The 486,378-nt window shown below is 36.8% G+C and overlaps 7 protein-coding genes, 1 long non-coding RNA gene and 3 pseudogenes across 42 annotated transcripts; 7 read left to right on the top strand and 4 right to left on the bottom strand.

Moving 5' to 3' along the window:
- The first annotated feature begins 10,115 nt into the window (after nucleotides 1–10,115).
- On the top strand, nucleotides 10,116–10,855 carry LOC106559718 (annotated as a pseudogene).
- Nucleotides 10,856–18,704: 7,849 nt separating this feature from the next.
- GATAD1 (GATA zinc finger domain containing 1) lies at nucleotides 18,705–29,195 on the bottom strand. 3 transcript variants are annotated; one of them, XM_038556798.1, is made up of 7 exons: nucleotides 28,831–29,195; nucleotides 27,955–28,080; nucleotides 27,783–27,841; nucleotides 27,193–27,271; nucleotides 25,723–25,782; nucleotides 22,015–22,198; nucleotides 18,705–20,301 (listed from the first exon to the last, which is right to left on the bottom strand). In XM_038556798.1, the coding sequence occupies exons 1-7, from the start codon at nucleotides 29,101–29,103 to the stop codon at nucleotides 20,111–20,113; spliced, it is 972 nt and encodes a 323-aa protein (XP_038412726.1). In that variant the 5' UTR covers nucleotides 29,104–29,195; the 3' UTR covers nucleotides 18,705–20,110. The 3 variants fall into 3 exon arrangements, with proteins under 3 accessions (XP_038412726.1, XP_038412727.1, XP_038412728.1); XM_038556799.1 differs by lacking the exons at nucleotides 27,193–27,271; nucleotides 27,783–27,841 and having other exon boundaries at nucleotides 28,831–29,192; XM_038556800.1 differs by lacking the exons at nucleotides 25,723–25,782; nucleotides 27,193–27,271; nucleotides 27,783–27,841 and having other exon boundaries at nucleotides 28,831–29,194.
- A 3,936-nt stretch (nucleotides 29,196–33,131) lies between these two features.
- LOC609865 (protein lifeguard 2) lies at nucleotides 33,132–67,876 on the top strand. Of its 8 annotated transcripts, none has more exons than XM_038556802.1 (12): nucleotides 33,823–33,983; nucleotides 34,122–34,254; nucleotides 38,319–38,587; nucleotides 43,149–43,227; nucleotides 43,942–43,995; nucleotides 44,624–44,714; nucleotides 48,319–48,357; nucleotides 48,437–48,524; nucleotides 49,906–49,995; nucleotides 52,288–52,335; nucleotides 60,532–60,592; nucleotides 67,669–67,862. In XM_038556802.1, the coding sequence occupies exons 5-12, from the start codon at nucleotides 43,971–43,973 to the stop codon at nucleotides 67,845–67,847; spliced, it is 621 nt and encodes a 206-aa protein (XP_038412730.1). In that variant the 5' UTR covers nucleotides 33,823–33,983; nucleotides 34,122–34,254; nucleotides 38,319–38,587; nucleotides 43,149–43,227; nucleotides 43,942–43,970; the 3' UTR covers nucleotides 67,848–67,862. The 8 variants fall into 8 exon arrangements, with proteins under 8 accessions (XP_038412733.1, XP_038412730.1, XP_038412732.1 ...); XM_038556801.1 differs by having other exon boundaries at nucleotides 33,824–33,983; nucleotides 34,119–34,254; XM_038556805.1 differs by lacking the exons at nucleotides 33,823–33,983; nucleotides 60,532–60,592; nucleotides 67,669–67,862 and adding exons at nucleotides 33,132–33,246; nucleotides 56,570–57,038.
- On the bottom strand, nucleotides 66,716–305,928 carry ANKIB1 (ankyrin repeat and IBR domain containing 1). 9 transcript variants are annotated; one of them, XM_038556785.1, is made up of 22 exons: nucleotides 305,741–305,928; nucleotides 305,415–305,649; nucleotides 236,216–236,321; nucleotides 155,751–156,029; nucleotides 144,788–145,088; nucleotides 134,680–134,862; nucleotides 122,970–123,087; nucleotides 116,368–116,576; nucleotides 113,890–113,978; nucleotides 108,656–108,800; nucleotides 106,839–107,005; nucleotides 94,142–94,230; nucleotides 86,604–86,734; nucleotides 82,787–82,921; nucleotides 81,717–81,803; nucleotides 81,564–81,630; nucleotides 79,098–79,243; nucleotides 77,916–78,094; nucleotides 77,040–77,091; nucleotides 72,543–72,639; nucleotides 70,897–71,051; nucleotides 66,716–70,538 (listed from the first exon to the last, which is right to left on the bottom strand). In XM_038556785.1, the coding sequence occupies exons 4-22, from the start codon at nucleotides 155,936–155,938 to the stop codon at nucleotides 69,795–69,797; spliced, it is 3,282 nt and encodes a 1,093-aa protein (XP_038412713.1). In that variant the 5' UTR covers nucleotides 155,939–156,029; nucleotides 236,216–236,321; nucleotides 305,415–305,649; nucleotides 305,741–305,928; the 3' UTR covers nucleotides 66,716–69,794. The 9 variants fall into 9 exon arrangements, with proteins under 9 accessions (XP_038412713.1, XP_038412709.1, XP_038412707.1 ...); XM_038556781.1 differs by lacking the exons at nucleotides 305,415–305,649; nucleotides 305,741–305,928 and adding exons at nucleotides 237,278–237,421; nucleotides 237,645–237,797 and having other exon boundaries at nucleotides 72,543–72,657; XM_038556779.1 differs by lacking the exons at nucleotides 305,415–305,649; nucleotides 305,741–305,928 and adding an exon at nucleotides 237,278–237,793 and having other exon boundaries at nucleotides 72,543–72,657.
- LOC119876971 lies at nucleotides 71,909–79,392 on the top strand. Its single transcript, XR_005369369.1, has 3 exons — nucleotides 71,909–72,163; nucleotides 75,861–75,923; nucleotides 77,805–79,392. It is a non-coding gene; the product is annotated as an uncharacterized LOC119876971 (long non-coding RNA).
- Nucleotides 201,101–236,931, top strand: KRIT1 (KRIT1 ankyrin repeat containing). Of its 6 annotated transcripts, none has more exons than XM_038556797.1 (17): nucleotides 201,101–201,279; nucleotides 204,675–204,804; nucleotides 205,752–205,911; nucleotides 210,196–210,288; nucleotides 211,610–211,739; nucleotides 212,597–212,840; nucleotides 213,035–213,150; nucleotides 213,378–213,521; nucleotides 218,917–219,073; nucleotides 219,728–219,835; nucleotides 222,124–222,280; nucleotides 223,035–223,186; nucleotides 228,637–228,803; nucleotides 229,750–229,837; nucleotides 230,380–230,586; nucleotides 235,807–235,923; nucleotides 236,440–236,931. In XM_038556797.1, exons 2-17 carry the CDS (start codon nucleotides 204,703–204,705, stop codon nucleotides 236,506–236,508), a joined length of 2,211 nt encoding a protein of 736 aa, XP_038412725.1. In that variant the 5' UTR covers nucleotides 201,101–201,279; nucleotides 204,675–204,702; the 3' UTR covers nucleotides 236,509–236,931. The 6 variants fall into 6 exon arrangements, with proteins under 6 accessions (XP_038412725.1, XP_038412723.1, XP_038412724.1 ...); XM_038556795.1 differs by having other exon boundaries at nucleotides 201,101–201,486; XM_038556796.1 differs by having other exon boundaries at nucleotides 201,101–201,596; nucleotides 204,701–204,804.
- On the top strand, nucleotides 239,564–241,763 carry LOC482298 (annotated as a pseudogene).
- LRRD1 (leucine rich repeats and death domain containing 1) lies at nucleotides 250,508–291,167 on the top strand. 4 transcript variants are annotated; one of them, XM_038556790.1, is made up of 8 exons: nucleotides 250,508–250,569; nucleotides 261,801–261,892; nucleotides 263,301–263,563; nucleotides 265,214–265,341; nucleotides 269,707–269,905; nucleotides 287,849–288,010; nucleotides 289,892–290,009; nucleotides 290,839–291,165. In XM_038556790.1, the coding sequence occupies exons 3-8, from the start codon at nucleotides 263,380–263,382 to the stop codon at nucleotides 291,023–291,025; spliced, it is 978 nt and encodes a 325-aa protein (XP_038412718.1). In that variant the 5' UTR covers nucleotides 250,508–250,569; nucleotides 261,801–261,892; nucleotides 263,301–263,379; the 3' UTR covers nucleotides 291,026–291,165. The 4 variants fall into 4 exon arrangements, with proteins under 4 accessions (XP_038412718.1, XP_038412716.1, XP_038412719.1 ...); XM_038556788.1 differs by having other exon boundaries at nucleotides 263,301–265,341; nucleotides 290,839–291,167; XM_038556791.1 differs by lacking the exon at nucleotides 265,214–265,341 and having other exon boundaries at nucleotides 263,301–263,453.
- LOC100684190 lies at nucleotides 260,216–262,800 on the bottom strand (annotated as a pseudogene).
- A 174-nt stretch (nucleotides 305,929–306,102) lies between the features above and the next one.
- Nucleotides 306,103–327,290, top strand: CYP51A1 (cytochrome P450 family 51 subfamily A member 1). Of its 3 annotated transcripts, none has more exons than XM_038556777.1 (10): nucleotides 306,103–306,217; nucleotides 308,250–308,348; nucleotides 311,935–312,111; nucleotides 313,333–313,459; nucleotides 315,266–315,440; nucleotides 317,526–317,645; nucleotides 318,060–318,255; nucleotides 319,455–319,550; nucleotides 320,307–320,475; nucleotides 326,211–327,290. In XM_038556777.1, exons 3-10 carry the CDS (start codon nucleotides 311,959–311,961, stop codon nucleotides 326,387–326,389), a joined length of 1,215 nt encoding a protein of 404 aa, XP_038412705.1. In that variant the 5' UTR covers nucleotides 306,103–306,217; nucleotides 308,250–308,348; nucleotides 311,935–311,958; the 3' UTR covers nucleotides 326,390–327,290. The 3 variants fall into 3 exon arrangements, with proteins under 3 accessions (XP_038412705.1, XP_038412706.1, XP_038412704.1); XM_038556778.1 differs by having other exon boundaries at nucleotides 306,163–306,183; XM_038556776.1 differs by lacking the exon at nucleotides 306,103–306,217 and adding an exon at nucleotides 306,314–306,649.
- A 2,196-nt stretch (nucleotides 327,291–329,486) lies between these two features.
- On the bottom strand, nucleotides 329,487–482,796 carry AKAP9 (A-kinase anchoring protein 9). Of its 8 annotated transcripts, XM_038556769.1 has the most exons (52): nucleotides 482,605–482,796; nucleotides 481,940–482,004; nucleotides 459,569–459,799; nucleotides 456,242–456,286; nucleotides 445,836–445,889; nucleotides 445,303–445,473; nucleotides 444,414–444,569; nucleotides 443,363–443,560; nucleotides 436,372–438,756; nucleotides 432,720–432,933; nucleotides 430,409–430,488; nucleotides 427,616–427,754; nucleotides 426,663–426,748; nucleotides 420,515–420,632; nucleotides 419,854–420,052; nucleotides 414,716–414,812; nucleotides 413,438–413,530; nucleotides 407,409–407,747; nucleotides 405,945–406,169; nucleotides 404,745–404,885; nucleotides 404,155–404,261; nucleotides 401,503–401,708; nucleotides 394,545–394,774; nucleotides 377,604–377,766; nucleotides 376,572–376,784; nucleotides 375,305–375,343; nucleotides 373,491–373,723; nucleotides 372,239–372,358; nucleotides 369,218–369,394; nucleotides 368,314–368,418; nucleotides 362,922–363,074; nucleotides 362,383–362,562; nucleotides 360,686–361,759; nucleotides 359,401–359,541; nucleotides 358,398–358,886; nucleotides 357,746–357,809; nucleotides 357,536–357,657; nucleotides 356,765–356,956; nucleotides 356,311–356,499; nucleotides 350,265–350,409; nucleotides 347,539–347,758; nucleotides 346,662–346,812; nucleotides 344,867–345,535; nucleotides 344,445–344,653; nucleotides 344,018–344,123; nucleotides 342,132–342,314; nucleotides 340,945–341,145; nucleotides 339,821–340,053; nucleotides 337,271–337,356; nucleotides 335,961–336,090; nucleotides 334,640–334,779; nucleotides 329,487–330,030 (listed from the first exon to the last, which is right to left on the bottom strand). In XM_038556769.1, the coding sequence occupies exons 2-52, from the start codon at nucleotides 481,985–481,987 to the stop codon at nucleotides 329,996–329,998; spliced, it is 11,724 nt and encodes a 3,907-aa protein (XP_038412697.1). In that variant the 5' UTR covers nucleotides 481,988–482,004; nucleotides 482,605–482,796; the 3' UTR covers nucleotides 329,487–329,995. The 8 variants fall into 8 exon arrangements, with proteins under 8 accessions (XP_038412697.1, XP_038412696.1, XP_038412703.1 ...); XM_038556768.1 differs by lacking the exon at nucleotides 482,605–482,796 and having other exon boundaries at nucleotides 481,940–482,221; XM_038556775.1 differs by lacking the exon at nucleotides 482,605–482,796 and having other exon boundaries at nucleotides 358,773–358,886; nucleotides 481,940–482,221.
- Nucleotides 482,797–486,378: the final 3,582 nt, after the last annotated feature.

The following is a 486,378-nucleotide window of genomic DNA, read 5'->3' as shown; positions in this document are numbered from 1 at the left end:
ATAACAGCCCTGACTGCCTTCCAAACCACAGTCACCACTGTGTTCCTCTTGCATTTCTCCTTTGTTTGCCTCTCAGTCAGCAAATCACGGGGGATAGAGGCAGAGATTTGGGGTAACTTCGGTATTAGCTTTGAAATGCTATCCCCCCTTACCCTTTAGTTCCCAGATCCTTCCTTCACTGTGGCCATGGGCCCTGATTTACTACATGTACTGTATCTATTCCAACCTCACAAAGAGCAGTCTCCCTAGAAAGCCAGCTGCCTCAGGGTGATGAGTGTTTATATTAAGCCCATCAGCTTCTCTTCAATGTGAATTTTGTGATTGGAAAGCAAGGGTCATATGAGATAGCACAGTGACATCAAAGCATGTTAGTAAGTCCTTGAAATATGGTATCAGCAGAAATTTGGAAGAAAAGCAAATCCAAATCCAGAATGTATCCCTTCTAGGGAGGGCAAATTGCTGTCTCCTTTCTGATAGAAGAGGGACACATGTAATCAACCTGTCACAAGGCCTGAGCTAGAACCTCTAGGATGTACCCCCACATGGTTGGTCACTACCGCTAACAAGTGGGCTGTCAGGGTGAAAGCTATGTCAGACTTGATGAGGGGAAATCCACATTGTACAGATGACACAGACACCCCCCCCCCATCCCTGTCACTGTGGCCACAGTTTATGAATCTATTAAGCATCGGCGGGGCTGGAGATGAAAGCTGGTAGACATCTGTAGAGAGATACCTAGAACTCCTGATTATTAAAAGCACTGAGGACTTTGAACATTCACTTAGATCATGCACATTCTTATTCTCTGAGCACATTCCAAGAACTCTGGCCATAGTTTTTCCCTGGGCTTCTTCATGGCCATTTCTCTATTCATGCTCTTTAAATCTCTGATCACCTGGTTGTTAGCCACTGACTGGATCAGCATGGATTTTTATATCAGACATCTCTGCCTCCTGACAAAACAGAAGAGACATGCTGTTTAAAATCTGCTCTTTGGAGGATTTTCTGTCTCCACTGGTTGTCAGGGCTGTCCCCTGAGTATAGCAGCAATGCCTTCACTTCGACGGATAGGTCACAGTGGAGCTCTGGATCACCAGGAGTTAACATCAGTGCAGAACCAGTATCTCTCAGAATGCCCAGAATGTCTGGTTACTTCTCGGGACATCTGGAGAATGGTCTAGTCAGTGGCTTTGGGTCCTTTGGGGAAGACTTAGAAGCAGCAAGGTCCATAGCAAGTACTTTGGATGTTATTTCAGGGCTCTTTTCACTGGACACCTGGCTGCTTCGTTCTGTGTCAGACCTATACCTGAGAACTGGGGGAGGGGCCATGACAATATTGTGACTGCTCACATCACAAGTAAGTCCTTGAAATATGGTATCGGCAGAAATTTGGAAGAAATTTGTTTATTGACAGGAAAAATTTTAAACTATAAAAATCAATTTATCTATTTTGTTCTTAAGGACGCCACAATTAGTTGGGCAACACCAAAGAACCTTGCAGGTCAGACCCTTGTAACAAATGCACTGTCTGCTAGTTATGGTAGCCACAACCACCTGGCCTCTGTTATGCCAGGATCCATTCATCCCCACCAAAACCAGAGAGCCCATTTCTATTGTAACGTCTCCCTATCCATTGCATCTCTACAAACAGACTCATTCAACAACCATTCCAACACACTCTCCCTTGCCTTCCTATGCTCCTTGGAAAGTGAATTACTGAGTCACATGATCTCCATTAAAGCCATGATGGCTGTGTGACATAGTTCTAGAGAGAGAGCAGAGGTAAGTAAAAATCCTTGGGGTGGGCTTTCTTCCTGAAGTGAGGGCATAGTGTCTGGAGATGCAGCAACCATCTTGCAAATGTGAGAGTGAAAACCATAGGTGACTGATGACAGAGCATGAAAACAGCCTGTTTCCCGAATGACATCACTGAGGTGATACACCAGCCCTGGATAGCCTATGCCTAGATTTTTTTTTATGCTGGAGTTATGTCTTGTTTACTTCTCTGAGAAGGGTTCCTATTATAGCCAGGATCAATCCTAACAAATACACACTGTATTTAAGACCTTATTGAGGGCAGCCCTGGTGGCGCAGCAGTTTAGCGCCGCCTGCAGCCCGAGGTGTGATCCTAGAGACCCCGGATCGAGTCCCACGTCGGGCTCCCTGCGTGGAGCCTGCTTCTCCCTCTGCCTGTGTCTCTGCATCTCTCTGTGTCTCTATGAATAAGTAAATAAAATCTTTAAAAAAAAAAAAAAAGACCTTATTGAAGTACTTTCTGACACCTCCACTATTTTGGGGGACATGGGTAGTAGTAAATTGGTGAGTTAGACATTCATTCACTCATATGTGGGGGAGATGGAGAGGGGAGAGGGAGAGAGAATCTCAAGCAGACCCCACTGAGTGCAGAGCCTGACGCGGGGCTCCATCTCACAACCCTGAGATCATGACCCGAGCAGAAACCAAGAGTTGGATGCTTAACCAACTACACACCCAGGTTCTCCTTAAGTGCCTTTTAAAAACTTCTACTTTGCCAGATTCCCTATTCTGGACTATCAAGTCCAACTTTGCCCACTTACAGTTAATTTCAGGATAATTATCCAGCAGACTTCATCTAAAACCTTAGCAATGCAAACCGCTATTGCCCTCACTTTATACTTGGAAGAAAGAAGAAGGTAGGAAAATGAAAGCGTGCAAAATCTGGGTCTCGTGCTACTAAGGGAAACCCCAGCGTCATTTAACAATCCCCACATGCAATCTGGTCCTACATGGGTGCAGCTGTGAGCGTCCCCAAGGACTCTCCCCTAGGGTGCCTCCTAGAGGATCGAGCAAAGTTTAAATTGGGCAATTTAAAGAGAAATTAATATCGTACTGCAATGAAACTTGGCTTCAGTATCTACTACTAGACCAAGAAGTCTGGCATAAGAATGGGCCCTTAAGGGCAGCCCGGGTGGCTCAGCAGTTTGGCCCCACCTTCAGCCCAGGGCGTGATCCTGGAGTCCCGGAATCAAGTCCCACATCAGGCTCCCTGCATGGAGCCTGCTTCTCCCTCTGCCTGTGTCTCTGTCTCTCTCTCTCTCTCTCTCTCTCTCGTCTCTCATGAAGAAATTAATAAAATCCTTTAAAAAAAAAAGGAGGGGGGCCCTTAAATTATACTGTCTTACAGCTTGACTTATTGGGTAAATGGGAGGAAATATATGCAATGGCCTTTAAGAAATTAATAAAATCCTTTAAAAAAAAAAGGAGGGGGGCCCTTAAATTATACTGTCTTACAGCTTGACTTATTGGGTAAATGGGAGGAAACATATGCAATGGCCTTTATGCAACTCTATCAAGACCCTAAAATTTTCTTTAAGATTTTGAGAGGGAATGGGGAGAGCATGAGCCAGGAGGAATGGCAGAGGGAGAGGCAAACTCCCCACTGAGCAGGGAGCCGGATGTGGGGCTCGATCCCAGGACTCCAGGATCATGACCTGAGCTGAAGGCAGATGCTTAACTGACTGAGCCACTTAGCACCCTCGAAGACCCAAAATTAAAAATTTTGGAATTGCCCAAAATTTTAAGAATTGTAAGAATTAAAAATTGTAGAATGTGCCCAGCTCATCTTCACTAAAAAAATCTGATAGACTGGATGAGCCCCTCCATGTAGGGGCCCCTCCATGTAGGGCCCCCTCCCCCCAACAAGGGGGACCCTGCATCGGCTGAGACTTCAGATGCAAAGACCAGTCCTGCTGAGCCCGTTCTGATCCAATGACTCCTCCTTCATATTCAGAAGTGCTCCACCTTTATCCATCTTTGCTCCAGGAACCAAGATTGAGTTTTTATTTGACGCAGGAGCCACTCACTATCTGGCTCCAACACTGCGGGCATCTGCCTCCACAATCCTGTATTACAACGGGAGCACGTGGACAGCCACAAGTAGGGTGGCTCCCTTCCCTTGGACGTGCAGATTGGGCTCTTTGGCCTTCACAGGATTTCCTCCTGGTGCCTGAATGCCCTGTGTGTCCCCATGGTGGAAAGAGTTTGCTTTTTAAACTTCAAGCTAGGGATCCCTGGGTGGCGCAGCGGTTTGGCGCCTGCCTTTGGCCCAGGGCGCGATCCTGGAGACCCGGGATCGAGTCCCACGTCGGGCTCCCGGTGCATGGAGCCTGCTTCTCCCTCTGCCTGTGTCTCTGCCTCTCTCTCTCTCTCTCTCTCTCTCTGTGTGTGTGTGTGTGACTATCATAAATAAATAAAAATTTACAAAAAAAAAATTTAAAAAAAATAAATAAATAAACTTCAAGCTACACTTTGGGAACTTTAGAGTTGAAAGAAGATGAAAAACACACAGTGTGAGCCACTTTGACTTGGGAGGAGAAAACACTATAACTGATAAAATCCCTCCCCACATCCTCACTAACGTAAAGCCCGCCACAGGAAACAGAAACTCCTGGTATGGCTAAAGAGTTCTCTCCCGGAGTTATCGCCTGCAAATGTTCAATGGCCTTGGGAAAGACAGTATCCTATAAGGCTGGAGGCTAGAGGCTCAAAAAGGCATCGGCCTCTGATTAAGATGTTCTTAAAATATGGGAGGGTTATTAATCCTTTGTCAGTCACCCTGCAGTAGGCCCATGGAGGTAAAACTTAAAGGTATCTCTGGTTGGGTTCACTGTCTAGAAAACATTAATAGTAATTACAGCAGGAATTTTTCCCTTGCTGTGGATGCTACTGTTGCTGCATGGCCTCCAAACCTAGATATCCTATTCTTAGGATGAGGCCTCATTTGCTGCTCCAAGTGAGACAACCTACAACCAGAAGCCCTTCATTTAGTCAGATAGCTCTGGATTTTTATGCTTCCCAATAGGCACGGTCTGCCATTGCTTTCAACTTGAAGAGGCTACAGAAGAGGAGACCTTGGCTCTTCAACATCCCCTTAAGAATGAAGAAGATTAAAAAAAAAAAAAAAAAAAAAGAATGAGGAAGATAAAAATCCCACAGCAGGGAGATGAGGTAGGAAAGCTGAAGGGACTCCATTTTATTTATTTTTATTTTTTTATTTTTTGGGACTCTATTTTAGAAAGGCTCTGTCTCTGCTCTTTTTCTGCTAGGCCCCATTTATTCATGTTCCATATTTTGCCTCTGAATAAGCCCAAGAAGCCATGTTTCCACTTCAAGAAGGAAGCAAGAAAACCCTTCTCTGAGTTTTGTCCAAGGCTCCAAATACCTGATGACATCTAAGAAGATCTGGATGCCAAGTATGTCCCAAGACATTAGCTTCAAACAAACTTCTGCTGATGCAGGCATCAACACCCTACCTTTAGTAATTTATGGAATAACACCGATTGTTCACCTGACACTTGCCTTTGGGGGGGCCCTACCCTGGATTCCCAGAGGAACATGCACCTTAGACTCCTCTCCAATATGAACTCCCAACACCAAGTGACAGTCTCATTCTCCTTTCCTTTCCTCCCAGATACTCCATCTGCTATGCTCTTCCTGTCACATATACTATTCCGTAAACTTCATTTTCACTTTCTCTGGCTCACATTTGATCTCTATCCTGTGTGAAGCCAAGGACCATCATGACTAGTCCTGCAGGACCTCCCTCTGGGGCCTTGGACTCAGCCTGCCTGCATCATCAACTTTATTCAGTGTGAGTCATTGAATCTGGGTTCCAGCTACCCAACCATGGAATCATTAGAATATTCTCAGATGCTGAAGCAGCACACTGAATTAAAAAAAAAAAATCAAGTGCATTAATCACAACAAAGTTAAGTGAATACATTCACCCTAACCAATATTTATGTTCTTCCCTACTGAGCCTACCTACCCTCATAATCTATCTCCACAAGTATTTTTCAGGGATCACATGAAAAAGCCAAATATTGTAGTTCTTCTGTTGCCTGAGGCTCCTCCTTCAAGTTTGACCTACTCACTTCCCAGGGCATGTTGGGATCTGACAAAGGATGAGAGGGTTGGAATGCATGAATGAGCTTCCTTTTACAAGACTAATCCCCCCAGATGTGGGCATTTCAGGGTCTTCACTCTTCTGCCACCAATGCCTTAACTTTTCCATAAGAGATTCGATATGCCTCCGAATTCAGTAGGTAATGTAATCCTCTAAGTTGTGAGATCAAACCCTGCATTTGATTTTCAGCTCTGAGCCTCATGGCCCCAAGAGACAAGTGGTTCTTTAGGCAGTCATACGGAGCCTTCATTTATAGCCAATGCTTTGAGCTGTAAATATAAACACCTGAGCTCATCTTTCTTTAAGTTCTCTAGTGCTACAGTCAGCTCATGCCTCTGAAATCCTCACGTGTTTCCTACCATTCTAGAGCAGCAATCCCTTCAATTCCTAGGGAGAATTTGTGATATTTTAGTTACCAGTATTGCCACTGTATGCTGTGGATTGCCAAATACATGCCCCTTAATAGGAATTGGATTTTCCTTGTCCTCAGCCTTTACTAGGGTAGAAAAATGTCCCCAAATTCCCCTTCTGCTCTTGAAAGTCTGTTAGCTGTAACCACTTGTGCTACTACTTTCTGCACCCACCAGTGTTTTTACTTGCATACAGCAGAAACCAACCCCGGCCTTCTTAAGCAGAAAGGGAATTTGTTGAAAACTTATTGAATGACAGCATCCCATTCATACCTCTCAAAGTTTCCCCATTCCTAAAATTCTGGTTTCCCCAAAACCCCATGTAAGATCAGCAATCTAAGGAGACACGGCTCTCCAAGAGATGTGGGGTGAGAGTCTGGCTGGCTGGATCGACATTCAACTATTTTGAACTAGGAAGAGATAATAGGATTAAAGGATCAGTCTGCACAGTTGGAGCAAGAGATTGTGGCAGATGCAAGGCTTAACCTGACAAACAAAGCACACCTACTGAAAGGTGCCAACACTCCCCACTATGAGCAAGGAGGAACTCTGAAGAGGAAGGACCAGTGGGAAAGAGCAGCCAAAACACAACAGCAGAGTGTACACAGCATACTCCAGAAACACTTCCTGAAGTCTTCATTGTTGTTGCTATTATTGCTGTTTTTGCTGGATTTTTTCCTTTCCTCTTTTCTTTTCTGGACACAATGACTAGAAGGAGAAATTCACTGCAAAAGAAAGAACAGGAGGTAGTACTCTCTGCCATGGATTTAAATCAATATAGACTTAAGTAAGATGTCAGAACTAGAATTCAAAATAATGATTATAAAGATACTAGCAGGGCTTGAAAAAAGCATAGAAGACACTAGAGAATCCATTACTGTAGAAATACAAGAACTAAATTCTAATTGGGTCAAAATTAAAAATGCTATTGCTGAGATGCAGTTAAAAGATCGAAGCTCTAACAGGATAAACGAGGCAGAAGAAAGAGTCAATGATATAGAAGACAAAATGATACAATGCAAGAAAGCTGAGAAAAAGGAAAACATCTCCTGGATCAGGAAGAGAGATCTTGAGAAATCAGTGATATCATAAAGTTAAATAATATTCAAATATAGGGGTTCTAGAAGATGAGATGGACATGTGGGTGGAGAGGGTTTATTTTCACAAATTATATCTGAGAACTTCCCTAATCTGGGAAAGGAAGCAGGCGTTCAAGTCCAGGAGGCACAAAGAACCCCCCCTCAAAAATCAATAAAAATAGGTCAACACCTTGACCTATAATAGAGAAGCTTGCAAATTTCAGAAATAAAGAGAAAATCCTGAAAGCAGCTCAGGACAAGAGTCCTCAACCTACAAGGGTAGAAATATAAGGCTGGTAGCAGACCTGTCCACAGACACCTGGCAGGCCAGAAAGGACTGGCATGATATATTCAACATGCAAAGTGGGAAAAATATACAGCCAAGAATAGTTTATCCAGCAAGGCTGTCATTCAAAATAAAAGGAGAGAGAAAGAGTTTGCAGGATAAACAAAAACTAAGGAATTCATGACCAATATTTCTTCCATGGCCCTGGAAGAAATATTAAAGAGGATCCTTTGAGTGGAGAGAGAGCCCAAAAGAAAGACCAGAAAGGAACAGAGACAGTCTACAGAAACAGCAACTTTACAGGTGGTACAATGGCACTAAGTTCATATCATTCAATAATTACTCTGAATATAAATGGACTAAATGCTCCAATCAAAAGACACAGGGTATCAGATTGGATTTTTAAAAAGACCCATGGATATGCTGTCTATAAGAGACTCATTTAGACCCAAAGACACCCCCAGATTGAAGGTGAGGGGGTAGAGAACCATTTATTATGCTAATGGACACCAAAAGAAAGCTGGGGTAGTAATCCTTATATCAGACAAACTAGATTTTAAATCAAGGACTATAATAAGAGATGAAAAAAGACACTATATCATAATAAAAGGGTCCATCCAACAAGATCTAATAATTGTAAATATTTATGCCCCTAACTTGGGAGCAGCCAATTATATAAACCAAATAATAACAAAATTAAAGAAACACACTAATAATACAATAATAGTAGGATTTTAACACCCACCCACAGCAACGGACAGATCATCTGAGCAGATCAAAAGAAAACAGGGCTTTGACTGACACACTGAGCCAGATGGAATTCACAGATCTATTCAGAGCATTCCATCCTAAAGTAACAGAATACACTATCTTCTTGCGTGCACATGGAACATTCTCTAGAATAGATCACATACTGGGTCACAAATCAGGTCTCAAACAGTACCAAAAGATTGAGATTATTCCCTGCATATTTTCAGACTAGAATGCTTTAAAACAAACTTAATCACAAGAGAAAATTTGGAAGGAACACAAATACATGGAGGTTTAAAAGTATCCTGCTGAAGAATGAATGGGTCAACTAGGAAATTTAAAAATACATGGAAGCAAATGAAAATGAAAATTTGACAGTTCAGAACCTTTGGGATGCAGGAAACTCAGTCTTAAGAGGGAAACATATAGCAATATAAGCCTTTCTCAAAAAGCAAGAAGATACTCAAATACACAACCTAACCTTACACCTAAAGGAGCTGGAAAAAGAACAGCAAATAAAGACTAAACCCAGCAGCAGGAGAGAAATAATAAAGATTAGAACAGAAATCAATGGGGAAAAAACCAAAAGAATAATTGAACAGGTCAATGAAACTAGGAGCTTGTTCTTTAAAAGAATGAAGATAGATAAACCCCTAGCCAGATTTATCAAAGAGAAAAGAGAAAGGACCAAAGTAAGTAAAATCATGAAAGAGGAGAGATCATAACCAACACTGAAGAAATGCCAATAATTATAAGAGAATATTATGAGCAATTATATGCCAACAAATTAGGTAATCTGGAAGAAATGGATGCATTCCTAGAAACATACAAACTACCGCAACTGAAACAGAAAGAAATAGAAAACCTGAACAGACCCATAAACACCAGAAATGTTTAAGAAATATTTTATTGATTTATTCATGAGAGACACAGAGAGAGAGAGAGAGAGGCAAAGACATAGGCAGAGGGAGAAGCAGGCTCCCCATAAGCAGCTCAATATAGCACTCGATCCTGCACCCTGGGATCATGCCCTGAGCTGAAGGCAGACCCTCAACCATTGAGCCACCAGGCATCCCTCTACCAAACATTTAAAGAAACTAATGCCTTTGAAGCTCTTTCAAAAAATAGAAATGGATTACTTCCAAACTCATTCTATGATGCCAACATTACCTTGATCCCAAAATCAGACAAAGACACCCAAAAGAGAGAATTACAGATCAATATCACTGATGAACATGGATGCAAAAATTCCCACCAAGATACTAGCTAATAGGACCCACAGGACGTTAAAAAGATTATTGACCATGACCAAGTGGGATATATTTCTGGGCTGCAAGGGTGGTTCAACATTTGCAAAAAAAATGTGATACACCACATTATTAAAAGAAAGGACAAGACCCACACGATCCTCTCAATAGATGAAGAAAAATGCATGTGATAAAATACAACATCCTTTCTTGATGAAATCTCTCTGCAGTGTAGGGATGGAGGGAATGTACCTCAATATCATAAAAGCGGATAGAGCGGTTTGGTCGTTCGTTGGCGGGTCTTCTTTCTTTGCTGGGCGCCTGCGGCTCTCCATTGGGCAGCGGCGGCGGCGCAGCAGTCGGAGGAGCCTCTAAAGCTTCAGCGTTGGGTAAAAGAAAATGGCCCGAACCAAGCAGACTGTCCGTAAGTCCACGGGTGGGAAAGCGCCCCGCACACAGCTGGCCACTAAGGCCGCCCGGAGAAGCGCCCCTTCCACCGGCGGGTGAAGACACCTCATCGCTGCAGGCCTGGGACCGTAGCCCTTCGGGAGACCCGCCGTGACCAGAGGTCCGCCGAGCTTCTGATCCGGAAGCTCCTTTCCAGAGGTTGGTGAGGGACATCGCCCAGGATTTCGAGACCGATCTGAGGGTTCAGAGCGCCGCCACGGGCGCGCTTCAGGAGGCCAGTGAAGCGTGCCTGGTGGGTTTATTTGAAGATACTCATCCGTGTGCATCCACGCTAAGAGAGTCACCATCATGCCCAAAGACATCCAGTTGGCTCGCCGGATACGGGGAGAGAGAGCTTAAGTGAAGGCAGTTTTTATGGTGTTTTGTAGTAAATTCTGTAAAATACTTTGGTTTGATTTGTGACTCTTTTTGTAAGAAATTGTTTATGATATGTTGCATTTGTACTTAAGTCATTCCATCTTTCACTCAGGATGAATGCGAAAAGTGACTGTTCACAGACCTCAGTGATGTGAGCGCTGTTGCTCAGGAGTGACAAGTTGCTAATATGCAGAAGGGATGGGTGATATTTCTTGCTTCTCATGATGCATGTTTCTGTATGTTAATGACTTGTTGGGTAGCTATTAAGGTACTAGAATTGATAAATGTGTACAGGGTCCTTTTGCAATAAAACTGGTTATGAAAAAAAAAAAAAACTGGTTATGACTTGATCCAAGTGTTTAACAATTGGGGCTGTTAAGTCTGACCATACATCACTGTGATAGAATGTGGGCTTTTACAAGGGTGAAGATACAAGTCTTAACCACAGTGTAACTTACAGTTTCCTTAAAAAAAAAAAAAAAAAAAAGTAAACCTGGCAGCTATAGAATACACTATGTGCATTTATAATAGCTATTTTATATATTGTAGTGTCAACATTTTTAAATTAAATGTTTTACATTCACATGTGGTGGGGAGTCTTGTCATTAAGGTGTGTGTAATTTAAAGTCCAGTTGGTTTTCTCCTAACTAGACTGCACTTGTTTTCATAATAGTAAAATGCTTTGCAAATTATACCTTGCATAAGTCCTCATTCTACCACATGTTAACTAATCCTCTAGCTGATTAATGCAAACACTAATGGGGGGATTTTATTTATAAGGGCTCTAGAATATAATACAAGTTATTCACACCAGCATCATCTGTTACTAATTCTAAACTAGTTAGTGCAGCTTTTCTTTGTGTTGTGGTTGGTCTCATAACTAGGTTGAGTTTTTCTCTACCAAGAGGGAAACAATGCCGAAGTTCTTTTCCTTGTGGAGTTTGTATTATAATAACCCTTAGAGTAAACTTGCTGTGGGGGAGGGGCACACAACTCCAGCTTTTTTTGAACTTCTGCGGGTTAACATGGTGTCGGGTTAGGTTACATCTGATACATGGTCCTGGGAAAAATCACTTTATAGAGATGGCCTTTCCAAGTGGTTTTAAAAATTATCCTTCTATTGAAGTCTTCTAGGTCAATTATGTATGTTGACTAAATTTACAAATAAACTTGTTTATTCAACTAAAAAAAATATATCATAAAAGCCACATATATGAAAAACCCACAATACATACCGTCTTCAATGGGGAAAAACTGAGAGCTTTTCCCCTAAGGTTAGTGACATGACAAGGATGTCCACTCTCACCATTGTTGTTCAACATAGTACTGCAAGTTCTAGTCAGCAATCAGACAACAAAAAGAAATAAAAGGCATCCAAATTGGCAAAGAAATCAAACTCTCATTCTTCGCAGATGACATAATATTCTATGTAGAAAACCCAAAGACTCTGGTGAAAAGTTGCTAGAACTGATACAGGAATTCAGCAAAGTCACAGATATAAAATCAATGCACAGAAGTCAGTTGCATTTTTGTACACTAATAATGAGGCAGAGGAAAGAGAAATCAAGGAATCTATCCCATTTACAATTGCACCAAAAACCAGAAGATACCTAGGAATAAACCTAACTAAAAAGATAAAAGATCTGTACTCTGAAAACTACAGAACACTTAGGAAAGAAACTGAAAACACGAAGAAATGGAAAAACATTCCATGCCCATGGATTGGAAGAACAAATATTGGTAAAATGTCTTATGCTACCCAAAGAAATTGACACATTTAGTGCAATCCCTATCAAAACATCACCACCATTTTCCACAGAGCTGGAACAAACAATCCTAACATTTGTATGGAACCAGAAAAGGTGCTGAATAGCCAAAGGAATGTTGAAAAAGAAAACCAAAGTTTTCACAACCACTGTTGTGATGCCACCACTTCAAGCTGTATTACAAAGCTGTAATCATCAAAACAGTGTAATACTGGCACAAAAAAAGACCCACAGATCAATGGAACAGAATAAACAACCCAGAAATGGACTCTCAACTCTATGGTCAACAAATCTTTGATGAAGGAAAGAATATCCAATGGAAAAAAGACGATCTCTTTGGAAGATTGGACAGCCACATGCAGAAGAATGAAACTGGATCACTTTCTTACACCATACACAAAAATAAACTCAAAATGGATGAAAGACCTAAGTGTGAGACAGGAATCCATCAAAATCCTAGAGGAGAACACAGCAGCCTCTTTGACCTCAGCCACAGCAACTTCTTGCTAGACATGTCTGCAAAGGCAAGTGAAACAAAAGCAAAAATCAACCATTGGTACTTCATCAAGATACAAACTTTTTCACAGAAAAAGAAACAGTCAACAAAACTAAAAGACAACTTACAGAATAAGAGAAGATATTTGCAAATGTCTTATCAGATAAAGGGCTAGTACCCAAAATCTATAAAGAATTTATCAAACTCAACATCCAGAAAACAAAAAATCCAGTCAAGAAATGGGTATAAGAAGACATGAACAGCCATTTCTCCAAAGTGAAATGGCTAACAGGCACTTGAAAAAATGCTACCCATCAACTCATCATCAGGGAAATACAAACCAAAACCACAATGAGATACCATCTCACAAGGGGAACAATAGATGTTGGTGAGGATGAAGAGAAAGGGGAACTGTTGGTGGGAATGTGAGCGGATGCAGCCACTCTGGTAAACAGTATGGAGGTTCCTCAAAAAGTTAAAAATAGGGCAGCCCGGTGGCTCTGCGGTTTAGTGCCGCCTTCCGCCCAGGGTGTGATCCTGGAGACCTGAGATCGAGTCCCACACCAGGCTCCCTGCATGGAGCCTGCTTCTCCCTCTGCCTGTATCTCTGCCTCTCTCTGTGTGTGAGTCTCTCATTAATAAATAAAATCCTTTAAAAAAATGTTAAAAATAGACCTACCCTATGATCCAGCAATTGCATTACTAGGTATTTATCCATAGGATACAAACATAGTGATTCAGTGTGGAGCATGCACCCCAATGTTTATAGCAGCAATTTCACAATAGCCAAACTAAGGAAAGAGCCCCCCACCCCCAAAAAAGAGCGCAGATGTCCACCGACAGATGAGTGGATAAAAAGAAGTGGTCTATATATATAAAGGAAAATTGCTCAGCCATCAAAAAGAATGAAATCTTGCCATTTGCAATAACATGGATTGAACTAGAGGGTATTATACCAGGTGAAATAAGTCAGAGAAAGACAAATGCCATATGATCTCACTCATACATGGAAGGTAAGAAACAAAACAGTGGAACATAGGGGAAGGGAGGGAAAAATAAAAGAACATGAAAACAGAGAGGGACACAAATTCTAAGAGACTCTTAACTCTAGGAAACAAACTGAGGGTTGCTGGAGGGGAGGGAGGTAGGGGGTGGGGTAACTGGGTGATGGACATTAAGGAGAGCACTTGATGGAATGAGCACTGGGTGTTATACTGATGAATCACTAAATTCTACCTCTGAAACTAATAATACACTGTATTAGTTAATTGATTTTAAATTTAAAAAAATTCATTAATTAAAATAAAAAGATCAGCAGTCTGCTCTACTAAGGGAGCCTGCGCATGAACAGCAGAGTGCAGGGATACTACAGTAAGCAAAAAATTCAGCTTTGTATTTTTTATTTCAGATATTAAGCAGTGGTTTCATTATCCTTTGGTATTTCCCTAAGCAGTATAATAATCCATAACCTAAAATCTAGTCCTCTGTTAAGAATCTGACTGGGAGAACCATGAGTGTAAGTACTGACTATTAATTTTAAACCTGGGATCCCTGGGTGGCGCAGCGGTTTGGCGCCTGCCTTTGGCCCAGGGCGCGATCCTGGAGACCCGGGATCGAATCCCACGTCGGGCTCCCGGTGCATGGAGCCTGCTTCTCCCTCTGTCTGTGTCTCTGCCTCTCTCTCTCTCTCTATGTGACTATCATAAATAAATAAAATTAAAAAACAAAAAAAAAAAACAAAAAAAAAATTTTAAACCACACCTAGTTGTCACTACACTATCTTGGAAATCCCATAAAGGGTTGGGGTTTTGTGCACATTGTTCACTGCTGTAAACCTAGAACTGTGCCTTGTGCTGGTGATCAATCAATAATAATAAACATTTGTGAATGACTTGTTCTTATTTCTCAACTGAAATTGGGATAATCTTCCTTTGAATAAACGAAGGAAAAGGAAAACAAAGTCTAGTATTTTAGTTCTTAACTTTTTTTTTTTTTAGATTAGAATAGATACGATTGGTTAGGAATCAGTTTTGATTATAAAAGTAATGGAAAAATTAACATCTACAACAGTTTCAGGAGATATTAGCAGCACTGATTTTTAAAATAGGCATTTTTACATTCCCATAGTAAAATGCTCAATATTGGTTAAGTGTAAAGGAAAAATAAAGACGGAAAAATAAAAACATAAAACGTAAAACACTGGGCAAAGATGTCATGCCATGGAGTTTCCTTATTTCCTAGACAACATGACATCTTTTTGTAAAGCTGACTTAGGACTCAACCTCCCAGGAAGTTTGCAAGAGTCAAACAAATCAACTAAAAGCCAAGGAATATTCCAGGGTAACAATTACCATCAACCACATATTGACAGAGACATTTTGCCTAGGGGTTTTGAGTAAGCTCTATGCCCAACATGGGGCTTGAACTCATGATCTGGAGATCAAAGGTCTCATGCTGTACTGACTGAGACAGCCAGTCACCCCTTGCTGAATGCTTCAGACAGAAAATTGAAATGGTGCATTTTGGCTCTAGACATTTGATCTGGCCTGTTATTCAGATATTTTGTAGGAATTCGTGTCAGATAGGGAATGCTACAGCATCTTCACAAAAGTAAAAATGCTGAGATCTAAACACCGATGTGCAAAATACTTAACCACAACCTAAGGTAATACATTTTAATCAAGATCCAGTCCATATAACTTACTGCTGAAACAATTTACAAAACAATACCTACTCTTAGTACATGTGATGATACTCTCTATTCCCTTTTTATTCTATTCTATTTCATACAAACAATGCTAGTTTTGATCCATACACGGGTTGAGACTTGCAAATTGAAAAATACTGACCTGAAAAGGAATAAAGTACTGGAATATAGAACTGCTTTATATCTTATGATTTTATTTCTTTATATATGTATGGCACACAAAAAACAACTTTAAAGCTACTGCTTTTTTGGCAAAGTACAACTCATCTAAGTAGGAGCATATCTTAGTATCCCAGAGATATTAAATTTATAATTGGTAGAATCTTTTTTTTTTTTTAATTAAGTAAACTCTACCCCCACTATGAGGCTCAAACTCATAATCCTGAGATCTTGGGCAGCCTGGGTGGCTCAGAGGTTTGGCGCCTGCCTTCAGCCCAGGGTGTGATCCTGGAGACTTGGGATCGAGTCCCACTTCAGGCTCCCTGCATGGAACCTGCTTCTCCCTCTGCCAATGTCTCTGCCCCTCTCTCTCTGAATAAATAAAATCTTTTTAAAAAAATCCTGAGATCTAGAGTCACATGCTCTACTGATTAAGCCAGCCAGGCACTCCCAAATCTTTTTTGTCTTTGGTGCAAATTTATCCAGTAGCACTTGGAAAACTTTCATATTCTCCAGTGTATACAGATAAAGTGGGTTCATCGTTAAGAAGTCCAACATAAAATTATTTGGATTATCTAATTCACCTTTCCCAATTTTGAAGGGATTACAGATTTTTAAAATCATCCCACATGTGGGGCACCTGGGTGGCTCATCCAACTCTTGATATCAGCCCAGGTCATGACTTCAGGGTCCTGAGATCAAGCCAGATTGGCTCCATGCTCAGCGGGAAGTTTGCTTGAGATTCTCCCTCTCCTTCTGCCCCTCCTCCCTCCCATGCACATGCTCATGCTCTCTCTCTCTCTCAAAGAAATAAACAAATAAATCTTAAAAAAATCATCCCACATGTAAATCAAGCAAACAGTCCTTAACTTTTTGAGTTGATGTGTTTTCCCTTCCAAAAAAACTGTGACAAGCCATACAAGTACAGATTCAGTGCAGTCCTTATCAAAATATCAATGGCATTTCAGGGATCCCCGGGTGGCTCAGCGGTTTAGCGCCTGCCTTTGGCCCAGGGCATGATCCTGGAGTCCCTGGATGGAGTCCCACATCGGGCTCCCTGCATGGAGCCTGCTTCTCCCTCTGCCTGTGTCTCTGCCTCTCTCTCCCTCTCTCTGTGTATCTCATGAATAAATAAATAAAATCTTTAAAAAAAAATGGCATTTCAGAGAAATAGAGCAAAGAAGCCTAAAATTTGTATGGAACCCTGAATAGCCAAAAGTAATCTTCAGAAAGAAAGACAAGGCTGATTTCAAATTATATTACAAAGCTATATTAATCAATCAGTAATTTTATTGGCATAAAAATAGATGCATAGATCAATGAAACAGAACAAGAAGCCCAGAAAGAAACTCATGAATATATAACCAGTTTATGACAAATGAGCCAGGAATATACAATGGGAAAAGGACAGACAATCCCTTCAATAAATGGAGTTGGGAAAACTGGACAGTCATGTGAAAAGAATGACACTCAAATGCTAGCTTATACCAAATACAAAAATTAATTCAGAATAAAGACTTGGACATAAGACCCGAAACTATAAAACTCCTAGAAGAAAACATATGCCATGTGAAAATTAATGAAAGGAAACCTCATTTAAAATGAGTTGGGAGGGGATTGATTCCTGGGTGGCTCAGTGGTTTAGCTCCTGCCTTTGGCCCAGGGCGTCATCCTGGAGTCCCGGGATCGAGTCCCACGTCGGGCTCCCTGCATGGAGCCTGCTTCTCCCTCTGCCTGTCTCTGCCTCTCTATGTCTCTCATGAATAAATAAATAAAATCTTTAAAAAAAACTATTAATCTAATAACAATCTGAAATTTTACTTGACTGTAGGGATTTGAAATTTAAGCCAGAGTTAATATGAACTAGTATTAATTTAAAAATCAATACCTTTTTATAGGACTATTTATATGTAGATATAGCCAATTATCCACTTTCTTTTTAAAATTCTATTCATTTATTTGACAGAGAGAGTACACCAGCACACACAAGCAGGGGGAAGGGGCAGGCAGGGGGAAAGGGAGAAACAGACTCTCCACTGAGCAGGGAGTCCAACATGAGGCTCAATTCCAGGACCTTGGCATGACCTGAGTTGAAGGCAGACGTTTAACTGAGCCACCCAGATGCCCCTCCACAGGCATTTCAAATTAGTGAACATCTAATTTGGACTCTACACCAAGCACCTCCCGTACGTGAGGACCCGAAGTTAGGTGCTGTGTGAGTCATAAAAATTAAACACACCATCTCAGGCAGCCCCGGTGGCTCAGCGGTTTAGCGCCAGCTTCAGTCTGGGGCCTGATCCTGGAGATCCGGGATCGAGTCCCACGTCAGGCTCCCTGCATGGAGCCTGCCTCTCCCTCTGCCTGTGTCTCTGCCTCTCTCTCCCTGTGTCTCTCATGAATAAATAAAATCTTAAAAAAAAAAAAAAAAAAGGCAGAAACTTCAGTGTAACAATAGAATAGGATATTGATTATTTCAAGGATCCATGGGAATCTGGCAAGGACTCATGGAGAGACAGAATTCAAGGGTCTTAAGAAAGGCCTTTCCGGTGGAGTTGAAGGGAACACTATGAACAAAGGTTCAGTCAGGAAAATAAGGAGAGTGTTGGAGGAAACCTTTCAGTGTCAGGGAGAAGGGAGAGATAAGGCTGGGAATATGGCCTGGGACCACATCAGGGCAGGCCTTCAATATAGAAGAAAAGGAATTAATTTACCCTGTAAGTAGTGGGAGCCATTGGTATGTGTTGAGGAGGAAAGTGAAAATGCAATCTTTATTTTAAAAGATATTACACAAGTATGTACCAACTTAGAAACAAATGGTAAGTATATATACTGTTTTTTTCAATATTTCCTCATTTTAAGAAGTATCATACATTGTTTCTTCTATATTGGCCATTCTTTGAAATTTTCCTAAAATCAGTTATATGTTGATCAGTTTATTGCTCCAAATTATGAGAACACTGGTATTTTCTATTTATACCATGTTTAGGTAGAAAGCTCCACATTTAATTATTTAAACAAAATAAATCCAAAGTAAATATAATGTAAAAAATACACTTTAATCCAAAAGTTTGAATACTGGCACTTAGTTATTTACAATGGTATTTACAATCAATTTTACAGTAAACTTTGTGGGGAGAACTATGAACATCAAGCTATCTACAGTTGCTTCCTTCTAACAAACAAACCATAACTGTGCAGAAAAACGTTAACAGTTAACACTGCTACAATTCTGAATCATTATGATTAAATTAGATTCTGACAAATTTTCCTGGGTTTGAGAAACATTGGTTCAGTCAGGATAGTATCAGAGGCGAATGTATGCAATCCCTTCATATTGTTGTTCCCTTACTTAGCTAACCTGCACTTGAGCTAAAATCTGTATCTGAATTCTGGACAATTTCATAAAAAGCAGGGCACCTAAATCTTAAGACTTTATTTTAGGCCTGTTACTATGAGTCTCCAGCAGATGATTTAACTTTAGGTAGGCATTTTTAGATATTAATGATTATGACCTTTTGATTAATGATTATGTCATTTTTTTGATTGCACAATGGTTGCTTCAAAGATCATCAAGAAACTACCAAGTATGGGGACGCCTGGGTGGCTCAGCGGTTGAGCGTCTGCCTTCGACCCAGGGCCTGATCCTGGAGTCCTGGGATCGTGTCCCATATCGGGCTCCCTGCAGGGAGCCTGCTTCTCTCTCTCCCTGTGTCTCTGCCTCTCTCCGTCTCTCATGAATAAATAAAATCTTTTAATAAAATTTTTTTAAAAAAAGAAAATACCAAGTGGGATGCCTGGACATGACATGTTTCCTGTGCACGTTTCATGAAGCTAACTGTCTGGACTCTACAATTTTATGGTTTGGTTGGGAGCCTCACTTAGAGAAGGAAGGTGCAATGAAGATCAACAGAATAATTCTGAATCTATCTGCCACAGAATAAAGTTTTAAAAAGACTCAAAATAGTAAAATCATCCACCAATTACTTTCCTTAAGGTTAAACAGTCTATCTAGGATTTTCTAGATGAAAAAATAAAGCCTGTGTAACTCTGTGATAGACACAGTTGGCCATAGCTACATAGTCCTTGGTCAGAAATCCAACCTTAATTAACATTTTGTTCCAATAGGAAAGTACAGTCCATTGATTGTAATGAGTTTCTAGAAATAAATCGTGGAGAAAAATAGATATTACCTGTTCCTAATGATCTCCTTGGAAATTGTGGCCTTTGCCTGGGAAGACACACATATAGAATATATTCAACTTTAAAATATTTAATTCCTTTTAAATTTCCAAGTAACTAGTAATTAACAAGCTAATGATTACTGGGCAGTTAGGGAAAAATGTTTAGTCTTTCCATCTAAGAATTTCATGAAAAGAAATATGTGGCATGTCTTATAGGAGAATGAACACAAGATGACTGGAAAGAAATTTCACTTTCTAAACTACAAATGGTTGGCGACGGTTTCCTTAATAGTGATTGCAGGAGTAGGTCCAACATGAGTCCATATGTAGCCCTTCTCTGGTCTGGTCGGAACTGTGGGAAACGGTGATGAACGGGACTTGAAATATTCAGAAGGTGCATGACACACAAATTCCAAGTATTCCATTTTCCTTGGAAGATCTTCCTCTGGTCCTAAAATGCAGTCAATGGAAAGATTAAACACATTTTTGAACATATGTATCCTTTTCATAAAAGATTAAGATTCCAAGATGCTACTAGGTGAAACCACTCTGGTGGTGACATTAGTCCTTGATACATGTGTTATTCTAAAGTCACTCTCCATCATTTTCTTTTACTTTAGCTGCTTAACTCCCCTAAACAATGACTCAATACAGAAAGGATTCTAAAAAGAATATTAGCACTGTACAATGTTTATTACATGCCCACCCCATTCTAAGTATGGTACATTTACAGATACTTTGAGTCCTGACAACTCTGATCTGAGGAAGGCACCACTATTATTCCTGTTTTATGTATGAGGATTATGAGACAAGAGAGATTAAGGAACTTGCCCAGGGCCCTGTCACAGCTAGTCAGTGCTGGGCTAGGAACCCAGATCATCTGGCTCCACAGTGTGTGCTCTGAACCTCTATGCTCTGCTCCCCACTCTTGGGTCTGAGGATTAGGAGAAGGAGATGAGAGGGGAGCCCCAGAGGTGATTCTTCACATCACTGCCTCTGCTGAGAGTCCTGTCCTATACGTCATGTAGATGAAAATCCACTCTTCTACGTACCTACAAGCAGAAGACTAAAACTGGTCAGGTATCAAACTTCACACAGAGATGAGAAGAACAGTAGTACATTATTTGTCCCTGATTTCCCTCTGGGAAAAAAAAAACCAACCCCAAAACCTTTGTATGCAAAAGTAATGCATGCTTGTTACAGAAAGGTTGAAAATATGGGGTAACTTAAAAACTCTGAACACTTTTAAAATTGTATAAATCAGCAACTCATTCCTGTGAGTCTACATCAAGAAACATTTATACCACTTCTGTCAGCCTTGAAATTAGTAAGAGAACAGTGGCTGCCATTTCAACTATACATAATGATACGATCTAATCAGTCTACGATGATGTATGTGACACGTAGAGGGACACCTAATGAAAACTTGTAAGATTCTAGAAATCATGGGGATAGTTCCTCTTGAAATTATTTTTAACTAGATTTTTATAAGTAAATATGCCTAAATAAGCCCAATTCCTGAGCAATAAATTCTTTAATAGCGTTTAACCTTGGGTCGTTCAGAAAAATCTTATCCACATCACTTTTTAGTAGGTATCTCCTGCCCTAACTCAAAATAACTGATAGCACTCAAACCCCAGCTATATAAGATATCTTTCATATTTTCTATAAAGCTCTTTACTTTTTAATATATAATGATGCTTATGTTCTTTTCGTTATGGACTGAATTATATTCCCTTCATTCCATATGTTGAGGCTGTAAACCCCAAAGTGATGGTATTTAGAGATGAGGCATGGAGTCTTTTGGAAGGTAATTAGGATTAAATGAGGCCTGAGGGTGGAGCCCTAACTTGATAGGACTGATGTCCTAAGGAGAGGAAGAGACTGAAGAATGTGCACACACAAAAGAAAGGCCACGTGAGGACTTAGAACGAAGGTGGTCAGTCACCTACAAGCTAGGAAGAGAGCTCTTGTCAGAAAGTGACCCTGACAATACCTTGATCTTCAACTTCTAGTCTGCAGTACTGTGAGAAAATAGGTTTTGTGTTTATGCCTCTCAGCCCGTGTTACCTTGTTGTGGCAACTCACTCACACTAATATCTTCTTTTACACAATAATGGAGAATTACCTGAGTTCAAGAAGCTGTACCACCTATCAAACTCACCGATGATGTAGGATGCAGGATCAAATTGGTCCCTGGGGCTTGAGAGGGTGGGAATGAGCCATGTCAGAGCGGCACTTTTCTCACAGTACTGGTCCTGGATGAAACCCCTAATCTGAGCATAGTAGGGCTTTCCATCTTGTTCATCAATCACAGAAACAACATCTCCAATTTGGTAATATACTCCCTGGAGGAAATAGAAGATCATCCCATATTTGAAATAAAAATAGAGAAAAGCAGCACAGCTATGAACTGAAACCTCCTTAACACAAAATAAATAGTTTGCAAAGCAGTGAGTAAAACGTCTTTGAGATGATCTGATGCATCAGTGTTTATACGGTTGATGCTCATTCTTTTTTCTTTAGAGAGTGTGTGCAAATGGGAGTGGAGGGCCAGAGAGGAAATCTTTTTTTTTTTTAAGATTTATTTATTTGAGAGAGAGAGAGAAAGAGTGTGCGCTCTTGGAGTGTGTGTGGGGGAGGGACACAAGGAGAGGGAGAGACTCTTAAGCAGACTCCATGCTGAGCGCAGAGCTGAGGTGGGGCTCAATCTCATGACCCTGAGATCAGAACTTGAGCCAAAATCAAGAGTCAGATGCTTAACTAACTGCATCACCCAGATGCCCCTTTTGATTTTGTTTTGTTTCTTTGGGAGAGAAAGAATCTTAAGCACACTCCATGCTAAGTAGGGCTTAATCCCACGACCTCGAAATCATGACCTGAGCTGAGATCAAGACTGGGACACCTAACCAACGGAGCCACCCAGGTACCCTGATGCCAATCCCAAAGTTGTTCACTCTTGAATGAAAATTATATACACTCACCAAAACTTGCATCTGTAGAAAACATTTGTTTTTAAGTCCTCTGATTTCATATCAGAATAGTACCATCCCTGTTTTTTGGCCACAGCCATTGAGCTGTTTAAAAGGGGAGTGACTTTGCTGAAGACTACTTTACTGAAGGCTACTGAAGGCAGAGAATGCAGCTAAGGCTTCTTCACCAGTTCAGTGGTCCATCTCTGGCCTTACTGAAAAGCAGTAATAGGAATAAAAATCTTTATGATACTCAGCACTTCCTTACATGGGTGTGGTTCTCAGCTGGTGAAGGTATCCTTGATTTGTAGGAACTAAGTGTGATTTATCACTGCTTCACTCAAAACAGGGCCTTGGTAGCAGATAAAGCTGCTGGGGCATGCACCTCAGCCATAATAATAATTCTGAAGAAATACTTTCAGTGAGTGAGCTGTGACAGGCATTCTTCCTGGTGGACCTTTCATCCATGTGTCTAAGGGTGACAGTTGCATATGGACCACTATGGATAGGTAGGGTCAGTGCAGGCCACAATCTGCTACTTGCTAGTTCATATCTATCATCAGCTGGTCTTTGTAGCCACTATTCAAGGTTCTAAGTTATTTGTCATATAAATACTTTGCATTTATGGCTTGCTTTGTCTACACATAGAATCATTATTCTCAAAATTTGTTTTTTTTTTTTGCACACACAAAGAATGGGACCTTGTTTATCATGGGCACTTCAAATATATGCTAAATGAATATTGACTCAAAATATATAATAGTGTAAAAATAAAACTGCTAGGCAAAGACAATGTCTTATTGAAAGATTCCAAGGGTGCCTGGGTGGCTAAGTTAGTTGAGCATCCGATTCTTGTTTTTGGTGCAGGTCATGATCTCAGGGTCATGGGATCAAGCCCCCCATTCAGTGTGGAGTCTGCTTCTCTGCCTATCTAGCCTAGCAGTGCAGTGGCAGCCTCTGATCGACATCAGTACCTGAATACTTTGTTGTACTTTGTCCTTATTACCTAACAAACACGGTGGTAGACAGCCATAAGAAATACGATACTTGTGGGGCACCAGGGTGATTCTGTTGGTTAAGCAGTTAAGCGTCTGACTTTGGCTCAGGTAGTGATCTCAGGATCTTGCATCAGGCTCCCCACTCAGTATGCACATGTACACACATCTCAAAAAAATAAACAAAATTTTTAAAAAAAGAAACAGAAATACCATACTTGTAATAACAGGTCCCACATATCTTTTGCCTTTTGGTTGAGACATGCCTCAAAATCATTAGTACACTAAATCCTTAGCCAAACCAGTTGCTGCTTCTGCTTTTTTAAAAAAATTTTATTTAAGTAATCTCTACATTCAACATGGGGCTTGAACTCACAAACCCAGTACCAAGAGCTGCATGCTCTACTGACTGAGCCAGCCAGGTATCTCCCAACTAGTTGCTTCCAGACTTAATTTGCAAACTGTAAATTCAGCTGTGAGAGTGATACGCAAATTTGAAACCATGATGATGTCTATTTCTACTATTCATTAAGTGCTTATTCTGCTTAACATACATGATCTCACTTGACACACTGAGGTAGCTGCTACTTATAATCCCAATTTTATAGATGAAGAGACACCAGAGAGACGGGCTTGGCCCAGTTACACAGCCACTGGCCAGTGGGGCTGAGAGCTGAGCCCGGCCATCAGACTACTTCACTCCATGACTTGGTGGCTATAGAATCTTTGACAAGTTCATGAAGTTCTCTGTGCTGAATTGTTCTCATCCATAAAATGGGGATAACAGTAGCGCCTCATAGAGTGGACTGAACAAAGTCAAGCCTGTGAATTGCTCACCTTTGTGCCTGATGCATAGCAAACACATACTAAACTTTAGCTATTTTATCTATTACTAACAATGCATGAATTGCTGGAAATTTAGGAGAGACATTTGCCTGTATATTGGTTGTTTTAGACTACACAGATTCTGGGCTAACAAAAACAGGTACTGAGTAGAATACTTGAGTTTCTCAGTGTTTGGTCTCCTTCGGTCAGTTATGAAGCACTAATTTGTGCCACTGCCTCCCAAAAGATAGTTCAGACCCCCAAAACACCAACAGTATGTAAGGGCTGCTGCCTATACCACGCCCATCAGGCTTTGAGGTCTTTTTTTTTTTTTTTTTTTTTTTTTTTTAAGATTTTATGAGAGGACAGAGAGGTAGAGACATAGGCAGAGGGAGAAGCAGGCTCCTTGCAGGGAGCCAGATGCAGGACTCCATCCCAGAACTCCGGGATCATGCCCTGGGCTGAAGGCGGATGCTCAACCGCTGAACCACCCAGGCGTCCAGTCTTTCCTATGTTCCAACTGCTTTCCTAAGGCTTCTGGCTCAAAATCAACAATATGTCATGTCTCCCGCCAAAGTAGATGTCTGTAGGCCTTGTCCCTAGGAAATCTGACTTTACTCTTTCATCAGAACATTTTAGACTCTCTCTCACCATCTACTTCTAGTTTAATCCCTGCCCCTGACCTTATTCCTCTTGCTTCTGCTTAAAGGCATTTTAGAATCTCTGTGCCTACTCCAGATATTAGGTCTACAAACCCTCTATCAGCCCAAGTCGTCACTTTGTGCTTCTCGCACAATGACTGTCACAGTGACTAGGAAGGCTCACACTTTCATGACTCCACACTATACATTAGCATTTTAAGATACTTAAAAATACCATGTTTCAATAAGCAACTACCCCTCCTACCTCAGCTCTGGATGAGATGTTTTTATACCAGCCACCTATGGGAAAAAAGGCTTAGAAAAGAACAACAAAAAAATTACACATTATACAAAGGAGCAGAGACCTCTGGATTAACCCAACATTTGGCAGCATATCCTAAAACAGGCCCAAATCTTCCCTTAGTAACCCTACTGTTACCTTGTAGAAGATTGATTCTGCAGTGATTATAGTGGAAACAGACTCAGGAGCTTTGATGGGCTAGGGGGAAAAAAAAGTTAAAAATATTAGCACACTCATAGTGTGCACGTGTGTATAGCATATACAGGCATTTTTCCGGTCATTGAGTTCTGTAACTTAAGAAATACTAAATCTGTTGCCTGTTGACAAGAAGTGCAATAGAGCAATAAACAGTTTTCTGAATGTTGCAAAGCACAGTCTGAATATTTCTGTGGCTGTTTCTGCTACCATCGGCTTAAAAATTGCTAAGAACCAAAGTACAAGCTTCTGACTATGCCACTGAGATCTACAAGGGCTCTCAAAGCTTTATTACATATTAACATTCTAGTTATAAACAATATGCCAGCTCTGATGGCTTGGCCATGATCGGAATGGAAGTCATAAAAGAATGTGTAAATTAACATAAGGTGGAAAAAGTGTCTTTTTAAAAATTTTTATTTATTTATTCATGAGAGACAGAGAGAGAGAGAGGCAGAGACACAGGCAGAGGGAGAAGCAGGCTCCACACAGGAAGCCCGATGTGGGACTCGATCCCGGGTCTCCAGGATCAGGCCCTGAGGCAAAGGCTGACCCACTCAGGCATCCTGTGGAAAAGTATCTCTTTGAAGACATTTTCCATCTCAACTACGGTACTAGTTGGGACCCTTGTCATCAGAGGAAATGTTCCAGGGAAGCTGAACTAAGACTATATGCAACTTCCTTGGCAGTTCTTAGTTATTTACCACCACCCACCCATTACAGCAATCCCTTCTTAAGCTGCAGTACATGCTTATATGTCACAACACAAAAACCAGGCCTCCCGAAATGTGTCTTGGTATCATCCTTGAAGACAGGGGTTGCTAGAGAAATAGCTACTGAAATAACTGCAGAGCATATTCTACCACAGAGGGAAACATGTGGTGATGCAACTATCATCAATCGCACGTTGACTTAACATGCTTTGTTAGCAGGTGTCTCATTTTAAGAAAACTAAATTAGAAAAGTCTTAAATAAATTAGGGGCAACTGGAGGATCCCTGGGAGGCTCAGCGTTCTGGAGCCTGCCTTCGGCCAGGGCGTGATCCTGGAGTCCAAAGTTGAGCTCCCTGCATGGAGCCTGCTTCTCCCTCTGCCTGTGTCTCTGCCTCTCTCTCTCTCTCTCTCTCTCTCTCTCTCTCTCTCGGTCTCTCTGTGTCTCTCATGAATAAATAAAATCTTAAAAAAAAAATTAGGGGCAACTATTTTCAGTAAGAAAAGAATCTGCAATCTGCACAAGAATTTACTACAGGGGGAATGCCTGGGTGGCTCAGCGGTTTAGTGTCTGCCTTCGGCCCAGGGCATGATCCTGGAGTCCCACATTGGGCTCCTGCATGGAGCCTGCTTCTCCCTCTGCCACTCTCTCTGTCTCATGAATAAATGAACAAAATCTTAAAAAATAATAATAATAATTTACCACAGGGCCCCTCTGTGTTTTACAAGGGAATATGCCCAACTTCAGAACTTCCTTTAGTGGTAAGGGAAGCATTCCTGTTCTGAAAGAAAAGAACACCGTACTGAGGTTTAAAAAAAGTCGTCTATAATGCACTGCCCACTGTGTATGGCCATTTTCCTCTTGTGTTTACAAAAATACTGAGAACTCCATGCAACAAAAGGCACTTTCAACTACTCCCCCGCCCCACACACACATCTTCCAACCATCTATTTTTTTATAGCAGCAGAAGGTTTAGCAAAATTTTTGATTCACATTCATCAAATTGATTATCGTAAACTTTCTGGGGCTGTAATAAACAAATGTGGAAATGAATGAGTTCCAGTATTATTTACTTAGATCTTTAAAGAATCAAAAAAAAAATTTCTTCCCTAATATATCTGGCCTTATCAAGAACCATAATCCCACCTCTTCCTTTGCATGGAGGACCCTATAAAATGCATTCAAGATTTATGTTTCTTTTTTTCAGACTCAAACCTTTTATTTCCCAGCAGGAAAAAAAAAAAAAAAAGCTAAAAAAATAGGATATTATTAACTATAAATAGTATGTATACCTCCTGCAACAGAGCTCACTTCCTTCCAGCAAGTGTGGACCACTCACTCCCCCAGGACACTGCGGAAAGGCCCCGGAAGAGCAAAAGTTCAGATGGGAGATGAAGGCAGTGACAGGACACACTACACACACAAGGCCATTACTGTAAAAGACACTGTCCACAATCATCTTACATTTTTTAATTTAAAAATATGTCTTCTCCCTTTTCCTTTGGTGGAAACTTTCTTTTCAGCAGCTGGAGCAGATTTGTATTTAGTGTTTCTCAGCCGAGCAGACCTTCTGTGAATTTCCTGCTTACTCTGTTACAGAAACAATTAAAGAACAAAAAAGATCAAAGTCGTAGAAAGATTGCTGTCCCCATTCAACCATCTTCCGGGGACTCCAGAGTAAGCCCCTTACGCTGACTGACCTTTCAAAACCACCCAAGAATGTGCCTTTTCTTTTGCCGCTGGGAAAAAGTACCTCCGGGACTGGGCTGATTACAACAGGGAGCGCCCTAGACAAGCATCTGCAGAGCCTCCAAAAAGGTGTCAACTCCTTACAACAGGGCCTGGGGGAGGCGTCGGAGGGAAGTCCAGGGCAAGGGGAGGACTACTTATTTGTTGTTTATAGTCCAGGAGAACTCTCCGACCCCAGGGAGCACGTTGGGTATGGCCCTTCCTGCAGTGGGATACTTACCGTGCTGTCATTTAAAACAAGGACACGATAATCTTACTTAGTAACATAATAAATTAACAGGGAAGTCAGTCCAGCAGCACGGCCCTATTTACGTGTGTACACGTGTGAGATGTCTGGTTACCACCGCGGATGTCACTACACTGAGGGGGGGGGTGGGGGTGGGGGGACTTCTGAAGGGTCTTAAATTTTCTTGCTCCTTTACACTTTCAATTTCTCACAATAATAGAAGGTGCTCCGCCCGGGCCAAATCTACACAGTCGCAATCCCCGCCAGGCGGGAGCGGGCGGGCCTCCCCAGCAGGGTCACCGCGCCCCGCAGGGACCGCGCCCCCCGGCCGGCCGGCCTCCGCGGGGGGGCCCGGAGGAGCTCACCTGCTTGCCGCCCCCGCCCCCGTTGCTCTGCGGAGGGGCGGCCGAGGTGCTGGCGAAGGTCGCCGCGCCGAAGCCGCCGCCGCCGCCACCGCCGCCGCCGCCGCCGCCGCCCCCCGTCCCGCCGGCCGCCCCCGAGCCGCCGCCGCCCGCGCCGCCCGCGCCGCCCCGGCCCGTGCAGTGGTGGCAGAGGATCTCCCCCTGCGGGCCCTTCTTCCACATGGAGGACGACGTGGTCTTGCAGACGCTGCAGGTGGGCTTCAGGCCCAGTGGCATCGTGGCGGGCTCGGGCGGCCCCCGCGGGCGCAGCGACACGGGAATGGCGACCGCCGGCTCGGGCCGCCCGCCGGCCGGCCCGCCACTCCCAGCGACAGGAAGAGCGGCGCGGGCGCCGAGCGGTCCACGCAGGGACCTGAGGGCGGCCGCTGCCCCCTGGAGGCAGGAAGGCGGCGACACCCGCTCCGCGACAGGCGGCGGCCGCGGCGGCCCCAGCGGCGGGAGGCGGGGCCGGGGGCGGGGCCTGGCCCGCGCGGCTTCCGGCGGTGGGTGGGGCCTGCGCGCCGCGGCCCCGGCCCTCTGACCGGAAGTGCCCCCTCGGGCTCCCCGGAAGCGGACCGTGGCGGGGACCCCCGTCTCCCTCTGCGGGAGGGGCGGGCGGGCTTTTTTTTGGCTTTAGGTCTGGGATCGGCCGGGGAGATGCAGAACGCCGAATTCAACTTGAATTTCAGAGAAACCACGAGTGCCATTTTGATATGAGTGTATCCCATGCACTATTCTTGGTTTCTCTGAAATTCAGATTTAACTGCGGGTGCTGTGTTTTTATTTGCGAAGTCTGGCACTCCTGAGGACGCCTGTACGCTGTTGAAGATTACAGTGTAGACCCCCCAGATACTTGTGCTGAATGTGTCGTGTCTATTGACGTTCATGCATTAGTTGAGACACATTTTAAAACATTTAGGATGGGGCAGCCCGGGGCGGGGGGACGGGGGGCTCCGCGGTTTAGCACCGCCTTCCTGATCCTGAGACCCGGCATGGCATCGAGTCCCACGTCGGGCTCCCTGCATGGAGCCTGCTTCTCTCTCTGTGTGCGTCTCTCATGAATAAATAAAATCTTTTTTTTTTAATTTTTATTTATTTATGATAGTCACAGAGAGAGAGGCGCAGAGACACAGGCAGAGGGAGAAGCAGGCTCCATGCACCGGGAGCCCGATGTGGGATTCGATCCCGGGTCTCCAGGATCACGCCCTGGGCCAAAGGCAGGCGCCAAACCGCTGCGCCACCCAGGGATCCCAAATAAAATCTTTAAAAAGTAAGAAAGCCTACGATGATGTCAAGCAGATGTTCCTTAGCTATTGGGTGGTGATGTTATCCCAGGTCCTGCAGCCTCTAAGCCGTAGGCCGCTGAGAGCATGAGGGTGGAAAGCCAAATAACTGATTTGGCCTAGGATGAGAGCATTATGACAAGCCAGCCCCCCTCTTATCCAAGTCGCTGGTCTGAACAGGCCTCCCCAGAGAAACGGGTCTCTGCTTTTCAGCCTCACTTCATAGTGTCCTACCTGTTTTCAGGATGCTGGATTTTCTAGACTTGGCATACTAGGAGGCATCTCAGTGAATATGCTGGTGGCATGCCTCAGCGAGAGAAAGAAAAATAAACTGTATTGAATGCCTATGATGTCACAAAATCACATTTAGTACATATGACCACCTTGAAAAGAGTTATTATCCTTATTTTGTTGACTGATGACTAACGGAGGAACCATAATTTGGACCGGCTGCAGATACAACTTCTGCTCTGACACCACATTCAGAAGGCCTTCAAAACAGCCCTGGGGTCTGGGCTGTGACTTGGGCATTCTTTTTATCTTTTCAAATGGGTTTTTTTTTTTAAAGATTTATTTATGCATGAGAGACACACAGAGAGAAGCAGAGACATAGGCAGAGGGAGAAGCAGGCTCCCTGCCGGGAGCCTGATGAGGGACTTGATCCCAGGACCTTGGGATCACTACCTGAGCCAAAGGCAGACGCTCAACCACTGAGCCACCCAGGCATCCCAGTTTCCTTCTATTTCTATTTTCATCACAAACGTGTATACTTTTATCAAATGTTTTTTTCTGTGAGAGGTTCATAATACTTTTCCTAGAGTGAATCCAACTGGGTGGTGATATACTATCCTTTTCACATATTGCTGGATTCGCTTTACTAATATTTTTCAGATTTTTGCATCTATGGTCATGAGTAAGATGGGCTTATAATTTTCCTTTCTTGTAATATCTTTGTCAGGTTTTCGTATCAAGATTATGTTGGCCAAGGTAAAGATTTTGGATTTCTTTCTGAGTGACACAGGAAACTATCTGAGGCTCTTCTATGTACCAATATGAAAAGATAAAGCAGGGCAGCCCCGGTGGCCCAGTGGTTTGGCGCCACCTTCGGCCTGGGGGGTGACCCTGGAGACCCAGGATCCATCTCACGTCGGGCTCCCTGCATGGAGCCTACTTCTCTCCCTCTCCCTCTGCCTGTGTCTCTGCCTCTCTCTGTCATGAATAAATAAAATCTTTAAAAAAAGAAAGAAAAGATAAAGCAATTTACAGAACAAGGTGTAAAATATGATCACTTTGTGTAAATTTAAAAGCCATATGTGTGTGATGATTACTTGTTTTAGTCCTTTAGACAGAAAACCATTGTCAATTGATGGTAATAGAAATGGTGAGGGAGGCTTTCACTTTTCATCTTGTATTGTTCGAATTTTTTCCATCACATCATGTGTTCCTTTTATTAAAAAAAGAAAGAAAATATCAAATGGGGAAAAAGGAAGCGCTGGCAGTTTTTTAGCCCTAAAAATCCTCTGCCCCCTGGAGTTAGCAGGTGTACTGTGGCTTGGGTCTAGTTCAGGGACTGGCAGGCAGATCTCCTCATGCAGCTGGGGTTCTTGTCTATAAAGCGAGGATGGTATTGCCCAGCTCAGGGCTGTGTGAAGATTGGATAATCTTGTACTTAGCTTGTAGTTCTAAGTCAATAAGTGAGGCTTCTCCAAGCAGCAAAGCCATAAGTCATGTGCAGACCATACTAGAGTGTAATAGTGTGATGTGCCATGGGAGAAAATGAGGATGCAAGGCAGGGAAGGTGATGGCCCAGAGGTGGAGAGGCAAATCGGGAGGTGAGGGGATAGGATGGGAGAAAAGAACTCAGGAAGGCAACTCAGTGAAGTCTATGACATCATTTCCTGCTCTTTCATTGGAGCCTCAGGGAGAGCATGATCCACAGTTGTCTAGGCTGGGCTCCCTGGGGCGCCTGGGGAGAGAGCTCAGATTGAAACAGAGAGAGAGATCTAGCTTGGACCCAGAGGAAGGGTTCACCTCCTGCATATAGAGACAGTCCGTGCCTATGGGGGTACTTGAGAAACTTCTGCTTACAGTGTATGTGTGTGTGTGTGAAGTGTGTAGAGAGCATGAGTGTGTGGGCTGTGAAGACAAGAATAAATTTGAGGTCTTAAACATCAATGGAAAGGAATAAAGCTGAATTCCCCAGGGGATTACCAGTGTTGCCATGCAGGCTAATTTGCATGATTTAGGTGTTGCAGGGCTCATTAATCAAAACTCTTAAAATTAAAAAAAAGAGCAGATGCATGAAATATATCACGGCCTGGTTTCAAAGAGAATACTATTCGTCACATTTTGTGTCCTGGTGAACATGGGCACTGTGGGACTCCTTAACCACCCCAGCCCTTGTCCTGTGCAGCTCAAGGACAGAGCACATGAGTTGCCCTTACTTACCTGTCAGAGAAGGATAACAAGACACACACCTCACGGGCCCCTGTGAGGAGTCCGTGAGTGAGTTGGCACAGGGGAGGTTGTAAACAATTTCTACGTCCAGTAAGTGCCTGATTAATGTTGATTCTGAGGCCAGTAAGAAAGGAGGAGGCGAAGCATTTCTGTTGACCAGACTGGTCACGTCATTAGTTACGCCCCCCCTGCCATGCACCCCTGGGGCAAGGTAACTAACTCAAATTGTCTACTGAGGACAAACTAGGGATAGTGATTGGGGACCAGGACAGAGAGGGACGAGGCCTAGGAAACTGCCGGCAGGTGCGGGAGAGGAGAGCCCTGGCAGAGAGGCTTTGCTGACCTTTGCCTTTTTCATCCTCAGGACGGGCATCACGATGTCCATCTCCCACTGCAGACGTGCCTTCTGCGTTAGAACCTAGTACTTCGTTGTGGGCCTGGGTCCCATGCCCTGTACTCAGGGTGTTCCTCTGGCCTGGAATGTGCTCCCTTCCCAACACTTCCGCACCCCGCCCTGTCCTCTCCAGAATCAGCTCAGGACACATCGCCATCCTCCCACCTCCCTGACAGCTTCCCTGCTCTGTCTCCTCCTTCCTCTACCTGCGGGGGTACCTGCGCCGCCCCCGTGTCTCCTCCCCAGGTCTGTGAGCATGCTGAGGACAGGATTTCCCCTCTCTGTGTTTCTTTTATGCCTTGTGCATAGCAGGTATGCACTAATGAGCAGTTTAATGAGCGGGTTAATAGTTCAGTCAGCCTGTTCCCAGCAACGGTCTCCACTCAGGACAAGTGTCTGCTCCTATTCCTCTCCTTGCTGCCCTCTTTCCTGGTCATCTGCCTTCTGTCCCTGAGCACCCTGAATCAGGCCTCCCCCGCCCCTCACTGGCCTGCAGCTGGGAGTAGGCATCTCCCTATACTACCCAGGAGGGTGGGTGCGTTATCATCCACCAGAAAAACCAATGCTTGCTTTGTCATAAACAAGTCTTACATATTTGAAATAATTGTTCAGGAACCCTGTGGAGCTTCTTAAGTCTCTTCCTCCTGCTCGGGAGAAGGTGATGACAACTGGGTCTTCTGGAAGCCTTGAGCTAAGGCTTTAGGACTTTCCCTGACATACAATGGGCTTTGGAGGTTCAGGGGTTGGCCTCCCTGAGACTCAGCGCACAGCGCACTGGCCATGACTCCTTGACCAGCAGGAGTCTCAGCAGGTAGACTTGACTCGGAGTCCCTCTTCCAGGCAGGAGCACCCCTAGCCCACCCCGTGCTCCAACTGCCACTCCCCTAACTGTCACTCAGAACTTCCTTTCTCAGCCCCAGAGCCTGCCTGTCCTTTGGAGGATCGCTGGCTCAAGAGACAAGAAAGCTTCTTTTGAGGACCAGGTGAACACCTCATTTTACAATTAAGGCTCCAGGACTGTAGTTTCCTGAGGAAAGCTCAGCTGCCTCTGATTTTTGTTTGTTTTTGTTTTTGACTGCTTTGAAACTCTCACTGCCTCTCCCCTCCTTCTGATTTAGCAGGACTGCTGGGGAGGAAACCAGCCTGGGTGCTCAAGAACCTCTCAGGGCTTCTCGGCTGTGTGGGAGGACGGTTTTCCTCAGAGGAGCTCCAGATTTTAACACGAAGAGAAATATTGCTTTGCATCTTCAAAATGTAAATATCTTTTAAAAATATAAATAATAAATGCTCATTATAAAAATTCATAACCGTGCAGAGTGCATTCCCCAACTCTGCTGTGTTAGAGATAACTGTATTAACAGTTTTCCTATATTTTTTCAGCATCTGCAAATGTGTCTGTTGTATAAGCCATTTATGGGATCCTACCACCTATTCTCTACTCTGGCTTTTTTTTTTTTTTTTAAAGATTTTATTTATTCATGAGAAACAGAGAGAGAGAGAGAGAGAGAGAGAGAGACAGGCAGAGGAAGAAGCAGGCTCCATGCAGGGAGCCTGACATGGGACTCGATCCCAGGTCTCCAGGATCACACCCTGGGCTGCAGGCGGCGCTAAACCGCTGCGCCACCGGGGCTGCCCTACTCTGGCTTTTTTTTATTCTAAAGTGTGTCAGAGTAAACTTAGGACATCAATCTATATCTATCTATATCTATATATCTATATCCATATCTATATCTCTCTCTATATATATCTATAGATATAGATATATATACCTTTTCTTCGTCAAAATCAATCAAACCATTCCTTAATGGTTGATAGTCTGGTTTAAACTTTTTTCAGTTATAGTGAATAATGTAATGAGCTTCCTTATATATGTATTGTTGCCTATTCGTGTGGGTATTTTTATGGGGTAAGTTCCTGAAAATGTAATTGTTGTGGGCAAAGTAATGCACATTTTCAATCTGATGCTGCCACATTACTGACCACAAAAAGGTTTACACAGTTGCCAACTCCTTGAAGTTATCTCAGGACTGACTCAGCCCCCGGGCACAGTAGGCATATTGCCTAGGGCTCAATGTACTTTTGGGGGTCCTGAAAATATTTTCTTTTAAAATCAGGAGAAAAAAAGTGAATATAATAATAATAATGAATAAATAGTATACAATGAATCCAGCCTGAATTGAATTTTTATACCAGTGCAGCCATAAGATATACATTTAAATATTTTTTTTTTAATGGAGAGGGGACCCTCGAAGGCAAATGTGAATAGAACACCCGGAAGTTGTAATGCGGCCCTGGGTTATCCATTTCTCCACACCCTTGCTACTCTGAGAATTATCTTTTTAGTTTTTGCCAGGCTTTTTTTTTTTTTTTTCCAAAAAAAAATTCACAATTGTTTTTATTTGCATTTCTTTGGATGTTTGCAAGGTATTATCTTCTTAAGTTTATTGACCGCTTAAAATTCCTTTATAAATTGCCTATTCATATTCTTTCCTGATCTTTCTAATGAGTTGTTCATCCTTTTCTTGTTAAAACTTATTTTTATAGTACAGTAAATATTGCAAGTTTTATTTTCACAATTTTGCATTTCAGAGTTATTGGTATCTTTTTGTAATGATATTAAAAGTCTTTTTGTACACCAAATCTGACAAGCATTTCTTTTATGATATCATTCTTACAAAGGCTTATGAAAATATTTGTTCATATTTTCTTGTAGAATATCTATGGCTATTATTATTGATGATAATATCTTTAATGAATCTGGAATGCATTTTTATGAAAGATTTGAAATAGTTATTGAACTTTGTTTTCTAAGCATAGCTAATTGTTCCAGCACCATGGGACAATAATCTGAAATTCCACCTTTATGAAACTTTAAAAAAAATTTTATTTATTTATTTGAGAGAGAGAATGAGTAGGAGTGAGGGTAGGGGGAAGGCAGAGGGAGAGGGAGAGAAGAATCTCAAGCAGACTCCCCTCGGAGTGCAGAGCCTGATGTGGGGCTCGATTTCATGACCCTGAGATCATGACCGGAGCCAAAATCAAGAGTCCGAACACCCACACGACTGTGGGTCACCCAGGGACCCCTCCTTTATCAAATTTTAAATTTCCAGGTATACATGGGTCTATTTGTTGCATCTCTTCCATCCCATTGATCCATTTATCTATTCATGTGCTACAACCATACTTTAAATCATAGTTTCATGATATTTTGGTTTCTGATAAGGTAAATCAGTACTCTTCAATTCCTCATAATCCTTCTCTTTCAATTTTCTTCTTGATTACTCTCATATATTTACTCTTTCTGATGGACTTTAGAGTTATACTTTCAAGTACTGAAAAGAAAATACCAATGAGCTTTGTAAAATTTAGAGATTAATTTGAGGGGAAGAACATCTTTATAAAATGGAATCTGCCTCTCCAAGAGCATGGTGTTTTGTTCAGACCGTTTTTTTGTGGCATTCCCGATTGGTCTATGGTTTGCCCAAACACTGGCCCTCTCAGCAATCTCCTCAGACTCCTCCTTGTGGGGCAGGAGGCCAGCAATAGGGGCTTGTCTGAGCCTTTATGCCCCTCTGAAGGTTAACAGGGGGCTTTTCTTTGCCGGTTTTGGTTCATTAAGTACTGGTTTTCTAAGAATTGTGTTCTGCTCCAAAGCACTGTGACAGAGCCACTGTAACCTCTTATCTGGATTTCTGGTCTCTTTGCTCCCACTTTTGCTTATTCGCCCTTTCTCCACACTCTGCCTAGTGCAATCTTACCGGTCAGATCCTTATGGTCCCCTGCTGGAGAACCTTTGGTAACTCCCCATTGTATTAGTTACTTATGGCTGTAACAAATTACTACACAAATAATGCCTTAAAACAATACAAATTTATTATCTTACAGTTCTGCAAGTCAGGAGTCCAAAATCAGTCTCAATGGGCTAAAATTAAAGTGCCCGCATCCCCTTCTGGAAGTGCTAGGGGACAATACATTTCCTTCCTTCCAACTTCCAGAGGCCTCCTGCATTCCTGGACTCCTGGCCTCTATCTCCAACACCAAAGTCAGCAACTCCATCAGTCTGACCTCTGCTCCTCTTGTCACATTTCCTTCTGTGACTCTGATCTTCCTGCCTCCCTCTTATAAGTGTGATCATAACGATGTTTGTGATTCAACTGGGCCCGCCCAGGTAATCGAGGATCATTTCCTCACCTCAGAGTCTTAATCACGTCTGCAATGTTCTCTTTGTCACGTGAGGTAGCATTCACAAGTCCCATAGATTAGGGTGTGTACCTCTGTGGGGGGCCATTCGTTCTGCCTACCATGGTCATAACTTTCAGGATGAATTTGGCTTGACAGCCTCTTATTGACTTGCCCTAACTAGCACCTCATTCTGTGCTGGAAACTGCCCTCTACGCTTCCTCCAGTTCTGATCTAGGCTGATTCCCTTCCTTAGAGAAATTTTTCCCCATATCTTATTCTAACTCATTTTCACTTTTTCTAGTAGAAGTTTTTGATAACCTATTCTACTTTCTGCATGTTCCTCCAAACTTCATTAGGGCCCCTCATATCATCCTCCATTATTCCAGACCCTGCTTATTTTGGCTTTTATATTATTGCTTGTTTGATTATCTTCTCTTCCAAAATATAAGCACTTTCGGGGCAGAGGCAACAAGGGCAGCTCCACATTTGGCACATAAGAGGGAGCTTATTGGGGATCCCTGGGTGGCGCAGTGGTTTAGCACCTGCCTTTGGCCCAGGGCGTGATCCTGGAGACCCAGGATCGAATCCCACGTTGGGCTCCCGGTGCATGGAGCCTGCTTCTCCCTCTGCCTATGTCTCTGCCTCTCTCTCTCTCTCTCTCTCTGTGTGACTATCATAAATAAATAAAAATTAAAAAAAGAGGGAGCTTATTAACTCCTTGCTGAATGAATTTATAAGCATATTAATTTCATAATGAAATGCAAGTTATTTTACTCTACAGGCCTCATTTTAAAAGTTTTTGTCCATCACTCATTCAATAAAATATTTAAGTATTGGCTTAGTGAGTACTGAGCTAAGGAAAAAAAAAGTACTGAACTAAGGGAGTTAAATTAAAAAAAAATCGTTTGAGGGGTGCCTGGCCAGCTCAGTGGGTAGAGCATGTGGCTCTTGATCTAGGCATGAGAGTATAAGCCCCATATTGGGCATAGAGCCTACTAAGAAGGGAAATATATATATATATATATATATATATATATATATATATGAAAAAAGAAAAAATCATTTGATTGTTATGAGAATGCTAAGATTGCAGTGGTATGAACACAAGGACTTGAATAATAATTCTCCCTCTCCAGGGAAATGGACTTGGAAGTCAGAGAGCCAATAGATTTCAGTTCTGGAGATCATCAGCATCTAGTTCGGAAAGCAGCAGATAGTAACATCCACACCAAGGCTGGGCAGCCTTATGCAACTTCACCTTCTGAAGCACCAAAAACTCATGGGAATCCACGTCCTAAGACTAGAGAGCAAATGGATATCTACGTGGTACAAATTTCAGATGAGACTACCCCAGATGACAGCAATAATCTAGCCAATCCATTCTCAGATTCATGGATCCGCAGAGGTGAGAATGAAATTAACCTTTTGCAAGAGAAAAGCAAGAGTTCTCTTAAAATGTTTCCACAGAGTGGATGGTTAGAAGATTTAACTCTGTCTTTCATTTTCCCAGTTATGCTTTACCATGAAACATGATGTAGGGCTGCTCCAATAGATGGCCCCCATATTGTCCAGGGTGTTCAGGAATTCATAATGTGTGGTTCCCTTAGCAAATATGAATTTCTCACTGCTTGTACAATGTTCTTACCTACAGACAAGGTGATGCCATGATACTGGCATAGTTTTAAAGCATATTAATTCAATGCCATAGGTATTAATTTTGTATAGGAAGTACATTCAGCTATGAGCAACAGAAACCTACAAGACTGTGGCTTACATAAGAGAGTGTCTCTTTTCTCTCATGAAATATGCAGTTTGAAGGTAGGCATCTCAAGGCAAATGCTGGTGGCCCCAGAGACAACTCTGTCACCCTTTTTAGGGCCTAGGACAACTTCATGGTGCACTGTGAGCTTTGAACCCCATTGCTGTCTCACCGTGGCCCGCATCCACCCGCTGAAAAGATGCCTCTTGGAGCCCTGGCCTTCTAGGTGGGGAAAGGCAAAGGCAAAGAAAGGCTGAGCCTGGGATGTTGCCTAGACACCTCCAGGAGGTGCCATTCATGGATAGATGCCCTAGAGTCTGCCAAATCTGACTTCCTTTCAGAGGCTTTCCTGGAAACCACCACCCAAGCATATCCACTGGCATGTCAATGACCCTAGCAGGATCATACGACCACTTTCTTTCTTTTTTTTTTTTTTTAAGATTTTATTTATTTATTCATAGAGACACACAGAGAGAGAGAGAGAGAGAGAGAGGCAGAAACACAGGCAGAGGGAGAAGCAGGCTCCATGAAGGGAGCCCGACGTGGGACTCGATCCCAGGTCTCCAGGATCACACCCCAGGCTGCAGGCGGCGCTAAACCACTGCACCACGGGGGCTGCCCACATGACCACTTTCATCTGTAGTTTTTTGGTTGGGCCCATTGTCATCTTTAACCAGATTTGGGTTGGGTGGTGAGGGGGCCAGGGAGAATGGATGTCACTACGCAACAAGACACCTCTGCCACAGGTGTCAGTCCTTCAACACTGGGCACTTTGCAAAAGGAAGAGTTTTGCGTTTAATCCTTATAACAACCCAATAAATGAAGGGGTTGTAGTGTCATTTAACACATGAAGAAATCAGGTTAAAGGCCTCCACACCACTGTTAGACTTAGTTATTTGTGTCTGTCTCTTCTGGTGGGTGGAGGCTGGGCCCTCTCTTATTTATTTATTTATTTATTTATTTATTTATTTATTTATTTATTTATTTATGAGAGACACGGAGAGGGGGAGAGGGAGAGAGAGAGAGAGTGTGAGCAGCAGAGACACAGGCAGAGGAAGAAGAAGGCTCCATGCAGGGAGCCCAACGTGGGACTCCATCCCAGATCTCCAGGATCAGGCCCTGGGCCGAAGGTGGCACTAAACCGCTGAGCCACCTGGGATGCCCAGCCTTTCCCATTTAAAAAACCTATATGGTATACGAAAAGATGAAAATCCTATGGAAACAAAGGAAAAGTACAGCAGGGTAATGGATTCAATTTTACAGGCCTGGGGACAACTTTATACAATTTATATATCATAAAATTCACTTAAAAAGTGTACAGTTTAATGATTTCTAGTATATTTACAGAGTTGGACAACCATTTCCATGAAAAGGAACCCACAGCCACTGGCCATCACTATGTATCCCACCCTTCCTGCTGGCCTCTGACAACCACTAACCTACTTTCTGTCTCTATGAATTTGTATATTCTAGATATTTCATATGAATGGAATCATACCATATGTGATCTGATGTGATCACCTTCTTTCACTTAACGTAATGTTTTCAAGGTTTACCCATGTTTTGATAGGAGTCAGAACTTCATCCCTTCTTTATGATCATATAGTATTCTATTGCCTTGATAGAATACATTTTGTTTTATTCTTCAGTTGACAGACATTTGGGCTATTTCCACTTTTTGGTTATTATGAATAATGTTGTGATCAATACTCATATTTGCATTTTTTTGTGTTGATACACATCTTCATTTCTTTTAGGTAATAGATGTCTAGGAACTGCTGGGCAATATGGTAACTCCTATGTTTAACATTCTGAGGAAATACCAAACTTTTCCAAAGTGGCTGCACCATTTTACATTCCAACCACCAATGTATGAGGGTTTGTGTTTCTCCAAGTCCTTGTCAATGCTTGTTATTGTCTTTCTTTCTTATTATAGCCATTCTAGATATGTGACATGATATCTCATTGTAATTTTAATTTACATTTCTCTAATGACTAATGATGTTGTGCATCTTTTCACAAGCTTATTGGTCATTTGAATATTTTCTTTGAAGAAATATATATACAAATCCTTTGCACACTTTTAAAAAAATAGCAACCATTTTATAATTTTTCATGATTCTGTGGGTTGACTAGGTTCACTTGGGCAGTTCTTGTGTTGGTCTTGACTGGGGGTTCTAATGCAGTTATAATCAGATGGCAGCTGAGGCTGCAGTGGCCATTATGTCTCTTTGACACAACTGGAAGTTGATGTTGGCTGTTGGCTTTGTTTTTATGGCTTGAGTTTCTCATCACTTGGGAGTTGGGTTCCAAGAAAAAGTATACCAGGCAGACAAGCCCCATTGTGCAAGCGGTTTGTCAAGCCTTTCCTTGCTTCATACATGCTAGTGTCTCATTGGCCAACACAAGTTATGTGGCCAAGCTCAGTGTCGGGGGGAGCGGGGGGCACTACACAAGCTCGGCCTTTTTTAATTGTTATTTGTCTTCTTGTTATTGAATTGTAAGAGTTCTTTGTGTATTCTAGATACAACCCCCGTATCAGATACATGATTTGCAAATATTTTCTTCCAGTTTGTGGGTTTTCTTTCACTTTCTTGACAGGGTCATTTGAAGCACAAAGCTTTTACTTTTGATTAAATCTAATTTGCCTGTTTTTTTTTTTTTTTCTTTCTTTGCTTGTGTTTTCAGGTGTCATACCTAAAACAATCATTGCCTAATTTCTGCTCACAAAGATTTACATCTATGCTTTCTTCCAAGAATTTTCTTTCTTTTCTTTTTAAGATTTATCTATTTATTTGAGAAAGAGAACGAGTGTACAAGAAGGGGAAAGGAAGAGAAGGGGGAAGGGCAGAGGGAGAGAGGAGGCTGACTCTCTGTTGAGCACGGAGCCTGATGTAGGGCTCTCCATCTCACCACCCTGAGATCATGACCTGAGCCGAGGCCAAGAGTGGGACGCTTAATGGACTGAGCCACCCAGGCGCCCCAAAAGTCTTGTTTTATATGCTTACATTTATGATCCATTTTAAATTAATACTTCATTTTTGTGTATGTACGACATGAAGAAAGGGTCCAGATTCATCCTTGTTTTGTCATCCTTTTGTATATATATGTCCAGTTGTCCCAGCACCTTTTGTTGAAAAGACTATTCTTTCTCCCTTGAATTGTTGTAGCATACTTGTTAAAAATCAGTTGACTACAAATGTAAGGGATTATTTCTGGAATGTCAATTCTATTCTAGTGATCTTATGTCTATCTAGTCTTATAAAGCTGGGCCACATTTAATATTTATTACCTTACAGTCTTTGACAGATAGTAGATGTGAAATAAATGTTGACTACATGAATATTTTATTTGGCACGTATGTTCTGGTATTTTGATTAAGATAGCTCAATCCCATTTCCTTGTTGTCACTCTTCCAATGCATAGATACCACCCAGCAAAAGGACACAGTTGACAATCCCGTAAGTCATCTCTAAACAGCGTTCTTTTTATCTTCCCTTTTAAAACTGAGACAAAACTCCTAAGCTGTTCATTGTCATATTCAGCACCATATTCAGAGGGCTCCAGGAAAAGTTGTGCAGTAGGAAGCAGCAAAAAGAGACACTGACATACTCTGCGCTCTGCTTTGGCATGCTGCTGGAACTCCTTGGTCTTATCATTTCTCATGTTATCTAGCTTCTGCTGAAGTAGAAGGGAATTGCTAAAGGCAGGCAGGCTGGCGAGTAAAGTGATGAGAAAGTTCTGCACACGCCCTGCAGCCCACATCCATCTCTGAGGGCTAAATGCCCTCCGTACCAGCCCTCTTCTGCGCTTTCCCTGCGCTCCAGTTGGCACACAGGTGGAGCCAGAGCCCTAATGATGGCCTGTGACTTTCAGAGACTTTGAGGTCACTTTTGGTCCTAAGGAGGATGGGGTGGGCATAATAAGGAATTAAATTCCCGTTTGTCTTTTTGATTTGGGGGCTTCCATGGATAAACCCTCAGATCTCCAATAAAACACCAGTAACAATCCGAACAGAATGTTTCCCACAAGTTCTGCAGAGCTATATGTTTGTGGTTGTTCCATTTGCTGACTCTAAACTCCTATTCTTTTTCCTACCCTCAAAAAAATCAGAGGAAATGTTCTTTTGTTAGGTAGCAAAGGTAATTACATTTCTAGTTTTACTTTTGAATATTGTGTCATAAAAATAATATTTCTGTCTCCTCAGCCTTCATTATAAAAGTATTCCTGATCCTGTCAGCTCAGCTGGTGGTCACTGGGGCAATTGTCAGCGTATTTCTTTTCTGGTAAGTCTTTGTTACTGAGGTACATTAAACACTAAGTTGTTCACATTTCTTCTTATTGAGTCAACTTAATTCTGATCATTAAAAATTATCTACTTTTTATTTATCATTCATAGGGTATGATATCTCTATAGCTTTGTTGTTTCTGAGGCAACTCTTAGACCAAGTTTTGTTAGATTTCTACAGTTTTGTTTCAATATATTAAGCCAAGACCTTCTTGTTTTACTCTTACTTGGGGCATTATTTAATTTTTTAATTTTCCATAAGCTATTTCCACAGATAAAAGTGGATAAAGGAAAAAAGTGGATTATGGAGGGCTTGGAGACTTGCAATGCTGTTAAATGCAAAATTATTTTGGGGACTATGATCCATCACTGTTTAAATATAGCCTATGAAAATTTCTATTTACTAGACAATTATATGAGAAATTGATTTTTTTGCTTTGTACACATAGCAATCTCAGTATTTTTAAAAAATAAAAATGTCACCAGGAAATTTACATTTATACAAATTTGACTTACATGACTGTCTTTTTTATGAGTCTATTTTAAGAAGCAAGGTGTAGTTATATGTTTTATTATTTCACTTTTCATTTGTCATTGTCAATCATTTTGGGTTTACCCCTTTCTCATGAGACTGTTCTACTTCCACTTAAATATTACATTAGTTAGAAAAAGAAACTGTTGTATAAAACTATATTAATTTTTTTTTAATCAGGAAGGGTTTAAAAGCTTGGGTGCTTGTGAATGCCTGGTTCACCTATGCAATCTTGTAAGTATTCTTGGATTTAATAAAAAGTGATTTTTCTACTGGCTATTGATGGAGGTTCTTTATTAAAAATTAAGTAAAGGTATAACATTCTTGACAAAATTATAGAGATGGAAAACAAGCAAATTAGTGGTTACTAGGAGCTAGGGTATGTGAGTGTTTGTTATCATAAAGGGATGGCACGAAGGAGATCTTTGTTGATTTTTTTTTTTTTTGATGTTTTAATGATGGGATAGTTTCAAATCTTGATTATGGTGCTGGTGACACATATCTACATAGATTTGTGTCATAGTTCTATGACATAGCATTATACACATATCAATGTCAAATTACTTGTGTGTGGGTATTATACTATATATCTGTATGATGTAACCAGTGGGGGAAACTAAGTGAAGAATACATAGTACTCCTCTGTCTTTTCACAACTTCCTGTGAATCTGTAATTATTTCAAAATAAAAATTTTTTAAATTCTGTGGATGACAATGAGCAAAGGTAATAATCTGCATATATTTTTGTTTGTTTTATACTTACTATCAGATAATAATGTATAACAATATATCTTTATATCTACCTATATCATATGATATAATCACTGGAAGCAAATAACACATGGCTTTAAATTATCCTCAGGCCAGCATTTTTTGTCGTACTCATCGTCCTTGCTTGCTGTGGGAAACTCCGCCGTCAGGTGCCTGCGAATTACATTCTCCTGGGATTATTTGTAAGTAAACTTTGTTAGCACTTGCAGCTCGCCTCTGTAACATATTTCTGTCACATTAGTAATTCTACTCCTTTTATCGTGAAAATCTTCATGTGGAATACTACAGACAGTATTTGTGAGATGTTCTCTTGGCTGGATTCTGGTTGTAACAAACTCATAAACTTCCTTGACTTCCATGAGACTTCCTGCACACTCCTCTCCCCCTTTTTAAAAACATTAATTTTTTATTCATGAGAAACAGAGGCAGAGACATAGGCAGAGGCTCCTGGTGGGGAGCCCCATGCAGGACTCAGGACTCGATCCCAGAACCCCAGGATCATGACCTGAGCCAAAGGCTCAACTGCTGAGCCACCCAGGCACCCAGCCTGCATACCCTTTTACTCAGTTAGTGGGTTTGGGGCCCCGGGGGCTACTCCTTTGCCGGCAAACATGCCTCTGAGGGGCCACCCAGAGTCTGGGCTACATTTCAGGAACAGCGAAAGTGACTATTACTGGCCCTGTGCCGGGAACAACAAACCCATTTTTATGGAAAGTGGGTAAGAAGTATAATTTTCCTTATTTTTGTAAGATTTTTTTTTTTTTTTTAATTTCAAGTTTCACTGGGAGAGGAAACCAGCTTGGTGCAGGTTCTCCCTATTTCCCACCTTGTGTCTCAGTTCAGGAGGGCTTTTCAGGGGCAGAGAGTTGGGGGGGGACTGCTAGTGGAGGGGGGCTGGCTTCTGGTTCCTGGTTCTCCTCACTTAGTCATGGTCTGGTTCTTGGTTCACCAGTACCTCCTGTGGGGCTTCTACTCATGAGGCCTCACCACACTGGTCCTTCCTCTCGGATCCATGCTGCTCTGGGCCACAGAAAACGTTTGGCTTCATTTCTTGCAGCCAGTTCTTTTCCCTACTGCTCACGAGGATTCCAGGATCTTAGTAACCTCCCATTGTGAAGATTTGCTTACCAATTGATTTATTCTTTATCTGGTTCCTTATCAGATTTGAGGTAGCTTATAAAAATACCCCCACTATAAGAAAATAAACCAGTGGAGAAATCTTATGGAAGGAAAAATAAGGGTAGGAAAATAAAGCCAGTGGTTAGATTAGTGTACAAAATGCATAGTAGGGGGCTGCTGGGTGGCTTGGTCAGTTAAGCATCTGACTTAGGCTCAGGTCATGTTGCCAGAATCCTAAGATTGAGCCTTGCATCGGGCTCCCTGCTCTGTGAGGAGCCTGCTTCTCCCTTTCCCTGTGCCTGCCGCTCCTCCTGGCTGTGCGCTCTCTCTACGTCAAATAAATAAAATCTTTAAAAAAAAAGATTTTATTTATTTATGAAAGACAGAGAGAGAGAGAGAGAGAGAGAGAGAGGCAGAGACATAGGCAGAGGGAGAATCAGGCTCCTCTCAGGGAGCCAGACATGGGACTTGATCCTTGAACTCCAGGATCACGTCCTGAGCTGAAAGCAAAGCATAACCGCTGAGCCATCCAGGAGTCCCAATAAAATCTTAGAGGAATAAAAGAAAAAAGCATAGTTCTATGCATGCTGAATAGTCAAAGCAATCCTGAGAAAGAGGAATAAGACAGGAGGTATCACAATCCCAGATATCAAGACCTACTACAAAGCCAGAGTAATCAAAATAGTATGGTATTGGCAAAAAAATAGACACAATGGATCAATGGAATGGAATAGAGACCCCAGAAATAAGCCCACAACTATATGGTCATTTAATCTTCAATAAAGAAGACAGAATATACCATGGGAAAAGACAGTCTCTTCAACAAAAGGTACTGGGAAAACTGGACAGCCAAATGCAGTAGAATGAAACTGGACCTCTTTCTCACACCCTATGCAAAAATAAACTCAAAATGGATTAAATACCCAAATGTATGACCTGAAACCATAAAACTCCTAGAAGGACACATGGGCAGTTGACTCTTGAACACTGGCTTTAGCAACACTTTTTTCATCTGTCTTCTCAGGCAAGGGAAACAAAACCAAAAACAGTTGGGACTATATCAAATTAAAAAGCTCTTGCACAAGGAAGGAAACCATCAATAAAACAAAATGGCACCCTACTGAATGGGAGAAGGGTTTTGCAAATGGCACATCTGATAAGGGGTTAATATCCCGTCTATCTACCTAGATACGCACATAAATGAACACTAAAAAAATCTAATAATAAACGCACAGAGGACCTGAATAGACATTTTTCCAAAGAAAACAGATGGCCAAAGGATGCAAAAAAAAAAAAAAAAGAAAAGAAAAGCTCAACATTACAGTCTATATGGAAATGTGGTATATCACTTCACACAAGTCAGAAATGGCTACTATCATAGGGCCAAGAAATAACAAGTGTTGGCGAGGGTGTGGAGCAAGCAGCAGCAGCAGAAACTCAAGAGGAAGGTTGGAAGCAAGCACATTATTACAATATCAGGTGTACGTGGAGCAGATATACCCTTTTAAACCTATCCTGGAAATAAGGACAGCTTTGGCAAAGTCAACAACGCGGAGGCTCAGGCAGCTACTCGCTGGGTTGGGGAAGCGCGGAGATGCAACCCAGGCAGGACTCCAGGACCCCGGGCGCCCTCCCGGCCCGTCGCGCCCAAGGTGGGCGGCTGGAGAAGTTCAGAGCCGCTCGGCGGTTGCGAGGCGTCCGCAGTTTCCCCTCCCCGAGACTCGAGGATTCTTTCCCGGCTCCTGGGCGCACTGGAGGGTCAGCCAAGGCTCCGGGTTTGCCTCTGGTGGAGCGCCCCACCAGCTGGGGAAGGTCGGCGGGCCCTTTCGGCGGCCCCTGTTCACGGTCGTCTCACTCCACTCGGCTGTGCCCGGACCGCGAGCCCCGCCCCCGCCCCGGACAGGCCCCGCCCCCGGCCCCGGCCCGGACAGGCCCCGCCCCGCCCCAGACAGGCCCCGCCCCCGCCCCGGACAGGCCCCGCCCCCGGCCCCGGCCCCGCCCCCGCCCCGGACAGGCCCCGCCCCCGCCCCTGCCCCGGACAGGCCCCGCCCCCGCCCCCGGCCCGGACAGGCCCCGCCCCCCCGGCCCGGACAGGCCCCGCCCCCATGGGCGCCGACAGGTGCAGCTCTGAGCTCGGCGGAGAACTGCCCGCCAGCCCCATCCCCGCTACCGAAAAGGCCTCCATCCTCCTCCCTCATCTGAGGTTTGAAGTTCTCCCCCGAGCACTGTAGGAGAGGTGACTGCTGAGGCTGTTGGTGAAGCATTAGTAGAAATAGCATACTCCGCTTTGATAAACTGTTAAGATTCTGTGTGGGTGGCCCCATTTGGTGAATGACGAAATATGGTCTGCAGAAAAACCTTTTATCATGGTTTCGATAGTCCTGATGCATACCTATTTAATTCACTAAATACGTTCAAAGTTACTCCTGTGTTCTAAGAATTTTTACTAAGAAGATAATCTTGTCAGTCTTAGGGGAAATGTTAGGAAAATGTTTAGTTCTACTATTGGTTTCCCATAATTAACTTTCCTGTAGCTTCATGCGCTAGGGTTATGCATGTTCCCACTTGCTCCCTGGACCCTGCCAAAACACACGCACCTTAAATCATCTCCTCTGGCTTCTGGGTCTCTGGATCCCAGTTCTGATTCGCTATGCATTTTGTTTCTAGACAAGTTCTTCAAGGTCTGCTGCTCGGAGCCGTATCAGTGTAAGTCTTTGATGCACATTTCCTTTCCCATGTGTGCTGTTCTTTGTATGTGAACAATAATCACAATCTCTGGTTTTAGTTTCTATAATGCCGAGGAAGTGCTGTGGGCAACAGCAGCAACTGCTCTGGTGACCTTGTCGCTCACTTTATTTGCTCTTCAGACAAAAGTATGTATCACAGAAACTGATTTCTGTCATAAGGGGGTGTGTAGATGTGTTCCTTTGCCCCTGCTGACCCACTCTTATCCCTCCTCCCTCCTGCTCACGGCTGTCCTGTGGGCTCCTCCGTGGCCTCCCCACCTTCTGGCTTCCGACTTTCCTAGTAACCACGTTCAAAAATCAAAAAACAAAAACAAAACAGAAAAAAAAAAACCCACCCCAAAACCCAGGTGAAATTAATTTTAATCATATATTTTATTTAACCAAATACATGCAAGGCTCTAACATTTCAGTAGTCAATATAACAAAATTATTGAACTATCTTACATCCTTTTTTGAACTAAAATTCAAATCCAGTGTCTATTTTCTACTTACAGCACACTTCACTTCAGACCAGCCACACTTCAAATGCTCACTAGCCACAAGTATTGAATGCACAGCTGTAGACAAACACTTTTTAAACAGCCATCAGAATCGTCTGGAGGGCTTGTGAAAACACAGGTTCCCTGGGCTCTGCCCTGGAGTTGCTGCCTCAAAAAGTCTGGGGCATGGGCCCTGGAATTTGCATTTCACAGGTGATGCTGATGGTGCCTACTACGTCAGATTACTCTCCTGCTGTGCAAAGGGTAGGGAGTGACGGAGTGGGGGTGGGGAACAGAAGATTTAGGAACATTGCTTTGACAAGAAAATATCATAGAGTCAGGGGTCTTCCTTCACTGCATAATTTTATTCAGGTCAGAAGATGAATAGACCCCTTTCTTTAAAAGAATCCTCATCTTTCCCAGCCTGATTTGGTCCCTGATTTATTAAAAAGGCAAAACCAATAAGCATATTAATAAATTTTGAAATTACCGAAGAATGATTAGTAATAATTTTGAAAGCTTTAGTATATTTTTATTAAAATATATGCCTACAAACATGAAAAGATGTCCAGTTAGCATTGGCCTATTTCATTCCATTACTGTATTCTATGCACAACACTTTTTAAAATATGAATAATTATGATCATGCTATACATACAAATTTACATCCTGTTTATTCAAGGTAAATTTTTTATTACGTAAATTTCATATAAATACAAAAATAGAATAGTATAATGAACCTTCATGTATCTATGGCTCCTGTAATTTTCTCCATACTCCTACCCACTTCTCCCTCCTGAAGCAAGTTCCAGTCAACAGCACACGTTTTTTTTTTTTTTAACAGCACACTTTTTAATGTAGCATTTTTCCGTGATGGGAGCAAATGAATTTGAATGGTTCTCAGAAATGTCCTGGGTGTTATTAATAGATGGGTCAGTGTCTGTCTATGGGATATAAATTGCAACTCTAAACATCCTGAAATTCCTTATAAGTGATGATTGAGTTGTTTTTGTGTTATGTTTCCTCAGTGGGATTTCACCATGCTGAATGGAATGCTGTTTGTTTTACTCTTCGTACTTATTATCTATGGAATTCTCTTACTCTTCATACGATCATATGTAAGTGGGATCTCTTTTGAGGAACCTCAGAGAATCATTAGAAATTTCGGGTGAAGTGCTGATTGTGTTGGCCTGGATCCTCTGAGAAACAGACAAGCGGGGTGAACCACATGAGGTGTGGGCATAAAGACTGAGCCCCTTTTCTAGACTATAACTGTCTTTCCTGTATTCTATGCACAACACTTTTAAAAATATGAATAATTATGGGGCCCCTTACAGGGTCGTGGGGGTGAACAGGGCAGGTCAGATTCCTTCTGTACATGGGTGCTGCCTGTTTGAAGTGCTAGCAGTAGAGACATGGGCTTTTTCAGACTTTCCCAACAGCAGCCTAGAGGAGGCTCCTTATTTTCGAATTCAGCTTAGCTTGCCTGCCTTCCTTCGTTCCTTCCTTCCCTCCTGCCCTCCCTCATTCCTTCCGTATCTTCATTGACTTCTTACGAGATATCAGACAGCCTGTGGTTTTTCACATAGGCATTATATTTAATTCTCATGACCTTCCTGAAAAGTACATATGCCATCTATTGTATAGATAAGAAACCAGGCTCTGAAAAATTAAATAATTCATCCAGGTTCACACAGGGAGTAAGTGGTAGGAGCAGGATCAAAGCCGCATCTGTGTGGAGAGTGCCATCCATGCTCTCTGTAGCACAGCGCACCATCTGGGGATGGAGGCTGGAGGGGGTGTGAGAGGTAGAGGCATAGCATCTGGCCCTGCGGCCTGCCTGTCATCGGCACCTTGTGTGGAGACCCCATGGGCAGCCAGCTCCACTGAGGACTGGCTTGGGGCCTGTGACCTTTTGATTCCAGCCCTAGGGCAAGCTTGGCCCAGTTGCTGAATCCAAGAATTTCTTTGGTAACAAGTAGACTGGTTAAGTGATCTTCAGACATAAGCACCCGTTCCACCTGAATTGGTTTAGCTTTATGAATGACCATATAGATTTATAGTGAGGGAGATAGCATCTATACTTAATTTAATGTATTTAATTCATTTATTTTTAGCATCTGTATTTTAGAGATAAACTCAGATATCACAAAGACGTGCCTTAGAAGGCCACACAGCTCTTCACTTACAATTATGGATGGTAGCTCGGATATTGGTAGTAATAATCCAAACATTCATTAGGTTGGTTCCATAGGCCTTTGCAATACCATTGATGTGCAGTTAGGAAACTGTGTTTCCTACAAGATAGATGAACCCTAGTTCCCACTGTAAATTTCCTTCCCCAAATATCTACAATATATATAGTCTTACACAGGCATTTAAAAGGAAGACTTTGACAGAACCTTGTTGTAAGTATACATGCTTGTTTGACTTTGGCAATTTTGAATTCTTCAGATCCAGTAATCAGGCATTTTCTTACTATTAGCTCAGTCCAGAAACACTGCCCCTCCCACACTGTGTCACTGACTCCTGATTTGTATCCTTCACCAGGAATCTTCCCTGGTTAGCAGAATGCTCTGTCCATTCATCTAGGATGGGCTTTCTTGTCCTGAAGAGTGAATGGCATTATTTTTCTTACATGTTATGCACCCCTGCCTTATCTTTTTCCCACATAGAGCCAACCCCTTTGGCATTCAGATCAGTCTCATATTCTGATAAGGGCTGTTTTGGTTGCAAGGAGGAGATACTGCACAGACTAGCCAGAAGCAAAGACCCAGGGATGTTCATGGAGTTCCTAGGTGGGAAGAAGCGACCGGACTCACAGAAATGGAAATCCCACCTTCCTCTCCTGGGCTGAGTTGATGGGCCACCTCTGTATGGTAATAGCTCCAGCACTAGTTCATGATACAGTGGCCCCTGGGAACTGGTTTCTGACTGGCCAGTGCATCATCTGCTTGGTCCCAGTCACATACAAGGTTTCTCATCAGTCAAGAGAGTCACTGCTGTTGGAGCGGATGTCTTCCACCTCTTGTCAATCAGCTCTAGCTAGGGTGCACGAGGGTCCCTATTTTCCCAGAGTTACCTGTTCCAAGAACTGAATGTAGGGGCAGATGCCATAGGAGGGCTATGTGATGGCGCAAAAAGTGAAACATATCTAGTTTGGTCTACCTGCCCTGCCACGCATGAGATGTTTAACACTTGATAAAACTGTTTTGGCAAGGGTAGTTTTCATTTGTTTCCTGAATGGAATTGAGTGGGTGCTATTTGACCACTATGTTCAAAAAGATGAATTTCCCCACAGATTTGCCTTTCCTTAATATTGGATCCTTATCTAACAGCAGTGACCCAAGTGAGCCCTTTCATTATTCCAAATCTTGTTCTTAATATGCAATTGTTTCTTCTCTTTGCAGTGGTTGCATCTGTTGTATGCTGGACTTGGAACTATAGTCTTCTCACTTGTAAGTCCATCTCTCCCTCACCCTGACAAAGCATATGGTATGTGCCTTGACAGGGCCGCTAAGCCCATGCTAGGTCCAGAGTCAAGTAGCTTGACTATTCCCCTCCTGTGCCTCCTTTCCTCTTTCATTCCTTCTCCTTTTTCTTTATAAAGACAATTTTTAGAGCTTTTTTAAGTTCACAGTGACACGGAGAGGAAGGTATCCCCTCGGCCCCATACCTGCGTGGCCTCCCCCATGACCAATACCACCCACCAGAGCCATACGTTTGTTACACTGACAAACCCACACTGACACAGTATAATCACCTGAAGTTTACATTAGCCTTCACTCCTGGTGTGGGATGGTCTATGGGTTTAGGTAAACATACACTGACTCCTTCCATCATTACGATGTCATAGAGTATTTTTCACTGTTCTAAAAATCCTTTGTGTTCCATCTCTTGATCCCTCCCCTATGTCCACCCCCTGGCAACCCCTGATCTTTTTCCTGTTTCCAAATTTTGCCTTTTCCAGAACGTCCTATAGTGGGAATCATAGAGTCTCTAGCAGCCTTTTCAGAATGGCTTATTTTACTTAGTGAGGTGAACTTCAGGTTCCTGTATGTTTTCTTGGCTTGATAGTTCATTTCTTTTTAGTGCCGAATAACATTCCATTGCCTAGATGTGCCACCATTCATGTATCCATCTACCTACTGAGGGGTGACTCATTTGCTCCCACGTCTTAGCAATTTTGAAAAGCTGCTCTAAATATCCATGTCAGGGTTTTGTGTTTTCAAAATCTTTGGGCCCATTTTAAAATCAGACGGTTTGTTTGCTTAACTGAGTTTTAAGAGGTTTTTTTTCTTGTATATTTTGGTAATACTCCTTTATCAGATGTGTGTTTTGCAAATACTTTCTCCTCTCTATGGCTTGTTCTCTCATTCACTTAACATTATCTTTCACAAAGCAGAAGTTTTGAATTTTAATGAATCCCAGATTATGCATTATTTCCTTTCATAGGTTGTACCTTTGGGGTCATATTTAAAAAGTCATCACCACACCCAAGTCATCTGGGTTTTCTCCTATGTCATCTTCTAGGAGTTTTATAGTTTTGTGTTCTACCTTTAAGTCAGTGATCCATTTTGAGTTAGTTTTTGTGAAGGGTGAAAGGTCTTTTCTAAATTTGTTTTTTTGCATATAGATGTTCAGTTGTTCCAACACCACTGGTTGAAGAGACCGTCACTGCTCCATTGTCTTGCCTTTCCTCCTTTGTGAAATATCAGTTGATTATATTTATGTGGATCTATTTCTGAGCTCTCCAGTCATTCCACTGATCTCTTTGTCTCTTCTCTCACATAACTCTAACAAAAAGGGACACTATGAAGCAAAATGTGGATATTTTTAAGCTGGGTGATAATGTGTGGAATTTATTATTCCATTCTCTCTACTTCTGGGTGTGTTTAGAAATGCCAAAAATAAACAATTAAAAAGAAACCCTAAAACCTAAAATATGTGACCTGATAAAAGCATAAAATGGAATACCATGCAGCCTTTAAAAAAGGATGAACTCGGGGATCCCTGGGTGGCGCAGTGGTTTAGCGCCTGCCTTTGGCCCAGGGCGCGATCCTGGAGACCCGGGATCGAATCCCACGTCGGGCTCCCGGTGCATGGAGCCTGCTTCTCCCTCTGCCTATGTCTCTGCCTCTCTCTCTCTCTCTGTGTGACTATCATAAATATAAATAAATAAATAAATAAAAATAAAAATAAATAAATAAAAAAGGATGAACTCAATCCATCTCTGCTAAGATATGGAGACCATTATTTTTAAATGAAAAAGCAAAGACAGAACATCTTTTTTTTAGGGCCAGTCAAATTTAACAGTGGGTGAGGCAGATGGTATACCAACTTTATGACCCTAGTGTTAATAAGTTCTGAAGGCTCACTACCATCAGATTAGCCAAGACAGAGCATTCTATATATACGACCACATTAAAAAAAAAGATAAGTGTGTGTGTGAATGACCAACATGACACCGAAGGAGAAGAACAAAGTTGGAGGATTGATGCTACCCGACTTCAAGACTTCTTATGGAGCTACAGTAAGCAAAACAGTGTGGGATGGGAAGGGGGTGATAACCACAAGAGCTGTAGAGGTGAGGCAGGGTGTTACACCAAATGCTCCTGGGGTCTGAATCTCACCCAAGGCTTCCCCATGGGCTGGCTGTGTCTTAGTTGTGTCCTGAGCCTCATTCTCCTTGGGAGGGGAGGGGACAACTGGATCCCAGCTCATCTTACTCTCTCACTTCTCTGTCTACCTTTAAAAACATAATTTAACCTGGGAGGTGCAGTCCTAACCACCAAGACGTGTCTGTAAAATAATTAGAAGTTATTATCCCTCTTATAAGAAGAAATAAGATAAAGTCAGGAGTTCTCAGAGCAGAGGAAGAGAGAAAAGCACTTCTCCATAGAAGTCAGGATGCCAGGGTGATAAATGAAGGCTGGAAGCTCAGCTGCTGGGCAGCCTGTCTTCTAGGGTGATCAACTGTCCTGGTTTGCCTAGCACTGAGGGGTTTCCAAAGACACACAAAGTCCTGGACAAACTGGAATGATTGGTTACCCTAGCTTATTCCACATCCCCCCAAAGTTGCTAGAATCAGTCATAGGGAGGGGGGAGAAGAGGGAAGAAGGGACTCAGTGATCCAGGTGAGGCACCTGCTTTGGCATCCTGCCCAGCCTTGGGTTCGACTTCCTTCTCCACCATTTGCCACAGTGTGATCTTGCCTTTTGGGAGGCTCAGTTAATCTCCCCTCCCTCTACTGGGTTGATCACATATTACATGAGGGATATCTGTAATGAGCTGGCATGAAGGTACCCAGGAGAGGTGCCCACTTCCTTTCCTCCCTCTCTTCTCTCCTTTCCTCCTTATTCTTCCAAGTTTGAGTGGCAACCAGGGTCCACGGAGAGTTGGTACCTGAATTACTTGAGATGGGTCTTACTGAAGTGGATATTGTTCTAAATGAATTATTTTATTTATTTGTTTTAAATTATTTTAAAGTTTAATTAAATTCAATTAATTAACATATAACGTATTATTAGTTTCAGAGGTAGAGGTCAGTGATTCAGCCGTCTTATATAACACCCAGGGCTCATCGCATCACGTGATCTCCTTAATGTCCATCATCCAGTTGCCTCGTCCCCCTGCCCCATTTTTTCCCCTGCTCCATTTTTTTAAAAAAAGATTTTATTTATTCATGAGACACAGAGAGAGAGAGAGAGAGAGAGAGGCAGAGACATAGGCAGAGGGAGAAGCAGGCTCCATGCAGGGAGCCTGATGTAGGACTGGATCCCAGATCTCCAGGATCACACCTTGGGCTGAAGGCAGGCCCTAAACTGCTGAGCCACCCGGGCTGCCCCCTGCCCCATTTTTCAAGCATCCTTTAAACCCCAAGAATTCTCTATAGTGCCAGAGTTGATCTGTCTGGTGGGGCTCTGTGGCTCTACCTCACAGCACTAGATTCTTAGTCTAGAGTTGACATAAAGAAGTTAGGGGCCACTTATTTTCTTTTCCTCCTCTAATGTACTCATGTTGCCTGGGGCTGCTTACCTGGCAACAAACACAAGGGCAAGAGGGCTCTCTGACTTTTTTCTCCATGTGTTAGGAGCTCATAATCTTACCTACTGTAGCTGAGCTAAAACATTTAATTTGGGAACTATTTAACCATATACAAATCCTATCTTCTCCTCCTTCTATTTTGAAAATACCAGCATCATCTTAAGCCATCCCATTGTCAAGGTTTGAAAAATGCTATCATCCGAAGCTCTAAGAGCTCTAAGAACTCAGAATTATTGCTGTGTGTGAATCTAAATGTCAGGGGCTATCTTTATTTTCATTCTTTTTTCAGCAAGAACATGTGGGAAATTCACCAAGACAGAGAACTTTGTAGTTTATCTCTGTCCAATCTTCCCACCTGTCCACCTTATTGACTAAAGGCACAAAGGTTTCTGGATTTGGAAAGCAAAAGAAACCTTACAGATTTGATCCCACTGGCATCAGGAGGATGAAGCACTTGCTATAATAGATAGAAGACACACTTGGGGACATAGTGAATGGTTGAGGCTGTAAAAAGAACGTATATAATCACAAACTGACTTTCTGCCATATATTTACTAATGCTAAAATATTTTCCAGATAATTTAGGATACCTATTTGATAGACATGTACAATTTAGGTAGCTAATTCTTCTTTCTTTTCTTTAAGTACTTGGTGATGGATGTGCAGCTCATGGTGGGAGGGCGCCACCATCACTCTGACCTGGACCCTGAAGAGTATGTTTTTGCTGCTCTGAACATCTACTTGGACATAATCAACCTTTTCCTTTTTATTTTGCAACTGGTTGGACTGGGACGGTAGTCATATGACCAAGACTAGTTCATGTCGAAAAGAGGGAAGGAGGGATGCCTGCGGAATGTTGCCAGGCTCCGACATGTGGAGGTTACCACTTCATAAGCCTTTTATTAAAAAAATTTTTTAAATACTTATTTTTTGGTCAAATGAAGCCAAGCATTCAGTAGATGGTAGCTGTAGCTATGATATATTTAGTTCCATTGTCACATTGCAAAACTTTCTGGGGGACATTTCTGATTTTTATAAATTCAAAAGATGACTATCATAATTACATACTAACAAACATTTGTAAGTTGTCCATAACATTGTTGAAGTTTTCCAGGCATTCTTTAAAGCTGTAAACATCTCTGTACATGAATAAATTTGATTACAGAAATCTATATTTACCCATTCTCTTCTCTTGGACATTCTGGAATATTTTGGCATCTGACTTTTTTTTTTAAGATTTTATTTATTTATTCATGAGAGACACACACAGAGAGAGAGGCAGAGACACAAGCAGAGGGAGAAGCAGGCTCCATGCAGGGAGCCCGACGTAGGACCCGATCCCGGGTCTCCAGGATCACACCCTGAGCTGAAGGCGGCGCTAAACTGCTGAGCCATCCAGGCCTGCCCTGATCTTTTTTTTTTTTTTTTTTTTTAAGAGTAAGAAAACGAAAGAATCCTGCCTTTTCCCTGTATTTTAGGGTCAGACTGAAGAGAATAACAGCATCTACCTAGTAGGGGTTAGAGAGAATTAACAGAGTTAATGTACATATGGCTCAGGGTAGAGTGTTAGCTATATTGTCACTGTCCCACCTATATTTCTGGGCTTAACTCACTGACCACCTCCCCTGATTGTCTGGGACAACTAAAACAATTATTTTAGTTGTGATGAAACACACATAACAAAATTTACCATCTGAACTATTTTTAAGTGTACAGTTCAGTAGTGTCAAGTAACTACATTCGCAATATTGTGCAACCAATCTCCAAAATGTTTTCATTTTGCAAAACTGAAATTCCATACCCATCGATCAATAAGAAGTCATTTTCCATGACTTATTTATATACAGATCTTATATAACTGGTTCGATTAGGTTCCTGAAGGTCATAGATTAGACAGATCTTTATACCCTTCCTGGAGTCTCATACCTTGTGGGTGTGAGATGCTTGATGAGAAAATTTGCACTGAGATATAAAAGTTCATACTTTCAAATCCATCCAAAGGAATCTATGGCTACACCTGTTTCTAATTCCAAGTGTTGGTCCAGCCAGTCTCTGGTGCTTGTCCTAGCAGGAAGCACGCAAATCACATCTGCAGGATGAGCAAAGGCATGAAGCAGGCCCACTGCCGGAGTTCTTCAGGTAGTTCAGGGAGGGAGCTGGAGAGAGAGTTTTATGTAGAGGGGTGGTTATACGAGATGATGGAGGACCTCAGCTTTCAGGCTCAGGATTTCAGGCCTTCATCTTGCTTACAGTATCATGGTGAAGGCACCATTTTATGAGAATTGGTCTGGTCATTGTGGGTGGGTTAGGATAGGGAAGGGAGGTGTAAGAGAGGAAGGCTGTATGAGAGCTAATGCAGTCATACACACTGAAGGCACAAAAGGACAGACCTGGGATGATGAATGGGGTAGAATGAGTCAATCACATGTGATTGTGATAATGGACATAAAAAACTGATGGAAGTTGATGTCTGATTGGATGACTCTTCAGGACAGGGGAGAAATAGGGATGTCTCACATTTTACTGTGGTTTATTGTCACTTACTAAAAGTAATCTTAAGAAAGTGGGAAATGGCTTGGGGAGTTGTAATGTGAAAAAGTAGGTTTAGATATTTTGAATATGTGGAAACAGAGGAAATATTAATCTGGCAGTTTTAAGAGTGGAAGCTTGGGGCTAGCGGTAACTGGGGGGCCATGGTAGGTGAGAAGTGAGGCAGGGAGAACAGAACAGTCAGGGATGACATAAATAGGGAAGTCCAAAGACCAAATTCCAGAAATGCCCACAATGAGAAGATGGTAGGAAGAGAAAGAATGTGGGTCACAAAAACAACAGGGGGAGCATAACACTCTGGAGGCCAGTAGAGCCCTTCAGGAAGGTGTTGCTGAGGTGTGGGTGTAATTCACTTAGGGTTTCGGTGTCCCAGATCCTTGAGCATACACAACGCTGTTTCATTAAACCTACACCAAAAGGTCAAGGCACAATAAAACCAAGAGTAAGCCCAATGGATTTAACAAAGATTGGATCACTGATCTGGAAGGGCAGCAGGGAGGACAGAGTCCAGACTTCATGGAGGCAGGAATGGTTTTTGTAGAGGGGGAGGCCAGATGCTGGACAGAAGTCTGGTTGCTTCACCTCTGGAAGGAGAGGAACAGCAGGCGCAGGTAAACATGGTGCATTTTTTACTTTCTGGCTTATCACTTTCCAGGACAGGGGACATTTTGGGCATGTTTGAAGGCAGAAGGAAATGAAGGTGCTAGAAATGGAGAAAAATCTTAGTGAGTAGGGCTAGGAGAGGGATGGCCTTAGACGGGCCCAGGGCCCTTTATTCCAAAACTGGAGAGAAGAACTGGAACATTTCCCTTTGGTAGTCTCTTTAGAGATGGAGGAAAGATGTGAAGCAGAGGAAGTAGGGTCTGCAGAACCCATGCTGAAGGGATCAGGACTCAAACAACAGTAGAGGAGGTTTGATCTGGTTGCCAGGGGTAGTGCATGCAGAGTCAGCCTGGGAGGACTGGGAAAACTTCCTCATTTATCGAAAGTATTAGAGAAAAGAAGGCTGTGAATGAGTAAAATGTGCTTCTCCAAGTTGACACAAGCAAGAGCAAAGAGTTCTAGTTTGGGAAACTTTCAAACGACAGTGGATTATAATTCTGTGATGACTGTGGATCATGATAGCATAATTCTTTCATCATCAATCTGAAATGGATCAATTGGCCAGAGGTTTAGATTGAGGTGAACACTGTCTGTACAGTCTTTTTAATGCTATGACATTGCAAATTAGACAAATAGAAGAAAGTAAAAAAAAATCAAATTGAAAAATCAAGGCTGTGGGAATAAAAAGCTTATTGGGGCAGGAAGTTTGATTCCTTTCATCAAGGAGGTTAGGTTTGGTTCTCCGGGGGTCCAAAGTTCATCATAAAGTAGGCTAATGTGGAATTGAAGTGAACTTGCCTGGGCAAAATAATTTGCAATTCCCACCCGTTTTTTTTTTTTTTTTTTAATTTTTATTTTTCTATTGGACTTCAATTTGCCAACATATAGCATAACACCCAGTGCTCATCATGCCAACTGCCCCCCTTTGGTGCCTTTCACCCAGTCACCCCAACTCCCTGCCCACCTCCCTTTACACTACCCCTTGTTCGTTTCCCAGGGTTAGGGGTCTCTCAAGTTTGGTCACCCTCAGTGATATTTTCACTCATTTTCTCTCCTTTCCCTTTATTTCCTTTCATTAATTTTTATATTCCCCAAATGAATGAGACCATATAATGTTTGTCCTTCTCCGATTGACTTATTTCACTCAGCATAATACCCTCCAGGTCCATCCGCGTCAAAGAAAATGTCCCACCCATTTTCTGCTAGGACCAGACATTTGTCTCGAAGTTTTCCAGGGATTCCTTTCTATCCTAACCATTGCTTTAGAATCTATCTGCCAGTTCCCTGTCTCCTAAAGGAAACTGGGTGCCAGTAGGGGCAAATTTTGAGTGAGCTGAACCTTCAAAGTGCAATTATGAAATTCTTGGTGCGGGTGTATGTCTGTCAAATTGCTGCAAGCCGAGTCCCAGACACCTAGAAGACCCTCGCCCATCCTCCCCCATCTTTTTCCACAGCAATTGGAGAGATGGAGAGATGCAGGACTGAGAGGAGCGGGAGATGACACTGAATTTTATGGTCAGTTAAAATATCCTGAGGTTTGCTGAACCAAATTCCTCCATCTTCTTTCCAGTGATTCTAGGACTCAGAAAGCTACCACTCATACAGAGGGAGGTTCCTGATGTTCATGAGGTTAACCTGTTACTGCCACAGAAGTTGAGATGCCCAATGTGGGGAAAGCTTTGCTGGAGAAAGAAAACAGACTGAGCCTAAATCAGAAACTATGCAATAAATAAACAACAAACATAGAATAACTTTGAATGGATCTTGAGCAAAATGATGATTAAAGGCCATACCATTTAAAGGAATCTTATGGAGACGTGGGCGGAGGGGGTGGAAGCAAGCCTGCTGTAGAGACAGTGCTTATGGGGAAAATATTATTAAGATGTTAAATGCCCGGGTGCCTTCTCCTAATACAAACATTATACATATGGATAGTTCATTTATACCAGAGTTCAGAAAACTAAGGCCCTTGAGCAAATAAAGTTTTATTAGAACACAGCCACAGCCATTCATTTACTCACGGTCTAGGAATGCTTTTGTGCTACAACAGCAGAATGGAATAGTAGCCTCCGAGACCATTTGGCCGGCAAAGTCTAAAATATTTACCACCTTGATTTTTACAGAAAAAGTCTGCCAACTCATTTACACAATTAAAATGTTAATGTCCTAATAGATGAATTGACAAGTGCAGTGTGTTTGAAGTAATATTATTGAAGTATAAAAGCTATTATAAATTGCTTTGGGAGGTATGTTTTTGGGAACTACCAGATAATTGAATTTTTGAGAATTCTGCTATACATAGATGGAGGGAGTGCTTCTATTTTCTCTCACAAATACAGCACCTGGCACGTCCAGGAAATTTTTGGTTTCAAGTTCTATAGAACTGACTCTACAGAAATCATTATAATTCATAATAATAATATAGTAATTATATAGAGTAAATTCTATGTCAAGCAATCTATTTGTTCCCAGGGATTTGTGTCTGACCCCCTTCAAGTATCTGCCATGAGAACAAGAAGGGGTTCTTTCTAGCAAGGATGATTGTACAGGGTAGGATGGGGGAAATTAGATGGCCTCTCTAGAATGATTTACCATAGAGCTTTGTTTCTAGATTTAACCGAATTTACAGATCTTGAGAAAGACCTTTGAATTTTAAATGGTCACCATTGTTTCAGATTAGCCCTACCTCCACTGCTTTAGTAGAGCTTCTTAATGTGTTTGTAATCTGATTACTAACTGGCAAAGTCCTGAAGATGGGTATAACCCCTGAAATATGAGCAAGGGACTTTAAAGGGACTTTAAAGCCACTTAGCAAAAGAATCTGGGAGGACCCTCTAAAGCTCCTGGGTCTGGATACATTAGCAAACATTACCATGTGTACCCCTGCCAAAGGCTTTGATACCAAAGTCATGGTGAATTAATTCCATGAAAGAAGGACATTCAGCTGAGAAGCTTGAGGTTTTGCATACTCTTGGCATCAAGAAAACCTTCCTGCATATAATAGGGACAGGCTGGCTGATTTCTTAAGTTTCTCCTGTCCCAGCACCACATCAGGCATTTCCATTCGGCATCTACTGTATGTGTCATTACATAGTGGTGACTTGATTGTCACGTCCATGACAATCTTTTTAGTTCTGCATTTAGTAAGGACCCTAAGCCACATCTCTTGGCATCAGTCTGCCTGATGAGATTAATTTATTCACAATATTAGTGATTTGTCTTTTGTGAAGAGTTCCCAGTTCGAAAATCTGTCAGGAGTGGTCTCAAATCCAATGATGTGTAGCAGCTTTGTATATCAACTTAAAATGTCCACAACAGGGTAGGGGTAGCTTACAGGACAAGAAAGAAGAGAATCCATAGAAGAATTCAGGTTGTACTTTCTAGAATGTCCACAAATGCGGGGCTATCTATAATTTACTTTTAACTTCTGTTCTTGTTTTATCCCAAATGGGTATTGCCTCCTCTAGCTCTAGGCGTGGTTCGATGAGCACATGCATCTCTCTACATACAAACGGGTCTTGGTGAAACTACTCATGTCAAAGGCTCTTGTACAGTTAGCCTTGTTTTGTTTTGTTCTGTTTTTAAAATCAGTATGCCACTTGGTACTCAAGAGGCTCAAAATAATGTCAAAAGCCAAAATATGGTGGCATCCACTTGACACTGCTGTCAAGAACAAATGGTGGTAGTTTCAGTATATTTGCGTAATGAAAGTCCTTGAAACAAATCCACTGCTGAAGATCTCATCTTGTTGATGGTTCCCAAGTTGCAGCACTACTGACAGCTCCTAATGCACTAAGATAAACTTTTCTTTATCTGATTGTTGCTATAAAGATGCAGTCAGCAAACTACAGCTCGCATGCCAAATTTGGACAGCTGTCTTTTTTTTTTTAACTTTCTTTTTTGAAATAATTACTGATTCATAGGAAGTTACAAAGAAAATGTAGAGAGGCCCCGTGTACTCTTTACCCAGTTTCCCCCAATGGTATTTACATAATGCCCAATATCAGAACCAGGAAACTGTCATTAGTACAAGATGTACATAGAGTTCTATGTGACTATCTACGCACATGTAGATTCATGTAGACAGCATAATCAAGATAGACTATTCCATCACCACAAATGTGTCCCTTGTGCAAGCCTTTAGAGCCACACAGCCGCTTCCTGCTCCCCTATCCCTAGCCCCCTGATAACCACTAATTTGTTTGCATCTCTATTTTGTCATTTCAAAAAAATGTTGCATAAATGGAATCATACAGTAGGTGACATTTTGAGATTGGCTTTTTTTCCCACTCAACATAATGCCTTTGAGATCCATCCCAGTTGTTGCAAGTCATATCAGTTGCTCATTCACTTTCATTGCTGAGTCAGATTTCATTGCATGGAGGGACCACAGTTAGCCATTCCTCTACTAGTGGACAATTTGGTGGATTCCAGTTTTTGGTTTCTACAAACGAAGCTGCTATGAATAATTATGTACAAGTTTTTATGTGGACATGTTTTTTGTTTTCCCTCCAGGAGTGCAAGTGCTGAGTCATATGATAAGTGGATGTTTGGCTTTTAAAGAAACTACCCAACTATTTTCCAGGGTGGTTGTGCCATCTTACAATCCCACTAGCAGTGCTCAAGTGATCCAGTTTCTCTACATGTTTGTCAGCATTTGGTATTGATGCTGTTTATTTTAGCCAGTTTTATAGGCATGTTGTGTGTCTTATTGTGATTCTAATTTGCATTTCCTGGTGGATAGTGATGTTGAACTTTTCACATACTCATTTGTTAGCCATGATCTTCTTGAGCAAAATGTCTCTTCATGTCTTTTGTCCATCTTATGTTGGATTGTCTTTTATGGTTGAGTTTTGAGGTTTCTTTATATATTTTAGATAATTGGTTTGCAAATCTCCTCTCGGTCTGTAGTTTTTCACCTTCACAAGGGTCTTTTGCACAGTGCTAAATTTTGTTGAAGTCCAGTTTATCAGTTTTTCTTTCTTTTCTTTTCTTTTTTTTTTTTAAGGTTCATGCTTTTGGTATCAAGTGGAAGAATTCTTTGCTTAATCTGGATCATGAAGATTTTCTACTTATGGTTTTCTTTTCCTGAAAGTTTTATATTTGCATTTAAACTTATGATACATTTTAAATTTTATGTACAATGTGAGGTTTAAGTAGAGGTTCCTATTTTTGCCTGTTTTGAAACCAATTGTTCCAGTACCATTTGTTGAAAAAATTATCCTTCCTCTATTGTTTTGTACCTTTGTCAAAATCAGTTGATAATATTTGTGTGGGGCTGGTTTTTATTCTCCATCTTCTGTGGGTCTACATGTCTGTCCTTCCACCAGTATCATAGACTTGACTACTGTAGTCTTGAAATTGAGAATGATTCCTCCCACTCTATTTTTTTCTAAATAGTTTTTAGCTATTTTAGTTCCTTTACCTTTCCATATACATTTTAAAATTGCGTTATCTATAGCTTACAAGAAAAATTTGCTGGGACTTGGTAGAAATTGCTGCCAAGCAACTGAACCAAGTGCAGGCATTCTGTGAACTGAGACCTCCACTAAGCCAGTGGCTGCTTCAGATAGTGAAGTTGGACTCAAAATATCTCCTGAAGGGATAATTACTAATTTTTTAAAAAAGATTTTATTTATTCACCACACACACACACACACACACACACACACACACACAGAGGCAGAGACACAGGCAGAGTGGGACTCAATCCCAGGTCTCCAGGATCACGCCCTGGGCTGAAGGTGGCGCTAAACCGCTGAGCCACCCAGGCTGCCCTAATTTTTTTTTCATGTAAAATTGAGATACTGCCATAGTCAGGCTAACTGCACTCTCAAATATACCTCTTCTAACATCATTTCTGTTTGACTTGCAAGGCCAGCTGGGCCCATGTTAATTTTCTAAGTACAGCTGACTCACTCCAAATTGGAGATGTCATACCAATGAGTCATAAGGCCTCCATGGGTCAGGCTTTCAGTTTCAACAAGAGTCTAGGAGCCTGTCAAGAGTGGAATTCCTCCAAAATGAGTGTACTTGGTGGCTGCATCAGGTAGGTGGCAATGTTGTGCTGGGAAATGGCCTGAGTTCCTTAACCAAGACAGCTTTCTCTTTCTCCTTATGGGCCACCTGCTCTGTGTACACTTCTGCATTTGAACAGTGTCACGACTGCTTGCAGTCCAACCAAATCAACTTCCAAAGTTTTTGGTCCACCCAAAGCTCTCGATCAAAAAGCAAGGTTCTTGTCGTGGATACCATTTATGTTTGGGGACTCCTTGATTCAGCAGCTCTATCTGCCTTTCAGGTAGTCACAGGAATTGCGGATTCCCTGTCGTGAAAATATTCCTCTGCCTGCCTGCAGGAGTCACTAACCATCAAGGCACCATTTGGGCAGCTTGTTTGAATCCTAGCTTTTGTGGCTAAGCCTGTAAACTTCTGTTCAGTAATATGTAGGATGGGGGGAACCCTTCCTCTCCCCCTCACCCCTCATCTATCACTTGAGGGAGAGCATGCACGAACCAGAGATTCCACGGAGTCTTAGATTCCCAAATCTGGCCCATGGTTCCTCTTCCAAAAAATCATGTCTCTGGCTGCATTCCATCCCCATCGCCAAAACTGTCAGGTCTGGGATTTGATTTTACCCTATCATTAAGAACCAGTGAGTTGGCCTGTCAGTGTACCAAGGATGCTGACAGAAGACACGTGACTAAGACTCTTGGGTTAGAGGCCAAGGATTTCATTTAGCATTCATGACACAGCCTGCAGAATGAACATCAGCATGTTTGTGGGGGTTCCCCTTGTCTCTAATTCCACAGGGGTAATGCAATGGGCCCGGACAGATGTTAAACATGCAGCTGAGAAACACTGTGGGGGGACCAATCCGCTGTTTTTACAGCATACCTACTCCCTATCCTCAAGGGCACTAACTACATAGATCCTGAGGAATACCCAGGCAAACTGTCAATCAAGACCCAGCAAAGTGTGTAGGCGCAGAAGAGGTGCAAGAGAACTGGGCTGTCCTGTCTGACAATTAGCCTTTCCTGTAATGTGTTTTGTTTATTCTTTCATCTATCTCTCATGCTCTCTGTAAACTATTGCCTTGTCCAGGTGAGGCCCTTGTGCAAGATCTGGCTACAGAATGATATACAGCCTAATCTAGAGTATCTTCAAACCATAGTTTCAAAGACCGAAGAAGGATAAGCCCTCTTAAAGTTTGCCGGTCACTTAGTTTGTCAGCCACCTGTCAGTCCTAGGTGGAAGAGAGGGCTAAAGGAAACTTTTCTGGTCCATCTTTCTTTAAGAACTACGACTACTGCCAGTTCCTAAGATAAGGACAGTCACTTAATAGTCTAGAAAGAGCCACTTCTATTTTTCTAGAACAAAATCTCCTATTGCGGTGAAAGGGTGATGACAGACAAGGCAGTAACATACTTACTAAGGAGAAGGCCCAGTGATTATGTTGATGGTCCAAGGCTGAGATGATACAACTCAGTTCCAGTGCAGAGCACATGATAATTTTTTTCCTCTGGAGTTTTTATTTCAGCCTTAAAAAAACTCCCCAAATTGGTTATTTAGATTCCAAGATTTTACTCTTCAGAGATACACTAATTATAGCTGTTTTAAAATTACAAGCAAACTTCATGAAGTCTCAGGTTTTAATTCATGACAGGTAAACAACAATATTTGAGGACTAAAAGAACAAAAATGAGATCAACAGCTGCAATAAATAACATTTGAATAATTCAGCAGATGGACATTAGTGGTTAAGCTTCAGATCCACACAATGAAAAAGCATAAATACAATGACATGACTAAGTGGTTATCATTGGCAGACCCCACGAAACCTGAAGCTCAGATGCAAAGGGCTGTTTTGGTGACTCAGAAGGGACAGTATAATAAAATGGTGGTGTTTCTATTCATATGGCATCAAAACTTTTTCCTATCTTAAGTGACTTCACAAGATACCTTGAAATTCTATCTTTTTCTGTGTGTTTCTACTGGGAATTTCAAGAAAAAAATCATAACACTTTTCTCCTGAAAGCTAGACTGAGGAAAATAAAAGGAGCACTGAAGTCACAGTGTTTTAGAGCATTGTCATGCAGTGTTTTGGAGTTTATCTTTGGGGGATAAAATAGGAAGTGGGCTAGTGTAAAAAATATTAGGCACTAATCAATTACATATAAGAACCAAATTAATCCCATTATATCAGAGGGAATTTAATCTGAAGAAAATCAGCTTCCTGACTTGGTTAAAACAAAGTCTATAATGTAATGAGACAAAAGTGAAGTAGTTTAAGTAATAAATGTTTAATCAAAGAATTTTACATATTATTAACAGCATTCATTTGGCCAAACATCTACACGTTTGTAGAATCCTACTGTATATAAAGTGGGAATGTATCAAGTATAGACTATGAAAGTGCAAATAACAAGTCAAGGTTAGAGTAATTTTTTTTTTTACATTATAAAATTAACTTGTTTACAAAATAGGCTTTGCCAAACTTTATTTCTGAATTGTAAAGTCAATGACTGTGTTGTTTTTAAAATATGTACCAAGGAAATACAAATTGAATAATGATCATTTTTCATGCTCAGGAGATAACGGCACAGAAAGAAAGGGTACTGCACAAGGTGCAAGGAGCCAGGACCCATCCCATACACTGTCTTCACACAAAGCACGCTTTCTCACCTTATTGCAGCTTTGCAAGACGCCTCAATGGGATACAAAGACTCTCTCTATTGAAAAATTACAACTTGGTCTAAAAACTGATTGATGTCAATATTTTTTAATCCAAAATAAACTTGTAAAAAAAATCCTTTAATGGACTGTTTCAGTTTAATTATACAGTAATACACTGTAGACAAAGTTAGGATTTTCCCCAACTAATTTAATGGGGATTAATAGGGATGTTTCTGATAAATTGGGGAAATAAAAGCTAATGTGGACCTTTGATATCCACGACATAGGAGCAAATTCACAAACAGTTTATTCTAAGGGAACCTGGGGGGAATGTTAAGTACTCTAACAGAATGTCCTAGCCATATGAATTCAAAGGATGAGAATTTCAAAAGCAGGTTTTGGAGAAAAAAAATCAAAAACCGTAATCACAACTCACGTGGATATCAATATTAATATGACCTTTTGCCTAGCCCAGGACTTGCCTGTACACACTCAGTACTGAAATTTTGGTATCTGTAGATTTCTGATAAGAATCTGGCAAAACATTAAATGGAGTGTTGCATATCTATTTTATCTTATGCTAGTTTCAATAATATGTAAGTAAAACAGCCATTCCAACAGTTTACTCTAGTTTTAATTACACACTGTACCATTGTATCTTAATTACAACTAAGACCAGTATTTTCTTCACAGTAAGACACTGATAACTAGGAAGTTGATTTTTTTCAACACTAAACAGTAATCACACAGCAAATGAGTATTGTGCAATAGAACAAACACATGTCAGCATTTGCTATTTAGGCAAACAAACTGATTGAACATTTAGTTGTTATATTTACTGTAAAGGCAAGGCCATGGGTGGTTTTATGGAGGTCTTTGCAATTTATAGCATAGTTACTTCAGAAGAGACACTGAAATTTGAATTACTCACTTATTTAACTGGCAACTATCCATTTAGTTAGGCAAAGGCACGGTAACATGTTGCGCAGGATGTTTTATTGAATTTTTTAATAATTGTGGGATTTACTATAACTCATGAAAACTCCACTTTTTTTTTCTATTTTATAAAACACTTACCATTAAAAGTAATTGCACCCATTAGTAATTAGAATGCACTGTAAAAGTGTGAAAACAAAGAACTATGATTGCACTTCCAATAAAGTGTCTCTTAAAATACAGCACCGCTGTTGCTAATCAACTGTATTTTAATATTAAAATAAACTGTTTTTAACAGCAGCATTAGGTTTAGTTAACTTAAGCTACAGGCTACATTTTATTTAAATGCAGTCTCCATGGCAACAAAACCCCATTAAATTCTGGAATATCACTGCTACCAAGTGGCACCTTTAACTCCAGAGAAGGCTGAGACTCCTCTGGAGCCCTCTAGGACACTGCACGCCTACACGCCTTGTTAGTCAGCGCATGAGTCAGTTTGGCACAAGTGGACTGTAATAGACATGACAAGGAATCTTTGATTCATGTAAATATGAAAACTCCACTGTGGTAGATGTAGCACTGAGGAGAAGCCGTGGATACCTCAATTCATACCGCTCAGACAGAAAGGAAGGAAGAAAGTGATGGAAGAGCACAGACAGAGGGATGAAATGGTATTAGCTCTGTCCAAAATAACTTCTTAAATGAAGAAAATGCTTTTCTTTAAAAGAGGAAAAACCACCCAAGGATTAGGGAGTAAGCCTTTAATTTAAACTTCGTTCAATTTAAGTATTGCCAACTTTAGACTAAACAGAGGACTGCATTTTCTCAGAGTGTGGAATCTGGCCTACTTATTCCGTTTGTGTTTCTCTTACTCTTCTTTTTTTGTCAGCAAAAAGGGGAAAAGCTATCCCATTAAATATAAAAGAAATTCCCTGAAAGGTTAAAATCAGAAATGAAGCTACCATTCAAGGGAACTCCTTTGTATTTAATCCTAATGTCAGTGGTTTATAATTGAGTTGGAATTGAGTGGATCAAGTCTATAAAGCATACTCCACTAGAACACCATCTGTACCTGTGATTCATTTAGAGCCCAGAGGGGTGCAGTTCACACTAAATGTACTTGTTCAAGCCAGTCACTTGAGGTTTGAGGTGTCTGACTTGAAACATCTGAACCATCTCCCTTGTTGGCTGCCTCATTACCACTACTGCTAGCTGGAGATGCTGCCTCCCCAGCCAGGGTATTTTCTTCCAAAGGATTTTCTTCTTCTATTTGGGTTCCTCTACCTTCATTGACCACGGCATCTTCAAACACTGAATCTTCTTCCGGTGGCACCAGCTCCACATCCCTCGTCCCTTCTAACTCATCTTTGACACAGGGGAGCTGGGAATCTGCACTGGTTTCTGTAGTTGCTGGAGGAATCAGGGCAATACTCTGAGGGTTCATGTCATGAAACCAAGCCATGATATTGCCAAGAAGATTGTCATTGATGTTGGCGTCCTGGCCAGCTGAGTCAGGGTCACTGGATGAGGGATAGAATTCACTTCTTCCCTCACTGAGAGGGTGTGAATTCAGAGTGTCAGTTGAAAATGGGTCACTTTCTGCTCCTAATCTCATGAGGCTGTCACCAAGTTCCAACAGCTCAGAGCTGCTCAATGCGGCCCGAGGACTATCTGTGTTCCTGGGGACCGAGTCTAGCCTGGAAGGTAAAGAGGTGCCTATTGCTCCTAAGGATGCCTCATTACTGAGGAAGTCTCTATTCTCCTCATCAATGGCCAGCCCGGATTCTTGCAGTGATAACTGTATTGCAAGAAGTATATTGGGATCATCTTCATCCAAGGAACTCAGAGCCTGAGGTGACAGAAAGTAAAAGAGCTTTAAAATTTTAAAAGGAAAAATGATTTAACTCAATGAGGTTTACCAACTATGCTTTTGCCAAAGATCATAAATATTATCTCTATTTATGCAGAATTATTATTTTATCCACTCAAATCTTACTTTATTTTCTCCTTGCTTATGATAAAAAGAAAAAAAAATTCCTCAAGAGAACTCTGAAATTTAGGAATCTTTGCTGGTACTACATCTTTGAAACAAAGATTTTAGAATGAAAAGGTTAAAAAGGAAAGCAATAAAAGTAAAAAAAAAAGGAAGCCAGGGAAAACAAGGAAGGAACATCAACAAGGGCAATGAGGCTGCCCAGGAAGCCGACCTGAAGAGAGTCCTGGTTTTCAGAGCGACTGGCAGGGGTGTAGTCACGCAGGGACGAGCTGTGCAGTACGCTCATAGATGCGGAGCTCACTACTGAGGCACCAGGCCTGCGGCCACTGCCACCATCTGGGATGTCTGTTTTAAAGCAAGTGGAACCTGAGACAATTCAGTCATACAACATTTCACCCATCTTTTTATTTTGGTTAACAATTTCTCTTTCAGTGCTATTGAAAACCTGTGTTTACTTAATCTTTCAGAGATTTCTCCTCCATATTTGTCTCATCAAAATATATTTAATACTGCGGTGCCTGGGTGGTCGAGTCAGTTAGGCGTCTGATTCTTGATCTCAGCTCAGGTCTTGATCTCAGGGTCATGAGTTCTGGAGCCTTACTGGGCTCCAAAAGGGGGCTCTAACTAGCTTGCCTTAATAAAAAAAAAAAAAAAAAAAAAGATATCTAATACCACTACTTCAAACACACGATTGTTCTTTTTTAATTTTTTTTAAGGTTTATTTATTTGTTCATGATAGACATAGAGAGAGAGAGAGAGAGAGAGAGAGAGAGAGGCAGAGACATAGGCAGAGGGAGAAGCAAGCTCCATGCCGGGAGCCCGATGCGGAACTCGATCCCGGGACTCCAGGATTGTGCCCTGAGCCAAAGGCAGGTGCTAAACCACTGAGCCACTCAGGGATCCCCCACGATTGTTCTTTATGTTCTTGCTTGCACTAAATATGGTTCTATTCATAAATGCAAGTGCTACCACCCATTCCTTCTTTTTTCCTTAAGCAGTAACAAATAAAGGTATATTCATTTTCAGAGTTTTCAAAACTAAAGAATTTTGGAATCACAATAGCCTGAGGAACAAATATTTAGGCTCTTTGATCCCAATTTATTAAAGATGATCTGCTGACATAGTTTAAAGATTTTCCATTAACAGTTTAACATTTAAAAGTTGATAAAATAATTTATCTCTAATACCAGGAATTTTCTCTTTTAAAGAATGTCTAGAGAAGAATGGAGGCTAGGAGAAAAATATTCTATGAACATAGTAACAGTGATCAAGAGCTACACTTTGTTGAGTGCTCACTATGTGCTACTAGTGCTTAAGGGTTTTATACTCATTCTTTCACTTAATGTTCACAGAGAGCCCACAAAGTGGCTCTGTTACAAATGCTTCTTTGGAATGAGGAGACTGAAGCTTGAAGAGGTTATGTGAACTTGACTAAAGTTTCACACCGATCCACAGCAAAGATGGCGACACGAATCCAGGTATGGCTGACTCCACAGCCTATGTTCTTCATCTCTCTGGTTTCCTGTGTTCTGTAACATGTGAGGCATCTACATATTGATAGTATCTACACTACAAACTATTTCACCAACATTTTTTTTAAAGATTTTATTTATTTATTAATGAGACACAGAGAGATAGAGAGGCAGAGACACAGGAAGAGGGAGAAGCAGGCTCCATGCAGAGAGCCTGGTGTGGGACCTGATCTCGGAACCCCAGGATCACGTCCTGAGCCGAAGGCAGACGCCCAACTGCTAAGCCACCCAGGCATCCCTATTTCACCAACATTTAGATTAGCCAGTTTTAAGAATAAGTTCAAGAGAAAGAAGAGACTAAAACGTAACCAACTCCACAGCTTACCTAAAGTGCTTTCGCTCGGCTCATCAGGGTCTGGAGGATTACCAAGCAGACTGTGCACATCTCCTCGACGGCGCTGCTGTCTGTGCCTCCTCCGATACTGAAATTCAGCATATTCCTGCATAAACCAAAGGTTATAAAATACAGGAGAGCATGCAATTGTTTTTATGCAAATAAAACAAACAATACACTTTTTTTTTCCCCAGGAAAAAAATGTGTGATTTTATATACATATTATAAAATCACTTGGCTTTAACAAAAGAAATTTCAGGTTTTGCCATGCCAAGGAAACAGATAAGGTAAAATGGAAAAAGAAAAATTTTAAACAGTCATTTCAGTTGCCTGGATAAAGAGCAAATACTTGCAAGCTCCAATGCTAGGTCATAACTGAGCCTTATTTCATGTGCCTGGGTCTTGTTATACACTGTTATAACTAATACCATAATGATTTTACTAATAGAAGTTATGGTCTTTAGTAACATAAGTAAGGTTCTTGGAGGTTTTGTTTTTAAAAGTGACTGTGATATGTACAGTGGAAAGAAAAAAAAATGAAGAACATACACTGTCAGACTATTAGATTTTATATTCCTTGGGATAACTACATACCATACTCACAAGTTAAATGATTAAATTAAAAGAAAAATGTGATGTCAGCTTTAAAATACAATGTTACTTGGCTTCCTTCTTATATTAGCTAATATGTGGGGTTATCTATAACATGGGCAGGGGGATGTGTTTTCTATTTACTATATGGGAAGATCACAGATTAGGGCAGAGGCAGAACCTTTGGCTCTCTGCTATTATTTTGGTACAAACATACTTTTCGGGGTTTTAGTGCAGAAGAGACCAGAAAAGAGGCCAGTTAGTGTGCATGACATCAGCATAAATAGGTTATTTTTGAGAGCCATTATAAAACCTTTGAGTAGTAAATGCTAAGATACTCAGGTTTATGATCATCCTGGTTTTCCTAGGATATTCAATATGCTTATATTGTGAAAGTACCACTCAATGAAGAGAGGTTTTACCTCACGAATAAAATTTTCACATCATACCATTCAAGTTAAATTTATTTAAACTCCATTTATGTGAACAAGCAGTGGTCTCTACTAAGAAGTGGGAGACACCCTACTAGGTTAGAAAACAAGAAAGATACTACAGGTTCTTGGAGATATTATTTAGGTTCTTTAAACTTTCCTGCTGAGCTGGGGTATGATTTCCTCTTTTTCTGGAGGCCCATGATCCCTAACTGGATGACTATTATGTATCATCATGGCTCACTGGACCACTAAGGACCGCCACATTTCTTAGACAAAGATGGAATGAAAAACTTTATTTCAGTTTAGTGTTTATTTACTTAAAGGTTTTAGTGTTTTAGAGAGAGAGAGAGAGAGGATGTGAGCAGGGGAGGGGCAGAGGAGAGGGAGAGAGAATCTCAAGCTGACTGTGCTGAGCATAGAGCCTGATGTGGGGCTTGATCTCATGACCCCAAGATCATGACCTGCGTGGAAACCAAGAGTCAGAGGCTTAACCAACTGAGTCACCCAGGTACCCCTCAAGGTTTATATTTAAGGAGAATTTGTTTACTTTGTAAACTTAATGATGGCACAAAAAAGTTATTCTGAATTAAATGAACTATTATTACTAACCATACAGTATACACATTCCCAACTTAAGAAAATTAAAATTTGGCTTAAAAACAACAATAAAAGAAACTTGATTTATTTATAATTATTCTGACAGAAAACTGAATGGCATTCTCTCACAATGCAATAGGCTTAAAAAATTGATCCCATAAAATTAAACTTAGCTGAAAATTTCTAAGAATTCCTAGATTTTAAAAAAAGATTTATTTGAGAGAGAGAGAGAGAGAGAGAGAGAGAGAGAGAGAAAGCACGTACAAGCATGGTGGGGAACGGCAATGGAAGAAGGAGAGAAAATCCTAAGCAGACTCCATGCTGAGTACAGAGCCACATGCGGGGTTTGATCCCATAACCCTGAGATGATGACTGAGCTGACACCAAGAGTGGGACAACCACCTGACTATGCTACCCAGGTGCCCCAGAATTCCTATATTCTAAACAAAGCATATAAAAAGGCTTGGGACACTCCAAATGATTTAAGAGTGTTAAGGTTACAGAGAAGATTGAGAAATTTTGAGATTTATTGGCGAAAAAGCTGCCAGATGCATTTTGTTGAGCACCAAATTCATCAATAGCTTAAAGGGAAGCTTTAATTCTTCCAAATTTCCACGAAGTAGATAGTGCCACCCACATTTTAAAGAGAAATTTAAGGAAGAACATAGTCTAAAATCTAATAGTTATCAAGCTAGACCTTGAATTCAGGATCCCTCAGACTCTAGCACTATGTTCTTTCCTCTGGGCTCCACTCCCTTTAAAGTGGTACAAAATACTTATGATTGTCACTGAGCCATTCAATTTAATTTAAAAAAGAATAAGATGGAATTAACTTTACTGAAAAAATATAAATTTAACCTAAAAGTCTATCGGAGTTTGGTAACATTTTTTTTTCAGAGTATATATGAAGGCACAGAGCTAATTTTTCAAGATATTATTTTGGCAGTTACTTGTTAGTCACAGGCATGCAGAATTTTAGTTTTACACTATATGGTAAGTCTTTATTTTTTTTTTTTAAGATTTTATTTATTTATTCATGAGAGACACACACACACACAGAGACAGAGGCAGAAACACAGTCAGAGGGAGAAGCAGGCTCCATGCAGGGAGCCTGATGTGGCACTTGATCTCCAGGATCACACCCTGAGCCGAAGGCAGGTGCTAAACCACCAAGCCACCTGGGCTGCCCCTATATGGTAAATCTTTAGACTTGCAATAAGGTTTACATAAAAGCTTGGTGTTTCAATGTACCAAAGACTTTAAAGAAAAGTAAAAATAATTAAATAATTCTTACAAAACTTATTAACACATGAAAATAAATTTCAGAAGGAAAAATTACTTATACTTTCACAATTCTCAACTCTGGAGAAAAAGAACTTGATAATTTATAAATATTCACATGTAAGGTGGCAAGCTTTCCTTTTTTTTTTTTTTTTTTACACAATGAATCTGTGTCAGTCACATTAGCAGGCCTTCGATGTTCAAGGACAAATATTTAGGATTCCTAAAGTTACTGTCAGAGCTAGAAGCTGCAGGATGATACACACATGACTATGACTACACTGATAAAGGTTTTATTTTGGTTCAAATAAAGCTAAACTGTGTTTCTACCTTGAAGTACTGAAATCTTTAGTACTCTTTTTTTTTTTTTTTTTGATAATTGAAGCTTGTTTATTCATTTTTTTAGGTGGATATTTTCCATACTATCCTCAAAGCTGTAATTATAACAGAATAATAAGCATAGGATCAGGTAAAGAGAAGGTTCATAATTTGTTTTACAATAGAAATTTCATTAATACATTAAATTATTTTTGCAATTTAAGTGAATTTAAAATTTTCCTTATCAGAGCTCAAAGCATGGATTGTTTTCTCAAGTCAATATTTTCTGGGATATATATCTACCAATACAAAGGCCATAAGGTGATTGCAAGTATCCTCAGCAGTTGAAAACAGAAAGTATCTGATTTAAATAAGCCACAGTCATTTCTGGATAACTGATTTCATTCTCTTTTAGTTGTAGGTAAACCATTAGGCTAAACAATAAACAAAGGTTTCACTATTTGTCCTGCTCTCTTCTAAGTTAAAAGGTTATTATAATATAATATAAACATCATATATATACTGTTTTAAAGAATAAGGAAGGAGAGACAGAAGTAGAATGAACTGCTAAAACCATTTAAAATCAGACTCAACAGTGACAGTGGCAATTTAAATCTCAGAAAATAGCAATGTGATTAAGATTTTCACTCTATCTTATTTTTATTCGTAGTAATTGCTATTTGCAATGTTAGTATTTTAGACTCTTTGTATTTTAAAATCTACCAGTAACAACAACCAAAAAATTCAGAAGAGGGTGAAAATCTTAAAGAGAAACATAGCAACTAAGCAAAGCATTTCTTTCTGCATAAATATTATCAATGTCAAGTTTCCACCTTAGAAACTGATTACAAATCAATTCAATCAGGTTGTTGATAACTTTAAAAAAACAGATTGTGCAGGTTTTTCATAGATTCAGACTGAACAATATTACCACAAAAAATACATTTCTGATACATAAAATTTGTATCTCTTAACCAATTTGAAAATATGTTCTAAAATATATCCTATAAGTTGCCTTAATTCTGACTGCTCAGTAATTAAAAATAAAAAGGGGGATGCATTTAATAATGTGATGATAGTTCAATACCACAAGTAGCTAAAGGTAGGCTCTGCTGAGGCATTTTTATTATATAATAAGAAAGAGAAAACACTGCTGACAATCTCAGTAGGATTTAGAATAGAAAAAGGGTAGAAATGCAAGCAGGATTTCTTGATGGAAAAATATAATTAAAAAGAAAACACCCCCCGCCCCCAGCAAAACAATTACCTCAGGTGATGCGAATCCTAAGTATTCCCAATCCCATGTTCCACCAGCAAAGCTACAAAGAAATTAGACATACCATTTGATTTATTATCAGCATTATAAAGTACAATCAGACCCTCACCCATTGAACATTACTTTTAATTCCTTTGCTTAGAACTTGCTTAACCGAAGTAGATTAACTACTGAATACAATGAAAATGATACTTCAATCCTTTCAACTTCTAAATTGCTTTATGTTCATGTAAAATAGTGGAAAAATATAAATCATCACTATAACAGTTATTTGATGATTCCTATTTTTATAAGTGTTTATGTAATAAAAAAATAGGGTCAAAGAAATTCTAATGGCTATAATTATTATGAATAAGAAAATACGCTTCAATTTATAATGGTAGTAACAGTATAAGTATCTGAAATAAACAACCAAAACTCAACTGTTCTTTAATGGATGAATATGAATCACTTAAATAACTTTATTAATATCAGATTTCTAATTTCTTCATAACCTCTTACATAAAAATGTAAATAAGACCCTAACAAGTTGGCAAGGCTTCCAAATTCAACATTCTAAGATGTTTAGGACTATCATATCACTACATATTTGAAGTGATGCATTAGAATACTCTGAATTATGAGTTCACTGAAGTGTGAACTTTACCTGGCTTAATTTAGTCCAAGAAACTACACAATGACAAACAAAAAATAAGAGAAATAGAAATAGTACCGGGGGAAAAAATCACCAAAAAGAAATTAACATGATTTTATCAGCTCTCTTTTAGGTATAAATAACTTCCAGGAATATGAGCACCAGTTAGAAAATAAACCTGGTGGCATTTGTGGCTGGAGCTGGATGATTTCCACAGCATACATCCTTTTTACCTGCGCCTTGGAGCTTCTGGTGAGTCTGCAGGGGCAACTCCCCGAGCCACAGAAGCCAGGAATTCTTGTCTCTTCTGCTGTACAAGGCATGCTGCCTTGATGATCTTGTGGCGGGGTGTGCGAAGGTAAGGCCTATTGACTTTTTGGGCAAGGTCTTCAGTGACCATTTCTAGGTCTGTCTATGGTAATAAGAGAGAGAGAAAAAAAGGATTATAGGCTGAATAAGTTAGTCAATAGCAAATTCATTATCTATTTGGTTTCTCAGTTAAATCTAACTCTTTTGAATTCCGAAATTAATCCAAATTATAAAATAACTTATTTAACATATACTTCTATTTTGTGCATTTCAGGAAAATAGTACTCATCTGAAAGTCATTTATAACAATGTAGTCGGTACAAAGACATAGTGAGTATGCTAGAACTCTATAGGGAATTTAAAATTTGTCTATGTGAAAAAAAAATGAGTAGATTTCAAGGCACTGTACATGCAAATACATGACTACGTAGTGAAAACTACATGGAAACGGTGAAGGAATCTGAGGCAAGGCAAGATCTCTGTGATCTAGGCTTAGGTCTGAAAGGTTTCATGGAAAAAATTAATATTGAGCACCTTTTAAAGAAATGTGGGATATAGATTACTAGAGGGCAGTTCAAAGGAGTGGCATGAAAATTGTGGCAAGAGAAGAAAGTTTGGTGTATTAAAAAAAAAAAGAATGTATAATGAAGTTGGTTAGCTATAGTGATCAGTTGGCTTTGGTGTTGTTTTTTTAAATATTCTAACTTTTTCACTTGTACTTTTAAAATAAACTGGCACACAGTAACTTTCCCATCTAGTATGTAATGTGTTTTGTTTCATCTTTGAAGATAAAGTTTCTAGTTACATAATCAGAAATAGGCTAGATTTCAACATCAACCAGTTTAGGATAAATAAATAAATGTGGTAGGAAATGTTTGCATAGCTCAGAACTCACTCAGATTTACTGTGGTGAATTTAATTATAAAAAAATTTCAGTTTATTACTAGTAACTTTTCCTTCTTTAAAAATCACTGTAAACATGAAAATAAAATTTTCTACTAGTCACACCCAAATAAGATAAAATGTAGTTAAGTGGTTGAAAAAGGACAAAATCTGTTTTTTTTATAGTAATTGCATTTAAATTTAATTTTAAAAAGATATCTTACTTGCATGAGTTCAAAAATTTCTTTCTTTGTGCTTTTAGGTTCTAAGAAAAATCCATATGGATAAGAACACTTGAGAATGCGTCGAGTTTTTAAGAGCACATGAACTGCATCTTCAATGAAAGTAGTATCTGGACAGCCTCCTTCAGCTATAAAGTAAATCAGGCAGAGTGAAAAAAAAAAACTTCTGCAAATATGCTGTCATAAATTAATTAAACAATGAGTTTTCTCAAACAAACAAAAAAGGCTCTCTATTTAGAAACTGCTTGAAGTAACTGTATGGTAATACTTATTTGAACTAGACCAAAAACCTACACAAAACACTCATGTGTGGCTTGTAGGCATCTATAAATAAAGTATACACTGCAGCTGCCCAAGAGCACTGATGGCAATCATGAAGGAATGCATACACTGATTCTGCATTCTGTTCTCAACCTGTTCGTTAAACAAATCTAGCTTTAGATCATCTCTTCTTTATTATGTTTTTCAGGTATCTCTAGTGAAACTTTGCCGACTAAAAATTAAAACAAATGGGGGTGCCTGACTGGCTCAGTCAGAAGAGTATATGACTCTTGATCTTAAGGTCATAACTTTGAGCCCCATGCTGGGTATAAAGATTACAAAAAATAATAAACTTAAAAAAAAAGAATTAAAATAAACACCCTCCTTAGCTGTTTGCTAAAAAACAAAACAAAACAAAACAAAAACACCTAATTATGATTATGGTTCTGTAAAAACAACATTTTAGAAAAAAGATACAACATTCTGGGGAACTGGATAACTAATGCTAGTAAATATAACAGGGAGAGAAAGAAAGGAAGGGAAGAAGACTGAGAAAAGGGGAGAAGAAACTACCTTAATATCTGAGACTTCCTTCTCCAAGTATCATTATAACATTCTAACTTTCTTCTTAACTACAAAAAAGGGAAACTAAGTAGTAGAATCTAGATTCATAAGTACTTTTGAAAATAAGATTATTCTGCAGGCTTGTGGAAAGAAATTACATGTGTATGTACACACACAAATGTATAGACCACCCCAAAATATCTACCCTAGCAGAGGGATCTGAGCTAAGTAGAGTAAAAAAAGAAAAAGAAAACAAAACAAACAGCACCCCCCAGTATACATGTATGAGAAGTATGTGAAATTTTGTTTCTTCCTTTCTAATCCTTACAACATTTAATTCTTTTTCATCTCATTATGCTGTCTTGAACCTCCAAGAAAAGAAGCAGTAATTCACATTTACAGATATTTATTGAATGTTTATTATGTGTCAGGTACAGTTCTAAGCATTAGGGACAGCTCAGTGATGTAAGACAAAAATCCCGGTTGAAGAACTGTAGAACTTGTGAGGGTTTTTTTCCTTTTAATTTTTACTATGGACAGTATGTTAAGAGTTTGATAATGGTGATATAATTATATCATTCCTAAAGTCTAAACACTGAAAATGAACAAGGAGACAAAGCTGCTACTGATACTTTTTCTCCTAATTTATTTAATTCATGCTTATCTTTTTTTTTAAAGATTTTATTTATTTATTCATGAGAGACACATAGAGAGGGGCAGAAACATAGGCAGAGGGAGAAGCAGGCTCTCTGTGGGGAGTCAGATGCAGGACTTGATCCCAGGACTCCAGGATCATGATCTGAGCCAAAGACAGATGCTCAACCACTGAGCCACTCAGGCATCCCTCATGCTTACTATCTTAATTAGGGAATTACCCTCATAAAAAGGGTCTTACTTTTACAAACTGGAGGAAATACAATTGCATATTTTGCCTGAAAACCTTTCATATATAAGCTATGATTATTTTAAAAATGTGACTTTTTAAAAACAAACATCATAGAACCCATACTCTGTGTGGTCACTATAAGATACTGTATTTTAATGATGCAACCAATACTCAATCCATTTTAGGAATGTTCTTTCTGAATTTCCACTTTAGGATACATAAGTTAGCCCTATCTCATGTCTTTGCTTTTGGACTCTGATGTCTATTATTTACCAGTAAGATGATTTCTCCCAAGACTGTATTTGACTTTCATTCCACTAGGCACTCTGCTAAATTTTCTCAAGAATCTTTGGGAATTTAGTCACACTACCATTGGGTGGCATGTGAATCTTGCTCTTTTGACGGGATCAAGGATGCCTTTTAGAGTCCATCCACTGTTTCTGACAATGTAGAGCATCAGCAATGGCACACAGTAAGCAAAACCATGATAGGTGTTTATCTGCTAAAAGTACAGGCTGCATTAAGAGGAGCATATGAAGTAAGCTGGGTAGAAAATCTAATTACAGAGGCCTCAAATGCTAAGCTGCACTTTGGGCTTCAGAGAACTCCAAGCAGTACCAGAATGAGCTGGTGGAGATAATGTGCTCCTCGAAGGGTTTTAACCTCCTACCAATGAAGTGACTTAAGCATGTAAGGCTATTTTATGTTAATTATCACACATACCACTTATAACTTACTTTCTTTGAGAGCTCTACTCAATTGCTCCATCTTTTCTTTGGCTGTTTTAAGAAGGCGTTGTTCTAACTAAAGGAATAGAAATAAATAATTTATATAATTTTATTTATTCAAAACAGTATACTTCAGAGCATTTGAAATGATTCGGGACATACCTGATAGCTATGCTCATGGTTTTTAAATCTTGTGTAATAGTGCATAAATCTGTCAAGTTCCTGAAATCGTTTGTGTTTTTTCTCAGCCTAGGAAACAAAAGTCCATAAATGACTTTTATAAATAAAATACTAGCTATTACAATTAGGGACATTTTGTCATTTAAAATTTTTATTAATAATAGGAAGCTGTGTATACAATTTGGCTATTTTGAGAAAAAAAAAAAAACAGTACATTTTTAAGGCTACCACAACAAAGTCTTGGATTTGTATTCTTTGTGATAATCCACTGAATCTATGATCCCAGAGCGTAAGGCAAAGATGCCTCTCAAGACCTACATTTATCAGATCTTTGATATTTTATTATATTGCTTATTACTATGGACTGAATTATATCTCCCCAAAATTCATGTTGAAGCCTTAACCCCCAATGTGAATGACTGGCTTTGAAAACAGAGCCTGTGAGGCGAGAAAGGTTAAATAAAGTCATTAGGGTGGGGCCCTAATCCGGTAGAATTATTGCTCTTATAAAAAAAGGAAGAGACACCAGAGCTCTCTCTCTTCTATGTGAGGATGGAGCAAAAAAGACAGCCAGCTCTCTGTAAGTCAGGAAGAGTCATCACCAGAAACTGAATTGGCAGTAATCTTGGTCTTGGACTTCCTAGGCTCCAGAACTGTGAGACATACCTTTCTGTTGTTTAAGCTACTCAGTATTTTGTTATGGCAGCCAAACAGACTAAGAGACTTATTAAATGCTATAACCTAATACCATATTGTTATTATGTTAAAATTGTTTTAAAGTCATTACAGAGACAGGGATATGTAAGACTTTTCTTATCTTTAACAAAATAAAAAAGAGAAAATTAAAAAAAAAAGCTCTCAAGTTGATAGGCCTATTTTATTTAAATTAAAGGCTGCTCTAAAGTGTATTCAATCTGGGGAGAAGGAAAAAAATAAAGTGTATTCAATTTAATGCCTCATTACAACAAAGATAGGGAAAGAAGAAATGCAAAATACTCCAAAGGGTATTAAGTGGCTTAGCCAGAGGCCTTGATTTCAACAGTTCTCTTTACCTCCACAGTCATTTCCTTCGACTGCTCCTCCACATGCTGAATGACTTCATAGCGAGTACATCTGTAATAACCTCCTGTGGAAGAACTATGCTTTTTCCATTCTTCTAGGCAAATCCAGCAAAAGTCATACTTGCACTTCAAAAGAAAACATGTGCAAACATCGCCTTGTATCAACATGCACATTACTTTCTGATTTATAGTCAACTACTTTGTAGAGATCAAGCAATTCTGCCTGTGTGACCAGGAACAAATCTTAAAAACATGCTGCCTTTTTAAATGTTTCCTCTGGAGAAGACCTTATCTGAGCTATGGAAAGATGTGGGGGTAGTTTACAATGACTGCTTATAAGGATAAATTAAAATGTAAGTCATAATATTATGAATATAAAGGAATCTTTAAAAACATCAATAAGATATTTTTCCCCAATAATTAAGGCAGATACTGACAATGTTTCATTTTTCAAGTGCATGGTAATTTTAACTGTGGTGTATAAGGCTTTATTAGTCTTCAGCAGTTTTTCTAACGACTTTGACAAACTGGTTTTGAAACTAGGAATAATTTAAAAGGTTTCTAAGTAGAAAGACTGACATAAAACCTGTTTCTTATTTTTAAGGAAACTGCACTTTGCTCCAAGCAGATAATGCCAAAAATATGAGCATTATGGTATGAAAATACATCCTTTTTTTAATGCTTATGGATTTTGGGTCAGAGGGATCTTCCCATTTGAAGTCTGTTTTCTTGTACTTTTATGTTTGTTTTTTTAAATATTTAAATGCTTGAGCTGTTCAGAATTTATCTGGATATATAATACACAGTATGAATTCAACTTTATTTTTTTCCACACAGCTGCCCAGTTGTCTCAATCCTATTTATTGAACAGTCCATGTTTCTCCATTCCTGGAGACCCTCCATTATCATACACTACATTCCCAATTATTTCAGCCAATATTTTGGGCTTTCTATTATGTTTCATTATCTTTAAATTCATGTGCTAGCACCATGGTGTTTTAATTACTGAGCCTTTACAACAGATTTACTATTTGACAAGGCTAGTTATTTTTCAGAGTTTTCCTAGCTATTGCTTTGTTTTTCCATGTGAACTTATGAATTGACTTATCTAGACGCAGAAACAAAACTTGCTGGTATTTTTGTTGGAACCTTTCTATCCAAAGACTTTATATTTCTTTTTTTTTTTTTTTTTTTTTTTTTCTTTTTTTTTTTCAAAGACTTTATATTTCTTTGTCATCTTTTGTATTCTACAGATAGGAGTCTTAAAATTTTCTTCATATAAGTTTTGTACATTTCTTTAGTTTCTTTCCAGATAAATGAGATCTTCTCTTTCAGTACATATTCTGTCTGTATGTTTTTGGTACAAATGAAGGGTATTGCTTTCTGCATATTAACTTTGTACTCTGCTAATTAACTGAATTTTGTTGTTAGTTTTTAAATCCATTTAAAATACCAGTTTTCTAGGTATATAATCATGCTATCTGCAAAAAAAAAAATTAAAAAATAAAAAAAATTAGCACTTCATTTCTAATTTTTACATCTTTAATTTCTTCCTATTTTCTAAATATGTTGACTGGTATCTCCAGTCCATTGTTAATAATACTTGTGATGGAGCATATCCTTATCTTGTTCTTTTTTTTTTTAGATTTTTATTTATTTATTTGAAAGAGAGTGCATGAGCAGGGGGAGAAGAAGTGGAAGAGGGAGAAGCAAATTCCCCCACTGAGCAGGGAGCCTGATATGGGGCTTGATCCTAGGACCCTGGGATTATGACTGGAGCCAAGGCAGACACTTAACCGACTGAGCCACCCAGGCACCCCTTTATCTTGTTCATGATTTTAGTGAGAGCACCTCTAGTTTTCTCACTAAATATACTAACTTTTGAACTGAACTAGATTTATTTTTATCATTCTAAGGAAGAGTCCATCTATTACTATTTCTTTGAGTGTCTTAATAAAGAATAGTTGTTAATTTTTTGTCAACTGCCTTTTTAGCAACTATAGAACATACATATGATTCTTCTCTTTGGATCTACTAATAAGATGAGGTACAGCAATAGCTTTTTAAAAACTGAACCGTTCTTGTATTCCTGAAATAAACACATGCCAATTACTTGAAATTAAAATTTTTTTAAAAAATTGAGATATAATTGACAATCAGTCTTTTAATGTGTTCTGCTGGATTATATTTGCTAAGATCTCTGGGTTTTTTTCTCCCCCTTATATCTTATTTAGGACTTATGCATTGCTGTTCATAAGTAAGATTGATCGATAATTTTCTCTTAATTTTTATAATCTTGTGAAGGGAACATGCACCCTGAGCCAAAGGCAGACGCTCACCTAAATGTTTCTTTTAAATGCAACAGACGCTTCAGCAAAATCTGTTTAACACAATTATCTTAAATCATCAGCCTGATGAATTCATGAAAATATTTACTCACTCAATACATATTTATCAACTGCTTACTAATGGCAGGTGCTTTGAAGGAAATAAAGGTAATTGGATAATTGGACCTTGCTTCTTTATTATTAGCCCAACAGCTGATTTTTATGGTCAACTTGTATTTCTTTACACATCTATCTGGTCTATATTAGAGTTTCCAAGAAAAACCTAATAATGAATGTTGGGGATAAGACCACAAATGAAGTATTTTTGGCATGATCAGCTGAACTAATAAGTACCTTTGATATTTTGCTCAGAACACTGTACTACATTTTTTTTCTTACCTCTTAGGAAATCATTATTACTGCTTCACTAAGCTAATCCATCATGTTAACTTTATAATAATAGGCTTATAAAAATGATCTGGTAAGTGCTTTCTTTTATGTAATAATGATAATGATCATTAGTTTTAACATTACAAATCAAGTAAATACTTAGAAGATATTGATATGTTATTGGAATTGTAACTATTTGGTTTTCTTTCACATTGCAAATTAAAAGTTGCATTGTTCTCTCAATTTTAAGTAATTATTTTTTATGTACATGGAACTTCCAGTGAAAAAGAAAAAAACTGGAATATCATTACAATTTTAAAACAAAAATGTTCATGAATGTAGGCATGGATTAATAAGATACTTATTAACCTAATTCCAGAATATTTGTTTTAAAGATGGCAGTTTCCTTCTATGCAACTAAGTCAGGAGGATAGCCTTCCAAAAGTAATTATTTATATTAATTATGTTTTGGTGAAGATCTTTGTTGGCATTTTCAATACAGTAATGAATGAATTACTTATTTAACTGATGATTTTATTAGGAGACCTAAAGTCTGTCCACTGCTTTGGGCACTTTTATTATATAGCCACATATACATAGACAACAAGATTTAGATGTGGATTTAGGGGAATTGCCTGGGGCCTGACTTGGGTCTTGAATCTAAGCTGTGTGCTTGAAAGCCAGCCTTGTAAGCTATCTCATTTAAATAGCACTTTACCATTTCATATTATTATTTATATATAGACAAAACTCTCTTAGGATCCTCGCTGGGCAGGGGTGGGGAGGGAGGTGTTTCTTAGCAGGTAAGATTTTAGGATCTTCACTAGGAGAGATTAGCAGGGAATGTTTCAGGCATTTCTCACCTTCAGGCAAAATACCACTGAATCCTGAATCTATTTTTAACATTCATTATGAGTGTAAAATGTAGTAGTATGAAATAATACTTACATTATTCAACAAAGAATATAGAATGTAATCTCCTGGAATCCATCTGAAACCCAGTAACAGTTTTATGGTTGTTTCTTCTTTCGACTAACAGTCCTAATAAGATTCTAACTGCAAAGCATGCAAAATTCTCTTTAACTTCTTACCTTAGCACACTGCATGTGATTGCATCCCTCATTCTTCTGTATCGGAGACTTACAGTTAGCACAAGGCTTAGAGTTAGTTAACAACCAGAGACAATTGGCAGCATCCTCATAAGCTTCACTAACTCCTACAACTTTGGGATATTAAGCACAAACACAAAACACATGATTTAGTGTATAACTTCAGAGGGAAACCCCCCTCCCAAGTTTTCTTTGTAGATTGTCTCTCAATTTTAAACCATATATTTACTTCACTATTTTTAAACTGCTTCATTCTGAATAGCATGATTATAGGATAAGGGGGTGTATTCCAAAAGTTCTATTTAGGAAATTTGATTTAAAAGAGATTTTTCTCTAAAGTTGTATCCAAATAAACTGGGGAAGAAAATAACTAACGTTTACAAAAAACAATATATTATTGTCTGTTTGACATAACTATTGGATCAAAGAAAATTATAGAAAGAATCGTAATTTCAGACAATACTTTCTTAAATGGGTCAATTGCAAACATAATGACCAGATACTCTCCATCATAGTAAAAAAACACAAAAATTCTATTGAAATATCAGTATCATTTTTACCCATGATTATTGCAAACATAATGTCCAGATACTCTCCATCATAGTAAAAAACACAAAAATCATATTGAAATATCAGTATTGTTTTTACCCATGATTATTTCAGATAAACTAAAAATGAATCCAATGTGATACATCTAAAACTAAACTTACCATTTTCTCTAAACCTGCCCCTTTATTCCCTGTCCTAGTAAATTATATATATGATTATCTACTCAGAATCAACCTAGGAAAAGCACGATCTTGGATAGCCTCCTTTTTCCCTCACCTGCTGCATTCCACGGTTTCTACCTCTTTCTCTCTCTTATCTGTGTCCCTTCCATTTCCACTTCTTATTACTTTAGCTAGGGTCCTCTACACCTCCTGCCTAAACAATTAAAAAGCCAACCTATCTCCCTAGTTCCTTCTGCCCTCAACTTCCACTATACTGCCTACACAGTGATTTTTAAAAAAAATACATATCTCCTTAAAATCTTTTAGATGCTCCCCACTGACTGCAAGATAAAATTGAATTCTTTAAGCAAAAAATACCAAGTCCTTCATGATTTGGCCACTCCCTACCTGGCAAGATTTTCCCACCCTCTTTCCCCATGCCAATCTTATACTCTTCATCTTTTTTTTTTTATACTCTTCATCTTAAACTCAATTTATACTACTCTGATTCGAGATCTGCAGTCTTAAGGAATGCCATGGTTTCAAAAGATTCTAAATCTTACATTTTATATTCTATAACCAACACCCTTCTCAGCACCCCAAGTGGAAAGAGTCAGGGACTAGAGATAGCTCCAGAGGCACAGTTAAAGAACTTTTCCCCTCCTTGTCAGTAATCAAATTTGTTTTGTTTTCTAGCTCTAAGTGCACAGGGAAAGCTCTATCTTTTCTTTCCTGAAAGAGGTGTCCAAAAATTACTTTGAAATCATTGAAAGTGGCCCATCCAATCAAGGCTCTGATTACATGGGAGTAAGGAGTTAGTGCTATAATTAAAAGCAGGTGAGAAACAGACTCTTTGAGTTTTGAAGTTTAAAAGGAAAAGTGACCCAACCCTGGAGAGGTAAGTGAGACAAAGGTTTGAGCTGACTGAACCCTGGGAAGTAGCTCAGTATATGAACTGGAAGAGTTAGCTGAGGGTTAGGAGCAGCCCTTTGATGGAGCCTACCAGTGCTGGTGTGGGTGTCTTGTCACAAAGAACTCCAAGGTGCCTACCTACTTAAGTTTGGTCAACAACAGAACAGCAGCTACTGATGGACTGTGAAGCACTGTTTTCAATTCCACATAGCAAAAAGAAACAACAGCAACAATGAAGTGATTAGACCCACTTCAGTTCTAAACCCACTTGGTAGAAGATGGTTTGATTACAGAGAATTCTCAGTTTATTTGGTGGAGAAAAAGAGTTTTAGGAGGAACTTACTATACTATGGCTAATCAGGTCAAGCTGTGGCAGTAATGCTATTTACAGAGAGTATCACTTTAAAAGCTAATCACTAAGTACAATGTCTAATTTTTTTTTTTAAAGTAGTAGCCTTTCTCCTCCATTCAGTATCAACATTATTTTTAGCTCAGAGGCTCTAACATATTCTTATGACCTTTATTGTCCATTGTTGTAATAAATAAAGCACAAAGCCATTAAAACAAAGCAGCTTGTGTGACTCGCAACTTAACAGTTTTTTTTCTCCCACCCTCGGAGAGAATGCTAGTTCGTAACTGCATTCTAGAGGGCTGTATAAAATTAAATCGTGTTCAGGAAAAAACTGAGTATTATTATTTTTGACTATTATTAAAACGAAAACTTGTACTGGGAAAATGCCTTTACTTCTAGTTCTCTGAATATGCTCATTTCACACATCTGCCCTTTGTATATACTTTGCTTCATACCTCCGACACCTTACCTCCCCCTTCAGTCTACCTGAGTTTTCTTTACCCCTTCTGAGTTTCAGACTCTTCCCTTGACTTCAGTTACATGTGTCTTTTGTATCTTTATCTTTCTTTAATAACCTAGTGTGCTTAAGTCTCTTCGTAAGAAATATTAGCTTCATTTAATCAAGTATTAGTATGGAACAATCTAAGATCTACTAATAGAATCAACACGTATGCAAGTGAAAACAAAGTTGATTTTAAAGACTGACTTCTTAAAAAGACTATTTGAATTCCATTAAATAACCATTTATTACATATTATGGAAAAACTGGTCTGAAAATTTTTATAAATTAGCCATCATTTCACAGAAAATATCATTCCCTCTTCTTGCTCTTATTAGACATAACAGAAGCAGTTTCAGTGCTGAAAAATAGTATTTGAATTATTTTTTTTGTAATTTTTTTAAAAGATTATTTATTTATTTATTCATAGAGACACACACACACAGAGAGAGAGGCAGAGACACAGGCAGAGGGAGAAGCAGGCACCATGCAGAGAGCCTGACATGGGACTCGATCCAGGGTCTCCAGGATCATGCCCTAGGCTGCAGGCGGTGCTAAACTGCTGCACCACCGGGGCTGCCTATTTGAATTCTTATATGGAACTCTTTGAACCAATCTTAGTGTATTTTCTAATACTTTTATTCATTAATTAGATTTTATCACTTCTTTTGAGTCTCATAATTCAAAGACTTTGGAAAACTAGACATAAGGGAGAAAATGATCTCATGAATTGACAAGTTCAGTTGAATACTTATGCCAAAGATATGTGACCATAAGCCAAATTAAAATGTAAGCAATACAGCATTAAATAATACTTTTCTTTCTTGGAATATTATTTTTGTGTATTTAATGATGATATTTTGCTTAAGTATTACAGTTGGCCAGTATTATTTGCCTTAAGCCTCACCCTAAATTTCATAAACTTAAGTGGCAATTAACAGTAGTCAACTGGGGACCCCTGGGTGGCTCAATTGGTTAAGCATCTGCCTTCGGCTTAGGTCATGATCCTAGGGTCCTGAGATAGGGCTCACATCGGGTTCCCTGCTCAGCAGGGAGCCTACTACTCCCTCTTTCTCTGCCTGCTGATACCCTTGCTTGTGCTCTCTCATTCTCTGTGAAATAAAATCTTTTAAAAAAAGTACCCCTTAATTAAAAAAAAAGAAAGTAGTCAGCTGGTCATCACATTTCAGTCTATAGGACAATGAGAAAACTCCTAGGTTTTTCTCAGCAACTAGGAACTTTCTCTGCAGTCTTGGTTTTGGTCCTCTTGTAGACAACTTTTCAAGTATCCTCAGTCTCTTGTTGTCTACCCAATTTTCTCAAGTTCCTCTGTCTTTTTGAATTAAAACCCCATTTGGGACTCTGAGGGAACTTTCAGTTTTTCATTTGAGGTCTCCCGGTTTCTGGAAAGCAGAAGTAACTCTGTATTATACCAGATATACCATTTGCTAGTTTTTCTATTTCTCTTCTCTCATTATCAGGATCATGATCATATATAAGGATATTCTATCACAGTTCTGCTGATAATCTGTACTTACTAGCCAGGCCAGGCCATTCTTTCTCTCTTTCCCTAGTAAAAACTTATTCATGGGTATGGAATGATTGACCAATTTTACAATGGTAAGAGATAACTAAAAACAATCACCCATTTCAAAAGTTTGCTTCATATCTTAAATTGGACACTTATGGCCATTTTCTGCTCCAGAATAAATAATACCCCGTGCTGATTATTTCTGGTGGTGTGTTAATACTTTCAGGCAACTGGTAAGTACACTAAATTTACAACTTAATAAAATTGCACCTTCTTAACTCTCCGGTATACACCTCTCCTCTCCTGTCTTCATTGCCCCTGCCCCTCATTATCCTCTCCCCTAGACATTCTGAAATTTTCTGAGAAACAGCATTCTTGTCTCTCAATAGACCCTATTCACCATCCACACTTTCACCTAAGTGATTTTTCTAAGTAAACACCTTCAATTCTCACTCTCCTATTCAGAACTGCTTTTCACTGTGTCAGCATGAAGTCTGAGCTCCCGGCACCCATATACCACCTGGCCAGCCCTGACACCTGATTGGGACACTTCTGCCTGTGCGGTCTCCTCTGTCACTGGGCTTCCTTTGCACTGGTTGTACTGCAGGATCTGCAGTCTCTGAACATGCCATGTTCTCCTTCACCTGAAGCCCAAATACCCTTCCTGTTCTGGTCTACATGAAGAACATCTATCAGCTTGCAAGACACAGCTTGCACACCAATTCTTTTGTAATAGTTTTCCTTACCCTCTTGTAGAGGTACTGATCTTCTTGGTCTCTCCTCTCCCTCACAATGTACCACAGGTATGCTGTTCTTTCACAGCATTAACAATACTTCTTTTTCTTAGTTTTATATATCACTGCCTTCATCTCTAAAATATAAATTTCAAAAATGTAGAGGGCACCTTATTTTCATATTCTAATGTAAATCAGCACTCAGTATTTGTTATGTAGCACGCAACAAGTTTTTCCTAAGTTTCCTCAGCATCTCTTCTGAGCTGCAGATAAGTACTTTTAAAATCCCACTGCATATCTCCACGTATTTCCTGCAAGTACCCCAAAGTTCACAATGTCCACAACAAAACTTATTCTTTTCCCCTGAAAGTTAGTCTCATATCTGAATTTCCTAAGTTGACCAATGGTTCATCCTCTGACTGAAACTAAAAATTCACCACGCCATTTTGATCTCTCCTTTAGTCTCACCTACCCAGGCACCAGTTATCTTCATAAAAATATCTTAGATAATGTCACTTTCTTTTTTTTTTTTTAAAGATTTTATTTATTTATTCATAGAGACACACACAGAGAGAGAGAGAGAGGCAGAGACATAGGCAGAGGGAGAAGCAGGCTCCACGCAGAGAGCCTGATGCGGGACTCGATCCAGGGTCTCCAGGATCACACCCTGGGCTGCAGGCGGCGCTAAACCGCTGTGCCACCGGGGCTGCCCAGATAATCTCACTTTCTTATTTTAAAAATGCATCATATGGTTTATTCTGTTAATAAGATAACTTCAGATAATTTGGCAAAAATTCTCACAATCTGGCAACACACCTATTTTTCCAGCCTCATCTCTTGCAAATTCTCCCATGGACCTTAAGCAAAATCCAATAGTCTGGCCATGTTTAAAGGTGCTGCAAGATAACAGTATTAATCTTTTATGGAACTCACACATATACACAGACCCATACATATCAGGAGAATAGGGAAAATTGAGGGGGTCTCAAGGGAGCAATGGCAAGCTATCTCTGGCATTCTTTGTGTGTGTGTGTGTGTGTGTGTGTGTGTTTTAGATTTAATTTATTTATTCATGAGAGACACACACACACAGAGGCAGAAACACAGGCAAAGGGAGGAGAAGCAGGCTCCATGCAGGAGCCCAATGCATGACTTGATCCCAGAACTCCCGGATCACATCCAGACCCGAAGGCAGTCGCTCAACTGCTGAGCCCCCCATGCATCCCTATACCTCACATTCAAGAGACACAACGAACCTGGGGAACAAGAACAATCCATATGGGTGTTTTTTATTTGGGAAGTTCCTAGCACACAGCAGGCACTCAAAAAAATATTTGTTGACTGAATGATGAATGTACAGGGTAGAATATTTAATCAGATCTCCCTATAAAATATCCTAAGATTATCCATTTCCTTTTGCTCTTGGATAAGGGACATAAGCCTTTTCATCAGATGAAAAGATCCCCCTCATTATCAATTATTACCTGATATTCTAGTTAACATAGTAGTCTCTTCTCATGGATTTGAATAACCATGAGTCAGTGCACAAAACAAATCTCATGAACCTAAAATGCTAAGGACCAGTTCTTGGGCAATGGCATATCGCCCAACATAATACAAACCTGTCGGGTCTCAGGTGTGCCAGCCAGGCTCTCCCAGTATCACTTCAGCTCCTATCACGAACCTACCACATTTCTTCCTCTGCAGATAGGCTAAAAGCCAATTCCTATCTCAGGGCCTTCAGGATTCTATGACATCCCCCTGCCCAACCTGGTTTAGTTTGTTTTGATATATTTATTTTTACCCAACTATATTAGTTATCATATGATGTCATATCAAGATAGTTACCCAACTATATTAGATATCATCTTTATCCAACTATATAGTTACCATATTGTAATGATCTGACTGCTTCCCTTCTAGTCTATGTACTTTTTAAAGGCTGGCATCATCATGATGTACTTTGTTCATAAAAAGTGCAGATTCACTGAGTGAATTTTATTTTATTTTATTTTATTTTATTTTTTATTTATTTATGATAGTCACAGAGAGAGAGAGAGAGAGAGAGAGAGAGAGAGAGAGACAGGCAGAGAGAGAAGCAGGCTCCATGCACCGGGAGCCCGATGTGGGATTCGATCCCGGTCTCCAGGATTGCGCCCTGGGCCAAAGGCAGGCGCCAAACCGCTGCGCCACCCAGGGATCCCCACTGAGTGAATTTTAATCCTAATTTGCAATACCTTAAACTAACTCCGTTATATAAAAAGTTAAAAAAACAAAATTAACTTTTATACTAATTTGAAAGAAAACAGTTGCCATAAAACACTTCAGGGGATGAAAAATAATTGCAAAGGAGATATATTTACTTATTAAATGCAGGAATTGCTAATAGGAAGGTTAATTCAAACCCACTGTTTCCAGGCACATGCCCTGTGCCTGATGTCATTCAATCCAATCTAAGTGTTAATTACTTCATCTGCAAAATGGGATTACTAACATCACTTCATAGCATTTCTGTAGGATTAATATGTATTTATAGAAATCTCAGTAAAAATAGTTATAGACATTTAGATTTACTTATATAAGCATGGACCTTGTCTATGATTCCCCATTGCAAAAACTTTGTGCTGTCCTAAAGGGTGTTAGTTAGAGGTGTAATGCTACATAGGAGAGCTATAGCATTAACAAACTTGAAAACTTAATGGAGACTTTAAGTAATAGGACCACATTGTCTTTTGAATGCTATTAGAACATATACAGTATAGCTATCTAAGATTTCCCTTACGTTCTTCTGGTTTCATTTCAGTTATTTTTTGTAGCCAATTTTTCCATGTTTGGCAGTCACAAGGCTCATGTGCTTCACCAAGGCACTCCCTAAGGAGGAAAACATAGAAAAGGCAATTAAAAAAAATTCTTCATCAACGTCAAAGTAAAAGAATAGATGGAAAGTACTCTTTCAATTTTAAAGTTGAGAAAACGGAGGCACAGGGACTAGTGAGAGAAGAACTATTTCAATAGAGGAATTCAAAATGTGATTCCAGAGCTTGATACCAACAGGTCCATTTTTTATTTTTTTAATTTATTTTTTATTTTTTTTCATTTTTATAAAATCAGTACATTCATTCACACATTTTGAAACATTCGAAATAGATTACCTAATATTCATAATTTATTTTTCCATGTCTGTAAGATATTTTAGCAGTTAGGTTCCATCTTCACTAATATTTTAAATTCTTATACTCAAAAGTTTGTTCTCTGGGCAAGCAGTCTTGCCACCACTCAGGAGCTTGTTAAACATGCAGAAGAGCAGGCTCATGAGACCTATTAGAATCTACATTATATCAAAATTACCACATGACCCTTCTGCATCTGAAAGTTGGAAAAGTACTGTTTTACATCACATTCTTTTAAAAAAATTTTTTTAAAATTTATATTTAATTTAATTAACAAATAGTGTATCATTAGTTTCAGGGGTAGAATTTATTGATTCATCAGCTGCATATAACATCCAGTGCTCAATACTTCAAGCGCCCTCCTCAATGCCCATCATTCAATTACCCCATCCCCTATTCCCCTCCCCTCCAGCAAACCTCAGTTTGTTTCCTATAGTTAAGAGTCTCTTATGGTTTGCTTCCTTGTTTTTATCTCATTATATTTTTCCTTCCTTCACCCTATGTGCATCTTTTTGTTTCTTAAATTCCACACGAGTGAAATCATATGGTATTTGTGTTTCTCTGACTTATTTCCCTTAGCATAATACCCTCTAGTCCCATCCACATCATTGGAAATGGCAAGATTTCATTCTTTTTGAAGGCTGAGAAATATTCCATTGTATAAGTATACCAACTCTTCTTTACCTATTCATCTGTCAATGGACATCTGGGTTCTTTCCATTGTTTGGCTATTGTGGACCTTGCTGCCGTAAACACTGGAGTGCAGGTGCCCCTTCGGATCACTGTTTGTATCCTTTGGATAAATACCTAGTAGTGCAACTGCTGAGTTGTCGGGTAGTTCTCTTTTTAGCTTTTTGAGGAGCCTCTATACTGTTTTCCAGAGTGGCTGTACCAGTTTGCATTCCCACCAACAGTGTAAGAGGGTTCCCCTTTTTCTGCATCCTCACCAATATCTTGTTTCCTGAGTTGTTAATCTTAGCTATTTTTTTTAAATTTTATTTTTAATTTAATTTAATTTTTATTTATTTATGATAGTCATACAGAGAGAGAGAGAGAGAGAGAGAGAGGGGCAGAGACACAGGCAGAGGGAGAAGCAGACTCCATGCACTGGGAGCCCGACGTGGGATTCGATCCTGGGTCTCCAGGATCGCGCCCTGGGCCAAAGGCAGGCGCCAAACCGCTGCGCCACCCAGGGATCCCAATCTTAGCTATTCTTATTGGTGTAAGGTGGTATCTCGTTGTGGTTATGATTTGTATTTCCCAGATGCCAAGTGATATGGAGTATTTTTTTCATGTGTCTATCTGTACGCCTTCTTTGGAGAAATGTCTGTTCATGTCTCCTGTCCCTTTCTTAACTGAATTTTGTTTTTCTACATGTTGAGTTTGATAAATTTTTATAGATTTTGGATACTAGCCCTACCTTCTGTAGGTTGCTTTTTAGATTTATTTCCTTTGCTGTGCAAAAGCTTTTCATCCTGATGAAGTCCCTATAGATTATTTTTTGCTTTTGTTACTTCTTGCTTCAGATATATCTAGCAAGAAGTTGCTGTGGCTGAGGTCAAAGAGGTTGCTGCCTGTGTTCTCCTCTAGGATTTTGATGGATTCCTGTCTCACATTTAGGTCCATTTTGAATTTATTTTTGTACACGCTGTAAGAAAGTGGTCCAATTTCATTCTTCTGCATGTGGCTATCCAATCTTCCCAACATTATTTGTTGGAGAGACTAAATTTTTCCATTGGATATTCTTTCCTGCGTTGTCAAAGATTAGTTGACTATAGAGTTGAGGGTCTATTTCTGGGTTCTCTACTTTGTTCCATTGATCTAAGTGTCTGTTTTTGTGCCAGTAACATACTGTCTTGATGATTACAGCTTTATAATATAGTTTGAAGTACAGAATCGTGGTACATCCTGCTTTGGTTTTCTTTTTCAACATTCCTTTGGCTATTCAGCATCTTTTCTAGTTCCATACAAATGTTAGGATTGTTTGTTTCAGCTCTGTGGAAAATGCTGGTGGTATTTTGACAGGGATTGCACTAAATATGTCGATCTCTTTGGCATAAGACATTTTACCAATATTTGTTCTTCCAATCCATGAGCATGGAAATGTTTTTCCATCACTCTGTGTCTTCCTCACTTTCTTTCTTAAGTGTCCTACAGTTTTCAGAGTATAGACCTTTTACTTCTTTGGTTAAGTTTATTCCTAGGTAGCTTATGGTTTTGGTGCAATTGTAAATGGGATTGATTCCTTGATTCCTTTTTTCTGTGGCTTCTATAGGAATGCAACAGGCTTCTGTGTGTTGATTTTATATCCTGCGACTGCTGAATTCCTGTATCAGTTTTAGCAATTTTTCACTGGAATCTTTTGAGTTTTCTATATAGAGCATCATGTCGTTTACGAAGAGTGAGTTCGAGTTCTTTGCCAATTTGGATGCCGTTTATTTCTTTTTGTTGTCTGAATGCTGAGGCTAGGACTTCCAGTACTATGCTGAACAACAGTGGTGAAAGATGACAGCCCTGCTGTGTTCCTGATCTTCGGCGGAAAAGCTGTTTCTCCTCTTTGAGAATATTTGTTGTGGATATTTCTTATATGGCTTTTATAATATTGAGGTACGTTCCCTCTTTCTCTGTATGGTAGGTTTTTTTTGTTTTTGTTTTTTGTTTTTTTTTAACAAGAAAGGATGCTATGGGGATGCCTGGGTGGCTCAGCAGTTGAGCATCTCCCTTCAGCTCAGGGTGTGATCCCGGAGTTCCGGGTTCGAGTCCCACATTGGGCTTCCTGCAGGGAGCCTGCTTCTCCCTCTGTCTGTGTCTCTGCCTTTCTATCTCTCATGAATAAATAAAATCTTAAAGATGTTTTGTCAAATGCTTTTTCTGCATCTATTGAGAGGATCATATGGTTCTTATAATTTATTAATGTAGTATATCACACTGATTGATCTGTGGATGTTGAACCACCCCCTGTAGCGCAGGAATAAATCCCACTTGGTTGTGGTGAATGATCCTTTTAATGTACTGTTGGATCCTATTAGCTAGTATTTTGGTGAGAATTTCTGCATCTATATACATCAGGCATATTGGTCTCTAATTCTCCATTTTGTGAGGTCTTTGTCTGGCTTTGGGATCTAGGGAATTCTGGCTTCATAGAATGAGTTTGGAAGTATTCCTTCTATTTCTATTTCTTGGGACAGCTTCAGAAGAATAGGTTTGAATTCTTCTTTAAATGTTTGGTAGAATTCTGCTGGGAGGCCATCTGGCCCTGGACTCTTGTTTGTTGGGAGATATTTCTTTTTATTATTTTATTCATTTATCTGACAGAGAGCGAACCAAGGAGCACAAGCAGGGGAAAGCAGAGGGAAAGGGAGAAGTAGGCTCCCTGCTCGGCAGGGAGACTGATATGGGGCTTAATCCTAGGACCCTGGGATCAGGACCTGAGCCCAAGGCAGATGCCTAACCTACTGAGCCACCCAGGTACCCCAGTTAGTAAATTTTTGATTACTGATCCAATTTCTTTGGTAGTTATGGGTCTGTTCAGGTTTTCCTTATCTTACTGTTTCAGTTATGGTCATTTATAGGTTTCTAGGAATCCATCCATTTCTTCCAATTTACCTAATTTGTTGGCATGTAACTGCTCATAATATTCTCTATAATTGTTGGTATTTCTGCAGTGTTGGTCGTGATTTTTCCTCTTTCATCCATGGTTTTATTTATTTGGGTCCTTTTTCTCTTTTCTTTTTATAAGTCTGGCTAGGGGTTTATCCATCTTAATTCTTTCAAAGAACCAGCCCCTAGTTTCATTGATCTGTTCTACTGTTTTTTGATTGCTATATAATTGATTTCTTCTCTAATCTTTATTATTTCTCTTCTCCTGCTGGTTTAGGCTTTATTTGCTGTTCTTTTTCCAGCTCCTTTAGGTGTAAGGTTAGGTTGTGTATTTAAGATTTTTCTTGCTTCTTGAGGAAGGTCTATATTGCTATATACTTCCCTCTTAGTATATAGTATTTGAACTGTAGTATTTTCACTTTCATTTGCTTCCATGTATCAAAATTTGTTAATTTTCTGGTTGACTCATTCATTTTTTAGCAGAATGTTCTTTAACTTCCACATATTTGTGGTCCTCCAAGTTTTTCCTTGTGGTTGACTTCAAGTTGCATAACATTGTGGTCTGAAAATATGCATGGTATGATCTCAATCTTTTTTTTTTTTTTTTTATCTCAATCTTTTTGTAGTGGTTGAGACCTGAACTGTGACCCTGTATGTGATCTCTTTTGGAGAATGTTCCATGTGTACTTGAAAAGAATGTGCATTCTGCTGCTTTAGGGTGAAATGCTCTGGATATATTTAAGTTCATCTGGTTCAGTATGCCATCTAAAGCCCTTGTTTCCAAAGGGAGAAGAAATGTGTGGGAAATATCAGAAAGGGAGACAGAACGTAAAGACTGCTAACTCTGGGAAATGAACTAGGGGTGGTAGAAGGGGAGGACGGCGGGGGGTGGGAGTGAATGGGTGACGGGCACTGGGGGTTATTCTGTATGTTAGTAAATTGAACACCAATAAAAAATAAATTAAAAAAAAAAAAAAAGCCCTTGTTTCCTTGTTGGCCTTCTGCTTAGATGATCAGCCCATTGCTGTGAGTGGGTGTTAAAGTCCCCTATTATTATTGTACTATTATCAATGAGTTTCTTCGTTATTACATAACTTACATATTTGGCTGCTCCCAAGTTAGGGGCATTAATATTTACAACTGTTAGATCTTTTTGTTGGATAGACTCCTTCTTCATCTCTTATTACAGTTACAATCTTTGGTTTAAAATCTAGTTTGTGTGATGGAAGGATGGCTACTCTAGATTTCTTTTGATTTTATCACATTTTGTTACTTACAACTTGAAATCTCCAAGCAACAGGGTTATCTAATTTGCTTTTGAATTTGCTGAATCCCAATTTTCTGTTTCACTGGAATTTGGCAAATTTTGATTTAGATAATTGAAAACATCCATTTATCATTTATAGCTTGATTTTACAGTATTTCTACAGCTATGTAAAAATCAGATATTAGAAAGGGCTTAAGGCCTTTACAAATTACTTATTTTAATTCAATATGATGGTATATTCTATAGTACAAAGGAAATTTTACAGTAAATAACAAAATATCATTTTGGGGGGAGAAAAACCAAATCTGTAGGTGCCATCATCATCATCATGTGTTATTTATTTATTTTTAAAGATTTTATTTACTTATTCATGAGAGACACACAGAGAGGCAGAGACATAGGCAGAGGGAGAAGCAGGCTCTCTGTAGGGAGCCTGATGTGAGACTCGAATCTGGAACTCTCCTGGGACTCCAGGATCATGGCCTAAGCTGAAGGTCATGATCAACCACTGAGCCACCCAGGTGTCCTGTCATGTGTTATTTTAAGCAAACATCTTATTTACAAAGATTAAGTCTGTTAAGACACACCTGCTGATGCAGGTAGTCTTACAAACTAAGAAGTAACATTTTACTGTATTAAGAATGTAACAGGGATCCCTGGGTGGCGCAGCGGTTTGGCGCCTGCCCTTGGCCCAGGGTGCGATCCTGGAGAACCGGGATCAAATCCCACGTTGGGCTCCCGGTGCATGGAGCCTGCTTCTCCCTCTGCCTGTGTCTCTGCCTCTCTCTCTCTCTGTGACTACCATAAAAAAAAAAAAAAAAAAAAAAAAAAAGAATGTAACAGGGTACCTGGGTTGCTCAGTTGGTTAAGCATCTGCCTTTGGCTCAGATCATGACCTTGGGGTCCTGGGATCAAGCCCCGTGTTGGGCTCCCTGCTCAGTGGGGCGTCTGCTTCCCCCCTCCCTCTTGTCCATCCCTGCATTTGTGCTCTCTCTCAAATAAATAAATAAAATCTTAAAAAAAAGGATCTAACAATTCTACTTCAAGCACATTAAAATAACTACTATTAAAAAATGGAAGATAACAAGTGTTGGAAAGGATGTGGAGAAACTGGAATCTTTACACAGTGCTCTGAGGAAACTAAAATGATGCAGTTGCTATGGAAAAGTTTGGTAGTTCTTCAGAATATAAGCCAGAATTATTACCTGATCTATCAATTCCACTCCTAGGTATATACCTAAAAGAATTGAAAGAAATGACTAAAACTTTTTCACCAGTGTTCACAACAGCATTATTCACAATAGCCAGAATATGGTTAACAACCCACGTGTCCATCAACAGAGAACAAATAAACAAAATGTGGTATATATACACATAGTAGAATATCAGTAGGCCATAAAAGGAATAAAATTCTGATATACACTACAACATGGATGAATTTTGAGACATTATGCTAAGCGTAGTAAGTCAGACACAAAAGGAAAAATATCATATGATTCCACTTACATTAAATATCCAGAACAGGGAATTCAGAGACAGAAAATAGAATGGTGGTTACCAGTGGCTATGCGGCAAGGGAGGATGGGGAATGGTTAGCGTTTCTGTTTAGTTAGTATGGGTAAAAGTCCCGTAAATGGATAAGAAAAGGTTGTACAACATTAGGAATGTACTTAATAACCACTGATGTACACACACACATATATATAAATATATACATATATATCTTATATGTATATAAAATATATGCTTTAAAGAAAAAAAAAGCACGAATTATCTTGAAAGAGTAATTTGCTTTGCTTTAATTCCTGACATTGTTGAATCTGGCATTTAGAAAATCTTTTCCATATCTGTGGTTTTATAAAGTTTCTTAGTAACTTAGGGATAGCTTAATAGTCATTCAAAAAATACTGAGTTGATTAAAAATGTAACTAAAAAAAATGAAGCAGATATATTACACTCACTTTTTAGTACATATTAAAATAAACTCTGCTTCCCAGAAATGTAAGGGATGTCTGTGATAATTGTTACTTTTAATTTGACATCTATACTAGCATACACTAGAGTAAAAAATACACCACAGATCTAGGAATAGTGTTTCTATATGGTGCTTGAGAATACAGAACCTACATTTCTCATGACTTAATTTAAAAAAAAAAAAAAAAGCTTAGATGTAAAATAGATTTCTGTATCTGAAGTATCTAAAACAAATGAAGTCAATGAATTAATTATTTCCATTAACTTTAAGAGTTTCCCCTCTGAAGATTATAAACAGCACATTGAATATTTTTTCCCTATTAGAATCAATACCAGTATGACTGGCTCTGGTGTCAGGACATTTTCTGACAGAACTGAGAAAATATTCATGGTGGGGCGGGGCAGGAGAGGAAAGCCTAATGTTTTCAAATGGAGTCTGAAAAAATAAAAGCTATTTCTTCAAAAGGTCATAATTGCTGATTGGTATGCTTGGTTGTCTGAGGCTGTGTTGCATTACAGAGCAACAAAAGATGTTCTTTTCCAGAACCTCATAGGAGGACATAGACCTGCTGCTTCCTCAGGTGCTAGATAGCTCAATCAGCAGGATCACTTCTGAATGTTCTAACTGGATGGCAGTTTCCAATGGAATGCTAAGAGGGTATAAAAAGGAGAGGCTTGTAAATTTAAAAAAAAAGAATAAGTACTATAAATTAAAAAAGAAGCTAGAGGTTGCCTTTTAAAACTAAGGTATTTGGGATAATAAGCCCAAATTACTTTAAAGAATGGTAATAACAATGCTACCAGATATTACGTGATTGATAATCTGAATTATGCCATGTGTAGGGAGAGAGGTTATTCTGAGACAAGTAATAAAGAGACTAGAATGTTCTATAGATTCTGGAAAGCTAAACTCCTGAGAAAAGTTTTAACTAAGACTAGCTGACTGGTGACAAGTATTCTGACAGACCTAGTACCTGTTGTTGAGTTTATACCTCAAAATGTCATTAAAAACAAGGGAATTGGAAAAGGAATTTTGCCACAGTCAACTGAAATTCATACACACCAATAGAGTAAGTTCACTAGGGGGAAAAGTGCTTCATTATAAAGAAAAAAAGGTTGTCTAATATAAAATCCTTAACCCTGTCCAAATACCATAGTTACTAATATCAAGAAATCAAGGAATGTCTCTTTCCTTGAAAATTTTCAATACGCACAACACTGACAGGAATATACACAAAGCATTCTGGAAAAGGAAAAAATCTACTAGTTTCATAACCTGATGAAAGAAATTCCTATCAAGAAGTTGACAATTTCAATTCACTGCCATCTTAGAACTTTATTAAGGACCCTGAGTGGGTCTTGAGTAAATAAGTAGAAATCCTCATTTTATGATTCTCTTCCTTTAGAAAACTTTCTCCCCTAATTAACTAAAAATTATAACTTTAAAAAAACTAATATTTTTGGGGTGCATGGATGGCTCTGTCAGTTAGGTGTCCAACTCTTGATTTGGCTCAGGTCACCTCAGCGTTGGGAGATCGAGCCCTATAATAGGCTCCGTGTTGGGTATGGAGCCTACTTAAGATTCTCTCCCTCTGCCTCTCCCCCCACCTCTCTCTCTCTCTCTCTCTCTAAACAAACAAGAACTAATATTTTAACTACCAGGCAATGTTGTAATACCTTACATGTACTGACTAATTCACATAACTATTCTTTGAAACTGGTACTATTATTCCTATTTTACATGCATGGAAAGGCTCAGCACTTTGACAAAGGTCACATAGACAACAAGCAGATGAGCTAAGATTTGAAGCCAAATAGTTCAGCTTTGGAACTAGTATATTTTATGTTGATTGCATCAGTTACAAAGGCTTCAACTGTATTACTGTGTTACAAGAGAGGATGCTTGTTTACCATCAAGTCACAGCTAGTTAGTGGCAGTTAAGTCTCAAATGTAGGCCCTGTGTCTCCTGATTCTCAACCATGTATTTATTTAGATGGGTGTGATACTTTGTATAGAGTAGACATGATACTTAAAACAGGGTCTTATGATTAATTTCTATCAAATACATATCATGTTTCATTTCTGGGCCTAGGACAAGCTGGGGAATAGGTTCTGTTTGTTGGCAGGACTCTGATACTTAAGTAGCTAAATACTGCCAGTCTGGAAAAATCTTTTCCCAGAACCAGAGCTATTAAGCTAAGGGACTGAGACTCTAATTTTGCAAGAGAAGATGAGACTCAACTATTAAGGCCCACAAACAAGAACAACATTTATTTTGCCCAGAGGACTCTTAAAGAGTCTGTTGCCTGTGAAATCTGTGGAGGAGATGAAGTATTGCTTTAACTCAATCAAGATCCATGATTCTAACAGCAAAGTAGGTTTTATAAAAATTCATACTGTGGGTATTGGAGGAAAATAGAATGAGTTGATGACAATATTAATGCACTAATGCACATTCCCTTGTGAAATTTCCTGAAATACCTGACAAGTCTGCATGTTGTACTCTGATGCACTGGAAACTTCAGTGGACTAGAGACCTGATGCTGTGATTTCTTATTAGTTGTATCACTATAACCCAAATCTTATTTGGTGCAATTTGTTTCATGGTGATGGTGACATTATTTTAAAGGTTTCTTTGCATAGTTCAGTAAATAAATGCTCCAGAGCTCCGAGTTTAAAATATCCAGCCAATTTTATTGCATAACTCTAAAATATATTTGACTTCTATGGATTTAGAAGAGATAAATTCAATTAAGTTTCTTCATTTTTAGTGATTAAAGGGACTGGAGACACTCTGAGGTGAGACAGGAGAGAAATGACCACTATACATAAGGGTAAATTGGAGTTCTTCTCATAGATTAGCATTTGGGTGGTATTAGAAGTATTTTTTGACAACAAATCTTTATTACTTTTAAAAGATTTTATTTGTTTTAGAGATAGAGAGCACAAGTGGGGGAAGGAGCAGAGGGAGAGGGACAAGCAGATTCCACACTGAGCCCAGGGTCTGATGTACAGCTTGACCCTGAGATGATAACTTGAGCTAAAGGCAGATGCTTAATTGACTGAGACACCCAGGTGCCCCCTAGAAAATCTTTAAAGAGTTGCCTCAGAAACAAAAGACTGTGAGTTAGTTCAGAGGGCACAGAAGTTACATAGCAGCATATTCCACTTACTAAAAACAGAGGTGAGATGGTCATTGGCTCAAGTTGTGAATAATGTACAGGGACAATATATCAAATCAGACAAAATATAATTAATACAGTCTAGGGGAGAAAGCATTCTAGGTTCAGTTAACAAGGGCAAAGAACTGTTGGGTGAACAGGTTACAATAGATGGGTTATCCTGTGGTGGGAAGGGAAATGTCTACCCCTACCTTTCCTTCTATCAATAAATATGTTCCGTTATATCCAGGCACACACTCCTTGAGGATGGCTCTCAACTCATCCTGTTGCATGCAGCTCTTAAAAAGAAGGAACTATTATTGCCTTTTCTTGTGGTTTTTGTTATCATCTTTAGAGAATATTTCTGAGCTTTCTGGAGAAAGAAGCAAAACCCTGAATCACAAGCCTTTATTTTATAAAAATATCTCTTATAAAGCTTCCTTTTGCATATAGCAGATTTTGCCTCTCTTTGAAATAGTAAATAAGGGCAGTAGAATTCTATTTAGAATTTTTTAAATTTATACAAATTTCTGATTATAAGTAAAGCTCTTATACTACATGAGTAAGAATAGGAAGATAAGAATGTAAAAACAGAGACTGCAAATTAATGCCTACAGAGGTGAAGCAGGCAATGTAAAAATCCCAGAATACTAGAATTAAATTGGAATAGAGAATAGCTATATCCAGAAAATGATGATTCTATTTGCTAAGCTCTCTGCTACTCTTCTGAACAGGAGAAAGAATAAATAATTACCAAAAGTGACCTTGAATCCATCTGGCCATTCACAGATCCCCTGAACTGGGATAAAATTCAAAAGAGGGCCTGTGGTCTTGGCATATCATCTCTAATTAATCTTGAATATAACCAGCCTGATATTTTGGAGTGTGACAAAGAATAAGCTAATACATTTCTCCAAACATTGGTCTAGAAATGTACAGTTTACAGCAACATATATGTTTATAGACTCATTCATACAGTTTAACCTATATTGGTAGGTTTTTCCACTTAGCTTTGTCATGTTTAGTCAAATCAAACTTACTACTTGCAGCATACAAAGGTGGGGAAGAACACCAAAAAGTGAAAGCTAATCAGAAGTAAAATTTAGTAAAAACTAGACCACAGAAACCAGAGAGGATTCTAATGCTAATTGCAGGTTCTCTCTCTCTCCCTGGCCCTCTCTAGCTCTCTCTCAAGTAAATAAATATTTTTTAAAAGCCTAAAAATAAATGAAATGAAATGATACTAATCATGTATTATCCTTGTGAAAATTGAGAAAAGTTATTACATAAATCGATTTCTGAGTTCTCTGGTTCATGTAGCATCCTAGTTGAAAAAAAGGCTAATTTAGAGGATTGGTGGGGAAGCTATAAAAAAGGAAAATATAAATTAGTAAAGCATTTAGAAGATAAAAAGAGAAGATGGGCTAAGATCAGAGAAAAATAAAGTTGACTTTGGTTTCTGATAAGTAAGTAGAGTCTTATATCCATCTAAAGTATATCCTTGCATATGCAATAAATCTGGAAATGAGAAAAAAGGAGAACAAATTCTGTTTCTTTTTCTGATTATTTAATTACTAAAAAACCAAACAGTTAATTGTCATTACATCTATTCTGAATAAAGCAGAATGGTGATGTCAGACATAATTAACTATACAATTATAAAGGCTATCCATTGCTATTTATCATCAGTTCATACTTATTGAGTAGACATACAAAGTGATTTTTAACTACGACTGTGCATTAGAACTACCTATGAGCTTCTTTTTTGGGGTGCTACTCCAAAACCTACTAAGGCAAAATCTTACTTGTTGGGGCCTAGGATGAAAATTTGGGAAAACTGTTTTAGTTAATTCTGGGCATCCATGAAGACTCCATGCTGGAGTCTTCAATTTTAAGAAAAAAAGTTAAGCTCTAAACATGCTCTAATCTATTTTCAGCAATTTATTACTAGAGTTTAAGGGCATGGGCTCTGAAATCAGAGCTGGGCTCTAATCCTATTTTTGCCATTTCTCAGCTACATGACCCTGGGCAACTTCTCTATGCTTGAGTTTATCTATAAAATGGGTGTAATAATAACACTCAACTCATAGCATTGTTGGGAGAATTTAATATATGAAAATATCTGGCATAATGCTTGGTACACATCAAGCACAAAACAAATTAAGCTATGACTATTCATTATACATGTTTTAATTTAAAAAGAATGATATAAAATATACACTTTAAAGGCCTAATTCAAGGTGCAAAGTCTCTTTAAAATCTATTAGAAAGGTGATTAGGCTGATTCCAACTTGTCTTATACTGACCAGCAGAAGAGGTGTCCTTTTCCACAGTCCACAGCAGGAGCTCTGAGCAAGGGAAAGCTGAGTGTATCAGACCCAGATGTATTTGACCCTTGTTTTGTAAGTCTGACTGCTCTTTCACAGCCTGGAGTAGGACACCATTTAATGGCAGGATTATTTTCAACAAAGGCCTGTTGAAACAGCAATAATAAAACACAATAGAAATATATTACCTCTTAATTTTCAGAGTGTATCGCAGGTCAGTTTACTTTAGAGAGAAAAAAAAAGAGTGAAATAAAAAACAAGGAGTAATCAAGCTCAAGAAATACTTAATTTAGTACCAGAAAGTATGGAAATTAGTAAGAAGGAAAAAAGAGGTAATTACCTTAGTAATAATGTGACTTTTTAAATTTATGTTTTTTTTTTTTAAATCTAAAAACCAGGTAGATGATAAAAATGCAATTATTTACACAGAAAATGTGTATTTTAAAAATGTTCTCTCATACAATGCATTGCTTTTCTGATGGAAAACAATTATAAGACTATTAGTTGCATTTGAACTGTAAATTTCTAAACGGCACCCTAATAATACCTAAAAATCAGTATTATGATGGTTTGTTATGAAACAGGGCATCTTTTTGAAAAGTTCATATGTCATAGGGTTTAAACTACAAAAAATCTGCACAAAGCAGTCAAAAAATTTTTAAGAAACAGTGCGAGAGCAGATGCCTGTGAGTGGGGGGAGGAGTAGAAGGAGAGGGAGAGAAAAAAGTCTTAAGCAGACTCCCCGCAGGGCCCAAGTCAGGCTTAATTAATCTCATGACCTGGAGATCATGACTTGAGCTGAAATCAAGAGTCGGATGCTTAACTGACTGAGCCACCCAGACACCCCCCCAAAGTGCAATTTTTAAATCACACAAGAAAGCAACTTGCATACTTTTAGACAGACAACTCTTTAAAAAAAAAAAAAGATTTTATTTATTTATTTATTCACGAGAGACACAGAGAGAAAGAGAGGCAGAGACACAGGCAGAGGGAGAAGCAGGTTCCTCACAAGGAGCCTGATTTGGGACTCCATCTTGGGTCTCCAGGGTCATGCCCTGGGCTGGCGCTCAACTGCTGAGCCACCCAGGCTGCCCTGGACAGACAATTCTTAAATGGAAATAAAGACAGAAAAAAAATAAAAATGAAACTATTCTTTGAAAAAACCAATTCCAAGTTGATAATCTTTATTTCTGAATATTTCTATTTAGAAGTTTAAAATATGTGTCTTTTGGAAAACTGCAAATAGGTACTATCTACTTTGAACACTGTCTTGATCAATCCGTTTTAAAAGTGCAATAGGCAAATTAGTAAATAGTTTTGAACAAATTCTATTTTTGTGATTTACTACTTCAGCTTTTTACTTTTATATCTATCATGACTATAACAAAATGCTTTAGGGCACCTGATGGCTCAGTTTGTTAAGTGTCCAACTCTTGGTTTTGGCTCAGATCATGATCTCAGGGTTGTAAGATCAAGCCCTGTGCTGAGCGTGGAAATGATTGAGATTCTCTCCCTCCCTCTTCCTCTGCCCCTCCTCCCACTTACATGCATATGCATGCTCTCTTTCTCTCTCTTAAATAAACAAACAAACAAATAAATAAAATATTTTAAAAAAACCTACTAATACTTTAGCTTAAAACTTTCACTAATGTCACCATTCCTTCATGAAGTTTTTCTGGGAGATAAAAGTCAGAGTCCAAAGTTTTATGTGTTTTCAAAAATAAAACAAAAATCAAAATGTGTTATATAGGTTTAATAAAATTAAAATGATGGAAATCAGTTGACTGGCAGGATACCTTAATATCAAACTGTAGGTATCGTTTGTCCATTTCCTTAGAAACTACACTTTCTATGATATCCACAGGCACAAGTTGGAAGCAATCATATGCAGGGCAGAAAATGTTGTGAGCTTCACCTTCTTGAATTTTCAGATTCAAAAACCTATTAAAATTATCAATTGATAGAAAAAAAGGAAGATCATAATTTATTTGCACATTCTAAGAAGTTTTTCTTTATGCTGACTTTTTGGTTAGAGTATAATTAAAATAGCACCAATGAACAAAATATGGATTATCGATTGTAATACACTGGTTCATATAACTCACAAACATTATTGAACACTTACTACCTGCCCGACCATTCATTCATTTATACACATACACATATTATGTGAATATATATACTCATATTTATGTTATATATATAGTTTTTACATGTTCCTCTTTTGCTTTATCCTCCAAAAACTGAAACAATATATTTAACATTAAAATTTTAGAAATGAATGGTTTAAAAAGGTCATGCTCAATTTTCAATATTCTATACATTTAAAGAAAAGGGAGCACTTATAGAAAATTAAGTCATGGATAATCCATGATATTTGGGAGTGGCACTGGAAGATAGCATACTTTTTGAAGAAAAGACTTTTTGCTTATATTTCATTTAGACGAATATTAAGTTGCATGTCCTATTCTAGGTATACTAGTTAAGATAGCAGGGAAAAGGTCTCCTGGAGAGTGGCAGGAATCTAGCCCAAGGTGAATTAAGTGATTAAGGAGGAGGATTTTGAGTTAGAGAATTCCAGGTCTGTCACTAACAAGTTGCATAATCTTCAGCAATTTATTTACCTGTTTTGCCCCTCAGGTTCACTATCTGTAAAATGGAGATAATAGTAAGTGCTTCTTGGGGTTGTTATACAGATTATATGATATAATGTGTATGACTATCTGGATGGTGCCTGGCATAGAATAAGAATTCATAAATTTTAGCAAGGGTATTATTATTATTATTATTATTATTATTATTATTACCACCTATGGAAAAACAAGAAAACAAATGAGTTTTTGAAGTGTGATTTAACACTTAAACCTAGAGAAAATAAATGGAAAAACAAGTAATTAAGTCACCATTCTCTAGGGATCACCATCAACAGTTTGACTATTCTGCCTGCAGTATTTTCCTTTGGTTCTCAGTGTCTTAATTCAACTGCACTTAAAAATAAAAAAATCAAGCTAACTGAGACCTCATCAGATCTGTTCCTTCTGCCCCATTTCCACCTTCTTCAGCAATTTCATCTGGCACTTCAAAGAAAACAGAGCCCTCTCTTAATATCCTCCCTGCTACACCCCACAGCTAGCCATATCTTTAGCTATCTTTGCCTTCTTCTCACTCATTTCAGTGAAAGAGGGCTTCCTCCTTTATCCCCAAGCTAATCCGTAAAAACTCTGGCCAGCTCCAGAATTTGCACAATCCAGAAACCTATCCTCTCTCTCTCTGTCCTTCCCTCACGGGTCTTTTCTTTGACACAGTCAATATGCTCAAGTTTTTCCTACCCTGAAACATTCTCAATTAAATGATTCTTTTTAGCTCCATTTTCCTTTCATGTCAGTTTCTTGACAAAATAGCTTGATGATTTGTCATTTCTTCCTCAAGTCCATCCCACTGACTTCTCAACCTGCGATACTCTGGCTTTTTTTTTTTTTTTTTTTTTTTTAATCTGGCTTTTATAACCTCTTCACCGAATGGCCAGCTCTTAACAAGGCCATTAAGACTACCCATTAGCCCAAGGATTCAAGACCTCTGTTTTTATCTGCCTTGACTTCTCTGGAGCATCACACACTGCTAAACAGTTCCTTCTTTCAGATTCTCTCTTTTCCCTGGCTTCTAGGACTTATTTTTTTTCCCTCTGGCATTCTTCTTACCTTTGGTTGATCCTTATTTGTCTTTTTCACTAGTGCTTTTTACTCTCCTGATCATTTATGTTTTATTGTTCTCTAGGGTTTTCACACCAGGACTCTCCCCTCCTTCTGATTTCATTCAATCTTCCTGGGTGATCTAAATATTCTCAACTTAAAACTATCACCTACATGCTGATGACTCTGAAATTTAAAGCCTGGATCTCCCTTCTTAGCTACAGATCTTGACTACACACAATGTTTTTCCTTAAATGTCTCATATGCATTTAAAATTCAACATGTTTAAAATCTTACTCCGTTTTTCAATATGATTTAAAAACCACACAAGCATCATAAAACTCTGACATATCCCAACAGAAGGGCATTCTGTGTCTTAGTTGTCAGGTAAAAATTACCTGTAATACTGTGTGTCAGGAAAAACAATTTGGCAGAAATAAAGATGGATGAAATATTAGGGGAAATACTACAGAGCAGCAGTTCTCAAGGTGTGATTTGTGGACCTGAGACTTTTCAGGGGATTTATGAGGTCAAAACTATTTTCATAATGGTATGTATTAAAGCTGTTTTATTTTTTAGTTAAAACTGCTAGTGCCTTAGCATGAATCATGGCAGTGGTACTAAAACTACACTGGTAGATTTTATATTTTTCACTGCTTTCCACTTGCAGTTAAAGAAAAAAAAAAGCCAGTTTCATTTAAGAATATCCTTGACGGAGTAATAAAAATTATGAATTACTCGTTAATTATTAATAAAATTTATTGATTATTTAGTTTATTATATTAAATGTTAACTCACAAGTATACATCTTTTGGGTATTCTGTGCAAAAGGAATGGGGAATTTAAGCATAATGAACTTCCGGGGCATACCAAACAAAGCAAGGTGGCTGTCTCAAGGAAAAGCACTTAGGAAACTGTTTAAGTTACAAGTAGACCTACCTGCTTTTATCATGAAACATTATTTTTATTTGAAAGAGCAACAATAAATGATGATTGCTTGGACTTGGTTTTATAGTAGACTTTTCTGGAAGATGAATTAAGTGAGCTTGTCATGTCAAGGAAAAAAGTTGACAGAGAAATCTGGGGCAAACTTTACCCATGTTTTTATCTTGTAGGCCAATCATCCTTATGAAGAGGATAATAACTATCATTTATTGAGTGGTAACTATGTGCTAGGCCCTATTTGTTTTAAGCATTTTACATTTATTAAGCTATCTAACAGTCTGACAGTAATCCTATGATGTACTTACTATTAGCACCATTTTATAGATAAGGAAACTGAGGTACAGGGAGGTTACCACTTACCTAAATCAACAATAAGTAGCAGGAAGGATAATCTAGGCTGGGTAGAAAATAATTATTTCCCTTTCATTTAAGTCCTTGAAGTAGATACTTCAAAGCATCTATTAGATTGATAATATTATGGAGTAGGAAGAGTAAAATTAATTCAGTTTTTGAACTACCTAACGATTTTTAAAATTCCTTTCTTGTTTCTTCAACAAAGAAGTTTCTTTTCTACATGCCTATGAAAGGACAACAATTATTTTAAAAATGATTTTATCAATGCACAAACCACCCAACCTGGAACTTGTTTTCCTGCTGCTTGATTTGACAAGAACTACTGGCAGGATGAAAGGAGGGGAATCCTAGGCAGGTTGATAAAGTAACACAGAAAATAATCATTAGATTTTTCAAATTTGAATCTTACCATAAACTTCCCATGGCTAGTCTGTGATGAGTATGGGAGATGGTTCCTGTGATACAAGTATGGTGAGGGAGGTAAAGGAAGTTCAAAAAATTCAAGTAAATCCCTTGGGGAGGCTCAGTTTTCACACAGAAACCACGGTCAACAATAGCAAACTTGGTAGAATCCAGAAAATACTAATACAACAGAATTAACAATTTTAAGCTAAATAAAGTACTGTACCTGTGGCAGATTTTCTGCATTCATAATTAGGTCAAAGTTAGCTTTGGATTGTAAACTTGACCCTTGCTGATCAGTTTATGTATCAGTTGTATTGGTTTGATCTTATCGAATTAGACTCAGGGTAGAATCTAGTCTATGTTTTAAGAACAATGACCAGTTACTCTAATTTATTCTGACTTTTTAGGAAACCATAATATTTCCCCCCTCCAAATGAAATTTTCCTCCATATCCTGACTTAGAGGAAAAGAAAATGTATTCAAAATGAAATCAGAGTGACCGAATGATAAGTGTTGTCTAAAAAATTGGGAGGGAGGAGGTGGTGAGAGGATGAGGGAGGCAGATAGAGAAGGGTGGGAGGGATTTCAAGGAGAAATGAAGAAACTTTGGGGGTAATGGGTATATTCATTATTTTGATTGTGGTAATGATTTCATGGGTGTGTATATATGTCAAGGCTTATCAAATTATTTTAAATATGTAGTTTATTATATATCAATATAACTATTTAAGGAAACAAATAGAAAATTTGCTCAGGTTCTTGTTCTCTCGCCCAGCGTGGTACTCCCCCAGCTCCCTCCACTTGCTATCTGGTACTCCAAAAAAAAGAAGAGTTTGAAAACTTCTGAGTTTTAAGATTTCCTTAATTACTTATGACATGCTTTGCTTGATCATTTATGTGCTGCAAAGATAATATAATATTGTATTCTCATTAATTATATATATATATATTTATTTTTTATTTATTCATTCATGAAAGACACAGAGAGGCAGAGACACAGAAAGAGGGAGAAGCAGGCTCCATGCAGGGAGCCCGACGTGGGACTTGATCCCAGGTCTCCAGGATCAGGCCCTGGGCCAAAGGCAGCGCTAAACTGCTGAGCCACCCAGGGATTCCCTCTCATTAATTATATTGATCTTCTCCTTTGTTTTGTTGGTAAACCTCTCTTGAAAAGTGCAACATTAGAGCAAAATTAAGGGATGGTATAGAGTCTAAATATTGACAAGATAATGGGCAGGAGAATAGAGACAAATATAAGAAACAAAATAAATATCCCATTTGTACCCCACCATGTCTAGAAGAGACACCAAACTTTGAATTGATTAAAAAGGAATTTTAAACATTCATATTCTTACAGATTTTAAAGGCTATTTATTTGTCACAAAAAATGTAAAGAAAACATAAAACAAATGCTTATAAGTTATTAGAATATAAAAAATGCTTATTCTTGACATTTAGGTGTAGGCTTGAAATTTACATTAGATATAATATTCTTCCTTAGCAGTAAAGTATATTTCAGTGCAACTCTGAAACCAGTATGAATAATCCATATCATTGAATATCAAAAGCAGGCAATTTTATTACCAAATCAGTGTGTTCTCATGCAGTAAGAAATACTAAGCTGCACATATACTCACGACTCCCAGCATCCTCTACAAAAGTCATGTCCACAGGGCATATCCACTGGGTCTTCAAATACAGAAATACTGCACATACAAATGTCACACTGGAGATGAAGAAGAGCAACGATTTAAACGAAGTCATAGACAACGATATATGTATTTGTTCACTAGCTTAAGGCAAAAATATTGCTATAGTAATTATAAAGTTAAGTGTTTCAAAGTTATAAAGGAGGTTATTAAAGTCAGTGTGCCTATTTCTGACTGAATAACAAATGTCATGCCTACTTGATTATAAACTATTAAGGGATTAATTTTTAATTTATTTTTAAAGATTTTATTTATTTATTCATGAGAGATACAGAGAGAGAGGCAGAGACATAAGTAGAGGGAGAAGCAGGCTCCCCTCTGGGAGCCAGATGTGGGACTCGATCCCTGAATTCCCTGGTCACGCCCTGAGCGAAAGCAGAGCTTAATCGCTGAGGCTCCAGGCATCCCTATTAAGGGATTTAAATGTTTTTCATGCACAAGTCAAACTCTTAAATTCCAAATTTATTTATTTATCAGTAACTATGCACTTGGGAAAGAAAGTGTAAGAAACAACCATTAAAAAATCTATTCAGGCCAAAATCAAATTGTCCATTGCAAAATAACCACTTCAATTATCATGTCCTTTAGTCTATACTCATTCCAGAAAGTCTACAAAAACAGAGCAACTTTGTGTTTTCAACATAAAAACTCAGGCTATTCTGAGTAGCAATTTAATGATTTCCACCCAAGGGAACCCCACTACAAAACTATGTATCTTCTAAACAATGACTTGTTAGAAGCAAACATTCCAACATTACAGATGCAAATTATAGAAGTAGGATTCTATTTTCTTTTTTAAGAGTTTATTTATTTATTCATGAGAGACACAGGCAGAGGGAGAAGCAGGCTCCATGCAGGGAGCCCAATGCGGGACTCGATCCCGGGACTTCAGGATCACGCCCTGAGCCAAAGGCAGACACACAACCGCTGAGCCACCCAGGTATCCCAGGATTCTATTTTCTGAGAAGGCCTAGATAAAACCCAGGATGCTTTCATTTTTATCACATATTTTGACTGATTGAACTATTAAAAAAATGTCAGAATCTCCTGTAACAGCATACCAATGGTATGCCAATTAAAAATGTAGACAGTGGCAGTACTGTTTTTCAATAAAAAGCAATCATTTATTATGGAAATGTATCAAGATGATACACTCCAAAGCTTTATTGAAATTTTATATTTACATAATTATCAATACATCATGAGCATTTTCAAGACAATATAAAATTTTTTCATATTTTTACTTAAAGTACCTATCACAAACTCAACTTTTATTTATTTTTTAAAAAAGATTTTATTTATTTATTTGACAGAGAGAAAGAGCATGAACAGGGGGAGCAGCAGGCAGAGGGAACGGGAGAAGCAGATTCCTCAATAAGCAGGGCGCCCGATGTGGACTCGATCCCAAGACCCTGGGATCATGGCTGAAGCCAAAGGCAGACGCTTTTTTTTGTATATTTTTTTATTGGAGTTTGATTTGCCCGCATATAGTATAACACCCAGTGCTCATCCCGTCAAGTGCAAAGGCAGACACTTAACTGACTGAGACACCCAGGCTTCCAACAAGCTCAACTTCTGATATTTAACTTTAAGCACCTAGAAATTTTAAGTATAAATATAAATTTTATTAAAAAAATTTTATAAAAAAATTTTAAGTATAAAATTTTAAGTAGATGGCTTTCTCAAACTTTTATGTTTTCTGTTTTGAAATGAGAAAAGAAAATCTTTTGTTTCTCAATCTATAATTCAGAGATAGCAAAAATATTCTGTGATAATGAATATTTACCAAAGGGTGAAATAACTGAACTCTTTAAGAAGGGTATATAGGATTCAATTACTAGAATACATTAGAGGTTCCATGAAACAAAACAAAATACACACACACACATACACATATATATTATATTTTTTCTTTTTCTGTTTTTTTTGAGAGAGTGAGAGCACAGAGGGGTGGGGGGGACAGGTGGGAGGAGAGGGAAAAGGAGAGAGACAGAGGGAGACAGAATTTTTTTTTTAAGATTTTATTTATTTATTCATGAGAGACACACAGAGAGAGAAAGAGGCAGAGACACAGGCAGAGGGAGAAGCAGGCTCCATACAAGGAACCTGACGCGGGACTCGATCCCGGTCTCCAGGATCACACCCTGGACTGAAGGTGGCGCTAAACCGCTGAGCCACTGGGCTGCCCAGGGAGACAGAATTTTAAGCAGCCTCCACATTCAGTATGAGCCTGATACAGGGCTCGACCTCACAACCCTGAGATCATGACCTGAGCCAAAACCAAGAGTTGGCCACTTAACCAACTGAGTCACTCAGGTGCCCCTTCCATGAAACAATATTAAATAATTTAAAAGTTAAAAGACTAAACACAAAACTATAGGAAGCACAGTGAATACTGAACCATACCAAACTGGTGTCCAAATCCCCAGGAGATAAACTTATTTCATCTGGAGAGGTGACAGAAGAACGTGTAGTCCTTGGAGTTCTTGGAGAAGGGAGTGTGTCCCAGGCATTATACCCACTTGGTGGTGGAGTTGGCATCTGAACACCTGATCGTTGGCAGCAATTCTCTGGGTTGGACATCCAAGCTTCAAGTAATTTCTCCCGGTCCCAGTCTTTAAGAGAAATGGAGTATCTCTCAAAAAACAGGAAATATGGTAATGTTTTAAGAGTTTCATAATAACAAAATAAAGATAAAGAGATATAGGCCATCTAAAGGAAGAAAAATTATTTATATCAAATTAATAATTGCAAATGAATATTTAGGTATGTTATGTCCACTAATAAATAAGTATTTTTTAAAGGATTTTATTTATTTATTCATAGACACAGAGAGAGAGGCAGAGACACAGGCAGAGGGAGAAGCAGGCTCCATACAGGGAACCCGATGTGGGACTTGATCCCAGGTCTCCAGGATCACACCCCAGGCTGCAGGCGGCGCCAAACCGCGGCGCCACCAGGGCTGCCCTAAGGAAAATATTTTATTTTTATTTGCTTATTTATTAAAGTAGGCTCTATGCCCAGTGTGGCACCTAATGCATGACTCTGGAGGATTCAGACCTGAGCTGAGATGAAGAGTCAGCCACTTAACTGAGCCACCCAGGCACCCCAATTCACTAATATTTTTAAACAGAATTTAAACTTTTATAATCTACTGTGGTTTGTAACTATGTCAATATCTAATAATATTATCAAAATTTCCAGTCATTTCTACTAATAATCAAAAGAGGTGCCTCACACATCACTTCTGGAAGTCACAAAAATTTTCATGGCATAGATTTGACTTAGGCATTTTACTCTTTTCAAGAAAAATATGTAAAATTTGCAATTGGTTTCACTGGTGTCAAGTTGTAAAATGGTTACATAGCTTATTATAAACATATCAAAATGCCAATGAGTCCAAAAATCATTTGATAAACAGCTTGAAAGGAGAAGAAATTTCTGAAGGGATTATTATGGTTATGAAAAGTTTTAGTGCATTAGGTATTGAGTTCATTAGTGCATTCTGTATTGAGTTCACATCTGACCTAACTAAAAAAGATGATCTTCCTACTGAACACTTTTAAAATTACCAAATGAAGCATGTTGTTACAAAGTTCAGAGCCATAAAAACCTTACCCATTAAAAATAATAAGTAAATACTTCTAGTATACTTCTAGTTATTTTGCTAGCTGTTTTATACATATTATTTCACTTGTTCCTTCCAACAAACTTTTCAATCATTATTTAGATGAAGAAATGAGGACTCAGGGAAGTTATATAACTTGCTCAGACTCACATAGATAGTGAGAGATTTGAAACCAATTTCTGTGATTACAAAGCCTGTTTTCTTTCTACTGTAGCACAATGTAGTACAGGGTCAAGAGCCGTATAGAACCAATTATCCAAAACAGACACATTCTATACAATTTTACCACTCTAATACAAATAGCTGTGGAAATTTTCAATGAAAGACTTTTTTCAACCATATTAAATCAGTGTATTTGGTGGCTTAACAGGATAACTATGACTCAAGAGATGCAATATGGATACAGCAAGTGTATTTCCAGCTGTGTAAACCATATGACCAGGGCACAGAAGTATAATGAAGATACATCAGCAGTTCTGTAAAGTCACAGCATACCATGCTGTCATTTGAGAAGATGGAAAAAGAGATTGGGAAAGGGTCAGATTACAAAGAGGAAAAAAAATCCAACAAGTGAAAAAAAACTGCATGGGTGCATTCCAGGAAATGTTGCCACATGGATGTTAGTACTTGGATAGTTCATTACTTACTTAAAAAGTTAAAATTACTTTTCTTAGACTAGTAAGATTATTTTTCCGAAGTATCCATTATGTTACTTTTTAATAAAGGGGGGAAAAAAGAACTACTATAATTTCTTTAGACAGATACTGAATATTCTAGATTTTAGACTTAGCTACTATGAATATTTTTCAGCACAACTCCTGCTTGGATTGTGTCACATCATTCACCTGGCAAATATTAACTGAATGTCTTACGTGCCATGCACTGTCAGGCAGCAGGGATACAATGGGAGGAATAATCAGGCAGGACTCTTGCCTTCATGAAACTTACAGTCTAGCAAGGAGAAAGACACTATGTAAAAAAATTATCACTGTCAGAGTGTTATGACAGGTAGAGAACAGCAGTCAGAGAAGGTGACTCTGGGGAAACAGCTTGAAGTAGACAACTGAAAGAGGAATGGGAGTTAACTAGTAAAAGAGAGTGGGAAATACATTCTAGACAGGTGTGCACAGCATGTTCAAAGACCCTGTGGTAGGAGGGAAGACGACATCCTTGTGAAATTCAAAGGTCAATATAGCTATAAGCATGGAGATCAGAGGGAAAGCATTGTGTGAGATGAGGCTGAATAAAATAGGGAGGGGCTACATAATGCAGGACTCTTATTTTTTATTTTTTTTAAAGATTTTATTTATTTATTCATGAGAGAGAGAGAGAGAGAAAGAGAGAGAGAGAGAGGGAGAGAGGGAGAGAGACAGAGGGAGAAGCAGACTCCATGCAGGGAGCCCGACGTGGGACTCGATCCCAGGACTCCAAGATCATGCCCTGGGCTGAAGGCAGGTGCTAAACGGCTGAGCCACCGGGAATCCCCCACGAAGGACTTTTTAATAACACTGTGTCGTCAGCTCAGGAATAGTAGGAAATCACTGAGAACTTGAGCTTGGGGTTAGGAAGCACAGGTTGTCACGATCAGATTTGAAAAGATCATTCTGACTACAACAAAGAAACTGGATAGGGCAGGAGTAGAGGGAACACAAATAGGGTTGATGGGCAGTGTAAGTGAGAGATGATGGAAGCTAGGGCCAGGTGGTTGGTTGCAGTGGAGATAAAGAGAAAGAGAAGAGTTTAAGACATGGAAGGTAAAAGTGACAATTCAGTGACAACAGGACATAAGAGTCTAAAGGACATGATATGTCTAAGTTGGTGTTCCAGGTTCACCCTGCTGGTTGGTTGGTGCCATCAATGTAAACAGGGAATACCAGAGAATCAGTATAGAAGTGGAAGAGCATGATTTTAGTTTTAGACATAATAGGTTTAAGGTGCTTTTGAGATATCCTAGAGATGCTTTAAAATAGGTAGTTATATATTAAGGGTGTGAGGCTAAGAAAAGAAGTCTGGTCCAGAGGTAGAAATCTATACCTATAGAAACCTTGGGAAAAGCTATCATTTCCTAGGAAGAGGGAAGAGTGAGAAGATGTAGACCACTGACATTTAATTGCCTAGAGAAGATGATGAGTCTTCCAAAGAGTTTTAAAAAAATACTTCAATATAAATTAACTCTAAGCATAAGCAAATTATCCTTTGTCTCATGTTTTGTAAACTTTACTTATTTTCATATTAGGTAGCATTCAATTAAATGTTACTTGTATTAATACTCAGAAAACCACTGTATTCCAACAGAGTCCTCCTTAAAATTCAATTACTGCTCAGTAAATATTGCCAAACATTTTAGTCTTCTGCTTAATCTAGATCAACTTCCTTACCTTAAGATTAAATTTGATAACAGATAATATAATACTCAAATCTATTTTCCTGTGTAAAGCTGAGTGAATGTTACCAAGGATGTAATCTATAAATCTTCCAAACAGTTCAGTTTAATAGCTCTGAAACAGAGCCTATCCTGGTTTTGAGAACAATCAGTATAAACTGTAGTTCTGTGCACTATTTTATTCACTAACATCAGTTATCTCTGTAATTTTATTGGATTATCAAATGTCACTGTCACTGATATTACTCAAACAATATAGAAGAGATGTCCATTTGAAAACCTGCTAGCCTCTATTTTATGCCTTAATAGGGAAATGAAATATAGAACTTTTAAATAAGTTATCAAAAAAGTTATCCCAGGATATTACGAAATAAGAAAATTCAACTAGATATCACCTTATTAGAACTGATCCCTATTGTGCAGAAGAATTAACTTCAGAAATATCAATAGAGTAAAAATGGAGTTGATCATTTATTTAGAGGGGGAGGGCCAAAGGAGGTGGGGTGGAGAGGGAGAGAGAGAGAGAGAGAGAGAGAGAGGGAGAGAGAGAATCCTAAACAGGTTCCATGTCCAGCACAGAACCTGATGTGGGGCTCAAACTTACAACCATGAGATCATACTTGAGCTAAAATCAAGAGTCAGATGCTTAACAAAGTGAGCCACCCAGGTGTCCCTGGAGTCGATCATTTAACAATACTTGATGACACAATATAAATGTATAGAGATGAAAATGTTCCTTTAAAAAATTTTGGTAAGGTTAGCCTTAGATTCTTTATATATCGTAACTTAGAGTTATGATACAATATCTAGGTGAATGTAGATACCTGTGGCAGAAATGGTTAAGAGTACACAAAAAATGCTCCAGTATAGAACTGTTGCTTGCAGTTAAGTGTGGCCAAGTGACTAGATTTTGGGCAATGCAATATATGCAGGAGTAATGTATATATAAATAACATTTCAGGTATATTATTTATTATATATCATTTATTTTATAACCATTTTCTGAGAGCTTGATGTATGTTAGGTACTGTGGAAACAACAACAACAACAACAACAACAACAACAACAAAACAATAAAAGCTACCCTCTAAGAGCTCCCAGGTTAATCTAGAGGAAAAGCAAATAAAGAGATTACTATAAAACTGTATTCTAACTGATGACACAAGATGTAGCAGGAATAGACAGGAAGGGCCTCAGGGAAGACTTGGGAACACAGAAGCAGAAAAGGTTTCCTGGAAGATGTGGTTACTAAAGACAAGCAAGAGTGGGTAAGTAAAGAAATGGGGAGATTGAGAGGCCAGGTAAAGAAATCTGGATCATGAAGGTTTACTTAAGAGTATGGATGGTTTTAACTCTGTGGAAAGCTGGTGAAGGGTTTTTCAGCAAGGGAACGACACACTCAGGTGTGCATTTTAAAAGAATAGTCTAATGGCGATATGAAAAATTAATAGAACAATGACAACACTGGAGACCAGGACTCAGGAGACTACGATTTAGATGGAAACTAATGACAGCCTGAATTTAAGTCAGTGGCAATGGGAATGGCAAGAGCTAGAGGAGGGAGGGGGGTGGGGGGAATGGGAGGATGAGAGACACTTAAGAGAAATGATGAGACTGTGGCCAAATGTGACAGACATGGAGGAGTAAAGTATGCCTTTCAAGTTTCTGGCAGGGTAAGTTGATGACTGTGACACTCATGTATCAATCAGTACAGTGGGAGAAAAGAGGAGTTCAGGTGTGGACATCCTTAGATTGAGGAGAAAACATTAAACAGACATTTAGAAACTCAACGGCAAATATTATTAAAGTCAGACTGTAGATGTACTTTTTATTGTTTGGGTGATTTTTGAAACCTTCAGTTTCATTAGATAAACATATATAGCCATGTTTCTCTGAGATTGGTCCACTTGGTAGGTGTCTTTACAACATGTATTTTTAAGCACCCCCCTCCCCCTCACCTAGTGACTTAGACTTTCTGGAAATAATATAGGAGTCTCTGGTTAGTTTCCCAAGTAATCCTTATTTATACTAAAATTTATGAACCACTGGCATATAAAGTAGGAAAGAGTCTCAAGTACAGAACCCTGGGAAATATCAATATTGAAGGTAGGGATTCTAGAAAGTTAATACCAAATTATTCACAGTGATGACCATGGGATGGTGAAATATGAAATTTCAAGTTTTCTTCTGATCAAAAGATTATATAAAAAATTTTGGAAGTTGACATTCTATTTTAGTATAGATGATACAGATTTATAGTTCAAATAGACAAGTAAGCCAGACAGGATAGCCACTTATTTTTAAATCAGAAAAAAATTATCTTTGAAACCAGCCAAAATATCAAATATGAACTGTGCAATGACAGGTTCCAATTCAGCCATGTGACAACTCCCAGAATGGCTACCTTAAGTTTTACAGAGAACTGAAAACAAGCATAGTACTTTTCCTAAATTGGTAGGTAATCTCCTTAAAGAAAACGAAAAAACAACCCTCTTCCCCCACACCAAAACAAAAAAACTTAACAGGGACATTATATTCTTGTGTTGACTCTGTAAGTTTGCTTTGTGCATTTCATGCTGAGAAACATGTTATATAAAATAAATATAACTGACAGTATTAACAGTTATTATTCTTAGGTATTTAATTGATTTAAGTAAAAATTAATGTTAAAACTAGGACTAGGACTATAGATTCCAACTTTCAACTCCGTTCACCCAGGCATAGTTTTAAAATTAGACAATCCATAAGCTGGTTTAATAGCTTGATTTTTAAAAAACAAATTTCTCATTTCTCTTCAATGATTTATAGCCAGTTTGTACTTCAAAATACAGAATGATCTGAGGGTTTTGGGTCCTGCAGTAACCACTATGCAAAAAACAACTTAGGCTTGTTTGACAAACTATTTGGTTTTACATTGAATTCATAAAATAGCCATATTTTCACTGAAAAGTTTCAAAAGGCAGTCATGTTATCAGAAACGTAAGACATTTTCATTACCGTGAGCTCGAAGTAAAGCTTCAGCAGTAAACAGTGGAGCCTGAAGCATGTCTGCAGTCTCCACAATAAGCATATCTTTCAATTTACGAAGATCCTGAGGCCTTAATCCTTCATATGGCTTTGAAAGGAAGAAAATCAAGTTAAATTGACTGTTATATTCTTAGGAAATTCTAAATGCCTATAAACAAATATATACGATAATCATTTATTCAGTCTTCCTGTTTCAGTTTGATTACTGAAGTTAAAAATGCTCTGTGTGCCCCCCTATCATGGACCTCAAACTACTGTTTCACAAGTCTTATATAAGCTAGAAAGTGGATGCCAAGGCTCATGCAAACTTATTATTCTAAAACAAAGGCTTTGTACTATAATGACAAAAGCAACTTACTTTACAATTTTGAAAATCTGGATAATACACAAAATTATTAGAAATAAAAACCTATAATACCACTACTGGGCAATAATCATAAAGTTCTCAAGTATTTTTACCCAGTCTTTGCTTTTTACAGATCAATTATATGTAAATATACGCGTTCATGGAGTTTAACCACTGAACCACCAAACACTTGCACTTAAGATTCTATTTGGATTGTTAGTGAGATTATATGCTACTTCTTAATTCACTTTAGATGTGACTATGCCATCATATTCAGAGTTCTTTTTTTTTTTTTTTTAAGATTTTATTTATTTATTCATGAGAGACAGAGAGAGAGGCAGAGACATAGACAGAGGGAGAAGCAGGCTCCAAGCAGGAAGCCCAATGCGGGACTTGATCCCAGGACTCCGGGATCACATCCTAAGGCGAAGGCAGACACTCAACCGCTGAGTCATCCAGGCATCCCTTATTCAGAGTTCTTAGTCATAAACATATTATCTGTTTTTTAAGTGTTCATTAATGCTCTTTATATAGGTACTACATAGTTTTCTTTATATAGGTACTATATCATCTCAAGTTTTTTATTCTTAAGTTATCCTTTATCTTTGCTTTTAACAGAAAACATATAAAGAATAAAAATTACAAGTGTTTCATTATTCAGAAACAAATGTTAACATTTCTGCCACACTTGTTTCAAGTCCTTTTAAAAACAAAATGAAACAAAAGAAGCCAAATTTTACACAGTAGTCTCCACTCCACCCCCATCGGTGGGGGAATATGTGTTTCAAGATCCCCTACCATGGATCCCTGAAACCATGGATAGTACTGAGCCCTATATATACTGTTTTTCCCTATACACACATACTTATGATAGAGTTTACTTTATAAATTAGGCACAGTAAAAAATTAACAATAAAAAAGAACAACTATAATACACTAATTATCCTGTGAATGTGGTTTCTCTCTCCCAAAATATCTCATTGGACTGTGCTCACCCTTCTTGTGACGTGATATGATAAAATACCTGTGTGATGAAATCAAGTGAGGTGAATAACATAGACATTATGATATAGTGTTAGGCTACTACTGACCTTCTAAGATACATCAGAAGGAAGATCATTTGCTTCTGGATTGTGGTTGACTGCAGGTAACAGATCAAGGGGACAAGGGGGGGCTTATGTAAAGCTAAAATAATCTGTGACATGTTTTCCCTACTACATTTCCCTAATTCTTCCCACCCTTCCCTATGGAAATCACTATCATGAATTTGACGCATGGTCGTCATAACATTATGGCATAACATTGTTATCTATTTAGGCAATTTCCTTTTATTTTTATTCAATACTGTCATTATTATTAATATCGATATACATGATCTATTTCAATTCCTTTTTTTAAAGACTTTGACAGAGAGAGAGCACAAACAGGGGGAGTGACAGGCAGAAGGAGAGGGAGAATCAGGCCCCCACGGAAGCTGGAAGTGGGCCTCATCCCAGGACCATGACCTGAGCCCAAGGTAGATGTTTAACCAACTGAGCCACCCTGGTGCCCCTATTTCAAGTCTTTTAAACAATTGTAACCAGCTTACTATAGTAAGCATAGATTAAAGGCCATATACAAAAGCTTAAAAAACAGTAGAGATTCCCAAGAATTGAGGATGTTCTCTGGCAGCACGTATCACAGTCTCTAGAGAACTCCGGGCAATTAGCAAACCTCATCTATTTTAGTTGATTTACAGATATTTTATTTCTATTTTTTTTTAAAGATTTTATTTATTTATTCATGGCAGACACAGAGAGAGAAAGAGTCAGAGACACAGGCAGAGGGAGAAGCAGGCTCCATGCAGGGAGCCTAACGTGGGACTCGATCCCGGGTCTCCAGGATCACACCCCGGGTGGAAGGTGGCGCTAAACCGCTGGGCCACTGGGGCTGCTCAATTTACAGATATTTTAGAATAAGATACTATCTTTATTTCTTGTGTTATTTTTTGGGGTATCATGGAAACCATTTCACCATTCTTTTTTTTTTTTTTTAAGATTTATTTGAGAGAGACTGAGAGAGACAGAGAGATGGACAGAGAGACTGCACATGTGGGGGAAGGGGCAGAGGGAAAGAGGCAGACAGACTCCTTAGGGAATAGGGAGCCCAACAGGGGGACTCAATCCCATGACCCTGAGATTATGACCTGAGCTGAAACCAAGAGATGGAGACTTAACCGACCAAGACATCCATGTGCCCTCAATTTACCAGTTCTTAGTTAACCGCATATGACTAGGATTCTATTCAGTAGGGATAATTTTTCTGTTGACATGATAAACTTCCTGACATTCATTCATTCATTCATTCATTCATTCATTCATTCATTCATTTTCTTCCTGACCTTTATAATCCCCAAATTATCATGTACAGTTTGCTTTTCAGCTATTTTATGAACCATACTTACCCCTGCAAAAATCTAAGAAATCCTTTTATTGTTAAATTTATAGTACTCACTCTAGTATAGAACTTACACACTGTGTATAACATTATTTCTAAAATAATGCATTCCAAGTTCAGACTTGGGATTTCAGGTACCTCTCCTATCTCAGCAATAGTGGTGTCAACTGGGTATTTCCTGGTATGATATTTCTTAAATATTCTTTTAAATTTATTTTTTAAGTTTTTATTTAAATTCCAATTAGGGGATCCCTGGGTGGCGCAGCGGTTTGGCGCCTGCCTTTGGCCCAGGGCACGATCCTGGAGATCCGGGATCGAATCCCACATCAGGCTCCCGGTGCATGGAGCCTGCTTCTCCCTCTGCCTGTGTCTCTGCCCCTCTCTCTCTCACTGTGTGCCTATCATGAATAAATTAAAAAAAAAATTTAAAAAAATTAAATTCTAATTAGTTAACATAGAGTGTAATATTAGTTTCAGGTGTACAATATAGTGATTCAACACTTGCATAGAACACCCAATCCAAATGTTCTTTTTTAGATTAGCGATCATTCTACTGTATTTATGTGAGCCAAATGAGATTTGATTTTAGATATGTTAAAAAGGAGATAATACAAGGCAATCCACATAGATTAAGTTTTATTTTTTATTTTTATTTTTTTAAATTTTTATTTATTTATGATAGTCACACAGAGAGAGAGAGAGAGGCAGAGACACAGGCAGAGGGAGAAGCAGGCTCCATGCAACGGGAGCCTGACGTGGGATTCGATCCCGGGTCTCCAGGATCGCGCCCTGGGCCAAAGGCAGGCGCTAAACTGCTGTGCCACCCAGGGATCCCCACATAGATTAAGTTTTAAAAATTCAGTTTTACACTTAGAAAGGTTACACTGGAAGAAAAATAGTTGTTGGAGGAGAAAGACACATTGCCTTCATGAACACGTTAACATATTCACTCCGAATCTCTGCAACAGAACAATAATTAGGTCATGTGAAGCATTTCAATACATTACTCAGTCCCAAGTGGGCACTAGCCCTCTCTTCAGCAGGAAGGATTAAAATGAAGGTGCCTTTCTCTTTCTTGTTGCAAAGATAAACTGCTTCTATTTTCAGATTAAACACAATCTAGCAATAACCTTCAAAACAGTCTGATCTGGCACAAAGAAAAAGGAAACAAATTTAAAAGGTAACAAGGAATAAAAGTGCCTCTTTTGCATCAGTGCATACTTCTGCTACCAAAATACCACTGAAAAAATGTGAAACAGCCTAATATACAAACCGTATCCCTTTAAATATCATGTATAAAGTGATAGCATCTTTGAAAACTGTTACAGAAAAGACTATGACAAAGTATTATGAAAGACAAATTTGTTTTTCCTTCTTTGCACAATACACACCGCTTTCCCCAATTATATAGGTAAAACATGTTTATTGTTAAAAAATGAAAAACGGATACTTATTTATCCAAATGTATTAGTAACTTAAAAATTTAGAAGATGTAAAAGACACTCAGGGAACAGAGTATTTCCAATTACCCTTAATATCAATTTCTCATTAGTTGATCCAAAGCTTAGCCTGAGAGAGAGGGGAAAGAATAGCTAGAGGAAGCCTTTAGGATTCTCAGACCCTTACCTTTGTTTCTTTCTTCTCTTCTTACTCAGCTGGTCTCCCCTGGAATTAAGACCTAGTCTACCCTGATCTGTACTTTGATCTAAGAGGAAGGGAGCTGCTCTTGAACAGCTAACTTGCTAACCAGGGAAGTCAGCTAAGGCAATGTCCATCAAATGGGTTCCCTACCAGAAAAAGAATCTAAGCCTTCCTGAGTTATAGACTGGGAAGGAATTGGGAGGGGGGATTCTTTAGATGGTTTTCAAAGCAACATATTACTTAGTTTCCCCTTCATTTAGCCATAGATAGTCAGACAATCTATTCCTACAGAGCCTGACCCCTACTAGGCCCAATACTCACTAGCTTCTCTGTTCTGTCTTTACAGGTTTATGTACATTAAATGCACTCTTCCCAGCCATCACTCCAACATATCACCTTATTTTTATTTCCTTATAGCAATTACCACTCTCACAAATTGTGTTCATTTACTTTTTAATCTTATTTGTGTGCCCTGATGCTGGAACATAAACACCTAGAGGGCAGGAGCTTAATCTTTGTTCCTTACTATATCTCCAAGCTCTTATAACAGTGTCTGGCAGAGTAGTCACTCAAGAGTTTTGTTGAATGATGGGATGAAGAAATAGATTTTACCTATTTATAAACTAATCTGAAGGAAAGAACTTAATTAAAATGCATAGAGAAGAAATTATAGAGATATCATATACATTGTCCAGATTATTAACTGAATTAAGAAACTTAGCTAAAATAAATACCTTGGGAATATGAATCTCTACACCTAATTATGTAGTTTAATACAATTAATTACATAGCAGGCCATGTAAAACTATTAGCATACGCAGAATAATACAAAAGTTGATCAGGGTCAAAGTAGAAGGTACAAAATGAATTTTAAAGAAAGTGTTGTTTTTTGGTTTTATTTTTTAAATTGTTTTGAAACATATATTACTTAAAAATAACAATTTTAGGGGTGACTGGGTGGCTTCCTCGCAAGGGGTAGCCTGCTTCTCCCTCTCCCTCTGGCTTCCAACCCCCAGCTTGTGCTTTTCCTCTCTCTCTCTCTCTCTCAAATAAATAAAATCTTTTTTAAAAAGCAAACAAAACAAAAAAAATTTTAAATGTATAATTCAGTGGCCTTAAATATTCAACAATGTTGTACAACCACAACAGCATCTAATTCCTAAATATTCTCATCATCCCCAAATAAAACCTCACACTCATGAAGTAGTTACTCCCTAGTCCTTCCTCCTCCCTGACCCACAAACACTAGTGTGCTTTCTTTCTTTATGCATTTACCTCTTCTGGATATTTCAGAGAAATGGCATTATTTAACATGTGACCTTTTGTGTCTGCCTTCTTTCATACATCACAGTGTTTCTGAGATGGACCCATACTGTACATTGTGTTAGTACTTCTTTCCTTTTTATGATTGAGTAATATACCATTGTCTATGTATACCACACATTTTATCCATTCATTTGTTGATACAGATTTGGGTTGTCTTCAGCTTTTAGTTATTGTGAATAGTGCTGCTATAAACATTTGTGTATAAGTACTTATTTATGAAAGTACTGTTTTTTACATTATGAAATAATAGACAAAAATAATCTAATATGGATTTAAAAACAAAACTAGAAAACAAGAAAAAATATAGGGATGTAAGATTATAATATTAACATGAAAACAAAATCAAAAGCCATAGAAGAAGAAAAATTTACATCTCTGAATATTCTATGTGAAAAACTTGTGATATAGAAAAATACACAGTTTCTCGGGAAGCATTAAGAAAACACAAACAATCCATAGGAAAAACAGCAAATAAATAATCAATTCACAGAATAATCAAATAAATTCAAACAGGTACCATTTGTCTAATCTAGCAAAAAATAAAAATGCTGAGGGGTGCCCAAGTGGCTCAGTTAGTTAAGTGTCTGCTTTCAGCTCAGATAATGACCCTGGGGTCCTGGGCAAGCCCCATATCAGACTCCCTGCTCAGTGGGGAGTCTGTATCTCCCTCTGCCCTGCACCTCGCTTATGCTATCTCTTGCTCTCTTTCTCTCTCAAATCAGTAAATAAAATATTTTAAAAAATAAAATAAAAACACTGATAATATCTAATGCTAGCAGAAATGTGAAGTAATTCTTTAATAGTCTTAATCTTTAATATACTCTAAAATACTATTAGAAGAAAATGAATTAATATTATCTTTTAGGACAGTTTAACAGCATCTATTAAACCATAAAATATGTATGTATTTCATGATCCATCAAACTAATTTTTATAAATTTATAGGGAATATACTTTTGAAATGTGTATATACATACAGTAACAAGGATATGATGATCATGATGACAATAGCATACATTTAGATAACACAAATAATGACTCAGGTACTAAGTATTTATATATATTAACTCATTTAAGGATCACTACAACTCTACAAGGTAGGGCCCATTATGATCTTCATTTTAAGGAAGAAGGAATCGAAGCAGAGAGATTGAGTAAACTACTCAAGGTCATATAGTCATGGGGCTAAGATATGAATCCAGTCAGTGTGGCTTTAGATCCATGTTTTAAACCACAATAATGACATAACTGGGTACAGATATATATGTTACAAGTAGATATTCACTTTAGCCTTGTTTTTCATAGCAAAAACATCTAAGTTATTTAAATATACATTAATAGGTAGGTGGTTAAAATATGTAGATCATATGTTCTGACTTAGAAAAGATGTTCATGATATATTGTTAAGTTGAAAAAATATTTTAGAGTTGGTGAGGATGTGGACAAAAAGGAACCCTCATGCACTGTTTGTGGGAATGCAAATTGGTGCAGCTACTGTGGAAAACAGTATGGAATTCCTCAAAAAATTAAAAATGGAAATACCTCATGACCCAGTATTTCCACAACTGGGTATTTATCAAAAGAACTCAAAAACACTAATTAGAAAAGATACCCCTATGTTTATCACAGCATTATTTACAATAGCCAAAATATGAAAGCACTCTAAGTGTCCACTCATAGATGGATGAATGGGTAAAGATGCGGTATATACACACACATACCTGATGGAGTATTACTCAGTCGTAAAAAAAGGATGAGATCTTGCAATTTACAACAACTTGGATGGACCTAGAGGGTATTATGCTAAGTGAAAGAAGTCAGACAAAGAAAGACAAATACATATGATTTACTTATATGTGGAATCTAAAAAAAACAAATGAATAAGCAAACAAAAAGCAGAAACAGATCCATAAATACAGAGAACTAATGGTTGCCAGAGGGAGGGATGGGAAGGAAGTGGGCAAAATGGGTGAAAGGGAGTGGGAGAAACAGGGTTCCAGTTATGGAATGAATAAGTCACAGGAATAAAAGGTACAGCATAGGTAATATAGTCAATGGTATTGTAATAGCATTGCGTGGTGACATATGGTAGTTATATTGTGGTGAGCACACCATAACATATAAACTGTTGAATCACTATTTCGTACAACCAAAATTAACACTGTGTATCAACTATACTTCAATTAAAAACAATATTTTGGCAGAACTCAGTATACTATCTTACTTTTACATTAAAAGTTCTATATCATGTATGTTTGCTTATGACTGGTAGCACAAAAAAATTGTTGCCACTGTGGGGTAGAGTCAGAAAGGAGAAAATTTTTTACATTTTTTTAAGCAATAAATACTCACTATAAATTTTAAGAAATGCATGCAAATAGAAAAGATAATAATGGTAAAAAAACATTATCCATAACCATAATTATCATTCTGGTATACTTCAATCTTCTCAATATGCACTTACCTGTTCTATATAATTAGTATCAAACTGTTCCTTAACTTTTTCAAAAGAGATTTTATTTATTTATTCATGAGACCCACACAGACAGAGGCAGACATAGGCAGAGGAAGAAGCAGGGTCCCCATGGGCAGTCTGATATGGGGCTTGAGCCCAGGACACCGGGATCACAACCTGAGCCAAAGGCAGATGCTCAAACACTGGACCACCCAGGTGCCCCCGTAACTTTCTTTTAAACTTAATAGTTTATTATGGTTACACTAAGTTAATTTAGATCTTAAGTCTATTCATGAGTATATTACTTTCTGATTAATTTATAGTATCTTTGATAAAAAAGCCTAAATATAGTCATAGTCATGTCTTTTAATCATATCATGTTATTTTTAGAATATTATTGTTCATGTTATCTTCTGACTAAATTATTGTATTATTACAGTAATAGTTTTTTTATTTTTATAAATTTATTTTTTATTGGTGTTCAATTTGCCAACATGTAGAATAACACCCAGTGCTCATCCCATCAAGTGCTCCCCTCAGTGCCCATCATCCAGTCACCATCCCCCCTCCCCTTCCACCACCCCTAGTTCGTTTCCCAGAGTTAGGAGTCTCTCATGTTCTGTCTCCCTTTCTGATATTTCCCACTCATTTTCTCTCCTTTCCCCTTTATTCCCTTTCACTATTATTTATATTCCCCAAATGAATGAGAACATACACTGTTTGTGCTTCTCCGATTGACTTACTTCACTCAGCATAATACCCTCCAGTTCCATCCACATTGAAGCAAATGGTGGGTATTTGTTGTTTCTAATGGCTGAGTAATATTCCATTGTATACATAAACCACATCTTCTTTATCCATTCATCTTTCGATGGATACCGAGGCTCCTTCCACAGTTTGGCTATTGTGGACATTGCTGCTATAAACATCGGGGTGCAGGTGTCCCTGCATCTGTATCTTTGGGGTAAATCCCCAGCAGTGCAATTGCTGGGTGATAGGGCAGATCTATTTTTAACTCTTTGAGGAACCTCCACACAGTTTTCCAGAGTGTCTGCACCACAGTAATAGTTTCTATGTCTGACTCAAGATGATGGATTATGAAAAGGTATGCAGCACAGCAAATAGAGAAGTCAGAAGAATTAGGTTTGGCTTACTTTGATCCTGGCACATTATTCAACTATTTTCTGATTTACTGTCCTCATTTTAAAAAAAGAAGAGGGCATGGGGCGCCTGGGTGGTTCAGCTGGTCAAGCATCTGCCTTTGGCTCAGGTCATGATCCGGGAGCCCAGGAATAGAGCCCTGAAGCTGGCTTCCTGCTCAGTGGGGAGTCTGCTTCTCCCTCTCCCTCTGCTCCTCTTTCCACTCATGTATGCTCTCTTGCTCTCGCTCACTCTCTCAAATAAATAAAATCTTAAAATTAAAAAAAAAAAAAGAAGGGAACGTAATTGTTATTCACAGTTACTATGTAGATTCAACAACCATGTGAGAGTGCTTAGGACATCAGCTTCCCTTTCTATGTGTACTTAATCTGAATAAGCCCTCCCATAAAATAACCTAACCTAAGAAACACAAAGAGTAAAAAAATATAAATTTCTAAATTCCAAGAAACTCAGTTCCTTTAGCAATCTGGTGAGTATAGAAGCTCAAAAACTGTTGGCAATTCATGGGGAAAAACCCAAAACAGTGCAGTTATTTTTTGAACACATACAAACAATAGTTAGGATAAGTCTTTTTATAATTAAGTTGGCATTGAACATGGAAGAACCAGAATAATTTTGGGAGGAAAAAATTTATTGTGTCTTATAATTTACTTAATACTTCTATGGATGTCCACTGTCAGACATTGAAAATACTCTGTTGAATAAGGCAGTTATGATTCTGGCCCTCATGGAGTTGACAATCTAATAGGAAAGAAAGGTAATAACAAGTAAATACATAAACAAAGTCTATAGCATGTAATGAGTGTTGTAAAAAAAGAGACTGGGTATTATGGTAAAGAATAGAAGGAAAGGGGACTATTAGTGAAAGACTGCCTCTCTGAAGAACTACTGAGCCAACCAAGAGAAAAACTGGGAGAAGATTTCTGATACAAGAAACAGCAAATGCAAAAACTTTAGTGTAGTTGAGGTATTATAAATGGAGTAAAATGTGCTGGGGAGAAAGATCTGAGAAGTTGTTGGAGAGGGAGGTAGTAGTGAGACCATATAAAGTCTTGTATCTGAGCAAATAGTTTGGAATTTATTCTAAGTACAATGAAAAGTTACTAAGTAATTTAAGTGATTTATATGATCTAATTTAAGTTTAAAAATGTCTCTCTGGCTTTTGTGTACAAAATGGATTCTAAGGGAACAAAAATAGAAGGAAGGAGGCCAGTTAGGAAACTCTTAAGTGGCTCAGATGGAGAGGATCTTGGGAGGCAGGAGTAGAGACCAGGAAGAGTATATGGGTCTATATTACACTTTTGGAGGTAAAATTGACGAGATTCTCAGATTGTTTGGATGTAAGAAGTGAGGAATCAAGAATGCTTGCCCATTTATGCGTGACCAACTCAGTGGATAGAGGTAATATTTTTGAAACAAGAAAGACTTAAAGGAAACCAAAGAACAATGTCCCTGAAGCTAAGAGAACAATGGTTCACTAAGAAGGGAGTGGTCAATTGTGTCCAGTGCTGCAGAAGACTTCAAGTAAGATGGAGAGAAAAGTACCTACTGGCTTTGGCAACATGGTGACTCTTGATGTCCATGACAAATGCACTTCCATCACAACAGAAGGGAGGAAAGTCACACTGCAATGGGCCGAAGAGTGAATGGAATGTGAGGAAGTAGGTTATGTATAGACAGCTCTTAAATTTTGTTTTTCTCAGAAGATAGAGATATGGGGCTACAACTGAGTGGTCAATGGAGAGGTTGTTTTGTTGTTCTTGTTTTTTAAGGTTAAAGTTTTCAGAGCATGTTTGTTGATAAAAGCAATCCAGAAAACAGGGAAAGACTGAGGAATAGGAGGACTGCAATTTTAGAACAGTAGGAATGGTTGGGGCTTTACACATCAGACTCTCTATTTAAATGTAAGTAAACATGAGGGCCTGGGTGGGGTTTAAGCGACCAACTCTTGGTTTTGGCTCAGGTCTGATCTCAGGGTCCTGACACTGAGTCCTGCGTGGGGTACTGTGTTCAGCTTGGGAGCCTACTTGAGTTTCTCTCTCCTTCCACCCCTCCCCCACACCTGCATACACACGCACTAGCTCTCTAAAATAAATAAATCAATCATAAAAAATAAGCAAATATTTTTACATATGTCAGAGATAGTTACTACCTCCAGATTTTCTACATGTATTTTCATAATTAAAGCTTTGTCGATGACAGGGTATTAGGCAGATGGAAAGAATACCATATGAACTGGATTTTAAAGTAGAAAAATACAACTTAATATAAAATCCATTTAATTTTTTTCTTTAAAAAAATCCATAAAACCTTACCTCTCGTTTGTCTAATGCAGCATATTCAGCTTCTATTTCTTCAGCTTCAGGATCTCGTGAGAATACCATTTGTGATTCCAGGTTGAGAGCCAAATCTTTGTGGTGTTGTTTTTCAGCACAATCACAAGGAGTATCTTTATTCTCATTCTCAGCAAACAAGTCTCCTCCATGTTTTACTAAAAGCTAAAAAAGACTTTTTTCAAAAACTTGCAACCACAGATTTAAACAAGTTATTTCATGCTACATATTCAAAAAAAAAAAAAAACAAGGAAGCACAACAAAAACATAACAGCATATACTTGAAATGATAATAAAAATTACTTAGATACCAGTGACTTCTAATTTAAGATGGCAATTCTTGTTTATTAGTATTAGGATGATTTCCTGTGGTTAAAAACAAACAGCAGAAACCAACTTATTAAACTTTAAAAAGAAATACTTAAGCATTCTGTCCAATCAAAAAAAAAAAAGTCTTACTTAAAAATAAAAACATTTTATAGTTATTCAATGCTTTAGATTATGTAAATTTCTATGAATTTTCTTAAACCAGAAGAACACTGCTGATCCTGTTACTTTAACCACTAATGCCTGAATGTCCTGACATGGCAGACAAAAGTTTTCACTTGTATCTTCACTATCCAGTCCAACACTGAACTCAAATTAGGATGAGCAAATCAATGAAGCAAAATTGTTTTCAATATTTCTCAAAATAAGTGGTGAGAATAACCACTGATAATCAAGTCGGGAAGATACGATATCAAACAATTTTTCAATCTTTAAAGGTGTGATTTTCCCGAAAGAAATAACTTTTGCAAAAAAACCACAACAAAACACACACACACACACACACACACACACAGACACGGAAGAGTAAAAACAAACAACAACATGGAAGAGTGACTTGGTTTACTACTGAGGTTATTTACTACTGAGGTTTCTGGTAGTTTTACATAAGTTAAATATGTTGTTACTAAAGGATGTACGTTCAAATTTCCCCATTATGTCTGCAGATACATTAGGAAGGACAAAAATGCCAAGAGGACCATAATCTAGTATATGATATACCCGAAAGAACAGCCTGCAATTAGTCATGGAGATGATTCTTCTACAGAATTCAGTCATGACCATAATAACATAGTAATAGCCACCATTTATTGTCTTCTAAGTTCTAAGCACTATGTTAAGCATTTCAAGTGCACATTCTTTTTTTTTTTTTTTTTTAGACTATTTATTTTAGAGAGAGAGAGACTGCACACAAGCAGGGGGAGCAGCAGAGGCAGAGGGAGAAGCAGGCTCCCTTCAGAGCAGGAGTCCAATGTGGAGCTTGATCCCAGGACCCTGAGATCATCACCCAAGCCAAAGGGAAATGCTTAACCAACAGAGCCACCTAGGCACCCCTCAAGTACACAGTCTTATTTACAAACAACCCCAGGGACATTATGATATCTCAGAAAAGTTAAATAACTTGATCAAAGTTATCCACCTATTAAGCAGAACTGGGATCTACACAAAAGTTTGACCAAATTCTTATAATCATAACTGGATTTTGTACTGCCACAAAGAATAGGTTGATCACATAAATTAAGAGAAGTCAAATGATTCCTGGGGTCCATGGTAAAGTTCTATTCAGATCTTTTTTTTTTTTTTTTTAAGATTTTATTTATTCACGAGAGACACACAGAGAGAGGCAGAGGAAGAAGCAGGCTCAATGCAGGAGCCCGACGTGGGAGTCGATCCCAGGACCACGGGATCATACCCTGAGCCAAAGGCAGATGCTCAACCGCTGAGCCACCCAGGCATCCCTCTACTCAGATCTTACTTATGATCTAAAAATGAATCATTTTAGTTTTCATTTTTTATGGCATTAAATAAAAAAGGTAGCTTCCTTCCATTTTCTTCCATATAATTTTATCACCCCTCCCTCCAACAAACATACAGATCTTCCTATAAAGTTCCTTTATTGCTTTTGGAACTGGAATCCTTATGACTCCTCTATAGTCATCCCAAGAGGCCAGACGAAATAAGGAACTTATACCAGTGCCGGGCCTGAAAGCCATGGGCTAATTTGACAAGCCCAATGGATATGACTTCAGTTTCTTGCTCAAGGCTGAGGGTATACCTCAGAGCTAAAATGGTTAAACAATTTTTTTTAATTGTAAAAGCAAGCATAGAAACAAATCAAGAAGAATATGGCTTATGAACACAAAACTCAAAATATTTACTCTTTACATCTTTGCCACTTACAAAAAAAAATTGCTAGGCTTAACTCTAAGCAGTCACTGTCGTAGACACATTTTAGAGCCTGAGGGCAAGGTCATATTAGCTGCTACTTACCACCTAGAAACCTCTCTAGTCAAAGTGTGGTCTGGGGATCAGTAGTTATCACCTGAGAGTTTGTTAGAAATGCTGAATGAATCTCAGCATAACCACGGAAACCCCTCCCACTCCAGGCCTCTGAATCCTAATCTGATTCTAAAGTCCAAGAGATTCTTATGTACATAAAAATTTGAGGAGTGCCTGGGTGGCTCAGTTAGTTAAGCGTCTGCCTTCAGCTCAGGTTGTGATCTCCAGGTCCAGGGATGAAGCCCGGGGGTTGAGCCCCCTGTTCAGCAGGGGGAGGCGGGGACATTTTGCTTCTCCCTCTCCCTCTGCCCCTCCCCCTTGCTCATGTGCTCACCTGTGCGCGCTGTCTCTCTCTCAAATGAAGGAATAAAATCCTTAAAAAATTTGATAGTAACCCTACACTACTACCCACGTTGCTGTTTAAATGGATATATTTATATGGCCTAACATACTCGGTACTGGGGACTTGTAGTACGTCCACAGAGTCTATTACTGTTTTTAGCTTTTCTGCTCCACAGCTTATCCAATCCTATCAGAGAATTCACTATTTGCTTCTACTATGGAATTAGGAGAGCTGACTTTATTCTCTGAATCTTTATTTGGCTTAGTAGAAAATGATTTCTAAACTGCACACTGGGAAAGCTTTCAAAGCTGTGATTAGATTTACTTTCACAATAGATATTATCATAGAAGAGATTCTAAATATTAGCAAACAAGATAAATCTTCTTTAACTTAATGCCCAGTCTTTAATAAAAGCAAAGACAACAAAATTTAAGAGGTTGTGCCATTCTGGAATATCAGTAAGAGGGGGGACCTTCTTTTTTTTTTTTTTTTTTTTTTTTTTTTTAAGAGATTCATTTCAATCAGCAGACTCAGGTTTTTCAAGACCCAGGCCATGGCAGGCAGTCCCCACCCCCCTCCGTCCCCCATCCCCTCACTCCCACCCCTTAGCCACAGGAAGGGGAATGAAAAATGGCAAGCCAAGAGGGCCTCTGCTAGGGGCAGACTGCCTGGCTGTACGGTGAGTGCTGCCCAGCTGTGACTGGGGTGGCAGCCACCATAGGCTCTCCCAATAAATTAAGTCCCTGCAGCCACAGCTAGGGGCAAGGCATCCTTGTGGAGGGAAGTCCAGAAGGCAGCGTTTGGATCCCTGGCCAAGCAATGGATTGAGGGCGGAGCTCAGGGGAAAAAGCCAAAGGGAAAGAGAAGTATAGGGATGGGGAGTGGCAAGGCAAGGGGGGAGACCTTCTTAAAAGGATATGCCGGAGTGTAGACTGCATTCTTTGGCACTTAAAAAAAGGGTGTGTAAAGAGGGGATGCATGAGAAGTCATTGTTGAGAGTCATTGCTGAACATATCTGGAACTTAGGTGAGATTTATGCCTTGATTGGTAATCTGTCTTCAAAAGGGATCCTCAAATTACTGGCATGGAGGTGAGGGACTACAAAAACCTAGATCTCATTGATGCAATTGGCACCTGGAGGGAAACTTGTAACAGGTGATGAAATGCAGGGTCCATGTTTGTAGCATTTGTTTTGGCAAGGAAAATCAACATGTATATACTCTGGCACAGAAGCTAGCTAACAGTAGTACTGTTTGACACTGGAACAGCACTTAAAGTGTTTCTGCTTGCTGACATTTGGGGCATCAGGTTGGGAACACCAATAAGTGAAAGATGTGTTAGGTAGGGTTATCGGTGAAATTGATGCGGCAAAAAGTCAGGTGTTTTGCTTTTATCTACTAAGGGAATTACAATTGGTTCTGAAGAGGTAATTTCAACCAAAGCATTGTAACTACCATTTTCCTCACTCTTAAAGCCAGGAGAACTGAGTACTTCATTCAAATGTGATTTTTAGCCTTTCTTGCATACTTGTCGTACATAAAGTGTTCTACCTTAAAAGAAACATCTAATTATCACTATCTCAGCACATTTGTTCATTTATTTTGCCTTCCTTTCCATTTATAATCCTAGAGGACGAGGGGTAGGGCAGCTCCTTGCATATGCAAGACAAATCCCTCCCCAGCCCTTTGATCCATAATCTAAATGGCTGGTAATTCTGGACAAATCAATTAACTTCTTTAAGTCTCAATTTACACAGATTCATCTGTGAAATAAGGCTTATATAATCTTGAGGAAAGATGTTACAAAACAAGATGACCGTTGAAGTCTGTTCTAGTTGAAAATGACCATTTCGTCATCTCTATTTCCTGTATGACCTTGAGCACACCATTACCCCTCTAGCTTCACTCTCTTGCTACTGGCTCCTGGCACAGGTGTTACCGTAATTGTTATCCTCCCAGTTACTTTCCTAATATTTTCCTTTCTTTCTCAGCCACATTGCTCAAATTAGTGACTGTCTCTCCACTTCCTCAGCAAAAGACTCAATTATTCCCAGCAGTCTGACTTCTATCCTGACCATTTCACTGTTTCTGAAAATCATTAATACTCTCTAATTCAACAGCCTTTCTCGCTCTTTTAATTGCTTTACCTCTTTGCAGCAGTATCTCACATGACTGATTACCTCTTTCCTTGAAATCTTCTCTTGGCACCCCTGACAGTATTCTCAGTTTTCTTCTTTTTCTATTTGTTTCTTGTTTTCACCCCCTTTAAACATAGGCATTTTCCAAATGGGTGCTGTGACTTTAACTCTGTAATTTTGTCTATAATCTAAAATCTTTTCCTTAGATTTCTCATCTCTACCTTATCTTGTTTTAGTTATCAACTCTATGCAGATGACACTGAAATTCTCAATCTGTATTCTTTACTTCCAAACAACTAGTACTAATTTTTTTTAAAGATTTTTATTTTTATTTATTAATGAGAGAGAGAGAGAGAAAGAGAGAGAGAGCGGCAGAGAGAGAAGCAGGCCCCATGCAGGGAGCCTGACATGGGACTGGATCCTGGTTCTCCAGGATCAGGCCCTGGGCCGAAGGTGGCGCTAAACCACTGAGCCATCTGGGCTGCCCTAGTACTAATTTTCAATAGCTTGAATACGATTTCAATCTCCACTCTTCTGAATGAAAACTCAATACAATCTTCCTTCCTTTCAACCAATTTCTTTACCTCATCTCTCTTTTTAAATGTCTGGTTAATTGTCAGCAGGCTTCAAAGTGACCCAGGTTCAAAACCATGCTCATTCTACTTAAAAGTAATTTATTTTATTTTAATTACAAATAACGATAGCAGATTGTTATATAAAATGTAGAAAACAAATGAAAGAAAAATTATATCACCTAAAGATAGCTTAACCATTATCACCTAAAGATAGCTTAACATCAATATTAACGTTTTAAAGCCTCCATCGTTTTTTTTTTTATCCATACATTTTACTTTTTTAAGTCAGCTCTAGACCCAACGTGGGGCTTGAACTCATGAGAGTCCCATGCTCTGTGCTTATCCTGCACTTTACTGACTGAGCCAGCCAGGTACCCCTAAAGCCTCCATCATTTTCAACCCTTAGTCTCCCCTGCTTCCTTGTATCAAATGACCAAGTTACCAAATGCTACCAAGTCTTCAGAATGTCCCTTGCATCTGCCTCATTCTTTCCATTTCTAATACACCCCAAAACCCAGGCTCTTTATCAGTTCCTACCAGAATTGGTGCAATAATCTAATGCTTATTACTCCCACTAGCAAGTACATTGGTTTTCAATGTACCTTGGCTACCCACTGGAATCATCTGGAGAAGTTTCAAGTACTAATGTATGGGCTGCAACCTCAGAAATTCCAATTTTATTGATCTGAGATAGGTCTCCACTATGGGATTTTTTTTTTTTTTATGCAGCCATGTTTATAACTATTATTCCTGCACAAAGGTTTTCTTTTCTTTTTTTTTTTTTTTTTTTTTAAGATTTTATTTATTCGGGCAGCCCGGGTGGCTCAGCGGTTTAGTGCCGCCTTCAACCCAGGGCCTGATCCTGGAGACCAGGGATCGAGTCCCATGTCAGGCTCCCTGCATGGTTCCTGCTTCTCTTTTCCCTCTGCCTATGCCTCTGCCCCTCTCTCTCTCTCTCTCTCTCTCTCTCTCTCTCTGTCTCTCGTGAATAAATAAATAAAATCTTAAAAAAAAGATTTTATTTATTCACGAGAGAGAGAGAAAGAAAGAGAGAGAGAGAGAGAGGCAGAGACATAGGCAGAGGGAAAGGAGAAGCAGCTCCATGCAGGGAGCCTGACGTGGGACTCGATCCCAGGTCTCCGGGATCACACTCTGGGCTGAAGGCGACGCTAAACCGCTGAGCCACCCTGGGCTGCCCACAGCACAAAGGTTTTCAAGTTGTATAAGAATCATCTGGATAGCCTGATAGTCATATTGGGGGGAACCTGGGTGGGGATTAGACATATGTACTTTTTACAAAAAGTGTATGATTCCACTGTAGGTGTCTCACTGACTATGCTCTAAGCCAGGGCTTCTCAAACCTTAATGGGAATATGAATCACCTTGGGGTTTTGTTAAACTATAGATTCAGATTCATTTGGTCTGGAATGAGGCCTAAACATTTCCAAAGTTTCTAAATAGCTGATGTCCATGCCAGTCTGAGGACCATTCTCTGCATAGTAAGGCTTCAAGAAACACTTTTTTACAAGTATCCTAATTCAAATCTATTCTATATAACAACCATTACACTAATCTTACTGTATTTACTTTCATAACAGTACTTCTCCAATCAAAAATTTTCAACAGCTCAAATTTCTATAAATTCCAAATTCTTGACCTTAACATTTAGTATTTTCTACTTGGTATAGCCTCTATCTTTTAAGTCATCTGTCTTATTCTTCTGCAAAATACCTTAACCTGCCTATGTCTGAGACCTAGAACAGTGCCTTTTTTTTTTTTTTTTCAGATTTTATTTATTTACTCATGAGAGACACAGAGAGAAAGGCAGAGACAAAGGCAGAGGGAGAAGCAGACTCCTTGTAGGGAGCCCAATGTGGGACTCAATCTCCAGACCCTGGGGATCACGCCCTGAGCCAAACGCAGCCATTCAACCACTGAGCCACCAGAACAGTGCTTCTTAAACTCTGACATGTAAACAAATAACCAGTAGAACTTTCTTAAAACATCTTGGGAGTCTACCCCAGAGATTCTGATTTGGAATCTGGAGGCCTACTGGGCCCAAGATTTCATATTTATAACAAGCTCCCAAGAGTAAATGATGCTGCAGGTCTGAGGGGCACATTTTAAGTATCCTCCTCCAAATATAAATCTTACCCAGTCAAATCATACTAGTACTCATGAAATCATCCAGGATAAGTAAAATTAAAATGGTCTTCCTTTCCCTTCAATGCCTGTAACATTGACTGCCCAAATTAATGAATAATATAGCCCTTAACATCATTGCTATTTTGAAGGTAATAATGAGGTCATAAGTTTGTTCATTAAATATCAGAAAACCGAGACTCAGGCAAAGTTATTTAGTTGTTGAGCTGGGACTACAATATCTGTATTCTTTTCAGTTTTAAAACTCCAAAAAAAAAAACAAAAACAAAAACAAAAACTCCAGGTGCCAACAACACAATATAATTAAGTAACTTACCACCTTTAGTTTTCTAGTGGCCTCTATTTGATCTGACAATAAGCAGCCACACTTAAAGCTTTGAATAAACAACTAAGACAGGGGTGCATAGGAAATATCTAAGATAATGTTCATTTAAAAAAATGCTTTTCACAAAGAATGAAACACCATCAAAAGCAAAAACCTCCACACATCAACCATTTATTGAATCACTATGACAGGAAAAACACGAATATAAATAAAATGAGGCTTAATGACTAGGCTGGCTCTGGTCTGCCAAGGAAAGAAAAATCACTGGGCTTTTAATTGGGCCATGCTAATAGACCTAACCCATCATTCTCCAAAGTCCATCTCTATTCTAAAGAAATAGAAAAAAAAAACAAAACAAAACCCTCAACAACTAAGAAAAGTGTTATTTATTGTACTGAATGCTTGTAAAATTTATGTTTAACAGAGTTCTATTTTTGTGCATTGAGCATCTATTACATAGTATTTTTAAAATTCTTTGTATAATTAAAGCATATAGGCCTTGCTTCACAAATGTTGTTTTATATATTTAAAATAAGCTTCTGAAGTGTGGAGTCATCTCTGCTTTCCTCTTCTAATTCTTTGCATAATATAGGGGGTCCACTGCAAACTGTGGGCCAAATCCAGCCTGTTGCCTGTTCCTGTATAGTCCACGAACTAGAACTGTTTTCACATTTTTAAATGATTGAAAGAAAAATCAAAAGAGTATTTCATGACATGTGGAGATCATAAGAAAGTCAAGTGGGAGTGTCCATAAACAAAGTTTTATCACAACACTGCCATGCTCATTTGTTTATATACTGTCATGGCTATTTTCAGGCTACAATGGCAGTTGAGCAGTTGTCTAAAATACTATTTGACTTTCACAGAAAAAAATTTGTTAACCTTTGGAATGATTCTCTGAAATATGAAAAAAGTAGAATTAGAGGGGCTTAATTTATAGTTTGTCCTTAATAAATGTTTAACATAGAAGCATTTTCAACTTTCAAACAACTGCAACCCATTCTTCTTTGTGTCACTTTGATCTTTTAAATAACTCTGAATCATTAATATTTGTGAAACACCAGATTTTCCTACTTAAGAAGTTCTGATAAATACACCAAAGTGAGAATTCAACACAATCACCTGGTGTTAGAGAGTGGTCAACAGAGATAAATAAGAGGGCTGGCCAAAAAAAAAAAAAAAAAAAAAAAGGAAGGCTGGGCAAGTGTACAGTCAAGTATATGTAAGAGATAAAGATAACTTCACATAGACTAAATGATATGCTGGAATTTGTCAAGGAAAACTAGAATAAATGCAACCAAGGTATTTATAGGGCTTTATTTGGGATATTCTACATTAAGTCAAGAGCTCTTCTGAATACAGAAAAATGAAAAGTCACCAAAGATGAGTTTATGAATGCAATATGCTGACAGATCAAAAGTTAAATCATACACATTCACACAAAGCAAATCATCAGGCTTGTCAATTCAGAATAAACCGAGCACCGATTTCTTTCACTGAGCAAAAATTAGTATCATCATTATGATTGTAATTTTATTTTATTTTTAAAGATTTTATTTATTTATTCATGAGAGACAGAGAGAGAGAGAGAGAGAGAGGCAGAGACACAGGCAGAGGCAGAGGGGAAGCAGGCTCCATGCAGGGAGCCCAACATGGGACTTGATCCTGGTACTCCAGGATCATGCCCTGGGCCAAAGGCAGGCGCTAAACTGCTGAGCCACCCAGGGATCCCCATGATTGTAATTTTAAATTAAAATGTTTTTTAAAAGACCAAAATAAATATATTCATTAATACTTATCCCCTGTGGAGGAAACTGATCAATTCTAGGTAATACAGCTACCAGTCCCACTTGCTAAGATTTGCCATATCCAATATGTATAAACTGGCTTCTAAAAAAATCAGCCAAAAAGTAGAATTTATCTCTACTAGAACCATTACTTTAGGCAACAAGTGTTTAATTGATGACTGTTATCTTCAGGAATGTTAGCCAATTTTTAATTGCTCTTGATTCCATTTTATTCCCAACTATGTTTAACTATGGATTTGTTTTTAATTTTTCCCTAAACAGGGGAATTTAAAAGGGATCCAGATTCTTTTAGAAACACAAAGAGGACAAAAAGGACTAAAGTAAATGTTAAGATAAGCAAAGCAAACTCTGATTATTACATATTACCAAGACACAAATTTTACAGAATGCAGGATATTAAAAAACAAGTTTTACCTCAACACAGGTTTTCATCCCTGAGGCAGCAGCATAGTGTAGGGGTGTGTTTTTTTTGTTATCAACGGCATCAATAGCTGCTCTCTCATATTCTCCTTGGTCAAGTTTTGCTCCTTTCCATCTTAAGATCATCTGCAGACAATCTGCTCTTCTAAAATCATCTTCTGCAGGCCGTGCTAAGCGAGGATGAAGGGCTCCTTCAGATATCATAATTTGAGGTCCCATACATAACAAATGCATAGATGTTTCATTGTGCACATTCCTTTTATTTGGATTTCCATCTCTACCAAAAAGAAACGTCCTAAAATGGTAAAGAAAAAATGAAAACCAGTGTCTTCTTGTCTTGAACTGAGAACACACAAAAGATAAATTTATTTTTTATTTTTTTTTTTTTTTTTTACAAAAGATAAATTTAAAAAATAAACTCTATTTCTAAGCTGTTAATGTCTATTGATGTCCTGTTTCACAATAAGCTGAATGACTAATTCTTACAGTTAAAAAAATTCCATTCCAGAACAAAATACTAAGAAAAAGAAAGCTGAGTATCTTTACAGTATTTGTTAATAAAAGAGGGATAAAAGAGAAAAGAAAATGAAGAAAAAATAAAGGAAAAGTGAAGAAAAAAGGAAGGGATACAGGAAGGAAAGGAATAGGAAGGGCCACATGAGATTCATATGTCAATTACATGAATGCCTAAGGGTGCATTACTAAATAAATATTCTACACCAACTTTTTTCTTTACTGTTTTGCCCAATTTCTAGTTACATCTTTACTTCATAAGGATGGTGACAATTAGTATAAGCATAGCAAGTAGTGCATAAGTCTAGGACAAATTTTTATTTTTTTATTTTTTTATTTTTTTATTTATTTATTTTTTTTAGGACAAATTTTTAAATCTAGAAAACATTTTTCTACTTTAAGGTCATTGGCTGGCACTATTTACACAGTGTAATATTTTATGAAGTGATTAAGTTGTGGTTAGTTCTAAAAGACCAAGATCTAATTCCAAAGTGGTAGCCTTTACCAATGGTAAATCTGGGTGAGCTCCCTTAACTAATGACAAACCTAGATCTGTTATGCCTAGCTCCCTAATACATCCTTGAGTTAGGATTATAGGATTAACAGGTGAGCCAATTCAGTGGCTTCAATAGGTTATTGGAAAATGAGTTGGAAAAAACCTGCTATAATACAGTTAACCTATACTAGAAAACACACAAATACATTATGAAATGGGAGTCTAAGTCCCATATCTGGAGATGAGTGCCTACATTTACTGTGGAGGGCTGAAATCATTTGCATTTCTATGCTGAAGTACAGAACAGAAATGGGAAGACAGCAGAGCCAAACTAACCCCTAGGTACATCTGGATTGTTTTTAGGTTAGTTTCGACTTAGACATATGGGTCTGACAGAAAAAAATGACCATAAGGGAGTTAGGATGGACTCATCAATTGGAATGAGTCAGTCAAGCTGGAAGGCTTTTATGAGAAAAAGGTTGTGTAAGAGGTTTTAAGGCAGTAGAAGGTCCCAGACAACTCTGGATATTTCCTGTTCTTATCATTCAGGAGTCTAGAGAGCTCAGCTGTAGAGCCCTTCAAAACCAGTCCATTAGGTTTTTAGCACTACATTGATTTGAACTGTCCTGAAAGTAGATGTTGGAGTCTCTGGAACAAAAACAAATAAATTATCATTACTTATAATAACTATGTCAGTTTCTCATACCCTAACTCTTCCTACTGGGAAACTACAATTAGAGCCAAATCAGACATTCTTCTATCTTTCTATACTATAGGTGAGTATGGTAGGCAGAATAATGCTTCCACCCCAAAGATTCTGTCACTCTTTATGTGATCTCAGGCAAATTACATAATAATAGCTCATTAGGGATCCCTGGGTGGCGCAGCGGTTTGGCGCCTGCCTTTGGCCCAGGGCGCGATCCTGGAGACCCGGGATCGAGTCCCGCGTCGGGCTCCCGGTGCATGGAGCCTGCTTCTCCCTCTGCCTGTGTCTCTGCCTCTCTCTCTCTCTCTCTGTGACTATCATAAATAAATAAATAAATAAATAAATAAATAAATAAATAAATAAAAACAAGGGCATAATTAAAAAAAAAAAATAGCTCATTAACAACTATTTCATATCCTTTGACCAGGTAAATCTATACTTCTGAGAATTTATACTAAAGGAAATAACTTAAAAGAAATAAAAATCCTGTGGTCTCTGGGTGGCTCAGTCAATTAAGTGTCCGACTTAACTTCAGCTCAGGTCATGATCTCAGGGTTGTGGGATTGAGCCCCATGTTGGGCTCCTCCCTCAGCAGGAAGTCTGCTGGAGATTCTCTCTCTTTCCCCTGTGCTACTCGCCGCTTTGGACACAGGCACATGCACAGATTGTCTCTCTCTAAGGTAAATAAATAAATCTTTAAAAACAAGGAAATAAAAATCTATAGGAACAATGACATTCAACACTGTTACTCTAAATAGAAAAATTTGGAATTACTTAAATGTCTGGTTTATAGGAGAAATGGGAAACATAAATAAGAATATCTATAAAGTAAAAATTTATAGTCATTACAAAGTCTATAGATGTTTAGCTCAAACTAGAAGGGAACACAGAATAATTCTAACAGTTGTTTAAAGGAGGAAGGAACATGGATAGTTTTGTTTGTTGAAATGACCATAATGTTGCCTAATAGTTTAAAAAAAAAAAAAAAAAGGAAAACATACAATATTTTCCTGTTAACAATTGATGATAATATGTATTTATAATGGTTGAATTATAATGGGATTGTAGCGGATAACCAAAATTAAAACAATACTCTAAAATGTGTTCAAAATTAAAGCTTTTTCTAGGAAATCATTAACAAAAATGTTTCATTTTCTTAAAACTTTAAATTAGGAAGAAATTATTAAAATTAATTCAGATTCTGTAAGATTCTATATAAGCCACTTTTATCTAGCCCTTCCTATTCCCATTTCCAATGTATTATGACCCGAGCCAAAGGCAGACCTTAACTGACTGAGCCACTCAGATACTCCTGACTATTCATTTATATCCTGACTGTTCTATAACCTTGGTTTCCATAAGTACACACCTTCTCAAATATCTCTTAATTTTTTTTTTAGCACAACTTCTCTTTACCCATGATGATAGCTCCACTTCCTAACCCCTTACTGGAAGCAAATTCAGTTCTTGAATCCATTTTCTTCTTCATATTTCTTTTAGAGAACAAATCTATTCTCAAAGCCATTTATCTTTCAGTGGCTTCTATGAATATACTTTGTAAACTATAAATTTTTATCAGAACCAAATGACAGACAATGGTGGTGAAATCATAGTTCTATTAAAGAACTTCTACTACTACTTTTGTGGTAATACTACTTTTGTGGTAATCATTAATGCTCTATCATCCTGTCTGACTTCTCATCTGACCTCTAGACCATATTCTAAATCCTTCTAGGATCCTTTCTCTTGCATTTCTCTATCAGCTCACATTCAACTGAGTTCCCTCCAAAATAACAGTCTGCTCTGCCAGAGGCTCAATTTCTTGCCACCAACACTCCTATTCTCCCAGTCACTAACACATACATGTAACTTCAGTTCCTTTTAACTCTTCTCTTTCATGCAACAAGTACTGAACAGTTGTTATTTGGCAGGTAATATTTTAAAACTTAGGCATACTGTGAAGAAAACAAATTAAGTTTCTGTCTGTATGAAGTTTGTAGGCAAGGAGGGATAGGAGAGGAGAATTTTAATTCATTTAAATCCGTTTAACCCATTAGAAGAACTTAGTAACTCCTAAAACATAAGAGCTAAAAAACAGAAATCAAGAATTAGAAACTCTTTTAATTCTCAAAGCTTGATATTAATTAAGAAGGTTTTATGTTTTATTTACACTATAAGACAGGCCCTTTTTATTTCTAAAGAAGCAAAGAAGCTACTCTGTAAAATTTACAGAATAAGTATTATAATTCTCATTTTATTTCTTTTTTTGTTTTTTTAAAGATTTTATTTATTTATTCATGAGAGACACAGAGAGAGAGAGAGAGAGAATGAGAGAGGCAGAGACATTGGCAGAGGGAGAAGCAGGCTCCATGCAGGGAGCCTGATGTGGGACTCAGCCCCGGGACTCCAGGATCACACCCTGGGCCGAAGGCAGGCACCAAACCGCTGAGCCACCCAGGGATCCCCTATAATTCTCATTTTATACATGACTTCTCGTAACTAGGACACACTGATTGCAAAGTCTAATAGTGTTTTTACTACATTAAGTAGTAACTATTTATGAATATGGACTTAGTTTCTCATGAAGGAGGCACTGTGATGTGGTATAATGTAAATAAACAGCATTTGGGTTCAGAGAGATATGAATGCAAACTAGCTGCTAAACTGTAAACTACTTTTACCATATTATTTTGCCTAAAAAGAGGAAAGTTATGCCTGCTATTGCACGTACCATAAAGGTAAAGGAAATGGTGATAAAAGCAAGGTCTTATTCCACATGGAGGCTTTCTATGGCTACCAGGTCCTTGACTAAGTATATATACCTTTGTCTATCCATGTATTTCAAGCATTAGGAAGCTAGCCAAGCTGAGTCAGGGATTATACTGAAGCCATAGACAGGTACCTCAGATTAAATGAGGCATCATGAGAAAAAATGGTCATTAGTTTGTTAGGAAGTCTACCAAGGGTAAATACAATGAAATATTTGAAGCTATCTAAAACACAAATAATTAAAACAGATTTGCTATTTTATTTAATGCTGATGAGTAAATGCTATTTAACCTTATTCTACATGACAGTGTTAAGAAGAGTAATTTCGTGGGATGCCTTGGTGGCTCGGTTGGTTAAATGTCCAACTCTTGGTTTTGGCTCAGGGTGGTAAGATCAAGTCCCGCATTGGGCTCCACGCTCAGCGCAGTTTGTCCCTCTCCCTCTGTCCCTCTGCAGCTCACATGTGCTCTCTCTCTTGAATAAACAAATAACATCTTTTAAAAACGGAGTAATTTCTTAATTCCAAAAGCAACTAAACATTTAATATAATTTGTTATTTTCTTATCTAAATCAATTTTTGAAAAACAAAATATATAGATTTAGGAAATCAGAGTTGTGTATTCTTAGGAAAAGAGAACAATAATTTGTTCTGATTCTAGTATATGATGTTAAAAAGCTTTAATAAAGAAATTATAAGCCACTGATCTCTCCAAACAATTAAGGAAACAAAGAAGAAAATACTCCAAAACTTTAGGCTGAAATTGAAAGTATAAAGTAAACATATAAGTACAAAGTTAAGTATAAAACATATGGCCAAATCATAAAAGTAGTCCAAACTGGTAATTAAAGAGAATATATGTCATATTTCCTATAGGACTTTAAATACTCATTCAATAGAATGATAACCACATGACAGAAAAAGACAGATATATTCCTGCTTAGAAGAGTCAAGAATATTGAACAGATCAGCAATTCTTAAACTTTTTGGTCACAGGTCTCTTTTACAACTTTATTGTTTATTTATTTTTATTTTTAATTGTTTAAAAAGATTTTATTTATTTATTCATGAGAGACACAGGGAGAGAGGCAGAGACATAGGCAGAGGGAGAAGCAGGCTCCTCGCAGGGAGCCTGATGCAGGGACTCAATCCCAGATCACGACCTGAGTCAAAGGCAGATGCTCAATTACTGAGCCACCCCAGTGTCCCTCTTTTACAACTTCAAAAATTAGGGAAGTTTCCTAAGAATTTTTGTTTATGTGGGGCTATGTATATTGACAGTTATCATATTAAAAATTAAAACAGGGATCCCTGGGTGGCGCAGCGGTTTGGCACCTGCCTTTGGCCCAGGGCGCGATCCTGGAGACCCGGGATCGAATCCCACGTCGGGCTCCCGGTGCATGGAGCCTGCTTCTCCCTCTGCCTGTGTCTCTGCCTCTCTCTCTCTCTCTCTCTGTGACTATCATAAAAAAAAAAAAAAGATAAAAATTAAAACAGACATTTAAAAAATAATTATTCACTGGGCAGCCCCGGTGGCGCAGCAGTTTAGCGCTGCCTGCAGCCTAGGGCGTGATCCTGGAGACCCTGGATCGAGTCTCACGTCAGGCTCCCTGCATGGAGCCTGCTTCTCCCTCTGCCTGTGTCTCTGCCTCTCTCTCTCTGTCTCTATGAATAAATAAATAAAATCCTAAAAAAAATAAAAATAAAAATAAAAAAATAAAAAAAATTATTCACTAAAAAACCCATTACACATTAAATATTCTTAACAACTTAAAATGAAAAAAACTAAATTTCTTTTAATGTCTAGCTAACAGAAGATGAATTCTCATGGTATTCTATCTGTTGTGATAAGTTCTTTTGGTTCAAAGCATATGAAGAAAATCCAGCCTCTATAATGTTAGAAAAAGGAGTAGTATTTTAAAATGCTTTTTCAGAGAACTATAAATATTCATATTTGATAGTATACCAAAAATTCAACAAGTGGCCATTTCTTAGATTACTTGCAATGTAAAATCTGAAACACATCAGTGAACTTTTTGTACTCCGTTACATTAAAGTCTACCGGTCTACTTTTCATTTGAATATATTTTTTTACCCATGTGTAATTTTTAAAAATCACATACTATCTTCCAAAAATACCGATTAACTGAGTTATGCAGATTTTTTAGACATTGTCACTTTTCACTATATAATATTTTAGAAAATCACGTTAGTTTATAACAATGCCAATCTTATCGTAAGTCTGTAAGTATCTGGGAGCTGCCAAGATAGAGGTAGTGATACAAGTTTTTCAAAATTTGAATATTCATTTGAAAGCTCAAGTTTTATCATTAGCAACAGCTTTTCTTTGAATTGATAGGCTCACATAATTCATTTTCAAGAAAATGTCAGCCACGTATCCTAGTCCAAATAACCAGTTTTTGTTGTTGTTTTTAGCTTAAAATGGTGTTTCATGAAAAAGCTGTGGTTCAACTTAGACTCAAATAGCAAAGTGCTCTTATTCAAAGCTATCATATACTTCAGTATTCAGAAGTGCTTTAGGTATTCTTCCCATCAGTCATATGGACTATTAAGAAGATGTGTACTCAAAGATGGAGATTAATTAAAAAAAAAAAAACTTTTACTAAAAAAATAACTTTTACTGCTTCATCAAGGATACTTGATAAGTGAAGCTGGCTTTTTTTTTTTTTTGACTGAAAGTGGCAGGCAGTGATGAATACAATGATTACTTGTAAGACTGACTACCACTGTCTTAATTCATCTACAAGCATCAACAGTTTTATCCTCCAGTTTTTGTACTTACATTGCAAATGTCAACACAGTGAAAAAGGCAAATAACACCCAAGTATTAGTACAAAAACAGATTTGACCTTGTGTACCTCCTGAAAGTCTCAGGATCTCTAAGTCCTTAGACATGCTTGTTTGATAACTTTCTTAACAGTGTTTTCCAATTTTAGGAAGTATATTTGTAAACTGTACTATAAATGGTTAAAAAACATTTTGCTACTTGGTTTCTTTTGTGTTAAAAATACATATTATCTTAGTAATAACAATACTTAAATATATTTTACTTTAGTATTCCAAGCAAGTTTTAGACTTGCTTTAAATATCATCATAGTGTTCAATGTTAGCAAGCTAAAAGTTCTGTAATCTCACTGAAAATACTTAAATTAAAAAAAAAGCTTTAATAGATTAAGCATTCAATATTTAATTTATTGAAAACATTATTAAGTGTCTAGCATTGTATTTACAATCTTTACAGTTGAGTGGAGAAGAGAAGTTTAATAATAATAAGATGGTTTAAAATCTAAGTTGTAGGATTTCAGAAAACAAAAAATACTGCAGGTCAGAGTAGTTAGAGGTAAATTCATGAACAAAGCAGAAACCAAGTTAGGACTTAAAGGAGAGGCAATTAGAAGAGAAAGAAGACATTTGAGAATCAAGGAGCAACACAAATAAAGCTCTAAGGCGGTGGCATTTCTAAAGATGGGGAGAGCACGGAAGAAGTCAACCAGCCTCACTATAGGAGCTTGTTTGAGAGTAATGAGAAATCGGGCTGACTGGGTAGAATGAGGGCAAGGTCAAGGGAGCTTTGGAAGCCAAAGAGAATAAAGCAGACAATAGGGTATTGTTACAGTTTTGTCACAATGGAAAAAACATTAAAAAGGATATAATTGAGCAAGATTAATCTGGACAAGAGAATATGAGAGGAAAAGGCTTGCAAAAAGAACACTTAGGAATCAGATATTTTTAATGTTGAAAATCAAGCACAGGTTGAGAGGAGTGAGCTAAGTTTGGGGCAATGGGAATGGAAAGAAATGAATTCCAGAGATAAAACTTAGAGAACTTTGTATTAGTAGCAGGTTAGGTAAAGGGGAAGAGTAAGTCAAGGATGATTTGAAGATATTTAGGATTACAGAAATGAGAAGTAATAACATTTTTGAGAACATACTGTGTCCTAGGCAGCATGATAGATATATAACACATTAATTAATTGTCCCACAAGCTGTATGTAACAGATATCTATATTATAGATAAGGGAACTTAAGCCCAGAGTGATGAAATAACTTGCCTTGCTAGTAAGTGGTTTACACAGCCCTAACACATAGGTTTATCTGACTATAGAGATAAGAGGCTATCACAGTGGTTAAAAAGCCTAAAGCTTACATTCATCTATTTGGGCAATTAGCTTTGTCACTTATAAGCTGCTAGAGATCTGACAAGTTGCTTAATCTTTCTGTGCTTCAGTTTTCTCACCTCTAAAATGCAGAGTAAACTACCTCCAGAGTTGTAATGAGGATTATATGAGAGAATGCATGTAGACACTGTTAATAGTGCCTAGAAAACAGTAAGCACTCAAAACATTTGCCATTATCTTAGCACAGCATGTTAGTATCGTTAATGTAGGGAAAACTCAATTGGGGGGAAAATACAAAATTTCCAACAAGATGAGTTGGAGGTGGCTTCTAAGTAGGTATCTTTAGAGAAATGAAAACAAAAAATAAATGCAAACAGGAGAGGTTATGGAAACACTAAGCCAATAAATATCTATTTTATTTTTAATAAAAAGAAAAGTTACAGAGATGCCTACTTGATAAAGTCATGGGTCTGATGACTTAATTCATTCATGGAATTTTTTTGTTCACAAATCCTGATCCTAAAATATTTTCTTGTGCAATGATTTATAAAACTGTTATTAACTTTGTGTTCGATATTATGCTAGATGCTAGAAGTACAAAAGAGGTACATTAAAAGAAGTATTAACTGAGGTGGAGAGAAATATACAAAATTTTAAAGTACAATGATATGTAGTATATACCAAATAAGTAATACATACATAAAATCCCACAGAAGTTAAAAAAAAAGATTGACATTCCTTTGGGTTGGGACAGGCTAATAAGATAGATAAATCCTGCTTTGAAGGAAGGTTAAGACTTAGATAAGAAAGAGAAAGCTGAGAGGAGTTGGGGAGGGGACTCCTAGCAGAGAAAACAGCATGCACAGGACAAAGCACACATGACGTTTCAAAGAAACCAAAAAGAACAGCTTAATTTGAACAACAATTTGTATTAAAAGAAATATAAAATAGGTTGAAACTTTTTTTATCAAGTTCTAAAGAGCTTTGAATACTGCTTTATGAATTTTATTTCACTATGTAAATAAAGTCCTCCTCTTCCGGCATCAGACTTTCATAGCTGCATAATCTACTTCTAAAAACACTAAATTTGTTTTCGAACTACCCTCTGCTTCTCTCACTTTATAAACTAGCAAATATAAAATTTATTTCTCATGTAATGTGGTAGGAATCTTCACATAAATGTGTTTGCTGTCACTGATGCTTTCTTGTTGGAGATTTTAAGTTTCTTAGTATTTTTGGTTTTAAGGAAATGTGTTGCTTTTATTTATTTATTTATTTTTAAGATTTTATTTATTTATTCATAGAGATACAGAGAGAGAATGAGAGGCAGAGACACAGGCAGAGGGAGAAGCAGGCTCCATGCAGAGAGCCCGACGTGGGACTCGATCCAGGGTCTCCAGGATCACGCCCTGGGCTGCAGGCGGCACTAAACCGCTGCGCCACTGGGGCTGCCCTGTTTTGCTTTTAGAAGAAGTCTTTTCAAGTAAATGAACCCCATTAAAAGGAAGGAAACTCGGGATCCCTGGGTGGCGCAGCAGTTTGGCGCCTGCCTTTGGCCCAGGGCGCGATCCTGGAGATCCGGGATCGAATCCCACGTCGGGCTCCCGGTGCGTGGAGCCTGCTTCTCCCTCTGCCTGTGTCTCTGCCTCTCTCTCTCTCTCTCTCTCTCTCTCTGTGTGTGACTATCATAAATAAATAAAGAAAAAATATTTAAAAAAAAAAAAAAGGAAGGAAACTCAAATCTGATTATGACTAGATAAGGCAAATGCATGTTTTTTCAATTCAAACTAGCTAATTAGAGCTGAAAACTTTGATGTAGGCACCATTCCCTGCAATTTTTTCATAGCTGGTAAGTACTTTTCTGGAATTGAAATGCTGTAAATTAAACACTAAACTATTACCAAGATATCATACTATGAAACATACCGAGGATCAAAATATATTTATAGCCACAAGAATATGTGAACCAACCTATTAAAACTTTGTCTAATTTAGGCATAATTTTAAAAATTTTACTTAATAACTTAGCATAATCAGTTTTAGAAAGTTTAATTCACTAGGGTGCCTGGGTGGCACAGTCAGTTAAGCATCCAACTCTTGGTTTCAGCTGAGGTCTTGATCTCAGGGTTGTGAGCTAGGGCCCCATGTTGGGAGAGCCCCATGTTGGGACAGGCTCTACTCTACCCTTGCTTGCTTGCTTGTGTTCGTGCTCTCTAAAATAAATAAATCTTTTTAAAAAAGTTTAATCCACTATAATACCATATAACATGCATATTTTCAAAGATCAAGGTCTTTTTTTTCCTTTCACGAATTTAATTGGTTTACAGTAATACTTACCCCAGTATTCTATTCATTCCATGTCTAGCAGCATAGTGTAATGGAGTATTGTGCTGGTAGGGCTCCCCATAAGATGTATTTGGATCAAGAGATTCTTTCAATTGAGGGTTGTTTTCATAAATTTGGCAGGCCAGGTTTTCGTCACCATTGATGAGTGCTTTACGGAATTTGGTGGTTGTATTTCCCATGTTTTCTTCTGTTTTTTTCTGATAGGCAGTGGCACTTTTTTCCTTCCCCCTTCAGCCACTTCTTGAATGTTTCTGCAACATGTTTCACATTCTAATGGAAGAAAAACATTATATTGTAAAACATCAACTATAAAGCAGTATCCTAAATAAACACAGGAATACTAATAAGACCTAGGAAGCATACATAAGGGAACAAACTAAATTACATTTTACTAAGTTTATCTTAATAGACCAAAAAAACTCAAAATTTTAACACTGCCCAAATTAACTTCTTGTTAAACTGTAACATTTACCCACACAGAGACTCTTAAGGTTTCACAGGCTGTACTTTGTACTATGAAAGTTACCTACATATATGAGCCTTTCAATTTTCCTTTTCACACGGGCAGGAAATAACTTGACTGAATTCATGGTTGAATACACTTAAATCTCTGTCTAAATTATGCATAAAATAGATTCAACCAATTTGTGAGAGAGTGAAAAACCTAGGAAATTTTGCTCATATGTGAACTTCAGAATAGGTGTTAAGTTACAGTAAAAAAACTCCAACAGTCCTTGGCCAGTATGTTCAATGTATGCTAATTTTGCTCCATTCCAATAAATGTTTCTGAATCTACTCTTGAATTATGATAAAAATTAGTGATAAAGGAAATAACATATGTGAAGGCAGGTATGAAATGAAAGGACTATTCAAGGAATGGTAAGTACAGATGGAGTTCAGGATCTCTAATGTTGAACTAACAGAAGATAGAACTGAAAATAAATAGGGGCCAACTAAGAAACTCATACTTTAATGTGTAAAGAATCGATAATTAAAGGCTTTTATGCATGGCAGTGAATAATTATTTTATGCTTTAGAAAATTAATGACTGGGACAGCATAGAAAACAGAATGGAGAGAGAAAAAGAGACAGAATAAGAATCAATCCATCATGTTACCCAATGTTACCTAGTGGCAGTGGCAGGCTGGGCATTAAAACAGAACTTTAAGAATACAGTTGAAAAAAAAAAAAGAATACAGTTGAAAATAATATATACCTGTTCAACACAAGTTTTGTACAGGGTAGTAATAGTTTGAACAGAATACAAATTAACAGACTGAAAAACAAATGAGTTTTGTTTGTTTTTTTAAGTTTCCTATCAAACAGAGGTTCTCATCCTTCCTTGGCTTGATTAACCTGGAGAACTTCAAGAGTCCCATTAGCCAAGCTATACTCCAGAGTAATTAAATCAGTTTCTAAGGGGTGGCACAAGGGCACTGGTACTTCAACTACTTGAGCGATTTCAATGTGCACACACCACTGTATAATAAACTCGTAACTCCCTCTAGCCAAGTGATTATATCTGAGTATGGAGATGAAGATGAACAGGCAGGGTAAGACATCTGCTAAACCTATTTTAGTGATAGGTGTTAACTACTGACTTTCTAAAGCAGTGTATTTTCTGGCCCACATCTATATTTAATGAGGTCACCATTTGAGTGTTTTAAGGCCTCTTTGTTATTGACATTTTTACCTTAAATATGCAAATACCTATGTATAATAGAATGAGTAAAGACAGACAAAAGATAACTGAAAGAACTACAGTTGGCATTTTGTCAAATAACCACCCTATTTATAATGTATGTAAGTATGTGTTTTATGCATAATATACACAGTATAAATATGTATATACATACATTGGATCACTACATAATTTAAATTTTTAAAAATTTTTCAGAGGGTTGCTAAAATCTGTAGACTAAAGTACTATTCCTTTATCATTTCATCTAGAATGAGAGAAGATCCCTCATTCTGACAGTCTTACACTTATCATAATATACTGAAGACTTAAGCAAGTGCTCTATAAGAAAAGTAAATTCTATCTAAGATGTGAAAAAAGAAATATCTAATAAAGCAATGATATCTTGGGGTATTTATTTAAAATAACAAGATACTTAAAAAAAACCAATAATACTCTAAATGTGCTGTCACTCATGGTGAAAAGCATAATGGCATCTAGAAACCTTTTTGTGGTTCTCAGTTATTTTCAAGTCTGTTTCATTTTTAAAATTTGAGTTCAATAAGCCTGAAAATCAGCAGGAAATGCATCATTTAAAAATCATAGCTCCATTCTCTCAGATGATCCTTACAAGTCTCACCTAGAAATTTGCCAGATGTGTCCTTTAACTTTTTCATAACCACAGCTAGTATAACCTGAGGTGACTGTTCCCTCTTTGTTTGAATCAAACTGGTAAGTAATATTTCCCCAACTCTAAGATAAATTAATATACAGAGCTTCATGAGGCAGGTGAAGGACAAGCAAAGGGGTGAAAACAATTCCTTATTTGGGGCTTTTAAGTTTTACAGGAAAAGTGGGAAACTATAGTACTTGATAAGTTATTTAATGAAAAAAGTAAGAAAAATGTAGCCTGTCAATGGACTCTAGAAAGCATTCCTTAATTTCTGATTAACTTTTAATTATGAAGAGTTCTATAACTCTTGCTTTAAATCTTTGTCTTTTAACTTCCCTTTTCACAGGTTAATAATCTGAAAAAAATTTCAAGTGCACCCAAATTAATAAACTACTCCCAGAAATCTTTTATAGAATATGAAGTTCTTCAGAAATAACATGCTCTTAACTTCTCTGTTTTAGAAGTTCTCTGTACTTCAGAATTTACAGAAGTAAATTATTTTTAAAGTCATAATCATAGATTGAAGTTATTGACCTAAATGATATCATTGGTTCCCATTCGTCATCTATCTAGAAGAAAACTTGTTTTTTTTTTTTAAAGAAAACTTGTTATACACATCAACCATCTACTTCTAATTCATCCTTCTGCAACTGTCTGCACTACTGATAAGAATAGCAATTATAAATCTACAACTAAACATCTCTTAGCCAGAAGAAACAAGTAGTAAGTTCATTCAAACAGTAAGTCCCAACCCCATTCCACTGTAGGTTGAAATCCAAGAACTGTGTTCATTCTCTAATTCAACAAGCACTATTAATCTTTAGTTATTTTCATTCATCACTATGCATCAGAATAACCTGGAGAGGTGATTTCATCTGGTCTAAGGACCAGAAAGGGAATCTTAAAAAGCCTCCCACTTGATTACAACATGCAGGTTAGAGTTGAGGACCACAAATTAGTTTTGAAATTGCAATTCCAAAGGTACTGGCACACAGTGTGATCGCAAGGAAAAGTGTTGGAGTTGGAAAGACTTGTGCTCAAATTCTGTTTTTATGTTAGCAAGTAACTTTTGTTTTCTTGTCTGTAAACCAGCAGTATCAATATCTTTCTTCAGTTGACAAATTATGTATGAACAAAAAAAATCATTGAACCTATGGGGTTTATATTCTAGTGGGAGTAGAAAGATAAACAGTGTAAGGATGTGATTTTATTCTACATGCAACAATGAGCCATTACATGTTTTAAGCTACATCTTTCAGGCTTTAGCATTTTTAGAAAAATGCATTCATAGTTTATTGATATTGATATATGAATCAATAGTTTGATCATTTTTATTGCTGACTAGTATTCCATTGCATGGGTGTACCACTGTTTACCTACTCACATATTAAAAGACAGGTTGGTTATTTCCAGGTTTTGACAACTGTTAATAAAGCTATCATAACATTCACATACAAGTTTTATGTGGATGTATGCTTTAATTTCTCTTGGGCAAATGTCCAGGAATGGAATTGCTGGGATATGTAAGTCATTTGTTTAACTTCATTAAGAAGCTACTAAACTGCTTTCCAGAGCAGATGTACCAATTCATTCCTATCTGCCATGTATGAGAGTTACAGTTGCTCTGTATCTCAGTCAACATCTGGAATTATCAGTTTGTTGGGAGTTTTCTTCCCTTTTTATCCCTTATGGTAGCCATCCTAATGGATGTACTGTGGTACCACATAATGGTTTTAATATTAATATTAAAGATATTTCTTAGATATTTCCTAACGATTAATGATATGGATCACGCTTTGATATACTTACTTGCCACGAGTGTATCTTGATTGTATATCTAAAATGTCTCAACAGTCTTTTTTTAAGATTTATTTATTTATTTATTAATGAGAGAAAGAGACAGAGAGAGAGAGAGAGGCAGAGACACAGGCAGAGGGAGAGGCCGGCTCCATGCAGGGAGCCTGCCATGGGACTCAATCCCGGGTCTCCAGGATCACGCCCTGGGCTGAAGGCGGCGCTAAACTGCTGAGCCACCCGGGGCCGCCCTAAAATGTCTCAACAGTTTTTAAGATGGATTACTGTTGAATTTGAGTTCCTTATATATTCTGTAAAAAAAAAAGTCTTGTGATAAATGTGATTTGCAAATATTTCTTCTAGTCTGTAGCTTCTCTTAACTCGATCCCAGGGCTGAAGGCAGCACTAAACCACTGAGCCACCGGGGCTTCCCTATCCACAGAAATTAAATCAAAATGAATTAAAGAGGGCATCCACCACCCCCTTTGTGGCTCAGCAGTTTAGCACCACCTTCAGTCCAGGGTGTGATCCTGGAGACCTGGGATCGAGTCCCACATCCGGCTCCCTGCATGGAGCCTGATTCTCCCTCTGCCTGTGTCTCTGCCTCTCTCTCTCTGTGTCTCTCATGAATAAATAAATAAAATCTTTAAAAAAAATGGGTTAAAGATGTGAATGTAAAACCTGAAAACCATAAAGCTCCTAGAAAAAAACAGGTGGCAAGCTCCTCGATATCACTCTTAACGATGATTTTTGGCATAGACACCAAAAGCAAGGCAACAAAAGCAAAAATAAACAAGTGGGATATCAAACTAAACAGCTTCTACACAACAAAGGAAACCATCAACAAAATGAAAAGGCAACCTACAAAATGGAAAGAAAATATTTGCAAATCATTTATCTGATAAGGGGCTAACATCCAAAATATATAAAGAATTCAATCAACTCAGTAACAAAAAGCAATCCATTCAAAGATGAACAGAGGATCTGGACATTTTCCCGAAGACATACAGATATATGGTCAACAGGTACATGAAAAGATGGGTCAGCATCACTAATCATCATGAAAATACAAATAAAAAACATAAGGCGTCATCACCTTAGATGTTAGAATGGCTATTATAAAAAAGACAAGAAATAAAAAGTGTTGGTGAGGATGTGAAGAAAGGAAGCCCCTGGATAGTGTGTTGGTGGGAATGCAAATTGATGTAGCCACTAGGGAAACCACTAAGGTGGCTCCTCAAAAATTAAAAATAGAACTACTGTATGATCCAGCAATTCTGGGTATTTATCCAAAAGAAAACAAATACACTAACTTGAAAAGATTCATGCATTCATGCAGCACTACTTACAATAACCAAAATATGAAAACAACCAAGTATCCACTAATGGATGAATACATAAGGAAAATGACATATATGACATATATATATAAATATATACGTAAGTATATATATATGTGTGTGTGTGTGTGTGTGTGTGTGTATATATACTGGAATATTATTCAGTCATATAAAAAAATGAAGTCTTGCCATTTGTGACAAATGGTTGGACCTTAAGGGCATTATGCTAAGTTTAATAAGTCAGAGAAAGATACTGTATGATCTCACTTATATGTGAAATCTTAAAAATCAACGAACCAAACAAAAACACAGCTCATAGGTATAGACAACAGACTGGTGATTGTCAAGGGCAGGGTATAGGGGATAGGCAAAATGAGTGAAGGGAATCAAAAGGTACAAACTTCCAGTTATAAAATAAGTAAGTCATGGGGATGTAATGTACATCACTAAGTTAGCAATACTGTATTGTGTATTTGAAAATTGGTATGAGAGCAAATCTTAAAAAGTTCTCATCGTAAGAAGAGAAACTTTGTATGTATGGTGATGGATGTAATTAATTAGACTTACTGTGGTGATCAAATACTGATTCATTATGCTGTACACCTAAAACTAATATAATATTGTATATCAGTAATACTTCAGTTAAAAAAATAGTTGACTATATTTGTGTGCATCCAATTCTGGACTCTATATTCTGTTTCATTTTTCTGTGTGTCTATTCTTTCAGCAATACTGTATTATCTTGATTACCAGAAGAACTGACATCTTAACAATATTGAGTGTCCTGATCCATGCACATGATATTTCTGTCAATTTATTTATGTCTGGGACACCTGGGTGGCTCAATGGTTTCAGCGTCTGTCTTTGGCTCAGGGCGTGACCCCAGAGTAGAGGGATTGAGTCCCACATCAGGCTCCCTGCATGGAGCCTGCTTCTCCCTCTGCCTCTCTGTCTCTCATGAATAAATAAATAAAATCTTAAAAAAAATTTATTTATGTCTACTCTGTCTTTTCAGTGTTTTGTAAATTGGTTGCATCATACAAATGGCATACGTATTTTGTTAAATATATACATATTTATTTTGGGGGAGTGCTATTATGAATGGTACTATAAAATTTTTTAAGTTCCTATTGTTCATTTCTAGTATATAGAAATACAACTGAATTCATATATTAGACCTTGTAAACTATAAATTTGCTAAATTAATCTATTCTAGGAGTTTTTTGGTAGATATTTTGTCTAAAGTAGGCTCAATGTCTTCTATGAAGAGGGGAAGTTTTATATCTTCCTTTAACACCTACTTGCCTTTTCTTTTTCTTGTTTTATCATACCGGGTAGATTGATTTTTTTAGTGAAAGTTAGGAAAAACAGAATTATTTGTATAGAGTATATAAATATCTCAGGGAAGATATTTAATAATCACAAAGTGAAAAGTGGCAATTTTACAATGAAGAAACATGGGAAATACCACCTTAACCAAGGGATTAAGATTAATACCACCAATAACATATTGACATCATTTCCCCTGACTTAGTACACTAAAAAAAGCACATTACTACTGTAGTATTCTTGTGAAAAAGTGCATAACGTCGACCTAAATATACGAAAGTATCAGATAAACTCAAATTGAGTGACATTCTACAAAGTAACCGGCCAGCACTCTTCAAAAGTGTCAAGGCCACAAAACATGAGAAGTGACTGTACAAATATTCACAGATTAGGGGAGATTTAAGGAAATGTGAGAACTAAATGCCACATGACATCAGAGATTGAATTCTAGAACAGAAAACAAAGTCATAAATGGAAAACTGGTAAAAACCAAATAAAGTATATAATAGGTTAATATTTATTTCACCAATGTTAATTTCTTAGTTTTGATAATTATACTATGATTATACAAGATGTTTACATTACATCAAGCTGGGTGAAGTGTAGGCAGGAAGTCCCTGTCCTACTTTTTTTTTTTTTTTTTGAAGATTTATTTGAGAGAGAGAGAGCGAGCAGAGGGAGAGGGAGACAAGTAGACTCCTCCCTGCCGAGTGAGGGTTCCAATGTGGGGCTTGATCCCAGGATCCTGAGATCATGACCTGAGCCTAAATCTAGTCATATGCTTAATCAACTGAGCCACCCAGGTGCCCCCTCTGTCTTATTTTTGCAACATTTCTGTAAGTCTAAGATTGGTTTAAAATAAAAAAGTGAAAAAAAAATTCTCCTAGCTACTGTGTTGAGAACACAGGAAGGCACAGATAGAAATAGGGAGACTAATCTGGAGGATACTAGAGTAATCTAGTTAACGAATTACAGTTTCATATGCGAGGATGGTACAAATTGAGGTGATGAAAAGTATTTGCATTATAGATATATTTTGAATAGTATTTCCTGAAAGAAACCTTTAAAGAGTGTAAACAGGGCAGTGTGGGTTATTAATTATCCAATAAAATAACAAAAGGAATAAAATAGGAACAATGTCCTGAATTCCCAAATCCTTGAAAACCCATTCCCCACTAGGAAATGAGTAGAAAGGACACTCTAAGAAAATCAATGCTATTTATTACTAATTTTGGTACCAAACTTCTAATCCTTATGCAGTCTCTTAACCCAGAGTATTTAGCTATGCTATATGTAAAACACAAGGTCCACTGGCTGCTCTAGCCTAGATTTCTCTGATGGTGAGAAGAGACAGAGAAAGAAAGGAAAAAAAGGTTAAGACTAGCTGCCTAAATTCATTACATTCCTGCCACTTTGTACCAAAATGTACAAACCCTAGGGGCCCAACTATATCTCTAAAGATTCTATGCTGTCAAAACATTTCTTTTAGAGGGGAATAAGGAAAAAAGCATGTCTTGCTCTCTTCTAGAGCTTAAGGTATAGAGTTAGTTAGCTTCGGTGATATAGGGTTAAGGATGTGATCAGAGAAGTATGTAGGCAAAGGGGCAGTGGTAGTCAAGTCTTTTGGATTTACCTTCTATAAAATCTTCAATGGTTTCCTACAAATAACAGATTATACTCAAATTCTTAGGAAGAGCATAACTAAGGCTGTACCATAAAAGTGCTTTTAAAAACAATGAGTTGGGGATTTGCATAAGGAAAAAAGCTGAGGTAAGGCTTAATAGCTAGGTAGGACCAGACCCTTAGATTCATGTCCTAAATCTGGCTTCAGCTTTCAACTTAATTTTAGATCATCACAGTTCTTAATGGTATTTCCCACTTCTGAAATGATAGAAGGATTTTATGTGATACCAGTATGATAATTATTTTGACTTTAAACTTGGCCAGTGTAATTCAGTGTTATGTATATATCCCGTTTGTTCTGACAGACTGATTAAATGCAATGGGGTGTAGTGAATTGAAAAAGCTTTTAAGCTAGACAGACCTAGGATCTTGACAAGTCTGTTAATGACAACATCCATTTTGTTAAGAAAATGATATTTATTTCTGAGGGCCATTGTAAAGATTAAATGTAATAATGTACATAAAGTTCCATAACTCATAAGGAATAATTGATACAACATATCCTTTATTCCACTATAAAGCACACCATAAAGAATACCTTATATTTTTCTATATGAAGAATGTTTGTAGTACTGAATTTTTACTAATTAAACTAATAAAATCACAGAAATAGAAAGGACTACATTTAAATCCTATCAGAGTACACTCCCTAGATTTAACCATAAGAGCTTTAATGGCTTGTAAGTAAATGCTTTCCACATTAGATAACCTAAAAAGCCTATCCTGACATTGACCATAAGATGATCATTGAAATCCTATATGAAATGTATTTGTATCTTTCATACTTCATATGTTAGATTATCATGGGCATTTAATGAGATACAGGTTGTCCCAAAAGATGATGCCAATAAAACACGATTATTAAAAATTAACATGACTTAAGGTTCTCCTTTTATTCTTTTAAGAACTGGGATGGCAAAGATTGGAGAACTGCCATTAAAAAAAAAAGTCCATGCAGATTTTAGCAACTAGCAGTAAGAATAGAACGTACTGCAGTAAAAGGAAACTGCCATAGTTCCTTAGGACATTGACTTGAGATAAAAAGGCTGAATTTGATCGACCAAATGACACAATAAAGAAGGCCTTCAGAAATATGTCAAGCTAGTGAAAAGCTACTATGGAATCCTACATCTTCCTGTAAGGTTACTACTCACAGCAGCAGCTGGTCTCTAAGCACCCTTCACTCCTCAACATATATTCCTTGATCTTAATCCTATTACTACCACGATCGTACCAATCTCGGCCTTGCTACTAACTTATTATGTGGCCTTATCTATAAATGACGTCAGTTCTCATTTTCTCCCTGTTCAAATGGACTGTTAAGGCCCTGTGTTATTCTGGCCTCAGCTGTTCTCTCTCTTCCCTAGCTCCTGCTTCTTTTCCCCTTAGGGTGTTGCTCTATTTGCACACTGTCTGCCTTCTAGTTTTTCCTACAAGCATGCTCTGGCCTTGGGCCCTGTTCACTTGCTCTTCTCTTAGCTGGAAATGATCTTCCTCAAAGAGCCCTTTCTTGGCCACTTTTTAATACTTTATCCCCGCTCATCTTTCCTTCATAAAATGTATGTAATGATAAAATAATGATTTATTTCTTTTCTCTCTCCTCCACTAAAACAATTTCCGTGAAGGCAGCCTTTGTTTGTTTCACTATCATATCCAGCCCCAGGAGTAGTATCAGGCATTTGTTGAATGGATAACTGAGTATATATATGTGTGTATGTAGGGTTCCTAAGCTCCCTTTTCAATTCTGGTATGTTATGATTAACTTAAGGGCTTGTGGAATTAGTGAACATCTCAGATGTTCAGGTCTGAGCCTGAGGTCTAAACAGTCCTTTCGGTTCCAATTTTTTTTAAAGTAATCTCTATGCCCAACATGGGGCTTTAGCTCATGACCTGGAGATCAAGTCACATGCTCTGCCAACTAAACCACCCACGTGCCCCTTTTGGTTCCAATTTTTGATGACTGGCTTGCTTTAATGGATCTTTTAAAATTTCCAAATGTAACACACACATCCTAACACACAGCTACACATATGCACAAATTGACAAATATCACTTAATTCAAGGATCAATGTATACTATGCGTGAAACACAATACACAGACAATATTTCCTAGCCTGGAATATTAGTCCCTATACAGTTTAATCCCAACTTACTTTGATAACTTCAACTTAACCATATTCCTTTCCAGAAATCCTATATACTCTGGCTATAGACTGTTTATTCTTCTCTGAGATACATGTAAGCTTCTGTGCCTTTGTCCTCACTGGTCTGTTAACTTGGAAGGTATGGATTCTCCCTTCATACTTGCCAAATACCTCATCCTTCACAGCTGCCAAATGTCTTATCTTTGAAGTCCAACTCAAGTATCACCTCTTCTCTGGAGTCTTTCTTGATCTCTCAGGGAATTCTTGTTCACTCCACCATAGTGATCATCACTGTAGTCTACTTACTTTACCTGTTTGTCCTCTAAATTTAATCAACTATAGGCTTCAAAGGCCTTAATCATGTGTTTGCTTTCTCCTTATTGCTAAGGACCTATTCCTGTGCCTGGCACAAATGTTTATCCAATTGGATGTTAACAAGGCACCACAACTAAGAAGGCTTTCTAACCTTTACTGGCAGACTTGATTGGGTAGTTCCTCCTTCCGACTGTTCACAAGTTGGTTTCCTTATATTTCTACCTATACCAAACTTTTTCTTTAAAGGACCAGACACTAGATATTTTAGGCTTTGTGATTCATGTGATCTTTGTTGCAACTACTCAATTCTGCTGTTGTAGCTTGAAAGCCACAGGCAATACATAATAGAACAGGTATGGTTGTGTTCTAATAAAAGTTCATTTAAAAAAACAGACAGGAAGGTTTGGTCTATGGGTTGTAGGTTTGTCAACTGCTGATTTGATGGAAGGAATACAGCATAGAACAATTGGGTTGGAATTCCGTATTTACTATTCCCTAGTTTCTAGCACAAATCCCTTAATTTCTATATATCTTAATTTCCTCATCTATAAAATAGGCATAAGGTCACCTATCCTGCAGGATTGTCATGATTATCTATATATAATACAGTGCCTGTTGCATGGTAGGTACTCAATAAATTTTTTTTTTTTAAAAGAGCTATTTTAGAGAGAGAGAGGGTGAAGGAGGGAGAAGAGAGAGAGACTTCTCAAGAAGACTTCCTGCTGAGAGCAGAGCCCAAAGTGGGGGCTCAATCCCACGATCCTGGGTACTCAATAAATTTTATCTCCCTTCCTCTATCAGGATCTGTAAGCCATTTGTAAAGATTCAGCTGCTGCCTTTACTCAATACTCATTCTTTTTAACAGTGAAAACTCAAGAAAAACGTCACCAACTCTATGTTCTATACCAGGAATGATATATAACTGGTAGTCTAGACTTTATCATTTATCAGGTGTCTGTTGGCAAGTTTAAAAACTGTGTTTTTTCAACTACCTTTTGAACCAAGGTTAATTCTATTTTTATTACATTCATAGGTCAGTGCCAATATTAATAAAGGTCTCTCCTATGTAACTGCACTTACAAGTACTAAGTGAAAGGGATTTAGAATTGAGTACAAAGCTAGAAAACAGAATCTCACACTGGAAATCATTGCAAATGTGCATACACACATATATACCCCTATCTTTGGCAGGACACAAGAGGTCTTAAGTCTTGAAATGTTGCTTAAAATGAAGTATGGTTTAAGAGCTTGAATTGCATATTATGTCAAAGTCAAACGTGGCTTTACCCTTGGTAGCTTCCCAGAAGTTCATGAATACCTCTAGTTTACGTGAAAACTTAGGAGTGTTAGACAGTAGTAGTATGAAAATGTTCTGAGTGGAGAAGAATCTTTCAACAAAGAAGGCAACTTCTCTGTAATAGGCATTCCTGAATTAAAAATTCATTTTGATTTATTACAGTATCTTAATACGGCAGCATTCAAAACACAAAAACCACAAAGGTATTATCACCATAGTACTGAAAAATCTCTATGTGGCAATTTGGCTGCCTGAGGTTTCTCAGTTAACCAAGGAAAAGGAGATAATCCAATACACTCTGGCTGCTCTTGGATATCGTTTATGTCCATATAGCTTTCAGTGTGGAAAAGGATGCTGCAGTCAGAAAAGGAAGACATGAACACTGCTGCCAAGGGCAGCACCTGACTGCCTCTTTTTGCCAAACTAGCCGGTGAACACTGAAAACAGTGTGAGATCCACAAGTGGAAAATTGTCCAAACCTGAGACGTAACTACTCTATAAGACATTACTCCTCCTTTTCTATTTCCTATTAAAACATAATTATCTGTAATGATCACAGAACTCAGAAGTCTCCACATGAGTAAATTTTTCAGAGAGCTGAAATTTTTCTTAGGTAATATTCCATTTTCGTATACTTGACTTTCCAACTATTTAAAATGTTAATGTGATATTCTCTAACTTCCCCTTCACAACTACTTTTTGTACTTTGAATTCAGAATTTTACATAGTGCTGAAAAATAAACATAATTTCACACAGTGCTGAAAAATAAACATTTCAGTCTCTGATGCTATAATACTGTCAGCAGATAGCTTAATTTCAGCAACTTTGGCATCTCTGATTATTCAGCAGTGTGAGGGATGAAGGTTGCCTAAGAAATCTGAAAATGAAAAAAAAAAAAGAAATCTGAAAATGACAAACCCATCCCCATTAAAGTTGGCTCAACTGATCCTCTGGTTGCTTCTGTCTCTATTGGCTAAATAGGGGTGGGTGTGAGGTGTGTGGGCATGGAAAGGGAGGAAGAGGAGTATTTCCTAGGTGACACCTTTTTAAAAAAAATTAAAAAATTTAATTAAGGTATAGTTAACATACAATGTTATTATTAGTTTCAGGTATACAACACAGTGAATGACAAATTCTATAAATTAAGCTTGCTCATCATAAGTGTAGTTACCATCTGTCACCATACAAGTTATTACCATATAAATGACTGTTATTTCCTATGCTGTGCTTTTCACTCCTATGACTTATATATTTTTAACTAGAAGTTTGTACCTCTTAATATACCACCTATTTTGCCTATCCTTCCCACCCTCTCTCCTCTGGCAACCACCACTTTGTTCTCTGCATTTATGACTTGTCTCTGCTTTTGTTTTATAAATTCCATAATACAAGTGAAATCATATGGTATTTGTCTTTCTCTGATTTATTTCACTTAGCATCATACCCTCTAGGTCCATCCATGTTGCAAACAGCAAGGTTTCATTCTTTTTTATGGCTGAATAATATTTCTGTGTGTGTGAGAGAGAAAAAAAGAGAGAGAGGGAGGGAGATATTACATACTCTTTACTCATTTGTCTATCAATGGACACGTATTGTTTCCATATCTACTGTCTATTATAAATAATGCTGCAATAAACATAGGGGTGCATATTATCTTTTTGAATTAGTTTTTGTTTTCTTTGGGTAAATACCCAGTAGTGAAATTACTGGATCATATGGTATCTCTATTTTTAATTTTTTGAGGAACCTCCATACTGCTTCGCACAGTGGTTGCATTTATTTACATTCCCACCAGTGTACGAGGGTTCCTTTTTATCCACATCCTTGACACTTGTTATTTCTTGTTTTTTTTTTTTTTGAGACATGTCTCTTTTTCTTTCTTGCAGGATGGAGGCTAAAGGGCCTAAATATATTCCCAAAGGTAAGCTTTGTATAGCCTAAAAATGTCAAAAATTTGTACTGTTCTCTTCTACAAATGAGAGGAAAAATGGTTACATCAGCTCTCAGGACTGGAGCAAAGCTTTAGATAAACCTAAAGGAGGAAAATGGCAGAGAAGGGCGGGGCTTTCCAACAGTTTCTTTAACCTAGCTGCTGCAGCAGCAACTGAATCCTCTGGCACTTCCGGATATGCCCCTAGCTCAACACACACACACACACACACACACACACACACACACCCCTATAATGTTAACTATGTAAATGATAAATTTACTTCTAGTAATGTTTAAATAAATTAATGAGACAAGAGGTAAATTTTCACAAAGTATCTTTGTATTTTGTAGCTATTATATCTGGATGTAGGATAATATTGATGTATATATCATATGCTTGTAATTTCACATATGCCAGAGAGATCATCTCAATTGGGGAAAGCTGCAAAGAAAAAATGGTAATGGAACAAAATTTCCTTGCTTTTCTGCTGCTGCTGAGCAAATCAAAATTTAAACTCTTTGAATATTAGGAACAGACTAAATCTCCATAACTAATGATTTTGCCTATTGGAAACTCTGCAGAAAAGACAACATAAAAAGAAAAGCAATCTTTAGATGTAGGTAAAATTTTGGAGTTTTAAAAAGCAATTTTTACTTGCTAATGAGCTCTTGAAATGAAATTTCTGGGCAGCCTGGGTGGCTCAGTAGCTTAGCGACGCCTTTGGCCCGGGGCGTGGTCCTGGGGACCTGGGATCAAATCCTGCATCAGGCTCCCTACATGGAGCCTGCTTCTCCCTCTGTCTGTGTCTCTGCCTCTCTGTCTCTCTCTGTGTCTGTGATGACTAAATAAAATCTTAAAAAAATAAAAGAAATGAAATTTCTGATCCGTAGATGCTGATGATTTTTTAGACTGATGTACATATTTTTGAATGGGTCAATTTGGACTCTAAGATTGATAGGATTAAAAGGCTAATAAAAAAGCCTTGCTTCTTGCTTGGATTTGGAACACAGCTATTGGGCCTTGTAGAGTCTTACCTTTGTAAAAGACTAGCTACTAGCATTTTTGGAATTCTGAATTCACAGGCCCTAATTGCTTGAGCCTGACCCTAGCTAAAACCTGAAGCTGTCAGATATGGGTTGCTTTAGCCTCAGCATAAGCTCCACTGAACTAAAAGCAAGCAGAGGCTCAATGAACAGAATTCAGATTTTAGGAGTGCTGCAGATTTAGGACACCATTCTGTGGGGCCCTAAACTATGAAAACATCAATGGATGCCAGCTGGATTGTCTGGGTCATATCCACATGCCCACAATAAACGTTATTCTCTGATGGGACCATCTAAAATTAGGCTACTAATCGGCTCTATATTTCTGATGCAGAAGCTAATTGCATTCCTGACTTGCAATTCCTGCCAAAAGCTGCAAGATGGAGGAGGAGACATCACAAGGTGATGTGATCATCACTACTCAGTACTGACAGACTGGATTCAAGACTTTCTCTGGGGGATGGCCCACTGCTGTTGACTTGTGTTCAGGCTTTCAGTTAGTTATAATTTACAACAGTGGACTAATAGCCTGATTCTAATTCCATCACCTTTCTCCTAGTAGACATCCCTCAGTGAGGCACTCTGATTATTAGATACACAGCTGTCCAGAAAAGGGGATTGGTCTTTTCTAGGTTGCTCACTAGAAATTTAGCCAGGCCAAAAGAGAGGAAAAGCTGTATCATCCCATTTTGAAAAATTCTGAATAGTAAGGATTTATTCCTGACCAATTCCTGAGCATGTCTTTCTGGTCATATTATAAAAAAAATATTTTTCTATGAAAATGCTTTTGTCTTTCTTGTAGCCAATCTTTGTGCATAAAAGACTGGGTGAGAACAGGGAATAATTTAATAAACATAAAGTTAAGATTGTTAAGTGAGACACTGATTTTATAACAAAAGAGAGAAAACAAAAATATGGCATCTGGGGAAGCATGGGAAAGAGTATCAATGATCTTTGTCTCTAGGAACTATTCTCGGAGGTGTTCCCTTCCTGAAAGAGGTTGCCTTTCCAAAAGGCTGTGAGCATTTTGAATTCAAAATGACTGCTGAGCTATGATCACACCTGACAGTCCTGACTACAAGCCAGTGAACTTATAGCCCTATTTCCCATACTTTCCATGTAGAATATTTCTAGATGTGGCCCATACTTATCAGGCAGATAAACTGATGTCATGATCAAACAAATCTGTTTGGAACTGTCTGCTTTCAGGCAGTCCTGAGACCAAATAATGGACTGGATGGGGAACCCGAGGGTGGGAGCCCAGAGTAGGCAGTCACATTAGTGGCTCTGTTAACCTGTATTGCCTGAAAATGTCCTGGCTCTTAAAAACAGTGAATTCTTTGTTTCCAGGGGTATTACATATGGCCTCTAGAAATGTATTTCTTTGTGTGTATGCTGGCTATTGAGGACATTGCTTCAGTCCTAGAAGGCATCTAGGTCACCTTCAACTTATCAGTCAGATTTGTGTGTCTTAAATGATGCCTTGGGCTAGATAAAAAAGAAACTTAAATACAAAAACTTAAGGAGAACCCATTTGGCTTTCTAAGATAGACTTTTCTGGTTAATTACATTTACCAATTAGAGGTTCAGCCTAATTTCTGAACAACTTAAAGGCATAGGTATCAAGATGCCATCACTAAAGTGATGGACTGTGTAGAAATAGTTAACGTAGCAGGCTTGAGACTCCTGTCCTTAGAAAAAGCCTGCTTACAAGGAATAGCCCTTTGCAGGTGTCTGGAAACTTAGAATTAATGAGCATTCACACCACTGTCTAACTGATAGGAGTGGTTCAATGTGCCTAAATTGTTTCTATAAACACTGAAGTATATGCTAAATACCTTTTCTTCTGGGAGTCTGGAATTTTGGTATATGCTAGGCAAAAGGTACCAATGTGACCAGTCTTCAGTAACACCTTGGGCACTGAGTCTCTAGTGAGCTTTCTTAACAGACAACATTTCACACATGTCACAATTTGATCCTGGAGGAATAGGTGCCTTCTGTTTCACTCCATAAAGAGAGGACTCTTGAAAGCTTGCCCCATGCATCTTTCCCTTCGCTGATTTTCTTCAAATTTTTTTGCTATAACCAAACTTTTTTTCTTAAGATTTTATTTACTTATTCATGAGAGATGGAGAGAGAGGCAGAGACACAGGCAGAGGGAGAAGCAGGCTCCATGCAGGGAGCTCGACATGGGACTCGATCCGGGGTCTCCAGGATCAGGCCCTGGACTGAAGGTGGCGCTAAACTGCTGAGCCACCCAGGCTGCTCAGAACAGGTACTTTTCAATATCATACTGGAGGTTCTAGCTAATGCAAATAAGACAAGATAAGGAAATAAACAGTATATAGATTGTGAAGAAAGAAATAAAATCATCTTTCTTCATAGATGGCATGATCATTTATGCAGAAAATCCAAAAAATGGACCAAAAAACTACTGGAACTAATAAGCAATTATAGCAAGGTTGCAATACAAGGTTAATATACAAAAGTCAATTGCTGGGGCACGTTGGCGGCTGAGTCAATTGAGCATCCTACTCTTGATTTCAGCTTAGGTTATGACCCATTTCAGCTTAGGTCATGATCTCAGGGTCATGAGATTCCTGCATCAGGCTCTGCATGGAGCTGAGCTTAAGATTCTCTCTCTCCCTCTTCCATGTGTGTGCCCACAATCTCTCTCTCTCTCTCTCACTCTCAGAAAAAATTCAATTGCTTTCCTATATGCCAGCAACGAATGAGTGAAATTTGAAATAAAAAATACTACTTGGGGATCCCTGGGTGGCTCTGTGGTTTAGCATCTGCCTTTGGCCCAGGGTGCGGTCCTGGAGTCCCGGGAGCAAGTCTGGCGTCGGGCTCCCAGCATGGAGCCTGTTTCTCCCTCTGCCTGTGTCTCTGCCTCTTTCTCTCTCTCTCTCTGTCATGAACAAATAAATAAATAAATCTTTAAAAAAATTAATGAAAAAAAATACTACTTATATAATCATCCAAATATATGAAATACTTAGAGATAAATCTAAAAATATATACAAGGTTTGGGCAGCCCGGGTGGCTCAGCAGTTTAGCGCCGTCTTCAGCCCAGGCGTGATCCTGGAGACCCAGGACGAAGTCCCAAAGTCGGGCTCCCTGTACGGAGCCTGCTTCTCCCTCTGCCTGTGTCTCTGCCTCTCTCTCTCTCTCTCTGTCTCTCAAGAATAAATAAAATATTAAAAAATATATATATATAGGGGATCCCTGGGTGGCACAGCGGTTTGGCGCCTGCCTTTGGCCCAGGGTGCGATCCTGGATACCCGGGATCGAATCCCACATCGGGCTCCCGGTGCATGGAGCCTGCTTCTCCCTCTGCCTGTGTCTCTGCCTCTCTCTCTCTCTCTCTCTATGACTATCATAAATAAATAAAAATTAAAAAAATATATTAAAAAAAAATATATATATATACAAGATTTACATGAGGAAAACTACAAAACTGATTAATGAAATCAAAGAAAAAACTTAAAATGATGAAATATTTCATATTAATGGATAGGAAGACTCAGTATTGTCAAGATGTCAGTTCTTTCCTATAAGATTCGATCCAGTCCCAATAAAAATTCCAGCAACTTATTCCTGGAATTCGACAAAATGATTCTAAAGTTTATATGGAGAGGAAAAAGACCGGAGTCTGAAGGAGAAGAACAAAGTTGGAGGACTGATACTACCCAACTTCAAGATTTACTAGGGAGCTACAGTAATCAAGACAGTGTAACAAGAGACAAATCAACAGAACAAAACAACTCCAAAGAGACCCACATAAGTATAGTCAAATGATCTTTGAAAAAGACAATACAGTGGAGCAAAGATAGTCTTTTCAACAAATCATGCTGGAACTACTGGACATCTATATGCAAAAAAATGAATCTAGACAAAGACCTTATACCCTTCACAAAAATCAACTGAAAATGGATCACTGACTTAAATGTAAAACTCAAAATTATAAAACTCCTAGAAGTTAGCATAGGAGAAAACCTAGATGAACTCAGGTATAGTGGTGATTTTTTATTTTTAAAAATTTTTTAAAGATTTTACTTATTTATATGAGAGAGAGAAAGAGAGCAGGGGGAGGGGCAGAAGAAGAGGGAAAGGGACAGGGAGAAGCAGACACCCTGCTGAGCAGACAGCTGGATGCTGGGCTAGATCCCAGGATGTTGAGATAATGACCTGAGCCAAAGTCATTATCTCAAGTCATCGACTTACCCAGGTGCCCCATAGTGATGATTTCTTAGATATGATCCCAAAGGTACAATCTATGAAAGAAATAATGAATAAGCTGGACTTCATTAAAATTAAAACCTTCTCTGTGAAAGACAAAGTCAAGAAAATGAGAAGACAAGCCACAGACTAGGAGAAAATAGTTGCAAAAGATATATCTGATAAAGGACTACTATCCAAAGCATGTAAATAACTCTTAAATATCTGCAAAAAAAATTCTGCTTTAAAGAAATGGGCTAATGATCTTAAGAGCCACCTCACCAAAAAAGATATATAGATGGTAAATAAGCACATTAGAAGATAATGTACATGATATGTCATGAAAAAATGCAAATTAAAGTAACCCTGATATACCACTATGTACCTATTAGAATGGCCAAAATCTGGAATACTGACAGTATCTAATGCTGGCAAGTATATGGAACAACATAAATATCATTCATTGCTGGGAAGAATGCAAAATAGTACATTCTGCAAGACAGTTCGGTGGTTTCTTACAAAACTACACAAATGCTTACCACGTGATCTAGTAATCACAATCCTTAGTACCCACACAAAAACCTGTACACAGATGTTTATAGCAGCTTTACTCATAATTACCAAAACCTAGGAGCAAACAAGATGCCCTTCAACAGATGAATGGATAAACTGTAGTACTCCAGACAATGGAATATTATTCAGCACTAAAAAGAAATGAGCATTAAGCCATAAAAACACACAGAGGAACCTTAAGTGCACATTACTAAGTGAAAGAACCAATCTGAAAAGGCTACAAACTGTACAATTTCAATTATATATTACTCTGGAAAATGCAAAACCTAAAGAGATAAAGATAAATGGTTGCCAAGGGTTGAGGCAAGACAGGGATGAATAGGTGGACCATAGAGAATTTTTAAGGCACTGAAAATACTCTGTATATTATAATGATGGATATATATATCATTATACATTTGTCCAAATCCATAAAATGCACAACACCAAGAGTTAAACCCTAAGGTAACTATGGACATTATTACATTTTAATGTAGATTCATCAAATGTAACAAATATACCACTTTGGTAAGTAACGTTGATAATGGGGAAAGTCTTGTAAGTTGGTAAGGGAGCTATATGGGAAATCTCTGTACCTTCCTTTCAATTTTGCTGTGAACCTAAAAAACTCTAAGAAATTAAATTAAATCTTAAAAAAAAAAACCCAAAAACGCAACTTGAATCCTAATTTTTGTGTTAATCTCTCCGCATTTGTTTCCCGGACCATATGATGGGCATGAGTTATTGTATAAGTACTTAGCACAATGTCTAAAATAGAAGGCATTTAAGAAAAAGAAATATATGCTCCTTGTGCCTGCTTTTTTTTTTTTTTTACCAGAAAATTTTTCTGCCTTTTGGTTAATAACTTTAGGACAGTTGAAAGAGCTCAAAATCTGACCACTAGACAAATGATGAATGACTGTTCCAACCCAAGTTGTGCAATTCGTGTCTGATCATTACGTCCTTCTAATTCACTTTAAGCAGTCTTAGAAACTAGTTACTTAAACTAAACTGAATACATATGTGCATTAAAATAAGGCAAACAAAATTATCCAAAAAAAATATGCCAGGGATACATCAAAATTTAAAACAGGACAAATTTGTGTTAGACCTTTTACATCCACTAAGTTAAGGAATCTGAGTAACATTACATGAGATTTCTGTAATATATAGGGAACTCCTAGAACTATCAGTCCAAACCCATGTTTGCTGTTAGCATGTTTGTGTGATATGGTTTATACTCAAGAGGTATTTTACTTCACTTGAAAATGTTTGAATAAAATTAATTTTAAAGAAAAATGGACATACTTATGCAGAAAGAACAACCAACATGCTTTATATTCAATATTGTTAAAAAGGTTGGTCCTCATTTGTCAAGATACTCTAATTTAAATTCAGTGTGTTCTGCCTACTAGAACTTCCAGACTAAGGAGAAGTAAATTGTTTTATGCAAACTAATATTCTCTCATATTTTCCTATTAAAAGATTAAATTCACGAAGGTCATGATAATTCTTACAATTAACACTGTCACTAATTTAAGAAAGTTCTAAGAAAACCTAAAAAGATCTGAAATAATAACACTGAAAAATACTCGAGTATGGTACCTAAAATCTATGACTTTAAACAGTATATACTAAATATACATCACTACTAAGGAAATTATACTATCAACTAAAGGAGTTTTCTAACTTCTCTTTTTAAAAAGGTATTTATTTATTTATTTATTTATTTATTTATTTATTTATTTAAGAAAGAAAGCACATGCATAAGTGAGTGTGGCAGAAAGGGACACAAGGAGAGAGAGAGAGAGAGAGAGAGAGAGAGAGAGGAGTCTTAAGCACACTTTGTGCTGAGCTCAGAGTCGGATATGGGACTGGATCTCACCATCCTGAGATTTCAACTTGAGCTGAAACCAAGAGTTGGATGCTTTACTTTTGAAACTGAGTGTATGCGAATGTTAAAAATTTAATCAAATTTCCATTTTAGGAGTTTTAAATTATGATAATTTTTTAAAGTAGATTCCATGCCCATGGAGCCCAACACAGAGCTTAATTAAACACATGACCCTGAGATCAAGACCTGAGCTGAAATCAAGAGTTGGATACTTAACTGACAGCCACCCAAGTGCCTCAAATTATGGTAAAATTTCAGATAAACATCCAATTTCTGTATACTGGAAGGTTATTATCATTATACCTACTAAACAGGACAATACTAAGAGAAGTAGAAGGAACAAAAGAAGGGACAGAGCCAATTTCCTGCTAATGTATAGTCTTTTTATTCACAATAAGGTATTTGAAGATCATCCTCAGGGAGAAGGAATGAGTGACTGATTAACCTCTAATGTCACAATACTACTTTAATAGTCTAGTGAGAAAGAAACACAGGGAGTAGAAATGCTTGGTTCTTTACTTGATAACTGAGGTAAATAAAAACATCCATTGTTTTTCTATTCCCAAAACATCGCTCAATAACAAAAAGCTAAACAATCCAATTAAAAAACACGGCAGAGGAACTAAATAGACATTACTCTAAAGAGGACATCAAAATGGTCAATAAACACATTAAGGATGTTCAAACATCACTAATCATCAGGGACATACAAATTAAAACCACAATGAGATATCACCCCAAACCTGTTAGAATGGCTATCAAGAAGACAAAAGACAACAGATGCTGATGAGGATGTGGTGAAAGGCAACCCTTATACATAGCCAGTGGGAATAGTAAATAGTAAATAGTAAATTAAATAGTAAATAATCACAGCATTATTCACAAAAGCCAAGATACGGAAGCAAACCAAATGCCTATCAATGGATAAATGGATAAAAAAGATGTGTTACATATACATAATGGAATATTACTCAGCCACGAGAAAAGATATCCTCCCATACGCAACAACATGGATGGATCTTGAGTACATTATGCTAAGAGAGATAAGTCAGACAGAAAAAAAACAAGTACTGTAGGATACCATTTATATGTGGAATCAAAAAATCTTTTAAAAAGGGTGTATAATAGTAGTTACAGGACTAAGGGATAAGAATTATGGTGCTTAAGGGTACAAACCTATAATAAGGAACCGATAAGCCACAGAGATCTATGACATGATATAATGAATATAAACAATGATACTATAATTATGTAATATAATAAATATCACTATATTGGTAATCATATTACAATATATAAATGTATCAAAGTAACATGTTGCTGGGGTGCCTGGGTGACTCAGTTGATTAAGTGTCTGACTCTTGATTTCAGCTCGGGTCACAATCTCAGAATTGTAGGAATGACCCCGCTTCAGGCTCCATGCTCAATGTGGAGTCCGCTTGTCCCTCTCCCTCTGCTCCTTCCTCTCCTCTCCTCTCTTTCAAATAAATGAATAAAATCTTAAAAAAGAAAAAAAAAAGATGCTGTACACTTTAAACAGTGTTAACATGTCAAATTAATTCATAATTAAATAAATAAATGCCATGAGAAGAGGGAGAAAAAGAAATGTACCAAATTGAGGTGATTATTTGTTAAATATGATAGTCACATTTTTTTTCCTTGACATAATCTTAGTAATATACTTCATACAAAATAAAAATTACAAATACTAAACTTCAAAAGATAAAACAAAAACAAATTATTAGCAGCAAGCAATTGGAAAAAAAGAATTTTAAATTCTGTTTACATTTAGGGATGCCTGGGTGGTTCAGTTGTTGAGCATCTGCCTTTGGCTCAGGTCGTGATCCTGGGTTCTGGGGATCAAGCCCCGCATCGGGCCCCCTGCAAGGAGCCTGCTTCTCCCTCTACGTCTCTGCCTCTCTCTCTCTGTGTCTCTCATGAATAAATAAATAAAATCTTTTTAAAAAAATTCTATTTACATTTAATGTCAAAAATATACTTAAGAATAAATGTAATACAGGATCCCTGGGTGGCTCAGCGGTTTAGCGGCTGCCTTTGGCCCAGGGCGTGACCCTGGAGTCCCGGGATCGAGTCCCACGTCTGGCTCCCGGCATGGAGCCTGCTTCTCCCTCCTCCTGTGTCTCTGCCTCTCTCTCTCTCTCTCATAAATAAATCTTAAAAAAAAAGAATAAATGTAATACAGGATGTGAAAGACTTCTGTGCTGAAATAAGTATTGTTGGGATTAAAGACCTAAAAATATGGAGAGAGAAACCATGTTCATAGACTGGAAGACTAAATATAGAAGTGTGAAATCCCAGAATATCATAAGCAATCTTGAAAAAGGAAACAAATTAGAAAATTTTATCACCTGACTTCAAGACCTACTTAAGATGGTGTGGTACTGGCATAAGGTTCAACAAATAGATCAATGTAAAAGAATAAAGTGCTCTGAAATAGATTTACACTTAAAAAGCACTATGATTTTCAACAAGGGTGCCAAGACAATGCGATGTGAAAATGTTAAGTCCTTTCATTGAATGATGCTGGAATAATGGACAACCATATGGAAAAAACTGAACCTTGACCTTTACTTCAGAACATATACAAAAATTGGGGCACCTGGGTGGTTCAGTGGTTGAGCATCTGCCTTTGGCTCAGGTCATGATCCCAGGGTCCTGGGATCAAGTCCTGCATCAGGTTCCCCACAGAGAGCCTGCTTCTCCCCCTGTCTATGTCTCTGCCTTTCTCTCCATGTCCCTCATAAATAAATACATAAAATCTTAAAAAAAAAAAAAAAAAAAAAAAAAAAAACAACATACAGAAAACCTAAATCAAGACTGGATTCTAGTCTTCTAAGTGTAAAAGCTAAACTCACAAGTTTACTATCTGGAATGTATAAAGAACTTTTACATACTGGTAAGAACAAAATGCAAAAGGATATACTGATAATTGTATTATTGTCCTTAATTATTCATTGCCCTCTCTCTGTAAAGATTATACTTCCCTGCCCATTTACAACACCTTTGGCTATTTATCTTGCTTTGAAATGTATGTAGAAATGAAGCATGACATTTCCGAACCAAAGTTTTAAGAGCCATTTTGTGGTTCGACCATTGCTCTTTTACTCATTGTCACAAGACCCAGGCAGGAAACTTCTTCAGCTTGGGTCCCAGAATATCTGAAGCAGATATGCAGCTGACAGGTTTAAGTGAATGAAAAAAGAAATGTTTCTTGTTATAACTCCCTTAAACTTTGTAGTCATTTGTTGCTATGGAATAATTAAGCTAATTATTATAGGAACTAACAGGCAATTGACAGAGGAGTGAACCCCAAAAACCTAAAATGTGGCTTTAAACAGATAAGGGCTTATTTTTATCAATGTAATTATAAATCCAGAAGGAGATAACTCAGAATTCTTATATAAGTTACACAATGTCTTCAATGTCCTGAGTGCTTCCTCCTATTTTTAGACTCTGTCATTCTTAGCATGCTGTTTTCACCCATGTGGTCATAAAATGGCTGCCACAGCCCTAGACTGCAAGCTTGGTGTCTTATATTAGCCACAATTGGATCACATAGCTACTTCTAATTGCATGGAGAGCTAGGAATAGAGTATTGACCTTTTAATTTTTCCACAGTTGACAGAAGAAGAAAAAAAAGATTAAAAAATAAAGGTTGGTCAGCATACATACAATGCCTGTTACAGATGCCATTTCTGGTTATTAGATTAGTAGAAGAGTCTGGAAACACAAGTTGGAATGCTTAAACATTGCTGGTGGGAAGTGTAATTTGGAAAATGATTTTATAATTTTATAATATTTATTCATGTTGAAGAGAAGTATATTGTAGGCCAAGGAATTCTATATATATATATATATATATATATATATATATATAGTCATCTGTATATGACTATAATTTTCTATATTTAAATGAGGTACAAGCGGGCCAACTTATTTAATATAAAGCTAAAATATCAGAACATATGTATTATGAGTAGTTTTGTGAAACTTTTATTTCAAATAAATACATAAATACACATACAAATTTGTGTTGCCTGCATGCCTGTGTTTGTGTATACTTAAATCATAATACATAAAATTATTTACTGTGGGTTGTGTTACAAAAAATGAACATATTGTCCTGGGATAACCCCTGAAAAGTACATAAAGAGACTTGTACATTGATGCTTATTTTGGCATTATTTATAATACCAAGGCTTGGCAACAAGCAGGGTGCACTGTAGCATGAAACTGGCTGGGCTATTTCACTGTGGACCCCAAATGCAGAATGTTTAGGTCTATTCTTTCAGGCTAAATGGAAGAAGGAAGCTGGGGCAAGTCTTACCATTTAGTACGTATAATTCTACCTAATGCCATTTCCAGAATGGTGCATCTCCCTGGGCTGTCTGTCCCTGTGCTTCTGGCAAACCCTGTGTAGTTGATGTATCTCCTGTCTTCTTCCAGGACAAAAATGGAGCAATAGCTCAGCTGCACAGAATGGACAAAGGATCTGGCTGGTTTGTACTCCTCATAAGATTTTTAAATCTTTGTTGTTTTCAGCCATATTCCTTCTTCATTCAGAGCTACCTGTGCCTCCAACTCCTGTGCTTTTCTGGTGTGCTATAACATAAATCAGCTTGCTCCTTTTTTCTTTCACAATTGTAGAATTACATTTGACCTTTGCTTCATCAGTTTAGTTTTGCTAAATCAGTTATCTTTTGTGTGACTGCTCCTCAGCTTTCAAACATTTTTGAAGTCTTTCATCTGCTACTGTCTCCTCTATTATTCTTTTTTACTTTAATATAAAATTTACTGTTTTAACTATTTGTAAATGTACTGTTCAGTGGCATTAAGTACATTCACATTGCTGTTTAACCAACATCAACATCCATCTCCAGAATTTTTCCATTTTCTCAAGATGAAAGTCTGCACCCATTAAACTCTCCTCAGTTCCCGTCATCCTATTTTCTGTTTTTATAAAGTTGTGCAATTTTTTTAATTCATTTTTCCAAAATGGAGATCTATGTGCTTAATTCAGTTTTAGGCCATATTCTTTGATCATCTCTGTCTCTTAATTTCTATTCTCCCTTTCTGGAACTCCTATTATTTGGATAATGAATTTTTTTTTAAAGATTTTATTTATTCATGAGAGACAGAGAAAGAGAGAGAGGCAGAAACACAGGCAGAGAGAGAAACAGGCTCCATGCAGGAAGCCCGATGTGGGACTCGATTCCAGAGCTCCAGGATCATGCCCTAAGCTAAAAGCAGATGCTCAACCGCTGAGTCACCCAGGAGTCCCAGATAAGGGATTTCTTAGCTATATCCTCTAAATTTCTAATCTTTCTCTCCTTCTTTACCTCTGCCTTTCTGTTCTACTTTCAGGGAGATTTCCCTAACTTTATCTTCCAGCGATTCTATGGAATTAAAGTTATCATGTTTCAATTCCATAGTTCTTTCTTGTCACTTGGTTTTTCCTTTTCCTATAGCAATCTATTAGTATTCTATTTTTGGATCATGGATGTAACATTTCATCTCTATGAAGACTATTAGTCTTTTAAAAAACTTTTATAGACTCGACAGAATTAGAGATGTCAATTCTCCACAAACTGACCTACAGAGTTAATGCAATTACAATAAAAATCCTAGCAGGAATTTTTATGGATTTAAACAAGCTAATCCTAAAATTTATTTATGGAAAAGCAAGGGAACTAGAATAATTAAAAACAGTTCTTAAAAGAATAAAGCTGTTGGAAAAAATACTAATTTAAGACTTACTCTAACACTATAATAATTAAGACAGTGTGCAATTGGCAAAGAAATAAAAACAAAGATTCACAGAACAGAAAACAAGAGTCCAGAGATACACTCATACAATTATGGTCAGTTCATTTTTGACAAGGGTGCAGAAGGAATTCAACAAAGGAAAGAGAGGTTTTAAGTAGTGGGGTTCAACTAGATATCCACATGCAAAAAAAAAAAAAAGGCAAAAAAAGCAAGCAAGAAAACGAACCATAATTTAAGATGCAAGGACAACTTACACAAAATCAACTAAAAATGGTTCATAGATCTAAAAACTATAAAGCTTTGAGGAGAAAACCTTCATGAGCTGAAATTAAGTAGACTTCTTAATAGGATACCAAAATCATAACCTGTAAATGAAAAAAAGTAATAATTTAAGCAAAAGACAGTTCCTTTTTTTTTTTCTTTTTTCTTTTTGCAAAAGACAGTTCTTAAGAGACTGAATGAAAAGACAATCTACTGAGTGGGAGAAAGTATTCACAAATCACCTATTCAACAAATGAAATGCCACAAAGTGGATGAAACCTAAAGGCATTATACTGAGTTCAAGGAGCCAGGCTCAAAGGGTTACATAGTAAGAGTATCCATATCTTCTAAATCCAAAATTAAGACACTCAAGTAGAAAAATATAGAGCCTAAATGTAATACTTGAAACCATACTTGTCCTGGATTTTCTGGAAGGTGTTTAATGTACCCATAAGCAACAGTACAACTCTGAACATCAGAGTAAGCAAACTATCTATCCATTCATCCATCCATCTTGCTGACTATAAAAGTTACCAGTTAGACTCAATTCACCATGTTTAGGTATTTCAGCAGCCTTTTAGACTAATTTCTAAACAAAGTATGAGACTTGAGAAAGGTTTTCAGAGTATGCTTTTCCCCCTTTCTAATGATTTCCTCCATTTGCAAGGAGCCCAATTGGTAAAATATTCCTGACCCTCATCTACCTCAGGGACTTTAGAAAATCTGATCTGGAGAGAAAAAAAAAAAAAAACTGGATATGCTTACTGTTTTGACCTCTCAACTGGTTCAGAACTCTGGCAAGGAACAGAAATCCTTCCAAACTCAACAAGGTACCAAGCTGCTGCTGTTTTGTTTTGTTTGTTTGTTTTTAAATAGACTCCACGCCTAGTGTAGAGCTAATGTGTGACTCAAACTTAGAACTCTGAGATCAAAACCTGAGCTGAGCTGAGAAGTCAGATACTTAACCAACTGAGCCACCCAGCACCCCACCCCAAGTTTCTTAAAACATCTTTTAAGGAAGGTGAAAATCATTGATTCTCATGAAAATCAAACTTGCAAAAATGACTGCAAAACTGCACTATATATACATTAAAACTATAAAAACAAAATGCTAATCAATGGATTAATTTTGCTCTTCTTTGAAGAAATGCAATTTACAGGTGTACTGTTATAGAGTTAAATTTCAGATAATGCTGTTAATGGACATATTTAATAACAGCTTGAATAATACATGTGCAGAAGTAGACTGAAAATAAAAGCCAGAAGTAACTATAAGAAGATCTCCTGGAAGAAAACTTGTCCCATGGTTTATGTACCTTGTATCATTTAAGCTGTACAACAATTCCACCTACGTTTTACAATAAAGAAACACAAGCTTTGAGAGTTAAATTATTTTGGAAAGGCCTTCTGGTATATTTAGAAAATTCTGCAAACTTCAGTTTGAACCCTGGCAGTAACATTTGCTAGCTTATAAGCTACTCAAAAGTTTTGAGACTTTTTCCTAATATGTAAAAGTAGATAAATAAGCCTCTATTGCTGGACTTTTATAAAATAGGACAAAAATACATAAAATATATTCAATATTTGCTTAATAGTAGGTACTCAATGTAATGCCATCATCGTTATTACTAATTCGCCTAGAATCACACAGCTGTATAACTAGTTCTCAGAACTTTTTTCCTTCTTTTAAAAATATTTAATAAGCTTATACAGAGAATATAAAACTGGAAAGAAAAGTACAGAAAATAGAAAAGTATAAAGAATAAGATAGGGCAGCCCGGGTGGCTCAGTGGTTTAGCGCCTGCCTTCGGCCCAGAGCGTGATCCTGGAGTCCCAGGATGGGAGTCCCACGTCAGGCTCCCTGCATAGAGCCTGTTTCTCCTGCTTGTGTGTGTGTCTCTCTCTCTCTGTGTGTCTATCATGAATAAATAAATAAAATCTTAAAAAAAAAAAAAAAAAAGAATAAGACAAAAGGATCACTATAGGGACGCCTGGGTGGCTCAGTGGTTGAGTGTCTGCCTTCGGCCCAGGGCGTGATCCTGGAGACCTGGGATCGAGTCCCACGTCGGGCTCCCTGCGTGGAGCCTGCTTCTCCCTTTCCCTCTCCTGCCTGTGCCTCTGCCTCTCTCTCTCTGTGTCTGTCATGAATAAATGTTTTTTTTAATAAATAAAATCTTAAAAAAAAAAAAGATCACTATAATCCTCCAACCATGTAATAATCACTATTAACAAACTGGCAAGTTTTTTTATATATATATATAGAGAGAGAGAGAGCCTTCTTTTAAGCGAAGAACTGTTCCATAGCGTATAATAAAGTTGGATTTTTTTGTGTATTTAGGTTTTATCATGAGCATTTTTCATTTGATTAAATCTCTTGAACACATAATTTGAATAATATCAAAATCTGATGGAATAATTTATTCTGTTCTCTATTGCTTTACATTAAAATGGTTCTAATGTATCCACTAAACTTATGTGTATCTTCAAACCTATGTTTCCCCCTCCTCCTCCCCCCTCAAAGCTCGTCTTAAGCTATGTAGCAGTATCGGTGTTCTCAGCAAAGCCCCTACAACTACATCTTGATATTCAAGTATTGGTTTGCAGCTGAAAGAAAGAATTCATTTATACTTTATATATTTTTAGTTACTGGTAGTGAATCTTAGCATTAAGATCCTACTACATTCTATTGCCATAGCAATGAAATATAATTAAAGTTAAGGACTTCCTCATGTTATTCCCTGTTTTCCAAGTCATAACCACCCCCAGTCTGAGACTGGAAATTCTCCAATATCAGAAAACAAGAAACCGAGTCCTATGTATTTGACTTAATGCTTTTAAACTGACTTTATATTCCACATATCTTAACGAAATAATGAAGGAGCGGGGCACTTGAGTAGCTCGGTGGTCGAGTGTCTGCCTTTGGCTCAGGTTGTGATCCCAGGGTCCTGGGATTGAGTCTCACATCAGGCTCCCTGCAGGAAGCCTGCTTCTCCCTCTGTCTCTGTTTCACCTCTCTCTGTGTGTCTCTAATGAATAAATGAATAAGATCTTAAAAAATAAAAAAAAAAAAAGAATGAAGGACAGACTATAACAATCTTTGGCACCTAAAGGAATTTAACACCTAAAAAAGATATGAGGAGTTGAGATTTGAGCCATTTAAGCTTTCCTGCATCCTGAAGAAATGGCAATTGGATGAACATAAGTGCTGTAGTGACTCTTTCAGACTGAAAAGTTGATACATGATTCAAAACATGACCTGACAATAAGGCACAATACCTGAAATGAAAAATCAAAGTGTATGACTTCCATAAAGCAAGTACCTAAAATTCAAGTTTTGTTGAGCCAAGAAAAAATGTGTAAGAGAGCAAGATGTGTCTGTGGGACCTACCTGATCCCATAAAAGGAGTTATTAAGCACTGGCAACACAAAAAAACACTAAAACCTACAAAACTCTCAGAAATCAAAAACAGGACCAAGTACTTCCAATCCAGGTTAACAAGAGGAAACAGGTATTGACTTTTCTTAAAGAATATGTAAGAGGCTATGGCATAAAGTTATCAATCGTGATACAGAGTCCTGTAAAAGCAACATACATACCAAAATAGCACTATGACTGTTAGGAAATACCACATGCAAAGACAATGAATAATGCATATACTTTACAAAGGATTAAAGAATGTTTAATTATTTCCCAGGATAATACATGAACTAGGAACTACAATTTATGCAAATTGTATGTTGCAATAAAATCAGTCAAACAGTAATTTCAAATTGAATGAGAGGCATAGAATGTATCATTTTGAGAAAAGGGACCAGCAGAATAATAAGTGTTGGAAGTCAATGATTAGTAGCCTATGCTAGAAGTACGTGATTACTGGGTGCATTTTTCAAAGGAAAGGCATATTCCTCTAGGCAGATAAAATCATAAATTCATGTCACAGATATTTGCTGAGCATGTACCATTTGCCAGGCATGTAGGGAAATACAGCAAAAACAAAATAAACTAAAATCTCTATTCCCATGGAGTTTACAATATATTCAGGTAAGGTGTTATAATAACAAAACCAAGAAGTGGATGGAGTTTTGGGATGATCAGGGAATATGACATTTGAGTAAAACATGGCAAATAGTGAGCTGTGGGATATTTAGGGAAAAGAATATTCCAGGCAGGATAAATAGCCAATGAAAGAAGCATGCCCTATGCATTCAAGGAACAAAAAGGAGGCCAGTGTTACTATAGTATATAGTGAAGAAGAAAAGAGTAGGTATGAAATCAAGATTAAGTAATTGGGGCAGATGCACTGTTCAGGGTCTTAATATGTCATCATAAATCACTAGGCTTTTATTCTGGTAAAGAAAATAAAAAAGCCACTAGAGGGTTTTTGGGAGAGAAATGAAAGACCTGACTTATATTTAACAGGATCACCCTGGCTGGCTGGCTGGCTGGCTGGCTAAGAAGAAAAATATGAGTGGCAGCAGGGAGACATTTAGGAAGTGGCTGCTGTTGTCCAAGTAAAAGTTGATGGAAGCTTGGATCTGGGCAGAGGCAGTGGTGGTAGTGAAGACCTGATCAGATTTTGGATGTACTCTGAAGATAAGGATGGAGTTTGCTGACAGAATGAAAGTGGGAGTGAGGGAGAAGAAAAAAGAATGACTCCACAGTTCTTGGCCTGTGCACCTGAAGGATGGAATTACCATTACTGAGAGGGGATGACTGCAGGAGGTAAAAGTACAAGTGGGAAGGTGGGGGATCTGTAATATGTAAAACTGAACATGTTACATTTGACAGGCCAAGGAGATGTCAGGTAGGCAGAAGGATACATAGGTATGAAGCTGGGAAGAAAGGTATGGGCTACAGATACAGTTTGGAAGTTAACACTGTATAGACTGTATGCAATATTAAGATATAAACCCATTGATGTTTTCTATACATATTTTCCCAATTTTAAAACATTGAGATTTTTCTTCAGCCAATTTAATGGAGGCCACTGATTGATTTATTATTTAGTATATACAATGTTTAAAAGGATACAAAAAACATAGAAGCTAGAAATCCAATTAGAGAGAAAGAAGTATACTTAAATGACTTCAAGGAGTAAAGGGTGTGAATAAAGAAGGTGGTGAAAGGAATCAGAGACTTTTAAGCTATATGAGTTTTATTTCTTTTAAAGATTTTATTTACTTATTTGAGAGAAAGAAAGCATGTGCATGAGCAGGTGGAGGGGGAGAAGGGGAGAGACAAGCCGACTTCCCGCTGAACCCCAAGCCTGATGGGGGACTATATCCTAGGACCCTGAGATTATGACCTGAGCTGAAGTCAGACACTTGATGGACTGAACCACCCAGACGCTCCTTGGTTATATGACTTTTAAGTTACATTTGGCACACTGGCATCATGGTACATACTCTATTTAAAACTGGTCCCTGACACGTAGTTGATGTTACCTAGGTTTAAGGGCACAAAATTCCAAATGAAGAGAGGTCTTTTATAAGAGAAATTCTTTGGTAAGTAGATCTAAAGTCTGTTTTTTCCAACTCCAATCTATTATAATACACCTATTAATCTTGTGTCCATGCAACTGTGTTTTTACCTTTTAAAAAAAGGTTTGGAATGATAGTTAATTTCCTTCATTTTATTTCCCCCATCAGAGTTCCTCATCTAAAGAATTCTGGACACAGAAAACTTATTTGAGGAAGAATTTTTAAAATTTTCTCAGTGCTCTATACAATTAATACTGTTTTAGAAGCCTAAGGGAGATATAAATTAATTTCACACAAAAAATACAGGCAACATCAGCAGCACTTGGAAAATTATTAGAAATAAAAACTCTGGGCAGCCCAGATGGTTCAGTGGTTTAGCGCCGCCTTCAGCCCAGAGCCTGATCCTGGAGATCCGGGATGGAGTCCCACGTCGGACTCTCCCTGCATGGGGCCTGCTTCTCCCTCTGCCTGTGTCTGTCTCTCTCTCTGTGCGTCTCTCATGAAGAAATGAATAATAATAAAAAAAAAAGGACGAGAAATAAAAACTCTCAGGTTCCACCCCAAATTTACTGAATCAGAAACTTGAGGTGTGGGCCAGCAATCAGCACATTAACAAGCCCTCCTAGTGATTCTGATACATGCTAAACTTTGAGAACCTCTAGCTTAGAACATTAAGGTTTCATTTTCTCAAGGAATATCCGTTGAAAAGGCTACTAAACTATAATCCTTGAGTATAAGAACCCTATTATTTTGCACTTTTGACCACCTTATGTATCATTATGTGGCATTTAATCCACATTCAAAGGTTGTGTATTCACAACCCTTAAAAAAGTCAGAAGTAACACCTCCTTCAAAGTTTCTGAAGAATGTTTTTCTTCATTCCATGACACCAAGTTCTCAGTGCGACCTCTCTTTCTTTTCTTATTCTCCCTATGCTATAGAAAAGGTTTTTTTTTTTTTTTTTCCCAATCAGAATATCGTATCCTTTTACAGTAATTCTGTAGATGTCATGTCAAGTCACATTTCAGAGCAAGAAAAAACCCTCAGATTACAAATGATCCTTCAACAACATGGGGGTTGGGGTGCTGGACCCTACACAGTCAAAAACCCACTTATAACTTTTGACTCCCTAAAAACATAACTAATAGCCTACTGTTGAGTGGAAGCCTTACTGAGAACATAAACAGTTGATTAACACATATTTTACGTTTTATGTACTATACACTATATTCTTACAATAAAGTAAGCTAGAGAAAAGAGAATGTTATTAAGAAAATCCTAAGGAAATCCATTTACAGCACGATACTGTATTTATTTTTTAAAAATCTGCATATAAATGGATCTGCACAGTTCAGATCCACGTTGTTCAAGGGTCAGCTATATTTATCCAAGTGTATCAATTTCCAAGCAAGAAAATTGAGGCCTATAGACATCACATGACAAGCATATCCTAACAGAGGTAGACAGACACCAAAGGATAACATTATCTCCAGCCATCTCTACCTGGCTTGAGTCAAAATATTCATTCAACAGATTAAAATAAAGTAAGGCATTAGAGCGATTGAAAGAGATAGGGATCCCTGGGTGGCGCAGCGGTTGAGCGCCTGCCTTTGGCCCAGGGCACGATCCTGGAGACCCGGGATCGAATCCCACGTCGGGCTCCCAGTGCACGGAGCCTGCTTCTCCCTCTACCTGTGTCTCTGCCTCTCTCTCTCTCTCTCTGTGTGTGACTATCATAAATAAATAAAAATTAAAAACAAACAAAACAAAAAACCAAAGAAAAAAAGAAAGAGATATAGGATAATCTTTACTTTTCCAACTGCTCTCTGGAAATAAAAATAAATACATCATCAAAAACCATCATTGCTTTATGTATTTACTGGCAATAGTGATGCTCTTTTCTCATTCCATGCTGTATATACTAACTGGAAAAAAGGACCCTTAACATTAGTAAGAACGCTGTCCAGCTATCTAGTGACATGGCATGCCATGCCAGCCTTGTCCTCCACTGCCCTATTAGTTCAATACTAAATTTCCCAGAAACAAATCTCCAGACTGTTTTAGTAACTATATAGTTTAGATAATGTGGCAATTTTTCTGACCAACATTTATCTTCTTGGTTATACTCCATTCAACAGAGACTGCCTGGATAAAAAGCCAGTGTAGTTCCTTTGATACTTTGTGTCTTAAGCTGAAAATCATTTTAATTGTACTATAATCTTATTTCACAAGGGTTTTGAGGTAACTTACAGGCAACATACAATTAAATAAGTTAAGGGGAAATCAGTGCTGTGGAGGGTAGCAGAGCCTGCCACATGGAAAAATAAGAGCTTTGAAACCATGAAGATCTGCTGGGTTCAAGTTTTAATTCTAGTCCTTACTTGCCCTCATTTTATAGGACAGAAACCATAATATTAGGGGGATCCCTGGGTGGCTCAGCGGTTTGGCGCCTGCCTCTGGCCCAGGGCGCGATCCTGGAGTCCTGGGATCGAGTCCCTCATCGGGCTCCCGGCGTGGAGCCTGTTTCTCTCTCCTCCTGTGTCTCTGCCTCTCTCTCTCTCTCTCTCTCTCATGAATAAATAAATAAATAAATCTTTAAAAAAAAAAGAAACCATAATATTAGTATACTGCCTCATATTGTTGATATATTTTAAGTTTTTAATTATCTTAAAATATAAACTCCTTGAAAGTAGGAATTATGTTTTCTCTATATCTGTATTAATCATACTCACATAGGTGTTTAATAAATATTTACTTAACTAATATGGAATAGATTTTATTATTTTTTTAAGGTAAGTTCTATGCCCAACATGGGATTCAAACTCAGCACTCAAGATCAAGAGTTACATGCTCCACCCACTGAGCCAGCTAGGCGGTCCTAATATGGAATAGATTTTAATGTATCAGATAAACTTCCTACCTAATAGGTACCCTTGCTTCCAGGCTCAACTACAACTACCTTACCTTTATCAAAAGACAAATTTGATCTTGTTCAATTCCATTTAAAAACCTTCCCAAGGCTTCCAGCCCTAAGGAATTAAAGAAAAGTCCCTGCCCAAACCAGAAATTATTTCATCCCAGCCTATTTCTTATAACTCAGACCTACTTCTGAATTACTAAAGCTCATGGAATACTCTTCCCATACCCCTAATAAGCTCCTCCTTAATAGGCTAACTCCTGCAAGTCATTCAACTCTCAGCTCAAGAGCCATTTTCTCCATCAAGTTCCCTGATCATAGCTCCTCAACCCTCAACTAACATAGTTAGATGTCCTGCTTCCTGAGTTAATACACTCAATTTACCATGTAATATCATAATGAAATGTTTAATCTGCTCCTCCAATTATCTGGTAAACTTTCTGTAAACAAGGTTCACATCATATAGAGTTTTATATCCACTGTTTACCATAGTTATTAGCACATAAAACACCCTTAACATTACTTATTGAACATAAGGATAAAGTCCGGTTTTTAAAATCATTAGTTTCCAATTTGAGAATATAATCATGTTTATTTTCCTGTGTACCTACCTGCAAATAACTCCAAAAAAACCCTCAAAGCAGTCCTAATAGGTTAAAAGAAAGATTCTGGGGCCTTATTCTACACATACATTTATTATAACACAGAAAGCAAAATCAGTATTATTATTTTCAAAGAACAGAGAAAATATTTCAAGGGAACTTGCTATTTTGGGGGATCTGCTTTGTCTTGGTCTCATCATCTCCCAGAGGTTACAGTCATCAAACTGGATTTGATCCTCAATTAACACAAGCAGAGCAATGAATGATGAAAGAAGAAACAGAAGGAAGTTGCTTCTCAGCCTGAATGCCATCTGGGACCAAAAGTTGACAAGCACCTGCTACAGATCACTGAAAGAAAGACAAATGAGCCTGAATTCTAGATAGCATTGTGGAAGCATCATAACAGCTCTTAATGGCCTATCTCTAATTTCTCATTACTTAAGGAAAATGATACTAATTTGTTTATGCTATTTTTTTTTTTTTTAATTTCTGGGGACAACTAAACATGATTCCTGATTGACAGCAAAGACAATACAAAGAAGAAAACTTAGGAAAATGTTTATATTACTTGAGACAGGAGAGAGATATTCTCAAGACAGGAACAAGTAGAAGCCACAGAGAAAAAGAGACACAAATGACTATATGATATACCCCCCACCAAAAAAAAAGATGACAAATGATGCCATAAACTAAGACAAAAAAAAAGACTGACAAAACACATTTGCAAACATAAAAGATTACATTGATAACATATCAAAGAAAACTAAAACATTGATAAGGTAAAAAATCCAAAGGAAAAAATGAGTAAAGATATGAATGAGCAATTCACAGAACTGAAAAACCAAAAGGACCAACTAATATATCAAAAGATGTCCAGCTTCACAAAGTTAATGAAATGTAGAATTAAGCACCACAAGAAACTTTTTACTTATTTTATTGCCCAAAAAAAATCAGTGATAGTTTGTGGGGGAAATACCCTCAAACACTAATGATGGCAGGAAAAATTTTATCAGCATTTCTGAAAATATAATCTGGCATTATTTATTAAAATTAAAATGGCAAGTACTATATCCAAGATATTCATTGCAATACTGTTCATAATAGACTAGAGACAACCTAGCTGTCCAAAAGGAACACAAACATGGTTTCAGCTGTCTATTGCTACACCCCAAACTTAATGCCTCAAAACAATTACATTATTTCTCACAATTATGTCGGCTGGCTGGGCAGGGTTTTTGTTTTTGTTTTTGTTTTTTTCCTAGTTTCACCTCTGGTTCTTCTGTGGGTACACTCAGCTAAAGAGTGAGCTGGACCAGCAGATCCAAGAGTGTCTATTTTCATGTCTGTTGGGAGATGCTGTCCACTGGGGAGTCCTGGTTCATTTCCAAGAGCCCTGCCATCCTACTATAGACTAGACCAGCTTCCTTACATGACAATTGCAGGAAATCATCCCTTGAAGGTCCTTTAAGGACAAAGCTCCAGATCTCATATATCACTTCCACCATATTCATCAGTCAAAACAAATCACAGCGGTCAACCAAGACTCAAAAGATGGAGACATATATTCTGCCTCTAGAGAAGCAACAAAGCCACATTGCAAAGGGGAATGAATACCAGGATGGAAGGGATTTATGACTGTTAATCATTCACAGGCAGGTAGGGGTATGTGTGTGTGTGTGTGTCTGGATGTACACATACACAACGAAATACTATATAGTCATTAAAAAACAAAGTGTAGAACATTTAATATAGGATGCTATCATTTTTATGTGGGGAAATTATGTATACATTTCATCATATATTTGTGTGCTTATAAATCCTGGAAATATGCTTAAAAATTAACTAATGAAATACTGGGCTATGCGAAGTAGTCTGCATGCTGGCTGAGGATAAAGGGCACTGAGAGCATGTTAGGAAGTCCAGAAGAGCTGTGAGCCAACTAGCCGGAGGCAAGGATAATGGGTGTTGTGTGGAGATGCACTGGTGCAGACAGTTGTCGGCCCACTCAGGGGTTATAGATCCACAAAAAGGCACAGGTCAGTAGGCCCAGCAGTCAATCGCTAGGATGGTAGAAGATGGTCTACATGGCAGGGAGAATGGTAACACACTGAGTAATTAAGTCAAACAACTGGGCAAATGATAATTACACTGAGGCTAATGTGAAGCCAAGTTTTCTACTGCCAGAGAAGGCATTTATAAGTGTGGAAAGGAAGAAGGCTAGAAAGAACCCTGGAGTATTACACTGAAATTGAATGTAGAGGGACAAACTTTTGCTTTAATAATATACACACCCAGGTACAGAAATAATTATGAACATACATGTGTTTATTATATATGTGTGTGTATACAAACCATACTCATAGTCATACATTTCCTAGTTCCTATAAGTAATGACACCCCAGTAGCAATGAGCACACTAAACCCCTAAATCTTTGTTTTTAAATACCATCTTTTACAAAAACAAACAACAATAACAAAGACCAAGCAGGATTCCTTGGAGAAATGGCTGATTCCAGGGCTAGACCAGGCAAAGTACAGAATGAACAAGGAACAGCATGTTCTGCCAGAAACGCACAATGAATGAGATGGGAGCATGATAAATAGGCATAGGAGCCAGCTTGAAGGGGCTCCCACAGGCTAAATCAGGAACAATTTAAACAGCAAAATGAGTAATAATAGTAACAAATGACAACAAATTAAATAAAATAGAAATCTATGAGTTCTTACTGATTTAATAAACAAATAATTAAATGAGGGAGAAAGGAAAGTTCCACTTTATGATAAAATCCCAACTAACACAAGGAGAAGGAATGAGAAAGTAATATCATTTGGCAATTATCAAAGAAGTGGTTAAGGGGAGCGTCTTCACTGATACCCACATTAAGGCTAGTGACTAGAAACGTTTGACAAGAAACAAGATCCTGGCCTAATTTTGGAATATCTCTCCACAAATACTCATCAAATACAAAAGGATTACCAATATGATCAAGGTTTTAATCCCCAGCAGTGGCAAGGCTGACATCATATGCCTCTGGATGCAAAGTACTAAGAAGGGCACAGATCTATTTCTGTGGTATTCCTGCCAGGAATGCATGAACTGATTGGAGTCATGAGGAAATATTACACGAAGCTAGGTTCAGGGTCATCCTACAGAATGAAGGGCCTTGTACTTTCTAAAACTGTCAAGGACATGAAAGATAGGGAAAAATGATGCTGAAGAAGTCTGAAGAAACATGATGACTAAATACAAAATGTATTCCTGCATAGAATCTTGGGTCATAAAAGAAAGAAAGGCTGCTCTGATTGTCGATGAAATATGAACAGGTTCTTTGGACTAGACAGTAGTGTTGTATGAATGCTTATTTTCTGATTTAGAGGGTTATATGTCAGTTATATTAGAGAGTGCCTTGCTTTTGAAAAACAGACACTAGTGTTTACAGGTAATGATACACTGTGTCTGCTGCTTGCTCCAAAAGGTTCAGAAAAAGACTGTAATAATGGGTATGTATGCATGTATTTTTATGCACATATACACACATATATGTAATGTATGTTTGGAAACAGAGAGAAAGCAGGCAATACACGAAATGCAGTAAAATATTAACAATGGTGAAATCTGAGGGAAGTGGGTTAAGAGTTCTTTGCCCTGTTCTGGCATCTTTCCGTAAGTCAGAGAAAGTCATATTTTCTGTAAATCATCTTTTCTGCCTGAGGCCAGGAAATAGAATAAAAACCCTGGCTTAATATGTTTATTTATATCCTTTCCTTTACAATACTCTGAGGGGATAGATTAAGAAGGAGGACAATGTTTTTATGCTTATTTGGAGAAATAGTTTTAAATGAATTTCATTTTTAACTTCATGGATTTTCAATAGGCATATTACAGTTCAATGAGGAAAGGAATCTTGACTTACTCATTTTTATGGTCCTAGCACCTAACACATTTGTAATTTAGTCATTGTTATGTACCTTACCAGGAATTCCCAATATTGTTCCAATCAAAAACAGTGACCTGAGTTTAAGAATTCTGCTACATGGGAAGGAAAAGACTGTCTATGTCAAGTTATAATATGTCTGACTAAGGGCAGGAAAACATCAAGGATTACCTTTCTTAGGAACTTGAAGGAGGAATAATTATCTGTTCCAAAAACAGAAGAGTGTATAACCAGTAGCAGATGCCTTGACCTAAAGAATGGCAAACTGTTGAGGGTTTATGGTAAAAACAAAACAAACAACAAAAGTAGAAAAAAATGTTTAGAATACAAATGAAGTTCTTGGAGAAAAGACAAGACAGAAGATCATTTTTTTTAAAATGTGAGGCTCTGAAAAATGATTAGATTGAACTATATTAAATTGCTGATAAAGTACATATCCTAATAGATAAAAACAAGATCATTTTAAAATCTGAAGGAATACATTTTCACTGCAGAAACCAAAACTCTCCAAGATATTAGACAGTTATCAAAATTAAACTCAAAAGATTACATATAGCTCCAACATCATATCTTTCCTGGAGAATACACACATTTTTAAGTACATTTTATAAGCTGCTGGTCCTACTGTTGAACTAGAAGAAAAAAAAGTTCTAGGTGCCTGGAGATCTATATTACAATTAATCATAAGGAACTTCAGAATTGTCTTTTCTAAAGTATCAGTAACTACTGAATATTACATTGATAGTATATAATTTGTCTGCTTTAGAAAATAAACAATATTAATACCTTATGAAATGAGAATTTATTCAAAGCATTAGTAGAGGATTAAAAATTGTTATAACATATTACAACTTCTTTTTCTTACAGAGGAATCTTAAGGTTGAATCTTTTCTCATATATTATGAGTAAAACAACATTCAATATTACTATAGATAATAATCTGTATGGTTTTTAAGTGGAGATAAAATACTTTTTTAGAACCAGTGTAAGAACTGAATGAAATTATATATATAAAGCATTTAGCATGGTAGTATAAGTTAAGCACTCAATAAATGGCATTTAGTGTATTTATTCTTATAGAAGGATATGAAACAACCCCAAAGTACAGCAAAGTGACTTCAAAACCTATTAGAGATGTCTGTAAAAGCAGATGGATAGAATCACAGTCAAATATCTAGACTGGCAAATTCAATGAGGAAAGGAATCCTAATGTATTTATACTTGTAGTCCCAGAATCAAACATAGTGCCTGGCACCTACAGCAGGCATTCAATAAAGATTTACTGAAATGAAGTGAGTATGAAAGTAAGTTACCTGCAAAAGAAAAAAAAGATAGTCTGAGATTGTCTGAAAAATAAACTTAAGAGTCCAAAAATTGTTATTCCCTAAGCAAATCACTTTGAGAAAGGAAATAAGATATATAAGTATTTTTTAAAACAATTCATAGGGACCCCTGGGTGTCTCAGCGGTTGAGTGTTTGTCTAGGGCCCAGGGCATGATCCTCGAGTCCCAGGATTGAGTCCCGCATCGGGCTCCCTGCAATGAAGCCTGCTTCTCTCTCTGCCTGTGTTTCTGTCTCCGTGTCTCTCATGAATAATTAAATTAATAGTTTAAAAAAATAAAATAAAATAAAAAATAAAACAATTCATAGAAACTCCTCTCAGACTGGTTTTTAAAATAATGATTGAGCCACTTTCAAATCTATATTGGCAAATGTGTCACATATAAAGTCTAATATCACAGAAAAGTATTTTTAAATTTCATCTAAATAAATGTTGTGTCCATCCTCAATGAAGGAAAAAGTACCCAGAGCATTGAGGAATCTTTTCTAACTTCCATTCTAGGAGACTAAGATAAGCTTAATTCAAGTTCTTCCAACTATTTATATATGAAAGCTTGAACTTTTACTTACAAGTACATTGTAAAGACACAGGTTTCACTTTCACAAGTTCAACTGCACACTCCAGAAAAGGAAGGAGAAAGAAAGAAAATCAACTCTCAAAAGTGGGCAGTGCAATAGGAGTACAAAAGAGTAACCAAAAAAACTTTTGTCTCAGCAGCCACCTGTTAGAACTCACCGTTATGGCATAATCTGCATGGTTTAGGGGACATTTTCATATTGCAAACTCAAAATTCCCAGTGCAGTCAGCAAAGGAAAAAGTGTAACGTGCAATACAGTGCTATCTTCCTCACCCTACTTCCAAAGATAACAGGGATCAATAGACTTAAAAAAAAAAAAAAAAAAAAAAAGACTTTTCTAAGTTACACCCCATCACCTCACCCATATTTGGAAACTCATCAATTTTACGAAAAGCAACACCTTTAATAACATACTCAACTCTGAACAGTGCTTGGCTTCGGAAACAAACCAGTAAAGTATACTTCCAGACAGACAGTTGGAGCTACATCTCCTGAACCTACTTAAACTAAAATCTGTGAACAATATAAAGTTACAAAGCAAATAGCCCCAAAACAAGTGTTAAAAGAAGGGTTTGAAAACAACCACAAGAATCATTAAACACATCTACCTTTCTTAACACAATGACTACGTTTCAGGAAAAAAAACAAAACAAAACAAAACAATACAAAAAAACCAATGCTACCAGTTTATATTACAGAACAGTTTACAAATGGTTAACAAAGAACCTGCAATACACAGAGTAAAATTATTCTTAAATTATTATTCGCTTCCTATAGAGCCCTGGAAAGTGTCATAAGTAAGAAGATGTGTAACAGCTATTGTTCAGTCACAGAAAGCATTACAATTATTTTTAAATCTAACTTCTGGAAAGTTCTGCAGTGGTAGTTCAAAAAGCAAACTACATTCAAAGAGGAAAAAATGCCGCGCCCGAAATCTGAAAATACACACTGGATATTCAGTTAATTTCTTTTTTAAACTAAGAAGCAGTAAAGTCATAGGCACAAAAGTGTGTAACATCTGCTGGTAGCTGATCCAAATCTGTAAAAAAAAAAAAGATCTCTCTGAAATTAACGACTAAAAATATTATCTTACCAAAAACAATCTGATATGATCTTTAAAAATCACTTTAGTGTTTTTAACCCCTGACAATGCAAAACTTTCCAATATAAATTCTTCCACATCACACACATGCACACACTCTGTAAATTTACATTTACTAAATGTAAATCCAAAACACTAAAAATTTAAAGGCATAAAAACGTACTGGAAACATGAGGCTTTTGTTTTACATTCATTTCCTTAGATCTACTAGCATAATAGATAGCTTTTCTGGAAAGGGTCTTCATTCCAAAAGAAAATTGTTTACTATGTCAATTCCGTGTGAATAGACTTTGTGAGACTAATTCCTAAAACCTCCTCAGGAGATGCTTAATTAAGGCTCTAGTTCCAATTTCCTGCGACTCAAACAGCAACGTACAGAAAAGAGCTTATACACAATCAAGAAGGGAGAGGAATGCAGGTCCAGGGAGCGACCCACTCTCTTTTGTTTTGGTGGCAGACGCTGCAAAAATAAAGGTCCATCGGAGCTGTCTGCACCTATCCCCACCCATCACACCCCTGCAGAGCACTTTCACCCATCCGCTCAAGACCCTCTAGTCCACGAGATTCGCCGAACCCGTGGCTTTCCACGTCCCAAAGGACGGGCGGGGGAGGTTGCCAGGTCTGGGATACAGAGAGAAAAAGAGGGAGGACACAGGATCTTTGAGGACAGAGGGACAAGGAGATGCATCTGGCTGAGGGGGATGAGACGCGCCACTGAGACCCGCAAATTCGCTGGGAGAACAGCCCCACGGGACCGACAGAGGATGCTGCCTGTTCCGAGACGGGGACAGACAGACAGGGGTACAGTCTTCTATAAGAAGAAGGCGACACATTAGTGGCAGACCCGGCAGGGCGTGAACTAGGCAGCGCTGGATTCGGAGCCCCAAGAGGGCTGAGATAGCCTCACTCACACTCGGACGGTAAAGCGGGGACTTACGGTTACTTCCCGGGCTGAGGGTTAGGGCCGGGTGGACCCCGCAGCTCCGCAGTTCTGCCGCCGCCGTGGCCGCCTCTGCCTCTCGCGCCGAGCAGGTGACCTCAGGTGCCCTCCCCGCCCCACCCACCCAGGCGGGCGCCCCCTCCGCGCCGGCCCAGGTGCACCCGCCGGGCAGAGGCTGCTGGGGCTGAGAGTGCGCACTAGAGGCCCGCGAGGAACGCTGCGTGAGACCGAGGCGCCCGCGACGAGACTCAGACTGGGCGGGCGCCCCCCATCCCTCTCTGGCCGCCTCGCCGCCTCGCTCAAGGGAGGGGGAGAGGGGGCGGTGGCTTTTGCCTCCGCCTCGCGGTCAAGTCCGCCTCATGCTCCAGCCTAGCGCGCGCGCACGCAGCCCCGGCCGCCCTCCTCCCCTCCCCCGCCGCCGGCTCAGCCGCTGGCGTGCCGGCCGCTGCCACCCGTGTCCTCGAGCCGCCGCCACCAGCCCCAGACAGCCCGCAGCCCCAGCGGGAAGCAGCAGGAACGGCAGCAGCTCGTCCGTCGACCCGGAAGCTCTTCCGCGGCCAACCGCGACGCTGCAAAGGGGGCAACCCCGGAAGTGGTTTCCTCGCCCCGGTAGCGGCGGGATGGAAAGCAAGGGCCTCTGAAGACCCGGCAACGCCTAATTTCGGGAGTGAGGATCATGGTGAGGAGCGAGGAGAGGGAAGGACAGTAAAGAACTAGTCGGCCAAAGTTTCTCCGAGCCCAGGGACTCTGGCGCGTTTTGGGCAGCGCGGCTGAACACGCCAGGCGGCGTCTGGTGGCCACCAAGGGTTTTCCTGCCACAGGAAGTTAGGCCTGGCGGCTGGGAAACGGAGGAATGAGAAAGCGGTGACGGCACCCCGCCCCGCAGGTGACTGTCCCACCCAGGGAGCTGAATGTAGCGGCCCGGGAGGCGCTCGGCCGCCCTCACGGGTGAGACGAGGAGGAGCGAGAGCCACACTCCAGCGAGAGGAAACAGAGGTGGGAGGCTGAACTATCTCCACATCTGGTTTCTCCAGGCAAGGCATTCATTTCTTACGTGTAGTAACAAAGAAGCCCAAGCCACTTTGGGGGTGGCGGCTCTTTGAGCCAAGAGGCGTGCACGGCCTTTCCAGGTAGTGGATGTTGGTGGGTGGTGGCAGAGGAAAAACCCGGGCAGAGAGGTGTTGTGGTTTTTGTTTTGTTTTGTTTTGTTTTGTCTTGTCATTTCAGGGAAAGCGATTCACAACTAGTTATTCCAGCTCGCCTATCTACACTTCTTTCCATCTTTTGAGGCATTTGGCTCTTTGCTTTTTATTCATGTTTTGTTTTTTTTTTAATCTTCAAAAGAAATCTTTGATGCAGCTGGGCTGACTGAGGATCTCACTCCCCATTCCCTTCTCACTCTTTTGGAGAGCTTGTGTGCCTTCACAGTTTCTGTTTGCAAATGCTTCGTTCTCTCTGCATCTGCAGTCCCTTAACTGCTTTGAAGGCCTTATCTTATGGGGGGAAATGCCAAAAATTGAAGTACGTTTTCGTAACAGTATAAAAACAATTCATTCTATGATCTTTTTGCCCTTAGCCCCAAGCTACTGTATTATTAGTTGGTTCCCTTAGAATTGGGTTGCAGAACTACAGCAGCAGCTGATATATAGCATATTTAGATATATTCAGTTTGAAATCATGCTCTCCCAAATAACCTTAAATAACTTTGGTGTTCGCCGTAGGATTTCATTTGGTTCCCAATGCCAGTATTACTTAGTTTCTTCTCTCTTAGCCAAATTCAGTGTAATTGTCTTCAAAAGCAATTTGCAGATTATTAAATATCTAAAATTACAGAACAGAACGTCACTTAACAGAAAGAAAGCCTTTGAAAATTATCGGTGACACTTGTTGACCCTGATAAGTGATGATTAGTAGAACTGGTTGAGGGACAGGGAGAAAAGCACGCTGACTTAGAAGTAGCACTGATGGCTATTTTCTATTGTACTTTATTAATACTTCCTCTCTTGGTAGCAAAAGGATGAGATTTTTATGGCCAACAAATAAATTCCTCTAGAGGAATTCTTCCTGACATTTAGTCACCATCTCTTCTCTTTAATGTTATAATGCTTTGAAATAGTGACTTGTTCCTGGAGAATGCAGAAGGATCAAGTAACTTAGCTACTCCACCTCAGCTTTTTTTTTTTTCTGTAAAACGGATATAATAATATTATCTGCCTCCATCAGATTTAGGGGGAAAATGAATTAATATATGTAAAGTACTTAATATAGTGTCTAGTATGTAATAAGCATTGTAGGTGTTAGCTATTCCGATTATTTTACAAACATTAAATTCTATATACAGAAAACAAAAGCAATAAAAATTTAAGGACTACTTGATAAAATCACTTTGGTTGGCAGGAATAAAAAATATTTGATAAAAAAATATGATTTTCAACTATGTGGACAGAAAGGTTTTGTGGGTTTGGCTTGGTTTCATTATTTAAAGCTGGCATGGATTTAAATGATTAAGAAACATTGCTTAAGGATGGAAGAAGGTGGATCATTTTCTGTCTCAGGAACGTTTTACAGGGATCTAAGATAATGTCCCATTTTTTGGTTTTTATTTATGAACATACACTTCTGATCATTGCTGATAATTAGCATATACTTTGCAAACTGGTAAATCCTCTTATCAACTTTGACTTCTGCTTATTTACATTTACAATGCCCATATTCATTTACCAAATCTTCTCTTTTTCTCTGGTGGAAAAGGTTTTAGTTTGTTCTTAAGTACTCAATATAGCAAATGATTTTATTAAAGATATTATTTACGTTTTGTTAAACAGGATTGTCTGCTATAGCAAAGAAATGCTAACAAACCTGCCCCATGGGGACAAAATGGCATTTGTATCCCTCCCCCCTTCCCCAGTCATAGTGACAACCAGAAATGCCCCTACATATTTTCAATGATCCCAGGTAGGAAACCAACTCCAGTTGTGAAGCATTTCTGCATATTTGTAAGGCCTCATTGCTTGGAACAGTATCATTTATGCCTAAGCATTTTTCAGAATAAAATGAGCCATAACAAAACGCCACCTATTTCCTATTGTTACACTTGAACCTTTATCTAAAACGCAGTCTAAACATATTGCTAACTCTAGTCATACCTTTCTCCATAATTCTTTTTTTAACCTAAGTTGACCAGCATATGAATTGATTGCTTTAAATTGTGTTTAGAAGACTAAAGATTACTTGATTTCTCTTTTAGGTGTTTAATAGAAAAAAAGGTTTGTGTAATTGTGCTATATATGTCATACAGTATATTCACAATACAATGCCTTTTAAAAAAAAAAAACACAAGGGAGATAGTGCTTGAAATACAAATGCTTGTTGGAAATCCCTCTATGGTTACTTAAAATTAGTCTGAGGAAAAAATGTGTGGGGGGTGTGTGTGTGTTTGTTTGTAAAACATATATTGTGAAAAAAATGTTGGAGTTATCTAGGGAATTGATAATGGAAGTGAAAAATATTCATAAGTCATCATCAGAGAGATTTTATCCATTGATCAAATGTTTTTGACTCTGTAATAGGCATCTTCAAAGAAAATTATAAGGTATACTTTAGCTTATCCAAATGTCAAATATCAAAGTTCTTTCTAAAGATTTTGGAAAGAATGTAATGGCAGCTACCTATTTCCAGGTTCCAAACTATTAACAATATGACATTTACTTGTGTCATTTATGGAAAGTAAGTGTGTAGTATTCTGAATTATTATTGCAGGTAATTACTTGCTTAGTATTTACAAGATATGTTATAACCACATCACCTTTTTTTAGGTCCAAAAGTTAGATTCTTATGCAGGCTAGACATATAAAAAGTATGTATCTCCATTAAAATATTTTTACTTTTCACAGAAAAGGAAAAAAGGACCATAAGGAAATCTTAAAATTATAAGCTAAGGTTTTGAATAGATACAGTCATCTCTGGCTTGCCTTTTTGGTAGTATATATATTCTAAGATAGAAAAATAAACATGTTATTTTTAAAATTGTTTTTCAAAGTGATTATGTTGATTATATGTCTTTTAATATTCCAGAGGATTTCTGTGTTTGTTTTGTAAAGCAATGGGAAATCCAGAAAACATCGAAGATGCTTATGTTGCTGTTATTCGTCCAAAGAATACTGCCAGTCTCAATTCTCGGGAATACCGAGCTAAGTCATATGAAGTAAGAACAATTTACTAACATTTGATTTGCTACCATTGGATGTCATTTTTCGTTATCATTTTCATTTACGTAAAGTCTTATCATGTCTTCTAAATTCTTGTTGACAACCTAGATCTTGAAAAGGTAGAATTGATGCTCCTAGGTCTCTGCCCATCATTGTCTTTTTGTGTGTTGCATGCCTTTTGGCCATTTTTCTGTTGATTGATAGGATATAAATTATTAGATATTAAAAGGTAGTCATTTGAGTTTTCCTTATAATGTACAGATTTAGTTTTTAGTACACTTTATTAAATGGCTCTCAAAAATTTTTTTTAAAAATTGCAAAAATCGGTTTATTCCAAATTCCAATGGAAATATTATTCTTGGTTATTTCCCCAAAGAAATCTTTTTGTACAGTTCATTTTAAAATATCTCTCTACCTTTAATTAAAGTTTTAGGCAATTAAGTTACTTCTCTCTAGTCCTGAATTGTTTTACATATATTAGGAAACGTGATTGAAGCAAAAAAAAACCCTGGAAAACCCTAAAACAGAATTATCTTTGCTATGCAACAGATTCCAAGCATCATAGAATACTTCTGATGTAACCTATGTCCAACTAATTTCTCTAGCATGTTGCTTAAAATTGCTTTTGTAAGATTAGTTATCTGAAACCTATTAAAGGATATTGCAGAGGTTGTCAGGAGGCTGCTGTTTCAGCAGTGCTCTGGTTTACTAGTTCTCAATCCTGGCTACACTGTGCATCATCTGGGGAACTTTAAAACTTCTAATACCAGGACCCTGTTCCCTAGACGTTAATAGCTCTGAGATGAAGCTAGGCACTGCTATTGTTTTAAAAGCTTCCCAGGATATTCTGAGGCTGGGGTTAAGGAAGATTGCTGGCTTATTATATTCTAGGTCAAGTAAATTTTATTTTAAACTTTCTCTCTTTAAATTTTTCTCATCTAAGATTTTGTTACATGAAGTTCCCATTGAAGGACAGAAAAAAAAGAGAAAGAAAGTTTTGTTGGAAACTAAACTTCAAGGCAACAGTGAAATAACACAAGGCATATTGGATTATGTAGTAGAAACCACCAAACCAATTTCTCCTGCAAACCAGGGTATTAGAGGTAGGAAACTTTTTCTTCTTCTTTTTTTAAATACAGTTTGCTTTAAATGCTTGTGGAGAAAGATATTTTTAAAAATATATTATGATCAGTTTCTTTTGGGTTGCCTGGCTGGCTCAGTCTTCAGAGTGTGTAACTTTTAATCTTGGAGTCATAAGGTCAAGTCCCATTTTGGGTGTAAAGGTTACTTTATTTTTAAACCTTAAAAAAAAAAAAAAAAGATCAATTCCTTTTTATGTCCCTTTCCATTTAAAAAAACGTCAGGGGCGCCTGGGTGGCTCAGTTGGTTAAGCGTCCACCTCTTGGTTTTCAGCTCACGTCATGATCTTGGGGTTGTGCAGTAGAACCACCTCCGGCTCTGCACTTAGCGAGAAGTCTACTTGAGATTCTCTGCCTTTCCTCTCACCAACCAATGGATATTCGTGCTCTCTCTCTCAAATAAATAAAAAAATAAAATATTTTTTTAAAAACTTGAAAAAGACTTAAAAAACTTTTTTTAAGGTGTAGGAAAGCCCTTCAAGAAATAACTTGACTATGGAGCATCTGGGTGGCTCAGTCAGTGTGTGTCTTCCACTTAGGTCGTGATCCAAGGTCCTGGGATCAAGCCCCACCTTGGGCTCCCTCTGCTCAGCTGGGAGCCTTCTTCTTTCTCTCCCTCTGTCCCTCCACCCTACCCTGCTCATGTTCTCTCTCTCAAATAAATAAAATCTTAAAAAAAAAAAAAGGACTATAATTTTTTTTTACATTGAAAAATATTTAAATAAGCTGCAGTGTTAATGATTTGTTCTGTAGAGATAGGAAACCAAGGAGTGGCTTGAAAACTAAGAGAAAATGCAAATAATTTTTGCTAGAAGTATAGTTCTCTAGTTAAGTATCTTTGAACTACTATTTTTACTTCTTCAGGACAGAAGAAACTAAAAACCTTGTTCCTTAACTAAGTGAAAATTAAAAGATTCATGGATTAGAGTCCTATAAATTGCCAGGTAGCAGAGGGTTCTTCCTATTTGGGCACAGGAAGAAAACCCTTTTTGAATTGAATTATTGAAATATTAACCTTTGAAAGGTTGAGGTCCCAATTTAAAATATTAGATAGTATATAGCCTAGGAAACTTTAAAAATTAATGATAGTTTTCTCAGGCTGTAGCCTCGGAAGAAATAGATAGCAGTTAAAAGTTAGAGAAATTATAAATTATGTTCAAGATTCAGGCATTATTATTAAGAAGCTAAAGCTATTTTCAGTCAAAAAGCTGTTGAAAACAGTTGATGAAATAAAGCAAACCTCTCTCTGCCTACTTTTTGGTTTTTTAATGCTTATTCAGTGTTTTTTCTGTTAATTTTTCTAGAGATTGTCTAATTCATCTGTTTCAGTAAAGAAACTATTTTTGTTGCAGAGACAGGGCTGAGTCCAGTGATTCGAGTTATTATTTTGTGTATTTGTTCCATAGAATAGCTGACCTGTAAGTCTCTGATTCATAATTTTGGAGGTCATTTACCGTATGTTACCCTTCCAATAGGTAACCTCCCCAATGGGGCTCTAAGCATTATAACTCAAGATTATAATAAGTTACTGCATAAATTTACAGGCCTTTGATACACATTCTGAGTTCCACAAAGAATCTCCATTCCCTCATTATCAGATTGACTTTTTAATAAAAAGATCTAGAAATTGATCTTAGCTAAAAAGGGGACTATCTTTGGGGGTGATCCAAGAATGTAAAAGGCTCTTTTTGGATGTCACAAATTTGTCAATCATTTCTACCTCAGTCTTAGACTTCTCTGATAAATTTTCATCTAGACTTGTTTTACTATTGCTAAATTGTTACAATCAGAATATATCCTGAGATTAAATTCCTTTTTTTTTTAAAGATTTATTTTTATTTATTTATTCATGATAGACATACAGAGAGAGAGAGAGAGAGAGAGGCAGAGGGAGAAGCAGGCCCCATGCTGGGAACCCGACGCGGGGACTCGATCCCGGGACTCTAGGATCACGCCCTGGGCCAAAGGCAGGCGCTAAACCGCTGAGCCACCCATGATCCCCCTTGAGATTAAATTCCTGAGACATGTACCCAAATAACATATTTGAGCTAAGACAGAGGAATCATAATTTTTTGTGAATTAGCCAAATTCTACCATTTGATCCATTTCACCCTGAAGGGGGATTAAAATGGTATCAGTGTTAAAAAAGATATCCTCAAGCCCAGAGAAAGGGGTAGTACTCTTAGAAGATTTTCCTGAAGCCTTTAATAAGAGAAACTAAAATGGATAAGTTTAACTAGTTCTATTAATGAGGCATACCACATCCTGACTATCCTATTTATTGAGTTTTCCTAATGTATGAAATATTTTTATAGATTAATAGGATTCTTTATATAAGCATTGTGTGAAAAGCACAAATGAACAAATGACTTTATAACACAAATAAATTTATGCCTTACCTTTTTGTGCAGTGCTGTCCAGTTTATAAAGCAATACCACACTTATTTTTCTTAAAGCACTACCACATATACTTATTAATGAAATTCTTAAATTCGTCCTGTGAGTTGGCATATGATCATTTTCACAACTGTGAATGGAAATGCACATATATGTTGTTACCTGCTAAAATCATATACCTGTTAGTGGAAGAGTTAGCACTAGAACCCTCATTTCCCAGCTTGTAGTCAGTGCTTTTATTTTTTCCCCACAACATATCTCATTACATTTATAATTTGCAAAGTAGGCAATTAAATAATGGATCAGAACTGAGTTTAGGGATGCAGCAAGGCAGGAAAGATTAAGTGGGACAAGACCTCAGTCTAGACAAAAGAAATTGCCTCTGAAATGAGATGTTATTCTGTATCTAACACTCATATTTGTACAAATGTCCATTTTGTAAAGTAATTGGGGGCTATAACAATAATGGGCCATAATAATCACAAATATTGACTCCATTATTTCGTGGATAAATGAAGCTGCTTGAACTCATACTATCTACGTGTCCGTAGAAGACATCCAGCCAGGGTTTCCTACTTGGGTCAGGAACAAGGTTCTAGATTTTGAGTAGGAAGATAAGAAGGGTTGACAAAAATCATGACAAAGGTGTCTAGATGAGAGGTTTTAAAGTTCAGGACTTGTAGGTTTTTATTTGTAGCCCCCTTGCGGCCAAATCAGGAAAAACAGACTAAGAATGGAGGTTACAATTCACAACAGTAGTTATAGCCCAGATTTTAATAAAAACTGAAATAGAGGATGGAGGTTGAATGTTAAATGAAGAGCTACTAAACTTTAAGACTTTGCAACTTATAGGGCATCTCGGTGGCTCAGTCGGTTGAGCAACCAGCTCTTATGATCTCAGGATTGTGGGATTGAGCCTTGAGTCAGGCTCCATGCTCAGAACAAAGTCTGCTTGTCCCTCTCCCTCTGCTCCTCCCCCTATTCTCTCTCTCTCAAAAATAAATGAAATAATGGGCTGCCTGTGTGGCTCAGTTGGTTAAGTGCCTGCCTTCAGCTCAGGTCATGATCCCAGGGTCCTGCTCAGTGGGAGTCTGCCTCTCCCTCTCCCTCTGCCCCTTCCCCCCACCCCCTGCTTGTGTGCTCTCTCTCAAAAAAAAAATTTACAAATAAAATAAATCTTTTTTTAAAAAAAGATTTTACAACTTGCATATACCACCCTCCTTAGCCACCGGAGACTATAGTAATATTCTTACCATCTACGTCCCAGCTAAGTGAGGAAATATATGTCCCTTGACTGCAGGATGTCTTGCTGTTCAGCTGCTCTATTAATAATCTTTAGCTGGACAGTTTTCCTTGCTTTGCAAAGAAAGCTGCTCTTCTAGTGAGTCAAGACCCAGACCATAAATCTACTGGTTCATTGTCCACAGAGTGATTTGCATTATTATCAGAATGAACAGTTTTTACTAGGGTGTATAATAAAATTGGTATTTATATATTTTAACTCCTCTTAATGCTGCCTTTAAAATTTTTTTTTAGTTCTCAAAAACAAAAATGAAAAAAGGACAAACTAAAAAACAGTCTCTTAACTACGAGAACAAACCAGTGGTTACCAGAGGGAAGGTGGGTGGGGGCATGAATGAAATAGGTGTAGGGGATTAAGAGGATACTTATCTTGCTGAGCACTGAGTAATATATGGAATTGTTGAATTGCTATATTGTGTACCTGAAACTAATACAACGCTATATGTTAATTGCACTGGAATTAAAATAAATTTTTTTCTAATTCTTGAGATAATTTTTAAAATTTAAAAGTCCATTTTTTTATCTTTACTGATTTTTAAAAATGGTTAGGAAAACGAGTGGTACTAATGAAGAAATTTCCTCTGGATGGGGAGAAGATGGGCAGAGAAGCAGCATTATTTATTGTTCCATCAGTTGTCAAAGGTAAAAGTCTAAGTTTTATCCTATGAATCTTTATATACTTTAGATGCTAAGTTAAAGTCTACTAAGGAATTTAGTAATTAGCATTTATAGTTACTACTATAATACTGTTTTAAAATACCTATTTTTTAGTAGTTACAATGAGGAAATCTATTACTTAAAAAAAGATATTTTGATTGTAAAGTAATATTCAGCCTTTTGGACTAAACAGTAATGTTTTTGTTTCTGGGTTGGAGAGTAAATAAAGAAGTGAGGAGGAAAGCCATAATTGAAATTAAAAATTTTCAGATTATAAAAGGGATTTTTCAAAGGATATGATTAGAAATAGATATTTCAGTATTTTGGAACATTAACAGACTATGATCAGGACCTATTTAGTATTTGGCACTAGGAGGTGTTAATAGTTTTAAAATACTCTGCCTAACAGCATTGGTAGTATACAAAGAATTTATATCTAAGGTAAAAATTGAATTTGAGCCTTTGACATCCTGGAATAATTGAAAAATACTAAATTTCAGTGTAGACCTTGCAGCCTACTAATTTTGTACCTTTGGGCAAATCACCTCTTTAAGCTCCAGCTCTATTTGTATCTGCTCCTACTAAGTTCATTCATTGTGCTGGAAGAATTCAGTGAGGTATTGGATGTGAAAAACACTTTGGGGCAGCCCCGGTGGCTCAGCGGTTTAGTGCTGCCTTCAGCCTAGGGCATGATCCTGGAGACCTGGGATCAAGTCCCATGTCAGGCTCCCTGCATGGTGCCTGTTTCTCCCTCTGCCTGTGTCTCTGCCTCTCTCTCTCTCTCTCTTTCTGTCTCTCATGAATGAATAAATAAATAAAATTTATTAAAAAAAAAAACCACTTTGGAAACTTTAGTGTACTAGCCTCCTTTAGGGCAGTAATAATACTAATGATAAATTAATGACCCAGTGTGGATATGCCATTAGCTTGCTGCTCACACAGTACTTCTGTGTATTTCATTAGCCAGCTCTAGTATTCTACATATGTTTTTTTTCCAGCCATACTTACACTAAAAAGTACAGTATTTTAAATGTTGTTGGAAACCTGATTAATCAGAGTTTTACAACATTGTTGAGAAAGGGAAAGGGGAAACAATTTCTGCCTTCCTTCAAGAATATAGGTCTTCTAATTCCAAATGGATAAGGGCACAGAACTGGTCATCAATTTAATCAAGGTCTTCTACATCCAAATCTAAAACAATTCATGTTACACTTAACTACTTTGTAAAATATACTATATAATTTTAAGTGAAAAACATGCAATTGTAAACCTTTTATATAATGGCATTATTCATTTTCTTTTTCAGATAATACTAAATATACATATACTCCAGGATGCCCAATTTTTTACTGCTTACAAGATATTATGCGAGTCTGTAGTGAATCCAGCACTCACTTTGCTACACTTACAGCAAGGATGTTAATAGCCTTGGATAAGTAAGAAATGCCACTAAAAATATTTTTTTAATAAATTAAATACAGGTTCATAGTAGAAATTAGCTCCGACAGAACAGAAGAAAATAATAAAATTAATAATATGTATATGCTACGCAGTGTTAAGTTTTTGAAGTACAATATGAAAATGAAAAGTCGCAAAGACAAGATTGCCCTGGTTTGCTTGCAAAGCTCTTTTTTTTTTTTTTTTTTTTTTTTTTTCAAAAATGACAAAGACTGCCCTGGATTAAAAATTAAGATTCCTTGTTATAAAACTACATTTAGTATTTTGTTTTTGTTTTGTTTTGTTTTCAAGTTGCATTACAACTGCCTTTATTTCCCCTACTACTTTTGTACTAGTTCCCTTATTTCCATACTTTATTTACTGCGGTAATTCAGTAGAACTAATTATGTCTTTAAAAATAGTTAAATAAGTGAGTGATTAAGTTCTCTTTCTGTTTTCCCCAATGCTGGGTCAAATGGCTTAAGTTGTTCTGATAGATATAGTATTGAGTTACTCTTAGCAGTGAACAAATTGTTTAATCTATCATACCTTTGTCCTTCTGTAACTACAGAGCTAATGTCACCTCCATCTCAGTGGTTCAAATTTTAAAAGTACTTCATGGTACTTTTGAAGGGGGGTTATTGTTATTATGGTATATACATTTTTGAAAATAATTTGCTGTCTATTAACAAAACTTCTATTAATAGTAAATGAAGTACTTAACGAACACTAGTTAAAAATTTAAAAATCTGAATGTAATATTAGAATGTATCACATATCAGAGTTGGATACTCTACTTTTTTCATCTTCATTTTTGAACAAATACTTCTGTGACCTCTTCTTTCTACTTTGCCAGGTGGTTAGATGAACGTCATGCACAATCTCACTTTATTCCAGCTTTATTCCGACCTTCTCCTCTTGAGCGGATAAAAACTAATGTCATAAACCCTGCATATGCTACTGAATCAGGTCAGACAGAGAACTCACTACATATGGGCTACAGTGCGCTAGAAATAAAGAGTAAAATGTTAGCCCTAGAGAAAGCAGATACTTGTATTTACAACCCTTTGTTTGGATCAGATCTTCAATATACAAACCGGGTAAGAGTTGAATGAATTTTGGCTCTGATTTCAAAAGACATCTTATCTCCAATATAATTTTTTTCTAAAATAAACGTACCCATTACTAATTATAAACATTAAGATGACATCTACAGTAGTTGTATTTATATCTATTAACGTCAAGAGTCTAGCGCTCTTAAGGGGTTCTTGTTTTTTCTATTTTTCCTTTTTAGGTAGATAAAGTGGTAATAAATCCATACTTTGGTCTCGGAGCTCCAGACTACTCAAAAATCCAAATTCCCAAACAGGAGAAATGGCAGAGAAGCATGAGCAGTGTTACAGAAGACAAGTACTGTTTTGGTTTTACTTCATATTGCTTTTTTAAAACTTACATTATAATGTTAAAATATTGTTTAAAATGATAATATGCAACTAGTATGCAATGTAATCATTGCATAAAAGATTTAGTTTGCAGCTGCTAAGTGATATATGGCTTTCATAGACATGTTTGTTTTGAAACAATTTGTATTTCAACAGTACTTTTTTTAAAAAAATTTATCTGTTTTTAATGATTAGGGAACGACAGTGGGTAGATGACTTTCCTCTCCATCGAAGTGCCTGTGAAGGAGATTCAGAATTACTAAACCGTCTTCTCAATGAAAGATTTTCAGTCAACCAATTAGATAGTGACCACTGGGCGCCTATTCATTATGCATGCTGGTAAATGGATTACTTTTTTTTCTTAGAAGGAATGAATTCTTAGTTACAAATGTTAGTGCCTCTTTTCAGAGCTATCGCCATTCCAGCCACTTTTTCTCTACCACATTTTGCCTTATGAACTTTCTATTTAAATCTTTGATTAGTGTATATATGTACTACTGTTCAGAATATATGCCCCATGGGAAAGGTATCATTGGTGTTTTAGACATTACTAGGTCATCCTGTGTCATTATACAGCACTAGGTCCCTTATTTACCCTTGTAATTTCTGTTGTTCTGTATTAGAGTCATGTTAAGTTTGTTTAACCCTTACTATAAAATTTACATGAGGTAACTACTTATGATGGACATTAATCATGTTAGAAAAGTATCCATTTAGTTCTTTGGGAAGCTGTGGCATCAAAAAAACTCCCAGAATCCTTCATCAAATCAATGCCATTTCTTTGTTATTACTGTTTTTTTAAGATGAGAGGGATTGGCTCATAAATAAGATTGGGGTTAGCTGTTGCCCTAGTAGCTTTTGCTCTCCTACTCTTCCCACATGATAGCAACTCTTCCCCTCAGCTAAGTTCTTACACTTTTGTTCAAAGCAGTTATTATTAGCTATGGTTTATCCTTTGGAAAGGATGTAGTGAAGTTATTTACCATTATTTCTTATGGGAAAATTGCTTTTGACTTATTGTTTAAAGTGAATTTCCTTGGCTAGTTTAAGAAGTGCCAATATTATTCCCTGCTTGTTAAATGTCCACTACTTCTTAGTTGAGCAACATTTAGCAAGATACTTCACTTTTATGTATCTCAGTTTATTTATTCATATGTAAAGGCATTACTTAGATCATTGCTAGAGTTTTTCCAACTCAAAATTCTTTTGATTTCACTGATTCCAAAATTTGTGATCCTGTAGCTAAATATAGTTGCTTTTAATACACGTCTCTTCTCCCTTAAAAATATGCTGTTTCCTTAAAAATAGGCTCCTTCATTCTGTAAATGTGTTCTTGTTTTCCCATTACATGAAATTTTCTACTCATATTTGGAGTTACCCTAAATCTTTTTAAACTGAATTTATAGTTGTTTCTTCAGATTACTAGTAAATATTGGTAGCAACAGGAGTACTGAAAGAAATCACATACCTTACCTGGAGCTAAACAAAAAGTACACAGTGAATTGGGAAAGACAGAGGCAAAGAATTTTAGTTTAGGAATCCCAAATTTGTATTTGGTTAATATTGTCCTTTTTTTTTTTTTGTGCCATGGGTTTTCTTTTCTAATAAAATAATGGTAATATTTATTTTTTTAAGAATGGTAGTATTTTTAAGCACATAGTACATAAAAACAGAAGTATAGATAATATTTAATGTTCTTTTAAATGTACTCAGGTTTCAGTCCTAATAACTTCTATTTCCTAAAAGTATGACCTTTGGCAAGTTACCTAATATCCCTAAGAACCTGTGTTTTATCTACAAGATGGACTTTTAATAGTAGTACATTTCTTAAAATTAAAGGAGAAAATGCAAATAAATGCTTTGAGGGTACCTAGCACATAATAAGCACTCAATAAATGTTGGCTGTTATTGTTAAAATACTGTAAAAATTTAGAGATTTTGATGTCTAAATCTGAACTTAATTAATCCATAGTATTTTTTTAAATTTTATTTATTTGAGAGAGAGATATATAGCAAGAAAGAACAGCAGGACAGAGAGGCAGAGAGAAAAGCAGGCTTCCAACTTAGTAGGGAGCCTGACTTGGGGCTTGATCCCAGAACCCCAAGATCATGACCTGAGCCAAAGGCAGATGGATGCTTAACCAACTGAACCACCCAGGTACCCCAATCCATAGTATTTTTAATTGGAAAATCTTATTACTACAGTATACCAAGGAAAAGAGTTTTTTTGACAATATTAATTTTGTCAGTTGGAAATAACTAAGTTTAATGTACCAGAGTAATACGGGTCACCTTGCAAATACTTTTAATCAGATGGATCATTTGATTAATGTGAATTTGAATGAAGACTGATTTAACCATTTAATAAGTTACTTTTTCTTGGAAATGTATTTTTACTCACTAATTGGTATAAGGATCAAGGATGGGAATATTAGGCCATCTTATTAAGAGATTTGGAAACTATAAACTTAAACAAGATGTTTCACCCCTCTTGGTCTGTTTTCTTATCTTTAAAGTGAGAGTTTTTATTAGGTTGGTGGTTCTCAGACTTTTTTGTATCAGGACTGCCTTTTCACTCTTAAAAGTTACAGGATCCCAAAGAATTTTATGCAAATTATACCTAATATCATTTAGCATATTAGAAGTTATACCCCCAAAATATTTTAAGTATTAATTCACTTTAAAAAATAAACATATTAATATAAATAACAATCTTATGAAAAATACCATATTTTTCAAAATAAAAATTAATGAGAATAACATTATTTTACATTATTGCAGATCTCTTTATTTTCTAGATTAATAGAAAATAGCTGAGAAAATAGAAAAACTCTCATATCTGATTCTGTCTTTAATTTGTTGCAATATTATATATCACATGGCTTCTAGAAAACCCCACACTGTACACTTACAGTCAAAAAAATTAAAGGATAAGTAACATCTCAATATTATTATGAAAATATGTTTGATCTAGAGTAAACCCTGAAAAGATTTCAGGGATTCTCAAGGCTTCCCAGATCACTCTTTGAGGACTACCCCTAAGATTTCTCCAAGATTTAAAGATTCTACAAGATTTAAATCTTCTCCAAGATTTAAAATTCTCATATTGGTGGCCACATACCTGAAAACTCTTCTTAACTAAAATCACCATTTTCCAAAACTATTTAAGTTGGCTTTCTCCCCATATGGGTAACTTATCAGCCACTCAGTAAATGTTTCACTGATATCACATATTCTCTGACCTTTCTCAAATCAGTGTCTTCTCTCTCTGATCCTACTTTTAGGCTTCACATTATTGCTAGAGAATGTTTTAGCTGTGATGATTTGACTCCCTTTAGATCGTACCATCTTCACTGTAGCTTAGCTGTCTATCCTCTTTGTCTCATTCATCCTGTCAGCCTTTTTTAGTTCTCCCCTATGAGCTGTTCAGAACCTTTCTATTCTTAAGCACTTAAACTCCCACTACTTCCTTTCTCTACTCTCATCAGATAAGTTTTATCCCCTATTTTCAAAGAAAATTGAAGCTATTGGAAATGTCCTTCTTCTCTGTCATTTTTATTCTCATCTCCTGTATCATGGGGTATACAAGTAAAAACCCTTATTTACCATAAATTCACTCTCTGTACTTTCTTTTCTCTTCCTCTTGAAAAGAACATTAATTTGACTCTGCTGCCTTTTCTGGCCACTATCCTGTTTCTTTCCTTCCTTTCACAGCCCGACTTTAAAGGTGAGTGGGCCACACTCACTGTTGTCTCTTTTTCACTCTTCATGAACCTTCTTAAACTTTTCTGAGTTTTTAATCTCTTTCCCCGCTCTACAGCATTAATACTGTTGACCACCCCTTCATTCTAAGAACAAATTGGAGTTAAAGGGGCATAATGGAGCTGTAATGAAGGTCAGTATGAATGCAAGATGTTATTGTTACCTTATCATTATTATTGAAATACTGGCTTCCATTCTGTGACCTAAGCATGTGTTATAGTATGGAAACTGCTATATTAAGATTCAGAAACCTGGATTCTAACACTGGTTAGTAACTATGGGATCTTCAGCAACTTACCTTGTTCAAGCTTCATTTTTCTTAACTGTGTAATAAAAATACTTCTGCATGCCTTACAGGTTGTTATTATATGAAATAATTATATAAGAAATTACATTGAAGCATACAGAATGTACATTTGTATTATTTTTTTTATTACTTTCTTGAATTGCTTGGAAGTATCTTTTCCTATCCTGAAAGATTGTTCAAGATGCATTTCATTGTTCTAAGATACTCATTTTTCTCTAAATTCTCTTAGCTTTAACAGTAATTCTTTTCAGGTAGATGAATTTGCTTATTCTTAGATATCCCAAGCCTTTGCCTTCCTCCTGATTACTAAGCCTGCATTTTCAAATGCCTGCTGAACAGTTTTGTTACTCTCTTTTTGTCTATAAGGCAGATTAGCAAATGCAGAGACAGTATACCTACCCTCAAGGAGTTTCCAGGGCATTAGAGAAGAGATATATATAAGTAAGGGTGAAAGTAGATAAAATAAGTCCCATAAAAGAAGCAAAAATAAAATGCTACCTGTAGTGGAACTATAGAAGAGGTAGATTTTAAACTGTTTCAGAGAAATAATAGAATTTAACCTAAACAAAATGAGGTGTGGGGAAAAGGACATCTCAGAAATAGCAAAGAACGTGAGCAAGAAGTCATGTGAATAAAAAAGGGTAGCCTACTAGTGGCAGGTTCAGGGTATCAGAAGGGTGTGTAGAGGGGAAGAAAGGAAAGTTGAGGGCAAATTAGATCTCTTCTAAAGATGTGTTATTTTGCCCTCAAATATACCATATCTGAAAGCAAATTTCCTTTCCCCTCTCCCACCCGTTTGTTTACAAACAATGAATTCTTTTTCCACCATAAGATTGCAGTTTGCGGACTCTTATGTCACTGGTTCTGACCAAACAGTGCACTCAACTCTGTCCGACACGTGCTTTGTACTCTTTTGGCTCCTTTGGTACTCCTTTTCCCTCTACCTAAAATATTTTTACCTCTTTTCAACATCTCTCTGGTTCCTTCCTACTTAAAATCTAGTTCAAATTGTTCTATCAAAACATTTCAGGGAGTCTTAAAGTCCTGTCTTTTTTGACATTTTTTTAAAAGCATTAGTAATTTGACAAATATATAGTGCCTATGATGTTGATTGTTATCCTAAACTGTTACTTAAATTTTACAGCATAATGTAACTTATCCTGTGTTTTACCTTTCTTACTACATTGTAAGCCTTTATTATAGCAGAGACCATGTATCTTCTACATCTTTGTGTCTCCCAACACTGACTTACATAGCAGCTACATATTGAATTCTATCTTTGGGCCTGTTTTGCAGATCACATCATGCCAAAGTGAAAAGCATTATGAAGTTTCTGATTCTGAACCTATTTTTGACTAAAAATTTTATCTTCCTAATTTATAATTTTTGTACTTTGCGTGGGATTGTTCTTTGTCATTTGCTCTGTCTTGTATTTGAGATTATATTTCCTCTCAGTTGATCAAAAACAGAAACAGTTAAATGGAACCAGAAGAATTCATAAGAAATTCCTAGGCACTGAAAATATTTGTGTCAATGCCTTACTTAAAAAAAAAAAAAAAAAAAAGTCTTAGATTTCTTTGGGATGTCATCAGAAATTTGAATTTTTATAACATTTCAGATGATTTTTTTGGGTAAGTTTCATCTTTTTTTTTTTTTTTTTAATAGGTATGGAAAAGTTGAGGCCACTCGCATTTTGTTAGAGAAAGGAAAGTGCAATCCAAACCTTTTAAATGGACAGCTTAGTTCTCCTCTGCATTTTGCTGCTGGAGGAGGACATGCTGAAATAGTACAGATTCTCCTAAACCATCCAGAAATTGACAGAGTAAGTTATTTTCCAGGGTTGTTTTCTTTTTTTTAATGTTCAAGCAATAAATAACAAGTAATGACACTAAAATGTTCAATTGTCAAACTAAAAAATAAGTTTTACCTTCTACATAGTTAAGTAATATTTATGTATAAACTTTGCTTTTGTGCTTGTTTTTATTATGATAAAATATACCTCACATAAAATTTGCCATTTTAACTATTTTTAGATTGTACAGTTCAATGACATTAATTGCATTCACATTGTTGTGTAATCATCACCATCATCCATCTCTTGCATATACATAAAATTTAACCTTTTTGTGTTGTATTTCCCCAAAAAATATCTTTACAAAGGAAAAAGATTTTCTACCCATTTTTTCCAGAATTCGTATTAATAAGTATTTGTAAAGGGCAAAATAATTGCTTTAATCAAAACCTTTATTGGATTTTATGGTCAGAACTTTAAAAAAAAACAGTAATCACATTGATTCGTGCTTTGAGTCTTTCATCCTTACCAATTTATGTTTAAGTATAGTATATGCTAAAAGTGGTTAATATTTAATACTTGACAAAAATCCATTTTTTATGAAACTTTGACATTTTTACTTATAATACCATATATTTGTAATGACTTTTTTCTTTGTATTTTTCTTTTTTCCAACATTTCTAGCACATAACAGACCAACAGGGAAGATCCCCTCTAAATATTTGTGAAGAAAACAAACAAAATAACTGGGAAGAAGCTGCAAAGCTGTTGAAGGAAGCCATTAACAAACCAGTAAGAATTACCTTCAGAAACCAAGCCAAGCCAACTACTTAAATTGATAAGTAATTTGAGTATCTGTGGCAAAGGAATGGATGGATGATTTCTTTACTGCTTTTAGAAAACCTCATGTTTATTCTAACATTCAGACCTTTATTCTTGCAAAACAAATATTGCATAATCAATCTTTAAAACACTTCAAGTTAACCTAATTTCTAGTATATAATCTAGTATAATCTCAGTACTTAATACAGTCTGAAATAATCAGCAGTAACATTAAGATAGAGAAGAATTAACAATTAGAAAGACCTCAGTTTGCCTAAAAGTTATAGTGAGAATAAAACTGTCATCAATTTAAAAACTGTGTGAAAACTTACAAACCAGATAAAAGGATTTATAACCAGTCAGATAAACTATTAAAGCTTGATATCAACAGATAAAATCTCTGAGCCTTTCCAGACATTTCCATCAGGTAGGTAATAAGTATTTATGGAGTATCTCTGTGAATTTAACACCTTGAGTGAAAGTGACAAGTGATAAAGAATAATATATGAACTCTGCCTTTAAGGAATATGAACACATTCACCATCACTCAACAGATTTTGTCAAATACTATTCCATGAGCACAAGACAGTCAAAGGAATAGATAAACAGTACAGGCACCCTTATATTATACTTCATTACAATTTATTTTCTAATTGTAAAGAACACATTATTATTCCTAGTATAATTTTTATATTCTAAATGAATAAGATAAGAGGAATTAGTTACTTTTATCCAAAATGAACTGACCTGGTAGTTGCCTGGGGGCTTCTCATAGAAAAAATGTATTGAGAATATATTGAGTTCCTTCCAATAACAATAAAAATGTATTGAGAATATTGAGAAACCATAATGAGATGTGGTTTCTCAATATATTGAGAATACATTTTTATTGTTAATACAATATATTGAGATACATACTTCTCAATATATTTAGAATACATTCACACCAGACAGAATGGCTGGTTTCAAAAAGATAAGAAATAACAAGTCCTGGAGAAAATGGAACCCTTGTATACGATTGGTGGGAATGTAAATTGGTGCAACCACTATGGAGGTTTCCCCCAAAATTAAAAGTAGAGATACCATACAATCCAGTAATTTTAGTACTGGTTATTTCCAAAGAAAATGAAAACAGTAATTTGAAAAGATACATGTAATTGCTTCTCAGCCTTTTGGCTAAGATCAAGTGTGAAAAAGATACATGTATTTCTATGTTTATGGCAACATTATTTATAGTAGCCAAGATACGGAGACAACCTAAGTGTACATCAGCAGATCAATGGATAAAGAAGTGGTGTTCATATATACAATGGAATATTACTCAACCATAAAAAAGAATGAAATCTTGTCATTTGCAACAACAGGATGAAATAAGTCAGACAGAAAGACAAATGCCATATGATTTCACTTATATGTGGAAACTAAAAACCAAACAAAAAAACAGACTCCTGAATACAGAGAACAAAGTAGTGTTTGCTAGAGGGGATGTGGTGAGGGCTGGACAAAATAGGTGACAGGGATTTTTTTTTCAATGTATTGAGAATATTAGTACTCTGACATTTTCTGAACAGGAGGAAAGCAACTGGCTCAAGGTCCATTGTTCCATAACCTTCTTCCATCACAGCTTCCTCTTAGGAATTATTGCTAGTATGCATTTGTAGAGTATAATTTGTGGCCCACTAGACTTGCAAGATACTTGACTAACATCAGATTCAATAACCAAGACTCTGTCTCCCATATGATACCTACTAGGTACATCAATAGCTTTAAAACATCTCCCAGAAGAATCTGAAGTTGGTTATATATATATATTTTTTTAAATTTTATTTATGATAGTCACAGAGAGAGAGAGAGAGAGAGGCAGAGACACAGGCAGAGGGAGAAGCAGGCTCCATGCACTGGGAACCGGACGTGGGATTCGATCCCGGGTCTCCAGGATCGCGCCCTGGGCCAAAGGCAGGTGCCAAACTGCTGCGCCACCCAGGGATCCCTGAAGTTGGATATATTTTAAGAGCCATTTGCCTTAGCTTCTCAAACTTATTTGACTATGAAACATTCAGAGGAAAACATATTGGAAAATATAAATAGTGGAAATAAAAATTTTTTAAGCTGTGCCCACAGATACTTGAAGCAGTTTTCTGTTATTTTTCATATTTGAAATCTATTATAAAACATATGAAATTGAAGCATTTTGTGAGGCTGGTATATACAACTTTATCTAACTAGGTTGCGTAATTTATTATCATTCTTTGTCCTAGTATGAAAAAGTTCGAATATACAGAATGGATGGATCATATCGTTCTGTTGAACTGAAGCATGGAAATAATACCACAGTGCAGCAGATAATGGAAGGAATGCGTCTCTCTCAAGAAACACAGCAATATTTCACTATTTGGATCTGTTCAGAAAACCTCAGTAAGAAAGTTGTTACTCTGTTGTGTAAACATCTATTCCTTTTTGAGAGTGGATTGGTAAATTTAAGTATAGCATCAGTTTCTTACTGACTTTCAAATTTTGAAATGATACAATGATCCTCTTTTTTATATAAATTACTGGTGTTTCAACTGCTGAAACAGGTAAGCTTCTGGGACTCCTTATCCCCCACTTCATTCAAAGCATTTTAAAACTTTTCTTCCCTGGCAATGGAAATTGATATTGAATGCCATTAAATGTAGTGCTCATCCAACTTGCCTTTATTGTCAGTGCTCATTTCACCTGAAATAATGCAAATGTTTTTTCTTTATATTAGTTTTCCATCAAATCTTTTTATTTAAAATCAACCTGATGCCACTATAGATTTATCTTTCAACCAAAGTATTGCAAATACATAAAGGAATTAATTGAGGTTACACAATTGGTTATTTAATGTTTAATTATATTTTAAAACACTAGATTCTATTGATTATAAAATAAAGTCTATAATGGAATTAAAGATCTTATATACATTTGATATGTTTTCCTTGTTTTAGGAATTCTTAAAATTCTTATATTCTCTTAACCTAAAATTGGGTAGTGATATAATTAGTTATAAAGTCAGGGTTGATTTAAATTTAGACATTTAGTTTGTGTGTATATTAGCACTAAAGTAGAGACCGTTTAATATAAATTTCTGTGTGTTGATATAATTTATTTTTACATTATTATTTATAAAAGGAAAGATGTTTTGCAGGCCTTCAGCTCAAGCCTTATCATAAACCCCTGCAACATATTCGTGACTGGCCAGAAATACTTGCTGAATTGACTAATTTGGATCCCCAAAGGGAAACACCACAGCTTTTCCTACGAAGAGATGTGAGACTTCCTTTGGAAGTTGAAAAAAAGGTTTGTTTGGAGATCTTATTTATAGTCATGTAAATGCACAGAATCTTTTGAGTTCCTGTGGTAGGCATTAGAAACAAATTTTGCTCTTCCTGTATGAGGAAGTTTTACTTCTGTTTCTCTATTTAATCCTCACATCCCTGGGGTAGTGGTAGTTTGAATTAGTCTACTTACAAAGCCCCTAGTTGGTTTTTTATTTCCACCTCCATTGTCTTAGAAACAAAAGAAATAGAGAATCTATCCTAAAGAGAATTAGCAACCATATGGGAGACAGATTATACAAAAAAAAAAAAAAAAAATTTTTTTTCAGAACAGTTTGAAAGTACACTATCAAAGATAAATTTAATAAAGGGCTAACCAGTGTGTAAATATCAAAGGAGCAAAGAGCTAGGTTGGTGTGGGAGGAGAACAGAAAATACATTCTGAGTAGAGAAGTTTATATTTGCAAAGAGAACATAAAAAGCTATTCTTGGGGCACCTGAGTGGTTCAGTCTGTTAAGTTTCTGCCTTTGGCTCAGGTCATGATCCCAGGGTTCTGGGATCGAGCTCCACATCAGTTCCCTGCTCAAAAGGTGTCTACTTCTCCCTCTGCCTCTCTTCCTCCCTGCCCCCTCTCAAGTAAATAAAATGTTGTTAAAAAAAAGCTATCTTCAATAGTTTGTTAGTAGCTATTTCCAAATCAAGTGGAGAATTACAGAGAGTAACAAATGAGAATACAGTTTACATCTGATAAAAAGATTTGTTCCAGACAAGTACATTTGGATTTGAATTACTGTAAATTTTATAGGAGAGGTGGGATAATGCTGTGTGAAGGATGAATGGATAAACAAAGAAATTTAAGGTAGATATTACAAATTAAACTAGGGTGAGAATCTATAAATATAGTAATAGCTTTAAATTTGAGAAAAAAAAAGTTCCAAGGTCTTATAACTTTGATGAAGAAAAAATATACAATGCATTTCCTGATTCATATCCAAGGGAATATTAAATAGACAAGGTTAAGCAAATTTTAGTATACAAAAATTTCGTTGACTGTGTACAAACTTGGTAAATGTTTTATACATGATCACTCATATCATCCCTTTTATATTATCAAACCAAAGATAGATTTGATCCTTTCAGTGACATACCAGGAGTTACATAAAAATCTCTATGAAATTTACCAAAAACGGGACACCTGTGTGGCTCAGCGGTTGAGCGTCTGTTTTTATTTCAGGAGGTGATTCTGGGGTGCAGGATTGAGTCCCACCGATATTAGGCTCCTAGCAGGGAGGCTGCTTCTCCTTCTGCCTCTCTGTGTGTCTCTTATGAATAAATAAGTAAAATCTTAAAAAAAAAAATTTACCAAAAACAAAGATCTAGAGTATTCATTTAAAAATGTTAGAATTTCATAAATAGAGGAAGGGGCACCTGGGTGGTTCAATCAGAATCAGTGAAGTGGCTGGCTGCCTTCAGCTCAGATCATGATCTTGAGGTCCTGGGATCAAGCCCCATGTCAAGCTCCCTGCTCAGTGGAGAGTCTGCTTCTCCCTCTGTCCTTCCCCCCAACTTATGCTCACTCTTTCTCTCTCAAAAAAATAAATAAAATCTTAAAAAAAAAAAAAAAAAAGCAGAGGAAAAAAACACAATTGATCATCTCAGTTGACACAAAAAAGACATTTGACAATATCCAATACCCCTTCATGATAAAACTCTTACAATTAGGAATAGATGGAAACTTCCTCAGTATTAGTGGCAGTTATGAAAAACTCACAGCTAACATCATACTCAATGAAATGCTGAGAGCTTTCTTCCTGAGATCAGGAACAAGATAAGCCAGCTTTCAGCACTGCTATTTAACATAATACTAGAAGTTCTAACCAGAGCGATTGGATTTAAAAAAAAAAAAAAAGGAAAGGAAAAGTGGGGCACCTGGGTGGCTCAGTCAAGTGTCTGCCTCTGCTCAGGTCATGATCCCAGAAGCCTGGGATCAAGCCCTGCATCTGCTCCCTGCTCAGCAGAGTCTACTTCTCTCTTTTTCCCTCTGCTTCTCCCCCTGCTTGTGCTCTCTCTTTCTTTCTCAAATCAATAAATAAAATATTTAAAAAGAAATAAAAATAAAATCAAAAAGAAAGAAAGAAAAGGCATCCATATTAAAGAGGGAAAAGTAAAACTATTTGCAAATGACATGATCCTACATATAGGAAATCTCAATCCACAAGAAAGCTATTGGAGCTAATAAGTAGATTCAGCAATGTTGCAAGGTACAGACTTAACATACAAAAACCAGTTGTTTGTTGTCTACACACATCAGTGAACAACCCAAAACACAAAATAAGAAGGTCATCAAGATAGTATCTTAAAGAATAAAATACTCAGGAGTAAATTTAATAAGAGACGTGCAAGACTTGTACACTCAACTATGAAACATTACTGAAAGAAATTAAAGGAGATCTAAGTAACTGGAGAGACATTGTATTTAGGATAAAAGATGTAATATCATTAAGATGTCCATACTATATATAAAATGGAATATTATTCAGCCATAAAAAGGAATTAAGTTGTTACATGCCATAATATGGATAAGCTTTGAAAACATTATGCTAAGTGAAATAAGCCAAGGCAGATACAGGAGGATGAGTATTGTATGATTCTACTTATATTAAATATCTAAAATAGGGAAATTCACAAAGAGAAAGTAGATTAGTAGTTGTCAACACAGATGTTGGGGATAGAGAATGAGTTATTGCTAAGGTTAACAGTTTCTCTTTGGGAGATGAAAAAGTTATGTAGTGGTGATGCTTGCACAACACTGTAAATGTAATTAATGCCACAGAATTATATGCTTAAAACTGTTTAAAATATTAAATTTTTATGTATTGTCGCACAGTTTAAAAAAATGTATCCATAAAATTTGTAGGTAATTTAAGTATACTTAGTCTATCTTCTTTCTCCACCTCAGTACCATTTTAAAAGTTGATTGGTAGAGAAAAAGAGCAATAATGATAAAACTTGGATGATTAATTACATAATTATATTACAAAGAATATATAAAGAATATAAACTCAAGTAAAAAACAAGCAAGGCTTAGTAAGTACCTCAAGGTAAATCAGAATATCATGATCATCTGATATAATAGTTGTGTTCTTTCATTATGTTATTAAGAAATTCCATTTTGTACCATCTGAAAAATGTAAGAATTACATTTATTGGTTGAATCATTCCTATAGGATGAAAATGGCCTGATTTCATTAGAAAAGAATAGTTGTTGACTATGCTCATTTATAACAATTACCTACTCAAACTTCAAATTCACTGTTGATTTTGAGAAATTAAAAACCCTAGAAAGTTGAAAAAGTAATAAAATTAATTAAATTCGCTAATTGCTAGTATTTTGCCCTATTACCATCATCTTCTCTATTTTTTCTTTATGAACCATTTAAAAGTGAGTTGCAGACATTTTGGCACTGAACCCTACATATTTTAACATAAGAAAAAGGACATACCAACATACTTATACCATTTCAATCTAATAAAATTAATATTTTTATAATAATATGTGGTTATAATAATATGTGATTCATATTCAGATTTTCCAATTGTTTTTTTTTTTTAATTTTTATTTATTTATGATAGTCACACACAGAGAGAGAGAGAGAGAGGCAGACAGAAGCAGGCTCCATGCACCAGGAGCCCGACGTGGGATTCGATCCCAGGTCTCCAGGATCACGCCCTGGGCCAAAGGCAGGCGCCAAACTGCTGCGCCACCCAGGGATCCCCCCCCAATTGTTTAAAAGTCTTATATAGTGGGATGCCTGGGTGGCTCAGAGGTTAAGCACCTGTCCTGGGCCCAGGGCGTGATCCCAGGGTCCTGGGATCAAGTCCACATCGGGCTTCCTGCATGGAGCCTGCTTCTCCCTCTGCCTGTGTCTCTGCCTCTTTTTCTGTGTTTCTCATGAATAAATAAATAAAGTCTTTAAAAAATAAAAATTAAAAAAAATAAAGGTCTTATATAGCTCCCATATGTAGGACCTAGTCAAGGTTCTTACTTTTATTTGATTGTTATCTATTTAGTCTGTTAATTTAGAACAGTCCTCTCATCTTTTTTTCCCATGAAATTCTCTTTTATTTTTCTTTACATTATATAGAGTATTATGAGATTATTTTAGTAAGACAAAAATAACTTTTATCATAAGGAATTGAGATCACTTTGAATTATATTTGGAAATACTTTTCTTAAAAAAAGATTTTAGAGGATCACTGGGTGGCGCAGCAGTTTAGCGCCTGCCTTTGGCCCAGGGAGCGATCCTGGAGACCCGGGATCGAGTCCCATGTCAGGCTCCCTGCATGGAGCCTGCTTCTCCCTCTGCCTGTATCTCTGCGCCTCTGTCTCTCTCTCTCTCTTTCTGTCTCTCATTAATAAATAAATAAAATCTTAAAAAAAAAAAAGATTTTACTTATTTGAGAGAGTGATAGAGCACAAGTTGAGTGGAGGGGTAGGGAGAAAGAGAAGTAGACTTCCTGCTGAGCAGGGAGCCCAATGTGGGTCTTGATCTCAGGACTCCGGGATCATGACTTGAGCTGTAGACAGACGCTTAACCAGTTAAGCCACCCAGACGCCCTGGAAATACTTTAAGTATTCATTCAGAAACTCTGTTTCCAGTTGGAGCAGAAGTATATTCTGTAGGCTAGCTTTTTTCAATCTTTGTTAATCTTATTGGATAAAATGAAACTTTATAAAGATTTTGAAACTTAGAAAAAAGTCTTCTGTTCTCCTTTAGTGTTATTTCAAAGTACCAAGTATTTTTAGTCAAATAAAATAAAATTTTTTTAAATAAGGTTTTTAAAAACTACATGTACTCTTCTAGGAATTAACACACTTCCTTTTTATCTGCCTTGAGGTTCACTATTATATCATGTGAAACATGTAGAATAATGTTTGAGGAATAGAAATAATTTAGGTAAGATTGTGCCAGAAATTATCCATATCTATAATGATAATTTTTTATTAGACTGTAAATCATAGGCAAACAAACTGTAGCCTATTGCTGTATTTGACCTGCTGTTTTTTGTATACCCTGCAAGCTGTAAATGGTCGGAAAAAAATCAAAAGGATAAAAAAGAATCAAAAGGATAATATGTCATGTGAAAGTTTTATGAAATTCAAATTTGAGTATCCATATATAAAGTGTTATTAGAACACCACTACACTTGTTTGTTATTGGGTTATCTGTGGCTGCTTTTATGCTACAGTAGTTGAGTTGAGTAATTATAAGACAGACTTTGTGACTCATAGAGCTTAAATATTATTATCTGGCCCTAAACATGAAAAAATTGTCAATCTCTGTTCTAAATCAACAACAGCTCATTTATATACGAATACATAGCTTTTGGTTTTCCATATTAGTGACGAGTTGTATATTTGTAACAGGAAATTATAACCCAATAACCAAATTATACCTTCTTCTTTTAAGATTGAAGACCCACTAGCTATTCTTATTCTCTTTGATGAAGCCAGATATAATTTATTGAAGGGCTTTTATACAGCTCCTGATGCTAAACTGATAACATTGGCAAGTCTACTGTTACAAATAGTTTATGGAAATTATGAAAGTAAGAAACACAAGCAAGGTTTCCTAAAGTAAGTATTTAATACAACATGTAGTCTTGTGCTGTGCTTAAGATTCTGTTTAACCAAGAAAGTTTAAGAATGTTATTAAGAAATATACTTTGGTTTGGAACTAAAGGATACAGACATGGAATAAGGAAAAATCAGAACAGTGGTAAAGCATTCTTAAAGTTAAACTCTCTCCAGAGTTACTTTTCTTAGATTTGACTATGGGTTGATGTACACCTTATTTTTTTTTTAAGATTTTATTTTTTAAGTAATCTACATTCAATGTGGGGCTCCAAACCATAATCCTGAAATCAAGAGTTGCATGCTCTATTGACTGAACAAGCCAAGCACCCCTTGATATGCCTTATTTTTTTCATCTTTAATTTGTCTTTCTTTATTACATGTTTAAATAAGTTCATTAAACCCTATCTTGGGGACGCCTGGGTGGCTCAGCATTGAGTGTCTGCCTTTGGCTCAGGGTGTGATCCTGGAGTCCCGGGATCGAGTCCCACATCGGGCTCCTTGCATGGAGCCTGCTTCTTCCTCTGCCTGTGTCACTGTCTCTCTCTCTCACTCTCTCTCATGAATAAATAAATAAACTCTTAAAAAAAAAAACAAACCTGTCTGGGTAAATAGTAGAAAATATAAGGCAGATGCATTTAAGAATCCCACCACAAAATCTAGGGACGTGTTCAGTCTTTGAGAGAAAACACTGAGATTTTAAACACTGAAGGTTTATTGTGGTTTTCAATTTTCAATTATTTTGTGGTTATTGAAAGAAGAAACATTTAAATGAGAGTATTAGGATTGTGACCTTTTGCTTCAAATATTTAGAGTTCTCCAATATTTTATAATAAAGATTTTTCAGCTAAAAAATCATGTTAATTAATGCAATTTGTTTCTAAATGATTTGTGTACTTTTGCTACTAAAGATGATTTATTTAAAACATGTTGACATATTTGCTTACAGTGAAGAAAATCTAAAATCCATTGTACCTATTACCAAATTGAAAAGTAAGGCACCCCACTGGACAAACCGAATACTTCATGAATACAAGGTAAGCTGTTTAATAGAAATAAAAAGACACTTTATACTCTACTTGAAATTCTGTAAATTAAATTGTTTGAAATTGTTTAATATGATTTAAACACAGGTACATTAAATTTATAGTCCCGAAATTAAAAATGGATTTTCTAGTTCATGTAAAACTGAAAGTAACATGATACTTTTATTTTTAATAATGTGGAATCTTTTACTGAATACTTTCTGTATGTTGGATACTGTATGTTCTGTATGTTGGTAAAGACTAGAGATTAAATACACACACTCATGAAATGATATACTATCCCTGGCCAAGAGGCACTTAAAACCTAATAGAATAGACAAACAGTATTTTTAGATTCTGATTTTTCTTTCCTTATTTAAATATTAACATCTTGAAAGAAAAATTGCTCTTGGGATAGTGTCACAAAATTTTATTCTTCTTTGGGGGCAGACATGATTTTAGAAATTGCTTAGCTGACCCATTTGGATTATGAAAGTTATGTTCTCACCTCACATCTCTTTTATTTTACCTTTTTTTTTTTTTTTTTTTTTCAGAATCTTAGTACAAGTGAGGGTGTCAGTAAAGAAATGCATCACCTTCAGCGCATGTTCTTACAAAACTGTTGGGAAATTCCTACATACGGAGCAGCTTTTTTCACAGGACAGATATTTACAAAGGCAAGCCCCAGCAATCATAAAGTCATCCCTGTGTATGTAGGAGTGAATATAAAAGGACTTCATCTCCTCAACATGGAAACTAAGGTAGATTTTCAGCTTTTCAGCTGTCTTTGGCCAGTTACATTTTATAATGTCTAAAAAAAAGGTCTAGCCTATATGAAAAATCTAGAAATGATATATAAGATTATTCATTGCAGTTTCATTTATAATAGCAAAGGAGGGATGAAAAGTAAATGTCAAGGGCAGGCCAGGTGGCTCAGCCCCAGGGCCTGATCCTGAAGACCCGAGATCGAGTCCCACGTCAGGCTCCCTGCATGGAGCCTGCTTCTCCCTCTGCCTGTGTCTCTGCCCCCCCCCCCCCCCATGAATAAATAAATAAAATCTTTAAAAAAAAAAAAGTAAATGTTGGTAAGGGGTTAATTGTATTATTAACTTCTTTAACTATAATATTAATTATTAACTATATTAATTATAGTATATTTCTATGTTGAAGTACTGTGCAGCCATATAAAAGAATGAAGAATATGTAGAATGATTTCTAAGGTATATTTAAAAGCACAACAGTGAACCATGTGTAATAGGCTACTATATGGGTACAAATGGGGGGAAGTGAAGACTATATTAACATAAATACATATTGCTTGTATGTGAATAAAACGTCTCATAAAGCCTTTAGAGAAGGCAGCCAGGTAACTAGGAACAAGAGTAGGAGGGATGTTTTTTACTATGTACCATTTTGCAACTTAAGAAATTTTTTTAACTGTGATTATATTACCTATTCAAAAAAATCAATTAAGTTTAAATGAAAAAATACAGATTAAAAAAGAAAAATATATCTGACACAAGGGATTCACTTTGAAAAGCAAAATTAGTTACAAGAGCTTTTTGGGGAATAGGCAAGATGAAGTGTGGAAGGGACTATGAATATTAGATCACTTCAGAGCTTTGCCATCAGAGGTGTATTGCTATATCATACTCCTTTTTCTAATCTAAGTCATTATAAAATGTGGGATTATTAATTATTTTTAGCATATTTGACACATTTATCAGGATGAACACCTTTCTAGTATAATAGGAAGCTAAAAAATTAATTTTGTTCATTCAGATCTGTCTACAAATAGATCATTTTTTAAATCAGTTGAAGTAATAACTAAGCTTATATGTTAGAAAACGTATTTTGTTTATTTTTATTTTTATTTTTTTAAATTTATTTATTCATGAGAGACACAGTGACAGAGAGAGAGGCAGAGACACAGGCAGAAGGAGAAGCAGGCCCCATGCAGGGAGCCCGACGTGGGACTCGATCTCAGGCCTCCAGGATCATGGCCCCAGCTGAAGGCGGCACTAAACCACTGAGCCACCAGGGCTGCCCCAAAACCCATTTAGATTAGGAAATTTTATCATAAACCTAATTTTTATTTTCATCATTTTCATAAGCTTTTATTATATAATCACATGACTTCTGAAAGTAGTTATTTTGTGATAACTTTAGATCATCCTTATGGGCAACAGCCATTTTACCATGCTGTTAGATACACCTGCAAATGGATACAGGGAATATGTAGGGACATAGGGCTGAATAGGGACTGAATTCAGAATTTATCTGGAACTTGAGTGTTTTGAAGTCTCTGATGTCAGCTTGCTTTTTGGTCATTTGCTTATTATTTTCTGTTTAAGCCACTTTACTCACAAAAAATAGGCTGCTTATTAGTTTTTAACCATTTTTTAATTTCCTTTGTACTAAGCTTGTTAAAGGAAATTGAAGGAGAAATTCCCAGAACCATTTCAAGAAAGTTTTCCTCTGCTATTTCAGAGCATTTGATACATTTACAAATCCTTTATTGAACTAAGTGGTGATGCCATGGGTGTTGATACCACGTCTCTTCTCTCTAAGCTACAGTGTATGTTTGGCTTTTGGTAGCATTCCATGTTTAGGCAACAATAAAATGTTTTATTTAGTTCCCAAATGATGGGTCAGCATCATAACATTTCACATCATGAATAATATTCTGGTCCAGGAGTTAGTGAGATAACAGTAAGCGGCAGAGGATGATAACACTGTTATTAGTTAACAGTTTGGTTTTTTAGGATAAGATGTTTGATTTCCAGAAATATAATTTAAAATACTGTCCTTGGGTGTAAGAAGGTGATTAAGCAAAAAAGTAACAATGTTTCCTGTCCTTTAACCACTACCTTGTGCTCTGTAAACCACTATAAATTTACAGCTCCTATGAAAGCTCTAAGTTGGTTATATATTCTAATGATCAAAGGTCGGAATAGTCAGCTTGTCCTCAGCTGTCTTACAGTCATCAAGGTATGCTGGGGTGAAGTTAACAAGCTTACTTTAAGAGGATAAACATCTTCATTTGCAAAAATACTTTCATTTACCTTTATTTTTTTTCTTCTTTTTTTTTTTTTTTTTAATTTACCTTTAAAACTTATTTGGGATATAAGAGCTTCAGAGATTAATTCTTGTGAAAAGCCAGAGATAGAATATAGCCACATTTTTTTATATCAATTACTTCTACCTTCTCTATCTTGTTTCTCTTTGAAATAATGAGAGTTTCCCATTAGAAAGTATAGCTCAGTCAATTTCATATGCTCATCAGAGATTTTTCCTTCCTACTTACATAAAATGTAGATGCTATTGAATATATAATATACTATGTTGTGGATCAGTGTTTTACTATAGTGACTGCATTGCTGTTTCATCACTATACTCGTTGACATATTTTTAACCATAATAGCTCTCCTGCCACACCCAGGCAGTAGATTACTCTTTGCTAGCATCAATTTTGGCCATCATGCCCTTCTGAAATAAAACTGGTTATTTAAATATCCACATAATGTCATTCTTCATGATCACTTGTCAATATCATGATTTCTCCTGTCTGCTGACTGACTGTGTGTTACTTTTTACTTCTGTGGTTCACTCCCCCACCAACCCTTTTTTTCTGTTGAGGGATAGATTTTATTTTTAAGTGATCTCTGTACCTAACGTGGGTCTTGAACTCACAACCTAGAGATCAAGAGTCGCAGCTCCACTGACTGAGCAGCCAGGCACCCCTCTTGTTTTCCCTTTACTGCTCTCAACTATTCCTGCTATTTCTCTTGTGCTTTTTTATTTCCCTCACTAAACAACCTGACCCTTTGTAGATTTTGCCTTCCAAAGAAAATGACTTGGGGTACCTGGGTGGCTCAATTGGTTAAGTGTCTGCCTTTAGCTCAAGGCCATGATCCCAGAGTTCTGGGATCAAGCCCCCTGGCAGACTCTGCTCAGTGGGGAGCCTGCTTTTCTCTCTCTCCCTCTGCCTGCCATTCTGCCTCCTTGTGCATTCTCTCTGTCAAATAAATAAATTAAAAATCTTAACCGATAGAGAGAGAGACAAACAAACAGACTTTTTCTTTCTGGAGTAGATTAATCTCTCAAAACTACCATATGGACTCCTTGACTTCAGGTTCATTGAGCTGTTTTCATTATTATGAGTTTCTCAAAAATTCCTTCCTTCAAAAAAAAAAAAAAATTCCTTCCTTCATGCATACTGTTCTTTAAAAACAAAACTTTATATTAAATTTATGACTGTAGTATTCCTGTCGGTAATTTGGCCTTCATATAATTGAGGACTTGTTGTTCCATGGGTGTATTTTTTTTCTGTATATTAAACTGTTTTGAGGCTATATTAATGGAATATTTTCTGCCTCTTGATTAACAGATTTCAGCTGATCCAAAAGATAGTTTAAGGTATTATATCTTGACTCAGTGTTTTATTGGGTACTTTGGTAAATAGCTATTTTAATATTTCCTATCTATAAAGTTATATTTTATAATATAAATATAGATGGCTAGTTTTAAAGAAGATGTTATTAGTAGTTTCCCATTATACATAATATACACTCATGTAAATTAAATGTACTGTTTCATTTAAGAACCTCACTTTAAAAATGCCCTAAATCATAACTTTTTCAAATAACTTCAATTAAAACCAGTGTGTTAAGAACAGCTAGTCATAGAAAGCAAAGGTTTTTAAATATGTATTTTAAAGGACACACAAATACTTTTGTACATGAATATATAAGGAATGTATTTTTAGGACAAGAAAATGCTAATTACTGCTAGGAGAGACTTATTTTAAAATAAAAAGATATGAATGCCTATTTAAATACAGCTTTTCATTGGGAAAGAGAAGGAATAGATTAGGAATAGATTATTCTAATATTTGTTTTAAATAATTTGTTGAATATATGAAAGGTATGTTAATTTTTTAAATTATGCTTATTTTTACAATAGATATATCACTGTACTTATTTTCATTGAGAGGGAATTGCCTAAGTCAACATGTTACCTCACTACATAAATTTCAGATCTGAAAGTATTATGTGAATATTCAAAGCGTACTGAATAAAGTAAAAGGGAATGTTTTTAACTTGCAAAACGTAAAAACCTGTACATTTAATTTTCTTGAAAGTCCCTGCATCTTTTTTTCTCACCCTTATTGAAACATAATTGACATATAACATTGTATATATGTAAGGTATACAATAGGTTGATTTGATATCCTAATATATTGAAAAATGATTACTACTGTAGCATTAGCTAACACCTCCATCATTTTACATAATTACCATTTCTTTTTGTGATGAGAACATTTAAGATATACTCTCTCAGTAACTTGAAGTATATATTATAGTATTTGTTAACTGTAGTCACCATGCTATACATTACATCCCCAGAACTTACTCATCTTACACCTGCAAATTTGTACTCTATGGCCAGCATCTCCTCATTTCACCCATCTCCCAACCCTTGGTAGCCACCATTCTGTTTGTTTCTGTGAGTTCAGCTTCTTTAGACTCCACATGTAAGTGATATCTTGTAACATTAGTCTTTTCTGACTTACTTAGCATAATGCTCTTGTGGTCTATCCATGTTTCAGAATGGCAGTATTTCTTTCTCATGGCTGAATAATATTCCAGAGAGAGAGAAGGAGGGAGACAGTGTGTGTGTGTGTGTGTGTGTGTGTGTGTATGTGTGTGTGTGTGTACATACCGCAGAACAGGCATCATTAAAATGTTTTCTCAGCCTGATACAAACAATTTATCATTGCTCAAGGCAGTCTTCTGAGAGTCTACCATCTATTTGGCTCTCTACTTAGGCTGTATGAGGTTAGTGTGGCACTTTAAATAGATTTTATCCTAACATTAGAAACCAATATGTTTAAACATGACTTGGTCATTGTGGATAGTAAGAGCAGATAGCTGTTTTTTATGTATATTTCAATAAAACAATTTCTAATTATGTTGCAGGCTTTACTCATCAGTCTTAAGTATGGCTGTTTTATGTGGCAATTGGGGGATGCTGATACATGTTTTCAGATCCATAGTATGGAAAATAAAATGAGCTTTATAGTACACACAAAACAGGTAAGTACTTATCAATTACTTTGGACTTCTAATGAACTATGGTGTTAGTAAAGATTTCTTTTTTTAAAAAGTGACAGTCTATTTTGCTTCAAGGAAAACCTTTGATATCATATAAAATTAAGATATATAAGACCAAGGGGAAAAAGGCAGGCCTTTCCTAAGCAAATAAGGCAGAAACTTAATCTGAATAATTTATTTTAGTTTATAACAATGAAACTCTTTTTTCTGCTATTTCCTTTGATTCTGGTCAATATTCCCTATCTCTTTTATCAAGGTATTAGGTAGTCCTTACCTCTTCTTGACCAGTATCGTATCTGAGCCACTAGCTGTATCTGGTAGGTTGCTTCTTAAATCCCTTCAAAGGCTATGTACTCCCTCTGTTCTTGACATGCTGCCTCCTGTTAAGAAATAAGAAAGTTCCTTTTCAGATAGATAGGGAACTGCCACTGCCATGTATGTAATTTACACATTCTTACATGACTCATATTTACTGTTGGCATATATTTTACTTTGTAGGCTGGCCTTGTGGTAAAACTATTAATGAAGCTAAATGGACAGTTAATGCCCACCGAAAGAAATTCATGAGAGGAAAGCAGCTGATATTTAAGCCACCACATTTTGTAATGCAGATTTTTTCCATGAAAGATTTCTTAAACTATTACTTTTAAGAAGGCATTTAGTCTCTTGTAATATATATGTATACTGCTACATTGTACAGAATCTGTACTTCTGTTTGGTGTGTAATATACCAGTTAGTTTTATATAATATCCTCATAAGCTATTCTAATTTTTGAGAGAAACACGCAAAAAAGTGTAGTTTGATCATCTGTATATTAATGGACAAAACAGTAAGCTTTATAAAAAGTTATTTTTGGTAAATGGTAAAGAATTTGGAGTGGAATGTAATGAAATTAAAATATAGCTTTGGTATAACTTTGTGTGTCATTTCAAAATATACTGGAAGTCAACATATTTGAATAAAAAAAATATATTTTCTACTTAAACCCATGACACTATTTCAGACATTTTTCTGTTGTCCTAAAGATTGCAGATAATTTTTATATATAATTTATACTTCACACTAATTTATGCTTATTTCTAATGATGCTTAAGTAAACTGAATGAGAAAGCCTGCTGTATCTCTAATTCTGTGCTAAGCACTTTTGATTCTGCATAGACAATGCCCTGTTCAGTTTCATACATTCCAATGGCCTCAACTGAATTACCTTGTTGACTCCCAGATCTAAAATTTCAGCCTCAAACTCTCTTCTGAATTGTAGATCTTAATTTCCAATTTCCTGCTATTCTAGCTCTACCTGAATGGCATACCAAAGGAACTTCTATTTCATCATACCTGGAAATAGAATGTTTCCTCTGCTTGCTCAATTATGTCCTTCCACTTGTATTCTCTGTTTGGTTAGTGGCATCCTCAAATTGTATCCAGTTGCTTAGCCTGGAAATCTTGGAGTGGTTTTCAACTTCTCTCTCCTTTATCATCCTAGACATTTCATATATTTGGTCTTGTCAAATGTCTTGTGGGTCCTTTCCCATTCCCTTCCTCCCTAGTTGCACTGCATCCACCCTAGTTTAAGTCCTAACCACTTGTTCCAGTTTGTTTAACTTCCTCCCTGGCTTCCTGTGGCTGAGGCTTTACACTCTGCCCGCACATCTGCCACACTAGTGCCAAGTTCACCTTTTTTATAGACTAATCATTTCATTACCTTTGGAAAACCTTTCATGGTTCTTTACTACATGTAAAATTCCAGTTCTTTAGTACTGAATACAGGGCCCCTAATTACATGGTCACTAACTTTCCTATCTAGATTAATGTGTAACCACTTTTCCCACACTCATCCTGTGCTGCAATCCAGTGTTTCCCAACCCTGGCTCTGCAGTCATATGGGAAGTCTCACTACATTATGACTCAGTAAATGGAGGGTGGGGCTCAAGGATTTGTTTTTAAAGTATCCCATGTGATTTTGATGTACAGCTAGGGTTTAGAACTGCTCTGATAACCAACCTTAGCAGTTAGCTAAATGCTTTTCCCTTCATAGAGGGAGGTGAGGATGCACTGATACTACATCAGACAACTCCCAGCTCCTCAGAATACAGTGTACCCTCTTGGAGTTACACAGTATGGCAGTCCTGTAAAGAAGGGAAGTCTGTTAGAGTAGGTTGGCCATTAAAGGCTTACAGATATATAGCATTAGAAAGTCAATTTTCAAATACAGTATTGAAGGGGAAAAATTATCATTTTCTGTAAAACCATAACAAACCAGAAATAAACACTAATGGAGAAATACAGACAGGTTTTAATGAGTGCCAAGGATTGGTCAGGCATTGAGTGTATGTACACTGGGGATAAAAGATGCCATTTCCCTTTGCATCATTAAATAAATTTGAGTGCCATTTATGTGCCAGTGATCCAGTGGTTAAGAAAAACAAACCTTTGCTTTTAGGAAGCAAGGTTTAATAAGAGGAATAAATACTCATGGAAATACATATTTATAAAGTCCAATGAATGTGTTGAAAGAAAAGTATACTATATAAGCATATAAAGTAGGAAACTGGATCAGCTTTAGAGATGAGGAGAGGCATGCCTGAGCAAGTGATGCTTGAGCTGGCAACCTAGGGGTGAGAAAGAATGACAGAAAAACATTTGAGGGAGAAGAACAATGGGGTGAGATGCTTTGAGCCCAAGAATGGCGCTAGACAATTGAGAAAACTTTCTCCTTTTTAGCTAAAAAAGCAAATTCAAGCAATTGTTTATCCAAATCATAACAAAGAATTTCCATTGTAGAAATAAAACCAGAGCAGCTAATACTGCACATGATAAGTGTATTAGAAAAAAGAACCACATCTTGTAAGATTAAAAGTTGCCAAAATTAGCCACCCTATCGTTAGACTTGATGGGAATATTTAACAGTAAGACTGGCCACGGTTCTTTTTTAAGATTATTTATTTATTTATTAGAGACAGAGAGACAGGCAGAGGGAGAAGCAGGCTCCATGCAGGGAGCCCGACGTGGGACTCGATCCCAGGTCTCCAGGATCACACCCTGGGCTGAAGGCAGTGCTAAACCGCTAAGCCACCCGGGGCTGCCCTAGCCACAGTTCTTGACCAAATGTAATAGATCAATTGCATCAATAACATTTAGAATTTCACTTGATCTTGAGGAACTCAATAGCAAAAACTAACTGGAAGAATTAAATATGGGGTGCCTGGGTGACTCAGTTGGTTAAGCATCTGCCTTCAGCTCAGATCATGTTCCTGTGGTCCTGGGATGGGGCCCCACATTGCATCCCTGCTTAGTGGGGAGTCCCTCTCCCTCTTATCCCTCCCTCACTTCCTGCTTATGTTCTCTCTCTCAAAATCTTTTTAAAAAAAGGATTAAATATATACAAAAAACTGATTGATGAATCATTTTCTTGCTTTATAATTTATACAGAAAAATATTCCCAATGAAAATAATTTCAGTATGGGACGCCTGGGTGGCTCAACAGTTGAGCATCTGCCTTTGGCTCAGGGCGTGATACTGGAGTCCTGGGATCAAGTTCCACATCGGGCTCCCTGCATGGAGCCTGCTTCTCCCTCTGCCTGTGTCTCTGCCTCTCTCTCTCTCTCTCTCTGTCTCTCATGAATAAATAAATAAAAATCTTCAGAAAATTTCAGTAAAGTGAAATGGGAAAAAATAGAACGAGAGGGAAGGAGAGAAAATGGCGTCCACGGATTACAGTACCTACAGCCAAGCTGCAGCCCAGCAGGGCTACAGTGCATACACCGCCCAACCAACTCAAGGATATGCACAGAACACCCAGGCATATGGGCAGCAGAGTTATGGAACCTATGGGCAGCCCACTGATGTCAGCTATACCCAGGCTCAGACCACTGCAACCTATGGGCAGACTGCCTATGCAACTTATGGACAGCCTCCCGCTGGTTATACTACTCCAACTGCCCCCCAGGCATACAGTCAGCCTGTCCAGGGGTATAGCACTGGTGCTTATGATACCACCACTGCTACAGTCACTACCACCCAGGCCTCCTATGCAGCTCAGTCTGCATATGGCACTCAGCCTGCTTACCCAGCCTATGGGCAGCAGCCAGCAGCCACCGCACCTGCAAGACCACAGGATGGTAACAAACCCGCTGAGACTAGTCAACCTCAATCTAGCACAGGGGGTTACAACCAGCCCAGCCTAGGATATGGACAGAGTAACTACAGTTATCCCCAGGTACCTGGGAGCTGCCCCATGCAGCCAGTCACGGCACCACCATCGTATCCTCCTACCAGCTACTCCTCTACGCAGCCAACTAGTTATGATCAGAGCAGTTACTCTCAGCGGAACACCTATGGGCAGCCGAGCAGCTATGGACAGCAGAGTAGCTATGGTCAACAAAGCAGCTATGGGCAGCAGCCGCCCACTAGTTATCCCCCCCAAACTGGATCCTACAGCCAGGCTCCAAGTCAATATAGCCAACAGAGCAGCAGCTACGGGCAGCAGAGTTCATTCTGACAGGACCACCCCAGTAGCATGGGTGTTTATGGGCAGGAGTCTGGAGGATTTTCCGGACCAGGAGAGAACCGGAGCATGAGTGGCCCTGATAACTGGGGCAGGGGAAGAGGGGGATTAGATCGTGGAGGCATGAGCAGAGGTGGGCAGGGAGGAGGCCGCGGTGGAATGGGCAGCGCTGGAGAGCGAGGTGGCTTCAATAAGCCTGGTGGACCCATGGATGAAGGACCAGATCTTGATCTAGGCCCACCTGTAGATCCAGATGAAGACTGACAACAGTGCAATTTATGTGCAAGGCTTAAATGACAATGTGACTCTAGATGATCTGGCTGACTTCTTTAAGCAGTGGGAGTTGTTAAGATGAACAAGAGAACCGGACAACCCATGATCCATACCTACTTGGACAAGGAAACAGGAAAGCCCAAAGGTGATGCTACAGTATCCTATGAAGACCCACCAACTGCCAAGGCTGCTGTGGAGTGGTTTGATGGGAAAGATTTTCAAGGAAGCAAACTTAAGGTTTCTCTTGCTCGGAAGAAACCTCCGATGAACAGCATGTGGGGTGGTATGCCTCCCCGTGAGGGCAGAGGGATGCCACCGCCACTCCGTGGAGGTCCAGGGGGCCAGGAATGGGTCGCATGAGAGGCCGTGGAGGAGACAGAGGTGGCTTTCACCCAAGAGGACCCCGGGGTTCCCAAGGGAACCCATCTGGAGGAGGAAACGTCCAGCAACGAGCTGGGGACTGGTAGTGCCCCAGTCCGGGGTGTGGAAACCAGAACTTCTCCTGGAGAACAGAATGCAACCAGGGTAAGGCCCCGAAGCCTAAAGGCTTCCTTCCACCTCCCTTCCCGCCCCCAGGCGGTGACCGTGGCAGAGGCGGCCCTGGTGGCCTGCGGGGAGGAAGGGGTGGCCTCATGGACCGCGGTGGTCCCGGTGGGATGTTCAGAGGTGGCCGCGGTGGAGACAGAGGGGGCTTCCGTGGTGGCTGGGGCATGGCCCCAGGTGGCTTTGGCGGAGGAAGACGAGGCGGTCTTGGTGGGCCCCCTGGACCTTTGATGGAACAGATGGGAGGAAGAAGAGGCGGGCGTGGAGGACCTAGAAAAATGGATAAAGGCGAGCACCGTCAGGAGCGCAGAGACCGGCCCTACTAGATGCGGAGACCCCACAGAGCTGCCTTGACTACCAGATTTATTTTTTAAACCAGAAAATGTTTTAAATTTATAATTCCATATTTATAATGTTGGCCACAACATTATGATTATTCCTTGTCTGTACTTTAGTATTTTTCACCATTTGTGAAGAAACATTAAAACAAGTTAAATGGTAGTGTGCCGAGATTTTTTTCCTTCTTTTAAAGATGGTTGTTTAACTAAACAATGGGAACCCCTTGTGAGCATGCTCAGTATCATTGTGGAGAACCAAGAGGGCCTCTAACTGTAACAATGTTCATGGTTGTGATTTTTTTTTTAAATAAAATTCCAAATGTTTATAAACAAAAAAAAAAGAAAAAAAAATATAAATTGTTTTTTTGTGCTGTGTAGAAAACTGATGAAGGAATTGAGGTGGCTTGAATTCACGCAAAAATACTTTCTCAACAAAAATCCATGTATGATTCTCATTTAAAGTTTGTATTTACAAGGTTAGACTGCCTCTAGAGTTATTTGGAGAGGCAGAGGACGTCTGAAAAGGCCCTAAGGCAAAAGAAGAGGAAGCCTTGGGTGTTCTTAGAGGCAGGGGTGCTTGAGGCAAAGGAAATACCTTTTAGACATCTTAGAATGTAAGTGAGAAAGGTAATTTCAATATTGTACTAATTTCTATGATAGAAGGAAGTACTGGGGACATCTGGATGGCATAGTCAGTTATGTTACAGACTTGCTTTCATTTAGGTCATGATCTCAGGGTTGTGAGATCGGGCCCTTTGTTGGGTTCCATGCTCAGTGGGTAGTCGGCTTGAGATTCCTCTCCCCTTCCAAATTCCCCCCTACTTCCAGCTCACTCTCTCTAAAATAAAATAAATAAATCCTAAAAAAAAAAAAAAAAAAAAAAAGAAGAAGAAGAAGAAAAAAGAATGAAGCACTGGTTGTTTGGGATTTATTGGAAGGGCACCAACAACAGATGGGAAATTAGGACTGATTTACCCATTAGTTAATAACAATAGCTAATACTTAAAATGGTGCTTACTATGGACCTTGGCACTGTTTTAGGTATATTAATTCATTTAGCCCTTACAATAATCACTATGAAGCAGATACTATTATTCCCATTTTACAGATGAAGAAACAGAAAGTTAAGTAGCTTGCCAAAGAGAAATAACTATTAAGTAGTGGAGCTGAGATTCATATCAAGGCAGTCTGGTTCCAGAGTATTAATGAATCAGGAACATGATGTGTGACTGTAATAAAAACATAAGATATTTGTATTCTTCTAAAAAGGTTAGAAATCAAACTTTCTAACACAGTGTTGTAAATATTTTCATTTTCATACATTGTATAACCTTGAATACAATTGTATATGGAAAGGTTATGTTGTTTGTCTAAGGTCAAAAACCAAGTGGTAGAGTTACAACTTAAAATCTGGAAGCCTGGCTTTTTTTTTTTTTTTTTTTAATTTTATTTATTTACATGAGAGACAGAGAGGGAGAGAGCGCGAGCACAAGCAGAGGAAGGGGCAGAAGGAGAGGGAGAAGCAGGCTCCCTGTTGAGCAGGAAGCCAGACATAGGGCTAGATCCCAGGACCCTGGGATTATGACCTGAGCCAAAGGCAGACGCCTAAGCAGCTGAGCCACCCAGGCACCCCTGGCAGCCTGGCTTCTATATTCAAGCATTTGTCAGGTAAAGGAGAAGCTGGAAAGACTTAAAAAAAAAAAAAAAAAATCTTGAAGGATATTGTGTTCCCTGCTAATGAGGAGCCATGGGAGCCTTTGGGACTTGACTAGCTCAGATTTGTATGTTGACAGATCACCCTGGACCAGTGTACTGAGGGGCTCAAAAGAGGTCTGAGCAAGACAGTATAAGACAATGAGGAGAAGTGGGTTAATTTTTTGACAAAACCCAGTGACATTTTGGACATGGGAAACTAAGGAACAGATAGGAATCTTAAATCCCCTCTTTCTGTCCTGGGCAACTGGGAAAATGGTATCATATACTGTCTAAGATAAGGAATGGAGGACTATTCGGAGAAATGTGTTGAGTTCCATTGAGAAATGGGCAATGGTAGAGCAGCCCCAAAGCATCTTATTAGGCAAATAGATATCAGTATGCAAAAGAAATAGCTTGGTACCATCCTGCATACTATATATTCAATAAATTTCATATGGCCAAAAATTAAATATTAAAAATTTTTAATATCAGTAGAGAAAAAAGATCAGTAAAGTTTAGTGGCAGCACATTTATGGATATCATGAGATATAAGAAGCTTTTTTTTTTAAGATTTTATTTATTCATGAGAGACACAGAGAGAGAGAAAGAGAGGTAGAGGGAGAACCAGGCTCCCCATGGGGAGCCTGATGTGGGACTCCATCCCAGGACTCCCAAGATCACACCCCGAGCTAAAGGCAGACACTCAACCACCAAGCCAGCCAGGCGTCCTAAGATGTAAGAGGTTTAAAATGACTTTTAAATGTACACAATATAAAGGAAAGCAAAAGAATCAAGGAATTTAGAGCAACTGGATCTCATTCTTGGCTAACAAAGATGCAAAATGGCATTCATTTTGGAAGAGTTTGGTAGTTTCTAATTTTTTTTTTTTAAATTAGAGATGAGGGGCAGAGGGAAAGGAGGAGAGGGAGCATGCTCCATGCCCAGCATTGAGCCCAACCCCACAATCCTGAGATCATGACCTGAACCAAAATCAAGAGTCAGACAATCATCCAACCAAGTCATCCAGATGTTCTCTGGAAGAGTTTAGATAGACACCTACTCTGGAACCCAGTCACTCTACTCCTGAGTATTTGTCAAAGGAAAAAAAAAAAACACTTTTATTCACACAAAAATCTGTATTCAGGCTTTTATAGGATACACTTTTCACTTTTTTGCAACTCATATGAAAAACAATTATTGATGACTGCCATAAACTGGCATAAACCCACATCCTTTGATGGGTAAGTGAAACAAACTCAGATACATCCATGTGAAATACCACACAGCAACAAAAAAGTATAAAGTATTGATGAACACTATGGATGAATTTCAGATACATTATGCTAACTAAAAGAAGCCAGGCTCAAAAAGTTATAAATTGTAACATTCTATTTGGATGACATTCTGGGGAAGGCAAAACTATAGGATCAAAAAGCAAATTGTGGTTAGTAGAGGGTAAGGATGGGAATGAGGTTATGTGGGAATATAAAGGGGAAGCATGAAGGGATTTGGGGAAGTGAAAGAATTGTATCTTGACTGTGATTGACAAATAGTGTCTTTGTCAAATATCATGAAATCATACATCAATAAAAAGAAATTTTACTCTATGTAAATTTCGAATGCATATTTAAGAAAAGATCATAATTTGCTATACAAGTATTGAAAATTTACCAAAAATATATAAAAATTTAGTAGAAATATAAGTCAGTATCCAAATTCCAATCGGGAGTGGTCAAACGTTAACACAGAGGCTATGCACAGAAATGCGGACAACTTTAAAATATAGGGAAATATACAAAGATACAAATGTAGTGATCTGGGCATCCCGGGTCAGGTTGCTCAGTGGTTTCACACCGCCTTCGGCCTAGGGCCTGATCCTGGAGACTCCGGGATCAAGTCCCCTGTCAGGCTCCCTGCATGGAGCTTGCTTCTCCCTCTGCCTGTGTCTCTGCCGCTCTCTCTCTCTCTCTCTGTCTCTCATTAATAAATAAATAAAATCTTTAAAAAAAACAAATGTAGTGATCTGAAGGGGCCCCTGCACCCCAATGTGTATAGCAGCAATGTCCACGATAGCCAAACTATGGAAAGAACCCAGATGTCCATCAAAAGATAAATGGATAATGAAAATGGATAAAGACAATTGTCATATGATTTCACTCATGTGGAATTTAAGAAGCAAAACAGAGGTGCACAGGAGAAGGGTGGGAAAAATAAAATAGGATGAAATCAGAGAAGGAAACAAACCATAAGAGACTCTTAACCATAGGAAACAAACTGAAGGTTGTTGAAGAGGGGGATGGGGGGATGGGGGGATGGGGTAACTGGATGACAGGTATTAAGGAGGGCACCTGATATAATGAGCACTGGCTGTTATATGCAACTGACGAATCACTGACCTCTACCGCTGAAACGAATAATAAACTATATGTTACTTAATTGAATTTAAATAAAATAAAAATTTAAAAATAGAATAAAATATGGGGAAATATAAAACTTTGCTAACAAAAATACAAACCCTTATTAAATTAGTTTGAATTACATGAACTAAAACTCAACTAATTACATTAATAAAAATTAATGCTGGCACCGGACTGAGACAGCATATGAGAATATTTTCTGTTGCAACTGAAAATTGGTTTAATCTCTTGGTAAAACAGTCTAGAAAATATATACCTTCTTTGAACTGACGATCCCACATTGAGGACACTCAAAGGATGAGCCCGCTACCCCCACTTTCTCATTTGCTGTGCTTTACTTGTGTAATTTCCCCTATTTGCCTAGGGGTAAGACTGTATGTATTCCAATTCAAGAGGGGAAAAATAATTATTTCCTAACTACTGTAAAAATGGAAGAAAATTGAATACACATCCAAAGCAATTTTTTAAAAAGAAGTCTCCCCCAGAGCATACTAAATGCTTTAGTTGTTATAGAATCATGTAATTATGTCTTCAACTCAATTATATGAGCAAATAACACAAGTATAATCCCACACCAGTAATTAGTAAATCGTTTGTTTTCTTTTGGAATGTGCTATGTGATGTTTTAATAACACACCTTCCCAGTTATATTTTACAGATGCTGATAATACTTTTTGTTTGTATTTATTGAATATATACCAGTAGGGCATGAAGGAAAAGAACCTAAAATAAGTCATGTGCAGACAGAAAAATGGATAAATGATTTTCACTCTGAGTTGAATGTGTGCTATTTTTCCTCTCTGGAGTGTATGCTTCCAATTAATATTGGAATAGTTTTGTACACTTATCCCTAGGAGCAAGAAAAGCCAGTCTGGGTTTTTAATTTATTTCAGCCATTTCAGTCACAAGTAACAAACTGTATATAGTTAAAAGTTGGATGTTAGGGGCACCTGGGTGGCTCAGTGGGTTAAGCATCTGACTTAGGATCAAGTCATGATCCCAAGCATCCTGGGACTGAGTCCCACATCAGGCTTCCTGCTTGGCGGGGACTCTGCTTCTCCCTTCCCCTGCTCTTGTGCCCTCACTCATGCTCTCTCTCTCTCCCAAATAATAATATCTTAAAAAAAAAAAAAAAAAAAAAGAGTTCTCTTTAAAAAAAAAAAAACGGTTTTAATTTTTATCTAAACTTTGGCTTACTTGATATTTACTACTTTAATATAGATGGATGTGGGCAGCCCGGGTGGCTCAGCAGTTTAGCGCCGCCATCAGCCCAGGTCGTGATCCTGGAGACCAAGGATTGAGTCCCACGTCGTCAGGCTCCCTGCATGGAGCCTGTTTCTCCCTCTGCCTGTGTCTCTGCCTCTCTCTCTCTCTCTCATGAATAAATAAGTCCAAGATTAAACACTATGATGAGAGCATGATAAAATGATAAAATGTTTTTGAAACTTATTTTCTAGTTATGAATAAACTTTGAGATAGTTCTTAAGTAAAGATAATAATCCAATTTGCTTTTTAATGTGGAATTTAAATCATAAGTCAGAAACTTTGTAAACACTATGTAAGAAAAGGAAAGAAAAAAAAAAGGATAAGAAAACTACCTGCATTCCAAAGACCAAAGGTAATATAAATTGCCATATTAAAATTAAAAGGTTTTTTTCATTTCTACCTTATGCTGAGTAAAGAAAAGCAAGTTTACAAAGCAGCAGCTTTTAATGCCTTGATTAAGAGAACGAGGGAAAACATAGACTTCTGGAACATCAGCAGATTATATGTATTTCCAACAGTATAGTGCTGGTATAAAAACAGACATATAGGTCAGTAGAATAGACTTGAGAGCCCAGAAACAAACCCACACCTATTTGGCCTATTAGTTTACAGTAGAGGAGTCAATCATATACAACAGGAAAAGGATAGTCTATTGTTTTTAAAGCTTTATTTATTTGAGAGAGAGAGAGCGCACAAGCAGAGGAAGGGGCAGAGGGAGAGGGAAAAGCAGACTCCCAACTGAGCAGGGAGCCCAATGCCGGGCTCAATCCCAAGACTGGGGGATCACTACCTGAGTTGATGATAAACACTTAACCGACTGAGCCACCCAGATGCCCCAAGGATAGTCTCTTCAATAAATGGTGCTGGGGAAACTGGACCACTGTCTTATGCTGCACAAGAATTTAACACAGGGGGGCCTAGCTGGCTCAGTTAAGTGTCCTACTCTTGATCTTCTTAGCTCAGGTCTTGATTTCAGGGTTGTGAGTTCAAGCCCTAAGTTGGACTCTACACTGGGTATGGAGCCTGCTTAAAAAAATATTAACAAAATGGATTAAAAACTTGAACATAAGACCTGAGACCATAAAACTGTAAATAGAAAACAAGGGGGGCAGCCCAGGTGGCTCAGCAGTTTAGCGCTGCCTTCAGCCCAGGGCGTGATCCTGGAGACCCGGGATCGAGTCCCATATTGGGCTTCCAGCATGGAGCCTGCTTCTCCTTCTGTCTGTGTCTCTGCCTGCCTCTCTCTCTGTCTCTCTCTCTCTGTCTCTGTCTCTAATGAATAAATAAATAAAATCCTTAAAAAAAATGGGCAGAATATTTAAATAGACATTTTCCCAAATACATACAGATTGCTAACAGGCACATGAAAAGATGTTCCACATCATCCAGCAATATGCTGTGGGTATTTATCTGAAAGAAATGAAAACATTAACTCAAAAAAAAAAAAAAAAAAAAAAAAACATGTGCCCCCATATTCACTGCTGCGTTATTTACAATAGCCAAGACACAGCAACAACCTAAGGGTTCATCAGTGGATGAATGGATAAAAAGAAAAGTGCTATATCTATATATTAATACAATGGAATATTACTTAGCCATAAAAGAGAAGTCTTGCCATTTGCTACAACATGGATGGACCCTGAGGGCGTTATGGTAAGTGAAGTCAGTCAGACAGAGAAACAAAAATACCATATGATCTCACTTACATGTGGAATCCAAAAACAACAACAAAAACAAGCTCATTGATGAGGAGAACAGATTGGTGGCTGCCAGAGGCAGGAGGCGAGGGGTGGGTGAAATGGGTGAAGGCAGTCCAAAAGGTACAGACTTCCAGTTATAAATAAGTCATGGGAATATAATGTACAGCATGGTGACCATAGTTAATAATACTATTGTATATTTGTAATTTGTTAAAAGTGTAGATCTTAAATGTTCTCTTCCCAGGAAAAAGATTCTTGTAACTATATGGTGATGCATGTTAACTAGACTTAGTGTGGAAATACAAATATAGTGTGATATACAAATATCATTATTTTGTACACCAGAAACTAATATGTCAATTATATCTGTTAAAAAAAAAAAAAAAAGACAAAACATAGACTTCTGGAACACCAGCAAATTACATGTATTTTCAATTAGTCACAAAGTTCTTAACTGTAGGCAGATGACAATTTGCAAATCCAGTCCACAGAGGGGGATATGAAGTCTACGCATGTAGAAAAGGGAACCACACTGCTTTTCATAAAGTCTGAGAAGCTGATTGCATTCATCATTCAACTTTAAATTTCAAACTGGAATTTGGTGGTGATGGGCTTTGGAAGGTCTATATTCTGAAAGAATTTGATAACAGTTGTAGGCTATGGAAAAGGACTGGGGAAAAAAGTGGGCCAACCACCCTGATAATCCGAGGGCTGTGACTCTTCACCAAGGTCAAGTCCCTGCTTTGCAGACAAGGGCCTCTCTGCAAATGAGACGAGAGCCTCTGGTGTGAGTCTATGGATAAGATGCTTTGAAGGTTTTCTGTTAATTTGGTACTCTAAGAACATTGTAAGCAATCACCTTGAAAGAGGATGTGATAGTGTTGTTCATCAAAAGACACGAGCGCAGGGCAGTCCGGGTGGCTCAGCGGTTTAGCGCCGCCGGCAGCCCAGGTTGTGATCCTGGAGCCTCGGGATCGAGTCCTGCATCGGGCTCCCTGCATGGAGCCTGCTTCTCCCTCTGCCTGTGTCTCTGCCTCTCTCTCTGTGTGTCTCTCATGAATAAACAAAATATTAAAAAAAAAAAAAGATACGAATGCATTCAAGAAAACTTTATTCAACCATGGTGAAATTCAATGATTTTTTTTTCAATGTTCTTATAGTTCAGGTATTTGTATTAGGAAATCAAGCAGGTTCCTTTTTAAGTTTTCTGTTTCTTTTTTCCAAAAGCCATCTGGTTTTTCAATTGCATCCTCATATGCAACAAAGACTTCCCGTCTTTTTCCTGATAGATGCTGTGTGTGGGGTTATATTAGGCTATGACTACAGCAGTCTCGGAACTTCAACTCGTCCTGTTTAGACGATGGGGGCGGGAGGGGGCGGGGGGAGGCAGGGCACAGTCCCCTCGGGAGCTGTCTCATTTCCCACCACTCGTCCTGGTAACGGCAAAGCAGACGCGCCTGCAGACCTCCGAATCCGCGGGACCTCGGCGGTCCCTTTAAACAGTGGAGCATCATCCTGGAGACCCGGGATCGAGTCCCGCGTCGGGCTCCCTGCGGGGAGCCTGCTTCTCCCTCTGCCTGTGTCTCTGCCTCTCTCTCTCTCTCTCTTGAATAAATAAATAAAACCTTTAAAAATAAATAAATAAACAGTGGAGCCCCCCCGCGAGGAGCGCGCTGGCGGAGCGGCCGCCCTGCCTCCCGGGAGCTGACGCAGGCCCCGCCGGCCCGCAGGTCCCTGTGTGACCCGGGTCAGCGCACAGAGGCGGGCGCTCAGCCCTGCCACCGCGGAGGCCCCGCCCGCCCGCCCGCCCCGCCCGCCGCCCGCCGCCCGCCGCCCGCCGCCGCCCCAGGCCCCAGCCTGCCTACCGCGGCCACCGCACGAGCCAACCCAGGTTTCCTGCCCCGTCGCCCGCCACATGCACAGCTCTGCCGTCCTCCCGCCCCGGGCCCCGGGCCCCAGGCCCCAGGCCCCAGGCCCCAGGCACGCCCACCTCTGGCGGCCCGCACCGGCCCGCGGCCCTTAGCCTCTGCTCAGCGGCCCTAATTCCACATCCCGGAAACAATGTCTTGATACTGCAGGACGGAAAACGTCTTGTGCTTAATACTCATGTCCCCCAGAGACCTAACAAACTACATAGGGGTGTTGTTGGACTTATTTATTTATTTATAAAGGTTTTATTCATTTATTCATGAGAGGCAGAGAGAGAGAGAGAGAGAGAGAGAGAAAGAGAGAGAGAGGCGCAGAGACACAGGCAGAGGGAGAAGCAGGCTCCACGCAGGGAGCCCCATGCGGGTCTCGATCCTGGCACCCCGGGGTCACGCCCTGAGCGGAAGGCAGGTCCCAAACCGCTGAGCCACTCAGGCGTCCCTGGACTTTAATATTTATGAACACAAAGTTGGGATCTGTTTTTTGGGGTTTTTTTTTTGTTTGTTTGTTTGTTTTTGCTTATCAGATTGGCAATATTTACTTTTAAATAAGTCTCTCAATGCTTGTGAGGATACGGGGAAACTTTCTCCCACACATATTTACTTTTTTTTAAATTTTTATTTATTTATGATAGTCACAGAGAGAGAGAGAGAGAGGCACAGAGACATAGGCAGAGAGAGAAGCAGGCTCCATGCACCGGGAGCCCGACGTGGGATTCGATCCCGGGTCTCCAGGATCGCGCCCTGGGCCAAAGGCAGGCGCCAAACCGCTGCGCCACCCAGGGATCCCACATATTTACTTTTTTAATGTTATTTTTTGTTTTTATTTTTATCCTATACATATTGAGAATGTTATTCATCAGCCATTAAGATGTTCACAGGCTAATAGTCATACAAATGATAATGCAGACTTCAATGGAATATTTTGCAGGCATGAAAGATAAGCTTTCCAAATATTTTATTTTAGATCACAGTAGGTTAATTATGACATATATTCTGTGATGTTGGAAATGTTCAATATCTGCACTCAATAAGGTAGTTAGTAGGCACACTTACACATTTGGCTATTAAGCATTTGAAGGATGGTTAGTGTGACTGAGAAGGTAAATTGTAGTTTTATTTAATCTGAATTGCAATAGCCACATGTAGCTACTACTACTACCATATTAGACAATGATACTACATAGTAAGGTCCGAATTTTGTAAAAACAAACAAACAAACAAACAAACAAAAAGTAATATGTATGATATTTACCACTGGTTATCTCTAAGAAATGGCTATAGGGGACATCATAGTCGCTTCTCCAGCATTTGTTCTTCCTTTGGGTTTCGGTTGCTCTGATATATACGTGTATATGTACACATACATATAAAAACATACATGCATATATACATATATATTTCTCCTGCAATATTTAGGGTAGGCGAAAGCTACCCCTGGCTGTAGGGGTAAGCCATGTAGTACTATCTAAAATTTTATTAGTCTGACTCTTGGCCACAGTCATTGGTTCAAGGTTGGGCACTTGATCTAATTTGGGACAATAGAATAGGAGATCTCATCTCTGACTCTGTTTCTCCTCTATTTCCAGTCCAAACTGGATGCAGCATTCATAGTCAATCTGTAGATACCCAGACACAGAGACCAGAGCAGCCCTCGTTTAATAAGTTTTTCATCCTACAGCTTGTTACACAACAGTGTGAAATGTACCAAATGCAACTAATCATACACTTGAAAATAATTAAAATACATTTTATATGTATTTTACCACAATAAAAAAAAAAACCCTTTGCATAAAAACAACCAAACACCTGGGGACAAAAGTACCATAAGCTGTGGTAACCCATCAAGATCACAGTCCCATGTATGCCATGCTTACTGAAGAAAGCCCAAGGGCTAAGGCCACCTGAAAAAGCCATCCCCACAAAAGCCAAATGCACAATCTGGGCTGCTACAAAATGTCAAGGTCAAAACTCGACAGCTATAAACCGGGAATCCTTACTGCCCTAGAGACTTAATTTCTCCAGCTGTATTTATTTTTCAAAGTGTTCGGCCAAGGCACCAGATGTTGCCACACAAGGAGCAGTCAAAGGATAACACCCCTTCTTCTCCTCCCAAGTTCTTTATAATTGAATATAATCAAGTAGATGGGAATTACTAAATTATCACATGTATTACTGATAAAACAGTTTAGAGAAAGTGGCCTTGGTCTGTATCTAAGTGGACTTCTAATAGCTCTCCGCTGAATTGGACGTACTTTGTCATCGCACAGATGACAAACTTTGCTCTCCCAACAGGTAGTCCAACCCACCCTCTTATTCAATGGAAAACAGCTCAGATTTGTGAATCTGGCAGACAGAAAGACCTGGAAGGAACCCAGAAGGAGATAAGCTCATCAATTATTCAAATCTTTCTGTAGAGGAGATAGAGGAGGTGAGGCTCAAGGCCAAGGGCATTACACAGATAGTTTCCTCTATATAGAAACATGAAGCCAGGAGAAAGTAGCTACTTCACCACATGTCTTGAAAAGAAAAAGAAAACTTGGACAAATCAGTAACCATCAAATCTAATGAGTTAAGAGATCAAAAGGAAATTTTTACAGAATCTTTAGGGAACAGATTATCCCTGTGACATATAAAATACTTCAACAAACAGATAATTAGGGTAAATTGCCCAGCTCCCTTTATGAGGTTAACCTTGACAGCAAAACTGGATTAAGAAGATTACAGAAAAGGAAACTGTTGGGCAGACCATGGTGGCTCAGCGGTTCAGCGCCACCGTCAGCCCAGGGCCTGATCCTGGAGACCCAGGATCGAGTCCCTCGTCAGGCTCCCTGCATGGAGCCTGCTTCTCCCTCTGCCTGTGTCTCTGCCTCTCTCTCTCTCTCCGTCTCTCATGAATAAAAGAAAGAAAGAAAGAAAGAAAGAAAGAAAGAAAGAAAGAAAGAAAGAAAGAAAGAGAGAAAGAAAGAAAGAAAGAAAAGGAATCTGTCAACAAATGTACTAATAACACAGGCATAAAAGTTCTGAGTAAATGTTACATTTAATTCAAAGGGAATTAAAAAGCAATATTTAATGACCACGTTTGATTTACCCTCGAAATGCCAGATGTTCAGTAAAGAAAATCTGTTAATGTAATACACCACATTAGCAGATTAAAAAAAAAGACTAAAATAAGCTATCATTCCTCCTGTTCCACATTGTACTTACTAAAGTGCTTAACAAATGCAATAAGACAATAAATGAGTCAGAGAATTAGATAAGAAAAAATAAATACTGCCAATATTTGTAATATTATATTTACAGAAAATCTAGTAGAATGTATAAAGTTATTAGAACTCATATGAGAGCCCAGTCATATTGCTGGAGATAATATCGACATACAAAAATTAGTAATGTTTCCTATATACTAATATTTTAAAAAATAAAAAGACATAGAAGTCAGGTATCATTCCCCATAGCAACAGAGATATGCCATGTGATCGAATAGTAAGTATCAATATCATAAATGTATCACTTCTTTCCCAAATTAATTCATCAATTTAATTCAATTCTGATTGAAATACAAATAAGATACTTTGTGGAACTTGATGCACAGATCCTGAAATTGATCTGGCTATGTGAAGGATCAAGAATAACCACCATAATTTTGAAGCAAAAGGAAAAGGGAAGAGGACTTCTCTACCAGATACCAAGGTTTATCATAAGGTTGTAATCATTAAAACGTGTGATATTGATACAAACTTAGACAAACAGATAAAGGGAATAGGACTGAAATTACAGAAACAGCTCTACACTTATATATGGTTGAGGCAGCATTAGAAGTCAGTGAAAGAGGAATTTACTATTGAATATATTGCAGAGACAACTACTGACTAGATATATGAGAAAAATTAAATTAGATCCCTACTTCATAGCATATACTAAATAATTTCCATATGGATTAAAGAACTAACTGTGAAAGGCAAAGCATATAAATTTTTTAAACATCTGTGCTGGATAGATGCCATTCACCACTTGCATCATTTGGTCTTTGCTGCATAGCGAACAATTTATTAAGCTCCCAATTCTGTGTGTAAGCCCTCTGGGGTTGGCTCAGCTAGGCAGTTCTGATAGTGGTGGCTGGGCTCTCCCCTGCATTTGTGGTCAGCCGCCAGGCAGCAGTCAGGTCACTCTGCTTCCACGTGTCAGCTGGCTGAAGACTGGAGTAATTAGCCAACTGTCTCATCAGCCAGTAAGCTAACCAGACTTCTCTCACACAGCGTAGGCGGTAGGGGTCTCAAAAACTGCGAGAGGACAGTCCTCCAGTGTCCAAGTACTTTGCAAACTTCTGCGTGGGTCATGTTTGCTAATGCCCCATTTGCCAAAATTTGAGTCACGTGGCCAAAGTGAGATTCAAGAGGTGAGGAAATAGACTCTACTTCTTGGTACACATACACACACCGGAAAGACTTCTGGCCATTTTTGTAATCGCCACCCTCTGATTCCGCTTTGTGCAAAGGGCCAAACTGTATGGACTGCATCAAGCGTCCCTCATAAGGGCTCAGCCAAAAGGCAGCTGCAGGAGAAGATAAGGAGAATGGAGGAGAGTGAGAGTGGGATGGCTCTCTCTGGTGTAGCATTGCTGCTGACTGTTCATTCATCCTGAGTCCAAGCTCCAGTCAGCTGTCTTTGTTCACAGTGCACTGTCTGGGTTCTCTGTCTCTCCCCTTCCAGGCTCAGGAGTAACAGTGGAGCTCACTGTACCAGCCCCGGGACACAAACACTATCCTCTGTGATTCCCCTACACTCTACCAAATTACTCAATTCGAATGGATTATGTTCTCCTGTGAGATCCTGATAGAGAAGTAAATATAGAATTTCTTAAGGCACAAAAGGCAAAAACCATAAAATTAAAATACAACAAAACATATTGTGGATATAGAAAATTATAGACCCAAATACTCTCAGCCATAGTTAAAATGAAAGCCATAAGCCATACATTTTGAGAAACTCTGAGTGGAGATGGATTTGGATACAGATAATTTTAATAATCTTTAACATTAAGTTAAAGCAAAAGCCAAAAATAGATTGATTAAACCCCAGCCTGGCCTGGTGAAGTTAAGGTTCTGCTGAAGTAAGTTCTATGCATGGATAGAATATAATATATTAATGTCTCCTATTATGTTATTTTCAGCCTATTATTATTACAATGTTTTTTTGTGTTTGTGTCCACTTAAGAATTCATTCTCTAATGAATGTCTTCTCACTGTTTTACTTTCCACATTTCAATCTACAGTCCACTTAAAATTGGTTTTTGTAAATGGCACGAGAGGAGTCAAATATCTTTTTCTTTTTGTGTGGATTCCTAGTTGACCCAAAATCAAAAGCCATGCTTTCTACAGTGATCTTCGTGCCACCTTTGGGATAAATCAAGGTCCCTATATAACATGGGTCCTCCTCTTAATTTCAACCTTTCTGTAACCTTATGCTTTAGAGTCATCTTTCATAAATAGCACTTAGGCTTTTGTTTTTGTTTTTTAAAATCTGACCTTTAATTGGTTATTTAATCCATTCACATTTATTTTGATTATAATATATTTGGACTTATTTATGCTTTCCTTTAAATTGTTTTCTGCCCAATTTCTTTTCCTCTCATTTTTTTGCTTTAAAAAAAAAATCTCCCTGAAGATCTACATATGGCCATCAGGCACATGAAAAAGTGTTCCACATCATTTACCATCAGGGAAATACAAATCAAAACCACAGTAAGATACCACCTCACACCAGTGAGAATGGCTAAAATTAACAAGTCAGGAAACAACAAATGTTGGCGGAGATGTGGAGAAAGGGGAACTCTCTTGTACTGTTGGTGGGAATGCAAAGTACAGCTACTCTGAAAAACAGCATGGAAATTTCTTAAGAAGTTAAAAACGAACCTACCCTATAACCCAGCAATTGCACTACTGGGTATTTACCCCAAAGACACAGACGTAGTGAAACAATGGGCCACCTGCACCCCAATGTTCATAGCAGCAATGTCCACAATAGCCGAACTGTGGAAGGAGCCAAAGTGTCCTTCGACAGATGAATGGATAAAGAAGATGTGGTTTATGTATACAATGGAATATTACTCAGCTATTAGAAATGACAAATACCCACCATTTGCTTTGACGTGATTGGAACTGGAGGGTATTATGCTGAGTGAAATAAGTCAGAGAAAGATAATTATCATACAGTTTCATGCATATGTGGACTATAAGAAATAGTGAAAGGGACCATAAGGGGAGGGGGGGAAACTGAGTGGGGAAAAATTAGAGAGGAAGACAAATCATGAGAGACTCCAAACTCTGGGAAACAAACTGAGGGTTGCAGAAGGAGAGGTGGGTGGAGGAATGGGGTAAGTGGGTGACAGGCATTAAGAAGGGCATGTGTTAAGGGGAGGAGGGCGGGGGGTGGGAGTGAATGGGTGACGGGCACTGGGGGTTATTCTGTATGTTAGTAAATTGAACACCAATAAAAAATAAATTAAAAAAAAAAAGAAGGGCATGTGTTGTGATGAGCACTGGGTGTTACACTATATGTTGGCAAACTGAATTTATATTAAAAAAAAAAACCTCCTTGGGCAGCCTGGGTGGCTCAGCGGTTTAGCATCGCCTTCAGCCCAGGGCGTGATCCTAGAGACCAGGGGTCGAGTCCCATGTCATGCTCCCTGCAAGGAGCCTGCTTCTCTCTCTGCCTGTGTCTCTGCCTCTCTGTCTCTCATGAATAACTGGATAAAATCCTTTTTAAAAATTAAAAGCAGCTATTTGAAAAAAAAAAAAACACAACTCCCTGAATATTGTTATTGTTCTCTTCTTTTGTGTATTTCCCCTTAAAGTTTTTCTCTTTATAATTCTGCTACCTATTCCACTTTTATTGTTAATAATAACTCTTAAAATTTATCAAATTTTATCAAGCACTCTTAAAGCTGAACAATTTCTCATTTACCTCGGATAAAAAAGACTTTAGGGGGCAGCCCTGGTGGTGCAGCGGTTTGGCGCCGCCTGCAGCCCAGGGTGTGATCCTGGAGACCTTGGATCGAGTCCCATGTCCGGCTCCCTGTGTGGAGCCTGCTTCTCCCTCTGCTTGTGTCTCTGCCTCTCTCTCTGTGTCTCTATGAATAAGTAGATAAAATCTTAAAAAAAAAAAAAAAGACTTTAGAACATTTTAGCCCAGGTCTTGTTTTTATTTTATCTTGAAATAATTTTAGATATACAGAGAAGTTGCAATATTTACATTGGCATAATACTACTAACTAAACTACAGACTTTATTTGAAATTTACATTTTTACATTTTCTAACCTGGGATCCCATATTAAATTTAGTTGTCACATTTCCTTAGTCTCCTACAATCTGTGATAGTTTCTGAGTCTTGGTGTTTTATATCCTTGACATTTTAAAGAGAACTGATCAGTTATTTTGCAGAATGGAATCCAAATCAATATGGATTTGTCTGATGTTTTTTCCTAATTGGATTCAGCATTTGCATATTTGGCAAGAAAACTGCAAAGTGATTAGCCCTTCCCAGTCCTCCCCATCTTAAAGTACATAATGTAGTGGTGATGTTGATTTTAATCACTTGGCAAAGATGGTATCCACTGGGCCTCTACACTGGAGTTACCATTATCCTCTGGTATATTCAAAGAGATTCTTGATTCATATATTATTTATGATATTCCGGTTCTTTTTATCCCCCCTCATTCCAGTTCTTTTTATTTTTTTATTTTTTTAAAGATTTTATTTATTTATTCATGAGAGACACACAGAGAGACAGAAGCAGAGACACAGGCAGAGGGAGAAGCAGGCTCCCTGAGGGGAGCCCGATGTGGGACTGGATCCCAGGACTCCAGAATCACACTCTGGGCGGAAGGCAGGCACTAAACCACTAAGCCACCCAGGGATCCCCCCAGTTCTTTTTAAATACCATACATGAAACACTATTATTGTTTTATATAGACCACTATTTCTTTGAATAGACATGTGACTACCGTTTTACTTGTTCACTAACTATTCTATCATGAATTTCAGAAGTTCCTTTTAAAATATATCTTCCTTTTTTTTCCTCTAAAATATATCTTTCAGAAGTTCCTTTTGAGCAAGTCTCTTTGTAGTAGAAGTTCCCAGTTTTATTTACCTGTAAATATTTTTTCTTTTCCTTTTATTTTTGAATGATAACTTGGCTGGATGCCCAATTCAAGATTGATAGGGACTTTCTGTCAACATTTTGAATGAGTTATTTATTCTGCTTCCCTCCGGCTTTCACTGAAGCTGCTAGGATGTCTGTTCTCATCTTGTCATCCTGCTGTAGGTGTTCCTTCCCTTCTCTCTGACTGCTCTCAGCTTATTTTTTGTTAAAGATTTTATTTATTCATTTGAGAGAGAGAGATAATATATAGAGAGCATTAGCAAGGAGAGAGGAAGAGGGAGGAGAAGCAGACTCCCTACTGAGCCGGGAGCCAGATGTGGGATGTGGGACTCAATCCCAGGACCCGGAGATCATGACCTGAGTCGAAGACAGATGCTTAACCATTTGAGCCACGCAGGCACTGCTATTCTGTAGTTCTACAATGATATTTCTTGGGGCACCTGGGTGGCTCAGTTGGTTATGCATCTGCCTTCAGTTCAGGTTCATGATCCCAAAGTCCTGGGATGAAGCCCCATATCAGGGTCCCTGCTCAGTGGGGAGTCTGCTTCTCCCTCTGCTTCTGTTGCTTCCCCTGCTTGTGCTCTCTCTCTCTAATAAATAAAATCTTCTAAAAAATAGCATAATGACACTTTTTTAAATTTATTCTGCTTGGATATGTTGTATATCATAGATCTCTTGATTCATATTTTTCATTAGTTCTGGAACATCTATAGCCAGTATTTCTTCTAAATATTCCCTTTGCTCTATTATCTCCACTTTCTCCTTCTGGAACTCTAATTAAATATATGTTACTCCATCTCATTATATTTTTCATGTACTACTTTATATTTTCCATCTCTTCTCTCTTCACTATATTTTAGATATATCTTATTTATTTTTTAATTCCCCCCCCACCACCTTTTTTTCTTTTTTGCTCTGGAACAGTTTTAATATCTGCTCTGGGTTTTAGCAGTGGCTTTACTCTCGTCTTATTAAAAGTGTCCTGTCTTGTCCTCTGTTAAGGCTCTTGGTCCTGGCATGGCTGGGGGATGGGATGGGGGGAGGAGGGAGAGAAAGAAAAGGGTAGGAAGGGTAGCCAGGGTTCCTCTATTCGTTGGCAAACTCCTGATTCCAGTAGGGGCACAAAGGCCAGAGGAGAGAAGCCCCAGGGCTCTGGTGGTGGCTCTCACATCTTCGGCCATCACGCAGGAGTCAGTGCTGGAGGCTGGCTCAAGGTAAACAAAAGGAATTCTGGGAATCCAAACAAAAGCCTGAAGCCAAGGCCTTTTTTTCTAGGAAAAGTCCTCTTTGCTGTCCACAGAGAGCCATCCTGCAGAGAGTTTTATTCCTTACAGAAAAGCAGTCTGTCCCCTCTTGCCCTCCCTGATGTTTGGCCAGCAGGAAGGTGGTCCCAGACATCTGGGCCCCAAGTGCTTGTCGGCCCTTGTCTTCCCCTTTGGTTCTTCTTCCTACTCAGATGTACTCTTGGGCAAGTCATCTCCCATTTGCTTGGAACCTTCTGGATTGCATATCCCACATGTATTTGACAGCAACCTTGGATCCAGCCGTCTCATAACTGAAAAGCGTCAGCATGTAGAACTGCTCTGGAGTCAGTGTGTCACCCTCCTTGGACATCTCATAGTTAGGCAGCAGGCTCACCACACCTCTCTTGAGGCTCCATGGAGTGGGGGAACTGCTTTAGGGGTCACAGTGAAAGTTACTTTGTTTCCAGCTTGAGCATGTATTTTGTAAACCACTCATTCACTTCCTCCTTGGTTGGTGAAAAGGAGACCGACCCTCACCCTTCAACTTCTTGCTGATTGATGCAGGCTTTGTACTCATTAGATGGGCTTTTGGACCCAAGGCCACCATTGTCACCTTGTTTTTGCCAAAAAACATCTGGCTGTGCTTCCAAGTGTTGCAGATGTCTTTCAGCTTGCTGTTGTTCATGTTGGCCATGGAGAAGATGAAAAAGTACTTGTATGCATCCACGCGCTTCCAAAACTCTTCTATCAGGCTCTATTTCAGTTCAAGCCTTTCTTGGCAGTTTTGGTTAAGGAAACTCTCTTGTTGAGCTTGGATTTGCGTATATATTCCAGACATATTTTACAGTGTGACAGCTATACAGTTGTTCTAGCATCATTATTGAAAAGACTACCTTTTCTCAATGCTCCAAAGTCCCATATTTTTCAAAAGCCAAGTATCTATATGTCATAATCAAATGTCTGTTTCTGGGCTTTCTATATATTCTATTGATCTATTTGTTCTCATGCCAGTGCCATATTATCTTAGTTATTATAGCCTGATAAGAAGTCTTCATACTCAACAAACAAATCCTCCACCTGATTTTCCTTTTTTAAGGAAAATCTTGGCCCTTTGTCCAAAGACTTTTAAGAATCAGCTTGTCAAGTTCCACAAAAATAAGGTTAGGATTGAATTTATAATAAGACCGAATTTATATATCAATTTGAAAAGAATACCACTCCATTTATTTAGGTCTTCTCCAATATCTCTCATTACATTTTGTACTTGCATGAAGTATTTTTCTGTAGAAGTCTTATACAGTTTTGTTAGATTTATTTCTAAGGACTTGATTTTCTTTATTGTAAATTATACCTCTTTAAACTTTCATTTTTCTAACTCCTTTTTGTTAACAAAAGGAAGGAAACTTACTTTTGTATATTAATTTTATATTCAAGAGCATTATTTAATGTTCCTATTTATTCTAATAATGTATCTGTAGATGATCTTGGATTTCCTACATACATAATTATATTATCTGAGTAATGACATGTTTATTTCTTTTTTTTTTTTTTTTTTAAATATTTTATTTATTTATTCATGAGAGACACAGGGAAAGAGAGAGGCAAAGACACAGGCAGAGGGAGAAGCAGGCTCCATGCAGGGAGCCCAATGTGGGACTCGATCCCGGGTCTCCAGGATCAGGCCCGGGGCTGAAGGCTGCACTAAACCACTGAGCCACCCGGGCCGCCCGACATGTTTATTTCTTAAATAATTTTTTTACCTTTTTTTTTCTTGCCTTATGCCACTAAGATATCCAGTACAATACTGAATAGAAGTGATGATACAAGGCAACATTTCTTGCTTCCAATATCAAAGGAAAGCTTTCACTGTTTCACCACTAGGTATGATATTTATAGAAGATTTTTTAATGGCACTCTTTAGTAGTAAATTAAGGAAATTACCATCTATTCCTAGTTTGCTGAAAGTTCTCTCTAAAATTGTGAAAAATGTTGCGGTTTATCAAATGCTTCTGCATCTATTGAAATATGATTTTTCTCCTTTTGTCTCAATGTGGCAAATCACATTAACTTTTTTTTTTTTAAGATTTTACTTATTTATTTGACAGAGAGGGAATGAGAGAGCACAAGCAAGGGAAGGGCAGAGAAAGAGGGAGAAGCAGAACCCTGCTGAGCAGGAAGCCCAATGTGGGACTCAATCCCAGGACCCTGGGATCATGACCTGAGCAGAGGCAGTTGCTTAACCAACTAAGTTCTTCAGGCTCCCCTCACATTAATTTTTTTTCCACATTAATTTTTTAATGTTAAAATCCAACCTTGAATTTCTGGGACAAATGCACCTTAGTCACAAAATATTCTCTTTATATATTGCTGGTTTCTATAGTATTTAGAAAACAGTTTTGTACTGTTTAGAATTTTTGCCTTGAATAAAGTTGGTCTGTAATTTTTCATACTGTCCTTATTATGTGTTGATATCAAGGTTAGTGCTAGTGTCATGAAACAAGCTGGAAAATGTTCCCTCTTTTTCAACTGTCTTTGGGAGTCTGTAAAATATGAAATCAAAAAAAAAAATGAAATCATATCAGCTTAATAGAAAGGATTTAATATAGGAAGTTGTGAAGAAAAGTATTAGAGAACCAAAAAGGCAAAGGGGGACCTTCAGTAACAAAGAGATAGTAAATACCACCCCACGCCTAGGATGAAGAGATGAAGGAAAGAGGTTAGGTTACAAGCTGGGATCCAGACTTCTGAGGAGGCGTGCTGCATAGCTGTGCAGATACTTCAGGAGTCATACAAAAGACATATAGTCAGGCTTTAGTTCTTGAAAAAAGATATTTTACTTCTAGTTAGTTTTATAGAAAGCTCTCTTAAGATATTTTACCTCTACCTATTAGAAAATTATGATAATGTACTGAATTTGTTGAGACACTTCAGTACCATATATAAACTACAACATCCGCTTGCAAATGGCATTCTTTGCATATCAGGGAGCCTCTGGCTTTTTGTTTTCCAAAAATTTGCTGAGTTTTTTCATTCCTGTGTCTCCTTTCTCATTTTCTTTGACCTTTTTTATTCCTTTCTATAATTCTAATATGATTCCAAGAGTATCATGTGATAAATGCATGCAATCAATAAACTAGCAATCGTATATAAAGCTAGCTTATTAGTAATAAATGTCTTATTTTTATATCTATTAAATTATTCACTATAGAATAAAATTATTATAAAACTTATTTGTAATTTCAAGATCTTTATTATATGTCTTCTTTTAATACCAATATTTGTTTTGTAGGTTCAAAGGAGAAAATTAAACATGAAAATTAAAACTGAGTTACAATCTCATATTGGTGTAAAACATTCCAGCAAATAAGATGTCTGAAAAGGAGAATACTTCAGAAGAGCTGGAAGATACCACTGGTCTATTTAGCACAGAATCTAGATCATGGTCAGTGGAGCCTGAATTTATTAAAGAAACATCAAATTTGTTAGAGGAAGTTTGTGTTGGGAAATCTTCCAACCAAATTTGTGGAACATATCCTAGAAATGATAAATTCGGTATGTATGATGATACATCAACACTGTCCCCTGGAAATAAGTCTAAGAAAGATGAAGAACAAAGGTCTAAGAAACATGATGAACAAACTCTTCAATTTTTTGAAACAATCACTATATATGACAGCTTGCAGTCAAAGAGTGATATTTCACAAAGTTCACCATTGTCAATAACTGAGATGGCTGCTGAATACCAGCCTTTCATTGGCTTCTTATCTCATGAAACATTAGAAACAACTAGTTCACAACTCTCTGAAGAAAATCAGAAAGGACTTGGCTTGGAATCAGATAACTTTACAGTTAACCTCAAGGCCAAGGGTTTACAAGAATTCCCCAAGGACATTTTAAAAAGCAAATCTGTAAAATATCTATATTTGGATGGGAATCAAATCAAAAATTTTAAAGGGGCAGACTCAGGAGATCTGCTGGGACTTGAAATTCTATCCTTGCAAGAAAATGGGTTATTATCACTTCCACCTGAAATTCAGTTATTTCATAATTTAAGGATATTAAATGTCAGTCACAATCAAATATCACATATACCTAAAGAAATATCGCAGCTTGGGAATATCAGGCAACTCTTTTTAAATAACAATTGCATTGAGAATTTTCCTTCTGGCTTAAAAAGTCTTGGAAATTTGGAAATTTTAAGTTTGGCTAAAAATAAGTTAAGACATATACCAGATACTTTGTCTGGTTTAAAAAACTTGAAGGTTCTCAATCTGGAATATAATCAATTAACAATATTTCCTAAAGTTCTGTGCTTCCTTCCCAAGTTAATTTCACTAATCCTTACTGGAAACCTGATAAGCAGTTTGCCAAAAGAAATTAGGGAGCTTAAAAATTTAGAAAAACTTCTGCTGGATCATAATAAACTTACCTTTTTGGCGGTGGAAATTTTTCAGTTGCTCAAAATGAAAGAACTCCAACTAACTGGCAATAAACTGGAAGTTATTTCACACAAAATTGAGAATTTTAAGGAACTCAGAATTTTAATACTTGATAAAAATCTACTGAAAGAAGTTCCAGAGAAAATTTCCCACTGTGTAATGTTGGAATATCTTAGTCTTAGTTGTAATAAATTAATGGAACTTCCTAAGAACATCTACAAGCTCAAAAATTTAAGAAAACTCCGTGTAAACACAAATAATATAGTGAGGATACCTGAAGATATCTCACATCTTAATAATATAATCAGCCTAGAATTTTCAGGAAACATAATCACAGATATTCCCATTGAAGTAAAAAATTGTAAAAAAATAACTAAAGTGGAACTCAGTTATAATAAAATAATGTATTTTCCAGTAGGTTTGTGCGCTTTAGATTCTCTTTATTATCTGAATTTTAATGGAAATTATATTTCAGAAATACCTGTGGATATATCTTTCAGTAAACAACTGCTTAATTTGGAGTTAAATAAAAATAAACTCCTCATATTTTCTGAACACTTATGTTCTCTTACTAATCTTGAGTACCTAGATCTTGGTAAAAACCAAATAAGGAAAATCCCACCATCTATCTCCAATATGGTATCACTCCAGGTTCTTATTTTATGCTGTAATAAATTTGAAGTTTTCCCTATAGAAGTGTGTACTTTAGAAAATTTGCAAGTACTTGATCTTTCAATAAACCAAATACAGAATGTCCCTTCAGATATCTGTAACCTAAAAAGAATCCAGAAATTAAACATCTCAAGCAATCAATTTATGTATTTTCCTATTGAACTGTGCCGACTTCAATCATTGGAAGAGCTGAATATAAGTCAGATAAATGGAAGAAAGGTAAGAGATTGATATTTTGGGCTTTGGAGGGAAGTTGTCACTGGAGGGAATTAGAATTTAAACTGTAGTATATGTGTGCTTTAAACTTAGCAGGAATTTTTTATTTTTTAAAGAAGAAGGTTTTTTATTTTTAACTCCAAACATGGCTTTAGGAATATATTTCTCAACATAGAGAAAGCTTCATAGAAAAATATTTCATTAAAATAAAATTCCAAGTATCTAAAGTTGACAATTTTATAGATTTCTTTTTATTTCAGTTTAATTGGAAAAAAGGAGTTTTAAAGTTACGGATAATATAAACACAGTATTGAAAATTTAGGAAATTGATAAATCAAAGTAAAAAAATAATCATTTCAGAAGCATACCATTGTAATATAACTATTGGTCACTTGTCATATGTTGATACAACTCACTTTTACTCTTTTTTATGTGTATGGTTTTATAAGCAATTATAAAAAGATTCTACACTCAATTTTAATTTTAATTTCTTCTATTTTCACTTAACATAAGCATTTCCCCATAATATAACGTAATCTGCCCAATAATTGCTATAGCCTATACAATGATACATGTACTAATCATATGTTGTTAAGCATTTAGGGATGTTGTAATTTTTCAACATCATATATAATGCCGTGATGAACTTCTTCATAAATACAGCCTTTTTCACATTTTACTGTTTTCTTAGAAAATTTTCCCTAAAGACTTGCTAGATCAACAGGAATAAATGTTCTTATAGTTTAGCTTTTCATTCTACTTGAAGCATAAGAATTAATATTATGGAAATAGTTTTAAAAAATCAAACATTGCTGATTTATATTAAGATCTTAGTAAAATAATGAAAAGGATCCTAGGGCTATTATCTGGCTATGTTTAATTTGACAATTACAGTCAATTAAAGTCTTTTTATAGAGACTGGACTATTTTATAGAGGCTGGACTATTACCTACAGGGAGATTTCCCAAAGTCTGTCCTTAAAAACCTAGTCCCAGGAACTGCTTCTTAAAAAAAAGGCAGAGGGGGTCGTTCTTGTGATCAAATAGCTTTGAGAAGCACTGCTTTCTTCTCTTAGAGAATCACAATGAATGTTAGTATTAAAAGCTCTGAATATTCCTGCACTAAAGAAATTGGTTTGTCTCTATTTAACCCACATTTCCCAAACATATCCTTTTAAACTTAACATCTGCTATACAATACATTTCCAGAAAGGCTACTCCGGGGAACACTTACTTAAGTAGCTGGAATTGAAAATGATACATGTGTTTTTAAAGTTGTTATTGCACTAAAAGACACTTTTTGGTTCTGCATTATAATCAACTAATTCTTTGTCTGATTTATAATCCTCTCACTTTCTCCTCCTGTATCTTACTGTGCAAGTCTACAGGGTTGTGCCCTTAACCTCCTCTTTTCTATTAACTTCGCACCATACTATTCCTATGACCCTCAAATTTGCATAACTGGAGCTGATCTCTCATCACTGCTTTAGTCCCATAGTTCCCAGTTTCTCTGGAAATTCTGTTCTTCTACTGTCTCAAACTTAACATGACTTGAAAAATCAAACGCATCTTTCCAACATTAACTCCCTTCGTAACTTTTCCATTTGTTTGTGATGCCACTTTCTTCAGACCTACCAATCTAGGATTCATGAAATCATCTTTCTTCCTTTTCCATCACTAGTTACACTGAAACTTACACCAAAATTGTCTCATTTTTCCTTTGAAAAAGCTCTTAGATCAACTCCTTCATTTTCCAGTGTCACTATCTCCAACCTGGTCCATGGTCATCACTCACTTCATGCCTCTACTGCTCCAGGAGCCTTTTGACTATTCTCTTTGATTTAGTCTCCTTTCATTTATCAGGACTTGTCAAAGCCATCAGAGTTCATTACAGAAGACTGTTTTTTAGGAATCCAGTGGTTGCCAAAGGCACCAATCCACATCATCACAACCTCACTTCAAAGGTCACCAGGTTGGGGTGCCTGACTTGCTCAGTGGTAGAGCATGTGATTCTTGATCTTGGGTTGTGAGTTCAAGTCCTCTATGTTGGGTGTAACACTTACTTAAAAAGAAGGTGGGGGGGGGGGAATGCCTGCGTGGCTCAGCGGTTAAGCGCCTGCCTTCAGCCCAGGGCGTGATCCTGGAGTTCTGGGATCGAGTCCCACATTGGGCTCCCCGCATGGAGTCTGCTTCTCTCTTTGCCTGTGTCTCTGCCTCTCTCTGTGTCTGTCTCTCGTGAGTAAACAAATAAAGTCTTTTTTTTTTTTAAAAAAAAGGAGGCAACTATGTAAAATAAAACTGGATATCCAAGGACACCTGAGTGGCTCAGTGGTTGAGTGTCTGACTTCGGCTCAGGGTGTGATCCTGGAGTCCTGCATCGGGTTCCCTGCATGGAGCTTGCTTCTCCTCCCTCTGCCCATGTCTCTGCCTCTCTCTGTGTCTCTTGTGAATAAATAAGCAAAATCTTTGAAAAAAACCTGGATATCCTTAGAAAAAAAAAACCACCAGATGGAAAAATGATTTACAAAAACTCTTCTTAAAAAATATATGATTGGAAAGATCACTTTGATAGCCCACTTGGGGTGGAGGATTAATTTATAACAGCAGATGGTCACTAAACAGTCATCTGAAGAAGATGAGTTCAGGTTAACCATGGCTTTTATTTTACTAAGTGAAGGGTGCCCAACAGGAGTTTTCCTTCCGTAATAGCTCTATTATCACATGGTTCTTAGGTATGTCCTCTAATAAATGCTGAGTAAATACTTAAAGAATATTGATTTTATTATGTTTTAAATTAAATTTAAATTAAATTTAATTTTAATAATTTTAATAATTTAAGATTATTATTATTTTAAATTTAATAATTTAAGATTATTATTATTTTAAATTTAATAATTTAAAATTATTATTATTTTAAATTTAGACCTACCCCGTCTTGACCTGACTCCTACATGCTAGGGCCACAAGGGCTGCCATGGCCCAGTTCCGTATTCTTTCTCCAGATATATCTCCCTCTGCTTTCTATTACCTTTTTAGTGTTCAGCTTCAAACTGGCCCATTGTTGTGCATGATATTTGTCTTGCTTTAAGTCCTGTAACTTCCATTCCATCTTACTCATTCTTAAAAGGCCATTCTAAATTTTTTTTTTTAATTTTTTTTTTTTTTTTTTTTTATTTATTTATGATAGTCACAGAGAGAGAGAGAGAGAGAGGCAGAGACACAGGCAGAGGGAGAAGCAGGCTCCATGCACTGGGAGCCTGATGTGGGATTCGATCCCGGGTCTCCAGGATCACGCCCTGGGCCAAAGGCAGGCGCCAAACCGCTGCGCCACCCAGGGATCCCTTAAAAGGCCATTCTAGTCCCATCTGCCATATAACACTTTCCTTTAGCTCTCTGATTTGTACTGATACACATTCTCTAAACTTCCATATGTTATTGTATTCTTTATTTTGGCACTGGATTACCTATTGTTTAATACTATTGCCTGATGGTTTCCTATGTGAATATTCTGTTCCCTGAACTGAATTTTAATCTCCTTGAAGTTAGGGGGTGTTTTTTAATCCTTTTTTAATATACGGAAGAACATTGAGCACAATATTCAGGATTTACCTTGTTTTTTGGTTATTTCTGAGGGGCTCATTTATTCAGAATTCTTTGCTCAGTCATAGAGATTTCTTTATTTCAAAAGCCACCTGTGATGGTCATATTTTCTCTGAATATGTGCATTTGTTCTTCACCACAGCAGGGTATCTTAATTCCTATTATTTTGCAATACATTCTGTACTAGTTTTTTTGAGGCTACATTGCCAAGCTGCCTGAGTCTATTCTAAAGGGGTTTATTGAGCACATGCTCAAAATGCATCTTGATTGGGAACACGTACACAAAAACAGTATAATACATATATCATGTCATTTAAAAATCCAAGGAAAATACACACAAGAGACTAATAAAAAGCACTGTTGATGAGAATAGGAATAAAAATATTATATGTAGGACAGAATAGTTGGGAAAGACTTCAGGGAGGAGAAGAAACCAAAGCAGGGTCAGATTCAGGGAGGGAAGAAAGGGGTAGATAGTAAGGAGCACTACGTGCTGGGAGAGTGAGGAAAATGGGCTAATAAGCCCACTTGGTTAAATTGGTAGCACTGGTCAGACTAGGGACGTCCCTGGATGCCACACAATATACTGTGGATTTTAGCAAGGAAGGAAGTCACAAAGAATTTGTGACATAGTGAAAATATCCCTTTTTAAGACCAAAAAACCAAACTTCCATTGGATTTTTTTTTTTTGGACTTCCATTGGATTTTAGACAAAATTTTAGTCACAGAAATATTTATGAAAAATATAATTATTTAATCTTTGTTACAGTTAACAAGACTTCCAGAAGAACTGTCTAATTTGACTCAACTTAAAAGACTTGATATCTCAGATAATGCAATCAGAGAGATTCCAAGAAATATAGGAGAACTGAGAAGTTTGGTTAGTTTAAATGCATACAACAATCAAATAAGTTATCTGCCACCATCTTTTCTATGTTTAAATGATCTCCAGCAACTAAACTTGAGTGGTAAGTGTCAAGTGTAATCAATAATAAGCATAATCAACAACTAGAGTATTCATGTCTAGGTTGCAAATTTTATTGATAAAACAGAAAGGTAGCCAACATAACATATTAAGTGCTCAGTGGAAGGAAATGACTATCCTAGGTACAGAAAATGAGAGCAAAGCATAAGGTCCAGTTGCTTTCCTAAAAGAGGGTATAACCCACCTGGGGATCCTGAACATATTCTCTTTTCTTTTCTGTCCTCTCTTCCTCTATCCAGTCATTAAGTATTTCTTTCCTTCCTAAACCTGACTTCATCCATCTCTCTACACAAACTTACCTACAGAAACTTAGAGCCACATTTTCTGTATTTTCCTTTCTGACTCCCCTAATCCTACTCTTATATGCTATAATACTTGAATATCTTACAGTCTTTTGCAAAGTAAACCTCTACAATAACAAAAAAGTATATCACTCACTCTAAAGGCCCCAGAAAAGATTTTCCAAAGGAAATTAATACCAGACTAGTATTTTTCTTAATTTTTATTATGAAATACTTCAAATTTATAGAAAATAATAAATACCTAGGTACCCACTCCCAGATATAAAGTATATTAACATTTTGTGATATTTACTTGAGATAATTTTTAATTGTTAGGAAATAATAGAGTTGAAACTTTTTTTTTGTACCTCTACTCAAACTAGAAGTAACCACTATACGGAAATTGGTATGTATCTTTTTTCCTTCCATGTTTTTATACATATATAAATATATCCATAACAAGTAGTATTATTTTGAGTTTTTAAATATTATTAAGTCTTATCATACTACATGATATGTAATTTACTATTCTGTAACCTAATTTTTCATCTGTCATATTTCTCAAATTAATCCATATTACTATATACATACTTATTTCATTTACTTTAAATGTTATATATTCAATTAAATGGTTATATAACAATTAATCCATTACCCTGTTGATAGATAGCTAGGTTGTTTCCATTTTGTTTGGTACTGTAAATACCCTGTATATGTTCCTTTGCTTCAGTTTCTTTAGTGCATATAGCCATAAGTAGAATTGCTAGATCAGAAGGTATGCAAATCTTCAACTTTACCAGATTTGGACAAATTGATCTCCACAATGGTTGTACCAGCTAACCACATGACTAATTGAATTTATGAAATTATATCTTTCATTTGGAAGTAGCATTTATAACCAGAGCTCTGCACTTTCTTAGATTTAGAGGATTTTCAGAATTAAAAAAAGGTAATCATTTTTGGTCAATACTCTCAGTAGTATAGTAAAACCTATAGCAATGCATCAATACTTAGATATAATGCAACGCTGTGAGGATTAAACAGTTAATTACTAAGCACAGAAAGCGATGTAGGTTTTAAATAGATGTTAGAGCCTCTCTCCAACAAGCCAGAATAACAAATGAAAGGAAGGTAGATTGACCTGCAAACTGTTCTTGGTTGTCCTCAGGGAGAAGGACTGTTCTCTGGCCTCATAGTTCTCTATACAGGCAATAATAATGCTATCAGGTAGGCTTTTCTCTTCTCCTACCTGTAAAACAGCTAGTTACATTAGTTCTGTTGTATCTGTTGTTTACAGATAATGTCCTCCATTCTCACAAGTCAGTGCTTGTGCCAAACAGTTGTTAAATATTTTGAATAGCACCACTGCTTACATATACTAATAAAACAGCCTCTGAAAGGCCTCCTACGTATAGCCCCTCTCTCTCTCTGCCCTTTGTTGTTGCCAGTTTTTAAAAACATTTTTATTGAAGTATAATATACATACTGAAAAAAGTACACATTGTCTCAAAAAACTAAAATTAAAAGTAGAATTACCATAATCCAAGCAATTCTATTTCTGGGTATTTATCCAAAGGAAAAGAAAACAGGAACTCAAAAAGACATAAGCAGCATTATTTACCTAAGTGCCCATCATTGGATGATTACTTGAAGAAAATGTGGTATGTGTACACACACACACACACACACACACACACACACACGGAGTATTATTCAGCCATAAAAAAGAAGGAAATTTTGCCATTTGTAACAACATGGATGGAGCTTGAGGGCATTTTGTGAAGTGAAATAAGCCAAAGACAAATACTACACAATTTCACTTATATGTGGAATCTAAACAAAAGTAAATTCTTAGAGAAAACAGATTTGTGGTTGCCATAGGTAGAGGGTGGAGCTGGGTGAAATGGATGATAAAGGGGATCAAAAGGTACAAACTTCCAGTTATAAAATAAATAAGTCCTGAGGATGTAACGTACAGTATGGTGACTATAGTTGATACTTTTTGTAGGGGCCCCTGAGTGGTTCAATTGGTTAAATGTCTACCTTTGGCTCAGGTCATGGTCCTAGAGTCCTGGGATGGAACCTTGCATTGGGCTCGCTGCTCAGTGGAGAGTCTCCTTCTCCCTCTGCCCCTCACCCTGCTCATGCTCACTCTCTCTCTCTCTCTCAAATAAAATCTTTTTTTTTTCAAATAAAATCTTTGAAAAAATAATAATACTTTTTGTATATTTGAAAGTTTCTAAAAGAATAGACACTAGAAATTCTCATTGCAGAAAAATTCTAACTGTGCTGTGATGGAAGTTGACTTATATTGATCATTTTGCAATATATACAAATATTGAATCATATGTCAATTATCTCTCAATTTTTAAAAAAGTACATACTTTATGTATAGCTCAATGAACTTTTACACATTAAACAAACCTATATTTCAGGACCTAGATCAAGAGACGGACATTCCCAGAAACCTCTTCTTGCTCCTTTATAGTCACTTTTTCCCTTTTTCTTAACCAAAGGTAAACACTACCGTGATTTCCAATACTGTCCCTTAAATGAAATCATAAAATACATACTCTTATATCTGTCTTCTTTCATTCAACATTATGTTTGTGAAAGTCACTCATATTACTCTATGTAGTTGTGGCTCATGCACTTTCGAAGCTGAATATACTGTATTTTAGTTATTCTGCTGTTGATGAGCATTTGGTAGAAAAGCAATTATTTTTTTGTGGTCAGATAACAAACTGATTTCAATCCTTTTAAATTTATTGGGATTAGCTCTAAGGCTCAGCATATAAGCTACCTTGATAAACACACCATCTACTTTTTAAAACGTGTATTCTGAATGTGTTAGTTACGGTGTTTTATGAATATCATAAGTGATAGTTTTGTTGGAATCTTTTGTTTTTACTGGTATGTTGTCTTGTTATACTAATTGCTTAGAGAACAGTGTTAAAATCCAAAATTATGGTTATGGAATTGTATTTTTTTTGCTTTTATTGTCAACTATTTTTGTGTATATTGAGGAACTGTTACTAGAAAAATGCATATATATGATTATTATAACTTTCAATTCTAATGAACTTTAAAAAATTTTTTATTTTATTTTTTATTTTTTTCTAATGAAATTGTTTTGCATTTGAAATCCCCAATTGTCAGGCTCCCAGCAGGGAGCCTGCTTCTCCCTCTGCCTATGTTTCCTTTCTCTGTGTCTCTCATGAATAAATAAATAAAATCTTTTTAAAAAATCCCCAAATGTCCCTCTTGATTTCCAGTAATAATCTAAGATAACCAATCCAGTCTTCTTATACTTATTGTTCACACGGTATATCCTTTTTTTTTAAAGATTTTATTTATTTCAGAGAGCGATACAGAGAGAGGGCACAAATGGTGGGGAGAAGAGGGAGAAGGAAAGGGAGAGACAGACTCCCCACTGAGTAGGGAGCCTGATGAAGGGCCTGATCCCAGGACCCTGAAATTATGACCTGAGCTAAAGGCAGATGCTTAACTGACTGAGCCACCCAGGTGCCCCTCACATGGTATATCTTTACTATCAATTTACTTTCAACATATGTGTCTTTATATTTAAAATACATCCCATGTAGACAGCACCTGATCTTTATATTCAAAATCGCATTTCTTATAGGTAGCATATATAATTGGGCCTTGATTTTTCATCTTTTATGGCAATTGCTGCCTTTTAATTGGAGTATTTAGTCAATCAACACTTAATGTAATTACTGATGTAGTTGGATTTATTTATTTATTTTTAAAGAAAGGGAGCCTGACACATCCTTGGATCCTGAGGATCATGACCTGAGCCAAAGGCAGACTCTTAAACCATCTGAGCCACTGCAGGCACCTCAGTATAGCTGGATTTAGATCAGCCATTTTACCACTTGTTTTCTGTTTCTCCCCTCTGTTAACTCTTTTTCTGTCTCCTTGTTGAATTGTTTTTCTTTAGTTGCTTTCAAGATTTTCTCATCTTTGGTTTTCGGTCGGCAGTTTGACTATGCTATGCCTAAGTGTGTTTTTTACGATAATTAAGGTGAAATTTACACAACCTAAAATTAATAGTTTTAAAATGAACAATTTGGTGGCATTTAGCACCTTAACAAGGTAGCACAATGTACTGCTACCTCTAATTCCAAACATTCATCAACCCCAAAGGAAACCCTTACTCATTAAGCAGTTGCTCCCTCTTCTCCCTTCCTCTCTCCCTCCGGTAATCACCAATGTGCATTACATCTCTATGGACATATTTAACATCCTGGATATATCATACAAATGGAATTGTACAATACATGATTTTTTTGGATTGGCTTCTTTCACTTAGCATAATGCTTTCAAGCTTCATCTATGTTGTAGCTTGTAGCCATAGTTCATTCCTTTTATAGCTGAATAATATTACACTGTTTGAATCTACTATACTTTGATGATCTGTTCATCCTCTGATGGACATTTGGGCTGCTTTCACCTTTCTGGCTATTGTGAATAGTGTTGCTATGAACATGTGCACACGTGTTTATTCCAGTACATTTTCAATTATTTGGGTATATTCCTAGAGATAGAATTACTGTGTAATATAGTTTTATTTTAAATTTTTTGAAAAACTGTCAAATTATTTTCCACCGAGGTAGAACCATTTTGCATTCGCACCATCAATGTACAATGATTCGAATTTCTCCATATCCTTTTCAATACTGTTGGTTTACATTTTTTTGGATTACAGTCATGCTAGTGAATGTGAAGTGGTATCTCCTTGTGGGTTTGATCTGAATTTCCCTAGTGACTATGATTTGAGCATTTTTTTAGGTGCTTGTTGATTTATATCTTTTCTGGAGAACTATTGAATTCCTTTTCCCATTTTTATTTGTACTTATTTTTTAACGATTTTATTTATTTATAGAAGGGGACAGAGAGAGGGGAACAAGCAGACTCTGTGCTGAGCTCTGAGCCTGACACAGGGCCCCATCTCAGGACCCTAAGACCATGACTTAAGCCAAAACCAAGAGTTGGACACTTAACCAACTGAGCCACCCAGGTGCCCGTCCTTTGCCCATTTTTAAATTGGGTTTTAATTGGGTTGTTCTGTTGTTGAGTCCTTTATATATTCTGAATACTAGACCCCATCAGATATAGGTTTTACAATTATTTACTCCCACTTTATAGGTTGTCTTTTCTTCCTGATAGCGTCCCTTGCCACATAAAAGTTTTAAATTTTGATGAAGTCCAATTATCTACTACTTTTTTATTGCTTGTGTTTTTGGTGTCATAACTACTAATCCATTATCAAAATCCAAGGACATTAAGACTTCCCCCTATGTTTTAAGAGTTTTTATAATTTTATCTCTTATATTTAAGTTGGTCCATTTTGAAGTAATCTTTGTGTATAGTGTGAGGTAGGGATCCACATTCATTCTTTTGCATGAAGATCTCTTGTTATTCTAGCGTCATTTTTGAAAGATTATTTTTCCCCTTTGCATGGTCTGAGCACCTTTGTCAAAAATTAATTGGCCATATTTCTGGACTCTCAATTCTATTCCATTGGTCTATATGTTAAACCTATGTCAATCTCATATTTTTTTTAAAGTTTTTATTTCAGTTACCGTTAGTTAACATACAGTGTAATATTAGTTTCAGGTATACAATACAGTGATTCAACACTTTCATACATCACCCAGTGCTTACCACAAGTGCACTCCTTAATCCCCATCATCTATGTAACTCATCCCCCCTACCCACCTCTCTTCTATTAATTGTCAAGTTTTTTCTCTATAGTTAAGAGTTTGTTTCTTGGCTTGCCTCTCTTTTAATACCCCTTCATTTGTTTGTTCTGTTTCTTAAATTCCACATACGAGTCATATGGTATTTGTCTTTTTCTGACAAATTAATTTTACTTAGCACAATACTCTAATTCTATCCAGGTCATTGCAAATGGCAAGATTTCATACTTTTTATGGCTGAGTAATATTCCATTATATATATATGTACCACATCTCCTTTATCTATTCATTAACCAATGGACATTTGAGCTGTTTCTATAATTTATCTATTGTAGATAATGCTGCTATAAACAGGGTGCATGTTTCCCTTTGAATTAGTATTTTCGTATTCTTTGGGTAAATACCTAGTAGTGTAATTGCTGTATAGTAGAGTAGTTCTATTTTTAACTCCATGCTGTTTTTCATAATGGCTGCACCTGTTTGCATTCCCACCAACAGTGCACAAGGATTCCCTTTTCTCCACACCCTCACCAACACTTGTTGTTTCCTGTGTTTATTTTAGCCATTCTGACAGGTGAACTGTTGGCCATCTGGAGGTCTTCTTTGGAGAAATGTCTGTTTGCATCTTCTGTCCATTTTTAAATTGGATTATTCATTATTTGGGTGTTGAGTTTTACAAGTTCTTTATATATTTTGGATTCTAACTCTTTACTAGATATGTCTTTGCAAATATCTTCTCTCATTCTATAGGTTGCCTTTTAGCTCCCTTGATTATTTCCTTTGCTGTGCAGAAGCTTTTTATTTTGATGTAGTCCCAATAGTTTATTTTTGCTTTTGTTTCCCTTGCTTTAGAAGACATATCTAGAAAGAATTTCCTACAGCTGATATCAAATAAGTTACTGCCCATGTTCTCTTCCAGAATTTTTATGGTTTTAGGGTTCACGGTTAGGTATGTAATCCATTTTGAATTTATTTTTGTGTATGGTCTAAGAAAGTGGCCCAGTTTCATTCTTTTGCATGTGGCTGTGCAGTTTTCCCAGCACCATTTGTTGAAGGGACTATCCTTTTCCTATTGGATAGTCTTTTCTGCTTGTTATCTGAGCAAGCAATTTAGGGTGTAAGGGCAATCTTTATTATAATACTATTTTTTTTTTTCAGAAATAGAAAACCAGATTCTTAAATTCTAGAGAATTGCAGGGGGCAATTTCAAAACAATTTGGGATTTCCTATATATAGTTTTATGTCATCTGTGAATAGAGATAATTTTACATTTTCCTTTCTACTCTGGATATATTTTATTTCTTTTTCTTGCCTAACTGGGCTGGCTAGAACTACCAGCCCAATTTTGAATATCAGTAATGAAAGTAGGCATCTTTATCTTATGGCTATATTAGGGACAATTGTAAGGAGAAAGCTTTTAGTGTTTCACCTTTGAGTATGATATTACCTGTGGGTTACTCATAAATAACCTTTTCTGAGGCACTTGAATGACAGAGGAGCATGCAACTCTTCATCTTGGGGTTGTGAATTTGAGCCCACATTGGGTATAGACATTACTGAGAAAAATAAACTTTAAAAATACATACATACACTGTTGGAATGTGAACTGGTGCAGCCACTCTGGAAAACTGTGTGGAGGTTCCTCAAAGAGTTAAAAATAGACCTGCCCTACGACCCAGCAATTGCACTGCTGGGGATTTACCCCAAAGATACAGATGCAGTGAAACGCTGGGACACCTGTGCCCAGATGTTTATAGCAGCAATGTCCACAATAGCCAAACTGTGGAAGGAGCCTCCGTGTCCATCGAAAGATGAACGGATAAAGAAGATGTGGTTTATGTATACAATGGAATATTACTCAGCCATTAGAAACGACAAATACCCACCATTTGCTTCAACGTGGATGGAACTAGAGGGTATTATGCTGAGTGAAGTAAGTCAATCAGAGAAGGACAAACATTATATGGTCTCATTCATTTGGGGAATATAAAAAATAGTGAAAGGGAATAGAGGGGAAAGGAGAAAAAATGAGTGGGAAATATTAGAAAGGGAGACAGAACATGAGAGACTCCTAATTCTGGGAAACGAACTAGGGGTGGTAGAAAGGGAGGTGGGCGGGGGGTGGGGGTGACTGGGTGACGGGCACTGAGGGGGGCACTTGACGGGATGAGCACTGGGTGTTATTCTATATGTTGGCAAATTGAACACAAATAAAAAATAAATTTGTAAAAAAAAAGAAAAAAAAAGATGAAATGTGTTCTGAAGATGGGTTATAGGGAGGTTGTACAAAGCTACTAATGCATTTAATACACTTCAAATATACTCCATGAACTTAAAGTAGTTAATGACATATATATATGGTTGACTTGTGAATGGTTTGTTTTTGATCATGTGTATTGTACATCAATAAAGTATATTTTATTTAAAAGCTGCAAATATGGAGAAAAAATAAATTTTAATATTAAAAATTAACAAAAAATACATACATACATACCCTTTCTCATACTGAGGGAGTTCCCTCCTCTTCCTAGTTTGGTTATTTTCTTTTATTTTATTTTGTTAAATGGATTTTCTGCACCAACTGAGATTATCATGTGTTTTTTTCTCTCAATGTCATATATTACATTCACTGATTTTCTTATAATGAACCACCCTTGCATTTCAAAATAAATCCACCTGGTCATGAGATATATCCTTTTAATATTTTGTTGGATTTGGTTTGCTAGTATTTTGTTGAGGATTAGTTCATAAAGGATATTGTTCTGTAGTTTTCTTGTATTGTATTTTTCTGGCTTTGGTAACAGGGTAATATTGGCCTCGTAGAATGAGCTAGGAGGAGTTCCATCCTCTTCAGTTTTCAGGAAAAGTTTGAGAAGTGAGATTTGTTCTTCTTTAAATGTTTGGTAAAATTTATCAATGACGCCACCAGGCCCAGGGCTTTTCTTTTTGAGATATTTGTTTCTGATTAAATCTCCTCACTAGTTATAGGTTTTTCTGATTTTCTGTTTTTCCATGATTTAGTCTTGGTAGGTTCTGTGTTTCTAGGAATTTACCCATTTAATCGAGGTTATCTAATTTGTTAGCATAATAATGTTCATAGTACTCTATGTAATCTTTTTATTTCTGTAGAATCAGTAATGTTCCCATATTCACATCTGATTCTCAGTAATTTGAGTCTTGTCTCTTTTTTCTTAGTTCACCTAGGTAAAAGTTTATCAACTTAGCTGATCTTTTTAAAGAACCAACTTTGGTTTCATTGATTCTATTGGTTTTTTATTCTGTTTCATTTATATCTACTTTAATTTTTATTACTCCTAAGCAAAGCTTTGGCTTTGCTTATCCTTTTCTAGTTGGTTTAAGTGTAAAGTTATTAATTTGAGGTATTTCTTCTTTTTTACTGTTGGTATTTCCAGCTTAATTTTTTTTAAGCACCCGTAAGTTTTGTTATATTGTGTTTTCATTTTCTTTAATCTCTTCACATTTTCTAATCTTCCTTTGGTTCCATTTGTGACAAACTTGGTATTTTACAAATATGTTATTTAAAGTTGTAAAATTTCCAGTTTTCCTTCTGTTATTTTTGCTTGTTACATTCTATAGTGGCCAGAAAAGATATACTGCATGATTTCAATCACTTTTAATTTATTGAGACTTGTTTTGTGGCCTAAGATATGGTCAATCCTTGAAAAATGATCTATCTGTACTTGAGAAGATTGTGTATTCTACTGTTGTTGGTTTGAGTATTCTACGTATGTCTGTTAGATCCAGTTGCTCTATATTGTTGTTCAAGTCCTCTGCTTCCTATTAGACATTTTGTCTAAATGTTGTATCAATTGTTGAAAGTGAAGTATTAAAGTCTTCAACTATTACTGTAGAACTTCCTTATTGCTACCTTCAATTCTGTCAATACTTGCCTTCTGTTTTGGGGGCTCTGTTGTTTGGTGTGTATATATTTATAATTGTTATATCTTCTTTATATACTGATCCTTTATAAATATATATATACTTCTTTGTCTTTTATAACAGTTTTTGACTTAAAGTTTATGTTATCTGATATTAGTAAAGCCACTGTAGGTCTCTCTTGGTTAGTATTTGCACAGATATCTTTTCTCATCTTTCAGTATCTAGAACAAAAAAAAAAAAAAAAAAGAAGAAGAAGAAGAAAGAAAATACTACACTCCCAATCCTTGCAGCTTAGCTCTAAGTTGGGGTACTTCAGTGCTAAGCAAGACTACCTGCAACTCCTAGTCTTCCTCTGTTGATTGTGTAGAGCCCAGAGATCCACCTCATGTGCAAGTGTAGAATTTTCTCAGGTTTCTTCTGAGATGTCTCCAGTCCTGGGTGTGCCCGTTGTACTCCATTTTCTGCAGGATACACTCTGGCACCTCTGAACCTTTATTCCCTCAAGAAACTTCTTCCTGTCCCTCTTCCTTCCTGGGCTTTTGGGTCTGCTGCTTGCCCTACCTGCTGTCCCTTGCTCCAGTTTGCTTTAAATGTTACAGCAACTGCCACTGGTAAAGCAACTCCAACGTGAGTGGGAAGAGCAAAACAAAAGTCAGCTTTTGTGCCAGTCCCTTGGGAAAGTACCAGATAGGTCAAAATGCAAAACCACAATATTTTAAGGACAAGGTTGTTATTAGCTCTCTTGACACCCATAAGCTGCATCAGGAATGTCAGTATGTGCCATCCCAGTGGCAGCCACAGCCATGCTGGGAAATGGAGGATGGTAGGGAAATGAGTGAAAAAGCTTCAGGGTTCTCTTAATTCTGCTTTTATCCTCATTGAACACTCTCCTGATTACTGTATGGTTTGGATTAAATTCCAGAATTCTTAAAAAGCTGTTTCTATCAGTCTTTTCCAGCTTATGATGGATTCAGTGGAGGGGCTGATTCTTTGAGAGCCCTACTCTGAATTTTCTGTGACAGCCATCCTAAATGTGGTTTGTTTGTTTTGTATTTATACTGCTTGGATTTCACTGAGCCTCCTGTTGGTATAGTTAAGTATTTTACCAAATTTGAGAAATTTTTCAACCATTATATTTTCAAATATTTTTTCTGGCTCATTTTCTTTCTTCTCCTTGTGAGATTCTAATTACCTTTTCATATTGTTTTATAAAACCCTTTTGTTTTTTTTTTAAGACTTTATTTATTCATAGAGAGAGAGAGAGAGAGGGAGGGAGGCAGAGACAGGCAGAGAGAGAAGCAGGCACCATGCAGAGAGCCTGACGTGGGACTTGATCCAGGGTCTCCAGGATCACACCCTGGCCTGCAGGCGGCGCTAAACCGCTGCGCCACCGGGGCTGCCCTGTTTTGTAAAACTCTAACGTGTGTGTGTGTGTGTGTGTGTGTGTTATGCATGTACACAAAGCTTTAGGGATCAGATCTTCAACTTCATTGCCTTGTCTACCAACGCTGTTTTGCTGTTAAATCCACCCAGTTAATTTTTTATTATGGATATCGGATATCCATAATAGAATTTGCTTTTTGTATATTTAGTTCTAGAATTTCCATTTATTTCTTTTTTATAGTTCATACACCTCCCCTAAGATTTCCTATTTTATTCATTGATTATAAGGTATATCTTTCTTTATATTCTTCAGCAGAGCTATATTAGCTGCTTTAAAATTTTTTTTCTTAAGATTTTAAATTTATTTATTCATGAGAGACACAAAGAGGCAGAGACACAGGCAGAGGGAGAAGCAGGCTCCATGCAGGGAGTCTGACTTGGAACTCAATCCCGGAACTCAGGGATCACGCCCTGGGCCGAAGGTGTTGCTAAACTGCTGAGCCACCAGGGCTAGGGCTGCCCAGCTGCTTTAAAATTCTTAAATGTCATTTTTTCTCTTGGGAGTGAGCCACATTTTCTTTTTTCTCTATTTTTGACCCCAGGACTCTATAATCTGTTTGGTTTCTCTCCAAAGAATGTTGGTTTTTGTTGTTGCTGCTATTGCTTCATCAGGCACTTAGATTGGCTGGACTAAAAATATAAACTCCCTCCCTGCAGTTAGCAGCTCTTTATATCTGAATTCTTACTTTTATTTTTCTAAAAGATTTTGTTAGAGAGAGAGAGAGAGAGCACTCACAAGAGGGGGAGTGATGGGCAGAGGGAGTAGGAGAAGCAGACTCCTCATGGAGCAGGGAGCCTGACATGGGGCTTAGTCCCAGGACCCCAGGATCATGACCTGAGTCGAAGGCAGGTGCTTAACCAACTCAGCCGTCCAGGCGCCCCTGAGTTCTTACTTTCAGCCACTAGCTGTAATATTAGTTACCTATTGTATCACAAATTTCTACAAAGTTTAGCTCCTTAAATTAACAAACATTTATTTCACACGGTTTCTTTCTTTTTTTTTTTTAAGATTTTATTTATTCATGAAAGACAGAGAGAGAGAGAGAGAGAGGGGCAGACACACAGGCAGAGGGAGAAGCAGGCTCCATGCAGGGAGCCCAACGTGGGACTCGATCCAGGGTCTCCAGGATCATGGCCCTGGGCTGCAGGCAGCGCTAAACCGCTGCGCCACCGGGGCTGCCCCAAAGCTTCTTTATGTGGCTATTGGCAGAAGGCTCTAGTTCTTCATTTTAGTTCCATATAAGCCTGTCCATGACATGGCAACTGGTTTCCCCCAGAGCCAGTGATACAAGAGAGTGGGAGAGAGACTATGCCCAAGACAGAGTCAGTAGTCTTTAAAAACCTAATCTTGTGATAAGCGTCCTGTCCCTGCCATAAGTGATCAAGCCCTGAGGCCTGCAAGGGGTCTCTGCAGAGGTTTCCATCAGCCCACAGGCAATAGCATGGCAGCCATCCCCTCCAGCGTCATACTTATGGTCACGTTCTTATGGCCACCCACTGTTACTGGCACTGCCTGGGTTCCACTTTTTGTAACAGCTCCTGTGGAAGTGCAGAGTATCCTCGGGAAGCCATCCCTCACCACCTGGGTCTCCCGATGGTGGACCCAGGTCACTGTTGGGCAAGCTTCTTTTCCAGGAAGTCTACTTTCCCATTCATGGCTACAGTGTTGGGAGTCCCCAGAATGCTGGAAATCTTCCCAGGCCTTCAGCAGCACAATCACCTGTGACTTGGCCCTGGAAGCCAAGAGGAAGCAGGTTGGTAGTCATCCTGGCAAAGTCAACACTGAGCCCTCATCCTGAGTGGCCACCACCAGGCTTCAGGAAGTACCAGGCTCATCAGAGCCCTTAGACTAGGCAGGCTGCAAGAAGCAGAAGCAGTTGGGTTCTTTTATACCAAAACAGCAAAACTATTTTGCTATAAAGCTATGCATGTCTGGGGGGCAGCGAGTATATGGGGAATTTCTGAACACTCAATTTTGCTATGAACCTAAAATGTTTCTTTAAAAAAATCCAAAGCTGGGGTGCCTGGATGGCACAGTTGGTTAAGCATGCAACTCTTGGTTTTGGGCTCAGATCATGATCTCAGCGTTATGAGGCAGAGCCTGTTGTCAGGCTCCATGCTTAGCGTGGAATCTGCTTGTCCCTCTCCCTCTGTTCTTCCCGCTGCTCACTAGCTCTTTCTCTCAAATAAATAAAATCTTTTCTAAAAAATCCAAAGCTAAAAACAACAACAAAAAAATCCAAAACTACTAAAACAAATCTTGGAAGTGACATACCATCACTTCTACTCTATTCTTTTGATCATACAGACCAAACTTGGTATAATATGGGAAGGGACTAAACATGGTGATAAATAACAAGAGGCATCATTGGGGACTGATAGATAGCCCAAATTTGTTAAAGTGGGCCTAGATGATTTCATTGGTGAATTCTATCAAGTATTTAAAGAAGGAATAATGCCAACTTCTAAAATCCTCTTTCATAAAAGTGATGATAAAACACTTCCCCACTCATTCTATGAGGTCAGCATCATCTTGGTAGTATGATAAAGCATAGATATCGATAGAGAGGAAATGTGCAGATCAATATCCTATGTGGGATTTATCCCAGAAGTGCAAGGTTGAGTTAACATTCAAGAACTAACCAGTGTAATTCACCACAGCAATAGAGTAAGGAAAAGCCATATGAAGATCTTACTAGATATACAAAAAGCAAAAAGCCTATGACAAAATACAATATCCATTTATGATTTTACAAAGCAAACAACAGCAAAATCTCTCATCAAAGAAGGAATAGACAGTAACTTTCTCAACTTGAGAAAAGGCATCTGCAAAAAGCTACAGCTAATACCACACTCAACGGTAAAGAATTTAACTATTTTCCATTGTGATCAGGAGTAAAACAAGGCTGCCCTTTCTTACCACTTTTCTTAAACATTATACTGTAAGTCCTAAGTATTGCAACAACAACAACAACAAAAAGAAATTAAAAGTATACATATTGGAAAGGAAGAAGGAAAAAAACTGTCTCTGGTTATAAAGACAGATTGTCTAAGTAGAAAATCACAAAGAATCTACAAAAAAAGCTTCTTGAACTAATAAGTGAGGTTAGCAAGATTGCCATATAAAAGGTTAATATAAAAAGTCATTTGTATTTCTAGTAACTGTATACTAGTAATGAATGATTGGAAATTGAATACTTTTAAAAGTACCATTTAAAATAACACCAAAGAACCCATATAATAGGTATAAATCTGACAAAGCATATGTAAGGTCTATCTGCTGAAAACTACAAAGATGGACAAAATGATTCAAACAAGGCCCAAATAGAGAAAAACATAGCATTCATAAACTGGAAGACTCAATATTGTTATTATATGTCTCTTCTCTCTAATGTATTTTTTTAAGTTTTTTTAAAAGGTTTTTATTTATTCATAGAGACAGAGAGGCAGAGACACAGGCAGATCTCTAATGTATTTTTAAATTCAACTCAATTCCTATATACATCCCAGCAAGGTTTTTTTTTTTTTTTTTTAAGATTTTATTTATTTATTCATGAGAGACACACAGAGAGAGAGGTAGAGACATAGGCAGAGGGAGAAGCAGGCTTCCTGTGGGGAGCCCAATGTGGGACTCGATCCTGGGGCTCCAGGATCATGCCCTGAGCCAAAGGCAGATGCTCAACCACTGAGACACCCAGGCATCCCAAGGTTTTTTATTTTAGAAAACAATGAGCTAATTCCAAAATTTTATATAAAAGGCAAAAGAAATAGAATAGCTAAAATTATTTTTAAAAAAGAACACAGTTGAAGGACTCATACAACCTGATTTTAGGCCTTATGAAAAGCTATGTATGTCATTGGCTAGACAGTGTAGTACTGGCAAAATGACAGAGATCAATGGAAAAAAATAGAGAGTGTAGAAATAGACCCATGCATATATGGTCAATTGGTTTTTTATTTTTTAATTTTTATTTATTTATGATAGTCACACAGAGAGAGAGAGGCAGAGACACAGGCAGAGGGAGAAGCAGGCTCCATGCACCGGGAGCCCGACGTGGGATTCGATCCCAGGGTCTCCAGGATCGCGCCCTGGGCCAAAGGCAGGCGCCAAACCACTGCGCCACCCAGGGATCCCGGTCAATTGGTTTTTGACAAATATGCAAGTATCAAGAAATAATGCTAGAGCAACTAGATGGCCACAAGCCAAAAACTAAAACAAACTGCAACAATCAAAAAAAAAAAAAAAAAAGGGACACCCCCCCCAAAAAAAACCTTTAATCTATACCATATACCATATAAGACATCAAATGAAAATGAATCACAGACCTAACTGTAAAAGCTAAAACTGTAAAACTTCTATATAAAAGCATAGAAGAAAACATTTGTAACTTTGGCAAAGTTCTCTTAGGTATAACAACAAAATCACAATCCACAAAAAAATGAATTGGACTTCATCAAAATTAGAAACCTTTGTCCTTCAAAAGGTGTTTCATTCTTTTAACTAAAGCATTCAGTTAAAGGAATGAAAAGCTACAGACTAAAAGAAAATATTTATTTAATTATCAGAAGTCAATATTAAATAGTTGACTCAAAAATTGGCACAGATTTTGAACAGATACATTACAAAGAATGTATATTAATGGCAAATAAGCAGAAGGAAATATACGCAAATCATTAGTCATGAGAGAAATGCAAATTAAATCTACAATGAGATTTTTTTGGGGGGAGTGCAGAAAGGTGCTTTTATTAGAGCAGAGGACAGGACCTGAGGGCAGAAAGAGCTGCTACAGTGAGAACTGCTATCAGAATAACTAAAATTAAAATCTGACAATACCAAAAGCTGTAACTACAACTCTGATACACTGATGGTAGGAATGCAAAATGATACACACTCTGGAAAACAGTTTCATAATTTTTTATAAAGTTATATGTATATTTGCCATACAACCTACCAATCATACTCCAACCACACTTTGATTTCAAGTGAAATGAAAAATTATGTTCAATAAAAAACTGAGTGCAAATATATAGAGTGGTTTTATTCACAATCACCAAAAAATGGAATCATTCAAAATGTCCATTAGTTAGTGAATGGATAAAGTATGTACATCCATATAATTGAATATTTCTCATTAATAAAAAGGAACAAACTTGATACATCATTAAACACCAATAAATCTCATGCATTATGCTAAATGAAAAAAGCCAGATCCCTAAATACCATATGCTGTGATTCACATATATTACACAGATGCATAACGTATATGTTTATAATTATGAGCTTAGAATGTACATTATAAAGTCCCACCTATATGTGTAGGTATGTTTATGTACGTGTGTGTATGTATGTGTATATATATATATACACATATATATATATACACACACATACATATATATATACACATTCCCAGAAGCAATGAGCAAAACTAGTATCTTGATCTTGGTTTCTGAATGCTATTCTTCACTGAAAGGAAGCAGGTTCTTTTATGACTATAAACAATGTAACTATATATGTATAAATAATAAAAAGGCAATCTTATAGGCCAGTTCCCCTCTAAATGATTCAAAGTCTTATCTTGTTACCACAGTTTTACTTTTTTGTGTTCAGTTTATGTTGGATTAAGGTGTCTTGAAAACATTACACTTTAGGGAAGTAGAGTTTAATCCCCACTCGTTGAGGGTGGACTAGACTTAGTAACTCAGTTCCAAAAAAATAGAGTATGGACAAGGAAAAAAATCAAAACATTTTATCAGAGAAACCCGGCAAGACACTGTTTTAGCCAAGAGATCAAGCTTAATATTGCTAGTGATGTTATATGGGTATGAGGTATCCCTGCTGTGATGTGATGAGAGCTTTTCACCTCTGTAGTATTCTTTCCAGAAACCCATAACCCCAGTCTAATCATGAGGAAATATATTAGGTAAACTCAAATTAAGGAATATTCTACAAAAATATCTAATCAGTACCACTCAGCTGTCAAGATAATGATAAACAAGGAAAGACCAACCGTCTCAGACCAGAGGAGACAAAGAAGACATAACTGTCTGCAATGTGTTATCGGGTAATGGATTCTGGAACAGAAAAAGACATTGAGAGAAAAACTAATGAAATCCAAAATTGTCTGGTTTATTTAATAATAATATGCCAATGTTTCCTAGTTTTGACAAATATAATACAATAATGTGAGATGATAACACTAGGGGAAACTAAAACTGGATGGGGAATATACAAGAATTCTCTACAATTTCTGCAACTTGCTGCAAATCTGAAATTATTCAAAATAAAAAGTTTATTTAAAAAATTACTATCACACCTACTTTGTAAAGTCCTTTCCTATACTTTAAGAGAACAGCTTCCTATGTCATTTTGCCATCTTCTGAGAGAAAAGTTCTATTTCTATACTTCTTCCTTTTCATTCCTAGCAAGGAGACAATGATAAGAATTTATACCTGGTATATCTGGTACATTGCTAGTAAGATACAGTAAATACCCTATAAGTAGTTGTTATTATCTTCGTATTTTTTCCTTATACAGAAAGGTATATAATTTAATTATAACTTCTTTTCTACTAGGAAATAATCTAACAGCTCTGCCTATTGGTATCCATAATCTTTTTTCACTGAAGGAGATAAATTTTGATGATAACCCTTTGCTGAGACCTCCAATGGAAATCTGTAAAGGAAAACAACTGTATACTATTGTACACTATCTACAGAGGGCAGATCAAAGAGACGGTAGGTGATCAGTGAGTGACCTACTAGCTTATAAGTAATTTTCTAGTATCATCTATAAATTAAAAAGATAGTATACTTTAAAAAGAGTATGCTTTCAATGTGGTAGAGGCATTAAAATATTTATCATCTTCCCTTTTCTGAAGGTTAGGAGTTTATTTTGATAATTCAGATGATTTAATCTGGGTCTATATAAACTAAACCATTGAAAACAGGCAAACCCAAGTGGATGGATTGGCTGCTCAATGCCCTTCAAACAGGTTGTTCATCATGGTTGTGCCCAGACTTAGGCCACATAAAAATCTCTTTACTGGTTCTGATCTGTATCACCACATGTAGTAGTTCCAAAATTCTTATCTAGCCTTGAAGAAAGTACTTAAATCTTTTGTATTGAAGCCAATCAGCTTTTGGCCCACTATGATCACCTGTGTACAGTGGTGGGTACTCTCCATTCTTTGTCCTTAAGTATTCCATTGATTGTCCCTGATTATTTCAGAGAGTGTGTCCATTTTCTTTCAATGTCCTTTAGCTGGGCCAGATGGAGATCAGTTTCTGCAAGCCTTTCACACGGAAATTTCACCAACTAATTCTTTCCTTAGGGGTAAATTCCCAACAACTAAGCTTTTTTCCTGAGACTCTGACTTTGCTTGTCACAATCAGTGACAGCTGTCATCCAGATTTTGGTTCTCCAATTCAATGAGTATTTAAGAAGTATTAAATCAATTTAATTAGTATGGATCCAGATTTGGGGAAATACACAAAACTGTCCCCACCCCCAAATCATTCTATAATGTCCTTGTCTGTGTAATCAGGAGCTTATATCAGCAATAATCTCACAGTCTAGCTAGATGGTCACTAAAAATGTACAGTCCTCTTTAAGGCACAACATACATCCATACGCATGGCTACCAGTTAGAAGTTTCTCTAAGACTTAGGCCTCATTGATAGAAAGAAACTAAGAGATAAAATTAAAAGTCACAGTAGCTGTTTTTCCTAACTTGTTATGCAAGTTGGTCCTGCTAATTATTATCATTAAAAAGGAATATTTTATGATAATTATTTCTATAAAGTATTTAGGAGTTTCCAAGAATCCATAAAGTATTCTTATTAAGTAACAGAATTTTATAGAGGTGGCAACAGACCAAAGTCAGCAAAAATGAGAGAACCCTAGCCATTTATATCTTACCCAAGGTGCCCTCACACTGCAGGCACCCTGAGAGAGAGGAGAGGAAGTCATCATGGGAGATATACTTATTCTCCAATTAACAAAGAACATGGGATTCCTTCCTTAAAATTTTGCCTAGGATATTGGACTTTCATTTATATCATTAGCATACAATCTAGCCTGAGGGACTGAGATGATTACAGAGGGGTGGGAGATTGCTAGTTCTTAAAAATTTCCAAAGTACTTTAACAACAACAAAAATAGATCTAGTCTAAGATCTAAGGCAGCATTCATTAAATAAATGATTTGAATATAAAATATACATATATACATTATATTTATAGTAGATGTGAACTTGGCTTTTTATGATGCTACATAAAGAAGACAATTAAAAAGCTAGAATCAAAGGATGGAATTAAATTCATTTCAAATCCTTAGAGAATTAAAGAAAGTTTTGAAAATCACTTTAAAGTTGCTTATAATATACTTTTAAATGGTCATTACATGTTTTTGATTATTAAGATTTTGGACAAAATTGAACAAATGGTTCGAATTTCAGTTTGTATGTTAGGTCTGCATCTTACTTTTCAATTTTACTTGACACAGACATTTGATAGGAGCACAGAAGTAAGGAACCCAGATATAATAATAATAAGCTCAAAATAGAGTACGTTTTTCAAAGGAAATGGCTTAAATTTTCTTTTTATGTTCAAATGTAGAGAAAATCCTAGAGAAGATCTTCATCATAGTTGCCAATAATATCACTATAACAAATTTTAAATATTTGTGTCAAAAATTAAACCTGGCAATCTCAGAAACAGATATGTCTACAAAAAGGTATGTATGAAGAACAACATGTGGTATAAGCTATTCTCATATTCTGATTTATATCATTTTGATATTACAAGGTTTTGAAATGTTATATTAACATGAATTTTAATTTGCTGTAAAAGACTCTGATTTTAGTTTATAATATATTTGAGAACCATGTGGGTATAGTGGTTAAAAGTAAAGGCTCTCATGGAAGACTGTTTGGCTTTAAATTACAACTAGTTTTGTGACCTTGGATAAGTCCCTTAACTTCTTAGTACTTTAGTTTTTCCACTGATAAAATGGATATATTTACCTAAGAGAGTTTTCATGAGATCAAGTTATTATTTTTTTAATAAAATTTTATTTATTTTTGAGAGACACAGAAAGAGAGGCAGAGACACAGGCAGAGGGAGGAAAAGCAGACTCCATGCAGGGAGTCCGATGTGGGACTTGATCCTGATCCTAGGAATCCAGAATCACGCCCTGAGCCAAAGGCAGATGCCCAACCGCTAAGCCACCCAGGTGTCCCATAGATCAAGTTATAAAGCATGTAGTACTGTAGCAGTAATACACTGCCTTAGAATAAAAAACCCATAATTACTGTTTTGAGATCTTGAGTAAATCTTAGAACTAAATGTTAATTGATTTCCTACAAAGAAACAAGGGTTGGCATGGGGCTGACTTTCAGTATTTTGCCAAGCTTGGTGCTAATATTATATGAACTATCTTCACCAATAACTTAATCCTCACTTCAATCTGGTAAATTGGTTTGAAAACCTAGGTATACAGTATTTAAGTAATTTAAATCTTCTTAACTGGTAAGATAAAATAATATTATCTTTAAAATTTTCAGCCCTGTTTCATTAAGTGAGAGAGTCCTCCAAGCACTTCATAAGTGGAAAACAGAAAGTATCAACTTATCACTAACTACTGCTGCTTTAAGAGACCAACTAACTCGGGCACTAACTATGATAGGAGCATATGAAATTATGGACAAAATAACAGCTTTAAAACTTTTTACATGTGCAATTAAATTCTGAACAGTGTACCCATAATAAAAGCTGAAAACTTATGATGTACTTATATAATTGAAACTGGGTATAAGAGAACTGCATGTTATGTCTCTTTTCATGCATTCCTAACAGATAATGACAATTTATGGCTACCACTTTAATGTTATCATAATAAAATATGAGAGACACTATTTTGTGTACTTGTTCTGTTACCTTGGAATTATGATTAATAATTTTTAAAAAGAAATGATTCCATTAAAAATTCTTTGTTATACAATGCTTTTATATAACCCAAGATTTATAGGTAATAAGGTCATTAGTAACTTGCATTGGAGTTACAAAGCAGAGAAATTTCATTTTAGACGCTGGCTTAAAAACAGAAATGAATGTCCTACCATTTCTCCATTAGGAATGGGATAGGTCTGTTAAACATAAATCAGAGCCAAGGTCAGTAATCCTCTACAAATCTCTCTCAACTTTTAATATGGTTACATCCCAATAAACACACTGTAAGTTGAAAGTAATACAAGTCAAAAAAGTAGTTTATACCATAGCACCTTTACCCATTCATATATTGGTGAACACTTGGGCTGCGTCTATAATTTGGCTATTGTAAATAATATTGCCATAAATATATGGGTGCATGTATCCCTCTGAATTAATGTTTTTGTATTTTGGGGGTAAATACTCAAGAGTGTGATTACTGGATCATAGGGTAGTTCTATTTTTAACTTGAGGAACATCCATACTGTTTTCCCCAGTGGCTACACCAATTTACATTCCTACTAACAGTGCATGAGTATTCCTAGAGACCAAGAAAATACTGTTTCGTCAAAACTCTTTCCATTGCAGTTAAGCTTAAAACAAACAAAAATCAGCTTACACAACTGAAGCCAAAGAAGCTCCAGATGAAACCAGCTTTAAGTTAACGGTGAGGAAGAAAACACTGCATTGTGTTTGGATTCTGAGGGCAAAAACTGTTTATTAGCATTGTACTGTAGTAGGAAGAGAATAGTTAAAACTGTAGTTTCTAGAGTCTGTGAATACAATGCATCTTTCAAAAAAAGAGCTTAGGAGGCTTACTCTTGAATAATTTACATAAACAAATACAATTCAAAACTATATATAATTTTCACAATTATTATTTTGACTCTTCTGATTTAGCTAAATAATTTTTCACAAACATTTGAAGCAATGAAATCAATTAAAGGTTTCATTTGTGTAACAGAAAAGTAAACTAGCAACTTATCTGCACTAAGAAAATTTTTATCTTGTAAAAAGTATGTTGTCAAAACAAAAATGCATTTCTTTTGGCTATCTAGCTAACAAATTTTACTGATAAGAAGCTAATTTCCATTCTTAAAGAAGTTAGTATTTTTAAAAATATTTTTTCCCAAAGAATGAGGGCTTTGTAAAGTTTTTGTTTCAACTACATAGAGAAACTGAGCAGTATCAGGATGCTTTGCTTTTCTCCTGTTTAAGATTCTATGTTTTGGCCTCATTTTCTCAGGCTCTTTTCTGTGACATAAGATGCCTGTTGGTAGCTCATAAAAGAAGAGTTGATTTATTTCTTTGTATCTAGTATTATAGAAAATGAGTCCAATTAGATTGCTTTTTTACTGATACATCTTAGCAGATTATAACCGGAACAGGTGAGTAGTTTCTTTTATCCCTAACCTTATTTTCACAATGCTGATGATGAATAAGACAAATTTAAATACCAGCAAAAGGAAACTTCATCTGAAAGCATAGAACATAGCCAAATCCATCCACTCATCCCAGACCAGGTTAGGGCATATGTGGTAACTGCTACCGTTACCTCTACAACAGACCCCATTTTCTGTTCCTTCTTGGCATCCTACTAGATAACGTCTCCAAGCTTCCCTTGTGGTTAGGTGTTGCTCCTGTGATTGACTTCTCCAAATGAAACATAGGCAGAAATGATGTAAGTTGCTTTCAGACCTAGCTCCTAATACCATTCCCTGGCTGGTTGGAGGTCCCGGGCATGGCAGATCCATAAAACTAGGGAGTCTTGCTCCCTGAGTCTCAAATCAGAAGACAGCTCCTCAACTAGGCATGGCTATTTTGCACTGCTGAATAAGTTATAAATTCTGAGGTCTGAGGTCAAGACCACACCCCAAGGGATGTTTTGTTATCTTACCCTAACCAAAGGAGTGGCATCTCCCAAGCAAGAGCAGATCCACGACTGTCCTAGTACCAAAGTTGCAGAAAAGAAAGAGAAATCTGTGAGGGTTCTATGATTCAGTAAATACCCTTACCTTACCTTCATTTATATTACCATTCCTCCTTATTGGTAGAATTAAAGGAAGAATTAGAAAAATTGAGAGCAGGCTGAACTTTCTATAGAAGTCACCAAAAGAAAAGTGTTTAGTATATGGAGAATAATCAATAGCAGACATTAATAGAGTTCCATTTAACATTTAATAGCAGCCATTCATAGAATTCTACTTAACATTTAAACATTTTAAGCCCTGTTAATCTTTATGACTATTATGCCCCTTGAGGTAATCATAGCTGAATTTTCCACAGTTTATCTTGGCTTATTATCATGTGTACCATACCTCTATTTTATTATATTTTAGTATATTTGCTGCTGAAGCAAGCACATATTTTATTATATTTTAATTTGAAAACATGGCAAAACAGCAGTTAAATAAGTTTTTAAACAGGAAACAACATAATGGTAGTTAAATCTGGGGGGAATGAGATGACACCTAACTTGTATTTATTTAGTTTTTTTGCTCATTTATATTTTCTATTTTTTCCCCCAATGAGTTTATGTTACAAAAAAGAGTAAAAATGAAGTCACATAATCCTATTCTCTTAATACATTACAGCCAATTTAATGCTTTGCAAGTTATCTTTTACCTTGGTGTTTATAACCATATGCATATAGTTTGTTTTATATAATAGCAGTGCAATACATACATTTGGAACCAAACAATTTTGCATTCCTGCTTTGCCCCTAATGGTCTTGTGAAAGTCATTTAATCTGTGCGCTGATTTTTCCCTTCTGATAAAAAAAATTTCTAAAGTGTTGTGCTTTACATGAGTTCTCATGTACATGAATGAATACATGAGAACTTAGTGCATAATGTATTAAATGCAAAAAAATCAAAATAGTGTTCTAACATGTTTTATAATTAGCAACTATTAATATATATTAATATATATTAAACTTTTATCATATTTCCCCCAAAGAGCATCCACGAGTGGGGGGCTAAGGGGGAGAGGGAGAGGGAGAAGCAGACTCCTCACTGAGCATAGAGCCCAATGCAGAACCTGATCCCAGGACCCTGAGATCATGACCTGAGCTGAAGGCAGACGCTGAATTAACTGAGACACCCAGGGACCCTGAAACTCTATACTCCTTAAATGATAACTTTCCATTCCCCATTTCCCTTAACTTCCTGACATCCACCATTCTTTTTGTCTCTACGATTCTGATTACTCTAAGTACTTCATATAAGTGGAATCACAGTGTTCACATTTTTGTGACTGGCTTATTAATTTACAGTTAAAATAATCACTGATGGGAGATTTAACTTCTACCATTTTGCTATTTGTTTTCTATATGCTATATAGCATTTTGACCCTCATTTCCAGCCTTATAATCTTCTTTTGAGTTTAGCTAAAAATTGTTTTGCTGTGCAATGCTTAAATTCCCTTCGTATTTACTTTTGTGTTCCATAGGTATTTTTTCTTTATGGTTACTATGGGGATTACATTTAACATGCTAAAGTTGTAATATTCCAATGTGCATTTATACCAGCTTAACTTCAATAACATACAAAAACTCTGCTCCTTTAGAGCTCTGTTCCTATTCCTTTTGGTTATATGTCACAAAATTACATATTAACACAATGTATGCCCCAAAACATAAACTAGTAATTCTTTTAAAGCATTAATCTCCTAAATATGTAGACAACAGAAATGTAGAATTACAAGCCAAAGTCACAATAATACTAACTTTTAGACTAATTTTTTTAATGTATCAATCTCTTAAATCATTTAGAAAGAAAAAAAAAGAGTTACAAACCAAATTTATAATAATACTAGCTTATGTAATGAGGTCAGTATTATCCTGATACCAAAACCAGATAAAGACACTACAAAAAACCCCAGAACTATAGGCTGTATGTTCATCTCTGATGAACATAGATGTAAAAATCCTTAGCAAACCAAATCTGATAAAACATTAAACAGTCATTTATCACAATCAAGTGGTACTTATTCCCAGAATGTGAGGGTGACTCAATATTTGTAAATCAATGTGATGCTATATATCAACGAGAAAGAATAAAAATCATATAATCATTTCAATAGATGCAGAAAAAGCATCTGACAAAGTGCAACATCCATTCATGATAACAACCCCCCTCTTTTTAAAATTCATGATAACAACCCCCCTCTTTTTTAAAAAAAGATTTATCTATTTATTCATGAGAGACAGAGAGAGAGAAAGAGAGGCAGAGGCATAAGCAGAGGGAGAAGCGGCTCCTCGTAGGGAGCCCAATGTGAGACTCGATCCTGGATCCTGGGATCATGCCCTGAGCTCTAGGCAGATGATCAACTGTTGAGCCACACAGGTGTTCCCATGGTAACAACCCTTAACAAAGTAGATTTAGAGAAAACATACCTCCCATACAAAAAGGGCCATATATGAAAAACCCATATCTAACATCACACTCAATGGTGAAAAACAGAGTTTTCCCTAAGGTCAGAAATAAGACAAGGATGTCCACTCTCACCACTTTTATTCAACATAGTACTAGGAAGTCCTAGCCACACCAATCAGATGAAAAAAGAAATAAAAGTCACCTAAACTGGTAAGGAAGAAACAAAACTTTTGCAGATGACATGATACTTTATAGAGAAAACCCTAAAGACTCCACAAAAAAACTACTACAAGCAATAAATGAATCAAGTTGCAGGACACAAAATCAATACACAGAAATCTTTTGCAATACTAATAATGAAGCAATAGAAAGAGAAGTTAAGAAAACAATCTCCTCCCAAAAAGAAAACAATCCTATTTATAGTTGTACCAAAAATAATACCTAGAGATAAAATTAACCAAGGAAGTGAAAAGACCAACTATAAAACACTGAGGAAGAAACTGAAGACCACACAAATGAAAAGATATTACATGATCATGGATTAGAAGAACAAATATTATTAAAATGTCCATACTACCCAAAGCAGTCTACAGATTTAATGCAATTCCTACCAAAATACCAATAGCATTTTTCACACAACTAGAACAAACAGTCCTTGGATTTGTATAGAACCACAAAAGACCCTGAATAGCCAAAACAATCTTAAAAAAAAAAAAAAAACTGGAGGAGTCACAATCCCAGATTTCAAGATACACTACAAAGCTGTAGTAATCAAAATAGTATGGTAGTGGCACAAAAACGACACACAGATTATCAGAATAAGAGTCCAGAAATAAACCCATAATTTTATGGTCAATAAACCTTGAGAAAGGAGGCAATATCTAATGGAAAAAAGTCTCTTCAACAAATGGTGTTGAGAAATTAGACATCTAGATGCAAAAGAATGAAAGTGGATCACTTTCTTACACCACACACAAAAAACTTAAAGACCTAAATGTGAGATCTGAATTCATAAAAGTCCTAATAGCATAGGCAGTAACTTCTCTGACATTGGCCATAGCAATATTTTTTAAGATATGTCTCCAGAGGCCAGGGAAACAAAAGGAAAAATAAACTAATTGGACTACATCAAAAGAAAAAGTTTCTGCACAGTGAAGGAGATAATCAACAAAACTAAGAGACAACTTACTGAGTGGGAGAAGATACTTACAAATGACAGAGTGGGAGAAGATACTTACAAATGACATACTCAATAAAAAGTTTAGTATTCCAAATCTGTAAAGAACTTATACAACTCAGGGCAGTCTGGGTGGCTCATCGGTTTAGCGCCGCCTTCAGCCCGGGACGACCCAGGGTCGGGGTCAAGTCCCGCGTGGGCTCCCTGCATGGAGCCGGCTTCTCCCTCTGCTTGTGTCTCTGCCTCTCTCTCCGCATCTCTCTGTGTCTCTCATGGATAAATAAATAAAATCTTAAAAAAAAAAGAACTTATACAATTCAACACCAAAACAAAGAAGTAATCCAATTAAAAAAGGGCAGAAGACATGAACACACATTTCTCCAAAGAAGACACACAGATAGCCAACAAATACATGAAACAGTGCTCAATATCACTGATCATCAGGGAAATGCTAATCAAAACCACACGTTACACCTGTCAGAATGGCTAAAATCAAAAACACAAGAAACAGCAAGTGTTGGCAAGGATATGCAGAAAAAGGAATCCTGATGCACTATTGGTGGGAATGTAAACTGGTAGAATCACTGTACAAAAAGGGATTCCCCCAAAAATTAAAAATAGAATTACCAAATGATCCATTAATTCAATCCAGTAATTGCACTACCGGGTATTTACCCAAAAAATACAAAAACACTAATTTGAATGATATACGCATCCCTATGTTTATGGCAGCATTAATTACAAGCATATTTACAACAGCCAAATTATGGAAGCAGCCCAAGTATCCATCAATAGATGATTAGATAAAGAAGTAGTAGTATATATAAAAAAAGCAGTAGTATACATATGTGTATCGGCTCCCTGCATGGAGCCTGCTTCTCCCTCTGCCTGTGTCTCTGTCTCTCTCTCTCTGTGACTATCATAAATAAATAAAAATTTAAAAAAATATTTAAAAAAATTAAAAAATTAAAAAAAATTAAAAAAAAGAAAATTTTGATGAACTATTATTAAAAACCCACTAGAATCAGTAAATGAATTTAGTAAGCTAGGAGGATACAAGATCAATTTACAAAAATTAACTATTTTTATTTTATTTATTTTTAAATTAACTATTTTTATACAGTTACAGTGAACAATCTGAAAATGCAATTAAGAAAATTATCCCATGTATAATACCATGTATAACATCAAAAAAATACTTACAAATTTAACACAAGAAGTGGAAGGCTTGCAAACACAACACTTTACATCACTCAAAGAAATTAAAGAAGACTTAAATAAATAGAAAGGCATCTATGTTCATGGATTGTAAGACTTAATGTTGTTAAGATGACAATATTCCCCAAACTGATCCACACATTCAATGTAATCTCTACTAAAGCACAGTTGGCTTTTGTAGAGATTGATAAACTGATCCTAAAATCCATATAGAAATGAGAGACCCAGATGAGCAATCCTGAAAATTGATAACCAAGTTGGAAAACTCGTGCTTCTCAATTTCAAACTTACTACAAAGGTACAGGATTCAAGAAAAAATTTACTTGTTGAAGCCCTTAACCCCACTGTGACTATATTTGGATAGAGGGCGGGTAAGAAGCTAATAAATGTTAAGTGAGGTCATAAGGGAGGGGCTTTAATCCAAAAGGACTGGTGCCCTTAAAAGAAAAGGAAGAGACCTATGAGTTTCTCCACCATGTGAAGACACAGTGAGAAGGCAACCATCTGTAAGCCAGAGACAGAGCTCTTGCCAGGAACTCCATCAGCTAACATCCTGATTTGGGAATTCTAGCCACAAATGTGAGAATATTAAATTGTGTTATTTAAGCCAAAAAAAAAAAAGCCCTCATGTTTTGAATTATGTGGTTTAGAAAATAACCACCCTTCTGTTATATTTGTGTGTTTCTTAAAACGATATCAGTTCTGATGTGATACATTCTGGTAATATAGTCCTGGGGAGGTGAGTTGAAATCTGGTATGATATTCCTATGGGTAAGGAAGGGGCTTTTCTTGAAATGAAGAATAAACTGAAAAATTTATTGTCAAATCACATAGAGAAGAAATTACAAGTCCATGATCTGTATCTGAAATCCTCAGAATAGGTTATTTTTGCCATAAGAATTTTTTCACATCTTAAAAATACAAGAATGCAGATTCTGTATGTTTTTAATACCCTCAGCACAACCTAGGGTACCACCCCATTATCAAACAATATTTCCATGGTAAAACATAGGAGTACCCACATTACGTGGGATAAATAAAGATTATAAATCAATCAATTTAGGTCATGTTTTGATGCTATATGACTTTGTACCAAACTTCCAAATAAAAACCTGTCTCAAGAGCTTTTCAATATTCTTCTCTGTGTTAAATGATCATGACTCTGTGGGACTGAAAGGGCTGGTTTGGAATGGAAGATATCAACTCTTGTCTCTTATTGGACATTTTCCCTCTTGGTTCTAAACTTGCAAAGAAGACAGATTACTAGTTTATTTTCTGGCTGAGAGGTAGAGCACAGAGGAAGGTGGAGTCTGAATATCAAATCAGGCCTTGTTTCATGTTGTTACCTCTCACATTTCATTTCCTTTTGTTAATCTCCAGGTCTATAGTGATTTCATAGTATCATCTCCTAAGAAAGATTTTCCTGTTTAGGCACACTGTGATAAAACATTAAAGCCCACTAATTCTAACATCTTATTATATATTAATAATTAATAAGAAGGTGAATCTTAGGGTAAGATTTAAGATAAGAAGATGAACTGTATCTTCCTTCCTGATGGTTCTTCTTCCATTTCCACCCTGGAGAATTTTGGTTTAACTACATTAAACTGGGCAATGGTCCTTTCACATTACCATCTCTTACCTTCACAATAAACTTTAAACCCATGAGCACCAATTGCAAAATCAATGGTCAAATGTAGTGAGAATACAGTTTTGGTACTTGTTACTGAACAAGTACATCTGGCAGCAGATGGAATCCTGTTAATCTAAAACCATACACAAAATTAATTGTTAGAGTCGTATTTTACCTAACAGAGTTGAAAGAGCATTAAAAGTTATTTTATTAAAAAAAAGTTATTTTATTAAGTCCCCAAGCTTTGTACAAATAGGTACATACATACATACACACATTTTTGAATTTATGACGTTAATTAGAAGTCACTCATTAAAAGAAATTACTGTATGTTTATATAAATATACACTTATTTGTGAATGTGTGTGTGTATTACTGAGAAGAAAAATACTGGTACTGGAATAAGGATAGACATATAGATCAATGGAATGGAACTGAGAGTCCAGAACTAAACCCTAACAGTTAATTGATTTTTGACAAGGGTGTTGAATAATTCAATGGGGAAAGGACAGTATTTTCAATAACTGGTGCTGGGGAAAATGATTATCCACATGTAAAAGAATGAATTTAAAGCCCTATCTCATATCAATATACAAAAATTAACTCAAAATTGACCAAACTCCTAAATATGAGGTAAAACTATAAAAATCATAGAAGAGAACATAGACATAAATCTTCATGACCTTGGGTTAGGCAATGGTTTCTACATGACACCAAAGTATAAGCAACAAAGAAAAAATAGTGATAATTTTCTCTGACCTATGATTGTAAAGATGTAATTTCAAAGTTACTGCCAGATCTTTTGTGTCACTGAAAAGTATCCATCAGCAATAGATTAATTTTATTATTTCAAATGCTCTAGTTGGAAAGTCTGAAACCCTGAGGATGCACAATGGGAAAACCACTTCTCTCTGCATAATCACATGCAGAACCACCTCTATTAAGAGCAATGGAATCCTGTGTGGATTTAGCTATATTTAGGAAAATGTTCCTTTTCCTTTATTTGTGCTTGCACTGTGTCAGAGCTGAGAAATATTTGTCCTTGGGGTGTGTGTGTGTGTTTGGTCCAATACGTTACCAGAAAACTAGAGGAGAAATGAAGATGTACATTTCATTTCCCACAGGTATAGAAACTTTGGGCCAACTTGATGTGATGTGTCAAACAAGATAGTTTTGCTTAATTGCCTCTCACTGAAAAATTCAGACTCAGGGAAATGTTTGTAATTGTGTCCTGTGAACTGCCTTTTTGGGGATGGATGGGTTGGGATTTGGCGGTGGGTGGGCTGTAGATCCTAGGGTGAAATAAATTTCTTTGAGGTTAGAATTCCCCGAAATGGAGTTTTTTTTTTTACATTAGGGATTAAAGAAAACCCCTTCAGGGTCGCCTGGGTGGCTGTCAGTTAAGCGACCAACTCTTGATTTTTGGCTCAGGTTATGATCTCAGGTCCTGAGATCAAGCCCCATGTCAGGCTTTGGGCTGGGTGTAGAACCTGCTTGAGACTCTTTCTCCCTCTCCCTCTGCTCCTCCCCCTGTGCTCTCTCTCTCTCTCTCTTTAAAATACACAAATGAATATTTTTAATAAATAAAGAAAACTTTCATTGAGAAGTAGCATAGAAGTAAGCTTTCAATAGGAAAACCAGATACTGTTCTGTGTCTATGAAGGGTACTAACTCCCAGTCCCCATATGTTTAATGTTTTGTTCTTTGTCTAGGACTTTAGAAAGTCATATGTAGCATATGGTTTTAGTTCTCTTGGGTTCTAAAATTTTACTTTGTCATTTACAATCCTTTAGTAAAGGTGTAAAGGTAAGGTCATATGTCCAAAGTATGGTTTGGGGATTTTAAGGGAATCACTCTTCCTGTCAGAGAGCAACATTTAATGAGGAATTATAGGAATGTGAGCAGAGGCTCAAGGCCAAGCTGAGAGGGAGAAGAGCTCTCTGGAAAAATTGCTGCAATTTATACTGATTCAGGCTGCAATCTGTATTGTACTTAATATAATCCTCCTTCCCCTCCCAAATATATCTGAGGAAGATTACAGAAAGAAAACCAGGTTTGTTTTTTTTTTTTTTAAAGATTTTATTATTTATTCATGAGAGACAGAGAGAGAGAGAGAGAGAGAGAGGCAGAGACACAGGCAGAGGGAGAAGCAGGCTCCATGCAGGGAGCCCAATGTGGGACTCGATCCCAGGACTCTAGGATCACACCCTGGGATGAAGACAGACACTTAATCACTGAGTCACCCATGCGTCCTGAAAAACATGTTTTTTAAGAAAAACATTTTCTTTTTTTTTTTTAATTTTTTTAATTTATGATAGTCACACAGAGAGAGAGAGAGAGAGAGAGAGAGAGAGAGAGGCAGAGACACAGGTAGAGGGAGAAGCAGGCTCCATGTACCAGGGAGCCCAACGTGGGATTCGATCCACGTATCTCCCGGATTGCGCCCTGGGCCAAAGGCAGGTGCCAAACCGCTGCGCCACCCAGGGATCCCAGGAAAACATTTTCTAACAAAACTATCCAGCTAATTTTCAATCAAGCATCTTTTATTTAAGGCTTATAAAATATTTAGAAAAATGTTGGCTTTGGTCACACATCCTTTATTATCACTCAGCATTTCAGTTCGCAATAAGGAATTAAACTTAATTTCAATAATGATAAGAGTGGTCTGATGAAAAGTAGGGCAGTATAGGAAAATGGTGAATTACCATACTCAACTAATAAGATAATAGTAGGGTTGAATCCATGGTGAATCAATAATCTCCCTGATCATCGTATGATGTGCTTCTGGAACGTCACTTTGGAAAACATTAAAATAGCAAAAGGTATGGTTATATAATAACGAGAACTACCTTTGAGTTTTAATGAGTCAAGGTTTTGTTTTAAAACCATTTCACAGGAAGGTCATACAGATGATATGGGATGTGGTTCCATAGAGAACAAAAATTGAAAACCCCACAACTCATATTCTAGGTCAGCAGTTTTCAAACTTTTTGGTCACAGGACTCTTTCAGAATTGCATAAATTATTAAGAGTCCCTAAAGAACTTTAAAAAAATGTGGGTTATATCTAAACATATTTATAGTAATACAAATTAAGGTGGAGAAACAAAAAAATTTATTAATAACAAGCCCATGTTAACATAAACAATGCATTTTATTTTATTATTTTTGTAAGATTTTATTTACTCATGAGAGACAGAGAGAGGGGCAGAGACACAGGCAGAGGGAGAAGCAGGCTCCCCACAAGGAGCCCAATGTGGAACTTGATCCCAGACTCTGGGAATTACGCCCTGAGTTGAAGGCAGACGCTCAACTGCTGAGCCCTCCAGGCATCCCAACAATGCATTTTAATAAACATAGTTATGTTTTCAAATACAAAGAAAACAGCAAGTGGGGTGCCTGCGTGGCTCAGCTGGTTACCTTCCGACTCTTCATTTTGGCTCAGGTCATGATCCTCAGGGTGGTGAGATCAAGTCCCCTGTGGGGTTCTGTGCTGGGTGTGGAGCCTGCTTAGGATTCTCTCTCCCTCTCCTTCTGCCCCTCCCCCATCCTACTCGTTCTCACTCTCTCTTAAAAAAATAGATATTTGGTATTATTTCAGATTTTTGCAAATCCCTTTAATGCTTAGCTTAATGGAAAACTGCTGAATTCTCATACATGCTTCTGTAGTCAATCATGTACGCTGTTTCAGTTGAAGTATATAAAGAAAACCTGGCTTCAGAGATGTATACCTAGAAAAGCAAGAATATATATATATATATATATATATATATATATATATATATACACACACACACACATACATACATATCCGTATATATATATATATATATATTTTTAAAGATTTGTTTATTCATGAGAGACACAGAGAGAGAGGTAGACACATAAGTGGAGGGAGAAGCAAGTGCCTCGCAGGGAGCCTGATGTGGGACTCCATCCCAGATCCTGGGATCATCCCCTGAGCCAAAGGCAGATGCTCAACTGCTGAGCCACCCAGGTGTCCCAGACCCAGGTGTCTAAGTTTTTCAGATAATTATAGGTATTTTTCTTTATAAGTGGTAGTATCTTAAAAGTTAGTTGCAATGTAGAATCTGGAGGTATATCAATGAACTTTTTGTAGTCTATGAAAATCTTTTGGCCCGAGACAACTGGGTAGTTCAGTTGGTTCAGCCTCTGCCGTCAGCTCAGGTCATGATCTCAGGGTCCTGGGATCAAGCCCCACATGTTCCTGCTTGTTCTCTCTGTCTTTCCCCCTAACTTGTGTTAGGGAGGGAGCCTGGCATGAGCTCCCTCTTTCTCCCAAATAAAATCTAGAAAAAAAAAAAAGAAAGAAAGAAAATCTTTTGGTTTAACTTGTATTTGATTAAATATTTAACTCATGCATGATGTTGCAACATCATCCACTGGTCATTTGAAAATACTGGTTCAATGAATTACATAAAGATTTTATCATTGACACACTTTATTATACAAAGCCCTTTTGTTATTAAACTTTCCTCTGCAGAAAAGTCTCAAGAATTAGTAAGCTGTCAAGTTTACAGTGGTAGATATGTTTTCTAAAATTCTTAATTTTTATTTAAAAGCTTCTTTTTTTTTTTTTTTTTGAGAGAGAGAGAGAGAGAGAGAAACTGTGGGGACAGTGTCAGAAGGAGAGGGAGAGAGAGACTCTTAAGCAGGCACGAAGCCTGACTTGGGGCTCAGTCTAATGACTGTGAGATCATGACCTGAGCTGAAATCAAATCCATTGAGTAAGCGACCCAAGCGCCTCTAAAACCTTTAGTTTTATCATTGGCAACATATTGCTAATGGTTTTCCTTAAAAGGACAGACTGATTTCATTTTCAAGAAAATGTCTGTCAAATACCCAAGTCTGAATGACTAGAGTTTGGCAGTCATTCCTTCAAGCAAAATATGAACAGCTAGTTAAAAAATACATGTACTCAATGGTTAAACTCTAATAAAATTAACATTCACAATTCTTAAGGGAAATAATTTTTTTTTTTCTACTGCAAGTGCATGGCAGTGAGGAATAATGACTGCTAAAGCCCAAGAAGTTTTCATTTACTATTAAATTTTACACTATCTGGGCAAATTCCAGCAGTAAAAAAGCAAACAGCAGTATTACTATAAAGAGCTTTGACTTTGCAGATACTCTGAAAGGTTCTTGGAGATACCCAGAGGACTATGGACCACAATTTGAGAACTGCTATGGTAGGAATTAGGATAAACGCAGAATAGAAAAACAATTAAGACATGATCCCTATTTTCTAGTTCATCCTCTAACAGAGGAAACCTACAGAGATTACAACAGAGCTTTAGGGATACAAGAAATGGCAACAGTGGGGAGGACAGATTAAGCACAAGCATGGACAGGTACTGGACAGGTAGGGTACTTTTGCAATGCAGACATGCAAGGATGAGGCCAGACCTGAGGTAGTGGTGGATGGACAAAAGTTCAAAGTGGTGGGATTATTGGATGTGGTGATTGATTAAAAATATGAGGAATGAAGGGGAAAGGGCAACGGGGTGGAGAGTGGTGCCCTTCCTCCATAGGCATTCCTCCAAGTTACCGGAGGAGGTAACTTCAGTTCGGGACTTACTGACCATGAAAAGACTGTTAGGCCTCTGGGTACACGTGCCCGGTAGGCAGTTAGACTCCCCTGCTCCCTCCCGGAGCGCCCGGTAGTTTTCTCACGCAGCGCACTACCTGCCCGCCTCCCCACCCCCCGGCCCGCGCCCCCAGAGCCTACCTAGCACAACACCTAGCTCTTCACGGGGATTCATTAAATACAGGAACACGGGAGGGAGCTCGCGAGAGGCGTAGAACTAGATTAGGTAGCCTTTATGTATGCGTGCTGATTCGCGACCACAGGAGCGAGTGGCTAAGTGACGGGACCTGCAGGGCTGAACTTCCGCTTTACAACCTTTCTAGACAGAGTTCGGTGCCGTTCCTGGGACACGTGGCCTCCCAAGAGTCGCGACGGCCTGTAACAGACAAATGTACTGCGGAAAACCTGTTTCGGTAGAATCCAGACAACAACCACGATTTGTTACCTTTATGCCGTGTACTTAATACCTGCCAGACTGGTTTTAATCGGGGTGGCACGGGACTGACCTCCTCGTCCCACCCTTCAGTGTGCAGACGGCGTCTTTCACAACCTCCCTCCTGCCGACTACGCGGCCGGCTCTCCAAGGCCGGGGACCCGGACGCGCGGGCCCTGAGAGGCTGAGGCGCCGCGGCTCGGGAGCCCGGGCGGGGGGCGGCGCTGGGGCCGCCGGGCCGCCTGACGCCACATAAGCTGAGATCACCTCACGCGCGGGCGGTGCAATCACAGAGCGCGCCGCCGCCGCCGCCGCCCCTCGCAGACCTCGCTCTGAGATCCCTCCGCCCGCCGCGTCCCGGCGCCGCGGCGGTGCCCCGCACCCAGGGCACGCAGGCTCCGGCGGCCCGCGGTCCTCAGGCGGTGGTCGCCTCTTCAACTCTCGTTCTCTTCGGTCTCTGAGCCACCCGCACCACAGGTGCCACCTGCTTCTTCAGGGCCTCTGTCCCGGCGTAAGGAGACCTCGGCAGTACGGCGTCCGGCGGGGGGCGTGGCCAGCACCAGGCCCCGCCCCTTCGGTGACGCGCCGGGTGGCGCGCGTGGGAGCCGAGAGTGGGGGGTGGGACCGGGTTTAGTAGGAGACCCGGGGGCCGGGGCCGCTTGCGGACGCCCGTCAGCCGGCTTCACTCGCTGCGTCTATTCGGAGGGGCGGCGGCGACCTCGGCCTCCAGCGTCTCTGGCGAGCTGTGGCGGCTGCTCCGGCGGTCAGGATGCTGCTGCTGGGTTTGCTGCAGGCGGGCGGGTCGGTGCTGGGGCAGGCGATGGAGCGGGTGACCGGCGGCAACCTCCTCTCCATGCTGCTAATCGCCTGCGCCTTCACGCTAGGCCTAGTCTACCTGATTCGCCTCGCAGTCGGCCACCTGGCCCCCCTGCCTGCCGGGGCGGTACGTGCACCCCAGGGAGTTCGGGCAGCGACCGCCGAGGCCTAAGGGCTAGGGGACGACGACAAAGGCGGCCAAAGGGCTAGGGGGAGTGGGGACCTCCGCAGTGCTCAGCTGGGCGGCGGCGGGGGGCACACTGGGGACTGGGCGGCGGCTGCAGCTCTGCTGCTTGTGGTGGTCGCGGCTGCCTTGGCCTTGCTGGCCTGGGTGCTGGGGACCCTGTAATCTGTCGCGGTCCCGGCGGTGGCCGCGTGTGGTCGTGGGGGTCGTGCTTGCCGCGTTCGTGGTCCTAGGGACGGTTGTGCTGGCCAAGGTGCTGGGGCCCCCGATGGCCGTGGCCAGATTGGTGGCTGTGGCTTGAGCGCCCTGGTGGCTGTACTGGCCACCCCAGTGGTGGTACAACCATCGGCAGCTGCGGCCCTGGTGGCCGTCATCTTGGTCCAGTGTCCTGTGGGCTGTAGTATTGCCCCTAATGGCGACTTATATCAATACGAAGGGGGGGGGGGGTGTTTGGTAGTGTGGGAGTGAAGGGACTGTCCCTTCTTATGATGCTAACGAAGTATCAGTTTCTTTAATTTAGTGTCTTTATTGACCATTAGCTTCATACTTACCTAATATAGTTGATGAATGTTTTTTTTTTTTTTTTTTAATTTCTTTATTCATGATAGACACAGGGCGGGGGTGGGGGTGGGCAGAGACACAGGCAGAGGGAGAAGCAGGCTCCACACAGGGAGCCTGATGCGGGACTTGGGGACTCCAGGATCACGCCCTGGGCCAAAGGCAGGCGCTAACCCGCTGAGGCACCCAGGGATCCCCTGATGAATGTATTCTTAACCAGCCAACACCAAGTAGCTTTTAAAACTGCCCTTTCACTGACAATGGAATGTAGAAACTATTGACCAAGTAGTTTGTAAAACCTGGGACATCTAAAGTACCTTTTCTTCTAGAGCTGATTTACTCTCTAAAACCAGTAGATGAGGGGTGCTGGGTGGTGGTTCAGCATCCCACCCTCCATCTCAGCTCAGGTCTTGATCTTAGGGTGGTGAGTTCAAGCCCCTTCCTGGGTGTGGAGCCTACTTAAAAAATAAAAAATAAAATCTGTGGATGAGATGTGTCCTGTTTCCTGATAAATGTAGCTTCTTGAAAGTTTCATGTCTTTCTATACCTCAAATCACTGTCTTTTTCTGTACCTTCTTTATACCTTTTTAAGGCAAGATTCTGGAACTAAAATTGTCAACGGTAGTGGTCAAGACAATGTAGTTTGATTTTCCTGGTTTTTCATCCTGCTAATGGTTAAGAAAGTTGCCTAGAGCCACCAGTAAATAATATTGGACATATTCTGGACAGTGTTCAGCATGTGTAATTTCAATACTTTGTGTTTGTGTAGTCATTTATCTTAAATGATGTTTTGAGTTTCTACTCTTTTTACTATTGTCCTCTCCTATGATATATGCAGTTTGGCTGTTCCTAAGTTACTGTTGATGCTTTATTTTTTGGTAACTTTTTAGTATTAGTGGTAAATTTCATTTGTTTATTCATGAAATTAAGTTGGGTTTCTCTCAAAATGAAATGTGAACCCCAAATTTTTTGTTTTTTCTTGCAGAAAAGTCCACCATACATTTTCTCTCCAATTCCATTCCTTGGACATGCTATAGCATTTGGGAAAAGTCCAATTGAATTCCTAGAAAATGCATATGAAAAGGTAAGTCTTCCAAATAATACAGGGAAAAAAATTAGTGCTTTTCAAACTTTTTTTGGATGGCAGAACACTAAAAAAGTGCGATCTTATGCTTATCCCCCAGTATAGGAAACTGATTAAATTGGAGCTGCTCCTGTAAGAGCTGGAAGGGTCTTGGAGACTCTCTTAACCAATCCCATGTCCTGGGTGATCTCACTGTACTTACTAATCATAGTTAAAATTGAAAACTGACTGACCCTTCTTTTTCTTAACCAATCACCTGTGGGATTTTCTAACCTACTCTACATATATCTCTGACTTCAGTTTCACTTGGATGACCCATGTGATACTGTGGCAATTCAGATCTTTCCCCTCTTTTTTTTTTCCCCCTCTTTTTTCTAATGAACTTTCTGATACTAATTCAGCCATTTATTCCACAGTCCCACTGTGAGTTGTCATCACTCTTAACTATTTCAGCGCCCAATATAAATTTAGACACTTTATTGTTAGATCACCTCTTCTTTTCCAGGCTTGCCTCTTGTCCTTCCATTAGAACCATGCTTTGACCTCATTAGACCTTCTAGTCCATTGTCTCATTTACTTTCTCTTGATCTATCAGCCTCTGTTCTTTACTTTCCTTTTTTTTCCAGTTTGGGACTGTCATCCATTATTTCAGTTATACTTTGGCCGATACCATATATTTCCTTGCCCCTGGATCTTTTCATTTTGCTTACCTGGTAAAGCTCCAGCCTTGGAGGGGTTTTTCTTCTTGTTTTCTTCTTCCTTGCACCAAATTAGTTCCTTCCTAATTTCATGATTTCCTAACCTGAACGAACTTTGAACACCACTCAGCAATCGTATTATGCTAAAGTATGGTTGGTATACTTTCCACTCCCCATAAAGACAATTTAAACCTACACTTTTTAAAACTCCTGAGTCTTCTTTCTTTCTATCAAAGGAGACAACTTTTTCTCCTCTTTAGAGATACAAAACCATCCAAAGAGAACTCTCTTGTGCTCCCACTTTCAAACATGCATTCTCTTTTCTTCTTGTTACACTAATTATAAAACACTTTGTGCTGGTACTTAGTGCTTTACATTGATTATCTTACTGAAGCTCCACAAAAATCCTTTCAGGTATATCCATTTTATAGATGATAAAACTGAGAAACAGGTTATATAATTTATTCTTGGGCTCACTACTGGCTAGTGGCCGACCCAGGATTTACACAGTCTGATTTCTGAGTCTGTGTTTTTAATGAAAATAACAACACAACAACAACAATAATAATAAAACACATGTAATGTTTACTATGGCCAACACACTTTAATATATTTATAATATCTATATACACAGCCATAGTCCTCATGGATATGATATATATTTAATCTTGATAATGGTAGGTACTATTACTATTTCTATTTTATGGATGAGGGAAACTGAAGTACAGAGAAGTTAAGTTCTTTTACTGTAGGACCAAGGTCACAACAGCTAACAGGTGGAGGAGCTGGGATGTGAATCTCAGAATCTTGTGCTCTGAGCTCACTAGGTGCTATCATGTTGGTTTTATTACACTATCTTGCTGCCTTTTGGAGGTTAAAGTCTCAATCCATCTTTGGTCTCAGGAACCTTAGGCTATAATTTCTTCTTTCTGTAGTGACTTCTCTCAACTGGATCTTTCCTATTTTCTCTGAAAAAAATTTAAAAGTCACTCATTTAAAAAGACCAGACTACTCAGTCTTCTTTCAGGTCCCTCCCCCTTCAGCAAGTTTTCTGTACTTACAGTCTCTATTTCCACATCTCCTGTTCACCCGAGTCTGTCAGCCCCTTCACTAATGAGCTCCATGTCCTAGTTCAATGAGCTTGACTCCTCAGCTGTATTTGTCACTGGTGATCTCTCCCTCCTCCTTAAATGTGGCTTCTCTCATTTCCCCTCCTATTTTTTGATTGCTTTTTCTCTAACTATTAATGGGCTCATGCCTGGCCATTTATTATTGGGGTTAATGGAGCTTTGGTCCTTGGCCTTTCCCAGGTGATCTCATCTCTAACCTGCAGCTACAGTTACCAGACACCCCAATTAATGTCTCTGGCTCAGGTCTGTTCTCTGATCCCCAGATCTGGATTGTCCCAACTTCCACATGATTCTGAATTGTCTAAGGTACCTGTTAGTCAACATTTCTGAAGTCTAACCCTTGTTTTTTTTTCTCTCTAATCCTGGTTGCCCTGTTTTCTCTTTTTACCACTTTTCTGTTTTGCAGAAGCCTAGGATTCATTCTTGATACTTTGCTCTCTTAATCCATTGCCATCTGCAGATTCTCTCTCCAAAATAATTCAGTATCCATCTGCTTCTGCCCCATCATTACCACGTGGCAAGTTTTCATTATCAGATTGCTGCAAGAGGCTCTAACTGGTCCTCTGACATTCCTTTTGCTCCTGTTCCTCCTTCCTCCATATGGCAGCCAGAGGGATTTTTCTTTTAAATATGCATATGTCAGTGTGTCTCTCCCATGCAGTTTAAAATCTTCTATGGCTTTCCATTGCTTGTAAGGAAAATACTTCTTGAATATGGCTTATGAGACTTTGTGTGATCTAGGCCCTACACACTCAGCTCTCATCTCATCCTCCATCCACCCCGCCCCCCATGCCTGGCTGCCATGCTGACCCCTGCTCATCAGCTCAGGTGGCCTTCCTCTCTTTGGTCTCCTTTTTTATCAGTTCTCTTATCACAGAGTTGCTTTCCTTCCCATAATACTTGTCCCATTTGCAATTTTACATTTGTTGATATGATTATTAGATTAAGTTGTGTCTTTTTCAATAGACTAAGCTACATGAGTCAAGGATGGTATTTTTGTTCACAATTATACCCCCAGAGCCTAGTCTTTAATAATAATCAAAAACTGCAAGGTAAAGCATTTACCACCCAACCAGATTAACAAAAAATTAAAAATTAAATTATTCAGTATTGATGAGATAGTAGTAAACTGGTAACTAAATTTCTGATGTTTTTACATAGCAAGTACAATAGGAAAGAAAGGTCATAACCTTTGGTGACTTCTATAAATTGATCTATAACCAAGGGAGGAAAATCTATATTCTCAGAGATACTCATTGCATAATTATACCTAATTAGTAAAGAACTGACATATCACCCATATGTCCAATAATGAAAGAATAACTATTAAAATGATGATGTCTGGGGCACCTGTATGGCTCAGTCGGTTGGGCATCTGCCTTTGGCTCAGGTCATGGTCCCAGGGTCCTGGAATCAACCCCTGTGTCAGAGAGCCTGCTTTTCCCTCTCCCACTCCTCCTGCTTGTGTTCACGCTCTCTCTCTGTCAAATAAGTAAATCTTAAAAAAAAAAAATTATGAGGTTGGTGTAAAGGATAGAAAATATTTTCAGTATAAACTGAAAAAAGAATAAAAAATTTATATTTTATTTGCAACTGGATGAAAATAATTATGAATTTGGACAAAGACTAGGTGAATAATTGCATTAGGTTTATGCATGTTTTAATTTTCAGAAATTTTTTGTGAATTAAGAAATTAGTGTTTCTTTTAGTGGTACATATTTTTCAGTATCATCACTATGGCTACTTTTCTTTCTTTAGTATGGACCTGTATTTAGTTTTACCATGGTGGGCAAGACATTTACTTACCTTCTGGGGAGTGATGCTGCTGCACTGCTTTTTAATAGTAAAAATGAAGACCTGAATGCAGAAGATGTCTACAGTCGTCTGACAACACCTGTGTTTGGGAAGGGAGTTGCATATGATGTGCCTAATCCAGTAGGTGACACTGTTAATGTTCAAGAAAGACAAACCTATAACATAATAGTTAAAGCTAGTAGTATAATATTGTACATTTAGAATGTAGAAAATATTGATTCCTTGATTCTAAAATCTGAAGGATGAGACATTTAAAAGAAGAAAAGCTCTGGGGAACTGACAAAGAATGAATATTCTGTTTTATAGCTGCAGGCATGGGCTAAGCAATTTTAAAGATTTCCTATACAAAGAAATAGAATCAATGATAACTTAGCGTTTGGAATTTGAGTCGAGTGGGTAACAAGAAAATCCCCTTATATTTTGGAAGGGCCTCCTACGGCTACAGTCCTGCCTGAAATTCTAGCATAAGAGCTCTTTTGAGCTAGAGTTTATTGGCTTTAGAAGTTTGTGTGATTTTTCTCCTCCTAAAGTCAAATATTAAAGTGCTGCAAATTGATGTAAAACAAATGAAATCTTTGGTTCAATTGCTTGGTGTGGGTTCTGGCTGAGATCATACCACATATTACCTGGTATCCTACTGTAGCAGTTAAGGGTTGACATCATGTGTTATTTCTGGAGATGAGGGAGGTGTAGGGGAATGAATGGCTCCTCAAGGCTAAAAGCAAGAGCCCTGAAAAATCCCTATGGTCAGATATATCTGTTCATTTTCTCACACTGCTTATCAGATTCTTAAAATAGAAATGTCCCAAGGGGTTATGACCATTAGGTGTCTTAGTGTGAATTTTTTTCAGTCAAACTATATTGATCTCATTAAACTTCAGGAAGATAGGGAGAGGAATGATACTTGCTTGGTAATGGAATAGGAGAATATGTGAAATAGGATAAAAATAATATGGAAGCATAATGAACCTTTGAGGGATTGTGTTGGTATCTGGGTTGGGTTGAGATGCTAGAAGATAACAGGATAGGAAAGGGAAGCCCTGGGGTCAGGAGTGGGAAAAAGCATGTGTAGGAAGGAAAGGCAGTGGGATTCCTAATATCATTAGTTAAGGGCCTGAATACCAGGTATCTCTCTACATGTTACTTCAGATCCATGTAAATGCTCTGTTTCCCATGTGTGGTATAGTTTTAAAAAATCCTTCTACTATTTTTATTTTCAATATCTTTTTTTCAGAATATTGTTTTCTTTGAGTGTTACAGAGTTCTAATAATCCATGTGAATCTTGTGATAAAACAAAATTGTGTCTTAATGGTTGGTATTATACTGTTAATATTTTCAAGGTTTTTTTGGAGCAGAAGAAAATGCTAAAAAGTGGCCTTAACATAGCCCACTTTAGACAGCACGTTTCTATAATCGAGAAAGAAACAAAGGAATACTTTCAAAGTTGGGGAGAAAGTGGAGAAAAAAGTAAGCAAACTGTTTTGTTTTTGCATTTGTTCTAATATTTCTGTTTTTTTTTTTATGACTACAAATATAAGAATACATGTATATGTGTAATGAAAAACCAACTGCAGCATATGTAAAACCACCATAGCCTTAATGGAAAGAATGTTTTGATAACCACACAGTTGAAAAGACCTCTAAGAGGGGACCCCTGGGTGGCTCAGTGGTTTAGCGCCTGCCTTTGGCCCAGGGTGTGATCCTGGAGTCCCAGGATTGAGTCCCTCATCGGGCTCCCTGTGTGGAGCCTGCTTCTCCCTCTGCCTGTGTCTCTGCCTCTCTTTCTCTCTATGTCTCTCATGATGAATAAATAAATAAAATCTTTTTTTTTTTTTAAATAAATAAAATCTAAAAGGAAGAGGAAGTGATTATTGCTGTTCACTTAGCAAAACTTTAAAATGGGCTAATTAACGTGCACGTTATTCAGCTCATTTGTACAAATAATATAAAAATGATTCATAATTAAATTTTGAAATAAACTGAATGTTAAGACTTTTTTGCATGGTCATTTTAAGACAGTAAATAACGTTTTTAACCTCCGTGGGCAAGTAAAAGTCTAAATGATTTAATTTTGTATGTAATACCCTATTTATTTGATACTTATTTCATGAAAAAGGTAAATTTAAATACATAGGTTTTACTCTGTCACCAAATATATGCTTTCTTGCATTATGTAGAGAGTATAATGAGTATAACTTGATTGTCCTTGGATATTTATGTGAATCCATCTTTTATATTGGACAATAAGTGTTCCTTTCAGGGAAAATTGCCAGCTCAAAGCAGGAAGCAACATTTGCCTACAGGGCATCAAGACCTCTGTATAGGTCCCCATGTTCTGGGTGTGGTCTTCAGTTTCTGTAAAAGATCCAGAAACTTGATTTTATTTTTTATTTACCTGAAGCTGATGTGACATATTTCTAGCTATATAAGAACCTGATGTAAAACTAAAATGCCTCTAAATAAGTGCAAATGAGACAAAGTTACAGCACTGAGATCACCAGAATTTGCTAAACTTCATTGGTAAATCTAATTAGAAAGCCAGGTGATAATTGGAAGTTCATTTGGCAAACACGGAATTAAATAATATATTAACAGGGTAATTTTTATGACTTTTAAATGTCATCCAAATGTGCTTCCCTGATGCATTTGTCTCCTGTTTGGGATATACCAGTTAGTAATTAGCTACAGTTTTCTTTTATATATAGTCAAGCAAGGCTTCAGATTTTATTCCTGGTCTTCCTGCTTTTGACCTGGGAAATAATCCGTTCTCCAGTTTTTCGACTGCTATACCTTGGGAAGCACCTGGTATACATTAAATAACCAATTTACTGCTTTTGTTACACTGTGAGTTGGGACTCCTGTATCTTCATTTTTTACAAATTTTATTTTTAAGTAATTTCTATACCCAATACAGGGCTCGAACTCATGACCCCGGGATCAAGAGTCATGTGCTCTACTGAGCCAGCCAGGCGCCCCTCACTATATTCATTTTTATTTTCAATTTATCTTTTCAAGTTGAAGAGTCATGAGTGAGGTTTAGAGATCCTTTGTGGCCTCTATTTTGGCTGTCCAGGGATGCTTTCCATTAGGAGTTTTTTGTTCCTCTTTGTTGTGTCCATGTCTGTCTGTAGGCTTTTTTTGAGGATACAAACAGCATCTTGTTGATTCTTGAGTTTTTATTGTTTTCCTTTGTAATACTTCTATGTCTGAGAAAGCAGAAAATTTCCAGAGAATATTTGGCAATAGTAATGGGAATGATCTTTTTTCTTCTAGATTTGTTTGAAGCTCTTTCGGAGCTCATAATTTTAACAGCTAGCCATTGTTTACATGGCAAGGAAATCAGAAGTCAACTCAATGAGAAAGTGGCACAACTGTATGCAGATTTGGATGGAGGGTTTAGCCATGCAGCCTGGCTGCTGCCAGGCTGGCTTCCCTTGCCTAGTTTCAGGTATGGATAAAGAAACTATACTTGCTTATTTAACTGTAGAATTGCTGTAGTGTTGGTATGCTTTGCGTGAACAGAGATAAAAGATAAACATAAAAGAGACAAATTAGGGGAGATTATGACCCCCCATGCTTCTATAAGAATTCAAGACGGGTTTTCTTTATATAGTGAGTTCACTTAAGCTAAATTTCAGTTTATTAAAGAGGTAATTTGTTGTCTAGCTGTTCTAATTTAAAACCTACTAATCTCACATATTCCTTCTACTCAGGAAAGTCTCTGGACTCTACCTAGAAGTGATACCCCTCTATGTACTTATTTGAAAATATTTTACTGTTTTATAGCATACTGTGAATTTGTTTTGAAGTATTAGTGCCTTTAATTTTCTCTTTGTTTTCTTATAACTATACTGTGATTTCTGTAAGGGCAGGGACCATCTGATACAAAGAAATATTGCTTACAAGACTCAACATATAATTTAGTATCTTGCATAGTTAGTGGGCTTTCTGTATCTTTTGATTCATTTATGTTCAGGTGAGAGATGGGGAAGAATTAAATTGGTACTCCCTTTTCTTTCTACTTCTGCTATTTCTATATAGTTACAGGATAAAGAAGGGGAGAAAAAGGGAAAGCCAGGAGAGATTCTCTGGAATTCTTTGGATTCATAATTCTTTGTAAGGAGCTTTCCAGTTTTCAAAATGCTTTCATCCATAGCCTGTAGTAGGTTCTCCAGAAATGTGCAACAAGCCTGTTTTTACCTTGTCTATCTCCTGGATGAAGTCAGAAATTCCTGAGCTTGATATGATAGACCTTTCCCAGTTCAGCCCAGTCTTTCTCTGTCTTCGCTGAATCAAATGATTTAACCAAATTATTCCATTCCCTTTCTTAAACAGGCCTTATGTTTTCCTGGCACTGCTGTGTTCTTATTGATAAACGTCTTCTGCCCACATTGTCTCAGTTGATCCTCAGTAACAGTCTTACAAACACAGCAGGGCAGCAATTTGTATTGGAAGGCTTAGTTAGGAAGTTAGTTAGTTAGGAAGGGGCTAGGTAGTCAGATTGCCTGGTTTTAAATGTTAGCTCCACTGCTTTCTGGCTGTGTGATACTATGCAGCTGCCTGTGGATTGATCATAAGAGCATCGACCTCGCAGGAGGTCAAAGTGGGTAATTCATTTTGTAAAATACTTATAGTACTGTTAGTATAGTTTGTTACCTAGTGAGCATCGTACTTTAAAGGTAAGGTTTGGGCACCTGAAGTTTGTTTTCCGACTCTACTAGTATTTTTGCCTCCAACAAAACCATGGTGTTTCAGAAAATGAAAAATAGAATCAAATCCTGTATACTGTAGTCATGTTCTAAATCCTAGATGTTTATCATCCTAAATAAATCCTAGGTTTATTCAAATCCTGAATCATCTTCTTCTTCTTCTTCTTCTTTTTTAAAAAAATCCTGAATCTTCTAAGAAAACCAGAATGACTCTCCAACTTCTACAAGAATTAATTTGGTTAAAATGGGAATTTCATTAATTTAAAGGAGTATTCTGCTTTCTGTTAAATGGAAAGTAATTCTAAAGGAATAATCACAAGTCTTGTTCTAGACCTTTCCTTAGAACAAAGAGAGTAGGGGGAATCCCTGGGTGGCTCAGCAGTTTGGCACCTGCCTTTGGCTCAGGGCGCTATCCTGGAGTCCCGGGATCGAGTCCCGCGTCGGGCTCCTGGCATGGAGCCTGCTTCTCCCTCTGCCTGTGTCTCTGCCTCTCTCTCTCTCTCTCTGTGTCTATCATAAATAAATAAATAAATGAGTAAGTAAGTAAATAAATAAATCTTTAAAAAAAAAAAGAACAAAGAGTATGTTAAGAATACATCTGTTAGGACACATTTCTTGCCTTTAAGGACCCTAGAAATTTCTAACTAAGATTTTTATGGCTTTTTTTTTTTTCTTTTGGTTCTGAGGTTTCTGTCCATTGTTTCAGAGTCATTGAAGTTAGTTAAATAAGGTTGCGTTAAGCTAGGTCCTGGTTATTTTCAAAATGGGTCTAATGCCAGAAAGTATGACATTGTTTTTTAATCATTTTCATCTTTGAATCACAGACGCAGGGACAGAGCTCACCGAGAGATCAAGAATATTTTCTACAAAGCAATCCAGAAGCGCAGACAGTCAGAAGAAAAAATAGATGATATTCTCCAAACTTTACTAGATTCTACTTACAAGTAAGAGCTGCTCAGATCATATGTTAAGCTGAAACAGGAAATTACACATTAAAATGTGCTTAAATAATATATCCAGTCAAAAAACAGTGATACTGACAAAATTAGTAGCTATGAGCTGTGGGCTTATTAAATGGATGAGACTCGAATTACTGGGGTCCCATGCCTGCCTGGAGCCCCAAGACCGCGCATGGGGAAAGCTCTGCTGACAAACTGGAACAATGTCCTTTGTAATGAAAATCCTACTTTTCTTTGGTCCACCTCTGTTCCCTAAGGGAAAAAAATTCTCACTTGTGATGGGCAAATGCAAGAGACTGTTAAACTTGAAAAATTTATTCACGAAGACCGTTTATTTAAATGTGAAGGCATGAAATGGGTCTGCCAAAATGTTAAATTTGTGTGCGATTGATTCCATAGGGATGGGCGTCCTTTGACAGATGACGAAGTGGCAGGCATGCTTATTGGACTGCTCTTGGCAGGGCAGCATACATCCTCAACTACTAGCGCCTGGATGGGCTTCTTCTTGGCCAGAGACAAAACACTTCAAGACAAATGTTATTTAGAACAGAAAACAGTCTGTGGAGAAGATCTGCCTCCTTTAACTTATGACCAGGTTTGTTGCATTTTTATTTTCATTGCTGCTTTATGACTTTGAGTATTTAATGAGTGGCTAGTTTTTAAAGGGGATAACTTGAGATATTCTGTTTACTATCGATTAAATTGCTTAGCTTCTTTATTTCTAGAAAATTCCCCATAGCCCTCCCTAAAATGTCTTAATGTTGGATTCAGTTTGCTAGGATTTTTGCATCCATGTTGATAAGGGATATTAATGTGTAGTTTTATCATGAGGTCTTTGACAGGTTTTGGTACACAGTAATGCTGGTCTCATAGAATGAGTGTACAAGTGTTCCCTCCTCTTTATTGTTTTGGAAGAGTTTATGAAGGGTTGATATTGTTTCTTATATTTCTGGTTAGAGATCACCAGTGAAACTATATGAGTCTGTGCTTTTCTTTGTGGGAAGTTGATACTTGTTATACATCTATTCATATGTTCTGTTTCTTCTGGAGTCTTTAGTTTGTATCCTTTAGAAATTTGTCCATTTTCATCTAGGTTACCTAACTCATTGGCTTATAATTGTTATCGTATTCTCTTATAATCCTTACTGTTTCTGTAAGGTCAGCAGTGATGTCTCTTTCATTTCTGATTTTATAACTTTTAAAATAATAGCTTAATTGATATATAATTTACATACTATAGACCAGTCCATTTAGAGTGTATAATTTACTCTTTTTTGATATATTCAGAATTGTGAGAACCATCACAATTTTAGAACATTTAAATCACTTCCAAAAGAAAGCTGGTACCCCGTATTAGTCACACTCCATTTCCCCTGTCCCCGGCAATCACTGATCTACCTTTTGTCTGCATGGATTTGCCTTATTTTGGACATTTCATATAAACGGGATCATAACAATATGTGGTCTTTTATGACCGGCTTCTTTTGCTTACCATGTTTTCATATTCATCCATGTAGTAGCATAATTTTTGCTAACGTTTTTCCTTTTTTAGACAAATGAATTTTTGCAGGCCCTTACTATGCTATTCTTCAGGGTGATTATCTCTCTTACTTGCCCTCTTTCCCTTGTTGACCATGTAGTAATAGAACAAGATAATCTCAGATGCTGAACCAGTGACCTCTGTACTCCTACCAGAATATAATCTATCTTATAACCCAGAAGTTTAAGTAATATTGCATATTGTTGAAGTAAGTTAAATATTTGTAAAACTCAGGAAATATTTTCCCTTTTTAGCTGAAGGATCTAAATTTACTAGATCGCTGTATAAAAGAAACATTAAGACTTCGGCCTCCTATAATGACCATGATGAGAATGGCCAAAACTCCTCAGGTGAGTCTCTTGGTTAGAGCTCCCCTTCCATGCCCTCAGTTTTTATTTATCAAAAAGAAGAAATATAACAGCAAGGAGGATTTTTAAAATTAAGCAAGTAGAATAATTGTTTCTACATAATTATAGTTTTATATATTCTAACTCTGATATATAATTACATATTCTATTTATATAGCTATTTTTTATATAATTAGAGAGTATATGTGCTAATCTGTTCCCTGCATTTTTACTTAACAATTAGGGTTTTAAAAATGATAGTGTATTTTTTTCCTGGCTTAAAAAAAAAGCATGTTTTGTTAAAAATTCTGATAGTATGGAAATACATAAATTAGATTGTGAAAGGCTCCTTGATATCCCTCTGCTACCTCTGAGGCATTTATATCTTTTTAAAATTTCCAGCCCAATGTTGGCTCACTTGAAAATCATCTTGAGTTAAAATAATTTTTAGCTGGCCTATCATCTAGCTAATTTTTAAATATACATATATCACATGTGTGTTAATGGTCTGGTTATTGGGTAGAATATTTTTGTATTACCTAATGAAATGTGTTGGGACTCCTGGGTGGCTCAATGGTTGAGCGTCTGCCTTTGGCTCGGGTCATGATCCTGGAATCGTGGAACCGAGTCCTGCATCAGGCTCCCCTTGGGAAGCCTGCTTCTCCCTCTGCCTGTGTCTCTGCCTCTCTCTCTGTGTCTCTCATAAATAAATAAGTAAAATCTTTAAAAAAGAATGAAATGTGTTGCTTTGATTTCTAGACCATTGCAGGGTATACCATTCCTCCAGGACATCAGGTGTGTGTTTCTCCCACTGTCAACCAAAGACTTAAAGACTCATGGGTAGAACGTCTGGACTTTAATCCTGATCGGTACTTGCAGGACAATCCAGCATCAGGAGAGAAGTTTGCTTACGTGCCATTTGGAGCTGGTAAGATACCATTTTACATTTGAAATGTTTGCTCTGATAATATATTTATGTCTGTCAAAATAATCTATATGAATTTTATTTACAAATACCTTTCCTCATAGGGACATTCCTGTAAACATTTGTAGGAGTATAAACTTTGCCAAGTTGGAAAAACTATTTGTACTAAAGGAAATAGTTTTGTGAATCCTTATATAATGCTCTATTACCTTCTTACCAATTTAGTTTTATCAGGGTTAATTTTTTATAGCCCACCCTATTTTCCCTTATAGTAGTATTTAAAGCTCTGTGAATTGTTTTAAAGAACCAGTGGAATTAGCACACCATTTAGTCAATTATTTAAGGCTAAATAAGATAATAGATTATCAGTGTTTCAGAAAAGAGCAAAAGCAGTCTTGTTAAAATTGAAGCTTTTATGGATTGTTAGTCAACTTTTTCGTTCTCTGTATCCTTAAGATAAAATGGTCTTTAAATTTGGGCAGGTCTTGCATAGGTTTGCAAACTTCTGCATTTCAATTAAGATCCTTAAATTACGCAGGGAGACCCTTGTTCCTGCAATAATTTCTCTGTTCATTGGTACTCTACAGATTAAACTATATTTTATGACTTTAGTCTTTCCAAAGAGATTTTAAGTGGCACAACTTTTTTGTTATTGATCACACTTTTTCTACATGTAAAGGAAAGTATAAAATCCTTTAGGGACTTTAGATCATAGTAACTTTGATAAATAAATTTAATAATATAGTATATAACATTACATTTAAAGGAGTTGTAGAATGTTCAAACATTTGGAAGGGGCATTAGTTCTGTGGTCCAAAATCTGCCCCAAAGAAGAATCATTTCTAATCTGGTAATTACCTGGATTCCACTTGAACTTTTTTAGGTAATAGATTGCTCAGTTACCTTCTATGGCAGCTCATTTCATTTTTTGGACAGCTCCCATTTTAAAAAACTTACATTAAAGCCATCATCTGGGGGTGCCTGGCTGGCTCAGTCAGTACAGCACATGACTCTTGGTCTCAGGGTCATGAGTTCAAGCCCCATGTTGGGTGTGAAGTCTACTTAAAAAAACAAAAAGCTGTAATCTGTTTCCTTTTAACATCCCATTGTGTTTAACATCCCCTAATTATATTCTCTGAAGTTTATACTGTGTATCTCTGAGCTATCTGAATAGAAGATATAACATTCCCTCAAATCTGTCATCATTGTGCTAGTTTCCTAGGGCTACTGTAACTCCCACAAATTAGATGACTTAAAACAAAAGACATTTATTCTCCTACATTTCTGGCCGGAAGTCTGAAATCAAGGTGTTGGAAGGACCTTGTTCTCCCTCATGGCTCTAGGGGAGAGTCTTTGCTTGTTCCTAGCTTTCAGTGGCTCTTGACAATCTTTGGCATTCCTTGGCTTGTAGCTACATCACTCTGACCACTATCTTCACTGGCCGTCTGTCCTATGGGTGCCTGAGTCCTCGCATGTCTTTCTTTGAAGGGCACCAGCATTGGACTTAGGGCTTACCCTAACCTGGGTATGACTTCATCTTAACTAATTATATCTGCAAAGTCTGATTTTTGAGTGGACATGAATTTTGGGAGGGGGATACTCTTCTACCCCATTTGATCATCAGGTTCAGTGTGTCCAATTTCTTCAATCATTACTTTCTGTAATTTTTTCTGTTTTTGTGCACATAGCATGTAGCTTACTCATTTTCATAATATTACCTTATATGAATCATCAGAATTTATCCATTTTCCTATTAATTTGTCCTTAGGATTCTTCTAATTTCCTGCTATTAACATAATTCTCTAACTAATCTCCTTGTAAGCCAAGCCTCTCCTTAGTTGTTATATTTGAACATGGAATGGCTTGTAAACACCCTTCTTAAACAGAGCTCCTAGAAGTAAGAGCATTTATAGGCCACACAAGCACTGTGCTAATAATAAGCATTTTTTTGGTTAATTATTTCCCTATTAATCTTCACAACCACACTATCAGGAAGGGACTGTCTTATTCACTTTTCAGAAACGGAAACCAAGGCTTAGCAAGGCCTTTTTCAATTCCAATAATTTGGCTTGATCTTTTGGTATTCCCTGAAAAGCCATCCTTTGTTACTGAGCTTACTACCTTATGAGGTTTTAGTAGGCCAGAAAGATTGGAAGGTATTAGTTCTTTTCTGGCTTACACATTTCTGATACCATCTTTTATCAAATTTGTTCTCTGGCTTTTATATATAATCTTTTATTAAAAATACATGAGTTATATTTTGTCTTATTAAAATTTCCCCATTTTAATAAAAAAAACTTCCAAGTCAGAAGAATTTTATAGTGAACATTGATATACCTATTATCTAGATTCTGCCACTAACATTTTATCCTTGTTTTATCACATATCCATCCATCAATCCATTTACTGTGCATTTCAAAGTAGACTGTCTACATCAGTGTATGTCTCCCTGAATTTTTCTCCAAGTATATAATAACTGCAGTTCAGTATTTTAGTTTTGGTGTAATGTTTTACAATGAAATACTCAAATCTTAAGTGAATATTGTTTTGACAAATAACCTCATTCAAATCTAATTTATTGATTTTTTTAAACTGTTGGTTCCTGGTCCTATCTAAATCCTTTGCCTGGCCCCAAGTTGTGAAGACATGGTTTTAACATTTATGTTTAGGTCTATGATCATCTGGAATTAGTGTTTGAGTTTGGTGTGAGACAGGAATTAAGGCTTTTTTTTGTTTTTAAAATTATTTTAATAGACTGTATTTACTAGAAAGAGAGATAGCAAGAGAAAGAGCACACAAGGTGAGGGAGGGGCAGAGGGAGAAGCAGGCTCCCCTCTGAGCAGGGAGCCTAATGCTGGGCTCCATTCCAGGACCTGGGGATCACGACCTGAGCAAAGGCAGATGCTTAACCGATGGAGCCACCCAGATACTCCCCACTCCCGCCTTTTTTTTTTTTTTTTATGTTAGATAAATGGTTATTCCAGCACTATGTGTTGAAAAGATTTTTTTTTCCATTGGTTTGCTTTATTTAGTGCCTTTGTTGATAATCAAATAACCATAAAAGTATGTCTTGGCTGTTTGCTGTAGTCTGTCGCTCTACTTCTTTTTTTTTGTTTTTCTTTTTTGTCGCTCTATTTCTTGAGCCCTGTGCACGACTGCATTGTCTTGGTTGCTGTGAAAGAAAAAAACCCACTCTCACTTAGAACACTTTTGACAACATTTCTGATCACCAAATATTTGGGTGTTTTTCCCACACCAATTCTCTGTGGACACCCACAATTTCAACTTGGTTCTGATACTACCCAACTGTGGTTAGCACAGACCCCATAGGTTAAGGCCTTAGTCCCACAGGATTCCCTCTTGCCCTCCCATGACTTGAGATACCTATTGCAAATCCAGATTGTCTCCTGTTTTTCTGACCAGTGAGCTATAAACCAGAGGTTTTCTTGATCTCCTTGGGGTTCCACAGTTTCTTAAAATGGCTTACAGAACTCAGAAAGCAGTTTATTTACTGGATTAATAGTTTATTACAAAGGAGGGGATACAATTCAGGAAGACCTGATTGGAGATGCATAGGGCAAGGTATGGGGGGAAGGGGCACAGAGCTTCCATGTCCTTTGGGTATGCCCCACTCCCAGTACCTCCATATGTTCACCAAGCAGGAAAGCTCTCCGAATGCTACCTCTCAATCCTTCCATACTATAGGATTTTTAGTGGAGGCTTCCTATTGTAGACACAATTGATTAAATCATTGATGATTAATTCAATCTCTAGCCCCTTCTCCTTCTTTCCAAGAAGGTCAGGGGTTGGGGCTAAAAGTTCTAACGCTTTAATCACATGGTTTGTTCCCCTGGCAGCCAGGCCTTACTCTAAGGGGATTTCCCAAAGTCCTCTCATTAACAAACTCCAGTGTGGTTGAAGGGGGCTTTTATGAATAACAAAAACTTCTTGCTTCTTTATTGCTCCTTTCATGTAAGAAATTCCAAGCTGTTTGAGGAGCTCTGTGCCAAGGATGGGAGAAAGAGCAAATATATATTTATTACAAACCACAGTATCAGAGTTGCTGCACTGTTAGTTAGCATTGAAGTCAGATTTGAAATCAATTTAAGTCTTCCAACTTTTTTTTTTCTTAAGACTGCTCCGGATATCCTAGGTCCTCCTTTGCATTTTCATATGCAGTTTAAATAAACTTTTTGATATCCAGTTAGTGAACATACAGTGTAATAATAGTTTCAGGGATCCCTGGGTGGCGCAGTGGTTTGGCGCCTGCCTTTGGCCCAGGGCGCGATCCTGGAGACCCGGGATCGAGTCCCACATCGGGCTTCCGGTGCATGGAGCCTGATTCTCCCTCTGCCTGTGTCTCTGCCTCTCTCTCTCTCTCTGTGACTATCATAAATAAATAAAAATTAAAAAAAAATAGTTTCAGGTTCATGATATAGTGATTCAACACTTCTGTACAACACTCAGTGCTTATCACAAAGTGCACTCCTTCATCCCCATCACCTCTGTCTCCCATTGGCCACCCACCTCCATTCTGATAATCATGTTTGTTCTTTATAATTGAGTCTGTTTCTTGGTTTCCCTCTTTTTTCCTCCTTTGCTTGTTTCTTAAATTCCACATATGAGTCAAATCATATGGTATTTGTCTTTCTCTGATTTTGCTTATTAGCTCTCTCTAGCTCCATCCAGGTCATTGCAAATATCAGGACCTCATTTTTTTTTTTAAGGCTGAGTAATAGTCCATTTTGGTGTGTCTTCTTTATCCATTCATCAGTTGATGGATACTTGGGCTATTTCCATAATTTGGCTATTGTAGATAATGGTGCTATAAACATTAGGGTGCATGTATCCTTTTGAATTAGTATTTTTTTATCCATATGCATTTTAGAAACAACTTGTCAGTTTTTACACATATATAACCTTTTAAATTTTGATCTTGACATGTGTTGCTATTTTGATTTATTAAATCCCTTTTTCTTCCATTATTTTGAAATGGCATTTAAAGTTTTTTTAATTAATTTTTTAAAAAGATTTTATTTATTCATGAGAGACAGAGAGAGAGGCAGAGACACAGGCAGAGGGAGAAGCGGGCTCCATGTAGGGATCCTGATGTGGGACTGGATCCTGGGACTCCAGGATCATGCCCTGGGCCGAAGGCAGGCGCTAAACCACTGAGCCACCCAGGGATCCCCTTTGTTTTTTTTTTTTAAAGATGGTATTTTTAAGTAATTCTACACCCAGCAGGGGGCTTGAACTCAATCCCGAGATCAAGAGTTGCATGCTCCTCTGACTGAGCCAGCCAGGTGCCCCTGGCATTTAAAGTTTTGATTGAAGGGTTAATACTGACTTTTAACTAGGGCTCTCTTAGGACAGAAGCTAAAGAATATTCTAGTACATTCACAAAGTATATTGTCATCATAGATTTCAGTTTACATATATTTAAACTTAGGTAGATAGGACATTTACAGAAAAGTAATTAGAAGAGTCATTATTATAATTACCCAAGTGCTGTTTCCCTTATAAAAAACTTTGAAAATCTCCTGAGATTTTTATTAACTATTTTATTTTACATTTTTTTTTTACAATCTTCTTTTATGTGAAAAGAATAGGTCATCTTTTCCCTATACTATCTCTATATCTGGTGTCCATCCAAACGGTAAACAAATTTATCACTCCAGGTAAAAAGAAGGGAGAAAGAATTTCAATTAATTCTTATTAAAACTTTCTTTTTTCAATAGGGCGTCATCGTTGTATTGGGGAGAATTTTGCCTACGTTCAGATCAAGACAATTTGGTCCACTATGCTTCGTTTATATGAATTTGATCTCATTGATGGATATTTCCCCACTGTGAATTATACAACCATGATTCATACCCCTGAAAACCCTGTTATCCGATACAAGCGAAGATCAAAATGAAAAAGGCTGCAAGGAACTAATATGTGAAACATCACTGTAAACTGCAAAAGCATTTGAAGAGAATGAAGTTTATGAAACTCTTGGTGTACTCTTTTTTTTTTTTTAGTATAAGTTTAAAAGATAGCTAGTTTAACTTATGGTTTTTATATTTTCTTAACCGAATGGTTCCAACAAATCTAATGGCATTTCAGATATTTCCTAATAGTTTTATGGTGGTTATTTACTATATATGCTTTATTTAAGGAAATCAAGCTTACTAGTATGAAATTATTTAGGGCGATCTTGGAATTGACAGATTCTAAACACAGTTTCCAGGTATTAATCTTAACATCAAACATAGCTCTTTGAAAAGTACATCCAGGGTATTCACATCTTGAACTAGATCTGCAAGTATAAATGCCCAGGGAGATACCTGGAAACCTTAGGTTATTTATTTACTGGGTAATGTTTGTGTGTGTGAGTGAGGATGGGTGGGGTAGGGAATAAACTCACATTTAAAGTCTTGGATAAAAAGGAATCCCATCAATTGTTTCAGTATGGTGATACCCAGCAATGATGGAGCTATATGCTGTAGTCCTTTGAAATTTTAATTAGAAGCATTGTCTCCAGGAAACCGAGAGAGATCTGACAATGACTTAGTAATTATATTTCCTAAAGAACAATTATTAATACTAAATACTGTATATGTATCTTGATCTAATTACTAAATATTACCTATTTATCGACCTGATAAATTTGTATATGGTTCTACATGGTGACATATATGTGAGAAGTCCAAAATGAAGTCCTTAAGGAATAACTTTTTTTCTCTTTGGCTCTAGGTGGTCTCCTGGTCCTCTCTAAAATCTAATTAGGGATGTTTCTATTATTAGTTCTGTTTATTAAAACACATTTAGGTTAATGACTTTTTTTTTTTTAAATACAAAAATCAGGGGATTCCTGGGTGGCTCAGCGGTATAGCGCCTGCCTTCGGCCCAGGGCGTGATCCTGGAGTCCCGGGATTGAGTCCTGTGTCAGGCTCCCTGCATGGAGCCTGCTTCTCCCTCTGCCTGTGTCTCTGCCTCTCTCTCTCTCTCTCTCTCATGAATAAATAAAAATCTTAAAAAAGATAAATACAAAAATCAGCAGGAACTTTAGCTTAATATAAAGGTAATATGAAGTGTAGACTCTTTGGGAGTAGTGTCACTGGTCACATTGTGTGAAGCCTCTGTTTAAAAATCAACTCAAATTATAACTGGGGCCCTGACTATATACCTGTAATTTAACCACATAATCTGTTTTTACTGGATGAGGCCAAAACGTTTTCCCTATGTATAAGGAAAGACATTAGAGGACTCACGTTAAACTATTTGTGAAGGCAAAAATCTCTGCTGTTAAGAGTTTTTCATATTAAAATTATCTCTGAGAAAAAAATATAGTTTGTATTATTCATTAATTGTAAAGAGGTGTGCTTCAGTGAGTAGAATTCAGGAATCTAGGAACTTGGATGGGAAAAAAAAATCCATCTTTAAACTAATTTAAAACTGTAATTTAGCATTTCCTTTATTTATGAAGCAACAGACTATACTAGTATCAGCAGTACCCATGATTTTGTAAACAAAAATCACAGATTTCTCTTATATTAAGATGTTGCAGATCTCCTGAAATGTCTTTTACTTCCATCACTACTTTGAAATTATGGTAGTTATTAGATCTACTGCTAGATCTTATTTCTAAAAATGTACTATTTCTAAGTAATTGGTTTCCTTTGCAACCCTATACACATTATGTCTTAAAAGCAATATTCTGAGAAGGGACCTGTAGTTTTTAATGACTGCTAGAGAGGTCATAGCACAAGAAAATTTCAAAACCCGAGTAAGGCTAGTCTGTTTAGTGAATAATAGTTTGTTTTAGACTTGAATATAATTTTTAACCACTGACTCATTACTGAGAGGCATCAAATCAGACTGCAGAGTCCTGATGTCATAAGGGGGGGCTGATGGTCACACAGTGGGACACTTGTCCATCCGCTTTCTCCATTTTCACAGCAGAAAGGCTTTGAATGGCAAGTTATGCTAACTAAAAACAACCCTCCCCCCTTCAAATAACTGCTTTAGAATATATTTGTTATTTCTGGAACTCCTCTTATTTGGAACCTAGCTGCTAATATGAAAAAATTAGGTAATCTCTAAGAATGTAGCCCTGTTTGTTGGTATAAAAATCACAGAATGTCCAGTGGTAAGACAAAATTCTTAGCATATAAACATTAAATACTATTCCTCTTGCTGTTTTAGTGTTTCAGGGAGGATTCTGGTTAAGAAATACTGAGATTTATATTATCTCTGTGAGTTTCCCAATCTGGAATTTGGTGTGGACAGCAAAAATATTGCTTAATTCTGCTGCATTTAGCACTGGTTAATAAAATTTAAGATTCTTTCAGTTAAATGATTTTTGCATCATCCTAGTGGGCATGGCTTTGTGAAGGCACTTTTGGACACAAGTAAGACTAATGAAAATATCAATATAGTTTTTAAAAAATACTATATGTAGGTGTAAAGTTAATAGCAAGTCACATAGAAAATGCTTTCTCGAGGGAGGGAAAGAAAAATCCCAATAGTATTTTAAGATTAAGACAACTTTCTAAATCTCGAAGTATACATATTTCAGATAATGAGATAATCTGCACTGTGACGGACTCGATGTTTGTGTCCCCCTCACCTCAAATTCTTCTTTGAAACCCATTCTTCAATTTGTTAGTATTCAGAAGTGGGGGCTTTGGGAGGTGATAAGGTCATGGGGGGAGAAGTCTCATGAATAGGGTTAGTGTCCTTATTAAAGAAGCCTCAGAGATATCCCTTGTCCCTTCTGCCATGTAATGACAGAGCAAGAAGACGGTAGTCTGTGAACCAGGAAGCAGGCTCTTACCAGACACCAAATCTGTTGGCACCTTGATTTTTGACTTCTCAGCCTCTGGAACTGTAAGAAGTAAATTTCTGTTTTTTGATAAACCATATAGTCTCTGGTATTTTGTTACAGCAGCCTGAATGGACTATGCTCACTTAAAAATGAGAAGTTTAAAAAAAAAAAATAAATGAATAAAAAGAAGTTTCAAATACAGTGTGGTTAAAATGGTGAAGTCATTTTTATTTCAGTACTTGACAAAATACCCCATAAAATTCAAAACTTCTACCATTATACAAAAATAGGTCTCTACAAGTGATAGTATCTGTCTTCATCACCAGTAGCAAATATATTAGGGCAGAAACATGTAATTCAGTAGCCTTATAAGAAAAGTGCTGGACACCTCAAGCTACACATTCAGCAGTATCATAATGCGCAAAAGTTTAATCTTTTCACCCATTCGATAAATACACAAGTCTTATAATTTAATCATTTAAATTAGCATTCCACAAATATACATGTAATTTAATGATTATTGTGCATGAATACATACACAATGCTAGTATGTACAAATTCCAGTTTGTTTTCATGTGCTGGCAAGAGATTTGTATACAATCATAAGCTGTGTTCATATTGGTCCCGCTGAATATCCACAATACAAAAGCACAAAAGAACGAACTTACAAAAGGGATTTTGTTTAAAATCACTGATTCATGTTTCAAAGGATTATCTTCTCATGCCAGCATGAAACTGGGTTGAACCTATGAGAGAAAAACAAGACGTAAAATATTTTAAAATAAATTGCTGCCCTTTGCCAGACTAATTAGAACAGGCATACCATGGTGATACTGCAAGTTTGTTTTCAGACTATTGCAATCAAGTGAATATTCAATACAGAGTCCAATAAATTTTTGTTTTCCCATGCAAATAAAAATTATGTTTACACTATGCTAAAGTCTATTAATTGTTTATGTAATAGCATTATGTCTAAAATTACAATGTACATACCTTTAACACTTTATTATTAAAAAGTGCTAATCATCATCTAAGCTTATGATCTTTTTGCTGGTAGAGGGTCTTGATGTTGAAGGCCGCTGACCATGTTGGTGGCTGCTGAAGACTAGGGTGGCTGTGGCAATTATTTCATATAAAATAAAAATGATATTTGCTGCGCCAATTGGCTCTTCCTTTCATGAACAATTTCTCTGTAGCATGTGATGCTGTTTGATACCATTTTACTCAGTTTAGAACTTTCAAAACTGGAATCAATCCTCTCAAACTCTGCTATTTTATCAACTAAATTTATGTAATATTATAAATCCTTTGTTATCGTTTCAACAATCTTCACAGCATCTTCACTAAGAACAGATTCTATCTCAAGAGATTACTTTTTTTTTTCTTGCTCTTCCATAAACAACCCCTCAACCATTAAAAAGTTTCATCATAAGATTGCAGCAATTTAGTTCCATCTTCAGGCTCTACTTTTAGTTGTCCTACTATTTCCACCACAACTGCAGTTACTTCTGCCAGTCAATACTTCAAAGTCAGGCACCAGGTTTGAAATCAACTTCCAAACTCCTATTCATGTTGATATTTTGACCTCTTCTCATGAATCACAAATGTTTTTACTGGCATCTAGAATGGTGAATCCTTTCCAGAAGGTTTTTGGTTTACTTTGCTCAGATCTGTCAGGGAAATCTCTATCTATGGTTGTTAGAACCTTACAAAATATACTTTATAAAGTATAAGACTTGAAAATCAAAATTACTCCTCGATCCATGGGCTGCAGAATGGATGTTGTGTTAGCAGGCACGTAAACATTAATCCTGTTGTAAATCAGAGCTCTTGGGTGAGCAGGTGTATTATCAATGAACAGTAATATTCTGAAATCTTTTTTACTGAACAGATCTCAACAATGGGCTTAAAATACTCAGTACACCATGTTGTAAAAAGATGTGGTGTTCTATCCAGATGTAACACAGGCAGAGCAGATTTACCAGAACTCTTATGGACTCTAGGATTTTTGAAATGGTAAATGAGCACCGGCTTCAACTTAAGTTACCAGCTGAAGAAGAGAGAAGGCCCCGAGAAGAGAGTCAGCCCATCCTCTGAGACTAGACACTGACTCTTCATCTCCAGCTATGACAGCCCTAGATGGCATCTTCTTCCAAAAGAAGGCTATACTGTCTACATTCAGCATCTATTATTAAGTGTAGCCACCTTCATGAATTATCTTAGCTACATGTTCTGGGTAACTCAGGGCTTCTACACCAGCACTTGCTGCTTCACCTTGCACTTTACGCTATGAAGACTTCTTTCCTTAAAACACATCAACCAACTTCTGCTTGCTTCAAACTTTCTTCTACAGCTTCCTTAATTCTTTCAGCCTTTATAGAATTGAGGAGAGTTAGGGCCTTGCTCTGGATTAGACTTTGGAATAAGACAATGTTGTGGTTGGTTTGATATTCTATCCAGACCACTAAAACTTTCTCCCTATCAGCAATAAGGCTGTTTGGCTTTCGTATCATTTGTATGTTCACTGGTGTAGCACTTTTACTTTCCTTCAAGAACTTATCTTTTGCATTTATAGCTTGGCTCTTTGGTGCAATCTTGGCTTTTGACTTGCCTTGCTCACTGATTTTTTTTTTTTTAAGATTTTATTTATTTATTCATGAGAGACACAGAGATAGAGGCACATAGGCAGAGGGAGAAGCAGGCTCCTCACAGGGAGCCCAATGTGGGACTCGATCCCCAAACTGGGACCAGATCAGTCCTGAGCCAAAGGCAGACGTCCCACCGCTGAGCCACTCAGGCATCCCATTCCTCACTAAGCTTAATCATTTCTAGCTCTTGATTTTAATAAAGTGAGATGTGTGACTCTTTCATGTGAATACCTAGAGGCCATCGTAGGGTTATTAAACTGGTTTGATTTCAACATTGCTGTGTTTCAGGGAATAGGGAGACTCGAGGAGAGGAAAAGAGAGGCATGGCCGGCTGGTTGGTGGAACAGTCAGAACACATATATTTATTAAGTACGCTGTCTAATATGGGCACTGTTTGTGGTGCCTCCAATACAATTACAATACCAATATCAAAAATCACTGAGCACAGGTCTAATGAAAAAGTCTAAAACATTTGTGAGAGTTACCAAAATGTGACATGAAAGTGAGCAAATGTTGGAAAAATGGCACCAAGAGAGGTGCTCAGACACAGGGTTGCGATAAACCTTCAATTTGTAAAAAATGCTTATCTGCAGAGTGCAATAAAGTGAAGGACAATAAAAAACAAGGTATGTCTGTAGTGATTTCAGATTAGTTTTCTACCTACACCAGATTAACTAGTTCATGAAGGGCAGAAGATTACTATTACCCTTCATTAAAAAAATGCTTTTTGCGGCCCCTGAGTGGCTCAGTTGGTTAGTAGCTTGGGTCTCCATCTTGATCTCAGGGTTGTGAGTTAAAGCCCTGCATGGGGTTCTGTGCTGGGCTGAAGAGCCTATTTTTAAAAAAATAACCAATAAAAAAATGCTTTTTATTTTTCTAAAAACGTCTTATTCATACTTGAACTGACTTTTATTTTTTTAGATTTTAGATTTATTTGAAAGAGAGAGCACGTGCACGTGAGCGGAGGCAGTAGAGGGAGTGAATCTTCACGGCAGACTCCCTGTTGAGCCCAAAGCCCAATGAGGGGCTTGATCTCATGACCCATGAGATCATGACCTGAGATGAAACCAAGAGTTAGATGCTCAAATGACCAAGCCACCTAGGCACCCCTGAGCTGATTTTTAGAAGAGATTTTGAGTATATATTTAAAAGTCACTGTAGCTCTATAGCAAGGTAAAACTAATGTTAAGATTCTCTTTGAAGTACCCAGCAGGTTGAATGTTCTAGCCTATACCTCTTGCCTCTTGAAAAATCTTTTGGTCTTTAAAATCTGAGTCTTGTGAAATCTCAAATGCTCAAAACAAAATATAAACCAAACCAAACCATACCAGACAAAGTCCAGCTATAATAATAACAGTTTCATATGACTACAAGTTGCTTGGGTTAGATGATTTCTTGTATGAGGAGACAAACTCCTAAAAATAACCTGCTGGGGATCCCTGGGTGGCTCAGTGGTTTGGCGCTTGCTTTCAGCTCACGGTGTGATCCTGGAGACCCAGGATCTAGTCCCACGTTGGGCTCCCTGCATGGAGCCTGCTTCTCCCTCTGCCTGTGTCTCTGCCTCTCTTTCCCTCTCTCTGTGTATCTCATGAATAAATAAATTTTAAAAATCTTAAAAAAAAAAACAAACAACCCAGCTGTTAGTGCTATCTAGTTTGTGAGAATAGTAGGAAAAAAACGGTCTTTCACAAAAGTAAAAACAAAATATAAAAGTAGATTTTAAATTAAAGCACATTAAATTAAGAAGCACATAAATTAATTTGTGTGCACATAAAGCACATAATTTAAGCACATAAATTAATCTAATGCACTTTAAATTAAGAAGATTCAAACCACTGAATCGAGTGAATTTGAAGGGAGATAGGGAAAAGAGATTGTCCCACAATGAATAAGGAATCCACACATCTATTAAGTACAAATTTTTTTGTGTTTTTGAACAGAGGGGAAAAAAGGTCATACTTATAAAGTCTTTTGAATGGAATATAAAAAGCACCGGGTCCTAGTAGGGATAATGGCTGCATTAAATGCTTAAGATACTTGCTTCCTTCTCTCATCTCCCCACCCCTAATTTGCATGCTAACATATTACGGTTATTGACCAATGAACAATGTGGGGGTGAAGGGTGCTGACCTCTTACACAGTCAAAAATCCATGTACAACTTTTGACTTCCCCAAAACTTAATAGCCTACAGCTAAGAAAGCCTTATAGGTAACAGAGTCCATTAATACATATTTTTATATTATATCTTGTATTCTTACAATAAAGCTAGAGAAAAGAAAACAGTAAGAAAATCGTAACACAAAATACATTTACAATACTGTAGTGTATTTAGTGAGAAAAGTCTGTATATAAGTGGCCCTGTGCAGTTCAAACCTGTGTTGTTCAGGAGCATATACTTAGGAACACGTTCTCCAGCAGACTCGTAAGCCTCAGGACTTTGTACACTGGTGCCTGTTGTGCATTTCATCTAATCGATCCGAGTAGGGAATCTATTTTTTGTGGGAGTGAAATCTGAGGTGATAAATCATCTCTTGAGTTAAATTCCTAAGTCTAACCTGGTAACTCATGAACTAAACTCTAAGATTTGATTATCTAATGAGGAAGGTCAAAAAGTTTCAGAAAGAGAATGGAGAGCTCTGGGTTGGTCCAGCACTATGGGGCTGCTAATAATAATAATAATAATACATATGGTAAAGCTGAGAGTACCTGACTGTACAGTTCCAAGTCGTCTCTGTAGGGCTTCTAGCCGTGTGATATAATCTGTCAGGGCTCTGTCGGGGTCATAATTCTGAAGCTGAGAACATGCTAATGAACTCGGATTTAAATCAGCCGGAGGGCCTGGGTACCTATGAAATTAAAAATATGAACATGAAGCCAAATTATCCACAAAGCAAGTAATGTAACAACCTGCTTCCACCCTGCCCTCTCAAAAGATAAATCTGTAACTTGAGTTATGAACATAAACTGGCAAGAAGAGTCAGAATTCACATTTGAACATTTCTGTACTGTGTGTCTTCGGTTGGTCCATAGGTAGCAAAGTATTTGGCTTTGCAGATATATAGTTCTTGGTTTGACTATGAACTTCAGTTTTCTAATGTGCAAGGCTGAATGTGGATTAGAGATTTTGAATGTATATAACCCAGGATCAGAGAAGGCTCCAATAATCATTAATTATTGTTATAATTATATTATTATGTAATATATCTAATATAAATATTAATGTCATCCCTATATTTTCCAGTGATCTTACTAAGAATCAGATACTTAATATTTTTACATTATTAGGGTTAAAAACTGAAACTAGAGAGAATAAATTGTAACTCTGCAATATTAGCATGTATGTGGCCATGCTAAAAATAGATGTATATAATTTGTTAGTTCTTGTCTAGTGATAACACCTGATATGTTCTTCTAGATTCATAAGCATGTTCATAATCATTCTTTTCTTCACTTAGTTGGCCGACATGTCCTGTCAGCTCAGCATTTTGCCCCAGTAGTCTTTCAGTCAATGAGCCTCAATAAGTACTTGGGGACCTAAGCCTAGAAAAGCTAGGCTTAATCTGTACCCTCAAATGTCTGAGCTTGTGATGCATAAGGCAAAAAAATTTCTAATAAACTCAAAGCAGCTATTAAATCGACATAAAAGTGGCCAATACAATGCTTGTTGCAAAAGTCCTCAAGAAACACTGTGTATGTACAAATGCATCTTATCATGTAGACTTTAGAGGTTTTTTTTTTTCATAATCCCCTGAGACTGTTAATTGTAGTTAATACTTTTCCCAATATCTAACCACAGCATCTACCAAAAGAGATACCTGGTCAGTTCAGTTTCCTATATCCTTGGAAAGCAGGTATAAATCCAAAAAGTACTTTTGATTCTGAGCCTTAGATTATATACAACATATGCAACTAAAGATACATCTAGTTATCTCGATGCAAAGGAGTCAAAGCCCTAACACTGTACTCCATTCTCTGTTAAAAAAATTAGTACATGTAACTACTCCAGGCATGCTTATCAAATTCTTACCTATTTTGAAAAGGTAAAGGAGACCTAGGATAGTCCAGCTCTGATCTTGATCGATATGTAGTGTGTCTTGGTTCTCCATAGAGCTCCAGCCCACCAGAAGAATGATAAAATGGGTCAGTCTTTTCAGCACCTAAAGTAGTCCAAAATGGACCACATTGTAAAGGAAAAAAAATATTAAGCCCTTGAAAAATTTCTACAAAACAGATAAAGGCTCAAAGGACTATAATACTGTATTATACAACACTACCTACTATTTATACTCAATTTCAGTTATTCTTTCTAAAGAAGAGAAAAAACAATAGAACTGTTAGTTTTCCCTTGAATATAAGTATTTCTGACAATCTGGAACTATACCTCAAAGAAAATAAACTATTTAATCGGAATATTTTCTTTTTAAAAGATCTCTTCCTAGTTATAATTAGAGGTGAAGTGAGGGGTATTTGAGTGTGTATAGTTTGGGGAAAAAGATGATGTGGATAAAAAAATATTACATCACACCATTCTACTTTTATTAGAAAAAAACGTGAAATCAAGATTTGCTAACTTATAGCACAGAACTCCTTATGGTATAGATTTCAGCTGTTTCTGTGTAAGGATGCATATTTCAAGGCACTTTGTTTAGGATACCAAATATATTTCCTCTTTCTCTGCTTGGTTACTGGTAGAATATGTAAAGGTGGTTTAATACCAATACATAGCTGCATTAATACAGCTATGCTGTGTGCCTGAAACTCTGTATACTCCCCAGCTTCTGAGTTCATCCACATGCCTAAAATGTTGAAATTCGAATGTTTGTTTCCACTTTTAGGTGTAGACAGAAGGAATCTTAACTGTTACCATTATATACAACCTATATGTAAACTCAGAAACATAAATACTGCTAAATTGTGAAAACTTCAAACCATAAATTCCATAAAACTGAGTAACAGCAATCCTATCTGGAATCAAACTCTTACATGCAGTTCTTAAGTGGCTGGCTCTGCCTCTTCCTACTGGGTAATCTGGGGGCAAACAAATGCTTCCCATGCCTTAGTTTTTCTTCTATAAAGTGAGAATAACAGTAGCCGTGCTTATATCAAAGGATTGGGAGAATAAATGAGAAAACGTGGAAAAAGGAGGGCTTAGTACAGACTCAGTGGTCCATAAAAATCATCTCTCTTTACTCTTTAAACAGCAAACTCCCCAGCTCTGTTGGTATAGGGCTCTGGTCTTTGGACAACACAGGTCCCAGAACACATTATTTGGAACATATTACACAAACAGTAATTTTGAGAGAATCATAAACACAAGAAATCCTATTTTGACTTCACCTGGATTCAGTCCAAAGCCATCCCTGTTAATATTGATGGAACCAGAACTTGTGACTCGTTGCCACCGTCGAACCAAAAATTTCATTCTAAAAAAGATGCCAAGAAAAATTTCACAGCACATCTATAATGGAAAGAGTATAAATACACATATCCCACAAAATGAAGTCATACATTTGAATATGAACACAGAACAACTTTCAACACAGTCACATGACTGCCTAATCTAAAATCATGCAAATGTTCTCTGGTTTGTGGCAAAATAAACTGGAAGAGAATAGACTGGCTTCCCAAGATGCAGCAGAGGTCTCTTCTATTGCCAGCACAGGGTTCTGACTTTAGAGGTTTAGGACACAAAGAAATGAAGGGCAAAAACAGAAAAGAGAAAAGCGGATGGGCAAAGAAAGGATGAGAAATAATCAAAGAGAAAAGAATGGGGTGCCTGGGAGATCCCTGGGTGGCTCAGCGGTGTAGTGCCTGCCTTCGGCCCGGGGCGTGATCCTGGAGACCCAGGATCGAGTCCCATGTCGGGCTTCCTGCATGGAGCCTGCTTCTCCCTCTGCCTGTGTCTCTGCCTGTCTCTCTCTTTGTGTCCCTCATGTATAAATAAATAAAATCTTAAAAAAAAAAAGCTTAAAAAAAAAAAAAAAGAATGGGGTGCCTGGGTGGCTCAGTTGGTTAAGCATTTGCCTTCAGCTCAGGTCATGATCCCGGAGTCCTGGGGTTGGGCCCTGTTGGGTTCCCTGCTCAGCGGGGAGTCAGCTTCTCCCTCTTCCTGCCCCCTGTTCGTGTTCTCTCTCTCTCTTTCTAACAAATAACATCTTTAAAAAAAAAAAAAAAAAGAAAAAAGAAAAAAGAATGGAGATTATCATACAAATGAGATGGAACGAGAATAAACAGACCTTCACCCTGGCAGTGAGACTAAGCTGGGAAAGCTGGAAAATAAGTGTGGCCATGGGATCAGGGCCAAAAAACAATAAGGCTTTAAAAGGAATGGGGGTAGGAGTGTTGCAGATCAGCTATAGCGAGGTGCTGCCTCCCCTACCCTGGCTCAAGGAACTTTCTGGAACACTAACTTTGATTTCTTAATTCCAATCAGTTGCAAAGCTCAGTTTTAGGAGGGTGAAAATACAATAAACATATAGGAGGACAAAAAAGAGGGAGTTAGAATGCAGTCCTTTAATAGCAACTGGCTTTCATGGAACCCTCTCAAATTCTTCCAATAAAATTAATAACTAACTCCTGTGACCTGTCACTTAGTGTCTAAGTTATGAGCATACTGGTTTTTCCCACTAGGAAGTGAGCTGTCTTTAGGGATTTTGGTAAGGTTTGTATTTTTTCTTCATCAGTAAGTGCATCTTCTAGCACTTAACCCTATACAGTGTACAAGGTAATGAAAGGAATGGAAGATAAGGAGAAACTGGAACCACCTGACAACAATGTGAAGGAGCAGAGGCAAGGAGGGTCTCAGACCATTAATAAAATAAAATGTGAGCTTCCTTTACAGAGCCCACATGGATGAGACTTGGGAGCCCTGGGTGATTGTCCTAGCTCTACCACTACTGGCTTTGCAATCCTTCTGTGTGCCTCAGTTTCCTCATCTGTGAGATGGTATTCTAAACCAGGTGATCTCAGACAGCTTCTAGTTAAAAAATTCTGTCATATTTTTCAAGGAAAAGACAGGTCAAGGATAAAGGACAAAACCCTCTGAAGACCTAAAATCATCAAATGTGATCTGATAGGAAGAACTTTAAAAACTAAAAATTCTTCTGAGACTGTCTGGTTCCTATATAAATAAAAGGGAGGGGAAATATGAAGAAGCCTAGGGGCCTGAGTATATATCACCCAGGTGAGAGTTTGGACTCTCCAAACTCTGTGAGAGTTTGGTATTTATCACCTAGGTGAAGTCAGGACTCAGACTCCCTTCAGTGGGGAGTCCTGAGTGGCTCCATTTCAACCACAAATGAGTACCAGAGTTCCTAGCTTAGAACTACTAGAGGAAGAGTTACAAAAGCTTAGAACTTAGTAGTTCCTAGCTTAGAACTACTAGAGGAAGAGTTACAAAAGCACTAGCATAGTCCAATGCCCTAAAGGCTAACCTTCGGTTTGAATGCAGATGTTAGGCCAGGGCTTTGTGTAGCTGAACCCCATGAGTGGGTTATTTTAGCAATGAAGAAAATGAATGTGTAGCCTAAGTAATTTTTCAAAAACATTTTTTTCCCTTTTGTGATTCCTTTTATTTATAGGTCTGAGCTAGTTCATGGCCTTATTCAGAGTTAAAAAATAAAACAAAACCAAAACACAATCCAGATGGGATGTGCCAGCTCTGAGTTACTAGCTACCTGCACCTGGGAAGCCCTTTTTATAGGATCTTCATGGTGCAATATAAGGTATCCCTGGCTACAAGAATGAAAGAAAGAAGTCGGCATGTTTTATTGATGATAAATGTCTCATATACATGAATACGGAGCATACTAGGCAGAGAAAGGAGAGGATTAAAAATCTAAATCCTTTCAGATTCTATTAAAATGCATTTTATTTCCAACACTTTACCTAGAAATTGCCATGGACACTCTGACGGCTGACCGAAACCTGGTGAAGCCCCTTGGACGATTGGTGATCACCTCTAGGTCTGTGAAGGCTGGCTGTCCCCCCATCCGGGCCAGCAGAGCCAGGGTGGCATCTTCACATTCCTGAAACCCACCCAGTAATAGCAGCAGGTATTTCTTCTGATAAATGAGCGCTTTCCGAAAACTTTCTGCCCTCAGGTATTTACCATAAATTCTCTATGTTAAAAAAAAAGGGGGGAAGAACATAAAGACATTATTGAAAAGCCATTCAAATTGTTCTCTAGGGGAAGATAACATAGATTTTATTTTACAAAAGTACTAGTAGTGGAATGGCAGATATCCTACTACTGTTTTCCATTTGATCAGCAAAGTTGAAGATAAAGATAATCAACCTTAGATTTTACATTTCTGCCTCTTTTTAGTCCATGGAATGTGACTACAAACCTTATACTTAGGTTTGGGGTTTCATTTTGGAGTTTAGGCTCTATTCATCATATTCATTGCAAATATTTTTGTCATTCCATTATTATCTCAGTTTTTTTCTCCTCTAACTGCGTAGAGCTACTTTTATTATTACGGTCGCTAATCTTTTTTTTCTTTAAAGTTTTCAATGTTAATGTTCTCTGTCTCTTCAAGAAGCATAAATTTATGTTCACTCCATAGTTAAAAGAAATATTCCAAACATGTTTCTTTCTGTTTTGGATTTTATGTTAACAGATTAAAAGCAGTTTTAACTACAGTATTCATTTTAGTCAGGAGAAAGGCAGTTCAGAGGGTTTACCATCTTACAGAACATGATGCTCTGGTATTGAATGTAGTAGAGCTTTTGTTGGCAGTAGAAATGAAACTTTCTGTTGGTCTTCAGGGATGAAATGGTGGGAAGCAGGACCGTGAGCTCGCGGTGCTGCCAGTACGGCATGCCTTGCCACCAAGTTTTTGTGACCAGCTGGAGGCCTGTACTCATGATGCACATCGAATAGTGAGAGACCTAGAGGCAGCCTGAGCGCCACCTAAATTTCTTTACTCTGTTCAGTTAAGGTTAGTGAGAGATGAAACAAGGCAAGAGGACCAGCCTTGGTACATGTTTAGATGGAAGATGTCTCCTACCTTTATAGCAGCATGCTCTGAATCAGGGCTCAGGTTGTGAAGTAAAGTTTCATTTCTTAGTTCAGCTTTCAGTTTATACACTTCAGCTTCTGCTCTTTTCAAGGATTTTTGGAGAGTCAACTTTTCTCTGTTCCAGATTTCTTTTTCAGAAGCAATGATGGCTTCAATGCTGGCACCACCACTGAATGAAAACCTGGAAGACTGCAGAAACGAGAGCCCACTTACATGAGTTTTAGGAATAAGTCTCTGAAGAAAAATCTAAATTAAACACATTAAAGGTATCCCCTATGGGATCTCAGCTTTCCAATCTCAGAGAGGGAGAGTTCAACAGCGATCTCAATTGATAGTAAAGAATATACATTAAGTATATGGTCCTTTGCTTAGTAGATTAATTTTAAAACAAAATCTTTATGGAAGCCTCACCCAAAAGACAGTGCTTAGATTTTTGCAGAGCTTTGAAATATAAAGTCTAGAGACTTAATAAATAGACCGACCATCTGGGTTCAAATGTAGAGCCTAACCCTGAAACAGCGCCTTGGGGGAGTGCGGAAAAAAATCCCCGGCTATACACAGGGAAGTGGATCCATGCAGAAGCTCTGTGGATGTGTTATCCTGTATTTGTCTCAGGAGTCCTTTCTATCTTTATATTATATTCCTATCTTTATATTACAGAAGCTAGCAATTTATTTTGTAGTTTTTAACTGGAAAAAATTTTAAATAAACTGCTAGAGTGGTTTATTAGACTGAAATAAATAATTTAATGGCATCTTTCACTTGAGTCACAAACATAATAACTGATAATTAACTGATGAGGAACAGTCAGAATTCACATTTGAACATTTCTTAACATGGACCCACTGGTGGTTCCTAGGTAGCAAAGTATCTGGCTTTGGAGATAAGCAGTTCTTGATTGGACTACAGACTTCAGTTTTCTCATGTGCAAGACTGAATGTGGATTAAAGATTCTGAATGTACAGAACCCAGGATCTGGCCCAGAGAAGGCCCCCAATAAATGATATCTATTATTATTATTATCATTATTATTGTCATCTCTCTACCATTTTTCAATGATCTTACTAAGAATCAGATATCTAATATTTTTATATTAGAGTTAAAAATTGAAACTAGAGAGTAGAAATTGTAACTCAGCAATATTTCTAACATGGTCACACTAAAATCAGACGTACATAATCTCTGCCAGCTCCTATCTGTCGATACCGCCTGATTTGTTCTTCTAGCTTCATAACTGTATTTCTCAAATCATTCTTTTCTTCTGTCAGTTGGCTGATATGTCCTGTCAGCTCAGCATTTTGTCTTAGCAGTCTTTCAGTCAACGAGCCACAAGAAGTACCAGGGGACACTAAACCAGGCTAGAAAGAGAAAATGGTACTAAGGTCGTGTAAGCACAAATGTTTATGAACAATGCACATCAACATGTGAGCAGACGCTGAGAACACCAGATTTCATGATGAAGTGGTGCTTGAACTGAGTCTTAAATAACTAGGAAGCATTTCATAGGTAGGAAAGAAGATAGGGAAGAGCATATTAAGCAGAAGGAATAGCATGTGTAAAGGCACAAGGGTTTTGTTGGAGAGTGTGTTGCTTTTCAGGAGCTACAGGTTGCTTGGTTACGTTAGAGTAAAGGCTGCCTTCACTTTATAGATAATAGACCTAAATGGAGGCAGCAGAGAGCCCTAAAGGCTTTCAGAGTGTGCTACAAACAAAATTTATGTCTTAAAATATTCCTTTGGGGGCACATGAGTGGCCCAGTCAGTTAAGCATCTGCCTTTGGGTTGGGTCATGATTCCAGAGTCCTGGGATCGAGCCTGTGTCAGGCTCCCTGCTCAGTAGAGAGTCTGCTTCTCCCTCTCCCTCTCCCTCTGCCCACCTCCTGCTCATGCTCTCTCAAATAAATAAATAAATAAAATCTTAAAAAAAATTCCTTTGCTAGCAGCATGCGAAGTACAGTAAATTAGGGAAGATAGATCCTGGTGTCAGGTGGACACATCAGGAAGTCATTACAATAGTTTAGGTGAGAAATACTGGAAGCCTGAATAAAGGCAATGACTAAGGGCACGTGGGATATTTAGGAAGTAAAAGCACAGGACTTCATTACTACTAGGATACACAAGTGAGAGTGAAGGAAGGTAGTCTAGGGTGACTTCCAAATTCCCAAAGTGGGCTCTATCAGGACCAGAAACATGGGTTGGGGACAGAAGGAGGAAAAAAAGAAGATGCTCAGTTTAGAATGTGCCTGTGAGGTTCCTAAGGGGTCACTATGAGGCGCATTTCCCCAGAGAAAGAGTTCCTGTAACTAATGGAAAATATAAATCTGGATCACAGGATAGAGGTATAGACTAGAACCACAGACCACTAGAAGATAGAGATCTAAGTGGTCAGATCGTTATCACATTTATTCATTGTAGCCCAAAACCCAGGGTAGTAACTGGCACATAACACATGCCTTATGTAAGTATTTGTTCAATAAATACGTCTACTGAGAACTCAGGCTGTGGGAATAAATGAGCTTTCACAGAGGAAAAAAAATGGATCAGGATAGGAGGAAGAGGAATTCATGAAGGTGACTGATGAAAGAAATGGAAGAAATATACTGAGAATATACGGTCACAAAATATACTGAGAATATACTGTCACAAAAGGTAAAAAAAGGAGGTTTTTAAGATGAGAGAGGTCAAAAGTATCAAATGCTACAAAAAAATTAAAAAGACAGGGAATGAAAAGATTCATCAGATTAGTTAACTATGAAGACAATGGTGGCATTCTGTGGGTGGTTTTGAGAGTGGTGAGATAAGCCAGACTTGATTATCATAATCTTGAAACTTAATTATCATAATACAATAAAATGCCACTATAGTTATTCAACAATGATAATGAAAATTAATTTCCCCTCAAATTTTCATTATTGTCTGTTAGGGAAGAACAAATATTAATATTTAAATTAAAAGACAAAATTAAAACTCTTTAGAAAATACAGTGCCAGTTTCAAATGATTCACATAGCTCCATTAAATCTTTGTTATTGATATCTTATAAAGAGTTTTTAAAAGTTTTACCTCTTCCCCTGGCTGGCCGGTTAATTTTTGCAGTTGTAAAATAATTTCATCAATATTTTCCTGAACCCAAATGAAGTCTTCATCATCTGCTGTTTCAAACTGTAGTCTTCAAGGAAAAAGACAAAAAGTCAAAACAGATCTTTCTCAATTAGTGGTGTTGACTAGCACAAACTTGACAGATCAGGTGACACTCTACTTGTTTTCTCCCTCACACTGAGTATTCTCTTTCCAGGACTTAAGGTGCTGAGATATTTGTTTATAGGTAGAGTTTTGTTAAAGAATACCATCTCCTAATGTGAACATGCAGTAACTTTACAATTTCAATGAACATTGCCCCGCTGGCTAGCTATTACTGAGGGGCAGGTTTTACCCAGCTTGTGTAGAAGAATGCCATCTCTAAGGGTCAAGAGAAAAAAAAAAATCTAACCTATTGGAGGCTTTCTGGGCCAGATGCTGTAGTTTTGAAGCCACACATTGAAGCTTTTGTCTGATCACTTCTAATTCATGATTACAGCCAGTTCCTCCTTCATTCATTTCAATCAGTTTAAGATAGCTTGATTCCTTTGTCTCTCCTTCTATTTTCTGTTGAAGAACCCAATTTCTAGTTCGATCACTAGTTAAACTCCATGTAGTTGGCTAGCAATTTTCAACAGAAAAAGAGAAAGCAGTAAGTATCAATGAACAGCGAATCAACACAATTATGGTTTATACTCCAAATAAGCTTCTATGAATCTCCTTTTTAAATCATTTGTTCATAATTATTTAAGTAATTCAATCCAATAGCAGAAGTGTATGTTCAAAGGGCTGTAGTGCTATCTCAAAAAACATTTTAATACAGTGTTAATTTACCTCATTAAGATTCTGATAGAGAATTCTTCTACTTTCTCGTTTTTCTTCTCGTTCTAGTTCTTGCTTCTGGAATTCCTGCATAATTCCCTGTAGTCGCTTTCCTTCAAGGTCTAACTTATAAACTTGTTGCCTTTTCTCTTCCAGCTGGCGCTGAAGATCTTCTACTTTGGACTGGAGCTCATGCATTTTTTTCTGTCCTTCAGTGTTGGCCTCTTGTTCTGTCTGCAATGTCTTCCTGTGAACCTGCCTATCCTTTTCCATCTGCTGTCTTGTTTGCAAAGAATCCAGTTTATATTTCTCAGTCTCATTTAACAATTCTACTATGCGACTGTGCTTCTCCTCTAGCTGTTTCTGTAGCTCTTTAAGGAGGTCCTCAGAGGGTAGGGAAGGCCGAGGCTGCCCACTATCATCACTGCTCTGCAGCTGAGCATGCAATTCCCGCTCCCTATCCAGGGTACTACTCATTTCCTGTATTCGAACTTTCTCAGATTCAAGAAGTACTTGAAGCTCTAAGTTTCGACCTCGTTCTTCTGATAACTGGGCATCATGTAGCACTCTTTGTGATTCTATTTTCTCCTGTGATTCATTTAGTAGTTGTTTCTGTTGCTCCAACAGTAGATTTAGCTGGATATTCCTTTGTTTCTGACCCTCAAGTGAAAATTTCAAATCCTTATAGGAGAAAGTTGAATTTAAGAATTTGTTAATATCATTAAAAGTCCTTTGTCAGTATAATTATACTTTATTAATATTAAGATGGTAGTATTTGGTAATAGAACTGATTATCCAGTTTATTAACTTAAATTTTCAGTGGTTAGAGCATAATTATTTGGACAGCCAGATGATTTTCATCAAAGAATATAAACAAAAGACAGGTAAGCTAAATAATACTTTCTCTCCAAATATTAATCATATTTAGTCAAGGAATATGAAGCAGTGTATATTCTTTCTAAAAACAATACCCTTTAAAAATACAAATATTTCCAATATATTGTGATATGAATTCCTGAAAAGCCTCATGTTGTCCAATGTCACACACTGAAAATAATATGGCTTATGGGGAAAGCAGGTTTAGGGACAAACTACTCAAAACTTACACAAATTTGTAATGATAAAAAACAGTAATCAGTACCCAAGGGGATATCACGTTCTTTAGGTAAAGAGCTTACTATGCTAGGAGGCTACCAAGATGGACATTCAAAAAACCCCAGCAAAACAAAAGTAATAGGGCAGAAATGTCAGCTACGTAGTTTTTTAGCATACAGCTAGTGAGTACCATGTATGGACGGAAGTGGGCACTGTATGTGCAGTACAACCTGCCCTGAGCTGTGAGCTGTGCAAAGCTAGGGTGGGCCTCTTTCGAAGACAGTTCAGAGTGACAGGACTCATTTTAAATTTTTAAAAATATGGTAGTAAGGGCTCCTGCTGCCAGAGAGGTGTCACTATTCCCTATCCCTAGGGGAAAACAGGAACTAAAACTACTCTGCATTAAACTGAAATGGATGCCCCCCCCCACCATCAAATTGTATATGCACAGAACTCAAATTCCCAAAACACACATTGTAGCAGAATAGTCTGTACATACTCCTAGATGTAGCACAGCAAAAATGCACCCCACTCTTAGCACTTCCTGTAGACAACAGAACAGTCTTTCAGAGTGGTGAACAACTTACTGACCTCATAAGGAATCTAACATGTCTAAAATCTGATGTTTTAGAAAGAGGAAAGGTCTCCAGACTCTCTCTTCCTCTGTTGTTCCGGATTTTCCACAGGCATTTAAAGAAAAAGGTAACAATACCTCAAGTTCTTCTTTATCCCGCTCTTCATTGCGTCCCAGTTTGGCTTTTTCTTTCTCCAAAGCCCACTGGAGCTCTCTGGATTTTTTCTGTTCACTTGCTAATGTGTCATTAAGCAAATGTACTTCATCAGTTTTATCTTTAACTTCCAACCTAAATCAGAGACAATGGACTTTAATAAAATTACTTTGACCAAGTTTATATTGAGAGAAAGAGACAGCTTCCACTAAACAGTGGAAGCATATTATAAACTAGCTAACAGGAAAATATAAGCCATGTACAGATTAAAGATTTTTGACTATGGTTTACTTCAAATTAACTGTTTCTAGTAATGCAACTATTAACTATTATTTATCACTGTAAATAATTTATTTTTACAAATAACATTAATAAATTTTCCTTTGTCTTTTACTGAAAATGTCTTTTACTGTATCACCATCATTCAAAATAAAGAATGACTGTCCTTGTAATGTGTTCTTGGCAAGCACAGTATCTCATTATTTACACCAACAATTTACAAGCATTTTAAAACATTTTGTACGTAGTAGGTAAATGAACCACAAATTCTATCGAGATCATAAATATCAAATTGCTTGATGGTAAAACAGAAGTCAAAATTATGTATCTTATACAATAGTAAGTCTTCAACAGAACTGAACTCACAGCAGGGAATATGCCAATGCCTAGTCATGAATTTATTATTTGGAAAAATTTAGAATTTTTCCTCACCACTGTGGTTTTTCCTATAAATAACAAAGTTTCAGGTTATTTACACATTATGTATAATGTTATGCTTTTATAAGACCTGCACAACGTCTATGACAAAATTAATCCAACTCCTTCACTGATCCAGGCTTATAATAAGGAAGCTTGACACACCTGAACGCCTCTAATTCCTTCAGGTGCTTATGTTGTGCCTTGAGTGTTGTTTCTAGTTCCAGTTTAGTTTGTGCAAGTTCACTCTTCAGTTCAGCAACCACCATTTTCTCAGAACTCAGCTGTTCCTGCAGTTCTGCTGCTCTGTCCTTAACGCTACTGAGCTCCACCTGCATCTCCAGCATCTGAGACTGCTTCTGCTGCATCGTATACTCCAAGAGTTCTAAATGGAAAAGTATGAATACTTGAATTATGACCTGGCAACTCATATTTGGTTTATAAATATTTTATTGAGAACTGATTTTTAATTTAGGAGATTACTGCAAAGCAAATGTGAAAAGATTACAGTCCCAAAGTTGGCAATATTAATACGTATCATGAATACTTTTCTCATAGTACTAATGGTCAAGATTTCAGAACTATAAATACATAAGGATGATAACAGTTTAACAGAATATATCAATACAAGATGTGAAATAAAAGAATATTCAGGTGTTTATAAGTTGTATACATAAAAGTGTGTATTTACTCATGTAGAATTTAATAGTTTATACTAAAAAATGCCAATGTTGATAGCCACACAAAGCACTTGCAAGAGTTTAGCATGTAACCACCACTAGAGTGATCAGCACGGCTTGCTGGTTTTGTTTAGTTCCCTACACACACAGTCCCTAGGAACTTTACTGTCATAGAAGTTTAGATTAGTTTATTCTTTAAGCGCCAACCAAAGCCCTGCTACAGGTCTGTTACAATGAAAACAAATGAAAATATTTAAACTTCTAAGTACAATAAATGAAAAAAAACGTTACGAAATATGCATTAGGATCTCATTTTTGCAAAAAACATAAATTGTATATTACAGTATTAACAAAGGTCTGCAGATAGATGTATTTACCTGGGTGAGGGTGATTTTTCCTCTATTTTTTTGTTTTTCCATTCTACCTTAATGTATTTCCAACCGAAAAATTTTTTATCAAAGTTCATTGCTTTATATTACAATTCATATTACTGATGTTAAGAGGCAGGAATAACATTGGTTTTAGAAAATAGTCAATCTAGTTTTAAGCTTTTGATTTTTTTTAGATTTATTTATTTATTTTAGAGAGAGAGAGAGAGCACAAACATAAAGGGCAGAGGGAGAAGGAGAGAGAATCCCAAGCAGATTGCCCTGAGTGCAGAATCTGACATGGTGCTCGATCTCAGGACCTTGAAATCACAACCTGAGTTGAAACCAAGAGATGGATGCATAGCTGACTTTGCCACTCAGGTGCCCCTATTAGTTTAAGCTTTTAAAACTATTTCTTAGAAGAAGCTAAGGATCTACAAATATAAATATGTACTTACATATTAAGTTTTCCATGGGGTTCTATTTAACTTAAATAATAATAAAGTAAAATAATACTAATCAATTCTCTAAAAATAATCTTATATTTATAGATTTGTGATCTGATGAAAATGAGACTGTACTTTAATTCCTACTGATTTCCATTTGCAACTTAATTTACTATAACAGACATCCCTAAAAAAAGTGGGGAAAGTACATGAACAAGCATACCACAAAAGCAAAAATCCAGCTAGTTTATAATTAGTTTGGCATTACAAAATAAAAGTGAAATATTCTATGACTCAGCAATTCCACCCCTGGGGTATATATACCCAGAAAACTCATGTATGTATGCAGCACGTGCAGAATAGCATAGGTTGTAAGAGCTAAAAAAAAAAATAATAATAATAAATAAAAAAAAAAAGAAACAATCTAAATATTCAATCACAGAATGGATATATAAATTGTGGAAATTCTACACAGTAACAAAAACAAACTGAAGATAAATGCAGTAACTTAGAAAAATATTATAGAGACATAAAAGAAGTAAGATACAAACATATATAGAATAATAAAGTTCAAAAGCAGGAAAACTGTAAAAGCTTATATGGTTTAGCAATATACAAATAGGTAGTAAAACTAAAGAAAAATCAGGATAATAGTTACCTCTATGTTACCACAGAGGAGTGTGTTTGGGAAGGAGCCTCTGAGGTACTTGACATGGGTGAAGTTTCCATAGATATTCATTTAAAGATTTGTTATTCTATATATTTTTGTATCTTGCACTTTTCTTTATGTATATTATAGTTTACAAATAATCCATAAGAAAAGGATTGAAAAAGAAATAGTTACTCTCATTGTGGATTTCTTTTTCTTTTAGATAGTTAACTTCACAAAGAACTTCAAAACAAAAAAGGGTAATGAAAAAAAAAAAAGGTAATGAACTTAATGGGCTTGTTTTAAACACCCTGATCAAAGCAATGGCTGTTCTTTTTAAATTAAACATATTTGGGGGATCCCTGGGTGGCGCAGCGGTTTGGCGCCTGCCTTTGGCCTAGGGCGCGATCCTGGAGACCTGGGATCGAATCCCACGTCGGGCTCCCGGTGCATGGAGCCTGCTTCTCCCTCTGCCTGTGTCTCTGCCTCTCTCTCTCTCTGTATGACTATCATAAATAAATAAAAAATATATATTTAAAAAAAAATTAAACATATTTGTTTAAAAGCCAATTGGACAATCTCTTAATTCCCAGAGTAATTAATGTAGATTATTTCCATGATATCAGAATAAGAAGAAAATGTGACTATAAGGAAATGTGTTTTTAAATGAGTAACAATACGAAGAAGGGAAACAGTGAAATATTTCAACCTATTTGCTGCTACCATGTGAACTTGACATATAGCATACCTTGGTTTGGTTGATCATTCTCTTGTTCTCTTTTCAGAGTCATTTTCCTACCATTCATCTGAGCATGCAGTGCTTGAATTTCAGATAACAAACTCCTTCTATCTGCTTTCTGGAGGCATTCCATAGCTGCTTGATATTCAATACTCTACAATAATGCAAAGTAAAAAAATCAAGTGAAGAAGAGTGTATTATTGTAAAGACAATAATATTAACAACCAGGAAGTCTGGGGAAAAAAATGGAACACATGCTAAAATTTTGGAAATACACTAATTTTCACTTCCTGTTCATTAGGAACAGGAACTTTTAAATTATTCATTAAACAGTTCATTAAAATGAACTCAAACAGTTCATTAGGAACTTTTTAATTATTAATCTTCACATATACTTTGAAAAACTCCAAACATAAAATAAGAATAATAACAAACACTCATGTACATAGCTTACAAAATAGCACCTGTACAGCTAAAGCCCTCTCTATACAACTCCCTGAGCACTTCCTCTGCAGCACCTGCTTCAGAAATACTCAAATTCTAAGTCTGGTGTTATTTTCATGCACTCTATATATTATGTACACAAATGTATCCTCAGCAATATACAGTATAGTTTTGCATGTTTTAAAACTTTATATAAATGGCATCATATGGTATATTCACCTTTGCATGATTTGCCTTTTTCACTTATGGAATTTAAGTGAATTTCATCATGTTGCTGAACCATCTGGGTTGACACACATAGCTCTATTTCATAATCATTTTCAATGTTATATAGGATTTGATAGTATGAAGTATACAGTACAGCTTGAATATCTTTTCATATATTTATTGGATATATTTTTGGGCACATATTTGTATAATTTGTCCATTTTTCCAGAGGTTGTTTTATTCTCATTGGATATCTGGTCAGTGGTTTCCTTTTCTTACGATGTCCTTGTATGGTTTAAGAATCAGAGCAATAATGGGGTGCCTGGGTGGCTCAGTCAGTTAAGTAGCCGACTCTTGATTTTGGTTGAGATCATGATCTCAGGGTCTCGAGACTGAGCTGCTTGTCAGGCTCCACGTTCAGCGGGGAGTCTGCTTGAGATTCTCTCTCCCTGCCCTTCCCCCTGCTCTTATGTGATTTTTTTTCTCCTCTTTCTTAAATAAATAAATCTTAAAAAAAAAAAAAAAGAAAAATCAGAGCAACACTGGCCTCATAGAATGGGCTGGGCAGTGTTCCCTTCTCTCCTTAATTTTAAAAGAGTTTGTAAAGGACTGGTATCAATTCCTTAATCATTTGGTAGAATTCATCAGTGAAGCCATCTGATGCTTTTCTTGTGTGAGATATTTTAAAATTACTAATTTAACTCTTTGTAATGAGTCTATCTATTCAGAGTTTCTATTTTTCTACAAGTTTTGATAGTTTGTATATTTTTAAGAAATGTGTTCATTTAATGCTATGAAAGTAATTATTTTTAAAAATTACATTTTGTTAAGAAATTAGATTTTTACATTTTGATCTTATATCCAGCAGCATTACCAAACTTACTTATTAATTCTAAAATTCTGTGTATACATTCTTTTTAGTTTTCTATGTAAGTGGATGGGTTTTCTCACCCCTCACCCTATCTATCTTATTTTTCTTGCTTTGCTTTGTTAGCTAGATCTTTAGGACAAGGTTGAAGAAGCTAGTCAAGTTAAGAATATTTTTAATATTTAACTATCAGATATAATGGTTATTTTAGGTTTCTTTTTTTTAAGATTTTATTTATTTATTCATGAGAGAGAGAGAGAGAGAGAGAGAGAGAGGCAGAGACACAGGTAGAGGGAGAAGCAGGCTCCATGCAGGGAGCCTGACATGGGACTTGATCCTGGGTCTCCAGGATCACGCCCAGGCTGAAGGCAGCGCTAAACCGCTGGGCCACAGGGGCTGCCCTGGTTATTGTAGGTTTCTGTTAAATAGACCCTTATGTAGTTCAAGAAATTTTTTTATTTTTAGCTTGTTCTTTGTTTTAAGGTATTTTAAAGTATAAAATTCTTCATTTAATTTGCTGTGTCTCTTGAAATGATCACTGGTTTTATTTTCTCTTTTTTAAAGTAATAAGTCACATGAGTTATTTTTAATGGTATGCTACCTTTGCATTCCTGGATAAGTTTAAGGTGATTGTGTCTCTAAAAAATATACATTGGTGGATTTGATTTAATATTTTGTTTAGGATTTCTGCATCTACGTTCATAAATAAAATAGGCCCGGGATGCCTGAGTAGCTCAGCGGTTGAGTGTCTGCCTTCAACACAGGGTATGATCCTGGAGTCCTAGGATTAAGTCCCACATCGAGCTCCCTGCATGGAGCCTGTCTCTCCTTCTGCCTCTGCCTGTGTATTTGCCTCTCTCCCTGTGTTTTTCATGAATAAATAAGTAAAATCTTAAAAAACAATAATAATAAAATAAAATAGGCCCACAGGTTTTTTTCCTTGTATTATCTTTGTCTGATTTTGGTAACAGGGTTATATTATAATAGCCTCTTAACAAAAACACAAGGCATTCCCCCAGTCATCCAACAATGGGAAGTGTATGTTTAAGATTAAAATTAGTTATTCCTTGAATGTATGCTAGACTTCACCTGTAAAACCATTTGAGCTTGGTGTAATTCCTGTGGGTAGCAGGAACAATTTTTTTAATTGTTTTTTATTTCGATTTTGACATAATTTCAGACCTACAGAAAAGCTCCAAAAATTGTGCAAGGAATCCCCATATATTCTTCATCCAAATTCTCTAAATGTTAACTACATTTGCTTTGCCACTCTCTCTGCATACACCTGTGTATGTATCTACACACATATGTACATTATTTTTCTTTTCCAAAATGTGTGAAGATAAGTTGCAGACAGATGCTCCTTTACTCCCCAAAACTACAGTATTTCCTAAAAACAAGAACATTCTCTTACAAACCACAGTACAATTATCAAAAGCAGAAATTAACTTAGTATCATACTATTATTTATTTTTTTCATACTATTATTTAATGTACAAAACTTATTTATATTTTGTCAAATTTTCCTAATAGCAAATGGGGGAAAAGTAGTACTTGTATGTCTTTGTTTTTTTGTGACCTTGAATTTTTGAGGACTATAGGCTATTTTGTAGTCTGATTCTCCATTTTAAAAAACTTTTTATTTTGAAATAATTTGGGACCCCTGGGTGGCGCAGCGGTTTGGCGCCTGCCTTTGGCCCAGGGCGCGATCCTGGAGACCCGGGATCAAATCCCGGGTCTCCAGGTGCATGGAGCCTGCTTCTCCCTCTGCCTATGTCTCTGCCTCTCTCTCTCTCTCTCTCTGTGTGACTATCATAAATTAAAAAAAAAAAAAAAAAAAAGAAATAATTTAAGACAAAGTTCCCATGTATCCTTCAGCCAATATTCTCTGATGATCACATCTTACATAACTTAGTACATTATCAAACCTAGATTTAGACATTGGTATAATTCTATTTAAGTTACAGGTCCTACTGAGATTTCATTAGTTTTTATATGCACTCATTCATTTCCTGGTATATAGTACTATGAAATTTTATCACATGTATAGGTCTGAATCACTACCACCACAATCAGGATACAGAATTGTTTCATCACCACAAAGAAACTCCTTTGTTGTTACATCCTTTCCCAATCATAACCCCTGCTAATCAATGATCTGTTCACTATCACTATAATTTTGTCATTTCAAATATTACATAAGATGTCTACAGTATCAATAGTCTGTTCTTTTTAAATTGCTAAGTAGCATTGCATTATATGGATGTACTTCAATTTGCTCATCCATTCACCTGTCAAAGGACATTGGGTTGTTTCTAGTTTGGAGTATTACAAATAAAACTGATATGAATATTCTTGTACAAATTTTTATGGAGACATAGTTTTCATTTCTCATAGATACCTGTAAGTGTGACTTCTAGGTCATATAGTAAGTATATATTTAACTTCGTAAGAAACTGCCAGATCATTTTCCAGAGTGACTCATTTTACATTCCTATGAGCAATGTATTACAGATGCAATTTCTCTGCATTCTCACCAGGACTTGGTATTTTCCCTCATTTTTATTTAGGCCATTCTGATAGATGTACAGTGGCATCAATTTGTTTTGGCCTAATATATGCTTGTGAGCAGATTTTAGTTATGCACAAAAGTGAGGTAGTGTATTTCATATGAGGAGGTACATGGTGTCTGGTTTGTTCTATTACTGGTGATATTAATTCTGATCACTTGGTTAAAGGTGGTATCTGTCAGGTTTTCCATAGTACAGTCATTGCTTTTCCTCTATAATTAAAAAAAGATATCCTGAGGATTTGAGACCATGTAAACATACTTTTCTGAAATATTTTTCTACTAGTTTTAGGACTCATGGCTGATTATTGCTTGAGTTATTACTATAATGTTTAATAAAGGGTGATCTATATAATTTCTTCTATACACTATCTGAAATTCTATTGTAAGAAAGAATTTTTATCCATTTGTTTATATTTAGTATGAATTCATGAGTTATTTTACTCTTTAGTTTACAATCTGTCTCTATCATTATTTAGTTTGATGTTCCAATTGTTCTTAACGTGGACATTGGGAACTCCTTCAAGCAGGCTTCTGTGATCTTTTGACATCTCTGCTTCATTCTTTGAGCAATCCCTTATCAGCAAATCAAGATATTCCAGGTTCATCTTGCATGTCCCTCTGCTCCAACTCTGGAATCAGCCATTACTTCCTAGCTCCTTTTAATGCAAAATGTAGTTGAAAATGAAGATCTGGGCACTAAGTGTTGTTAGTAGTTTTTTAACTATTTGTTTTGTTTTGTTTTTTACTAGCTGTAGGTTTTTTCAGGTTTTCCATTTCTTCCAGAATGAGTTTTGAGAAGAGATTATTTTTGTGGAAAATCTGTCCATTTCACTCAATTTTTTGAATTGATATAAAATTATTCACTATATTCTAATATTTTATATCTCAGTTAACCTTTCATTATGATCCTATTTTCATTTTTAACTTTTATAAAAATGTGCTTTACCTTTCTCCTTAACCAATTCTCCAGAAAAGTTTCTTATTAACCTTTCAAAGAAGAAACTTTTAAGGTTTTTATCCTCTCTATTGTACCAATGTATACATTTCACTAGCTTCATTTTTATTACAGTAGAACTCATTATTTGTGGATTACGTATCTACAAATCTGCCTATTCACTAAAATTTATCTGCAACCCAAAATCAGTACTTGTGGTGCTTTTATAGTCATTTGTAAACATGCAAAGAGGGGCAAAATATTAAAACTGTCAGCTGTGCATGTATGTAGCTGAAGCTGAACTAGGTGACATAATGCCATTTTCTTTCATCTCTTATACTGCAAACAAGTGTCCATCTATTTTTGCCATCTATTTAGTGCTGTAGGTTGTTGTTGTTGGTTGTTTTTGTTTTTTGTCTTTTTATGCTTTTTATTGGTGACTTTGCTATTTAGAATGGTTCCCTAGCACAATGATGAACTACCTAGATCACAAGAAGGCTGTATTCTATGCAGAGAATACACGTGATGAGCTTTGTTTAGGCATGAATTATGTAGTGCTTTTGGCCATGGGTTCAATATTAATGAATCAGCAATACCTGGTAAATAAAGTGTCTTTAAACAGAAACACACAAAATTATGTATTGATTGACAAATATCATGATCAGGGGGGCTCATAGGATCCTACCCATTATATTTTCTCTAGAAGCAATGGCTCAGTATTCACAGCAACTTTACATAATCTAACCACTGCAGAGAATGAGAACTGACCATGGTTTACTACTTCTACTTTACTTGAGCTTATTCTGTTGTTCTTTTCTAACTTCCTAAGTTGGATAAATAGCTCATTAATTTCCAGTCTTGTTTATTTTCTAACATAAGATAAAACATTTAAGGTAATAACTTTTCTTCTAATACTCTTAGTGGCTCCTATTAAAATTTTAACCTTCAGACCTTCCCCAAAAGTAATCAGTAACTCATTTGCTTATTACTATTAAAAAGCATTCTTTGTTTCAAAGTTTTATTTTGATACCTGTTCTTGTATTTTCTGCTCCAAACAGTTTAATAATCCAACTGCATCTTTAGTACCTAGAGCTGTCAGCTCAGTCTGAAATGCAGCTAGTAAAACACTACGCTCCTTTAAGAAAACTTGCTGAAGAGCAAGCAGAAGTTCACCTCGCCAGTCTGGGAAGGTCTCATGAGACTGGGAACCTTCATAAACCTAGCAGAGTATAAAAAACAAAAGTTAGTTTTCAGATTAGCATGTTTAAAAAATTCTAAAAATGGTATTTATCTACTAATCAAAATAAAGAGTATAAGCCAAAAGTAAAGTATGGATTTATTTTCAAGTGTGTGGCTTGTGGCATTTAAACGATATACAGTAATGCACATGTAATTACATCATAAAAGATAATAGTTTAATCTGTAGAGTACCTTATTATTAATAAAACCCATACAAAACTAGTAAGATGCACAATATTGAGTACCTCGGCATCTCTTTGCACTTGCATTTTGGTAATTAAATCCTTAAGAGATGAAATTGTACTGAGGTAAGCTCTTCTTTCTTCTAGCCAAGATTCTGAAACTTGCTGAACAGAATGGTCTTCTCCATCACTATAGGGAGACTCAGTGAGGGAGAGCACCTGCATGCCTTCATTATGGACAGCTCTTAGTAATCCCTAGAAATGAGAACCCAAAGGCCAGAATTCTGACATCTTCTTCAAAGATAGACATACAAAGAAAAGTAAATCTTAAGCAAGGTAGTTTTATCTAGTTAGACTGACTTAGAAGAGACATGGCAGGAAGGATACACCAGGCTACCATTATTGACAACCTTCTTTTTATGGAGGGGTAAGCCAATCCCAGAAGACAGTCTATGACTTTGTGTAGCTCTCACCTATAAGTTGCTTTTATTAATCTGATGTGCTCTTCTTGGATTTAAAGACTGGCCACTAATTTCGCCAAAAGAAATACGTAAGAGATAAATTCTAGTCCTTGAGATGGTTTTAATAGTTTTGGCACTCAAAAACACCAGGAACAAAAACTATTTCTAAAAATCTTTAGACAGATAATTATTAAATATATTGTACTTTATTATCTGCAAAATACAGCAATAACACTAAACAGATTCCCAAGATTGATTCTTGCTATGTGATTCTTCAGAAAGAATCTTACTATGTAAGTTCTAATAAACTGATATGTTCGATATGGAAACCACATTGGCTAAGTGTCACTAAAAGACATCTGTCTTTCAGTACCTTTATTTTCTTTGGAAATGAATCTGTTGAACTTTCACCTTCATCTCCTCGTTCTTCTGATGCTGTGTCAAATCCTTGACTTTGTGTGAGATAAATTCCCTGACCCCAGTCTGATCCAGAATCTAAAATAAAGAAAACCACCACTATTAAAAAGAAACAAATATTTTTTAAATAAGTACTACAAAAATGTCAGAAATTTATATAACTTACCACTGGAACATATTTCTCTAGTTTGGTAAGCATCAGAATGTGTTAATTCAGGAACTGAGGATCCCTAATTAGAGAAAACAAAAGTATAAGTAACATTTTTTTCATTAATAAAAATAGGGCTCAATAAATAGTTTTGGTCTTTTGTAACACTGTTAAAAAACAAATGAAAAACTCAATTCAATCTGTCACACATTTTACAATAAATGTCTTTAATTTTTTTCTTAAGAGATACTACCCTAAGAAGACATTCATCAATTAAGGCATAATAATATCATGTTCCAAATTTCCAGAGGAATTCTGTGGAAAGTTATCATCTGACTATACAATGGGAAGATTTAAAACTGCAATTTTATCATAAGGAAGAGACTATCATAAATTTCTTTTTCTCTTAAAAACAAAGAATTTGGGCAGCCTGGGTGGCTCAGCAGTTTGGCTCCACCTTCAGCCCACGGCGTGGTCCTGGGGACCTGGGATTGAGTGCATTGGGCTCCTACATGGAGCCTGCTTCTCACTCTGCCTGTGTCTCTGCCTCTCTGTGTGTCCGTGTGTGTCTCTCATGAATAAATAAATAAAATCTTAAAAAAAAAAAAAAAGAATTTTTGGGAAAAACACAAAGAATGTTGAAAAAAAACACATTCTGAGAACCAAATACCTCTTTAGATCTCAGACACTGTATCACTGCCTTCAAGGTACCACATTCCTCCATCAGTAACTGAACAGCAACATAGTGCTCCCTCTTCAAGGTTTCGGTTTCTGAAATATGTCTGGATTCCATATCCAAAATTTCAGCAGCATGTAGTTCTTGCATCTGCTCAATTTTTTCAGTAAACTGACTGATTATTTCAGTGACTTCTTCTGATGAACATTCACTCCGTAAATCAATTTGGGTTCCTGCATTTCTAACAAGAACTTGTGGAGGCTGACTGCTGCTATTGACCTTGAGAGTCCCTTCTGTCTGGGATGCCAAACTTGCACCCATGTTAGTAGGAAGCGGCTCTGATACGCAGACTATTCTGTTTTCCTGTACCTTAGTCTTATCTTCTTTTTCTAAGAAGTAGGATAATTTCTCTTTTGCTTCTGTGAGCTGATTTCTAACTTGGCTTAAATCTTTCTGAAGAGATGCCATATTTGTTTCTTTTACCTAAAACATAATGAACAGTAGAACATTCAATTAAAAATATTAAATGCAGAATTTAGGGTAGAAAGTATATTCATGCTAAGACATTCATTTTCCTCGGAACAATAGGAAAAATATTTCAGAAACACTCATAGATTCCACATCTCCAGTGTGTGTGTGTGTGTGTATACACATATATATATATATAGTCACAGACTATCATACAAGTGAAATTATTTTATCAGCCTCTTCTTTTGGTTTTCATGGGATAGAGAATTCTGTTTAACATCTGTCTTTCTCCTTGATCATTAATGGACTAGAGACTAAAAGCATCTTTCTAAAAAAAAGATTCAAGGAAAACCAAGCAAGAACATACTAGTAAAGAAATTCATAAAAACTTTTCATCAAAACTACAAAAGATTTTTTTTCTAGCTTTTAAGTTATGAATTTGGTTTGTTTTTATAGAAGAGAATATACTTTGAAATGAAATTAAGATATGTAAAAATAAGTGAATTTGGAGAAATGTTACTTATTTTACCAGAAGCTCTTCTTGAAGCTTTTCTGCTTTCTCTTTATAATTGGCAAGTTCTTCTTTGATAGCTGATGATTCAGCTTTAAAGGCCTCAAGTTGACAAAAAAATCCACTTTCTTCACTGGTATGAATTAGCTCAGCAGTTGTCTGAATGGCAGTGGAAAACATTTAAAAACACATTACTTTCAAAAAATACAGCCAGGTTCAAGGTACTTATACATTCTAAAGAAGCTTTTGGAGGAATGACTACTTATCAGAGAAGAAGGTATAGAAATGATTCATGTTCTTTCAACAAATAGGAAAACTTTTTTTTTAGGTACCATCAGTTTATGTTTTTGAGACAGTAAGAAAAAAATTATTTTCTGGGAACGAAACATACATCATGTATATATATTCTAAATATTTATAAGATTAATGAAAATGTAGTTACCATTCAGAACACTTTGATATTTATACCACTTTCCTCAAATAATACCAAGTCTTACTAAGATATTTCTTAAAATTTTAAAAACATGGACAGTCACGTTAATATTTTATTTTAATAGGACTATAGGAATTTATAGTTCCACAGACCTAAGAGAAAAAAGCCCAGTAAAAGGAAAGAATGATCATTCTTTGTAGAACAAATTATATATTTAGAGAATTTTGATATGTCAGTTAATCGCCTATTCAGATAAGACTGCACATTTAGTACTCAAAATTATAAATACATAAAGTGAGAATTTGAAAATTAAAGTCCTTCTATTTCTGTCTTGTGCTAAGAAATAAATGCCATTTCAGATCTTTACAAAAGTAGACTTACAAAGGAGAAATACAAATTACTTCTAAGAAAGGGAAGAACCTATTATCAGGCATAAAATCTACAAAACCTAATGACTTATCATTGATATGTCACTTCAGAAGAACGCTAATATATTTTGATATTTTCCATTACTTAAAAGGAATGATCAAATAGCATGAATCTTAGATGGAACAGGAAAAAAACCCACATAAGTTCCAAAGGACATTTGCAACACTTAACATCTCTAACTTTCTTCTGACTGCTCTAATGAGTATGCTAGTGAAATAAATAACATGATTTGAAGCCCACAAAATAGAGTTTGTATTCATTACTTTAGTGATAATATGGACTGCACAGAAAAGTAATATTTTTATAAAAAGCCCCTATATATGAATTGCTAGATGTAAAGAATACATATTTAATTTAATAAATTAGCAATCAGCTTAAGGAACAAAGAAAAAAGAGAATTCTTTATGGAATTTAAGTGAAAAAAATAAAAAACAACCTAACCTTGAGAATTTCAAAATCTCCTTCAGGGCTTCTTTTCCTTTCTTTATTTCCCTGTTTTTTCTCCTCCTCCAATAGTCTCTGTAGTTCTAGTAGCTTCTTTTCTTTTTCCAAAGCATTTTTCTCCACAATTTCTACCCGTTCTTTTTCTAAAATCAAACTAGTCTGCATTTCAACCACCTGGCTTTCTAATTCTGATATTCTCAAGGTTAATGCTAATACGTTTGACTCCATCTCATTGTCTGTTACTTGATTTAAATTCTGTACATTTGTTCTTTCAAGTTCTGATGAAACTGCTTGTTCATCTTGACAGAATTTTGCATATTCCTTAACTGCTTCAAGTTGGACTTGACTCACAAGAGCAGCAGCAACTTTTTCTTCAAGTATATTCTGTAGGTTTACAATCTTCCTTTTAAGCATTTCTGTTTCAGATTGGCCTTGCTCTTGCATATCCTTTATTTGCTTGTAGCACTGAGTGAGTTCTATGTCCTTTTCACTCACAGTGCCCTCAAGTTGTAGCACCTTTGTTTCCAAACTACTTATGGAACCTTTGGTGTTTTCTTCAAAAGATGTGAAGTAAGTCTGATTTTCTAGGGGTTTAAGAGCATTCTCAGCAAGGACTACTTCCAGTTCAGGGTGGATTTTGCTCAGATCATCCATAGCCATGTTAACGCTTTTCTCCGGTACACTTCGGATTTTTTCCATATTTTCACGTTCTCTCTTTAAGCTGCATAATTCTTGTGTTAGCTGGTTCATTTTTAAATTGGTTTCTTCAAGTACATTTTTTGTAAAGGCCATTTCTTCATTAGTGGTTTCTACTTGCTGTTCCAAAGCCAGTTTTTCAGCTATTACCATATCCAATTGATGTTTTAAACTATCTGCTTCTTCTGGGAAAGAATTAGCATCCACTGATGTCTTCTGTTCAATATTTGCCAGTTCCTGTTGAAGTTTTTCAATTACTTCATTGAGCTGCTCAATTTCTTCTTCTCTATTCTTCTTAACACGTTCTTGATCACTCATTAAACATTCTATCTGGGTTTCAAGATCCCTTATCAGTTCATTTTTTTCTTCAATAACCTGTTAAAGAAAACAAAGTAACAGACATAAATATGTACTTATATTTTGGGAATTTTATTTTTTATTTTAAGGGCAGGATCTGAAAGTGCTGATCTCATACACACAAATAATATACCTCTCAGACATGTAAGACTAATTTCAATATAGACCAATAGTCACCATCATATCAAACAAGGACCTTTTGTCAAACTTTGTTCAGAAAATTCTGTTAAATAGAAAGTGATTTACACATTAGTAGCTGATTTCCTAGAAATAAAATAGTCAACAAACTCTAACTGAAAAGAATGAAGTATTAAAATAAAAAAGGGCTACAGCAGATGGTACTATCTGATTTAATTCGTATTGAATAGAATGATTTTTAGTAGATTTGGTTAGAATGATATGATGAAATCTGAGTCGCCAGGGACTCTCTCTGGAAAACAACAAAAATCTGTGACATAATATTAGGAGAGGACAAAAAATACACATAGCTTATTAAGCCAATGTGCCTTAATAAATTCAAATTAATGGGTAAAAGAGAATTAAGGTTTATTCAGTTTTATATTCAAAGAGAAGCTGAAAAATAACCATTTGGCCTTTAAAATTCTAGCTCTATTTCATGGAGTAATTTTAAACTAGTGTACCTTATTATCTGTTGTAATTTTAAGTTGATACTGAAGTTTTGCAATTTGCTCATTTAATCGGTCAATTTCTATTTCTTTTTCCTGCATTATTTGAGCAAATTTTCCAAATAACACATGTTGGTCCTGAGTAGGGATAGCATCCGATTCCTTTATGGCATACCCCAGTTTCTCCATTTCATCCTAGGGATAAAAATAACAATCCAGTTGGACAGATTATTATTATATGTAATTTTCTGAATATTCTTTCAGTTAAGTGTTACAAAAGATAAAATGCCCAAAATGTATACAAAATTGGATTATCATACAGCCATTTAAGTCAATAATTCTTAAAATATTTTGATAAAAGTTCTCAAAAATTCTTCATTCATGATGAATTCAAATGTTTATGTTGGGTTGAAAATAAATTCCACGCAAACCCATTTGCAGTTAATGTTCCTCTGTTAAGTATTATTTAGTAGCTGGATTCAGCAAATACTTGATACAAAGATAAGACAAAAATTATAAATTATTTACAGGCAAAGTTTTTCTTAATTAATTACCTTAAATAATTTGTTTTCTTGTTCCAGTTCTTGGAGGCGGGTAGTAGATTCCTTTTTCTGTATTTCTAATTGCATATGTAGTTGCTGAACTTCTTCATTCTTATTTTCCAGTTCCTCTCTAAACTGCTCTAACTGTTCTTCTAAGTTTGTAATCTGATACCAAAATTATCATAAAGAAAGAAAAAAAATACCTGTTTATACAATGTCTGTCAAGAGAGAATGAAAAGTACTATAAGTAGCTGTATAAAATGTATCTGCTTAAAACATATAAGCCATGAGAATAAAGGGGTTTCTCTAAGCCAGGTATAACCGTGTGGTTTCTAGGTATTTTCAAACTGATCACCTTTAAGTCATCCTACTCAAAGCAAAGGGAAGATCTTCAGAGGAAGGATACAGGGAGCCATTTCTTACCTAAAATATTCTGATAAAGCAGAAAAAAGTCAGGGGAGGAAGGGAAAGAGTCCACATTTGAAATTTTATTTCATGTTAAATTTAGTTGTTACCAAAAGGTCCAAGAAAGCTGCAGAATTAAGTCAATTGGTCAGCTACCAAGTGAGACTAGCTCAAATTAGTCCATACTAATGCTTAATGAAAGGTTTGGGTGCATCTGTCTTGTTTAAGCAGAAGAAAGCAGAGGTATACACGAAGACCATGAGATCCTTAGGTAGAAACTTAATAGTAAGCTATTAATACTATTTTAGGAGAAAATTAGAGAGCTCCTATGTGTAGGACAATAGAAATTTAGTTTTCTAAGCACAGATTACTGTTAATGATAAGCAATTACTCTGTAATGGTTATACAGAGACTATTATATAAGGACAAGTTTCAAGACCTAGTTATTATATTTTAAAAGTTGAGTTTGATTAAGGAATAGTCATTTAGCTCAATGCTTTGTAGCTGCTTAATAAATACTTAATGAATGAATTTCCAAATATGTATTTATCTGATGATCAAAATTGCTGCATTAAAAGCAACCTAAAATGCAGGAACAACATTACTCAGTGGCAGCTGGCTGAGAGAGCAGCCTACAAATCATTTATTGCCTTAGAACTTGAAAAGAACCATATTCTGCTTACACTCAGACATGTAATCAGAATCCTATCTTAGCACTAGCAATGCAAAGCCCTTCAAAATCATTTAGCCTAATATTTCCTTAAGAGAAATAGTACTGATACTAGTAATAAAAGCCTCACTTATAGATAATTTATTACTAGATACTGTATAAGGTGCTTTACATGTATTATTTTTTTAAAACTCTGTAACAACCTTATGAGATCTTTAGTTGGATTATCCCCATTTCAGAGATGAGGAGGGAGTCACTAAGAACAAAGTACCTTGTCTGAGGTCACAAGGCTAGTATTGGTGAGATTTTACCTGTGGAGACTTACATATTTATTATTTATTTGAGAGAGAGTGAGTGAGTGACTGGTGGGGAAGGGCAGAGAAGAGAGAAAATCTCCAGCAGTATCCCACTAAGCAAGGAGCTTGACATAGGGCTTGATCCTGTGACCTTGAGATTATGACCTGAGCCTAAACCAAGAGTCACACATTTAACCGACTGAGCCACCCAGGCACCCCTAGAGCCTTACATTCTTAACTATCATTTATCCTGCTTCTAATAACTAATGTCCAAGACTTATACTTAAATTGTTTTCTGTACACTGGTATTCAACTCAATAAACACACCTTAAATACATTTAGTAGTTGTTCATATATAATTAACAGGTTGGTTTGCTGAAAACTGTGGTGATTATTATCTTCTTCAAAGTTATCTAATACAGTAGTATTTATACCTATCCCTATCTTCCACAACTACTTTTGATAAAAAGGTATTATTTTAATATGTATGTAGACATTTAAGTTCAAAATGATGTTCTACCTCAAATGCTATTTGTTTTGGGGGTTATCTATTAATCTTCTTCATCTATTTCACCCTCCCCTCTGAAAAACTACAAGTTTGTTCCATGTATTTAAGAGTCTGTTTTTTCATTTGTTCATTTGTTTTGTTTTACTTCCTTGATACATGAATTTATGGTCCAATTCTAAATTTGAAATAAAGTCTTGCTATTCAAAGTGTGATCCCTAGAGCAGCAGAATTGGCACCATCCAGGAAGATGTTAGATGCACAGATTGTGTGCCCAGATTGAAGATGCACAGATTGAAGCCCCACCCCAGACCTAATGAATCCAAATCTTTTTTAACAAGATCCCCAGGGGATTCATATGCACATTAAAGTTTGAGAAGCACTAGTCCAAAGCACTAACATTCTGTTTTAAGCAGCTGAACTTGAGTCATCACAACAGAGACTTCAATTCCCAAAGATGACACTGTAGGATTCTTTCCTCCTATTCAGCCAGACTCCAGTTTCAGTCCCAGGTTATCCTATTACTGAGTCTACAACAACCAAAACCACAAGAATATTATTAGGGTTTTAAAGAGAATGGTGGCTCTTTGTTTTAATCTTGTTTAATTTAGCTACCAAATGTTATCTAGACTGGATTATATTAATTTGCAACTATTTGTGTTTTCTTTTAAAGTCTTTTTTATCTCTTTCAAATGTATATATGTCTTCTTAGTTAAACATTAGATTCTTTGAAATCTGCTGCTGGTTTTACAACTGGATAGTGGTAGTCAACTTGAGTTAAGATCTCAATAAGTATTGAATGACAGTCTTTAATACTTCTCACCAATAAGGCAAAACATTCCCCAGTTTTTTGGTAGTATAGCATTACAGGACTTCAGAATCAGAGAAATCCAGGAGTAATTCTTGCTTAACCACTTACTGCGTGACCACGAACAAGCTATTTACCCTTTTAAGAGTTTACTCATCTGTAAAATGAAGGTAACACTAGAGCCTCTTCTCAGGATTAATGACATAAGGATTAATGACATAATGCTTTTAAGATACTACTTTCTAGCACAGATCTCTATGAAGTCCAACTACTACTATTTATTATTGCCATCTATAAGCTAGATCTCATTAGCTCTACAGAGTTAAAACCTATGAAGGCATCTTTTTCTTTTTTTAAGATTTTATTTATTTATTCATGAGACAGAGAGAGAGACAGAGAGAGGCAGAGACACAGGCAGAGGGAGAAGCAGGCTCCTCGCAGGGAGCCTGACGTGGGACTCAATGCCAGGTCTCCAGGATCAGGCCCTGGGCTGAAGGCGGGGCCAAACCGCTGAGCCACCAGGGCTGCCCAAGGCATCCTTTTCTTAAAGAAATTCTTCCTACTCTTTCTCTCCACATTATTCCCCTTATCATCCTAAAACTCCTATCTTCAAAGTTTCTTCTCTATTTGTTCTGCATAAACCTCAAAAAGAGTTTTACACAAATTAAGGCTATGAAAGTAGTAGAAAGTAATCTCAAAATCTAATGACACATATGGACATATTAGTTTATACTCTGTCAGGTATGTGAAAACATCTGCCCAGTGCAGGAGAGAATGCTTAAGAAGTTGTTTTCATTGAAAGATACATATTTTAATTCTATGTTCCTCTCTTTCAGTCTTTAGTTACAGATGAGTGGGTTCTGACAGAGTACCTGTCCCTGTTATTAAATACTAGGTAGGCCAGGATGAGCTATCATTTTAACCCTTTACTCAACATGTCTGGCTCTATCTTATCTATAAACTCTGGGAGTTGGCAGACAGAAGCTGGCTGACCGGTCTCTTTGTAGTTCTGAACAACTATGGTTCTGAGTAAAAGGTAGACAGCTATTGGATACTTCCTTTGAGAAATTAAAGTGTCAGTAATGTTCTATAAACTTCAGAAGATAATTAAAATATCAAGTCAGTAAACTTAATCAACTACCCATAATTAACTATCGTCATTGTTTTGGGGTCCAGTTTTGACTGTCTCTCTTTTTAGAGGGCAATTTCTTTACCAGAAATTTACTTTACTTCCCTAAGGTACTTTAAATGTTAATGCTTTTCAAAACACACAGAAGTGGTTACAGATAAACAAGTGTTCTCTGTCTGTTGTGGAAAAACCAAAAAAGCAAAATAATCAAGAATCTTTTAGGATAAACATTAGTCATTATAATAGGATAGCAAGAAAATAATCCTTCTCATGGAGATGATCATTTCTATTCATCATTTATGTAGATGGCTTTTTTCTCCCTCTAAACCACAGGTGTTCTGAGCTGGATTTTAGATTATGTCTAAACCATTCTGATATTTTCCAAAGCACTTATTAACATTTATTTACTGTTTAAGTTCAATAAATATTTGTTAAAATGTATTAAGTATCCAGAGAAAATTATATGGAAATAAACGTGTAATATAAAAAAACCTTAAGTATTTTTAATGATAGAGCTAAGATAATGCAGAGAATAATATGTCTTAGATACTATATTAAAAGTGGATTTTCTTTTTTTTTTTTTTTTTTGAGAAGGGAGGGAGTAGAAAAACATGGGACAATTTATATAATTACCTTATTGCTAATCTTTTTTTTCCCCCTTTATTGTTAATCTTTTAAGAACATGTTTAGTATATTGTAAAATAGCACTATAACTTCCCAGGGCAAGAAACTTTTAAAAAATTTTGTTATTTATTATTTATTTTATTATTTTTAAATGTATTATTATTTAAAGTTTCTTAAGTAAAAAAAAAAAAAAAAGAACTATTGCAAAGTATCAATACTTCAAAGCCCATGGTAAAACAGGAAAAAAGAGATAATGCCTTTTGTTCTAACACAACTCTCTCTCCACTGTCCTCTTCACTCAATTTGTATTTACCTTCTCTGTTTTTATTTAATTAATTTATTTTTAAAAAGATTTTACTCATTTATTTGAGAAAGCACAAGCACAAGCAGGGAGTGCAGCAGTGGGAAAGGGTGAACCAAAGTCTTCACTGAGCAGAGAGCCCAATGTGGGGCTCGATCCCAGGACCCTATGATCATGATCTGAGCCCAAAGCAGACACTCAACTGACTCAGCCACCCAGGCGCCCCTTCTTTTTGTCTTTAAAACTTCATCCTGTGTCAGGGGTCAGGGTTTCATATTTGACCCCTCTGCCTGGAACTCTTCCTCATACCAGCTTATTTGTCCAAATCTTTATTGTCTTCAAGTTAAAATCATATAAACTTTGGTTTTAGACTCTAAACTCTATTCTGTACAAATGATATTCTCAAGCTGACTTATTTAAATTGTTTAAAATATTTCAAACCAAGGGATCCCTGGATGGCTCAGCGGTTTAGCGCCTGCCTTCGGCCCGGGGCGTGATCCTGGGGTCCCGGGGTGGAGTCCCGCATCAGGCTCCTTGCGTGGAGCCTGCTTCTCCCCCTGCCTGTGTCTCTGCCTCTCTCTCTGTGTCTCTCATGAATAGATAAATAAAATCTTAAAAAAAAAAAAAATTCAAACTACATTTTGTCATTAGAAATAAACTCCTTACCTCTTTTTCCTTTCGGTCTATGGCATCGCGCTCAGCCTGCAACTGTACTTCTAGGGACAATTCTGCTTTAGCTTCTACAGCTCCACACTGTTTTTGGTCCTCTACCTTTAAATATAAGAATGTTTTCAAAACTTTAGGCATTAAATCCTGATTATCCACTTTAATTAGAGACACAGAAATTTCATTTCTCCAATTAGCAGCTGATATTCTACATGAGTGAATAATGAAATTTATAGATACTCACTTTTGAGTGCATTTTTATACAAATTCAAACAGGAATGTTTGACACTCTTAAAATACATTCCTCAGATAAAACAGACTATCCCTTGAACTGTTCCCTTCCTAACCTTCCTTTCCTGCTCTTCCTTGATTCATTCTTGCTTTCTACATTATAATGGGAATAGACTTCATTCCTTTTTAGTCTGGATAGAGCATCAAGCCTCAGCTGGTGTCCACTGCTTTTTCACGTGGCTATTATTCCATAGTCACAACCATTGTTAAAAGGATAATTAATTCATCTGGTTTAAACTAATCTTCCTTTCTCAGGAAAGGACTAAGGTCTTGTTAAAAGGATAATTGTTAAAAGGATACTCATTGTAAAAAAAAAAAAAAGGATACTCATTGTTAAAAAGAATAATTAATTCTTCTGGTTTAACTAATCTTCCTTTCTCAGGAAAGGACTAAGGTGTTAGTCTCAGGATTAAGGTAGCAAATAACATCTGGAGATAAGAATAAACAGATATAGTTACAATGTCACTGAAGACATAAAGGTCTCTTTATGTTTTGTAATAATAACAACAAAAAGTCAGTAACAATTTTTTATTTAAAGGAACTGATGTTTATGTGACTAAGAGTAATCTGCATTAAAACATTTAATAAAATTAACATAAAGAAAATGCCACACCTTTTGAAAAGTGTCTGCACTAACAAGCAAGGCTTGCTCCAGTTCCCTTACTCTGAACTCCAATTTCTCGATTTCTTCATTCCGTTCTTGTATATCCCTCTGAAGCTGCTCTTTAGAGAGCAAAAGCTCACTGCACTTGTCTGTTTTTTCTTTCAGATGATTTGTTAACTGTTCAACCTGGAAATATAATAAGTAAATTGTAATTAAAAAAATTTCAACAAGCTAATTATCTATCCTCATTTCAAAAAGTATTTTCAGATCTTATGCTAATTTTATTTTTGACAAGGATAGCAATCATTGTCTCCAACTATAACGAAGTTTTCTAAGTTGACAAAACAAAGTGGTACTAACAAAACAAAAATAATACTGTTCTCATCAACCCTTTACAAAAAGTTGTTTCTCTTAAGACAAAGACTTTCTCCAGCTATGAGGACAGATAATTACATTTTTTTGAGATACTTACATTTTTGAATAATGTTGAAGTAAAAGCTGTATTGGTTACAACCACACTAAAATCTAATAGAAGTGACAAATTTGCAAACTATTGACTTACACTCTTATGTGAGATAAAATAACCTTAAAAAATCTTACATGGAATCTACTTTTCTTTCCACAAATGGTTAAAATTGATATATATATATATATATATGTAAATACAATACTGAGGGGTCCTAAACACCACAGAAATAGGAAGGTTTAATATGGTCACTCAGAAAGCTTTTTCAGCCTATGTATTCCTGCAGCACAGAATAGAGATGGGAATGTGGAATGATGAGAGGAATCTGAACACTTCCATAAGTAATTCTGATAAGTAGGGTCCATTCAAGATAATGGCTCTGTGACGGAAGGATTCAGGAAGCATTAATAAGATAGTTTATGAAATTCATTCTCATCAAGAAAGGAGAGAAAATTTACTAAAAAAAAGAAGTGTGATGGTAAGAAAAAAAGGAATTCTAGCTTACTTCAGTGAGATACTTTAAGGAAATTATCTAAAATGATACCCTCAAAACATTAAAACAAACGCAAACTTATTTATAATTACATGTTCAAGGATGACAGTAACAAAGTCACTGAGAAATTTTTGACAATAATAGGTAGATTAAGATTTGAAGTACAGTCAAGGAAAAAAGATAACAAAGCAGCAAAATAGTACAATATACTGTTATAGTTAGATTGTTTTGATCTTGAGAAAATCAGAATCTGGGAAATCAGATTTGGTAAGGTAAAGACAAAACAAATGGATCACAACGTTCCAGGAAAAAAATCTAATATACATATCCCTGTTAGTTCAAGCTTTCCTGAATGAGGTAGGTCACAGTTTTCAAATATATGAAAATGAGTAACAGGAAATGACAAGAAGTTTAGACCTTTTTTTTTTTTTTTGAAATGTTTAGACCTTAAATATTCTTTTGAGTTTCAACAAATCTAGCTATTTTGCAAAAGCTGAAAATATACTAGGAATACGAGCAGTAACTACAAACTCTGTGGGGATTGATAACTTTCCTACTGCTCTAGTAGATAAGGCTATTTTATATCAGATTACTTCAATGAGAATGTAGAAAACACTTTACTATAATGAGTTTATAGACATTCTATGCTTCTTTGAAATTCTTTAAAGAGAAATGAAATCCAATTATTTGTATAGAAATTAAATACAATTAAGATTTTAAAAAAATTATTATTTCTGAAAACAATTTTATGTCTTCACTATGTAGCAGGCCAATACTCCTATGTGATGGGTTCCATTACAATTTCTATTTTAGAAGTGAGTAAACAAGTTTTAGAAAGTTTTAAAAAGTGACTTAGCCATTGTCATACAGCTGGTAAATGGCAGAGCCATGATTCAAACTTAATGCCAAGCAGAATTTCTTCGTAACCATTACAAGCCATCGTTAGCAATTTATGCAATAAGTCTTCTCTCATTCATGCAGTATTCATTTGGTAAATTTGGGGTTCTATGTTTCTATATGAGGAAATAGACAATTGGGATGAAAAAGTAGAAGCAGGAAGAGTGGTAAGGAGGCTACCAAAATCATCCAGGCAAACAGTGCCAGCTAGGATTTAAGGAGATGAATGAAAATGGAAAGAACAGGAAGATATAAGATGTAGTGCAACCTGATTCACTGATGGGGTGGAAGTGGGAATTGGGAAAAAGAGAGGAATCAAGGATGAATACTACACCTTAGCAATGAGGAAGGTGAAGATGGTATAATATTTACTAAAATGAAGAAGGAACATGTTTTATTCTTGTCTTTCTCTGGTGGGGGCTAGTTAGGAATCAAGAACTCTCTTTTGAGCATGTTCACTTTGAGACATCTAAATCGAGATATATAGTGAGCATCTGAGTATTCGAGCCTGGAGTTCAAAAGAGATGTCAGGGCTGGAGATTAATGCACAGTCCTTTACATGTAACTACCTGAAAGAGAGTGTTAATAGGAAAGAAGAAGGGGGCTCAAGACTAAGTCTTGGGGTACTCCACCATTTATTTTGGGTTGAGAAACAAAGATCAGAGAAAGAAACCAATGAAGTAGTTATGTCACAGAAGCCAAGAGAAGGAAGTGTTTAAAGAAGAAGGCTTTAATGAAAGCATCTGAATGGTTGTATAGGATGAAGACAGAGAGATGATTATTGGACAAAGACATCAGGCTGGTAACCTTTACAAGAATCATTTCAATGAAACAGAGGATATAAAATCTCCTTTAGATAGAGGGGTTGGAACTTTACTGCAGGAGACTGAGAAAAGAATGCAAGATGGGGAAGTAAAAAGTAAATACAGATAATTCTTTTGATTAGTTTTTTGGGAATGGGAATAGAGAAATAAAGTTTATTTAATTGGGCAATACTAGAAGATAAATTTCAATGTAAACAATTTTCAGAGTTTCAAGAACCTTTTATACTTTTCTGATTTTGAAGATTTACATATAATAAGAATAATTTCCTTTAAGTTTTTCACAATACACATCTTATTTATACTCAATATACAAACTACTGTAAGGCGGACAACACCAGTAAAGTTCTTACCTCTCTAGTTTGATGTTCATTGATAGGCTGGAATCGAGGTACAACCTTAAGTTGCTGTTCTAATTTCTGTATTTCCTGTTGGAATACATCTCTCTCATGTTCTCTATCAATGGCTTGCTCCTAAAGTTTAAACAACAGTAACAGAAGAAACAACATCTATTGAAGCTTTTATTTCTGCTACTTCCCTTTAGTTATACACACAGTTTTGTTTGAAGATAAAACAACTGATAACCACAGAATACCCTAAACCAAAAGGTTTACAAAGATAACATCTTTATATGGTACATAGCCTATCTGGATTCTTTAACAAAAATTTATGCATTTAAATATTATTTGAAGCACAACATTTCTAAAAACTCAAGTAATGTTCAATATAGAATGAAATAAAAATATTCACCCACAAGTGAGTTTACTTTTTCGGAACAAAAGAGGAATTTCAGTGTTAATTTAGTCATTAAAAAAAAAAAAATAAGAGGGCAGCCCCGGTGGCTCAGCGGGTTGGTGCCACCTTCAGCCCAAGGGGTGGGGGGGATCCTGGAGACCCGGGATGGAGTTCCTTGTCGGGCTGGGCTCCCTGCGTGGAGCCTGTTTCTCCCTCTGCCTGTGTCTCTGCCAACCTCTCTCTATGTCTCTAATGAATAAATGAATACAATCTTTAAAAAAAAAAAATAGGAGAACAAATTGGTTAGTAAATCAATTTCTTTCATCCTAATCTAGGTTTCATATCAAAATTATAAAATGTGTCAGAATCTGATTCTTTAATATATTAAGAGTATATCAGGGCTTAAATGAAAGCCCAAAGAGGAAAATCCATGTGAAAGTAGAGATTTAATAACATCTTGCAAGAGACTAATGACAGCATAACAACTGTTCCAGTCCCCCAGTCATTTTCAAAAGCACAGTTACTGTGTGTATTCTGTGGGTGAAAGAGTGTTGGCCAGTTAGGATCCTTGCCTGCACTGGCAGTTGATTAAAGGAACACTTGGACTAACTTCTTAACTCTTAATTTGGAAAGGCTAACTGTTAAGGGTTTATTCATAATCTGCTTGTACTGCTTTTAGCTGTGATAGGTGTATAATAAAAATCATTAGAATTTTTATTTAGAATACTTTTCAGTTAATTGGCAGAAAACACATATAGAGGAAAATGTTAGAATTTAAGGGCCTCTTCATAACTCAAAATTCACAACCTAGAGTAGCAGCAAGTAAGCATTCCACTGAAAAAAATCAATATTCAAGTTGAGAATACTTACATCTAAAAATTTTCTCATTTTTTCTAATTGCTTTTCCAGTGCCTGGTTTTGCTGTCGTAAATCCATTAGCTCAGCATTTTTTTCTTGTTCCAGCTCTATAAACCTACTGACTTGTTCCTCAACATCTATCTCTAGAGCTTTCACTTGTTTTTGAAGGTCATCGCGTACTTTTTCAGCTTGGCACTGTACTTCTAGTTTTTCCTTCATTAGTTTTTCTGTCTCCTGCAGTAATTCTGTTTACAAATATAAAAATATTCTAAGTTAAATCACAATTAAGATAGTGAAATCACCCATAACTATGCTCAAATTTTATCTTCATGATATAAGAAATTTGAGATTTCAAACTCATGGAAAAAAGGAAAATGTTCTTGTGAAAATATCAAAATAACATAAGCAAGCTAGTATCAAAAAATTATGTTGTAATACAACATACAAAAAGAATCATCCTGTCACTAAAAACAATACTTTCAAAATGCTAAAGCAGGGATCCCTGGGTGGCGCAGCGGTTTGGCGCCTGCCTTTGGCCCAGGGCGCGATCCTGGAGACCCAGGATCGAATCCCACATCAGGCTCCCGGTGCATGGAGCCTGCTTCTCCCTCTGCCTATGTCTCTGCCTCTCTCTCTCTCTCTGTGACTATCATAAATAAATAAAAATTAAAAAAAAAAATTAAAAAAAAAAAAACAAAATGCTAAAGCAAATGAACAAAAAAACCAAAAAATCCACTTTCACTACAAGGAAAAGAATAAAGTCTAATTAAATTTTTTAAGCACAGAAATAACTCACCTCAGGCAAAAATCAATTAATTCCAAACCAATAAAGTCACTTTTAAATGCATACACAATACACATGAAGATCAAATACTGTAAATTTTTAACCAAGCCAAGAGTTACAGGAAGAAAATACAACTACAATCAGAATTTCCTGTTAGTCTTTCTCCTTATTAGATCCATATTCCTGAGTTAGTCTTACATGCTCATACAATGTTTATCAAGAAAAAACTGACAAGTATGAGAGGCAGTATGGTGTAGTGCTTCAGAGCAGAGACTGTGAATTCAAATCCTAGCTCTGCCACTTATCTTCTATGTGATATTTAACATGATGTCCTCCAATTTCCTTATACATAAACTGGGGGGAGTAATAGTACTGATCTATAAGAGTTATTGTGGATCAAGCGAGTTAATATATCTAAAGAATAGTGCCTAGAATATGGTAAGCACTATATAAGTGTTAGCTATTAATATTAATAATATAAAAAGTATAAATAGCAAAGTAAAACAATTCTCTAATGAAAAAATAAAGGAAAATGACCAGAGAGTCTTTACACTAACCAGTCTGCCGACACCGTACTCAGGACTAGGAATCCATAGAAAATAGCTTTCCTTTTAAAACAGTATTGATTTAGAAGTTAATACAAGAGTAAATGAACCAGAAAGTCTCTTTACTTCACTAAATTTCATTGATCCTTTCGTTACCATCATCTTATATTTCCTGATTTAGAAAGAGCATTTTGAAGTTATAGGCTGCAAGAGTTTAAGTAAAAAATTCAAATGGTCGTAAGCTTTGTGGAAAAACAGATATAAGATGATGATCACTAAATCTGGGCTGTTAATTTCAAATAAAAATTGTTTTTGTATTTTATTGTAAGTAAAGTTTTTTGTTAAAGAGAAAAACCGTAAGTATGAAACACAACAGCAAAATTAGAGGTACGTTAGTTGGAAAAGTAGAGTATGTGATTGAAAATCCATGGGTCACCCAAATTTTGGAGTTGTAAGTTTACCACCCAAAGACTGGCCATGCAACTGTATAAACACACCTGCTCCAGGTGCTGCATCGACTGCAGCATTTACTAGTCCTATAAGAATAGAAAGAAAACACACACACAGAACAAAAATATAATTTACATGTCTATTTCCTAAAATAGGATAATACATATGTACAAATAAAAATGTCTGTAAACAGATCTTGTATGGTTTGCTGGGTCAAACAATGTTCTCAACCTAAAATCTATCTCATTTCCACTTCTAGTCATATTTATTAAGTGCTGCAGTTTGTACTTTTTTATTTGTAACATTTTGTTATTTTTTTGTACAATACTGTATTTGTACAATAGAGCGATTCTCAGCCAATGGAATGAACAAAATGCATAATTTTACTTTTAAAAAAATAATAAAATGGGATAATACATACACACAAAAGAAGTAAAAGCTGAAATCATTGGTAATATTTTCACTTGATCTTAGCCAAAAGGCCGAGAAGTGATTCCATTGGTAATATTTTGATGTCCCACTATTTCTTGAATATTTTACATGTATGATATATATACTTTGCACATTAAAAAGTCCAAATCTAAACCTGTGTTAAACAAATCTGAACACCAGAAACAACTGCACCATATTACAAAAATGTATGCTGTATTTCTAAATTGGTAAAATTCAACTGATGAAACTATACATTTATAATTCTAACTGCATGTGTAATATAAAAGTGAGAATATATGAAAAATAATTTAAAGGTCCACTGTTATAATGACTGGCTTTTTATTGCCAAAAAACTAAGATATCGTGCTTACTTTCTCATTTAAGAAAAAGATTAAAGGTTATTTATAAATTGTATCTTCTTTGAACTCCTACACAGATTAAACCAGATGTCAGCCTGCTTCTAAGAGTCACTGACCTTTTCAATCTATTCTCTACAGGCTGGAATCTCCCCCGACCTGCTTGCTACTAGTATTGGGTCAGTTTTGTTAGTTATTCAATCGAAGTAAACATTTTTACTGCCTTTCTGCTATTAGAAGAACAATCTTACAGTTTAAAAAAGACCCTCCTCATTATATGCAGCTTTCTCTTAAGGCAGAAGTTTGAGCTATTTCCTGTTAAAATCTGCGAAAGCAAAGAAGAAAAATAAACCAAACACACCAACCCTGACTCCTCATGGTCGGCTACCAAAACATTTAGCAAAGCAGGAGATGGTTTTGTAATTTTTCAGTCCCTATATGAAATACACGAATAAAGGCAATGAAACGGAAAAGAACCATCTTGAACTTTTAAAATGTTTCCTATACAAAGTCTAAAAATACATACGTTGTTCAACTGGGCCTGCCTCTGCTTTCATAGCCTCCTTCTGTCGGGACAGTAATTCTCTTTCTTCTTGGATCTGCTGTTGCTCTGCTTCCAATTCCTGTAGTCTATTACCTGCACATAACAATTCCTGCTCCAGACGATCTATTATGTCAGTTTTTTCCTGAATTTGCCTTTCAAAAAGAGTTTTTTCGTCTGCATAACCATCAATGACACCTATAAGATAAAATTAATAGGGAATGGGATTATAACTCATTTCAAATCTTACCTTTTGGTGTTCTATAAATAATAAAAGGTGTACTGTTAGCAAAACTTCATTCCAACATATTAAATATTTTGAATGAATCTGCTGATGATAGTAGCAATTATGGTACATTCAATGCAACCTTTTTCTTAACCTTTGTGCCTAAATATGAAGTTCCTTTGAACTTTGTTACTTTGCTGTGCTAATGTATCACATCATGTAGGTGTAACACACTTTGTTACACAGATATAAACAGGTTCCTGGAAAGCTTAATATAAATCAGATGTTTGTAAACCAAATCACATTTTAAATATATCAGAGAAAGCTGGTATTTTAAGTGACACTAGAAGGCCAACACCCACAACAGTATGGAGAATATAAACAGTGTTTGCTAACAGTATGGAGGCATAAAGCCTGGCATCACCACTTAATGGTGACCCTGAACAATTTATTAACATCTTGTAGCTTCAGTCTTTTCATTGCTAACTTAGGAGACTTGATGTAGAGTAGTGGGATCATGGTACTAAATCACCATCATCTATTTCTATATCTTTCTAAAAATTTTAATGGTTTCGTAATTCTATTAAATTCTTTCCAATAATTAAAAATATACACAGTTTTTAAAATTGCCTGAGAAATTCTGAAGACAAATTCCAACTACATTTCAGTGGTCACTCTAAATTATGTAATGTCCAATCTGGCAATGTCCAAATCTGGCCTGCATCAAAAAAAATCTCTATTTTTAAACTTGAAATTTTTCCACCCTCAGTTGCTAAGGGCAGGTTGCTTACCCTCAGCCTTACTGAGCTCCACAGCCAGCTGTTCCCTGGCCCTGGACTCCTCATGAAGGCGCTCTCGCAATTCTTCTTGGCACTTAAGGGACTCTGTCACTTCTTGTTTCTGTCGAAATGACTCCCGCATCAACTCTGTCTGTGTAACTTTCGCATGTTCAAGCTAAACAAGGAGGGAAAGCATACATGAAGAAAGACAAAGTGTTGGGAATGCCAAGGTCATTCCCCACTAAAGCTTACAAAAATGATTTTAAAAATAAAAAAATAAAAAATAAAGACGTACTGTTTAACTCTAGACATTTACTATTTCTAGTGCATGCTGACATTAGTAGGTGGAAAAAGTCAGTATACAAGTAGATTTAGCCACATACAACTTTCTGTAAGAGATGTATTCTAATTTTATTAAACAAAAAATGCCTCTTTTGGAAATAAACCATTTTATATAAATAGAAAGACATATAAAGTTAGTGACACAGAGGCTCTTGTATTTTCCGAAGAATTTTCTGTAATTGTAGTCTATGAAAAACTTAGTATCTTTTATATTTAACATTTATGGACTGTGGACTCCTGCTATACACTATGAGAAACTAATATATGATTAATATAGTAGCATCAATTAACAAAACTATAGTGGCACAACAAAATGAAATTATTATAAGCCACATATATAGTACTTAGTATATTAGAAAGATACTACCATGTTTTACGTTTAAAGCTTTTATTTCTGTCCATCTGTGAAACATCTATAGGACTCTATATGAATATTCAAATTTATTTTGAAAACCTGAGAATATAGAGGCATTACTCATAATTACACATACATACAGCCTCCTTAAAAGCTGTTATTGGCATGACTATATTCTTACACAATTTTTAAAAATTATAGTCAAATACATACTCAAGCCAAAGCTCTCAAAAAACAGTGATCACTGTTACCAATTCCATGAAATTATAGAGAAATGCTGTCCCTGCTTTAGTTTTCTGAACTTCTGACTACCAGCACCTGCTTATGTTTTTACTTTTAAGAGAAAGAGCACTCGAATGAGCAGGAGGTGGGGGTGGCGGGAGTTCAGTGGGGCAGAAGCAGAGGGGAAGGGAGAGAATCTTAAGTAGGCTTCACTCCCACCACACAGTGTGACATGGGGCCCCGAGATCATGACCTGAGCCGGAATCAAGAGGCAGATGCTTAAAAAACTGAGGTGTCCCTGTTTTTATTTAAACAACAACCTGAGAAAAAACTGACCTCAAATGTTTCTAATACTTAGTCCTATAACATTAACACTGTTGAAAAAAACTTTAAAAAGCAGTTACCATATATATTAATGATAGGCTCACAATGTTGTAAGAATTTGTAAAATTATATATAGTACTTAGTATATTAGAAAGATATTACCATGTTTTACGTTTAAAGTATGAATCAAAAGTAATGGTTTCTAATTTACAGTCAAATATCAATAATGTATTATTAAATCATGATTTTTAAGAGTATTTTATTCTTAAAGACTTCTGCTCTTCATATCTTAGGATTTACCACAGCAAACAGATTTTAGAGATACTAAATAAAGATTTTTAAGTCAATTTCCAAAATATCTAGTATGCGATTATTCTTGTTTTATTTAACAGGATGTGTTAAATATTATTCGCAGCTTATTACTTGGGGATAATATGAATTTGCATTTAAGACTTGGATAGCGACATAGATCTTAAATCACAAAGTATTTCCTAAAATATCCGTGATATCCTTGTTACCTCAACAAAAATAAAGCTTTATGTATATAATTTTACTTTTGACTGGCAATAATATTTTCCTTTAAATGTAGATAACTAATATACACTGATTTTTACTATAAGAAACAGAACCATAAGTATAAACTAATTTATATATAGCTACTCTTCTGAATATAGCCACAGCCTATATTTTCAAAACATATCAATTGCTTCTACATAGGTAGATCTGTAGCTTTTTTCTATACATTACAAAATAGTTGTCTGGTAAATACATGAAATTTCTAAGAGTTCAAAGCTCTTATTAAGAGGGACAGGAGGGTTTTTTTTTTCCTTTTTCAAATTTACTATACAAACACAACAAGGCATTTAGCATTTATAACAAAATACTTGATTTAGATAAGAAAATTAAGTTTCTGCATCTAATGTTCTACTTCTTGACAAGATACAAAGCAGCCTTAAAGTATATTTAAATATTTACCATAAAACCAGAAGAAATAACTCAGTTTTACAAAACAAAAAAGTTAGAAGAATCAAATACAGTAAAGTTAGCAACCAAATTTCATTTATTATAGCAAATGGCACTTTACTGAAATAAGAGACTTCCTTCAAATGTTTATCTAAATCCTCTATATTTTTTTAATTTAATTTTTTTTATTTTTTTAAAGATTTCACATATTTATTGATGTATTTAACAGAAAGAGAGAGCGAGAGCACAAACAGGGGGAATGGCAGAGGGAGAGGGAGAGGGAGAAGCAGGCTCCCCACTGAGCAGGGAGCCGGACATGGGGTTCCATCCCAGGACCTTGAGATCATGACCTGAGCTGAAGGCAAGATGCTTAGCCGACTGAACTACCCAGGCACCCTAAATACTCTTTAAAAAGCCTCTTCTAACTGGTTAAGCTATGATTTATTCCTAATACATATATCTAATATTAACAATATGAAATACACACAAATTTATATTCAGTACTTTTAAATAAAAAACTTATCATTACATTAAAAGTATAGAGTATACATTAATAACTATATCACTTTAATACAAAAGTCTCAGGAGAGGTAACAAAAAACTATTCTGAAAACCATCTGGCCTGTTAAATATTAGCTAGTGTATTATAATTAAAGCCATGAAAGTTATAAAAAGTGTTGGATAACTTGTAGCTATACTGGATAACTTGTAGTGAATCATTCACAACATACTTACATGTTAAATAAACCAGAAATGCTAACTATGCTAAATACTCAACAATGTCTATAAAATACATTTCACATAAAAGGTAGAATACAGTATTTCCTCACAGGATTGGTGGGGATATTAAAAATAAGTTCCTTTATGAGTTAACAAGAAAATTAAAATTAGAATCCATATTTTCTTTTTCCTGGTCTTGAACTACAGCCAAGATACCATATGATTTTAAACATCTCCTGACTGGCTCAATTGACTTAGCTGTTTTAAGTACTACAACACTCATTCCTTCATATATTATAATTTCATTTTTACTCAGGATTGAGATCACAAACATATAAAAGCAAGATTCTTAAGGACAAGCAAGATCTATTTAAACAGCTTGCCTGGCATGGAAAACTGTAATACTATCTCACTCTGCTTTCTGGAATAAGAAACATAGCCAAGTTGGGGCTCTGAGACCAAATTTAGCTCTTCAATACATTCAGGATAAATGAGTAGTAACACATGAAACAATAATAAAGCAGGATTCTATTCGATTTAGCCTTACTAAGGACATTTAAAGTTCATTTCTCATGATACAGTTTTTTTTTTTTTAATGATACAGGTTTTTTAACTGTATAAAAAACTGAAAGTATAAACAAAGTATAAGAAACTAGGTTTTTTATACTTACTGAATAAGGAGGGGTAGGCAGTGAAATTTTAGAAATAAGCTTTAATATGTGTCCATTTCTTTTATGAATAAAATGAAAAATAGAAGTATTAATTATTATAGAGTTATTTTCATCCAAATGTTCACATAGAGGAAAAGGATGTGGTAAAGGTACACGAGATTCAACCTCGTAAATGTCTTCATCTTGTTCTTCCAACCACGAGCCACTGAGTTTGAGAGTAGCCAAGTAGGTACCGTAAGAATCCATTCTAGTAGGTGCAGTTGCCAATTTTCCTCACTTGCTTTAACAGTTATTCTCTACATTAAAAAGTTCTTTTTAGTTTATCAAGATATACCATAGTGGTAGGAAAATGTCTTTTTAGTACCATCAAATAAGCATTAATTCATACAAATAAACAACAAAAGAAAAAAAACCCACAAATCTATTTTTAAAAAACTACATTTCCATTAGTTTTGATAAAAAAAAAAAAAAAAACAGAAAACAAAAACAAAGACAACAAAAATAAAAGCAGGCAAATACCTTCTTAACCAGAATAATTAATTAAATCCTTAAAGAATGGAAAGATGAAAATACAAGTATCTAATTAGACGAGTCATAAAACTGCTTTCAGTAGCAGATATATCTGGAAATAAGTAAGCCTTCCAAACAGAACCTGGCAGGGAAGGTCAAGGAAATCTCCATAGTAGCAGTCTTGAGAAATGTAGTTGCAACATTATTTCCGTTCTTGCTGCTTCACTCAATTCAAAAGTAAAAGCTCTTCAACTGAGCTATTCAAATAGCCTCTCATGCTGAGCCAAAGGATTCTAGTCAGTGTCCCCTGAGGAAAAGGTCAGAACAGAGGGTGTGGTTTCATGTCTTTACCTATAGGTACTGACAGGTGGAATGTGAATTAATACGCCCACAAAAAAAGCTTGCCTAACAGGATCCAAGTTCCACGTCAGAGCTTTGAGAAGGGTATTTAGACAAGTTTATAATGTTTCTAAGATAAGCTAGTATTTTTCCATCCTATTAAAAATTTGTTTTAATTTGGGGCGCCTGGGTGGCTTAGTGGTTGATGTCTGCCTTTGGCTCAGGTCATAGTTCCAGGGTCCTGGGATGGAGTTCCACATCAGGCTGCCCACAGGGAGTCTGCTTCTCCCTCCGCCTATATCTCTGCCTCTCTCTCTGGGTCTCTCATAAATAAATAAAATCTTTAAAAAAATGTTTGAATTTGAAAATGTAAAATCAAGTAGGTTTGAGTCCACATTACCAAGTAGTTCTTAAAGTATATAGAATAATCATAATTATTTCTGGAATACTTAGTATTTCCTTTTGCTAGTTCCTTAAAATAATATTCTTTTCAGCAGTCACTAGAACTAAATACAGATAGTTCAGTTATAACCTATTTCCTCATTGAATTGTTTTCAGAGTGAATGTTAAGGGAAAAAATGCTCTTTAAAAAGCTGCATTATATGTAAGATGTTTGGTAATTATACCACTTAAGGTATCCTACAAACTCTGACTAAAACTCAAAAGTGCAAGTTGCATAGAATAGTCTTCTAGTAGCTCCAGAAATGTCGGCAGCAGTGAATAAACTAGACATATAGAATTTTAAAAGATGAACTTACTTTTTTTTTTAACAGCTTACTTTTTAATATCAAAAGAGTCTCAATAGTGAGAGTTGTTTCAAATACATGAAAAAGCTTAAAAAAAAAAAAAAAAGAAAAAGCTTTCATTGTGGTGCCTTTTCTCTATCCAGTAACTAAATATCCTAAACCCATAAAACTAAAGCCTTTTATCTACTATGGAAAAACCCATACTAAATCAAGAGGGTGGTAGCAACAAAAATCCATTTTATAGCCACTTTCACTACACAAAATTGTTTATAAAGGAGCCAAACACTCAAAGCCTTCATAGTAGGTAATAAATTAGGGAAAAGTAAATAAAATTTTCTACAGAAAACCCAGAATCTACAGGTAAATGCTCTGAGGGGGAGGTGCAGCTGTCTATTTTAATACTGGATTGGACAATGACAAATTTCTGTTTATTACTTTTTTCAGTGTGAGCCCACCTGTTAGTCTGTGAAGAAGTCTTAATATCTGTACAAAATGGAGGCCTAACCCTATACTGGTTCAGCTACATCTGATTTTTCTGGATCTTCAGCAGATACAAAGTTGTCCATATCCTAGCTGCTCAGCTTTATGAACGGACAGCATCCATGCTTACCATATCATATAACTCTCAAATTACTCTTTCCTGGCTCCCTCTGGAAATTATAGTTTATTTTGATAATCTAGTATACAATTTTTCTTATTTGAAGCAAAAACAAAACTCTGAGAGTAAGAAGTATCTCTTTATATACAGAAACATTCAGGTCAAGATAAGAACTAGCTACAATGAAGAGAAAAAAAAAAACGAGGGAGGTGAAAAAGACTCAAAAAAGTAGCAGATTAAGATGATTTAGAATGAGGTAAACAGCCCTCATAACAACAGTATATGAACTGATGATGTATTATATTAATTCAGGTTCAAAAAAATGACCCTAAATTAAAATCTTGTTTACCCATTTTTGAAAGCATATTAAACTTGTTTCCATCCATTTAAGGCCAAAACTACAAGTGAGATGTATCACCTTCTAACTAGGAACATAGGTTAAGGTTAAGAAACTAATCACGGGGATACCTTGGTGGCTCAATGGTTGAGCATCTGCCTTTGGCTCAGGGTCCTGGGATCGAGTGCTGCATCAGGCTCCCCATAGGGAGCCTGCTTCTCCCTCTGCCTATGTCTCTGCCTCTCTCTCTCTCTCTGTGTCTCTTATGAATAAACAAAATCTTAAAAAAAAAAAAAGACACTAAAAATAAATAAATAAATAAATAAAAGACACTAACCACAAACCAAACAGTAAAATTAGTGAGGGAAAGCGGAATTCAAAACAGCAATAAAGACGACTTAAGATAGGGGCAAATAGCTCCCCTAATAACAGTTGTATTAACTGACAGTATATTAATTAATGTTCAGACAGACTACCCTGCATTAGAATAATACAAATTGTATTCCATTTTATTTTAGAAAGCATATTAAACTTTTCACAATCAAAAGCAGTTAAAGCAAAATGACTTCAATTTTTAGGAAGATACCCTTCTAATTATCCAGACTAGCTCATTTCCCAGGTTCCAGATAATCAAGATTTTAGTGCATATTTCGAAGGTTATTAACTTGGATTATAGAGCTGTTTCCCAAACTAAATAGCTTTACTTTAATCTTACAATGTCAAGATATTCAACCTTCTTCTCCCATAAACATTTCTCTCAAATTGTAAAACACTTTTGTTCCTCTTTTTTGGGTATTGATTTATTTACTTGTTTCTCTAGGTTATTTAATAGAGAGGCTGAATACTGGATGTAGTACTCTGACAGAGCCCTGAACAATGCTTATATATATATAAGCACACTGTGGGAAATATCTAATGGCAAAATGCATTTCAACACTTGGATTATGCTTAAAACTTAATGATAAATCTTAAACTGTTTCATCCTTTCTGAGAAAATACAGAAACACGCAGCTTAGGTTCCATTACTCTCAAAAATGATAATAAACTCATGAGAGTTATTTACAAAATCATTATTCTGTGGAAGTAAGTTCCTCATTAATTTTTCCGAGGCCTAAAGGTATCTCTTGATAGTACCTGAGTTCTGGAAAGCTTTAGTTGCTGAAAAACTACTCCCACGAACAGACTGAATTCTTTTTCTACCTGATTCAAAAATGAAGAATCTGAAACCATACTCTCAAAGATAACTTTTCTGCAGAACCACAAAGAGACTACTGAATACAGATTATGTTAAAGAGATTATCTTTCTAAGGGTGTGCAGGTGGTCTCTAAGCACTTTTCCTCATATTACAATAAAAGCTCTCCTAATCAACAGGAATCTGTAATAGTTTGAATATAAGCCTAATTTTTATGGTAGCCTCTCTGGGCAAATGTTAAATATAATTCATCAATAATAAGTGTATCATTACATGGATTTGGACATTCTATAGGGCAAATCACTTGTCAAATCAAACACATAAAGTAAAATATTTTTAATAGATATTATGAAATCAGTCTATAAGATAGATACCCTGATACTTTGTAATGAAAATGCTCACTAGTTCTTTTATTGAAGCAGAATGTATCTATAGAAACTAAAGCAAACTAAACCTTAAAATGAAGTACAAGGCTTAATCATACATCTTCTACTAAAATCACACAACATATAAATCCACACCATTAAAAAAGAAAGAACCTTGAATATTTGACATTTACTTAGACTAGGGAGACTTCAATGAACTCCTCCTCCATCTCAAACATAAGCCCACAATAATAACCTGCAATAACTGTTGGGGATTTACCCCAAAGATACAGATGCAGTGAAACGCCGGGACACCTGCACCCCGATGTTTATAGCAGCAATGGCCACGATAGCCGAACTGTGGAAGGAGCCTCGGTGTCCAACGAAAGATGAATGGATAAAGAAGATGTGGTTTATGTATACAATGGAATATTACTCAGCTATTAGAAATGACAAATACCCACCATTTGCTTCAACGTGGATAGAACTGGAGGGTATTATGCTGAGTGAAGTAAGTCAGTCGGAGAAGCACAAACATTATATGTTCTCATTCATTTGGGGAATATAAATAATAGTGAAAGGGAATATAAGGGAAGGGAGAAGAAATGTGTGGGAAATATCAGAAAGGGAGACAGAACGTAAAGACTGCTAACTCTGGGAAACGAACTAGGGGTGGTAAAAGGGGAGGAGGGCGGAGGGTGGGAGTGAATGGGTGACGGGCACTGGGGGTTATTCTGTATGTTAGTAAATTGAACACCAATAAAAAATAAATTAAAAAATTAAAAAAAAATAACCTGCAATAATCTTTTTCTCCAATCTTAAATGAGGGAAGGTCTTCCTGATTCAAATGCCACACCTCCCACCTGTATTCTAGATTCCATCCTAACCTACTTCAAGGACCTGGCCTCCAGAGAGCCCATCCCTTCTGATCTGCAATCTTCAACTTCTCTATTGCTACTCAATGTACACTATTCTAACCTTAAAAAAACCTCTCCCCTTTTCAAGCTTTTCTTTACTATCTGTAAAGAAAACAGAACTGTCTCGATTTCTCCAATTCTCTGAATTTTGAATTCTCCTCTACCAATTCCATGACACTATTTTCATCAAGGTCACTGATGACACTCAAGTTGAAATATCCAATGGACACTAAATTCTCAGCAATTATGACTTTCCATAGTAAAGACAACTTTTGGAAAATCATTCTTTATCTGGCTTTTTATGACATTATTTTCTTGACTTTTTTTTCTTCCTCATTCTTGGTATCTTCTGTAGATGTACCTACCTTTATTCTCTTTTGAATGTAAGCATTTACAAACACAAAAAATAGCTCTGTACACACTCTAAAGACCATGGCTTCAAATATCTTAAAGGGAAGACAACTTCCAATCAGTTCTACTAAAACTCTAGACTCTAGTGAATATCTTTACTTGATGCCCCTTCTATGTATTTCAAACTCAGATTATCGAAAATTGAACTCATCACTCACTTCTTTTGCATCTCCTATCTCAGTAAATGAAACACACCAAGGATTTATGCTTGGTTTCCTCTCCTCTTCCTTATCCCCTATATCTGATCAGTCACACTAATTTCTATCAAATTCAGCTTCTTAAAAGTTTTAAAATCACTTCCCTCCTGCCTTAGATTGATCTCTATCACATTTTACCTGGAATATTCTAAATGTGTCTTGTTTCCCTACATTCAGCATCTCTCCTCACCATCTTCCTACCCATCTACCTATCACACTGTTGCCTGAGGAATCTAAAACAAAAATTTGGTATTATTATTTTCTCAACAAAAATATTTCAATGACTCTCCACACTTTATAGCATGAAGTTAAAACACCTTACCTTAGCCTACATGGGACTTTGACCTGTAACCAGAGGCTATTTCTCTGCTCTTACCTTCTACCAGTTTCCCACCTTCTATCCTGGATGTTTGTAACACAAAACTATCCACTATCCTCATACACATCATACTGGTTTACACTAATATGCTACACCCTTTGACTCAAATTTTCTTCTTGACCTACTACTTAGTCTACTTGTCTTTTAAGTCTTTACTTCCTTTCTTCTCATTTTCTCTTGAATTACAGTTTCACCTCCATTACTCTATCCAACTACTCTTGTAAGGTTACAAGTGACACCCCAGATTTCAAAATCTATTCCTTAGTCTGTGTATAACATGACCAGTCAGTAGTTAACTGACAAAGTGATTCATTCCTTTCATTTTCAAAGGGCAGAAAAAGTGGCAGTTAAAGAGTACAAACTTTGAAGCCAGACAGCCTGGTTCACATTCTTATTCCACTACCTAACTTGTATATCTGGGCAAGTAATTACTCTAACTGGTTTCTATGCTTCTGCTCTAGACTTCTCCACCCCCTCAGTCTATTTTTGACACAGTGGTCCAAATAATCCTTTTGAAAAATGTAAGTTAGATCAGTTACTCAAAAATCTCTAATGATCCAAAGGTGGAAACAATCTGTATATCCTCTAAATAAATTGTGGTACATCCATACAATAAAATACTCCTCAGCTATAAAAAGGGAAACTATTAGTACATGCAACAACATTGATGAACCTTACATGCACTCTAAGACAATGAAGCCAGATCCCAAAGAATACATAATGTGTTATTTCATTTACAACAGTCTGGTAAAAGTAGAACATCCTCCAGCTATAAAAGATGGTGGATAGAAAGCAACCAGTGGTTGCCAATGGCAGGAGGTAGAAGAAGGGCTAACTACAAAAGAGCAGCACCAGGGAGTCTTGGGGGATGGAACTATTCTATGCCATGTTTGTGGTGGTAGATATGCATTCTATGCATCTGTCACAACTGATAGAACTACCCATATAAAGAGTGAAATTTACCATTTGTGAATTTTCAGAAAATGGGGACCTCAAAATGGAATAAAAGCTGTAACAAATGATTGTAACTGTATTAAAAGTGAGTAACAAAACCACATTGAAGAGGGTGAGGGAGAAGAGTTAACCTACTTTGAAAAACAGTAGTTTTGACTATATAAGGCTAAAGACAAAAAGTACTGTACATAAACATTGTACTCTAATAAATTTGTTCTTCACAGGGATATAGGCTAGCAATTGTGAAATTATTTTATGGGTATATATGGCTAAACAAACAAGTAAAAATACTGTAGATAGTGAAACCCTGGTTTCTCACTGATCGGGAACAAAGTTACAAAGGAAAAGGGGAAGGGTAGAATGAATGTTCTGGTACTGGATCAGAATTAGACGTAATGTATGAACTAACGTTTTTGCTATATATATATATATATATACACACACACATAAAGATACAGAAATAAATACATATCTGTATATATATATACCCACTATATTTTCAACAGTCTACTAATAGGACCTACGAGTCATGACTCTTTAGTAACAATGAGTTCATAGAGCATCCAGATGTTGGTTTCTAAATATCATTATCTGATAAGAGGACCCTAATTTCCTTAGAGGAATGTTAGATTCTAGGGCTAGGGCAGAAATAACACAAGATGGGTTTGGAGCCTCTGATAGTTACACTTACAATGCTCAAAAAAGCAAGCACTCTGATAGTTACACTTATAGTGCTCAAAAAAGCAAGCACTTCAAAAAGGCACAAGAGCCAACCTGAAAGAGTCCTCAATGCCAAAGCTGGAACAGAACCAATTACTATAGTACTGAATTATAACCCACTGAGAAAAATAAATAGCCATGAGTCCATATGGATCCTGATTTTATTTGTGTGTGTGTGTGTGTGTGTGTATATATATATATATATATATATATATATTAATTATATATTTTAAAGATTCTATTTATTCATGAGAGACACAGAAAGAGAGGCCGTGACATTGGCACAGGGAGAAGCAGGCTCCCTGTGGGGAGCCTGACACAGGACTCAATTCCAGGACCCCGGGATCACGACCTGAGCCAAAGGCAGACACTCAACCACTGAGCCACCCAGGTGCCCCATGGATTCTGGTTATAAATGTGAGTGAAAAACTAGCTCTTTCAGAATAATAAAAGAAGGAATGAGGAAAATAGAAAATCGCCATTAGAATACCACAGTAATAACTGTACAGACAAGATCTACCAATAAATGCTAAAGTTACTGGGTGAAAGTTTAAGGAGAAACAAGATATTTGCAGAATCTCAAAGTACCTCCTCCAAGGTATGTAATTACAAAGGTTAAAACAGTAATAGTATAGTAGAGAAACCCAGAAGATACCACAAGAAATCAAGATTAACATTACCAAAAAAAAAAAAAAAAAAAAGATTAACATCACCATTAATAAGATATGTAACATCATGTGCCTTCTGGTATGATACTGATTAGGGCACATCACTTTTGTGGTATTCTTGTAAAAAATGTGTAAGTTTCATGCAATCATAAAAAAATATCAGACAAATCCAAATTGAGGGACATTCTATAAGTTAACTAGCCAGTCCTTTCTAAGTGTCAAGGTCATAAAACACAAAGACTCAGTTACTAACTGAAAAAGAAAAGAGAGCTGAGGAAGACATGACAACGAAATGCAACTGGGACCCTGGAAAGGGAAAAGGAACTTAGTGGGAAATAGTGGCAAAATCCAAACGTTTCTATTTCAGGGTATAGTATTTTTTTTAAAGATTTTATTTATTTATTCATGAGATACACAGAGAGAAGGAGAGAGAGGCAGAGACACAACACAGGCAGAGGGAGAAGCAGGCTCCATGCAGGGAGCCCGATGTGGGACTCGATCCCGGGACTCCAGGATCGTGCCCTGGGCCAAAGGCAGGCGCTAAACAGCTCAGCCACCAGGGATCCCCAGGTTATAGTATTATACCAGTTTTACTTTCTAAGTTTTGATAATTATAATATGATTATGCAAGATGTTAGCATTAGGGGAAGGTGAATGAAACCCTTTGTACTATTTTATGACTTTTCTCTAAGTCTAAAATTATTTCAAAATATGAAGTAAAAAAAGTTGTACATGATGACTCCATCATATCTGATTAGGAATTAAATCCTAAATTCCATGTGATCTGGTTCCCAGGTACCACTCTGACCTCATCTCCCACTTTCCTCTCTCTTTGTTCCAGCCACACCGGCCTCTTTGTCAGCCACACAAAGAATAAGCACACAACCACTTCAGGGCCTTCACACTTGTTATTCCTTTGCCTAAAACATTCTTCCCCTACTTACTTATATGGCTGTCTCTCCTAATCTTACTTAGCAAATATGCTTGTCTATTACTTCATCAGAGAGGTCTTCCTTGATTTTTCTATATAACATGTCCCCTTTCCCCATCACGCTCTATCTCCCTTTATTTTTTCTTTCTAGCAGATATCACCACCTGAACACTATATGTTTATGTATTGTTGGTCACCACCACTGAACTGTTGAGCTCTACAAGAGCAAGGATTTCGACTATTTTCTTTAATGCTATACTTTGTATGTAAAACAGTAATTATTATATAGTAGGTGCTTAGTAAAATAAGATGAATGAATGATTCATCTCAAGCATCGAGTCTTCCAATAAGCTTTACTTGGACCTACCTGACTCCAAAGTATGAAATGCTACTCTCTTTCTTAGTCTTAAGGTATGCTCTGCAGAGCTACTTATCTGGACTTCTCTGTCATTGCAAGCACAAGTAGACTACTAGCAGTGTCTCTCATTTCTGCTTTAGAATTTTTTTATAACAAGTGAAAAAAATTAAGATAAAAGGGAACTATACCATTATGAAGAATCAAATAATGACACATTAAAATGAAAATGGAATACAAGTTATTTCAGAAAGGTGATTACACATTCTGTATCAATCTAATGTACTGTTAAAAATATTTATCATGTTCAAGATAATTTTAGTTATTAATGAGAATATTCTGAAGCAGTCAATGACTTTAAACATTCATCCATGGAAGAGTAGTAGGTGAACTAAATTTGGATTAAAAGAAAGTTTTACAAAGCTCCTCTTCTCATCACTTTAAAAATACACTTCAATTAAGAAATATCTGATTTTTACACCAATGGCAAAAACCACTTTAACCTTTTATATAGCAGATATTAGAACACTTCAAAATTCAGCTAGCATAATATGAACATGGTACCAATAATCTCTAGATCAGTGGTTCTCAAACTTCAGTGTAAATAAGAATCACCAAAAGGACTTTTGAAACACAGGTTGCTGGGCTCTATCATTCAGTAGGTCAGGGGTGGGGACTGAGAATTTAAATTTAGAAGTCCTCAGTGATGCTGATGCTGCTGGTTTAGAGACTGCAGTTTGAAAACCGCTTACTACTGTAGGCAAAGTTTTTGTGACCTGTTCATTGATATCTAAAATAATACAGTAAAAGCTAAATAACATATGGCTATATTAATATTTTACAAATTAAGAATAATTTGCAAATTGCTGTGGTCAGTCTCCTGCTATACATCACAACCTGGTCACACAAGCAGATGTGATAAGGTGTGATCTTGGCCTGGGAAAATGAGTGTTTCAGGAGGATCCCACACCCGAGATGCCATCTGTTGGCGGTATTAATGGATTAACGGGGGAACTTTCTCTGTAGTAGCCTATAGGAATAAGTCCAACTATGGGTCACTTCTGATTTATTTACCATTTTCCACGGTACTTGTGAAAAGACCAATATTATACAGTTGACCCTTGAACAACACAAGGGCTGGGGCACTGACCCCACACATAGATACACTGTCAAAAGTCCATATAACTTTTGAATCCTCCAAAACTTAACTACTAATGGCCTACTATAGACCAGAAGTCTCACTGATGACATAAACAGTTAAGTAACACATATTTTATATGTTCTCTGTATTACATAATATATACTGTATTACAGTATATATTACAATAAAGCAAGCTAGAAAAAAATGGCATTAGGAAAATCTTAAATAAGAGAAAATGCATTTACAGTACTGTACTGCATACATTGAAAAACATCTGCATATAAATGGACCTGCATGCTTCAGCTGTATTATTCAAAGGTCAACTGCATTGCATTAACTACGCTGTCCAAAATTTACAATGGTATCAAGCAGCAGCAACATTATTAACAGTGTTCAAGATCCAGGTTAAAAGTATTTAATAGGGGTTAATAAAGGAAAAGTATTACCAGTTTTCTCATGGTATGAAAAAGTACAAATCACAGAAATTAAATACTAATGTAGCTGAAATAAGAAAAAAAGAGGCAGGATTATGTGGAGACTCTGTACAGATTTATATTATTTTCATAGAATAATAGGAATAATTATGATGCATATGCACTCAAACTTTAAAAGTGCTGAAAAAAAAAGTGCTGAAAAGAAACAGCCGAAAATGCCTGAATTGGCTCAGCTGACTCAGTAGAGTAGCAAATTATTAAAGTGTTTTATGTGTAAGCATTGAAAAAAAAGCGAATCCAGGGCTTCAGTTAAGACTTGAAAAAATAGTAAATCTTAGTAGAAAATATGTTTTCTTATAATAGCTATGAAATTTTATATTATGAGAGATCATTCATAGTTTCAAGGTTTGAGCTTAAGTCTACCTGAGGCTGAAGAAAAAAAGGGTAAAAATTAAAATTCTTTGATCCAAGAACATATGTCTTAGATTAGTAACACAAATGAAACTGGTTTTTATTGATGCCTTTTTTCTTACCAGGACTTTAAAAAAAAAGTAAATACACAGAGATTTGAGTTTTCAAAAGTACTGTATTTGTTTTAGTTCTTTGTGATGCTCACGGAAATCTTTAAGTAACTGAAGCAAAAGTCTTTTAATCATTTTATACTTGCTGTAAAAGAAAGCTTCAGAAAAACAAGAATTGCCCAAAGACAGCAATTTATGAAAACATTTCTGAGACCCGCTTCACTGAATATGAATACCTTAATTTGGACAATCAAGGTACAATCCAGAAAATTAACAGTACATATATTATGATACATTCTGCTGGCCAACTAGTGAATTCTCATTGCAGTGTGTGGTAATTTGCTCTTAAAGATATAGTCTGCACTCTTGCACAGAAGAGAATTTAAACTGTCTCCCTATAAGGAAGATGAACCTGGGGAAAACTCTTGTCTGAAGACTATTCAGAAGACAAATATTTCACTGGAAATATATGGTGTCTTGATAAGGCCTGTGCCAGCAAGTTGCCAAGAGGAAAAAAATGGATTAATAATAAAAAATTAACCTAATACTAGGTGGTTAAAAAGTAATTTCAAGGGTCACTAACCAAGACAGGACTCAATCACTAACTTAACCTAAAAATACATGAATTTGGCATTAAAATACAAAATATATAACAATATTTGTCAGATATGGTACATCCAACAGTCACTGCTATTGCAGAAATACTCCATAACAGAATAATTTCTTAGAGGGAAAAAGGTAGCATCAACGAAAGCCAGACATTAGAAATAACAAGATATCAAAGACACTCTTTCAATTTCTCAACTGTCTGAAATACACATGGATCTAGGATACTGTGAATAAAGATATCAATGAAAATGTTAACACTGGCCCTGTAACTGATGACAGTGGAGTACTCATTTGATTAACATAATAGCTATGATTGTACAGTTGTTTTAAACATTTTTAAAATAAATAAGTGGATTTTCTTCATTTTAAAGCAATAAATATTTTTTAAAATTCTACATACAGTAATGTAAGAGATAATTATCATACATAGTGTAAAAATGTTAGAGACAGAATTGCATTTTAAGTTATAAATGGTTATATCTTTAAAATTTTAAAATTTCTATAAAAACTTCTTCAATGTGGAAATTGACCCTCACTCTAATCACCTACTAAGAGATAGTAAAGTGAGGTAATCTATTAACATTCATGAAAAGATGTAAAAATCAAGTGAAGGACTGTAGGTCTGACTTGTTATTATACTGTAATAGTAGTATGTTGGGACATACTAGAGTATATGGTTTGTTTAAAAGAGTCCTTATATTATTCCTTCAAATAAATGACATAATGGAATATTTCATTCAATGGTAAAGTTAAAATCTCTTTTGATATCAAAAATGGAATTTGTAAGGGTCTAGATAATTTTTAAATTACAACAACACTGAATTTTAGAAGCTGAAAGAGTCCATCAAGACACTAAAATTAACACCAACTGAAAAGAAACCTGTTGATATCAATATTGGTTGTTACAAATATAACAAACTGTTAAAGAAGAACATAACAAAATTTCTGTGAGACAATAAAAAATATTTCATTCACTGGCTTAAAAGAAAATCTGCAAAAATGTAGTACAGTTTAGTACAGAAGGAGGTTACCTGACTACTAGTTTCACTTATAGCTTCTAGGAGTTTCTCAACTGCTGCTTGTAGTCGAGAGCTAATACTCAGCATAAGTTCTTCATTTTCAGGGTCTATTTCAGTTCCAGCAAAACCACTCCTCACAAGCCGTTCTGAGAGATCTGTCCCTTCTTCAGTTACTTTTGACCACATACTGTCATTTCTTGGCTTATCACTTCCAGAATAAGATGGTATAGATTCATCTGTAACTGGAATAACAGTATTTTAAAGACATTAATTATAATTAATAATCACAGTAAAAAAAATTACAAAATAAAATCAAATTAAGACCTGAAACCATAAACTACAAGGTCTTTTTTTTTTTTTTTTAAAGATTTTATTTATTTATTCATGATAGTCACAGAGAGAGAGAGAGAGAGGCAGAGACACAGGCAGAGGGAGAAGCAGGCTCCATGCACCGGGAGCCCGACATGGGATTCGATCCTGGGTCTCCAGGATCGCGCCCTGGGCCAAAGGCAGGCGCCAAACCGCTGCGCCACCCAGGGATCCCTACAAGGTCTTTTTTAAAGGCCTTTTAAAAACAACATGGCAATATAACAAATAGGCAAATACAGAATGTAATCTTATTTGATAACCAAGCAGGAAGAAGAATGAGAAGGGTAATGCTATGCTAAGAAGGCTTTGCAGAAATTAATACTTGGGTTATTATTTTTTTCCTTTGACAAAACCTTTAAGATTTACTTACTCATTTTAGAGAGAGAGAGAGTGTGGACACATGTGCAAACAGTTCGAGAAGGGACAGAGGGAGAGGGAGAAGATCTCAAGTAGACTCCTCGACTGAGCGTGGAGTCCCTATGCAGGGCTTGATCTCATGACCCACCCCCAGATCACTACCCAAGCCAAAATTAAGAGTTGGATGCCCAGCCAACTAAGACACCCAGGTGCCCCTTTTTGCTACAGACTTTAAAACAATTTTCAATAGATATTTACTAAGTGTCCACCATGCAAGATTTACTAAGTAATGGAGACACATAGGTAGTGAGATCTGGTTCTTATCCTCAAGGACTATATGATGAGAAAATAAATACATAAATGATATGAAAAGGAAAACATAGTGCAATGGGATATTCCAGGTATATGGAAGGATAGAAGTGCTCGATTCTGTATGGAAGAGAATCTCTGACTTTTTTTTTTTTTTAAGATTTATTTATTTGACAGAAAGAAAGAGTATAAGCAAGTGGAGGGATGGGGGAGGGGAGAGGGAGAAAGGAAGAGAGAAAAGGAGAGAGAAGGAGAGAGAGAGAGAAGAGAAAAAGAGAGAGAATCCTCAGACTCCCAGCTGAGTGTGGAGCCCAATTCGGGGCTTGATCCCAGGACCCAGAGATCATGACCTGAGCTGAAACCAAGAGTCGGACGCTTAACTGACTGAACCACCCAGATGCCCCACAGATCCTTTCATTTCAGAGCACACTATTGGGTAGCATCACCAGCTCAGGTTAGACAGTTAAAGGGACTCATTTTGTAGCCTGAAATTTTTGTAAGAGGTAACTACAAAGAAGTTAATAGACTGATGAGCAGTACTAATTTAACTATGGATGTATGTTTTGTATTTTTTATTTAAACAAAACGGAGTTTACATGGGCAGAGAATAAGCTTTGGAAGTATTTTTTCTAAACTGAAAATAAAAGCAGAAGTGATTCATTGCTGTCACAGTATACAGAATTCACCTGTGGCAGCATACTACAAACTAATGATGAAATGTATTGAAGAGGTATTACCTATTCTTTTATTACATGTAGTGTATATTTCTGATCAGTAACTTAGAAAGCGAATTAATAGCAAACTTTAATTTCCAAAGTACTCAGAATATTCATTTTGATACAGTCATCTAAGAGATTTAGAGCTACTTATTAAAATGTCTCACTAAAGTAGCTGGTACCATGGAATTCTCTCAATCTCATGTATTAACAATATCAGATACAGTTTCAGATACAAGATCTGAATGCAGTATAGTTCAATATTCACTAAGCATCTCTTCTGCACAAGACACCAGCTAAAAGATCCAAAACTGCATTCTAGGAAATGATTTTAAATATTTGCTATTACATAGTTTATTTAGTTCTTAGTGTAACAGCCAATACAATTTTCACTTTGTATTTTTATTCTCAAAACTTAAAAACAGCCAACAACCAGACTAGTACTTACTTATATTATACTAAGTATTCAAAACTGAGTATCCTGATAATAAGGATTAATACTTAACAAGTATTATGAGTTCAAAAGGATCTTGGAATTCAAAATGAATTCATATAAAGTACAGCACAATGCATATTATAAAGTTACTAAACAAAATGAATGTACTCTAGAAAATATTTTTGAAGAAGCTTTGGAAGCAAGAAAAATTAATAGTTTGTGATTGGTGTTTAAAACTAAAAATATGTAGTATCTTTAAGGAATTAATTGCATTTTAGTGACCTTTTTTTCTAATAAATACAGTGACTTTGACAAATCTGAAGAGAACAGTCTGATACGATGGGGAACCAAGGCCTTAAGGGGTGAAAGTCTGTGGAGAAGTGAGGATGTGGTGGGAGGAGAGCTAAAAGAAGGTAGCTCTTATCTGAAGGAACCTTATCTAAGTTGTGAATGGTCTTGACTTTTATAGGAATCTTGAGGTTTTGCTATAAATAATGGGGCTGATAAATGATTTTTTTAACAGGAAGGTATCAAATCTATGAATCAGGAAGTAAACTGTGGCAATGCAGAGAAAAGGCTGAAGAAGAGACGAAGACTATTTCAATCACTTACATGAGAAGTGCCGTAAGGTAGAAAGTGGTTGGGCACAGGTCAGAGAAGATTAAATGTAAGACAAGAGAGAAAGAAAGTAGTAAAAGAGGACTCTGGGGTTCAAGCATGGACTGTTCTTAGGTGACAGAAGAGTCATTAAGAGAAATATTTTAAAGATCAGGAGAAAGTGTATAGAGTAGGCATGAAAAGTTAAGTCTGAAGTGTTAAGGGGCTATGTAGAGAAGATGAGTCAACTTTTGGAAATTTGGTTCTGTAGAACTTTAAAAGTCATTTGTATTCAGGTGAGAGTCGAAATCCTCAAAGTGGATACATTTTGTTTCATGAGTAGTAAACAACTGCTTTCCTGTTTCAGGAAAGATGGAAGACAAACATAGTTGGAGCCTCCATTATATAATAACCTAATAGAAGAACCTGTGTGAAAAAATGTCATAGATTGGAGATGTTCCAGGAGACACGAGAACATTTCAAAAGAGGTAGAGATGTCAGTAATGTTATTTGTCTAGAAACTCAAACAGGACAAGGGCTTGAGAAGATGCTACTGGATTTGACAACTGGGAGGTCACTGTTATCCTGAGAGAGAACAGCTATGGTACTGTAGGAACAGACACCAAAGCTGGTAAAATCAAGAGCTGGTCTAATCTCTCATGGAGTTTGTCATGGTTTACCTTGAGTGGGGAGCAAAATTAAGAAGAACCAATGCACTTTTTTTCCCTTCATATTATGAAGATATCAGCATGCTTTGGGAAAGAAAAGAAATCAGTGGTGAGGAAAAAAAAATTAAAGATATAGTATACTGCATGGGAACAAACCTCAAGCACAAACTACAAAAGATACATAAAACAAAATGACTTACAAAAAGCCACTGAAAGTTAACTTTTTCAAATGCTAATGAAAAAACATAAAGTATCTAGAAAAGGTGAAGATGTCAACCAGCTTAATGTATTTTATTGGTAACATTTTGAAGATACAAACAAATGAAAATAATGTAAATTAGTTCCAATAAAGAAAAAGAACTTTTGTTGTTGTTGTTTATTCCAATGACATAAAAGAAAGACATCAAGGTTATGTTGTATTTATAATAATTCGTCTCTGGGGGAAATATCAAAGAAAAACAAACTGGCAGGGCAATTTCATAAAATGACAATAGAAATCTCAGAAGGGCCAGTTTGGTGAAGACTCATGATTTCAGATTGGTGAACCGCTCAGATCTGTGTTTTAAACACAGCAGATGATGGTTATTCAAAAGTCCTTTAGCCATTTACTTTATGGATTTATACCACGTTCATTTTGTATCTTACCAGATTAAGCAGGGTAGGTGATACAGTAGAGCATCCCTTACCCTAACAGCCTTCTGAAGATCTCTAGAGCTTCAACTAGAAACCACTGATTCTCCTTTGCCTCTTATACCTGACAGATGAGTTAACTGAACAAAAGTCCTGGGAGACTGAGATTTGCCTAAAGTTGTAGAGAGCTAGAATAAGAATCAAAGGTCTTCTAATTACTAATCCAACATTCTTTCTATCACATCCTCTTACTCCAAAATGAAGCTGCAGCAGATGAGATTGAGGGCCTAAATGAGATGAAGTGGTTGAGGAGGTCTCTGAGGAAGCAGCATTAAAGAATGTTCTAGGAAAGAGCTACTGTTGGCTATAGACATTTGGCCTTTATCCTAGAAACAACAGGAATATTTAAGATATGCAGTCATTGAGGACATTGGAAGGTTGGGGTACAGGTCCTGAAGGCAGTTTCCCAGAAAGTATTCACATACTTTAGATCCTTTCTGGAGAGTGGAAGGCCTTGCAAGGGAGTCAGCCTAGCAAGAAGCACACTCATGTCAATGGTTAGGTTCTGATGTCACCTTCCTTTACGATTTAAAAAAATGTAGTAACTTCATTGATTTTCCTATTACAAAACAGAGGTACGTATTCTATCACTGAGCCATCACAGCACAGATCTCAAAGAAATTTTCTTTCAACACATCCTACAGGAATTTATTGTTATGAACTACTTTAATATTCACTCAAGTTCAAGTAATTTCATACTGGCTCAAAATCTCCCTTTTTTTTAAAAATTTATTTATGATAGGCACACAGTGAGAGAGAGAGAGAGAGAGAGAGAGAGAGGCAGAGGGAGGCAGAGGGAGAAGCAGGCTCCATGCACCGGGAGCCCGACGTAGGATTCGATCCCGGGTCTCCAGGATCGCGCCCTGGGCCAAAGGCAGGCGCTAAACCGCTGCGCCACCCAGGGATCCCAAAATCTCCCTTTAATTTCATAAACTAGGTTAATTCTTATGAGGAAGTAAACATTAGCAAATCAATTATTTACTTTTTTAGAGAGTTAGCAAGTCTGTACATGCTTAAAATTGAAACAAGTTTGGACTCGAAAGCTGAAGATAGACCACAAGTGCTACTAACTACAATAAAAAGTCATATATAAAAACTGAAAAGCAAATGTTGCTTCATCATCAGATTAAAACTGAACTTTTTCTCTGGTATTAAATAAGACATAAAAGAAGTATTTCAAAAGCTCCTTTTAGTTTTTACAATAGGCTCCATGAAAAATATGAATGATCAGAAAAATTACTAGAAATAGAATAGGGTCAATTTTTAAGCCAATTTTATACGAAAATTCAAAGTTTTAAATGATAAATTCTATAAATTCAATATTCCTTCAAGATACAAAATGGATTTGTAAAGGTCCTCAAATGACATTAGTGGTCATCCTAATTAGTCTGATAAACACATTTACAGTAAGACCAAGAAAGTATTACTTAATTCTTTTCTATACATTAAGATCTACATGTAGAAATAAAATAGCCCTTGATTGAGAGCTTAACAGACAGTGAAGTTAATTTGAAAAAATACTTCCACAGAGTTTGAAAAGAATGAAATTGAAAGAAAAAGTTTAAAAATTCAGTATTATTTCAGTTCTCATTTTATTAAAATAGGTATTTTTTAAAAGATTTATTTATTTTAGAGGGGGAAAGAGAGAGAGAGCATAAGCAAGAGGGGGAGAGGGGAAGGGAGAGAGAAATTCAAGCAGACTCTGGTGAGCGGGGAGAGCCTGGCCCAAGGCTTGATCACATGACCCTGAGATTATGACCTGAGACAAAAACCAAGAACTGGATGCTCAACTGGACTGCACCACCCAGGAGCTCCAAGAAGTTTTTAAAAAAATTATCTCTGTACTCAACTGAAGCAGTGTTACTTACAATTCCAAATCAAGCTTTTCTCTGCACTTGGAAACATACTACTGGCCAACTTGTAATTAGGTAAACCTTCTGTTAAGTAGGATAATTTCTTCTCATTTCTCCACATGAAATATAAACATAATGCTCTCAAAGACTCCAAATACTGGCATTTTCAGAAGGTTGGCCTCTAACTGGGGAGAAATACTTGGGCGTGAAATGATAGTAAAATGTGGACTTGATCTGCTGATCCAAGAGCCCAGATCCTTTTTTTCCCCATTATTGACAAAACCTTTCTTACTTTTGATTGCCTGATTCCCTCACCAACAAGGAATTAAAAAACAAGAGAGAGGGGATGTCAGCAGTGTGAAAATAAGAAATCCAAAGAGCCTACCCCAAATAGCTAGAAGGAGAGAGAATTAGGAAGAGAGCTATGTCACATCAGGATCTAAGTTCTAGATCTATACATATTGTCATACTTCAAACCACTTTTCTGAAAGGAAGAAAGGAACTAGCAGAGGATAGTCTAAATAAAGATCAAATCTTTGGTTTCTTATCAAGACTTTCTTCTGACCATCTCAACAGGTATGTGAAACTGATGCTTGATTCTGAAAAATTCTTTATTTCTAATTTTATAGGGTAGTTTCAGGATGCTGCCAATACCTCATGGATATTGATAAGAGTCCTGAGAAGTGATATGGAATTTTTATTTTATGGTAGAGAATTAAACAGCCTCTGGTTTATATAGCAAAGTAGTTAAACCTGAGTATGTACAACAACAACTACAAGACACCCACTGCAAATGCTACACAATAATGGCATTTTGAGAAGGGTGGCTCCAAATATTTGTGTCTGAAGATCTTTTTGTTGAAAAAAAACTTTAATATTCTCTTCTGTATTTTCAACATGTAGCAAACTGCCTTGAACTCAGAAGGATTTATTGAAGATAATGATGATGGTCTCAACAACATATAAAACTAGTACCTCTTGTGTGTTCCTCATGGATACATGACTTTACAGGTGTCTCTGCTTCTGACCTCCAAATCAAGCTGGCAGATGACGGGACCTTACTAGATCTATCTAGAATACCAAGAACATGGCGACCAATTGTTTCTTCAACAGCTGCGGTTGTCTTTACAACTTCTAAGAGGATCTTTAGAAGTCTGTTATTAGCTTTTTGGAGTGCAAATCTGTATAGATAAAGAAACATTTATTAAAATGCTTAATCTTTCTGAAGCAAATACTTTGCTTATGTCCCACAAAAAATTTACAAAATATCTGACTTGAAAAATATCATACGATCCTCTCTACCAAAAAAATAAGCAATTGCACTTACAATTAAGTGCTTTTGTTTTTTTATTTAATGATTACCATATAAAACTTGTTTTCGTTTAAAAAATTTTGGTCCCTCAGTAAACTATAACATTTTTTACACATGGGCAGTACTTTACTGACCTTAAAGAAATCAAATAACTAAAGTTTTAAGATAGTAAATTTTCTAAATTACAAGAAAATTTTAAGGAGATACAAAAGTTAAACTTTAAAAATTGTGCTAGGATTCAAGCATACGCAAGCTGGTAAAACATTTATGGTTCTTCTACATGTTTCACATTTAATCTTTTATGTGTCAAACAATATAATGTAAAATGTAATTTAAAAATTTCACCAGAAAAACGGGTATTTCTATAACTTACTGGTGATAATCTACTTAATTAAATTACAAAAATAGGCAGAGACCGGTTTTTAAAAAGGTCTATTGTGTAATATGACTATCTGCCAATACCAGAGGATTACAGGCCATTCTTTATTATATCTGCTCCAGAGATAGAAATTTTCTCATGTTACATAAACCACATTTATTTCAGCCAGTAGAAGGAACCTATTTTCAACCAAATGGAATTAACAGTGTGTTTGTCTTTTTTAAAAGATGCCAAACTATCTCATTTTCAAAAAATTGGAAAATATTTCTAATCACCCATCTAAATATCAGCAAAAATAATCAGTGTTAACATTTTAATGTCTATCTTTCTAGTGTTCCCCTCCACCTCATAAATATATACATTTTAAAAACAAAAATGGAATTATCCAAGACAAAGAGTTTTTGTAACCTTTTTTTTCTTAACATAAACATTGTCTCATGTCAAGAAATATACTTCCATAAATTCTGATCCAGAAGACTTCTGGATAACTAAACAATTCTCTTGTCCTAATAGCTTAATTCAATAACAGTACTACAGTGGCAAACTTTATATATAATATATATAGATAAAATAAGAGACTTTATGGTAAAGATCGTCTGCCTTAAGACAATTTGCTCTCTCAACTTCACACTGTGGGAGATCACAATCAGGTTAAAAGATATCTATTTTCACAGGCACATGACCTAACTATTTTAAGACAAGGTAATAAACGGACAAGTTTTCTTCCAGTATCTGTCAAGTGAAAGAGACAGTTCTATTTTTGTACCTAGATCAAGTTCTCTGCTTACATGAGGCGAGGATATTAAAAATAAAACTCTAAGTAATTGAGTTAGTAGTAAGTCAGTCAAGGGTTTTATTTAACTTTTTCCTAGGTTCTGTTCAAGCCCCAAACACCTCAGGTTTAGGACAATTTGAAAATATTTCTAAATAAGAGAAATGATTAAAATTAATATGATGGTAAAGAGAATAAGTATGAATACTCATTTATTAGCATTTGCTGCAAAAATTCCTAAAAACTAAACACTAGTTTTAAAACTGTACCAATTAGAGATAAATAATATAAAATAAACAATTTGTTTATTTTATATTGCCATGGTAACTCTAATTTTCATACACTGTCTTTCTTGTTTGAGTTCCATACTGACTGTGTTCCATACTGATGATCCAATGGGGAAGCCAAAATCTTAGGGGCCAAATTCCTCCATGCAAGCTGAGGAAGGAGGTTAGGAGGACACAGAGGGTTGACAGTCACAGAAATTGGAAAAGGAGGAAATTAAGTTAGTAGATATTAATTTAATTTAAAATTAAAGAAAGTATTTTCATTTGAACAAGACAAATTTTAAAATATGCTTAAAGTCCTTAATACAGGGGTAATTATCATTTAATATTTAATAATATTTTTATATTAATGTCTACAAAATCTAATCAGGATAAGTTTTGTTAACATCGGATCATTAATTTATTCCTCTACATAAGTGGGATATGGATTAAAAGTTCTCATCTGATATGCAGTAAATGAACGAAAGAAGCTAACTGTAAACTACCACACTTCATTTTCTTCCTCATCACAAGGGGGTGGCTTATACTGAATGCATGTCCATATAGTGAAGAAATACACTCACAAGTACAATTGTGTTTTTTAGGATAAAAAATGGCCTATGCGCAGAATAAAATTAATCAAGAAACGTTCAATAACCCAAGTAATGCCTTATCATTTACTGAGTTAACTACATGATCAATAGCTAAAAATTACTTTACATAAAAAAGATTTTTAAAAATTTGTCTATTTAACAATCAAAAGTTGGTAATTCTTTAACATACAGAGTAAAATGGACAAATAAATGTACACGATCAAAATAAGGATAAGTAAAGTTTACCACACTGAAACAACTATTTTAATTCCCTTTAAACCGAAAAAAATACATATTTTGTTTACCTTTCACTGGTCAGAATATCAGGAAGCACATCTTCAGGTTTTCTGTCTAGCTCCTTTTCTTTAAAGGTCTCTTCTTCAATTTCCTCTTGGTTTTCATTTCCATTCTGCTTAAGTGTGTGTAAAGGTAGAGAGGACAAAACAGAAAGAAAGCCTGTCATCTTGGAAACAGCATGTCGTTCTTCTATACTGTTGTGAGGTGAAATAGAAACCTCTGTGGGCAAAATAGATAATCTCTGAAATAATATTTAACTACATTTTATCAAGAGATTAGCATTATCAAAAAAGATAACGCAACCTAATGCACAGATGAAAAACACTTTAATGGGTTCAAGTTGATGCATGCTCTATGTGACAAGTTTGTTAGGCTGCTCTCTGGTGAAACAATAGTTGCTGCTATAGCAATGTCCTATGCAAATTACCTTAAAGGGAATGTAAAGCATCTTGACTCCACCTACCTTGCAAATAAACAATCACAAATATGTTAAGCTCAACACATATTAAAAATACATTTCACACCAACAACACAAAGACAAACAGTTCCTACTGCATTGTTGATCCATTGATCCTAGGTGGGCCAAAGTCCATACTACCTGTGTTTGCGTACTGCTGTTGCGCAGCTCACAACACAGCTTCTCTCTTCCATCTAGAGACAGCTGCTTTAGTGCTTCCAGCTCCTCTAAAAGCACCCTCTCTCTCTCTGAAACCAGGTTTTCATTATCTATTGAGGATCTCTAAATAAGAAAAAAGGTCATGAGAGAATATTGTTTGCGATAGTAGGAAAAAAGCAGAAATAATTAGCAGATTTCTTTTAACCTCCTGGGACCAAAAGGCCCTTTCTACTTAGGAGTTACATCCCATGACAGGAGGTTAAAAGCACATATTAAGTTCAATGCAAAATTTGAAACTTAAAAAAGCTAATTCAGAAATCTGTGAAGCTCAATTGATATTATTTTTATACGTCAATTTTGCATTGAAAATTCAGAAGTTTAAATTCACAAAATGCTATGAAGAAAAGCAATACCAATTTTTCCAAATGATATGTTTTATGTTCAACTCCCAATCTTCCTATTCCTTTTTTGAAGGAACATATTTCAAGATTTATTTTTTAATCTCTTAAGTTTTCAAAATAAATTGAATAAGTTTGTTTTTATAGGAACTTTTATACAAGTATTTCTTGCTTTTCCGTAATGATTTTGTGAGTATACTATATATAGCAATTGATAAGAATCCAGCTCCCAAATACCAAGGAGTAAGGAAAGGGGTAAGAATGTTATATAAATCTGCATTTCTCAAATCAAGAAGAGATGTTTCCCTGGAGGAAGTTCCAGAAACATACTACTTCAGATTTCCATTCATGATTAAAAAGACAGATTAAAGATAGATAAAGGTATACCCTGGAGATGCTAATTGGCGGACTCACAAAACTGTAAATGAATATGGGAAAAATGACAATCAATTGCACCTCAGCATAAAGAATTTCCAAAATTGCCAAAGTGCTTTCGTCATGTATGGTCAATGGAATGATTAAAAACCAACATACAAACAACCTTGTAGCCACTTTTCCAATGCCTGAAAAGGCAGATAAATAAAATGGCACAAAGGCAATGCACTCCAAGGTTGAGTCAGGTGTTCCTAACAAGATCTATCGCTGTTGTGCTGATGGAGTCCATTCCTGATGTTAAATATTTGTATTTATTTAGACCTTAGCGATAATTTTGACTTTTAAAAAAAGGCTACATAAAGAATATTGTTATGTTAATTGGGGAGAAAAGGGACTCTAAGTCACATACCTGGGCTAACTGTCTATTCAGTCTCTTAATTTCTTCTTGTAGCTGTTCCTGGTCTTCTCGCTGTCTCTCCATCTGGCGCATGTGTGCTTGCCTTAACAGTTCTGTTGCCTGTTGATGTTCTTGGTATTGTCGTACAAGTTCTTGCCTCATATCTTCCAACTGTTCTTCATTTAACATTAGTTGTCTAGAAGCATCCATACTTGATACCAAAATCTCATCATGGATCTATAATAGTTAAAGAAAAAAAAAAAGCAATCATAAGACACTTTGTGGGAATCTGTAAGCATCAACATTATAAGTAAATATAAAAGCAATCTAATATCACAAAGTACCTGATTTTTTTATCCCCATTGCTAAACTAAAACATAAATTTTAGAAAAAGATATTTGTCTTAATTATAATTCCAATTTGATGTGAGGTTAGTTTATTATCATTACACGTTATTCTCTAAAAGCAAAATAGTTGTTTAGCAGTTAGTTTAGATGCAATCTGATTCTATGGGATAAAAGAAGAACAAAGACTAAACATCCTCAGGATGCCTTCTGCTCTTAGTGAAGCTATAACTTCATTAACCCTTGATATTTTACGATGGGGAGATAAAATAAATGGAATGTTTATAACTTAAAATTAAATTTATAAAACATGAAAAGTTTTACCTATTTATATTATGCAGTGGTCATCACAGTACTACAGAGAACTGCTTGATAAGAAACAATTTTCAATAATTTTTACTTGGAAGCAAAAGCTTTATATTCCACTTTCTCATAGTCATAAGAAATCAACTCCTTAATGAAGTTCTACAAGTGCTTCAATTCCCAAAGAGCTATTACTTAAATGAACAGCTGCTGGTAAATTAAAGGTTTTCAAATACCCAAGTTTTACACTTCATGCAGAAGTTAACAATTGTATTTGAATATGCCTCTTAAAACATAACCCATCCTGAACATTAATAAAAAATGTGAATTTAGATAACTTTAAAACATAGGATTTACTACTTTCTGTTAAATGCACAGTTGTAGTATAGACACAGAATAGATCCTCCATTAATGAATAAGTAGAGAATTAATATATACAGAATACTTTAGATTATCTTCTTAAACAGGTACTATTTCCTTATGATGCTGTTATCACATTAAATGAAGCAAATCTTTTATTCATATATACTGCTAAACTAAAGATAATTAATCTTACATTGGCTGAAACAAAATTAATGGAGGTATAGCTTACAATGAGATTTTACCATGCACAATATGTACAAAATCAACAATACTTTGAACGAGACTTGCTTTATTTAATAATAATATTGAATCATTTATTCATATAGAAATAATAAAACATTCATAAAGTAAATTCACAAGTCAAGACTAGATTAGATACCTTCCTTCCCCATAAGGAGCATTAATTACTGGTAATATATTTCTAGTGAAGGAAGTCACATTTTTTTACACAAGGAAGCATACTTACAGGTTCTCTGACTAAAAATGTTTTATCTTTGGAGAACATTTCTTCTGAAATAGTCAGTTCACGGTCCTTCGATTCTAATATATCATCAAGATTATCACTGTTTGATAACAGAACTTCTGTTCCATCTTCTCCTAACTCTTTACTAAGTGGTTTAAACTCTTCTTTAAATTTCATTTCCATCGCTTCAAAAGTTTGACCCTGTGATAATTTCACTTCATTTAAACGTTCTTGCTGACAGAAAGCATGTGCTTGTTTTGACAATGTAGTATTCTCTTTTTCCCCAGATATTCTAGATAGTTCAGTTTGTTGAGCAAATGCTATACTCATTGACACAATGACCTAAAGAAATCAAATAAACAAAAAGGATTAGATTTATAAATACTAGCAGGAATTTAAAAAGCAAATTAACCATCTAAATGGTTTTCAACTAGAAATCCTACAGATAGTGACAGATATCTCTATTTTACATGCCTTTAATATTTTCTAACTAGCGGTCAAGACGTCAAGACTAGCTTTTACTTTAATTTTCTGTCTTGAACCTCATCTGCTTGTCTCTTTGTCTCTTAATAATAAAAATGCAACACAGAAAAAAAGATTAAAAATATGAAAGAGAAGCAAAGAGATATGAAGGATAGAATGAGAATGCTCAACCAACATCTAATCATTGTTCCAGGAGGACATATTAGAGAATAATGGAAAGGGACTATTTCGTGAGTAATAGTTGAGAATACATAAGGCATCACTCCTAAGAGTCAAGAAGACTTGGAAGGACAAATAAAGAGAAAAACCCAAAAAGTTCTTAAAAGTTTCCAGAATAAAAAGATGTATTACCTATGAGGGAACAACAATTAAAATGACAAGAACTGGGATCCCTGGGTGGCGCAGCGGTTTGGCGCCTGCCTTTGGCCCAGGGCACGATCCTGGAGACCCGGGATCGAATCCCGCATCGGGTTCCCAGTGCATGGAGCCTGCTTCTCCCTCTGCCTGTGTCTCTGCGCCTCTCTCTCTCTGTGACTATCATAAATAAATAAAAATTAAAAAAAAAAATGACAAGAACTTTCCCAGCAGAAATAAGTCAGAAAACAATGAAATGTTATCTTTAAAGTTCTGACATAAAAATAACTATCAATCCAGATTTGAATGGTCAACAAAACCATCTTTCAGGAATAAAAGCAAAATAAACACATGAAATAAAAACAAAAACAGAGTTTTACTTCCAGTATCTCCTAAGTACAAGAATTTCTAAAGCATATCCCTCAAAAGGCAGAAAATGATTCTAGAAGGAAGGCCTAAGATTCAAAAAGGATTAGAGCAGTAAACTTTATTTTTGTAAGCATGTAGATAAACATTGATCGGTATAAAGCAATAATTCTATCTAAACTGTGGAATAAAAAAACATAAGACAGAAACTTGTGGGCAGCCCCGGTGGCTCAGGTTTAGCCAGCCTTCAGCCCAGGGCGTGGTCCTAGAGACCCAGGATCAAGTCCCACATCGGGCTCCCTGCATGGAGCCTGCTTCTCCCTCTGCCTGTATCTCTGCCTCTCTCTCTCTCTGTCTCTCATGAATAAATAAATAAAATCTTAAAAAAAAAAAAAAAGAGAGAGAGAGACTTGTAATTCCAGTTAGCATAAATTAAACCCACTGCAGCCTCTCTCCCACAACTGAAAATTGAACAAAATACAAAAGCAAGTACCAGAGAACTCTGCAAAGTAAACAAAAGCAAGCAAACTGCTGAGGACATCAAAACTTGAAGAAATCTGTATGAAGAAGGTGAAACAGAACTTGTAGCCTGTCCCTAACTGAGTTGTCTGTTAAAAAAAAAAAAAAAAAAAGGAATTCACATTTTCGAGAATATTTTAAGACCCAGGGTTCACACAATATTCAAAATGTTCAATATACAATTCAAAATTAGATGACATACAATATGTTATGTGTCAAATTTGTTGCCAGGAGATTTGCTTTAAAAGTAATGCTAAAGGCAGTTTTTCAGGCTGAAGGGAAATAATACCAGAGGAAAACTTTGAACAACAGCAGAATGAATACTCATTCTTTTCAAGTATGCATGGAGCATTCAACCAGAACAATAAATTCAAGTAAACTTAATCACACAAGGTATCTGACCACAAATAAATTAAAAATTATACATTAACAGGAAGATACCTAAAACCCCTAAAATGTGGAAATTTTTTTTTCTTTTTTAAAATGTGGAAATTTAACAACACATTTCTAAGTAACTCACAAAACAGAGAGAATGTCACAAAAGAAGTCAAGTATTTGGACTGAATGAAAATGGGTAGAATAGGGTTTAAAGGTGTGCTTAAAGGGAAACTTACAGCAGTAAAATGCATGTATTAGGAAAGAAGAAAGGTCTTTTAGGAAAACAGAAAAAGAAAGCAAATTAAACACAACGCAAGCAGAAATAAGTAAAAAAATAAAGAAAAGCAATCAATTCATTGAAAATAAAACAAAAGCAATTTTTAAAAAATCCAAAAGCTGGATCCTTGAAAAAAGCAATAATACAATTGATAAACTTCTAGCCAGAGTAAGAAAGAAAAAAGTGAGATAGTAGAGATAACACACAGATCCCACAGACATTAAGTAATACAGGAATAGTATAAATAACTTCACCAACATAAATTCAAAAGTTTAGATGAAATAGACCAATTAATTCCTTGAGTGACACACTAACAAAGCTTACTCTAAAAGAAACAGGTTACCTGAATAAAACAAAATCTATTAAGGAAATTGGATTCATAGTTTAATAAAACCTGACAAGGAAAAGTCCAGGCCCTGTTGGTTTCACTAGCAAAATATTTAAGAATAAAATAATACTGTGGTGCCTGGGTGACTCGGTTAAGTGTCTGACTCTTGATTTCAGCTCAGGTTATGATCTCAGGGTTAGAAGATCAAGCCCCATGTCGTGCTCTGCATTTGGCGCAGTCTGCTTTGTCCCTCTCCCTCTGCCCCTCCCCGCCTAAAGAAAATAAAGCCAATTCTACATAAATTCTTTGAGAAAACAGAAGAAGAAATATATTCCAACACTTTACAAGGCCAGCATTATCCTGATATAACAACCAAAGACATTACACGAAAACAAAACTCTGGATGATGTTCCTCATGAAAACAGACATAAATATCCTTGACAGAATATTAGCAAACAGAATCCAACAATGTAAAAAGAAGGAGTATCTCCAGAGGAACACGAACAAACTCGGGGGTGATGGAAATGTTGTTTCATAACTAAACATCTGTTAAAACCCACCAAATTTTGCACTTAAAACTGAAATTTCATTTTATGTAAATTATACTCAGTAAAGATAATTATAAACAACAAAAATCTGGCCATATGTTAAGGTCATAAAGGAAGCTTTTAAAATTATGAAAAATTTGTATCATGAAGATCACTTTCTTTGGACTAGAAATAGACTAGACTACAAATAATTAAAAGAACTGTATCATCTGAAAACGAAAAAGCTCAACTAAAGACTCAACTACCTTGCTATTCTCTCCTTTCCACTTCACTATCCTATCTAAATCTCACCTGTGATTACAGGTGACTCTATGTATTCTGTCCTGTGTAAACTGAGCTTAGCTCAGGAGAAAAAAAATCCAACGAAGCTGAAGGGTCTTATTTTAAATTTGTAACTACTGCCTTTATATGAGCCCTTCAGGATACTAGGCAAATCTACTCAATTTCCCTTGTTTTTAACAATTTTTTTTCCTCTTCCTAGACAGCCCTCTCTCCTTAAAGCTTCAAAGTCTTCTCCTCCTTTATCACTCTCAGGTGCTGACCTTACTTCTTATTTAAGTGAGAAAACAGAAGCCATCAGAAGAGAATTTCCAAAGGCTCCAACTACTGAATCTGAAAACATTCTGAATCATGAACCAAATATTCTCTGCCTTCCTTCTTGTTATTATGGATTAAAAACTGCCATGCTCCTACTAATGGCAACCCCCTAGGGATTGCATCTCCTCTCCTTTACTCAAGGACACTGCTCCAACAATTGTTTCTCTCCTGAATTAGCTATTTTTTTCTTTTTCTCCTTAATCTCTATTAACAAAGAAACATGATGTGATACCTTTCTTCTTAAACAGAAACAAAACAGTAACAATAAAAATCTACTGCATGACACCCTCTACCACCCTTGAACTACCACTGCATTTCTCTGCTCCTCTTTCAAGTAAAAACTCTAAATAATTCATCTCTTCATTCTTCCCTTTCATGCTCTCAAATACAATCTAATCAGTTGGTCTGCATCACCCCATCAAATGTGTTGTTGTGAAATTTATCAATGATTTCAAATTGTAAAATCCAATAATTAATTTGCAGTTCTAATCATTCTTGACATATCAGAAACCTCTGACAAAGCTTAACATACACATTGTCTTCTTGATACACTTATAAAAAATTACTTGGCTACTGTAATGCACTCTTTTGCTTTTCCCATTATTCTAGGATCAAGCTGGGCCATCAAACGTGGTCTCTTGGACCGCGGTACCCTGGATGTCTTTGGAACAGTTTTCAATGACCTATACACTTTGGTGCTCTGCTATCTGCTTAGATGACTGATGCCTTACAGAACATATTTAAATCATCACCATTACTCCAGTAATATGACTACTTTACAAATTTCATAAGTCTTTATCATCTACTATGTGGTTTATGTAGATTAGTTCATGGAATCCTTATAAAAACTACTTATTCCTATTTTTTCCTCTTTTCACATGAAGGAAATGAACTCAGTATGCCAGAAGAGCAAGAATTTAAAGCATGGTGTATCCTATACCAAACCTCATGCTCTTAACTGCTATGATGCCCTGCTATCACATTTCACTTAAGAAATTTTTAAGAGCTAAGTGCAAGAGAAAATCTTCATTTCTCTAAAGAACTAGATAATAAGACCTATATAAGCAATGGTGCCTCACTTTTTACTCCGATCTCCAGGAACCAAACTTTTTTTTTTTTTTTTTTTAAGATTTTTATTTACTTATTCATGAGAGGCAGAGAGAGAGAGAAAGAGAGAGAGGCAGAGGCAGAGACAGAGGCAGAGGGAGAAGCAGACTCCATGCAGGAAAGGCCAATGTGGGACTCGATCCCGGGTCTACAGGATCAGGCCCCGGGCTGAAGGCAGCGCTAAACCGCTGAGCCACCCCAGCTGTCCCAAACCAAACATTTAGTAAAGATACAGAAGTGATTAAGTCCTGTAGCCCATACATTTTCTTGGGTGTTGACTTCTCCTAATTTATGTTAACCTAATTCCTTGCATATTTCCTCTTTACCTTATCATCTTCCTTTTTAAAAATGCATATATCCACTGGGAATGTCATATTGAACAGTTAAAATATAATAAAAAAGCAGAGAAAATCAGAATTCAACTGTTCCAATATAAGAACACAATCAGGTATATGCATTTTATTTTTTAAAGATTTATTTATGCATTTAAGAGAGAAAAAGTCAAGAGTTTAAAGAATAGCTGTAGGCATAGAAGCTAAAAGTATCTACAGTAATTAACATCACAGTAACTTCTCTGGGAGGAGATAGGCAAAGAAAATATATTAAAAACTAACCAACCACCTTCTATCTCATTTCCAACCATATTCCCCTCCTTTAAAGGAAGGCCAAACTCTACAAGGTACCACTCACTAGGTAACAAATTTGTAAAGACTTGTTATAGCACTCTGAAAAGTTCCTATTACTATTTCATATCAAGAAAAAAAAATGTTTTTCTTAAAGAAAAATTCACAGAACAATTCCACTGAAGGGAACTGCGGTTGATATCAGTAACTGACAATTTAAAGATAAGCTATGTATAAAACTTAAAAAAAATAAGTGCAGGGGTGCCTGGGTGATTCTGTCAGTGGAGCACTTGACTCTTGATCTTGGTGTCATGAGTTTGAGCCCCATGTTGGGTATAGAGACTACTTAGTTAAAAAAAAAAAAAAAAAGTGCAATACTGTCAATAAAATCTGTTTTTTGAAGGCTCAAAGGGAAATATAAACCACAATAATTTGACAAACTATAAACTTACCTTAGCTACTTCTTCTTCTAATCGTTCTTGGTACTGTTTTTCCAGCAACTTAACCACGTTTGTTTCCTCTTTCACTCCAAAGTCATTACAAAACTAAATTAAAAAGCAAAATATAACATACTTGTTTATACTATTTATACATCATTTATTTTTAAACTTCTACTCTCAGATATCCTCAAAAGATCAATATTTCTTAGAAAACTTCTGGGAAGTTTTAATAAGTAAGTTTTGATTCTGCTTTTAATTAAAAACAATAATTCTGGTGAATAATTCTAGTGTGTAATTCTACTAAATAATGTACTCATAAGAAATGTACTTACTACTCTGAACCTAAAGATACTGAGAAATATATTTACATATTTATAATCACTAATACAGTTCTATGGTGCAATACAGATAATTATATTTAAGAAGTATCTAATTTTAAGAATGTCAACAGTGACTACCTTTGCTTATGAAATTATAAGCAAATGTTATCTTCCTCTTGATATTAATAGTACCCAATTTTCTACAGATACAAATTACCTTTATAACTAGAAAAAAACCCCATAGAGTTTTAAAAAATGTAAACATTCTCAGTATCAAAGCATTTCACTATCAATTATCTGAATATGCCATATAGAACAATCAAGATATGTAGCCAACATCTCTCCTCTGTATCTAAAATAAGAGAAAGCAATGATTTTTGTTTTCTATAGTAGTTAAATATTCGGAGTTAAGAACTAAAAATCTACTGAATGAAGATCAGGGTATTGCAGTTTTAAGTTTCAGAAAAGTGGCTATCAATCAGGAATATATATAATTTTGAGGATAGGCAGAATGTGGTTTAGCTAGCTGGCCTATTGACAGGCTTTTATACATCATATAGCCTGTGCTGAAGGAATGCTCATCTACTGTCCCACCATAACATCTTGAATTATGAGGATTCCTAAACACTATTCTAGAGGTGGTCTAGCTCAACTGCCCATAGTTGGAAGAAAAATTGTTGGCAAGGGCAATGAAACTAATTTGTTACACAGTTCATGTTATACAAAACAAGACAAATTTTAAACTAGAATATACTTAAGGGGAAAGAAAACTTCTCAGTTTTAACTATGTGATTTCTATGCTATGAAAATACATTAAATTTCTTTATATACTCTTCTCAGTTTTTTATACAAGGTATTATCTTCTTATGTTTACCTCTTAGCAACTATTAATTAGGCAATTATTACAAATGTAAAAATAACAGTTAAGAAAAATAAAATCAGTGCACACAACAGTTTAAAGATATAATACCTCTATTGTACCATCAATGTTCTGGTTTACACAACTTCCAGGATATATTGTTTTCTGGACATCAGATTCAGTAATTACCATTGAGTCAATGGAGAAACTAAACATAAATAAAACAGAGTAAAGGAATTAGAGTTGTGAGTTTTACTGTTGGTCCACATTTACAGTATGCATACAATGTGTATCAGGGCAGGGGCAACAAAGATGATAGTCAACAGTTACAGGTATTGTGACTTAAATCATATTTTTGACTAACTTTTCCATTTAAAACTAAAGTAGCACAATTGAATTGAATGAGAGAATATTTCAACAAATCACCATTGAATTTTATACCATTTTAATTTTTTTAAGATTTTATTTATTTTTAATTAATTAATTAATTAATTATGATAGACAAAGAGAGAGAGGCAGAGACACAGGCAGAGGGAGGAGCAGGCTCCATGCCGGGAGCCCGATGCGGGGCTCGATCCCGGGACTCCAGGACCGTGCCCTGGGCCAAAGGCAGGCGCTAAACCGCTGAGCCACCCAGGGATCCCCAGATTTTATTTATTTATTCATGAGAGACACACACAGAGAGAGGGAGAGACACAGGCAGAGGGAGAAGCAGGCTCCATGCAGGGAGCCCGACATGGGACTTGATCCCGGGGTTCCAGGATCACACCCCAGGCTGAAGGCGGCGCTAAACCACTGGGCCACCGAGGCTGCCCTATACCATTTTATAAAGTGTATTACAAATATATGACATGCAGCTATTTACAGGTATAAACATTTTTTAAAAACTGAGTAAAAATTTGTCAAAATCTCATTTTTATTACAAAATTATTTATACACACGGAAAAAAATGTGGATGAACACATGTTAAAAGTAACAATGACTACCTCTAGTGGAACTGGGGAGCAGGGCAGGAAAAGGAAGATTTTTTTTTTTAAGATTTTATTTATTTATTCATGAAAGATACAGAGAGAGAGAGAGAGAGGCAGAGACACAGGCAGAGGGAGAAGCAGGCTCTATGCAGGGACCCCCATGTAGGACTTGATCCCAGGTCCCCAGTATCACGCCTTGAGCCAAAGGCAGGCACTAAACCGCTGAGCCACCCAGGGATCCCCAGATTCTTAATTTATATAGTCATCTCCCCCAATTTTTTTTTTGTTTTTAATCTACTCATATATCTTCTGGTAGTCATATCTTTACTCTGTATTGTTTTACAAGCATTATTTTGTTAAAAAACCACTTTTTTTCTTATGATGCTTAAGTCATAAAAATAGGGTAAGATTAATATTTAGCAACTATGGGAAAAACATTCAAGTGGCAAATTATAAATTTTTTTGGCTAATACAATTTTTCACTATTTTCATGTGTACTCATGCTGCCTTCTTTTACTCTACCTCCCCCTTGCCCACCTCCTCCTTTATCTCCTGTCCTCGTCTTTCATTCTGTCCCAAATTTGCCAGATAAAAGTTATCAACTTATTTCATAACTTACATAACTAACTCCCTACTGACAGGTATTTGGTTGTTTCCAAATGTTCACTATTACAAATAATGGTATAGTCTAAAACCTCATAAATCTACCTTGCACACATCTGTGGACTTTCTGTATGATAAATCTTCTGTTGGGTTTAATATTTAAAAATTTAACATAATACCATATTCCAAAAAGTTACATTAATTTTACTCCCATAATAGTATCATTTAAGTATTTATTCAAAATTTCAGCAACACAGTTTTAAGAGTTTTAAAACTTTGTTAGAACATGTCTGTTTTGGGACACCTGGATGGCTCAGCGGTTGAGTGTCTGTCTTTGGTTCGGGTCGTGGTCCTGGGGTTCTGGGATCGGGTTTCACATCGGGCTCCCTGTGAGGAGCCTGCTTTCCCCTCTGCCTGTGTCTATGCCTCCCTCTGTGTCTCTCAGGAATAAAAATAAATAAAATCTTAAAAAAAAAGAACATGTATGTTTTTATTTTTGAGATTACATATCCTTCAACTTCTATTGGCCATGTAAGTTTCTTCTGCTGTTTACTGCCTATTGATGTTCTATGTTCACATTGAATAATTGTAGAAACATATCTCCCTTTTGTTTCTTTTCTGCCCTTTCCTGGTTCTTCTGTCTCACACTTTTGTCTGTTTCCTCATTGCTTCTTGCATATACTTATCTGATCCTTGGTTCCATGTTTTGATTCTTTTTTTCATAGCTTAGAAAACCCTCCTGATTATTTATCCAGCTATTAACACCCAAACTCTAATAAAAAATGGTATAGTCCCCAATGACTCCACTCTATAGTTTTATAGCATTTGAAAGGGTTTATCCCAAATTCAAAAAATAGTCTGGCTAAAACCAAACTCACTGTTCCCCTCTTATAATTAAGGTCCTACTCTCCACTGGCCTTGCTTCTCTATTTATATTAACATACCATCATTCTCCATATTCTTTAGCTTGAAAACAGGGTCATCTTTGTTTTTCCCCTTCACTTTGCTCTCAACATTCCTTTTATCTCAGTATCTGATATTCACCCCTTCATTTCCATTTCCCCTGGAATCACTCCAGTAGGAAATTATTACAAAAATGTGCAGTGAAATGTGCCACATAGACGTTTAAATTCCAGCCCTTTGGTTGTACTGCCATGTTACAATCCTTAACCACTACTACCTAAAAATTATTATTTTGTGAGTAAGTACTATTTCAATGATTAAACTGAAGTCCCTTGAGGGAAGCCATTTTATATATATCACAAGAAATAACTCTGACTCATCACCATTGCTATTAGTAGGAGTGAACATGGTAGTCAGCACATTTCTTTTTGTAGGGTGGGAGAAAACTAATGCTCTTCATTGAAAGGTACTTCATTGAAAGTGTCAACACACTTCCACTGAGTATTACAGAAACTCAGAGAGGGTGGTGAGCTGACAAAAGCTCAAATCCAGTAACAGCAAAGTAAGTCTCCATTTCTAGGAAACTCCCTCCCTTTTCTTCATTCTTTAGAGAGAAAGCATAACTAAGTAAAGGAAGGCTACTTGAAATACTATAGCTGATTATTAGAGACTTCTTGCTATCTATTTTCTTTCAAATCAGAAAACCCAAAGTAGTAGTTTCCAAATGTTAATCCATAAAATGTCTGCGTCAGAATTATCTGGTTACAAGTACAAATGTCCAGGGCTCATCTCAAAGCTACTGAGTCTGACTCTCCAAATGTATAATCCAGTAATCTAATTTTAAGTATTCAAAAATCTCTGGTGTTTCTGATGCATGGCCAAGTTTAAGAGTCACTGATTTCAAATAAAATGAAAGCTTTGTAAGGCTGTGCCAAGGCTGAGTGAATAATTCCAAAGCCTACATACAAACCCTGAATAAAACAAGGGGAAACAGACTGTTTCCAAAGAAGTGTGGACATTTAGAGTTTTGCAATAAATTAAAAAAATTTGTCTTGAGGTTCCATTAATAAGTGCCTATGAAGATATCAGTCGTAGAATAGCAGAGCCAGCCAAAGTTAAATTAAATCTCTGAGCATTTTATAGAGGTAGTTTAAATATTAAAGCATATTTCCCAACTAAATCATGAGGTGTTCTCTCATTCATTTAATAAATATTTATTGAACACCTACTACATTGAGGGAATTATTACAAGGTTTGGGATACATCAACGATTCAACTGGACAAAAACTCTCCAACCTTACAAAGCCTGAAATTTTTTATAAAAGGCAGACAATAAAACAAACAGGGTATATGTATGTATGTGTGTATATATATATATATATATACACACACACATACATACACACGGAATATCCCATATATATATATAGACTTGGTTTTTATTTTGTACATATATATACAATATATAATATATATAGTCTGTATGTATATATAGACTTGTTTTTTAATTTGTATATATACAGCTTAATAGATATAAATCAGATAATATTAATACAGAAAAAAAGGAAATTAGTGTACAGAGTTCTTTTTTTTTTAATTAATTAATTAATTAATTTATTTTTTTATGATAGTCACAGAGAGAGAGAGAGAGGCAGAGACACAGGCAGAGGGAGAAGCAGGCTCCATGCACCGGGAGCCCGACGTGGGATTCGATCCCGGGTCTCCAGGATCGCGCCCTGGGCCAAAGGCAGGCGCCAAACCGCTGCGCCACCCAGGGATCCCGTGTACAGAGTTCTAAAGACACTTTTATTTTAAAAGGGTCATCAGGATAGGCCTCAGGACAACATGATATTTGCATAAAGACCCAAAGGAGGTGAGTGTGTTGGGCATACAAATATCTGGAGAAAGAGCATTATAGGTAGAAGAAACAATAACGAGAAGACCCTGAAGCAGGAGCATACTGATGGTTTGAGGATCTCAAGAAGAATGCGTGGTGTGAGAATAGTGACAGGTCAGTCAGAAATAAAGTCAAAGTGGTAATGGAACCATCATGTAGGACCTAGTAAGGCATCACAAGGATAGAAGAGCACTGGACTAACATGATCGGTCTTAAATTTTAAAAGCAAATTTTAATATTTTAAAAGCAAAGTTGTGGAAATATGTTGAGAATAGACTTTAGTGGAAGAGTTAGGGTAGAAATAGGGAGATCAGTGTTGCAGTAAACTAGGTGAGCGATGATGATGGCAAGGGACTAGTGAAAAGTAGTCCAGTTTAGATGTATTTTGGAGGCAGAGATAACAGAATTTCTTGATAGTTTGGAAGTGAAGTATGAAAGAAAGAAGAGTCACCCAGATAGAGATGGCTGCAGAAGGAGCAAATTTCTAGGGGAAAGTCTAGAGTTCTATTTTAGACACGGTGAATCTATTAAACAAGTGAGAAAGTCCAGCCGTAAAAGCCCACATCAAAGTAGCAAAGACCAGGCATACTATAAACAACAAATATATGCAAACTCTCTCATTTAATCCAGCAGATTAATCAGCATCTTTATAAAAGAAAAATGTAAGTAAAATCTCTATAATAGCATGTCTTTGGTTTATAAAAACATTTACTTCATACATTTCAAAGAATTATCTCCTGTTCTTATTTCTTGATAATGCGACATCCCATCTCTTTCAAGCAACTTTGCTTAAGTTACATTTTCTAATGAAAATCAATCATGCTATGATTGTTACTGAGCTATAAATACTGTTGAAATTGTAAATGGATGGATACCTTGGCTGAACTGTGGACTCACTGACAGCTTGAAGCCTTTCCTGCAAACAATGGATCTCTGCTCCATAGTTTACTTCAGTTTCTTTCAATTGTTGCTGCAAAGAGGATATGAGGTTTTCTAATTCTTGAACTTGTCCTTCAAGTTGTTTAATTTTTTCAGAATCTTGCAGAGTAGATAACTTGCTTTTATGACTGACATCTATGTTATATGAAGAGAAGAAAATACACATTTCAATACAAATTTCTTCTTGAAATACCACAATCGCTTTTTTGTGTGTGGAGACATTATTCTTTCTTCTTTGAAAAAATAATCTCTTTTTAGTAGTAATAAGTTTCAATTTAGACTCATTTTGAGGGATGAAAAAAAATTTTGAGTGTAATTCAAGATCATTTCTTCTATCTTCATGTCTGTAGTACCTCTAAATCTACCGGTACTATGTCTCTAAATTGAAAACAATTAAGAATCGCCAAACAAGTGAGAGGGGATCAAAGACAGGAATAGTCCACACCTTCCACTTTGAGAATGAAAAAACCGATACTAGAGAGATTATAATGAAATGCCCAAGATCACTAGGTTGTCTCAAATTTTAAAGTAAAAAAATCAAATGATTAAACATTTGGTATAAAAACACTATACTGTGGTAATACAATCAAAATTTACCAATGTCAATGTCTTGCAAACTGGTCATCTGAGAGGCTGATAAAAACTCTGTTTCCTCTTTTGGTAGGTTTCCTTCTGCAAACTTAAGTTTCACATCCTCTGTCTGCCGTCCCTGAATCTATTGAAAATAACAGAAAAGGAGTGACATATATATATGATTCAGCATTTTGAAAGCTGTATTAAAGCAGGTTTATAAATGAAGACTTTTTTATTCAAAAACACTTAGAATTGTAACATTCTGATAGAAATATTTTCCCTTCCAACTTATTTGCCCATTTCTGACAGTGATTCACATTCCCTTCACAGCACTGCAATTATATATTAGTAAGTGTATTGTTTGGTCATACCCAGAAAGAAGTTCGTTTTAATGTAAGAACAGAAGCTGCACAGAATTTTGGTATAAAGCTCATACAATAGGTCTTGGTCTTTGGAATTTCAACTCATATACAGTAAATTGTATGTTTATCAATACTTGATAATATAACTTTATGAATCTCTGGATATAACCTATGTACCTTCCCGAAAACTGACAATTGGTATGCTGTTCTTTACACAGAAGGAAAATAATGAAAACAGATAAATCTCATTGTTTCCTTACTATCAAAATTAAGGCAGCAATTTGTCAGATGCATATGTGTAGTAACTTAGTTACTCATCAAATGCTTAATAATCATCTACTACATGACTATCACTGTGACAAGGGAAACTAAGATAAAATCAGTAAAAAAAAAAATGGTGTATCATTTTTATCAACTAGTGGGGGAAATAAAATTAAACAATTGAGGGGCACCTGGGTGGCTCAGTTTGACTCTTAATTTCAGCTCAGGTCACGATCTCAGGTTCTTGAGATCAAGACCCACATCAAGCTATGTGCTGGGTGTGAAGCCTGTCTGGGATTTTCTCTCTCCCTCTGCCCCCCACATCTCTCTCTTAAAAAAAAGAAAACAATTAGAGAAGCACTAAACTGTAAGGGCAATAACAGAAAGACTGATAACGTGTGTGATTATGGAGTAAGTCAAACTTGATTTGGGGCTCAATAGTTCTGGGCAAAGACTAGCTCTAAAAGGCTATAAGGAAGAAATAGTAAGCAGCTGTGAAAGGATGGCCTATCCTATAACTACTGAAGACAATGATCTTCTTGAGAGGGGTTTAATTTGGATACAGATGGGAGAAGAATGCTACATAAATAAGAAAGATCTAGAGTACAAAGTACTTTAAAAGCAAGGGGAGAGTCTGGATTTGCTATACTAGATGAACAAAATATACCACTGAAAGCAAGTGAGCAACAGAATAAAAGCTATTTCTGATGAAGGCTGTTTCATTTGGTTACTCCTCTTATGAAGTCCTCTACCCCATGCCTAACCCCTAAGTACATTTCAACAGAGAACCTTGCCTTTTACTTCCCAAAGCAAATAAAGCCCATCAAGTAAATTCTTCACTTTCCAGCCTAACCTTTCTATCCCTTCACTTAATTCATTCACAAAATATTTATTAAGCCTTTACCATGCACTCAACAAAGCACCATGCTAAGAAAAGGAAATACAAATTATTTTAAGATTTGTATGGAATCAGAAAAGACCCCGAATAGCCAGGGGAATTTTAAAAAAGAAAACCATAGCTGGGGGCATCACAATGCCAGATTTCAGGTTGTACTACAAAGCTGTGGTCATCAAGACAGTGTGGGACTGGCACAAAAAGAGACACATAGATCAATGGAACAGAATAGAGAATCCAGAAGTGGACCCTCAACTTTATGGTCAACTAATATTCGACAAAGCAGGAAAGACTATCCACTGGAAGAAAGACAGCCTCTCCAATAAATGGTGCTGGTAAAATTGGACATCCACATGCAGAAGAATGAAACTAGACCACTCCCTTGCACCATACACAAAGATAAACTCAAAATGGATGAAAGATCTAAATGTGAGACAAGATTCTATAAAAATCCTAGAGGAGAACACAGTAACAGTACTTCTTTTTGAACTCGGCCACAGTAACTTCTTGCAAGATACATCCACGAAGGCAAAAGAAACAAAAGCAAAAATGAACTATTGGGACTTCATCAAGATAAGAAGCTTTTGCACAGCAAAGGATACAGTCAACAAAACTAAAAGACAGCCTACAGAATGGGAGAAGATATTTGCAAATTACGTATCAGATAAAGGACTAGTTTCCAAGATCTATAAAGAACTTATTGGGATCCCTGGGTGGCGCAGCGGTTTAGCGCCTGCCTTTGGCCCAGGGCACGATCCTGGAGACGCGGGATCGAATCCCACGTCGGGCTCCCGGTGCATGGAGCCTGCTTCTCTCTCTGCCTGTGTCTCTGCCTCTCTCTCGCTCTCTGTGTGTGACTATCATAAATAAATAAAAAAATTAAAAAAATAAAAATAAATAAAAATAAAAAAAAGAACTTATTAAACTCAATACCAAAGAAACAAAGAATCTAATCATGAAATGGGCAAAAGACATGAACAGAAATCTCACAGAGGAAGACATAGACATGGCCAACACGCACATGAGAAAATGCTCTGCATCATTTGCCATCAGGGAAATACAAATCAAAACCACAATGAGATACCACCTCACACCAGTGAGAATGGGGAAAATTAACAAGACGGGAAACCACAAATGTTGGAGAGGATGTGGAGAAAGGAGAATCCTCCTGCACTGTTGGTGGGAATGTGAACTGGTGCAGCCACTCTGGAAAACTGTGTGGAGGTTCCTCAAACAGTTAAAAATAGACCTGCTCTACAACCCAGCAATTGCACTGCTGGGGATTTACCCCAAAGTTGCAGATGCAATGAAACGCCGGAACACTTGTACCCCGATGTTTATAGGAGCAATGTCCACAATAGCCAAACTGTGGAAGGAGCCTCGGTGTCCATCGAAAGATGAATGGATAAAAAAATGTGGTTTATGTATACAATGGAATATTACTCAGCCATTAGAAACGACAAATACCCACCATTTGCTTCAATGTGGATGGAACTGGAGGGTATTATGCTGAGTGAAATAAGTCAATCGGAGAAGGACAAACATATGTTCTCATTCATTTGGGGAATATAAATAATAGAGGAAGGGAGAAGAAATGGGTAGGAAATATCAGAAAGGGAGACAGAACATAAAGACTCCTAACTCTGGGAAAGGAACTAGAGGTGGTGGAAGGGGAGGAGGGCGGGGGATGGGGGTTAATGGGTGACGGGCCCTGAGGGGGGCACTTGATGGGATGAGCACTGGGTGTTATTCTGTATGTTGGCAAATTGAACACCAATAAAAAATAAATTTATTATTTAAAAAAAAATAAAGAGAAGCCTCCCTCATTCTGAAGGGTTTAAAATCTAGGAAAAGAGCTAACAAATAATTAAAATAACAAGAAAAGTAACAGATGCAAGTTTGTACAAGGAGCTGTGGGAACAGGGAGAAAAAAACAGGGATCATGGAATATTTAAAATGATGTTAAAAGATAAGCACATTAAACAAAGGTTTGTACAGATGCTAAGAAAATGGAGGAAGTAATTCTGAAATCTAGAAAGATAAAGAGGACACAAAGGAAATAACACTTTAACAAACTGGAGGAACAAGTAGGAACACACCAAGCAGACTAGAGGTACATATGCAGTGTCAGGCAGAAAAAATAACGTGCAATAGAGTTCAGGGGTATGAAAGATCAGGTGCGTTTGGGAAACTCTAAGTATTTCAGCAGGGGTAAAATGAGGAGGAGGATTAGAAGATGAAGCTAACAGGTTAGGCAGTGATGTAGTGCCATGTGATCCCAATCAACCTCTGTGATGCCTCTGTGGTTGTAGCTACCTTACTGGGTTAAAATGTGAAATTCAGGGTTTTTTTGTTTGTTTGTTTGGTTTTTTGTTGTTGTTGTTGTTGTTTTTTCTGGAGAGAATTAAAGAAGTTGGTGTGGCTGTTTGTGTTCCGGAGTAAGCCTCCCACATTCTGACACTGGGAAAGGGAGGTGTGTGTCTCATCAAAGCCAGTTGTTGCCTACTCACTGCCCTACAAGGAAGGAGGCACAATGACAAATCACTCAGTCACAAATCTGTCACTGTGGATTACTTAGTATAAGCCTTCCTACACTATTTAATAGTTTCAACTGTGTACTACCATAGGGAAAGCAACATTTTCTAAAGAAGGAAAACAAAGAAGAAAACAGAAAGGAAATCTGACAATTAAGAATTCACTGCTGTTAACTAACTTGAATTTAAGTAAAAACTTGGGGCGGGGGGAGGGGAGGAGAATTCACCACTGACTTTTGCCAAAAAAAAAAAAAAGACTGGTGAAGTAGAAGTTGAAAGCTTGCTTACAACAGGTAGAAGAGAAGAGATGAGAGATTCCTGGCTATAATCTATTCTTTCTTTTAAAGAAGAGGACAATGAGGAAGAAAGAGAACCGCAAAGGAAGATGAGGGATTGAGGACCAGTCATGTTCTAAATAAGAGAGACATGAGGAATGTACAGGAGAAAGGACAGAAACACAGGAAAATAGACAAAGGAACTGAAATCACAGAAGAGAGGAAAGGGACAAATTATCAATCTTAGAGGAGGTAGAAGGGGATACTAACAAAAGCAGGAAATAAAATAATCTTGGTTATGAAAAGGAATAACATCTCAGACAGAAGGAAAATAAATTAGGGTATTCACAGATTTAAAGAAATCCATATAGGGGGCACCTGGGTGGCTCAGTCGGTTAAGCGTCTACCTTCAGTTCAGGTCATGGTCCCAGGGGTCCTGGGATTGAGTCCCATATCTGGCTCCCTGCTCAGCAGGGAGCCTTGCTTCTCCCTCCTCCCCCTGTGTGAGCAAGCTCTCGCTCTCTCAAACAAATAAATAAAATCTTAAAAAAAAAGAGAGAGAGAAATAACATGGTCTGGAGGCAGTAGGCTGAGATAATTTATAATTGATAGCTCTGATACAGAGAAATATCATATAAGGTGAACTGCAAAGAAAAAAGGGGAGTATGACTTGAGGAAAGTAGTCAAGTTGGGAAATATCTACTGAAAGGACTATGAGAGGATAAATGACCACATAAAAGAACTGTCAAGCAATTCAGAGGGTCCAGCTGATATCAGACCATGATTATGCAGTGTCACCACACCACATCTGCATCTAATTTTCTTAGCAGCCCTCAGAAGCCCATGTATGAGTACAGAAGAAGGGTCCCTGGATGCAGGGTGAGGGCAGCAAAAAAAAACAAAAAATCCAAGGAAATGGTATGGAACTGGTAAGGAAATGGTATGAATTCTCAATAGGGTTCAACACTTTGGCTATAAAGGGAAATAGAAAAGTAATTATTGTAGGGAAATGTAGAGTTAATGAAGGATTTTTCTGTATCCACCTGCCCTCCTACAAAGTTATCTGCAGGATACTAGGATAGTTTACAAGTTTTAGAAAAGGTAGGATAAAGTTTGCTTGATTACACAGGGAAGAAAAAAGAGAAAAGGAATGAGAGAAGGGAGAAGGAGAAATGGGGGGGGGGGGGGAGAAAAAGACAAATGAGAATTTTAGCCAGATCATTCCTTATCACCAATAGAACTTTCGCTCCCTGTCAGTTAAATCTCAAATCCACTCAATATAATGACATCAAAAATATCACAAATAGACATAGAGATTCTTCCAGATTTCTTCTCTACAACATGAAGATTACAATGCTTATCTTTGCCAATATATGCTGTTTATTTTCCTGATGTAATTATACTGTGCCATCTATACTCTTACTGAGCTTTATATGCACACATTTCTAAAATAACCACTTGAAAGAAACTGGACATATGTAACACTGTGTGTTAAGCTAATTAGCTATGTTCTAAACTACACTACTTCCGTTTTTCTCTAAAACAGACACACCCATGACTTTAAAACTGCTATATATAAAAAATTAAATACAACTGTTTCACCAAGTTTACAATCTGACATTTTATATTTATTTTAGTTTATTAGAATTTCCAAAAATCTCTAAAGGGGGAAATAAGTATTCAACTGGCAGAAATTCCTTTAGCTGATACTATAAATATATCACTTTTCTCTCATCTTGATCATGTTCACTTATTTCACTTATTTTAGAAGTTCTTGGTTGATGAAGGAGCTTACAAAACAACACATAATACAGTAAATGACAACACATTTTCCATTTCACAGACCTTACTTAATCGTGTTTGAAGTACCAAGAGTTTGTTGTATTCTTCTGTTACTTTGTTGAGAAGAGTTTGCATATTTTCTTGAAAATCTAGATAAATAATTATAATTTCATTTTATAGTTAAAGTTTGTTTTTTTCAATAAGTATCATTTATCTATTCATAACTTTAGAAAATTGCCTGCTACAAGTAAACTTCATATAGTTACCAAAAATTGCAATCTTATTGATGTAAAAGACCTTCTATAAAGATAACTCGACAATTTCACATTATTATATGTTAATTTCTTTTGGTATTCATTAATTTGTATACATTTTGTTCAATATTCATATAAATGGACAGGGGTAAAAAATATTTTACCTCTGAAAAAAATTACCAAAAAATTGAGATCATAATTTGTAAAAATAAACTAACATAGGATCCTTATTAAGAAAGATAATTTTAGGTCTTCTTCTACTTAAAAAAAAAAAAAAATCAGAGCAGCCTGGATGTCTCAGCAATTTAGAGCCGCCTTCAGCTCAGGGCCTGATCCTGGAGACCCAGGATCGAGTCCCATGTCGGGCTCCCTGCATGGAGTCTGCTTCTTCCTCTGCCTGTGTCTCTGCCTCTCTCTGTGTCTCTCATGAATAAATAAATAGAATCTTTAAAAAAAAAAAATCATTGACATATATGTATTCAATAAATACTATAACTTTCAAAGGTTTGGATCTATGGTGTAAAATAAAGGAAAAAATTATGAACAAGGAAATATATGGGAGTAGAGGAATAAAGGATAAAAAAGGAAACCTGTGGATATCTTTGGTTCTTTATATTGCAATTACTGCATTATAAAAATAAAAATCTGTATTAAATATAAGATTTCACAAATCCAAAAAGATATTAAGTAACTGAATCATGATTAAAAGTAAAAGTTTACCATTAACTAATTTAGGAAGATAATGTGGTCAGATTTTATTACCTTGAACTTCATATTTATAATCTTGCAATTCTAGTTCTTGATTTTCAGAAGTGTGAACACCAGAACTCTCTCTCTCTTCTACATTTACTTCACATTTTAAAGCAGGAGTATAATGTTCACCAAGGACATTGCAAAAAGTCTATTAACAACAAAATTAGGTATTTTACAGAATTAAAATTTTGATGTCTGCCTTTGAAAAATCATTAAACATTTTCCTAGCTGCAAAAGACAGTCAAAATGGCACAGAAAAAAACAAACAAACAAAAAAACAAAAAACAAAATGGCACAGAAAATTCAGTAAAAACACTCTTTCATACACCCTATCAGTCTGCAAAAGGAATAGTCAAGTCTAAATCTTTATATAGGAATGAAAGTCTTCTTACATTGGAAAATATTGACAATCTTAATTGCACAAAACTATTTTTTCTGCTTCTAATAATGAATATAGCTTGTACTTTAATCTGCCGTTTTATAGCTTGACGTTATCTCTGTAACGTTAACTACAAAAAAACACCAGAAGACAAGAATAGAAGTTAAAAATGATGACTAGGGGCGCCTGGCTGGCTCAGCTGGTAGAGCATATGACTCTTGATCTCAGGGTCATGAGCTCAAGCCCCATGCTGGGCATAGAGCGAGCTTGCTTGCTTGCTTGCTTATTTATTTATTTATTTATTTAGCTTATTTTAAAAAAAAAAAAAAACAAAAAACAAGGGTGATTAGAAAGTTGTCTATAAATTCTGTAGAAATTTATATGGAAGCGCCTGGGTGGCTCAGTTGGTTAAATATCCAATCTTGATTTTGGCTCAGGTCATGATACCAGGGTAGTGAATATGGAGCCCCAAGTTGGGCTCCACACTCAGTAGCAAGTCTCCTAAGATTCTCTCCCTCTCCCTCTGCCCCTTCCCTGGCTTCATGCACTCACTTGCTCTCTCAAATAAATCTTTTAAATATATATATATATGACATAGATTACATTCATACATTTTTCTGTAACACAAGGATCATACTCTGTGCTTTATACATACAAACTAAAAATATTTGACACATTATCCTGGCTTTTCTCCTGAACAAACAATTCCACCATCATTTAAAAACAATGCATGATCCATAATCATTTCAGAAGCCCACAAAAGAAGTTTTACCTTTGCCCTGCACACAACTGGAAACAATTTCTAGGCTTAAAAACCAAATCATTTATTAATGCTATTTCTTAGATTTGCTTAAAAGTTAAACTATACTGTAAATTAATAGAGTTTATTAAATTTTCAGCACAGTTCTGATAAGATGGAATTTTATCACATTAAAGCTGGTAGAAATCTCATCTACAGATGAAGAAATGGACTCAAAAAGATGAATTAGCCAATCCATGGCCACATCAACAATTATTGACAAAACCAAGTTTCGTGAAGAACCCTGAAGGACCCCTGTATTAGAACAAGCTGGTTAATATTTCATATTGAGATTAGGGATCAGGTAAAGACAATAACAAAAGGAAAGAACATACAATGTCAGTTTGTAATTGAACTACTATGATTTGGGCCGTCTTTCCATTATTTACTATCAGTAATAGATATGAAAGGACAATGCCTGCACCTTCTGGCAGAGGTAGTCAGATGGAGACCGCTGAGTACCTGAATGAAGACAGGCCTTAGGTATGGTTATTCCTCACTTTTTGAGTTTTTTTCCAATATATTTTTTCAACGATATTATAGAAAATCAGAATCAGGAGTGCCTGGATGACTTAGTTGGTTAAACATCCAACTCTTGGTTCTGGCTCAGGTCATAATCTCAGGGTCTTAAGATCAGGTCCCATATTGGGGTCTGTACTCAGTGCAGAGTCTGCTCAAGATTCTCCCCCCATCCCACTAGCTCTCTCACTCTCAAATAAATCAAATCTTAAAAAAAAAATCAGTAAGGTAGCTCTACCTGTCCCAACGAATGCCACCTTCCTGCCCCTTCAATTTATAAATACAAAAGCCTAGTACAGAGATCAAGGACATTTATTTTAAATTTTGAGCTATTTGAAATATGCAGAAAAAATAGTTATCTACCTTAAACAGTAATATTTTATAACATTATCTCCATATTTTTTTAAAGAAATTGAACATCACAGAGAGACTTGAAGCTCTCTATTTTAAGTACTGCTTACCCATTTTATTCACCTTTCCCTCCGCCCAGAGGTAATACAGGCTTTATATGTTTTTCTTCTGAGATTTATTGATATTAGTACAGATATCAAACACTGCTAAATAAAGATCCACTGAATGGAGGTAATACAATTTATTTATTACCATTATTGATAGTAATCTGAGTTGTTTCCCATTGTCAACTTAAAGATACTAGCATGAACAGATCTAGTTGTGCACAAATGCTTGGACTACGGGATGTATACATCTTTAAAAAGGGACCTTGCCAATCTGCTTCTCAAAGTAGTACTTTCCCCACTTGCAGTGTCTAAGAGCTTCTATTTCACTCTGTCTTCACAATTATACCTGGTATAACTGGTCTTGTGCAACCTCCCCAGATAAGTCATCAGATACACTCAACCACCTAGCAGGCAGGGGCAGGAAACAGACCTGTCTGGGGTTCTATTGGTCTACTCTTTTTTTGTTGTAGGTATAGCTTTTGTCTGTTCTACTGCTAAGATAATTTACCTCAATTTCTTTTGTTTCAAAAGATTATCAGGAAACATTTAAGTGCTCATTTTAAACTTAAAAATTCAGGAATATTTTCTAAGTGCAGTTTTGAAGTATAGCATTTCTTGTTTGAAAGACTTTTTAATTAATATCTTACCTGTGTAAAATAAGAACATTCTTCAGACACTGCCTTGCGTAGTTTTCCAATGAGCATTTGTAAAGGCTTCGCTTTACCACCTAACAGAACAGATACTGTATTAAACATTTAATTCCTGAACTTCAGTATTAAACCTATGTCAACTGGAAGCTTCCTTTACAGTAAGATTAGTTTTAAGTTCTTTATTTCTTTTAAAGTTATTTTCTAAAAAAAAAAAAAAAAAAAAAAAAAAGTTATTTTCTACTGCTCAATGTTAACTTTCAGATAGTTTGTAAAATTCTGTTTATATCCTACAAATTGGTATAAAGCAATGACCTACAAATTTTTTCCCCAGTACCCAACACACAAAATACATCATATATCATAACCTATTTATATATCCATTGAAAACTGGAACAAGAATTTCACAAATCATTATTTCCTCTTTCTACATGTTATACACTCTATTGGTATAGAGTATTTGTTCTACTGTACTCTCTCATTTAAAAAAGAAAAATGCTGGTCAGGACCCCTGGGTGGCTTAATGGTTGAGCATCTGCCTTTGGCTCAGGGGTCCCAGGATCAAGTCCTGCATTGAGCTCCCCATGGGGAGTCTGCTTCTCCCTCTGCCTGTGTCTTTGCCTCTCTCTCTCTCTCATGAATAAAGAAATAAAATCTTTTTAAAAAAATTCTGGTCATTACTCACTAACTTCATCAACCATTAGTGGACTCATCAATTAACTTGTAATTGAAAATCACAGGACAGATTCTATCTGAAGAGGATATCAATTAAAAAAAAAAAAAACACGCACTTAATGTAATCTTATTATATTCAAACCCAAAGAACTCCTGAAGTGAAAAGTATGATATTCTTATTTAAGTCACTCTTTAAATTCTACCTTGTTCAACAGAGCAACTGAACAAACTTATGAACTACCTCATTCTCAAAAGCAGATCCATCAAGGGTGAAAGCCTAGAGATGCCTTGAACAGAGGAAGTCTAGCTAATTGAGTGGTTAAATAATATTAAAGATGAAAGTTAACTGTAACTAGCCTTCTATTTCAAGTCTTTACATGTTCCTGCTTCCCAAAGTGCCATCTTAGTTCTTTGGCCCATTATGCAGTCTCTTTGGACACTTCATTCTTTTCTCTGGACTCAAATGATCTTTTGATTCCAAATCTTAATCTTGAGCCCAAACCTCCCTCTTGTGTTTTAGACTTCTATTTTTAACTGCCTACTAGACAAGTCTTTTTTGAAGTCAATAGGTAATTTTAACTCCATATATTCCAACCTGAATTTATTTTCCCCACAGATTTGCTCCACATCCTCTTTTGTGACTAGTCACCTTCAATCCAGTTACCCAAACTAGAAACTTGGATCACTCTCAGTTTTTCTCTCCATCCTCCTCATATTAGCTGCAGACTATAGCCTACCTCTTTAATTCTTAAACTTTACTGTTATAAATATTATTGTTAGCAGAATTACTGCCAAAGTTGCTTAACTCGTCTTCCCATCACTAATCACCTCCCCCACCTCGTCCCATAGTGTTATCTTAAAGTAAAAATTTTACGGTTACTCCCACTACTTAAAATCCTTTTTAAGGATCTATTTATTCTATACAGGTCTTATCACCAGTAGCATAAAGCTTACACATACTTCAGAGTATATAAAGCCTTTTCTGATCAAGCTCCTGTCAATCTTTCCTGCTTTATCCCCCACTACTTTCTCACATAGCTTGAACTCTCAGTTCTCCAAAATGGAGGCAATCTCTCACACTTCTTTAACTCAGAAGCCTTCCCTAAAATTCCAACTCCCCTCCTCCTACCTGCTGCCTCATCCCACTCATCCTTCCAGAAAGTATAAGACTTTTCTCTATTACAGAAACTGTCCTATGCTAAGAGTTTATTTTTAAAAATATTTTATTTTATTCATGAGAGACACAGAGAGAGAGAGGCAGAGACATAGGCAGAGGGAGAAGCAGGCTTCTTCCAGGGAGTCTGATGCCGGACTCAATCCCAGGACCCTGGGATCACAGCCTGAGCCAAAGGCAGATACTCAACCATGAACCATGCAGGTGACTCTCTAAAAGTTTATTTTATATTGCTTTCCCACTTGATTTTAACTACTGGGGGGAAATGATTCAGTGATTTTAGATTTCTCAAGCACTTAAAAAAAATGTGCAAGGATTATATGAAAAAAATGAATCCAGGACTGGGGATATAGTTACCTTCTTCAATGGATTTTAAGACAAGGACAAAACCTGGAATGGTAGGTAGGCTCTAAGTGATACTTGTTTCATAGTACTTATAGGTTTTTTTTAGAAACCATTTACCTGTTTCTTGTGCTTTTATATTTTGTAGCTCTTGCTGGTGTATTTCCTGAAGTTCTTTTATCTTTTCCTCTTGGGCAGAAATAAGTTCCTCCTTAAGACTACAAAGAGCTTTATCTTTTTCATTTTCCATATATTCACGAACCTGATCCACATGTGTTGAATAAACCAGAGAGAGGCATATACGCTGAGCTTCCATCTGTAGCCTTAAATCATTCTTAAAGCGAATGTATGTACACATTAGAACATTTTTAAATGATTTAAAATTTTAAATAATATAACTTCTATTTCTTACATATACTGACTACAAGAGGGAAATACATGAAATTATAGTTTGAAACTTCACATAAGTCTAATTTTTTTCTCACTTCATTTTGTTACATTCATCTACCTATCTTTTCAAGGAAATTAGCACAATATTGTCATTATCTCAACTTTATGGTAAACTTTGATGTATCATATAGCTTAGTATGGCCTCATCTTTAATTTTTGTTTAAAAATAGTATTTTAAATATAGAGAAATGCAAAGAATAATGTAACAAATGCTTATGTACTCATACCCCAAATTAACAAATACAATTACTTCATTTTTGTTTTTACAAATAACAATTATTTTGTCTTTTTATTCTCATTTCTTTCCTTTCTACATACCTTTTTGGTTTAGAAAGAAAACAAAATTTAATCCACTATGTTCCCATTCTTCCTTCCCCAGAGGCATTCATTATCACAAATTTGCAACAAGTCCATTGCATTTCTTATACTATCACTTTCAATACCTATAAACAATACATTATATTGCATGTTTCTAAGAATTTACATAATGGTTCCAAACTGTATTTTGCAAATTGTTCTTCTCACTCAATATACTTCTAGGTCTAACCATGTAGATACAAATTAATTAAAATGTGGCATAGTACTTATAAATGCAGGAAAATTTGTCACCTTCCTTCTTGGAGTTTAACTGGACTATTTCTAATTTTTTGATATGTCAAAAATACTGCACTAAATTCTTAGAGATAGGTCCCTATACAAATACACTAGTGTTTCCCTAGTAGCGTGGATCTCAAACTTTAGCAGATATCAGGAATGCTTATTAAAATCGACTGCTGGATCCTTTCCCCAGGGTTTCTGGTTTAAGAGGTCTGGTGTGGGGCCCCAAATTTTGAATTTTACCCTGTTTTGAAGTGCTGCCGATACTGCTAGTCAAAGACCATACTGAGAACCACCTAGAAATGTAGCTGCTGGGTCACAGGGAATGTATATTAAATGTATTAAATTTTATCAAATTATTTTTTATATAACTATGCTAATTTACACTGATATTAACAGCATACGTGAGTATTCATCTCCCCATACTTTATTGTGGGACTCATTCTGCCAGTCTGATGGGTATAAAATACTATCTTATTATTTTATCAATTTTTAGGTTTGAAAGTATCTTTTCATGTTTATTAGCCAATTAGCTTGGCTGCGAGAGTAAAGTATTTTGGGGGGGAGTTAGTATGATTTCTAAGCATATTTAGATTGCTCTGAGGTGTTACTACTGAATAAATCATTGCTCTATTTCTTCTGTGAGGTCCCCTCCACACACACATTTTACTCCTCTCTCCACCAATAAGGCGGTTTGTCTTAGTATTGACAACTGGGAAGGGACAGTTGGCAGGTTTGCCTCCCTTTACTCTCTTTATAAGTTAATTTCAAGAAGGTATCTGAATGTCAATAAAAATGCCTTTAGCAGAGAAAACAAAATTCTTAGAAAATTTGACCATTCTGACAGCTTCAAATTCAGGTCCTCTTCTAACAAGGTCTTTTTTTAAAAAGCTAAATGATCTCTGGCATTTTTAGGAGTAATTACATTAAAACCACATTACGCTTTTGAAGAAAATTCCAGATATTTAACAAAGCTTTAACAGTTATGCTATTTGAATTTTTAAATTCTATTTAGGTTATTAAAATGTAAAATATCTTTACATTTGATATAAGATCATAAATGTGGATACACAGTCCCCAACTTACAATGGTTTGACTTAGGATTTTTTTACTTTACAATGATGTAAAGGTGATACACACTCAGTAGAAACTATACTTCAAATTTTTAATATTAATCTTTTCCTGGGTTAAATATGCAGTATGATTCTCTCATGATGCTTGGGAGCAGCAAGGAGCCACAGCTCCCAGTCAGCTACATGATCACAAGGATGAACAAACAATAAACTTACAACCATTTTTACCATTCAAGCATTCTGTTTTTTAGTTTCTGTATAGTATTCAATAAATTACATGAGATATTTAACACTTTATTATAAAACAGGTCTTAAAAAAATAAAATAAAATAAAATAAAACAGGTCTTGTATTAGATGATTTTGCCCACCTGTAGGCTAATGTAAATGTTCTGAGCATGTTTAAGGTAGACTAGGTTAAGCTTTGATGTTCACCAGGTTAAATACATTAACTTCATCTTCAACTTAAGGTATCTGAATTTACATAGGATTATTGTAATATAACTCCATCATACGATCTGTATCTATTAGAAGTAAAAAGAGAAAACTTTCCAAAGGCTTCCTACTATATATGGAATAAAATCTCAACTTTGTACAAAGTCTGTAAGGCTCTCCAAGATCTTGTCTCTTCTCTTTTTCAAACTTTTTCTTCTGCTCTCCTGCTTTCAAACTCAGCTAAACACATCTTCATTCAGTTCCTTAAACTCATCTTTGTCTTCACAATTGCTCTAATTTGCATGTGGTAGGCTCCCCCTTAGTCTTACAGATCTCAGTTCAAATGTCAATTCCTCCAAAAGACCTTTCCTGACCACTCTATTTAGTCCTGCCATCACCACTACCCATCATTCTCTATTACATTACCCGTTCTGTTTTCTTTAGAGGACTTATCACTACTTCTAACTACTCTACTTGTTTCCTTGTCTACTACTGTCTGCCTCCTTCACTAGAATATATTCTTGCTCTTTGAGAGCAGGAATCTTTTTTCTCTTGCTTGCTACTATACTCCTATACCTGGCTGGAAATTCAATAATCTGTTGCATAAATGAAAAACAAAGTTTGACTCAGCAGCATTGCACAAGATACTTAGTGGAATTTTTCAGTTATTTCTACTATCAGTTTCCAGCAAATACAATCTGTTAAAAGTATCTATTATTACTCATTATACGTATTGTTTTGTTATAGTTAGAATTAATAATTTTTGCCCTCTTCAGCTTTACACAGTACTCAGAAAACTCTAGGACTTAAGTTGAGATTTTTTTTTCAAGGAAATATAGTATTATAACTACTTAATAACTATAAAGTACCTAAAAGTTTCAGTTAATTTTTAGTTGTGGAACTTTGAAAATATGAATATGAAACAAGATGCTGAAACCAAACTTTGAAATTTAAGCTCTTGCTTTTCCAAAGAAAGTGTGAAACCATTCCTATGTTTTTATTTCCTGAAGAGTATAACATAAATTACCTGAAAGAAAGGTGATAGTTTTTAAGGAAAACAGATAAAAGCAACAATAGCTGATAGGCCCAAATGAGAAATACATTACAGAGTTCATTTTCATTCTCTTGTAAGATTAACTGGTGTTTTAGGATGAAAACATCTTTTGTATGAAATGTACATTTTCACTATGCTTTAGCATTTATAATTAAGGAAACATACCTGTTCTGATTTAAGTACACTGAGTTCCCACTGAAGTTTATCATTTGTATTTGGTTCAGTTGTCCCAAGCAATGATCCATTTCTCACTAATGGCAAGTGATCCAAAAACAACTGTTCTTGCTTGCTTTCTTTTCCAACAGTCGTATTTTCAAAAGGAATTTTATATTCCTCCATTATTTTTGATTCTTCACCACAATCTTTATTTATTTTAGAAATTGACCCTCCAGAATCCTTGCTTGTTATAGTCATAACTCCATCTTTTAAAGAGTCTAACTGATCATCACACACATTTATATTTTCTGTCCTTTTATGATTAATGATGATTTCGAGCTCTCTACACCTCAATAAAACTTGCTCTTTCTCTTGCTTTAAAGACTTCACTTTTTCACTCAGAAAACTAATCTCACCATGTTTCTGTTTTAATTGTTCAGAAAGATCAGACAGTCTCTCTGACAGTTCTAACTTTTCTCGCTTGGTTACCTCAAGTTTTTCCATAAGTTCTGTTGTATCTTTCTCCACAACCTCAACAGTTTCCAATGGTTCTCCTATGTAAGTTTTGTCATCATCAAAGACTGAACTTTTCATTTTTAGTATAGTTGGATTTATTCTTTGCAAATGATGAAGCTCTTCACTAAGTGTTTTAAGCCTACTCTTATACTCTACTTCTTGTTTGTTTTTGCTGTCTTCTAAGTCAGTTTTTACCTTGAGAAGGCAAGCATAGTCCTCCTGTAACTCCTGATAGTTAACTTCAAAATTTTTTTCAGCAAATGAAAAAGTGTTCCTTTGCCTTTCAATCTCCTCAGTTAGCTGAATACATTGTTTTTTGAGGTCCTCGTTTTCCTCTGTAAGTATCTCTATTTCTTTTTGCCACTTACAGTCTTGGGATTTGGACTTAATGGAGTCTATGAAAATTAATTCTTCTTGGTTAACAGGAGTATACATTTTCAACATGTCTTCAAGGGCTTTCTTCTCATCTTTAAGAGTGCTATTCTCTGCTTCAAGTTGTGTAAATTTTTCTTGAAGGTCATCTTCTTTTTCTTTCATTTGTTTCTCCAATAATTCAGTTTTAAGTTGTAATTCTTGAACTTCTTGTTCAAGTGTACCCTTTTCCTTTTCTTCTTGCCTGAGTATTTCAATTTCTTTTTGAAGTTCATTGATTTGAAGAGTCATTTCTTCTGATTTTGAATTCATAAGGGACTGCTGTAAATCTTTGAGTTTTGAAATTTCCAAAATTAATTGATTCTGCTTAGTTATCAAACTGTCTTTTTCAAATTGCATGGTTTCTATCTTTTGACTCATTTCATTCTGTAAGCCATCTATCTGCTGTTTGTAGTGAATGCCTAAGTTATCTTTAAGTTTCTCAATATCTATTCGATGTTCAATTTCTAAATCCTCCTTTAGTTTGGAAAGTTCTTCTTCATGACTAAATAGAAGCTGCGTCCTCAGCCTCTCTAATTCAGCTTCTTGCGATTCAGCCATTCTGTCTAGTACGGCATTCTTTTCTCTTTCTAACATTTCAAGTTTTATCTTGTAATTTGTAACTTCTGCTTCATGTTTTAGTTCTAGTTCTTTTCTGTATTCAGATGCAGAAACAATCTCAGCTTTCAAATCTTCCACAGTACTAAGAGATTTATGTGCTTCACTGAGTTTATTTTCTTGTTCAGCTATTGTCTGTCTAGCTCTCTGAATCTGTTCCCTTGAAAAGCTCAATTCTTCAAAAAGATCTTTAAGCTGTCTTTGTAGAACAGACTTTTCTCCTGAAATTACTCCTAGCTCTCCCCTGAGTTTTTCCTTTTGAGAGTTAGTATCTTGCAATTTTATATTCAGTTCATTTATTGCCATATTCATTAACTTTATTTGATCTTCATTCACTGTAACACTTGGATATGATCTTAAAGCATTCTCCATTTCTCCCTTGTGTTGTATTTTAAGTTCATCTATCTGTGACATGTGTTGTTTTATTAACTCCTGTTTCATTTGTACTATCTGCTGCCCGTACATCTCATCCAGCTCTGCCCGGAGCTGTTCTAACTTTCTTTGTGCTTCTTGTTCCATTCTTTGTAGAATATCAGTTTCAAATTGGCTATCTTTATGATTTTTCTTCTGAAGTTCTTCAACTGTCCCCATTAACTGTTTTATTTCCTCAGAACACTGTCTTTCTTTTTGCTTGGAATTAGACAGCTCTAATTTCATATTTTTAATCTCTTGGTTCTTCTGTACAACCTGTTCTTGTAATTCTTCCAGTAATTTATCAGCAGCTGTGACTTTATCTGTCAGCTCTAGAGTTATTTTTTCTTCTTCTATAATCTTTGTATTTAATTCATCAATTATTGCATCTTTTTCCTGTATTTCTTTATTTGAGCTTTCTACTTTTTTATCTTGTTCCTTTAGAAAGAAAAAGATGAAAACATAAATGGCATTTTTAACTTCCTGGCAACTTACATTGCTTAACCTCAATACCAAAAGACTGGGAGAAGTCTGGTTTTGTTTGGTTTCTTCATACTTCTATAAAAAGTAACTGTAAGGCTTGCCCCTTAATTTTTCCCAAGCCAATGAGATAAGACTTGTGTACCCAACACTACAGCAGTGTTGGTCTTCCTGGAAGAAACAAATTCTTATACTGCTATGGTTAAAAGTATTAATTTCAAAATTAGCAGGATTAAAATGTCTAGACCATTACATTTTCATCTTATTAACTGATAAATATTCTAAGAGCTTAATATTTTCAATAGCTATAGTACTCTTTATAATTCTAGAAGAAAGTCTTAAAAATAAATCAAGATTCCTTCCATGTATTTTAGTGACTTGAAGGTGTTTGGTGGGCAAATGCTATGAAAATAAAACAACAGGTTCCTATGGATCTGCCTTAACTTCATTCCTGTGGTTAAGTAAATCAGAAATTTAGGGATATCCAAAACCTAAGTGGCTAAACCTCAAATGACATGCAAGACAACTAACTACTTATGGCATATCAAGTTGATCCTAGACTTTAGGTTTGAAAAGAAATTTGAAAGCAGGACAGATATTTTCTTCCAGTTCTGACTGGGGCCTCTACTTTGGAATTGTATAAAAGCCTAAACCTAAGACATAGGTCAAGGCACATCCGTAATCACAATCATTCATAAGAGTGTTAGGGCAAGAGAAGGACAAGTAGAAGCCCTAGAAACAAAGTTTTGACTCTGTTACTTAGTTGCTTAAGCAGTTAAAGGCTGAGGTACCAAGTACCAAGAAAGTACAATCTATTGAATAGAACAGAAAACAGTAGGTAAGTAAAATCACCTTACTGAGACAGGAATCCCAGGCACAGAGGACTTTAAAGGCACTTTGAATGAATGTATTCATGTATCTAAAGAAAAACTGTCAAAGCCCAGAGAAAGGAAAACCTCAGAGAGTTGCCAATACTCATTTCAGCACAGGCCAGGGCCTTGAGACTGAAAATTCTGATCCCTCTGGGAAAACCATATCTAATGTAGAAAGCAATGTAAGGCATTGTAGCAAACAGAATTTAAGAATTTTTTTTAATAATAAATTTATTTTTTATTGGTGTTCAATTTAGAATTTAAGAATTTCAATCCACAAGCATGACTTTCCTACTGTGAGATGATACATCAAGTTATCATAGCCTAATGCTATGGAACATTTGACTCCTCTAATATCTTTGATCTCAAGGTCACTAAATAACTTTCTATTATTATTTGACTTTTCAAATTCATTTGTCCATAGAAAGAAAATAAAATCCAATGAACTTGAAATATACAGGTCCCTGTGATAATTATTTCTTACTGTAAATTAATAATCTTATATTTAAGGTTTAAACATTAGCCTCTTCAACTTGGAAAATCTGAGCTTACTTCTGAGATAGTTCAAGTCTCAGTTGATAGAAGATAAAAACCAGACTTCTGAGTCTACAAGTCAAAGGCCAGATACTGTACTATGTAAATTAACTTAAGGCAATGAATGCCATCCTGTGAAGCCTCTTGAGCAAAATCCTATCAGCTTTTTTCTTGGTATCTCATATTCCATCTAATGTCACTAAAAATTATTACCAACTGTTGTGACTTCTGACTTTAATTTCTGTACTACAATAGGACGTTTAAGTCAGTTTATTGTCTTAAATCTCAGTGTTTTCATCTGTAAAATAAATGTGTAATATTTCTTCTATGTCATGGACTATGCTTGAAGCTGAAAGAAAATAAATATATTAATGTATTTTATGCTCACTGTGCTATATACAAATATAATACACATATACTAGAAAGTATCTATAAGGCATTTGGAATCTATAAGAAAGTAAAATTCATTGAGGTCAACTTCAGTTGAGTTATTAAGTAAGTAATTAGTCTTGGAATGTTAACATTATTATAAAATCTGTAATACTTCTATTTCCTGATTTTCACTCGAGAGGAGGAACCCTCGTAAGACAGTGTTGCATAATTCAAAATTGTCCAATAATTTGATATAACTGCAAACAATTCTTCATTCACTTATTAAACAATACAAATTCATGTTTCATTTTTTCTTAGTACTGTTTATTTCAAAATATATGGTTTAAAACCATTTATTTTGTGTTGCAAAAGACAGCCCTGTGGTTAAGATACAATCCCTCTGTTTTTAGAAACAGACCTGAGGGAGTGGGGAATAACAGACTTCTTGCCTGTGATCACTGCACCATAGGAAGTTCTGAGGATTAGCGACAATGAGAATAAGGCTGGAATCACCAGTGTAGTTGCCTAGGTGACCACGGCAGTTTCAACTACCACCCTAATGCTCTAGTCATTCAGCTGCACTGATGGAACTACTACTCAGGGGGATTCATACAAAGTAATTAAAAAAAAAAAAAAAAAAGGAGAAATAAAAAAAATATCTATCTATATATATATGAAACAAAGAAAAGGCTGATGATAAAAGTATTCTGCTAACATTCAAATAAACAAAGTTTATTCCCTTTATGAAAATGATTAGTTTCAAATACTTTCAAATAGTACTGCCTACTGAATATAATAAATACAACAAAATTCAATTTACAAACTCTTCTGAGGCCTAGACTGTCTTTCTACACTTCCTCCTGTACAGACACACTTTCAAAGACTATTTCTAGTTAAATTATGTTTTTGCTATCCAGACCTTTTTAACACATTTCAGCTTAGGTTTTTAGTTATACTCCATACTTTGTCTAAAATGCCTTTCTTATCTCTACCAGTTCAGATTCATAATGTACTTATTTACCAAATGAATATTTTTTAGCTGCTAATGTGCCACACATTATGCCTATTGCTGAGAAAACATAATCATGGAGAAATTATCTCAACTTACAGACCTGTCTCAAATATCATCTCCCCCTAAAGCCCACCCTGAGTTGCTTCCCTTATGAAGCCAGACCTACTGAAAACACTTTTTACCTATGTTTACCCTCGTTTTGTGCTATCTTGTGTACACGCCCTAACCATGAGTTCCAGCAAAGAAAAGGGCACGTCTTAGGCATGACTATCTCTTGCAAGGGCCTAGTACAAAATAGGTGTTCTGTAAACTAATAATGATTTTTAAATTATCTTGGTTGTAAAGCATACTGTTTCATAATTTCAGTATCTTAAATTTGTATGTTTCCTATTTTCCTAAAAGCATGGTCTCTGAAATCAGACTAGCTAGGTTTGAAACCTGGCTCTACCAACTTATCTCCTGTGTGATAGGCAATTTACTTCACCTTGCTTTGCCTTGATCTCTTCATCTGTAAAATGGGGATGATGATAGAACCTCTACCTCATAAGGTTACTAAAATGATTCAATGAGTTAGTATGTATAAGATGCTTTGAATATTGCCTGGTACCAAGTAAAGAAAAATAAATGCTAGCTAATAATCTTATTATTATCTAAACAATATTCTTGTCTTGGTTATTTCTCAACTTCCTGCAGAAGAACTTACTAAGTTTGTAAAAAGTACCATATTATATGTACAGTCTATCCTCACTATTCACAGATTCCCTATATGTGAATCCATTTTGCTAAAATGTATTTGTAATTCCAAAATCGATACTTACAGTCATTTGCAGAAATGCACAGAGCAGCAAAAAATTTGAGTTGCTGGACATGCATGCTTCCAAAGCTGATGTCAAACAAGGAAACTATATTCTGACTTCATGTTTCTGCTCATTAGTAGAACATGGATGGAGAACAGGATAGAGACAAAAGGGAGCAGTGCAATATAGCACAAGAAATATGGTTCTGGGCCAGCTGTATGGATTTGAATCATAACTCTGGCAAGTGTCAGTAGGGCAGCCTCAGGCAAGTCACTTAACACTTGTGAACCTCATTTTCCCTTTTGAAAAATAAACAAAATCTACAGGATGAGTTGTTTTTAGGATTTCAGGTTATAATCTACAAGATGTGTTATGTATCTATGTATATATAAATATACTTCCTAGAATATATATATGCATGTGTATAAGCATATGTGTACATATATATGTATGTACATATATAGAATCAAATATAAATATATAAATTATGTATATTTTCCTTCTTTTTTCCCCATGAGCACTATTTGCTAAGTAAGTGTCCCAGATAACTTTATAATACATAACTACCATAAGTAGAGAATCTACTGTAGTTTCTTTCTAATTAAAATCTATAAAACTTCATTTTGTCATGAAAATATTTTCAGGATTTCATAACCACTGCTAAACTGAGTAAAAATACCTTTAGATAAAAAGAAAAAATAGAAATTGTTTACAAATTTAGATTCTCCTAAGAACTAACTGTAACATAGGCCTATCACTTCTAAAAGAACTTAGTAATGAGTGTTATCTTAAAAACTATTATTGTGAGACTCCCAATTACTTTCAAAATAAGTTGTTTTGTACACTTAAAGAGCTTTTCTTAATTATGAAATTTTGTAATTCATGTACATAACAAAAAAAAGATAAACAGTTGTAGAAAAAAACCCTCCAATTATACAGTGGCTATACACTGGCTGACTTCCTTAAAATAAACATACCATTTCATATGCTCTAATTTTCTCTTGCAAGAAACTAATTTGCATTTTGAAGTCTTCTTTCTTTTTTTGATAATCTTCTAATAAATGATCTTGTTCTTCCAGCTGTTGCTGATGAGTGAGGATCTGTTGTTTTGCTTGTAATAAATCTGCAGCTGTGCTACTATGAGTGCTGTTTCTTAGAGTTTCACTAGCCTGTAACTTGAAAACAGAAAGAAAGCCCCAAGTTAAATTCTAAAGAGATAAGGATAGATACTTTTTGGGGTATTATTCGGCTCATAATTGCTCTCTGGGAAATTTGCTAGAATCACAGGCTTGAAACTCTAGCAAATATGCTGCCATGGCTTATCAGATAATTATGGGGACATTATCCAAGCTGAACCAATAAGATTATCTTTCCCATCATAGAGCAGAGAAAATAATCTAGTGAGATAGCTAAGACTAAGGCAGACATGTACAAAGAAATGGGGCCTGAATGACAGTACTTCTTGGATTCTAGATGACTTTCCAGTTTCTGATTCCAAACCATATCAGAAGCCTGACTGCATTTCCATCTTGAATTCTGTAAGATAAGCCTATCTCCTTACATTATATTCCACCCTTTTTGCTTACATTATCTTAAATTATTTTCTTTACTTGCCAGCAGAAACTTTAATACAATTAGATTCTTATAGCTCTGATTAAAGGTAAAAGGAACACATTCTGTCTAATTACCATTTTAGAAACTAAAGTAAAATCCATAGCAGGGTTGGCAAAGGTAGGATGTGACTACATCTTAATTTCTGCAAAATTCCACCCAATCAGACTTAAAAGATTTTGTAGATTTTCAATAGATAGTCCAGGAAGAAGTACAGAGAAAATAACAGCAAGAAATCACAAGAGAACTAGGAGGTAAATTCTTGGTTAATGTTAACAACAGGTGTTCACTAGTTTTTCTAACATGATACATAATAATACAAATGGATTTTAAATTTAATTTGTTCTGAAAATTAGAGCACTTTAAAAAATTCAGTACTAAAAATCTAATAAATTTTTTTCTATTAGTAATACTTACATGCTGGAACTGAATTTGTAATTTCTGACTCTGTTCTGTCAACTCTAAAAATTCTCTCATCGTCTCATCCTTTTCTCTTCTTGCTTGTTGTAAATTAGCAGTGAGCTGGGTTATGATGCCATCTCTTTGTTTAATGGCAGCTTCAAATTCTTGTAACTAAAAGACATCAATGAAAATAAAAAGTGCCAGGCTTATTTTTTAAACAAAATTATTACTACAGTTAATTATTCCTCAAAAATGTAACTGTTAAAACGCACTGGCAGAATAATTATGATTTGTCAGTAACCTTATCCATTCTTGTCCATATTTGAAAGGTTAGCTTGCAGAAATTGGCTTTATTCCCAAATCAACTTAAAATTAATTACCTGAATGAAGGAACAAAACACACTAGGTCTAATTTATCTATTTATCGGTTTCTAGAAGGACAAGTGCCTTTATATTTAGGGATACTCCAATCTGTTCCTAGGCAACCTCATCAGACATGTTTAATTCTCATTTGTCTCTGCAGAAGATAAAATTAAAATATATCCTGTCATCCTCATCAATGGCCTTTTCCACCTTGTTTTCATAACTAACGGCCACAAACAACAGATGTCATTTTAACCACAGTTACTTTTACAAGGACTCGCTGACATTTTTAATGAGTTTAAGGCATCATAGTCCGATGTGGTTTGCACCTTAATTTTCTCTCAGGCCGTTTACAAAAACATCTATCCTACAGAAGTGATTTCTGCCTAGCTTTCTAATAAAGTTAAAAAGTTATAACAAATATAAGATGACTTAAAGTTACTATTTAAAAACCTCATCTTTAAAGAACATAGGTCTACTATCATTCAAATTTCCTATTTTGTCTCTGTAATAAAACAAAAGCCTCATAAAGTACACATACCTGCTGCAGTCCATCAGTCCCATAGGTGGCTCTCATTTCTTCTAGTTCTCTGCTCAGCTCTTCAATCTCATGCTGTTTGCCAGCCAATTCATTTTCCATCATCTCTAGATGGGTCTGATTGTACTGTGCTCCATGTTCAGAGTAAGAATCATCAGCACCAAATTCTTCTTCCTAAATCAATCCAAGATTTTTAATAATTCATACTAACAACACTCCTCAGGAAGAGGGATTTAAATACTGAATTCCATAGCAAAGTCCACTTTAAAGTATCACTTATCACCTGAGAGTTTACTGGAATGACAACCTACTTTGTTATTAGTGTGATATACACCTTAAAAGCAAAAACATGACATCATTAATTGTTATAATTGAGATTTTTAGCAAAAAGTGCCTAATTTTGTTTTGTTAAACATTAAAAGCATTTAGAAATCACACACAGAAAGAAGTGCATGCAGGAAAAAGCTTTGTTAGTAAGCCAGATGGTTTTAAATAGTATAAAACATTAGTATCATGAGTAGTTTTAAATACTATACCCTTAATAAATTTGTAGACTTTTCTGTTCTCACCACAAAACTGCAACCATTTACCTGTACAAAAACAATTTCCTGATATATTATGATTTTAGATAATTTTATTTAAAGCTAACAATTATATTTCTGCCAATTGTATTCATGTATATTTTATGCACAGGGAAAATGCTTCATTGGCAAAAATAGATACAGCAATTAAATTTAAATATATGAGACATTACAATCATTTAAAAGGCCAATGATTCCCAAAACATCTGAGTGTTTACAATGTGAAAGACATGGTACTATATACATTTTCGTTCAAGTGAATTAAAGTTCTAACTAAGTGCAGTTTCTATTGTGTCTTCAGAAGGATAATTATAAACCTCAAGTTACTAAATCCTCTTCTATGAAATGCTGCCTTATAATCATTTAAATAACCTTTTTTGTATTAAGCTCTATTTACTTTAAAGTAAAATTGTTTACTGGTTCGCTGAACACAGGTCAAGAAGTATGAGTATGACTCCTATGCCGTCTGTCCCTGGGGAAAACAAGAGCCATGCCAACCCTGACTGATGTAGAGATTTTCCATGACATTTTACTGCTTCTATCACAGACATTTGATGGGAGGAAGAGGAATGACAGAATATGTCTCCTGGGTTGACTTGGTGGGAGATTAATTTCAGATCAATTAATCTATTTAACAACTCCTCCTTCCCCCAACAGTGCACAAAAGAACTTCATTTCTGCTTACAAGTTAATTATTCATAATTCTACATTAATAAAGTCCAAGATAATACAGTTTGTACTGTTGAAATACATAGGACAGAACATTCTAGAAAGAGGAAATAGACCACATCATTTTAAAAAGTGAAAATAGGGGAGCCTGGATGGCTCAATCAGTATAGCATGTGACTCTTAACCTCAGGGTTATGAGCTCAAGCCTGCCCCCCTCTGGGTGTGAAGCCTACTTAAAATTTAAAAAAAAAAAAGTGAAGATACTACTTGGGAGTTCTGTAACAGAGCTTGATTCTTTTTTTTTTCTAAGTATAATTTCCGAAAAATAAAGCAAAAAAAAAATTCATCTTTATGTCAACACAATATTGTAATTTGTGAAAACTATCAGAAGACAGGTGTACTAACTCTAGTACGATTATTAATATTAAGTCAATTGAAGTAACTTTCCAATTAAATCCTCTGAAATTTTAATTAGCTTTTCTTGATTCTGAAATGAAGTATTTTGATAAACATCTACTAAAATTTTTACTTTACAGTTACAGTATAATAAAATGGATTTTATGAATATCTTCAAATATATTAAGCAAGAATACACCTTTTAAGTGGAGATTATTAATTTATCAGTTTATAATGATTGTATCTAACACATTATATAGCAACATTCAGCTTAATTTCTCCCTAACTTAAGGAAAATTACACTTGAGAAACTCCTACATCTTAAAATACTTGATCATTTTTAAAATTTAATGTTATTATAACAAACATAAAAATCATTATTAATAAATTATAAAAATTTAATACTATGTAGATAGGTAACAAAGATTATCCACCAGGACTAAACTAATACAAACTATATTCTGAAGTTAGAATAGAAATACTCAGCAGAATACTGGGATCATAAATAGTTAGCATTATTCTATTTTTTAATGTAGATAATTACTTTGTTGATACCTAAAGGCTAGAGCATTCATTCCTTCTTCATATATCAGTCTTCTAACATTATATTTTATATTTGGTAAACATTAATGTGAAAGTAAATTAATAACTTGAAACACAAAGATTAGATTGATAAACTCAGCTGAAGATAAGCCCAACTTCTCTTAACGTACTATTTTTACTGTGTGGCATTTGTCAAAGTTATTTAATTATTAGGCTGTACTAATATATTCTTTCTGAATTCACAGATTTATTCAATGTACGGACAACATTAAGACTTGGAAAAGTGTAAGTAAGGTATATTTTTAATTTTAAAATGTTCTGAAGAGGTAAGTATCATCTCAAAAAATACTACTATTCAGAAAAAATCAGAGCAAGATCATTTTTCTAACCATAAAATGGTCTTCACACCAAAACCTTTTCCTTTTTTTTTTTTTTTTTTATGATAGTCACAGAGAGAGAGAGAGGCGCAGAGACACAGGCAGAGGGAGAAGCAGGCTCCATGCACCGGGAGCCCGATGTGGGATTCGATCCCGGGTCTCCAGGATCGTGCCCTGGGCCAAAGGCAGGCGCCAAACCGCTGCGCCACCCAGGGATCCCCAAAACCTTTTCCTTTCAGTAGATGTTAGTTTAAAAACATAAAAGACTAACTTACTATCAGTATCTTATCCTTATCATACTTAATTTGGTACTATATACATTCAAAATATTAATAATGGATATTTTAGTAAAATAAGAATCTGATGAATCATAAAAGTTCATGAAAAACAGGAGTTCAATATACCTAGGTGACTCATGGAATTGGAGCCAAGTAACTAATGAGGTTAAGATCATCCATTTAAAGTGAAAGTTGAATATCAAACACCACACTGTACACCTTAAACATATACAATTTTTAATTGTCAATTATACCTCAATAGAGCTAAGGCAGGGAGTGAGAAAAAGAAAATGAGGTAAGGTTAAAAAAAAAAAAAGGTCAAAGTTGGAAGGCTAATTTTATACAACTTCATGGCTATAGGCTATGTCTCCAACTCCAGCTAGTCATTTCAAAAATATCATGAATCATACAAGTGATTTGCTTAAGTAGTACTAAATAATCACATGAAATCCGTAATGAGAGTTATGCACTATTATCACCTCATCTTTCTATATTTAACAAAGCCGATTAATTTACCTGTCATGTGTCTAGGTTACCTCCAGCATTAGCAACATTCTTCAAATGACCCTGCTTAAAGGCTATCAGTAAAAATATTTCATGTACATACAGCATTTGGATTATTAAATATCTCTTCATGCAGGACTGAAAAGATTATGTATAATTTAAATTAATCTGTAAGAAAGACATTTTGTATTCAGTCTGATTTCTCTGGTATATGTAATTGGGTACACATTTATATAAAAGAGATCTTATTAGGTATCATAGGATAATATTATCTAATTCTTTCTAGGCCCAAATCCATTATTCAATCCAATGAGAACACCAGACAAAGAAGTCAAGAAAATTAAGTACATATCATATCTGTGTGCATAAAATTTCCAAATTAAGTTCTAAGTAAGTAATCAGAACCTGAAATCTTTTTGAGAATAATTTGTTAAAAGAATTGTCATCACTCATTCCATTTACTTAGTGTGAAGAAATGCGTATTTCTACTGAAGAGCAGTAAAAAAAAAAAGAAAACCAAACTTTGTCAATCATCTTTTCTATGCCAAACACCATACAAAATATTATCAAATAACCCTCACAACTACACTGTGAAGTAGATACCCGTTTTATAGGTAAAAAAACTGCAGAGTTTAAGTGATGGGCTCAAGTTGATACACTTTGGGGGTGATGAAGCTGAAGTCTGAACTAAGGCTTCAAAGCTCCTGTTGTTCTATATTACCTTACTTCCCTACATACCAGAAAAATGACAGCAATATTTAAAAAACACACAAGATAATTATGTTACCTACGATTCAAAACTAATTCTAAAATTCAAAAAAATGCTCCAATGCAAACAAGAGCAGCTAAGATTATTAAAACTTTGCAAACCTGGCATTTATAATAAAGTTATAATCTATGTATTTCCTAGATGAGATTTACCCCTCATTTTATAAATTGGGCTCACTGATGATTCTTCTGCCTCCTGAAAGTGGGACTATGGCTTAGAAGTCCCCTGTAATTCTAGCCCAATTAAACCACTTTTAACACTACAGGAATAGCTAAAGCCTCAATACTAGCCCAGAGTATCATGGATTCAACCAGTCCCCATATCAGCAGTCTTAATGAAACATTTTCAAACATTTCACAATTTTTCTACTGTTTTCTATGGACAAAGAGAATATATAACTTTGTCACAGTATAATCCATCATGAATCCAGGCCCAAAATAAGTATCACAAGGGTTATGAACAAATCAGGTCAATCTGTCAAAAATTATTTCATAAGTATCTTTTTTAGTGTATAATCTTCTATTTTTTCAAATTATAAATCAGTTAATCCATTTAGTTTTTGTGACCACCATTAAAAAGAAAAAGTGTTGGGATGCCTGGATGGCTCAGCGGTTAAGCATCTGCCTTCGGCTCAGGTCGTGATCCTGGAGTCCCGGAATCAAGTTCCACATGGGGCTCCTTGCATGGAGCCTGCTTCTCCCACTGCCTGTGTCTCTGCCTCTCTCTCTGTCTCTCATGAATAAATAATTAATTAATTAATTAATTTTTAAAAATGTGTCAAAGGACATGTCACATAGTAAACAGAAGTATGTTTCCTGAAATGTTGTTTGGAAAAAAATACATATGTATGTATAGGTATATATTTATCCATGTACATAATTACTCATGTACATAACAATAATATATGTGACTACATATGCAAATATATAGAAATTACATATTTACATGTAGAATATATTTCTTGGGTTTTTTTTTTTAAGATTATATTTATTTATTCATGAGTGACATAGAGAGAGAGAGAAAGAGACACAGGCAGAGGAAGAAGCAGGCTCCATGCAAGGAGCCTGATGTGGGACTCGATCCTGAGTCTCTAAGATCAGGCCCTGGACTGAAGGCGGTGCTAAACCGCTGAGCCACCCAGCTTCCCCAAATATATTTCTTGTTGTTCAACTATGGTCAGTATACTTTAACTTCTATCTGTAGGAATTAGAATTAAATATTACTTGTACCTTACTTTAAAATACATCATATTTATTAGGTATCACAGATAAATAGTTTCAATACATTCTTCTGGACCTTGTAATTCCCACCAGTTTTATAGTTTAAAAAATCAAGGCAAAACGTAACTTCTTGTAATAAGACTTTCCAATAATATTTTCAAAGAGAACTTAAAAATCACAATCTTTTGATGTCCTTACCTTTCAAATCTGTATTAATAAAAATTAAAGTTTACTCTCTTATCCCAAAGTGAAAAAGTGGCTATATAAATTTTAATCAAATTTCACAGGCATATATGAGATGGTCTGACCTGTAACCACTTGGCTTATAAAAAAATTTACCTTAGTATAAAGAAAAAGAAAGCACTTTGTGGAGTCCTGGGGTATCCCAGACATGGGCAGTTCAGATACAAAAACACCTGAAACTTTCAATCAAGAAAGACAAACTGTGAGAATTAAGGCATTACAGAAAGCGAGCGAGATGGCTGAGAAGAAGGATCTTGAGCTCATCTCTCCCCACGAGCATACCAAGGCTGCAACTACATATACTGCAACTCACTGAGAACAACCTAAAGGCTAGCAGAACAGCTCATCCATAGCTAAAGATAGAAAAAGCCACATCAAGAAGGGCAGAAGGGGTAGAAATGCAATCAGAAACTAAACTTCCCCTGTGGCAACTCACAAGCAGGAGAGATATCACAGGTGTGAAGGTCTTTGAGGAGCAAGGGGTGCATTCCTGCACTGGGCACCCCTCACCCCGTCGATCTGCACGGAGAATATGAGCCCCCATAAACATCTGGATTTAAACCAGCTTAACTCTGGGAGAGGAGAGGTCTATAAGAAACCTCAGCTCTGCTCTTAAAAGGCCAGTGTACAACATCACCTGCTCAGAGACCCAGCCCAGAGGTAGCAGTTTGCAAAGCATCTGGACTATATATCTGAAGGAGATTTATTAATTTTAGGGACTGTGCTATACAGGCAAGGATCTGCAAGAACTTTCTCTGGGAATGGAAGCGCTAGCAGGTACTATTTTTCTTGGTCTTCTTCAGCCCATCTGGCTTGAAACAGGTGGGCCCCAGTTCTGACACTCTCTCTTCCTAGCACCACTCACCCTGCTCTGGTGTTCCCCTGCAAAGTCATTCCAACCAACTCAACTGCCCTGGCAGGCACTTTTGCAAAGTGATCCCTGCTCTAAGGAATCCCATTCATCTGCATGCCCATGACAGTGGCCACGGAGCCGCCCAGTCAAGTCACACTGCATACTAACCCCACCCGCCAGCATACCTGTAGCAGCTGTAGCCAGGCCTCTTGGCTAAGCCATGCCAGGGCCAGCCCTACCCACCAGTGTACCCACAGCAGTTGTAGCCCAGTTACTATTTGCAGATGACATGATACTACATATAAAATCTCCAAAGACTCCACTAAAAAACTATTAGAACTAATAAATGAATTTAGTAAAGCTTCAGGACATTAAAATTAATATATAGAAATCTACTGCATCTCAATACACTAAATTACAAAATAGAGAAATTAAGAAAATCCCATTTACAACTGCATCAAAGGGAATAAATTATCTAGGAATAAATTTAACTAAGGAGGTGAAAGACATGTACTCTGAAAACTGTAAGACACTGATGAAAGACCAAAGATGACACAAATAAAGCAAAAGTTATACAATGCTCATGGGTTTAAAGAATTAATATAGTTAAAATGTCCATACTACTCAAAGCAATTTACAAATTCAATGTAAACCCTATCAAAGTACTAATAGCATTTTTCACAGAACTCGGAACAAATAATCCTAAAATGTGTATGGAACCACAAGACCCCAAAAACCCAAAGTAATCTTGAGTAAGAACAAAGCTGGAGGGAACAGATTTCAAATCATACTACAAAGCTATTGTAATCAAAACAGTATGGTACTGGCACACAAATGGACACATAGTCAATGGAAAAGAACTGAGAACCTAAGAAAAAAACCCATGTTTATATGGTCAATTAATCTATGACAAAGGAGGTAAAAATATACAATGAAGAAAAGACCATCTCTTCAATAAATGCTGCTAAAAACACAGGACAGCTACATGCAAAAGAATGAAACCACTCTTAACACCATACACAAAAATAAGCTCAAAATGGATTAAAGACATGAAACTATAGGGATGCCTGGGTGGCTGAGCCATCTGCCTTTGGCTCAGGGTATGATCCTGAAGTCTCAGGATCGAGTCCCACATGGGGCTCCCTGCATGGAGCCTGCTTCTCCCTCTGCCTGTTTCTGCCTCTCTCTCTCTCTCTCTGTCTGTCTCTTATGAATAAATAAATAAAATCTAAAAAAAAAAAAAAAAAAAAAAAGACATGAAACTATAAAACTCCTCCAAGAATATGTGAGAAGTAAACTCTTATACCTCAGCCTTAGGAATATATTTTTGGATCTGTCTTGTTAGGCAAGGGCAACAAAAGCAAAAATAAACAATTGAAACGACATCAAACTAAAAACTTTTGTACAATGAAGGGAACCATCAACAAAACTAAAAGGCAATGTACTAAAAGATATTTGTAAATGACGTATCCATTAAAAGGTCAATATCCAAAATATATTAAATAAAAAAAAAACTCATAGCAGAGAATATAATGCCAAGTGAGATAAGTTAGAGAAAAACAAATGCAATATGATTTCACGCATATGTGGAATTTAAGAAACAAATGACCAAAAGGGGAAAAAAGAGATTAGATGAAGAAACAGACTCTTTTTTAAAACTTTAAATTCAATTTGCCAACACATAGTATAACACACAGTGCTCATCACATCCCACATCCTCCTTAATGCCTATCACCCAGTTATCCCATTACCCCCCACAATCTCTTGTCCAGCAATCTTCAGTTTGTTTCCCAGAGCTGAGTCTCTCAAGGTTTCTCTTCCTCTCTAATTTTCCCCCATTCAGTTTCCTCTCCTTCCCTTATGGTCCCTTGTACTATTTCTTACATTCCACATATAAGTACTACATAGAACAAACTGAGGGTTACCATAGGGGACGGGAGTGGGGGGAATGGGTGATATAAGTGATGGGAGATTAAGCAGTACACTTATCATGATGAGCATTGAGTAATGTATAGAATCGATCAATCACTATATTGTATACCTGAAACTAATATAATACCATATGTTAACTGTACTGAGTTGAAGTTAAAAAACTTAATACAAATCATAAAAAAATAAAAATAAAAAAAACTTAATACAAATTTTTAAAAATAATAAAAAATAAATTTAATGAAAATAATTGGATTTAACACCAAAGAAAGAAAGAAAGGCAAAAAAACCCAAACAATCCAATTAAAAAATGAGCAGAGGGCCTGAACATTTTTCTAGAGAAGATATCGTATGACCAACAAACACATGAAAAGATGCTCATTATCATGATGTATATAATTTCACACTTGTTAGAATGGCTATTTAAAAAAAAAACAACCATGAAATAACAAGTGTCGGTGAGAATGTAGGACAAAGGAAACCCTTACGCACTGTAAGTGGGAATGTAAATTGGTGCAGCCACTATGGAAAATAGTATGGCAGGCCTTCAAAAAATTAAAAATAGATCTATATGATTCATTCTAATTTCTGAGTATTTACCTGAAGAAAATGAAAACATCAATTTAAAAAGATATATTGTATGCCTGTGCTTACTGTATGTAGCATTATTATAATATCAAAGACATAGAAGCAACCCAAGTATCCATCAATAGATGGATAAAGAAGATATGGCATACATATATGTGTATATATGTGACACAAATGGCAAGATTTCATTTGTTTTATGGCTGATTAATTTTCCATTTTATACATATACAAACACACACATTCATATACATATATGTGAAACTAATATTCTATATCAACTATACTTCAATTTAAAAATAATGAATAAAAATAATTTTTTAAAAATTTAAGGGATTATAGAAAGAAAACAGTGCTGCTTTCATAATATATGTGTGTGTGTGTGTGTGTGAGTGTGTGTATAATGGGAAATTACTCAGCTATAAAAACAAATGAAATCTTGCCATTTGTGACAACATGGATAAGTGAAATAAGTCAGAGAAAGGGACACCTGGCTGGCTCAGTCAGAAGAGCATCAGATGATTGATCTCGGGGTCATGAATTTGAGCCTCATGTTGAATGTAGAGATCACAGAAACAAATAATATTTAAAAAAAAGAGAGAAAGACAAATACCCTATGATTTCACTTATATATGTGGAATCTAAAAAACAAAATAAATGAACAAAACAGAAATAGACTCATAAATACAGAGAACAGACTGGTGGTTGCCAGGAGGGAAAGAAAGTATGGCAATGGGAGGAATAGGTAAAGGGGAAGAAGAGGTACAAACTTCCAGTTATAAAATAAATAAGCCAAGAGGATGTAAAGTACAGCACAAGGAATATAGTTAACAATATTAAAATAATTTTGTATGGTAACAGGTGGTAACTACACTTATTGTGGGAGCATTTTGTAATGTATATAAATGTCAAATTACTATGTTGTAATAATAGTACAATAAAACTAATATAATATTCCATATCAACTATACTTCAATTTAAAAATAATGAGTAAAAATAAATTTTTCAAAAAAGAATGTAAGGCATTATAGAAGTAAAAAGCAGTGTTGTTTTCATATATAAGCCCCAAATTTAAAGTCACAAGGCCAGATTCTCTGAATGTATCTTAAATTGAGATACATCCCCTCTGGGCAACTTTATGTAGCATAAACCAGGTACCAATTTATTTATTTAACCTTGGTTAATTATTTTTCTGACCAGATTACTACTGAGTATATTCCCAGCTTTTAAGCACATTATACTTTTGAAGTATCAAAGTTTGTATTCCCATTAGCATTTCAAAACAGTAATCTGTTCATTTAAGAACATGAAGTTGTCTCGTTTCTTGGTATTAGAAACATACAATATATCAAAACTTATGGAATACACTGAGTTGCTGAACCATTCAGAGTAAGGAATAACTTTCCATATCCTCAAATTCTGGACCAAAGAAATGACAATGATATCTAAAAGAATAAGAAAAAGATAACAATATGCCATATATTTATTAATAACACATAAAGAAGGTATTTCCTAATGTGGCCAATGCCTATATTAGCTTTTATCATCTAAATTAAAAATTGCTATTGATTGCAGCATTAATTTCAACAAATAAACTTATGCAATTATATAGAATTCAAACATCTATAAAAAGTTTTACTCAAAATGTCAAATAGTCTGTATAATGAAATTTTTACTGTGTTGAATAAGGAGACCTTATGACAATCATTAATCCTAGAATCTCAGTATCACTTTCCTAGAAACTTAAGGCCTCCATTTAATTAAGGCCCAAGCTATTCAAACAGATTTCAGACCTTAGTTAATAGTCTGAAAAAAAAAATATATATATATATAAAAATTACCCTCAGGCTTCCTAGGTCATTTACATTATATTTTGTTATGCTATACTTCATTATATTTATAAAAAAATACATAAGCATGAGTTGCAAGAAATAGTGTTAATAAGTTTCAAAAATAATATAAAAAGTCAATCCACATAATATTACTTATTCTTACCTCTGAACTATAATCATCTGCCGTAGTTGAAATTTCACTTTCTGGCTAAAACAAAAATAAAAACCAATTACATTAAGGCTTTCCACCCCAAACATTGTACTTTATTAACCCATTACAATTAGTAACATATGACAGAAAATTCACATAATAATATCACTAAAAAACTAGTAAAAATTATTCAAACATTAAAAAAATTTTTATGTATGTGGATTTTATTTTATTAATTCATTTTTTTAAGTAAGCTCTATGCCCAACTGGGGCTTGAACTCACAACCCTGAGATCAAAACTCACATGCTCTATCGACTGACCCAGCCACACGCCCTGAAACCTTTAAAGTTTTCATTCTATGAATCATAATGGCTAACACATCTGAAATTTACCATGAGGCATTTTTCTAAATATAAAAGTATCAAGAAGTACTTTCACATAGTATTTCTATGTGAAATATGTATTACATATCATTTGCAAGACAAAAGCACCACATGAGATATCATCCCTCTAATTCTTATGTCTCTTTTAAATAAAAGAAAGTCTTAAAATGTTAGTCAAGAGTTCAATTCCTTCAAAAAGAAAAATCATGGGTGCTCCTGCTCAGTTGGTAGAGCATGTGACGCGTAATCTTGGGGTCGTGAGTCCGAGCCCCACTCTGGGCTTACAGATTACTTTAAAAAAAGAAAAGAAAAGAAAATCATCGAATCTTGAGGCTAGAAAAGTAGTAACAACCTGAAGTAAAAATCACAATCTTCATTGTTATGAACACCTTTGCAGCTTCTAAAACACTTTCTAAGACATTTCTGTTTCATTCTTACATCGCTGGGATTTGGGTATGGAGTGACTTTTCTGAGCTTCCCTCAGTTTAGAACTACCAGAAAGAGTTAAGGAGGAAACTTAAATTTTCACTGCTTTCACTGTTCACTCATTCATCTAAGAATCTCAATTTACAAGTGAGAAAAGAGAATCAGATACAGTCAACAAATATGAACCATCACCGTCTCCCTTCTCATCTATCCTTAAGGAAATTTTATTCGTCACTCAATATCACGCTCTAAGTCTACCTCCTCTCTGATGCAGTAACTGCTGTCAGGAACAGAAATGAGCTTACCCGTATTCTAAAATTCTGTCACAGTGGTTCCTAACTTATATGACCCTCTTTTAAATCTAAAATACTTTCATGACACAAGCCCTCAAGGTTGATTCACTTATGCCTTTTAAACAGCTACAGGGATCCCTGGGTAGCGCAGTGGTTTAGCGCCTGCCTTTGGCCCAGGGCGCGATCCTGGAGACCCGGGATCGAATCCCACGTCGGGCTCCCGGTGCATGGAGCCTGCTTCTCCCTCTGCCTATGTCTCTGCCTCTCTCTCTCTCTCTCTGTGTGTGCGACTATCATAAATAAATAAAAATTAAAAAAATAAAAAAATAAAAAATAAACAGCTACAGAGGGCAGCCGGGCTGGCTCAGCGGTTTAGCGCCACCTTCAGCTCAGGGCGTAACCCTGGAGACCTGGGATCAAGTCCCACATTGGGCTCCTTGCATGGAGCCTGCTTTTCCCTCAGCCTGTGTCTCTGCCTCTGTGTGTGTGTGTGTGTGTGTGTGTGTGTGTGTGTCTCATGAATAAATAAAGAAAATTAAAAAAAATAAACAGCTATAGATTAAATATATATATATTGTGTACTAAAATCTGTTTTCTGAGGATGAAATGGTGAACAAGATAAGATACTCGTTGCACTGGAAATGCTAAAACTCTAGAGAGAAGCCCAAACATTGATTTGTTATGCAGAAAAAGATACCAAATACATCTTCAAACCACATCGAGCACCAGAGTTACCATATTATATTATTTAAAAGGTCCAGATTTCAACAATTCTAAGATAAACAAAGAAAAAGGAAAGTTTGGCCCATATACAAGAAAAACAGCAGTCAGTTCCTGAGGAAACACAAATATTGGACTTAATATACAAAGACTGTATTTAAGCTACCTATTTTAAATATAGTCAAATAAGTGAATAAAATGAAGTCGAAAATACTAAAGAAAACTATAAGGATACTGACTTACAAAATAGAGACTATCACTATAAAAGAACCAAAGAGGACTGGCAGGCTCAGTCAGTAGAGCATGCGACTCTTGATTGTGGGGTTGTGAGTTCAAACCCCATGTGGGGTGTAGAGATTACTTTAAGAAATAATAAAAATTTAAAAAAATAATAAATTTTTCTAAAAGTAAAATAACTGAAATGAAAAATTCATTAGGGGGCTTGACAGATCTGATAAGAAAGAATCTGCAAACTTTTAGAGTTCAATTGAAATTAAGCAGTCTAAGGAAAAGATTAAAAGAGAATGAAGAAAAATGACAGAGCCTGAGAGATCTGTGCAACAATATCAAACATAGTAACATGAAAAATAGGAGACCCAGAAGAGGGGACAGAAAAGAGCAGAGAGAATATTTGAAGATACAATGCCCAAAAGCTTCCCAAATTTGATGAAAAATAATAATCTACATAGCTAAGATGTTCAAAAATTCTAAGTAGGGAATTACAAAAAGATCTACTCTTAGCAAATCTCTAACACCCCTGAACTTTTTCATAAAGCTCAAATCCTATAAATCATTTAAATCTTTGTTTCTATATAAACATGGCAGCGTACAATCCAAATTATAATTATTATATTTCTCATCCACCACTCTTTCTCCTAAGCATCCCAGCCTTCTCTACTCCTGGTCTTAGTTGGTAAGCTCCACCCCACACACCATGTCAACCCACTTCTAAATTCTCCCACATCACCTTATCTGGAAAATTACACTACTAAAGAAAGGAAGAAAACTAGTCTTTATTTAGAGCCTACTATGGGCCAGGTGCAATCTCCTGCCTCTCACCTTTACCATCACCCCATCCCCATTATTCTGTGATGCTTTTAAAACTAAACTTCTTACAGTTTCCAAATCACATCATATAGTTTCATGTTCTTGTGAATGTTGCTTCTCCATCACAGAGGTTGCCTTACCTACTTCTTTGCTATAGCTAAGCTTAGCATTCCCACAAACCATGGTACTCAAGGGTTCCATATGCATTTTTGTTACCATAGCTGTAATCAGAGTACACAGACTATCTTACATCTGTCTTCCCCACTTGACTGACTGACTTTCCTAAGGGGCAGAGAATGTTATATTTCCCATTGTATCCTTGGTGCTGAATCCCTGATGTATTACAGTTGTTGTACTACAAATGTTTATTGAATCAAGCTCACAAAAATGGCACAGGGTACTAATGAGTGTTGTCATTACAACTTTCCACTTGGAATTCTAACATTCAAAAATCTAGATGAATACTTACTTCAACAGAGAAGACCTCATCACGTTTGATTAGCGCGGATTCAGGAGTCACAGTTGTTCCTACTCTCTGAGAACTATTTATGTACATTTCATCACTTTGTGAGTGTTCAATATTCAAAGCATGGTATGTTGACACATCATGTTTACTGCTTGAAGTCTTCCTCTTTTTTTTCTGCTTCTTAGAAGGATTCTGCCCATCAGATTGAGCTTTCCTCTGTCGAAACTGGGCAAGCTACGGAAAAAAAGACATTGTCCGTATCATTAGAGTTAATTTTTCTTTACCATCACTATGAAAAAAGCAAGTATCTTTGGAGTCACTTTCTTTACAAGATCAAACCACCACTAAAGTGATAACTAAATAAAGAACAGTTATTAGAGTTCTTAATATAACTACTGAATTGCAAAGAAATTAGGTACTTCTGAACGAATGCTATTCAAATATTAAGAACTGAAAACGTTATGTCTAAAGAAAAAAAATTAGCCCAGAGTTGAGTAGAATAGGGAAAATAGGCAGTCTCACTCATTGTTTAGCGAGAGTAATCTCTCAATGTTAGATTATGCAAAAATATAAGAGGTCTAAATGCATTTGCCTTGTGAAATTTCTGGGACTTCTACTAATTTATACTAAATGTAATTTGTCCATGTAAAAGATTTAGCTGTACAAATGATCACTGTAGCCTTGTTTCTAACGGGAAAAATTTTGAAATAACTTAAATGTTAAACAATAGTGCTTCCTACCCCCTAACCATCTGCATATCATCAGGATTTTTGCTATGCCCTAATGCCATCTATATACTCATCATTAACTTACCATGTTTTAACTAGCATACTAATCTAGATTTATTTTAATAGGAGACTTTCTATCCTGGTATAAATTAAAAGCCACTATCACTTGTGATTTCCTTAAAGAAAATAGCAAACAGGAGTAACTGTAACGAAAAATAACACTACATTACTAAATTTTTAGTTAGGTATTATTGCTGAAGATTGTAAGAGAAACAGACAAGTGTTAAAGAAGTATTAAGGATATATGAGCATCAAACAGACTTTTGGCTTACTGTAAACAGATGGGCTAAAAAAAAAAAACCTGGTAAAGTATTAACTTTCTTATGATACCATTCGCTATTATTTAATATTGGATCAGAGTATCACCTAAAATACCTTATCACCACCTAAAATCGGAAGTATGCATTATATACTTTGGGCAACACTGGATTAACTCAACTAAAATAATGTTAACATATATCATCCATAATAATAAAGACGTTTATATAAAAATATATGTGAAAAAATAAAGCTGTTTATGACACAGTCGTATATATAAAATAATATTGCAATAGAATCTTTTTTTAATAAAAGGAAAATGGTGTGCATCTCTTTCGACAAAGACAAGCAGGGCTCAGGCTCAGAGACTTCAAAAGGCATAGATAAATTCTGGAAGAATATAGCTACAACTTTGGTATCTCTCTAGATTGGAGACTACTGGTATTTTTCTTTATGCTCATTTGAAATTTCCTTTCTTATGGAACAAATTTTCTAAATTTTACATGAAGCAACTACTAGTCACCAATTCTTAAATTTAATTTTGAGCTACTTGATCATTTAGAGAACAAAAGCATAAGAACAGGTATAAGTCCCTTTGTGCCTTAAAAGAAGGAAATCTACTACCAGTGTATTAATTATATAATTAATTATATGACCAAGCACAAAGATGGCCAACAAATTTCTTATGCTACGAAGTATTAAAACAATCTTAATAATGACATAGATATTATTAGCTATCAAAATATGTGACAAATACCAGAGCTTATAGAATAACACAGCATATTTTATACTTATTTTGTCTGTTGCAGGTGAAAAAAAGGATACAGCTATGTAGTAGTGATCACTTAAAGACATCTAACTCACAAGTCAGAAATATCTAATCAATTGCTGATCCTGTAGAATGTAAAATATATCACATTAAAAACTTTTCCCAGTTATTTAGCAACTGGCCTGTTACCCTACTTTATGTCTGCCTTAAGGAACAGATGTAAGACCAGTTGCCTCTATTTGTACATTATTAAGCTGCTGGAATGCATTTAAACTACTCTGGAGGACAGTAAATTCATTCTTAAAAATAAACCAACTGAAACACTATTACATATTATCTGTAAATAGAATGAAAAGTCTAGGCACATCATTTAAAAAGATCCCTCACGGAGGACGTAAAACCAAGAAAAATATTAATAATAGTAACATTCTTGATATGTAAGTTCAACTTCAGAAACTTCTTAAAATTCCATGTTGTCTGTGTTAGAAAACATACCCAGATAGCAGAGAATATAAAGACAAAGATGAATATTCTGTTTAAAATTTCAACTTGTTAGATTATATATATATTTATATGTACAAATATGTAAAAAAGGAGAAAACTAAAACTGTATTTTAAAAAGTTTGATTTTTAAATAAACACCTCTAAGGCATTCATTACTAAATGAAACAAAATGAAAAAGTTATTAATAGAGAATAAAAAGTAGAAGGGTTCTTGGGGCATCTGGCTGGCTCAGTCAGAGGAGCATGAAACTCTTGTTGATCTCGGGGTCGTGAGTTCAAATTCCACATTGGGAATAGAGATTACTTAAATAAATAAAAATTCTGAAAAAGATAGAATGGTTTTATTACAATGTTTAGAGTAAATCACTTCTCAGAACATAAAATTACTAGACACTGTTTTAGGCCTTTTACTGATTATACAAAGTTATACTATTTTTTCAGAACAATTAATCAGAAGGTAAACAGTATGAGAATAAAGACTTTTGTTCCATTCATTTGCTATATATTTAAAGTCTGGAACAGTACTAAAAGAATACATGTTGAGTGGGAAAAAAAAAAAACCTTATCTTTTACAGAAAAGTCACCACCAAAAAAATCACTTTAAGCACTGTTCCATAAACAAGGCAATTATGATATAACAGGCATATCTAATTCTACTATGTAGAAAAGTTTCATGATCTTAGAATTAAAATCAGCAATTAAATGATTTTAAACAAAAAATAATCCCTCTCACCATCTCTTCCTCCATCAGGCAAAACAAAACAAAACCAGACACCTAATTCTCAAAAATAATGCCCAAAATAGCTTTTTTTTTTCCCCAAAATAGCTTTTTAGCAAGAGTTCTGTTTCATAAAAATTATAAAGAACTATGCAACTCAACATGAAAAAAAACCAATCTGACTAAAAAATGAACAGAGGTTCTGAATAGACATTTCTCCAAAGAAGACATATAGATAGCTAACAGATGCATAAAAAGCTACACTCATCATCAAGGAAATGCAAATCAAAACCACACTGAGCTATCACTCTACTCCTTGTCAGAATGACTAAAATCAAAAACACAAGACATAAGTGTTGCTGAGGATGTGGAGAAAAACCCTTTTGGGTGGCTGCTGGGAGTGTGTATTGATGCAGCCATTGTGAGACAGTATGGAGATTCCTCAAAAAATTAAAAATAGCATTACCATGTAATCCAGTACTTCCACTATATTTACTCAAAGAAAATGAAAACATGAATTTAAAAAGATATTTACACCCCCATGTTTATTGTAGTATTATTATTTACTATAAGCAAGATATGGAAGCAACTTCTATATGAAGTTGTGCTACATATAGACAATGGAATATTATACGGCCATAAAAAAACAAGATTGTGCCACTGGCTTAGCTGGTTGGGTGTCTAACTTGATTTTAGCTCAGGCCATGTCTCAGGGTCATGGGATCAAGTCTGAGTCAGGCTCCACATTGGGTGCAGAGTCTGCTTAGGATTCTCTCTCTCCCTCTCCCCTCCCTCCATCTCTCTACCTCTCTAAAAGAAAGAGAGAGAGATCATGCCATTTGAGACAATGTGGGAAGACTTGGAGGGCATTATACTAAACACAGTAAGTCAGACTAAGACAAATAACATAATTTCATTTGTCTGTGGAATTTAAAAAACAAAACAAGCATAAAAAGACACTCAAATACAGAGATGAAACTGTAGAGGGGAGGTAGAGACAAGAGATGGGTGAAACAGATAAAGGCAAGTGAGAATACACTTATCCTGATGACCAATGAGAAATGTATAAAATTGCTGAATCATTATATTGTACACCTGAAACTAATATAAATGCTACATGTTAATTATACATTGATTTTAAAAATCAATATATAATTTCCACAACAGCTTTTCAGCAAGAATTCCATTTCATAAAAGTATGAGAGGAGTAAGATCATAAGTCTGATTTCTTATACCTATCTAGACTATTTTTATTTTAAATCTGAAAAGTGGCAAGTGAGCAGAAAAACAAAAATCAGAAACTACTCAATTAGTTAATCATCTGATATTGAAATGATACACTTTAAATTACTGAGAAAACATTTATTCTAAAACATGCTGAAAATTCAGACTACGGCCATCTGTGTTTGTCATTTGGAAGCCAATTATAAAAACGTTAACATATGTAGGCACAGAAATAGTTGCAAGATTTACTGGAAAGATATCATGTCCATATACACTTGTCTTTCAAAACTGATTCAGATCTCAAACAAGTATCTCACTCTGACCAGCACATGAATATACTACTAAACAAAAATGACTGATAATTTATTCCCTAAGTTCAATACTTAAAACTTTGTAAGTAATCAGCCTCAATAAAATAAAGAACTTAAAAGAGCTATATAAAAACATGCCAAGTTTTTATAGTGTCCCTTAAAAAAAACCTACGAATTGTAACCTGTTTATCAAGTGTTCACTGAGTGTTAACTACATGCCAGGCATTGTGCTAATCATGAATCAAAATACATTGTCCTACTAGTAGGATCTTTTAGTTAAGGCCAGTCTATTATATTACTTCACTGAGTTGTGAGAAGCAAGTAAGATAAAAGTTAGCATACAATTTCACAAATAAAAGTACTCCTATATATCTTTAAGTAGGTGGTATGGGAGCTTCCTGATTTTCAGCTATCCTGATTTTCTCAAAGGTGGCTTTCTATTGGAAATGTGGTTCTTGAGTTTTTATCTGTGAAGGAAATATGTTGGCATGTGACAGGTATTAGGTAGTTTATTTATTTTAAAAATATTTACTAACTGCCTATCATGTATCCAGCACTGTGCTAATGGTAGTACAGATGGTATAGGAAGTAATGAATCAAACAGATACAAACCATATTCTTCTGATTTGTAATCCAGGTAAGAAGAACAAATTAAACAAATACAGATAAAAACAGAAATATATCATTTCAAGAAATAAAAAGTGCTTTGACGATAACATTTAGGTACAAAAGAAAGCCTACAATGTAAAGACTTAATCTGGTTGGGGATGTCAGAAGAGGTCAGGAAGTATCCTACTAGAAAAAAGAACATGGAAGCTGAGATCTTATTTGCCTAAGATCATAATCAGTGAAGCGGCAAAATAGAACAAGATCACCTGACTCCAAATCCATTTTTTTCTATTATATCAATTTATGTTCCATGCACTGAGTTCCTTTTATCCCCTCATTTGTTATTATACTTCAAATCCTAGAACACTAAGTGTAAAGGCATGAATATAAGAAATCACCAAACCAACAAATACTTTTTTGACAAAACTGGTGGGAAAACACACAATATACACACACAAATCCAAAAGAGATAAAATATTTTTAAAATGTTATCTAGTCTCTCCAGTTTCCAAAAACAGCTATAATCAATTGAGCCATTTTCTATGTTTTCGCTGTAGAAAATTTAAGAAATCCTAATTAATTCTAATTATGTTAACTATGTGTACTTGTCAGTGCTGCCTTTAAACCTTTTTAATATTCCTTAATGAATGCTGCACAAGAATGCTGTACAAACTATTACAACAAAATTCCAGGGGCCTAACTATGGAAACAAAAAGAAGATTATAACAGTTGACTCAAAGACAATTTGTATGTAGGGCAACTGAAAAGCAAAGAAGACAAAAGCAACATTTTAAGGATGCTCTGAAGCATATTTTCTAACAGTATCACAAACTGTTGGAAGATAATAATGCCAAATAGCCTCAAAAATATCAGATAGGGAAAAGACCTCAGAACTTTATATTACTGAGCCATCAGTTTTATTTATATTTTTATTTACTCTATAATTAATCTCATTCAATATAGATTTTTTATTAGTTTTGTAACACCTTCATGTCTAAGAAGAAAACAGATTCTGCAGTCTAAGGAATCATTTTAATTTTGAAAATTTTAATACATTTCGTTGTATGGCACATAGTAGGCACAAATATTTGTTGAATGAAAATAATATTTCAAAAAGAATACAGATTACATATAATAGAGTACTGGATTGCTACATCTGAAGAGAGTATAATAAGCTAGCTTTAGGACACTGGACAAGCCACTTGACCTCAGCAGAACCCAATTTCTTCAACTGTACAATGAAAAGGTAGATTCGAAGGACGTTTTAAGATTCTCTCAAGTTTTGGGGCACCTGGGTGGCTCAGTTACATGTCCAACTGCTGATTTTAGCTCAGGTCATGATCTCAGGATCATGAGACTGAGCTCGCATTAGGCCCCATGCTCAGCGGGGAGTCTGCTTGCATTCTCTCTCCTTGTCCCTCTCCCCCACCCCACTCACACATGCATGTGTGCATGCTCTCTCTCTAACAAATTTTAAAAAATAAAGATTTCTTCCAGTTTTAAGGGCTCTCTGGAAGAATTTTTTCAATTGTTCCCTATCCTTTCTCCTCCTCCTACTCTCACTTATAAAGGAGGAGAAGCTAGAATTTTACATTATGAGTCTTAAAAAAAAACCCAAAAACATTGCTAGAAGGGCTCCTGGGTGACTCAGTTGGTTAAGCGTCTGGCTCTTGGTTTCAGCTCAGGTCATGATCTCAGGGTTGTGGGATTAAGCCTAGTGTTGGGCTCCGTACTGGATGTGGAGCCTTCTTGAGACTCTCCCCTTCCCTTTCCCACTGCCCCTCCCCACTTCCTCTTTTAAAAATCAAACAAAAACCACTGCCTGAAAAACAATTAAAAAAAACAGTATCTATTACCAAATGACCCCAAACAAAAAAAGATGACAGATGCAGAATAAAAAGAATGACTCTTGTATTTAGAACAAATATAAGTATGTAAAATTATCAAATACTGTTCTAGACTCATGTTACTGATTATATGAAGTCAATTTATTTCAGAACAAATAACCAGACGGTAAGCTCCAGGAGGGCAGGGATTCTTTTTTGTTGTTGTTGTTTAAGATTTTATTTATCTATTCATGAGAGACACAGAGACACAGAGAGAGAGGCAGAGGCAGAGGGAGAAGCAGGCTCCATGCAGGGAGCCTGACACGAGACTCGATCCTGGGACTCCAGGATCACACCCCGGGCCAAAGGCAGATGCCAAACCACCGAGCCACCCAGGTGTCCCGAGGGCAGGGATTCTTAATCAAAATCAAAGCCTACATAATACTCTTAAGTCTAGATGAGTGCTTGTGCATAGGTTCTCAAATGAATATTTGTTGAATAAAAAAATATATTTTTTATAAAAAGAGGTATCACTAGAACTCCAATAAAAAAATTTTAAAAAAAGAGGTATCACTAAACAATAATTTTAGGCAGTATTCCTCAGAACTTTAGAACATCTGCAGTTTCTTAAAAAAAAAAAAAAAAAAGGATGGGGTAACCTGGCTGGCTCAGTCAGAAAAGCATGTGACTCTTGATCTCGGGGTTGTGAGTTCGAGTCCCACACTAGGTGTAGAGATTATTTAATATGAATTTTTCCTTAAAGATGGTATACCGGGCCCATGATTACATTGTTGCACAACCATACAATGTAACTGTCAAAAATAATGTTTCCCCCAAAAATTTTAATGTGAGAAAATGCTCTCAACATAAAGTCAGGGGAGTATGAGGCCCAAACTGCATAGAATATGATTCCAGTTAAGTTTAAAAACTTACACAGAAACAAAGAATCCACAAACAGTGATTACTTGTGGATTGAGACTTGAGACTATGGGTGATTGTTTTCTTCTTTGAAAAATCTTCAGTGTCCCTCCCCCTCAGATCTGTAAACAATATTCGCTAGTAAGACTACCATGGGCTTGTAAATTAATATCACCATTTTTTTTAAATGACAAAATACAACTACACATCTAACACAAATCTCATTCTAAAAAACAGAGAAGGCAGAGTCCAGGAATATGCTGTCCTGGGACCCAGGCACTTTCATCAGCCTCACCAGACACCATCACCAAACCTTGTAAGTGTAACTGCCAACACTGACAGGTCATCACATCTTCACTGTGCACATGCCACCTGCCTCTTGCATTTCACTATCACCTCAGTTACTAAAACAGTGAGAAGAATGGACTATGTCCAAATTTTATATAGTCTCTGCATATTACAAAGCCTAATCTCTTTATAAGTAAATAAAAGCAGTGTACATCTTTTACCAGAGAATCCTTAAACCAAGGTATATCTGTAACAGATATGATCTCTCTTAGCAACATAAATACAAGCCAGTTTATCACCTGAGGTTTCCTTTATAAGCCATAGGTTATAGACTACTATTCCTTCTGATATATGGATCTTCTTTTTGCAGGAATTCTCAATTTAATAATGGAAGAACTACTACATCTAGTCAGTTCAAAGGCCCATCCTGTCAGCTTTCCAGTGTCCATAACAGCTCCAAAGAATATCTGTCCATGATCATTTATGTGATATAATGAGATATATAATTATATATATTACAAAAGTAATAGTTTGCTTTTGACTTCATTTATTCTTCCTGCCTCCTTTCCTAACACAGTCACTATTCCCCAAGAACTGACAGGCCTTGAGATCACAATCTGCACACATCTAGCCCTTGGCATGTGCTGTGCATCAGAAGATGGAGAAAAGTTAACTCAGCAGCAATGTTTGTAATAGCAAAAAGAAGCCTGGACAACCCAATGCCAAAGATACTAAGGGAAAATTCCAATAACGGAATAACTATGCAGAAGTGAACATTCTCTACATAACACTGAACATAAAGCAAATCACTAAAGACTGCTTACAACATGATTAAGTTTTGAACTTCAGGGATCCCTGGGTGGCGCAGCGGTTTAGCGCCTGCCTTTGGCCCAGGGCGCGATCCTGGAGACCCGGGATCGAATCCCACGTCGGGCTCCCGGTGCATGGAGCCTGCTTCTCCCTCTGCCTGTGTCTCTGCCCCTCTCTCTCTCTCTGTGTGACTATCATAAATAAATGAAAAAAAAAATTAAAAAAAAAAAAAAAGTTTTGAACTTCAAAACCAGGAAAACCAGTAAAGTTTATGTATACATATGTGATACAGAAAAGCAAAGCTATGATAAAATTCAGAACTGTAGTTACCTGAGGTGGCAAGGGGGAGGAGATGGAATTAGATTCTTTTCTTTTCTTTTCTTTCTGATTTTATTTATTCATTCATTCATTCATTCATTCATTCATTCATTTATTTGTTTATGAGAGACAGGGAGAGAGACAGAGACACAGGCAGAGGGAGAAGCAGGCTCCATGCAGGGAGCCCGATGTGGGACTCGATCCCCGGTCTCTGGGATCACATCCTGAGCCAAAGGCAGATGCTCAACCACCAAGCCACCCAGGCATCCCTGGAATTAGATTTTCAAATGTATTTGAATGTGCCTATTTCTTTCTTTTTGTTTTTTTTAATTTTTATTTATTTATGATAGTCACACAGAGAGAGAGAGAGGCAGAGACACAGGCAGAGGGAGAAGCAGGCTCCATGCACCAGGAGCCCGACGTGGGACTCGATCCCGGGTTTCCAGGATCGCGCCCTGGGCCAAAGGCAGGCGCCAAACCGCTGCGCCACCCAGGGATCCCTGAATGTGTCTATTTCTTAAGCTGGGTAGCAAGTATAAAGGTAATTCTTGTAGACTATACAAAAAAACTATACATTTTTCTTAAGCAGACTCCACGCTGGGTGTGGACTTGAACTCACAACCCTGAAATCAAGACATGGACATCTAACTGAACCACCCAGGTGCCCCTTATCTATACATTTTAGATTTATTCTTTTGTAGATGAATCACAATTAATTTAGGTATTTTTAAAGTATGCAGAACTTCCTTCTGAAGAAATTAGCCAGGGCTCCTACCTTCTATGACACCCAGGTCTCTTCTGCCACTCTAGTTTGAGAAAAGAAGCAAGTCAATTCAATTCTTCTCCTGGAATTAGGGAATAAGGAGGCAAGAAAGACGTCCAGAATGATAAGAGAGGGGAACCCTGGGTGGCTCAGCGGTTTAGTGCCTGCCTTTGGCCCAGGGCGTGATCCCGGAGTCCCAGGATCGAGTCCCACGTTGAGCTCCCAGCATGGAGCCCGCTTCTCCCTCTGCCTGTGTCTCTGCCTCTCTCTCCTCTCTCTATGACTATCATGAATAAATAATAAAAAAAAAAGAAAGATAACAGAGGGGAGATGCATCTTACATGCAGGATTCTAAAATCAGTGTATGATATAATAATCATATAAATCTATAAATAGGGCAGCCCGGGTGGCTCAGTGGTTTAGCACCACCTTCAGTCCAGGGCTGGATCCTGGAGACCCAGGATCGAGTCCCACATCGGGCTCCCTGCATGGAGCCCGCTTCTCCCTCTGCCTGTGTCTCTGCCTCTCCCTCTCTCTCTCATCTCTCATGAATAAATACATAAAATCTTTAAATAAATAAATAAATAAACAAATAAATAAATAAAATCTACAAATATCCCTAAAATCAACCATAAGGTAAAATTCACCTTATAAACCTGCTAGTCATGTTGCAGACTCAAATACTTTTCCCTATATCTAACATAGCCAGTTTTCTTGCTGACATGTATCATCCCTACTTCTTCAGTTGCACACCAAGGAAAGTAGATGGCATATGCATGTTTATGTATAATCACTCAGTGTTGCACAATCACACAGTGATGTTACTGGATCTGAAACTTTACTACATACTGAGGATCTTTAAAAAAAATAGTGAGTTTCGGGGTGCCTGGGTGGCTCAGTCAGTTAAGAATCTGACTCTTGGTTTCAGCTCAGGTCATGATCTCAGGGTTGTGAGATTGAGCACCGTGACCTCTGGCTCAGGAGTCCGCTTGAGATTCTCTCCCTATGCCCCTCCCCCTACTCTCTCTCTCTTAAATAAATAAATATTAAAAAAAAAAAATAGTGAGTCCAGAGGTGTCTGGGTGGTTCAGTTGGTTGGGCGTCTGACTCTTGATTTCGGCTCAGGTCATGATTTCAGGCTTTCAGGGTCATGGACTCTCTCTGCCCCACCCCCACTCCCACACTCAATTGCTCTCTCAAAAAAAAAGTTCTGACTCTACCCCAGACACTCTGATTTTGGGCTGGAGTATGACTTAGGATTCAAAATTGTTTGAAGCTTCCTAGGTGCTTCTGTTGTGCAAAAAGTTTGGGAATCACTAGGCTAGGTGCTTATTCTATGAAGAGACAGGCTCCCACTACTTAAATAAGTCTTCTCCCCCCTGCTTTTCTTTTTTTTTTAAGTATATGGTTGAGAAACAACCTCATTAACTAGGACAGACTTGGGAATTCATCTCATAATTTTTGGTCATGTGTAAACTGATGTACAGGCAAAGGAAGCTGACCTGCAAAAAGGGGAATATCAGATATTATGAAAGATTAGAGATGACGTAGAGAACAACACTGATTCCAAATGCCTTTTCAGGTTCCCATGAGGTCCAATTATATTTCATTTACCTTCCTTTGAAATCTATCTTTATAATAATAACTCTCTATTTTCTCTCCTTCCTTAAATAATCTTAGGTTTTTGAAAATAAAAAAAGCCCAGGATGCCTGGGTGCCTCAGTCAGTTACACATCTAGTTTTTCACTTCAGTCAGGTCACCATCTCAAGGTTGCAGAATCAAGCCCCATGGTGGGCTCCTCACTCAGCAGGGAGTCTGCTGGAGATTCTCCTTTTCTGTCTCCCTCTGCCCCTTTCCCCTGCTTGTACACTCCTATGAGCTCTCTCTTTCTCAAATAGATAAATGTTTAAAAAAAGAAAGAAAAGAAAAAAGTCCTACTAGAATTAGGATATTTGTATTTACATTTAGCTATATTAATCAAATCAATATTTTATAATTTTTTAAAAATGGTTTTACTGCTTCATCTATATAGTAATAACAGAACTGCCACCTGGTGGTAGCATATCTACCTGACTACGGGATATATTTTTTGGAAGGAATAACCTCTTCAGAGGTTAAACATATCAAATATACATTCTTTTAACAGTTTTCTGCTACTTTTAGGATAAAATCCATACTACTTTAAATAACACCTATGGCTTCTCATTATCTGATCCCAGTCTATTTCTCCAATCTAATTTTCTGCTATATACCTTAATCTTCTATGCTCCAGCATGAGAAGGATAATGATGATGGCTAATACTTCTTGAACACTTCTCATAGTCTGACAATATTCTAAGTACTTTTTCTTTTAAGATTTTATTTATTGATTCATGAGAGAGACAGACAGAGAGAGGCAGAGACACAGGCAGAGGGAGAAACATGCCGGGAGCCTGACGTGGGACTTGATCCGGGTCTCCACGATCACGCCCTGGGCTAAAGGCAGCACTAAACCGCTGAGCCACCCAGGCTGCCCTATAAGTACTTTATAAGTATTAGCTGAATTCTCAGAACCCCAAGGCAGGTACTGTTATTATTCTCATCTTCCAAATGGAGAGCAGAGGCACAGAATAGTTAAGGAACTTGCGTAATGTCACAAAGCTAAAAAATGGCAGTGCCATGATTTGATCCTAGATGATCTGGTCTAGTCTGAGCTCATAACCACTACAATTATATTGCTTTTCATAACAACAACTTGGAAAAATCACGTAGCATACACCACAAGCAGTGAGGGCAGCAGAGGGTGAGGGAGAAGCAGACTCTCCCCTGAGCAGCTCGATCTTAGGACTCTGGGATAATGACCTGAGTCAAAGGCAGACGCTTAACCAACTGAGCCACCCAGGTGCCCCTGGACAGACTGGATTTAAACCCCTGCTCTGTCACTATGACTCTGTGCAAATTACTTAACCTCTCCAGTTTTCCCACCTATAAAATAGGGATAGCAACAGCATCCACAGCTCTTAGAACAGTTGTAAGGATTAAATGAGCTAATAAATATAACCCTTAGCATAATGCCTTGCATTAGAAAGTGCTCAATAACTGGTAGCTATTACTATTGAATTCATATTCTTTATCCCACTGTCAAACTTCCATCGTCCAAGTGAGAGATAACGAGATAGGAACAGAAATGGGCATAAATCAAGAAATATTTAGGAGGTAAAGTCAGCAAAATGTGATGACTGGTTGGATCCAAAAAAGTAAAGGAGAGTGCCAGGGAAACCAAATAGAAGATGAGGTAAAGTGGGCCTGATTTTACTGCGTAGTGAATGGTATTAGAATGGAAAGAAAAAGGCTAAATATAAAAGATATTTTTAAAAATAGATTTTATTTATTTATTTGAGAGCAAGCAAGAGACCACAAGCAGGGGGACTGGCAGAGGGAAAAGGAGAAGCAGGCTCCTCACTGAGCGGGGAACCCCTTGAGGGGCTTGACCCCAGGACCCTAGGATCATGACCTGAGCCAGAAAGGCAGACACTTAACTGACTGAGCCACTCAGGAGCCCCAAAACAAATTCTGAATTAAAAAAATTAATGGGAATGGGTTATGAGTTTGCAGGATATAGGAAAACAATTGCAAAATACTTAAAAGGACTTTGGTTTTCAGCTGAGATGCTTTCTGAATACGTATAACCTACTTGGCCTCTGAAATATGATGGCATTGAGATAAAAAAGAACTCTAGAACCTTAAAAATGCTTAAATTCAAATCCTAAAGGAAAAAAAGACTGCATACAGACTTTCCTGTCTTAAGATTACAGCCCTGAGAAAAAATAAATAAATAAATAAATAAATAAATAATATATATATATATATATATATATTAAAAAAAAAAAAGATTACAGCCCTGAGACCTGCGGGGGTGCCTGGATGGCGCAGTCAGTTAAAAGTCTACCTTCAGCTCAGGTCATGATTTCAGAGTTCTCGGATTGAGCCCCCATGAGCAGGGAGCCCGCTTCTCCCTTTCCCTCTGCCCACCCCCTCTCATGTTCTCTCTTGCTCACCCTGCTCTCTCTCACTCTAATAAATAAATATATATATATAAAACCCTAAGGCCTACTAAAATTACTAATACTGGATTTTACCCTTAGAATTTAAAATATATACTCAACTAAAAAATATATATATATGTGTGGGTATACACATATAAATACATATATCCCAAATGAATCTTCTCCTCTTTTCAATCTCTATTATAAAAATTGCTATTGGTTGAAGTGAAAAAGTGAGAGTTTTCGTATTAAAGGGAAATCACTGAGTAAAAATGCTCAGACATGTATTTTCATTATAAAAGAAATTTATGCAAATCAAAATTTAAACATTAATTTGGTAAGTGTAAAAGATTTTACATAAAAGTACTGGAAATACTTCCAATATCTTTAAGTTGTCTAAGAATAAAAAAGTTTCTTTTTTTTTTTTTAAAGATTTATTTATTTATTCATGAGAGACACACAGAGAAAAAGAAACGGAGACACAGGCAGAGGGAGAAGCAGGCTCCCTGCAGGGAGCCCAATGCAGGACTGGATCCCAGATCCCAGGATCACGCCAAGCTTAAGGCAGATGCTCGACCACTGAGCCAGCCAGGTGTCCCTAAAAAAATAACATTACAAAATCCGGTATTTCAGAAACTTCCAGCAGATATTTGCTAATGCAGTTTTTACATATGTTCTATGACTTTGCCCTTTAGAGCATGTACTTATTTGACTTAAGAAATCAACATATGGGCTAAAAAAATTTTTTTAAAGTAAAAAATAATAAAAAATAAAAAATAAAAGAAATCAACATATGTATACACAGTCAACAGACCATAAATGGTGTGGTAACTCACTGGGATCACTGCCCCTAAGTACACTGCAATCCCATGGATCTCCCTCATTTACTTTCATAAGCTAAATTTGAATTTTGATAAATAGAGAACAAGTATTTTTAGTTATAACTGGTCCCTAACCCTATCTATTTTCCCTGGGGAAACAATAAGACAATATCAACTTGAATAAAAGTGAGACTCCTAAGAAATAAATACAGCATAATCACAGAGCTCACAATAAATGATTCTTAGTGAACAAGGAATTTTGAAGTGTGTTTGGTATAAAGAGAAGGAAAAAAGGGAGAGCAAGAAAGTGATTCTAGATTTTTTTACTGTTTTTCAGAGATCTGTAAACCAGAGAACCTATTCAATCAATAAAATTTACAAACTGAAATCTTACAGACTAGGATTTTGAGTAGTAAAGTTTAGTGTAGTTCTTACGAGTCAAATTGATGACTTTGGGGGCTTTAAGAAAAGATCCCTCAAACGGGAGGAAAAAAGGACTTACAGAAAATTGTTTAGACCATACAAAAATCGAAATGAACAGTATAACAATCACAACCCTGATGGCAACTTGAAACAGACATGATACTGTTCATGAACAGAGGATAAAGGAATTTTTCATGATACAAAAGAATCTATAGATTTAAATAAATAACTTATTCTAGAATAATGAATAGTGTTAAATCCATGTGCAAATCAACCAAAACTTTATGCAGCATACAAGATGAGCATTGAGTGTCCTTATTTTGGTGACTACGACCACAAAAACACTATAAATAAAAGGGAAGTCAACAGGACAACAAAAATATGTTATACTAGTGAAATACTGGTAATCGATTGTGTTCACATATGAAAAGGATAGGCCCTTTTGTTACTGAACAAGACTGGGTTATTTTGTTCTCACAATAAAAATGGATTGGTAATGATCAAGCCAAAAACCCAACAGGTGCCCCCAGACCAACTGCATGCACTTGTAAAACAGCTGGCCATGGAACGGAATGACTCAATGGCCCACACAGAAATCAAACTTTAGCATCATGCTCTAATCAATTTACTAAGAACCTATTATTCAAAGCAACAGTTTAAATTTTGGAAGAGCCCAGAAGTCTTAAAAAAAAAAAACAAGATGAAAGATAATCCTACTGAGATGTGTGGTTCTCTCTGTCTGCCTCTCTCCCATCTGCCCACGCACAAGTATTCTTTCTCTGTATGTAGAAAAAATGCATATGATAAATAATAATAACTAATATAACAACTGGCAACAATCCAATTAGAAAATGGGCAAAGGACTTGAATAGACATTTCTCCAAAGAAGACAAATGGCCCAAAAATACATGAAAAGATGTTCAAAATCTCTCAGTCATTAGGAAATCACTAGTTAAAACATATGAGATACCACTTTCCACACACCTGAACAGCTACAATAAAAAAAAAAATTTTAAAAACAGAAAACAACAAATATTGGTGGTTATACAGAGAAACTAGAATCTTCATACACTGCTGGTAGACATGTAAAATGGTACAGCTGCTGTGGAAAACCAGTTTGGCAGTTCTTCAAAAACCACAGGATTACTTTATGATCCAGCAATTCCACTGCTAGGTATATTCCCAAGAGAAAGAAAACAGGTATTCAAATATATGTGTATATATATATATACACATATATTTCATGATATATATATATATACACACACACACACACACCCATATATATATACACACACACATATATATATGAATGTTCATAGCAGTGCTATTCATAATAGCCAAATAATGGGAAAAACTCAAATGCCTGCCAGTGAATGAATAAACAAAATGTAATAAGTGCTATAATGGATTATTATTCAGCCATAAAATGGAATGAAGTCTGGATGCATGTTACAAAATGGATGAACCTTGAAAACATTATACTAAGTGAAAAAAGTCAGACAATAAGGGTCAAATATTATAGGATTCCATTTTTAAGAAATATCTGAAGTAGGTACATCAAACAGAAACAGAAAGACTGGTGGTTGCTGGGGACTGGGGGAAGGAAGGAATTAAGAGTATCTGTTTAATGTACAGGGTTTTATTCTGGGATGATAAAAATGTTTGGAACTAGATGGAATTGATGGTTGTAAACTATGTATTTACTAAATACCACTGAATTATTCATTTTTATACGATTTATTTTTGTTATGCGAATTTCATCTCAATTTTAAAAAATCATAGCTTTTTTAACATGTAGCACCAGAACTTGAAAAGTTCTCAATCACTATCTCATTTATTCTCCAAAACACCTGTTGAGATTCATGTCCTGCAAAACGATTATTCTCATAGACAATAATGCACAGAATTTGTGATAATTTAAATACATGCTTGCTAAGTAAAAGTCCATAGTTGCAGTCGTAGGCGTTCAAAAATGTCAGCTGAACAAATAAGCAAATAAATGTCTCCGAAGTCCTAGTGCCTTTTCTAAAAGTATGCCAAATAGTTGTATTATAAATTCTCACACACACACATACATATATACCCCAGATGCAAAACAACCTTTATAAAATCTGAAGTTTTTCCAAATTAAAACTTTTAAAGTGCTGTTAACCAATGAAATAAGATGACTAATTTCAATTTTAGTGGAATCTTAAAGAAATGTGATGTTCCTTATCATTTAATGTTTAATTTACCAGAGAACTTTTTCTAGTTCCATATTAGAAATTTACTTACATTTCAATAATTAGTAGCCTATAATAGATTATTTTACTGTCATAGTTGAGCTCTTCCTACAAGCTTCATATATAAAAATAAGAGGCGTTTTTGTTTAAAAAGAATTCTTACCCAATCTTGTCATATTCTAGTTACTTGGATATATCCTATCTTTGTCACTCCCTCTCTTCCAGGTGCTCATTCAACTTTCAGTTTCACTGACAGGACACCCTAGACCTCTTTGCTAAATCTCTCTTCATTGGATCTTATGGCTCTTTCACCCATTTCCTGCCATTTCTTGGATTTGCCGTAGAAACTTTTGTTCATTATACACTTTAAGAAGCCTATTCTGCTCATTCTTTCCTCTATATTACCCCTCTTAAAGCTCATAATCTAAAAACCATGTTTTGTTTTGTTTTTCAATAAAGCCTAAAGCTCATGAATTAGTTTTTAAGTCAGAGACAATACACAACTGTTACAATAAATGATGATGGAAAAAAATGATGATGAAGGTATCAAACTGCTGTATCCACTTTGAAAGCTAAGTAAGTTATGTCACATATAAGAATAAAAAACTAGAAAGTTTGGGGGTGCCTGGCTGGCTCAGTGGCAGAGCATGCAACTATTGATTCCCGGATTGTACTTATTCAAAAAAGAAAAAACTAGAAAGTTTTAAAGAAACAAGGATGAAGAGCAATTTGCTTAGTGGTGGAGCAATGTATCTGAATTAATTAAGCAAGGAACAATTCTGCACCAGAAGTAACTTTGTCTATTCAGTGGAAACAGTAATTAAAAAGTTCAGCTATCAAAAAAAAAAAAAAAAAAAGTTCAGCTATCAATAACCTAACACAGAGCTTGCATAGAGCCCTGTCCTTTTTTGCATACAAATGGCACTACTTTTCAAACAGAAAATGCTCATTAAATAAAAATCATACAATAAATACTTACTGAATGCAATAGGCAAAAATCTTAATTATTCAACAAATAATGCCAGTTATATACAATGCTGGATGGCTGGTGCAAAACTTTGGTTTTACTGAATTCTGGTACATGAATAGAATGTTGAATAAAATGTTAAGTATACCCAATGTGAATTTACAGGGGTAATAACAGTGATTAATAATACTAATTACCCAACTGTTTTCTAATTTTGTTCACTAATATTAAAATACTTTCTTTATATAAGTGTAAATAATTTCACTTGGAAAAGAATGAAGTCATTTAAAGTAGTTTAACACAAAGCCAGTCTGTGTAGTCCCATCCCCATCAGCACCTTGTAAATGGGGTTAGTCCAGCTCTGAAAATATTTACTTAATAATGCAGTAATGTCTCACATCTCCATGGGTCAGGCTTCTTGCTACATTAACACTGAGGAAGTAGCTGAGAACTCAACTGCAACCAAAAAACCAACAAGTAGAAAAACTGAACTGTCCTAAAACCCACTCATTGCACTCCACTGGCTCTGATTTTTATAAACCATCCTATCAAATTCACTAAGTTCTCCAGTCACAGCAATCTAAAACAAATTAGCAAAAGAGTCAGAGGAGATGGAGTAAGGCAAGACGAACATGACCACGGCAATGAGAATAGCAAGGAAAAAAGAACTACAAAACAGAAAGGAAGTCCATGCAAGTCTAATAATTCAGCCTCCCAACTATGGAACACAAGCAACACTGGAATACGAATTACAGTTGCAGGAGTACACCAAAGTGAGAGCCCTTAGAAAACCTACCTTTTTTGTACTTCATTTTTTTAAATTCTCTATAATAACCATACAGTATAATGAGTTCTTCATCATACTCTATTTGATAAGCTTTTACTGTATTTAAAAATAGCATTTAAACATTTTTTACTGATCCTAAAAAATGCTGTAGAGAATCTGGAAAATACTAAAAGTGTAAAGAAAATTAAAATTGCCAATAACCCACCACCCAGAGATAACCATCATTTACATCTTAGTGCATTTTTTTTTCTGGTGTCTTCATATATATAGGTATGTACATAGACTTTATATGGTAACATTCTTATTAACCTGGCACTATTTATGGACATTTTTCCAATTGAAAAAAATCTTTATAGCATTATTTTAATGGCCACATGTACCAGAGTTTATTCCATCATTGCAATTTTTGTTGCTATTTTATAAAGCATACTATGCTGCATGCAAACCTTAAAAACAATAATCATTTATAAGATCTAAATACAGACAGCAAATTTTTCAATGATCAGCTTACCAAGCACCAAGAGAAAAATTAAAAAGCTATGGTTCATAAAATTATATTATCAAATACAATATTTAAGTTCAGTGAATAAACAAGACATTCAGAAAGCCAACTTTCTAAATAAGCTTTAGAAATCATCAGTGTAAGTGATTTCTGATGCCATCAATAACAGACTTCCAATTAAGAGAATTACTGCTATTAAATTACAACATTCTAATAAAGTAGTACCTATGAACGACTCATAGTCATTCTACTCATTCACTCATTAAGCAAATATTTGAGTACCTACTATGTGGTAGGTACCATGACTGGCTGCATTAATATCAAGAGCCTTCTCTGTAGTCTTAAAAGCAAGGTAGCAGCATTTAACACACTTTTACAAATCAAAAATTCACCCCAAATCCTACTGTACCTCTTCTCTCACTGTGCATATTACCCAGTGTCTGTTTCTCCCACTAAACTGTGAGCAACTCGAGAACAGAGACTGTCACCATCTCTAAATTTCCAACTGTTGGTATAAAACAGGAGTTGAGTTCAATATAGGCTTGCTGAATGACTTTACAAAATTTTTAAGTCCTAATCTAAGAGCACACAAGTTAAAACAATAATATATACACTAATTTTGATGATGCTGTTTTCATTCTATTTTTCATATTTTTATTGGTCATCAATCTTAATGGCTGCGTAATATTCCGATGCACTCACATGATCTGAAAACAATGATTCTAATTCTCTCCTTGTTTCCAGTGTTTTTATATTGTACAGCTAATGTTCCTGCAAAGAAATCTTGCCTTATAGATCTGACAGATTTCTCACTAGAAAAACTGGGCTCAACTCCAGAAGACAATAATCCTCTACAATATAAGTGACTATTAAAGGAAAAAGATTTTCACTCCATAAGCAGAGTACTGAAGGACAGACAAACACACACACACACACACAAAGAAACTAGAATTTTTTTTTTTTTTGGCCAAATCAATTTAAATAAATCCTGTTATACGTGTTGTCCAAAGCAAAGAATATTTTGTAGGACTACTTCGTACATATCTTTAGGAAGATAATTCTGGGGGCAGGCAATCCAAACTTTGAATTAATGAAATGTCTAATTAGAACGTCAATGCCTCCAAAGGAGGCACACACTTTATCCACCTTCTTGGATTCAGAGCTTGCTCAGACTTTCAGGTTGCAGAAATGTAAGCAGCTCTGGGCTTCTTAAGATTCCTTGATTCCCCTTTTCCTCCATTTACAGATTTTAAAGTAAATATCTACCTGGTAACATAAAAGCCCTCAAGCTTTGATCTCAGATAGAAGGAACTTACGGGAAAGCCAACTGTATTTCAGAAATATGAAGCTAAGTTATATGCATACTCATCTAAGAAACTTGGGTTGAGCATCTACTACCGCATCTCTGCAGTATAGCCCTTCAATGATTACTGAAATCATGGACCCCTGTCCCTTTTATTTATTTGGAGGAAGGAAAAGAGAGGAAGAAAGAAAAAACAACAATTAACTATATTATAATTTAATTGTGGTCCAAGTATGACTGTTAACAATTATCTCTAATAAGACGGTATATAATCTATAAAAGATAACGTCGTCATAACGGAGGATGGGGGGGGAGGCTTGGAGACCAGCTAGAAGACAGACTCGACTATGTAATTTTTAAAAGAAATATGCTATTTAATTTAGGTCTCGTCTATCAAATTTTTCAGAAGGTCGGTGAGGAGTATCTGTTTATAGTCAGGAATCCTTGGCTTTACAGGTTTGTTTGTTTTTTTTTTTCTTTCACGCAGACATAAGATACGGACTCACTGGAACGCATACATCGATTCGATCACTGAGAGCAGGAATTCCATAGGTGTTGCTTAGAACATGGTACCTTCCGTCGCCCGCAGTGGGTTCAGACTGCACTACCGTTCCACACACCACAGAAGCGCCTGCCACGACAAAGACCTCCAAACACAAACGCAGAACAGAACGCTGTGTCTAAAGCGCCCCCGACGCCAACTCCGCAGCTGGCACTTGTGGCACACGGAGGCCACCGCCAAGGCAGCTGCCACAGGCCAATCGCGTACCCAGGGGTGCCAGCCTGCCACCGAGAAGGCTAAGCTGGTGAGCGACGCGCAAATCCCCCACCAGATAAAGAGAAGCCTCGATCCCCACCCCGGGAAGCACAATGCCTGCAACTAGGCAGAGAACTCCCTCGAACAGTGAAAGGCTGGACGGTTAGAAGCAGCGAATCCCAGCCTCCGGCAAGGCAGGAAAGGAAGGGTTTTATTTGGGCATTCACAAGGCAGAGCCGCACCACCCAACGTTCACGGAAGTATCATCCGCTAGGCGGTCACACCAAGCGTTTTCAACTGGAAAAAGGAGAAGAGGGCGAAGGGGAAAGTCGGGTCCTGCGGCAGCTCCCGGCCGGGCGGCGAGCCGGGGCTGCGGCGACCTCGGCCTCCCAGGCCCTCTCCCGCCCCTCTCCGGCCACCGCCTCCCACCGCGGGCCCCAGCAGCCTCCGGGGCTCTTACCTTCGCTTTGCCGGCCTCCAGCTTCCTCTGTCTCTCCTCGTCCTCCATGGCCTCTGACGGGAAGGCTGGGGGAAGACAGGGAGTGGGTCCGGGGTAAAAACGGAAGGTCGCTGCCGAGGGACGTGGGACAGCAAGCCCCGCCGCTTCGGAGGCAGGGCCGGGCCCGGCGCCCCCCGCCCCCCCGCCCGGCGTGGAACCAGTCTCCGCGCTCACTGGCCGACCGCCCTCCGCCGCCCGGGGAACGCCGTCACCGCCGCCGCCATCTTCGTCTCCACGTAAACACACGGCAAGGCGGGAGTGGAAGGGGGGGGCACGTCGGCCCGCGCAGCCGCCGGCCGCCCCGCCGCTCCGGGCAGGTGCGCCGGCCGCTCCTGCAGCGCCGCCCCCCCAGCCCCGCGCCTGCCGCGCCGCCCCGCCCCCGCCGGGCTGCCCCGGCCCGGCCCCCTCGGCCCCCGCTCGGACCCCGGCGGCCGCAGGCGCAACGCCCGCGGGGGTGAGCGCCCTTCCCGGGGGACGAGCGCCCGCCAGGTGGCGGCGGCCTGGCTGAGGCGCCGGGAGGGAGGGGGTGTGCCAGGGGCGCCGGCAGGATTCCGCCCACCGCGCTAGGGACTCGGTGGTCGCTGTTAAAACACTGAGATTTTTCCAGTTACAGAAATAATGTATACCTAACGGCGCGACCGGTGACCGATGAAAAGCCCCAAGGAAAAGCCTGGGGTGGGGCGGAGAGGAAACGACCCGCCGCACGTGAGTTTCCCAGCCTGGATCGACTCCTCCAGTGGAGGAACTGGGAGATGCGCCAGCAGCTCTCCTTACTCCTGCGGCTGAACGTCCCGCCCTCCCCACGCGGGCCCGCCCAATCTCCCGTCCATCCTTCAAGGCCCACCTACACGCCGCGCGAACGGCTCCTCTGGTCCCTTTGTTCCCTCCACCGCAGCTAGGAGTATCCAGGCGTGCTTACTCCCTTTCCACTCCTCCTTGGCCTCCCTCTTAGCAATGACGTCTTGAAAGGAGCCTAGGCTTCGGACAAAAGCCAGTATACACTTTCTAGCTTGGATGACCTTGAACAACTTACCTATCCTCCCTCAGCTTACCTGGAAGTTTTGGAGGGGTCGTTAAGATATGTGAGTCCATATATGGGACTGCCTCTGACATGTTAAAAATGTCCTTAATTAATGGTAGTTTTCCCCCCTCTCCTTGTGTTTCCTTTATGTACTCTGCATGATACTTTAGTAATTTATGCACCACTTCTTCACCTCATACGCTAGATTCCCTGATGGCAGACTGTCTTGCTTATTTTGGCATTACTAAAATGACTAGCATAGTTTTGCACCCGATAAAACTTGTTAGATTGAACTGAGCCATTTTAATAACTTTCATCTCTTCCCTAAATACTTCCTTTTTTCTCCCCACCCTTTTACTCTCAAATCCATTTTTGAGGTGAGCTCATGTTAATGTCTCAGGTTGATTACTCAGGCTGATCATGGTTCTCTGTTTTGAGCCAGGTTGGACTAAAACACTGGCAGGTGTGAACTGAAATAAGCTATAAAATCAATCATAGAAGGGGTGCTAGTGAAAATAGTGTTGAAAAATAAAAAGATTAACAATCTAAAGTCTACCACAACCAGAAGAATAGGTTAATTTTTTTTTAACTTAAATTCAATTTGCCAACGTATAGTATAACACCCAGTGCTCATCCCATCAAGTGCCCTCCTCAGTGCCTGTCACCGGAAGACTAGGTTTAAACAGCTCTGATTTATAAATTCTTTGTTGTTGTTGTTTTTAAGATTTTATTTATTCACTCTAGAGAGAGAGAAAGGGAGAGAGTAAGGCAGAGACATGGGATCCCTGGGTGGCGCAGCGGTTTAGCGCCTGCCTTTGGCCCACGGCCCGATCTGGAGACCCGGGATCGAATCCCACGTCGGGCTCCCGGTGCATGGAGCCTGCTTCTCCCTCTGCCTGTGTCTCTGCCCCTCTCTCTCTCTCTCTCTCTCTCTCTCACACTCTCTCTCTCTCTCTGACTACCATAAATGAAAAAAATATATATATATATAAAAGAAAGGCAGAGACACAGGCAGGGGGAGAAGCAGGCCCTCTGCAAGGAGCTCATGGTGGAACTTGATCCCAGATCCTGGGATCATTCCCTGAGCCGAAGGCAGACGCCCAACCGCCAATGTACCCAGGCGGTTTATAAATTCTTAGATTTAAAAAAGACTATATTCTCAAACTCCACGATGCATACATATTTGTACCATTTGTAACATCCAAGTATATACTGACCTATTATCTTAAACTGAATTGGGCAATAGATGAGACATCTTACCATAGGAATTAAAGAATTAAGCCAGTAAACGGAGAAGTGATTTAGTCATTCGCCAAGCTAAGAGTCAAACTAGGACTACAACCAGGTGTTCTAATATTGCAGTGATTTAAATACTGCCTGGATTGAGGGATTATGTTTCTAGATTCTAATTGCCTAAAAGGAAGCCCTAGGTTATCTGACAAGATATATATTTGTTAATAGACACTGCTTTCTCAGTGACTAAGGAAGTCAGCTGTTTGTTCCAGTACGTGCTAAAAATATTCAAAAACCTTCTAAAGCCACAAGATTATTTCAACCTTTCCCTTCACTAAGACCAATCATAGACACCTGTTACATATATATGATCAATAAAAGTTGAAAGAGAGACCCCTGGGTGGCTCAGCGGTTGGGCGCCTGCCTTCAACTCAAGCCGTGGTCCCGGGATTCGGGATCAAGTCCTGCATCGGGCTCCCTGTGAGGAGCCGGCTTCTCCCTCTGCCTATGTCTCTGCCTCTTTGTCTCAGTCTGTGTCTCTCATGAATAAATACATAAAATCTTTAAAAAAAAAAAAAGAGTTTAAAAAAATTTTTAAAATGAAAGTTGAAAGTTAATTGTGTGTTGACTTCTGTTAGAAGGGTATGTGGCACTTACGCTCTGATGCCTCTGTATGGCACCTATTCATGTCATGTCATGTATTGCATTCATTAATTCATTGATTCATCCATTCATTCATTCCCTGAAAAGATATCTGAGCAAAGACATGAAAGAGATGAGAAAATGAGCCATGAGGATAAGCAAGGGTGTAGCAAGTCTAAAGGCCCTGAAGCTAGAATAAGACTGACGTGTTAAAGAAAAAGCAGGATGCAAGAGTGGCTAGAGTAGAGTTAGGAAGGAGATTAAGTCAGAGAAATAGTAGGAGGCCAGATTCTATAGACTTCTGAAGGTCTTTAGAAAGACTTTGGCTTTTACTCTCAGTAAGATGGGGAGCCATTGGAGAATGTTGAACAGATGAGTGACATGGTCTGGCTTATGTTGTTAAAGGATATCTACTGCTATGAGGATAGCCTGTGGGGGGTCAGTCTGGATGCTGCTGCAATAACCCAGACAAGAGTGGGAGTTTGGACCATGGTAGTGGTAATCAGTCTGTATATATCTTCAACATTCAACTAATAGTACCACAGGAGTAGTATGTTGAACGTAAAGTTTGAGACAAAAAGGACTCAAGGTTGAGTCCAATGTTTCTGGCCTCAGCAATCGGTGATGTTGCCAGTAACTCAGATGGGAAAAAGCAAATTTGGAGGAGACCAAGAGTTCAGCTTTGGACATAAGTTAGAGACACATTAGGTATCCAAGAATTGATGTCACATGGACCCTCTGAGTATGAAGTTCAGGAGACACGTCCAAGCAAGAAATATAAATTTGAGAATAGCATATAGATGGCACTTTAAGGGTTTGGATAAGATCATCTAGGGCCATGCTGTCCAATACAGCAGGCTTTAGCCACATGTGGTTATTGAGCATGTGAAATACGGCTGGTCTGAATTGAGGTGTGCTACAAGTGCAACAGTGGATTTCAAAGACTTAGAATTAAAACAAAAGAACTTAAAGTATCTCATTAATATTGAGTGCCCACCGTAAAAAATTACCTTGCATAGTTACTACTGCATCTTATTTATTTATTTTTTTTGCATCTTCTTTAGACAAAGTCACTCTTTCTGAATTAAAAACAGTCTTGAAGAGCTTCATAAACCAAAGCCAAGTACAGAAATTGGAGGTTAGGATTGATCCATCAATCATGGATGGAATGATTGTACTGAAGAGAAATATGCTGATATGTCTACAAAAACCAAGATTAGGAAGCCAAGTAGGGCTATGTTCTGAAAGGGCTGGTTTTCTGTCAGTGAAAATTCATAAACTTAAAGCAACAATAAAATGTTTCCTAAAAGAAAAATAAAATAATAATTTAATACCTCATATTAATATAAAAATATATTTTATACTGATTATATGTTGGAATGCTAATATTTGAGGTATACTGGGTTAAATTTTATATATATATGTGTATATATATATGAATTTCACCAGTTTATTTTTACTTTTTTTTAATGTACCTGCTAGAAAATTTCAAATTACATATATG

Source organism: Canis lupus, chromosome 14 (genome assembly GCF_011100685.1).
Source record: "Canis lupus familiaris isolate Mischka breed German Shepherd chromosome 14, alternate assembly UU_Cfam_GSD_1.0, whole genome shotgun sequence".
Classification (NCBI taxonomy): domain Eukaryota; kingdom Metazoa; phylum Chordata; class Mammalia; order Carnivora; family Canidae; genus Canis; species Canis lupus.
Note: the sequence above shows the minus strand (reverse complement) of the source record. Positions and strands in the feature narration are given on the sequence as shown.

Bases quoted from the DNA above. Each gene is read 5' to 3' on its own strand.
- GATAD1 (XM_038556798.1), bottom strand. From the start codon at position 29,103: ATGCCACTGGGCCTGAAGCCCACCTGCAGCGTCTGCAAGACCACGTCG. The intron at 27,842-27,954 runs GTAAGATGATTG...GCCTTTCCGCAG, and splicing joins ATATTTTTAAATTAAAAAAT to TGTCCTGGGGGAGTGAGTGG. The intron at 25,783-27,192 runs GTAAATTATTAT...TTTTCCCCCTAG, and splicing joins AAACACAGAGGGGCCCTGTG to CCCATCAAAGCTCCTGAGTC.
- LOC609865 (XM_038556802.1), top strand. From the start codon at position 43,971: ATGCCTGGTTCACCTATGCAATCTT. The intron at 48,358-48,436 runs GTAAGTCTTTGA...CTCTGGTTTTAG, and splicing joins CTGCTCGGAGCCGTATCAGT to TTTCTATAATGCCGAGGAAG. The intron at 60,593-67,668 runs GTCAGTTAAAAT...TTTCATGCTCAG, and splicing joins AGATGACACTGAATTTTATG to GAGATAACGGCACAGAAAGA.
- ANKIB1 (XM_038556781.1), bottom strand. From the start codon at position 155,938: ATGGGAAATACAACCACCAAATTCCGTAAAGCACTCATCAATGGTGAC. The intron at 145,089-155,750 runs GTAAGTATTACT...TTACCATTTTAG, and splicing joins GGAATGAATAGAATACTGGG to GACGTTTCTTTTTGGTAGAG. The intron at 113,979-116,367 runs GTATGGTTCAGT...CTTCATCTCCAG, and splicing joins GGGATTTGGACACCAGTTTG to TGTGACATTTGTATGTGCAG.
- KRIT1 (XM_038556797.1), top strand. From the start codon at position 204,703: ATGGGAAATCCAGAAAACATCGAAGATGCTTATGTTGCTGTTATTCGT. The intron at 211,740-212,596 runs GTAAGAAATGCC...CTACTTTGCCAG, and splicing joins ATGTTAATAGCCTTGGATAA to GTGGTTAGATGAACGTCATG. The intron at 230,587-235,806 runs GTAGATTTTCAG...ATTATGTTGCAG, and splicing joins TCCTCAACATGGAAACTAAG to GCTTTACTCATCAGTCTTAA.
- LRRD1 (XM_038556788.1), top strand. From the start codon at position 263,380: ATGTCTGAAAAGGAGAATACTTCAGAAGAGCTGGAAGATACCACTGGT. The intron at 265,342-269,706 runs GTAAGAGATTGA...TCTTTGTTACAG, and splicing joins GTCAGATAAATGGAAGAAAG to TTAACAAGACTTCCAGAAGA. The intron at 269,906-287,848 runs GTAAGTGTCAAG...CTTTTCTACTAG, and splicing joins CCAGCAACTAAACTTGAGTG to GAAATAATCTAACAGCTCTG.
- CYP51A1 (XM_038556776.1), top strand. From the start codon at position 306,476: ATGCTGCTGCTGGGTTTGCTGCAGGCGGGCGGGTCGGTGCTGGGGCAG. The intron at 315,441-317,525 runs GTATGGATAAAG...TTTGAATCACAG, and splicing joins CTTCCCTTGCCTAGTTTCAG to ACGCAGGGACAGAGCTCACC. The intron at 318,256-319,454 runs GTTTGTTGCATT...TTCCCTTTTTAG, and splicing joins CTCCTTTAACTTATGACCAG to CTGAAGGATCTAAATTTACT.
- AKAP9 (XM_038556769.1), bottom strand. From the start codon at position 481,987: ATGGAGGACGAGGAGAGACAGAGGAAGCTGGAGGCCGGCAAAGCGAAG. The intron at 443,561-444,413 runs GTAAGTATTACT...TCTGTTTTCAAG, and splicing joins TACAAATTCAGTTCCAGCAT to TTACAGGCTAGTGAAACTCT. The intron at 340,054-340,944 runs GTAGGAGACATC...TTTTTAACATAG, and splicing joins CAGAGCATGCTGCTATAAAG to AGAATTTATGGTAAATACCT.